At 37.1% G+C, this 572,950-nt stretch overlaps 4 protein-coding genes and 1 pseudogene across 14 annotated transcripts, besides 5 other annotated features; 1 reads left to right on the forward strand and 4 right to left on the reverse strand.

The window, feature by feature from the left end:
- Positions 1 to 55,846: 55,846 nt before the first annotated feature.
- Positions 55,847 to 130,450, reverse strand: LOC105373146 (uncharacterized). The gene is made up of 3 exons (XM_047442707.1): positions 130,011 to 130,450; positions 56,895 to 56,973; positions 55,847 to 56,194 (listed from the first exon to the last, which is right to left on the reverse strand). Exons 1-3 carry the CDS (start codon positions 130,448 to 130,450, stop codon positions 56,060 to 56,062), a joined length of 654 nt encoding a protein of 217 aa, XP_047298663.1. The 3' UTR covers positions 55,847 to 56,059.
- Positions 95,823 to 96,322: an enhancer, noted in NCBI's record as "H3K4me1 hESC enhancer chrX:21357913-21358412 (GRCh37/hg19 assembly coordinates)". NCBI's record gives its function as "activates a minimal SCP1, AML or CMV promoter by ChIP-STARR-seq in naive H9 embryonic stem cells {active_cell/tissue: H9 hESC(naive)}" and the evidence as "EXISTENCE:reporter gene assay evidence [ECO:0000049][PMID:30033119]".
- Positions 129,370 to 129,870: an enhancer, noted in NCBI's record as "H3K4me1 hESC enhancer chrX:21391460-21391960 (GRCh37/hg19 assembly coordinates)". NCBI's record gives its function as "activates a minimal SCP1, AML or CMV promoter by ChIP-STARR-seq in naive H9 embryonic stem cells {active_cell/tissue: H9 hESC(naive)}" and the evidence as "EXISTENCE:reporter gene assay evidence [ECO:0000049][PMID:30033119]".
- Positions 129,871 to 130,371: an enhancer, noted in NCBI's record as "H3K4me1 hESC enhancer chrX:21391961-21392461 (GRCh37/hg19 assembly coordinates)". NCBI's record gives its function as "activates a minimal SCP1, AML or CMV promoter by ChIP-STARR-seq in naive H9 embryonic stem cells {active_cell/tissue: H9 hESC(naive)}" and the evidence as "EXISTENCE:reporter gene assay evidence [ECO:0000049][PMID:30033119]".
- Positions 130,083 to 130,282: a silencer, noted in NCBI's record as "silent region_20699". NCBI's record gives its function as "represses an Ori minimal core promoter by ATAC-STARR-seq in GM12878 lymphoblastoid cells {active_cell/tissue: GM12878}" and the evidence as "EXISTENCE:reporter gene assay evidence [ECO:0000049][PMID:35858748]".
- On the forward strand, positions 130,446 to 410,717 carry CNKSR2 (connector enhancer of kinase suppressor of Ras 2). 8 transcript variants are annotated; one of them, NM_014927.5, is made up of 22 exons: positions 130,446 to 130,989; positions 182,525 to 182,688; positions 188,640 to 188,842; positions 196,722 to 196,809; positions 226,794 to 226,835; positions 246,487 to 246,606; positions 253,815 to 253,874; positions 257,548 to 257,616; positions 272,513 to 272,659; positions 282,895 to 283,028; positions 287,884 to 288,095; positions 317,499 to 317,588; positions 319,266 to 319,480; positions 346,600 to 346,648; positions 347,050 to 347,222; positions 351,002 to 351,075; positions 351,352 to 351,423; positions 357,310 to 357,377; positions 362,807 to 362,907; positions 365,099 to 365,645; positions 404,859 to 405,055; positions 408,334 to 410,717. In NM_014927.5, the coding sequence occupies exons 1-22, from the start codon at positions 130,926 to 130,928 to the stop codon at positions 408,547 to 408,549; spliced, it is 3,105 nt and encodes a 1,034-aa protein (NP_055742.2). In that variant the 5' UTR covers positions 130,446 to 130,925; the 3' UTR covers positions 408,550 to 410,717. The 8 variants fall into 8 exon arrangements, with proteins under 8 accessions (NP_055742.2, NP_001162118.1, NP_001317699.1 ...); NM_001168647.3 differs by lacking the exon at positions 317,499 to 317,588; NM_001330770.2 differs by lacking the exon at positions 272,513 to 272,659.
- RARRES2P3 (retinoic acid receptor responder 2 pseudogene 3) lies at positions 177,850 to 178,322 on the reverse strand (annotated as a pseudogene).
- Positions 410,718 to 414,358, reverse strand: KLHL34 (kelch like family member 34). The gene has a single exon (NM_153270.3). It carries the CDS (start codon positions 413,814 to 413,816, stop codon positions 411,882 to 411,884), a length of 1,935 nt encoding a protein of 644 aa, NP_695002.1. The 5' UTR covers positions 413,817 to 414,358; the 3' UTR covers positions 410,718 to 411,881.
- Positions 442,636 to 443,835: an enhancer, noted in NCBI's record as "BRD4-independent group 4 enhancer chrX:21704726-21705925 (GRCh37/hg19 assembly coordinates)". NCBI's record gives its function as "activates an origin of replication core promoter dependent on BRD2, P300/CBP, MED14 and CDK7 cofactors, and independent of BRD4, by STARR-seq in HCT116 cells {active_cell/tissue: HCT116}" and the evidence as "EXISTENCE:reporter gene assay evidence [ECO:0000049][PMID:35650434]".
- Positions 462,006 to 514,144, reverse strand: SMPX (small muscle protein X-linked). Of its 4 annotated transcripts, XM_047441939.1 has the most exons (7): positions 513,970 to 514,144; positions 510,274 to 510,330; positions 499,778 to 499,864; positions 493,576 to 493,725; positions 492,003 to 492,012; positions 484,305 to 484,309; positions 466,714 to 466,726 (listed from the first exon to the last, which is right to left on the reverse strand). In XM_047441939.1, exons 2-4 carry the CDS (start codon positions 510,316 to 510,318, stop codon positions 493,591 to 493,593), a joined length of 267 nt encoding a protein of 88 aa, XP_047297895.1. In that variant the 5' UTR covers positions 510,319 to 510,330; positions 513,970 to 514,144; the 3' UTR covers positions 466,714 to 466,726; positions 484,305 to 484,309; positions 492,003 to 492,012; positions 493,576 to 493,590. The 4 variants fall into 4 exon arrangements, 3 of the variants coding, with proteins under 3 accessions (NP_055147.1, XP_047297895.1, XP_047297896.1); NR_045617.2 differs by lacking the exons at positions 466,714 to 466,726; positions 484,305 to 484,309; positions 492,003 to 492,012 and adding exons at positions 462,006 to 462,422; positions 489,684 to 489,785 and having other exon boundaries at positions 493,577 to 493,725; NM_014332.3 differs by lacking the exons at positions 466,714 to 466,726; positions 484,305 to 484,309; positions 492,003 to 492,012 and adding an exon at positions 462,006 to 462,422 and having other exon boundaries at positions 493,577 to 493,725.

A 572,950-nucleotide genomic window follows, 5' to 3' on the forward strand; every position in this document is an offset into this window, starting at 1 on the left:
TTTGTATATGGTGAAATATAGGGGTCCGGTTTCATTCTTCTGCATATGATTAGCCAATTTTCCCAGAATCATTTATTGAAAATTGTACCCTTTCCCCATTGTTTATTTTTGTTGACTTTGTCAAAAATGAGGTGGTGGTAGGTATGTGGCTTTGTTTCAGGGGTCTTTTTCTGTTTCATTGGTTTACGTGTCTATTTTTGTACAGTACCATGCTGTTTTAGTTGCCATATCCTTGTAGTATAGTTTGAAGTCAGGTAATATGATACCTCTGGTTTTGTTCTTTTTGCTTAGGATTAGCTTGTCTATTTGGGCTCTTTTTTGGTTGCATATGAATTTCAGAATAGTTTTTTCCAATTCATTGAAAAATGATGCTACTTTGATAGGAATAGCATCAAATCTGTAGATTGCATTGGGTAGTATGGGCATTTTAAAAACATTGATTCTTCCAACTCATGAGCATGGAATGCTTTTCCATCTGTGTCATTTCTGATTTCTTTGAGCAGTGTTTTGTAGTTCTCCTCATAAAGATCTTTTTCCTTGGTTAGGCATATTCCTAGGCTTTTTATTTTTTGTGTGACTATTGCAAATGGAATGTATTCCTGATTTGGTTCTTGGCTAGACCATTATTGGTGTATAGAAATGGTACTTTTTTTTTTTACACTGATTTTGTATTCTGAGACTTTGCTGAAGTCATTTACCAGGTCTAAGAGACTGTTGGCAGAATCTTTATGGTGTCCTATGTATAGAATTATACCACCAGCGAAGAAAGATAATTTGACTTCCTCTTTTCCCATTTGGATGCTTTTTATTTATTTCTCTTGCCTGATTGCTCTGCTCTGGCTGGGACTTCCAGTATTATGTTGAATAGGAGTGGTGAGAGTGAACATCTTTGTCTTGTTCCAGTTTTTAAAGGGAATGCTTCCAGCTTTTTCCTGTTCAGTATGGTGTTGGCTGTGTGTTTGTTGTAGATGGCTCTTATTATTTTTAGGTATGTTTCTTTGATGCCTAGTTTGTTGAGGGTTTTTATCATGAAGGAACATTAGATTTTATCAAATGCTATTTCTACATCTATTGAGATGATCAATAAGTTTTTGTTTTTAATTCTGTTGATGTGGTGAATCACATTTATCGATTTGCATATGTTGAACCATCCTTGCATCCCAGGAATAAAGCCCACTTGTTCATATCTATTTTGATATGCTTCTGGATTCAATTTGCTAGTATTTTGTTAAGGATTCTTGTGTCTATGTTTATCAGCGTTATTGGTCTGTAGTTCTTGTTGTGTCTTTGCCAGATTTTGGCATCAGGATGATACTGGTTTCATAGAATGAGTTAGGGAGGTGTTCCTCCTTGATATTTTGGAATAGTTTCAGTAGAATTGGTACCAGCTCTTCTTTGTATCTCTGCAACAATTCAGCTGTGAATTCATCTGATCCAGGACTTTTTTGGTTGGTAGGTTTTTTTTTTATGACTGATTCAATCTTGATACTCATTATTGGTCTGTTCAGGATTTCTATTTCTTCCTAGTTCAATCTTAGGAGGTTGAGTGTTTCCAGGAATTTATTCATTTCCTCTAGAAAGAATAATACTTGCTACCACACAAAAGCACACACAAGTACTTAGTGCATGGACCCTATAAATCAACTAAATATTCATGACTACACAGCAACTATCTAATAACATTATTACCAGGATAATATCTCACATATCAATATTAACCTTGAACAGAAACAGCCTAAATACCCCACTTAAAATTGGATTAAAAAACGAGAACAAGACTCATCCTTCTGCTATCTGCAAGAGATCCATCTCACAGGTAATGACACCCATGTGTTCAAAGTAAAGAAATGGAGAAAGATCTACTATGAAAAGAGATAACAAAAAAGAGCAGATGTTGCTATTCTTGTATCAGATAAAATAAACCTTAAACTTACAACAGTTAAAAAAGGACAAAGAAAGGCATTGCATAATGATAAAGGATTCAATTCAACAAGAAGATTTAACTATTCTAAAAATATATGCACTCAACATTGGAGCACCCAGATTCATAAAACCATTACTTCTAGACCTAAGAAAATATTAACAGCCACACAATAATAGTGGGAGATTTTAACACCTCACTGACAGCATTAGACAGATCATCAAGGCAGAAACTAACAAAGAATTTCTGGACATAAATTCGACACTTGACCACCTGAGCCATCTGCAGAGTACTCCATCCAACAACCACAGAATGTACATTCTTCACATCCACACACGGAACATACTTGAAGATTGACCACATGCTCAGTCATAAAGCAACTCTCAATAAATTTAAAAAATCAAAATAATACCAAGTATATTCTTGGACCACAATGAAATAAAAATATAAATCAAACCAAGAGGAACTGTCAAAACCACACGAATACATGGAAAGTAAACAATTTATTCCTAAATGGGTAAACACTGAAATTAAGGCAGAAATCAAAACAGTCTTTGAAACAAATGAAAATAAAAACACAACATACCAAAACCTCTGGGATATGGCAAAAGTAGTGTTAAGAGGAATGTTTTAGCACTAAACACCTAGATCAAAAACATAGAAAAATCTCAAATTAATAAACTAAACTTGCACCTAAAAAGAACTAGAAAAACAACAATAAACTAAATTCAAAGTTATCAGAAGAAATAACTGAAATAAGTGCAGAGCTAAATGAAATTGAGGACCAAAAATATATATAAAAATCAATGAAATGAAAAATTGGATCTTTGAAAGTATTAACAAGATTGAGAGACCACTAACAGGATTAGCAAAGACAAAGAGGGAGAGAATATAAATAAGTGCAATCAGAAATAACAAAGGTGGTATCACAACTAATCCCACAGAAATTTCTGTTCTAAGTTATCCAGTTTGTAGTACTTATTACATGAGCCTTAGGAAATTAATACAAATATTAACAACTTTATGCTTATAAATACGACAATTAGAAGGAAAATGGCCACTTTCTACCAAAACTTAAGCAGGATGAAATAGATAATCTGAATTATCCCATAACTATTAACAAAATTTAATATGTAATTTAAAAGCTCTGAAAAAGAAAACTCTAAGCCTAGATAGTTGCACAGAAGCATTCTGCAAAACATTAAGGAAGAATTAACACCAATTTTACACAGTCTCTTCTAGATGAAGGCAGAGGAAGGAATACTTCTTAACTCACTATATAAAGCCAGTATTACCCTTATACCAAAATAAATAATACAAATAACTATAAAAATTGCAGAAGAACATCTCCCATAAATTTAGATATAAAATTCTCAAAAAAAATTAACAAATTTAATTTAAAAATGTATTAAAAATTTACATAACATGACCAGGTAGGATTTATTCCAGGTATGTAAGACTGGTTTAACACTTCAAAATCAATCAAAGTAATCCACTATATAAACAGACTAAAGAAGAGAAGTCATATGATTAAGTCAATTAACATGGAAAAAGTATTTGGAAAAATCCAATAGTCATTCATGATTTTTGAAAAACTCTTATCAAGTTAAAAATAGAAGGGCATTGCCCAAACTTGATAAAGAGTATTTATTTTTAAAAAACCCTACAGTTAACGTCATACTTCATGAAGAAAGACTGAATGTTTTTTTTCCTAAAATTGATAACAATGGGAGAATAGCCATGCACATCACTTTTTTTCAAAATAGTGCTTGAAGTTAGGGCCACTGTAATAAGTCAAGAAAAGGACATAAATGACATTCAGTTTTTTTAAATGAGAAAATAGAAGTAGTCCTATTTGTAGATGACATGATTATCTATGTCAGAGATCATGAGGAGAATAAAAGAAATCATGAGGAATCTCAAAAAAATGCTAAAACTAATAAGTGAGTTTGGCAAGGTCACAGGGCACAATATTAACACACAAAAATCAATCTCATTTTTATATACTAAAAATGAACATAAGAAAATCAAAATTAAAAACATGATACAATCTACAATCACTCCCAAGAAAATCGAATACTTAGGTATATGTTTACCAAAATATGTACAGGGTATGTATACTGAAGATTTCAAAATGGTGATGAAAATAATCAAAAGCGACCTACATAAATGAAGAGATATCTCATGCTCGTGTATTAGAGGAGTCAACATTGCAAAGATGTCAAATTTCCCCCAATTTATTAATGTAATTCCTATCAAAAACCCAATAATATTTTTGTAGATATCAACAATAGTAGTGTTCTAAAATTGGTATGAAAAGGCACAGTCCATAGAATATATAAAACAATCTTGAAAAAGAAGAATAAAATGGGAAGAATCACTCTACTCAATATTCAGACTTACTTATAGCTACATAATGAAGACAATGTTGTATGGGCAAAGGGATAGACACATATATCAATGGAACAGAATAGAGAACTTAGAAAAAGACCCAAAATAATATGTTTAATTTTTGACAAAGGTGTACATGCAAACCAAATCAAAGAAGGAAGAACAGCCTTTTCAATGGATAGTACTGAAGCAATTGGACACAAATGGGAAAAAAAAACCCTTGACTTAATTCTCACAAATTATACAAAAAAAACTCAAAATGGATACTGTGCTTAAATGTAAAACATAAAACTACGAAACTTTTAGAAAAAATTATGAGAAAATCTTCAGGTTCTAAAGCTAGGCAAAGAGTTCTTATACTTGATACCAAAAGCACAATGCACAAAAGAAGAAACTTGATAAATGTTTCCAGAGACTTAGTAAACCACATCACATCTAATACATGAAAGGTAATTCAATATCATTAACTATCAGGGAAATGCAAATTGAAACCATAACGCGATATTACTATATACCTATCAGAACAGCTGAAATAAAAATATAGTGACAACATCAAATGCTAGTGAGGATGTGGAGAAAGTAGATTACTCGTATTGCTGGTAAAATGGTACAGCCACTCTGGAAAACAGTTTGGCAATTTCTTTTAAAACTAAACATGTGATTACCATATAACACAATTTCACTCTTGGGCATTTATTTCAGAAAAATAAAACTTTTTTTTCATACTAATACCTGTGCACTACTGTTCATACAAGCTTTATTCATATAGCCAATAACTGAAAACATCCCAGAAGTCTTTCAATGGGTGAATGATTAAACAATCTATAGTGTATCCATACAACGTAACACTACTCAGCAATAAAATAGAACAAACTACTGATACACAAGACAGCTTGGATACATTCCTAGGGAATTATGCTGAGTGAAAAAAGCCAATCCCCAAAATTTAAATACTATATAATTCCATTATAACATTTTGAAATGACAAAATTATAGAAATGGAGAACAGATTAGTGGTTACCAGTGGTCAGGGACCAGGACAGGGATGAGGAGGGAGGGAGGTGGGCAACACAAGGGATTTTTATGATGATAGAACTGTTCTATTTCTCAACTTAAGTAGTGGATACATGAGCACATTATATAGAATTCAATACACCCACACCCACACCCACACACACACACAAATATAGGTAAAACTGGAAAATTCTTACCTAGATTGGTGGTGGATTGTATCAATGTCAATATCCTTTGTGACATTGTATGACAGGTTTGCAAGATGTTACCATTTGGAGAAACCAAGTTAAAGGGTACACTGGCTCTCTCTGTACTATTCTTACAACTGCATGTGAATCTAAACTCACTGAGAACAAGCAGGAAGTAATATAGGCATTCTTAATTCTCAAACAGGGACCTATATTTTCGTTGGTATATGTCCTTAGCATTTTTAAAAAGCCTCTCATGGTGCCACTTGTATTTTATCAGCATCTCCTATATGAAATGAAATGTACATAAGGTTTTGAAGTATTAAAATTTCCAAATAATAATAGCAGAAAGAAAAATATCTTCAAATACCTTGTCAGTAGAAAGTAAAGAAGCTAAGGGTCTAAATCAACTGCCCATATTCTTTTGGAAAAAATATCAAACTTTCAATGTATAGATTAGGTAGCAATTTCAAGAGAATTTTTTTCTTTATATTTTACTTTTTTCCTAGGATAATTTTATTTAGTGATTGAAATTTAGAATAAAAAAGACAAAGAACAAAAGATAAAAGGAGGCAGTAGACTCAGGATCCTGGAGTCTAGTCTCAAATCTGCTACTATCTGTGAGTTTGGGCAGAACTACTCAACCTTTTTGTATCTCGACTTTCTGGTAAAAATAAAAGCATTATACCAAACCCCAAGGTTCCTTCCAGTTTGAAAATAGTCTATGATCCTATGAAATTTAGAATGTTGATGAAGGTATAGTTGATAATGTTTCATCCCATTCCTTCATTAGACCTAATTTAATGAAGTTCTCCATGGTAACTTCAATTGGCAATCCACGCATTCCCTTCAGCTGTGTAAATGATGCTCCTCATTCCAATATGACTGTCCAGGCTTCACTACCAAGTCTCTAAGTGCTAATTAACTTTGAAACTGCTCTCCAATATGGGCTGCATTACAATTCAGAGTAAACTGCTTCTATCTCCCTCAGATTGTTCTCAATTTGTTTTCAGACACATGGAGTGTCATTTTACTGCTATTCTTAACTGTTTCCTTTGGAGTTCCTCTTTTTCAGTCATTCCATTGAATGAAATAATTTTGAAGCAGAGAGAGATTGAAAAAAGTTTTAATCATATAGCAGCTTCAAGACTTCTTAGCTGCTAGTGCTTTGGGGGGGCTCTTGCCTCACATTCTTCTGTGGCTCAGGTATTATTGTTCTCAAGAGTTACCCTTGGTACAAATTCTCATACTACCTGATCCCCACCCTCTGCTCAAAACCATAAGTATCTTTACTGGATCACCAAATCAGAGCCTCTTTCCCAAGGAGCACATCTGGGTATTGACCATCACTATGAAATTATTCTGCTATATTACTCAGGTTTTCTACATTACTGCTGCCTTACAAGGATCCTTCTTCCCCAATTCTCATTGGCTTACAACCACAATATTTATTTCTCTCTCACAGATCTACAGGTCAGATGTTGGTCAAATGGACTTGAGTGGGCTTGCCTGGCTTGGCTCCTGGCTACAATTGACAGCGTGTCCATTTTGCATGTCTCTTCATTCTGGAACCAGCAGCTGATCAACAGTTAATATTCTTCTCATGAAAGAGTATAGATTTGCAAGAGTATTGGCAGAAACTTTCCATATTTCTTTGAGGTTTTTAACTCAAAACTGTCATACTCTCAATTGTGTACACATTTCATTGGCCAAAGTAAATCATATAAACAATCCAAACATCAATTGGATTGGGGAAGTCTATTCTACACATGGAGAATCCATGGTAAAGGCAGAGAGGGAAAGAACAATTGTAAACAAATAATATCATCTATTTCTGTTTACTACTATAAAGAGAAAAAAGTAAAGGCAACTAGAATTACCCCAGTCTAGATTGAAGGAGTTTTATGGTCTCAAGTTGCTTTTGGAGAGTGATAATCTGGATCTTGGAAACATGCTCTCAGTTTTAATGATCTCTTCATTCTTTCTTCCTGCCTAGACCTGGAGGGCTTCATCAAATGGCCTGTGCTGACATCCCACAGCTTCCAAGCTGTAAGGTGGGAAAGAGACTTGGAATTGGACATGCAGTAAGAATACTTAATGTTTGGGGTAGGGTATGGCGATCAAATAGTATGAAGGGATGAGTACCACAGAAAGTTTTCCTAGCCTTGATTTTCTCAAAGAACTGGGTGGTATAACAAAACAAGGGTCACATGAATAAAGAAAATGTTACACTGTATCAAGGGTAACTCTCTCAAAATTGAGAACAGTGAGACCTGAGCCCCAGAGGAATGCTGGGCAAAGATCTTCCAAAAGAGCTAGCAGCTAAGCAAGAAGTCTTGAAGCTGCTATATGATTAATACCATCTCCAGTCTCTTCCTGCATTGATAGTCACACACACACTCTCTCTCTCCCTATGTCTCTGTCTCTTTCCTTCCTCTCTTCCTCTCTCCCTCTCTCTCTCTCTCTCTCTCTCTCTCTCAAAAAGATGTAGTGACTTGCCCAAGGACAGAGAATGTTAGTGTTGGAAGTAATACAAATTTTGACTAAAGACTAACATTGATGTCCTACATCTGTTGTTGACTCCCACACTCACCAAGGTCAGAAAAGCCACTAAGGAGTATTTTGAAAACTCGAGAGGAACTTTTTTATTTTGACAATGATTTGGGGGTGGTACTGGCATTTGGTGGGTTGGGTTGACAGATATCCTACAACGAGCAAGACGCTGACATACAAAAAACGTTTGATATCCCCACATGAATTTCGAATGTCTTAATGCAGCCATGTAAATGAAAATCCCATTTATAGGTGTTTATACCTAGAATCTAACTCCATGTCACACAAAGTGTTCTCTGTAAGGTGTTAATTTGCACTGAATTTTTTAGAACTGCAACCACTGTATAAATTAAAGGAAGATTGTATTTTGTTTCATTAGTTTTGCTCTAAACTTTACCAAGGGTTGTATACCATTCAGAAAAGTCATATCTCAAAGGCAATGCTACATGTGTATTTGGGTCAACAATACAACTCACCTGTATTAGTCTGCAGCTGTAGTTCTTGCGTCCACACTGATTAGAATAATAGGTGCAAGCAATGGACATTATGTCTTAAAGTACTGTCATGCCTGAACACATATTGAAACATATTATAAATTACATATTTGCATGTAATTTATTATATGTAATAAACACATACTGAAGCACATTACCTGTTGTAAAACACATATTATTAAAATATATTTTTTATAAATTACTGTCCTTTTATTTCTCTTTTATATTACAATTTGGATATTCTATTGCTTTTTAAAAACATCTATATAAGCTATATATGAATTTTATTTCAAGGTACTAAAATGGTACCAAAATTTTAAAAGGTAACAAATATTTTACAATAATTGTGTAAAATATTTTTGTAAAATAGTTTAAAAGCATCCAAATATTTACAAAAATAGTTGTTATAAAAACAATACTACTTTTGATAGGTTTGAAAACTCTCTATGCCATCCTGCTGTTTCTTTTCCAACTATTTTTCTAGCTAAAAATGACACATAGAAGTATCAACCCTTGATTGACAATTTATAATTGTGAATTAATGAAATCAAATTTAATGAAGTGTTATTGATAAATGTCTAGTTTACCCTCAATTCACTAATTCAAGGGTCAATAATTCTTCCCTTAAATATGTTTTTTACAAAATGCTTTTTGGCCTCTTTTCTTCATGCCTTCCCTTCTCTAAGCTACTATTATCATAGTCATATCTTAGCTCTAATCATTGCATGTTAAAAGATCTTTCAGAAAAAACAAGAGCTAATCTGTATTTGGTCCAATAGAGAACACATTCTATGGCTTATTCAATTATGTAATAATAACAGTGCTTAGAGTCAGACTTTCTGGGGTTTTATTGTTGTTGTTCCTTGTATTTATCTGCCATTGAATGCTTTTCTGACTTGATTTCCCTATTTTCAAACTGGTCTTATTTTTTCTTACTGAATATTTATGCTTTGTAATCTTCTGAATTAAGATAATTCCATTGGAAAAAAGCATCCTTATTCTATCTGATTCACCCTATTTGAATTTCCCCCCAAATTATCTTCCAGTACATCAGCCAAATTTATTAATATGCTATGTCAAATATTAAACACTGGGGGGAGGATAAAAATCAATAATCCCAATTTGTGCTTTCAAGGATTTTCTTCTCCTGGTTGCAGAAATCCATACCCTAGAAATAAGGAGAAGATAATGATATCCGTACACATAGCATTATCGTTAAACGCCCATACACAAGCACATCAGTTTCTCATACAGTTTTTCAGTTCTTAGTATTATGGTATAATTTATTTTCAGAAACTCAGTATAATCTTTAAGGAAAAAAAAATGAAAACTGTCTATAGGTGTCCAAACTCAGCACTTTAAAATTAAACTACATGCCATGAAGATACTGTCAACTAGAATGAATTGAATTGCTTGCATGTCTAGTTCAAATTGCCATTACTCATCGGCTTATTTGGTGTTCAACTATCATATATAAACCCAGGTATATTAGTCAGCTTTTGCGCTCTGATAAAGACATACCTGAGACTGGGCAACTTACAAAAGAAAGAGGTTTAATGGACTCACAGTTCCACGTGACTGTGGAGGCCTCACAATCATGGCAGAAGGTGAAAAGCACATCTCACATTGTGGCAGACAAGAGAAGAGAGCTTGTGCAGGGACACTCCCCTTTATAAAACCATTGGATTTCGTGAGACTTAATTCACTATCACGAGAGCAACATGGGAAAGCCCCACCCCTATGATTTAATTACCTCCCACTGGGTCCCTCCCATGACATGTGAAAATTATGGGAGCTACAATTCAAGATGAGATTTGGGTGGGGACACAGCCAAACCATGTCACCAAGTCAAAGACATAAGGTTCAAATCATAATTATTGCCTTAGGGGAACTCATTTTTGTCACAAAATAAATAATGGGCTTATAAAAGTTACCCATATATTTATATGTCTTTGTCTGGAATTTATGCTTTAGTCCAATTTATAAGCAAGAATTATGTCATCTTAGCAGATGGTCCTACATGCAAATAACCAAAAGAACAGGAAGAATTGGAAGTTTGTGTTTCAGTAGGGTTTCTACATAATGGAATATAATTCAGGATGAAAAAATAAGAGACAATTATGTAAAGCCAGGAAGAAAAGCATCATCACTCTAGCTGTACATTAGTATCACCTGGAGGGATTTAAAAATATATACCACTGATTCAGACATAGCTAATCTGAGGAGTGGCCTGGATGTTGGGATTTTTAAAAGCTCCCCATGTGATTCCAAGACAAAGCCTAGGTTGAGACCTATAGCACCAAACAAAACCTGGAATTCAATGTGTTACCAAACATATTTAATGGATATTTAAAGTAAATATTTGAAAGAGACTTTTCTCCAAGCAAAAAGTGGTTCTGTCGGTATAATAAAATATTTTCCACAGCTGTAAGTGATAATATGTATTTTCTTCCTAATATGAATAATTACTTATTTTATCAAAATAATTTAGGTCAAAGAATTATAATATATATAATATTTCTGACTAACATAGTTTTAAAAAATATGACATGCGTATATATAATTAAATGCAATAAAAACGGGTACTTCAAATTGTGAGTGAATTGCTAAAGTTCCATCATTATACAACAACTCTAAGTATGCATGTTTCTAACTGCCAAAAATTATGGACATATTTTATGCTGAGAGCTCAGGCAGAGTTAGACACAGCAGATGGTATCATGGCTTTGCTCAAACTGTTTAGATTACAGACACAATAATATAGCATTTTTTTTGCATTTGTGTCATTACCTACATCTGTATCAGTTTAAAGATTTACTTATATTAACAGCCAAGCAAAATCCCCTTTATACAGGATGTCTGAAACAAAAGTCAATGCGGTTAAGGAAGTGAAATATGTGTAATGTATGCAATTTTAGCTCAGTTAACCCCATATCAACTCACTGAAAGCTAACTCTGTGTAAATCCATTCTATTCATAATTTGATCCAAAACAAGCAGCATCAACATCACTTGGGAGTTTGTTAGAAATACAGAATCTGAGGTTCCACCTTGACCTACAGACTCAGAATCTGCATTTTAACAAAATCCCCAAATGGTGCACATTAAGACTTATGTGATTACTCTGGGCAATTTGTATTCACATTAAAGTTTGCATGACCACCTCGCCAAATTTTCTAATTTTCTCAAATTACCAAAAGCATGTCTTAAGGAACAGTCTTGAATGTGTGCAATTAATATATTCAATAACTATATTCTCCTTAGCAGCATTTTAAAGAATATTCAGTCCAAAGCTAAGGGTCATAGCACAGAATAGTCTTTTTACAAAGCTATTCTTTTTATCAACATATTTGTAATGAAGGTAATCATGAATAATATGGGGTGGTTTTAAATATATTCTCAAGTGAAAATATATTAATGAAGGATATATTCATAAGTACACACACTCAAAATATATTTTTATTCTTTTTATTATTATTATTATTATTTTGTAGCGATGGGGTCTCACTCTGCCACCCAGGCTGGTCTTGAACTCCTGGCCTGAAGTGATCCTCCTGCTTTGTCTTCCCAAAGGGGTGGGATTATAGGCATGAGCCACTGCATTGGGCCTTATTCTTAGTTTTGGAATACAAACCATATTTTTTAGTAAATTGCTAGAAATTAGGAAAAATTGACAAATGGTCCATTTGATAAAATAGTAATTTGACCAGTTAGCCTTAGGCAAAATGGCATTTGGTAAATTGATTTTTACTGGTCAGCTTGTTCCATTGAGCATGGTAACTCTATCCATATTTTTATTATACTTTTATTTCCACTGCAGTTTTAAAACCGCTTGAGTAGGCTGGTAAATATTCAGGCAATGTTAAATAGGGGTTAAGAGCAGACTTGGATTTGAATATTAGATCTACTCCTAGTATGGTTTTGATGAACTTATTTAACCCTCTAAGACTGTGTTTCCCTAGACCACATGGCTGTTGTGATAATAATACACAAGTCCCTAGTACATATTAATCACTCACTAATTTTTATTATAATTCTTGTCATTCTGTCATCACGATTTTTAAAATTTGTTTTCATTCAGATGAAGAAAGTAAAATAAGCAAGAGTCATGCTGCTATTCTTCATTTTATTTCCCAACATGGAGAAATGTTTTAATCCACTTCTCCAGAAAAAAGTACTGGTAAACGTGATTGATTAACTGAATCTTTTATCTTGTTTTTAATTTTCTTGATTCGTATCTATGAATACCTGCTCCAGATACAATATCTCCTTTTCTAGGAGACTGATAGTCATGCTAGAATGCAGACTGAAGACAGTACTGTTTGACTCTTAGTATCCAATGACAGAATCTCCTACAGAATATTAGCAAACAGGTGAATGGGGCAAAATGGATACATTGTTTAAAGCTAATGATATGACAGGTATAATTAGAGTACAAAAAAACTTCTTGGAAAAATTTAAAGTGTTTAACTCTAGCAAGAGATTATTTTTCCAGCTTCCATGTGTTTTTAACAGGGAAGACCAGTTAAGACAATTCACATTATATTTAATAATTTATAATGTAACCAATTTATTATCAGTGTTATCTTAGATGGAAAAACAGTAAAATGAGATTTTCTATATTGGGTAAAGAAAATTCTCACCCACCTTCAGATAGCTAGTGATATGGTAAGATCAGCTCTGGTGTTGGTTTTGAATTCAAAGGCCCAGTAAACTGATACCCCCATTCACACAATTCTTTTATAGTGTGCTACATCTAGAGCAGGAGAAGGAATTACCAATTCATGTTTAATCTTTGCTGGATACTTTACATAAGTTATATCACTTAATCTTTACAATGGCCCTGCAAGGTAGTTGTTATATCATTAATAAAAAATTAAGATTCGGGAAGGTTAAAAGAATTGCCCAGGAACACACAGCTGGAAAATGCAAAGCTGAGCTCCAAACCCAAGTTTCTCTGCCTCTCAAGTCCATGTTCTTTGTAACAATCTACACAGCTCCCAGGGTCTATGGTGTATTGGAAAACAGCTATCTGCTTTGTCATGGAAGGTGGGGAAATCATTAAGAGTTTGGGGCCATCACCAACTACCAACTAACTGTGAATTCAAGCCAGCTATTTTACTTTTGTTTCTTCACTACAAACATTAGGAGTTAGACTACAAGATCTGTAAGCACTTCTGCCACGTCTAAAAGAAATGTGTTATGTGGCCTGTTACACAAAACACAATTATATATATATATATATGTTTTGCTCATTCATTGCTCAATCATTAACTGATTGACTCATTCATTTATTCATTCATTCATTTAACAATCCATCACTTATTTATTTAAAAATGCACTTAATTGTGTTTATTAAATACTCAGGATGTTTTCCTACATATGTTTCCATACAGACCATTTGTGCTCAAGTAAGTTTTTTAAACATTTAGAAAAATGTCAACATAGATGGAGCCTGCCTTGACTTAGTTTCTAGCTACCAAGTACACAAAAGGCTAGGTTTGGAAAGTCGGGTTGCTTATTAATCCTATAGTGCTAATGGGACTGAAATTTCATCTAAGAATGAATGATAACAGTAATAATAATAATGACATAAACAATTACCAATTATTTAAGGCCTCTTGGGGGAAAATGCTCATCAGCCCATTTTAATGGCTTACACATCAAATGCTTTTTGTAATATTTTATAGATACTGATTCAGCAAAGGAATTTGAGAAAGGTCATAAGACACAGAAGGTAGAAAACAGTACAGTCTCAAAATGTGCTACAGATTCTGTCCTGTTCAGTGCCAAGTCAAGGAAGAAGTATTAGCTGTATTATGATGACAAATTATACATCTATTTGGCAATGCTTTGCCCCCATTGGCAATTCTCTTCTGATTCAACTGTAAAAATGTTCACACATTTAATAGATACATTTTGCCAGCAATATATAAAAATATTAATAATTTACTTAATGTCCATTCTGCTGAACCCCCAAAACTATAGACTTGAGTAAATTTATTTCTAAGGAACAGACAACCTTGGAGTCAAGTGAAGAGAATCGCTCTTGTATCATTTCAAAATATTTTAAACTTGAAGCTGCCACTACATTCCCTTGATTAAATAGCAGTCAGCCAGTTTCTGCCAAAAAGAAAAAAAATTAGTTGCATGCAGCAACCAACATAGCATTGAACATTGCACATGGCAGAATTGATAAATGTGCTACTCATAGAGTCAGCAGGATGAGCAATGTACCTGGGTTAACACATTTCAGATTTTCAAATTAATGATTAGAGCTGATTGAGCGTAACAAAAATGGACACTCTGATTGTGAAACTGAAGGAAGATGGAAGAGATGTTTCATTCTCTTTGTAAAAAATAATTCACGAAAAGGAGAACATAATGTAGAAAAGTTATTCTCAGCAAAAGCATATGTTTTCTTCCAACAGAAAATGTCCTATAGAATGCACTTGCTTGCATACCTTGAAGATATTTGTATTGTGTTATTTACCAAAATAATGGCCACATTACAGGGCCAGCTAATACATAAACAAAGAGGGCAACTTCTCTGTTACAGACTTAAACCTCCCTCTCCAAAATATTGACTCCACTAACCTAGCGATGGCTTGAAATTACAGTTCTCCCTTTGAGTTAAAAATTATCTTCCCTGGAGTGCCTGTGAACATACTAATAATTCCAAGAGGTCAAAATAGTAAACCAGCAATAATTTTCCGTCCATAAATTCAAGTAAATGAATGTGTCACTTCATTACAGTAAGACATACGACACAAAACAAGTACATTTTGATAGAAGAAGAGCAGACAAGGGATGAGGCCTGGTCCAGTGGTTGCAAGTCCAGATGGTGTTACATAACGGAGAGAGTCCAGGCGGACATGGTAAAGTGTAAGGACCCATTTTCTCAATGGCAAGGGAGAGATTTGAAAAGGATGATAGAGGAAAGATGGAGACAAATTGTCCCTATATTTCAATTTTGCCTCAGGGAAGCACTGGTGATTCTATTTGGATGCCTTCATATCACTATACTCTGCTTTTCATATTTTTCAAAATTTAAACTTCTTCATTTAAACACTCTGCCCTTTCAAATTTTTCAGAATGATATAGCCCATCCAGAACAAATAGCCCATCCTTGTTACAACAATATTGTTATGAAATTAATTAGAGAAGCTGCTGCTCCAGAAGAAAGATGGCATGTGAAATGGCATAGCTGTTGTTTGGAAAGAAGAGCTGAGAATTCACATTGGTAACAGTTTGTTTTCTCATGCCATTTAAGGGCACAAATGTGAATGTCTCTTGCTCTTGAGTAATCCTTGTGGCTCTTTGTAAGTAGTTTTCAGTGGTGCACCAATGAGAACCCTGAAAAGGAACATCAGACTTGGTCAGTGCCCTTGAAAAGTTCTTCCCACAAAGGACTTTGTTATTAAAGATATTCACAGAACATTTGTCAGTTAATAAGGATAATTTTAAACTCACTTAAAAGATCTTGTCTGAGGCTGGATGCAGTGGCTTTTCCTGTAATCCCAACACTTTTGGAAGCAGAGGCAAGAGGATCGCACGGGCCCAGGAGTTCAAGACCAGGCTGGGCAACAAAGGGAGATCATGTCTCTACAAAAAATAAAAAAAACAGCCGGTGTGGTGGCACACACCTGTGGTCCCAGCTACCTGGGAGGCTGAGGTGGGATGATTGCTTGAGCTCCAGATTTGGAGGCTGCAGTGAGCCATGATTCCACCACTGTGGAGTGACTTATTCCTGGTCTCGAGAAAATAAATTTCTTGTTTAATTCTTTATTTTGCGTGCTTGTGTTTTTGAGTGGCTTTCTCCTATAAATGAAACATAAAGTGACCTGTTTTAGCCATCATTGCTGCTACTAAAGCATGCTGACAAAATAGTACAGGAAGTTGTGCTGGGGAAAAAGTATGTATGAAAGGAAACGTATGAAGGGTGGCAAGCAAAGGACAATCAGAAATGTACCAAGAGTAGAAATGACTATCTTTTCTTTAAAAAAAATCCACAGATCATGAAGATATGAGCTTTGCAGAATATCTCCTCAATTTGGAAGCAAGTCAAAATTGTCAAAGTATTAATTTAAAAGGCTCCTACTAAAAATGAGGGCCCACAGGCTCAGCAGTCAGTGGCACACAACCTCTGGCCTCTAGAAGAGCAGGTACTCCACAATGACTACCTCCTCTTTCCCTTTTTTTTCCAAAAATGTGGAGTTTATTTAGTGTACATGAACTAAGGGTAGGGTATTTGTGAAACACATGAAATTGATAACTGTCTATTTTTTTCTGTTAATTGCTTTTCAATAATCTTGAACTAAGAATGTCTTGAACTAGGAATTTAGCCACTTCTTTTCTGTTCTGTAGATGGATTGAGAATGCAATATTTGCCAGTATGAAGGATATTGGCCCAGAGAACTTTGTGAGAAGGGCATTCCATGAGCACTTGTTACCATATGCCATTTTATTCGTGTTTTAATTTAGGAGAAAAGTGAGTTCTTACTTTCCAACATTGATATTGAAAAACATTGCCCAGTCTCCCACTTGAATTCCAGTTGACCAAGGTCTTAGATCAGGTTCTCTAGAAGCAGAGCCTGAGATATAAACTCCCGTGTAAGTGACTTACTGTAGGTGTGTTCTCAAAAAGATCCTATAAAGGAGTGAAGAAATCAAAATAGGTCAGGGAAAGAGCTAAGTGAAGCTGTGGTGTCAGCTGTAGAGTGGCTTCACCTTGATCCCATAGGGAGCTGAAAGGTTGGATTGTACCTTGAGATAAGATAGGCAGGCTTTGGTATACCACAGTTTCAGTCATTGCCTGCAGGCTGCCCCCACCCCATAGGGTGGGGTGCTGCTCCCCTAGGCAAGGCAGTTCCCCTCTACAAAGATCAATTCCTTCCATAGAATTGTGCATCTGTGAGCCTTTAGCAACTGACATTCACAAAAGTTGGGGAATGGGTGCATCGGTTCAGTAAAGAATATTTAGGTAAGCCCATATCCCTTTAACTCTGAAGCCAGACAGCTAGATTGGGGTAAGGGTTTAGAGCAGTAAGGACAGCCACATTACAGGAATCCTTGTGGACTAGTACTGTTTCCTCATTTCCAGGACTCTGATTTGAGTTCTTATTTGGAAAAATTTCTGACCTAATTACAATATGGCATTTTCCTATAGAAGGGATTCCCAATTGCAATCCCTCAGGTATAATCTTAAAATTACGATATAACCATGAACTACTCTCCATATGCCCTACCAGATAAAAGCTAAATACGGATATGAGATTGTGTTTTGAGATCTCTTTTACACCAAGTTGTAAGATCGAAAGTTTAATTGAAAGTGATTGATTTTCTTTCCATTAAAGCAAACTGTGGTAGGCAACTTCTAAGATGATCCCCAATCATTCTTGCCTCTTCATATCTATACCCTCCCCCTTGAGAGTGGAATAGATCTAATGACTCACTTCTAACGAATAGAATACAGCAAAAGTGATGGGTTGTCACTTCTGAAGTCAGATTTTATAAATATTTCTTCTTCCATCTTGCTCTACCTTTCTCATTCTCTTGCTTTCTCGCTTTGAGGGAAGACTGCTAGCATGTTGTAAATTACTCTATTGAGAGGTTCACATGGCAAGGAAATGAGGGAAACCTATGGCCAACAGTCAGTAAAGAACTGAGGCCTTCAGTCCAATGGACTGTGAGGAACTAAGTCCTTCCAACAACCACTTGAGTGAGCTTGGAAGCAGATACTTTCCCAATTGAGCCTCCAGATGACTGCAGCCCCCACCAACATCTTGACTGCAGCCTTGTGAGAGCCTCTGAGCCAGAGGTCACCCAGCTAAGCTATGCCCAGATTCCTGATTCACAGAAACTGTGAGATAACAAATGTTGTTTTAAGACACTAATTTTTTGAGTAATTTGCTATGCAGTGATTGATAACTAACATATAAGGCTTTGATAATTCTCTTCTGTTGTAAATTTGTCTAAAATCCCTTCTTCTATTCTTTTTTTTATACTTTAAGTTCTGGGATACGTGTGCAGAACGTGCAGGTTTGTTACAAAGATAAACACGTGCCATGGTGATTTGCTGCTCCCATCAATCCGTCATCTACATTAAATATTTCTCCTAATGCTATCCCTCCCCTTGTGCCCCACCCCCCGACAGGCCCCTGTGTGTGATGTTCCCTTCCCTGTGCCCATATGTTCTCACTGTTCAACTTCCACTTATGAGTGACAACATGTGGTGTTTGGTTTTCTGTTCCTGTGTTAGTTTGCTAAGAATGATGGTTTCCAGCTTCATCCGTGTCCCTGCAAAGGACATGAATTAATTCTCTTTTATGGCTGCCTAGTATTCCATGGTGTATATCTGCCACATTTTCTTTATCCAGTCTAGCATTGATAGGCATTTGGGTTGGTTCCAAGTCTTTGCTATTGTGAATAGTGCTGCCATAAGCATACGTGTGCATGCGTTTTTATAGTAGAATGATTTACAATCCTTTGGGTATATACCTAGTAACAGGATTGCTGGATCAAATGGTATTTCTGGTTCTAGATCCTTGAGGAACCACCACACTGTCTTCCACAATGGTTGAACTAATTTACACTCCCACTAACAGTATAAAAACGTTCCTATTTCTCCACATCCTCTCCAGCATCTGTTGTTTTCTGACTTTTTTTTTTTTATATATATACTTTAAGTTTTAGGGTACATGTGCACAATGTGCCGGTTAGTTACATATGTATACATGTGCCATGATGGTGTGCTGCACCCATTAACTCGTCATTTACATTAGGATTTACATTAGGTATATCTCCTAATGATATCCCTCCCCCCTCCCCCCACTCCACAACAGTCCTCAGAGTGTGATGTTCCCCTTCCTGTGTCCATGTGTTCTCATTGTTCAATTCCCATCTATGAGTGAGAACAAGCAGTGTTTGGTTTTTGTCCTTGCGATAGTTTACTGAGAATGATGATTTCCAATTTCATCCATGTCCCTACAAAGGACATGAACTCATCATTTTTTATGGCTGCATAGTATTCCATGGTGTATATGTGCCACATTTTCTTAATCCAGTCTATCATTGTTGGACATTTGGGTTGGGTCCAAGTCTTTGCTATTGTGAATAGTGCTGCAATAAACATACGTGTGCATGTGTCCTTATAGCAGCATGATTTATAATCCTTTGGGTATATACCCAGTAATGGGATGGCTGGGTCAAATGGTATTTCTAGTTCTAGATCCCTGAGGAATCACCACACTGACTTCCACAATGGTTGAACTAGTTTACACTCCCACCAACAGCGTAAAAGTGTTCCTATTTCTCCACATCCTCTCCAGCACCTGTTGTTTCCTGACTTTTTAATGATTGCCATTCTAACTGGTGTGGGATGGTATCTCATTGTGGTTTTGATTTGCATTTCTCTGATGGCCAGTGATGGTGAGCATTTTTTCATGTGTTTTTTGGCTGCATAAATGTCTTCTTTTGAGAAGTGTCTGTTCATGTACTTTGCCCACTTTTTGATGGGGTTGTTTGTTTTTTTCTTGTAAACTTGTTTGAGTTCATTGTAGATTCTGGATATTAGCCCTTTGTCAGATAAGTAGGTTGCAAAAATCTTCTCCCATTTTGTAGGTTGCCCGTTCACTCTGATGGTAGTTTCTTTTGCTGTGCAGAAGCTCTTTAGTTTAATTAGATCCCATTTGTCAATTTTGGCTTTTGTTGCCATTGCTTTTGTTGTTTTAGACATGACGTCCTTGCCCATGCCTATGTCCACAATTGCTTCAAAGAGAATAAAATACTTAGGAATCCAACTTACAAGGGACGTGAAGGACCTCTTCAAGGAGAACTACAAACCACTGCTCAATGAAATAAAAGAGGATACAAACAAATGGAAGAACATTCCATGCTCATGGGTAGGAAGAATCAATATCGTGAAAATGGCCATACTGCCCAAGGTAATTTATAGATTCAATGCCATCCCCATCAAGCTACCAATGACTTTCTTCACAGAATTGGAAAAAACTACTTTAAAGTTCATATGGAACCAAAAAAGAGCCCACATCGCCAAGTCAATCCTAAGCCAAAAGAACAAAGCTGGATGCATCATGCTACCTGACTTCAAACTATACTACAAGCCTACAGTAACCAAAACAGCATGGTACTGGTACCAAAACAGACATATAGATCAATGGAACAGAACAGAGCCCTCAGAAATAACGCCGCATATCTACAACTATCTGATCTTTGACAAACCTGAGAAAAACAAGCAATGGGGAAAGGATTCCCTATTTAATAAATGGTGCTGGGAAAACTGGCTAACCATATGGAGAAAGCTGAAACTGGATCCCTTCCTTACACCTTATACAAAAATTAATTCAAGATGGATTAAAGACTTAAACGTTAGACCTAAAACCATAAAAACCATAGAAGAAAACCTAGGCATTACCATTCAGGACATAGGCATGTTTTCTGACTTTTTAATGATTGCCATTCTAACTGGTGTGAGATGGTATCTCATTGTGCTTTTGATTTGCATTTCTCTAATGACCAGTGATCATGAGCTTTTTTTTTCGTAATTCAGCAAAGTCTCAAGATACAAAATCAGTGTGCAAAAATCACAAGCATTCCTATACACCAATAATAGACAAACAGAGAGCCAAATCATGAGCAAACTCCCATTCACAATTGCTACAAAGAGAATAAAATACCTAGGAAAACAAATTACAAGGGATGTGAAGGACCTCTTCAAGGAGAACTACAAACCACTGCTCAAGGAAACAAGAGAGGACACAAACAAATGGAAAACATTCCATCCTCAAGGATAGGAAGAATCAATATCGTGAAAATGGCCATACTGCCCAAAGTAATTTATAGATTCAATGCTATCCCTGTCAAGCTATCAATGACTTTCTTCACAGAATTAGAAAAAAACTACTTTAAATTTCATATGGAACCAAAAAAGAGTCCGTATAGCCAAGACAATCTTAAGCAAAAAAGAACAAAGCTGGAGGCATCATGCTACCTGACTTCAAACTATACTACAAGCCTACGGTAACCAAAACAGCATGGTACAGGTACCAAAACAGATATATAGACCAATGGAACAGAACAGAGGCCTCAGAAATAACACCACACATCTACAACTGTTTGGTCTTTGACAAACCCCTGACAAAAACAAGCAATGGGGAAAGGAATCCCTATTTAATAAATGGTGTCGGGAAAACTGGCAAGCCATATGCAAAAAACAGAAACTGGACCCCTTCCTTACACCTTACACAAAAATTAACTCAAGATGGATTAAAGATTTAAGTGTAAGACCTAAAACCATAAAAACCCTAGAAGAAAACCTAGGCAATACCATTCAGTACATAGACATGGGCACAGACTTCATGACTAAAACACCAAAAGCAATTGCAACAAAAGTCAAAATTGACAAATGGGATCTAATTAAACTAAAGAGCTTCTGCAGAGCAAAAGAAACTATCATCAGAGTGAACATAACCTACAAAATGGGAGAAAATTTTTGCAATCTATCCTTCTTCTATTCTTAAAATGATGAAGATCAGTGCTTCACAAGTATTTTTGGCAGGTGGTGACATAAATGTTGACAGTGATTGATTATCTGGATTTAAATTTCCATCACTGTTTTCATAGGATGTACAGGAGTTTTATGTAAATGTGTGAAGAAAGAGCCTAAATTTGATACAGAAAACTCCCAAAACATAAACGGAAAGCTCTTTTGCCTAAAATATAGATAATATCAGTGTTCTTTAATGCCATCCTTAATTTCAGTGAAATTTGTTTGTATTTATTACAACTTATGAGCATCAATGATAATACATTCATTTTTTTCTCGAAGACATCCTGATGAAGCACTAAGAATTTTCACAATGGCAAAAAATCAAACATTGTTGAAAACGAAGAGACAAAAAGAAATCTAAGAGACTAAAAAGCAGAATAGTAAGTAGAGTATTTGCAATTCTTACCAACTATTTTTATGTTGTCTGTCCCCATGTGGTGAAAAGATATGAGTCCTTGTGATATTTTGAAAATTCTTTTGGAGGTACTTTTTAATGCATGATTCATAAAAGTTAGCTTGATCCTTAACAATAACGAGAATAGGCTTTTTGAATTACTTTGAAATTTCTCTAATCCTGGATTCAGCCACTCAAGAGTCATATTGTTGCAGTCAACAATAGCCTCTCAGACCTAACTACTAGATTATTTATTCCCATTCCTGCACATTCATTCCAAAATCAAACAAATGAAAATGCCTAACCTTTAAGAAAATGATTCCAGAATTGAAAGTGCTCTTACATAGGTTATCTCATCCTAGTCCCTTAGGCAATGACTCCACTGGTTTTAAAAGGCACATACCTTTTTTGTGGCTTTCAAATGGCAAGTAATAGGTTTTATTTGATAACTTTATGATTAATTATTTATGACAGAATATTCTACCATAAGATGAAATGATTACATAAGCAGGAAATCTAGTACCATGTTAGACATTTTCTACAAATAGAGTGGGTGCTTCACTTACTCATTCAACAAGCATTCAGTTGAACACCATTATGTCTAGGCACTGGAATTACAAAGACGAATAAGATATTTAAACAGATAGCTACAATTTTAAGTATGCACAGGTATGCACAAGTACTTATACCAGACTGAAGGGAAAATCTTGTTGAATGAGAAATAATTATGCAGGTAAATATGTGTGTTGGTGAATGTGGGGGTTGAGAGCATTCCAGAAAGAGTTGGCAGCATGAGTTAAGATTCAAAAGCAGGGAAAAGTATGCTATGTTCCAGGAATCCAGACCAGGTCAAAAACATAAAATTCCTTAGCAACCCTGGGAAACAATTTTCACCAATTACCAAGGAAAAGCAAAAATTTTAAACCAAAAGCTCTCCTTATAGCCCACATATCTTTTATACTATATTGTTTATGTTGAAATTTATTATATGAAAAATATATATAAACTCATGCAATTCTGAGGATTTAACAACCTGTTTTTTATATCCATAAAGTCTTGTCTAAAGTTATAGATCAATATCTAGATTGAGTCAACTTTATTTGAATCTTCTAATTACAAATAGGGAGCCCTTTGATGGCCAAACCAGGTGAATATCATCCATTGGAGAGTATTTCTTCAGCTAGGGTTTGTTTGTTATTTTTGTGTGTGCTGTATTATCCAGGATTTTTGCAAGAAATTTCTTTATTCTACTCCAAAATATCACCTTTCTAATCAAGTGCTATGTTGTTCTAAGGCAAAGACTGCCAATTCTATCCAAAATATATTTGCTTAGCTGCTTGATTAATTTCTCTCACACCATTTATTATATCACAGCCTTTCAACTTTTAGGTCATACTTGACAATATTGTGATGGGGATTGAGTCTCATTGGCCTTAAATTTGGCCCAGAGAATAACTTCATGCTGAGAAATTGAAGACAGCAGTGAAAGAACTAAATTAAGTGAAATTAAAATCCCACAAATGTAATGTATGTTTGTAGAAATCTTTCTATTTATCTATTTATTTGTATAAATTTATAGGGTACAAGAGTAATTTTGTTACATGAATTGTTTGTCTGGTGGTGAAATCAGGGCTTTTAGGATATTGATCACCTGAATAATATACATTGTACTCATGAAGTAATTTCTCATCATCCACTCCCACTTGCCCAACCTTCCTAGTCTCCATTGTCTATCATTTCCCACTCTATGTGCATGTGTATGTACACATTATTTAGCTCCCACTTACAAGTGAGAACATGCAGTATTTGTCTTTCTGGGTCTGAGTTGTTTCACTTAAGATAATGACCTCCAGTTCCATCAATGTTGCTGCAAATAACATGATTTCATTCTTTTTTATGACTGCATAGTATTTTCCTCAATGTATATGCCACATTTTATGTATCCAGTCATCCAATGATGTACACAGATTGATTCCATATCTTTGTTACTGTTAATAGTGTTGCAATAAACATACAAGTGCAGTTGTCCATTCGATATAATGATTTATTTTCCAGGTAGATACCAGGTAAGGAGACTGCTAGGTCAAAAGGAACTTCTATTTTTAGTTCTTTGAGAAATCTCCATACTGTTTTCTACAGAGGTTGAAATAATTTACATTCCCACCAACAGTGTAAAAGCATTCCCTTTTCTCCACATTCTCACCAGTATCTGTTTTTTTTTTTTTTTTTTTTTTTTTTGTCATTTTAATAGTTAGTCATTCTGACTGGTGTAAGATGATACGTCACTGTGGTTTTAATTTGCATTTCTCTGATGATTAGTGATGATGAGCATTTTTCATATGCTTGTTAGCAATTTATTTCTATGCTTTCTTTTGAAAAACGTCTATTCATGTTCTTTGCCCACTTTTTAATGGGGTTATTTGTTTTATTTTTGTTGTTGTTGAATTGAATTCCTTATAAATTCTGGATATTAGTCCCCTGTCAGATATGTAGTTTGCAAATATTTTCTCTGATTCTGCAGGTTGTCTGTTCACTCTGTTGATGATTTCTTTTCTTGTGCAGATGCTTTCTAGTTTAACTAAGTTCCATCTGCCTATTTTTGTTTTTGTTGTCTGTGCTTTTGAGGTCTTAGTCTTCAATTGTTTGCCTAGACGAATGTCCAGAAGAGTTTTTCCTAGATTTTCTTCTAGTATTTTTATAGTTTAAAGTCTTACATTTAAGTCTTCCATACATTTTTAGTTGACTTTTGCATATGTTGAGAGATAGGGGTCCAGTTTCACTTTTCTGCATACGGCAACCCAATTTTCCCAGCACCATTTATTGAAATGGGTGTCCTTTTCTCAGTGTATTCTCATTGACTTTGTCAAAGATCAGTTAACTGTAAATTTGTGGCTGTATTTCTGGGTTCTCTTCTGTTACATTGATCTATGTGTTTATTTCTATAATATTATCATGCTGTTTTGGTTACTACAGCCTTGTAGTATAATTTGATGTCAGATAATGTGATGCCTCTGGCTTTATTCTTTTTACTTAGGATGGCTCTGGCTATTGGGATCTTTTTTGTTTCATTTGAATTTTAGGATTGTTTCCTCTTATTTTGTGGAAAATAATGCTGATATTTTGATAGGGATTGCATTTAATCTGTAGATTGTTTTTGCAAGTATGGTCATTTAAACAATATTAATTCTTCCTATTCTACCAAACTTAAACAGAACAATGAATACTAATCCTCCTGAAATTGTTTCAAAAGTCTAAAAGGAGAGAATGCTCTTTAAGTCATTCTACAAAGCCAGTATCACCCTGATACCAAAACCAGACAAGAACAAAACAAAAAAAGAAAACTACAGACAAATACCCCAGTGAACACAGATGCAAAAATCCCCAACAAAATAGTAGCAAACCAAATCCAACAGCCCATGAAAAAGACAATACACCATGTTAAAGTGGGTTTTATACCAGGCATGCAAGGATGGCTTGATATATGCAAAACAATAAATGTGATACATCACATAAAGAGAGTGAAGGACAAAAACCATATGATTATCTCAATAGATGCATAAAAAGCATTTGTAAAATTTAGCATCACTTCATGATAAAAAACTTTCAAAAACCTAGGATAGAAGAAAAATACTTCAAAATAATAAAGGCCATATACAAGAAACCCACAGTCAACATCATACTAAAGGGGAAAAAGTTGAAAGCATTCCCTCTAAGAACTGAAACAAGACAGGATGCCTGCTTTCACTATTCTTATTCAATATAGTGCTGGAAGTCCTAGCCAGAAAAATCACACAAGAGAAAGAAATAAAAATTATCCAAATTGGAAAACAGGAAGTCAAATTATCTGTGTTCACTGATGATTTGACTTTACATATAGAAAATCCTAAAGACTCCACCAAAAAATTTTAAGATTTGATACGTGAATTCAGTAACATTGCAGGATACAAAATCAGTGTACAATAATCAGTAGCATTTACATATGCCAATAAAAATCTAAATAAGAACCAAATCAAGAATGCAATCCCATTTACAATAGCTACAAACAAATAAAATACCTAGGAATATATTTAACCAAGGAGGTGAAGAATCTCTAAAAAGGAAAACTACAAAACAGTGATGAAATAATTCATAGACAATACAAACAAATGGAAAAAGATCCTGTTTATTTTTATCTCTCCAAAAATATCATTTATAAACAATTTAGTAAAAAAAAGATTGAACACATTTTCTTTTTTTGTTTTTCATGAGCTTTCTAGTAACTCATTTTTCTGTTGGAGAAAGAGTTCATCATTAATTTAAAACACTTACCTGTAGGTGGCAACTCCGTAGTATGTCAAATATGCTTTCATTAAAAGTAGTAATATAATTAGAGGTTTTACTTCTCCACATTTTTAACAAGAAAAGAAATCTATGTGTAATGTAATGACTTAAGGGTTCATTTGATTAGGAGTATATTTTATGAAACAAAAAAATCAAATAAAAAATGCTAGATTTCTTTTTCAATATGAACAATACTTATTTTCCTTGAAATTGAAGATATCAAATGAATATTGCTCATCTTTTCATTAATCTATAATGGTTAAGTTTGTAGAAAATAAACACTATTAGCAAATGAGTGCATATTTGCATAATTTCTCAGAAATGCATAGAAATGAGTAAAAGAAACTAAAGCTAAGAAGAAAATCCCATCAAAAGTGAAGCAATGGAAGCCATCACAATCCCTTTATCACTGATTTCAAAGAAATATCTTTCATATAAAATAAAATTTGGATCAAACTAAAAAAGGATTCCAAGACTGATACACAGTGTAGGGTGAAGTTATTAGATGATAAGCGGCAAAACTATTGAAGAGCCATACCAAAATTCCTGAACCTGAAAATAAGGACTAAGGAATGTTGGCAGGATACTGTGGGAACATTCCACTGGGAGTCAGTTTCTACCCAGCAGCATTATAAGGGAGTTAGGGCTAAAGGAAAGTCTACCATGTGGTTACATTACTTTTATTTTTCGATATTCTGTTTTGAGCCAATTAGAATAGCCCAGAGGTGGGAGAGAAAAAGATGAGGAAATAGCAATGTGCTAACTAGGTGGAATGTGATTAAGGTGAAGAGAGACAAAGATAATCTTGTAGCAAAATATACAGCTGCTTGATAAAGTTTACTGAACGGAGATGAGTAACATCAAACAGACAACTACAAAACAAAAACAAAATGTCTTGGAGCATAAAGTCCTCACATAAGAACCCAGAGAAACAAAATATGTTTTTCTATTTCCCACCTGCCTCAAATATAGTACTGAATAATCAACTGGAGCACAGAGTATCCAAAACTTCGGTGAGGAACCATTTGAATTACATCCATGTACCACCTGCTGCCTCAGCTCACCAGCCCTGTTTTGCAAACAGCCAAATGACTGTACCAAAAAATGCATATCTCCCTCCTAGCAGAATAATTCAAGTTTTTGCTCAGGAAAGATATTATGATCAAGCAGGATAATTTATAATATTTTCCAGTGACTAAAATCTTGGGTACTATTGCATCATTATTATAAAAATAATAAGCTGGAAAGAGCAGTATAAAACTTTTTCAAAAGTACTATACAAGATAAATTATATACATATTAAAGGAGGAATTCTTCAAGGACACAGAAAAAATTAACAAAAACCTTTTTTGTATTATAGAAATTTAAAAACATGAATTATTTGATATAAGAAATCCAAAGAAATATCCAAATTAGAAAAATGGATGGTGGTGGTGGTTGCACAACATTATGAACACATTTAATATCACTGAACTGTACACTTAAAAATAGCTAAGGTGGTACATTTTATGAGTATTTTACAATAAAAAAATTGGAAAAAATATATTAAAACAGTGAAACTAAATTGTTTAAAAGGAACTGGTAGGTGGAAGGTGCAGCGAAATGACTGAATAGAAGCCTCCACCAATCATTCCCTACAAAAACAAGCACTTAACAACTATCTACTCACAAAAAAGTACCTTCATAAGAACCAAAAATCAGGTGAGCTCTCACAGTACCTGGTTTTTAACTTATCACTGAAAGAGACACTGAAAAGGTAGAAGTAACAGTCTTGAATTGCTGATGCCATCCCTACCCCATCCCCTGGCAGGGGCAGGGTGGTAGAGAGAGTATTTGTGTGTGCTGGAGGAGGGAAAACACAGCACTTGTGAAGCGCTGAACTCAGTGCTGTCCTGTTATAGCAGAAAGGAAAACTGGACCAAACTCAACTAATGCCTGCACACCAAGGGAGCATTTAAACCAGCCCTAACCAGAGGGGAATCGCTGGTGCCACTTGTTAGACTTTGAGTTCCACAAGACTTGCCACCATGGGCTACAGTGCTCTGGGGCTATAAATAAACATGAAAGACAGTCTAGGCCACATGGACTGAAACTGCTGGAAGAGTCCAAGTACTGAACTGCGCCAAGAGACAGTGGAATAGGGGGCACGTGACCTACTAAGACACCAGCAAGGGTGGCTAAGGGAGTGTTGGCATTGCCTCCCCTAACCCCAATCTGCACAGCTCATGGGTCCAAAGGAGATTCCTTTCTTCCACTTGAGGAGAGGAGAAGGGAAACTGTAGAGGACTTAGTCTTGTTTCTTGGATAACAGCTCAGCCACAGCAGGATAGGGCACCAGTCAGAGCTGTGAGGACCTCTTTCAAGGCCCTAGCTCTGGATGACATTTCTAGATACACCCTGGACCAGAAAAGAACTCACTGCTTTGAAAGAATGTACCCATTAGAGAGGGAAGGGGTAGTGCCACACTTTTAAACCATTATGTCTTGTGAGAACTCACCAACTATCATGAAAACAACAAGGGAGGAATCACCCTCATGATCCAATCACCTCCCACCAGGTCCCTAACCCAACACTGAGGATGACAATTCAATATGAAATTTGGGTGGGGACACAGAGCCAAAATATATCATTCCACCCTGGCCCCTCCCAAATCTTATGTCCTTCTCACATTTCAAAACCAATCAGGCCTTTCCAACAGTTCCGCAGTTCCGCAGTCTTAACTCATTCCAGTGTTAAACCAGAAGTCCAAGTCCAAAGTCTCATCTGAGACAAGGCAAGTCCCTTCTGCCTATGAGCCGGTGAAATAAAAAACAAGTTAATTATTTCCAAGATACAATGGAGGTACAGACATTGGGTAAATGCTCCCATTCCAAATGGGAAAAAAATGGCCAAAACAAAGAGGCTCTGGATCCCATGCAAGTCTGAAGCCCAGCAGGGCAGTCATTAAATCATAAAGCTCCAAAATAATCACCTTTGACTTCACGTTTCAGATTCAGGGCTCGCTGATGCAAGGGGTGGGCTCCCAAGGCCTTGAGCAGCTCTGGTCCTGTAGCTCTGCAGGCTACCACCCCTTTGGTTGCTTTCACAGGGAGGTGTTAAGTGCTTGCAGCATATCCAGAGCACAGTGCAAGCTGTTGGTGGAACTGCTAAAACCATTCTGGGGTCTGGAAGATGGTGTCCTTCTTCTCACAGCTCCCTGAGGCAATGCCCCAGTAGGAACTCTGTGTGGGGGTTCCAACCCCACATATTCCCTCCACAGTGCCTTAGCAGAAGTTCTCCATGAGGGCTCTGCCCCTGCATCAGACTTCTGCCTGAACATTCAGGCATTTTCATACACCCTCTGAAATCTAGGTGGAGGCTCCCAAACTTCAACTCTTGCCTTCTGTGTGCCCAAAGGCCAAACATGACATAAAAGCCATGAAGTCTTCGGGCTGCCCCTCTGAAGCCAGGGCCTGAGCTGTACATTGGCCCCTTTTAGCCAAGGCTGGCGCTTGAGGAGCAGGGATGCAGAGTGCTGTGTCCTGAGGCTGCACAGCCTGGGCCTGGCCCAGAAAACCATTTTTCCCTCCTAGGCCTCTGGGTCTGTGATGGGAGGGGATGCCATGAAGATTGCTAAAATGCCCTGGAGACATTTTTCCCCCTTGTCTTGGCTATTAACATTTGGCTCCTTGTTACTTACGCTGATTTCTGCAGCAAGCTTGAATTTCTTCCTGGAAAATGGGTTTTTCTTTCCTACCACAGGGCCAGCCTGCAAATTTTCCAAAATTTTATGCTCTACTTCCCTTTTAAATATAAGTTTCAGTCTCAGATAATCTTTTTTCAAATATATGAGCATATGCTTTTAAAAACAGCCAGGTCACATCTTCAATGCTTTGCTGCTTAGAAACGTTTTATGCTAGGTACCCTAAATCATCTCTCTTAAGTTCAAAGTTCCACAGATCTATAGGGCAGGGGCAAAATGCCACCAGTCTCTTTGCTAAAGCATAGCAAGAGCGACCTTTACTCCAGTTCCCAGTAAGTTCCTCATTTCCATCTAAGACCACCTCAGCCTAGACTTCATTGTCTATATTACTATCAGCATTTTGGTCAAAACCATTCAACAGGTTGCCATAAAGTTCCAAACATTCCCACATCCTCCTGTCTTCTTCTAAGCCATCCAAACTGTTCCAGCCTCTGCCCATTACCCAGTTCCAAAGCTGCTTACACATTTTTCAAGTATCTTTATAGCAGTGCCCTACTCTCAGTATCAATTTTCTGTATTAGTCCATTCTTACACTGCTATAAAGAACTACCTGACACTTGGTATTTTATGAAGCAAAGAAGTTTGATTGACTCACAGTTCTGCAGGCTTAACAGGAAGCATCAGTGGGAGGCCTCAGAAACTTACAATTATGGCAAAAGAGAAGGGGAAGCAAGGACTTTCTTCACATGGTGGCAGGAGAGAGGGAAGGGAAGTGCCACACTTTTAAACCATCAGATGTCATGAGAACTCACTCAATGTCATGATAACAGCAAGGGGGAAACTGCCACCATAATCCAATCACCTCCCACCAGGTCCCTCCCCCAACACTGGGATTACAATTTAACATGAGATTTGAGTGAAGACACAGAGCCAAACCATGTCACTATTTTATGCTAAAAGGGTTTTTCCTTCAGCACTTCACATATGTAATGCCACTCTCTTCTGGACTGTAAGGTCTCCACTGAGAAGTCTGTTGCCAGGCATATTGGAGCTTCATTGTACTTTATTTGTTTCTTTTCTGTTGCTTCTTTTAGAAATCTTTCTTTTTCCTTGACCTTTGGGAGTTTGATTATTAAATGCCTTAAGGTAGAGTTCTTTGGGTTCAATCTGTTTGGTATCCGTAACCTTCTTGTACTTGGATATTGATATATTTCTCTAGGTTTGGGAAGCAATCTGTTATTATCCCATTCTCTTATCACTCCTATTGCTTTCTCTACTTCCTCTTTCAGGCCAATCACTCTGATTTTTCCATATGAGGCTATTTTCTAGATCCTGTGGGCATGCTTCATTGCTTTATATTTTTTTCTTTTGTCTCCTTAGTGTAGTTACAAATAGCCTATATTCAAGCTCACTAATTCTTTCTTCTGCTTAATTATTTCTGCTATTAAAAGACTCTGATGCATTCTTCATATGCCAATTGCATTTTTCAGCTCCAGAATTTCCGTTTGATTTTTAGTTATTTCAACCTCTTTGTTAAATGTATCTGATAAAATTTTGAATTCTTTCTGTGTTATCTTGAATTTCTTTGTATTTTCTCAAAACAGCCATTTTGCATTCTCTGTCTGGAAGGTTAGATGTCTTTCTCCAGTATTTGTGCCTGGCACCTTATTTAGTTTGTTTGGTGAGGTTATGTTTTCCTGGTTTGTCTTGATACTTGTAGATGCTCATCTGTGTCTGAGCGTTGAGGAGTTAGGTATACATATTAAAATATTCCTTACCTTAAAATGAATTCAAGATGAATAAAATATTTAGAATTTTAAAATAACGTATAAAAATAGTATGAAAATATAGAAGACTTTTCTAATCTTAAGGTGGTAGTGTGACTCAAAAGCCAGAAACAGGAGAAAAGCCAAGATAGCTGAGTAGATGGAGCCAGGAAGGTCATCTCCCACCAAGAGCCCAGACCAACAAAAAGACCGGCACACTCCAAGCAGATTTTCAGGTAGAATGCATTGAGAGTGGACTGAGAGAAAAGGCCACATGAGCTGAATGGGGAGGAAGCTGTGAATCCTCCATGGAGCTGCCAAGCACCAGGACTCATTTCTGGCCCCCAGCAGCTCATGGGGAAAGGATGAGTTAAATAGATGAGAAATGTCCCACTGTCACCATGGATCTCTGAAATACTAGCTGCAGGAGACCCCATTACCCCCAGGGATATCTGAATTGAGAAGAAAGCTGCCTTGAGAGGTGGCTGGTAAAGGACTTCAGCCTATGTGGAGCTCAGAGAGTTCTGTGTGGGAATGACTGTAGTGGGGCATGGCCAGGGATGCCAATGCCCCAAGGCTTGCCATGCTTCTCTAGGTGGCTTTGGGCTTTGCAGACTGTGAGTCCTGGACAGCACAGGGCAGTCTTGCCTGTGGGATGGGGCCAGTCTAAACTGAGCACCCCACTGCCTGCCGGCCTCTCCCAGAGTCCCTGTCAGGCTGTGCACACTTGCAGCACAGCCTCAGATGCCCAAACGGGGTGTCTTCTGGGAAGCCACTGCCATAGATCCTTTACTGGCCCGACCATTGGAGAGCTTCAGCAGATGGGCCTTCACCAGTGAATACCCACCTACAGGTTCACACCATTGCTTTGATGGTGTGCACTCACCTAAAACCTCCCCCCACTGCTTTGCCAGTGCACATGCCCATGGAACTCGCGACCACCACACCAACCCCACAGGAGCGTGCACACAGATGCTGCTGCCCCACCCATGCCGGAGCACATGTACCCCATCATGCTGCCCATACTGCTGGCAAACAAACAGGTGCAATCCCTGCTACCCGGCTGCAGCCAGCATGCACATGTGAGGGCAGATCCCTCAGCCACCACCCTGATGACACACTTTTGTTGGCACCCCTTATTGGAATGTTGTTGCTAGTGGACCAAAAAACAAAAACAAAAACAAAAACAAAACAAAACAAAACAAAAAAAAACACTTTGGCTTCGCCGGTGCACCAGGTGCTTAATGAGAAGGTGTCAGAAAACAAAGCCATGGTACTGGAACCAGCCCCCAGGGTTAGAACTCACAGCCTAGGAATGCTAAGCTGAGCTTTGGCCCCCTGATATCATCCAGAAATGAAGACAGTCAATTGAACCAAACTTATACCCACAGCCAAACACTGAAGGGCACCAAAGATTCTAAAAGAAAAAAAAAAAACCCTATCCAAAGGACAGCAACTTCAACAATTAAAGAAATATCAGCTCACACAAATGAGAAACAACCCGTGCAAGAACTTTGGCAACTCAAAAAGCCAGAATGTGTTCTTACTTTGAAATGATCACACTAACTCCACAGCAATGGTTCTTAACTAGGTGGAAATGGCTGAAAAGACACACAGAATTCAGAATCTGGATAGCAACAAAGATCGTTGAGATTCAGAAGAAAATTGAAACCCAATCCAAGGAAAACAAGGAATACAATAAAACAATACAAGAGCTGAAAGATGAAATAGCCATTTTTCAGAAAGAACCAAACTGATCTGACAGAGCGGAAAAACTCACTACAATAATTTTATAATACAATTATAAGTATTACTTGCAGAATACACCAAGTTGACGAATGAATATCAGAGCTCAAAGACAGGTCCCTCGAATCAACTCAGTCAGATGAAAATAAAGTTAAAAGAATAAAGAAGAATTTTTTTAAAACTCTGAAAAATATGAGCTTATGTAGAGACCAAATCTATGACTCACTGACATCCCTGAAAGAGAAGGAGAGACAGCAAACGACTTGGAAAACATATTTAGGATATTGTTCAGGAAAATTTCCCCTAACTTTCTAATGAAGTCAACATTCAAATTCAGGAAATTCAAAGAACCTCTCTGAGATACTATACAAGACAATCATCCCCAAGACACATAGTCATCAGATTATCCAAGGACAAAATGAAATATATATATATATATATATATATATATATATATATATATATATATATATACATATTTAAGGCAATTAAAAAGGTGGGTCTGGTCACCTACAAAGAGAACCCTGCCAGGCTACATGCCACAACAGATTGGGGACCTATATTCTGCATTCTTAAAGAAAAGAAATTCCAACCAAGAATGTCGTATTCACCCAAATTAACCTTCATAAGCAAAGGAGAAATAAAATCCTTCTCAGACAAGCAAATGCTGAGGGAATTTATTGCTTCCATACATGCTTTACGAGAGGTCCCTTAAGGTCCAATACTAAACATGGAAATATACGACCATTACTGGCTACCACAAAACCCACTTAGTACATAGACCACTGAAAGTATAAAGCAATCACACAATAAAGTCCGCATAACAATGAGCTAAAATGATGAAAGAGTCAAACAAGCAAATATCAGTATTAACCTTGAATATAAATAGGCTAAATGCTCCATTTAACGGGCACAGAGTGGCAAGTTGGATAAAGAAGCAAAGTCCAACCATATGCTATCTCCAACAGATACATCTCACATCCAAGGAGAAAACATAGGTTCAAAGTAAAAGGATAGAGAAAAATCTACCAAGCAAACAAAAACTAAAAAGAGAAGCAATTGCTATTATAATTTTATTCAAAACAGACTTTAAACCAACAATGATCAAAAAGACAAAGAAGGGCATTACACAATAATAAAGAATTCAATTCAATAAGAAGACATAACTTTTCTAAATATATATGCACCCAACAATGGAGTACCCAGATTCATAAAACAAGTTCTTAGAGACCTATAAAGAGACTTAGATTACCACACAATAATAGCTGGAGTCCCCAACACCCCACTGACAGTATTAGACAGATTATCAAGGCAGAAACATAACAAAGATAAATTCGAGACCTAAATTCGAGAACTGACCAAATAGGCCTAACATCTACCTAAAACTTCACCCAAAAAGAATACAATACACATTCTTCTCATGTGCACATGGAACGTATCTTTTTTTTCTCTTTTTTCTTCAACCTTTATTTTAAGTTCAGGAATACATGTGAAGGATGTGCAGTTTTGTTACATAGGTAAACCTGTTCCATGGTGCTTTGCCACACATATCAACCCATCACCTAAGTATTAAGCCCAGCTTCCGTTAGCTATTCTTCCTGATGCTCTCTCTCTCCCTAACCCCTCAGCAGGTCCCAGTGTGTGTTGTTTTCCCCATGTGTCCATGTGTTCTCATCGTTCAGCTCCTACTTATGAGTGAGAACATGGTTTTCTCTTGCTGTGTTAGTTTGCTGAGGATAATGGCTTCCAACTCCATTCATGTCCTGCAAAAGACATGATCTCGTTCCTTTTTATGGCTGCATAGTATTCCATGGTGTATATGTACCACATTTCCTTTATCCAGTCTATCATTGAGGGGCATTTGGGTTGATTCCATGTCTTTGCTATTGTGAACAGTGCTGCAATGAACATATGCATGCATGTATCTCTATAGTAGAATGATATATATTCCTTTGGGTAGGTACTCAGTAATGGGATTACTGGGTCAAATTTCTGCCTCTAGATCTCTGATGAATCACCATACTGTCTTCCACAGTGGTTGAACTAATTTACACTCCCACCAACAGTGTAAAAGTGTTCCCTTTTCTCCGCAACCTCGCCACTATCTGTTGTTTGTTGACTATTTAGTAATCGCCATTCTGACTGGAGTGAGGCGGCATCTCATTGTGGTTTTGATTTGCATTTCTCTAACGATCAGTGATGTTGAGCTTTTTTCATATGTTTGTTGGTTGCATGAATGTCTTCTTTTGAGAAGTGTCTGTTCATGTCCTTTGACCACTTTTGAATGGGGCTGTTTGTTTTTTTTCTTATAAATTTGTTTAAGTTCCTCATAGACTCTGGATATTAGACCTTTGTCAGATGGATAGATTGCAAAACTTTTCTCCCATTCTGTAGGTTGTCTGTTCACTCTGATGATAATTTCTTTTGCTGTACAGAAGCTCTTTAGTTTAATTAGATCCCATTTGACAACTTTTGCTTTTGTTGCAATTGCTTTTGGAGTTATTGTCATGAAATCTTTGCCCATGCTTATAGTTTGATTTTATTACTAGTGTGGTTTTGTTAACCATTTTCAATTTTTTTCTCTGGCAAATTATCTGTTCATGTCTTCTGCTCAATTTTTTAATGGCCATCATACCTGTTTTCTTATTTGTTTAAGAGAAGTTCTTTGTTTTATATACACGTTACAATATTTCTATTTCTGCCTGACATTTTGTTGTTGTTGTTGCTTCCCAGGCTGGTCTCAAATTCCTGGGCTCAAGTCATGCTCCCATTGAGAACTGGAATAAGAAACTGCCCATCCAATATGTGGGTTTGTGACATATGGCTCTTATTGATTTGATGTATGTGTCATCAATGCCTAGTTTGTTGAGGGTTTTTTTTTTTAACATGAAGGAATGCTGAATTTTATCAAACGCCTTTTCTGCATCTATTGAGATAATCATGTGTTTTCTGTTTTTAGTTCTGTTTATGTGATGAATCACATTTATTTATTTGCATATGTCGAAACAATCTTGCATTCCAGGGACAAAGCCTACTTGATTGTGGTGGATTATCTTTTTGATGTGCTGCTGGCCTCAGTTTGCTAGTAGTTTGTTGAGAATTTTTGCATCTATGTTCTTCATGGATATTGGTCTGAAGTTTTGTGAGCGTGTGTCTGTGTGTGTGTGTATGTGTGTGTGTATGTGTGTGTGTGTGTGTCTGTCAGGTTTTGGGATCAGAATCATGCTAGCCTCATAGAATGAGTTAGTGAGGATTTCCCTTTTCTCATTTTTTTGGAATATTTTCAGTAGGAAATGTACTAGCTCTTTTTCACCTGCCTGGTAGAATTATGCTTTGAATCTATCTGGTTCTGGGGTTTTTTCTGGCTTTTTGTCACCAATTCAATTTCAGAACTCATTATTGGTATGTTCAGGGGTTCAATTTCTTCATGGTTCAATCTTGGGATGTTGTATGTTTCCAAGAATTTTTCCGTATTGTTCTAGGTTTTCTAGTTTGTGTACACAGAAGTTCACAATAGTCTCTGAGATACCATCTGTATCTCTGTGGGGACAATAGTAGTGTCCCTTTTGTTATTTCTGATTGTGTTTGTTTGAGTCTTTCTTTCTTTCTTTCTTTCTTTTCTTTCTTTCTTTTTCTTTCAACAGTCTAGCTAGCAGTGTATCAATCTTATATATTCTTTCAATAAAGAAACTTTTTATTTTGTTGATCTTTTGTATGATTTTTCACATTTCAAATTCTTTCAATTCAGCTGTAATTTTGGTTATTTCTTGTCTTCTGCTAGCTTTGGGGTTGGTTTGTGCTTTCTTCTGTCAGTGTGATGTTAGGTTTTTATTATGAGATCTTTCTAAATTTTTTATGTGGCAATTCATGATTAAACTTCATCTTAACGCTATTATAGCTGTGTCCCAGAGATTCTGGCAGGATCTACATTTGTTTTCACTAGTTTCAGAGAATTTCTTGATTTATGCCTTAATTTCATTGTTTACTAAAAAGTAATTCAGAAGCAGTTTGTAGAATTTCCATGTAATTTAAGGTTTTGAGATCTTCTTTGTATTGATTTATATTTTTATTGCACTGTGGCCCGTGAGTGGGTTTGGTATGATTTCAATTGTTTTAAATTTGTTGAGAATTGTTTTGTGACCAAGTGTGCAGTTAGCCTTAGAAATGTGCCATGTGCAGAGATACAACAAAAAAAGAAAACTTCAGGCCAATATCCCTGATGAACATGAATGCAAAAATCCTCAATAAAATGGCAAACAAAATCCAACAGCACATCAAAAAGCTTAACCACCATGATCAAGTTGGGTTCATACCCAGGATGGAAGGGTGGTTCAACATATGCAAAACAATAAATGTAATTCATCACATGAACAGAATTAAAGACAAAAACCACATATGTCAGTAGACACAGAAAAGCCCTTCGATAAAATTTAACATCTCTTCATGTTAAAATCTCTCAATAAACTAGGTATTGAAGGAACATACCTCAAAATAATAAGAGCCATATATATAAACCCACAGCTAATATCATATTGAATGGGCAAAAGCTAGAAGCATTCCCCTTGAAAACAGGCACAAGACAAGGATGCCCTCTCTCACCACTCATATTCAGCACAGTATTGGAAATTCTGGCCAGGGAAATCAGGCAATGGAAAGAAATAAAGGGTATGCAAAGAGGAAAAGAGGAAGACAAATTATCTTTGTTTGCAGATGACATGATCCGATATCTAGAAAACCTCATTGTTTCAGCCCAAAAGCTTCTTAGTCTGATGAGCAACTTCAGCAAAGTCTCAGGATACAAAATCAATGTGCGAAAATCGCTAGCATTCCTATACACCAACAACAGGCAAGCAGAGAGCCAAATCATGAATGAACTCCCATTCAAAATTGCTACAGAAAGAATAAAATACCTAGGAATACAGCTACAAATCACTGTTCGAGGAAATCAGAGAGGACATAAACAAATGGAAGAACGTTCCATGCTCATGGATAGTAAGAATCAATATCGTGAAAATAGCCATATTGCCCAAAGTAATTTGTAGATCCAATGTAATTCCCATTAAACTACCATTGACATTCTTCACATAATTAGAAAAAAACTATTTTAAAATTCATATGGAACCAAAAAGGAGCCCGAATAGCCAAAACAATCCTAAGCAAAAAGAACAAAGCTGGAGGCATCACGCTACCTGACTTCAAACTATACTGCAAGGTTACAGTAACCAAAACAGCATGGTACTGGTACAAGAACAGACACATAGACCAATGGAACAGAATAGGGAACTCAGAATAAGATGGCACACCAAGCAATAGGGCAAGTATTCCCTATTAATAAATGGTGCTGGAGAACTGGCTAGCCATATGCAGAAAATTTAAAGTGGACACATCCCTTACACTATATACAAAAATTAATTCAAGATGCCTTAAAGACTTAAATGTAAAACCCAAAACTATAAAATCCTGGAAGAAAATCTAGGCAATACCATTCTGGATACAGTCACAGACAAGGTTTTCATGATAAAAACACCAAAAGCTATTGCAACAAAAGCAAAAATTGACAAATGAGATCTAATTAAACTAAAGAGCTTCTGTACAGCAAAATAAACTATCATCAGGGTGGACAGACAACCTACAGAATGGGAGAAAATTTTTGCAATTATTCATCTGACAAAGGTCTAATATCCAGATTCTATGAGGGACTTAAACGAATTTATAAGAAAAAAACAAACAACAACATTCAAAAATGGGCAAAGGACATGAACAGACACTTCTCAAAAGAAGACATTCATGCAGCCAACATACATTTGAAAAAAAGCTCAACATCACTGATCATTAGAGAAATGCAAATCAAAACCACAATGAGATGCCGCCTCACTCCAGTCAGAAGGGCGATTATTAAAAAGTCCACAAACAACAGATGCTAGCAAGGTTGCAGAGAAAAAGGAACACTTTTACACTGTTAGTCGGGATGTGAATTAGTTCAACCATTGTGGAAGACACTGTGGTGATTCCTCAAAGCTCTAGAAGCAGAAATACCATTTGACCCAGCAATCCCATTACTGGGTATATACCCAAAGGAATATAAAATCATCTACTATAAAGATTCATGTACACATATGTTCATTGCAGCACTATTCACAATAGCAAAGACATGGAATCAACCCAAATGCCCATCAATGACAGACTGGATAAAGGAAGTGTGGTACATATACACCATGGAATACTATGCAGTCATGAAAAGGAATGAGATAATGTCCTTGGCAGGACGTGGATGGAGTTGGAAGCCATTATCCTCTGCAAATTAACACAGGAACAGAAAACCAAACACCACATGTTCTCACTTATAAGTGGGAGCTGAACGATGAGAACACATGGTCATATGGGAAAAACAACACACACTGGGGCCTGTCAGGGGGCTAGGGGGAGAGAGAGCATCAGGACAAATAGCTAATGGGTGCTGGGCTTAATACCTAGGAGATGGGTTGATCTGTACAGCAAAGCACCATGGCACACGTTTACCTATGTAACAAAACTGCACATCCTGCACAAATACCCATTAACTTAAAATAAAAGTTGAAGAAAGAAAAAAGTTTCACTTACTAGATTTGCCAAAATTAAAATGTTAATAATAATCAGTTATGACAAGTGTATGAAGAACCAGACACTCTCAGATACTGTTGTTAGGGAGTTTGAATTGGTACAAGTGTTTCAGTAGTAACTCAGAATTCTCTATTACATTGTAAAGTATGTATAACTCGTAACCCAGAAATTCCACTTTAAAAAATTTATTCTATTCATTGCCAGTTCAAGTGCACAAATAAGTGTATAATACACATTGCAGCATTGTTTTAATTATGATAAGTTATAAAGAATCTAAACATCCCTTAAGGGGAAAGGGTAAATAAATTAAGGAACATCTATATAATGGAATATTGTACCACCACTAAAAAGAATGAGGTATACATATATACATTGATATGGAAAGCTGTCTATGAAATATTGTAAATTGCACCTATATATGCATTATATACATCTGCAAATGCTATATGCTACATACATACTTATGCAAATGAAGTCAGGTAATTCAGAACTGCAACAACTATCCTGCCTCCATGAAGGGAAGACTGAGAGAGTCTAAGGAAAACCATGCCACAAACATTAAATCTCCAAGGCTTGGAAAAATGTCACCTCCATACTTCTGGTTATGTGAGAGAATAAACATCCTAATTGTTTTAATCAGTTTTTGTTGTATCTTCTGCACTTATAGCCAGAAAAGTTTTAACCATCATGGCTGGTTAATCAACACAGCTCTAAAACAGTGGCATGACAATTTAACAAAAATTGATGGGATATTTTGGTGTTACATGCACACAGCCTCAGAGAAGATTTCCCAGATTAAGGAACTGCAAGGGCAGAATGGAGAATAAATTCTATTTGTTATATTTTCTTCATTGTTTCTTTTCATTGGAAATAAGATTGAATTAAATTAAGACAAATTTCTTAGATTCATACATCAGGTAACATAATTCATATTACAAATATAAATTCTAAAACTTGAAGAATTGTTTTTTCTAAAATGCAAGCCAAAATTACTTTCATGAGGCTGGGCGCAGTGGCTCATGCCTGTAATCCCAGCACTTTGGGAGGCTGAGGCGGGTGGATCACCTGAGGTCGGGAGTTCAAGACCAGCCTGACCAACATGGAGAAACCCCGTCTCTACTAAAAATACGAAATTAGGCGGGCATGGTGGCACATGCCTGTAATCCCAGCTACTAGGGAGGCTGAGGCAGGAGAATCACTTGAACCTGGGAGGCGGAGGTTGCGGTGAGCCGAGATCGTGCCACTGGACTCCAGCCTGGGCAACAAGAGTGAAACTCTGTCTCAAAAAAAAAAAAAAAAAAAAAATTACTTTCACGATGTGGTGAAAAAGACAAAAAATTTATGAGGTATTTTTTCCTTTTCAAATTCATTTTGCTTATTACCACAGATGAAACCTTATATTAGCAATATTTTGAAATATATACGTCTTAAGTTGGGTTCCACAAAAAACAAAAGTCTGACGCAGGGCTTGCATGCAGATAATTTATTTTGGGGATCTGGAAAGGCTGAAATAAGGAAGGATGAACAGCCAATCGGGAAGTGACTTATTGAGCTAGATACTTCTGTGGATAACTGGGACTGGGGCCACTGGGGACCCTGCCAGGAACCATTTAGATAGCACTTCAGATTTATATCTTCAAGGCCTTCTCGAGGCTTCACTTTCTTCAGCTGCAAAACGAGAGTTTGTACTTTTCATAAATTCTAAAATCCCACATAGCTCTAAATTTGTATTTGTGTCTAAATACAAATGCTGCTTTGATTGACCAAAACCAACAAACCAAAATTTAAACTGTAAGTGTAATTTTATTCATGTATTTTGAAATATATCCCAAAGTCCTAGGATATTATTATACATGATAATGCACAATGGGAAATAGAGTAGGAAAAAGACCTTCAATTTACAAGGGATTTTTTTCCTATTTTATTATAAAGAATCTACTATGCTTAGTACTGGGAAATAAGCCCAATTGACTAAAGTTATAGCTGAGAATAGCCAATCATTCAGTTGAGGTTGTTTGGGATACTTTGACCCTGCCAATAAATATTTCATTATATTTTAGCTATAAATTGATTCAGCTGTAATAAATACGTGGAATCAAAAGAAAAGAGGGGATACAGAAACTGCTATATCAAAAATAAGAATTTGCTAGAGTGATTCAGAAAAATAGAATTTGAAAGCAGTTTAATCACCACTAATAAAATATTGAAATTGATTTTTTCCAGTTATTAACAATTGCTTTCTTTTGACATATATATGCCACATTATTATCTACTTTAATAAAATGCTACATATTCATCTTAACTTACTTTAGTATACATTGAATGGATGCTTATCATAACTTTATCAGAGTAATAATATCATGCCTTCTAATCTATTAATTTAATTCCATCTAAAATGGTAAGTTTATACATTAATATGATTAGGAAATTTTCCCTTTCTTAAACATAAAATAGTTTATATATTTTCTCTATATTTTGGCAATTACTGTCATATATATTTTAATTTTTATTTAAGGTTCATGGGTAAATGTAGGTTTGTTATATAGGTAAACAGTGTGTCATGGGGGTTTGGTGTGCAGATTATTTCCTCACCCAGGTGGTAAGCATAGTACCCAATAAGGACTTTTTTGATCCTCATCCTTCTCTCATCCTCCACCGTCAAGAAAGCTCTGGTGTCTATTGTTCTATTCTTTGCGTCCATGTGTACTCAGTGTTTAACTCCCACTTATAAGTGAGAATATTTGGTATTTGGTCTTCTGTTCCTGTGTTAGTTCACTTAGAATAATGGCCTCCAGCTCCACCCATGTTACTGCAAAGGGCATGATATCATTATTTTTATGGCTGCATAGTATCCCATGGTGTGTATTGCCACATTATCTTTATTCAGTATACCACTGTTGAGCCCATGTCTTTGCTATTATGAATAGTGCTGTGGTGAACATACATGTGCATATGTCTTTATGGTGGAAAGATTTATATTTCTTTGGGTATATACCCAGGAATAGGACTGCTGGGTCACATGTTAGTTCTGTTTTAAAATATTTGAAAAATATCCAAACTGCTTTCCACAAAGGCTGAACTAATTTACATTCCCACCAGCAGTGTATAAACATTCCTTTTTCTCTGCAACTTCACCAGCATCTGTTATTTTCTGACATTTTACTAATAGCCATTCTGATGGGTATGAGATGGTGTCTCGTTATGGTTTTTACTTCCTTTCATCTAGTGATTAGTGGTGTTGAAAACTTTTTCATGTGTGTTGGCCACTTGTATGTGTTCTTTTGAGAAATGTCTGTTCATGTCTTTGGTCCACTTTTTAATTGGGTTGGTTTTTGCTTGTTGATTCATTTAAGTTCCTTATAGATTCTGGATATTAGACCTTTGTCGGATGCATCGTTTGCAAATATATTCTCCCGTTCTGTAGGTTGTCTATTTACTCCATTGATAGCTTCTTTTGCTGTGCAGAAGCCCTTGAGTTTAATAAGGTCCTATTTGTCAATTTTTGTTTTTCCTGCATTTGTTTTTGGTGCCTTTATCATGAAATATTTTCCAGGGTCTATGTCCAGAATGGTATTTCCTAGGTTATCTTTTAGGGCTTTAATAGTTTTAAATTTATATTTAAGTCTTTAACCCACTTCGAATTTATTTTTGTATGTGATGAAAAAAGGGTTCCAGTTTCAGTCTTCTGTATATGGCTAGTAAGTTATCTCATCACCATTTATTGAATAAGGAGTCCTTTTCCCATTGCTTGTTTTTGTCAGCTTTGTCAAAGATCAGATGGTTGTAGGCAAGTGGCATTATTTCTAGGCTCTCTATCCTGTTCTATTCGTCTACGTGTCTGTTTTTATACCAGTATAAGGCTGTTTGGTTACTATAGCCTCATAGTATAGTTTGAAGTCAGGTAATATGATGCCTCCAGCTTTGTTCTTTTTGCTTAGTATTGCCTTGGCTATCTGCCATCTTCTTTGGTTCCATATGAATTTTAAAACAGTTTTTTCTACTTCTGTGAAGAATGTCATTGGGAGTTTGATGGGAATAGCATTGAATCTGTAAATTGCTTTGGGAAGTACAGCCACTTTTACAATAATGATTCTTCCTATCCATGAGCATGGAATGTCTTTCTATTTGTTTGTGTCATGTCTGATTTATTTGAGCAGTGTTTTGTAATTCTCATTTTAGGTAACTTTCACCTACCTTGTTAGCTGCATTCCTAAGTATTTGATTCTTTTTGTGGCTATTGTGTATGGGTTTGTGTTCCTGATTTGGCTCTCAGACTGAATGCTGTTGGTGTGTAAGAATGCTACTAATTTTTGTAAATTGATTTTGTATCCTGAAACTTTGCTGAAGTTGTTCATCAGATCAAAGAGTTTTTGGGCAGAGACTATGGGGTTTTCTACATATAGAATCATATTATCTGCAAGCAGGGATCGTGTGACTTCCTCTCTTTCTATTTGGATGCCTTTTATTTTTCTCTGGTCTGATTATTCTCTGAGATTTCCAGAACTGTGTCAAATAGGAAGGTGACAGAGGTCATCTTCGTCTTGTTCTGGTTTTCACAGGGAATGCTTCCAACTTTTGTCCATTCAGTATGGTGTTGGTTGTGGGTTTTTCATTAATGATGCTTATCATTTGAAGTATGTTTTTTCAATGCCTAGTTTGTTGAGGGTTTTTTTTAACATGAAGGGATATTTATCAGAAGCCTTTTCTGCATCTATTGAGAGGATCATGTGGTTTTTGTTTTTAGTTCTCTTTATGTGATGAATCACATTTATTGATTTGCATATGTGGAACCAAGCTTGTATCCCAGGAATTGCGGTTTTGAATTCCATTTATCTAGTGATTAGTGGTGTTGAGAACTCTTTCATGTATGCTGGCCACTTGTATGTGTTCTTTTGAGCCCACTTGATTGTGGAGGATTAGTTTTATTATTTGCTTCTGGCCTCAGTTTGCTAGTAGTTTGTTGCGATTTTTTGTGTCTACATTCATAAAGGATACTGGCCTGAAGTTTTCTTTTTTTGTTGTGTCTCTGCAAGATTTAGGTATCAGGATGTTCCTGGCCTCATAGAATGATGTAGGGAGGAGTCCCGCCTCCTTAACTTTTTGGAATATTTTCAGTAGGAATGGTACCAGCTCTTCTTTATATGCCTGGTAGAATTATGCTGTGAATCCATCTGGTTCTGGGTTTTTTCTGGTTGGTAGTCTTTTTATTACTGATTCCATCTCAGAACTCATTATTACTCTGTTTAGGGATTCAACTTGTCCCTAGTTCAATCTGTGGAGGTTATATGTTTCCAGGAGTTTATCCATTTCTTCTGGGTTTTCCAGTTTGTGTGCACAGAGACATTCATAGTAGTCTCTGAGGATCTTTTGTATTTTTGTGGGGTTGGGGGTAATGTCCCCTTTGTCATCTCTGATTATGTTTATTTAGATTTTCTTTCTTTATCTTCATTAGTCTAGCTAGTGCTCTGTTAATCTTATTTATTCTTCCAAATAACCAACTTTTAGTTTTGTTTAGTATTTGTATGATTTTGTGCACCTCAGTTTTATTTCAGTTTAGCTCTGATCTCTGTTATTTCTTGTCTTCGGCTAGCTTTGGGGTTGATTGGCTTTTGTTTTTTTAGTTCCTTTAGGTGATGTTAGTTGTTAATTTGAGAACTTTTTAACTTTTTTCATGTGGGCATTTAGCACTATAAACTTCCATCTTAACATTGCTTTAGCTGTGTCCCAGAGATCTTGATATGTTGTATCTTTGTTCTCATTCGCTTCAAAAAATTTCTTAATTTCTGTCTTAATTTCATTGTTTACCCAAAAGTAATTCTGAAGTATGTTGTTTAATTCCATGTGATTGTATGGTTTTAAGCAATTTTCTTAGTATTTATTTTAATTGTGCTGTGGTCAAAGAGTATGTTTGATATGACTTTGGTTGTTTAAAATTTGCTGAGGATTGTTTTATGGTTCATTGTGTGGTTAATTTTAGAGTATGTGCCATGTGCAGATGAGAAGAATGCATATTGTGTTGTTTTTGGGTGGAGAGTTCTGTAGATGTCTGTTATACCCCTTTGGTCAAATATCAAATTTAGTTCCCCAATATCTTTGTTAGTTTTCTGCCTCAATTATCTGTCTCATACTATTAGTAGAGTGTTGAAGTCTTCCACTATTATTGTGTGGTTATCTAAATATCTTTGTAGGTCTCTAAGACCTTATTTTATGAATTTAGGTGCTTCTGTGTTGGGTGCATATATATTTCAGATAGTTAGTTCTTCTTGTTGAATTGAACCCTTTATCATTATGTAATGCCCCTCTTTGGTGTTTTTTGATGATTGTGGTTTAAAGTCCATTTTGTCTGGTATTAGAATAGCAACCCTTGCTTTTTTCTATTTTCTGCTTGCTTGGTAGATTTTTCTCGATCCCTTTACTTTGAGTCTCTTGGCATAATTCCATGTGAGAAAGGTCTCTCATAGACAGCATACAGTTGGATCTTGCTTTTTTAGCCAATTTGCTGCTTTGTGCCTTTTAATTGGGGGCATTTAGGCCACTTGTATTCAAAGTTAATATTGATATGTGCAGGTTTGATCCTGTCATCATGTTGTTAGCTGGTTATTATACAGGCTTGATTGTATAGTTACTTAATGATGTCAATAATCTATGTACTTAAGTGTGTTTTTGTGGTGACTGGTAATGGTCTTTTGTTTCCATGTTTAGTGCCATTTTAAGGGCCTCTTATAACGCAACTGTGGTGGTAGTGAATTCCCTTGCATTTGCTTGTCTAAAATGGAACTTATTTCACCTTAGCCTATGAAGCTTAGTTTGGCTGGATATGAAATTCTTGTTTGTAATTTCTTTCCTCTAAGAATACTAAATATAGGCCCTCAATTTCTTCTGGTTTGTAGGGTTTCTGCTGAAAGGTCTACTGTTAGCCTGGTGGGTTTCCTTTGTATGTGACCTGCCCCTTCTCTCTAGCTTCCTTTAATATTTTTTCTTTCACATTGGCTTTGCATAATCTGATGGCTATGTGTCTTGAGGATGGTTGTCTTGTAAAGTATCTCAGAGGGGTTCTCTGAATTTCTTGAATTTGAATGTTAACCTCACTAGCAAGGTTGGGAAAATTTTCCTGGACAATATCCTCATATATGTTTTCCAAGTTGTTTGCTCTCTCTCCTTCTCTTTCAGGGATGCCAACAAGTTGTAGGTTTGGTCTCTTTACATAAGCTTATATTTCTCAGAGGTTTTGTTTATGCTTATTTATTGTTTTTTCTTTATTTTTTTCAGGGAACCAGTCTTTGAGCTCCAAGATTCTTCCCTCAGCTTGGTCAATTCTTCTGTTAATGCTTGTTATTGTTTTATGAAATTCTTGAAGTGAGTTTTTGAGCTCTATCAGTTTAGTTTGGTTCTTTCTTAAAACTACCATTTCATCTTTCATCTCCTGTATTGTTTTATCATATTCCTTAGATTCCTTGGATTGGGTTTCAACTTTCTTCTGGGTGTCAATGACCTTCGTTCCTATCCATATTCTGAATTCTATTTCTGGCATTTCAGCCATTTCAGCCTAGTTAAGAACCATTGCTTGGGAGCTATTATGGTTATTCAGAGGTAAGAAGACACTAGCTTTTTGAGTTGCCAGAGATCTTGCACTGATTCACTCTTACCTGTGTAGGCTAATGTTCCTTCAATTTGAAATTGCTGTCCCTTGGATGTGATTTTTTGCTTTTTCCCTCTTTGATGCTTTTGCGGGTTTGATTATGGCATAAGGTGAGTTTAGTAGACTGGCTTTGATTCTAGTCCACTCCTGGATCTTGGATGAGCCCCCTCTGTTTACTTTCTCTATGCCTGCATCTCTTTTGTTAGGTGTTCTGTTCCATGGTGCTCCCTCAGGCAGGGACTGCAGTTGGCAGACAGGCCGTTTCCTTGCTGGGTCAGTCCTAATCTTCCATCTGAGTGCTTCCCAGGGAAACACAGGGTTGCATCTCCCCACACAGATCAGGCAGAAATGGGACCTCTAGGCTCAAAGCTCTAGCAGGTGTGACTGGCTATGAGAGGCAGGGTTGGGTGGAGTTGCTCAACCTGCTGTCCGAGCGATTCCAGGGCAAGAGGAGGCTGCATCCACTAGCTGAGTCCACACACAAGCAAGACCACTGGGCCAGAAGCTGCAACAGGCATTGTCTGTCTGGCTACCAGTGGCGAGGGTGGGTGGGGCCACACGCCCTGCCATCTGGGGGTTTCTCAGGATACCTCCATATTTATATTAACAATAGGAAAATTTAAGAAATTTCTTTTATTTTTATACTTGAATGATGAAAGAAGCTTCACAATACATAATACCATATTTATGGTCAGAATTTATCATACTCTCTGATGGTTATGAATATGTGTGTCTGTTAGGATTCAAAACCTATATTCTGTATTTCTGAGGAGATTCCTAACGATATTAACTACTTACATATTTTAATTATTGAATAAAAATATGTAAAATAATATCTGTAAGACTAGCCAAGCAGGTTTTATATACTGTGTATATATTTGTACTATAACTACCCTACTTATTGCTGATAATGAACTTTTCCACATCACCCTTGAAATTGGTGGACTTTTTTTTGTATTACAGGTAAGGCCTGTGTAGCATGGATTAAAATTATTTTATTCTAATACTAACAGGCTCTGCAGTGTTCAGGGTTTGTTAATATGATATGAAATTCTCTGATGTTAACTGAAAATGTATAATAGCATGTAGATACTTCACTTTTGAAGGTGAGTGTAAATCTCTTAGACAACGGAATGAACAAGAGACTTATGTGTTCACTGCGGTGTGTTTCACAACATTTCACCCCTATTAAAGCCCTCTACCAGTGTTAATCCCTTCATAATCCATAATATAACACAAAGTATCCTGTGTTTTTGTGTGCTGTTCAAGGGGCCTCATAACTGAACTCATAATAGAATTCATAATTCTGGGAGAATTATTTTTTATTTTTCGGTAGATCTGTGTTTGGGGAAGTGTCACCTAGGAAATTTTGAAAAAGCACTACAGGTGTGAAATGAGAGCTTGCATCTCATCAAGAATTTGGGATTTTTATATGAATTATTTCTGACAAATATTTGGCAGACAAACTTTTCTGTGCTGGTTAGCAGGGGTCCTGAAAGGAAAACAGCTGTGCTAGAAAACTGTTAGTCTCTAAAGCTTTTATAAAACATAGAAGTATTTAGACTTTTAACAACTTATTTCACAGCTTTATACAGATCAATATCTGTACAAGCTAGGGTTAGACATGTACCCTAAAACTTAAAGTATAATAATAAAAAATAATAAAATAAATAAAAATAAAAAATAAAAAATAATTTAAAAAAAGAAAAAATAGAGACCCTCCAGGAAGTTTCTCATTTTTTCATGTAACTTTTTCAACCAGAATAAATCTATTTATACAATTCCCTAATTTTCTTTTTAATTTTTCTCCATACTTCAATCAATGCTGCATTACCTAATAGGCAAATTAAATATATGCTAAGGCACCAATACACCAGCATCATCCAAAAACTGTTTATGAAAGAATGTGATATTTAATATCTGCTCCCCCCAACACATTAAAGTAGAATTGGCAGACAGTGTTACAATTTAATGGAATTTCCTCCTTTAACATTAGCATTGTTTCTTTTTGCTTATTTTTGGGAATAGGGTACCATACTTTTCCTTGTTTGGGGCCTCTCATTACTGTCTTCTTTTTAAATCTTTTAGAATTGAAATTTTCACACACATACCAAAGTAGAAAGAATAGTAAAATGAATTCCCATGTACCCATCACCTAGCTTCAACAATCTTTAACTCTTGATAATTATTTCATCTGTACTTCCACCCACTCTCACTCCCCACCTTCCATTATTCTGAAGCAGATCTCAGACATCATATTATTATATTTGTAACTATTTATCAATCTCTAAAATAGATCTTTTTGAAAAATTCAAATCTTCAGAGAAATTATAAAAATAATTAAATTAATACCTGTACTTCTTTACTAAGATATCTAGCTGCTAACAGTTTGTCACATTTGCTTTATCGTTTTCTATATAATAGAGAAATACATATGTAAGTATATTTCAATGATTTTTGCTGAATCATGTAAGAGTAAGCTTAAGTCACAGATATGATGATCCTTCACCCTGAAATACTTCGGCATGCATCTGTTAAGAATAAGAGCATTCTTTTATCTAATTATCTTAAAATTATTAAATTTAAGAAATTTATATTGATACAATACTATTATTCAATACATAGTCCACATTCAAGTTTCTACAGTGGTCCCAATAATGTTCATTATAGTAATTTTTTTCAATCCAGGATCCAATTCAGAATTGCATTTAGTTATCATATTTTTAAATATCCTTCAATCTAAATTCTTTTGTTTTCTATGGTATTGACATTTTGAAAAGTATAGATCAATTGTTTTGAGAGACATTTGTGGAACGTCCCTCAATTGTCCCAGCATAGCCCTGACATCAACCATCTCCACCCCTACTCTCTAGGCCTTAGATTTCTTTAGGACTCATGGTCACCATAGACATAGCTGAAGGTGTCTTCACCTGGAATCTCTTTCATTTGAAATAAATTACCTTTGTTTGAATTTGTGGGAAAGCAGAAGGGCAATGTGAAGAAGGAAAAAGGAGTGCACACCATCAGTGTAGGCTCAAATGAAGTCGTTAAGATTCAAACATTTAACATTTCATGACAGGATTTTTTTTTGTTTTTGTTTTGTTTTGTTTCTTTTGAGACAGGGTCTTGCTCTGTTACCCACGCTGGAGTGCAGTGGTGTGATCTCAGATCACTGCAGCCGCCGCCTCCCGGGCTCAAGCGAGCCTCCCACCTCACCCTCCCGAGTAGCTGGGACCACAAGCACCCACCACCACCTGGCTAATTTGGGGATTTTTTTTTTTGTAGAGATGGGATTTCACCATGTTGCCCAGGCTGGTCGCAAACTCCTCAAGCGATCCGCCGCCTGGGCCTCCCAAAGTGCTGGGATTACAGACATGAGCCACTGCGCCTGGCCACTAGAGGCTTTTTCAGTTGCTTCTTTCTAACTTACTATTTTTGGAACTTCACTTGACAAGTGCTCCAAGTGGAACATCTTAATAAGCAAGCATGTGTATCTGATGAGATTTGGTGAGCAAGCTGAGATCATTGTTTTAATACACTAGTTTGTTTTCTACTTGCCCTAGGCCCTGTGTTGGCCTCTTAAATCCATCCTCCTGCTGCAGTCAAAGGAACCTATTTGAAAACACAACTCTGATTATGCTATTCCCTGGCTGAAAATAATCACCAAATGAGATAAAGTTCAAGTTTCATGGCATGGCACAAAAAGTCTTCCATGAACTGATGGATCCTAACTAATATTCGAGTTTTCTCACATCTGTTTCTGAGCTTCCCAAACAGAAATGTGATCTGCATAGAAGTAATGGAGCTCTATGCTTGAGGGGTCAGTATAGTGTAGTTTCTTAGAGCTTCAGCTTTACACAGTGGTAAGTAATTGTGGCAGACTGTAGTTTCCAAAGATAGCTGCCAGAATATATCCCAACCCACATACTCTTCTTCAATGTGAAAGTTGATAAGCGTTCTATCGAGGAGTAGGGCTGAGGTTCTCCTCTCTTGAAGGAAATGTGTGTGTGTGCGTGTGTGTGTGTGTGTGTGTGTGCGCATGTTGTGTGTGTGTGCACGCGTGTGTGTGTGTTATACTTAAGTCAGTGCTAATCACGGTATAAAAATATCACTTCATCTTTTAGAATTGTCATACCTAAAAACTTGAAAAATCCTCATTATTCTAGACCACTAGTTTTCAATGTGAGATTTCCACACCCAGGGGATCTGAAAGGCCATCCACTAGGATATGGGAAGAAAACATTAAAATTTAGAACTTTTATTTTGTTCTCATAGATCTCTAACTTATATTTTATATATTTTAAAATATATAAAACTGCAGTATTGAATGTAGTAGCCATTAGCCACACATAGCTATTGAATACTTGAAACATGGCAAGTCTGAAATAAGACACCAGTTTAAAATGTACAAGAAATTTTAAAGACTTAAAATTTTTAAAGTAAAATATTTCATTATGATTTTTACATTTATGTCCTGTTGAAATAATATTTTTATATATTGGCTTAATTAAAGAGCATTATTAAAGTTAATTCCACTTGCTTCTTTTTTAAAATTTAGCTACTACATATGTATTTTAAATTACATACGTGCTTCTCATTTGTGGATCACACTATATTTCTATTGGATAACGTTGATAAATAACCATTTTATAGTAATACAGTATGTAAGTTTTAAGTTAATAAACAGGAAACTTGTATTGGAGGAATGCATGTTTACACTTGATAGGAGTGGGCAATTACAAATGTTTGGAAAATGGTGATATTGAAAGCCAGTTGGAAAATATATTTAAAATAATGTAGGACACAAGTTACCAAAAGGGAACATCCTTCTTCATTCTTGCCCCTTTTCTCTTCACGAGTCCCCCCAAAATATTCACTATTCTCCAAATCAGTATTACCCTCCTAAAAATGCCCAGTTTGTACTGCTCTTTACTCTGGTTTGTTCAGTGTACCCAGCTGGCAAAACTGCTAGCATGAGTCTTTCTCACTATCCAAGTACCTCATCCAAGTACTACTCTCTCACATGGCCTTGAGTCAGGACTGACTACGTATTTGCAGGGCCCAGAACAAAATGAAAATGTGGAGCCCTTTGTTGAAAAATTAGTAAGCATTCAAAAAAAGCAAAAGCAGAACATTAAACCATGTATGGGGCTCTTCTGAGTCTTTGGCCCTGTGCAACTGCATAGCTCACACCCTCATGAAGCTCACCCTGCCTCAGGTCATGTACCTTCTTGGAGTCTCCAGGTGTTCTTGGTCTTTCAGACCTCTAGATAATTACTGTGAGGTGCTGAGAATTCCCCATCCTGATTTAGCAGGATAATTGTAGGTCTTTATAATTATAGTTCTTCAAGTAAAGGCTCTGCCCTTTCATTAAGCTACTAAAAGCACAGGTTTTCTTGAGTCTTCTCTTGAGTTTCTTGGACCATCCTTGGATAAAGCATTCCTAGCCACAGCAAAGAGGCTATTTTTAGAGTCTTCACAAATAAAGAGATACATCTCATTCCCTTAGCATTGTCCTCAATAATTGTTTGATTAAATTTGAATCAGAATGTTTTTCATGTTGAGTAACAGACAGTGTTTTGATAATTATTTCTTCACACACTATATGGCCTAAGTGACCTAATGAATGTTAAAAGAAATGTGGGGGGCTGTCATTGTTAATATTTCATTAAAATATAAGAAATACTAACAAATTTAAGTGTCTTATTACCCTATGAGATGTTCATACAATTTAAAATATTATGGCTGAAAGCTGCTTAAAGATGATCAAAGGAATGTGTTAATGTTTCTGTTGAATTTTAAAAAGTGAGTTTTTAATTATCAGGGTACAAAGAATTGGTCTTAATTAACTTTTTGAAAGAAATCAGAGTATTGATTTCACTATAATAATAAACATCGATCATTTTTGTTCATAAACTGACTTACAAGAAAGTGTGCCTTCTGATTTTGTTTTTTTGTTGTTGTTGCTGTTTGTTTGTTTTGAGACAGAATCTCCTGCTGTCGCGTGCAGTGGTGCTATCTCAGCTCACTGCAACCTCTGCCTCCCAGGTTCAAGTGATTCTTCAGTCTCAGCCTCCCAAATAGCTGGGATTACAGGCATCTACCACCACACCTGGCTAATTTTTGTATTTTTAGTAGAGATGGGGTTTCATTATATTAGCCAGGCTGATCTCGAACTCCTGACCTCAAGTGATTTGCCCGCCTCAGCCTCCCAAAGTGCTGGGATTACAGGAGTGAGCCACTGTGCCCGGCCTGAAAGTGTACCTTCTAGAAGTAGAGAAAGTTGAAAACTATGTCCCTTATTGTGGAACAAAATAGCAGCTAGTACCTGGGAATAAGCATGAATAATGGAGGTGTGAACATAGAAAAATGAAACGATTCAAAGGTAAAATAAGTGGGCAGCACTTCCTTGAACTGACAGCTGCCACAAATCCCATGACCTAATTTCACTGCAATGACAAATGGCTTCCTTTTAAATAACTTATGCCCTATACCATGCTTGCATTCACTTTAAACTTAGTTAGATATGTGCCGAATATGAAATAAAATGTAAACTTTTAAACTAAGGTGGATAGGAGTCAAATTGATACTTGAAAAATAACAAAATGTATTAGATAACCTTCATGAAGCTACCTTGAATTCTTGTAATAACGTATTTTATATAGCCAACACAAAATTTCTAATATTATGTGTAGTCAGTCAAAATACCAAAAGAGCAGAGTCAAAATGTATTTGCTCATGGTCGTCATCCTTCTACCCAGACATATAGAAAATAAATCAGTGGAGAGCTCTTTAATTATGTTATAATGTAAACATATCAGTAAATGCCAAAGTGAAGTGTCGCCTTACTTTCACTACCCAATAATTGAGTGTCTCTTAAGAGCAATACATTTCGCCGGGCGCGGTGGCTCATGCCTGTAATCCCAGCACTTTGGGAGGCCGAGGTGGTGGATCATTTGAGGTTGGGAGTTTGAGACCAGACTGGCCACCATGGTGAAACCCCATCTCTACTAAAAATACAAAAATTAGCTGGGCGTGATGGCAGGTGCCTGTAATCCCAGCTACTTGGGAGGCTGAGGCAGGAGAAATGATTGAATCCAGGAGAAGGAAGTTGCAGTGAGCCAAGATTGCACCATTACACTCCAGCCTGGGTGACAGAGTGAGACTCTGTAAAAAAAAAAAAAAAAAAAAAAAAAAAAAGCAATACATTTGTTTCATCACTAAAAAAAATCATATGACTGCCCTGTTAACTCCCCAGCTAATGAACTTCAAATGAGAGAATGAATATCAAAGAACTTTAAAATCTATAACGAATTGTGTAACTATTTCTTCTTTCTTTCTTTCTCTCTCTCTCTTTCTCTCTTTCTTTCTTTCTTTATTTTTCTTTCATTTATTTGTTTTTTAGAGATGAGGGGGCCTCTATTGCCCAGGCCAGAGTGCAGTGGCACAATCATAGCTCACTGCAGCTCTAACTCCTGAGCTCATGCAATCCTCCAGCCTCAGCCTCCTAGGTAGCTGTGACTACAGGCTCATATTTGTATATATCTTATACACTCAAAACTGCTTTAGTTATAGGGCTCATCTGGAGTCTCTTTTCAGGCAATTGTTTCCTCCTTGCAATTTAGGGTTTTGTTTCCAACCATGGCACCTTTGTCTTCCAACTGGTATCATACCATGGTTCCCCACACTATGGATAAGCATGTGGTAAGTATGATGTCCATCTTACGCATAACACAGAGCAATTCAAATTTTATGGTGTTCTTTGATTAACATGACTATTATTTACAATAAGAAGTATAAATAAGATGCATCTGCATATGTTGCCTGAGTAAACAATCTCACCTTAGTCATTATAGTTTGCTTGCACCAGTGCCTCGGCCTCCCCTTGCAAGCCTCCCTGCCACGTTGGGATCCTCCCTGCGGGGGTATCATACCATGGTAATATGGGTTAAGTTAAAGAAGAATGGGTCTTAGCAGGCTGCAATTTTCTTTGGATAAATGGCTCATTTTTCACATGGCAGTAGATTCCTCTGTGACACATGGAAGACAGCAGGTGAATGTGAATGAGAAAGGTCACTTTGTTCAAAGTAGGAAAAATAGCTATGATAAGAATTTCATAACAATCCATCATATTTATCCATATAAATGTGGGTAGTGCAAAGTCAATATTAAAATGAAACACTTCCTGTTGGATATCTAGGGAAAAAGAAAAATACCTTTTCTCTGAGATCAATCCAGCCATCTTTGGTGCCCATTTAGTTCTCATTACAATAGACAAAGTATTGTGGACTTATTTTAGTTGTATGCTGTAAATGTTGTGGGTACACTTTTTGGAGAAAATCTATTTATCTAAAGATATTCTATAATAATAGGTTTGATTATATGTGTGTGTGTGTGTGTGTGTGTGTGTGTGCATGCGTGTGTTTGGTTTTATTACTTTTGAAAAGGTTATTAACTTCTTTACTCCTAGGGTTTGGGCCAAATCACATAGACACTTGACTAAATGGTAAATTCTGTTTTTTTAAAAAACTTTTTTCTAGTCCTATACACTAGCACTATTGTAACAACAACAACAAAATCAGAAAGCTCAGTAATAAATTATTTGATAAAGCCTCACCTTGACTCTTTCTTTCTTCAATTGCTCTGGGGTCCATTTCAGTTTGGATTTCCTAATATCATTATCTCTGGAGTCTAATCTGAGAAGAGATAAAGGAAGAAATCCCTGGTTAGAGAACAATGAGGCCCTATAAATACACCAAGGCACTCTCAAGCCTCTCAACAGGACTATCTTCCTGAGAAAAAGCCATCAAATGTTGCAATTTCTCATATGGTTTATACCAGAGCTGCCTAGGATGTCAATTTAGATGGACTGTTTGGCTATATGGTTGTTATGAATAGACTACAGGGTTTTACTGACAATTGTAAACACTACAACATACCACAGGGCCCCTTTGTCCCTTCTTTTTAGTTCATATATCATTTCTATACATATCAGTCTCTTTCCAACAACAAACATTTAGCAAGTATTTTTTAATATGTTTTATGTGCCAGGTAGTGTGCTGGCACTGAAAATACAATGATAAATAAGATAAACCAGGTGCCATCACTATGGAGCATCTTAATCTGGCATGAGAAGAAACAAACAAAGATAATAACTGGTTGTGATAAAGAGTTTGAGAGAAATTTAAAAGGTGGCTTAAGTAAATAAAGGAGTCAAGGAAACTTTTCTGAGAAGGTAATATTTGAGCTGATTCTTAAAAGAATAGGAAACTCATGCGGCTGGCTTGTGGTGTTGTGGCATGAAATGGAAGTAGGAGATACAGGCATGGCTGATTATATAAAGTCTTATAGACCATGGAAGAAAGGTTTGATTTTATTGTTAGCACAGCAGAAAGCCACTGAAGGGTTATGGAGGGATTTACCTTTTTATAATGTCAAAATATAAAACTGGAAGAGACCATACTGATCATTTTCTTTAAATATCTTATTAAAGAGATAATGACAATAAAGCCTAGAGAGTTACAATGACAAGTGGAGCAAGTCAATAGCAGAGTGGAGCCTGAACTTGGGTCTCTGGGCTCTAGAGAGAGGCAGGAAATGAAAAAGTAAATATCAAGAAGGAGTAAGGGAAGTTTTTTTTTTTCATCAAGAGTATGGAATACTCATGGAATAAACATTATATAGGTCATTTATTCTAAATGAAGAAAATGATCAGGCAAAGAAACAGCCAAAGGACTTAGAAGGTCCAGAAAACTGTGCACTTTCTCTCTGGCACAGGCAAGATGGAACGTTTGGGTATTTTTAGGTCATCATCCTCAAAATATAAGAAACATGTTCCCAGTTGATCCTAATCTGCCCTGATAATCCACTATGATTGTAATTAATAAGTTTTGTGCTATCTATGCTCATTTTCAGCCACTACCTCTTATTATTCACTTCTAAAGTTTGCTATATTTTATAATTCGAGTGATATTAAATAGGACTCTGTATGTTTTCTTTAATTTCTTGAGCTTAGTTATTCTCAAACATGTTTCTGAACACAAAAATACATGTATAACAATGACAATTACTGTTTAATATTTGTTGAAAGCTACAGTCAACCAAGTGCCAAGTGAAATATATATAGTTGATTGTTTCTCGCATTCTAAAGAGAATAAGGTTTAATTTAGAAGAAATTTGTTTGTTTGTTTCTATATAGCCCTTTATGCTTTCAGCATGTTGGACAATCATGTTCATTAGTTATTTCTCAAATAATACATATAAGTACTTTAGTACTCTACACATATTTTAGAAATGATAAAATAGACTAACGGGGACTAGAGTTCCTGGCATATGAGTATAGGATGTCATCTACCCAAAAATCCCTGAGACAGACTAGGATTTTCTGAAGTCAGGAACAACCTTGGTTCTGTGAATGATGTCTTAACACCCTAGGAAAAGCAAGCTTTCTACACATCTGCACAGCAATTATTCACAACTTCTGACACATCCTTTTCTGGGGAGTAATCTGGGAAACAGACAATCCTTATTCCTGTTATCTTGACAAATCTGTGTGTTTTATTTCTGGGCCAATGAAGTAGCTAAATGGGATATGTAAAATTTGTACATTTTTGATAGTAAAGTTCATGCCATTAGGACAATGAGTTAGTCATGTCATGACTTATTTGGTCTCTCTTTCTCTTTATTTATAAACATTCTGCAGGCCCTTAAGTTGATTCATAACCAATCAAGATTATTACTATTGCAACTGCTTGTTGTGCAATAAGAAATCAGGAAAAAGTACAATCCTAATTACAAGAAAAAAGCAATTCTGATGACATCCTAGATAGCAATTAAAGCAACAAAGTGACTATTAAATTATTATAAAATGTATGCTATAAACCTAAAATCTAGTACTTTATTCACTGACCTAATTATAGCAATTCCAGAATATTATCCCACAGATACAATCATATAAGTGTACACAGATATATATATATAAGAATTTTTCACTGTAGATTTTTATATAAATAAAATACTAAAATCTTAAATAACCTTCAATAAAGGAATAATTAAATAATAGTACATTCATAAAATTGAATATTGTGCAGTCATCTTAAAAATAGAGACTTTGAAAATGTCCAAGATACATTTTTATTGAATAGCAAAGTATTATACATGGTATGACTAAACACACACGCACGCACACACAGTATAATTTTCATAGCAAAATATTAAAAGAGTTTCTCACTAAGTGATAGGATTATAAGGGAGACTCAGATAAACATTACTTTTACTCCATAAAAAGAAAGAGATTCTATGCCAAAACCCTACTATGGAAAAATTAGGAGATTCAGAAAGAGAGAAGAAAGAAAACAGAGGAGAAAAAATTGATCAAACAAATAATACGAAAAAATTTCCCACAACTGAAGAACACACATTTCTAGAGTGATAAGTATCCAACAAGTGCTCAACACAGTATATGAGACCTTTATCAAAGCATGTTATAGAACAATTTCAAAACATTGGGGATAAAAGGATGATTTCTCAAGCTTCAAGGGGAAAATACAGTGTACTTACTTACAAAAAATCAGAATTTAGAAATTTAGAATGGTGTTGCAGTTCTTAAAACAACACTGGCAGCTAGAAGACATTGCTTTCAAAATTCTGAAGAAAGATTATTTCCAACCTCGAATTCTATGCATAGCAAATCAAATGTGACAGTTGTATAAAGATATTTTCAGACATGTAAGAACTCAAAAAATTAACCTCTCATGTGCCCTTTTTCCAAAAGCTACCAGAGGGTATGCACCACCAAAGCAGAGGAATAAACCAGGAAAGAGAAAGACATGCGGTCCAAGAAATGAATCTGCGCAGGAGAGAAAATAAGAAAATTCCCAGAATGATGGTAAAGATTAACAGGTCTGTTAATTTCTTTAAAAGTTTACTTCAGACCAGACCAATTTCCTTTAGAATTTTTGCCTAATAGGGAAATTATGTCATCAACCAAATGGCATTTACTTTGCTGCCAGATGTATATTCTTTGAATGTTTTATTCTATGGTGAGAGAACTAAGGATTGGAAATGGAAAATAGTCTATGCTTAGAGTTACCTTCTGCTTTTCTGGTTTGAAACTGCAAGTCCTTTAATGGCAAAGCTGAGGATCTTCCCATGCTAGTACAAATTTATCCCTAACATTGAAAAATCAAAACTGAGTGTTTTGTCTTGTTTTCTGAACTGAATGACAATCATGCTCATTGTTTTTAACTGTGTATGTTGGGGAGGGGGCAGCGTTCAGAAAAAGAAACAATGCTTGATAAACAGTACTTTCTCTGGCTAGGGTCTACAAAAACTGTTCTTCAATTTTCAGCTGTAACAAATGAATTTTAAAATGTAAACAAACATATGGATGTATATTTATGTGTATATGTAATTCACACACATATATGTGTATATATGTGTGTACACGTGTGTATATATATATATGTGTGTACACGTGTGTATATATAGATGTGTGTGTGTATATATATACACATATGTGTATATATGTGTGTGTATATATATACACATATGTGTATATATATATATATACACATATGTATACACTCAAAAAACAGCAATCTGACAGTCAGTGAGCTACAGAGAGAATAGCCAAATGATCTCCCCTCATAGATTTTACTGTCAATGGGAAAAGTGGTAATACATTATTATAAGCTTGACGAGTATACTAAAAGAGGAAGAGCAAATAACAAAATGATTTAACCTAATCTAATCATAAATGCAGAACCTATTGCTATTCACAGCTGTCTCTTTAACTAACATATCTACTTATGGAAATAGCATGCCATGAGTCAGCAAACAGCGCTACAAATTTTATCTACTTTCACTGCCTAGTTTAACCATGCAGTGTGTCTCAAAGTAAACATATTGACCATTCAGAAATACAATATTTGTACTCACTTCTGGGTGACTGTGCTTTTCACTCCATGTAGGTACAGCCTAAGACCCATCACTTTCCTTATGCATGTTTAAAATAATCAAGCCTAGAATTCTACACCTAGCCAATCAAAGAATCAAACCAGTACACAAAAATCTTTCCATACGTCTAATTGCAACAACCCAGATTTATCTGTCTCTCTTGATATCTCACATTTCACAGTTATGCTGCCTCATCATTATAATTTGTGGTTGCATATCCATTTGAATAATACGTGATAGAATAAACCTTCTTAGTATGACTGACATTAGGTAGAATTATTTATTAAGCCAGATTCTGCTAATTGTTCCATTTAAGAAAGGTATTCTGAGGGATGTGGCAATTTTATAATGGACAGTATGTAGTCTGACTTACTGCAAACTATAAACCAAAAGACTTTTAAAGATGTGATAATTAATATAAACAAAAATTGTGATAGTACTGACCATCTCTTCTGTCTCAGAAAATGTTAATTGACTCCAAATGTTAAAATCAGTTATGAAAACCAGAGAGATTATTTGAGAATAAAGACTTGGGACTGCCTTCATAAATTTCAACTCAAAAAAATTTTGAAATTTCTTGTCTCAAGATTTTCTATTTCCATCAATGACTTTGATATCCAAGCTAGAACTTAGGAAGAAAAGAATAAGGCTAAGGTAGTCCTTCAAATTAATGAAATACATGAAACAGTTATTTCTCAGAATAGTTAAGGTGTCACTACTGTAATTGTATAATGACAGACACTTTGTTTTCATCTTAAAGCTATCATCCTGAATGAATGAATGAATGAATGAATGAGTTCCCAGGGTAGTCAGATAGCAGACTAGTTACCCTAATCATTGTCTCAATCAAAAAAGAACACTTTTTTTTTTAACGTACTGCTGTGCTGACTCAAAAGGAAGAATTATGCTGAAGTCAAAGTGAAACCTAGGAGATAAGTCAACACCAAAGTCAGCCTCACCCTGAGACATTTTGTGAAATCCTGGAGATTTCAGCTTCTGCAATGATAACTGTGTGGATATGAAACGGGAATCAACAGATAAAGCCTAGCTGCCCAAGGTGTGGAATACAAAAGAAAACCCCTCATAAAGATGAGACTCAAAGGTGTAAGGGTAAATAGGAAAGAAACATCAAATCAAATGAAAGCCAAACAATACAAAGAACAATGTACAGAAGGAACAGCAAAAAAAATAAAAAATAAAACTTGCTGATCTCGACCTTGATACTGAATAGAATGGAAAAAAAAAATCTCCCCTAAGAATACTCATTTATAACCACAAGCTGGTTCCTCCCAGGAATTTATAGTCCAAATTCATACTACCTGCATGGCCAGAAAATATCTTGAACAAAGAATATAATTTAAAGTGCTTCAAGGCTGGAAGTGGCTCTAGGCAACTGGCAAATCCTCTTTATAATAAGGCAACATCAACTCAGGTGCAAAGAATTCTCACAGATAAAAATAAAACTCAAGGTAAAACTATCAATCTCATCAATTCCAAAATACACATATTTTCAGGTTATACATCTCTGAAATTGAAGTGAATTTCACAATTCAAGTATTTAATAATGTATATCAAACTGGCAGTAGTTGGAATATAGCTGTGATTCCTTATTCATGTATGAATACCAAAAAGTCCAACATCAAATTTTATAGAAAGAGAGTCAGAGACTTGGAAGAAAATCCTACAGGCAATAGTAAAACACTCTTTTAACCCTTCCAAACTGAATGGTTGTACAGGGGGAAGTATGGAATAAGAGTATTTCTGAAAATTCCCAAAGCAGAAATAAATAGATGAGTTATTCGTGAAGTACTTCTAGCTAAGTTGAATCTCAACTACTTTATAGTATTTGTTGCTTTTATGAATAATTTCTTATTTCTAATATCAATGTTAACCTAGCTAACAAGCACAGCAACAATGACTTTTAGTTATTTTATGGATTTTTTAAAAAATTTTGACTTTACTAACATTCCTGATGACCAAATTATAATACTGTGTGAGAAAGCATACAGTTTTACCACTGTTACATAAAAAGTTATCGAGAAGAGTTATCCTCTTAATATAAAGAATTTTGGAAGACCTTAACCATTTGTTCATCAGGATTTTCTTTGTATTATGCATATAATATATAATAGAAACCTGTGTCTAATTAACTCTAAATGAATATGCTTTCAATAAAAATGTAAAATAAAAATTCAGAAGAAAGTACAGGGTCACAGTTTAATTGTGCTGCATTTTTCCTAGGAAGTGGTACATAAAATAAGAATAAATCTTACAGTCAATGAGGTCTTAAACTTCCTCATGAAATGTGATGGTATTGGAGATCCTGATTCACATGATAAAGAAATAGAAAGAAATATGATGTATATCAGTCAGGGTCCAGTCAGGAAACAGAGCCCATGCCAAAAAGTTCAAAGAGGGAGTTTAATATAAAGACAAATAGCAAAGGTATTGGAATAGCTGACAAGCCAAACAGCAGGAAGGTTTGGGAGGACGTAAGAGCAGGAAGCTTCTACCACTTCTAGGGCAGAAGGTACCAATGGAAGAGAGTGTCATGCAGCAGCAGGATTTCTTTATAAGATACCTAAATTTATGACCTAGGAATTATGCTCCTATTTATATATCCCACCTATGTCCAAGGGATGATTAATTCCAAGGGTATTAATACAAAGGGGTTCCTCTGAAGGGAAAAATATATATATTCAGGGAAGGTATATGTCAGGCCTATAAGGTACTGGTAATCCTATAGTATTTCTCAAGCTGAGGAGTTTGCGAGATAAACGCATGTTGGGTATAAGAATGACTGACTCATACTCCTTGCTATATAGTATTTCAGTTATAAATGTACCAGAATTTATTCATTTTTTCAACTGTTGATGGATGTATAGAGAAAAATAACCTATCCATACTTACAGGTCAAAGCATATGGAAATATATCTTTCTGTGCTTTTGAAGGTACCTACCACTGAGATCATCTGACAGGGAAAAATGCCTTAAATATAATTATCGTAGGGAGGAAATAAAAGAAGCAAATTTTGAGCTTTTCTAAAATCCACAGAAATTACAGTTTACTTTTAGTTTTGTTTATTTGTTATTGTTGTTGTTGTTTAAGAGCGACTCAGCTCACAGGCATAGCAAAATCACCTCACTACTAATTCAAAGAAATTTAAGATAAGGTGAAAGAAAATTTGCAAAACATTGAGAGTGCCATCGTTTCACCACTGAATTGACAAATGGCTTTCCAAGCCTAATGTTCATTAAGTTTTGGAAATAAATCTTCTCTAGACAAATTTTTAAACCTGTATGAGGAACTGCTCAAATCTGAGGAGGAGTACACACAGAAATGTGATAAAGAGTAAAAGTCAACAGAAAACCTAGTACATCTCCATAGAAAAAGAATGTTTCACTTATTTAAGAGTATTATTCTTTTTCTTTACAAAAACATGTTAAGGCCAGGGGAATTTACACTGTTTTTTAAAAGTAAAATTGAGTCATTTATAAGCCTCTGATCACACTGGTATATGATTTCAACTTCAAACACTTCAACTAAGATGTAGAAAAAATAATGCAAATAAAGGTATGTGCATTATTTTTTCTACATCTCAGTTGAAGTGTTTAACTTTTCTTTCTGCTACCTATATAGTGAAATATGAAGAAAGTTAAACTAGAAGTATAAAGAAACACACTTTATTGAGAAGAAAGATTAATTTTTTTGAAAAAATCATTATATCATCTTACATAATACTGGACCTTAACTTTTGTTTGGTGGAAAAGTAAGTAGTACAATTTGGTGTAAATGGCATATATGTTCTGAAGATAACACTAGAAAAGTAATTTCAAGTAAAATTGGAAATGGCTTGCTATACAAAGGATTTTAAACTTTACATAGATGAATTGTGGGAACAACTGGAATTTAGGAGCAGGGTTATAAAGTTACATGATTAAAATTGTAGTTTTAGGGGGATACATTGGCAGCAGTGTATAGGGAATTCATGGAAGAGGTACAGAATAGAGAGAAGAATGGAAGAGGATAGAGAAAGGGTGGCCTGTTAGTTTACCTTACCTAAAGTGAGAAGTAATAAGGCCTGAAATAGGACAGCAGCAGCGGGAATAGAGACAATGAAAATATGCCAATTATATATGTAGTCTTATATCATCATTACATATACCATGGACTAAGCAAATATCTAGTTACTATCCTACATGATATGACCTCCTCAAACATTTCCAGGCAATAAGTTATTTTGTCTAAATTCTCCCAAAGTTAATTGAATAAATATTTCCTATAATGGCAAAAATATATGTTAACCAGCATCAAAGATAGATGAGTAATACTCTATTTGCTCCTGAGAAGTTGGTAGTCTAATGGAAGGAATGTTCTATATGCAACTGAATAATAGAAGACAGGTGGGAAAAGATGCTGTAGCATAATATTTATTATTTCTGAGGCTTATGTTTAAACTTCCATGACATATTTTATACCTGTATGCTGTACATGCATTTCTCTGGAAGGAAACACAAATAACTGATAACAGCTATTATCGCTGAGGAAGGAATTTGGTGGCTGGTGAAGGGTTGGAGAGAGACTTGCTTTTCACCATATATTATTTCATAACATTTGAATTTTGGACCATCTGAATGTATTATTTATTTTTAAATGTTTTTAAATATATGATTCTTTAAATTCTTTCTTGTAGAAAAGTATTAGCACTTTAAAAACATAGCACATTCTATAAATGAGAGGTAATTATTATAATTTTTATTTATTTAATCATTGAATGTTTTATTTCAATCTTTGTTATTTCCCATTCATAGTTAAATACATTTTTTTCAAGGTGAAGAAACAAAGTTGATTTACTCAAAGTTTGAAATTATGCTCAACTCTAAGGTATATTTTATAAAAAATTACCAAATTAAGGAGAGTAAAATTCCAAGAATCTCAGTGTCTAAGAGCTGGTCTAGTCTCCAGCACTTATAGCTTTATGTCCATGGCATAGTCCTTTACACTCTCTGAGCCATAGATTACCTATCTATAAATTGTATAAAATGGGGGAAGTAACACATGCCCTGTTTATTTTATAAGATCATGTGTGGTAATATCCATAATAATACATACAGTGTATATAAAGTGGCTAAAAATGCACACAGTTACAGAACTCAAGTATGTGAACATGAAACTTCATTTACTTTTCTAAAACTAAACAGAATCTAGATTTCTAGTTCTACAGTTTCACTGATGGCATAAAACTTAATCTTGCTAATTCAATTGCTTTCAGATTTTTCTTAACTTCAGTTCTTCATTCTCACTCTTCCCCTTCTTCTTACATCTGGTTCAGAGTGATTAAAGAAGCTAGTGATGAAAGGAGATGATCTAAGTTCTTGGAGAAGGTGAAGGAAGGGACATATATAAATATGATTTTAGTATCAGAGAGATATTGTACATGTGATCCAAAAACTATCCTTTGTCTTCACTGGCCTCTGCTTAGTTATACCCCATGTCATTTGGTCTTCTTCAAAGGTGGGCTGGCAACTTTGATGTCTGCCTGCTCACCATGACACCTGATCGTTAGGTCTATCCATGTATTCTATGTCCATGTCTGATATCAGACTCCTGTCAGCAATTTAGAGCCCCCTACAACCACGCTAACATGCAGAGAAATCCTGGGCAGCTTTACCACACCAAGCAGGAATGCTTGTGACTCAGTGAGGCTGCCTATCCTGCCAAACCCCTCAGCCAATACTCTCTTCCCTATCAGCACCATGCTACACTGATCTCTAGGACAGTTGCCAGAAAATCACGACCCAGATTTCCTGTATTCTGGGCCCAATCAAACTTACCTGTGTTTTTATCAATCCTCTTAACTTGGAGGGGGCAGGATACAAGAGTCCCATATCCTCATTGTGTATAAGAATGCAAACCCAAAACTAACTCTCATTTTCATCTTTTTATTTTATCTCAATATCAATTTCATCTTCTCTGTCAGTGGTAACCAACTCTTATGCTAAATTCCATGCTGAGTCCACAGTCTTTTAGACTTTTGACATTCAATCCCTCCCCCTTTTTTCCACAAAAATTCCAGGCACCTGCCTTGGCCTTCAAGATTATTGTCATAAGTTAAACAAGAAAATGTAGGTATTCATTAAAACTGTACACAAATTTCATTTCTTTTAGAAATATGGTACCATTAAACTTAGTCACCCATTTCGATATTAGGCCTAACATGTGGCCTACTTTGGCCAATGAGATGCAAAAGGAAGTAACATGCCACTTCTGGGCAGGAATAAGACCTGGTGTGCATTTTGCTGTGCTCCATTTCAACAGCCTTAATTATAGAAGCATGTTGAGATGGAGCTTCTATCAAACTGGATCCCTGATTGCAATAAGCAGATCTCCCCATCAGTTCACGTTCAACATCTAGTATGAACAAGAAATAAGCTTTTTCTGGATTAAGCCACTGAAATTTGAGGGATTTTTATTACTGTAGCATAATCTAGACTATTCCAATTGGAAAACTTAATTTAATCTGGATTTATACCCCTACTGAGGCTATAGATACTACTGATAAAGAGCCACAGGGCAAAAAAAAATGTGTAGCAAAAAAAATCTTCAGTTGTTTGGAAATATCACTTATTTGTATGTTTAAGGTATTATGATCAGTCACATTATTTTGGCAGGTATAAACTTCACTGTATAGGAAGAAGGTGCTCATTTATAAAGGAAAGTTGAAACTTGTTCACTAGGCTGAAGACCTAGGCTGGTAGTTAGAGGTGAATAACTAAGGGGAATTTAAGCTGAGCTAGGGAGAAAGAGTAAGAGCAGAACCTTCAAAATAAAGTAACAGTAGATGGGACACAATGCTTGAGTAATGCTAGAGGGACATTATGCTGCATTATAAATCCTCTCTGAAAAATATGAAGAAGAGTCTATGCTTCTCCCTTATTAACATAAGACATTTGAATTAATGATGGCTATTTAATTATTGTCATTCAGTCCCAAATTTATTCCTTTATACATTGTTTTGTGAAGATGGATTCTGCAATCTACATTTCCCAGATTCCCATTCCAGCTGAACACTGGCTATGGGACTTGTGATGGTTACTATTGAATGTCAACTTGATTGGATTGAAGGATGCAAGGTATTGTTCCTGGGTGTGTCTGTGAGGGTGTTGCCAAAGGAGATGAACATTTGAGTCAGTGGGCTGGGAGAGACAAGCCCACCTTCAATCTGGATGGGCACCATCTAATCAGCTGCCAGCACAGCTAAGATACAAGCAGGTAGAGGAATGTGGAACGACTAGACTGTGAGTCTTCCAGCCTTCATCTTTCTCCTGTGCTGGGTGCTTTCTGCCCTAGGACATCAGACTCCAAGTTCTTCAGCTTTTGGACTCTTGGACCTTCGACCACAGACTGAAGGCTGCACTGTCGGCTTCCCTACTTTGGAGCTTCCTTGCTCCTCAGCTTGCAGACGGCCTATTGTCGGACTTCACCTTGCGGTCCTGTGAGTCAATACTCCTTAATAAACTCCCTTTCTTATATACATCTATCCTATTAGTCCTGTCCCTCTAGAGAACCCTGACTAATACAGGGCACCTGCCACCAAAGGTCCAAACCCCATCCATAGGTCATCCTACTCAGAAGTCTGGACAATAGTTGCCAGGTGCTCCTGTACTAAGGTTTGGGTGTTAAAACTGGAGTGCCCTCCTCAGAAGCTCAAACATCAATCCCATGTGGGCTTGTCTTCTCAGTTTTTAGGGGTCCAGTGGCCTGAGGCATGACAATATATCTCATTCAAAATGAGACACAAGTTGCTGTACCTAGCACCTCCTACAACAAAGAAAAAGGCACAATGCTTTGGATTTGAGAGAATATATATATATACGCCACATTTGAGTGTGCTGCTCCTGCCGATTTATTGTGTAACCTGTAAGGCTGTTATTCTGAATAGGACCCCAAGCAAGAGAAGTCCCTGAAGAAACCGTACTGCTGCCCAAGCTGCTCTGCTACTTGAGCTAAGCTTATGACCCAGAAGATCCAATGATACTATAAGTGTCTGTGGTAAATAGGAATGCTGCATAGACCAACAGGATAACTAGAGCCTTGAGCAAAACCAAGTGCCCCACAGATAACCAATCTCCTTTCAAGAAACAACTCCTAGTTTGCTACTCAGCTCTGGTAGAGACCAAATACCCAACCACAGGCCAAAAAGTAGCCATATGACCTAAGCTGCCCGCTATGAACTGGATGTTATCTGATCCATCAAGCTGTAAGTTTGGATATGCGAAGCAGCAATCCATCATCAGGAGAAAATGGTATGTAAGTCCCAGCAGGTCCTGAAGGTACCGATAAGCTGCATGAGCAGTTGGCTCAGACTCCACTGCATCGCCAACTATCCCTTAACACACACAATTACCTATTTCCAGTTGGCTGAGGAAAATAAATTAGGGCTTGGCTGATAGATGATTCTCCATGTTATCCTGTCAAACCAGAAACAGACTGCTGTAGCATTATGTCCCTGGTTATAGGGTGCCTCTTGAAAGACAGAGGTGAAGGGAAATCCTTTCAGTGGCCAGAACTTTGATCAGTACTTTAGCTTTTCTACTCTGCCTGGATGGAGAAGTGGCCAGAAGTATTGATCTAAACTGATTTGTGGACAGTGGCTAATATTTTGACTTAAATGATCAGGGGCCTGGAAAAAACATGATTGGTAGATTGGTGATGAGGAGATCTTGGAGAAAATTATGTAGATGAAGTTTCCCAATAGTAGATGGTCAAGGTCAAGATAGCCTGTCCTGTGGATTTCAGTCTGCCTTTTCACCAGACACCCAGATACTTGCTCAATGAGCTTATACACATAATGTCCATGGTGGCAGAAATGGAGGTTATGGATGGGTGCAACAACATGGACTTGTTTCTCACTGATGCTGATCTGGCTACCATCATTACTGAGTGCCTAACTTGCCAACAGCAGAAACCAATGCTGAGCTCCCAACATGGCATCATTCCTCAGTTGAATCAGCAAGCAGGTGATTATATGAGACCATTTCCATCAGGAAAAAAAAGCAGCAATATTTCTATCTGGAATGGAAACTCTAGATATGGATTTGCCTTTTGCGGTAGGCAAAATTCTAGGAAATCTCCCAATCCCCACTTCCTGATGTACACACACTGTATAATCTCCTGGACTGTGACTATGACAGATTTTACTCATATAATTACTTATGTTATATGGCATGGCTGACTTTAAGAAAAAGATATAAGCACGGTGGGCCTGACCTAATTACCCCCTTTAAAAGCAGAGAGTTTTCTACCACTGGTGGCAGTAGAGGAAGTCAGAGATTCAAAATATGAGGATTTAACATGTAGTTGCTGACTTGAAGATACAGGGAACCACATGGTAAGGAATTCATGCAGCTCCTATGGGCTCAGAACATCCTCAAGCTCATAGCCAGCAAGGCAATAGGGACCTCAGTCTTACAGCTGCAGAGATTGAATTCTTCCAACAACAAGAATGGGCTTGAAAGTAGAAATTTCTAGTTCTAGATCCCTGAGGAATCGCCACACTGACTTCCACAATGGTTGAACTAGTTTACAGTCCCACCAACAGTGTAAAAGTGTTCCTATTTCTCCACATCCTCTCCAGCACCTGTTGTTTCCTGACTTTTTAATGATTGCCATTCTAACTGGTGTGAGATGGTATCTCACTGTGGTTTTGATTTGCATTTCTCTGGGGACTGTTGTGGGGCTGGGGGAGAGGGGAGGGATAGCATTGGGAGATATACCTAATGCTAGATGACGAGTTAGTGGGTGCAGCGCACCAGCATGGCACATGTATACATATGTAACTAACCTGCACATTGTGCACATGTACCCTAAACTTAAAGTATAATAATAATAAAAAAAAAGAAAGTAGAAATTTCCCCAGAGCCTCCAGCTGAGAACTCAGTGCAGCCAACACCTTGATTTCAGCCTGTGACACCGTTAACAGAGAACTGAGTCATTCCCTGCCAGCTTTCTTATCTACAGGATGGTGAGCTAATAAATGGGTACTGTTTTAAGCCTCTAAGTTGTGATTGTTTGTTTGAAAGCAATAGAAAACTAATATGCTTTACCTGAATGCAATGACCTACTGAAGACTACAGCACCAGTTGGAAGTTACAGTGCTAGTTGGACAAAAACACCTGGCGAAATTAGTACTCTAATCTACAAGATATGAACTATGCTTTGAACCAGTCACAAATACATGGCTTTTTCTTCCATAGCCAAAAATACATGGATCCAGGAATCACAACAGGTGGCAATTAGAGTAGATCCTATTTCTCTTACATCTAATAACATAACTTTGTGTTCTGCTGCTTAGAAGTCTAAGATCCCGAGGAAGAAATGCTTCCACTTGAGAAGATGATATTTCCATTTAATTGGAAGCTGAGGTGATCATCTGTTCATTTGGGGATCCTCACACCATTGAGCCAAAAGGCAGATAAGGGTGAGGGTGATCGATCCCTATTATCAAGGGAAATTTGGGTTGCTTCTACAAAATGGGGGGCTATATCTAAATCTCAAGGGAGTCTCTGGGGCACCATTTCATATTTGGATATCCAATAGTAAAAATTAATTTAAAAACTAGAGTAATGCAAATAAGAAAGGACTACTAAGGTCTCAGATCCTTCAGGAATTAAGTTTGGGATCACCTCACCATGTAAAGACTCAATGAACTGATTTTCTGTCTGACAGTAAAGCAAACATGGAAAGGATAGTAGAAGGAAGACATTAGAAAGATCAACTATGGCCTTGTGACCAGTTATAGAAACAAGAATGTAGCAGCTCTGCATATTACTTCCTTGATTGTTACGAGTATATTAACTGGTTTATCCTTTGTTCTTCTTTTCTCTATTATTTTAATTAAAAAGTGTTACTATTATCTGAATGGCTATTTCTACATCCCATTGTGCTCTTTCAGCTTTCCAACTCCTATGTTAACATTTTTCTATATTAAATCTCCAGTTTAAATATGTAGCATAGTTTCTGTTTAATTCAGTGAACCCCAGCTGACATATCATTCTCTCCTCTCCTCATCAGACCTCGGTCACTGACTATAGTTTTGCATTATACTTCCACCACCCCTCCCCCAAGCTATGTATCTATTCTGTGTTAATTTCTTATTAACAATAAGAAATTCACTATACATATTGCATGTCAATTTTCAGAAACTCAGAATTTCATGTGGTAGTCTTCCCAGGACTTCAAGAACTATAAATGATGGTAGAAAGATGGTGGGCAAGTGGTAAGGAGCCACAGTTGCTTTGGAGGCTATATGGGAGGGAAGATGTCACTGTCTGATATACTGGCATAGCTATTTAAACGTGGGCAACAATAAGGGATTTAAATGGTAACCTTTACACATAGGAACTAAGGGATCTGGATGGCTACCAGAATGAAACTTTCTTCCTTACCTTAAAAATACACTTTTAAAAAGAGATTTAATAAAAATTACCTATGCACAGCCAATATAAAAATAAAGGTAAGTTTTCAAAGAGTCCCAGTAGTTTTATTTAGAACTAATTAAATAAAAAGTCCAATTGGTTGCTTGTTCTAATAAAGAAATATATTATAAATGAAATTGCCTGTTTGATAGAGGCAGATTGTTTGACTTGGCATAAATTATATTTTTAAAGAAATACATTTTAATGGAAAAAATTGTCTGGCATATAATAACCTTATTTTCTTCAAAATTAAAACAGAGGACTAGAAAATGAAAAGATTATGCAACCATTCTGCAAGTTTATTGGCAAAATGAATGAATGTGTGTTTTGGTTGTTCTGCAGAGAATTGACCTAATTGAAAGAGAAATGTGATGCCTGGTGACAGAGCTGAATAATTGTCTTTTAGAAAAAAGGAGTCAAATAATTATTCATCTTCTGTATTTCTTCCACATAGAATTTATGATGACTGTTTCAACCCTGAGAAATAACTCATACCCCCGAAAAAAGTCCAAACCGGAGACTCTAATATTTGTAGTTTAATTTGGGGCTTTTATTAGCAAAACCAGCATTTCTTTATCACTATAATCTCTGATTAATCAGAAACCGTCCTTCATCCAAAAAGGTAATATTGCTGACTCACTACCTATAAGACATGAGTTCTAAGGTTGTTGGGGTGGGGAGTTGTTTTTGGTTTTGGTTTGTGGGGGATTTTTGTTTGTTTTTCCAGAAGAAGTTTAAATTTTTTTCTGATACATCCATAATCCCTGGCTCTTTTCCTCCTGACCAAAGCATGGATTTATTGTGGTGGGTCTGTAGCTAGAAACACATTAATGCTAAATAGGCATACAATAAGGAAAAAAAAAATCTATCAACATTGCCTCCCTACCCCATAGCCAAAATAAGAAAATCTTCAAAATTTGCTCATTTCTCTTAATTACCAGGAAAGTGTGAGCTCCTTTGAGAAGTAATCTTGTTTTTCTTTGTATTCCTAGTTTCTAAATAATGTACTCAATAAATGTTGATTTGTACAATGGATCACCTAAGCTTCAGAATAGACTGTTTATGGAGCAATACCAGTTATTTGACCAGGCTGCTAAACCATGTTCTTAGAAAAATATATAAGGTGAAAATACTTTCTTAATTGAGTTTTTACTCTTATTGCCATTTAGAATAGTAGTGTTCACAACCTTAATTTCAAAACCACTATCTTATGCTTTATATCCCTTAATGTCCAAGAAATGAGACCTATTATAGGATAATGAAAGTTGTTAAGGGTTCAGTTACTCTTATAAATCAGCTTCTCAGAAGTAAAATAAACTACCACTCTTTTAATTCATTTGACATTTATTGAATAACAAGTTGTGTGCTAAATGTTGTGAATACAAAGATGAATAAGAGAAAAGTCCAAGTCTTAAAAGACTACACAATTTAGTTGATCAAACAGATTTCTGTAATGCAGTATAGAGTTATACTGCAGGATATTATGAGACAGCAAACAGAGGGCCCCTGTTCCAGCCCAGAGAGCTCAAGGAAAGTTTCCTAGGCCGAGTCTTAAAGAAAAAGTAGGAGGTGGTCAGGCAAAAGGACAGTTTAAGCAAAGACAGAAAGAGCAGAAAGAACATGGTGTGTAGGAGGAAGTACAAACATTTTTGTGTCACTGAAGCATAGTGAAGAAAAGAGTAGCAGAAGATGGCAAAAAAAAGGCATGCAGTAGCTAGATAACAGAGAAAAATGAGAGTCAAGTGAAAAGGGAAACCCCTTATAAAACCATTAGCTCTCATGAGACTTATTCACTACCACAAGAGCAGTATGGGGGAAGCACTCCCATGGTTTAATTATCTCCCACCAGGTCCCTCATATGACATGTAGGAATTATGAGAGCTAAAATTCAAGATGAGATTTGGGTGTGGACACAGCTAAGCCATATCATTCCACCCCAGCCCCTCCCAAAATCTCATGTCCTCACATTTCAAAACCAATCATGCCTTCCCGGCAGTCCCCCAAAGTCTTAACTCATTTCAGCATTAACCCAAAAGTCCACAGTCCAAAGTCTCATCTGAGACAAAGCAAGTCCCTTCTGCCTATAAGCCTGTAAAAGCAAAAGCGAGTTAGTTACTTCCTAGATACGATGGGGGTACAGGCATTGGGTAAATATGGCCATTCAAAATGGGAGAAACTGGCCAAAACAAAAGGGCTACAGGCCCCATGCAAATTCGAAATCCAGCAGGGCAGTCAAATTTAAAGGTCCAAAATGATCTCCTTTGACTCCATGTCTCACATCCAGGTCACATTGATGCAAGAGGTGGGTTCCCATTGTCTTGGGCAGCTCTACCCCTGTATCTTTGGAGGGTATAGCCTCCCTCTTGGCTGCTTTCATGGGCTGGCATTGAGTATCTGCGGCTTTTCTAGGTGCATGATGCAAGCTGTCGATAGATCTACCATTCTGGGGTCTGGAGGATGGTGGCCCTCTTCTCACAGCTCCACTAGGGAGTGCCCCAGTGGGGACTCTGTGTGGGAGCTCACGCCCCACATTTCCCTTCTGCCCTGCCCTAGCAGATGTTCTCCATGAGGGCTCTGCCCCTGTAGCACATCTCTTCCTGGACATACAGGCATTTCCATACATCCTCTGAAATCTAGGCAGAGGTTTCCAAACCTCAATTATTGACCTCTGTGCACCTGCAGGCCCAACACCACGTGTAAGCCTCCAAAGCTTGGCGCTCACACCCTCTGAAGCAACAGCCTGAGGTTTACATTGGCCCATTTTAGCCAGGGCTGGGATGCAGGGCAACAAGTCCTGAGACTGCACAAAGCAGCAAGGCCCTGGGCCCAACCCACAAAACCATTTTTTCCTCCTAGGCCTCTGGGACTGTGATGGGAGGGGATGCCGTGAAGACTTCCAACATGCCCTGGAGACATTTTCCCCATTGTCTTGGTAATTAACATTTGGCTCCTCATTACTTATGAAAATTTCTTCAGCCAGCTTGAATTTCTCCTCAGAAAATGTTTTTTCCTTTTCTTTGGCATTGTCAGGTTGAAATTTTTCCAAACTTTTACACTCTGTTTCCCTTTTAACACTTAATGCTTTTAACAGTGCCCAAGTAACCTTTTGCTTTGCTGCTTAGGAATTTCTTCCATCAGATACCCTAAATCATCTCCCTCAAGTTCAAAGTTCCACAGATCTCTAGGGCAGGGGCAAAATGCCACCAGTCTCTTTGCTAAAACATAGCAAGAGTGACCTTAATACAGTTCCCAACAAGTTCCTCATCTCCATCTGAGATCACCTCGGCCTGGATTTCATTGTCCATATCATTATCAGCATTTTGGTCAAAGCCATTCAACAAGTCTCTAGGAAGTTCCAAACTTCCCCGCATTTTCCTATCTTCTTCTGAGCCCTCCAAACTGTTCCAACCTCTGCCTGTTACCCAGTTCCAAAGTTGCTTCCACATTTTTGGGTATCTTTACAGCAGTGCCCACTACCTGGTACCAATTTACTGTATTAGTCTGTTCTCACACTGCTAAATAAGACATACCCAAGACTGGGTAACTTAGAAAGGAAAAAGGTTTAATAGACTCACAGTTCCACATGGCTGGGGAGGCCTCATAATCATGGTGGAGGGCAAAAGGCATGTCTTACATGGCAGCAGACAAAAGAGAAAATGAGAACCAAGTGAAAAGGGAAACCCCTTATAAAACCATTAGATCTCATGAGACTTATTCACTATGATGAGAACAGTATGGGGGAAACCACTACCACGATTCAATTATCTCCCATGAGGTTCCTCCCACAACACATTGGAATTATGGGAGCTACAATTAAGATGAGATTTTGGTGGGGACACAGCCAAATGATATCAATGTCCTTATTTCTTTCATTGGTGTTTTATAGTTTTTAGCATACAGATTCTGCACACATTCCGTTAGATTTAAATCTATACATTTCAGTATTTTGGTACTGTTCTTTCAATATTGTATTCCAATTGTTGATTTTTAATATATAGAAATAAAATTGACTTTTTAGATTTATTGACTTTGTATCCTGCAAACTTGCTAAACTCATTTATTATGTCTAGGTGTTTCTTTGTAGACTTGTTGAGGATTTCTGTATAGACAACCATGTCATTTGAGCATAGAAATAGTTTTGTTTCTTTCTTTCTAATCTGGATGTCTTTTATTTTTTCTTCTGGACTTACTGCACAAGGATAAGACTTCCAGTAAGCTGTTGAACAAGAATAGGGGGAGGAAATATCCTTGTCTTGCTCCTCATTGTATAGAGAAGCATTAGTCTTTCATCATTCAGTATGATGTTAGCTGTGGGTAACTCAGGTAAAGGGAGTTTACCTGAGCCTTCTATTCCTAACATGCTGAGATTTTTTTCAAAAAATCATTAATAGATGTTAAATTTTGTCAAATGCTTTTTCTGGTTCTATTGAGATGATATGTCTTCTTTGATCTCTTAATATAATTAATAATGTTAATTACATTGGTTGATTTTTGAGTGTTGAACCAGTCCTAGATTCCTGTGGTAAATCCCACTTGGTTATGATACATGATTCTTCTTATGTATTGCTGGATTCAATTTTCCAACATTTTAGTAGAGGATTTGTGTATCTTTATTCATGAGGAATATCAGTTTGTGATTTCGTTTTCGTGTAATGTCTTTATTTGTGTTTCATATCAGGATAATGCTAGCCTCAAAATTGAGTTGAAGTGTGTGTTCTCCAATTTTGTTATTTCTATTTTTCTAAATAAGTTTTGGTGATTTGTATTTTTCTTGGTATTTGTTCATTACACTCAATTTGTCAAATTTATGGACATAGAGCTGTTTTTAGTACTAATTCATCATTTTAACATCTATAGGGTCTATAGTGTTCCTTGTTTTATTCCTGACTTTTTTTGTAGCCATTCTGATAAATGTTTAGTGGTATGTCATTGTGGTTTTAATTTTCACTTCTTTGATGACTAATAATATTAACCATCATTTCATTGCTTTTGACTTCTGTGTTTTTTCCTTGTTGTCTTCATATATCTGCCCATATTCTAATTTCATTGTTTGTTTTCTTACATTTGACTTTTGAGACGAAGAGAGTTCTTTATACATTATAGATATTAGTCTTTTGTTGGATATGTGCTTCACAAATATATTCACACAATCTGCAGCTTTGTCTTTCCATCCTCATCACATTGTCTTTCACAGATCAAAGTTTTAATATTGATGATGCCCAATTTATTAATTTTACCTTTCATAAGTCTTGCTTTTGGTGACAAGTCCAAGAATTCCTTACTCAACTTGACATTCCAAAGATTTTTAAAAGATTTATAGTTTTACATTGTACATTTAAGTCCATCACACATTTTGAATTACATCATGTATTTATCATTATAGTATCAAACAGAATACTTTCGCCACCTTAAGAATGCCATGTGCTCTACCTATTCATTCTCTCTTTCCTCCCTCTTCCTAAATCCTTGGCAACCACTGATATTTTTACTGTCTCTATAGTTCTGCCTTTTCCAGAATGTCATATAGTGGGAATCATACAGCATACAGCCTTTTCAAACTGTCTTCTTTCACTTAGTCATATGCATTTAAGGTTCATTCATGTCTTTTCATAGCTTGATAGTTCATTTGTTTTTATCACTGAGTAATAGTCCATTGACCATGATTTGTGTATCTTCATCTATTGAAAGACATCTTGGTTGCTGCTAGGTTTTGGCAAGAATAACAGTGCTATTAATATAAGTATTTGAGTGCAGTGTTTTATGTGGACATAAGTTATTTTTTAACTCATTTGGGTATATACCAAAAAGTATGACTGCTGAATCATATGGCAAAAGTATGTTTAGTTTTGTAAGAAACTTTCCATCTGTCTTTCAAAGTGGCTATACCATTTTGCATTCCTACCAGCAATGAATGCTAGTTTCTGTTGCATCTTTGTCATCATTTGATGTTGTCAGTGCTTTCGATTTTAGCCAGGTGTGTGATGATAGCTCATTATTGTTTTAATTTGCAATTCCCTGATGACATATGATGTTGAACACGTTTTCATTTCCTTATTTGCCATTTGTATATCTTCTTTGGTGAGGTATCCTTTCTTTCTTTCTTTCTTTCTTTTCTTTTTTTTCTTTTTCTTTTTTTTTTCGAGACAGAGTCTCACTCTGTCACCCAGGCTGGAGTGCAATGGCAGGATCTCAGCTCACTGCAGCGTCTGCCTCCCAGGTTAAAGCAATTTTCATGATTCAGCCTCCTCACGTGGCTGCGACTACAGGTGCACCAACAACCCCAGCTAATTTTTTGTATTTTAGTAGAGACGGGGTTTCACCATGTTCCCCAGGCTGGTCTCAAACCCCTGAGCTCAGGCAATCCACCCACCTCGGCTTCACAAAATGCCAAGATTACAGGCATAAGCCACTACACCAGGCCAAAAATTGGGTTGTTTTCTTATTGTGGAGTTTAAGAGTTTCTGTGTATCTCCTTTTTTTATTATTATTATTATTATTATTATTATTATTATTATTATTTTGAGATGGAGTCTGGCTCTGTTGCCCAGGCTAGAGTGCAGTGGCACCACCTCGGCTCACTGCAACTTCTGCCTCCAGGGTTCAAGCCATTCTCTTGCCTCAGCCTCCTGACTAGCTGGGATTACAGGCATGCACCACCATACCCAGCTAATTTTTTGGATTTTTAGTAGTGCACCATGTTGACCAGGCTGGTCTAGAACTCCTGACCTCAGGTGTTCCTCCCACCTCGGCCTCCCAAAGAGCTGGGATTCCAGGCATGAGCCACTGCACCCAGCCTGAGTTTTTGTGTATTTTCAATACAAGTCTTTAATCGATATTTTCTCCAAATCTGTTTATTTTCTTTTCTCTTCATTGTGTATTTCATAGAACAGAAGTTTTTAATTATAATGAAATCCAACTTATCAATTTTTTCATTCAAGAATCATGCATTTGATGTTGTATCTAAAAAGTCATCAGCAAACCCATGGTTATCCAGATATTTTTTCTGTTACTTTTCTAGATACTTTACACTTTTGCACTTTACATTTAGATCTATAATCCATTTTGAGATAATTTTGTGAAAACTAAGTTCTGTGTCTAACTTTTTTTTTTGCATATGGATATCCAGTTGTTCTAACATCACTTGTCAAAAAGCCTATCCTTTCTCCTTTGAATTGCCTTTGATCCTTTGTCAAAGATCAGTTGAGTATATTTTTGTAGGTCTATTTCTGAGCTCTCTACTTTGTTCCATTGATCTAGCCATGCATTCTTTTGCCAATACTATAATGCCTTGATTACTGTGGCTTTATAGTAAGTCCTGAACTTGAGTAGTGTCAGTCCTTTGACTACATTCTTCTTCAGCATTGTGTTGACTATTCTGGGCATTTTGCCCTCCTATTAAACTTTAGAGTCAGTTTGTCTGTATGTACAACATATTTTGCTGGAATTTTGATTGGGATTGTGTTGAATCTATAGATCAGTTTGGGAAGAACTGACCTCTTAACAACATTGAGTTTTCCTATCCTCAAACATATAATATGTTGAAGTATTGAAATCTCCTACTATATATAATGAGAGACTTGTCTATTCCTCTTGGCAGTTCTATCACTTTTGGCCTCCCATATTTTGATGCTTTGTTCTTAGGCACATACATATTCAGGATTGTTTTGTCTTCTTGGAAAACTGTCCCCTTTGTCATTATGTAATGCCCCTCTTTATCCCTGATAATTTTATTTGCTTTAAAGTCTGCCTTGTCTCATATTAATGTAGCCACTCCAGGTTTATTTTGATTAGTGTTAGCATGGTATATCTTTCTCTATACCTTTACTTTTAGTCTATCTGTGTCTTTATATTTAAAGATTTCTTATAGCTAACATATAGTTGGTTCTTACTATTTTATACAATTTATAGTCACAGTCTTTTAATTGGTATATAGATTATTTACAGTTAAAGTGATTATTGATATGGTTACATTAATATTGACCATATTTGTAACTCTATTCATTGCCATTATCTTTTGTTTCTTTTTTTGTCTTCCACCACTTTTCTACATTCCCTGGTTTTAATTGAGCATTTTATATAATTCCATTTTCTCTTCTTTCTTAGCATATAAATTAGACTTTAAAAAATTTTGTTAGTAGTTGCCTTGGGGTTTGAAATATATATTTACAACTAACCCAAGTATTGGCTAAAATAACTCTATGCCAAACCTCATGTTATAAGGTACTGTGGGTACCTTATAACAGTATTCTCAATTCCTCCCTCCTGTCCCTTATAACATTGCTCTCATTTACTTCACTTATCCATAATCTATAGTCATCCAATATATAGTTGCTGTTATTACTTTAGGAAAATGCTATAAGTCAGATCAATTAGGAAAGGAAAAATAAAATAATTAACCCTTAATTATTCCTTCACTAATACTCTACCATTCTTTATGAAAATCTGAGTTTCTGACCTATATTATTTTTCTTCTTTCTGAAGAGCTTCTTTTAACATTTCTTGAAAGGCAAGTCTACTGGCAACAAATTCCCTCGAACTATTTTTGTCTGAGAGAGCTTTTATTTCTTCTTCACTTTTGCAAGACAATTTTGCTGAATACAGATATCTAGATTGGAGGAGTTTTGTTTTTTCAGCACTTTAAGTATTTCACTACACTCTTCTTGCTCGTATAGTTTCTGAAGAAAAAGTTTGATATAATTTACACCTTTTACTTCAATAGTAAGGATTTTTATCCCTCTGGCTTCATTCAACATTTTCTCTGTCTTTCATTTTTGGCACTTTGACTATGATATGCTTAGGTGAAGATAATCCTGCTTGGTGGTCTCTTAGTTTCCTGAATGTGCAATTTGGTTTATGTCACTAATTTTAGAAAATTCTCAGCCATTATAGCTTCATATATTTCTTTATCCCTTTCTCTCCTTCATCTTTTTCTGGTATTCTCATTTTGTACATGTTACACTTTTTATAATTGCCCCATATCCAGTTGGATTTTTTCATTCCTTACTGTCTTTGTTTTTGAGTTTAGGAAGTATCTATTGACAGATGCTTAAGCTCACTAATTCTTTCCTCAGCCGGTTCCAGTCTACTGATGTGTCCACCAAAGGCATTCTTCATTTTTCTTACAGAGTTTTGATTTCTAGAATTTCCTTTTGATTCTTAGGGTTTTTATCTCTCTACTGAAATTACCCATTTGTTTTTGCGCGTTGTTTGCTCTTCTGTTAGAACCATTAGCATATTAACTATTGTTATTTTAAATTTCCATTTTAATAATCCCCAGATATCTGCCATATCTAAGTCTGGTTCTGATGCTTGGTCCAATTCTTCAGGCTTTTTGTTCTACCTTTTATTTAGTATGTCTTTTAATTTAAAAAAAGTTTCTTTAAAGCCAGACATGATGTATCAGGAAATGTACTGAGAAAAATAGGTCTTTAGTGTAAGGTTTTATGTTTATCTGGGTAAGAGTTAGGCTATGTTACTGTTTGTCATAACTGTAAATGTCAGAGACTAAAATTTCCTCTAGTGTCCTTGTTTTTGTCTTCCACATTGCTTTTGGGTTTCTCCTGAAATTTCTTCTCAAATGCAGCCTAGATCTTGTAGTTCTATTCAACTATAATCCTCTATTATTATACAAGAGGCTTGTTGAATTCTTATAAGATGTGGCAGAAGAGGAAGCATTTTACATTGCTATTAATAAGTCTCCATCATTTACTTGACCAGTGCTTCTGTGCTGTAACCTTCACAAGTGCGTCTCAGCTTTTTCTCTTCCTTATGTGAGAAAGGAAGGCTAGACGCGGCTAGAGTTGTGTATTACCCCTCCCCCATTATAAAGGCTAGATGGGGTTACAGATGGGTATTTCCCTTCTTCCACACTGGTTAAGCTCTCATAACACCCGCATGGGTTAGGCTTTGATAAAATAGTTTCTCCTTGGGTTAAAAGATTTTGTTTGCAAGCCCCATAGTAATCTCAAGTCTAAAAACCTACAAAACATACACAAAACATAAAAAGCAAGAAATGAAACCATACCACCAGAGAAAATCATCTTCACAAAAAGGAAGGAAGGAAGGAAGGAAGGAAGGAAGGAAGGAAGGAAAAGAGATCACAAAACAACCAGAAAACAAATACCAAAAGGGCAATAGTAAGTCCATATTTATAAATAATAACACAGAATGTAAATAGACTAAACTATCCAAACAAGACATAGAATGGCTGAATGGATTAAAAAAAAAAAAAGACCCACTAATTTGTTGCCTACAAGAAACACACTTCACCTATAAAGACACACAAAAACTGAAAATAAAGGGACAGAAAAAGATATTCCACGCCAATAGAAACCACAAAACAGCAGGAGTAGCTAAACTTATATCAGAAAAAATATATTTCAATACAAAAACTATGAAAAGAGACAAAGAATGTCATCATATAATGATAAAGGGGTCAACTCAGCAAGAGGCTATAACAATTTTAAATATGTATGCACCTGACACAAAATCACCCAGATATATAAAGCAAATATTGTTATAAATAAAGAGATACACAGACCCCAATACAATAACAGGAAACTTTAACACCCCACTTTCAGCATTGCACAGATCTTCCAGACATAAAATCAACAAAGAAACATCAGATTTAATCTGCACTATAGACCAAATGGATCTAATAGAAATTTACAAAACACTTCATCCAGTGGCTGCAGAATACACATTCTCTCCCTCAGTACATGAATTATTCTCAAGGATAGACCATATGTTAGGTCATAAAACAAGTCTTAAAGCATTCAAAATTGAAATTATATCAGTTATCTTCTCTTACCACACTGGAATAAAACTAGACATCAATAAGAGGAATTCTGGAAAGTATACAAATGCATGAGGACTTTATAATATACTATGGAATGACCAGCGAGTCAATGAAGAAACTAAGAAGGAAAACTTAAAATTTCCTTCTTAATTTTATTGTGACAATGGGAACAAAACATACCAAAACCTATGGCATGTAGTGAAAGCAATACCAAGAGGAAAGTTTATAGCGATAAGCTCCTGCATCAAAAAAGAAGAAAAACTTCAAATAAACAACCTAACAATGCATCTTAAAGAACTAGAAAAGCAAGAGCAAACTAAACCCAAAATCATTAGAATAAAAGAAATAGTAAAAATCAAGCACAAATAAATGAAAGTGAAATAAAGAAAACAATATAAATGATCAATGAAATGAAAGGTTGGTGTTTTGAAAACATAAATAGAATCAACATACCTTTAGCCCAACTGAGAAAAAAGAAAAAAAAAATCCACATAAACAAGATCAAAGACAAAAAAGGAAGCACGGGGCCACAATGCACTGGGACTTGTTCCTTTCCCCCAATGACTCCTGCGGAGGGGGTGAGTTGAACAGGCAAGGAGCAACCCAATCTCACCACAGGCCTCTGAAATTCTGGCAGGAGGAGACCCCTCAACCACCATGGACACTTGAGTTGGCAGAAAAAGCTGGCTAGAGAAGTGATAAGGGCAGAACTCCAGCCAGAGTGGAGCCCAGAGGGTTTGCTGTGAGAACACCTATAGTGGAGCATGGCCAGGGATGCCCAATCCCCTAGGCTCAACTTGCTCCCATAGGAGACTTCAGTCCTAGGAGAACTGTCAGACCTGAACTCTGCAAGGTGGTCCTGCCCAAGAGATGGGGCTGGTCCAACCTGAGCACTCCTTGGTCTGCTGGCCTCTCCTAGGGCCGCAGTCTGACCATGCCTTGCTTGCAGTGCAGCCCCAGGTACTTCGTGCACATGACCAGCAGAGTGCTTCAGCAAAGAGGCCCCTAGGAACATGTACCAACCTGCCTGTGCCCTCCCTGCTCTGCAGCCTCCCCAGTGCTGTTTTGCCTGCAGGCACTCGCCCATGGCCACCTCCCACATGTGCCAGCACATTTGTGTGCAGGCAGACCTTGCTTTCCCTTCCCACCCACCCCATGCCCACCAGTGCCCTGCACCTGTGCCAACGCTGCTGCCAGTGCAAAACAAGGCATGGGAAACTGTAAACCCACCCACAGAACTGAGCAGCCACTACCACCAATGTGAACAAGCAGAGGGCGCACACAGTCCTGTGCACACAAGCACCCTTCCCCCATGCTAACACCACCACCAGTGTGAATGCATGCACAGTCACTGGCAGAGGTCCCCCGCCATCCCATCAATATGTACTGCTACCACTGTTGCTGCAAATGCTTGCAAAGAAGCCAGCACCCCAGCACCCAATAGCACCCTGCTGCAGCTGACGAGTATGCATGCTGCTATGCTGCCACTGCTGCTGGTATGTGTGAACGAAGATAAGTCCTGCTGCCATCACTCTATGAAATGTGTTGGCAGGCACCACCAATTGGAAAGTTGTGACCAGCAGTCTGGGAGCACCTTGATCCCTCCAGCACAGCAATTTCCTAACTTCAAGAAGCCAGAGAACAAAGCTGGGACCCAATACTAGTCCCCCAGAGTTAGAGCATGTATTCCAGGAGTCCTAAGCTGAGCCTTGGCCTGCTAAAACCTTCCAGTAATGAAGTCAGTCAAATGAACACTCCTTATACCACAATCAAACACCTAATAGCATCAAATAGGGTAAAAGAAAAAAAAATCATCCAAAGAACAGCAACTTAAAAGACTGAAGAATCATCAGCCCACAAAGATGAGAAAGAAACAGCTCAAGAACTCTGACAACTGAAAAATCCAAAGTGTCTTCTGTCCTCTAAACTATTACACCAGTTCTCCAGCAAGAGTTCTTAACCAGGCTGAGATGGCTGAAATTACAGAAATATAATTCAAAATATGGATAGCAACAAAGATCATCAAGAATCAGGAGAATGTTGAAACCCAATCTAAGGAAGATAAGAATCACAAAAATCTATACAAGAAATGAAGGACAATATAGCCAGTATAGAAGAGAAGGTAACCAACCGACCTGATAAAGCTGAAGATCGCACTACAAGAATTTCATAATGCAATCACAAGTATTAAAAGCAAAATAAACCAAGCTGAGGAAAGAATTTCAGAGCCTGAAAACTTGCTTTCTGAAATAAGATAGTCAGAAAATAATCTTAAAAACAATGAAAAGGAATGAACAAATCTCAGAGAAGTCTGGGATTATGTAAATAGACTGAATGTACAACACATTGGCATCCCTGAAAGAGATGGGGAGAATGGAAGCAACTTGGAAAACATATCTCAGGATATCATCCATGAGAACTTCCCCAATATAGCTAAAGAGGTTAATGTTCAAAATCAGGAAATGCAGAGAACCCCCACAAAAAAAAAAACACTTAACAAGATCATCCCCAAGACATCTATTCATCAGCTTCTTCAAGGTCAAAATAAAATAAAAAATATTAAAGGCAGGTTAGAGAGAAAGAACAGATCACCTACAAAGGGAAGCCCATCAAACTAATAGTGGACCTCTCAGCAGAAACCCTAAAAGCCAGAAAAGATTGGAGGCCTGTACTCAACATTCTTGAAGAAAAGAAATTCCAATCAAGAATTTCATATCCAGTCAAACAAAGCTTCATAAGCAAAAGAGAAATAAGAGCCTTCTCAGACAAGCAAATGCTGAGGGAATGCATTATCTACCACCACACCTGCCTTACAAGAGCTCATGAAGGAAGCACTAAATGTGGAAAGGAAAGGCCATTACCAGCCAATACAAAAACACACTTAAGAATGAAAACTAGTGACACTATAAAGCAACCACACAAACAAGTCAACATAATAAACATCTAATAACAGGATGACAGGATCAAATTCACAAATATCAATAATAATCTTAAATGTAAACAGGCTAAATGCCCCAATTAAAAGGCACAGGGTGGCAAGCTGGATAAAGAAGCAAGACCCAGTGGTACGCTATCTTCAAGAAACCCATGTCACATGCAACAACACACACAGGCTCAAAATAAATGGATGGGGGAAAATCAAACATGCAAATAGAAAACGAAAAATTAGTTGATGCAGTTTCTTCCTAGCCTTGATGGTCTTTACAATTTGGCATATTTTTGCAGTGGCTGGTACCGGTTGTTCCTTTCCATGTTTAGTGCTTCCTTCAGGAGCTCTTTTAGGGCAGGCCTGGTGGTGACAAAATCTCTCAGCATTTGCTTGTCTGTAAAGTATTTTATTTCTCCTTCACTTATGAAGCTTAGTTTGGCTGGATATGAAATTCTGGGTGGAAAATTCTTTTCTTTAAGAATGTTGAATATTGGCCCCCACTCTCTTCTGGCTTGTAGAGTTCCTGCTGAGAGATCTGCTGTTAGTCTGATGGGCTTCCCTTTGTGGGTAACCCGACCTTTCTCTCTGGCTGCCCTTAACATTTTTTCCTTCATTTCAACTTTGGTGAATCTGACAACTATGTGTCTTGGAGTTGCTCTTCTCGAGGAGTATCTTTGTGGTGTTCTCTGTATTTCCTGAATCTGAATGTTGGCCTGCCTTGTTAGATTGGGGAAGTTCTCCTGGATAATATCCTGAAGAGTGTTTTCCAACTTGGTTCCATTCTCCCCATCACTTTCAGGTACACCAATCAGACGTAGATTTGGTCTTTTCACATAGTCCCATATTTCTTGGAGGCTTTGTTCATTTCTTTTTATTCTTTTTTCTCTAAACTTCCCTTCTCGCTTCATTTCATTCATTTGATCTTCAATCACTGATACCCTTTCTTCCAGTTGATCGCATCGGCTCCTGAGGCTTCTGCGTTCTTCACGTAGTTCTTGAGCCTTGGCTTTCAGCTCCATCAGCTCCTTTAAGCACTTCTCTGTATTGGTTATTCTAGTTATACATTCTTCTAAATTTTTTTCAAAGTTTTCAACTTCTTTGCCTTTGGTTTGAATTTCCTCCTGTAGCTCGGAGTAGTTTGATCGTCTGAAGCCTTCTTCTCTCAACTCGTCGAAGTCATTCTCCATCCAGCTTTGTTCCGTTGCTGGTGAGGAACTGCGTTCCTTTGGAGGAGGAGAGGCGCTCTGCTTTTTAGAGTTTCCAGTTTTTCTGCTCTGTTTTTTCTCCATCTTTGTGGTTTTATCTACTTTTGGTCTTTGATGCTGGTGATGTACAGATGGGTTTTTGGTGTAGATGTCCTTCACCACAAAAAAAAAAAAAGAAAACAATAAAACAGGGGTTGCTATCCTAATTTCGGACAACACAAATTTTAAACAAACAAATATAAAAAAAAGGCAATTAAGGACATTACATAAAGGTAAAGGGTTTAATAGAACGAGAAGACTAACTATCCTAAACATATATGTGCCCAACACAGGAGCATGCAGATTCAGAAAGCAAGTTCTTAGAGACCTTCCATGAGACTTAGACTCCCATGCAATAATAGTGGGAGAATTCAACACCGCACTGACAGTTTTAGACAGATCATCAAGGCAGAAAAAAATATATATTCAGGACCTGAACTCAATAGTGGACCAAATGGATTTGATAAACATCTACAGAACTCACCATCCAAAAACAACATAACATACATTCTTCTCATGTGCACATAAAAATGATCTAAAATCAAAAACACAATTAGATGTAAAACAATCATGGGCAAATTCAAAAGAATTAAAATTATACTAACCACTCTATCAGACCAAACTGCAATAAAAATAGAATTCAAGATGAAGAAAATTGCTCAAAGCCATACAATTACATAAAAATTAAACAACCTACTCCTGAATGACTTTTGGGTGAAAGTGAAATTAAGACAGAAATCAAGAAGTTATTTGAAACTAGTGAGAACAAAGATACAACATACAAGAATCTCTGGACACAGCAAAAGCAGTGTTAAGATGGAAATTTATAGCACTAAACTCCCACATCAAAAACTTAGAAAGATCTCAAATTAACAACCTAACATCACAACCAAAAAAAAAAAAAAAAAAAAAAAAAAACAGAGAAGCAAGAGCAAACCAGCTCCAAAGCTAGCAGAAGACAAAAAGTAGCCAAAATCAGAGCCGAACTGAAGGAGATCGAGACATAAAAAGCCATTCAAAAGAGCAACAAAGCCAGGAGCTGGTTTTTTGAAAAAAAAAAACTTACCAAAATAGATAGACCACAAGCTAGAGAATATTAAGAACACTTCTATGCACATAAACTAGAAAATCTAAAAGACATGGATAAATTCCTGGACACATACACCCTCCCAAGACTGAAGCAGGAAGAAATTGAATCCCTGAACAGACCAATAAAAAATTCTGTAATTGAGGCAATAATAAATAACCTACCAACCAAAAAAGTCCAAGACCAGAAAAATTCACAGCCAAATTCTACCAGATACACAAAGAAGAGCTGGTACCATTTCTACTGAAGCTATTCCAAAAAAAAAATGAGAAGAGACTCCCCCACTAACTCATTCTATGAGGCCAGCATCATCCTGATACCAAAACCTGGCAGAGATACAAAAAAAGAGAAAACTTCAGGACAATATCCTTGATAAACATCAATGCAAAAATCCTCAACAAAATACTAACAAACTGAACCCAGCAACAAATCAAAAAGCTAATCCACCATGATCAAGTTGGCTTCATCCCCAGGATGCAAGATTGGTTCAACATATGCAAATCAACAAATGTGATTTCTGAGATAAACAGAACTAAAGACAAAAACTACATGATTATCTCAACAGACACAGAAAAGGCTTTGATAAAATTCAACATCCCTTCATGTTAAAAACTCTCAACAAAGTAGGTATTGAATGAACTTACCTCAAAATAATAAGAGCCATATATGACAAACCCACAGCCAATATCATACTGAAAGGGTAAAATCTGGAAGCATTTCCCTTGAAAACCAACACAAGACAAAGATGCCCTCTCTCACCACTCCTAGTCAACATAATATTGGATTTCCTGACCAGAGGAATCAATCAAGAGAAAGAAATAAAAGGCATCCAAATAGGAACAGAGGAAGTCAAATTATCCCTGTTTGGAGAGGACATTTTATATCTAGCAAAGCCCATAGTCTCAGCCTAAAAGCTTTCTAAGCTTATGAACAATTTCAGCAAGGTTTCAGGAAACAAAATCAGTATACAAAAATCACTAGCATTCCTATACACAACAACAGTCAAACTGAGAACCAAATCAGGAATGCAATCCCATTCACAATTGCCATAAAAAGAATAAAATACCTAGAATACAGCTAACCAGGGAGGTGAAAAATCTCTACAAGGAGAATTACAAAACACTGCAAAAGAAATCAGACATGAAACAAACAAAAGGAAAAACATTCCATGCTCAGGGATAGAAAGAATCGATATTGTTAAAATGGCCATACTTCTGAAAGCTATTTACAGATTCAATACTATTCCTATCAGACTACCAATGACAGTCTTCACAGATCTAGAAAAAAGTATTTTAAAACTCTTATGGAACCAAAAAAGAGCCTGAATACCCAGAACAATCCTAAGCAAAAAGAACAAAGCAGGAGGCATCATGATGCCTGAGTTCAAACTATACTACAGTAATCAAAATAGCATGGTACTGGTACAAAAACAGACACATAGACCAATGGAACAGAATAGAAAGTCCAGAAATAAGGCCATACACCTAAAACCATCTGATCTTTGACAAGGCTAACAAAAATGAGCAATGGGAAAAGGACTCTTGTTGCGGGAAGTCAGGGGCCCCAAACAGAGGGACCAGCTGAAGCCATGGCAGAAGAACATAAATTGTGAAGATTTCATGGACATTTATTAGTTCCCCAAATTAATACATTTATAATTTCTTACACCTGTCTTTACTACAATCTCTGAATATAAATTGTAAAGATTTAATGGACATTTATCACTTCCCCAATTAATACTGTTGTGATTTCCTATGCCTGTCTTTAATCTCTTAATCCCGTCATCTTTGTAAGCTGAGGATGAATGTCACCTCAGGACCCTGTGATGATTGCATTAACTGCACAAATTGTTTAAACAATATGAAATCTGGGCACCTTGAAAAAAGAACAGGATAACAGTGATATTCAGGGAACCAGGGAGATAACCTTAAAGTCTGGCTGCCTGTGGGCCGGGTGGAACAGAGCCACATTTCTCTTCTTTCAAAAGCAAATAGGAGAAATATCGCTGAATTCTTTTTCTCAGCAAGGAACAGCCCTGAGAAAGAGAGTGCATTCCTAGGGGTAGGCCTCTGAAACGGCTGCTCTGGGAACGTCTGTCTTTTACGGTTGTGAGTAAGGGATGAAATAAGCCCCAGTCTCCCGTAGCGCTCCCAGGCTTATTAGGACGAGGAAATTCCCACTTAATAAATGTTGGTCAGACTGGTTGTCTGCTCTCAAACCCTGTCTCCTGACAAGATGTTATCAATGACAATGCGTGCCCGAAACTTCATTAGCAACTTTAATTTCACCCCGGTCCTGTGATCTCGCCCTGCCTCCATTTGCCTTGTGATATTTTATTACCTTGTGAAGCATGTGATCTCTGTGACCCATACCCTATTCGTACACTCCTTCCCCTTTTGAAAATCACTAATAAAAGCTTCCTGGTTTTGCGGCTTGGGGGACATCACGGAACCTGCCGACATTTGATGTCTCCCCTGGACAACCAGCTTTAAAAATTTCTCTCTTTGTACTCTTTCCCTTTATTTCTCAGACCAGCCGACACTTAGGGAAAATAGAAAAGGACCCATGTTGAAATATCGGGGGCTGAATTTCCCCTGATAGACTCCCTATTCAATAAATGGTGTCATGATGAGTGGTAGCCATATGCAGAAGATTTAAACTGAAACCCTATCTTTAACTGCATACAAAAATTAACTCAAGATGGATTAAAGACTTAAATGTAAAACGAGAAACTACAAAAACCCTGCAGCCCTAGGGGGATGGTGTTAAACCATTAGAACCATAATCCAATCACCTCTCACCAGGCCCCACCTCCAACACTCAGGATCACAATTCAACATGAGATTTGGGTGGGGACAGAGAGCCAAACCGTATCACTACACATCTGACAAAGGTCTAATATCAAGCATCTATAAGGAACTTAGACAAATTTACAAGACAAAAACAACCACATAAAAAAGTGAACAAATGATATGAACAGACACTTTTCAAAAGAAGACACAGATGCAGCCAACAAGCATATGGAAAAAGCTCAATATAACTGATCATTAGAGAAATGCAAATCAGAAACATAATGAAATACCAATTCACATCAGTCAGAATGGCTATTACTAAAAAGTCAAAATTAACAGATGCTGGCAAGGTTGTGGAGAAAACAGAATACTTATAAACTGTTGGTGGAAGTGTAAATTAGTTCAACCATTGTGGAAAGCAGTGTGAAAATTTATCAAAGAGCTCAAAACAGAACTACCATTCAACCCAACAATCCCATTACTGGGTATATACCCAAAGGAATATAAATCATTCCATCACAAAGACACATGCATGGGGATGTTCACTGCAGCACAATTCACAATAGCAAAGACAAGGGATCAACCTAAAGGCCCATCAATGGAAGACTGGATTTTAAAAATGTGGTACATATATACCATGAAATGCTATGCAGCCATAAAAAAGAATGAGATTATGTCCTTTGCAGAAACATGGATGAAGCTGGAAGCCATTATACTTAGAGAACTAATGTACAAACAGAAAACCAAATATTACATGTTCTCCCATACAAGTGGGAGCTAAATGACGAGAACACAGGGACACAACGAGTGGAAAAAGAGCCACTGGGGGCCTACCAGTGGGTGGAGAGTGGGAGGAGGGAGAAGAATAGAAAAAATAAATATTGGGTACTAGGCTTAGTACCTGGGTGATAAAACAATCTGCACATCAAACTTCCATGAAATGAATATACCTATATAACAAGCCTTCACATATAGCCCTGAACCTAAAATAAAAGTTTTTAAACAATAAAAAAAGAAAAAGGAGACAGGACAACTAATACCACAGAAATTCAAAGGATCATTAGTGACTACTATGAGCCACCATATGCCAATAAATTGGAAAACCTAGAAGAAATGGGTAAACTCCAAGACACATAAAATTTATCAAGATTGAACCATGAAGAAATAAAAAACCCAAGGAAAACAATAAGTGATGAGATCAAAGCCATGATAAAACATCTCCCAGTAAAGAAAAGCCCAAGACCCAATGGCTTCACCACTGAATTCTACCAAATATTTAAAAAAGTATTAATGCTAATCCTAAGCAAACAATCCTAACAAAAAGAAAGAAGGAAGGAATATTTCCAAAGTGATTCTATGAGGCCAGTTTTATGGATACTAAAACCAAACAAAGATACATGAAAAAAAGACAATTACAGGCCAACATCCCTGATGAACATTGATACAAAAATCCTCAACACAATACTAGCAAACCAAATTCAAAAACACATTAAAAAGATCATTTATCATGACCAAGTGGAATTTACCCTTGGGATGAAAGAATGATTCTACATATGCAAATCACTCAATGTGAAACATCATATCAACAGAATTAAGGGCAAAACCCCTCTGGTTATTTCAAATGATACTGAAAAAAGCTTTTGATAAAATTCAGTATCCCTTCATGGAAAAAAAAAAACCCTCAGAAAACTGGGTGTAGGAGAAACATATCTTAACACGAAGAAAGCCATATATGACAGACCCACAGCTAGTATCATATTGAAAAATTGAAAGCTTTTCCTTCAAGATCTGGAACAGGACAAGAGTACTCACTTTATGGCTGTTTTTCCACATAGTACTGGAAGCCCTAGCTAGAGCAATCAGACAAGAGAAAAAAAGAAACAGCATCCAAATTGGAAAGGAAGAAGTCAAATTATCCTTGTTTGCAGATGATATGATCTTATATTTGGAAAAACCTAAGTCTACACACACACACATACACACACACACACACACACACACACACACACACACACGATTAGAACTGATGAACAAATTCAGTAAAGTTTCAGGATACAAAATCAACTTACAAAAATCAGAAGCATTTCTATATGCCAACAGCAAACAACCTTAAATAGAAATCAAGAATGTAATTCCAGGTACAAACACTACAGATAAAATTAAATACCTAGGAATTAAGCAAAACAGTGAAAGATTTTCTACAATTAAAACTATAAAACATTGATGCAAAAAATTGAAGAGGACACAAAAAATAAAAAAAATTCCATGTTCCTGTATTCAAAGAATCTATTGTTAAAATGTCTATACTACCCAAAGCAATCTGTAGAGTCAATGCAATCCCTATCAAAGTAACAATGACATTCTTCACAGAAATAGAAAAAATCCTAAAATTTATAAGTAACCAGAAAAGATACTGAATAGCCAAAGCTACCCAGAGCAAAAAGAACTGAACTGGAGGAATCACATTACCTAACTTCAAATTATACTACAGAGCTATAGTAAGCAAAACAGCACGGTACTGGCATAAAAACAGACACATGGACCAGTGGAACAAAATAGACAACCCAGAATTAAATTCAGACATCTTCAGTGAACTCGTTTTTGACAAAAGTGCCAAAGACATACACTGGGGAAAAGACAGTCTCTTTAATAAATAGATATCCATATGCAGAAGAATGAAACTAGACCCCTATCTCTTGCCATGTACAAAATTCAAATCAAAATGGATTGAAGACTTAATTCTAAGACTCCAAATTATGAAACAACTCAAAGAAAACTTTGGGTAAACTCTCTACGACGTTTGGATAGGCAAACATTTTTTGAGTAATACCCTACAAGCCCAAGTAGTCAAAGCAAAAATGGACAAATTGGATCACAGCATGTTAAAAAGCTTCTGCACAGCAAACGAAATAATAAACAAAATGAAGAGACAACCCAGAGAATGGGAGAAAATGTTTGGAAAGTATCCATCTGACAAGGGATTAATAACCAGAATACATTAGGAGATCAAAAACTCAACTAATAATATGATTCTAAAAATGAGCAAAAGATCTGAATATACACTTCTCAAAAGAAGACACACAAATGGAAAAAAGGGATATGAAAAGGTGTGCAAAATTATTGATCATTAAAGAAAGGCAAATCAAATGTACAATGAGTTGTCATCTCACCCTAGTAAAAATGGTTTTTATCTGATATGGTTTGATTCTGTGTCCCCACCCAAATCTCATCTTGAATTGTACTCCCATAATTCCCATACGTTATGGGAGGGACCCGGTGGGAAATAATTTGAATCATGGGGGTGATTTCCCCCATACTGTTCTTGTGGTTGTGAACAAGTCTCACAAGTTCTGATGGTTTTATCAGGGGTTTCCGCTTTTGCATCTTCCTTATTTTCTCTTGCTGCCACGATGTAAGATGTGTCTTTCACCTCCCACCATGATTCTGAGGACTCCTGAGCTAAGTGGAACTGTAAGTCCAATTAAACTTCTTTTTCTTCCCAGTCTCGGGTATGTCTTTATCAGCAGTGTGTAAATGAACTAATACACTATCCAAAACATAGGCAATAATAAATGCTAGTGAGGATGATCAGAAAAGGCAACCAATACACACTATTGGTGAGAATGTAAATTAGTATGGACACTATGGAAAACAGTATAGAGTTTCCTCAAAAACTAAAAATAGAGCTACCACATGATCCAATAATCCCACTACCAGGTATATACCCAAAAAAAAGGAAATCCATATATTGAAACAACCTCTGCCGTCTTATGTATATTGCAGCCCTATTCACAATAGGCAAAATTTAGAAGTAACCTAAGTGTCCATAAACAGACAAATGAATAAACAAAATGTGGTACATATACACAATGGAATACAATTCAGCCATAAAAAAGAATGAGATCCTGTCATTTATAAAAACATGGACGGGGGGAGGAGCCAAGACGCCCGAATAGGAATGGCTCCAATCTACAGCTCCCAGCGTGAGCGATGCAGAAGATGGGTGATTTCTGCATTTCCATCTGAGGTACCAGGTTCATCTCACTAGGGAGTGCCAGACAGTGGGTGCAGGACAGTGGGTGCAGCGCACCGTGTGCGAGCGGAAGGAGGGCGAGGCATTGCCTCACTCGGGAAGCGCAAGGGGTCAGGGAGTTCCCTTTCCCAGTCAAAGAAAGGGGTGACAGACGGCACCTGGAAAATCGGGTCACTCCCACCCTAATACTGCACTTTTCCGACAGGCTTAAAAAACGGTGCACCAGGAGATTATATCCTGCACCTGGCTCGGAGGGTTCTACGCCCATGGAGTCTCGCTGATTGCTAGCACAGCAGTCTGAGATCAAACTGCAAGGCAGCAGCGAGGCTGGGGGAGGGGCGCCCACCATTGCTCAGGCTTGCTTAGGTAAACAAAGCAGCCGGGAACCTCGAAATGGGTGGAGCCCACCACAGCTCACAGAGGCCTGCCTGCCTCTGTAGGCTCTACCTCTGGGGGCAGGGCACAGACAAACAAAAAGACAGCAGTAACCTCTGCAGACTTAAATGTCCCTGTCTGACAGCTTTGAAGAGAGTAGTGGTTCTCCCAGCACGCAGCTCGAGATCTGAGAACGGACAGACTGCCTCCTCAAGTGGGTCCCTGACCCCCAAGTAGCCTACCTGTGAGGCACTGCTTTCGCAGTGGTTCTCCCAGCACGCAGCTGGAGATCTGAGAACGGGCAGACTGCCTCCTCAAGTGGGTCCCTGACCCCTCACCCCCGAGCAGCCTAACTGGGAGGCACCCCCCAGTAGGGGTAGACTGACACCTCACATGGCCGGGTACTCCTCTGAGACAAAACTTCCAGAGGAATGATCAGACAGCAGCATTCGCGGTTCATGAAAAAATGCTGTTCTGCAGTCACCGCTGCTGATACCCAGGCAAACGGGGTCTGGAGTGGACCTCTAGCAAACTCCAACAGACCTGCAGCTGAGGGTCCTGTCTGTTAGAAGGAAAACTAACAAACAGAAAGGACATCCACACCAAAAACCCATCTGTACATCACCAGCATCAAAGACCAAAAGTAGATAAAACCACAAAGATGGAGAAAAAACAGAGCAGAAAAACTGGAAACTCTAAAAAGCAGAGCACCTCTCCTCCTCAAAAGGAACGCAGTTCCTCACCAGCAACTGAACAAAGCTGGATGGAGAATGACTTTGACGAGTTGAGAGAAGAAGGCTTCAGACGATCAAACTACTCCGAGCTACAGGAGGAAATTCAAACCAAAGGCAAAGAAGTTAAAAACTTTGAAAAAAATTTAGACAAATGTGTAACTAGAATAACCAATGCAGAGAAGTGCTTAAAGGAGTTGATGGAGCTGAAAGCCAAGGCTTGAGAACTACGTGAAGAATGCAGAAGCCTCAGGAGCCGATGCCATCAACTGGAAGAAAGGGTATCAGTGATTGAAGATCAAATGAATGAAATGAAGCGAGAAGGGAAGTTTAGAGAAAAAAGAATAAAAAGAAACGAACAAAGCCTCCAAGAAATATGGGACTATGTGAAAAGACCAAATCTACGTCTGATTGGTGTACCTGAAAGTGACGGGGAGAATGGAACCAAGTTGGAAAACACTCTGCAGGATATTATTCAGGAGAACTTCCCCAATCTAACAAGGCAGGCCAACATTCAGATTCAGGAAATACAGACAATGCCACAAAGATACTCCTCGAGAAGAGCAACTCCAAGACACATAGTTGTCAGATTCACCAAAGTTGAAATGAAGGAAAAAATGTTAAGGGCAGCCAGAGAGAAAGGTCGGGTTACCCACAAAGGGAAGCCCATCAGACTAACAGTGGATCTCTCAGCAGGAACTCTACAAGCCAGAAGAGAGTGGGGGCCAATATTCAACATTCTTAAAGAAAAGAATTTTCCACCCAGAATTTCATATCCAGCCAAACTAAGCTTCATAAGTGAAGGAGAAATAAAATACTTTACAGACAAGCAAATGCTGAGAGATTTTGCCACCACCAGGCCTGCCCCAAAAGAGCTCCTGAAGGAAGCACTAAACATGGAAAGGAACAACCGGTACCAGCCACTGCAAAAACATGCCAAATTGTAAAGATCATCGAGGCCAGGAAGAAACTTCATCAACTAACGAGCAAAATAACCAGCTAACATCATAATGACAGGATAAAATTCACACATAACAATATTAACTTTAAATGTAAATGGACTAAATGCTCCAATTAAAAGACACAGACTGGCAAATTGGATAAAGAGTCAAGACCCATCAGTGCGCTGTATTCAGGAAACCCATCTCATGTGCAGAGACACACATAGGCTCAAAATAAAAGGATGGAGGAAGATCTACCCAGCAAACGGAAAACAAAAAAGGCAGGGGTTGCAATCCTAGTCTCTGATAAAACAGACTTTAAACCAACAAAGATCAAAAGAGACAAAGAAGGCCATTACATAATGGTAAAGGGATCAATTCAACAAGAAGAGCTAACTATCCTAAATATATATGCACCCAATACAGGAGCACCCAGATTCATAAAGCAAGTCCTGAGTGACCTACAAAGAGACTTAGACTCCCACACAATAATAATGGGAGACTTTAACATCCCACTATCAACATTAGACAGATCAACGAGACAGAAAGTTAACAAGGATACCCAGGAATTGAACTCAGCTCTGCACCAAGCGGACCTAATAGACACCTACAGAACTCTCCACCCCAAATCAACAGAATATACATTTTTTTCAGCACCACACCACACCTATTCCACAATTGACCACATGGTTGGAAGTAAAGCTCTTCTCAGCAAATGTAAAAGAACAGAAATTATAACAAACTGTTTTTCAGACCACAGTGCAATCAAACTAGAACTCAGGATTAAGAAACTCACTCAAAACCGCTCAACTACACGGAAACTGAACAACCTGCTCCTGAATGACTACTGGGTACATAACGAAATGAAGGCAGAAATAAAGATGTTCTTTGAAACCAATGAGAACAAAGACACAACATACCAGAATCTCTGGGACACATTCAAAGCAGTGTGTAAAGGGAAATATATAGCACTAAATGCACACAAGAGAAAGCAGGAAAGATCCAAAATTGACACCCTAACATCACAATTAAAAGAACTAGAAATGCAAGAGCAAACACATTCAAAAGCTAGCAGAAGGCAAGAAATAACTAAAATCAGAGCAGAACTGAAGGAAATAGGACACAAAAAACCCTTCAAAAAATCAATGAATCCAGGAGCTGGTTTTCTGAAAGGATCAACAAAATTGATAGACTGCTAGCAAGAGTAATAAAGAAGAAAAGAGAGAAGAATCAAATAGACGGAATAAAAAATGATAAAGGGGATATCACCACTGATCCCACAGAAATACAAACTACCATCAGAGAATACTACAAACACCTCTACGCAAATAAACTAGAAAATCTAGAAGAAATGGATAAATTCCTTGACACATACACCCTCCCAAGACTAAACCAGGATGAAGTTGAATCTCTGAATAGACCAATAACAGGCTCTGAAATTGTGGCAATAATCAATAGCTTACCAACCAAAAAGAGTCCAGGACCAGATGGATTCACAGCCAAATTCTACCAGAGGTACAAGGAGGAACTGGTACCATTCCTTCTGAAACTATTCCAATCAATAGAAAAAGAGGGACTCCTCCCTAACTCATTTTATGAGGCCAGCATCATCCTGATACCAAAGCCAGGCAGAGACACAACCAAAAAAGAGAATTTTAGACCAATATCCTTGATGAAAATTGATGCAAAAATCCTCAATAAAATACTAGCAAACCGAATCCAGCAGAACATCAAAAAGCTTATCCACCATGATCAAGTGGGCTTCATCCCTGGGATGCAAGGCTGGTTCAATATACGCAAATCAATAAATGTAATTCAGCATATAAACAGAACCAAAGACAAAAACCACATGATTATCTCGATAGATGCAGAAAAGACCTTTGACAAAATTCAACAACACTTCATGCTAAAAACTCTCAATAAATTAGCTATTGACGGGACGTATCTCAAAATAATAAGAGCTATCTATGACAAACCCACAGCCAATATCAAACTGAATGGGCAAAAACTGGAAGCATTCTCTTTGAAAACTGGCACAAGACAGGGATGCCCTCTCTCACCACTCCTATTCAACATAGTGTTGGAAGTTCTGGCCAGGACAATCAGGCAGGAGAAGGAAATAAAGGGTATTCGATTAGGAAAAGAGGAAGTCAAATTGTCCCTGTTTGCAGATGACATGATTGTAGATCTAGAAAACCCCATTGTCTCAGCCCAAAATCTCCTTAAGCTGATAAGCAACTTCAGCAAAGTCTCAGGATACAAAATCAATGTACAAAAATCACAAGCATTCTTATACACCAATAACAGACAAACAGAGAGCCAAATCATGAGTGAACTCCCATTCACAATTGCTTTAAAGAGAATAAAATACCTAGGAATCCAACTTACAAGGGACGTGAAGGACCTCTTCAAGGAGAACTACAAACCACTGCTCAAAGAAATAAAAGAGGATACAAATAAATGGAAGAACATTCCATGCTCATGGGTAGGAAGAATCAATATCGTGAAAATGGCCATACTGCCCAAGGTAATTTATAGATTCAATGCCATCCCCATCAAGCTACCAATGACTTTCTTCACAGAATTGGAAAAAACTAAAGTTCATATGGAACCAAAAAAGAGCCCGCATCGCCAAGTCAATCCTAAGCCAAAAGAACAAAGCTGGAGGTATCACGCTACCTGACTTCAAACTATACTACAAGGCTACAGTAACCAAAACAGCATGGTACTGGTACCAAAACAGAGATATAGATCAATGGAACAGAACAGAGCCCTCAGAAATAATGCTGCATATCTACAACTATCTGATCTTTGACAAACCTGAGAAAAACAAGCAATGGGGAAAGGATTCCCTATTTAATAAATGGTGCTGGGAAAACTGGCTAGCCATATGGAGAAAGCTGAAACTGGATCCCTTCCTTACACCTTATACAAAAATTGATTCAAGATGGATTAAAGACTTAAACATTAGACCTAAAACCATAAAAACCCTAGAAGAAAACCTAGGCATTACCATTCAGGACATAGGCATGGGAAAGGACTTCATGTCTAAAACACCAAAAGCAATAGCAACAAAAGCCAAAATTGACAAATGGGATCTAATTAAACTAAAGAGCTTCTGCACAGCAAAAGAAACTACCATCAGAGTGAACAGGCAACCTACAAAATGGGAGAAAATTTTCGCAACCTACTCATCTGACAAAGGGCTAATATCCAGAATCTACAATGAACTCAAACAAATTTACAAGAAAAAAACAAATAACCCCATCAAAAAGTGGGCAAAGGACATGAACAGACACTTCTCAAAAGAAGACATTTATGCAACCAAAAGACACATGAAAAAATGCTCACCATCACTGGCCATCAGAGAAATGCAAATCAAAACCACAATGAGATACCATCTCACACCAGTTAGAATGGCAATCATTAAAAAGTCAGGAAACAACAGGTGCTGGAGAGGATGTGGAGAAATATGAACATTTTTACACTGTTGGTGGGAGTGTAAACTAGTTCAACCATTGTGGAAGACAGTGTGGTGATTCCTCAGGGATCTAGAACTAGAAATTCCATTTGACCCAGCCATCCCATTACTGGGTATATACCCAAAGGATTATAAATCATGCTGCTATAAAGACACATGCACACGTATGTTTATTGCAGCACTATTCACAATAGCAAAGACTTGTACCCAACCCAAATGTCCAACAATGATAGACTGGATTAAGAAAATGTGGCACATATACACTATGGAATACTATGCAGACATAAAAAATGATGAGTTCATGTCCTTTGTAGGGACATGGATGAAATTGGAAATCATCATTCTCAGTAAACTATCACAAGAACAAAAAACCAAACACCGCATATTTTCACTCATAGGTGGGAATTGAACAATGAGAACACATGGACACAGGAAGGGGAACATCACACTCTGGGGACTGTTATGGGGCGGGGGTGGGGGGAGGGATAGCATTAGGAGAGATACCTAATGCTAAATGACGAGTTAATGGTTGCAGCACACCAGCATGGCACATGTATACATATGTAACTAACCTGCACATTGTGCACATGTACCCTAAAACTTAAAGTATAATAATAATAAAATTTAAAAAAAAAACATGAACGGAACTGGACCACATTATGTTAAGTGAAATAAGGCAGGCACAGGAAGACAAACTTCACAAGTTCTCAAAAATTTGTTTGAGCAAAAAATGAAAACAATTGAACTCATGGAGATAGTAAAATGATCATTACCAGAGGCTGGGAAGTGTTGTAGGTGGTGTGGGGAAATGAGGATTAATAACAGGTACAAAAATATATATAGATAGAATGAATAAGGTCTAGTATATGGGCAGCACAACAGGGTGATTACAGTCAACAATAATTTATTGTACATTTTAAAATAAAAGAGTATAATTGGATTGCTTGTAACATAAACAAATGATGAATGCTTGAGGTGATGGATACCTATTTACCCTGATGTGGTTATTATGCATTGTGAGCCTTTATCAAAATATCTAACATACTTCAGAAATATATACACCTAGTATGTACCCATAAAACTTAAAAATTAAAAAAATTAAAAGTAGTTTGTCTTTAGGACAGCTGTTCGTTAATGAGAACAGAATACTCTTGGCATATTTTGAAATACTTACTTTCCCCTTGCCCTGCTAAAAGCAACAGTGGATTTTCTCTGATCTTCACCCTGACAACCTACTGGGGCTTCTGGAGGTATAAGTCAATCACAAAAGTAGGAAACTTCCCAAAGGCTAGGTGCCTAGGAATGTTTTATCTCTCAAGCTTAGCCCATACTCAGTTTCAAGCAATTCACCAATTACAATTTATATGTTTCTACCGGGTTCCAACTGTAGCTTCTGCTCTGGTAAATTGTGATTCGCTATATTTCCATTTTTCCAGTTTTCAGAGCATTGGTTTTCCTTGTGATCACAATTTTCTAATGGATCTAAGAATTGTTGATTTTCTGTTTATTCGGCTTTTTGCTTGTGATGAATGGATGATGACTTCTAAATTCTTTACATGTTGGACCAGAAACTACAAATAAGTGGATTTTGTGGGTTTTTTTTTCAGTCACTCTGCCAATCTTTCTTTTAATTGGTGTAGACAAACCATTTACATTTAAGTTAATTATTGTTATCTGTGTCTTATGTCAGCGATTATATTGTTTTCTCTTTGTTTTCTGTTTCTCATTCTTCTTTTTCTCTTATCTCCCTATGGGTTTTAAATATTTTAAAGATTATATCCTGACAAACATATAGTGTTTTTGAATAAATTTGCCCATATAGTTTTCTTACAGTTGCTCTAGGTATTATAATATAAATATGTAAATATAACAATGTACTGGTTTTAGTATTATACATTTTTAGTAAAATATTGAAACATGAACTCCATTTATGTCCTTTTATCCTCCCCACTTAAAAAAATATTTGTTTCAAGTATGTCCTCTACCTATGTTAAGCACCACATCAACTGGTGTTATAATTTTTGCCTCAACCTTCAAATATAATTTTAAAAACTTATGAGGGCCAGACATGGTGGCTCATGCCTGTAATCCCAGTACTTTGGGAGGCTGAGGTGGGTGAATCACCTGAGGTCAGGAGTTTGAGACCAGTCTAACCAACATGGTGAAACTGCATCTCTACTAAAAATACAAAAAAAAAAAATAGCTGGGTGTGGTGGCAGGTGCCTTGTAATCCCAGCTACTCAGGAGGCTGAGGCAGGGGAATTCCTTGAACTTGGGAGCTGGAGATTGAAGTGAGCCGAGTTGGCACCACTGCAATCCAGCGTGGGCAACAGAGCAAGACTCCGTCTCAAAATAAATAAATAAATAAATAAATAAGAAAACTTATGAGGAGTTGGATAATCTATTATAGTTACTCCTACTTTTACACATTCCAATTTTCTTTCCTTTCTGAAGTTGAAAGCCTTCTGTTATTAGCTTTCTGAATACAGAATTTTCTTTAGCAATCTGTAGTAGGACTGTTGCTTGCACATAATTTTTAATTTTCCTTTGTATCAGAACATTTTTATTTCCCCTTCATTCATAATATATATTTTCTCCAGATACAGAACTCTCTGTAACAGTTCTTTACATTCAGCACTTGAAAACTGTTGTGCCATTTACTTCTGATCTCCATAATTTCAGATGAGAAATCCATAGTCTTGGCAATCAGTGTTCCCCTATGAATAATGCAGCATCTCTCTCTGGCTGCTTTCAAAATATTTTTCTTGTCTTTAATTTTCAGAAGTTTAATTATGATTTCTGTTAGTGTGGATTTCTGTGAATTTATCCTATTTAGAGTATGCTTAGCTTCTTGAATCTGTAGGCTTATTTCTGTGGTCAAAATTTCAGACCCCAATAAAGAGAACAGTGGGACCAAGATGACCAGTTAGAAGCAGCTGTGGTCCATGGCACTCATGGAGAGGAATGAAAGGGATGAGTGAAATCAGCACCTTCTACTGAAATATACAGGTTCTTGCATTCAGACTGATTGGGCAAACAACTCAATCCACAGAGAACAAAGAAAAGCAGGGTGGGGTGACGGCCTACCCAGGAGCAACACAGAGCCAAAGGACCTCCTACCCACAGCCAAGGGATGTGGTGAGTGACTGTGCAACCCTATCTGGGAAACCATGCTTCTCCCATGGATCTTTGAAACCCATGGGTCAGGAGATCCCCTTGTGAGCTCACACCACCAGGGCCTTGGGTCTGATACACAGAGCTGTGTGGAGTCTCCACAGTGCAGCCACTCAGGCACACACAAAGACCCAGGAATTTTATATACTCTGTCCCTGGGATCCCTGGCAAGGTGGAAGGTCCATCCATACATACCCTTAGGATGGGGCTGAATCCAGGGAGCAAAGCAGCATCATTGTGCAGGCCCCATTTCCAAAGTACCTCAAAAGATAGCACCCATTGGCTTGGAATTCCTACCAGCCAATGGCAACAGGCTAGAGTCTGCCTGAGATGGGATGGAGTTCCCAGAGGGAGGGTTGGCCACCATCTCTGTGGTTCAGTCAACTCAGCCATTCCAGCCATCCAGCTTTGAAGAGTACAAACAGTCTGGATGAGGAAGGGTCCCCCACCAATTCAGCACAGCTGCTTTGCCAGATTGTGGCCAGTGGCACAATCTCGGCTCACTGCAACCTCTGCCTCCCAGGTTCAAGCGATTCTCCTGCCTCAGTCTCCCAAGTAGCTGGGACTGCAGGCACGCACCACCATGTCCAGCTAATTTTTGTATTTTTTAGTACAGATGGGGTTTTGTCACATTGACCAGGATGGTCTCGATCTCTTGACCTCATGATCTGCCCACCTCAGCCTCCCACAGTGCTGGGATTAAAGGCGTGAGCCACTGCACCCGGCCCAGACTGCTTCTTTAAGCACGATCCAGATCGTGATCCATTCCTCCTCACTGGGCAGGACCTCCCTGCAGGGGCTCCGGCCACTTCAGCCAGGATTATACACACAGAGCTGTGATCTCTCACTGGGATGGAGCTCCTGGACAGAGGAGCAGCTGCCATCTCTGTGGTTCGGTCAACTCAGCCATTCCAGCCTGCTGGCTTTGGAGAGTTCAAATGGTTCAAACAAGGAAGGGTCCCCCAACAAAGCAGTAAACCTGCTTTACCAAAAAGCAGCCAGACTGCTTCTTTAAGTGGGTCCCTGATTCTACCCCTCTTGACTGGGTGAGACCTCCCAACAGGGGTCTCCAGACACCTCCTACAGGCATGTTCAGGCCAGCAACAGGTCAGTACCCTGCTGGGACGAAGCTTCCAGAGGAAGAAGCAGGCTCCCATCTTTGCTGTTTTGCAGGCTTCACTGGTGATACCTCCAGGTACAGGAAAAACTGAGGAAACTAGGGTCTGGAGTGGTCCCTTAAAAAACTGCAGTAGCCCTATGGAAGACTGGGCTGACTGTTAAAAGGAAAATGTAAACAACAACAACAAAGACTCCACAAAAGCCACATTCAAAGATCAGCAACCTCAAAGACTGAAGGTAAATAAGCCCACAAAGATGAAAAAGAATCACTGCAAAAACACTGAAAACTCAAAAAGCCAGAATGCCTCTTCTCCTCCAAATGACTGCAGCACCTCTCCAGCAAGGGCACAGAACTGGGCCAAGACTGAGATGGCTGAATTGACAGAAGTGAGCTTCAGGTGTGTAATAATGAACTTTCCTAAGCTAAAGGAGCATGTTGTAACCCAAAGCAAAGAAGCTAACTATCATGATAAAACAATACAGGAGCAGACAGGCAGAACAGCCAGTTTAGAGAGGAACATAACTGACCTGATGGAGCTGAAAAACAGACTATGAGAACTTCGCAATGCAATCATAAGCATCAATAGCAGAATAGACCAAGCAGAGAAAAGAATCAACAAGCTTGAAGACTATCTTTCTGAAATAAGACAGGCAGACAAGGATAGAAAAAAAAAACAATGAAAAGGAATGAACAAAACCTTCAAGAAATATGGGATTATGTAAAGAGATTGAACCTATGACTGATTGGGGTAACTGAAAGAGACAGGGAGAATGGAACCAAGTTGGAAAATTCTTCAGGATATCATCCAGGAGAACTTTCCCAACTTAGCAAGACAGGCCAACATTCAAATTCAGGAAATTCAGAGAACCCCAGTAAGATACTCCATGAGAAGATCAACCCCAAGACACATAATCATTGATTATCCACGGTCAAAATGAAAGAAAAAAAGCCAGGTCACCTAAAAAGGAAAGCCCATCAGACTAACAGCAGACCTCTCAGCAGAAACCTACAAGCCAAATGAGATTGGGGGACAATATTCAGCATTCTAGAAGAAAAAAATTTTCAACACAGAATTTCGTATCAAGCCAAAGTAAGCTTCATAAGTGAAGGAGAAATAAAATCCTTTTTCAGACAAGCAAATGCTGAGGGAATTTGTCACCACCAGGCCTGCCTTGCAAGAGCTCCTGAAGGAAGCACTAAATACGGAAAAGAAAAGCTGTTACTAGCCACTACAAAAACACACTGAAATACACAGACCAGTGACACTATGAAGCAACCACATAAACAAGTCTGCAAAATAACCAGCTAGCATCGTGATGACAGGATCAAATCCACACATAACAACACTAACTTTAAATGTAATTAGGCTAAATGCCCCAATTACAAGACACAGAATGGCAAACTGGATAAAGAGCCAAGACCCATCGGTGTGCTGTCTTAAAGAGACCCATCTCATGTGCAAAGACACATATAGGCTCAAAATAAAAGGAAGAAGGAAAATCTATCAAGCAAATGAAAACAGAAAAAAAGTAGGGGTTAGAATCCTAGTTTCTGACAAAACAGACTCTAAAACAACAAAGATTAAAAAAGAAAAAGAAGGGTATTACATAATAGAAAAGGGTTCAATTCAACAAGAAGAGCTAGCTATCCTAAATATATATGCACCCAATACAAGAGCACCCAGATTCATAAAACAAGTTCTTTATCCTAAATATATATGCACCCAATACAAGAGCACCCAGATTCATAAAACAAGTTCGTAGAGACCTACAAAGAGACTTAAACTCCTACACAACAATAGTGGGAGACTTTAACACTCCCTGACAATATTAGACAGACCACTGAGACATAAAATTAACAGAGATATTCAGGACCTGAACTCAACTCTGGATCAAGTGAACCTGATAGATATCTACAGGACTCTCTACCCAAAAACAACAGAACATACATTCTTCTCATCATCACACAGCACTTACTCTAAAATTGATTGCATAATTAGAAGTAAAACACACCTCAGCAAATGCAAAAGAACTGAAATCAGAACAAAGTCTCTCAGACCACAGCACAATCAAATTAGAACTCAAGATTAAGAAATTCACTCAAAACCACACACCTACATGGATAATGAACAACGTGATCCTGAGTGACTCTTGGGTAAATAACGAAATTAAGGCAGAAATCAAGAAGTTCTTTGAAACTAATGAGAACAAAGAGATAATGTACCGGAATCTCTGGAACGCAGCTAAAGCAGTGTTAAGAGGGAAATTCATAGCACTAAATGCCCACATCAAAAAGCTAGAAAGATCTCAAGTTAACAACCTAAAACCACAGAGAAAAGAAGTAGAGAACCAAAAGAAAACAAATCCTAAAGCTAGCAGAAGACAAGTAATAACCAAGATCAGAGCTGAACTGAAGGAGATAGACACACACACACACACACACACACACACACACACAAAACAACTTCAAAAAATCAATAAGTCCAGGAACTGCTTTTGTTTTAATTAATAAAATAGACTGATAGCTAGACTAATAAAGAAGAAAAAAGAGAAGAATCAAATAAGCACAATCAGAAATGATTAGGAGGATATCACCACTGATCCCACAGAAATACAAACAACTATCAGAGAATACTACAAACACCTCTATGCACATAAACTAGAAATTCTAGAGGAAATGAATAAATTCCTGGGAACATACACCCTCCCAAGGCTGAAGCAGGGAGAAATTGAATCCCTGAATAGACCAAAAACAAATTCTGAAATTGAGGCAGTAATAAATAGCCTACCAGCCAAAAAAAACAAAACAAAACAAAAAACCTCAGGATCAGACAGATTCACAGCTGAATTCTACCAGATGAGAAAACAATAGCTAGTACCATTTCTACTGAAACTATTCCAAAAAAGTTGAAAAGGAGGGACTCCTCCCTAACTCATTCTAAGGCCAGCATCATCCTGATACCAAATCTTGGCAGAGATATGATAAATAAAGAACACTTCAGGCCAATAACTTTGATGAACATGGATACAAAAATCTTCAATAAAATGCAGGCCAACCAAATCCAGTAGCACATTAAAAAGCTTCTCCACCATGATCAAGTTGGCTTCATCCCTGGGAGGCAAGGTTGGTTCAACATATGCAAATCAATAAATGTGATTTGTGAAATAAACAGAACTAAAGACTAAAACCACATGATTATCTCAATAGATTTGAAGAAGACTTTGATAAAATTCAACATCCCTTCATGTTATAAACTCTCAATAAATTAGATATTGAAGGAACATACCTCAAAATAATAAGAGCCATATATGATAAACTCACAACCAATATCATACTGAATGGGCAAAAGCAGGATGCATTCACCTTGAAAACCAGCACAAGACACGGATGCACTCTCTCATCACTCCTATTCAACACAGTACTGGAAGTTCTGGTCAGGGAAATCAGGCAAGAGAAAGAAAGTAAAGAGAATTCAAATAGGAAGAGAGGAAGTCGAATTACCTTTGTTTGCAGATGACATGATCCTATATCTAGAAAACCCCATTGTCTCAGCCCAGAAGCTTCTTAAGCTGATAAGCAACTTCAGCAAAGTCTCAGGATACAGAATCAATGTGCAAAAGTCACTAGCATTCTTACACACCAACAAAAGGCAAGCAGAGAGCCAAATCATGAATGAACTCCCATTCAAAATCACTACAAAAAGAATAAAATACCTAGAAATACAGCTACAAACCACTGCTCAGAGAAATCAGAGAGCACAAAACGAATGGAAGAACATTCCATGCTCATAGATAGGAACAATCAATATCATGAAAATAGCCACATTGCCCAATGTAATTTATATATTCAATGCTATTCCCATTAAACTACCATTGACATTCTTCACATAATTAGAAAAAACTATTTTAAAATTCATATGTGAACGAAAAAAGAGCCTGAATAGCCAAGACAATCCTAAGCAAAAAGTACAAAGCTGGAGGCATCAAGCTACCCAACTTCAAGCTATACTACAAGGCTACAGTAACCAAAACAGCACAGTACTGGTACAAGAACAGAAACGTAGACTAGCGGAACAGAATAGAGAACTCAGAAATAAGATGGCACACCTACAACCATCTAATCTTCAACAAGCCTGACAAAAGCAATGGGGAAAGGATTCCCCATTTAAAAAATGGTACTGGGAGAACTGGCTAGCCCATATACAGAAAATTTAAGCTGGACCCATTCCTTACACCATATACAAAAATTAACTCAAGATGGATTAAAGACTTAAATGAAAAACCCAAAACTATAAAAACCGTAGAAGAAAATCTAGGCAATACCATTCAGGACATAGGCATGGGCAAATATTTCATGACAAAAACACCAAAAGCAATTGCAAGAACAGCAAAAACTGACAAATAGGATCTAATACACCTAAAGAGCTCCTGCACATCAAAAGAAACTATAATCAGACAACTCATAGAATGGGGTAAAATTTTTGTAATCTATCCATCTGACAAGATCTAATATCCAGAATCTATGAGGAACTTAAACAAATTTACAAGAAATAAACAACCCCATTAAAAAGTAGACAAAGGACATGAACAGACACTTCTCAAAAGAAGACATTAGTGCAGCCAACAAACATGAAAAAAGCTCAACATCACTGACCATTAGAGAAATGCAAATCAAAACCACAATGAGATACTATCTCACATCCATTCAGAATAGCTGTTATTAAAAAGTTATAAAACAACAGATGCTGGTGAGGTTGTGGAGAAAAAGGAATGCTTTTACATCGTTGGTGCAAGTGTAAATTAGTTCAACCAATGTGGAAGACAGTGTGGTGATTCCTCAAAGGCTTAGAGGCAGAACTACCATTTGACCCAGCAGTCCCATTACTGGGTATATACCCAAAGGTATATACCCAAAGGTATATAAATTATTCTGTTATAAAGATACATGCGACCGGGCGCAGTGGCTCACGCCTGTAATCCCAGCACTTTGGGACACCGAGTCAAGTAGATAACCTGAGGTCAGGAGTTCCAGACCAGCCTGACCAATATGGTGAAATCCCGTCTCTACTAAAAATACAAAAATTAGCTGGGCGTGGTGGCACGCATCTGTAACCCCAGCTACTCAGGAGGCTGAGGAGGAAGACTCACTTGAACCCCAGAGGCAGAGGTTGCAGTGAGCCAAGATCAGGCCACTGCACTCCAGCCTGGACAACAGAGGGAGACCTTGTCTCAAAAAAAAAAAAAAAGATACCTGCATGCGTATGTTTATTGCAGCAATATTCACAATAACAAAGACATGAAATCAACCTAAATACCCATCAGTTACAGAATGGATAAAGAAAATATGGTACATATACACCACGGAATACTATGTGGCCATAAAAAGGAACAAGGTCATGTCTTTTGCAAGGACATGGATGGAGTTGGAAGCTATTATCCTCAGCAAACTAATGCAGGAACTGAAAACCAAACACCACATGTTCTCACTTATAAGGGGAGCTGAATGATGCGAACACATGGACACCTGGCGGGGAATAACATACACTGCAACATGTCAGAGGGCGTGTGTGGGAAGGGACAGCATCCAGAAGAATAGCTAAGGGATGCTGGGCTTAATACCTAGATGATGGGATGATCTGTGCAGCAAACCACCATGGCACACCTTGACCTATAACAAACCTGCATATCATGCACATGTACCCCTGAACTTAAAATAAAATTTGAAAAAAAGAAAAAGGGAGACCATTGAATGACGGCACCAAGGCTAGGATTGTAAATATGCATATGAGCACGGCTCGTTGGGGTGGGGCAAAGAAAGGCTGAGTCCTTAACTCCCTTCAGAAAATTGCAATCCATTGACAGTGAAATGTGGTATCAGGAGGCAGCTTCTCCCCAATCAGGCTTGCTTATAACCGGGCCTGAAGGATCACACATAGGATTTTTACCTGGAGCTGGACTCCTCAATAAATAATAACAAATTGGCAAAACAAATTCAGCCACTATTATTTTTTGTTATTACTTGAATAATATTTCACTGCCATTATCTCTCTCCTCTCTTTCTGGAACTCTGATGATAGAAATGATCTGTTTTGCTATTGTCTCATCAGTCCCTGGGACTCTGTTCATATTTTTTTTCAATCTATTTTTTCTTTGTTGTTTAGACTGCATAAATTCTACTGATCTTATTCTAGTTCATTTATTTTGTTTTTTATCTTCTGTACTACTGAGCCATTGAGCAAGTTTTTCATTTTGATTATTTTAATTTTATATCTATGATTTCTAGTTATTTATCTCTTATAGCTTTATTTCTTTGGTGAAAAACAGAAAATTAATTTCTTTCCATTTTTCATTATTTAAAATCATTCATAATTTCTTGTTGAAACATTTTTATGATAGCTGCTTTAAAAACTTTGTCAGATAATTCCAATACTTAATTTCTCTTGGTGTTGACATCTATTGCTTTTTCTTGATTATGTTTGATTTTCCTGGTTTGTGTTATAACAGATAATTTTTATTGTATCCTGGACATTCTGGATATGATATTATGAAACTATGCATCCTATTTAATCTTCTTTATTTTAACAGACAGTCCATCTGTTTAGGTGTAGCTGCCATGACAGCTGGGGTGAATGTCCTGCCAACACCACCCAGGCAAAAGTGGGCCACTTACTCACACTGCCTCATGGAAGATGTGCGAATAAAAGCTCCTCCTCAGCCCCCACAGATAACTTCCTAGTGAAAGTGGGACACTGACAGGTGGGTATAGCGACTCAGCTTCCTACAGGACCACTTTGACATCTTCAGTGAAGGAACAGAAGAGCTGTCTAGCCTTCCTTAATACCACATCATTCAGTCTCATTATTGCTGGGCAAGTTTAGAGGTTCAGCTCTGCACTGGCCTTGTCGACACCACGGGTAGGCAGAAAGTGAGTGCTTAGTAGTCCTGACTAGCACTGCCTTATTCAGTCTTATTTATCTCAGGTGGGAGTGAAAGTGTAGCTCCTCACTGGGCCCTGTGACATGGAGAGGGTGGTGGGTAGTGAAGCCTACTGGTGGCAAGCACCAGCCCCGACCACCTCATTAAGTCTTATTGCTGCTAGGTAAAACTCAAGGTTTAGCTCACCACTGAATACCACTGAAGTGACTCTAGTGGGGAAGTCTGAACATTACGTGCTCCTGCCAGGCGGGGAATGGAAGTTCCTCTCTCACATCCCAGCACAACCAATAGTATTCCAGTAAGGGAATCAGAGCACTACATGCTTCTACCATGCAGAGGGTAGAAGATCAGCAGCCTGCTTGGTCCAATTAATACTACTTTTACAGGGGAATCAGATAACTGCTGCCTGCTACTACTGGGCAGGGGATGGAAGATTAGATCCCCATTCAGCTTACTGACAGTGCAGAAATTAGAGTGCTAGTCACTTGCACCAAACGGAATATCACCGAAACGATGGTGGAGTGAGGTGTTGTTTCTCCGTTGTTGTTTGTCTTGTATAGCATAGGTATTGATAAAAAGGTTTTCTGATGGTAGGCCACACTTTTCCTGATCGTTTGGCTTGGTGGGAAGGGGAGACTGGCTTTTCTTGGAACTTATTTTGTCTTTGCCTGTTGGCAGTTCTGGATAGAAGGATTCTGCCTTACTCTGTCCAGGATATATAGGAAGTAATAAGGAAATTCAGGAAACTCACCACTGTGTATTTCCTCAAGTAACAAATTACCTAGGCTGTCAACCTGTTTCTTTCAATGTTTCAGAGTCTTCCTATGCCTGTTTATATTGTTAGATCTAGGTTATTTAGTTGTGAGTGGAGGACCTAGAAGGAATGGGGCTATTCCATCTTGACAGAACCAGAAGTCACCCAAAAGATTATTTTGACAAGGCAATATTTTTATTATAACTTATTAGCATTTTAAAATAGGGATTTGTCCTAATGCTATCCCTCCCCTTGTACTCCACCCACCAACAGACCCCGGTGTGTGATGCTCCCCTCCCTGTGTCCATGTGTTCTCATTGCTCAACTCCCACTTATGAGTGAAAACATGCAGTGTTTGGTTTTCTGTTCCTGTGTTAGTTTGCTGAGAATGATGGTTTCCAGCTTCATCCATGTCCCTGCAAAGGACACGAACTCATTCTTTTTTATGGCTGCATAATATTCCATGGTGTATACGTGCCACATTTTCTTTATCCAGTCTATCTTTGATGGGGATTTGGGTTGGTTCCGAGTCTTTGCTATTGTAAATAGTGTTGCAATAAACATACATGTGCACGTGTCTTTATAATAGAATGATTTATATTCCTTTGGGTATATACCCAGTAATGGGATTGCTGGGACAAATGGCATTTCTGGTTTTAGATCCTTGAGGAATCACCACACAGTCTTCCACAATGGTTGAACTAATTTACACTCCCACCAACAGTGTAAAAGCATTCTTATTTCTCTGCATCCTCACCAGCTTCTGTTGTTTCCAGACTTTTTTTTTTTTTTTTTTTTTTTTTTTTGGGATGGAGTCTCGCTCTGTCACCCAGGCTAGAGTGCAGTGGTGTGATCTGGGCTCACTGCAACCTCTGCCTCCTGGGTTCAAGTGATTCTCCTGCCTCAGCCTCCCAAGTAGCTGGGACTACAGGCATGTGCCACCATGCCCAGCTAATTTTTTGTATTTTTAGTAGAGATGGGGTTTCACCATGTTAGCCAGAATGGTCTCGATCTCTTGACCTCGTGATCTGCCTGCCTCAGCCTCCCAAAGTTCCGGAATTACAGGCGTGAGCCACCGCACCCTGCCTGTTTCCAGACTTTTTAATGATCGCCATTCTAACTGGCATGAGATGGTATTTCATGGTGGTTTTGATTTGCATTTCTCTAATGATCAGTGAGGATGAGCTTTTTTTCATACGTTTGTTGGCCACATAAATGTCTTCTTTTGAGAAGTGTCTGTTCATATCCCTTACCCACTTTTCGATGGGGTTATTTTTTTTCTTGTAAATTTGTTTAAGTTCCATGTAGATTCTGGATATTAGACCTTTGTCAGATGGATAGATTGCAAAAATTTTCTCCCATTCTGTAGGTTGCCTGTTCACTCTGATGATAGTTTCTTGACATGATTGTATATGTAGCAAACCCCATCGTCTCAGCCTCAAAACTCCTTAAGCTGATAAGCAACTTCAGCAAAGTCTCAGGATACAAAATCAATGTGCGAAAATCACAAGCATTCCTATACACCAATAATAGACAAATAGAGAGCCAAATCGAGTGAACTCCCATTCACAATTGCTACAAAGAAAGTAAAATACCTAGAAATACAACTTATAAGGGACATGAAGGACCTCTTCAAGGAGAACTACAAACCACTGCTCAAGGAAATAAGAAAGGACACACACAAATGGAAAAGCTTTCCCTCCTTATGAATAGGAAGAATCAATATTATGAAAATGGCCATACCGCCCAAAGTAATTTATAGATTCGATGCTATTCTCATCAAGCTACCATTGGCTTTCTTCACAGAACTAGAAAAAACTACTTTAAACTTCATATGGAACCAAAAAAGAGCCCGTATACCCAGGACAGTCTTAAGCAAAAAGAACAAAGCTGGAGGAATCATGCTACCTGACTTCAAACTATACTACAAGGCTACAGTAAACAAACTAGCATGGTACTGGTACCAAAACAGATATATAGACCAATGGAACAGAGCAGAGGCCTCAGAAATAACACCACACATCTACAACCATCTGATCTTCAACACACCTGACAAAAACAAGCAATGGGGAAAGGATTCCTTATTTAATAAATGGTGCTGGGAAAACTGGCTAACACATGTGAAGAAAACTGAAACTGGACCCCTTCCTCACACCTTATACAAAAATTAACTCAAGATGCATTAAACACTTAAACCTAAGACATAAAAACCACACAAACCCTAGAAGAAAACCTAGGCAATACCATTCAGGACATAGGCATAGGCAAAGACTTAAACCTAAGATCTAAAACCATTAAAACCCTAGAAGAAAACCTAGGCAATACCATTCAGGACATAGACATGGGCAAAGACTTCATGACTAAAACACCAAAAGCAATTGCAACAAAAGCCAAAATTGACAAATGAGATCTAATTAAACTAAAGACCTTCTGCACAGCAAATGAGTGAATATTTTTGATTTCTCATTTTGCAAACAATTATACTTGGTTATTTTGTGCTCTACTTTAATTTTTTGTAGAGTAGTATTTTAAACCAAACATATAGACTGAAGATAGAATAATCTAGGAACTTATGCAGATATATTTGTAAAATGCAGATAAATTATTGTGAGAAACATAACCAAAGAAATACAATCCATTGGTGTTAAGCACTCAAAATTGTCATTTTTGGAATGTTGATATAATTCAAAATATTCAGGAACTTTTAAACATTGTCTTCAGTAATTTGAACTGGCATGACTTTTAAAATGTCTATTTTATAGCTATTCTTTTTTTTAAGTTAACCAAAAACAGTGTTAGCTAGTTGGAGCATCAAATTTACTGGGTAGACATGGTTTCAAATGAGTTTTGACTACCAAAGATAATCTTAAAGACTACCTTAAAGAGTATTCAATCTTGAGGATATTTTGGTATTTTATACTACGAATGCTACACAACTTGCATAACAGCTTTACTACACATTTGCATAATTTACAATGATTTTTGATAAATTTTCTCACTTGAGTCTCATGACAATTCTAAGAGATGGGAATCCCCATATCTCCAATGAAAATTGCAAGGATTACTGGGGTTATGTAATTTACCCAATATTATAGAGCCCTAAACTTGAAATTAGACATAAGTTCCAACTCTTCTCACCCTTAATTTAGCTCTCTCTCTAAGTATATCACATTGCTTTGCAATTCTACATGTTCTGGTGAAATTGTGATTTTTTTATACAAAATTTATTTTCATATAAGTTATAAGAATGCAATTTATGCAGCTAGCTCTATGAGATAATTTTGATGAGGACATATACTTCAATGAAAATTAAGAAGTTTTGCTACTAAAACCATCCTTAATTTTGCCTTTTGAATTTACACATTCAGATTAATAGCTAGGCAGATGTAAAGCCATAAATCTTTATTTCCAAATTGCCAGACATCTGGTACCCTAAGAGTCATCGTATTAGAACAACCAATCATTGATACCAATTTAAAAATCTAGACACGGTCAAAGGCAAATAAGTAGTAATGCACCCCTTCTCATAATGGCCATAATCTGCCATGAAATAAAACAAAAATAAGATTGTTTTGTTGAAAATTAAAAGTAGCCAAATGTTAATGGAAAAGAGCTTGGTAATTATGCCTTCATATAGGATTTTTGCAAAATTATTTGCCTGGAAAGCAAGAAAATGCTGTAAAATTTTCATTATCAACCAGTTTCTATTTCTTCTATCAGATTGCAAATCTCATAAAAATTGGATTAATTTATAATTGAATGATATGGGACATTTTGTCTAATGAGAAAAGATGTGCTGCTTCATACAAGCTTAGAAATAATATATTGTTCTGAAAATACGGTTTCTGACTTAGGAGACATATTGTGAATTTTCATGAAGTCAGGGAGAGAGGAAAAGTTGTCATAAAACGTGATCCATTAGAATTTCCAGGGATCAGACTATACTTTCCTACTAACAACCCTTTTTAAATATGGATGTCGTGTATTTTCATATTATATGTACAATTCTTGTGCTTCTTACCTATGAATATGTGAAACTTTTTCTATTTTGAATTCAGAGTTCATGTTCTATTTTACTTCCATTCAAAAAGTATACTGTATACCCACTGCATATAAAAATGGAATGAAAATAAAACATGCTCAAAAGCAGATAAGAATTCTACCCTTGGAAGTGAGTGAGTGGTTGATTTGGAAAAGATTCCATAGAGGAAGATACATTTCAATAGAGTCTTGATGAGTTAAAATGGTGCTTGAGTGACAGATAAACAAGAGAAGCAAGACCATGTTTTTTGATGTCTTAGCTAAAACATAAATCGTGCTAAGAGTATGGTTAGAAATAGAGAGGTAAAGCTAGATTGAGGTCATCCTGTAAATGACTTGACGACCATGCAAGGTACTTCAGTCTTTATGCTCTAGTAAGTCACAGTAGAGACTTCTTATTTATTTAAAATATTTTTAGGCCAGGCGTGGTGGCTCATACTTGTATTCTCAGTGCTTTGTGAGGCTGAGGTGGGAGAATTTCTTAAGGCCAGGAGTTTGAGACCAGCCTGGGTAACATAGCAAGACCCTGCCTCTACAAAACAATTAGCTGGGCATGGTGCTAAAAAAATTAGTTGGGCATGGTGCATGCCTGTAGTCCTTGCTACTCAGGAGGCTGAGGTGGGAGGATTGTCTGAGCCCAAGAGTTCAAGGTTACAGTGAGCTATGATCATGCCACTGCACTCCAGCCTGGGTAACAGAGCAAGACCCTGTCTCTCTAAAAAATAAAATAAAATATTTAAAAGATGTTTACTAAAGTAATACATACGAGTTAATAATCAAATGGTTTATAAGGACTTACAATGAAAAAACCATAGTCCTCTGCCCCATCCTTATGCACTTCCTTTTTACCTCATTTAAGCTGATTGTATTAGTAGATTTGTTAATTTAGGGCACTATCCAAGGACTTTTTGTCATGGCATAAGAGTATTTAGCTAATTTACATCATACCTCTACTGCTTCATTCATTTCCCCCATGTCATTATTTTTTTTTTTATTTTCAGCCCCTTTATTGCTTACCATTGTAACTTTAAGGAATATATTTAGATGATTTTTTCCATCAACTATGTAAAGTATCCCTTAACTCTCCACCACATAAAATGAGTATATCAGCCTTCTGTTTTACCCCTTTAGTTTTCTTCCCCTTTGAAGTCTACTTTATCTGATGTTAATATAGTTACTCCTGTAAAAAATATATTTGCACAGTATATATTTTCCATCCTTTTACTTCCAACCTATATCATTATATTTGAAGTGAGTTTCCTGTAAACAACATATAGTTGGGTCATGTTTTTAAATCCACTCTGCACTCTTTTGTGTACTTAGACCATTTATATTTGAGATAATTACTGACGTGTTGGAGCTTAAGTGTGCCATTTTATTTTTCTCTGTTGTTTTTCATCCATTTTCTTTTTTCTGCCTTTCTATGGGTTATGTGAGTAGTTTTTAGAGTCTCATTTTACCTACAGTGTTTTTGAGTATATCTGTTTTATAGTTTTTTAGTGGTTACTCTAGGTATTATATTATATAAACATAACTTATCATAGTCTACTAGTGTCATTATTTTATCAGTTCAAGTGAAGTTTAGAAAGCTTACCTTTCTTTACATGACTTTACTTACCCCATTTATACTCCCTAGTCATATATATCATCTACATATATTGAAAACCACATCAGACAATGTTATAATTTTTGCTGAAACCGTAAAACATAATTTAAAAAACTCAAGCAGAGAAAGTCTATATTGTATTTATTCATATTTTTGCTTCCTATGTTCTTTCTTCCTAATGTTTCATTATTCCTCCTTTTATGATTTCTTTTCTATGTAGAGAACTTCCTTTACCCATTTTTTATGATATTTCTGCTGGCAGAATTTCTTAGTTCTTCTTCATCTGAGGATATCTTGATTTATCTGTCATTCTTAGAGAATATTTTTGCTGAATATAGAATCCTAGGTGGACAGTACTTTTTTTTTTTCAACACTTGAAAAATGTGCCATTTCTTTCCATGGCTTCCTGCTTTTTGCCTTTTTTAGTATTTTTTTTATTTTGGTAAAATGTACATAACAAAATTACCATTTTACATGTAAAATGTAGTGGCATTAAGTATGTTCACAATGTTGTACAACCATCTGCACTATCCCTTTCCAGAACTTACCCATTAGGCAAAACTCCCCATTTTCCCTTCCCCCAGCCCCTGGTAACCACTATTTAACTTTTATCCTTGTCAGATAATTCTAATATTTCTGTAATCATGTTGGCCTCTGTTGATCATCTTCTTTCATTCAGTTTGAAACTTTCCTGGTTATTAGTCTGACAAGTGAATTTCAGTTGAAACTTAGATGTTGGGGGTATTATGTTATGAACCTTTGTATCTTATATAAACCTTCTTTTAATTGTCTTTCTGTAATACAGATCCAGCAAGAGAAGCAAGGGCACTGCCTTCTTTCAGCCAGGTGTGGTAAATGTCCAGGCTCCCCACTCAGCCTTCATTGACACCTAAGGTGGGGCTTTTCATTACTGCTGAGTTATATGAACTACAGTTGGAGGTCTGACTTTCCTACAGGCTTCCACAAATACCTCCCTGGCTAGGATGGGTAAGAGTGATTCATTACTTAAGGTCACTATTTGGTTTCTGCTGACATCATGGGGTGGGAGGTGGCCTAATTACTGCTTGGCAGTGGTCAAAGTCTTAACTCTCCACAGGGACTCCTCTGACGCCATCCCAGTGGAGAAGGGGGCACTCCATTGCTGCTGGATGGAGGTAGAAGTCCAGGTTCCATTGACACTGCAGATGAGTAGGTGGCTAATTACTGCCTGGCAAAAAATCAAAGTCCCAGCTCCTACTTGTCCTTCTCTGACTCTGTCCACCATGGTGGTGGTGTTTGGGTGCCTTGATATGGCCTTGCAAAGGTGGAAGTCTAGGCTCCCTACTTTGCCTTTGCTGGCATGGGTGGGAGTAGGGCCACAGTTTTTTCTGTGGTTGGAGTGGAGTGGTTATTGTCTGAACATTTCCTATCTTTCTCAGCTGCCCCTTTCCTGATTACTTTGATAGAGAGAGCAGGCTTTTCTCAGGCCCTTTTTGTCTGCATCTTTGGCATTTCCAGGTTTCTGGCTTCTTCAGCTCAAAGTCTAATATATATGAGGCAAAAAATAAAAAACCTGAAGAACTCACCACAATGTTATTCCTTGGTTCTGAGTTAACTTCTTGGTCTGCTTTCTTCTCTCCACCTTTCGGTCTTCTTATGTTATACATATATATAATGTCCAGGGTTTTTAGGTGTACTTAACAGAAGGAATAGGGAAAGGTATGTCTACTGCAACTTTATAAAAGTGGACCTCCTTATATAATTAAAAAAAATAAGTCATATCATGTTTCTGACCTGCTTACAATCCTCAATGGCTTGTCACTGCACTTTAAGATAGTTATCACATAGATTACAACGCTGTTTTCTCTAACTTCAGCCTACTTCTCTAGCCTCTTTTTATGCCCTTTGCCCATTCACTGTTTCAGCCACACTGATTTCCTTTCTGTTCCTCAGTCATCTCAAATTCTTTATGCCTTAGAGATTTCACACATGCTTTTATTTCTCCCTTGAATGAGCTATTTCTGGTCTTTTCATGCCCATATTCTTCTTATATCCCAAAACTGTGCCTAAAAGTCAACTACTCAGAGAAGTATTTTCTGATCATCTTAGGGAGTTTCCTCTTTCCTTCACTCCAGTTGTTTTCTATAACTATACCTTGTACATTTCATACCAGTGCTTTTCATAATTTGAGTTTTTATATATATATATATATATATATATATATATATATATATATATATGTATATATATATAGTTTACTAGTATATTTTATGGTTTGTAAGCTCCATAGGGTCAGGAACCATGTCCATTATATTCACTGATTTACCTATGGTGCTTAGCCCAGTACGTGGTGCACAGTAACCATTTAACATTTGTTGAATGGAGATGAAACATTATACATGGTACACAATAACTGTTTAATAAATGTTTGCTGAATGAATGGAGATAAAACAAAATACATAAATTACATTGCCATCTTCTTTTTTTAAATTTCAACTTTTATTTTAGATACAGGGGATACATGTGCAGGTTTGTTACATGGGTATATTTCACCTAGGTAGTGAGCATGCTACCCAATACATAGTATTTCAACCCATGCCTCCTCACCAGTAGTCTGCAGTGTCTATTGTTCCCATGTTTATGTCCATGTGTCCTACTTATAAGTAAGAACACGCAGTATTTGGTTTTCTGTTCCTGCATTAATTCACTCCAGCTCCATCCATGTTGCTGGAAAGGACATATTTTTTGTGGCTGCATAGTATTCCATGATGTTTTATGAAAAACATTTTTTTCTTTATTCAATCCACCAATGATGGGCACCAAGGCTGATTCCATGTCTTTGCTGTGTATGGCTTTATTTCTGAGTTTTCTATTCTGTTCCATTAGTCTGTGCATCTGTTTTTATACCAGTACTATGCTGTTTTGGTTACTGTAGCATTACAGTATGGTTGGAAGTTGGGTAGTGTGATGCCTCTAGTTTTGTTCTTTTGGCTTAGGATTGCTTTGGCGATACAGCCTCTTTTTTGATTCCATATGAATTTTAGAATAGCTTTTTCTAATTCTGTGAAGAATGATGTTCATAGTTTGATAGGAATAGCATTGAATCTGTAAATTGCTTTGGGTAGTATGGCCATTGATTCTTCCAATCCATGAATGTGGAATGTTTTTCTGTTTATTTGAGTTGTGTTCTTTCAGCATGGTTTTATAGTTCTCCTTGTAGAGATCTTTCAACTCGTTGGTTAGCTGTATTCCTAGGCATCTCATTTTCTTTGTGGCTATTCTAAATGGGATTATGTTCTTGATTTGACTCTCAGCCTGGACATTGTTGGTGTATAGAAATGCTACTGATTTTTGTGCATTGATTTTCTATCCTGAAAACTTGCTAAAATAGGTTATCAGTTCTAGTAGCCTTTTGGTGGAGTCTTTAGGGTTTTCTAAGTATAGAATCATATTGCCAGTGAAGAGAGTTTGACTCCTTCTTTCTTATTTGGATACTTTTCATTTTTTTCTCTTGCCTGATTGCTCTCCATTGCCATCTTCTAATATAGAGAGATAGATGCTTTTTTATTTATTAATTTGGTATGCACTTATATTTTCATACTGTGACATACGCTCATAATACTTTTGTATGTCTCTGTCATTTCACTTGCTACATTATATCAAAAATATATATTTGTATGATTTTTTGGTTTACAGGCTTTGAGGACAGAAATCATGTTTTACTCGTTTTTGTATCGATAGTGCTAAGCACAGGGCCTATACAGAGTAGATGATCACTTTGAAAAATCAATAAACGACAGCTTGCATTGTACTATAAAATATTTGAAATAGTTCCTAAGAGTAACTAAACCAAAATATTTTCATTACATTACCGAAATAACTGTTTTCTTTCAAAACCAAGAAAATGTCAAAAGCAATGACACACTTACATGCCTCTCTCTCTTTCTGGATACAGTTCCTGGTCAGTAGGAATAACTGATTTTGTTCCAACTTGGTATGAGCATCCTAAGTTACCCAATCTTCCTAGAAGTAAATAAGACCTATTTGAGGAAAAAAAAAAACCTATGGAGAAGGGAAACTATCTTTCCCATTCTCCATCTCTCATACACTGTAGTCTATCAATTATTAGCCAAATATTAAACAATTGCTCTCTTACCTTAAGCACTTTTTCATTAAAATTTTTGATCTGTCTATAGAGATGTACCAGTTAACCTATAAACAGGACCTTTCAACTTATCTAGCATGAATTTTGCCAGTTTACATTTGCCACTTCCAAGTAGGACTGCTAAATGTTCAGATGAAAATGGATCTATAGTCTTGAATGTGACAGCATTCCCTAAATTTCTGTGTTTTGTAAATAATATTAAAGCTCAGAATAAAGGCTTTAGATCAGGGTCTTTCCTTTGTTTCCTATCCTGCAATATCAACACAGGATTTTTATTAATTATGGGTTATCTTAGGAAGCCCTAATGATTAGGAAAAATGTAGTCTTTTCAAATCTGAAACAGTTGCTGCTGCTACTGCTGCTGCTGCTGCTGCTCCTGCTGCTGCTGCTGCTGCTGCTGATTTACTAGGCCACGCTGGACTGGCCTAGTTTATCCACAGGCAGAGGTTCAGCAGATCTGACTCCTTTTGGGCATATTTATGAGCTTCCTAGGTCAGATCTGTGCCAAGTGGTCAAGCAGTACCTATGCAGCACCATGGTGGCAGCTGCTAAGTTGGCTTGTCACACTTCCATAGATTTGGCCAGTAAAGAGACAACTCCGAATAGATTGAGAAAGTTTATTATTTACACAGACAGCAGTGCAAAATCAGCATGGTGTTGGCTCCCCATGTCCCTAGTCCCATAGGATAACACCAAATCCTAAGGGACAGATGATAGAAGACACGGATGTTGGGTCACTCTGTTGTTGAAGAGCTAACTCTAAACTACAGCTAAACCATTTTTAGTCTGAAACTGTATCTGAAGTTTGGGTAAGATGGAAAGTCCCATGCCTCACTGGAACCAGGGTGGCATGACTTTCCACCCCGGAAATGAGAAATTGACTTTGATAGTTCTTCACTAGACTGTCTTGCCATGTTCCAGGCAGGATTGTAGAGCATTCTGCCAAAACATGTGTCACAACGCAATTGATCTTTGCCTACAGGGCTCATTTGGAGATGTGTAAGATCCCAGGGTGCCACGGCAAAGCTGTTCCCCTACAACTGATGGAGGGGGGATTTCAAAGCCGGTCCAGTTTAAAGAGTGTCATCATACTACTAGAAGTGGTAAAATATAATCAGATAAGAGTAGGTGTCATTATTAGTGTCTGGGATTTCATTAGAAAAGATTAATGCAAGTGGTAGTGGGTAAATTGGAGAAGAATTGTAGTCATTCATTGTGGATCCATCTGAATAAAATATGCACATAGGTAGGCTATGGGGAAAGATAGAAGGAAAATCAACTTGTGAAAAAATTAATGCCCTATATACCAAGCCTCCCTATTCTGACATCCACTTCTTTCACAGACCTTAATAATGCCATAAAGGATATAAAAACTGACAAAACTACCAGATTCTTTTTTTCAGTTCTTATTGGAACAGCATCATTTTTGCACTTCACACAATTTTTCACTTCTTTCTACCTGAAATTCTTTGTTCATTGGGGTATCATGACACTACATTCTCTTGGTTCTTCTTATAATTATTTTACATACCTTCTCTTTCTCTTCTGTGGGCTTCCTCAATGGGGCACCTGACATCCTCCCTGTCTCATCAATATTCTTGTTTTAGTAGTAACTCTCAAACATATATCTTCAGCCCATACTCAGCTTCACATTCCTATACATGATCACAGAAGCAACCTACTGGAAATCTCTTCTTGACTGCCCTATAGGTATTCCATCTTTAGAATGTCCAAGACAGAACTAATATCTCAGATCACTTTCCCCTCCCAAGTCAGCTCCCTTTATTTTTTATGTTATATGGAGGAGAAACAATTTACTCATTTACCCAAGCTAAAATCCCAGGAATCATTCTTGATATTGCTCTTTTTCTAATCTCCTGTATCTAATCGAGAACCTATTTATTAAATATATCTTCTTCTCTCCATCCCCACCTCCACTGCCCTATTTCTGACCTGAGTCATCTCTTCACTGGTCTATTGCCACATCCTCTGAATTGCATCCTATCTCTCTTGAATCTGTTTTCTCCATGGTTGCCAGAGTAGTCTATATAAAACATAAATATATAAATATGACCAAGTCACTCCATTTCTTAAAATCCTTAGATGGCTCTATCTTGGACAGCTTGATTTTTTCCATAATCTGGCTGTTGCCTATCCTTCCCATCTCATCTCCTGTCACCTCTTGCTTTGGTTTTTAATGCCAGCAATCCAGGTACTTATACATAGTGCTCTATAACTTTGATTGCACTGTCCCTTCTGCCTATAAGGTCGCTTCCGCATTAATGCCTGGCTGTCGTCCTTTAAAATCTAAACCAGGCGTTATCCTTTCCATATAGTCTTCCTCCCAGCTGCTAGGTATTTCTCTTCACATATCACTGGACACATCTATCATTGCACTTATCACATTATCTTATTAAATTAACTACACGTTTCTGTTTCTGCTACCAGTCTATGAAAATCTTGGTCATCTTTGCATCCACAAAATCAAGCTAATTTTTCTGATCAAAGGATACAACTTGAGCAGCACATTGTGCTCAAAGAAATGTTTGTTGAATAATGAGTTTATATGCCTGTCATTTATGGCTGACAAGTGTATTGAAAACTTCCCTGGTGGGCTAGGGCTTTATGTGTTAAGAAAACTAGGTTTCCTAATCTTGGTGGGCTCTGGGATTTTTATTAGATTGTGATTAATGCAGCAATGAAGGGCCCTGGAAAGAGCCCTATTAAACCCTATTGGGATAACCTCAACTCAAGCCAATTTCTCTTCACTCAGAGAGTATTGCCATATATCTCGGTCAAGAAAGGACATGGCTGGATTTAATACAGTTTACCCTAGAGGCAGAACAGCAAAGAAAGAATTCTACTAATTTAATTATCCTCTCTGGGTGCTTCTCCCTGTTAATCTAGAGGGAGATTTGGCCCAGGGCAGTGCACTGAAGGCCCATTTACAGTTAAGGTCTCTGATGATTGGAAGCTTAGACAGATTGCTATCAAGTGGTTGGGTATATCAGAGGCTTTGGTACTTAATTCATAGCTGTTAGTTGGATTACACTGCAAAGAAATTGTTTCAGAAATTTTGCTGAGATTTCCCTGGAGCAAGTTTTACATATTGTTCTCGGGAATAATGTGTTTTGTTTACTAGTCTTACCAGAAATGCCTAATTTTTTCTGATCAAGGGGTATAGTTTGGGCAAGCATAGAACACCAGCTTTTGAAATGATAGAAAAGGTCTGGGCAAAAATAAGTGGAAAAAGGAGGTTCCTATCCTTTCCTCTAGTTTAGATAATGGACTACCCTCACAGCTGTTCTGTGTTGTCACTTCTCACTACCCGTTAAAAGACAACAGATAAAAGAGAGAAAATAGTTTGATAAAATATTACTCATTAAAATGGCAAGAATTCTAAAAATCAAACAGCTATAGCAAAAAATACTAAATCTAAATGAACTGGGAAAATTACCAGAAAGGACTCTACAATACATTTTGTCTAAATGTTAAGTAACTAAAAATATTAAAATATGTCTTACATGACAAGTCTGAGGTCTGATGCAGAGCAAGCATTTTAGCAGGAAAAAACGCTAAGTGAAGATTATGGCCCCTATAAGATAGCCTAGGTGGGACAACGTAGGGGTCAGAGATACTAAGCTTGCAGCTCAAGAAGAAACATTCCTATTTTTTACTCCTTTCTTTGGTCCCAAAGGGACAAAGGCTTGAAGGTCTTTCTTCCAGTGGAACGCTCCCTCCCTATCTGACCTAACCTCTGAAAGTCAGATCCTTTGAGCCACCCAGCTTCTATTTAGGAAACCATTTGTAAATTCCATATCTGAAGCTAATTAGACTCACTTCTTTTACTATAAAACCTTAAGAGAATATTTTGATCAAGAGAGTTTTTTAGTGAAATCTAGAGGGACAAGATTAGAAAAGACCAAACTATAACAACTAGTGCCATAAACTGACGCGAGATTATTTTTAAAATAAAAAGGTCATTTAAAGTGATTCATTTTGATATGGGTACAAATATCTCACAAGTTATGTTTCCAATTAATTTAATATTTATACTTTGTCTGCTTCCAAAAAGAATCTAAGGCTGCTTCCAAAGATCAGTTTTGCTTTTATATCTAGACTATTGAAGTAAGTGTGACATCATACTCTTTATGCATTATGTTTTAGTATGTATTTTATGACAACACACTTTCTCCTAATCTTTGAGACTGTATTTTGCATTAGGAGAAGGCAAAATTAAGCTGCTAAAGTCTGTATGTAATCACATTACACTACACTTACAAAAATGGAGCCAGACATTAACATTTTGACTAACAAGCAAAAAAAAAAAAAAAAATAAAACCTAGTTTATTTGAAAAGTTGTGAAAGGAAAAATGCAAGAAAGTTTTAGCTGAGTCATTTGTAGTTAAGAATAAGAATGAAGGCAATGAAGATTTCATCCTTTTATTTTAGGATTTCCCCCAAATCAAGAATATTTGAAGTAAAAAGCCACTTATGTTCTGAACAAATTAAATGAAGTAATTAATGCCCATTGTATTGTCAAAATCAAAGGCAAATGCTATGTTTTGTAGGGGAAACCTCAGGGAGAAGGAATTAGGGCAAATATTTAAAGCCTTGGTAAAATCTGCTAGATAGTATAACTCCACACCTACATTTTGTTTCAGTCGTTACTAGTTCTTAGATTTATTTTTTTAAATAATCTCAGGTGATTAGACCAAATGAATTCCTTACTTTAACATAAATAAGAGGAGAACATATATGACTGAATTCTGATCTAGGGTCTTCCTCAAAATCTTTCTCTGGGATCTTGTTTTCCCATCTTCTTTGGCACTGGTCTTTTCATGAGACACACATCTGTTTTATTTTTACTGCATCTTGGTCTTTGACATTTGTTTTGATATTCCACTCATTAAGCAAGCAATATCTCACTTTGAACCTTGCTTGTCCTGCAAGTCCAGCCTCAAGGTGCAGTTTGGTGTGTCACTCAAATTTAGTCATTTTCTACATTCTCAGAGTTGCTGTTTAGGTTCTGGTCAGGAACACTCAGGGTGACTCTCACACTTTTTTGTAGTTACTTCTGATGAGACATATTCTGTTAACGCTCAATGGGCTTTCCATCACTCATACTGTTCGTTTTGTAACACTGATACAACTCTTTTTACTAGTTTTAAAAGTTCACGTTCTGGAATCACCTTAACTTGGTGCATCATTACATCAGACAAATTACCTTTTTAAGCCTTATTCATTAATTTATCCAACATTTATTGCATTATGTGTAATAGGTTTGGAGATAGGAAGTGAATGTGATAGGTAGGGTTTTCTTATCTGTAATATGTGGCTAATGATGAGCTGTTTTGGAGGATAAAACATATGTAACGTACTTAGCACCATGCTCAATAAATATTCATTGTTATTATTAGCGGTATTATTTTGATAAAATTACTTTTAGCATCTCCCTATAACTGCAGCCCCACAATGTATCCATTACATTTAAAATATATATATATACACACATATATATACACATATATATACATATATACACATATATACACATATATACACATATATACATATATACACATATATACACATATATATACACATATATACATATATACACATATATACATATATACACATATATACATATATACATATATACACATATATACATATATACACACATATATACACATATATACATATATACACACATATATACATATATACACATATATACACATATATACATATATACACATATATACACATATACATATACATATATACACACATATATACACACTATATATACATATATACACATATATACATATATATACACACACATATATATACACACACACACACACATATATATATATATATATATAAAGCTACTCCTTCAATTACTGACACTGAAAACGGTCTTTTCTAGAAACATTGATGTAATGTTCTTAGACTCTACTGGAATGTAAGCACTCCAAAATACAATACCTTTCACACCTGGTCAGCCAAGAAAAAATTGTAAGTCACAACCACGATCTGGATTGTGAAAGTAAGGTGTTGTATCTGTGTCCTCTGAATGTAGGCTTGTCTAGATAATTTTCTAAATGTCTTTCCAAAATTCTGCATATACTTCTAAGTTTGGATAGTTAGAAAAATAAAGAAGCCTAAATACAGGCCATCTTAAATTTTACTTGTTCGCTATCACTAGCATTGAAATCAGCAGTTAAAAACGTCACAATATTTTAACTACTGTGGTTTCAGCTGTTTGTGTGTGTGTGTGTGGGGGGGAAGGGTGTCGTCAACTCATGCCGGTTAAAGAACGTGACATTTCTGCATCTTATAAAATTGGACTAGAGAAAATGGGTTACCATAGGAACTGGCAAAACCTATTGACATTACTGGAATGCTTATTTAAAAAGTTTCTTTTACTTAATGGACCTATTTAAGAATGATAGAGAAAACGCCTATAACGGTGGCAGAGAGTTAGCATCTACACTCTAGGAATATTTGTCTTTTAAAGTGAAGCCTCATTAGGCAAACTGTATTTTACTAACCGTTGCATAGTAGCCTGTGTATGGTTTTTGAAGAAAATGAGTTTTGAAAAATCATGTCTACAATTTGTCACTCATTTTAAATCCCATTGTTGCCCTTCGGTTCTTATTAATATATAAGAATATCAAACACAAAATGACTTCTCTAAAATAGGTACTTTAGAGGAGTTGGCCCAAAACCTGAAACAGAGCCCTTTAAAATGGTACTTGGGGCAGAACCTGTCTCAGGATCACCACAACCAGCAGCTGGCAGGTGACAGCCTCAACGCCTGACTTCCCAGGACCCGCTCATCACCCGGGGAAGATCCGACAGCACTAGCCCTCCTGCCTCATCATCGCTGCGCTTCTGGCAGGCGGAGCCCCGTTCTCGTCCACGGCAGTCCACACCTCCGTCTCTGCAGGCGTACGCGGGTCTCGGGAATCACCTCCGGAGCCCACTCAGCAGCGGGGAGGGCGAGGGCGAAAGCGAGAGCCAGGAAAGCCCGGGCTCTCGCTGTAAGCCCCGCGCTCAGTGGTGTCCCCCTCCCCTCGGTGGTGGGGCCGCGGATACCTCCTCAGCCGCCTCAGCTGTCGGAGTTCAACTGGTGGGCGGCCCGTCCCGCCGTGGCCGCCACCGCCGGGTCCCCTCAGAGGCCTCACAAAGCCATGCTCCAGCCGCCCGCACCTGATTGACCGACCCCGGGCTCTGGCTCTGCCTCGCGCCGCCACCGCCTCCGCCGCCGCGCACGCGCACTTCGCGCGCCTCTGTTCCCGGACGGCCCCCAGAGCGGGAACGCCAGGCTGCGAGCTGCTGGCACCTGTCTGCCTGCCAGACAGACCCTGGGCTCCGGCCTCGTGCCGGCACGCGCACGCGCACGCGCCTCGCGCGCCTGCCGTCGGCCCTGGGGGCGGGACCGCGCGGCAGCGAGCGGGCGGGGGGCTCGTGGCGCGCGCGCCCCGCACCCGAGGGCTGCGGAGAGATATTTTGGGTGGCAGGAGGCCCCTCGTCATTTCCGCCGGGCAGCTAGTCGTGCTCGGGGCTTCACTCCCGCGCGTGAGGCGAGCGGGCAAGTTGGCTGAGGGCGTGCGGCAGAGGCTGCTTCCCTCGGCGACGCGACCCCTCAGCAACTCAAGCTATGAACTGAAGCTCCCTAGGGACGGAGACCGGAGCGGAGCGGCGGAGGCAGCAGCAGCAGCAGCAGCAGCAGCAGCAGCAGCAGCCGCCGCCGCCGCCGCCTTAGCGGGAACTGAGCAGACCCGGCGCGGAGCCACGACTCCTGCACGTTTACCTCCCTGTCGCCGTTCCTGCCGGCGGTTGGCTAAAAGACGTTACAGCCGCGAGACCCGACACACAAAAGCCGCTTTCTCCGCGCCGCCCGCCCAGGGAGGCTGCGGCCAGCAAGGGACCCCACCTGAGAGCAGCTCGGGCTGCTGAGTTCGTTTTGTGTCTGAGCTCTGCGCTCTGCACGGAACCGACCCCGTACCCATGGCTCTGATAATGGAACCGGTGAGCAAATGGTCTCCGAGTCAAGTAGTGGACTGGATGAAAGGTAATGCCCGCTGCGGGGAGGGTGAGGCGGCACTGGGGCGCGGGGCACCAGTGCGAGGTTAGGAGGGGGCGCCCGCCGCGCCAGAGCCCGCCACCGCGGCTTCCACTGGCGGATCGTCGTACGCGTCGGGGCGGGGGTCCTCCAGGACTGGCAGGGGCCTGGGGTCCCCGGTCTCCTTTTGTCTCCAGCTAGAGGGGCGCGGAGCGGCCAGAGAGCTAGAGGGCAGCGGGCGCCACCCCGTTGGAGGCAGGAAGTCGGGAGGCAGAATACCGGCGCATCTTGCGTACTCCCCTCTCCCCTTACTGCCCCCGGGCCAGGAGGACGTGGCGACCCTTATCTCCCAGCTCAGGGTGGACTCCCCCAGGACCTGCTCCCCTGGTCGCCCTTTCCTGGCCCCTTTGTTCCTGGGAAAGCTGACGCCCCCTCGGCGGCCGCCCTTGCCAGGTGCCTTCCCCAGCGCCAACTCTCCCAAGCAACTTTTAGCCCACATAATGGGGTCAGGACGCGGCCGCCCCCATTCGGAGCCTGGCATCCCCCCACACCCAGATTTGGCTGAGGATGCCCAGGGTGGGGGTATGTGCTACTTTGAGGGTGAGGACATCATGCTTCCCCTGGGACAGCATCCTTGCTGCTGTCTCTGGGCTGCCTCCAGCGCATCCCCTCGCATCCTTTGCCTTCTCTGCTTTCTCCCTTTCAAGCCAGTCGAGGTTTTGGACCTCACGGCTTTTTATTAAGGGCTCAACGCCAGATGTAAGGTGATGCGCATTCAGGTACCTTCACATTTCTTCCATCTTGAAGGTTCCCCCTTTTGTCCCTGGCGATTTATAATAACCACAGTTATAGACACTCACCCTCCTAATCGCAAACGTGAGCTTTTTTTCTGATCCCTGGGCTTTCCTGTCTCACTACCTCCCTCTGTTGTCTGAGTTAAGGGGCTTGTAGAGGACTCCCCCACCCACCAACCCCTTGGATCCTCAGGCCCAACTCTTCCCTAAGATTTTGGGAATTGAAGAGGGGATGGATGGGATGGAATGGAATAAAGGATGCGTGGCCACACTTGGGAAATGTTAGCGCTTTGCTCGAGGTCATACCTGAGCAAACTCTAGGTAGATCAGTCAGGGACCAAAGGCTTATTATCGCTGAAAATGCCCGTTCCTACGATGAAGGAGCCCCTTCTTGGGCTTACTTAACAGTCAGACTTTCTAAGCTCCAGATAATTTAGAACGAAAGGTGAGGTGATTGGGAGGGATTGAGAGTGACAGGGAGAAACTGATTTTTTTTGCTCATTCTTTTCCCCAGCCTTTTTGGCCGCTTGCTTATTCTTGTGGATTTTTCTTTATTTTGCTTTCCTTTTATTCCCTTACTTGCCCCTTTATTCCTCATTTACTTTGCTTTTCTTTTCTAATATGTGGAAACTGCTTTGTAACTGCTAAGCAGTACAAATGTGAGTGAATTGAATTAAACCTAATACATTATTTATCGACTGCACCCCTGTGTGCAGTGCATTGTGCTAAGGTGCCATGGGGGATATAAAGATGACTAAGACAAAGTCCTGCAGTGGCTCATCTTTGCTGCTGCTTTTTCTCTTTATGTATTTGCTATTGAAATTCCAATATCTTAGATTCCCACCAATTATCCTCACTCTCCACCTTCTCCGTTTCTCAGTGATGGAAGAAAGAGCCAGAGTATATACAGGAAGCAACAATGCTTAAAACCCCGTTCTTTGAATTTGTCTAAAAGGTTACTTTAGTTTGAGTCTGTTGCTGAAATATTAAAAGACAAGCTATCTTGGCTCCATGGGAGTCTGATTACCTTCATAGACTACCTTTCGCAAATTCCCATGATGCCTGTAGTGAGTGCTGCATACTCAGTCTCCACCTCCCACCCTCCCAGTTATATTCTTGCAGTTTCCCCTCTCTCCATAGTTTAGGTCCACTGAAGCAAGTAGAATATATGATGCACCTATTCTGACACACATTATTAGTTGTCCAGTACACCAGTCCTTTAAAAATCTTTCCAGCCTAAAATGTGGCTTCTTTGAAGTTAGGTTAACATTGTTAGCTGTGATTTGAAAATTTTTTTTAAATGTAAGTCGAATACCTTGTTTTCATACCTGTTGGTGACGCATTTTAGAGCTATTTGAAAAGATCAATTGGGTAGCCAAGATAGTTTGTGTATCGTGTATACATATGACTGGAAGAGAATGAATGATATAATTACCTGTATATTTCAAATCCCAGACTACTTACTGCTGAAATTTCCTTAATATTCATATATATTTGATTTGAGATATTATCAGAAAATGAGATTTTAAAAAATAGTTGGATGAAACAAACATTTCCTCAACTTGTAACTTACACTGTTACCTTAATTTTTCTCTCTTTGCCCTTTTCCCCAAATAAAGTTAAACAAAGGACATTTTAAAAATATTTTTCATCCTGCAGTAATATTTAAAAGTCAACTGCTAATTTAGGCTATAGCTTTGAGATGGCTAAACCTCATTTAGTGTTGTATAATATGTAGTGTTGTAAAGGCAGTACCAAAGAATGAACAAGACTGTTGAACAACTGCAATGTGGGAGTTCTTCAGAGGATGCTCCTAATGAGACAGTTTCATCATCCTTAGCATTAAAAGCATATAGTATATGCTTTCAGCTGGTCACAATCATAAATAGTTGTAACTCTGTTTAGTAAGGTACATTCTTTATGTACTTTCTAGGGTATTTTTTTCTTCACTAAACAGAAAAAGAATCGCTAAGTGTGTAAGAATAGGAATGGCCATATATTTATGATTCTAGACAATTTGTAGAAGTGGTATAGAAACTCAGTCCCAGAGAGGGAAATGAAGGGGGAAAAAAAGCTGACAAGATTATTAAGCTTTAGTGGCATATATTCAAGATTATTTATGAGGGACAATTTTTACATTGCAATTTTGATGCAATGTATAAATGGATTCATTTTGATTGATCAATTTTTATTAAAATATTTGAGGGAGATGGAAATATAAAATGTATATATTGTTAGTAGTAAAAATATAAGGAAATCCTTGTATTCTTTTGCTCACCAACTTCATTATTTGTAAAATCAAATACTCAACTAAATTTTCTACTGACAGTAAAAATTGGATATGACACAGTGTCAATGTTATTTCCAGTAAGTACATGAACTCCTTATGAGTCAGTGAAATAAGTAGCTATATCCCAAATTATCCTGATAGTACTTCTGGCTATTTGGAGATATCTTATAGACCTTCAAATTAATTTTTAATATTAATCTTATAAAAATATTTTTGGAGAAAATCAAATACTCATAATTTAGCATTTGAAACTGACCTTCTTCAATTGGAAATTGCATCCAATCCTCTTGTAGTTTTTATATTTTAAAACATAAACTATTTTCAAGGTAAATAGAGGCAAATAAGTTATTGGAAAAAGCCATAGGCAGAAAAGTAGGCCAATAATTGTTCTAATTTTTCCTCCATCTGTTATTCTAAAATAAGTTATTTCTCAGCTCCTACCTGTTCACTTGCAGGGCCTGGAAATATTTCATAATTTGCAGTTATTTGAGTCCCCAGACCATCTCTACTTTTTTGCCCACTGAAATATAACAAAAACCCCTGAATGCTTTAGGGCCCCTGTTATTAACTTTATTATTAATTTTCCTAGTCCGTGTCACACCCAGTCTTTCCATTTTTTTTTCTTACATCTTTTCCAACTCTGAGACTCATTCAAAATATCCACATGACTAAGTTATTTTTCTAGGACTCAGCTCCCTACATTACATTCTTCCAGTAATCTTTAATCTCTCTGGGTCAAATAAAATGATTATGACTTTTCAGAGTTAACCAATAGGCCCCATTTTGCTTGTCTTCTCTTACCATCTCTGTGATTTAGCTCCAGCCACTTTTGTATTATTATGATTCTTAAAATAATCTAAATTTTTAAGATAGCCTTTTCTCAACCCATTCCACAATCAACTGCTCTACTCTTTCCTGTTTACTATAAATCATTTCTTCAAGAGGCATTCTCTGACTTCTAATTTCTGTCCTGATGACTCAGCCATCTTGAGGATAGAAAATAAAATACATTCTTTTAGGTATAAAAAGCAAAACCAATGTTTTGTATACAGTCCTGTAATAGAGGAAAATGTAGTGATTATATAAAGTCTAGTCAGTATAAAAGTTAAATGCTGTAAAGGAGAATGTGTTGGATAAGGCAAAGATGTTTTGACAGGTACAATACTCTTTAGTAATTCTTTTTTCCCGTCATAGGACCCAGAGCTGAGGTTGAAATTTGTCTTTGTTACATAAAGGAAAATATCAAAATTTTGAGTTAAACTGTCTTGAGAGAGAGATTGGAAATAATTTTCTGGCAGGAACTGCAAATAAGCTTAAGTGATCAAATTGTATCACTTCCTTTTGAAAACTTAGGGTTTTTTTTCAATTGAAAGGTGACTAAATTGGCACCAACAATTGTCTACTTTGGATTTGACTTTTTTGGGGAACAGGAATTCTTGTCATTTTATGTAAAGAAGAAATATATCTTTTCCATATGTAGAATTTCGTTCAGAAGAAATGTTATTTTTCTTATAGTGTTATTAACATTTGCTCCTTAATGTAACACTCATGATTTAGTGCAGATTAGGAACAAGGAGTATATTTATGTAGATATATTTGCTCCATAGATATTATTTTCTCAGTGCTTTTGCATGGAGGGTGCTTTAATGGGTTGTTTTAAATTAATTATTCTCTGCTTTGGGGAAATTAGCCTCTGTAAGGGATGGTAGTGACATTGACAAACTTAGGCAAAGACAGAGAGAGGTGCCAACTAGCACATGTAGTAATTTTTTAAAGGCTGTATATGAGCACCATTGGAAAGAGAAGATGATAATTTTATTGAATCAGGAAGGGATCTGTGAGGAGGGTGGGGTTCTAGCAACTATTTAAGCTACTTATTTAATTAAGGCATAATCTAAGAGGGATGTATACTAAATGTAGCGGCACAGCAAGAAACTCTAGAGTTGAAATGGGGTTATTAACTAAAGGGGGGTTGTATATAGGTTTGTCTGGATGAAGGAGAGAGGTGGGCAGTAGAGGGAAAGTGAGGGAGGAGCATGAGTAGGTGGCACAAAAGTACAAGAACAAATCTGCATTTCACAAAGACAATAAAACTCTCATCATGTCCTGAGTTTAAATAAATGCCACATTATAAAACTTTAGCTGCCAAAAATAAGCCCACAAAGAATGTGTATTGAATTGGTACAGCTGTTTCAAATCTGTTTTTCAGGAATGATTTGAAAATAATGTTAAATTATTTTGAAGACAAATCATTAACATGTTGTTAGATATTTCGAATTTTACTGAACCAAGTTCTTATATGAAGAATGGAAATAGACTTTTAAGTATTAATACTGTTCTTAAAGCAATGATAAATTATCATTTTTATTTATAACAGAGCAACCCTAGATTAGGGCTCAATTTGTTCTTTTTTTTTTTTTTTTTTTTTGAGATAGAGTCTTGCTCTTTCACCCAGGCTGGAGTGCAGTGGCACAATCTCAGCTCACTGCAACCTCCGCCTCCTGGGTTCAAGTGATTCTCATGCCTCAACCTCTCAAGTAGCTGGGATTACAGGCACCCACCACCACCCCTGGCTAATTTTTGTATTTTTTAGTAGACACGGGATTTCACCATGTTGGCCAAGCTGGTCTTGAACTCCTGACCTCAAGTGATCCACCTGCCTCGGCCTCCTAAAGTGTTGGGATTACAGGCGTGAGCCACTGCACCCAGCCTCAATTTGTTCTTAATGACTTTTAGCTTTCTATGTGTCTTCCCTGCAGTACCTCACACATAAGGGTTATTGTGAAGAATAAAGTTATTAGCTTCTAAAAAGAGTACTAAAAGAGTGGATCATCTGTACTAATTTTAAAAAAGGTTGGGGGAAGGGAGTATAAAGTAATTTGAAAAAAATTGAGTCTAAAAGTTTTAATTGTTCATGGCTTTTTATTGTTTAGTGTCTGATTAAAAACAGCAAGTATAGTCTTCAATGTGGAATCATTGTGTTGAATTACATTCGGTGAGGGAATTCACAGTTTTCATGTATAGCATAGGCCTGTATTCCTCAAAATGGTATATTTTTGTGGTTGTGGAAGCCAAATGATCAAAAGAAGCCAAAGAGTTGTGTTTTTTTTGTTTTTTGCTAAGCTTTTTAAAACATTATATTAAAACAAACATGGATATTATATTCATGATGTAGAAAGCAAAATTGGCATTATTTCAAAGATGAGACCAGAGACTTAACAGGAATTTTAGGCTTGCAACAGGCTGTTTAAAGCTGTATTCTCCAGACCTCCCAGGGCTGAGTACACTCTTTTGAGCAATTACAGATGCATCAGTGGAAAAGTTGGAGAAGTGGTGGTTGAGTTTAAAAAAGGTAAAATTAATGTACTCTGTTTCCCTTTTTTTCCTATTACCACAAGGCACAAAATATGACCATTTTCAGTCGAGGTCATGATAATTGTAGCATCTTAATTTTGTTTATTTGTTTGATCCATACACCTGCAGTCAGGATGAATTCCTTGAAAATAAATCTCATCCGATCTCATTCTCTCACTTCTTACCCTCATCAGTTTAAAACAATTTAATGACTTCTCATTGTTTTTAGGATAAAGGTCAAAGTCCTTAACATGGCCTATAAGACTCTTGAAGGTTTGGCCATTGCCTATGAGGTAAGCGTCATGCCCAGCACCAAGTATGCAGGCTGCCTCACCGTCCTTCCTGTTTGCCTACCACTGGACATTTGCACTTAATATGTTCCCTATCCCTCTTCACCTAGTTAAGTCTTACTCACCCTTCACGTCTTAGGCTTTTTCTCATCCACCTTAGGAAAGCCTTTCCAGATTTGTTAAATCACATCAAATCCTCAGTTATATGCTGTCCTAGTACCATGTATATCTCCTGTGTCCCATTCACCAGTTTTATTTTTATATTAATTTGGATGGTTATTTGATATCCAACTCCCCCACTAGATGAGTGCAGGGACCCCATCTATTTCTTGTACCAGTGTGTAAAAAAGTATCTGGTATGAAATAGGCACTTAGAAAATATTTGTTGAGAGAAGGAATAAATTAATTTATTCACAGATTACTGGTCTGTCAGCAAATCTGCTTTCCTAAATGACAATGCACGTAAAGTCCCTTATAATGCTCTAATGGATACTTCAGTGCCAACTTGTATATTGTGTGCCAGAATACAGTAGAAGTAGGGTTGCTTTATCCATTTCTCATAGTTGTAGTGCTCTAGCCAATTCAAAGATACGAATCATGGTTTAAACTTATTTTGTTACAAAATATTAATAATTTCAGGAAATTAATAACACTTTGGTGTTTATGCCATATTATAAATAGTATAAATATTACTTACTAATATCACTTAGTAAGACAACATGATAAGCAAATACTTATTAAAACATTAAAACACACTCCTTCTCCTAAGCATTTATTTCCCTTCATTCAAATTTTCTAATTGTTTCTTCATTTGGGTATTTTTTAAAGAACTCTATATATCTTAGAATGCATGATGGAGTGAAATTGATCAGATGTCTTAATTTTGTCCTCATAAAAATAAAAACAAAAAGCTCATATAAAAAATTAAAATGCATTATTCTGTTGTGAGGATATCCTTTATTTGTTAATTGGGACGATAAAATGGAAAAACAACCCTTGGGCTTAATGAAACCATTATCTTATTTATTATATTTAGTGTTCAATTTGCATTTTTATTAATAGGAATACAATTAAGGTATTTAAAGGTGCATCTTAAATCAGCATTTTCTTGTGTAATTTTTCACCGTTCCCTCTGATTTTGAAAAAAAGAAAACTTTAAAAACTAGATGTAAGTTTATCATTACTAATTTTTGAAGGGCACTTGTTAAGAACATACGTACAGAATTATTGCAAAGCATAGTTTGCTAAATACAGGTGCCTCAAGTGGATTTTCTATGAATTACATGCTGCTAGATAATCACTAGTAGGCAACTTACCAAAATTTTTCTAATAAAGCCTGCCTCCTCCCAATTTAGAATCATTAAAATACAAATCAGAGTAAGTGAAATTGTAAAGATCTTAATAGGCATGCCAGTTTGTTAACTCTTTATAAAACACCATCAGGCTTAAATGCTCTAGCTAGTACTGCAAAACAATGGATTGCAATTGTGCCCTGATTTGACTTGCAAACAACTATTCTACAAGATGGAATTTTTAAATTTTAAAGATGTATTTAATTTATTGTTTGATTTTAATTTAAATCACAATCATTAATTCTAATGGAAGTTTTCATTATCTTACTCTTGCAATTTCAGGAAAAAAGAGTTTGTTGCTATTTGCATAAATGCATTGAACTTTAAATTTTACTAAAGTGCAGTAATAACTGTTTTAGCTCTCTTTGTTCATCTGTTGACTATTTTACCACAACATAAAATTGTTTGAAAAATCAAAATTTATTTAGTAAACCAAAACTTGCACTGACACCAATATATGATAGTTTGTCATGATAAAAATATTGTTACATAACTAATATCAAGTATAGCATACATGACTCTTATGTGTTTACTTGGCATTAATGTTCTTAGAAATTAAGTAGGTTGGATGGTCTTTAGATACAGTGGTAGATAAGAAGAAACCTCATTAAATTAGTTGCGTTTTTAAATGTTGCTCAATATCTTTTTTTTTTTTTGGTGTTTGTTTGAACTTTTTATTTTGTTCCAGATACATCTGCTATTTTTAAAACAGGCTTGCAACATGTTTTCTTAAGTAATAGCTAGAACAAATCGATGGAAGCCTGGCTTAGATCCTAGATTTTCCTTTTTTCAACTTATTTACCAAAGATTGTAAAAGAATCTATTTTCTAGTAACTTGTTAGTTATACTTAGCAATGTAATTTATTAGTAAAAACCTTTAACAATGCTGGCATTAAATAATACAGCTGAATGATTAATGTTAACACTGGCTGAATTTTTGTTTTAATTTTGGTGTGTTTTTTATGTGTATATAGGAACTTATTTTGTATATTTTTTCAGAAAATTGATATTTTAATTTTGTGAAAATCATTTATATTTTGGTTTTCAAAACAGGCCATTGGGATATTAAATACATATAACAGAGAAAGTGTAGAGATTTTGCTCATGATGCTCAAAACAGACATATAGTAGTCCAGTGGCTAGTTTTCCTCCTGGCCTGCTGGAACTTACGTAGAAACCAAGTTTGATGTGGTATAGAGCTAGCATGATATGGCAGGGCTAGGTGCTCTTTCCCCATTTCCTATTATATTGGTGTCAGGATGAGCTTTGTGGCAGTCTCTGTTGGCACTAATGTTACATTAAATCAAAGGAACAAGGCTTCCTTATCCAGAAGCCTGCTCTGTTGCCTTCTAGCTGTCAGACCAGAGACTTTCAGTTTGATGTTGAATTGACACACACAGAGTAGTTAGTTCTGTGAAATATTTGGGTTAGATGATTTTTCTTTCCAGTGGCCCTAGACATAATGCTTTGAGTTTATTTATGGTAAAAACCTGTTAATTGAGATTCTGTTTATTTGGGATTTGTGATAATTTCACTGTGCTCCTATTGAAGATTACTGTTAATATGTGAAGGAAAGGTTTGCTGATCAATCTAATAATGCAAACAAGATTGGAAAGAAATTGTTTGACCTGGGAGAATACAATGTTTTTGTACTATACTTTGCCAGGAGCCACTTACATACTGAAAATATGCTAGTTAGAAAGGAGCTGTATTTTTACTTAGAATTTCTGTATACTTAGAATTATCAGTCTTTATTTTTTGGAGTATTTTCCAAACATTATTTAATATAGCTTGGTTCTTCTCATTCACCCAAATTGGAAAGGTCATGTACTTCACATTATATTATTGCTAGTAATCTTTAAAAGTGAGATAAGGGAGAGTTATTAACACCTTTTTATAGGTAAAGTACAGAGAAGTTAAGCAGCTCAACAGAGATTGTACAGCTGTTCAGTGAAATTAGGTTTGACGTCAACTTTTCTCCTACTGGATTGGATTTACAATTTAGTGGGCAAAGGACACAATTCAGATAGGTACACAATGGTTTTCAGAATTGACCTTTTAAAATTTTTTTCTGAATTTTCTACCCTTTAAAAATTGGCATAATATGTAATATAGTACAGGTAAGAGCACTTTGGAATCATGATACCTGGGTTTGTATCCTGACTTTATCACTTCTTAGCTTGTGTGATCTTAGGGAGAGTTTAAGTAATTTTCCCAAGTTTTCTCCTTTTTATAAAATGGGGATGCTGGTATTACCTACAATTACCAATCTAAAAGATGTTTCTACATTTTGCCACATTTTTCTGTTGTGGTATACTTAAAACAATGCCTTGTATATAGTAAGCACATATAAATGTCAACTTTTTTAAAGGAAGAGATTATATTCTGTTGGCAATATTCAGAGGCAGAACTAATAATAGATTATATTTATTAAGTGCTTACTACATACTGTGTCCTGTGCTAGGTGCTTTCCCTACATTACATTTAATGCCTGTCTTAGCCCTGAAAGGTTGGACTTAATCCCTATTTTACAGATGAAGGAACTTTGGCTTAGAGAGATTTTTACTTAGAAATGTTGAATGACTTGTCCTATATACCTGTATATTTATTAAGCAGGTGTTTGTTTTAAGTATTGATTTCTGATTGGTTCCAAAATACCTAATATTTCCACCTTGCTTTTCTAGCAGAGGTAGATGTGACGTGAGAGGAATCCTGGAAATACTTTTCAAAGATGTGTATGTCCTCTCCATCAGACCTACCTTCTCTAGTATCTGGTAAGGTGGGCTATAGTTTTTGTGTCCTTTGGGCTTCTAGTGAGATGTGCGTGTGCGCGTGTGTATGCACGATGAGTTGTTTCTACTTCTCAGGATAGGGCTTTCATTAGTGACAAAGATGCCACATATTACTGTAGTCTTGGTGACAGCTTTTGTATTTTGAAGTGACCCCTAGAGTTTGATGTTCCCCTCTGCTGAGTCTGGATGTAGGCAAAAAAAAAAAAAAAAAAAAAAAAGCCTACCCTGAGCACTACTGCCAAGAACCCAGTGCTGAGATGTTTTGTTATCAAAGGATTGTTAATATGTGGTGCCTGATAATAGACATTCATAAGTATATCACATTTTACCAAAAATAATGATGTTTTGTTAAGATTTACTCAGCAGTGGTTAGCCTTGCTACCTGCATTTCATTAGTGTTTCTTTGAACAGCAGACATTTTTTGGTGCGTTCCTATGGATCCGAAACCCTTATATACCTACAAAATGTTAATTCATCTCCTCAAATTGTTTTGTTTGGAGACATTTATCATAGACCAAATTGTGATATGATAGGAAAGTTTAGTGAATCACGAAAGCAATTTTAATGCTAGAGGAAATTTAATCATAATTAGTTAAAAAACTATTGTGAAATAAATGCAAAATATGGAGTGGTCAAGTTGAATTAGAGATATTTGACCAATGGAGTGCTTGTAAAATGGTAATGAAAGGCACAATTCCATCTACATTATATTTGAAAGTGATACACATAATTTTGTATATGTTTTAAAAATATGTATTCTAGTATATATGTGGAAACTTAAGTAGGATTTGTTCAAAGTTATGCAAACATGATATTTTCTGTTTCTCCTTGCTTTCTTTTAATAGAAAGAGTTAAGGTGAGTTTGCTTCAGACTGGAAGTGTTAAAATAAGTGAAAATAACTTAAATTGTTCTTTACTTGTGGAGAGAATGGTTTGAAGTTTCTCACTTTTTATAAAAGCTATTACAATACCCAGGACAATAGAACCTTAAAAAAAATTGTGAACTGTGGTAGATTACCAACCACTTTGAAGTTACCTTAGTCTTGTCTCTCTGACTCTGTAAAGCACCTTTTTCTCCTAAATTGCTCATTATCCTTTAAAATTCATATGAATTAAAATTAATTTTGTTTGGGGATGTTTTTGAGAATTTCATCACTTTCTTTGAAATAATTGTTGACACCTTGTTTTAAAAAACAATCTGGTTTAAATATGGTAATACTGTGAATCTCCATCTACATTAATTTTAAGATGTATCTGATTTAATGTTTAAAGGCAGTGGTTTCTTATGTTTCAGATTTTCAAATGAAGCTGCTTATTCTTAAACATATGCATACTGGAAACTAATGCATGCACATAGAAAATAAATACAGCAGCGGGCTGGATGTGGTGTCTCATGCCTGTAATTCTAGCACTTTGAGAGGTTGAGGTGGGCAAATCACTTGAGCTCAGGAGGTCGAGATCAGCCTGGGCAACATGACGAAACTCTGTCTCTACAGAAAATACAAAAATTAGCCAGGCATGGTGGGGCACGCCTTTAGTCCCAGCTACTCAGGTGGCAGAGGTGGGAGGATCACCAGAACCAGGAAGGTCGAGGCTGCAGTGGGCTGTGGTCGCGCCACTGTACTCCAGCCTGGGTGATAGAGTGAGACCTTGTCTCCAAAAAGAAAAAGAAAAGAAAAGAAATACAGCAGAATAGCTGAGGAACTATAACACTATTATCACGCCACCGTCCATTCATTCCTTAATATCAATATCTGTATGTACAAATTTCTAGTTTCATAAATGTCAAACACTTTTTTTTCTTCAATCAGAACCCAAATCAGGTGCACACATTGTAGTCTAGCTCATTCTTTTTTCCTATGTCAATCTTTTTGGATGTTTTACATAACAGATGTTATGTAATATCTCCTGAAATAAAATTCAGATAATATAACCTACCTAGTCACATAATTTTTTTAAAACTCACTAAAATGCCCTTATTGTAATAAAAAGAAAAACACATAATAAAATAATATGGGTTTCTATATGTACATACTCAGTATGACTATACAAGAAGAAAATAATTGATATTTTTCCTACTTTTTTTTTTGTTTGAGATGGAGTCTCGCTCTGTCGCCCAGGCTGAAGTGCAGTGGTGTGATCTCGGCTCACTGCAAGCTCCGCCTCCCGGGTTCACGCCATTCTTCTGCCTCAGCCTCTCGAGTAGCTGGGACTACAGGCGCCCGCCATCACGCCCGGCTAATTTTTTGTATTTTTAGTGTACACAAGGTTTCACTGTGTTAGCCAGGATGGTCTCGATCTCCTGACCTCGTGATCCGCCCACCTCAGCCTCCCAAAGTGCTGGGATTACAGGTATGAGCCACCGCGCCAGGCCTATTTTTCCCTACTTTTAATGAACATATCTGGATTTAAAAGAAGTGTTAAAATCAGAAGTTGTTCCATAGAGTGTACAAGAGAAAATGGAAGAACAGATGAACTAATAGACAGTGAAGTAAAAACAAATATTAGGAGAAATGTTAATGGACCAGACTCATTTGATGAGCCATTCTAGTAATTCCTATTGAACATTTGAAAGTCATGAGTGAAGGAAACAGCTTTTTGGAGAATGTTATATTCTAGGGCTGGGATAGGGAATATGCGAGAAGAGCCTGGAGCATCCTGTAGTGCCATAAAGTAAGGAAGTGTTCAAAAAACACAATGATGAGGGCATGTAAAAGACTGAAAAGCCAATCTGAAAGAGCTTCCAATAGCTAAAGCTGGAACAATTTGAACAATAAAGTATTACAGTATTGGATTATAACCCAACATATAAAATAAATATATTCATGGATCCATCCTGATAGATAGAAATGTCTAGATAAGTAGAGAAATGGAGGAGAAGAGACAAATCATCCATGTAGAGAATTACAAATCATTTATATACATACTCCCTAACTCCCACCACAAAGAGGTGGCACTTAAATCCCCACTCCTTGATTGTAGGTTGCATTTAGTGACTTGTTTCCAGAGAGTAGAGTATGAAAAAGGGGAAACATACAACTTTATAGTGGAGAAACCTGGCAGTTGCTACCTTGGCCAAGTGATCAAGGTTAACATCATCAGTGATAAGTCATGTTGATAGCATGTACCCATGATACGATGTGATATGATGTGATGTGATATGATTGATATGATATGATGAGAATGGTTCTTTATCTCTGTGGTCTTTCTTTACTCCCCACAAACCCATAACCCCATTCTAACCATGAGAAAAACGTAAGAAAAGCCCACATTTAAGGACATTTTTCAGAATACCGAACCAATACTCCACAAAACTGTCAAGGTCACCAATAACAAGGAAAATGTGAGAAACTTAAAAACCAGAAAAGGCTAAGGAGACATGATAATTAGTTATATTATGGCATTCTAGATAGGATCTTGGAATGGAAAAGTACGTTAGGAAAAATAATGAAATCCAAATAAAGTGTGGAGTTTAGTTTATTATTAGCAATATAACAAGGTTGGTTCCTTAATGTAGTGAATGTACATAGTAATGTGAGATATTAATAATAGGAGAATATGGGTGAAGAGTATACAGGAACTCTTTATACTATTTTTTGCAACTTTTCTGTAGATGTAAAACTATTCTGAAATTTTTAAAAAGTTGTTCAAATAAAAAAGTTACAGTATTTTTCAAATTTGGTAATACCAAAAGATAAGCTATGTCTCATATATGAATAGTTTTGTTTTGCCTCTCTGGAAGTATTAATAATGAAGTCTTTCAAATAAAAAAGGGCACTTGGGATATAGAGTTGTTCTTCACTATGTGGGATTGTTCCATCCATGGATCTAGCAATCATTCAGTAACCTAATCATTGTGATAACCCAGTACTACTCATAATTCTCAAAATGCTCCCAGGAAACAATATTGGCCCTGGCCTGGCATCAGGATCCCTGGCCTTACCACTTTTCTTTTTTGTAAACCTTATAGTTTTCCACGTGTGAACATTTTTTAAATTTTATGAATACATATTGTTGTGATTTGAAAAATAATTTTATTGAATGAATGTTATACTTTGTTTTCATTCTACTAAATTTAATCTTTTATTTGATTAGCATTTTTTACCTTTTGCTAATCAGGAAATATGTTTAAGAAAAGGAGATTAAATGTACATGGATAGGATGGAGACCACCAAAAGTTAGCTCCATCTTCTCATTTTACCTTAATGCTAAACAATTTGCAATTAAACTCTCAGACAGAAGAGTGTGCTATTCTAAACATTGTTAACAAAGCTTGACTCCCAGTGTTCCTTCTAATTGTAGTTTCTGTTTCCTGTAGGCAATTTGTGTGGGAATGTTAAGCAAGGCATGATAATTTTTAAGTAAATAAATCTTGTGGTTTATAATTGATAATCAGCTGTATATATAAATGTGTGTATAAATATGCACACACATTTACTTAGGGCAGATATTTAGTTACCTAGGGCAGTATATTAGTCTGTTCTTGCATTACTGGCATAAAGACCTACCCGAGACTGGGTAATTTATAATGAAAAGAGGTTTAATTGGCTCACAGTTCCACAGGCTGTACAGGAAACATGGCTGGGGAAACCTCAGAAAACTTTCAATCATGGCGGAAGGTGAAGGGGAAGCAGGCACGTCTTACATGGCTAGAGAAGGAGGAAGAGAGCAAAGGGAAAGGTGCCACACACTTTGAAACAACCAGGTCTCATGAGCACTCACTCACTATCACGAGAACAGCAAGGGGGAAATCCACCCCCATGAGCCAATCACCTCCCACCAGGGCCCTCCTCCAACATTGGGGATTACAATTCGACCTGAGTTTTGGGTGGGGCCACAAATCCAAACCATATCATTCTGCCCCGGCCTCTCCCAAATCTCATGTCCTTCTCACATTGCAAAATACAATCATCCCTTCTCAACAGCCTGCCAAGTCTTAACTTATTTCAGCATTAACTTAAAAGTCTACAGTCCAAAGTCTCATCTGAGACAAGGCAAGTTTCTTCCATCTATGACACTGTAAAATCAAAACCAAGTTAGGTACCTCCAAGATACAATGGGGTTACAGGCATTGGGTAAATACACCCATTCCAAAAGGGAGAAATCAGCCAAAAGAAAGGGGCTACAGGACCATGCAATTCTGAAACCCAGCAGGGCGGTCATTAAATCTTATAGCTCCGTAATTACCTCCCTTGACTCCATGTCTCACATCCAGGCCACACTGATGCAAGGGGTGGGTTCCCAAGGCCATGGGCAGCTCTGGCCCTGTGTCTTTGAAGGGTACAACCCCCTTGGTGGCTATCCCAGGCTGGCACTGAGTGCCTACGTCTTTTCCAGGTACATGGTGCAAGCTGTTGGTAGATCTGCCATTCCGCAGTCTGGAAGATGGTGGTCCTCTTCTCACAGCTCCACTAGGCAGTGCCCCAGTGGGGACTCTGTGTGTGGGCCCCACATTTCCCCCCCACATTGCCCTAGTAGAGGTCATCCATGAGGTCTCCTCCCCTGCAGTAGACTTGTGCCTGGACATCCATACATTTCCATAGATCCTCTGAAATCTAGGCAGAGGCTCCCAAGCCTCAACTCTTACCCTCTATGCACCCGCAGGCTTAACAACATGTGGAAGCTGCCAAGGTTTACAGCTTGTACCCTCTGGATCAGCAGCCTAAGGTGTATCTGGGGTCCTTTTAGCCGCAGCTGGAGCTGGAGTGGCTGGGGACACAGAAAGCAGTGTCCTGAGGTTGTACAGGGCAGCCAGGCTCTGGGCCCAGCCTACAAAAACCATTCTTCCCTTCTAGGCCTCTGGGCCTCTGACACGAGGGGCTGCTATGAAAGTTTCTGAAATGCCTTTGAGGCCTTTTCCTCATTGTCTTGGCTATTAACTTTCAGCTCCTCTTTACTTATGCAGATGTCTACAGCTATCTTGAATTCCTTCCCAGAAAATGGGTTTTTCTTTTGTACCAGATAGTCAGACTGCAGATTTCTGAACTTTTATGCTCTGCTTCCCTTTTAAATATAAGTTCCAGTTTCATACCATCTCTTTGGTCATGCATATGACCATACGCTATTAGAAGCTACCAGGCCACTTCTTGAATGCTTTGCTGCTTAGAAATTTCTTCTGCCAGATACCCTAAATCATCACTCTGAAGTTCAAAGTTCCACAGATCCCTTGAGCAGGGGCATAATGCTGCCAGTCTCCTTGGTAAAGCATTGCAAGAGTGACCTTTACTGCAGTTCCCAATAATTTCCTCATTTCCATATGAGGTTACCTCAGCCTGGACTTGACTGTCCATATCACTATCAGCATTTTGGTTACAATCATTCAACAAGTCTCTAAGAAGTCCAAACTTTCCCTCATCTTCCTGTCTTCTTCTGAGCCCTCCAGACTGTTCCAACCTCTGCCCATTACCAAGTTCCAAAACTGCATCCACATTTTTAGGTATCTTTATGGCAATGCCCCACTCCTACATACCAATTTTTTGTGTTAGTCCGTTCTCACGTTGCTAGTAAAGAACTACCTGAGACTGGGTAATATATAAGGAAAAGAGGTTTAATTGGCTCACAGTTCCACAGGCTGTACAGGAAGCATTGCTGGGGAGGCCTCGCGAAACTTTCAATCATGGCAGAAGGCAAAGGAGAAGCAGGCATGCCTTACGTGGTTGGAGAAGGAGGAAGAGAGCAAAGGGGAAGATGCCACATACTTTTAAACATTCAGGTCTTGTGAGTATTCACTCACTATCACAAGAACAGCAAGGGGGAAATCTGCCTCCATGATGCAGTCACCTCCCACCAGGCCCCTCCTCCAACACTGGGGATTACAGTTCAACATGAGATTTGGGTGGGGACAGAAATCCAAACCATACCAAGCAGTTTTGCTGAAATCGAATATAACTCAAAGACCTTTTCTGATTGTTTTTAATCAAGGAAGTCAATGCTTTTCTTCTTGTCATTAAATGTGGTACCTTATTTTCATCTTATAATGAGTCCGTGTAGTGCATTTAGTAGATGAGTTTGGGTTATGAGGGGTTGTAATTTAAGACCTCCTCTGTTCACATCTCCAAGAAATTACATTAAGTTTCAAAACTTTATACTTGCCCTTAATTCTTGTGCCTTTCTGATTAAGATCTTCCTTGTTTTTTAGTTTAATGGTGTGAAAATTCTAAAAAGCTCAGTCTTTGGTAATCAGTAGATAAAGAAACTGACAGAAAACTTAATGCATTAACCTGATACTTCTTTTCTTTCCACAAAAAATTGAAATGTTATAATTGTCACAATTTCAACTTACTTGATTCTTTGTTATTAATACCTCTCTGTAAAAATGTGAAGTTCTGTTGACATTGTTGAGGTGAATGTCTTAAAAGTGTTGCCCTGATTTGCTGCCAAATGTCTTTTTCTGATTTATGCTCTGTGAGTACCAGCCTAGCTATGCATTAATGTGCTCTCTGTGAAATGCTTCTGCTTTTTGTACAAACTATTCTTAAGCTATGCTCACGGGAATGAAGGACAGGTTGTTTTATTTCAATAAGGTAAGAATGCTTTACATTTAAAGAAAGCTTCAAAAAACAACCTGTGTCAATTATACATTAAATATCAGGGGTTTGAAACCAGTTTTGAATATGTGACCAGAAAGGATGGTTTGACTTTTCAAAAGAATTTCCAATATCTTAAAACTTTAGAATTTATCTCGGGTTAGGTGGGCAATGTTTAGACTAAGTTGTTTCAATGCTTTCCAATAATACTTTTCATAAAATTTCACAGATTTAGGGTGGCTAGCTATTGCAGTAATACAGTCTTATAATAATTAACGACAGAATGTTAGAAGCAAATTGTGTGATTTGCATGACTTATGAAATGCAGATGGTGAGAAGTAGACTTGGAAGCTTTTTCAGGGTGCAGATGGACACAAGTTCTTCAGTGAAGTTAATTAAAAGTAATCATTGTATAGTAACCACTGTCTTGTAGGCTGCTAAGAAATTAGTATTCTACTTTCCCAAATGAAAATGCCAGATGATGCCTTTCCAGGCTGTGGGAAATATCTTTATCACCTGTAGTCATGTCAAAAGACGCATTCCTCTTCCCCTTTCTTCCTCCATCTCTAGATTTCATACAGATGAATAAAATTAAAGGGACAAATACTAGTAGGAAGCACTGTATATAGAAGACAATACAAATTATCTGTAGTACTAAGTTGGGATTGGAGGTTGTGGTCCATTCCACATCCTGTCCTGTATTTGTATGTGTGTTTAATTCATGTGTTTACTTCTCAAACCCTTTATTTTAAAATGGAGATAATTAAAATGTGTTTTATAGTGAATAGCTGAGGAATAATTAATATATAGTCCAGGCAGAAATGGAATAACATTCTGACATTGGCAAAAAAGAATTTATTACTGTACAGGATTTAAAATGATCTTAATGGAAAAGAATTTTTTAAGTATTCCAGTTTAGAAATAAATTACTAGATATAGCTCACATGTGTTTGCCTTATGATATGGCATGAAAATAAGATTATACTGATTTAAAAATGCATCTGGGTTATAGATTTCAGGTGGCTGGCTTTGTTTTGGGAACTCTTTCCCTTTTACTAACTTCTGTCATGTAGCCACTTCTTTTTCTAACAGCTGTATTGGAGTGTTTCTCTTCGAGTCAATGTTTTTACTTATTTGAGTCAAAAGACTACTTAACTAATTTTGCCTAGTTATTAGAATGGTATATTCCATTTTTCCTGCCAGGGAACTCAATACAAAGGTCCTAAAGCATTGTTGTTGATGGGTCCACCAAACCTGGCTAAGTCCTGAATCAGTATAGACCTCATCTCAGTAGTAAACCGTGTATATCACAGTCCCCTAGTACTTCTCAGCATTATTTTATCACAAAGTTTATGATTATTTAAATTTTATTTCTCAAATCTTGTCAGAAGATTGGAATGTAAGAGTTTTATTATAAAAGGTTTATTATTATACATAGTGATCAAAATTATTATTAAACACTGAATCTGTGCAATGAAAATGATAGGTACTTAGCACTAGAGCTCCATTTAAGTGACAGAAATGTATTGACTTTTCATAGGAAAAACAGGCAATTGTAAGAAACAAATGAACCAATTCGTTTCAGCTTGGATCACTGAAAACAAGAGAGAATCATTGGCAAAACAATGCCTTCTCATTCATGTGTCACAAGTGGTACTTGGATTGAGGACAATTGAGAAGCATTAAGACTGCAAATTAGTTCCCAAGTTGTGTAGAATAGTTGTTTGAAAGTGTACTTTCCCAAAGCTCCTATGCCAGCTTTTAATTTTCTTATTACCAGCAGTTTTGTTTTTCTTAGGTTTTACATTTTGGTCTGCATTTGTGTTTTCCTTATAAAAATGCTCTATATATCCAACTAGTACATCTTGTGTAAATGATGTCAACTCATATATAAGACTTCATTTTGAGGAATTTTAAAAATACACAAATTTATTAAGAGCTTTCTTTTAATCCGTATAATAGTGTAACAATGTTGACCTTAAAGCTTTTCAGAAATATTCACCATGATTTTGTTATTACTACTTCTTCAATCTTTTTGATATTGACATGTTTCTAAACGACAGTGGATAGTAAGATGTCAGATTTTATACTTTCATTCAAACTTTGAAGACCATTTGGATTTTTTGGGATGATCGGCTCTGAGCCATTCATAACTCATTTGTTAAAAACACATAAGTCTTCGAGTAAATGAATGCCTTGAAAAAAAAAAGAGATCATGTGGTTGAGACAGCTTTACTTCTGTCAGGGTTACCTATGGTAGGGCAAATTATTTGGGTTTCTGGTTTTCTTTCCTATAAAAGAAAGTTGGATGATATGATCTTAAAAGCTGTAAGATTTGGTGATTATAAGCTTTTAAATTCATGTTCATACTTGGTTTATAAGTGATGAATGATAAACATTCTTGATTTTCTTTACATCTACTTTTATGACCACCAGTGACAGTTGGGCCCTCTGAATTTTTCAGTTTAAGTTTTTTTCTACCCAGTAATTAAATGCCAAACACGAAACTGTATGTGCTTTACACAAAGATTTGCTATGTAACAAAAGTGGAAGATGTATTTTTTATGTTTTAGGTGGATTTGAATGCCCACAGATCTAGGCCACCAATGCCAGTTTACCTTTACAGATTCTGTTTGGCAAATTCCTAAGACATTAGGTTACAAATCTTTCTCCTTTCTCTTTTTTCTTTCTTTTTTCCTTTTTCTATATTCTTTCACCACTGAAAACTTTTAACAGTTACAGGTTAGCAAGCATATCATTGAGCAAATGCCCTCCAGCCTCTTGGAGAGTCTTAACTATTCACACTGTCTTCTCTGCCTGCCCCTTGGTAATATACAAAAAGTTTCAGGTGGCTGAAGCCCTAATATATTAAAAACAAAAATTTGAATTCTAAATACACCTGTAAGAGCAAGGAAAACATAAATTAGAATATGTGGTATATGTAAATTGATATGGAGTATCTGAAAAAAACAGTACTTTTTGTTCTTGGTGGTCATATTTAAATCATACTTTTAAAATCAAAAGTCTGTGTAATATGATAGTTCTGTAAGTTATATCTAGATGTCTGTGAATGCATCAAACAGATTTTTTTAATGCATGGAGTACAAGTACAACCTTTAAGTTCTTAGTGAAATTTATGCCTATTTTTATCAAACTTTAACATGTATGGTTTTATTATATTTAATGGGCAAATTTGAAGCACAAACTCAAATACAGTTCTTGTGTCCGTTATTGAAACACATCATCATTTAAAACAGTTTGTAACATTTTCTTTTATAAAAGAACATGCTCTATACACTGACACTCTTGTTCTCTGCACAATCTATGAGATGAATTGATAGCTAGAATGAGAACAAACTTTTAGAAATCTCTTGGCCCTATGCCCTCATGTTACTTGTAAGCATCTGAGCTCGGAGAGGTTAAATGACTTCTCTAAATTCATGTATCTTTCTAGTAGCAAAATTAGTATGGCAAATAACTCAGTATGAAAGCTCAGAAATAGTATGTTGCATAGATCTTTTCATTGTGAGGACATCCTCTATTAGAAACAAGAGAATGAGTTCTTTTGATCACTGGTGTCAAAGTTAGAACACGTCTTTATTAACACATGCAACAAACCTACTTCATAGAATAATCCCCTCATTAGAAATGTTTGTTTTAGATTTCATTTTATCATAACTGAATGTAAGATTCTGAAATGCCAAACCCCATTTATAGTTAAAATGCTATTAACTGCTAGAAAATCTTCTCCTGATGGTCTTCTAATCTCTGTGGGCTATGACTCAATGATTTTAAATCTCATTTTCTAAAGCTTTGCAGATTGTTAACGCAGTCCAGTGCAACAGGATTAAACACAAATCTGAACACACCGTACTTTTTGAGGTCCGTTTAGAGCTGAATAAGTGGTTTGCTGTGCTGAATAATTTATTGTAATTCACTTTAATAATTTTCCATTTTAATTATGAGCAATATACATGCACCTAAAACTCTTAAGTGTGAATTTTTTGACACTTTAACCCTTAGCTGTCTATATTATTTAAGTAACCTCATTCACACTACTGGAATTAATATATTAGAATAAATTGGTCCCTTGTGTTTTATAATACAAGTAGCTGTCTATGATACACCAAAAAAGTACATTTGATACCACATGTTCTCACTCATATGTGGGAGCTAAAAAAATTGAATACATTTAAGTAGTGAGTAGAATTGTGGTTACTAGAGGATGGGAAGGGGAGTGGGGATGGGGAATTGGGATAGGGGTTTGGGAGAGGTTGGTTAATGGATACAAAATTACAGTCAGATGGGAGGAATAAGTTCTAGTTTTCTGTAGTACTGTAGGGTAACTATAGTTAACAATAATTTATGTTTTCAAATAGCTAGAAGAGAGGATTTTGAATGGTCCCAACACAAAGAAATGATAAACGTTTAAGGTGATAAATATGCTAATTACCCTGATTTGATCATTACATTGTATACACATATCGAAATATCACTCTGTAGCCCATAAATATGCACAATTATTACATGTCAATTTAAAAAGTGCATTTTGAAAGATCAAGGCTGCTGAATTATTTTAAAATTTATTCAGAAAGCTTATTGATTTTGATGTCCTCCTTTTGTACCTATTGTATATATTACTTACTTCTATATAGTAGACTTTATATCATTTAAACTGTTCTGATTTCTGTCTCTTTCCAAGATTCCGACATCCTAGTGTTATAAAGCCTCAACAATTGGAATCTCAGGTTTTACAAAAATATTTGTTTAAAATGAGAGTAATTATAGCAGTGTGATATCTGCATTTATCAGTGCTTTGATAAGGTGTGTACATTGTATGCATCATAGTGAAATTTCTGGTAATTATTTTAATAACTAAAAGTATTTAACAAAATGGAAACAAATACATTAATAGATTTTTCAAATTTAATATTTATATAGGTCTCTTGTACTATGTGTGCTGTCAAGTATTCAATAAGTGAAAATATAAAATACTTTTTTTCACCACTATAATGTCATTGTATGATTTTTATTCTACATATTTCTCTAATGGTACTTGCTATCTTTTACAAACTACTTCTGTTGCATGTTAATTTTTAGGTATTGTATTTTTCAAGATTTATCATCTTTTAAGGAAGGCAAAAACATGTAACTTAATCACTTGAAAGTGAACTGTGTCATTATGCACATTTTCTGATAGCTGCTGTCAAAGATAAAATAACACTTCCTGCCACCATAAGAAGTGTGGTCACCTCAGGACAGCACTGAGTCATACATCTGGGGCCAGTAGGAAAAGTTAGCATCATTGGCAGCCGCCTGGGCTCTTCATGTTCCATGGAAAATGGCACACTGGCGCATAGTGTAACTTAAATATTTCTCAAATGCCTAACTCCTTGGAAAAATTAATGTTAAGTAGTATAAAAACTGAAATCTATGACTTTATATTGAACCAGCGGTTTTGAGTTCTTAATTTAATTATGCTTGTTCCACCCATTTGTAATTCTGATTTAGTTTAACTAAATTTAAATTATAACTTGATATGTTAAAATGAAAGCACCTTGTATAGTAAAGAACTTAAGAATTGAGTCGTTACTGTATTTTTTTTTTTAATGCGTTAACCACTCTCAACCTAGGTAGCACTGGAATATGACCCTTAATGTTTTTTCCTGTCTTTGTAAGATACTGCTGTTAAAATTTAACTTAGATCTCTGCTGGACTTGGAATCTATATGTATATCTAAAGTATTTATGCAATTATACAGACCAGTAATACAATATTAGAAAACTTGGTTGATTACCCTTCATAAATACCAGTAGAATTTGGAAGTACAGAAACTGCCCACCTCCATCCAGTCAAATAAATAACCTGAAAGCATAAACGCTGTTTAGAAGTGTTTTCTTAATATGACTTCAACATACTTAAAATAAGTACCTATAAAAAACAAAATCTTTAATCCAATGGCTACTTTCTGAGTATATATTATCAGGTTATACCTTATAGGTATTTTTTATATGGAAGTAACTTGCATATCCTTCAAATGAAAGGAAATTTATTTTACAGTCAGTAGTCCCTCTATCTTTGTAGTCTTACTTGAAACACATAGTTTACTAATTATAACAGTGCTAATTCTGTATGTTTGGGTAATATTTTTATTTGTATGTGAGTTAGTTTTTTAATAGTAAAATAAAACATGTTGCTACGTACTTAGATGTTTTAAAAATTTTCTCTAAACGTTTAATCCATTATAAAAACCTCTTAGGATAGTGCAGTTATTCTTTTCATTAGGGGATCAGAATAACCCCATTCTAAGTTTTGTCAGAATCTTTAAGTCACATTAACTTGTACTTCCAAAGAATAGGCCTGTCAGGGCTGTCTACCGTGACTATTGTATAACTAACTACCACCAGCATACATCGTCACTACATTACAGTGTGGAAAAGTGTGGCCTTTGAAGCCAAATACACCTATATTTAAATGCCAGCTTTGCTATTTATTGGCTGTATGAATTTTGGTATATAATAACCTCTTTGAGTTATTCAATTTTCTCATTTTTAAAATGAAGAAATAACACCTACCTCAAAGAGTACTGAGGTTTAAATGACGTAGTCTATGTAAAAGATGTACTAAGTCACTGGCACTTAGTACATTCTAGTTCAGTGTTGGCTATTATTAGTACCACCACCACCTATAAAGAAGAGTTGTAGTCAGGGGGTGATAATATATGCAAAGATCATAGTAGAAGCTAATTATTGTTACAACCAGGCATCATGCCAGTAACCTGCAATTAATTAATACTGTAATTGAAGTTCAATGAAATAATGTATTTTTGAGGCATTCCAATTTAATTTCACTGAAATTACATAACGAAATTAGAGAAAAATAAAAGATTACCGAGAAAATGTATATAGAAATAAAGAGCCCAAGAATGGGCAGCTGAACTCAACATGGCCTGCTCATACAAAAATTTCTGATTGTAGAGTGCTTTGTCTTAATATACTTGGATGCCCCATTCTGATCATTAAAAAAAGTCATACTTCTGAAATGTAGAACTCCACATAATTTCCATTTGGTTATACATGATATTTTATTAGGACTTAGCAGTATCTGAATTTCTGAAGACTTTAAGAATAGTATTTGGCACATGGGCACAATAAATATTTCTCAAATGAATAAATGAAGGAAATCACCCTAGTTAATAAAACTTGATCTCAGGCAACTGCTACTACTCTTAAACTTTTGTGTCATATGTAAATTTAGGGGCACGGCCAGAAATATTGTAGGTCTCCTTTTTTTTCCTCTTCCTCCTTTTCAAGACCTAAGAAAGATACATTTTATTTAAGATCAGATATTTCCTTTTTATATGTTTGTATAGATTAAACATTTCTATTGAAAACTGTTCTATGAACAAAAAGTTCATAGGTTGTTGCCTGAATGAAAAACCAAATCAAAATATATAGAGAAAATATTTTTCAATGAATAAAATGCCTTAATTCTTTTTGGACAAACTTGCCTAAATTTAGAGGTTTCATTATGTGTGGGCTGAAAGGGCAGATGAAAGATCACATTTTAAAATTTTATGTTTCAATGACTCCTTTCTTTCTTACTTCCTTACAAGTGTTTTGCAGTGCTAGAAGTATGCAAGTAGAGTTTTAAAAGATTTTAGTCCTTTTTAGCTTTGAAGTCCAGGAATTTAAACTATACCTTGTTCAAGCTTGTTCCTTTTGGCCAAGATATATCTTTGCTGAACAATGATTTGTTAAAATAGGATTTCTATTATAAGCCAGGATGTCAGCAATACTAATAGTATTAGAATGAATGAGCTTAGAAAACTGGGTTAAGAAATGATCAGGAAGAAAGTAAGGAGGTTGGATAGTCCACTATAAATAATATTAAAATAGCTGAAAATTTTCTGTAAGGGTAGATAGCAACCTTTTGACTTTTTAATGTTATGTGGTTAAAAAAAATCGTGTATTTTAAAATTGGAAATAATATGGGTTTGTATTTCTTGATCATTATCTAAATCTACAAACATTTAACCAAAATGGTGATGGCATGAGCTACAAAGATCTGGCTCTAAAATAATTTATTTTGGCCTTTTTCAAAACCGAACAAATATCACTTCTGGGTTCGTGGCACATCATTTTTCAATGGCCCATTTTTCCCCTTTCCTTTCATAATTATGTAGCCCTGGAGTGAGAGTAGGTATGTGTATACATGTGCACCTATGTGCCTATTTCAGTAGTGTACTAAGTCCTGTCTAGAGTAGAGAAACCTATATAACATACAGCAATCCCTATCTTTTGGTTAATTTCATTTTAAGAATCGGTCAGAGCAAACATTTTCTTTTTTACCACCTTTGTTTTTAGATCACTGCACAGCTCATTCTGGAAGGAACAAAGAAACAGAAATAGCATAGTCTTTGATCCTGGGAAACTTCTAATGTACAATAAATGTAAAACTAGATATTTGTACAAACAGTAACCATTCATGCTGTGCCTATTAAGTGTCAGCCACTTTTCATACTGACTTGATTTGGACATTGCAGCAGCATCTCTAGGTTAGATGTTATTAACCAATTTTAAAGATGAAACAGATTAAAAGGACTTACTAGTAAATGACAGATTCAAAACTCAGAACCCAGGGTCCTCTGAATCAATAGACCATGCATTTTCTCTCAAACATATGGTCTCTCAAATTAAATAAGAACACCTACCCAATAGTGACCCTTATTTTTCTCTAGTTCATCTTACCTGAGTTCAAAGAAGTGCTTTTCTACTGATCAAAAAAGGATAAAAACAGGGTTGCCACATCCATACATGGTTGTGTAGGTTAGCAGTACATAACCTGCACAACTCTATATTGTGTCATTGGATAAGTAAGGACATAGAGTTGCAAACCTAGGGCAAGTAAAAGGAATCTTTATAACACCCCTATTTTTGTTTATTCAATAGAATTTGGAAAATTAGAATAAATTAATATTTTTAAATGATTTTTAAATTTTCATATTTAGGTAATGCAAATGTTTATGCTGAAGACTATATTTGAAGTTATGAACAACTTAGGTTTAATATTTTAAAACAGTATGTTTGTATGATTTTTTCATTTTTAATCTAGCAACTAATATGAAATTTTAGTGGCAAATGAGCACATAGATTATATTACAACATTTTACAAATAAAAATACATTTTTAGTATCTTAGAACGTGAAACTAGTTGACATTTAATTAGCTCCTATTTATGCTAAAAGAGAGGATAATGCTAAAATAGTAAATAAATATTTTTATATTTATTTGACATAATTTTTTGTGCCTGGTTTACCGTCTTAATTATGTTTAGGACATAATTCTTAAATTGATCTGTTGAATCCTTAAGCTCATGATTGAGGCAAACCTATTAACAAGTTCATCAAACCTGTGAACAGGAAGAGCCAGGAAAACACTGAAAAACTATAAGGGAAGATTAACTTTACCAGACATTAAAATATTATAAAACCTCTATCATAAAAACAGTATGGTGCTGGCCCATGCATAGACAGATATACCAGTGGAATAGAATAGAAAGCCTAGAACTAGATCCTGGCACATATAGAAATTTACTATATGATAAAGGTTGCATCTCAGATCATTGGGGAAAAGATGTTTGTCCATTGCCATTTGGAAAGAGAGACAGTTAAATACCTTGCAGCTTACACAAGAATAGCCTCCAAGTGGATTAGGTATCTAAGTGTAAAAATTGAAGCCACAAAAGTACTAAAAAACCCAAGATTTTTACATTGGTATGTATTTCTAGGGAAAATTTCACATACAATAGGAAAATTTTCTTCTAACATGGCAGACTCTCCCCCACCTCATTTTGCAGATGTGATTATTTGCAGGTAACAGGCATAGGGGAAATCAGTTCTCCCTCAGTATTCACAATCTTGTCACCAGCTACATGTATTCTCTTTAAAACATCACTGGCAAAATTATAAATTTATGCTGTTATTACCTTTTAAGAGTAGACTCACTCCTAATTACCATGATTTGTTTATATACATTAACAAACAGTTCTACCCTAAATTTTATCATACGAACTTTAGTGTCAATTAGTCTAACTTCATAAAATATCAAAGGTAACTCCGATTTCATGACGGTGAGATATGGAAAGTATGTTAAATTCTACTGTGACTATGACTGATGATCGTAAAGTTTAGTTATAGAGAGAAAAGAGTTAATTGGTGATTCTTCACTAAATGTAAGTTTCAGAAGGAAAAGATCTTACATAAAATTTATAGAAACCCACAAAAGTTAACTTTAAATCTATATTGAATTTTAAAATAAAGCAGAAAGGATGCTCATTATGCCAGCATGTATTAAATACCTTCTGTGAACTAGGTTCTATTCTGATAATACAAAAATGGCATTTAGTCCCATAGCTGGTCTTACTATTAATAAGTATCTGATAATTAAATGCAGAATCTTACCCTAAATAAGGGTTATTGACTCCAATGTGTAAGTTTCTGTTCTTTATACAGCTGCTATGTTATATTTCATGTATACCACATGCTACTTGGCAGAACAAAGGGTAAACTACAGTACATTTTAAGTAACTACTTCCAAAAAATAGCATTGTATAGCAAACAGTTCCACATGGGATCTTTCATTGCAGCTTCTATTTTCATAAATAGAAACATGCAGCAATATGTAGCTAAGTAAACAAAATTGCAAGAATAGCTTAATTAGTTGAAAGATCCAGTGTACCTAATCACTTACCTTTCATAGAATTTGCTTTGAAGAAAAAAAATAGCCTATTCTGGGATCCATAGAGGAGAGATGCAAGATGCTTCTATAAGAAACAGTGGCTCACTAAAGCCTAACTTCTTAAGGAGTAAAGCAGGAGAAAGGGGGATGATGAGATTTTATCAGAAGCTAGGGTTTATGTGTGTACAGTTTTTAAAAAGTCCCCTAAGTGTCTTTTAACAGGACGATATTTAAAATTTAATGTTCTGTCTGTCATTTTTTCCCTTTTGTGGCTACTCGTTGTATCTTGCTTGGGAAGACATTTTCCATCCCTATATTATATAAATCTTTTCCTGTATATTGTCCCAATATATTCATTTCTTAAAACCTTTAGTTAGCTTTTTATTATGTAATTTAAAAAAATGTGCAGTATATTCTGGCCAGGCATGGTGGCTCACACCTGTAACCCTAGCACTTTGGGAGGCTGAGGCGGGCGGATCATTTGAAGTCAGGAGTTTGAGACCAGCCTGGCCAAAATGGTGAAACCCTGTCTCTACTGAAAATACAAAAACTAGTCGGGCATGGTGATGCGTGTCTGTAATCCCAGCTGCTTGGGAGGCTGAGGCAGGAGAATCTCCTTAAGCCGGGAGTCAGAGGTTGGAGTGAGCCAAGAGTGTGCCACTGTACTCCAGCCTGGGAAACAAGAGCAAAACTCTGTCTCAAAAAAAAAAAAAAAAAAAAAAAGTACAATATAAAGTAGAGGATCTGACATTACTTTTTTCCCAGATGGAGAGCCAGGCGTTCTAACACAACTTATGGGGTAATTTTCCCCTCACTTATTTGAAATGCTAACTTTATAAAAAATCAAAATGATAAACCTCAATTATGTAAACTAAAATACAAATGCATAGGTCTGTTTCTGGATTCTTCCTTTTTGGATATATTTATCCATTTTCTATTTCATTGGAATTTTGAATTATTGTTACTTTATAGAATGTTTGCTATCTGAATGGCAAGTTTCCTCACCCCCATGTTTTACTTTTTCAAATATTTCTTGATTACTGCCCATTTTTCCTTTCATGTGGAATTTAGGTTCAGTTTGTCAAGGCTCACACAAAAATAATCTCATTAGGATCTTGACTAGGATTTCATTGAATTTATAGGTTAATTTAGAGAAAATTAATATCCATATACTATTGGGCATTCTTATCCAGGAATGTGCTATACTTTCTTACTTATTTGGATCTTCTTTTATATCCTTCAGTGGAATTTGATAGCTTTTTAAAAAATAAATGTCATCTACATTTCTCTTTAGGTTTATTCCTAGTTTATTGGTTTTTTACCTATTGTGAATAGAATTTTTTTCATTACATTTTCTAATTGGCTTTGCTGAGTATGGGGAAGTTATTGAATACTGCTCTTGTATTTGACTACCTTAATAAACTTGCTTATTGTTCTGTGTTTTTCAGTTGATTTTCTTGGTAAATTTTCTTTGGTTGATTTTCTTGGTATTTCTAAGTAAATAATATTATGCATATGTTGATAGTTTTTTATCATCTAATATCCATAATTCTTTTTCTTCCCTGTCTGCGTTTGCTAGGACCACTGCTCAATGTTGAATATTCTTGATCTTTAGTTAGTAAGAATGCTGCTTGAGTTTCACTATTATATTGATTATGATGATTTTGAATTGTTCTAAATGTGCTCTGCATTTGACAAGGTCTGGTTAATTGATATATTAACTTTCAAATTTGTAATTAAGTTTTATAATTAAAAATAAATATATTTATATAAAATCCTAACGGTTCAGAAAAGTTAGTTTTAGGAAATGATCATTCATGATTCCTGAGGCTTAAGGGTTTAGCTTGCTGTGTAGATTCTACATAGCAGAGTAGCGTGTAGATTCTACATAGCAGAGTAGCATATAGACTCTACAGAGCAGGCCCAGGGTCCCCAGCCCTTGGGCTATGAAACTGTACTGGTTCATGGCCTGTTAGGAAAATGGGCGGCACAGCAGGAGGTGTGTGGCTGATGAACGAGCACTACAGTCTGAGTTCTGCCTCCTATCAGATGACCGGTGCCATTTTAGATTCTCATAGGAATGCACACTGTGTTGTGCACTGAGCATGTGAGGGATCTAGGTTGTGCACTTCTTATGAGAATATAATGCCTGATGATCTGAGGTGGAACAGTTTCATCCTGAAACCATCCCCCCATTGCCCACAGAAAAAGTATCTTCCACAAAGCCGGTCCCTGGGGCCAAAAAGGTTGGGGACTACTGATGTAGAGGATGAGTTTTCATCTTTTATTTGAACTTGGTGACTTAGTTTACCAAGTAACTTGCTTTCAGATCTTGTAATAAAAATGTAGTTTTAGCCATAAAACATCTAATTCTGTTTTGAGCTGGTAGCAGTTTATATATATATGTACTGATGATATGATTAACATTTTTATTGAACTGCTCAGGAGTCTAACTATGTATCTCCATTATTTAGAAATTTTCTGAAAACTGTTTCATGCATTCCTTTGGAAATTCATAAAGTAAGCTTCTGAGAATAAAGAAATTGAGAGATATGACCACTGGACCACTCCTAGCTGGGCCAAAAAGTATTCCATAAAGTTTATGATCTCCCCTCTCCATTCCTTTCTGTCAAGATCAGAAGAGGTAGGAGTAGGGGAGTCAATATCATGTCTCTTTAGTTTGTAGAAATCATGATTTGAAATACAAGTTTGTAATTTTCTTGAGGTCTTCTGAATATTAATCCTGTTGCCAAATCACAGATCACTTTCCCTGTACATATTTAAAGGAAATATTTTTATTTCGTTAGCTAATGTAAGTCCTGTTTTTTAAAAAACGAAAGTTGTTCTTTATGCTGTCTTCTTTTTTTCTTAACAATTAAACCATGAAACAACCATAAGTTGAAAAGTTTCATTGATTCTGCTCCTCATTGTAACAGTTGGTGATTTGGTGGCATTAGTAGGTCATAGTCATAGAGTAACAGTACTCTTCTCCAATTTGACAGACTAGGTTAAGGCTTTTGGTTTTGGAATATAGATTAGAACTATATTATTTCTAAAATAAATCTTAATGCTGTAAGATGTTTGGAAGCAAATATAAAACTGTAGTTAATGTTGCACTCAGGAATTATTAGAAGGTTGAAGTGAAGGACAAAAGAAATAAATTTTATTACAGAAAACATGTCTCCTAATTAAGTATTCATTAACTGCCCAAAGTTGAACTTGTTAACCTCAAGGTTGGAATATACTCTATGTGTTGGAGAATAGATGCCATAGTAGAACCTTTGGTAGTTAAGACAGATGTACCTGGGCTATATTTCTTCCAGAGAATACTAGTTTCTCAAGATCAGCTATTCTGTTTCCTATGCTATGCTTTTTATTATTCTCTAGTTTCTTTTTCTTTTTCTATTGTGTTCTCACAAGATTATCAAGAACCCCTCACCCCCTCCTATTCAAGCAGAAATTTTGGTTGTTTTTCCCTCCTTCTTGGCAAGATTTGGGATTGTCATGAAAAGTAATGAAATCAGCTCTTTTATATATAAAATTTTCCATGGATGACATGACTCAGTTTTGAATAGAAATGCAAGGTTCCATTTTGAATTCTTTACCTTTTTTGGATTATAGCACTGCTAGGTCAAGATCAGAGCGCTTTGTTCATAAGTAAAGTGTATAAAACGTAACAGGAACTTAAAGTTTCCTTTATCATTATTGAATGAATCACACACTTCTTAAATTTTTAATCTGTGGTGCTATAACCAAAAGAACATGTTTCCTGGGAGGCTGCTGACAATAAAAAGTAATTGTAGATTTTCTTATGTTGTTACATATTTTAGTATATTTCTTATTTTCTTTTTTAAAATAAAAAGTTCTTATTCACTCTAGGATCCTTAGAAATTTTTTCCATTTCTAGAAAAATATCTTGAATTCAGTAGCCTGCTGTTTAAAGTTATCATGAGTAGTGAACTGTTGCCTTTGGGAAAGGAGCATTTTGATCCAACTATGCATTTTAAATAGAAAGATAATATTCATCTTTCCCATATACATTAATTTAGAAATGTCTACCAATATTTTCTATACCTTTCACAATGATTATTTGCAATTCTTATCAACATTAGCTTTTACTTTTTATATTTATAATATTTGCAATATATAGTGCAGGAAATTCCCATTAACCTGTGGCTACTCAGGATGACTCTCACTGAGTTGTTGGTTTCTTTCACAGGTTGATTTACAGCTGTCTTGAGTATAATTCTGTGTAGCAGGCAATGGTAGTGTATTTATATGTATACAGATCTTGCATCCATCAGGTTCTTCTCATTGAAACACACCAGCGGAGAGCTTACTAAAAGATTGTTTGCACAGCTGCTTTCAGGCAGTGACCAAAATTTCCTAGGAAAGTGAGTGAAAATACACTTGTTGAGCCAAGCTCAGAAGTTTCTTGGATAGTGCTTTACATAATATAAAGTCATTACATGTGTTGGATCTTTGCCCTTATCTAACCTCCCCCAACCTCCACTCCACTCCACTCCACGTTCTTTTTTGTCTTGCTTAGTCTCCTTTCCCTAGGAGAAGAGCTTTTGTTTACCCTTTTATGTCTTGTGAAGTCACTAAAAAAGATTTGTCTTCTCATATGACATCAGTATCTAAGGACCTTCAATTACATATCATGTTAGTTTTTTTTTAATTCTGAGACCTAAGTGAAGATGATGTCCATATATTTTTGTCCTCTTATAGACTCCTATCTATGAAACTAGGTTTTTCAGCAGTAATGTAATCACAGGAGAATCGTAAGAACATTAAGCTCCTTTAACTGTTGGGTTGCCAACAATATGAATGTGGTGTTAAATCATGTCTTGGACTTTACAAATATCATCTAAAAGTTAGTTCTTAAATTCCTGGCAAGGAATTTACACTGTGCTAAGAAACAGATGTTATGGAGATTAATTTGTGACTGGAGAAGAAATGTCTCTGTGGTAAGAGATGAGTACAGGTTCTGGGCAATCCATTTGACTTTTAAATGTAAGAATGGAATTCCAAACACTTAACACATTCAGCTATATGACAGAAAGTAAATCTATGGATATGGTATTTTGTGAATGATCTTTTAAATAAAAGAAAACCTTACATAAAAAATGAAAAAATTATATATATATATATATATATATATATATATATATATATATATATATATATGTCTGTCAGACTGTTTCTTAGTCACAGTATTAGTCAAGGTTTGCTATCCACTCTCCCCACCATCCTGATTCAAATGCATCTGCAGAAGTTTTTGCTCCTTCCTTTCTGAGTTTCAGGTATTTCTTCTGATTCCTATCCACTTGTAAAATTTGGAGTCTAGAGGGAACCAAGGGAAAGCAGTGATTACAACTGACATCTTCCAGTTTGATTGGTGAAAGGAGAAACCTCACTTCCTTAATGAACATTGATCATAGTAAAATGCTGTCATAACTCAGGAGAATTTTGCTAAGCAGAGAGGAATTACAAAAAATATTAGAATACATATTTTCAGAGTTCTTTGAGAAATATTTGATAAGGAACATGAACTTGTTTGTGGTTTCTTTTTTGATAGAGCTTCTGCAACATTCTTTTAGAATTAATAACAGTATTGTGAAGGTTGAGGCTAATTTTTCGTTTAGCCTGGTGAATTTCTCCACAGGCTTCACTTTTGGGAAAATAAGGAAGTTCTCTAAGTATCCATAAAACATGAAATTAGGGATTTATTCAAATAAACATAATTAAAATTATTTTGGAATAGACTTTTTCTCTCCATTTAGTTGTAATAATTTGTCTAGCTTACAGTTCCTTTGTTGTCTATAGATGTCTGAGAAATATTTGTTAATTCTTGGGTATCATTATATATTTTCTAATTGGGGCTGGCAATTACAAAAACGGCATAGCTAAATAATCTAGAAACATAAGCCTAATTGTGTCTGTGTGTGTGTGTGTGTGTGTGTGTGTGTGTGTATAACCAATTATCATTATTGTCCTATTTGATGACTTCATCACTTATTGAAAAAAATCAAGTCTCTTTTTGCCTTTGACAAGTGTTGCTCTAGTAATGTGAATATTTTGGAGCTTGTTAGAAATACAAAATCTCAGGCCACACTCCAACTAAATCAAAATTTACTACAGTTTAATCAGATCCCCAGATGTTTTATATGCACATAAAATTTAAGAAGCAATGGAAAACTGACATTGTTTTGAGTAGTAATTAGAAATTTGTAATTAATTTATAATTTTAAAATAAAATTGGAATTATTTTGAGAAAGTCTTATAAATTTTAGGAGAATAAAACAGGGCCTTCAAAATAGGCTGTTTTCCTGGGTTAAGTAAAATTTACTTCATAGGTGAAAAGAAATTATTTGGCTTTTAATTTCATTATGCTATGTTACAAATTGATTCTGATATATAAAGCAAAACAAAAAATTGAGTATCACCACTTATATTATTTTTAGGAAACATGATCAGAAATGGCTGTTGTACGAATGTAGGATTCTTTTTATCCTAACATTAAATCCTTACTTGTGATAAGATACTAACATTCATAGCTTTATTTTAACTTTAATATTCAATAAAAGTAATGATAGTTTAGTGATTAGATGGAGAGTACATGTTGACTAAGTATTTCAGTTAGCCTAGTATTTTAGAACACGTTTTAAGAGTCAAAAAATTCTAAAGCACCAAAGGATTGTGTGTGTGTGTGTGTGTGTGTGTGTTTGACTCTGTAAACTTATTGAGTAGTTAATAATGCTGACATTCATTTATAGTGGGCAAATGTGTGTTTGTGTGTGTGTGTTTGTGTGTGTGTGTGTGTGGATTTGAAATGATGAATAAGATTTGTTTTGTATTAGGGAAGGATCACAGGGGATATATTTAGATTAAGTTTAATAGTAGATGGTGCCCTTTGTTTCTGCAGTACTTTTATACTAAACTTTTCTTTTGTGGAGATTATTTCAGTCATATTTAATAAGATGCATATGTCTGAATTAATATGATCGGCTGTAACTTCTAATGGCAGTTTTTTTACCTCTATATTACTATACAGTTTTTTCTGGAATTACCACTTTTGAAGGTAATTTACCTTTTACCACATTTTTCTGTTGATTTTGAATTCTTTTTCAGGAGACAATGGATATAGTTCTAAATAATGTATGAAATAAGTTCTACTTGTAGATCTTTTCCTTAACTTCCCTTACTAAGAGGAGAGTAAGAGGAATTTTAGATAGGCGTAGAGGAATAAAATGGCCAAAGAAAGATCATGTGTAGAAAAGCTTCAACTTGCATAGCTAAAATAGCGAACCAAGTGGAGATGCCAAGCACGAAGATTACAACCAAAGATGATCCTTTCTGCGGCAAAAGGCAAACTGGCCACAAGTCACTGTTCTACACGTTGAAACCAGAGAAGAGTTTTTCAGAACGTGAGTCTGAACACAGCCTTCAGTCATGGTGGCCTTCTTTCAGTGCCTCATACTCTCACTCCTGTCTCCAAGCTGCTGAGTCCTTGCTGTTTTCAGGGTCTAATACTCTTTCCTCCCTCTTTGGCTAGTTAACTCCCAGTCATCTCTAGACCTCAGTTCTTGCCACACTTCTCCCAGAAAACTTACTCCTGATCTCTCTGACATGGTCAAATCACCATATTATGGGCTCCTGGAGCACCATGCCAGGTACCTTTACTTTCCTTCAATTACTTGTTAGGGTTGTTTGTGTGATTACTTACTTAACATGATTCTCTCTCAATAAACTATTACCTCAGTGAAAGCAGGGGCCATGTCCGTTTCTGCTCACTTTTCTTCTTTACTCCCTAGAATAATGCCTGGCTCAAAAATAGGCATTCAACAAATATTTGTTCAATTAATAAATAAAAGTTGGTATCAGGAATTAGAAAAGCAGTGAGATGAGCATCCTGATACTAGGGACAGGAAGGGAAGCATTCCTTAGGAAAATCATATAGAAGTCTGTGTTGTAGAAGAATAAAGAACAGGCAGTTATTGACTTTGGAACCTAGTTTAAATCTAAAAATATCAGGAGCATTAGGGAAGCCTGGGACTGAGATAAGCCAAGATTAGACGTGTCCTCAGAAGTAAAGTTGGATCAACAAGTTTGCCCTTTACAATGGCAAGTCTCCAGCATTGTTCTCATTACCACTTCCTCTTACCTCCCACCTGGAAGACTGTCTCCTCTTGCCCGTGGGCAAGTCCTCCTTGGAGAAGATAGTTTCTCCTGGCACCTTGGCAAAGATGACTGACTAATTCTTCATGACACGAATTACTTTAAAATTCATCTAGATGTCATTTAGATACAAAATTCTTTTTTCCCTTGATATTTCTAGTGTACAATTTTCAGCATGTCCTCACTCAATATTGCTTAGATATTAAATGGAAATATTTAAAAAGATAGCCGTGTTAAGTCCCATCATGATTAGGCAATTTTTTCATGGTGAATTAGGATTGGGTAAGACATCATACTGATGACTTCTATGTAGAATATGCTAAATTTAGCAAATCATTGCCACTAGTGGTTTCTTTGTATTCAATAGAAAAGAAAATTGTATATCTATTAGTGAAGTTTGATTACACATAGGTGGACATAGCATTCGTAATCAGATGTAAAATAGTAACTTACAGCTGTGGCTTTCACATACCCATATGCCTCCCAAAATGCTTAGGTCTAATTAAAATTTGAAAGGAGCAAATTTAGGCTATTTAAGGTTAATCTGTTGGTTAATTTGTACTTCTTATTATAGTAAAATATAGATAACATAAAATTTGCCATTTTAACCATTGCATTTTTAAGTGTAAAATGCACATATCATCAAACGTACTATCTTAACCATCTTTAAGTGTACAGTTCACTGGCATTAAGTACATTCACATTTTTGTGCTACTGACCTCAGCATCCATTCACAGAATTCTTTTCATCTTGCAAAACTGAAACTCTTTACTCATTAAACAACAATCCCTATTATTCCTCCCCTCAGCCTCTGGCAGCCCCATTCTACTTTCTGTCTCTGAATTTGACGACTGCATGACGACTGCATGCCTCATATAAGTGGAATCATACAGTATCTGTCCTTTTGTGAATGGCTTATTTCACTTAGCATAATGTCTTCAGGGTTGATCCATGCAGTACCATGTATCAGCACTTTCTTTTTAAGGCTGAATAAAAATGTATACACATTTTAAAATGTGTATACAACATTTAAAAAATATTTTTAATTTTTATGGGTACATAGTAGGTGTGTATATATGGGGTACATGAGATGTTTTGATACAGGCATGCAATGTGAAATAATCACATCATGGAGAATGGGGTATCCATCCTCTCAAGCATTTATCCTTTGTGTTACAAACAATATAACTATATTATTTTAGTTATATTAAAATGTACAATTAAATTATTCACTATAGTCAGTCGACTGAGTGACTCTACTATTTGCTGTCAAAAAGAATGAACTTATTCATTCTTTCTAAATATATTTTTGTAAGTATTAACCTTCTCCACCTTCCCCTCACCTCCCCACACCACTAGCCTTCCCTCCCTTTGGTAACCATCCTTCTACTCTGTTTAATTTTTAGATCCCACAAATAAGTGAGAACATTTGATATTTGTCTTTCTGTGCCTAGCTTATTTCACTTGACATAATGATCTCCAGTTCCAACCATGTCGTTGCAAATGACAGGATCTCATTCTTTTTTATGGCTGAATATTACTCCATTGTGTATATGTACCACATTTTCTTTATTCACCTGTTGATGGACACAAGTTGCTTCAAGATCTTGGCTATTGTGAACAGAACTGCAACAAACTGCAGAACTGCAACAAATCCCTATCAAAATACCAATGACATTCTTCACAGAAATAGAAAAAAAAAATCCTAAAATGCATATGGAACCACGAAAGACCCAGAATAGCCACTGGGTCTTCTGGGACCCAGTGCAGATATCTTACTGATATCCTGATTTCCTTTCTTTGGGGTGTATACCCAGCAGTAGGATTGCTGGATCATGTGGCAGCTCTGTTTTTAGTTTTTTGAGGAACCACTAAACTATTCTCCATAGTGGTTGTACTAATTTACATTCCCACCAACAGTATACGAGGGTTGCCTTTTCTCCACATCCTCACCAGGATTTGTTACTGCTTGTCTTTTGGATATAAGCCATTTTAACTGGGGTGAGATGCTATCTCATTGTAGTTTTTCTTTGCATTTCTGTGATGGTCAGTGACGCTGCATACCTTTTCATATACCTTATGGCCGTTTGTATGTCTTTTGAGAACTGCCTATTCAAATCTTTTGCCCATTTTTAACCAGATTATTAGATTTTTTTTTTTCCTATGGAGTTGTTTGAGCTCCTTACATATTCTGGTTGTTAATCCCTTGTCAGGTGGGTAGCTTGCAAATATGTTCTCCCATTTTGTGGGTTGTCTCTTCACTTTGTTGACTGTTTCCTTTGCTGTGCAGAAGCAAAGGACCCCATTTGTTCATTTTTGCTTTGGTTGCCTGTGATTGTGGGGTATTACTCAAGAAATCTTTGCCAAGACCAGTGTCCTGGAGAGCTTCTGCAATGTTTTCTGGTAGTAGTTTCATAGTTTGAGGTCTTTAAGTCTTTAATCAATTTTGAATTTTGTATATAGCAGGAGATACAGATCTAGTTTCTTTCTTCTGCCCATGGATATCCAGTTTTCCCATAACCATTTATTAAAGAGACTGGCCTTCTCCAGTGTATGTCCTTGGCACTTTTGTCGAAAATGAGTGCACTGTGGGTGTGTGGATTTTTTTCTGTGTACTCTGTTCTGTTCCACTGGTCTCTGTGTCTCTTTTTATGCCAGCACCATGCTGTCTTGTTTACTATACCTCAGTAGTATAATTTGAAGTCAGTTCTGTGATTCCTCCAGTTGTGTTCTTTTTGCTTAGGATAGCTTTGGCTATTCTGGGTCTTTTGTGATTCCATATACATTTTAGGATGGTCTTTTTTCTATTTCTGTGAAGAATGTCATTGGTATTTTGATAGGGATTGCATTGAATCTGTAGATTGCTTTGAGTAATATGGACATTTTAAAAAATATTCATTCTTCCAATCCATGAACATGAAATATCTTTCCATTTTTTGGTGGTTTCTTCCATTTCTTGCATCAGTGTTTTATAGTTTTCATTGTAGAGATCTTTCACTTCTTTGGTTAAGTTGATTCCTAGGTGTTTAACTTTATGTGGGGCTATTATAAATTAAATTACTTTATTTTCTCTTTCAGGTTGTTGACTGTTGGCATGTAGAAATGCTACTGATTTTTGTGTGTTAATTTTGTATCCTGTAACTTTACTGAATTTATCACTTCTAATAGTTCTTTTGTGGATTCTTTAGGTTTTTCTAAATATAAGATCATCTCATCAGCAAATAAGAATAATTTGACTTCTCATTGTTCAATTCCCACCTATGAGTGAGAACATGCGGTGTTTGGTTTTTTGTCCTTGTGATAGTTTGCTGAGAATGATGGTTTCCGAACACAGGAAGGGGAACATCACACACCAGGGCCTGTTGTGGGGTGGGGGGAGGGGGGAGGGATAGCATTAGGAGATATACCTAATGTAAATGACGAGTTAATGGGTGCAGCACACCAACATGGCACATGTATACATATGTAACAAACCTGCACGTTGTGCACATGTACCCTAGAACTTAAAGTATTATATATATATGATATGTATATACATATATACAATACATATATACATATATACACACACACACACACACACACACACACACACACACACATATATATATATATATGAAGAATAATTTGACTTCTTCCTTTCCAATTTGGATGCCATTTATTTATTTCTCTTGCCTGGCTGCTCTAGCTAGGACTTCCAGTACTATGTTGAATAACAGTGGTGGCAGTGGGCATCTTTGTCGTGTTCCAGATCTTGAAGGAAAGGCTTTCAGTTTTTCCCTATTCATTATGATACTAGCTGTGGGACTGCCATATATGGCATTTATTATGTTAAGGTATGTTCCTTCTATACTCAGTTTTTTGGGGGTTTTTATCATGAAGTGATGTTGAATTTTATTAAATGCTTTTTCAGCATCAAATGAAATGATCAGATGGTTTTTGTTCGTTATTCTGTAGATACGATGTACCACATTGATTGATTTGCATATGTTGAACAAGTCTTGCATCCCAGGGATAAATACTTGGTCATGATGAATGATCGTTTTAAAGTAATATTACTGTATTCAGTTGCTAGTATTTTGTTGAGGTTTTTTGCATCAATATTCATCAGATATATTGGCCTGTAGTTTTCTTTTTTCAATGTGTCTTTGGTTTTGGTATCAGGGTAATACTTGCCTCATGTAATGAGTTTGGCAGTATTCTCTTCTATTTTTCAGAATAGTTTGGGTCAGATTGGTATTAGTTCTCCTTTAAATATTTGGTAGAGTTCACCTGTGAAGCCATTAGCTCCCAGGCTTTTCTTTACTGTGAGACTTTTTATTATGGCTTCAATCTCCTTACTTGTTATTGGCCTATTCAAGTTTTGGATTTCTTTATGGTTCAATCTTGGTAGGTTGTTTTTGTCTAGAAATTTGCTCATTTCTTCAAGATTTTCCAGTTTATCAGCATGTAGTTTCTCATAGTAGCCACTAATGATCCTTTGAATTTCTGCAGTATCAAGTGTAATGTGTCCGTTTTTACCTCTGATTTTATTTATTTGGGTCGTCTTTCTTATTTTCTTAGTCTAGCCAAAGGTTTGTCAACTTTAACTTTTCAAAATGCGAATTTTTTGTTTTATTGCTCTTTTGTGTTGCTTCATTTCAATTTCATTTGTCTATGGTCTTATCTTTATTATCTCTTCCAGTATTTTGGTTTTGGTTTGCTCTCTTTTCTAGCTCTTTAAGATGCATTGTTAGGTTGTTTATTTGAAGTTTTTCTTCTTTTTTGAGGTAAGCACATATAACTATAAATTTCCCTCTTAGTACTGCTTTTGCTATATCCCATAGGTTTTTGTATGTTGTGTTTTCATTATCATTTGTTTCAAGAAAGTTTTCAATTTCCTTCCTAATTTCTTCATTGATCCACTTGTCATTTGGAAATGTATTGTTCAATTTTCATGTATTCGTGTAGTTTCCAAAATTCCTCTTGTCATCAATTTCTAGTTTTATTCTTTTGTAGTCAGAGAAGATGCTTGAGAGGATTTTAGTTTTTTTGAATGTTTTAAGGCTTGTTTTGTAACCTAACATGGTCTGTCTTTGAGAATGATCCATTTGCTGAGGAAAAGAATGCGTATTCTGCAGTCTTTGGATGAAATATTCTATACATGTCTGTTAGGTCCATTTGTTCTATAGTGTAGATAAACTCCAACGTTTCTTGGTTAATTTCTGTCTGGAATATCTGTCAAATGCTGAAAGTGGGGTGTTGAAGTCTCCAGCTATTATTATATTGGGGGTTCTCTCTCTCTTTAGCTTCATTTGATATTTGCTTTATATATTTGAGTTCTCCAGTGCTGTTTGCATATATATTTGAAATTCTCTTGTTGAATTGGCCCCTTTATCATTCTATTATTTTGCCTCTTTTTATAGATTTTGTCTTGAAATCTATTTTTCCTGATATGAGTATAGCTACTCCTGCTCTTTTTGGGTTTCCATTGGCTTGGAATATCTTTTCCATTCCTTTACTTTCAGTCTATGTGTGTCTTTATAGGTGAAGTTTCTTATAGGCAACAAATCACTGTGTTTTGTTTTGTTTTGTTTTTAAATTTATGCAGCCACTCTATGACTTTTTATTGGAGAGTTTAGTCCATTTGTATTCAGTGTTACTGTTGATAAGTAAAGACTTCCTCCTGCCATTTTGTTATTTGTTTTCTGGTTGTTTTATGGTCTCTTCCTTCTTTCTTTCTTTCTGTTCTATCTTCCTTTTAGTGAAAGTGATTTTCTCTGTTGAAATGATTTAGTTTCTTGGTTTGAGGTTCCCATGAGCCTTGCAAATACTATCTTAATAACCATTATTTTAAGCTGATGAGAACTTAACACTGTTTGCACTAACAAACAAACAAGCAAAAAGAAAAGTAATAAAAACTCTATGCCTCAACTTCATACTCCCACTATTTAACTTTTTGTTGTTTCTATTTAGATCTTATTGTACTGTCTATGTCTTGAAAAGCTGTTGTAGTTATTATTTTTGATTGGTTCATTGTTTAGTCTTTCTGCTTAGGATAAAAGGAATTTACACGCCACAATTACAGTGTTGGTATAATATTCTGTGTTTTTTTTGTGTGGTTACTATTGCCAGTAAGTTTTTTACCTTTAGATGACTAGTTATTGCTCATAAATGTCCTTTTCTTTCTGATTGAAGTACTTCCTTTAGCATTTCTTGCAGGACAGGTCTCATGTTGAGGAAATTCCACAGCTTTTGTTTGGAAAAGTCTTTATTTCTCCCTCATGTTTGAAGAATATTTTTGCTGTTTATACTCTTCTAGGGTAAAAGTTTTTTCCTTCATCACTTTAAATATGTCATGCCACTCTCTGCTGGCCTATAAGTTTTCCACCGAAAACTCTGTCATCAGATCTATTGGAGCTCCATTGTATGTTGTTTGTTTGTGTTCTCTTGTTGCTTTGAGGATCCTTTATCCTTGACTTTTGGACTTGAGGTAGTCAAGGCATTTAATAATCCCTGTTAAAAGACTCTGATGCATTTTTCAGTATGACAATTGTGTTTTTCAGCTCCAGTATTTCTGCTTGATTCTTTTAAATTATTTCAATCTCTTTGTTAAATTTATCTAATATTGTCTTTGGGTTAAATCTGCTTGCTGTTCTATAACCTTCTTGTACTTAGGTATCGATGTATTTCTCTAGGTTTGGGAAGTTCTCTGTTATTATTCCTTTCAATAAACCTTCTACCCCTGACTTTTTCCTCTACCTCCTGATTAAGGGCAATAACTCTTATATATTCCCTTTTGAGGTGCCTGTAGGCATGGTTAATTGTTTTTTATTCTTGTTTTAATCTCTTCTGACTGTGCATTTTCAAATAGCCAGTCTTCAAGCTCACGAATTCTTTGTTCTGCTTGACCAAATCTGCTGTTAAAAGACTCTGATGCATTTTTCAGTATGACAATTGCATTTTTCAGCTCCAGTATTTCTGCTTGATTCTTTTAGATTATTTCAATCTCTTTGTTAAATTTATCTGATAGAATTCTGAATTCCTTCTCTGTGTTATCTTGAAATTTCTTTAAGTTTCCTCAAAATAGCTATTTTGAATTCTCTACCTGAAATGTCACATATCTTTTGTTTTTCCAGGATTGGTACCTGGTGCCTTATTTCGTTCATTTGATGAGGTTATGTTTTCCTGAATTGTCCTAATACTTGTAGATGTTTATCTGTTGCTGGGCATTGAAAAGTTAGGAATTTATTAGAGTTTTTGCAGCCAAGACTTGTTTGTACCCATCCTTCTTGGGAAGGCATTCCAGATATTCAAAAGGACTTAGGTGTTATGATCTAAGCTGTATCTGCCTCAGGGAGCACCCCAAGCCCGGTGATGCTGTGCTTCTTACAGACTCATAGAGGCCTCCTTGATGATCTTGGACAAGATCTGGGATAATTCTCTGGATTACCTGGCAGAGACTTTTGTTCTCTTCCCTTACTGTCTCCCAAATAAACAGTCTCTCACTCTGTTGTGAGCCACCTGAAGCTGTGGGTGGAGTGAGACAAGCACCCTTGTGGCCACCACCACCATGACTGTGCTGGGTCATACCTGAAGCCAACACAGCACTACATCTTGCTCAAGTCCTGCTTTAACCCCTCCCTGGCTACTGCTTATGTTCTCTCAAGACCCTGAGGCTCTACAGTCAGCAAATGCCAAAGCCAGTGGGCTTGTGTTCTTCCCTTCAGGGCAGCAATTTCCCCCAGGCCCTGGGTGGGTCCAGAGGTGCTGTCTGGGAGCCAGGGACTAGCATTTAAAACCTTAGAAGTGCACCTGGTGTTCTGTTGTACTGTGGCTGATCTGACACTCAAACCACAAGATGTAGTTCTTCCCACTCTTCTCTCCCCTTTCCAAAGGCAGAGGATCCCCACCCCATGGCCACTGTCACCACAAAACCATGGTAAGTAGTGCCAAACTACCACTGCTGTTTCCTTAAGGCCTGAGGTCTCTTCAATCAGCTTGTAGCGAATGCTGCCTGGCCTGGGCCTCACCCTTCAAGGACAGTGGGCTCCCCTCTGGCCCAGGGCAGGTCCAGAAATGCCATCCATCCAAGAGCCAAGTCCTAGAATTGTGGACCCCAAGAACCTGCTTTGTTCTCTAGCCCCCTATGCATGAGCTGGTACCTAAGGTACAAGACAAAGTCCCCTTTCCTTTTTCTTCTGCTTTTTTGAAGCAGAAGGAATTGTGCCCCGTAGTCAACCGCAGCTCCAGATGTGCTGGGTCTCACCTGAAGCCAACAAGTCTCACAGTCTCACACAGGGCCCTTGATTTAGTACTTGGGTATCATTGCTGCTTTTTCAGGGCCCAAGGGCTCTTCAGTTAGCTGGTGATGAATGGTGCCAGGATGGGGTCATTCCCTTCTGGACCAGGGTATGTCTAGGAATGTCATCCAGGAGCTTGGGCCTGGAAAGGGGCCCTCATGACTCTGACCAGTGCCCTATCCTGCCATGGCTAAGCTAGTATCCAAGATGCAAGATAAAGTTTTCCCTGTTTTCTCCTCAAGCGGAAGGAAGGAGTCTCTTTTGGAGCCATGAGCTGTAAAGCCTGGGGTTAGGGAAGAGATAATACCAGCACTCTCTTGGCCACCCTGGCTGGTGTTTTAGTATGTTGTGTGTCACCCCTATCCACTGTCTCTGGGCCCTGTTCAGCATTAGAACTCTCCTAGGATTTGCAGTCCTTGTGGCCTAGACTGTGTTTCAAGTTTATTTATTTAAATCCTCATAGCACTTTAGCCCATGGTGTCCAGGTTTGTGGGAACTCAGGTTCCAACTGCCAGGATTGATGATTCCGCTCTGGCTAGGGCTGGTTTAAATGCTCCCTCTGTGGGTGGGCATCAGCTGAGTTTGGTCTTGTTTTCCTTTCTGCTCTATCAGGACAGCAGCAAGTTCAATGCCTCACAATTGCTGTGCTCTCCCTCCAGCACAAAGAAACACTCTAGTCACCACGCTACCACTGCCTGGGCTTCAGGAAGGTGTGGCATCACTGATTTAAGATGGTTTTTTTTTTTTTTTTTTTAAGGTTTTCAGTGCCTTTTTCAGTGATGCGAAGTTAAAACTGGGTACTGTGAGTGCTCACCTGATGTTTGGTTCCTATGAGGGTGCTTTTTTGTGTAGATAATTATTAAATTGGTGTCCTTGCGGGGGGCTAGGGAAGGCAATTGGTGGAGCCTTCTGTTCTACCATCTTGCTCCACCTCCTCCAACATTTTCTTTATCTACTTATACATCAGTGGACACTTGGGTTGCTTCCACCTCTCGCCTATTGTGAATAATGCTTTTATGAACATAGGTGTACAACTATCTCTTCAAATATCTGCTTTCATTTTGTTTGGGTATGTAGCCTGAAGTGGAATTGCTGAATTCTATGGTAATCTTTTTTTTATTTTATATTTATTTTTTTCTTTGTTTTTTGGAGAGTAGTTTTATTAGCTTGGGATATAATGGGATCATCACTAGGAGGGCAGGGTATTCCACTGGTTACCACGTGCAGCTGTCTGGGGAGCATGATAAAATTCAGTCCAGGGTTCTGTGCTGGGGAGCAGGGCCTTGAAAAGAAGGCAAATTGTCCAGGGAAGTAGTAGCTGTGAGGGTCATGGCTACCTTGCTCCACTCTACTGCACTGGATCTCCTGGTGCTTTTCAGGCTCCTGTCAATCCTGCATCTGTATGGGGCAATGGACCATCTGGCCCAAAACTTCATCCTCAAGTTTGATGTAGGCCAGGCATTTCTGCTTCTTTCCACTGGACTTGACTTTGCACTCAGGATTCTTCTTGCAGAAATTTATATACTGGAGCTTAAATTCTAGCCCCACAAAGTTCCCTGCTGGGGAGAGTGTATCCATAGCACTGCTCATATTGGTCTCCCTGAAGGCTCACTGCATAAGTGGATGCTTATGGAATTTCCCCAGGGTACCTGCAGGCCCTGCTGCTAGGCCTTTAGGAGCTCAGCCCCGCCTAATCCCATGGTGCCCAGCCATAGGTCCAGCAGGATCAGCAGCTACTGCATGGGTTTCCCTCAGTCACCCTGGACCTTCTTTCCTGTGCCTTCAAGAAATTTCCTAACCTTCACCATGGCTAAATCTTGGCCTCAGCTGTCAATCTCTTCCTGGTCTTCTCCCCCTGCACATCCCTGCCCCTGATGCTCTTTCCTACTGTGGGGGCCTGTTTTCACTTATGTACTTATTTTCTCCCTGGAATTATAAACCCTGTTGATAGACTGTAACATCCTTAAAGTCAGCAAAGATAAACATGTTTCTATCTTCATGATAACCAGTTATTATTTGGTCTACAATACAATGTAATTTTTTTAAATGTATTTTCAGCCTTGCTGTAAGAAACAGTCTAATGGGAACTTATAGTTGTGTTTATCAAAAGAGTTTATTGAAGGTGTTGTTTATTACATTACACAAGGATTTCTTCCCACAAGAAATCCTTTTTGCTGACTTTAGTGTCAAAAATGGATGGGCATGTTTGAGGTGATGGATATTCCAATTACCCTGTTTTTATCATTATACTTTGTATAATGTATCAGAATATCACATGTATCTCATAAGTATATACAGTTATTATGTATCAATTTAAGAAAAGACTGGATGGGCTTCTCCGAGAAACTGGCTTGCTGTTATCTAATGAATGTTTTAAACTATTAATGTTTTTCATTTGTATGAATTTTTTATATTTTCATTATTCTGGCTCCCACTTTATGACTAACCATATTTTCCTCATCTACTTTGAATTTGTATTGCCCTCCTGAATTGTGTGTGTGTAAACAATATACTTAAATGCCTTTTGATGCAAAGCATAATTTAAATAAATATATATTAAACAAAGACCTTAAAGTTTTAATGGAAAATAGAAAAACATTTTTGGTATAATGACTTTTGGTATGGTACAAACAAACAGTCTAGAGGTTTGGAAACCATCCTTTCCGTTCCTCCCTCACTCCTAATTCTGCATAGTCTTTAAGAGCATGGATTTAGAGGCAAATGGACTTGGGTTTAGACCTTGCCTTACCATTTATAAGCTGTTGGATCCCAGGCATGGTCCCTAAATTTAAATTTTCTTATCTGTAAAATCAAGATAATGATATACAGTTCATAAATAATAGAAGGTATTACTATTATTCAGCATCAATTCTTCTATATAGAATTGATATAAAACTATTGAAAGTGTAGCCTTTTTCAAAATAAGTTAGGACAGAGTAAATGAGAACAGTCCCAGAAGAAAATTATCCTTCCTTTTAAAATTTTATTTGGTTTTCTTGAGAATCCTTGTGAAAACAAATCATATGCTACTTGTTATAGAGCGACTGCTTGCTTGTAGGAGGACGACTGTTAAGGATGCCTTTGAAGAACATAAAGAACAGGGGTTTCTCAGGTCAACATGTATTATATTGGTATCTAAAAACTATTTGCAATGTTTCCCCTTTCATTCATTCAAATGCCACTTCAGATTGAATGCCATCTGGGTACTCTACACAGTATTGAATTCATCAAGAGTATGCTAGCATGGACTTTAGTCCTTGGTAGTTTTAATTTTTTTTTTCTGGTAGGTCTAGAAGAGTGTGATTTCATTAGCCACTGTTGTATGTTATTCTTTTTCATTTTAATAACTGTATGTTTCTATCTCTCTTTACCCATTTATTTTTGCAAGGGTATGAATCCACTTTATTGTTGAGATGTGTTTTTTCAGTCTTGAGATGGTCCGATATAGTCGAATTAGGTTTGATTTTGGATCCTCTGGGACCAGGTTTTAATTATTGGTTTGCCTGTGAGTTACTTACTGTGTACACTTAGAGAATTACCTAATCTCACTGAGCTTTAATTTCTTCACTTCTGAAATTGGTATAACAGCAGTCTCTTTGACACGACTTGGCATCTTTCTGTTTACTTCCCATCCTCACCATTATCCTGTAATCTTCTAAAGGAATATTCTACATGCAAGGCCTTCACTTTCTCATTTCCCAGTCACTGCTCAATCCCGTAGTCTGTCTGGCTTCTCTTTGCCTTATTCTAATACTGTTCTGGCTAAAATCATTGATAATCTCTTAATTCTCAGAGTGCTTTAGTCCTTATCTTACTAGAATGCTGTGTTGCATTTAACACTTGTCTGTCGTGCCTTTCTTATTATTACCTTGTCCTCTCTGATCCATTTTTGTTTTCATTCTTAGATGCCCCTTTGTCTGGCCAACCCTCAAGTTGTATGGACCACTATACCTTTCACCCTATACAGTTGAGGGAGATTGGTTCCAGGAACCCCCACAGATACCAAACTCTGCAAATGCTCATGTCCCTTATATAAAATAGTATGGTATTTGGATATAATCTATGAAATCCTCTTGTATACTTTAAGTCATCTCTAGGTTACAAATAATACCTAATACAAGTACTGCATTCCTTGAGGTCTGTGTCTTATTTACCCTTTTATCTCCAGCGTTCACAGCAGTGTCTGACAAATAATTCCTTCATTTTTCCCCTTGTTCCTGACTTTAGAGTCTTCCTTTTAAAATATAAATCCTGTTTAGCTCTGTGACACTGTAATTACTACCAACTCCATTTAGATATTCAGCACATATTTGTAATAGTATCAATTTACATGTTTATTTTATTTACAAATAACTCAGTGAACTCTCACACAGATCCATAATGTTGTCTTATAGTTATTAGGCAGGGAGTCCCTCATCTTACTCACAGGCTATAAATCTACCTGCATCTACACCCATCTTCTCCTCCTTCCCTCCTTTTTCAATAGAGATATACAGTTCTTATCCACATTTAAATATCTTCAAGTCTCTAACATCTTTAAGAAAGAAAAACAGACTCTCTCTCTCAATCCCATATTCTCTAGATATCCTCTTATTTTTCTCTTCTCTTACGTAGCCTGACTGCTTTGAAGACTCCTCAACCCATTCGATGCTGGCTTATTGCCATCACTGTGAAAACAACTCTCAGGAATATCACTAGTGACTTTCACATTGCTATATCCAGTGAGAACATTTCAGCCCTCATCAGTATACACATACTAATGGAGAATGAAAGAAAAAGAAGATTGTATAGGGAGGCTACAAAGTAATTCTAGTTACTTTAAGGAATTTTGAGACTATAGTAAAGACATCTGTGGCCTTATACTAGACCCTGTCAGGAATCACACTGCTTTTAGGACTGACTCATTTTCTTTCTCAATGGCTACATAATCTCTCTGTTTGGAAACTTGACTTCCTTTTGCACATCTTTTCTAATTTCATCTCTGTTTTTTCTATTCTCTTATAATTTCTGCTCCTCCATAACTTCAGCTGGAATGTAGCCCCTTATAGCCTCTGGTCTCCCTCCTTGACATAATGAGGACCTCTTAGTTTCAGCTAATTGCCTTATTTTCTTGGTATTCTTTACTTAAATTTCTAGAGCGTTAGTTTTATTAGTCCAGTTCATCATTTGTATCAGGCCACTTCACAGGTGATTGAAACCGCCTCAATCTATAGCCTAGCCAATCACTTATGAATTGCCCTGGGTAATCCTGATTTCTACTTTTGGATTTGAGTAAAATCCAAATGATAATGGATTAAGGAGCGCATCACAGGTGAGGAAATAAGGGTAAGGGCTTGAATCCAAAGAGGGTGACAGACTAGTGGGGAGCACACATGATCAACAAAATCAAATAAAGGATTTTGTGTTTTATTTTAAGATGGCAGAGATTTGAACATAGAATGAGTCAATAGGCAATAGTTGAAACAAAGAGAGAATTTAATTTTTTAGTTATTGAAGTTGTGTTAAGGTGGCAGAAGATGGGACTACAGAGTACAGAAAGATAGATTAGCTTTAAATAGGAAGGATACCTCTTCCTCTGAAGTGGAGTTTAAGTAAGAAAGTAAGAATTTGATGCAGATAAATTTGAAAATAGGGGAACCTGCCTGTTGGCATACTTTATGAAATAGTCAGCAAGGAGAACTGCACAGAAGAAAGATAAAGATTTCCAGTACGTGCTGAGGAAAATTCAACTAGGTACCTAACAACTACGAGTATGATGAAGTGATTTTCTTTTTCACTGTAGCCCATATGTAGGTTAAGAAAGGGCGAAGGATTTGGCTAGTTCAGAGTTAAAATGGACTTAATTTGTGACATGGTAGCATTAATGCTTGCTTCTAACCCACCCTTCACATTTATTTGGTTTGACCATGTTTTCATTCTGGTCTTTCATACTTTTATTTTGTAGGTCTTGATGACTGTTTGCAGCAGTATATTAAGAACTTTGAGAGGGAGAAGATCAGTGGGGACCAGCTGCTGCGCATTACACATCAGGAGCTAGAAGATCTGGGGGTCAGCCGCATTGGCCATCAGGAACTGATCTTGGAAGCAGTTGACCTTCTGTGTGCATTGGTAAGGACATAAAACTGGTGAAGAGGGAAACTTCTCTTTTTCTTCTTTTGTTGCTTTTCCCTTTTTTCTTCTCCTCTTTTGATAATCGAAATGCAAATAGAAGAAAAAAACTCTGATTCTCAACCAGCTGGACCTGATATTTTCTTCCTTCCTTAAATTTATTATATTAGTGCCAAATAACAGTTCCCTGTTTGTAACATCTTTTATAACAGTAAGACTTGGGTATATCAGAACCTTAAGTCCAGAGTGTATGTCTCATAAGCAGGGCTCTTCATAGATGAACCACTCATGTGCTAGGCTCTCACACTGCCAGTTGAGAAAGGAAAGAATATTGATTGACAGTGTTACATACATACAGTCTAGACGTTTGAAGTTTGACCCATGAACAAGGCTCTGCCGACCTAAACCTACTTAAAAGGATGGCATCAGAAATAGATGTCTAGACCACTTCTAAGTTTGAACCATGTAGCTGTGGTGAATCCTTTCTGATGCTGAGCTTTAATCCCTGTACAGTTCTGGGTTTAAGCACCAGGTTTAAGTCATGTCATTTGGATAGTTCATTATGTGATTGAGCTCTTCTGGAAGTTAATGCGGAAAATAAATTTAAACACCATTTTTTTTTCTGTTTATTCAGCAATTCCTTAGTCGCAGTCCCCAAAGAGGTCAAATGTTAAACTTCCTTCTTACCCCTTCCTAATGTAGTGGATATACATCAACAAGTCAGAAGTACAGATGTATTTCAGTTTATGCAACAGATGCTTTCTGGGGAATATAAAGCAAATTTCTGGGTAGTGAATTCTAATTTTCTTCTACATACCATTATGAAATCAGGAGGTGAGATTCCTTATCAACAAGCTGAGTTGACTAGTCCAGGAAGTTGTGCTATTGGGACTATATCTTTACCTCCTTCCCCTCTATCCCCAACTACTCTTTGAATTTCCGTTTACCCTGCTAAGTCTTGTCTCTCTGATCTTTACTGGCCTTTCTACATTTTCCTTATGTCTACTGTATTCATTTCTTTTTCAACAATTACATATTCATGCTCAAACAGTGCTATCACGGGGAATGCAAAGATGAAAAAGACAGTCTGTACTCCTGAAACATATACAGTCCATTAAGAAAGACAATAGCCATCAGAAGACAACATAGATTTAAAGAAAATTCCAGGGGAGTGTAGAAGGAAATGAACACTTCTGAGGGATTCAGGAAGTGTAGGTAAGATATGCATTTGGTCTTGCAGGATGATGAGATGTTTGCCAGACAAAAAGTTGGAGAAAAGTTATCTAGGCAGAAGAAATATCATGTGTAAAGACAGAATTGTGAAAGAATATGGAATATTCAGAGAAAATTGAGAATTTTCATTTAGCTTGTGCAGAATGGGAAGTGATGGGAAAAAAGGGAACTTAACACCTTGTATTACAATTCTTTGCTTAGGTTCTTTTATCCTTTAATTCATGTTGGGCTCCTCAAAGGAAGACATCTTTGTTTAGTTCATATTTTTTATTCAGCTTTCTGCCCAGTGCTTAGCTCATAAAAGATGCTAAATTAATGTTATCTTACTGAATTAAACTCTCTGTCTTTCTTCAGAGAAGCATAATTTTTCTCTTACCTGCATAGCCTTTGACTTTGAAGTTTCTGTTCCTCATATAAAGGAAGACATAGAAAAATTAGCAGATTCCTTTTGTTTCTTTAAGCTATACTATATTTTCGTCTACCTTGTCTTGAAGTTATTCCTTATGTGAATAAATGTTTATGGCAGCTGATGAGAATCAAAGGTTTATTTAGTCACTTGTTTATTCATGCAACATATATTTATTAAGCATCAGATATATTGTTTGCATCATGTTATTCTAGAAAGAAGTAAGCTGTTCATGATTTGGAGGTGTAATAATATTTCAAGCTATTAAGCTATAATTTAGTATGCTTTAATAGAGAGCAAAGATATTAACTGAAAGAGTAAAAATGTAAATAAAAATATATATATAGCTTAACGTATGGTCCTTAATTTGTGTTCTGACAATACACTTTTTATTAGGAACTGTAAATAAATCATTTATGACAGGATAAGAACAGTTTTCATTTCATTTTTCATGTACTTATAATTTCAGGCATTTTGCATGAAAGATTTGATGTTTGCAATTGCTGGGATTTGTTTCTTTGCAACATAATTGCTTGGTTCATTCATCTTAAAATAATTTATTTTCCAAAAAAATTCATTAAAGCAAGCCTTTTAGGACTCACTCATATTTATAAAGCAATGTATTATAAAGCTAAAAAGGTGCTACACGATGCATTCAAATTAAGAACTCTGAATAAAATGGCATTGACATTGTAAAATCTGTTGTTGCCAATATTAAGTATTTCTAGTTAAGTGGTTAGTGAAAATTTGCCACTAGTGAGGATATAGCTGACCTTATTTTTCTAAAATGTTAAATACATTTCTTTATTTCTTTCAAATGCTTTTGCATGCATATGATTGAAAGAGAAGGCTGATATGAACTTAGCATAAATTCATTAAGACTTAAATGGCTGTGTTGAATCAGTTCTAAGTCATTACTGGTTCTGGCACATGGTAATGGCCAAGTATATGAACAAATAAGTAACATATATGACAAACACAGCAGCTAAGTACATTTCATGTATAAGTTTTTGTTTTCTTGAGGTAGTCCTTTTTATACTAATAGTAATACCAAGTTTTGCTATGCATATCCAATAAAAAGCAAATCTGTGGTGAATAAACCTGCATTTTTAAAAAGTTGAGGCAGTGCCCTCCGTACCCCTGGCCTAACACAAAAGGTGCTTGATATACTTGTCAGTTCTTTAAATGGTAGGTAAGGGTGTGTGATTTACTGGTGACTTACCATGTCACAACAAACCATCCACTTACATGAAAGAAATAGCCAGAAGGTATCTGTATTGGTAGTAATTGAGAATTGTAATTATAAAAATTAACCTGAGGCTGGGCATGGTGGCATGCCTGTAATTCCAGCACTTTGGGAGCCTGAGGAGGGCAGATCACTTGAGCCTAGGAGTTCAAGACCAGCCTGGGCAATGTAGCAAGACCACATCTCTACAAAAAATTTAAAAATTAGCCAGGTGTGCTGGCATACACCTGTAGTACCAGGTACTTAGAAGGCTGAGGTGGAAGGATCGCTTGAACCCAGGAAGTCCAGGCTGCAGTGAGCTGTGATAATGCCACTGCACTCCATCCTGGGTGACAGAACGAGACCCTGTATCAAAAAAATAAAATAAAATAAATTTTAAAAATTAAAAAGTTAACTTGAGAGATCAATTAATCTCTTTTGTTAAAATAGTAGCACATAAATCTGGTTACATACAGATGAGCTTCTTACCTATTATACTCTTCTAAATTTTTAAAACATGTTTTTAGATTATCAGTGTAGTTATGTTCATTAACTAGAGCAAGTTTTAACAATTTCCTTCCCCATCCTCTGCTACATATCTTTTAAAGATTCTTTTTTCCTCTGCATTTCTCTGTCCTCTACATTTTTCACCTCTATTCTGCGTAATATATTTTTAGGAGGTTTCCAAGTTAGAACCTCTGAGAGTATCCTTCCAGGTTTTGTCCGGATGATTATTATATTCCCTAATTCTTGAGTCATATGAAAAATAATAATTTTAGTTTCTTAAATTTTGAAGACTCTGGAATATTTTTACTTTGCCTTTGGATTTTTACTTATAAGAAGATTAATATTATTTTACCTTTCCTAATAAATCATTTGAGATGCTAGTGTTATATAGAGATAAACAATTTAAAATAATCTTTTATGGAGGCTAATAGCTACAGAGTGAAATATCAGTTACCAAGTTGAGTAGGTTTCTCGCTAATAAATTGTTATAATTTGAACTTCTCTAAGAGATTACTATAATTTGTTGGCAAACAAATGTTTTCTTATTAAACTCATTTATACACAAAAATGAAAAATACAATCATTTTTTACTTTAGAAAAATGCTTTAACACAGGGAAAACTTCTGAAAATACTTTGCTTTTCAGTATTTTCATTTACAATTACATTTACAGAAGAAATATCATTTACAGTTAGTTTGTATAGTTATAAATTGTTCTTATCTAGTCATTAGAGAGCATCTTTTATAAACATAAGAGGATTTCTTTCATACTGTAGTGACCGGCTGGACAAACTCTCCCACATTTCACAAATAATCCATTCTTAAATGCAATAGAATTTGAATAGAATGTTGTTTTATTTGCCCAAGCAAATCTTTTAACATGAGAGAAGAATATTACAGTTCAAATTAAGCAGTGAATATTTAACATATTAATACTATGTTATTTTAGAAAACAAATTTATAACTTTAGAAGAAAGTGTTCTTTTAATAAATATGTAAATTCCCAGCAAAAGACAAGCAGACTTTTATCACGATTAAATCTGTAGTGGTAACATACATAACTTGGTATTTAATGTTTAGGCATCAAAACCTTCCTCTCCCCTCATTTTGTCTCCACTAAGTTTTCTCTTGTCTTAAATTGTCATAGGAAAAAAAGACACCTAAATGTTATATACAAAGTAGGTACCCAGTGATTGTTGACTTAATAACATAGCTTAATTCATTGTATGGCTTACTTTCCTTTTTCACCCTTCATCTTCCACTTTGACTTAATTATTGTTACCATGTTTCTGAGAATAGGAGTAGAATATTGGTGCTAAGGAATGTGGTAGACATATCCGCTCACAGATGGCCTGGTGACTTGTAGTTCCATTCTGAACTCTGTCTAGTCCAAGTACAGAGTTTTTTAAGCAAACTGTTAAAAAAGAAATCTTCCCATACCTCAGTTTCCCCAACTGTGAAAAGGTAAGTCAAACTTAGCCTCCCAGGCCCAAGCAAATTCTTACATTCTTTGGGTTTTGCCATTTTAAGTAAGGTGGTAATAACTTTAACTTTACACACAACAGTAATGTGCATGCTGCTAAGTGTTTTAATCAAGGTTATCCTTGGATAATATTAACCAGCCTTTTTAAGGGGTGTTTTACAACACACAATTAGCTGCTTTACATTTTAATTGTAACTTTTGAAAACTTTCCCCAAAGTTTGAAGGGATCCTACAATCTTTTTCTATTTGAAGATAGTAAAAAGGCTTATTACACTTATTCATATAACCCGTTTCTGCTATAAAGTATAATAGATAAGATATTTAGGATGAATTAACAAATATTAGTTGAAATGTGAGAACAAAGAAAAGAAGAAAACAAATACACTTACCAAAAAGTCACTGTGATTGCTTTTGGTGTGCTTCATATTTAGTTGTGAGCTAATACAGCCAGGACAAAAACAAAAATAATTTTAGTTTCATAATTTGTATTACAAAAAGGAGAAAGTATATTAGTTCCCCTGAGGAAGCAGAGTTTTTCCTGATACCATATTATAAAAGAAACTTCTTATACATCATTATGTAGAGTACGTATTTTTTTATCTGATTTATTTACCTGATTTATTTCTTGCTTTTTCATTTTATTATTGTTGGTTGTGTTTATTTTCCTAACTTTGGGGAAGCAGAATTATCCCTAGTACCTACATTCCTGACCATGTGTATTGTTAATAGAATATCTACTCAAAAATAATTGTTGATAATAATTAATTTCACAAGTAAATAAACTTAGGTTTTGGTTTTAAAAAACAAATTTATTATTTCTTACAATCTTGCTTTCTTGGGTAGCATAGTTCTAAGATACAATGCCCTTATCTTTCCATGTTCATATTAGTACTTAACACATTTTATTATAATTTCTTTATATGACATCTTCCCAAATAGTCACTTAACTGTGGGCTCCGCTAGGTCAGGAATCCTATCTTATTCATTTGTAACTCGAATGCTACCCCATTGCCTGTGCATAATAAAGTATTCAGTAAATATTTTCATGAATGAATAAAACTGACTTTAAATATATTCTCTCTCTTTTTTATAATTCAGAATTATGGCTTGGAAACAGAAAATCTAAAAACCCTTTCTCACAAGTTGAATGCATCTGCCAAAAATCTGCAGAATTTTATAACAGGAAGGAGAAGGAGTGGCCATTATGATGGGAGGACCAGCCGAAAATTGCCAAACGACTTTCTGACCTCAGTTGTGGATCTGATTGGAGCAGCCAAGAGTCTGCTTGCCTGGTTGGACAGGTAAAGTCTTCCGCATGTTTCATAAGTATCCTCTCCTCAGACACCAGTTTGAATATAACATTATTTTGCATTTTGTTGTGAAAGGATTGGACAGGCAGAGGAGTACCAAGTAATAAATGTCTAATGATGATTTACCACAATATAGGGGTATTAAATAGATATTAGTCTTTTATAAAATTTGATGTCCAACTAAGTAGCCAATCAATAATTAGTCTGACAACTGTAAAATACCTTGCTGCTTTATAAGCAAAATCATTATTTGGCTGTCATAATAAAATTTATAAATTTTTGTTTATTATAATACTGCTTTGTGTCCTGATGTTCTTTATTCATATTAATTGGTTGTACTTAAGGAAATGACCATTGGGATTCTATAAACTGTTTTAAATAGGTAATTAGACACTGACACCTTCATAGCATGCCTTGTATGTCTCCTTGGCCTCGCTTCATTCATTCTCTGTTATTAATTACATTGTACTATTTTGGATATCATAAACACACTTTTAGACTTTTTTAAGTTTAGTTGACTTTCATTTGTTTTGGAACACATAAAATAGTATAAAAGTCTTGTAATATGAAATGAAAATGTTAGATTTAAATTATATACTGTATGTGGTTAAACATTATCATGATAAAACACATTACAACTGTTTATTAAAAAACTAAACAAATTCTCTACTTTCAGTTTTGGAATTTTTGGTAAGGGGTATGTACTATGTTTAATGGCTTAATAATCAAATTTTAAAAATGCTCTTTGTCTTTCATAAGAAACTCTGATAATATACATTACCAGAATTCTTTCTTGAATAATTGTCAGTAGGATATTCATATGTGTTCCTACACACACACACACACACACACACACACACACACACACACACGCCAGTATTACATTTTGGCATTTTAAAAACATGAGGCCTTATATTAAAAGTAAAGCTTTTGTATTTTTAAGGTGAAAATTGAGATAATTTTCCTTAATTTTATATTGTCTAATTTTATATATACTTATACATAATATAAAGTGATGATACTAAATCCAAATATGAAACACTAAACTATATATTACTAGCTTTTTGATAATTAATTAATGGACTACATGTTTATTTTGCATTATAACATTATTAAAATTTAATTTTCATAATTGTCTAAGCCACATTATCAAGTGTTTAAATTAATTGAATTTTAAATATATACATTCCAAAAGTTATGAATGGTCAGTAAGTAAAATATGGCTTAGTCCTTAAGTACTATTAATATAATACATTTGTTTTGGTAGGCTTTACAGTAATCAGAAGGCTTAAAGAACACATCCTTGATTATAATTGTATCTTCTTTTACTCTCATTTTCCCTATAATTATAAATTTGCTCAGCCTTGATATCTGCATTTAGTAAATTCATTTATATATTTTTTACCCTAGTATTTGTTAGATGGATAGATAAACTGTTAGAGTGAATAGAAAATGTTTTTACTTCTTGATGACAGATATGGCTATTTATAAAATCGCACATTTCCCACACTATAGTAGTCCTTGAGATTTTATCGTATCAATTTTTTATGGTGGTATTACTTTCATTATGTAATAAAATGCTTTTGGTAAGTGCCAAATCACCTACAAAACACATATGTGCATGCACACCTACAAAAGCACATAAAAACACACCCAGTGTGTCAGTGCAGATTTGCTTTAATTTGAGGGATTTAAAATGAACCCTGCAAATGAATACTGCCAAGCATTTGATCTTTAACTTTAGTTTATTCCTTCAATATACAATACTTTAGATGAAGAATAAAAATTTTGTCAGTTAAATAGGATTAATTTGATGTTATAAGCACCTGTTTTCATTTTTAAACAGCTATAAGTTTTATGGCATTACAAAATTTTTATTACATTTTGGAGAAAACGTGTATCCACAGCAATATGTTTTGGGTTTATTACAGTTTTTATTTTATGTCACTTGAAAGAGGAGAAAGAAAAAGAAAGAATAGGTTAAAAAAAATCTTTAATTTTATTCTAGATGCTGAACTAGATGCTTTATACATAAGTATATATACTCTCAGCTCATTGAATTCTCACAGAGCAGATATTGTTATCTCCATTTTACATATGAAATGTGAAATAACTTGCCTAAAGTCATTCATCTAGTATGAAAGTTATACTTTGAATTTATTTTTGTCTGACATTGAAGTCCTGTTATTTTTTCCTTCATGTTCCTTTATCATGCTACACCTCGTTTTGAATGCTGACTAATTCTTGAGGATTTTGAGGAAGGGATATGGCATATAAACCTTTATTTACATTTTGCTATTTCTCTTCAAAAGCTAAATAAGACTACCACTTTTCTGTTTTGGGCCTCAGTATCTGAAATTGCTACATAGAACTTCATTTATAGAAAATGTTTATTTCACTGTTTATGGTAAAAGTTTACTATTTTCTCTCATTTTTAACATTAATATTTAATTCTAATTGTTTCTAAAATACCTTTCAAGATTATTCTATTTTAAAGGGATCATTGAAATATTTTTGATAACATTGCAAAACCTTTAAATGTTTAGGGCGTAATAGTGTGCTAGGAAAATAATATTTATGACTCACAAAAACTCCAGTTTCAATGGAGCTTCCATTTAAATGAGATACACGTTCAAAGACCAGCTCCTTACATTTCCTAAATAAGATAAAATCTAAGGTTAACACAATTCCATTTTTTCTCCTATTTAAAATATTGATTTCAGTGAAACACCAGACTTTCCCAGAGGAATAGTCTCAGAGGTGAATCACAGTTGGTAGCTTTACTGTTTATTTTCAATGCATGGTTTACTTGTCTGTTTTTAACCTACATCCTACTGTTTTTGACACCTCATATTTCTTGCAGTTTTCTGTGGCTTTGCCAAATCGATCTATACTCAGAAGTTTACAGATCACTACAAGTGTTACGTTGTACAGTAACATTAGTAAAAATGTTCAAAATTATTATTAAACAAAGTTTATTTTGCCTTTCATAGTAAAAGTTTTTTTCCTTCATTTTTACCAGTAATACCCAATTCTGAGAGTTTATAAAATACCTTTTTAAGGTCATCCTGTTTTGATGGGATCAGTGAGATCTCTTGATATCATTGAAAACCTTTTACATATTTAAGGCATAAGAGTTTAAGGTACTAGGGAATTTTTGTTAAGATTTCTCTGAAATTTTTTGTCTTATGTAAGAAAATTGTTAAACTAATTTCTTCTTCCATGATAAGAAACTAAAGGACAAATTAATTTTATACCAGGAAAAATATTACAGAGACCAAGAAAACCACATCAAACGCTACCAGATAATGTGATCCATTGTTTGGTCTTATTTTCTCTCATGTGCTCATTGTTTCTCACTTAGCACTAATTATTCAAGGGAAGAGCAGTGACATTAGCACTACCATTATTCACAGACTACCCTAAGGTTTCAGCAGTGCCAACCTGAGAAATAGTAAGGCATTCCAGATTTTCCTTATTAACCTCTTAGCTTTCCTTATTAGTTTCTAATTTGTTTAGGATTTCTGAATCGTTAATAACCTTTTTATAAATGTAATACTTTTGTTTAGATATAATGTACAAAGAATAATTTCTTATAGGGTCTTAAACTTTTGCACCAGAGAGAAATATAAGCATCGTATTATCTATATGATGATTTAAGGAGTACAGTCGCTTAATTTTTAAGATTTAAATAGGATAATTCCTGTAACAGCCACTTATCGATGATCCAAGGATTTTATCTTTTTTTCTCTTTCTGGCATCAAAAAGCTTTCTTGCTATGAATTTAATTTCCTTTAATTAGAGTTATTGTGTTCTTCTTGTAAGTACCCTGAACTCTACTTGAGGATTTCTTCAGACTTAAGAACAGTTTCTTTATTTTTGTTTTTGTTTTTGTGTGTGTGTGTATGTGCATGCATGCTGATCATGTTCAGTTATTCTACAGAGATCTATCGTTTTTACTCTCATAGATGATCATTAAGTCATGACTGAGTGATAATCTTTGGTAACCCACAAAGATTGGAGCCCCACCTGACCTTTTACCCTTATTTATATGTAGATACAGCCCAAATCATCATACCAAACCTTAAAATCTGCTGGCTAAGAATGGCTGTTAGTACAGTTGTATATGATTTGCCTCTAAGATAAAAACTTTAGGGTAATTCTAAATCACTACAAAATAAAATCTGTTTTCCTTGGTATGTGTTTAGATTTTTCTTTTCATTTTTTCTTGAAATTTAATCTTGAGTGAAAAGCTTGTCCTACTTAAAATATGAATGGTCAGGAAAGTGGAAGACATGCCTTGGAATTCAGTTTGCTATAGGCATTTAGTGATCAAATAGATTTTTTCTTTTCTATATTTGAACATCAAGTGAGATTCTTTTAAGTAGTTATGGTAAAACAAAACAAAACAAAACAAACATGCTGTGCATCACCTCATCACTTCTTAATGAAATTTTAAGATTTTATAAACAGACTCTGACCTTTTCAAACCTAGGAATCGAAACTCTTTTCTAATCATGCCAGAAGCACTTTTGAATTCTTAGTTTAAAATGCCAGTTTTTATGCTTCAATGCAGCAAAAATGGTCTCTATGTAGTTTTTTTTTTTTTTTTTTTTGAGACAGTCTCACTCTGTCGCCCAGCCTAGAGTGCAGTGGCGTGATCTCGGCTCACTGCAACCTCTGCTGCCCAGGTTCAAGCGATTCTCCTGCCTCAGTCTCCTGAGTAGCTGGGATTACAGGCACCCGTCACCATGCCTAGCTAATTTTTGTATTTTTAGAAGAGACGGGGTTTCACCATCTTGGCCAGGCTGGTCTTGAACTCCTGACCTCGTGATCCACCTGCCTCGGCCTCCCAAAGTAATTTTTTTAAATTAATGATATTCTCCTAGAAGTGCTTATATTTTTCATTAAAAATATTTTTATTGAGGCCTAATTTATATTCTATAAATTAACCTATTTTAAGTATACAGTTTGATGGGTTTTAGTAAATTTTGATAACACCTAATACAACCACCTTTACAATCCAGTGTTAGAAAACTTCCATCAGGATGGATTTTTAACAGTTGGTTTCTGCTTACAACTAAAGAGGTTAATTTTTTTTAACTGACAATTTTGATTAATCACATTTTTTTCTAATTCAGTTTTTTAAATTCTTATGTCTCCTTTTATTTAAGTAAATTATCTTGAAAAAATATACTGGGTTTAGGAGTAGGAATAGATAAGTTCATGAAAGAGAGCCTATAATACACTGTGGTGTAGTCATGCATTGCTAATGATAAGGATTGGCAATTTTGTTGTTGTGCAAACATCATAGAGTGTGCTTACATAACCTAGATGATACAGCCTACTACACACCTAAACTATATGGTATAGCCTGTTGCTCCTAGGCTAGAAACCTGTACAGCATGTGACTGTACTGAATACTATAGGCAATTGTAACAGAATGGTAAGTATTTGTTCCATATCTAAACCCAGAAAAGGTACAGTAAGAATACAGTATTATAATCTTATGGGACCATTGTGGTATATGCGGTCTGTTGTTGACCAAAACGTCATTTTATGCAGCACATGACCGTATATAGAATCATTTAGAAAACAATATGTTAAAACCACTAGAAAAAGAAAGGGCCATTTAATAAATTGTAGTGGGGCGCTTGGTTAAGCCTTTGGAAAATAAATAATGATAGAGCACTATCTATTTTTCTTCACTAAAATAAATTTTAGATATATCAGATATCTAAGAAGAAAATATAAATTTACAAGAAAACTAGAAAAAATATAGGCAAAAATGATTTCTAGATGTGGAAAGACTTTCTAAGTATTTTTAAAATGGAATAAAATACAAAGGAATGTACTGTTGACTACATAAAAAAGAAAAACGTAATAAAGTATAAGACAGAAGACAAGCTGGGAAAAATATTTGCAACAAACAGATATGAAAAGCAGAGGGTTAATGTGTAATGTGTAATATTCATATATTAACATATGTGAATATTCATATTGATAAAAAACAAAGCCCACCAAAACGTAACAGATGAGTATATAAGTAGGTAAATCAAAAAAGAAGAAACAGAAATCACTGGTAAAATGTGTATATCAAACAACAGAGCTTTAAAGTGCATGAGCAAAAACTGACAGAATGAAAGAGGAAGTAGACAAATCCACAGTTGTAGACTTCATTTCCTCTTTCTCAAGAATAGATAAAATTAAACAGAAAGTAAGATTAGAAGAGCTGAGCACCACCACCTAAGAACAGGATGTTTTGACATTTTTAGAGCACTTCATCCAACAACAGGAGAATAAAAATTCTTTTCAAGTACCCATTGAACATTCACCAAGATAGACCATATCTGTATCATAAAACAAAATTCAACAAGTTTAAAAGAATTGAAATCAGATAATAAAATGAAACTGGTAACTCATACAGCACACTTATAAGTAATCCAACGGTCAAGTCTCATGGAAAATAAAAAGTAATACATTGAACAGAATGAAAAAAGACCAAATCATAATTTGTGGCACACAGCTAAAGCAGTGCTGAAAAGGAAGTGTATAGCACTGAATGCTTATATATATCAGAAATATATATATTCAAAATATATCAGAAATATATATAGTAAATATATCAGAAGCACTGAATGCTTTATATCAGAAAAGATCTCAAATCAATCATTTAAGTTCCCATCTCAAGAAAATAGAAAAATAAGAACAAAATAAGTACGGAGCAATAAGATCCTCTTAATGATAAGAGCAGAAATTAGCAAAATTGAAAACAATAGAGAAGTCAATCAAAATGTAAAGGTTAATGAACAAATATTACAGATAACTTCACATATAAATTTGGCAGCTCAGATGAAATGGTCCAATTCCTTGAGAAACGGTACTAAAACAACCCAAAATGAAATAGATACTCTGAATAATCCCATAACTATTGAAGAAAGTGAATATTACCTAGAAACGCCTCAGGGTGTGGAAAAAATCTGCAGGCTCAAATGATTTCATTGTTGAATTTTATATATTTGAAGAAGAAACACCATTTCTATACCATCTCTTCCGGAAAATAAAGGCAGGAACTTTTCCTATATCATTTTTTGAGGCAATCATTATCCTGATATACCCCTCCCCCCCAAAAAAAAACTACAGACCAATATTTCTCAGGAACTTAGATGTTAAAACCTTCAACAAAATATTACCAAACTAAATCTAAACGTGTAAAAAGAATTAGACACATGACTAAATGAGTTGCTTCAAACACTTGAAGATACATCAGTATACAGGTCCACCATTTACTAGTTGTGTGACCTTAGATAAGTCACTTAATCTTTCTCTACCTTATGCTTCTCCTCTGTAAAATGAGAATAATAATAGTGCCTATCTCATAATAGTTGTGAAGATTAAATTACCTGATACAGGTAAAGCATTTAGAATAGTAACTGGCACATAGTGAGCCCTCAGTAAACCTTAGCAGTTGTTATTACTAGCTCTTGATTGTGAATATTCTAAGTAGATACTGTACTCAGAATCTTAGATTCTTTTGAAAATAAACTGACATGTTATCTTTGCCTAAAGTATTCCTTTTTTGTTTTAGATGTAGTGAAGATACCTTGTAAGAACCAAAGAACTTAAATAATTAAGAACTTTAAAAAGAGAGAAATTTGGTAGAAAGCAAACATTATATTTCCTGAATTTAATTTTCTTCCAATCATTTCTTTCAAATCTTTCCTTAAAATAAGTCCTGAATATTTTTATCAGTATGGAAATTTCAGAACAATTTATTTCATATTATTGATAAACTCATTTTAGGCTACTATATTTTGGGACTTTTCAAAAGCTGTTACTAGTAATCACAATTTTCCTTTTCCCTTTATAGGTCACCATTTGCTGCTGTGACAGACTATTCAGTTACAAGAAATAATGTCATACAACTCTGCCTGGAGTTAACAACAATTGTGCAACAGGTATTAGCTGACAAACTTTCCTTCTGTTAATTTATTAGCAACTTCATATTCCAACAATGGGAAGTATCCTATGTACCAAGAGTTTTTAAGATACTGGTTTAGAAGTTTCTCAAAGACAAACCATTCTAAAGAAATGAAATGTGTAGTTATTTATTGGGAGACTGTGCATTTAGCTCAGTTAGCTTACCAGAAGATATAAAAGGAACCTGACCTGTACACACACAAACAAATGTGCCTAATAGCTTTTAACAGTGATCTAATTACCTGAACTGATTTTCCACTTCAAATATTATCTAAGCCAGGGATCCCCAAACCAGATGCCTTCAGGGTCCAGCAGCTAATATAAATGTTTAAATTAAGTCCGGTATAAGGCAAGGAGAAATGGAAGAGACTTGGGTGAATTGACTGGAACATATCCCATATCCAAACATATCTTTTAGAGGAAATGTAATTATAGGCATGATATATTAGTGCTTGTAAATTATCTCTTAAATAATCTGTTCTTTTTCTACTGTTATGTGATGATATCTCTTTTCAGTACCAAGTTTTTCTGGGCTCTGTGGTCTCTTGCTACCAGTAGTAGCAAGAAGAATAAGGATTAATAGGTAAAATAATGAAATAAAATAGTTAAGTGTTTATTTCTTTATGGTGAAACTATGGGTGATTTTATTTAGACTCGACTTTTCTCTATTTTCCAAATGAATTTTTATTTTCTAAAATGAATTTGAGTTATCAAAAAACAAAAAAGAATGTTAAGTACATTGAAGAAATACCTCTTTAAGTTTGCCAAAGGAACACAGCTTAGACAAATACTGAAATTATACTTTAAAATAAATTACATAGCTTACGAACAGTTAATGTTCATCTAATCATCTAATTCAGCCATTATATACATACTAATCACTGCATTTGATTGGAATTGTATGAAGTATCTGAAGACAGGAATTAAACTTAAGCTGCCAGTAAAAGAGGCCAATTTGAATAAGCAAGGTGTAGACTTTTAAAAAAATCTAGGACATGCATTTATTACCAGGCTTTCAAGAAATCTCTTCTGAACAGTTATGATGATGATTATGCTTTGAAATATGCTGTGCTTCAAATTATTTTTCATTCAGCTTTAATTATTTTTATTCCCTTTGCAGCAAGATGAGATAATCAATATCTAAAAATAAACTGTCACAAATGGCTTTTTTCCCCTTCCTAAAACAAAGTGGTGCTACTATGAAGTAAAAGGAAAGTGCTTCTTGATATTGGCCACTTACATTTAAAATAATACTAAAATTAGAGGAGAAAGTTAATGTCAGTTTCTTTTGAAAACCTCCATTTGCAGGAATTTGTTTAATCTGCTATATTTATTTTACTTATTCCCAGTTGTGATGGGTTTGGATCATTGTATTTGAAGCCTTTTAAAGAGATTTCCGCCCCCCTCCCCAACACTTTCCTCATCACATAAGATTGGTTATAATGACACTTTTGAAAAAAAAAAAGAGAAACTGGTTTTAAAATCTTAAATAGAATTCTCACAAAGAACTGAAGCTTCATTTAGAACACTGACAGCAACTGAATCAGAACAATGAGACAGGTACCCACACACTACTTGTCAGCCTTTAAATAATTGCCATGATGCCTTCCTTAATGGATATCAGCTTAACCTAAAATTATTCTACTGTACCATTTTTATGTTCTCCACTTCAAACACAAAAATGATGAATTAGATTGCCACTAGTTAAGAAATAAGCACAAAAGTGTTGGTTTGCAAGATGAAACTTTGGTGAAGCTTAAAATACATGGGGCAAGGTTGTAATCTTGGAAGATTTGAGACTCAGCCCTGTTTTTCATGATGATTCCACATTGGACAAACGATGTCATTGTTTTCGCCATCTGTAAACAGAAATAATCACCTCTACCTCAAAGTTTTTCTGAGAACCAAATGAGATTTATTTAAAAATAGTGAAGACTTAGAATCAACCTAAATGCCCATCAGTAGTAGACTAGATTAAGAAAATGTATATATACACCATGGAATACTGTGCAGCTATAAAAAAGAATGAGATCATGTCCTTTGCAGCAACACAGATGGAGCTTGGAGGTCATTATCTTAAGCAAACTTAACACAGGAACAGAAAACCAAATACCATATCTTCTCACTTATAAGTGGGAGCTAAACATTGAGTACACGTGGACACAAGGGAACAACAGGTACTGGGGCCTACTCGAGGGTGAAGGGTGGGAGGAGGGTGAGGATCGAAAAACTACCTTTCGGGTACTATGCTCATTACGTATGTGATAAAATCTGTACAGCAAACCCCATGATACCCAATTTACTTATATAACAAACCTGCACATGTACCCCTGAACCTAAAATAAAAGTTAAAAAAAGTAAAATAAAATAAAATAGCTGATGAGTGTAAAGTGAAAAACAAAGATGAAAATAATATTATTTACAAAAATGGGTAAGGAATAAAGAGACTTGATAAAAGGAAGTAAAATAGGAACTTTGTTTTGAAAAATAAATGTCAGAGATTTTTTTCTCCATTTGGTGTTAGTTTTCATGAGCTGCATTTACAGTGAAATCTGAATTAGGTGCTGAGGGAAAAATTCAAACATGTTAAAGAACATTTTAAATCAGATTTTGAAGTGTTAAATACAGAGTGAAAAATTCCTCTTAAAACTCAAGTTTTGATGATATGCTTTTTACCTGAACTGGTCCTCTCTAAACTGTATTTATTAAAAATCTCTGCTTGCTTATGGGTCTGTTCATTTCTAACCTTCTTAGATCCATTTTACATGTTCTTGGTTATCGCTGGTTGTCTGAATAGTGTTAAAAACATTTTACAGAAAACTGTAAGGAAGAATATTTACAATAATCCAATCCTAATTACGCAGAAACAATTAGTGCTGTTGCTTTGGTCTTTCCTGTAATAAATGTCTTTACTTAAGTTGTTATTCTGGCTTTCTGACAGTTCTTTTGTTTTACTTTGTTCCATATTTACCTGTCAGATGTATTTTATTTTCTAAACCTTTGTTCAAGTAAATGGACAAATATTCTTTAAACATCAGTATTAAAAATTTTTATTTTTGATGGACAGCCTCCTTTAAATTATGTGCTTTCTATTCACTTGTGTTACCTTTATATTATTTTAAATACAGAAAATAAAAGTAAATAATTTATGAAACATCCTCTAAATCTGCATCTTAAAATAAAGATATAAATGAGCATATTGAGTATATAGCCCTTTTTAAATGTATTCCTGCTCAAATGTAATATAACCATTTTATCTGTTTTATCTTAAGTTGTTAATTGCTCAAGGTAAATACTTGAGAAGATAAGAGTTTTTAGGACTTATTGAATTGGGATTTGTGTTTTAACTGCTTAGAGCACAAATTTGTAAATACTGTTTAGAAAGATTATAAAATTTTGTTAAAATGAATAGCCCAGAAGTAATTTTTAGTTTCATTAAGGATTTATTCAAGGAAATTTAGCCTGTAGATTTATTGATTATAGATATTATATTTTACTTAATTACATTCATGTATATGAATAGTACTTCATTTACCTTCTTAGTTGACATTTCATATCATTTACTTTCACAATTTATGGCAAAATAGTGTAGTGGGCACTGACATGAAGTAGATCCAAGTTCATCATCCTGGCTTTGCTTTTCAACAAACAGTATAAACTTGGACAAATTACTTCATATCTCTGATATTATTTTTCTTTTTCTGTAAAAGTGGATCCCTACCATTTTTTAGATTATTGTTGGGCTGTTGTGAAGATTAGAAACTGATTTAGCCCACCATCTGGCATATAGTGGGAGCTTAATAAATGGCCACTCGAGTTATTTTGTGTAGCAAAAGAGCCTTTGGAAATGCTAAACTCAGCTAGTTTCTCGCTCCACAGAAAATTTCAAGGAGTGATGCTCTGCTTACTTTTGGTATTGAGTGGCAATGAAGAAAGATCTCATTTCTAAAATGTGATTTAAAAAAAAAAAAAAGGATTTTAGTATAATTCAGAATGTTCTTTAGATTTTAATGCAAATTTATTACTGTGCTTCATTTTCTGCAAGATATGTTGAAACATTCATGTTCAAATGTAATACAGAAATTAATTTTGATTACCCAGGAATGTATCATCTCTATTCACATATTCAAGTTCAAGTAGTAAATACACGTAAAGATGTAAAATGGGGATATAAATTATGCTGGAGTAGGCAAGGTACGTATTCTATCGTTCATATGGTAAGTGTTGAAAGCATATGAAAAGCCTGTCCAGAATGGTCTCACAGACATTTAAAACACAACTTTAAATATTACTTTTACTATGTACTCAGAGTTAGTGTTTAAACCTTCCTGAATCAGACATTCTGGGTGACCTGAAAATTATATTGGGGCTCTTGAGATTGAAACTGGGACATTTCAGACCAAAAAACAGGACAAGCTTTATATGCATTTTTAAAACAATATGGATTATATTAGCATACTCAATTAAGGCAATATAAAAGGTGAATGTTTTTTCACTTTTTTCTTTTATTTTTAGTTGACACATAATTGTATATATTTATGGAGTACAGAGTCATATTTCAGTACATGTATACAGTCTGTAATGATCAAATCAGGGTAGTTAGCATATCCGTCATCTCAAATATTTGTCACTTCTTTAGGGTGGGAACATTCAAAATCCTCTTTTCCAGCTTTTTGAAAATATGCAATAAATTATTGGTAATTATATTCATTCTACAGTGCTATAGAACACTAGGATTTTTTCCTCCCGTCTAGCTGTAATTTTGTATCTATTAACTAATCTCTCCCTATCCCCTCCTCTCTCCTACCCTTCCCAACCTCTAATAACCACAATCTACTCTCTACTTCTATGAGCTCAATTTTTTTAGCTTTCGCATATGAGTGAAAACATGTAATATTTATCTTTCTGTGCTTGACTTATTTCACTTAACATAATATCCTTTAGACTCATCCATGTTGCTGTGAATTATAGGATTTAATTCTTTTTATGGCTGAATAGTATTCCATTGTGTACATATACCACGTTTTCTTCATCTATTCATCTGTTGATTAACATTTAGGTGGATTCCTTATCTTGGCTGTTATGAATAGTGCTGTAGTAAACATAGAGATGCTGATATCTCTTGGACATACCGATTTCCTTTCCATTGGATAAATACCTAGTAGTGGGATTGCTGGATCATATGATAGTTCTATTTTTGTGAAATATACATTCTGTTTTCCATAATGGCACTACAAATTTACATTCATACCAACAGTATTTTTTCATTTCCTTTCTGTTTAAACAAATAATACTTTTAATTCAGTTCAATTATACTTTATCCTTTAATTTTTCTTCAGCCTTTTACTTTAATTATAAAGAAGCAATATCTTTTCAAATTTTCCGTATAATGCTAATATAGTAAGTCAGAAGTTAGATATAAAACTATCAGAAATAATACCCAGATAACTTGAATACTTTTTTTCTGAAAAAAAATGTAAAAACTAAAAATATATTGTTTTCAAAACTGAAGGAATGTTATATATGTGCACCTGTATCTTCTCAAAGGTGTGTGTATGAGAATATTATCAAAATAGATATAAATACACATACAAGAAATTCTCATTCATGATATTAAATACCTAATTTTTGGCAGCTGCATATTTCTGAAGGCTCAGAATGAAGAGATAAGAGTGATGACATCATTGCATACTAATACTTAGCAAAGGACTCTAGAAGAGTGGGGCATAATAACTTATTATTCCTGCAGCTTTCTGATACTGGCCTGGCTTGTGAGCAAAAACTTAAAGACTTACTGTGTATCATATTAATATGGATGCTGAAATAGATTGTTTTCATAGGTTTATTCTTTTATAAACCAAAACTATATTGCATGTTATCAGAGTCGCCCTGCCAAAGCGCTTTTAAAGATATTATCACCATCAATAATATCAGAAGGAGAATAGATGAGGGTGTACTAAACTCATCAATTCCTTTTAGATAGCAAATAGTAGATCCTATTTCTCAGACATCTTCTTTCTTCACTGTATTACATTTTGAAATTTATGAAATGTACATACATGCAAAAGAATGCATATATGTATGTTATGAAGAATAATAATAAATACTCATGAATCTGCCCTCTAATTAAATAACTACAGCATTACCAATATTGTTTCAGTTACTTTTGAGCTCCTCTCCCATTTCATCAGCTTGCCTCCTCAAGGTGTTTATCATTTTATTTGTTCTTAAAATAGTTTCAGATACTTCTCTAAATGTATCATTTGATTATGCTTGTCTTTGAGCTTGTAACAATGCTGTCACTCTGTTTCTTACTGTTTTCAATTTATGTATTTCTGAATTCATGCATGTTTTCCTCTGTAGCTGTAGTTCATTCATTTTCACTGCATATAATATTGAATTCTGTGCATTATGTGCATACCCCAATATGATTATCCATTCTTCTTATCATGGACATTTGGGTATATACCTACATTTAAGTGTAATTACTAGGAGTGTAATTACTAGGCTATACAGTTTGCATATGCTCATCTTTACAGCTGTGAATATCATGTTCTCAAAATTTTATTGCTTATTATGTCTTGTACTTTCATTATCTTTCTACTATCTGAATTACTGTATTTGAGTCCTATTATGCAGTTCACCTTTGAAGAGGCTTTTATAGTTTTCTCACAAAGACCCTAAGAAGAGGTAACTTTTACCTTTATTCCTATACTACATATAGGGATACAGATGTAGAAAGGTGGGTTAGGCTATTTTTGATCCTCATGAGTGATAAAATAAACTTCAGAGGAGAGTCCCTGATATGCTACCATTTGTGATATACTGTGACTATTCTTTTTAAAGAACCAAGCCAACAGTAATAGTTCATTTAAGAAAAGATTTGCTGTGACAGACTTGGAAGCAGGAGTAGTCCCCATGCTCTTCTGTGTCTCCAGTGCCTGGCAAATAAGTGTTTGTTGAAAGAATGATGTAATTATTTTTCCCTTAAAAGTTCACCAAAAATGATTACAGAAATTTAGAAACTTTAGGAGTTTAGAATCAAGTAAAGAGCTGTTTCAAAGCACTGATGCCTGAACCCCATACTGGACCCATTAAATTAGACTCTTTGTGATGGGGTTTGGCATCAGTATTATAGAAGTGATGCCTCAAGTGATTCAAATACGAAGCCAAAGTTGATAGCAATTGTGCTATACTCATACTTTAGAAGGAGACAAATATGAGGTGGGAAAAAATGCATGTAATTAAGAACAGTGTTTCCCAAAGGAAACACTGGACCATGTTTCCATGGACCATGATTCATCTAAGGAGGCATACTAAAAATGCAGATTCTTTAGACTTTACCACAGGCTGAATGATTGAGAAGTGTGGATCAGGAGGTTCAATTATTTATAGGTGATAACAGCCCAGAGCCTATACATTTATAAAGGAGTCTGGTTAGTTTTCAATTTATAACTGTAGTTATTAGTGGGTTATAGTCCCTCTGTAGTAAATACATATCCAAAAGGATTAGGCGTGTTCTATGAAACATCAAATATAAGTTATTAAATAAAAAGTGGTTATTGCACACTTGTAATAAGAAAGAGAGAACCAATGCTAGAAAGTGGTGTGGTGGTAGTAGACAGGGGAAGGCACTAAGGTTAGTAAAACAAGAAGCAATAATAATCATTAGTAATGTTTTAAGCATTTATTATATCATATTGTACCATACATGAATTACATGACATAGATTTTCATACCTACACAAGATGAAAGCAGCAAACCAAATAAATTATAGTTACTATTAGGTTGGTGCAAAAGTAATCATAGTTTTTGCCATTACTTTTAATGCTTATTATGTCTTGTACTTTCATTATCTTCCTCCTCTCTGAATTACCATTTTTGTCATATGTCATAATATTAATATTACTTTTAATGGCAAAAAACACGAATACTTTTGCACCAACCTAATAGTTATAGGCACTGATTTATTAAGGCATTTCGCTTCTGCTGAAGAAGTAGTTTTTAACATCCCAGTCTGCTTAGGTTGGGTCAGAATGACCACCAACATCAGATAGGTAATTCAAATAAAATTAGGCCCTAACACAAGTAAAATAATGGATTGAAATTGTAAATGACAGCGGCAGGTTGAAGAACTGGTCAGAATCAAGTAATTAGGACAAGTGAGCACAAATCAAACTTATAAAATAAGTCAAAATTTATCTGTTAAAACCAGATTGGGCCAGGCGCGTTGGCTCATGCCTGTAATCCCAGCACTTTGGGAGGCCAGGGCGGGCAGATCACCTGAGGTCAGGAGTCAAGATCAGCCTGGCCAACATGGTGAAACCCTGTCTCTACTAAAATTACAAAAATTAGCCAGGCATGGTGGTTCATGCCTGTAATCTCAGCTACTCAGTACACTGAGGCAGGAGAATCACTTGAACCCAGGAGGCGGAGGTTGCAGCGAGCCGAGATCACACCACTGCACTCCAGCCTGGGCAGCAGAGTGAGACTCCGTCTCAAAAAAAAAAAAAAAAAAAGCCAGATTGGAAAAGACTAGATTTGCAAGGAGGTAGCAGAATGTAACCTTAGGTTGACTGTGGGTAACAGTATGTGAGGCTTGACATAGCACCGCTAAAAAAAAACACTAATAACCCATGAAATGAAGAGATACAGCCTGGAAAATTAACGAAATGGTTATTGCATTAAAATCTGCATTGGTTAGGTCTTCATATGCACATCTGTCTTATGTTTCCCTTCTATTGGTGCAGAGTTGTATTAGTCAAGGTATACTAGATTATGCTGCAGTGACAAACAACCTGAAAATATTAGTGGCTTTTAATAATGCTCATATCAAATGCCCATGCTCCATGTGCATCCTGGGTTGCTATAGCTTTACTCTATGTCCTATTCACTTCAAAGCCCAGGCTGATAGAGTAGTCTCTTCTAGAAAATTGCTGGTCATCATGGCAGAGGAAAAAGAGAACATGGTGAACCATGCATTGGCTCTTAAAGCTTCTGCATAAAAATGAGACCTAACACATCTACTCACAATTCACTGGTCAAAACAAGTCATATAGCCATGACTGACTTCAATGGCTCAAGGAAGTTTACTTTTCCCTTTAAAAAATGGCAGGTATATATTTGGAAATCATAATACAGTCTGCCACAGCAATCAATCTATGAAGAATTCCAGTATAACATTATACTAGAATTTTGAGGACAACAATATTTTTTATTTGAATGTAACCTCTCTCTCCTCAATACTGAAGTGTGTTTGTACTGTGTGTGTGTGTGTGTGTGAGACACAGAGAGAAAGAGGATCAGTCGGTATTTTAAGTGTAATCTGCTGGAATATGACTGGTAGGTTTCAGTGGGGGACAATAAATGACCTTTTGGATTTTGTCCAAGCACAAAATTCTGGTTAATAATCACTTGGTACTCGGCGTTAGTACTAGGAAACTTAAACAGATATGGATTCTATGGAATATCTCTTTTCAAGGTGTACCAAATTAAGCCTAGATTTAAGATAGTACTATTACTTGGACAATTTAGTATTTATTAGGATTTTTATATCTTGTCATCATCAATGATCTAAAACTATTTTTTGCATACGCGGACATAACTGGCGCTTTTTCAAATACTGCACACAATTACTGAAAAGAAATGATTCCATTTTTTACAAGAAAATGCAATCTAAATAGATAAAAGAGACAAACGTATAGGGCCTGAGGAATTGTTTAAACTGACAGTAGAAATTATATACCATACCATCTCTATTTTATGACAGCCAAGTGAATAATCTTGAATTAAAGAATTAATGTTGAATTTATATTTTTATTTATGATAGTATTTGATTTTAGTTTTGCTTTGCACCCTTTATTTGAGTTTATTACAAGGGAAAAAATGCCTCCCATTGCTTAGACCCTATAGAGTTTCCTTTCCTTGGGATATAGTAGATGGTCATTACCATAAGCAACTTGAATATCTGGAAGCTAGAGAGACTTTCTATTACAAAGAAATGTTAGCCTCATTCTATGACTATAAAGTTCTTGCTATCTTTTCTGTAATACAAATCTTGCAGTAAAGGCTCAACTATTTTTGTTAAATATATCTTCTGAGATCAAGCAGATTGAAGTTTAAAACCAAACTCACATACAAAATGTTTTAAAAACTGTGAAACTCAGTCTATTTTTGTATAAAATAGAAGTGTGAAGAAACTAAGTGTACTGTACTAGCTTTGCAATTAGAAATTTTATTTTCAACAATATGGCTTTATGAGTTGCATTTTTATACTCATATGTAAAATCAATGTGTAATATTTATTACAGAAAGTGAAAATAGAGAATCAGTGCAATAAAATATTGATAACAGATAAATTCAGATTATAGAGTGTACAGAGAACCTTGAGAAAGTAAAGAGACATTGAAGTTGAATATGGGGTTCCTTCTCTGAAAATATTAACAATCTAATGGGAAAGACTAAGACTAGCAAATAAATAACTGATGAAAACATAAAATATCTAGAACTAGAAATACCATTTGACCCAGCCATCCCATTACTGGGTATATATCCAAAGGACTATAAATCATGCTGCTATAAAGACACATGCACACCTATGTTTATTGCGGCACTATTCACAATAGCAAAGACTTGGAGCCAACCCAAATGCCTAACAATGATAGACTGGATTAAGAAAATGTGGCACATATACACCATGGACCACTATGCAGCCATAAAAAATGATGAGTTCATGTCCTTTGTAGGGACATGGATGAAATTGGAAATCATCATTCTCAGTAAACTATCGCAAGGACAAAAAACCAAACACCGCATGTTCTCACTCATAGGTGGGAATTGAACAGTGAGAACACGTGGACACAGGAAGGGGAACATCACACTCTGGGGACTGTTGTGGGGTGGGGGGAGGGGGGAGGGATAGCATTAGGAGATATACCTAATGCTAAATGACGAGTTAATGGGTGCAGCACATCAGCATGGCACATGTATACGTATGTAACTAACCTGCACATTGTGCACGTGTACCCTAAAACTTAAAGTATAATAATAATAAAATAAAATAAAAAGAAAGCATAAAATATGTAAAGCTAGTAGAGTTATCTGGTAGACCATTCAAAACCATTTAGGCCTTGTCTCATGACATGCAAAATAAACAAACTTAGTTCATAATGGGAATTAACTCACTGCCTCTTCAGGCTGTCAAAACACAGCTATTAAAGTTACAAGACAGCTATTAAAGTTACAGGGATTACAGTCTCAATCTAATGAATGAATGAATGAATGCATGAATTTATTTATTTTCCCCAAGATGGAGTCTCACTCTGTCACCCAGGCTGGAGTGCAGTGGCGCAATCTCGGCTCACTGCAACCTTCACCTCCCAGGTTCAAGCAATTCTCCTGCCTCAGCCTCCCAAGTAGCTGGGATTACAGGGGTGCGCCACCATGCTCGGCTAATTTTTTGTGTGTTTTTAGTAGAGACGGAGTTTCACCATGTTGACCAGGTTGGTCTCGAACTCCTGACCTCATGATCTGCCTGCGTAGGCCTCCCAAAGTAGTGGGATTACAGGCATGAGCCACCATGCCTGGCCCACTCTAAATGAATTTTCTAATCGTTGATAACCTTGACATTTTTACTTCAGTCTTGAAATTTTGATTTTTTTGGTTTGTTAAAGACCCATATGAATGCTGAAAAAACAATTAGCCTTTCTTTTGCCTGTACCCTCACGTCTCTATATGCTAAAAAATTATTTTACACACTCATTCAATTATTGGGGCGTTAGTTTTTCATTGTGAAGTAAAAGACTAGAGTAGTTGGAGCTAACTTTAGATGACCTTGTGGGAGAGAACTGGAATAGAATTTTGTAGAGGAATATTATGCAAGATGTGGAAGAATTGGCCGTGTTCACTGACAGAAGAACAAAGTAGTTCTCAGCCATTTTACAAGCATGACTTATTTTATTTTATTTTATTTTATTTTATTTTATTTTATTTTATTTTATTTTATTTTATTTTATTTTGCAGACCCCATGTGTTAAAAAAAATTTAAGGCTTTTGAACTACATTTCTATAATAATAATAATTTCCCTAATTTTTAATTAATGATGTGTAACCACTAGTCAGCAGGAGACAACCAGTGTTACCAAAGTCAGTTTGTGCAATATATGGTTTCTCTTGCCCTTTTTGAATTACCCATAGTGGTTCTCAGGCCACACTCCTCCAGAGTTATCTCTATATACTATCCTGGAAAATATGAGTAATAATATCTTCATCTTTTATTTTATAATTTGGAAAAAATTAAATGACAGAAAGAAATGGAGAATAATGTAAGAAGCAGACATGGACCAACACTTCAAATTGATAAATATTAAGATATGGTCATATTTGCATCAGAACTTTTTTATAAAGTTGTTTGTATTTCTGCTCAGGCCCCTTCCTCAGAGGCATGCATGAGCATTGGCATGTATCCTTTTGGTTGATATTTATATACTTTGCTATACATATATGCAGAAACAATATATTTTACTTCTCAATTTTAGTCAACAATGAAACATCATGGAGTTTAAACAGAAGGATGTGGGATTATGATAGGATAATTAAAGTGGTTCAGAAGTTTGATATAGTAGTCATATCAGACCCTGCTTGAAACTCCTTGATGGCTTGCTCATTAGCCTCAGGATAAAACTCATATTATTTAACAGACTTTCAAGGCAACACATTATTAGATTTCCAAAGTTTTCCCTCTTCAGTTCATCTCTCCATATTTCTCTTTCATATCTCATGCCCTTGTTGCTCTGTATGCCTCAGCCATAGGACCTTTTAAGTTTTTAAAATTTTCAGTCTCTAAAGCTGTATTAGTCCATTCTTGCATAGGTTTAAAGAGCTACCTGAGTCTGGGTAATTTATAAAGAAAAGAGGTTTAATTGACTCAAAGTTCTGCAGGCTGTACAGGAAGCATGGCTGGGAGACCTCAGGAAACTCACAATCATGGCAGAAGGTGAAAGGGAAGCAGGCACATCTTACATGGCCAGAGAAGGACAAAGAGAGAGCAAGGGGGAGGTACTACATACCTTTCAACAACCAGATCTCGTGAGAACTCACTCACTATCACAAGAACAGCAAGGGGGAAACACACCTCCATGATTTAATCACATCCCACCAGGCACCTCCTCCAACACTGGGGATCACAATTTGACATGAGTTTTGGGTGGGGACACAAGTCCAAACCATATCCAAAGCCTTTCCACATATTTGTTTTGCCCAGTACAATTCTTCCAACTTTAGTTCCTCTCATCCTTCCAACCTCAATTTACACATCACTTCCTCTGGGAAGTTCCTCTGATCCTTCCAAAATATGACACCAGAGCCCAATTAAGACATTTTAGAAGCCTCAAATACTAAAAGTCATATAGGTTATATGACTGTTGCCCTACCACCATATTATTCACAATAAACACAATATTAAGTGCAATGAAGTCTGAAATTTCGGTTTCCTAATAGTGACTATTTTGATGATTTTATTCTTTGAGGTATTGAGTATCATGTTATTTGACAAAATCAAGTTACTTGTTTGCTTACTGCACAGCAGTCTGTTCTTAACCCATCATGGTGCTTATTAAATAATCTTATTGTTTTTCTGCACATTTTACTAGACTGTAAACAATTTGACGGTAGGAATTATGTATTGTTCAACATCCTATCCCCAGAACAAGGACAATGCCTGGAACATGGATATTGATCAATAAATATTTGTTAAATGAAAAAATCAATGTTAACCTAGTTTCTCATGGTTTACAATTACTTATTCAAAAGCCTTGCCTTCTCTAAGTTTATTCTTAGAGATGAGCAATTCCGACCTAAAAGGACGTGAAGATCAAGTTATTCCTGTGTGTCGCACTCACTGTATAACAGAGTGGATCTTCAGATGAGGGAAAACATGAATATAAACTATGTCTAAAGGTACATCTGTTTGTATAATATTTTACAATTTATGAAGTATTTTCAAATATACCATCTCATTTGGTCTTTATAATACACTTGGGAGGCAGATATTTTTGTCTAAGTTTCAGATATAAGGTAGCAGGCTGGGACAGGTTAAATGACCTGCAAAGTTATGTGGCAGTAAGGCAGGACTAGAACTCAAGTCCACATCTTTTGACTCTAAATAACCTCTCTATATGGAAACCTGTGGATCAGTTTATCTATGGCTATAGAGCAATATAGTTCTTTCTGTCACTGAAAATTCCTAACCTGAATGCTTATTCATGATGATCAAAGTAAAGCAATAGTGCAATTAGAATATATCTTCCAACTGACTGGTAAATCAATGGATTTTATATTTCAAAGGAAAAAAAGTAATCTTAGTATTTTTCTCTCTTACATATCTTCTAGAGCCTTTACAAACCTGAGAGTGTCTATATACTCATTCTTACTACTTTCTGAGTTTTTGGCATCGATAATGTTCTAGGTTTTTATAGTGAGATAAAAGTGTTAAAGTATTGGATTTGAGTCTCAGAAAACATGAAAATCCAACTATTTTTATTTTATTATTAAACAAACATATTAATGATTTTATGTGACATTTTTGCATAAAGCTTCTACAGAGTCTTCTTTCTATGGTTTCAGTATGTAACCAATAAGTCATTTTTATGTAAAGATGTTTGCTTTACCCAAGAGATTGTAAATGAAACTTTTATACCCAAAGCCATTCTGTAATGAAGATTACCTTATGTAACAGATTGAATGAAAGCAAGTCAGAAATAAATCTTTGTAGAAAACCTTATTGACAAAATTCTCCCTCATTCTTTTTTAATCCCCTTAAATCATATTGCCACCAGAGAGATTGATGTCAGTGGCATATTTGATCATAACACTCTTCTGCTTATACCCCTTCAGGGGTACCCCCTTAGTGTACAAGATAAATTTTAAGTTCTTTCAAAATGGTCAAGTACCAGCCTATTTCATCAGCCTCATTTCACTTCTTCTTGCTTTACAATTCATATTCTAGTAAGAACAAACTATGTTTAGCTCCCTGCATAAATCTGGTTCTCAGCCCTATGCCTTTTTAATCATGCTATTCCCCTTGTCTTGACTATTCCTCAGCTTTTATCTGGATAACTCCTGTTTATTCCTCCAGATTCTACTCATGCTTCTCTTTAAAATAAATGCCTTTCTCAGACTGCTTACCTAGGTGGTAGTCTTTCCTTCCTTAACACCCTCTACTCATGTCTTTCTTTACAGCTACTAATTTATATTTTTCCAGCTCTATTGAGGTGTGATTGACACATTAAAATTGTACATATTTAAGACATACAACATGATGCTTTGATGTATGTACACATTATGAAATAATTACCACAAACAAGCTAATTAACATATTCATCACCTCACATAGTTTCCTGTGTATGTGTGTGTGTCTCTGTGAGGTAAGAGCACTTGAAATCTACTCTCTTAGCAAATGTCAAGCATGCAATACATTATTATTGACTACTGTCACCATGCTGTACATTAGGTCTCCAGAACTATTCATCTTATGACTGAAAGTTTGTGCCCTTTGACCATTATCTCCTCCCACCCTGTCCATTGTAACCACCATTCTACTCTCTGTTACTGTGAGTTTGACTTCGTTTTTTAGATTTCATATATAAATGAGATCACACAGTATTTGTCTTTCTATGTCTGGCTTATTTCATTTAGCATGATGTCCTCTTGGTTCATCCATGTTGTTGCAAGTGGGAGAATATCCTTCTTTTTAAAGGAAGATTAATATTTCATTGTGTGTGTGTATGTGTGTATCACATTTTCTGTATCCATTCATCTTATGTAGTACACTTAGATTGTTTCTATATCTTGGCTACTGTGAGTAATGCTGCAATGGGAAACCAGACATCTTTTCAATATAGTGATTTTATTTCCCTTGGATATATACTCAGAAGTGGGATTGCTGGATAATATAGTCGTTCTATTTTTAATTTTTTTGAGAAACCTCCATACTGTTTTCCATAGTGACTGTACCAATTTACGTTTCCACCAACAGCAGACAAGAATTCTCTTCTCTACGTTTTTGCCATTACTTCTTATCTTTTGACATTTTGATTATAGCCATTCTAACAGGAGTGAGATGATATCTCATTGTGGTTTTGCTTTGCATTTTTCTGATAATTAGCAATTTTGAACATTTTTTCATATACCTAATGGCCATTTGTATGTTGTTTTTGGGAAAATATCTAGTCAGGTCCTTTGCCCAGTTTTTAATCAGGTTATTTGTTTCTATTTTTGCTGTTGAGTTGTGTGGGTTCCTTACATATTTTGGATATTAACCCCTTATTGGATACATGGTTTGCAAATATTTTCTCCCATTCTGTAGGTTGCCTTTTCATTTTGTTGATTCTTTCTTTTGCTGTGCAGAAACTTTTTGGGTTGATGTAGTCCTGCTTGTTTATTTTTGCTTTTATTGCCTGTGACTACAAATTTATATTGTACTATATACACATTTTTGCGATTTTTCTTTCCTGCTACCCTTTGAGCTCTTTGCATCTTCTTTCCTTGGGAATTTTATTTCGGTATTTTTCTACCCTTGTATCTTTTGGATGGTCTGTGCATATTTTTCTCTAGACCACTAAGTAAAATAACATATAACTTGGCATAATCTATTGGTAAGAAGTCAATAATCAATAAACACCATGCCAAGAATAGAACATTTCATTATTCTTTTGTAGTTAGGTAAGACGCATTGATATTTTTTGTTAAACATCATTGTATGATACATCATGATATTGATTAATGTATTTTAGCGATTCAAGCACATAACGCATTTCAAAGGTAATGATAATCTGTAAATGTGTGCAGATACAAGTATACCAGTGTATGTGGTAGGTGGAAAATTACTACAGTTGTGGGTATGGAGACACTGCAAGTACAGAATTATGGAATCAGGGCCTTGTTCACTTGGAAGGAAACTTAGGAGTCATCTTAATTCAGCTGCTTTTGAAATTTGTGTGTGGATCATGATAATAACAGCTAACATTTGCATGTTTTGTAATTTACAAAACATTTCCATATCACTTGATGTTCATAGGCAGTTCAACAGAGTTGTTATTGTTATGATGCTCTTGACAACTCTACAAAGAGAATTGGTTTCATTGTACTGTGCTGCTATTGTAGATTTCATAATAGACTGGAATCTGCTGTTTGCTGAAGGAATAAGAAGGGATACATCTTGTTAGTACAACTGAATCCCTCCATGTTTTCTTCCAGATGTGGCCTTTACTGTTATTTGTTTGGAATTTTTGTTAAATGGCTTCCTGTTTTGTAACTGTTGGGTGGACTGTAGTATATTTCTCTAGACCTGCACTGCATCTAACACCACAGTAACCACTAGCTGCATTTGGATATTGAAATGTAAATTTAAATCAATTAAAATTAAGTAAATTCGATTCCTCATTTGCATGAGCCACATTTCAAGTGCTCAATAACCACGTGTTTCTAATGGTTATCAAATTGAACAGAATAGACAAAGAACATTTTTGTTATCCCAGAAAGTTTTATTGGACAGTGCTACTCTAGACCATTGCTATATGTATGCATCTTGATGAAGTTGTCATCTGTCAGTAGTTAAGCTGGGATGCTGTAAGGCAGAAATCTGTAAAAGTAATCAGACTGACAATAAGTGGTAAATGGATGAGGATTGTTCTAGCTTATTACTAAAAATGGAATAGTCCCTCTCCCCTATGGAAAAGTTGTTAGAAACTTTTTTGAATGTAAAAGACTGTAAAATGACTTAAAACTAGTGAAAAACTGAAGTTTTGCTTTCTTTTTTAACTTTTAAGATCAGAGGTACAAGTTAACATTTGTCACATAGTGTATGTGTCATGGGGGTTTGTTGTATAGATTATTTCGTCACCCGGGTATTAAGCCTAGTACCCATTAGTTATTTTTTCTTTTTCTCTCCCTCTTCCCACCCTCCACCTTCCAATAGGCCCCAGTTTCTGTTATTCCCCTCTATGTGTCCATGTGTTCTCATCATTTAGCTCCCACTTAAAGTAAAAACATGTGGTATTTGGTTTTCTGTTCCTGTGTTAGTTTTCTTTTTACAAAATAAATTTTGCTTTTGTTGTTCTTCAGCTCATTGTGGCCAATACTATATCACAGTATCTTTTTCCTCTGAGGAATAAGCAGCTCATGTCAACATTTTCTACTCCTGACAATATTCTTCATCCTTTTTTTTTTTTTTTTTTTTTGAGACGGAATTTTGCTGTTGTCCACCAGGCTGGAGTGCAGTGTCACAATCTCAGCTCACTGCAATGCCCGCCTCCTGGGTTCAAGTGATTCTCCTGCCTCAGCCTCCCAAGTAGCTGGGATTACAGGTGTGCACTACCACCACCCGGCTACTTTTTGTATTTTTGGTAGAGACAGGGTTTCACCATGTTGGCCAAGCTGGTCTCGAACTTCTGACCTCAAGTGATTCACCCGCCTCGGCCTCCCAGAGTGCTGGGATTACAGGCGTGAGCCACCAAGCCAGGCTATCCTTAAGCTTCACCAGATTTGTGCCTCCTTGCCCCTGGTTGATAAATTTGCCACATTTGTTATACTGTTTTAAGAAGATGGAAAGTATTAGATATATTCTTGATTCATTTATTTTTCCCTTTAATATCACACTTCAGTCAGCTAGTCTCCTTTCTTCATATTTGTCATGTCAACTCCTCCAATGATGCGTTCTGCTTGGTGTGTATATAGTACTAGATCTTCCATCTCCTAATACACTCTCCCAACAAAAATGACAAGAATCATGTTATATAGAGCATACTTATATATTCTTTGCATTTATAATCTTTACATCAGCTGAGTTATATAAATATGTTTATCTGGATTTTTGTAAATTACTGTATCATGATAAATGCTAAACTGCCTATCTTCTTTTTTTCATCACTTTGACCCTGCTTCTCAAAAAACTATGCTTATAGTTCCTTTCCTACTTTGAAATATTTCTTAGAAGACCAGTTTATATAAGTACTCTTACTTGTACATCTAAACTCCTCACATTGTCTTTTTCAACTACTCCATCTCCATTATTAAATTAAAACTGATTTTTAAAGCTTCTTGCTGTCATTTTTCTCTGACTCTTACTTAAATTAGACACTGTTTTTCCCTTCTCCCTTTCCAAAACTCTTTTCTTGTCTCTGTAATATCACTTTCTTCATTTAATCCTGGCCATGGGATTAATTCTTGCTCTGGCTCCTAAACAAGCATTGTCTGAGGTTTTATCCTCAGCCGTCTTCCCACCATACATACTCTGTTCTGGTGAAGTCATCATTGTTGTTTTCTTGTAGCTTTAACTATCCCTTCAATGTCAGTATCTTCAAGATCTGGCTCTGTTTCCATTCTAATTCAGTTTTATCAAATGCTTGCCAGACAATTGTATGTAACACGTTCTGTTTTCAGCCGCTTCTAATTTTATGTGCACAAAATAAAATTGTTTTAATCTCCTCGATTTCCTTTCTCCATCTCTACTATACCATTCATCCATCCATTTCCTCAGGCTTGAACACTTAGAGTAATGTTTAACTTTTCCTTCTCCATTATTTCTTGTTTATTAATTTGCATATTTCAAATTTTTTGTGGATACGTAGTAAGCATATATATTATGGAATACATGAGATGTTTGATGCAGGCATGCAATGTATTCATAATCACATCATGGAAAATGAGGTATGCATCCCCTCAAGAATTTATCTTTCATGCTATAATCCAATTATACTTTTTAAGTTATTTTTAAGTGTACAATTAAATTATTATTGACTATAGTCACACTGTTGTGCTATCAAATACTAGATCTTATTAATTGTTTCTAACTGTATATTTTTTGTACCCATCCCCACTTCTCCTCCACCCCCACTGCTATATTTCCCAGCCTCTGGTAACCATCTTTCTACTCTCTATCTTCATAGGCTCAATTATTTTGATTTTTAGATCCTGCAAATGAGTGAGAACCTGCAGTGCTTGTCTTTAGGTGCCTGGCCTGTTTCACTTAACATAATGATCTCTAGATCCATAGATGCTGTTGCAAATGACTGAATCTCATTTTTAATGGCTGAATAGTACTCCATTGTACTACATTTTCTTTATCCATTTATCTGTTGGTAGACACAGGTTGCTTCAAAATCTTGGCTATTGTGAACAGAGCTGCAAAAAACATGAAAGTGCAGATATCTTTTTAATATCCTGATTTCCTTTCCTTGGGTATATACCCAGAAGTTGGATTGCTGGATTATGTCACAGCTGTATTTTTAGTTTTTTAAGGAACCTCCAAACTGTACTCCATCGTGATTGTACTAATATACATTCCCACCAACAGCGTACAAGGTTCCCTTTTCTCCACATCCTCACCAGCATTTGTTATTGTCTGTCTTTTGGATATAAGCCATTTTAACTGGGGTGAGATGCTATGTCATTTTAGTTTTGCTTTACATTTTTTTGATGATCAATGATGTTGAATACCTTTGCATATGCCTGATGGCCATTTGTATGTCTTCTTTTGAAAACTGTCTATTCAAATCTTTTGCCCATTTTTTAATCAGATTATTAGATTTTTTTTTCTATAGCATTGTTTGAGCTCCTTACAGATTCTGGTTATTAATTGCTTGTCAGATGGGTAGTTTGCAAATATTTTCTCCCATGTTGTGGCTTGTCTCTTCACTTTGTTGATTGTTTCCTTTGCTGTACAGAAGCTTTTTAACTTGATGTGATCCCATTTGTCCATTTTTGCTTTGGTTGCATGTGATTGTGGGGTAATACTCAAGAAATCTTTCCCAAGACCAATGTCATGGAGAGTTTCCACAATGTTTCCTGGCAGTAGTTTCATAGGTTGAGGTCTTAGATTTAAGTCTTTAATCCATTTTTATTTGAATTTTGTATATGGCGGGAGATACAGGTCTAGTTTCATTCTAATGCCCATGGATATCCAGTTTTCCCAGCACCATTTATTAGAGAGACTGTACTTTCTGCAGTGTATATCCTTGGCACCTTTGTTGAAAATGAGTTCACTGTAGGTGTGTGGATTTGTTTCTGGGTTGTCTGCTCTGTTTTTACTGGACTCTGTGTCTGTTTTTATGCCAGTACCATGCTGTTTTAAATACTCTATCTCAGTAGTATAATTTCAAGTCAGGTGTTGTGATTCCTCCAGTTGTGTTCTTTTTGCTTAGGATAGCTTTGGCTATTCTTTTGTGGTTCCGTATACATTTTAGGATTTTTTTTCTATTTTTTCTATTTCTGTGAAGAATGTCATTGGTATTTTGATAGGGATTGCATTGAATCTGTAGATTGCTTAGGTAGTGTGGACATTTTCAGAATATTGATTAATCCAAGAACAAGCAATATCTTTTCATTTTTTGGTGGCTTCTTCCATTTCTTTTATCAGTGTTTTGTAGTTTCCATTACAGAGATCTTTCACTTCTTTGATTATGTTAATTTCTAGATATTTAATTTTATTTGTGGCTATTGAAAATGGGATTATTTTTGTTTTCTTTTTCAAATTTTTCACCGTTGGTATGTAGAAATGCTACTGATTTTTGTATGTTGATTTTATATCCTGTATGTTTGACTAAACTTGATCATCAATTCTAATAGTTTTTTCTTGGAGTCTTTAGATTTTTCCCAATTTAAGATCATTATCATCTGCAAGCAGTGGTAATTTGACTTCTTCCTTCCCAATTTGGATACACTTTATTTATTTCTGTTGCCTAATTGCTCTGGCTAGGACTTCCAGTACTATGTTGAATAGCAGTGGTGAAAGTGGGCATCCTTGTGTTCTAGATCATAGAAGAAAGGCTTTCAGTTCTTCCCGATTATGATATTAGCTGTGAGTCTATCATACATGGCTTTTATTATGTTGAGGTATCTTTCTTCTATACCCAGTATTTTTTTTTTTTTTTTTGAGACAGACTCTCACTCTGTCGCCCAGGTTGGAGTACGGTGACGTGATCTCAGCTCACTGCAACCTCTGCCTCCTGGGTTCAAGTGATTCTCCTGCCTCACCCTCCCAAGTAGCTGGGACTACAGGGGCGTGCCACCACACCCGGCTAATTTTTTAGTAGAGATGGGGTTTCACTGGTGTTAGCCAGGATGGTCTCGATCTCCTGACCTTGTGATCCGCCCGCCTCGGCCTCCCAAAGTGCTGAGATTACAGGCATGAGCCACCGAGTCCGGCTCTATACCCAGTCTTTTGAGGGTTTTTATTATGAAGGGATGTTGAATTGTATCAAATTCTTTTTCAGCATCAATTGAAATGATCCTTTGATTTTTGCCCATCATTCTTTTGGTATGATGTATCACACTGACTGATTTTTGTATGTTGAACCATCCTTGCAACCCAGGAATAAATGACACTTGGTCATGATGAATGACCTTATTAATATATTGTGGAATTTGGTTTGCTAGTATTTTGTTGAGGATTTTTACATCAGTATTCATCAGATATTGGCCTGTAGTTTTCTTTCTTTGGTGTGTCTTTGTCTGGTTTTGGTACCAGGGTAATATTGGCCTTGTAGAATAAGTTTGAGTGCTCCCTCCCCTGCCCCCTCTATTTTTTGGCATAGATTGAGTAGGATTGGTATTTGTTCTTTAATGTTTGGTAGAATTCAGCAGTGAAGCCATTATGTCCCCAGCTTTCCTTTTTGGGAGACTTTTTATTATGGCTTCGATCTCATTGCTTGTTATTGGCCTCCTCAGGTTTTAGATTTCTTCATGGTTAAATTTTGGCAGGTTGTGTGTGTCTAGGAATTTATCTATGATTTTCCAATTTATTGCCATGGATGGATATCGCTGCTGCTAGTTATTCAGGGCCCAAGAGCTTTTCAGTTAGCAGGTGATGCATGCTACCTGGACTGGGTCCTTCCCCTTAAGGCAACAGGTTCCCTTTTGACCCAGAGTGCATCTAGAAATGTCTATCAGGAGCTAGGGCCTGGAAAGGGGGCCTGAGGACTCTGACTGGTACCCTATCCTGCTGTGGCTGAGCTGGTATCCCAAGACGCAAACAAAGTCTTCCCCACTCTTCCATTTCCTCTCCCCAAGTGAAAGGAAGGGGCCTTCTTTGGAGCCACGAGCTATGCAACCTGGGGTTAGGGGAGGGTTGATGCCGGTGCTCCCTTAGCCATCCCAGCTGGTATCTCAGTAAGTTGTGTGCCGCCCCCCTAGTCCACTGTCTCTGGGCCCAGCTTAGCACTAGGACTTGCCTAAGAGTTGCTGTCCTTGTGGCCTAGACGGCTTTTGCAGTTTATTTGGGGCCCCACATCGCTGTAGCCCATGGTGGCGAAGCTTGTGGAAACTCAAGTTCAGATGGCTGGGATTGGTGATTGATTCCCCTCTGGTTAGGACTCGTTTAAATGCTCCCTCCATGGGTGAACATCAGCTGAATTTGGTTCAGTTTTGTTTTCTGCTATAACAACGTCAGAGCTGAGTTTAATGCCTCAGAATTACTGGCTTTCTTTCTCCCCAGTGCACAGAAACACTCTCATCATCAGGCAGCTGCTGCCCAGGTTTGGGGGAAAGGGGGCATTGGCAATTGAAGACTGTTTTTCCTACCTCTTCTGTGCCTCTTTCAATGATATGAAGTTAAAACTAGGTATTGTGAGTACTCACCTGATTTTTGGTTCTTATGGAGATGTTTTTTTCTGTGGAGATAGTTGTTAAATCGGCTGGGGGGACAATCCCTCCTCCACCCTTTCTAGAGATAAAACATCCACTTTAGTATGTCTAGGAAGATACACAACTTTGCGGAGATTCCCATAACTGAGATATGGCACAAAAATTACTCTTAAGGGGCTATGAAGAATGGAACAAGAGATGACTATGGGAGTTGTTAGCTGGACAAGAACATTTCATCTCTACAGACCCCTCAACCCTCACTCACAACTCACATTGCTGTATATCATCAACTATTATATTAGATAGGCTGCCTTGACTTCAACTCTTCCCCAAGGAAAGTCAAGAGAAATTATAAACTGACTGAGTTAAGTTTTTGAAAGAGATTCAAAATGGAAATTAAATTGTTATAGAAAAATTGAAATTGCTTTTCTTTTAAAACAAAAACAAAAATTTTCTTCAACCTAACATTGGTAGCTCTCCATAATATGCCCCATATTATTTTCTCTGCCTTCTTTCCCACTGCATTTTCCCCACATAGCTTAAATTTTAACCAAATCAGTCTGCTTACTTCTTATTGACTGTGCATTTGTTCAGTGTGTTCACACACTTTGAAATGTTCTTTCTCCCTAAACCTTCAAATTCCAGATTTGAAAGCCATTTAGGGCCAGGTAAAATATCATTTCCTTCACTTAGTTAATCCAGGATTATCAGAATTTATCTCCTTTTTAATGGGATCTTTTGTTAGAATTTATCTTATCTACCTTCTATTTGTATTTGAATGTTTTCTCCCCTCCTACTTAATGAAATTGTGATGGCCAAATACCAAGGGTAATTTATCCCTCATTACATAATAGTATCTGGAACTGAATTGCATTTAGATGACAAAAAACATGTTGGTGAACTGAATTGTGACTTCAATAAATAAATGAATGCAAGGAAGAGAGGAAGGCAGGGAGGGAGGAGAAAAAAAAGGAAAGGAAAAGTATAATATTCATTGCTTAAATTAACCCCTTAGGCATGTAAAGACATTTTGATAATAATAGAATATGTTGAAGTGTTGAGTATGAAGGTACCATTATCAAAGGTTTACATAGATGGATTATTTATATATTACTTCTAAGTAAAACAATATTTTTATATTATTTGTAAAAGTATACAATATATACACAAAAATAAGACATATGGAAATTTATGGCATTTATAAAGTTCCATGAAATATAATAGTATTATTATTAGAGATATACACTATTTCCCTTCACTATCTCTCTTTATATATTTACTATTAATAACATATGCACTGTTCTTATGATTATAATATACAATTGATGAGAAATATTACTTGTTCTGAGCATTGTGACCCACCAGGCGCTTAAAACTTGTTGACAAAGTATGGAGCATCAGTGGTAATATGTAGGAGTAAAAATTGTTCTGTTATTCTGCTCAGTATAGCAATTGCATCATTGTTTCACAGAAAGGATAACATTATGATCCTGTGTGGGTGTATAGCTCATCTGTGGGAGGATGTTTCTGTGCATACTTAGTGATCAAAATTCAAGAAACACGCCTCATTTTTATGAATATTTTCTCATTAGGAATTTGGCTCATGTAAATGCATCACATAATTTGTAGAAGCATTATATGGAAAAGGAAAAAGAAGAAATGAATTTTTTTTGCATATACAATAAAAGCTTGAGCTACTGAAGAGAATTCCTGGTAGTATATAGTATCGTGACTGGAAACCCAGTCTTTAAAAACTAAATTTAATTCTAACCTAAAAATAACTGGAATGTCAGAGGTGTACCTTTCCACAGCATGAATAGGTTTGTAAAGTATAGATTTATCCATATGCAATGCTATTTTCTCTTTAAAACTTGAGATATCTTTTGGGAAAGGATTTGGCCCCAAGTATTAATAAAACCCATACTTTAGAAGCAAGTATTTTAAAATCACCTGTTGATGGAAGTAAAATAACTTAGTAATAAATAAACCCCCCCAAAGTACCTAGAGCTATTTAAATACTTAACATGATGAAATGAATGCCATAAAATTACAGCTTAACAAAATATAACATAGTCATTTAGTTTCTATTCTTCTCCCTAATATAAAGTAGCAGGTTAATATGCATTCTCTCTGTTTGGTTTTGTTGTTCTTTTTTTTGTTTTGAGGCAGAGTCTCACTCTGTCACCCAGGCTGGAGTGCAGTGGTGCAATCTTGGCTCACTGCAACCTCTACCTCCCAGATTCAAGCGATTCTCCTACCTCAGCCTTCCGAGTAGCTGGGATTACAGGCATGTGCCACCACACCCAGCTAATTTTTGTATTTTTAGTAGAGACGGGGTTTCACCATGTTGGCCAGGCTGGTCTTGAACTCCTGTCCTCAAGCGATCCGCCCACCTAGGCCTCCCAAAGTGCTAGGATTATAGGCATGAACCACTGTGCCTGGCTTCTATTTTTAATATGCTGCATCCTCACCCTTTGTGGAAAGCCTCTGGGTTTCAATAACTAGCAAGCCGATCTTGCTGAAAGAAGGTAGAGATACAAACAAGTAGAAGCAACTGTTCCACATAAAGAAAGAAATAAGTTTAATGGGAAAAAATAATGAATTGGGGGAACGTGCAATCAAAATACAATTCTGAGGATCTCAGAACTATTTGGAGTGAGCTGGCAGATAATGTTATAAAAAGCAGGTTACCAGTTTATGGATTCTATATATTTGATAATTTTGGGATAGCTTTGGTGTTCCTGTATCACATGGTAATCCTATAAAATAGATCAAGTGTTTCTCGAAATACCATCTTTATAAATATCATCTTGGAGGCCTCACTCTGAATCAACTAGATCCGTACTTCTGGGAATCTGCATTTTAACCCACCCCTCAAATGATTCTTATATATGCAGAAGTAAAATCTGAAAATTACTATAGTAGCTTAACTGAGTGTGGTTACATTGCTTTTGTGATGATGCCATTATTTTCTCTTTCTAAAGACCCACTGTTTCCAAGACCCAGTTAAAAGCCACCTTTCTTGATTTGTTTTAACACAGAGTTTAGTTTCTTCCTCCTCTGCTCCTCTAGCTCCCATAATTGTGCCTTTGTTACACTAATCAAGAGTATCCCAAATCTCTTAATGCAGATTTAAACTTTAATAACTTTACATACGTAAGTGCTACAACCTTACCAAAAACATTATTTAAAATTTATTTAAATTTATTTTACAATCATTTAGTTTTGTTTATTTTAAATAGTAAGTTCTTAATTTTAATATTTATATGTGGCATTTTTTTGGACTGGTAGAAAAACTTGACCACCTCAATCACCTCATATATCTCCCTTAAACTTTCTTTTGCAGGGTCATGTCAAAATAGTTGAGTGTGCACCAATATTTTATTCTTCAAATAATCTTAAATCTAGGATCACAGATGTCATCCTTTCTGTCACTAACCCACAGCTGGTAGAAGTTTTTGAAAAGTTTGAAATTTGACTAGAGCAATGTATAGTACAACCCAGTATACTATATGTTGAATTTTATTTCCTGTTGAATGTTAATAAAAATATATTAATATCTTAAAATTTTAAATAATTGGCCTTTTATCTATTGATTTGTGTAATGGTGTATCATTTATACTTCTAAAGTTAAAAATACTTAAAACAGCATGAATACTTTGAAATTCTGTGTTTTAACTTATTTGTGTGAATTCCTATCTCCCTAAACAGCACTTCTCTAAGTCAGGGGCCATGTTTTATTCATCCTTTTGTCTCTAGTACAGTTGATTAATATTTGCTGAATCAAGGGGAAAAATATGTCTATTTTATATTGTCTAATTAATTTAGTATATTCAATATTATTTAAATATTACTAACTATATTTAGATATAGGTAGCACATTTAAAATGTAATATTAATATAGCATCAAACATATATTTAATAGTATTTGTTGTGTTTCCATCCATTGCAGTTATTATCCTTTTAGATGCTCAAATTGTTCCATGTTTGACTAGGGGGAATCTCTTCATGTTGAGTCCTGAGTCCTACTAAAACAGGAGCCAACTCCTGTGTAGTGGTAGTCTTGACAGATTACTCCTAGTAGTCTTTGATAACTTCCTTCTGTCTTGTATCACAGTATAATCCAAGCTCATCTTGTACGTTTCCTATTCCAGATCTCAAATCAGCCATTTTCCAAGAAGGCTTGGAAATGTGGTTTTAAGACCATAAAGTCTGGGAAGTGTATCATTACTAGGTTGGTCATTGTTCCTATGCCTTTTCAGGGTGCAGTGCTAATAAATACATGCATACATGTATATACATATGTACATAGATAATACTTCAAGAGACTCCAGCATATTATTTAACTTCTTCAATCTTATATATGTGTCTGCTTTATCCCATGCTAAAAATACTTATCAATGACACTGGAGTGATAGAATGGCAGTCACATAATTGTTCAGTTATTCATCTTATAAAGCACACACAGCAGATTCTGCATGACAATAATAATCACAACACTACCATCTAACATCATATGATTACTGAAAACAGTTTAAGATTATTTTAACAGTTCTTTTTGTTGGATCACATTAGGAATGTGCTAGTAAATTTTTATATTTTAAAGATACTTGAAATAGTTACTTTCCGTATGATTATTATCCACTACTAGAGTATACATTCAGATCATGTTTACTTTGTTTACTTTTTTCCTTGAGGAGAATCCCTTTGAAGTTTGAATTTTTAGTCATACCCTCTGATTCTGGGAAGGTAGGCAAATAATGGAATTTGCATACATTGCAGCTGAAGCAAGCTGTAGAAGCAGCATGTGGAAGCTGGGCAAGTTCCCAACTTTTCCCAGATTATCTCTCCTTTGGCATATGAGTCCCTCAGAAAGACAAGACCCAATTCTTAAGTATTTCTGTGAATTTTGTAAAATATACTTAAGTTTTATTTTTAAAACTTTGCCCCGATCTGCATATGTATTTCTTCTGACAAGGCATTGTGGTGAAGTTGCATTATCAAAAATTGTGTTGAACAACATTCCTTTTTTGTTAAAATTAAATTCAGGAAAAAATGAAATGGAGTATCATTTCTTAAAATATTCAGTACTGTGGAAATGGGTTTGTTTTTTTTTTCAAAATTATCCAAATAATAATTAATTTTATTTTTTGAAGTAAAGTTAGTTTTTTAAAGTTAAAATAGCAATGGCCAGGCGCAGTGGCTCACGCCTGTAATCCCAGCACTTTGATCTGCCGAGGCGGGCAGATCATCTGAGGTTGGGAGTTTGAGACCAGCCTGACCAACATGGAGAAACCCCATCTCTACTAAAAATATGAAAAATTAGCCGGGCATGGTGGCACATGCCTGTAATCCCAGCTACTAGGGAGGCTGAGGCAGGAGAATCACTTGAACCCAGGGGGTGGAGGTTGCAGTGAGCCGAGATCACACCACTGCACTCCAGCCTGGGCAACAAGAGCAAAACTGTCTCAAAAAAAGTAAATAAATAAAATAGTGACATTAATACATGGTTAAAATGTATTTATCACTTAATGTATGTCAGATTCTAATGACTTATCTCATTTTGTCACTTAATTCTCACAGCATTTTTATTGGGTTGCTACCAGTATGCCCGTTTTATAAATTTTGTGAGGAAACTGCGCCATAGAAACATTGTCTCTAAGCAAAGATCAGTTTGTTGTATTACTGCTTATTGTATATCAAGTAATTGCAGGTTAAAAGAAAAGACCATGGTGGTTTTTGAAAGAATTTTTTGTAATTTCTGGGACTTAAATTTAGGTGAGAACTATGAACTTGGTAATTATTATTAGTAGATGTATTAATTTTAAGTGTGTACTGTAAAGTATATTTAATAGCTTGCAATAGTTGAAAATATAAAAGTATTTGAGATTTTGATAGGACTATTGAAATAAATGTTAGTGTGTTTTTTAATGTTCTAATCTATAATAAATTAGTATTTGAAATGTTAGGGACATTTCAACAGAATACATTTATCACGTGTAAAAGCTTAGATAGAAAATGGTTACAATATTTTTTCAATATTTGTTTTTAAAAGTCTACTTAATGTATATTGTCCTTTAGTATGTGTTTAAAAGAAGTAAAGTTAGAATATACAGTTAAGCAAAAATAAGGATAGCCTCTGTTACTGACCATCAGAGCTAACCATTATTAATATTTTGGTATGTAGCATCCTAGATTTTTCCTGTTATTATTGCTTTTACTTGAATTGTTAAGACTTTTAAAATTATAGTATAATTTCTAAGAAAATATTTTTAAAAGAATGCTTGATATTTTGAATCTAATGTATATGGTTCTTTTTTTTCAGGATTGTACTGTATATGAAACAGAGAATAAAATTCTTCACGTGGTGAGTATACTTGGATTTATTTTAATCTTTATTAGAGGATATTTCCTTGTTCAACTAGAAGAGGTGAACCATAAGAAAAAAAATCTACTGACCACATCAGTTAAGTGTATTTTTATAGGAAATCTACAAAACAATCAAAGCATAACAAGTTACGTTAGTTATAACCATTCTATTGTACCTAATAGGAGAAAAAAGGTATAATATTTTAAAATTGTAATGTGTAGCAAGGTTGGAATATAATAAAAAATTAATAATGTAGAGCAAGGAGAATTTGAAATGAGAATTTCTTTTACTGTTCATCTATTACAAAAAAGATCAGAGAAAGGTATTCTGTTCTATAATGGGTAATTCATCTCTATCATCATTTGGATGAAATACTTTATTAAAAAAATCAAATTTCCTTTGCTCCAATTCTATACCTACGAGACAACCTTTCAAATGGTAATATGGCAATATTTTTGAATCAGTTAATGACTTTACATATATTTTATTACTAGAAATGGGCTACGCGTACATTATACTTTGTGGAAAGGCCATCTCCTGCCTTCTTAATGAACAGTTGGCCACTTTTATTTGTAAATGCATTTCTTGATCAATGCTAGTTTGTCCTAATAACTTCTTCACCTCTGGTGTGTGTGAAATCATGTCATTTCTGCATCTGCCAGGTACTAGGCGGTGAAGATCCATATGTCTGTAAAAGGACATTTGCCTCATTTATTCCTAATATCAGTCTATTAAGTTTTATGTTTCTGAAATGTTTGAATATTTATAAAAGAATACTATTTTGTATTTAGAAAAGGAAATACTTTTAAAACATCTAAACGTATGGAGGGAAAATATTACTTCAGAATATCAGCAGTACAGCATCCCTATTCCTTTTTTGTTATCTGTTATAGAAATGATACTGAATAATCCTCTGCTAATCCTCTCCCCCTCATTGTGCAGTAGTGATGCCCTTTGTGGTTTATAAGAATAGTCTCAGGAGTGGATAATTAATTTACTTTTCTCCTTATTAGTCCAGGAGGGAAAATAATTACAACTCCCTCACGTTGATCTACCTGTAGGGCCTGGAGAATAGAAAGACACTAATATTTATTTAGGGCCTATATATTTCAAGTATTAGCTTAATTTCTTATAAGCATATTCTCTCATTTAATCCTACTTTTGCAGATGGTGGAACTAAGGGTCACAAATATTAAGTTGTTCAACTATTCGGTTTGAACACAGAATCTAATACCAAAGCCCATGCCCTTTCCAGATCTGGCAGTTGCTACCAATTCTAGCTCCCTGAGGCTTTACAAATTGTACTATCTTTTTTCCCGTGGAACCCAGGGCTACTGTCTAGCTGTGCCTATTTTGTCAATAACTAAGGAGCATGCACAGACCCTTTCCCACCTACATTTTATTTTCTGTGAGTGACTGTTTCTTTAGCATTGAATTTTCTATGACAATGACTGTTCTTTCTGAAGTATTGAATTTACTGAATTCGACTTTGGTATGCTGCTGTGGGTTCTTCATTGTGTTTACTTCAAGGCTGTTATTGAGGTCAGTGTGTGTTAACATTTTTTTCTTTATCAAGTTTCTCAGGAGTAATCTCCCTGATGTTAGTATCAAAAAGAGCTGTACTTTTCTTCATGCATTGGCTGCTACGAACTTAAGATTAAAATTTGTGGCCCATAATTGACAAGTGCATCTCATGGTATTTGTTTTGTATTTAGCTTCATTCTTGGCTCTACATGATTTCTTTTTGCCTTGTTTTTCTCAATTTATGTATGGTATATATTTTTACATCTGTTGATGTAGCCTTTTCTATGGAGGAATAGTTCCAGTTACAAATGCACATTTGTGATCAATATTCAAATATCAACAAAGGAAATGTAAATAATTTATGGAAAAAGAATCTCTAGAGAACTGTAAAAAATATGAAATTTTATTTCTGAGGAAATTTCAGATTCTACCATATGACAGAATAACAGAAATAGATTTAAATGATGAAAGAAATACTGTGGGATTTCTCTTGTACAAAAGACTTTAAATATAATTTTAATTAATTAGACTAAGGAAATAATCTCTTTGGGGTTATAAAATGATGAATGAAATTTTATTAAATAAAAACCATAATAAGTAATAGCCAAATTTTAAAAGTTCTTAATCACTAAATATTTTTAATTTTAAATAATTTTAAAATAATAAGTAATTTTTAGTTTCTTAAATAAATTCCTAATAATTGACTCATATTGACTTTATCTTTCTCAAAAGCCAGATTCTGGGCTACTTGCTATTAGAAATAAGTAACAGCATAAATAGTACTGAAGGAGTTTAGAAATGAATGCCGTATATTTACCTTGGCAATTTTGCATTCCAGCTAGTGAGAATTTAAAAATCCTGTCTGATGATGATGACAACAGTGAATGGCATTAACCAAATCAGTTCATCTCAGAAAGCACTTGTCTTTTCATGTTATTCTTCTACTTCCCATCCTGACGTTTTTATACAAAGATTACCCAGCCTTTACCAAAAGGTTGTATGTATACTTGTATATTACTTTTTTCACAAGAATAATTTTTTAGAATAATAAAATAGTATACAGTACCACTTAGTATATGAGGCTAGAATAGTTTCTTTAAAACAAAATTTCTAGAATAAGTATCTTTCTAGATCTCTATAGTGTAGAAGAAATAACTTTGAGTCTAAAAAACTGTCTGAATCCTAATTCTACCATTTTCTATCTCGGTGAGCTGAATCAAGTGATGTTTTTGAGAGTTTGTTCTTATTATGTAAAATGGGGATATTAATATCTTTCATGAATGATTGTTGCTAGGATAAAATAAATCAGTAAGTTTTCTAGACAGAGCTTTATAATCTGGTAGTTCTCTTTCCAGTATTTATTTTTTAGGTTATATCTCATTATTTAGGTTTTTTGTTGTTGTTGGTTTGGTTTTTTTTTTTTTTTTTTTGAGACAGAGTCTCGCTCTGTCACCCAGGCTGGAGTACAGTAGTGCGATCTTGGCTCACTGCAAGCTCCATCTCCCGGGTTCACGCCATTCCCCTGCCTCAGCCTCCCGAGTAGCTGGGACTACAGGTGCCCACCACCACGCCCGGCTAATTTTTTTTGTATTTTTTAGTAGAGACGGGGTTTCACCGTGTTAGCCAGGATGGTCTCAATCTCCTGACCTCGTGATCCACCCACCTCGGCCTCCCAAAGTGCTGGGATTACAGGAGTGAGCCACTGTGCCTGGCCTATTTAGGGTTTTTAATATCTTCTTTCTCTCCTTTTTATATGGACCAGTAAATCAAAAGCCAGAGTTTTTATATAGCTTGTTTAGGATGCAATTGTGAGTTAGTTTTAATGTTTTCCTTGTTTCTATGATACTTGAATATTCTAAGTACAATATGATTTATAATGGCTCCTTTTCAAAGATGAATTAATATGTATTGTATATGAGCATCTTAGCCTGGGTTCTTTCTGGAAAACAGAGCCTACAACAAGGCTCGAATGCAGATAGTTTGTGTTGATTAGTTATCCCAAGACTCAGAAGAGACACTGGGAAGGAGAATCAATATGGGTTCTAGAATTGTTCACCACTATAGGGAACTGAAGTTCGATCCCATCGGGACCTTCTGAGAAGCCCTGCAGAATTTGCCTTGGAATTGTCCAACCTGCCTGACAAAAACTGAAGAGGGAGAATGTATCTGCTGGCTCTAATCCAATTATCCCATTGGTCAAAGCTTGCTCCTTGGGGTGTTAACTCTCTCACACTACCAGGTTTTTGGAGGTACCAGAGAGCTCTAGGACAGAAAGCAAAGGTAGTGCAACTGAAGTGAAGCAGATTGCCACAGCAGTAGCTGGAGAAAAAAGTGGGCTGAGTGGGTATGAGATGGGGCTTAAGGGGTGTCTGGTATAATGAAACGCCTCTAAGTGGCAATCCAAATTTTAAAGTATTTTGGATCACATAAAGTATCCTGATAGTGACTGAAATCAAGATTTGCATAACTCACAAAAGCAAGCTTCAAACAGTAGACATAACATAACTTTTGTGTAAAAAAGCAGTGTATTTATAGTGAAGAAAATAATTTCAAGAACTATGCAACAGACTTAATGTTGGTTGTCTTTGCAAGGAATAGGATAAATTTTAGAGGCATTAACTTTAAATTATGTGTTTGTATAATGGTTAAATATAGCATAACAAATATGTGTTAATCAGAAAAAAGTAGTACTAAAATATCCATAGAAATGCCTGAATAGCAACCCAAAATCTAGATTAAAAATGAGTATTTTATTGTTAGATACAATGAATTAGATCTACTACTTGATAGCACAACAGAGTGACTACAGTCAGCAATAATTTGTTGTACATTTTAGAGTAACTGACGGAGTATTACTGGAATGTTCATAACACAAAGAAATGATAAATGCTTGAAGTGATGGATACCCCCATTTACCCTGATGTAATTATTCACATTGTATGCCTGTATCCAAATATCTAATGTACTCCATAAATACCTAATGTATACCTACTATGTACTCAAATTTTTTCTAAAAAATAAGTATTTTTAACAAATGAGTAAGAGTTTCAAATGGGTAAGGAGTGAAAACAGTGCCAGTAGCCAACCATTGACTAACCTAAAGAACATGGCTGAAATCTTTCTAATGCCAGGCAGATTTAGAATCCTATGTAATATATTAATAGTTCTTAGGAACCTTTTCACTTTAGTACACTGGACTGTGAGTTAAATAGGTTTTTAGAACATCCCCAGTGATGGCTGCCATTTAGAAGGAACAAGGAGACCCCAGATGACTGAATAGAGATTATAGTAGCTTGAGATAGGCGCTAGAACATCAACTGTCTTAGCCTAAACCCTACCCCTAAATCTTTATTTTGTCCAGAGGATAGGGAAGGCAGTTTTCAAGAGGAAGGAGAACTTATCACTTATGAAAACTTGTTATAGCCTAGGAATTCCACAAGGCAATACAGGTTGATTGTCCCTTATCTGAAATGCTTGAGATTAGAAGTGTCTCGGATTTCGGATTTTTTTGGATTTGGGAATATTTGCATGATATACTTAACAGTTGTCACTAATCTGAAAATACTAAACCAAAATGCTCCAATGAGTGTTTCCTTTGAGCATCATGTCAGTGCTCAAAAAGTTTCTGATTTTCGGATTAGAGATACTCAACCTGTACGAGTGTCAGAGTGCCCTTCAACACATGGGCAAACTGAGAGAGCTGAGGTTGTGAGGTGGTGTATCTTTCCCTGAAATAGATCTGTATTTAAGGATGGGTAAAGAAAAAGAATGGGTAAGAGGAGAGGAAGTATCCTCTAATATATTAGAAGAAAATCCTTCCACATGAAGTAGGTTTATTATGAACACTTGTTTAATGTTTTCAGTTGAGCCAAAAGATATTACCTGTATTAAAAAAGAATACCATACTATAAAGAAGGTAAGGTCACTATAAACTGAGAGCAAAGTGAACTAAGAAAATAGTACATTAAACTAACATGGAAGCAGAAAATAAACCATGGAGAAAGCATGTATCTTCCCAATTTTTTTCAATTAATTTGCATTTCTTTCATAATGAAAAAGTATAAAAGTATGTATTTATTATAGTATAGTTAGAATTCTGATTGCTTATAATGGATGATTTTATAGTACATATATTGAACTAGTCAGAAGGGACTTGGACAATCCTCAGGCTACATTTTCTGTTCACTTTTCTCACCTCTAAAATTGGAGAGAGTCTTTCTGCTTAAAATCAGAAAGAAGTAGGCTGTGAGGACCAAAATCCCTGGTGGGAAGGGAGATTGGTTGCAGTGTTGGGCAGGGATGTCTGTTAATATGAAGTGTGAGAATGAATAAAAGGAGACTGAACATCTTGGGTTTCCTTTGAATTTGCCATTAAGTATAATGGAACAGACAATAGAATACAACCATAAAGGACAAAAGGCAATACAGATAATCAATATAGTATATATCTCAGTGATTATCGACTAAAGATAAATAATATTATGTTTCACTTCTATTGATCTGATCTTTTCCTTCCAGTTAGTTTTTGTTCTGGATTACACATTCTCTGGCAGGTTAGAGCCCATCTGTTTTGCTCTGTGCAGATCCTTGTTTTATATAACAAATGAGTTACAGAGAATCTGGAATTTTCAGTTCTATACTCTACTTACTCCTCACTCCTGCCTTTCAGTACACCCATTGAGTCTGGAGTGATAAGCTCTCCTGAGAAGTCATTTCAGAGCTTGTGCTTTAGCAGACTTCCTCTGCTTGTCCCTGCCCTGCCATTCTCATTGGTGAGCCTGGAACACTTGTCGGCTTTGATTAAACTCATGGAAATCCCAGGCCAGGCGTAATCATTAAGGTCACATTGTTTAAATCAGATTGTTCTGAGCTCACAAACACCTTTTACATTAGCCAAAGGTATGGCCTTGTATATGGCACTTTGTATTTTAGCATTTTACCCCATTGCTTTTGTAAAGATAATAAATACTGCAAATGCCTATTTTATTATTTTAGTGTTAATATTATCTTCTAGTTATATAGTACTTTACAGTTTACAGAACATTCTCAGGAATGCTTTCTTCTCTTTTTTCTCTTTTTTTTTCTCCAAGCTATTTTTTTCTTTTGTTACTTAGGTTTGATCATGAATTAGGCTTATTTTGGCATGTTAAGTATTTGTTTTATTTCATAAACATTCTTTGTAATTTTTTCCTTTCTTTAAATTTATGAATTCCTTGCCCTTAAACTCCATCTGGAGTGAGATTATTATGTCTTCTCTGGTATCCAGACTAGAAATAGCTTAAACTGCATAGAGCCAACAGTTAGATGTAAGAGAGGATCCTGGAGGAGAAAGTAAAGGGCTCATTTTAGTCTTTTCCCTGACATCTACATCATATCATTTATGAAAGTATAGCTTTCCTCTTCTGATGGATCAAAACCTTGAGGATGTGTTTAAGTACTGGTGTAGCAGCATACCCCAAAGTGAAATAAAAGTGATCATATTAATGTTAATAGCTTATCTTTAGAGATTTCTTGAAAACAATGGTACTCTAGTGACTTAAAAATCCCTGAAGATAATTTTAACTCGTCTTCAGGAGGTTTCTGATGCTGTGATGAAGCAGCTTTTGCCAGTTGTAGCCCAGACTCTTCTAAAAGCTATGATCTTGATCCAAATGCAAACTGAATTTTTTTTCAGTATGGTTGAGATTTTGTTGGTAACTGTAGCATTTGAACATATAAATTATGGTCAGTCTCACTAAAACATCAACTCTAATACTGAGTTTTATAGATGAAAAACGTAAGATGCTTCTTTATGTTTTCGAAGTTAAGGTCACCCTTCTGTCTCAGCCCCCTTTATTATCTTTGTGGTCAGCCTGAAGAAATGTGCTAACAATATTGCTGAAATAGGCGTTGGATTCTTTGGTGTCATATTATATTATTTTCAGATTTTGACACTTTGGTGGTTAATTGCATTGTAAATTATTTTAACTATAAATTCTCCACAACTGATGCCTCATGCAGGAAAGGAAAAATGAGAAATCCAGATATAACATGATAGAGGTGGAAAATGTTTGTCTTTCCTGGGACAAAAAGAAAATGTGTGTGGCCTATGTGAAGAATTAAAATAATCTGGTTTTAGTGTTTCTGATTATGATTTAGGTAGACATTTTATAAGGCAGTATATTTATTTATATAGGTGTTTTTGCTAACATTACATTTGCTGAACACATTATGCATTGCAAGATGCTTCCATATTCATACTGACTCTGAAAGTACAATTCTTGTCCTCACAGTAGTATTCATTTTTGTTGGGGAGTCAAGTGAGGTAGAATAATACAGTAGAAAGAGCAGCAATCTGAGAGTTAAAAGGATAGGTGTCCTGACCCCATTCTGGCATTTACTAGCTGTAAAGAAGCTAAGTTAGCCTTTCTGACTAAGTTGAGGGCTTGGAGTATCTGTGACTTTTAAGGTCTAAATGCCATAATTCTTAGATGACAAATTCACAAGATCATTAGAAAGCAGTATGGCCACATAAAGCGATAAATTGAAGAACTGTCTTTATTTGAGACCACTGTATATATGACCAAGGACACTATATATTTTTAAAAATAAAGTTAGCAGGCACATATTCAGTTTTGATACATGGGCATATTGCATAGTGGTGAAGTCTGGGCTTTTAGTGTAGCCATCACCTGAATGGCGTACATTGTAACCATTAAGTCATTTCTTACCCCTTACCCCCTCCTACCGTTCCACTCTTCTAAGTCCCCAGTGTTTATCATTTCACATTCTATGTCCACATGTATACACTTTTTTTAAGCTCTCACTTATACGTGAGAACATGTGGTATTTGACTTTCTGTTTCTGAGTTATTTCACTTAAGATAATGGCCTCCAGTTCCATCCATGTTGCTGCAGAAGACATGATTTTATACTTCTTATGGCTCAGTAGTATTCCATGGTGTGTGTATACACACACACACACAGAGACATATATGTACACACATATATATCACATTTTAATCCAGTCTGTTGATGGACACTTAACTTATTTAGTTCCTTATCTTTGCTATTGTGAATTTTGATATAATATTTGTTTTCCTTTGGGTAGATACCCAGTAGTGAGATAGCTGGATCAATGCTATATATTTTTTTAAAGTGCAATTATAGTCACTGTCAATGTAAAGATTTCTTCCACAAGGTAATTGAATCAGTCTGGAAACAGAAGCCACACAGTAACTTAAAGGAAGTTTGATATAAATAATTATAAATTATGATAAGAAATACCTGCAAACAGGTAAAGAGCGCCCTAAACCATGTCCTACAACTGAGGAATAGTACCCAAGGAAGGATATCTTTTAAGTGGAACACCCTTCCCAAGGCTGAGAAGGTGTGGCTGCAGCTTCATTGGGTTGCATAGATCAGAGCTTATCCACAGTTGCCAGGCAAGTGGAAGACAACCTTCGAGGATGTAGGCAAATGATGCTGCTGGGAAGGTTCACAGCAAGAGTTAGGATGATGCTGTGAGTAAGAGGTCTGGAGAGCATGCTGAGATAGCCTCAGGATGGTGATCACTGAGCCCAGGCTGAGGCTGCAATGTCACTGTGGGACTGCATGATCTGGACATGTGGCTGGGGCACAGCACTACCGATATCCCCACACACATGCACTGCTAGTGGACCCTGCAACAGGAACAAGAAAAAAATAAAAGAATGCCCATGGGAACCTAGAAGCCTTCTTCTCCTTGCAGTGTCCCTCCACTGCCCTCTATTGACAAAAACTTAACATTGTGCTTACTGTACAAGATAAATGCTTAGAGTCCAATCCATTGTCACAGAGCAAGCACTGAAGGATGAATTGAGCTGAGAGCCACAAAACTCATAACTGACACAGTGTGGTTAGCTCTTACCTCCATAAAACTACATATAGCTACTTCACATTTCTTGACTATAAGTGAAGACATCGCTCCCAGGTCTCTGCCGTTTGGTCCCTATTTATCCATAAAGTGTATATATATAGTGCCTTAAATTTCCAGAAGCTTATCTAATTATAATGAACTGCTTCACTCTTGCTATTTGAATATAAAATCCAAGCTAAAATCAAAACATTTTTCTAATAACCTACATCTTAGTTGAGCTATCAATATGTCCAGTCTGTTCTTTTTCTTGAGCCTGAAAGTCATGTGTCCTCTAATGAGTGATCTCTCATCTTCTTCGGAACCTGCCACAAGCCTGCTTGTCTCTGTTTCCTGCCTATGAAACAGCAGATAAATAGAATTGAGATTTTCCCAGATCCAATTCTGGTTTCCAGCTTACTCTATTTCCCTATCAGAAGTGAGAGTAGTGGTGGAGCCTCTTGTCCCAACTCTTAATTCATACCAGATTGTTTCAGGTAAGTAGCTGAAAGTAGGCTCGAAGTGTCATGGGTGAACTTCTTACTCATCAAAGGTGTACATTTGGGACTGACATTTTCTCACTGTTTTGGCATTGACCTTATCATTCTTAGATGATTATTATCTTAAAGTGTAATTTTTAGGCTGTATTATTATCTCAATGTTGGGCTCACTAGGCATTAAAATATTTGATATTTACTTGCCAAACAATGTTCAAAGCACAGTGGTTAAGCACGCAGGAACTGAAGCAAAACTGCATGATTGTAACTTGGCTCTGCCATTTAAAAGTTGAGTGACCTTGAGCAAGTTTTTAACATCTTTGTGCCTCCATTCCTACATCTGTACAATAGAGATAATAGCAGTATTTCCTTCTTAGGGAGGTTGTGGGGGTTAAATTTGTTAATACATGTAAATGACTTAGAAGAATACTTAGAATATAGTAAGCTTTCAATAAATATCAGTTATTGTTTCATTTAGTCCTCCTCACTATACAGTGAGATCGGTATTATTTTTGTCCCAATTGTATACATAAGGAAACTGAGGCACACAAAAGGATTAAACAACTTTCCCCAGATCATGGAGCTAGTAAGTGGTGAAGTTACTATTCAGTCTGAGGCTTTTAATCACTATACTATAGCTGACTCTGTAGATGACCTCGAAATCTAATTCTAAGGTCATAAATTATAGACATTTAATTTCAGTGACTTTCTTTTGTCTTTCTATTGATAATTTTCCTTTGGCATTCATGGTAGACAGGATTCTAAGATGACCCCCAGGACCCCTGTCCCCTGGTATATAACTGCCCTCTTCTTCAGTGTGGTTGAGACCAGGGAATACAATGAATTTCACTCTCATGATTAGGTTTTGATCTATGGCAAAGGTGAAGGAATTTCAAGGATGTATTTAAGGTCTCTTGTCAGTTGACTTTAATATAATTAAAAGAGAGATTATCTTGGTGGGCCTGACCTTATCATGTGAGCCCTTTAAAACAAGATTCAAAGGAGGCAGATATTCTCTTGCTGGCCTTGAAGAAATCAGCTGCCATGTTGTGAGAGGGCCTGTGTAGGGAGTCACGCAGTGAGGACCTGAGGACAGCCTCTGGGAGTTGAGAACAATCTCCAGATGACAGCCAACAGGAAAGTGGGGACCTCAGTCATACAGCCACAAGGAAGTGGATTCTGCTGACAACCTGAATGAACTTGAAAGCAGATTCTTCCCTACTTACACCTCCCTGTAGGAATACAGCCAAGTTGACAGCTTGGTTTCTGCCTTGTGAGACCGGGGACTGGTTCCAGTGCCTGGACTCCTGAGCCATGGAAACTGAGAGAATGTGTGTTTCTTTAAGCCTCCAACCTTGTAGTAATTTGTTACACAGCTATAGATACCTAATACAGTATCATTAATTTAAATTTCAACTCAAGAAGAACAAAAACAAAAAATGTATTTTTTAAAGCCAAAGAGAGACTAGTAGCCAGCAGAGAATAAATACGAGAACAATTCTTTTGAGAATTTAAATATAAGGTACTATATTGCCTCCTAACTTATTTGATTCATGTCTTATTTATTATAAATACTTTTTTGATTAGAGGCAACAACATGTCATTGTGAAAAGAACATTTGACTAAGCATCAGCACTTCTGGGTTTTAGTCTTGACTTTTCCATGAACTTTGTTGTGTGACACTTAACCTCTCATGGATCCCCGAGTGTCATTCAGGAAGATTAAACAAAATGATTTCAAATCATCTGTCTCAAAATTCTGTGAATATAAGGATTTAAGTAATTAGAAGCTTGTAGTAACAGGACTAACACTGTCAATAAGCTTTAGGACCTTTAAGTTTTAATGTGGGAAAATGTAAGAAATTAGGAGGAAATTATGCTTTTAAGATCATGAATTTTGACTTACTAATTTTAACGCATAATAGGCTGTTAGGGGTCATTGCTTCTTTTCTGTTATCAGGAACACAAGGGCAGCATGCTCAGTGTCAGTGATGGTAAGCACAAAACCAAATACATTAGCAGAAACACTGTCCCAGGCTATGAAATTCTTGAGTGTAGTAGTTGGCGTTTGAATCATGTAACAGACACTTAGTGATTGTTGAAGGCATGAATGGCTTAATGAAGGCTGGTGATTTTTGTTGTGTTTTTCCCCACCATGAGAGTTTGACATGTAAAGGGATTGTAGGAGTTTTCCAGGCCTTATTGGGATGAAGTTCACATGACCTTTATTTACTTGCAACTATTTGCTTTCTCAAGCTATTTGAAAATCTTAGTCTTTGCTGTATATAAATATAATTTTAATATTGGGTTAAAATTGGAATTTTATTCTATTACATTAGTTTTTCAAGTTTAAAAAGTTTTTCTCCTTCAATTCTCTGTACTCGTATGAACAAGAAATTCTTCCTGTGTTGCACGTATGTTTATTACGGCATTACTCACAATAGCAAAGACTTGGAACCAACCCAAATGTCCAACAGTGATAGACTGGATTAAGAAAATGTGGCATATGTACACTATGGAATACTATGCAGCCATAAAAAATGATGAGTTCACGTCCTTTGTAGGGACATGGATGAAGCTGGAAACCATCATTCTCAGCAAACTATCACAAGGACAAAAAACCAAACACTGCATGTTCTCACTCATAGATGGGAATTGAACAATCACTCATAGGTGGGAATTGAACAATGAGAACACTTGGACACAAGAAGGGGAACATCACACACTGGGGCCTGTTGTGGGGTTGGGGGAGCGGGGAGGGATAGCATTAGGAGATATACCTAATGTAAATGACAAGTTAATGGGTACAGCACACGAACATGGCACATGTATACATATGTAACAAACCTGCACGTTGTGTAAATGTACCCTAGAACTTAAAGTATAATAAAATATATATATATATATATATATAAAAGAAATTCTTCCTGAGTTGGAGAATGTGTATATGGAATAATAATTTTAAATACTAATTTAAATTCTGTTTCTGAATGTTACTCTTTCAAAGTTACCTATGATTGTTCAACAGTTGTGTCTTGTTAGGGAACCATCATAAGAGTGCAAAATTTCTAGCTCAACAGAAATCTGTCAAGTACTAAGATACTAAACATACTATATTTAGTGAGGCGTATACTTACAGTTCTCACAACTTAATATCAGAATAAATGTATGATATTTTATAAAAAACAAAGCCTCCCTTGTTCCCCCAGTACAATGCACATGTCATCCTACATTGGCACAGAGTTGCAGAACTTATAATACTGAATTATACTAATATTCAAATAAAACAATAAAATAAAAACATACTGGCTGGGTGCAGTGGCCCATGCCTGTAATCCCAGCACTTTGGGAGGCCGAGGCAGGCAAATCACGAGGTCAGGAGTTCAAGACCAGCCTGGCCAACATGGTGAAACCCCATCTCTACTAAAAATACAAAAAATTAGCTGGGCGTAGTGGTGCGCACCTGTAGTCCCAGCTACTTGGGAGGCTAAGGCAGAAGAATCACTTGCACCGAGGAGTCAGAGGCTGCAGTGAGCTGAGATTGCATCATTGCCCTCCAGCCCTGGCGACAGAGTGAGACTTCGTTTCAAAACAAAACAAAACAAAACAAAACAAAACAAAACAAAAACCCATACTTTATTCTTTAGACATTTTAATTGAAATATTATTTATATCAATAAATATTTAAACATGTACACAACTGTTTATCAAAATAAACTTTCATTACTATTTTCCATGCTATTGATAATAAGCCTGAATTGTTTAAACTGTATTTAAATTGTAACTTTCACATCATTGTTGCCATCTTAAGATGTATATCTATCTGTTGCTTCCTTAATTTATCTTGATTTTATATTTTATACTCTTATTCCTTGTATATACGTATATACCCAAAAAGTATAAATTTCTTTTTGTAAAGCTTTTTTTAACCTTATCAGCCTTGAGTTCTTTCCTGCATCAAATGAATTTTCTGACTTTTTAAACTAAAGATATTTTTATTCATTTGTTCCAGTATACTTGGAAGAATAATTGAACAGTACCCCACTTACTTAGAAAAGCAAATAAAAATACTTTAAGTAGCTCAATAATGCCTAAGTGTGCTTCCAGACTGACATAAGAGTTTTTTCTGTCCCTTAGCTTTTTACCACTGTTTGCACTTAGAACACTTTCTGCATTTCTTTTTTAAAAAAACAATAGCTGGCCAGGCGTGGTGGCTCACGCCTGTAATCTTAGCACTTTGGGAGGCCAAGGCAGGCGAATCATGAGGTCAGGAGTTCGAGACCAGCCAGGCCAACATGGTGAAACCCCATCTCTACTAAAAATACAAAAAATTAGCGGGGTGTAGTGGCAGGTGCCTGTAATCCCAGCTACTCGGGAGGCTGAGGCAGGAGAATAGCTTGAACCCGGGAGGTGGAGGTGGCAGTGAGCCAAGATCATGCCACTGCACTCCAGCCTGGGCAACAAAGTGAGACTCTATCTCAAAAAATAATAATAATAACAATAGTAGCTAAAACTTCATGTATTAATCTTAAAAGTATCTGATAAATTCAGATATAATGAAAGAAATCTATTCAGACATAATGAAAGAATGCTATCTTATTATTGGTTAATGTCTTAATGTGGGATTATTATTTTTTGAATCCCCACATTAAAATGTTGCTTTATTTTGTGCTAAATATGCTCTGCTCTGATCTTTTTCCCCTTTAAAGCTTATATTTAGGTAAACCAGCGTGTATGTGTGTGTGTATATATATATGTATGTGTGTGTGCGTGTATGTGCAGATAGATAGTATAGAACAGAATACAAAAACTTTGCATTTCAGCCTGAGAATATGATGTATTATATTCATATTTGAAATTAATATAAACTACCTGAGAAAAAAAACACACAATACCATAAAATTCAGCATATGACACTCTTCAGTTTTAAAAGATTAAGTCATGGCTACCCTTGTCTGTTATTCAGTCATTAATCCTTTGTCACCTTGGGTAGTTTATAACAGAATCCAGAAAGTCAGTTAAACATTTATTTCCATTTCATGTTCTCTGTAGCTTTTTTAAGGCATATCATTTACTATTCTTTAATTTTAGGTACAAATTTTTCTTCTATTTTTAGAAATAAAGATAAATATAATTTAAAATACCTCGGGGGCTGGGTGCAGTGGCTCACGCCTGCAATCCCAGAACTTTGGGAGGCCGAAGTAGGTGGATTACCTAAGGTCAGGAGTTAAAGACCAGCCTGACCAATATGATGAAACCCCATCTCTACTAAAAATACAAAAAGTAGCCGGGCGTGGTGGCGTGAGCCTGTAGTCCCAGCTGCTCAGGAGGCTGAGACAGAATTGCTTGAACCCGGGAGGCGGAGGTTGCAGTGAGCCGCCACTGCACTCCAGCCTGGGCAACAGATCGAGACTCCATCTCAAAAATAAAATTAAAATAAAATAAAATAATTTGATATGAATATTGCGAAAATAGCAAATAATAACAGTGGTTACTAGTCATCTTCTAGCTAGTATAGAGTTGTCCTTTTGCTGGTAAAATTGCTCTAAGTTTTCCCAGACAGCCATGTCTTTCACAGTCTCAGTTCTAATATTCCTTATCTAAACTACATTCTAAATTGCAAGAACACTTGCAAGCCTGCCTTATATTTTGTTATACTATGTAGTTTAAACATGTTATATAACATCCATCTAATGTAGACATTGATTTTAAACAATACAAAATGAAATTGATCAAAAAAAGTCCAGTGCTAAGCATAGAAACAGAATTAGCACAATAATGATTAGGAATTCAAGTCCTTCTGCCATGCTAATGACCTTGGTCTATTTAGCCTCCTTCTCACATCTGTTAAACTCGCTATAATACCTACTTTAGGAAGTTGTTATTAGGATAAACGAGATAATAAATATGAAGTATTTAGCATTGTGCCAGACACATGGTAGGTGATCTACAAATTATAGCTAATAATAATGTTGTTGAATTATAATAAAAGGGTATTTTTCTTGCTATTTTATGATTTTCTTTTTCTAGAATATGCTTAGGTAGTAATAGATAATATTGTGTTTTAAAATATAAATTATAATAATATAATGTCTCACATGATTTCACTTAATGAATAGCATTGACCAAATTCAGGTTTTGTAAGATACATTAAATAACTTCCCTGGAACTTTCCTATAGTGCTGCTAATGTGGTTTCCTGCAGTAACTTGATGTATGATGCAGTAATGAGTATAGAATTAGCATGTAAAGCAAGACCATTTTATACCCCTTCTAATTGCCTTATTTAGTTAAGTGCCAAATGCTACAATATAAAGTTTCTAGCGTATTATCTCTAAAACAGGAAGCAAAGTTCTAATGGGGTTTCTTTTCTAATTCTATTTTTTAAGACCTTTAATCTGTTAACTCCTGATAGCTTTGCTGGTAAAGTCAATGTGTTTACTCACCTTTTGTATTCCTAGCAGCACCTAGCACATAGCAAGCATTTGGCAAACAAAATTACTCAAGAGGAATCTGAGAAGACGTTTTTGCAACTTAATATGATGAATTTAATTGGTATTTTCTTTTCCCTAAAATGTCTACAGTCTGGTATTTCTGCCTTTCCTTTTTCCACTCCAGTTCTATAAAACTACCAGTGCCTGAATAGGAGAGCTACTGTTGCTCATTACAAGAGTGTTATATGAGGCCTTGAATGTTGTAAGAAATATACATATGTATATATAGACAGAGAGCCATTTATATACATCCATTACTTTCCTATTTATGTATTGGACTCTTTTGAAATATGCTTCAATTTGTAGAAACCACAAGGGTTCTTTTTAACATACTGACTTCGTACCCTTCAGATTAGCATGCTATCCAAGTATCCTGTATAGAAACCCTTCAGCATTCACAGTGTTATCTCCCCTACTTGAGATAAAGAGAAAATAAGAATGAAAATATAACCACATAGGTAAGGGAAGGAATAGCTAAAAGATTTAATTCTGCCATTATTTTTCTTCCTGTCAAACATAGAATTTGAACCGCAGCCAGTTTTTATATGTTAAGTACTGCCATTCTGTCCTTTCTCCATGGCTGCTGATGTATATTTTTAAGACAAATTTTTAAAAATACAGAGAATGGGATTCCAGGATGGGCCACATAATTTGTGAGACCTAGTACAAAATGAAAATGCCAAGCCCCTTGTTCAAAAACAATTAAGAATTCTAGGATAGCAACAGCAGAGCATAAAACCAAGTGTAGGCCCATGTGCAACTGCACAAGTCACCCTCCCACAAAGCTGGCCCTGAAGGGTTTCCTATTTCAGGGGAATGATCTTCCTGTTGGCACTTTGCCTAGCAGCTTTTCAGAGTAAATACCTTCATTGTATCTAAGAGCATTGAGACCTGAGCGTCAGAGAGAGTAAAGAGATGTGAACTGTCCATCATGGCCATGCAGCTAGACTAACCAGTGTAGTTACTGATCATTGTAAGATGGTCAGCAAGGTAATTCAATTAAGAATAATGAGATAATTCATACCATGAATAGGATTTCAGTATTTTAAGGGTTGAGAAAGCAACAGAGGAGGAAAAAGCATTTATTGGGTGTCTTTTTTGGATAGGAGCCATATTGAACTCTTTTTAATGCATTATCATGTCTTAGCATGTCAGCCATATAAAGTAATCTTTATTAGCTCATTTCATTTTCTATCTGAGGAAAGTGAATCTCAAGGATATAAAATAACTTGTTTATAGTCACACAGCAATCATTGGCAGTGTGGTGATTGCCCACAACTGTCTTCAGATCAAGCCCATGTTCTTTCTATGGGTATTGGTACCATGAGGCTGTCTCTCTTGAGGGGCTGATAGACACAATAAAAGTACAGACTTGAGAAGCAGATGCAAACAGCACTAGCACAATTAGCGAAATTTAGCATGACAGTTTCTTTAGTGTAAAGAATCTGAACCCAGCACAAAGTGAGGCCATGGACCAAGGACAGAACATAGTAAATAAAAAGAGAGTTCTTATTATCTTGACCAGACAGGAGAAACTGTTGTGAGGGGAAAATAAATCTCGGGATCCCCAAATCACTAAGCCAAGGGAAAAGTCAAGCTGGGAACAATGTCAGTCAAACCTGCCTCCCATTTTATTTCTAAATACGGTAGCTACAAAGATAAGAAGCTACATACCTCCCTCACAATTTGCCCACAAGGAAATACCTTGTGGACAAAGGACAGACAGAACTCAAAGTCATTCCTCTGAGGCTCACCTGAGACAAATGCATATCTGATTGCTTCCTCTGCCCTCTTTGTTTATATAAAAATGCAGATTCACTGAGCCAGACTAAATTTTGTATTCAGTGGAAGGCTGATCAAAGACTCAAAAGAATGCAACCTTTTGTCTGTTATCTACTTCTAACCTGGAAGCCCCCACTTCGAGTTGTCCTGCCTTACAGGACTGAAGCAGTGTACATCTTACACATATTGATTGATGTCTCATGTCTCTCTAAAATGTATAAAAGCAAGCTGTACTCCAATCACCATGGGTACATGTCATCAGGACCTACTGAGGCTGTGTCACGGGCGTGTCCTTAACCTTGGCAAAATAAACTTCCTAAATTGACTGAGATTTGTCTCAGATATTTTGGGTTAACACTGTCTACCTCACAGTAGACTAATAACAGTGGCTACAGAACAAATGTAACATGTTGGAGATGGATAGATGATAATACCTTGATTGCAAAATAATAGTTCCTCCTATAGTTAAAGCAAAAAAAAAAGTTTCAAATGATGAAAATCAGGCTTCAGTAAATACAATGAGAGTCTGTGAAGCATCTGAGGGCCAGCATATTTTAGGGCAGTATATTTCAAGCTTCTTCACTCCTATTCTACTTTCTTCATGATTTTGCCATGTGTAAGCCTTAAAATACCATGATAGCTGTAACACATATTTTACATTTATTGTTTCATACAGTTAGTACGAATGGATTTATCCTGACAAAAGCACTAGCTTTCTGTCCTTAGTAAAGCCACTCTACTAATTGTTTAAGCTCATTTGCTCTTCAGTTCATTCAACTAATATTTATTGAATGCTTTGTATTTTCTAGGATTTGTCTACCTGATGTAGGTGGTAGGTGGGGGTGGAGGGAAAAAGATAAGAAGACAGAGATGAGTAGGGCATGGTACCTGCCTCAGAGGGATTCAGAATAAAATAGTTTCGCAGTTTCAGATTGTTCATAGAATGCTGAGAAAGCAGGATTGAGACTTTGCCTGGAGGAGGTGGGAAACTTTATACAAAGTTGAGCAGGAAAGTCTAGATAAATAAGTAGGAAGAGTTTGTTAAGCTTATTTGGAAGATTCATCTTTCCTGGATCTTGGCCAGATTTTTTTTAACTTTTCTGACCATGAATTAAAAGACTTCGAGATTTTTTATAGTGTTCAGTTCAATCTTGTGGTTGTAATCAGGAGGTTCTCAGATTAAGTTTGTTTAACCATCATTTTTTGTAGGTATGGTAAATCAAATAATAGAAACAGTATAACCATAACTAATGAATATTTTGGCATATAGTTCTTACACTCATAATTTAGAATATAGGTGTGTTGTGTGTAAATGTGTTTCCATTTCACCTGAATTTCTTTGTACAGATTTTACAGAATAAAATGCCAGTTACTTTCTTCTACTGTTTATTTTTCCTTATGAAAACGTTATTACAAAAGGTGATTTATATGTTACTTACAACACGTATTTACCACAACTATTTTTGTTTTTGTGCTTCCAGTGTAAAACTCTTTCTGGAGTCTGTGACCACATCATATCCCTGTCGTCAGATCCTCTGGTTTCACAGTCTGCTCACCTGGAAGTGATTCAACTGGCAAACATTAAACCAAGCGAAGGGCTGGTAAGAGATACCATGTTTATCAAAACCACCATCCATCAGTAGAGAGCTAATGATGTGGACAAAGCAGCCTCTGAATGTGGGAATCTATGAATTTCAACAGACACTGAACATTTTGGTATTTTTTTCCTGGAGGAGTTATGGTAGTGGAAGTTTGTGATGCATGATAAGAAGTTTTATGAAGATAAATGAAAATGAAGGAGAATTGAAAATGGTGACTTCTGAATTAATTTAATTTGGTACTCATTTAGCTTCAATTACATTCTTTCACCTCCCTCCCTACCAAAGTTCCTTAGGTTTAAAGGAAGTTTAAGAGTTTTATAATAAACACCACAATGTTACCTGCTCATGAAAGTTGGTTTTTTGTTTGTTTGTTTTGTTTGTTTTACTTTGGTTTGTTCTGGTTTTAATAGTTATTCCTTCCCCTAGGGTGGGTTAGCTAAACAAAACTGATATTCTTTATAACTCGCATTCATTCTTAGAAGGGTAAGTAAGCACGTGGATATTGCCAACACTAGATGTCTATGAGTTGTATTTTTTTATTATGTAATAATAAATATAATCATGTTTGATATTTTGTTCACCTGATTAAAAAGTGTATTGGTTCTAGATTTAACCCAAGAGAGAGATTTTTTAAAATATAAGTCTATAGGAAGAAAGCATATAAAAATTGATATTGAGACAGAAAACAAGAAACTGGCTAGAGAATATCTTAACTACTACACAACTATTACATGTTAGTTTGGTGCTATAGTGTTTCCACTTTCTCCCTGTATATGAATTTACCAATTAATGATATTTTGGAAAATAGAAATCTTGACAACTAGCATTAATAATTGAATTCAGATAATATATTCTTTAAGATCTCTAAGCAAGTTTAACTTTTTCTGTGGCTTTTCTTTTTCATACATCTATATAACTGTTCAGAAGGCAAAGCCTTTATTGACTACCACTGATTTTTCAGTTTGAGGCCATCTATCCTAGAGAGTAAGTTTTCTGCAGATATGTGGCAAATTAATTCTGGTTATCTGTAGTTCCTAGTGCTGTTGTGGCTTTTATGGGTGTTTTCCTGGGAAGGAATATGATGAAAATCAGCATATCAGACATAGCATGCCATCATTGTGATCTGTAAGTGCTATATCTAATGTTGATTACATTTAGAACTTCTGTTAAGTAATTATAATCTAAAATTTTTTTATTCCTTTTAGTTACATCTACAAAGTCCAGTTTTATTTTTAAAACACTTCAATCTATAGCAATAAGGATTGGCCTTTCTATGTATCCCCTTTTAGTAGTTATAAGGGAAAGGAAGTCCCCTAAGCATGATTTTTAGAGTGAAAAATTATGAACTAATACAACATTGTATTAAACTAGAAGTCAGAACACCCAGATACAAATAACTTACATAAAATATAACTATGAGAGTGATCTTGAAGAGATGGGAGAGTAAATTTAACCACCTTGGCCTTGATCTAGTCATGTAGGTGAGGGAGATGAGGAGATCATCTTTAAAGCTCCTTCTGGCTCTTAGTCTGTGGTTCTAAAAAGAAAAAAGCCTGACTTTTTTTCTCTAATTTCCACTGAAATCATTGGGAGAAATAACCTTGTAAAATAAGTCAAAACAATGCTAATTAATGGGCTTTATGAAATCTTGATTTTTTAAGGAAGGTATAGCCCTGGACAGGTCCTTTATTGTTTTCATTTGAAAGAGGTAGATCTGGGAACTTAAAATGCTAAGAACCAGATTCAGTTAAACAGTTTAGGAGAGAGCTAGAAGAGAAAAGAAATGAATGCCCATCACTTGCCAGGTATTTTTCTCACACCTCTATAGAGTAGATATTAATTTTCTCATTTTGCAAATGAGAAAATAAAATTGCACATATTCACCAGTTTGCTCTGTATCACATATAGACAATAAATAACAGAGGCAGGGTTTAAGTCCAGGTAAATCTAGATGAAGTACATCTGAACAAAGCTTTTTTTACTATTCCACATTCAAATTTTGAATTGCTAAACAGGTATGAGAAGCTTAGGAGGATGACTTTAAAACTGAAATTACTTAGAGAAATTTGTTTTTAAAGGACAAGGGGCAGCACTTCACTGGGAATTGAAAGGAAGGAAAAGAAAAACTCAAAATGTTGAATATTAATAGAAAGAGTTAAGTATAAAACTATTTTTTGTGATTCGTATCAAAGGGGAAGTACTAAACAGAGAATTTACATGGCTTATTCAAGGTATCGTTTTAAAACTCAGTCACGTTTAAGTAAGTTTAGTCAGTCACATTTGAAATAAACCAATTTTAGGATTTTGATTTAGGATTTTGGTAATTAGCCATAGTAAATGTCTAAATGATAAATGAAGGAAAGAAATAGAAAGCGGTGGGAGAATACCAAGATTTAATGAAATTTAATTAGCTTAGAAATATCCACAGAAGGTGTTCTTCCAATGTTAGGACAGAACATGTCTCATAGGCAAAAGGTAACTGATTTGTTCTCCTGCTGATAAACTGGATACATCGTTTATCAGCTTTCTAATTAGTCAAATCTCCTAGAATTTCTTAGGTTTAACAGTCCTAAAGCATTGTAAGGACTGGTGAGAAACAACCTTAGTTATGATTGAACCATATGAAACTTTCTTCTAAAGTGCTTTTAAACAACAATAATTAGCAGAAAATTAAAGGAAGGAAAATGAGAGCTATTGAAACAACCAAACTGGATCAGAGCCAAGGCATGAGCCAAATAGAGAGGAAGGGACTGGGGTCATCCCTGGGGAAACCTCTTGGCCTCAGGGAGTTCTTTTTCTATTTGGGTACTTGGACCATCTCCAAATATGCCTTATTCCACCAACTTGACTGAGAGGTTGCTTTGGCTCCTGTTGGTTAACCAACATTTGGAGACAGAGCAAAGCAAATGTCATTTTGGCAACCTGAGCAGGAGAGAGGGAGCTGTGCAAGTCAGCTCTAGAATTAATTAATGAATTTTTAAGAAGAGAGAAAAGGAGGAATGAAGGTTTTGATGAAATGGAAAGCCATATTTGTCACGGTTCCAGAAAAAGAGTCATTTGAATTACATGTCCTCCTGCTGTTTGGCCCTTTCTCAGAGGTGAACAATGAATCAGATGTATTTCTCTGGACCCTTTCTTATTCAGAAGATGATTAGTTTGAAACTCATCCAAGCAACTTATTTCTTCTCTTTCTTTTGGTGCCTGACTTTTGGCCATTTTTCTCATTACTACTATGAGAGGGAGATTAAAAAAGACAAAGAAGTCAGTTTTGATTATTAAAAGCAGTTACAACATGGTTTATTGAGTTTAGAAGTGAAAATATTACATAAAACAAAATATCTTTATTCTTGTGGCATTTAAAAATTTGTTTTATTTCTACCCTATTGCTTTATGTCTATATGTAGATACATCTCTAAGCATTTAAAATTTTTATTCATCTGAAAAAAAATAGCTTTAATATAAATTGTACAATGTTGTCATGATGAGATCCTCTTCCTATAACTACTAGATACTGTCTTTGGCTTACAATTGTCAGTTAAGTTCCTGGTATTTGTAATAATTATACACAGATAAATTTAGAGTCATAGCTATGCTGTTTCCATGATTTTTTATTATCCCAATAACTACAGTGTCTTTTCTAAACATTTTTCTTTAAATATTAGGCTTTCTTTATGACCTCATCATTTATAGAATCATTTAGGACTCTTGTCAAACACCTTTAATTCGTAGTCAATAGTGAAAGATACATGGAGAAAAATAGAATCAACTTCTGCTTACAGTTGTCAAGATGTTGACAGCTGTTGTGAAACCTCGGTTCTTCTTAGTTTAAAAGAACTTAAACAAGAGATACACAGCAAAGGAGATGTAGCATAGAGCAATTTATTGCAAAGGAAAAAGAATATTGTGAAAGTTAGGTGCAGAATAGCCAGTACACCCTGAGAGAGGATTCAGGGCAGGCTGCTCCTGAGGATGAGACCGCCAAGACTGGCACTAGGGAGACTCCCTTTATGGGAGTCTTACGTGATTATTTATATGGGGGTGGGAAGAGCTGTTACTAGTAAGCATGTTCTGGGTGGTCCTCTGGGTGTGCACGTGCACAGTAGCTGTACATGCCTGTTCATATGTTGCATGTCTCTTTAGCATCTTAAATCTCCACCCAGGGCTGTGCTTTTTACTATTATAATGAGCAAAGGCTTAGTTTGAGGACAGGTAAAATCAAAATGCACGTGCTCCCTCCGGGGGAAATTTCCTAGCTGTGCTTGAATGAGCTTGACTACATTGTGAATGCTGGGGCTTATTGTGTTAACCATACATTCGCCACAGTTGCCAAATTCCAAGGACATGTTAATTCCTTGACTACCTATCCTGCCTCAAAGAGAGATGGGTAATTGAAATGAATTTGTAAAATATCAATCCCAGTTATTCTTTTAGCTACATTTCATATACTACATATTTGCTAAAGTGGTCTTAGTCTTTTAGAACAGATATTAAAAAGTGAATGTTTGACTTTAATATCTACAGTCATCAAATATTCTAATAAGAAAAGTTAAGGTGTACAACTCTCCTAACTGTAAATAAAGCCATAAATCAGGAGCCCAGTGGTTGAGAGTGTGGACTCTGGAGTCAGACTGCCTGGGCTTGAAAGCTGGCTTCACCACCTTGGGCAGACTCCCCAGCCTCTCTGTGCCTCAGTTTCCTTATCTCTAAAACAGAGATAATGATAGTTTCCACTACATAGACTATTGTGAAATAAGTGCAAGACACTTAAAACAGTCCCTGGCACATTGTAACAAGTAGATATTAATGGTGGTGATAGATAATGATGGATGATAATTATTTTGTGTGTCCGAACAGTGTATTTTGTTTTGTTCACTTTTTCCACTTTATCCTCTCACAACCCTTATATGTCAAAAACTAAAAATTGGCCAGGCACCGTGGCTTATGTCTATAATCCCAGCAGCGTGAGAGGCCAAGGCAGGCAGATCACCTGAGGTCAGGAGTTCTAGACCAGCCTGGCCAACATGGTAAAACCCGTCTTTACTAAAAATACAAAAATTAGCTGGGCGTGGTGGTGAGCGCCTGTAATCCCAGCTACTCGGGAGGCTGAGGCAGGAGAATCACTTGAACCCGGGAGGCAGAGGTTGCAGTGAGCCGAGATTCTGCCACTGCACTCCAGCCTGGGGGACGAAAGTGAAGCTCCGTCTCAAAAAAAAAAAAAAAAAAAAAAAAAAAAAAAAAAAAAAACACGAAAAATTTACTCTCTAGCTCTTACAAATGTGCAGTCATGCTTCATTTAATGACGGGATTCCATTCCGAGAAATGCATCCTTAGGTAATTTCATCATTATGTGAACACCATAGAATGTACTTACACAAACCTAGATAGTACAGCCTACTACAAACCTAGGCTAGATGATAGAGCCTATTGCTCCTAGTCTACAAACCTGTATAGCATGTTACTGTACTGAATACTGTAGGCAATTGTGACACAGTGTTAAGTATCTGTGTATCTAAACATATCTAAACATGGAAAAGGTACAATAAAAATATCATTACATAATTATATGGGACCACCATCGTATATATAGTTCACTATTAACCAGGACGTCATTATGCATCACATGACTGTATTTTAAGATCCTTTATTAATCTGATATAATATTGTTAATTCCTGAATGAAAAATATTTACAGAGATCTTGTCCTCTTCTAAGTTCTAAAATAATACCATTATATTTACCGATCAGTAAATAATGGGGTAAATGTTAGCTTCAAATTAAGTATGTTGTATACCTGTCACCAGTGTAAGGCTGAATATTACCATGTTGTCATAGGCAAAAACTACTGGCCAATCCATTAATTAAATTCTGATTGTACTTTTGTTAAGGTTATTTGTTTTATATAAAGTGATAAGCATTCATTTTGTTTCATATTAGCAATCCAGGCTCAGCCATTTTAGACATATGGTATTACTGAAATGACTTTTTAGAATTAAAATCTACCCAGTGATTTCTCAATAGTTCCATACCATGAAATTTACTACTTATTTTTCTAATCTCTTATTTTCAGTGAAGACACATGTATTTTCAGGTATCTAAATATATAATTAACAAAGGTATAGGAAATTAACATTGTAGCAATTGCTTCATGTAAGTACTAAATGTATGCTTTTTCTGAAATGGTATTGTTGGTTGTTATTATTAAATCTATATTTCAGATTTGAAGTTAATTAATATTAATATTTTTATTTATGAAGTAAGTATTTTGAAATGCAAACCACTTTTATAGGTAAAATTTGGGTAGTTTTTCCCCGAAAATAAATTTAAAGTAACAATCTTCTTTGGAGGGGACAAAAATTCATTAACTGAATCATCTAGTTTGTTCTGATTTACTTAAATTATTTAATATTAAAAATGTGAATCCCTTATTGTGATTTTTTTTCTTTAAAGTTCCATCACTATCCATAATTTAAAGTTTCCACTTGCTCTTAAAGTTTGTATGATTTCAGGATTTCTGTATAATTTTTAAACTTTAATGTAGTTTTTTCTAAAAATGGTTCTATTTAAATGGAAAGTGGAATCTTGTCCTTTTTACTGGGGGAAGGGATTGCTACAGATACACACTACCTTTTAATTATCGATGTAGATATGATTGGATATAATTAGTAAAACTTTATCAATAAGAAAGGTGGAAAATACAGGATACTACAAAATAGAAGGAGAAAATTTATGTAAATTATATTTTATCACTCTTCTGGTTCCAGTTATAATTGAAGTGTCTCATTAGAAAACTACTTTCCATTGTATAATATATCAAGTATAATAAGTTAATAACATACCAATATTTTAATTTCCCATTGTAACTTTTATTTTGCCACAGAATATGCAGTATGGGTTTTTGGGGAGAGTGAGAGAGTTTCTTTCTTAGGAATATTGAATTACCATGCTGCATTTTATCAGTCTCACAGGCAATTCACTTATCAAGTAGTTATTTAATTGAGTATAGGCTTCTTCAGACAAACTTTAGAAACCAGAATGTTCAGATAGTAATTTCTCACCAGTTTAAAGATAGCGTCTGTCTTCATGGATTTATTTCTGGGGCGTGTGGCAGTTTTAATTTGATAGAGTAATTTTTTATATAAACGAGGTTACAATGTACTTGAAAATTCACCAATTGCTTCACTTTCTTTTCTGATGCTGTCTTTTTCTTAGGGTATGTATATTAAATCTACATATGATGGCCTCCATGTAATTACTGGAACCACAGAAAATGTAAGTATTCTAACCTTTCAAATTTTTAAGTGTGTTTTTCCCTTTTATTGCTAACAACTTATATATCTCACATGATTGAGGTTAACATCTAAGGATAAGGACATGAACAGATAGTAGATACAATTTAAAAGAGATACTGAGTTAGTAGCATTCATTCTGTTCAAATTTCCCTTTTTTTTTGTTTAGAATAGCTGTTTACTTAAAGTAAATCAGGTGTTTTCAGCCAGAGATTTGTCTTTGTATTTTCTGATTCATGACAAGTTATTGTGACATCTGAAAGAATTCATTTCCATCTGTCAAATGATTTGGTTATTTAAAGAAACTAAACTCATGCGAGAAATAAATATCAGATAAGTCAGGTTTTCTGAATACTTCCAGTATAATTCAGCTTAATTCAGTGGAAGGGCAGCATGGTATAGCTGAGTGGTTTTCACAGTGACATTCCTGGACACCAGCATTAGCCTCCCTTTGGAACTTGCTATATATGCAAACTGTTAGGCCCTACCCCAGACCTACTAAATCAGAAATTCTGGAGACCAGCCTATTTCTTAATAAGAGATTCTATTTTAACAAGTGAATCTGAGGCATATTTGCGAACCACCATAAGCAGTGGGCCAGAAGTCCACAGGCCTATGTCTTTACAACCAGTTCTGCATCTTAATGGCAGTGTAATTTTGGGCAAGACATTTAACCTCTCATTGCTTCAGTTTCTTCGACTATAATTGGAAACAAATTATCTGCACTACATACCTCACTAGGTTGTAATGAAAATTAAATAAGCTAAGAAAAGGCCATGCTATAGAGAACTATCTGTGTTATAGAGAGAAAAGCATGAAGTGATCATGCTGGATATTATTAACATGATCAGTGTGATAGAGGTGAACAGCATAATACATCATCATTCTTGCATTTGGTTATTTCAGATTTCCATTCTATTATTATATAAGCAGGTACTGAGCTTTGAATGTATTTTTTTTTTATTTTAGAGATTCTGCCAATTGCATGCATATGCAGTGCTCTTTTAAAGAAGACTGAGGTGGAATTAGTTCAATCTCAAATTATTATTGATCTGAACATTTTACCAGCATTTTCTTTTTAAAAATCAACATTCTTTTCATCTAATTCCCCTATGTAATCACTTACTGATATTTTTCCTTGCTTCTCTTGGTTTCTTGTGAAAGGTGAAACATATATATTTGCAGTTGGAGTGCAGGAGCAGCTTCACATTTGGTATTAAATATGAGAGTCGTAGGGATCAAGAATATCAGTAACATGCATATTATGAAGATTTTAACAATTTTAAATGCAGTTAAGATGCTACAAACTATATGCTTGTCATCAATTGTTCATTCTGATTTATTTATTCATTCATGTATTCATTTGTTCATTTAACAGACCTCTGCTTCATGTCTGCTATGTTTCAGGCATGGTGCTAGGTATTGGAAGAATTTTAAAATAACTAGTTTGGTGCCATCAAGGCGTGGAGAGCATGTGGGGGTTCATCTTTATAAACAGTAGTGTAATTTGCATGGATGGACAAAGGGAAGAATAGTAAATACTGCCAAGTGAAATCAGAGAAAGAATCACAGAAATGGTTATTTTGAACTGTATCTTGAAGAATTGGTAGGAATGGATCTCTATATTGTCTCAGGTCTGCAAAAAAATGTGGAGCACTGTCTTGCTCATATTACTCACTAATGTTTCATAAATAGATAAGTGATCAAAAGAGAGATTGAGTCTGGGAGTAGTTCAGATATGAACCATATATTAATAGTTCATCTTTTGATTCTTTTTTTTCTTAAAAATATTTAAGTATTTTTGGTAACCTCAGTCATTTATAATTAGGAGATCTGTCTTGAGTCTTAGTAAAGCTGCTCACTAGAGTGGGTAAGTTATTTTGCTTTGCTGTGCCCTAATTTCTTAGTTTTCTTATATGTGAAATGAGGCATTTGGACAAAATTCTATCTCTAGGATCTCTTTTAAAACTAAAAATCTATAATTTATATGACTTCTTTACTTACCTGTGCAAAATGTTTCAGTTTCTTTGAATTTTATATACTATCATTTTCTTCTACATAATGACTAGAGCCATTTGCTCGATATTTTTTCCATACTTTCCTTTAAAAGGATCAGTTGTGAACCAAATACCACAGGAACCAACTATAGTTACAAATATATTAATGATTTACAATCTTTTCAGAATTGTTTCATGGTACTTGTCTGACTTGGTAATATGTCCCCCTCCTAAAGGTGCTGTGAGATTAAAATATTATATTATTGTTATGACTCTATTCTTAGAGTTTTTTATTGTAGATTGATCTATCCCCTTAATAATGTAATTGTGTTATTACTTCAGTAACTAGAACTCCCTGGTATGTTGTCTTATCTTGAATTATAGCCTATGACAAATAATTTTATTGTGAATTTTAAAAATGTGTTGAATGGAGGTTAACATTGTTTCAAGACTTCTATGTTTTAAAAATAATTGGAAATGAATAAAAAACAAACTGGAAATCACTTTTAAAGTATGTCCTACTCCAGGGTCTCAAAAGTAGCATTGTACTTTGCAGATTACATTACCATATTCTTCTTCTTTAGCTTTCAGTAGATAATAACGAAGAGTATCACAGCATTTATGTTTGTGTGTGATAGATAAACACATACACATCTATCTAGACAAATACATTTTTATAAAAATGGATTTTCTATATATTCAAAAGCATATTAAAATGCATATAATCAATAAGTAGCTAACAAGAAAAATATAATATTTTAAATTCATTACTCAGACCTGCAATATAAAATTTCTATCTTAAATCTCATTTTAATTTCCTAAAAACTCCTTAAAACTTGTCAGTATTAGCTTACCAAGTTTGTTTGTTTTTGTTTTTCATCCCTTTTGGGAATAAAGGAAAAAAGTGTTAGATTATTGCATTCTATAGAAATATTGGCATTTTAGTTCATTGAATGTGGTTTTACTGTCCAGTGTATTACACTATATGTAACATGAGAAATAGCATCCTCTTATAACTAGACACTTAGCATGTTATGTAATATGATTTGAACTAATTGCTGTCCATCTTTTAATTTGCTTTGCTAGATTATTCAGAATTGGTGTTACTGATGAAATAAATTAGCAATTTAATTATCAAACTTCAAATCTTTGATGCTGATCATATTCATGTACTTGAAATGGATTTGTTGAAGTTAATGTGAATTATTTATATCAAATGGAAAGGATCACAATACAAAAAGATATAATTTTTTGAAATGCATTTTTGAAGCACTTACCCACTAGAGCCTAGGAGAGTTGCTTGTATAAAGTTTACAAAGGTTAATACCAATTATCATTTTTTCATAATGCTCTCAGAAACGTGTTCTTTTATAATAAATATCTATATATTATTTTGCATTTCTGTTTGTTGTCATTAGCTATGCATAGAATGCAAACTATTTTTTATTAATTTTTTTCTTTCTATGTTTATTTAACTGGCTCAGCAGGTAAAAACAGTGTATTAAATACTAATAACCGTGTTTATTGCTTTAATTCCTTGAAATTTTTAATTAATTTTTAAATCTAATTTATGGAGATGAACTTTTTGTAGTGTTTCCAGAGACAGGAAATGACTGATAAAATTTATGTTCTTTATCGTTTCTTTTATATTAAATTCAGTCACCTGCAGATCGGTGCAAGAAAATCCATGCTGGCGATGAAGTGATTCAAGTTAATCATCAGACTGTGGTATGTATAATTAACTTAAGAGTCAGTGGGAGGAACTAATTTTGATTTGCTAAAGCTTTAAAAGAATGCCAATGAAATGAAATTCCTGTTTGTATACAAAATATTGAACAGCCTTTTGAAAAAATAACTGAATATTTATTCTTCTTAATTATTTGATGGAACGTAAAGCATTTTTTTAAAAGAACCTGAAGAGCATTGGTGGTGGTTGAGGTTAGATATACATTTCTGTATGGAAAAGTACTAGATAATAGTATATATTCCATGAACTGGAATAACAATTTTGGAATAGAAATTAAAGTGACAGTATGTATAAATTCAACCTTTTCTTGATACAACTTTTTGAAAGTTTCATTTTATAAATTATTGAATTACCTAGTAGATGTTTTATAACAGCATACATCCATTTATCTAACATTGATTTGTTCATTAAAGTATCTGGTGGTTTTGGGGGGAGTATTTTAAATGTAGATCTTTGAAAATTTTAAAATTTTTAATAGCTGAATTAGCTTTTTATTTCCTAAAAGAGGACAACAGTTTTCATTTTAAAAAATGTTCTTGCCCTATGAACCTCACAAATCCCTTTGTTATCTACCCTTAAAAATCTACAGTAGGCACAGAATCCCACTGCCATTTTTTATAATAGTGGGATTCTGTGCCTATTGTAGATTTTTAAGGGTTATTTTTCTTAAACTTAGGTTTAGAAAATGAACATTATATGCTTTTCATTTTGGACTATTTTATATGTCTCAGTTGATTCACTTTTTTCCACTCTCTCTGCCAAAATAAAGTATATTTGTTATCTTAAAAAGTTAAAATAATCCAAAATTATTAATATCATAACTCATTTGAAAAAAGGCAGAGTTTTTATTAGTATTCTGCTCCTCGCTTACTAACTCATCAGAGTGAGTAATTATTTCCTATTACACAATTTAACTAAATTTGCTTTTGCATGTCCTAGTGATGGAAGAAATTTTGTGAAAAACCTGATTTTTCTCAGTGATTCTAATCATAAGGCAAATGACATTTCAATTTTGGTTTTGAATAATTTGAGAAGTCTGTGATATTTTGGAAAGGCTCCTAGACACTGATAATTAAAGCCATGATGTCTCTTCAATAAGTTCATTATCTAAGTGAAGTAAAAGTTGGTAAACGTTTTCAAAATTAAATGCGTGGGTGTACCTTTGACACTGAATAATAGAGTGTTGGTAGTAGACAAAGCCTTTCCACACTATGACAGTTTTGATGGCTTTCTTTTCTGATTACTAGAAACTGTACAAAGTAGTTGTTCTGACTGAAGTTTCCTGTCCCATAGGATGAGGATTTGGGCAGTGGGATAAAGCAGCTGCTTCAGTAGACGAGTAGCTTTTCCCTCTTCTAATGTTTATGCTGCTTCCATTTCTGCAATGTGACCTTAACAAACATGACATCTGTTGAATAGTTTCAGCATGCATTTCCAGATGGTCATTAAGAGGATAGAGATTAGTCTCTAATAAAAATAAAATTATTTAAAGGATATTGTTTGTGGAACAAAGATACTGGTGTTTATGAAATGAATATGAAAGCCTTTGAAAGTCTACAAATAAACTAATAAAATCTATGTGGATTGGTGACATTTAAATACACCTAGAATGTGTAAATGCATCTTTACATCACAGGAATATTCTAAAATATTGAAAACTACACAGAATGATCTTTGGGAAAACTTGGTTCCAGCTCTTGCTCTGAAATTGACTTATGGCTTTAAGTGAGTCATGGTAACTGTGCATCTGTTTACCTTTTTCTAATGATAATAACCATAGCTAACACTTATTGTGTTCTTACAGTGTGCCAAGCATCATGTTAAGTATTTTACATATTTTATTTCATTTAGTCCATGCAATAATCCTGCAAATAAGGTATATGTAGAAATTGAGACTCAGAATAATTATTCAGCTCACCCAAAACTCAAAGTTCTTTGACTCTAAGACCCATGTTCTTACTTCAATTTTATTATACTCCCTCCCAAAACTCAAAAATTATATAACTATCCAACAAAAGAGGAAGAATCCTAACAAGCATGTAAGTAAATCTCAGGATTCAATGAAAGATTAAGTGGGGCCAAGGTAGGAGAAGAAGAAAGGAAGTGAGAATTTACATAGCTGGGATAGCGAGCCAGCTGAACTGAAATTAGAAATAGGGTTGAAACTTAACTTTACTGCCACTTCCTCACTCTGCTTCTTTCACTCAGATAAGTAAGATATGTAAAAACACCTGTCATAATGCCGGGCACACATTAGGAGCTCAATAACAACTTTGCAACCGCCTTTCTTCTCTTTTACCTGCTACAACAGTTGGACCAATTGGAATCCTCCTTCTTGGCATACTGCTACTAGAGCCAACAAATTGATTTTGGAATATAATAGAGACAAGATAGTATGTTGAATTTCATGAAAGTAGACTTTTTTAATAATATGATCGGTTGCCAGGTTTTTTTGTGTTCAAGTAGAGGCATATTTGGGCAAAACCAATGCATTTCACTAAATGTAGCCTACTCTGCCCTCTTTTTCTTGCTGTTGCCTGTATTGTGGTCTGTACAGTGCATTTAATCTCTTATTAGATAATATACAGAGGTGGTGAAATGGAAATTCTCTTAATTGAAGCAAGTATAAATTATTTATAGTCTGCAATTATCCCTTCTCTCCCTACGTTCATTACCATAGGGTTTGGTTATGATATAATAGTTACATTAAAGTATGGCCTAATAAATTTGAAATACATAACTAATATTAATTCTCTAATCCATTAATTGACTAGAATAGTGAGATTGCCAGTATTGTTCCATACCAATTTAGACTCATTAATGAAAAGAACAATGTTAAATCTTATAATTTTGGATGATACTAACCCAGTTAGTATTTTTCTGTAATTCTAAAATTTCCTATGACTATAGGTAGTAATGTAAAATATAAAATCTGATATTTTTCTTTACTTAAGATAAATACAAAAATTATTTTAAATATTTCCCTAAGAGTCTAAGAAAGTTGAATAAATCAGATGAATTCAAATACTATTTTTTTAAATTGCTAGTATGGTATATCTTCAAGATGTCTAATTAGATGCCTATGTTTCTAGTTTGCTCCTTTTTTAAAAGTATTTTCTTAATTGAAATGAAACTGGAAGTTTTATGTCCTTTTTCATGTTGCTATATTCTCTGTTATAAGTGGCTTTTAAGTTTTTCAAACCAACATACTTCTGTGGCTGAGAAACTGTGGCTGCCAGATAGGAAGAAGAAAAAATCATGAACATCCAAGCAAAGCAGACTGAGTCTTATTACATGTCTTCCCCACCATTGAAGATCCAACTCCTCAAAGGCTGCTGGAATCTCCCAAGATTTTTTCCACTTCATCTGCCACTACATCCCTCTCTCTGGGAGATACCTCGGCATAGTTTGATGCAGCAACTCTGCCCTCATGATGCACTTTTAACACATTTTTTTAGCTGATGAGACTACTTATAGTTATTAAAATTATTGGGGCATATTTATAATCTGTTCAATTTCATGTTAATACTGTTTTTGGTGTGCAAAGGGTTCTAAAGATTCTATCCATACTAAAAACAGTCTCGGGAATATCACTTGAGAAGAGTGGCATATATGATGGTTGAATCTATTAACAACATTTGGAAGTTTTTCCTTTTATTTTGTATTAATATTAAAACATATTCACTGTTATTTTGAAAGATATTCTGGAACCTGATGACTACATTATGGAAAGAAATGTTTCAATAGATGAGGCTATAAAGGATACTGGAATGGAAAATAACCAGGTTGGGATAGTCAAGAAGAAGATAGACTGCAGCAAATAGGATGTTCTACATTGATTAGTGAGAGATGGAAGATAAGTACTATAAGCTAGTGGTTTTTGTTACCTCCAAAATGATAAACATTGTTGAGCAAGACTAAGGATGGCAGAGAGTGTGGGAGGAGGGAACAGATTGAAGGACTATCTCAAAACTTCCTCTAACTTCATTTATGCGTCTCCCTTACTCTCACTGTTGTCTCTCATTTTGGACTCTGTCCTCACTCTCTTGTTCCTTCAACCCCAGAACAACAGGAGAATATTGTTCAAAGGAGAAGCCAACATAATCAGAATGGATAGAGAGTGTGGTATCCCCTTAATATTCATCTCTCCTTTTCCCTCCCTCTCAATTTACCTCCTTCCCTGGACTTCAGCAGAAATGAATGAGTCATTGAGTGGAATCAATACCATGATATTGTCTAACAGCAGATGTACTTTCTTTCTCTTTTTTGATTTGCTAAATTGTTGTCTTTATTTTTTTGGTTTTTTTCTAATTCCATTTTCTTTTCTTTATCATTCTCATCTCTTCTCACTGGACTATTTCTCCTCCACTCTTCATCTCATTAAGTTTTCTTTGTTCTTCCCTATTTTCTTCTGTTCTGCTTTCTCAGAGGAGAAAGTATTTATCATATAATTCCATATACCTAAGATACTGAAAACTGAGACCACAAGAGGCAGTGTTTCTGGTGTACCCCACATCTTATTCCTGTAAACACACATGTTGCTGGACTACAGAGATTAATTATGTTAGCATGGTGTTTAACATATTGCTTAATAAATAATGGGTTCTTATAATAGCCTAAAATAACTATGTTAGGATTCTGTGAAATCAGTATTCTAAAATAGAACAAGTGAATCATTCTCTTTTGGGAGGGGGAAAAATTATGAAGAGACATATACCAAAAATTAAGGAAATGATGCATCAATGATTTTAGTTACTCATAATAATATTTTATTTCAGATTCTACCTTATGTAGTGGTTTATGAGAGCTTCATAGATTGTTTTTCTTTTATTTCACATTGAACATTATGGATTTGATGAGAATGTGTGGAAACTGGTTTTGAAGTGATACGTATTGATATAAACTGTATTTTTATTTTGTACAGAGAAATCAATTTATTACTTTATCATCCAATATAATATTTCATGTTTCTGTTATCAAACTAAAATTTATTATCTTAAGTCCTTATATAAAGGAGATAAATTGTATGATATCTCAATAATAGTTACTTCCTGTTAACCAATTTATTTTCTCTGCAGATCTCTGCATCCTGATTTGTTTCTTTCTTATTTGTGCAGTTCTTACTAGCTTTACCAGGAAGAGTAGTTGCTTTTTTAAAATGGTTACTGTTTCATTTTTTATGATTAAACTTTATCTTTCAGTGTCAACGTGGTTACTATGATCTAGTTATTTTACATGGAATTTTTAGTTTCCTTATAAGTTTATTTCATGTGTTTAAAATGTATCTATTGGCTGAAGTTCTTACCTACTCTGGCTTATTAACTTATTAAGTGTATGGCTCATTTGCAAATCAGCATCATCCTCAGTCACCCCCCACCCGTTTTTTTTTTTTATCTCTTTCATAAAAGGAAGAGTCTGCCAGTCACAATTGCCCAATCCACTTCCTTTTCATATTAGGAGTAGGCAATCAGTAGATAACATTTAACTGCCTGATAAAAAATTATCACATGAAAGGGAAACGCTAAAGAACCACCATATAATAGGAAATTAAATAGATGATGGCATTAATCTTAAGTTCTTTTTAGTTTATTTAGCCCTAGGACTCAAGGATAGGTTTCATCCACTAAATTAATATTCTGATTGGCATGGTAGCTCAAATTGTAGGTAACATAGCCACTCATTACTTTTACATTTCCTCTCACACTGTCCCTTCTGCATCTTATTATCCTAATAGTGGACAATAAAGGATTTTTAAAAGTTGGAAAAATGGTATATAGAATTCACTATGGTCTCATATGGAGCTGACATTGAGTTCCTTTTTTTGTCTGAGTTGCTGGAATTTTGGTAAAGTGATTTCTAAAGGTAACTTCCACAGTGAAAATACAGCCATTACAGAAGTTTTTCTTACTAAAAATTCTATTAATAAAGATTTAGGATGATACTTTTAGCTATATATATATACGTGTGTGCTTTAGTTTTGTGTTGTGATAAATATATACATATATTGCAGTATTTGCTAAATTTTCAAATAAGCATATTTTTGTTACATGTCTGCTAGTAAATGACATTGTAAAAATCATTTATAGCAAAGTTGTACATTTTTAAACATATTACTTTTTGAATACTAGGGTTTGAGTTGCTTTTTAATTTTGTCATTTAAGTTCCTGAATTAAATTTAAGCATGAATTTTTTGTAAGTATAGATTTTCCACAAAATTATTATAAATGGGAGCTTTAACATTTTAGATAAGGATGCTTCATTTTACTCCTTAGCTTTGGTGACTGGGAGTCTTTTCTTTTTATTTCAAAATACATATTTTTCCAGCATCTTTGTAAGAAGAACAGAAATGAAATATAGGAAGGAATGGCTGAAATTTAATAACTTAATAACCCATGTAAATATCTTCATAAAAAAATTAGTTAAAGGCCTGTATTGTGGCTGAGGGCGGTGGCTCATGCCTGTAATTCCAGCACTTTGGTAGGCCAGGGTGGAGGGGGATTGCTTGAGGCTAGAAGTTCAAGACCAGCCTGGGCAACATAGCGAGACCACGTCTCTACAGAAAATTTTTAAAAATTAGCCAAGTGTCGCAGCATGTGTTTGTAGTTCAAACTACTCAGGAGGCTGAGGCAGGAAGATCACTTGAGCCTAGAAATTCAAGGTTGCAGAGGGCTATGATCGTGCCACTGCACTCCAGCCTGGGCAACAGAGTGAGACTCTGTCTCAAAAAAAGAAAAACCTGTATTATTATGGTTATTTTAAAATATGTTACTGCTCTTTTGGGGACTGAGGTTCTACAGTATGATCAGAGGTTTACATTACAGCTTTACCTTTCACTACAATGTAATTGTCTTCCTCCTTTTCTCTCTTTAGCAAAAGCTTTCAGACCCATTCAGTTTTATGTTTTGATGAAGTAAAAGGACATTGTGAATGATGCTGAAATAAAAACAAAATTGGCTTTTAGTTTTCTGTAGCATATATGAATGAAAACCATGAAACCTCCGAAATAAACCTTAAGCCTTGAAAGACCACAGCATTACCAAATGCCATATTGGAAGGGGAGAAGGAAAAGTGAGCTGTATGTTCAAGATGCTGAACTATACCCACAGCTTTGGAATCAGCTTATCACAAAAGTCAAGACACCAACTATACAAAGTCCGCAGTTAATATAAGTGATAGGTTACAGGAGATAGTGCAAGTAACAGGGTATGGAAAGTCACCACCTTTGGTAAAACTATGTGGGTGATTCATAAAACTTACATGAAAAATTATTATCACTATTTTCTTTCTCCCATGAACTTCGTTATGAGTCAATCAAGAAATTCTGATTTAGCTCTCAGAACTTCTTGAATGTGGGGCAAAAAGATTCCAGGGGAGAAAAAGTGCTAGCTTCTTGTAGTGTTTGAGTTGCCTCTCTCTCTTGGACTCTCTGTCCATCTTTAGCTGTGAGAAATTATGTTCTCTGTTAGTGCTTTCTTTTTAAATACTACATATTTATACACACACATTATATATGCACACATATTCATAACTGTGAAATTCACATTAAGATATTAAGTATTAAAAAAGATATATGTAAATTCAGATTGTTAGCAGCTCAACATGGTCTAAGTTTTACTTTGAAATTAAGCCACGTTAAAAAACCAAATGCCTTGATGTACTCTTATTTCACTGGATAAGTGCCATTTAAAGTTCAGGAGGATGTGAGATGAAGAATGGCTCAATGAATAAAGACATTAAATTGTCGGCTTTTTTTCTCTAATGAAAATAAAATCTTTCCCGTATTTCTTCTTTTCAAATGTTTGTTCCTTTTATCTTTTCCCAAGACTTTCTTCGAATCATGTTTATAAAAATATCAACACTAAAGTTTTATTTAAAATAGGTAAACCTTGGGACATTTCTGAATACTCTGAATTACCTATTTAAGTTACTCTAAGCTAGGGTTAAAAATCACTTATTTGCATAGTTCCTTAACCACTGCATACACATTAGCTTATATTCCTTTGTACCTGAACCATGACTAATTCTTTATTTCTGTTCAGTGAATAAATGACTGTGAAAGAACAAAATTAAGATATCTCCAAATGTAGTAGACTTTAATATTGTAAGACTTTTTTTATTAATATTTCATGGGAAAAAATTAGGTGAAGATGGATTTCGTAGATTGGTACTCATTATTTAATAGTTTTAGAATCTTTGAAAGGCACTGTATATCAAAATTCATTATTTCTGAAATGTTTATAACAGTATGCTATTTCCTTCACATAGATTGTTTTCCCAAAGAAAGAGGTAGTCATTGGTATAAAATGTTTAATTTATTAGATACTTCAGTATCTTTTTAGTAACACAAAGAAACAGAACATTATAATAAATATGTCAGCACCAAAAAATTTGGCAAAGACTGAGTGTCATTAGTGGCAGTATGATGGCTTGTGTGTTGAATTAAGTCTCTTCAGTGCTCTTAAAAAGAGCAGGAGGATATTTGGGTGTAGCATGACTCATATTACCAGACATTCATATAGGCATACTTCTAGTCTATAAAATTTCCTTTGGGAAAAGGTATCATCTACATTACATCCTGTGAGTAAGAGTGTGTGTATACACAGGAGTGTGTGTAAATGTTGATAATGAATCTGTTTCTTTGTCTTGTGTAGGGTAATAACTTTGAAAATATTTTAAGAAATGTTCTATCTTCCTGCCTGTGGGTGTAAAGATGCTCTCTTGCAACTCCAAATATAGCCATGAAAAAAGGTAAAAAAAAAGGTCTGGGTTGATAGGCTTAAATTCTTACCTTTATGTTTATTTGTAACTGGCTACTTGGGACCATAGAGTAGAAATTATCTTTTCATATGTTAGTCAAATAACTCACCAGCTGTTATTTGGAAAGCAGACCAGGGCAAGTTCTAAAGGGGTCAGAGACAACTTCTTCCCTCTATGTACTGAGGGGAAAAGAAGCCTATCATCTCTTCAGCACCAACCCCAAAGCCTCTTGTGCACCTAATCCAGGCAACCAATTTTCCAGGACCTGCCCACTTATGTTGTCCTTCACAAAGGAACACCTGCTGTCTGCTTCAGCCTGATCAAAACAATTACAAGCCCCATCCACAAGAAAGCAGAACCTCTGGCTTTTAGCACTTGGGATTCCTTAATGACCTTCTTGGGAAATTTTAATCCTGTTTATGTTGTGTGTAAAATACATTTTAATGTACATGTTGGGGATTATATATAAATTAGTAAGCTATATGACTTGCTGTTGCTTGTAGGCACTGACTTCTGCTACCTTGGATAATGAAGAAGATAATAGTAGTTCAGTGTATGTGAAAAACATTATAGCTAATAATAAGACATTTGTGTAAAAATGCATATGGTGGTTTTATAAAGGTTCATTTTAGCCCATGAAATTAATGTGAATGAATTACTCTATTAAAATATTGATAAAGCACTACAAAATATTTTTCTGGAAAAAACACCTTCATAACAGTGTTTATATGATGCATATGATAAAGTAAAATTTTTCCAGGACAAATAGGATCTATACCCACTGTTCTTTTCCTTGTTTTAATCACATCATTATGACTTTAGGTCTGGAGTATTCAAGATAGAAATGTTTTTTCAAAGGTTCATTTATAAGGAGAAAGTTTATTTGAAATTTTGAGGTACAGAATGTCTATTACAGCTTTAGTATCAAGTATTTTACTTTTTTGGATGAGAGGTCATTTAATCTTTTATGCGACAAATTTTAAGTATATTACATATAAAAAATATTTTAATACTATATCTTGGTTTTATGTACAAAACTAAACCCTCCTTTCGAGTTTCAAGGCCCTTTATTGTCTCTGAAACATTTACATCATCATGTCACCATATCAGCTCACTAGTCAAGTTATGCAGTATGCCGTGAGATTCACATGAGGAAAATATGGTGTCACCTTTAAGAAGAGGCTTTATGATGGGTACTGCATGTAAGATGAACCTTTATGGATAGGTAAGATTTTATAAGTGAGAGAAAAATTACAAGCAGAGGGAAGAGTGGTTTTGCAAAGATACAGCTAAAGAGAAAAGCACAGTGTTTGAAGGAAACGTATATTCATTACTCAACCAACTCTTTTAATTATCAACTTTCTAAAAGCCTCTTATAATCATCTGAACTCTGTGTGTTTCTCCTGCCTCATTACTCCTTCCCTTGTTCTGTCATCTACGTGTACTGAACTACTGAAAGTTGCTCAAACCTGTGATACTTTGCCTCAGAGCTTTGTTTACCCCCTCAACCTCCACATCTTCTTCACCTGTCCAACTCCCAAGGAATTTGGCTTAAACTCATTGGAAACCTTCATTAGACCCTCAAGGATGGGTTAGGTGCCCCTGTTGGGGGCTCCTGTTGCACTCTGTATTCACCCTATTGAGGTACTTATCTTACTGCATTGTAACTGTTTATTGCTCCTTAATGAGGTACAGACTGTGCTGCATTCACTGTTGTATTCATACTACATGGAAGACACACAATAAATACTTAAGAGTTGTCTTAAAAACATATGAAACACCTAAACTAATCTAGACATGAGCAAGTCACTGCCTTCAAGGAGCTCATAATCTATTACAGAGGTTCTCAAATTGTGGCTCTTTAGGCCAGTAATATCAGCCTCACTTGGAAACTTGTATTAGGAAATAAAGGGTCGGGGGAGGAATTCTCAGGCCCCACTCCAGAACTACTGGATCAAAAACTCTGGGGGTTAAAACTCAGCATTCTTTTAACAAGGCTTCAAGGTGATTCTAACACATGCTAAAGTTTGAGAACCACATTGAAGAAAAGTAATCTGAGAAAAAGCTGTGATCAACTATACCGACAAAGGACCTGTTTGAGGATTGGTTATTTGTTCCTTAGTTGGGCCTTTGGAGAGCTATTAAAGGTTTTGAAGCATAGAAAACTTCTACACTGTAGCAGTATTTTGGAGCTGCAAAAGACTAGAAGCAGAAAGACAGGTTAGGATTCTGGTTTAAGTCTAGCAGTAGGTATCCAAGCCAGAACTAAGGCAGTGAGAAGAGGCATTAGTTGCTAGGATCTATTTGTTAGGACACAAAATAGATTAAAAAGAGGAGAAAAGTCATAGGTGACTCCAAACTCCCGACTTTAGAGGATGATAGGGAGGTTTTTTTGTTTTGTTTTGTTTTGTTTTCTGGTGAATGAAAGTAAAGAGATAATGAGTTTGATTTTTAAAGTCTTGTATTCATGTAAGCTACCAGTGGATATTCAAGGGAAGATACTGTGCTTTAGAATTGAAAAGACATTAATGTAAGTTCTGGCTTCACCACTTACTATTTTTGTAATCTTGGCCGAGAAAACAATCTCTTTTTGCTTCAGTTTCTACACACGTAAATTGGGTTTAATAGTTTACCTCATTAGGCTTTTGTAAGAATGAAAATATAAATAAAAAGAATGTAACATAGATATGAAGAATCTAGCACAGTGAATTGTTGATGCTTGCGATTATTCGGTAGCTATTAACGTGGACAAGCTAAACAGTTGGAAATATGACTAGAGTTATTGATAGGAAGCAGGAATGGTAGAAAGATTTGGGAATCATGCAGGAAGCTGTTGGTGAAAGCTCTTAAAAGAGATTATTGTAAGAAGACAGCATGAAATATTAGAAAGATGTGTAACACTTAGCCTAGAGGAAACAGGTACACTTATTGGTAGGGAAGAGGAAGAAAAGATGGAGGACAGGTAGGCAGAGATGTAACGGAACCATGTTATTTTACTCAAACTAATCTTTGTCATCTATTTTCATGTTTCTACCCACTCTATGTTTTAGAGTTGGAATGTATTGTGACTGAAAGTTACCTAATTATTTGACCTATGCAAGAATATTGAAACATCTCTTGGTATTGATCTATTTCACAAGTCAGCCAATTTCTTTTTTGGATATCTTTTTCTATTAGAATATTTTTCATCTCTGGACGTGGTGGTTCATGCCTGTAATCCCAGAACTTTGGGAGGCCAAGATGGGGAAATTGCTTGAACCCAGGAGTTAGAGCCCAGCCCTGGCAACATAGTGAGACTTATAAAATCTTGACTTATTGAGTACACCTGAATAATAAATTTATATTCTCTCTTGTCAATCATCAAGGTATAATGCATAGAGCAGATTTTGTTTCTCCATCACCACCTTTTAGTGTTTTAAATAGTAGTGTTGCCTTTCTGGTTCTGCAGTTTTGGTGGAAATTTTCCATCCATAACAAACAGTCCTGATTAGGTAATTCATAAAATTTATTATTTTCTAATTGGAATATTGCTATTCATACACTAGGTTCATGTATTTTGTTGGTTTATTTGTTTGTTTAGAAGAGTAACTCATGCTTATTGCCAAAAGTTTAGGAAATAAAAGTATAAAGAAGAAAGTATGTATTGCAAGTCCTTACTCCCTTTAATCTAACCACCATTAATGGTGTTTTCTATATTTATGTACATTCTTTAACAAAAGTGGAATAAAATTATGTTTGCTATTTTGGAACTTACTTTTTTCACACAATTTTTATATCCCTTACTAATGGATACATTTACATAATGTACAGGTTTTGGTTGATTTAAACAATACTGTGACACATATGTTGCACATTTATTTTTGTGCTTTTATCCAATCATTTCCTTATGGTAGTGGAAGTAGAATTTGGGAGCCAAAGATATATACTATACAGTTTTGATGTATATTTCTTTGCTCTTGTTTAAAACATTGTTAATGTCATGTGAATAATAAAAGGCTGATTTAAAAATAGTAAAATTAGATACCCAAATTTTCTGCCATTAAATAACATCAGCTGTAAAATTAAAATCCACCCAAATGAACTTTCTTGTCAGAAACCAATTCTACTTTCTGATAGAAAAGCAATTCTGTTTTTTGGAATTGTTACTTAAAAAGAGCATGTAGAAAGTGTGAAAGAATAGGATGAATCAAATTGCACTGAAAATTTCACAGGAAAATACCATCTAGCCTTAAAAATCTTCAAATTTTATAATAAGTAAAATGAAAAGAAATTGGTGAGTAGAAATCAATGTATAAATCATTGAGAATAGTTATGCTGGAAAAAAGATTGTGGCCATCACATTGACCACTTTAGTTAGCAATTATTTGAGTGAATAATTAAGTTACAAAATGTGGTTATCATTAATAAGTTGTTCCTAAACTCTTTGTATAAGTAGTATGTTTTCTCCCTCCAAACTTGTAATTCAAAGTGTGCATTCATATTTTTTTGGCAAGCAAAATGAACCCTTGGATTTGAACTCCCTTTGCTTTAACTCTTGGCTGTAGGGATACTACACAGCTATCAGAGGAATCGGAATCAATGTAATATACCTTTGGGCACATAATAGTCCCCACTTACATATAAGGGGAGGCATTTGACCAGTTCCATTACTGTAGTTGATCCACATTAATGTGATTTAAAAAAAAAAACTGGCAGTCTCATTCAGGTTATCCAAGTATAATGATCATTTTGATTCATATCTGAGACTCCCTGAGATTTTAAGTATTATAACATCTCACTTCTTGTTTGTTCTAACTTCACCAACACTCAATTCAGCTATAGTTGAGGTTGCAATTTAGATGAATGCTTATTAAATATACCAAAGTCCCCATTCTATAATAGCTGAATTCCAGATTACCTCTTCTTCATAGCCTAGGGGTCTGTGCTGCTTTTGGTGGAAGTGCTCATTCTCTCCAGCTTGACAAATATCTTCCAGGCAAAAACATGGTTATTATTAGACAAAGGGCACCAATTATCTTTAACTTGGATGCCTAGAAAGAAACTGTTATCACTGTTGAGACCATTTGCTAAATCCTGCTTACAATCCAGGATAAATTTTGACCTAGTGTATTTATGTAACACATCCTGGAAAAGTATAATCCATTAGGGTTTGGGATAAAAGGTTCTTCTCTCTTCTAAATGTGAATTTTTTTTAAAAAAAACTTGGAATAATAGACATTTTAATGTGTTTCTTTAAAGCATAGTTTCTAGGATTTCAGTTACCTGATACTGCATCACTAGTCCGTTTTGAAAGCAAAGTAACAAAAATTATTCTATGTTCAGAATTTTTAAAGGATGAAGAGTGAAGTAATTTTAACAGGGGATGCAGTTGAGCCCGATTTCAAGACATTTATCAAGTACTTTGATTTAATTACACAATATGTTTTTAGGTGATATTCAAATAGAATGGCTTCATTAAATTTAGCACGTTATATTTTAAGTTTATAGGGTTGTTTGGAACACATTCCAATAGCTGCTTCATTGGAGTAGTATTATCTTGTTATTTTTGTTCTATCTTTATAGCATGGTAAAAGGTTTATTGTATTGCTGCTATTGTCCATGCGTAAGAATGTTGCCTTGGTGTGTCAGTACCAGCTATTGGTAGTAAAATATCAGTCTAATTTAGAGACACTGGTACCACTTATCTCTAAAAGATGGTGATGAGAAAGCATGTGGTGTAGTTTGTAAGCTCAGGACATTGCCAAATCCTTGTTTTCAGGCATATAGATTTTTTAACTGTACTTGTGAACAGAGCTTGGATCTAGACCTAGCAGCTGAGCAGCATTAATGGTGACATAATTTCATTACATTCTGAATTACTCCATTGGTAGGATACCATTTTAGTCTTTGATTTGACATGGTAAATGTCCATTATGTTGTCTGGTAATGATATGGACTAATGCAATAATATGGTTAATCAATTCAAAGATAAAATTTATTGAGTATGTATCTCCTGAAAATTGATAGGATGGTACACCAATTATGTGACTTTTTTTTTTACTAATCTTATTAAAGGGGGAGAACATTAAATCTTTGAATACTGTACCTCAATTTTATTGTAATGATTTTGCTGGTTACCAGGTGGGGTGGCAGTTGAAAAATTTGGTGAATGCACTACGAGAGGACCCGAGTGGTGTTATCTTAACTTTGAAAAAGCGACCTCAGAGCATGCTTACCTCAGCACCAGCTTTACTGAAAAATATGAGATGGAAGCCCCTTGCTCTGCAGGTAATGAAGCTTAATCATAAGTCATACACCATCATTTTAGCCATAGATTATCTCAGTAATGCTTCTTTATTGTGCCTCATCTCAGCAGCATATGGATTAATCTTGTATGCTTTTGAAAAGTTGTTTGTGAAATGATCTCTTCACAGCTATTCTAATAGGCTTAATTGTGATGAAATCCTTGAGTATCTAAAACCCAAATGAAAAACAACTCTGCCTTAATTTGTAAACATTTAAAGCATAATTCCAAAATGTCACAATTTATTTCATGCCAAAATATGGATAGAATGAAAATAAGATGGTTCGTTTTTATGATATGATCTTCTATTTTATGTTATACCCACATACTCTTTTAGAAGAAGCTAAATGATAGTTTATAGAATTCTTTTAAATCAGTTCATAAAATAGTAATAGTAATTTATAAACAGTAGGAAAATGAAATGTTATATTAGTAATTAAAATGCACCTAGTCCAAACTAGGCGCAGTGGCTCACACCTGTAATCCCAGCACTTTAGGAGGCTGAGGTGGGTGGATCACTTCAGGCCAGGAGTTCAAGACCACCCTGGGCAACATAGCAAAACCCCATCTGTACAAAAAATTAAAAACTTAGCCGGGCATGGTGGTATGCGCCTGTAGTCCCAGCTATGTGGGAGGCTGAGGCAGGAGGATCATGTAAGCCCAGGAGTATGAGGCTGTAGTGAGCTCTGATCATGCTACTGCACTCCAGCTTGGGCAACAGAGACTCCATCTCTTAAAAAAAAATGTACCTTGTACATTCCTCCTGATTGATCATTTTTCTCTTTCCACCCTGTAAGGTGGCAAAAATAGGGAAATTGTTGCACTAGAATTTTTGCATTTTTCTTCAGCATGAAACATCACTCTTCAGCATGAAACGTTACTCTTAACATTGATAATATATTTATTGAGTTATCTTGAAAGTTATAAAAATATGATTCTGATTGATGAAAGGCAAGGATGTAATGATTTTTTTTCTATTTCAGTCAGGATATAATCTTTAAACTTAAGTAATTTTTGTCCTTCACGAAACGTACATTTTAAAAATAAGAGACTATTACCTTTTCTTAGAAGTTAATTAAAAAAAAATAGGCCCATTGAACTGGAACATGGCCCATTATTCATATTAAAAAGGAAAGCAGTATATGAAATGCATTGTTGTCACTGCTATGTAAATTGTTATTAAGCTCTATGTTAGTACCTTTTATTATTCATAGATTTTTTTTCCTAAGAATCAAAATTCTCCATTATACATGAATGGCTTTATAGATTATAATGATTTTTCATTGTTTAAAACTTTACTACTTATTGGCCGTTGGCATTATACTTAATATAAAAACACATATATGTGTCAACATTATGGCCTTTAAAATTTTAATGTGAATCTATTTTTCAAGTTAATATATGTAAAACTGTATTAATATGTCCAAATCCATTTGACTTGCATATATGTTTATTTTAAAAGATACTTGATGATCATTACAGTTCAGAGGTCAATGTTTGCCTCATTATCTAAGTCATAGATGAGTAGATCAGACTTTCCCATTACATTATTTTTTTTCACTGCATTATAATTTGCTTTGCTCCCCCTAGAGTTTCCTATTGCCATGTCTTCCCTAAAGATCCTTCTTCAAAGTGTAAGGGTGTGGGAACCCTGAAAAAGAGGCCTGTATTTTCAGCCAGTAGGTTTTCTTCTCTGTATATGTGAGTGAAATTTAATACCTCTTCTTTAGTCCCTCATATTTCACATTAAGCACCAAAAATACCCTAGTTTCTTGTTGATCCATGCACTCGGTTTGAGGGAATATCTCTAGCACATGCTTTTATAATCTATTCCCCTGTTATATTCTTTTCCACATGCACAAACTGAAGTGGAGAGTTAAGGTAATGGCAGTACCCAGTTAAGAATCATTTTCATATAAAATGCTAAAATAATTGAAAGACCAACTTTTTTGTTACATATACATTGGGTGTAGGTATTCAAACCTAGAGAAAAAGGACTTTAATTTTAAAAATTACGTCATGTCATTCCTTACCCTGTAAGTGCCTTACTCTTCAGGCACTATTTCTAGATCCATTCCAAATTCTGAGAAATGTGCCTCATCAGATCACTAATTATTTTTATTTGTCATCGCTTATTCAGCTATGCTGCATGTATTTGTAAATTTACTTTTTCAAAATGCTGAAATCTGAAAAAGAGGAAATCAGCATTATATAAGTGCTGTATATATTGACATTTTTCTAAATTTGTCATTTCAGCTGAATTTGGTTCAACTAAAAGCTATTGGCCAAAGTCAACCATCCGTAGATAAATAATACTATTGGTTGGGGGAGGGGAGACTGCTTCTAACATTTTTGAAAATTACTTCAGTTGTTGCCTTTTTACAGAGCAGAGGAAAGAGTATTGGTGTTAATTAAATATTTTCTAGTGGCTAAAACAAGGTCTTAGGAGTGAGGACAATGGGTAAGTCCTCTAACATACCGCACCACTACCGAATCTCCCTGATGAAGAAGACCTGAAATTGAACCATTACAGAATTCTTCATTGATCTTAAAGTTCTGGCTTATGCTAAAATGCAAAGACACCTGAAAGCATAATGAAAACTAGTCAAAATTTTTATAGATTATAGATTTTGGTACAGAAGATGGACAAAATCTCAAGGTACCAGGATCTGGAGGGTGAAGGTACACTGCCTCCAGAGCAGGAAAAGTTAAAGAAATAGTGAGATGAAAAGATCTTGAAGGCAGTTTTTCATAACATCATGACTTTATCTGAGGTCACCTTTTCTTCATAGTACCTAAGGAGCTACCTCAGATGTGAAACGTAACTGCTAAATGTAGTAACAATCCTCTACATAGACAGGAGTGCCATTTTTATTGTATTCTTCCTTCTGGTAGGTGCAGAAATACACTGGAGCCAAAATGCCCATCAGCTCATCCAAATACAAATCTTCAGCATTCAAACTTGAAAAAATGGAAATGAGGTTATTTCTTTTTTCATAGGGTGTACCAGTAGTCTACCAAGAATTATTTAGAATAGAGGATACAAAAGGAAATAATCTGTGGCGTTTATTTAACTCAATATGTCTATTTAACCTTTTTGAAAATACTATCCCAGGCTTAATTTACCTGATAGCATTTATAGATTAAAATATAGGAAAGTTTGTAGTAGTATGGAGGTAGGCACTGATACATGTATCTTTTTAATAAACAAGTTTATCCTAACATAAGGAATAATGATTTTTTAAACTTATAAGGAATCGTTTTTATCTATACAAATAAAACAACCTTATCTATCCTAAGATAGAAGATTGTCAAAGAATACCACGTTTTAATTAAAGTAGTAGTTTTATTTCTAAAAATACTAAAAGCATAGTGACTTCCAATATTGATTAACTACAATGATGAATTTTGATTTGGATTTTCTTTTGAAATTCATTGATGAAATTATAGCCAAATAAACAGAAGCATACAATTCAACTTCATGCTCACAGAGCAATTTCATTAGTACATTTCATTAAATTGGCAGCTCTTTTGATGAATTCCTGATTTCTCAAATATTTTGTGATAGAACGTAAGGACTTAACCATCCCTTAGTCAAATACTACAAGCAAATTTAATAATATCTGGAAGCTTTAATTCTGTTGTCATTTTCACCCATTTGTAAAAACAGAGATGTCTCATCTGAGATAGAATCTCTTATTCTAAGAAAAACCAGGGATTCCTTGCTTTCTGAGAGCTGCTTTTCAAAACATCTTTTCAGTGGCACTCTACTAATTTCCTGCATTTTGGTAGGCATGGTGATTGCTTATCATCAATTTCTTCTAATTCAATGAAAAAAAAACAAAGAATTGTGGATAAACCTCAAGGTATATTTTTAGATGTTTGTGGTTTTAAATTAATATGTGTAGGCCAAGAGCATAGATGGGTGGTGTCCTTTTCTTCTTATGAGAGATGTATGGAAGAATTATCTGGACACTGCCAAGAATGTTCCTTGGAATCATCACTGGGAATCAATGACTTTTAAAACATTTAAAAACCCAGCTTTTTTTTTTTTTGGTGAGAATGCATCTCAGAAATGATCACTAAAATCAGTGCTGGAATTCTCAACATAATGACATATATTGTTCAAGACATTTTTATATAAAATAACATCAAGCTGTAACATTATAATTATGTTCCTAAATTGTATTCTCATTTATAAATCTCTCATTTTGCTGCCATAGTTACTTGTATGATTTTGTGATTTTGTGTTTTTCCATTTAAATTTTATTGTTTAACATTACCTTGATGCCATTTTTAGAGCATATTTAAATACATTTGAGCAGAAAATAGAAAGAAAAGAGTCATAGTAGTTGATTTTGTTTATCAACTGGTGTAACAACTGGAGAATGTTGATTGCATTTGATTTCATATACATAGAGATATGAATGGTTAAAGTCATTCTGGAAAAATCAAAATACATAAGTAACAATAAAATTTAATATTCAAGTTGCAGGTCGTTGTGACTGAAAAAAAAACATTAGTGACAAAAAAATTTATCTGTTTCTGAGAGTTTTGTTTTAAGGAGAGCAAGAACTAGTATTAGGCATGGCACTAGAGAAGAAAATCAATTTTTAACTAAAAATGTAATTGGGCTGACTGGGAGCCAGAAGCAATTGTATGTTTTACATACTCAAATGAGTAAATACATGCAAGTAATTGTCAAATTTTAGCTCACCAGTCTTTAAGCAAATCAGTCAAAGGATCTAAGTCACATTTGTATTTTTGAGCCACATGCTTTCAAGATTTTAATAGTGGCTACAGATAATCACCTATAATGTAAAAATTGTCCATTCTTTCTTTAGTTAACATCCCCAAAATGATGTTTACTGTAATTTGAGAAAATGGAAGTCCAGTTTTAATGTTGCAGTTTAATTATGCCCATAAGACTGGACAATGCAGGATTAAAGACACTAGTGTTAGCCTCAATACAATGTGCAGTATTTCATGATTTGATGGAAAAAGCCATTTTATAGTGTGACTCTTAAGTCTTTATTAGTTATATGCTTTATAAGTAATACATGTTTTAGGCATATATATCTGTATTTTTAAGCCTAGGTAGATATGGTTTTCTGATCAAATCTGTGGTCAGAAAAAAACACTTGTTTTCTCTGTATTCTGACAGGAAAGGAAAAATTATATGCTTATAAAAGGATACTCAAACCTTTTGTATTTATAAATTTGCATTCTAGAAAAAGCTGTGAAAGAACTGAGAGTGGGAGAATTTTGAATATATGTATTTCCCTTGCTTCAGTTCTTTTCAAATAATTGACTACTTATGAAAAGCTTGGCCAGAAAAAAGTATTCCCAATAATTTTCCAAATTAGATCTAACCTTCTTTACATGGTCAAGAAACTAAAAATTATATGTGAATTCTTGCTGCTTAAAATTCAGGATACATTTTCTCTGAAGCATTTGCTTAGATTATTAAGAGAGTCAATATAAAACAATGTTCTTGTACTAGTGTTGGGAATTAAAAATGTGTTTGAACTGAGTAAGGACTTATGTGAATGTTCTGTGCTAGAATGATGGGGTATTGTGATCCATTTGAGTCTGTGTTTATCCCCAAGAGTGAATAAAATAAATGGCCAGGTTTTATACTTGATGTAATTATTTGTATTTCAGTGGGTATTTCCCCCCTGGAAGGCAAAGCAAGTTCTGTGTGATCTTGGCATTAGTGAATTTTAGAGCTAACTACATAAATGTGTAATGCACTGTTTTAATCTTTAACGCTGGAGTTGTCTTTATGTCATTGGTTTCATTCAAGCTGTATCAAAGCTGGGTCACGTACTAGAAAGAGGGACAACTAAATTAAGATATGCTTGCCCAGAGATGTTAAAATGTAAAATGTTTTGGGGAAAACCTCAACATCAAATGTAGTTTCTTAAGTATAGAAGTTCTTTTCTCATGGTCTTTAAGACTATAGAGATTTCACAGATACACCAATACCTTCTATATGTGCTCAGTTACCTTAGAGATGTTAAAATTGGGGCGCACAAAGAAAAGACCTCAGCAATCAGAGGCTTTAAAGTGAGACCTCAACCATCAGAGGATTTAAAGCTTTAGCTTACAAAATTTTATTTTACAATCACAATCTTCCAATGATGTTTAAGCTGGATGAGTAAGATATTATTGCTAAAGTTATCACTCATAATTCAGTGGAAAGTTTGTGTCATACCCTATTTTGTGACACAATTTTAAAGTATTTATACATTCAAACTGACAGTATGAAAAATACAAGTTTTACCTAGAAGATTTCTAACACTAGCAAATTGACAGTAGTACGTTATCACCAATTGACCTAAGGTTATAAATGTATGTTTGAAGAGATACATATGATGATTTTATTTAGGATTTGGACATTTTAAGAGATGCATGCCAGTGCCCCCAGAAATCTATCATAGACTTGTTTTACAAGAGTCACAACATACATGTAAATGTGTCTTCCCTGTTGGAGCCTCATTGAATATGTGGAAGGAGAGCTTCATCTCAAAAGGACCATTGACATGAAAACTAAATGGTATGACAAGGTCCTTCCAGAAAACAAACCCCTTTGGATGGGATCAAAAGTGGATCCATGTCATACTTGATTACATACCACAGAAGATCAAGTTATGCTGAAGCTTCATGTTTACTTTAAATAACAAGATGTAATCCTAAAGCAGTCCCTTTGTATTGTATCCATTTTATCCATAAGTGTTGATAGTTCCTAATTTTCTTCCCATTCATGTTTTGTCAATACCGGAGAAGGTCAAAATGATAAAAGAATGTTACCCTTTAATTCTACCTTTTTTCTTAAATTGAAATTTCTTTGTAGTGCAACAGTAACTACTTTTCTTACACTGTATTATAAACAAATGATTATAAGTAAATGTTGCCAGGATAGGAGAAGCTATCTTTTTGTATTATATCCTCCTCATTCGATTTTTTTTCAATCTAAGGAATATGCCTATTAAAACCTCAATGCTGAAAGAATTCTGTGTTTCAAGTTGAGGGAAGCTAAATTTGTTACTTTCTGTGCATTTTCACAAACTTAAATGGCTATTGGTGATAGGTGTATTTTTAATGCCACTTGTTACAACTAGGAATTTCTCACTGATAATTTTAGCTAATTGCATCATTTATTCTGTACTTGATTTAGTCAAATTTTTCTTGTCTTTCTAATGTTCTTTAATGCCTTTTTCATTCATTTAGTCATTTGATTTTTTACTCTTTCAATTTTTGTCCAAAGTTAGAAAATTTTTAGAGATTATAATTTTAAATTATCACAAAGACCCCTTTGGGTTAAGTGGTTATTTTTATTTTCCCATGAAGGTTGTACTTTACTAAACTTTATTTTTCCATTGCTTAATGTCTAGTTTTTTTAATATGAGTCTCAAAAAGAACGTTTATTATTTAGCTTGGATTAGCTTGTTAAAAAGAGCACAGTTAGTAGAGAGAAATATGCTGAATATATCAAATATTTACAATGAGCTTTACTTGGTACAAGGCATACTGATGAGCCAGATGGTATTTCCATGATAAACCAGTTGAAATATTTTCTGTGACTTACCAGTCAATAAAATAACAAGCCAGATGAGTTAAGCAATAGGATTGACTAATTTCTTTTTTCTCTGAAGTAGTATTTTTTCCAACCAGTTCAATTAATTGAACCAGCTTGGCATAATCAAACTTGTTATGTATTTAAGCATATTTAAGAGTCTTTCCCCTCTATGTATGTGCTAATTTAACTAATAACATTAACTGATGACATTGATAGGAACTGTTTGCTAAAAATAGAAACCTAGAGAAATAGCAGTTTGAAGGAAATTGAGGGCTAATAATTACATTTCTTGGAAGGGAAAAGACACAAGTACCCTAGGTAGACAATTCTGGTAATAGTCCAGGCAGAATAAAATATTCCCTTGGTCATTACCTCACACTTCAGGTGTATGTATTTTAAAATATGCTTGTAACCATTGACTACTACTATTTCCTTCCCTCCTTTTTGTTTGGGGAGAAGAAGGGTAGGTACTAACCAGGAAAAATTATCTTTAGTTCTGTAGATGGTAAAAGTAAAGAAGAGAAGTCCTCAAAATAGAAATAGTGACTCCAGGCGAGAGGAAAGACAATAAAAATTTAAGTTTGATTATGTTTAAATGCTTATGTTTTTAGAACTTGATTTTAAGTTCATTTACAGTGTTAGGATATTTTAAAGTCAGAAAGCTATTAGAGCATTTAAAAAGCATACTGAATATTAGTTTTTCTCTCACAGTGTATCTGTTTCAAAGAATTGGAGAATAATATTCTGTTAAGTGAATGTTTTCTTTGCTACATTTCTATTATGGTGAACTTTTGGTCAGATTTATTGTTTAGCATCGTCTGTATTTAAAACCAAGATGTCCTGACAGAGAGGAAAACAGTTATAAACAGAGTCACATCACAGTGACTGTGTGTATGTATTGTTGAATCTGCCATTCAAGGATTTGTTGTAGAGGCATGAAATGCATCCTTAGAAATAAAATAGTTATTTATTTCCTTGGGATTTATGGTATTCATCAGTACAGGTGACTCCTATGATTACCTGTATAATCTCAGGATTTCCCATTGCCTCAAGTTTTGTTTCTAAAAGACAGGAATAGTTGAACTGGACCCTATTCCAAAATTAGCATAGTAAAACATAATCTTTACTGTGTAATTTTATAATAGCTTACAATTCTTCAATTAACATGTAAAACTTCTGACCTTTTTAAAAATATCGTATAAGGTGGAATATTGTAAACTCCCAAATTACATTATCATTCCTTTTCCCTTTCTCTCTCTCTTTCTTTAATTTCTACTTCACTACATTAGAATTTAACTGTCATTTTGGTAGGATGTATGATTTCAAGCTATTAAGGTGAGCTGTATAACAGGGAAGGTCAAAACCGTGAACTGAGTCCTAAATTATGTAGCCTACCCCAGTGACTTACATTGTACTTTCCATTGTATTTATGCTTGGCTTTTTAAGCGAATTTTGTTTATCTGTACAAAAGTATTGTCACAATACAAAATAGTTGTAATATGCCACTTTTTGAGTGTCTAGCAATGCATATTAAAACAATAGAACTGTGAGTCTATATAAATATGCTAAGAGAGTTTTCATACTGGCTAAAATGGCAACATCTTGTCATGTGAAGATACAGTTCATTTGTGATCATTATTTTTGTGTTTGTGATTGCATTAAAATTTTTATTTTTAATGTGTTAATTGTATACATAGCTAATCATTAAGATCTGTAAGATAAACATAAAACTTGTGAATTTTAGTTTCACTTCAGGATAATTTCACAAACCACTAGATTATTTTCAAATGCTGTGAAGCTTGGAATTGGGAGTGCTCTTAAGTTAATGCATCCTCATGTACTGTTTAATTCAGTATATATATTATCTTAACTTTAAGAAAACAACCTCCTATTTAATACTTAAATACAGGCCTGAAAATGAGATCTATATATGCAACTAAAGATTATTTTAAATGATAGATAAATGTGTGTGCCTATGAATGGTGAAATGATTGTGTTACATAATTACCATACTTTTGATGATGTACCATAAAATGGCTTTGAGAAGACAGCTATGCTTATTTTGACAGAAAAAATATGTCTTTCTAGCAAATACTCTCGTATTGGCCTTTCATACTCCCACTTTTGTAACCTTTTCTGAGCATCTGTAACATTTTACTAACCTAGAAATATGGTTTATCTTTTTTGGGAGAAGATCTGAAATAGCTTTCTCATACATCAATCAGGATGTGAGTGAGCTAATTCTTTTGAGTTACTCATCATTATTGTTCTTTTAAAGGTGGGATTCTGACAAAGTTAATTTAATTTAAATAAGTTTCTAACTGTGAGATAAATCTTCCCATTTTGAAACACTGCATGGTATTTTTGCTTTATAAATAGTATTTCAGTGTTTATGCCATAGATTAAGGTGAGTTGGGAGTGAAGTGGAAACCTTTACCATACTGTTTGTTTTTGGAGATTGAAAGGAATATCCATGTACTAAATAACATGTTTCTTGATTTCAGCCAAGTTCAAAAACTGCAGAAATAGATAATTTTAAAATGATAACTATGTGTCATTGTTGTTGTTGTTGTTGTTGTTGTTGTTGTTTTGTGTGTTGTTTGTGTGCGTATGTATTTTCTTTTTCATTTTAACCAGCCTCTTATACCTAGAAGTCCCACAAGCAGCGTTGCCACGCCTTCCAGCACCATCAGTACACCCACCAAAAGAGACAGTTCTGCCCTCCAGGATCTCTACATTCCCCCTCCTCCTGCAGAACCATATATTCCCAGGTATAAAACTATCACGTTGTCCTAGGCAGCTTCTAGCTAAAGGTAAACCTAACAGCATATAAACTGCAAAGTCAATTCTGAAGGAACACCTTGAATATTTTCTCACAGTTAGGAATTCTGAACACATTCTGCAAAATCATTCCCATTATAGAGCATGCATGTTTATTAATAATAATAATAACTAATTTGTATATAAATACTTGCTGTGCATTAAATAATTTATACTATCTCATAATAGGAAAGAAGAAGAAAGTAATATTAAATAATAATTAGGATTATTTTAATAAGTAAACAATAAGTGAGGCTGTTTGGCTAAAAAGCCCCAGAAAATTTCAGGTTACTTTGAAGCATTTCATACATTTTTTTTTTAAAAAAAGAGAAAGCTATAGATAACTTTTATGCTTTCTTAAATGTAAGTAATGAGGAAGATTTTATTTGGTAATGATGATGAGGGAGAATGTCTTTTTCCCCTAATAATCCTGTGTCTGAAATTTTTATTTCATTAATTCATTAATGTTTCTTTCAGGAAGTAGAGTTTACAAGGGAATGAATTACCCTTAAAGTCTATTTTCTAGATTTCTTGAGGCTGTATCTCTATTTCATTTATCGATTCTTATTTGAAAATCCTTGCAGATGTGGAAGAATACAGCTTTATGTCATAATGCATTCTTCCTAAAAGCATTCTGATATCCAGCCTTGTGAAATACAAAAATTATGGAAAAGGACTAGCACTAAATGGGGATCATTAATACCAATCACAAAAAAACTTGATTCAGTTTTTAAATTAGTTCTGCATTCAAAAACAATAATTTAAGGTCTCTTGTTTTCAAGCCATAAATAGTATTAAATTTCTTTCATATATAAAAGAACTAAATTCCTTGTGTTTAATTTCCATTATTCTTTAGTACACTTAGTGTTTCAGAAATCTGTATTCTATTAGATATGATGGTTTACTGACATTATGTGATCTAAATGCTGCATGGCAATATGGTTTATCTGCAAATACTGTGTTGTCATCTAGTAATATAACTATAGTTAGTTTTATATATATTTTAGTTCTTTGAGAATTAAATATAGCCATTGGAACATAACTTATAAGATATAGTTTACTAAGCTGGCATTTCATAAATCTAATATATAATTTACAGTCTTGTGTTCAATTTACAAGCAAATATACAAATCCATCCAATATCCTACTAAAATGCTAGTTGCATTTTAATTCTGTTAAGACAGTGTCAGATTTTCCACATATGCTTGCATGAGGAACAATGAAAGTATGTGTGTTCCAAACAGGAAGTGACTTTTTATGATTTGTTTACATTTTATTTGGAAAGATTTTTATTTCAGAGCAAATAATTATTTAAAAGGCCTTATTCTTCAGAGGGCTACATACACAGATAAACATTAAAAGATTATTTTTATCAAATCTCTGTAGTTTTAAAATGTTCTTTCCTCTTGGGTAGTGAGGAACTTGTTACAAAGAAAGTGTCTCCTCTACAGAAAATATTTAAAATACACTTAAGAGGACAAAAGAGTAAAATGATCCAGTTTTGTCTTCTGAGTGTGGTGGACATATTATAAAGGCTATATATTGAAGCCAATAAAAAGCTTGAAGATGCTATTTAAAAATATTAGAGAATGTGAAATTGAAATATCAACATAGTGACCCTTGTTTTGTCAGTATTGCTTGAAAACTCCATACTTTTCTGTAAAATTCATAGTGTTTACTATATCACTGCAACTGATTCTTAGTTGGTCAGTGTATAATTTAACAGAATATTCTAAATACATTTTGAGTCAAATTATTACTTACCCAGTCATAAAGTCTTTCGATATTGGAGTCAGGACAATCCATGCATCAAAGCCCCTTTGAACCACAGCCTTATATAAATGTCTGCATTTTCTGGCTTGATTTTAAGTTGACAGTCAAAACTTTTTGCAGTCGTGATTATTTTTACAGATACAGCCTTGGCACTTTTTTCCTATTTTCTTATTTTGAAGATGAATGTGATGGACTTAGTTTAATTCCTCTGAACATTTTTCCCCATATTAAAAAACTTTGTTTATACAGGATAGGCATTTTGGTGGTATGTGAACATATATGTTTGATTTGGATGGCAAATAATAAAACCTCTCTCATCTCAAAAAGAAAACAGACTTGAAAAATGATAGGACTAGTTTTCAAATTAGGCAGAATTTTTTTCATGTGGTTATGATTTTTTGAACACATTTAATCCAGAAAAAAAGTTATTGCAAAAGTGCCTTTTTCTCTAAAAGATAAAACACTCATGTATGTGAAGTGAGTGAAATTTGGTTGGCATTTTATTATATGTCTTGTGACTAAACACAGTTTCATTATCATTATATATAGTACATTTCTGTACTTAACCAAATTTCTTTTTCTATGATAAAAATGTAGAATTTATAGGTCTTTGAACAACTATGACATTTAAGTACTAATTTCTCCTATTAACTCTACTGTGTGCCATTAAATATAAAGTTAGTTCAGTAAAGCAATGCTCTTTTAATGCTTCCTTAAATCCTTTCTAGAGCAAAGGCACAGATTTATTACTTACGTGCATTAACTTACAATATTAAGAAAGGTGTAAAAACTCTTTACATCAGAATGAATTAACACACTGAGTTCTCCAGGGACTCATGACGTGAATATATACATTAACACACACACACACATACACATACACACATTTACATACACAATACATGTATCTACTCATTCTACTGAAAAGTTTGGTTTTGCTTGGTACTTTTCTTAATTCAACAGTATTTTACTGCATTCTATATAGATTTGTTTTAAAAATCTACCCTGTTGATATAAGGTCCCTCCTTCATATTATTATAGGAAATACCATCCCTTTCAATTTCCTGCCACAAGATGTTTCCATATAAATATAGTATGTGTATTAATAGGGCTGAATCACCCTCTGATTTCAGCTGCATTAACATTCATGTCACAAGCCTCATAGCTTGAGGTCTGGTACATTGACAGATACGCATAACCTTACTCCAGTGCCACAAATTCGTTAAGGCTGCTTCCAAGCTAGTTGCAGTCTCAATTTCTTTTTGATAGTGGACTAACCAGGCAATTTGTTCAGGAAAAGTTTTCAGCAAGCTGAAAGAAAATTCTGCCTGGATTTTATATTTATTTCCTTCATGTTGCCTAAGAACTATCTATATAGTTCTATTGTGGTAATAAGCAATACTTTTATTTTAGAAAATAAAAGAGTAAATTGTAATGTAAATGGCAACAACACCTTGTGATGGGTTAAACAGATAAGAAAACTCACTGATTGTCAGTCTGGAGAATGTTGTTTACTACTTTCTACATATTTCAAATACTGGGAATATAGTTTTCTACATTTGGACAAACCTAAACATTTACACACAGAAGCAGAAATACAGGCTTTTGCCAGACTGGGGCTCATATTTTAGAATTCACATTACTTTTATAAGCTCATCACCATTTTATAAGGTATAATAGGAATTAATTAAAAATTTGTTCTTTTTATCTGTCTTGTTATAATTTAGTTTATTCTATGAATTTAAGATTTTAGTCTCATCACTTAACATAAAATTAAATTGTTTTTCTGGTTTGACAGCATTTATTCATGGCACTGTTTAGGGTAACCAGAAACAATTAAGAACAAGGAAGAAATTTAACTAATGGTCCACAAGGGGGGAAACATTGCATTTACATTCATAGTCATGTTCTAGAAGACAAGCTTTTCTGACAAAAAGTTCATAGGTAAGCAGTGAAACATGTCATAAAATAAACAAGATTCAATTTAACAAATCACAAATGGACTATTTCTATCAAAATGGGCTTAATCTGGGCTTAATTACCTATTGCAGTGTGTGAGTAATAGGTTTTAGGGAGCCCATAAATTATTAGAGATGTTTTTCTCTAGAATCCTATAGAAGAAAAAAATCAACTTGCCATCACCCTAAATGCCATTCTTAAACTCTATATTTTATCAGATTACCTTCTCTCCTCAAGAAACATTGATGTATAATGAAATTTTGATATATCCATTTAGAATGAGTTCTAGGAATATGTCTTTTTACTCTTAAATGAGATACGTAGAGTTTGAATACTGAGAATAATTCTTTTAAGGTTTATTTTAAATTAATAACATGTTGTTTGAATTTCTTATAATACAAGTTTATATCATGCTAATTTGATTCCTAAGGCTGCAGTGCTCCTTATGGTAGTTCTTAAATATATTTCTATTTTTAAGCAGTGCAGATTTTTACCAAGAATCAATCAGGTAAACTGGCAGAAGAAAACATTATACTTAAGTTAACATTACTACCATTATACCTACTGTCTTGAACACTAAAAACAATTTATGTGCTAAGGTAAACTGGCAGAAGAAAGCATTATACTTAAGTTAACATTATTACCATTATACCTACTGTCTTAAACACTAAAAGCAATTTATGTGCAAAGGTAAACTGGCAGAAGAAAGCTATATACTTAAGTTAACATTACTAACATTATACCTACTCTCTTGAACACTAAAAGCAATTTATGTATGACATGGTACAGTGAAAAATGGACTTGGGCAACAGTTAAAAGTTTCATGGCCTATTTCAAATTCTGTCAGTTATTAGCTGTGTAACATTGAGGCAAGTTGTTTAGCCTTTCTGAGACTCACCATTTTGTTTTCAGCAAAATAAGAATAATTACAAATTGCCCTGTAAATCTCAAAGAAAGTTTGAAAAGGTCAGGAGATATATTGTATGGGAGTAAATTATTAGTATTTTAGACCCTCGGCCATTTACTACCCTAACATGTTTCTACATCTTCTCCTTTACTCTAACCTTTCTTTAGGGATGAAAAAGGAAACCTTCCTTGTGAAGACCTCAGAGGACATATGGTGGGCAAGCCAGTGCATAAGGGATCTGAATCACCAAATTCATTTCTGGATCAGGAATATCGAAAGAGATTTAATATTGTCGAAGAAGATACTGTCTTATATTGCTATGAATATGAAAAAGGAAGATCAAGTAGTCAAGGAAGACGAGAAAGCACCCCAACTTATGGTAAGAGTTCTTCTTTTATGTTTATATAAGACTATATTTCTGGCATAGGAATCTCAATTTCCTTTAATAAGTTTTTGGGTTGTGAGAGTTACTTAGGCGCTTTTGAATCTTTATAATTGATCTGTCTCTCTCATGTGCTTCTAAGTGGAATTTCTACAATATGAGACATTATATTAAAAATTATTCTAGATTTTCAAAAGATAAGAAAGAACAGTAGGTAACATTGTAGCTCATAATGATTTATAAAAATCTTTTTAGCATCACATGTATTTCTTGTGTGTTAGATGTTGCCAGTTTGGAAAAATTCAAGTGTTTTTTTATTCTTTTTTGTTTTTTTAAATGAATACTTACTGTTAACATGACTTATTTAAAATAAAATTATCTCCATATTCCTCAGGGATTTTAAGAAATATAATTTTCTCGAGAAATTCTCACCTCAGTTTTTGTATTTTTTAAAGAAGCTGTGAAATTTATTTGACATTAGAGTGGAAGTGGATTTTAAATAGAATGGATTGAACATACTGTATTTAAGGCAAAAATGGGCTTAGAGTTATGATGGGCACAGGATTGTTTTAATCTTTGATTCATGACCGAAAAAGTAACCCAGTCACAAATACTTAAAATTGTTATAGTATATCTGAAAGATTTGCAGATAAAGTTGCTTAAAGTAGTCAAGCTTGTGGTTCTTCTGCAAGAATAAATGGATTTAATTGAAAGTCTCTGCTCCTCCCTTTCCACTTTTCAAATTAATAATTTTTAGCGAGGAGCTTATACTTTGAGGAAGGACAGCATCCCTGCTAATTAGTTCAAACTTGATCAATGGGAGCTGAGCAGAAGCAAAGTTGTTTTTAGCTCCTCCATTCTATTCCTACACCTCACTTGTCTGTCATGGCCATATGCCTCCCTCCTTTGGTCTCAAAAGAGCAGTCATCACATATCTTCATATACATGTCTTATTTCCTTTCAGCTCTTTGGTAATAAGTATGAAAGAAAAATTTTCCCCAAAATGATGCTAAAGAATAGGAACCATACTTATCTTACCTTGTGTTATTCTCTGTACATGTGCTTTTTAATCATAAGAATAAATAATATATTTTAACATAAACTCCTCAACTACACTACTCTAGTGGCAATTAAACTGTTAAGTATTGAAGATATTTGAACCTTTACTTTTCTCCTCTACTATATTGTAAACCTACAATATAGAGTATAGAGGCCTGTAATCTTTGCTATCCCTACCCTTGCCCCATGAAATAATATGAAATTTTTTTTCTTATTCATTCATTCCACAAGTACTAATTGACTGCCTATTACCAAATAGGCAGTAATGTATGTCAACTCTTCTTTCTTTGTGTCCCAGTATTATCTGGCTATTTTCTACTTGTGTTGAAGTAGATAATTAATGTTTAATTTAAGAGAAATTATAGTCACCAAATGAAAGTGATTGATTACTGATGACTTTATTTTAAAAAATGTTTACTAAGTTCTTACTCGAATGGCTATAAATTGGTAGTCCCTTCGGACTACATTTTAAAGCCCCTAATGCCATCATGTGCCACAAATCTCCCCCGACTAGAATAGAATACTTTTTAAATATTAGAAAATTTAGATAGCCTATAAATACTTGACATCTTTTTGTAACCAACTTAGGAGAAAAGAAATATGTACATACTTAAAAGAGAGAAGTAAGCAGAGTTATTTGTTTCATTCAGTATGGCTTTTAACTTTCTAAAATTGACACATAATAATTGTACATATTTATGGGATACAGAGTGATATTTTGATACATATATAGAATGGGTAATGATCAAATCAGGGTAATTAGCATATTCTTCACCTTAAACATTTATCACTTCTTTGTTCTGGGAACATTCGAAATCTTCTCTTCCAGCTGTTAGAAATTATATAATAAATTATTGTTACCTATAGCCATCCTATAGCACCGTAGAATACCAGAACTTAACTTCTCTCATGTAGCTGTAATTTATATCCATTAACCAATCTCTTCAAAATCCCTCTCCCACTCACCCCTCCCATTCTCAGCCTCCAGTAACCACAGTTCTACTCTCTATGAGCTCAAAGTTTTTAGTTCCCACTCGTGAATGCAAACATGCAGTATTTATCTTTCTGGGCCTGATGTATTTTACTTAACATAATGTCTTCCAGGTTCATTCATGTTGCAGCAAATGATAAGATTTCATTCTTTTTTAGAGCTGAGTAATATTCTGATATATATATATATCACATTTTCTTTATCCATTAATCTGTTGATAAACACATAGGTTAATTTTAATATCTTAGCTATTGTGAATAATGCTGCAATACACATGGGAGTACAGATATCTCTTTGACATACTGATTTCCTTTCCTTTGGACCTATACCCAGTAATGTGAATGCTGAATCGTATGGTAGTCCTGTTTTTAGTTTTTTAAAGACTCTCCATACTAATTACTATAATGACGGTACCAATTTACATTCTCATCAATATTGTATAAGAGCTCCCTTTTCTCTGAATCATTGCCAGCATTTCTTATTTTTTGTCTTTTTGTTAATAACCATTCTAATTGGGGTGAGATGATATCTCTTTGTGGTTTTAATTTGCATTTCCCTAATGATAAACGACGTTAAGCATTTTTATATAGCAGTTGGTCATTTGTGTGTCTGCTTTCACGCAATGTCTATTCAGATCATTTGCCCATTTTTAAATAAAAATATTTCTTTTATTGCTGTTGAGTTGTTTGAGTTCCTTGCATATTCTGGATATTAGTTCCCTGTCAGATGAATTGTTTCCTTTGCTCTACATAAGACTTTTAGTTTGATATAATCCCGTTTGTCTGTTTTTTTTCTTTTGTTGCATGTAAACCTTAGCCATAAAAATATTTGCCTAGACCAATGTCCTGAAGTATTTCCCCTGTGTATTCTTCTAGTAGTTTTATAATTTGGGGTCTTATATTTAAGCGTTTAATCCATTTTGAGTTGATTGTGTACATGGTGAGAGATAGGGTTCTAGTTTCATTTTTCTGAATATGGATATCCAGTTTTCCCAGCCCTATTTATTGAAGAGGCTATCCTTTGCCCAATGTATGTTCTTGTTGCCTTTGTCAAAAATCACCCGGCTGTAAATACGGACTTATTTCTGAATACTCCATTCTGTTTGATTGGGCTGTGTGTCTGTTTTTATACCAGTGCAATGCTGATTTGGTTATTACAGCTTTGTAGTGTAATTTGAAGTCAGTCAGTGTGATGCCTTCAGCTTTGTTCTTTTTGTTCACAAATGCTTTGGCTATTTGGGGTATTTTATGGTTCCATACAAATTTTGGATTTTTTTTCTATTTCTGTAAAGCATGTCATTGGTATTTTGACAGGGATTCCATTGAATCTGTAGATTGCTTTGGGTAGTATAGTCATTTTGACAATGTTAATTCTTCTAATCCATGAAAATGTGATGTCTTTCCATTTTTTGTGTTCTCTTCAGTTTCTTTCATCAGTGTTTTGTAGTTTTCATTGTAGAGATCTTTCACTTCCTTGGTTAACTTTATTTCTAAGTATTTTTTGTAGCTATTATAAAGGGGATTGCATTCTTGATTTTTTTTCAGATAGTTTGTTATTGGCATATAGAAACACTACTGATTTTTGTATGTTGATTTTGTATACTGCAACTTTATTGAAGTTCTTAATCAGTTCTAAGAGTTTTATTGTGGAGTCTTTAGGTTTTTCTATATATAAGAACATATTGTCTGCAAACAGGAACAATTTGACTTTCTCTTTTCCAATTTGAATGCCCTTTATTTCTTTATCTTATCTAATTTCTCTGGTTAGCATTTCCAGTACTATGTTAAATAGGAGTTGTGAAAGTGCTCATCCTTGTCTTGTTCCAGTTTTTAGAGAAAAAGCTTTCCACTTTTCTCCATTCAATATAATGTTAGCTGTGGGATTGTCATATCTGGCCTTTATTGTGTTGAGGTGCATTGCTTTCTAATTTGTTGAGAGTTTTTATCATGAAGGGATGTTGAATGTTATTAAGTGGCTTTTTTGTGTATCTATTGAAATGTTTATATGGTTTTTGTCCTTTATTCTGTTGAGGTATCACATTTATTGATTTGCATATGTTGAACCATCCTTGCATCTCTGGGTTAAATCTCATTTGATAATGGTATACAATCTTTTTTATGTATTGTTAGATTTTATTTTCTAGTGTTTTGTTGAGGATTTTTGCATCCATATTCATGAGGGATATTGGTCTGTAGTTTTCTTTTTTAGTTTTCTTCTTGTTGGATTTTAGTAGTAGGCTACTGCTGGCCTCATAGAATGAGTTTGGAAGAATTTCCTCCTCTACTATTTTTTCGGATAGTTTGAGAATACTTGGTATAAGTTATTCTTTAAAAGTTTGGTAGAATTCAGCAATGAAGCCAGCAATGAAGTCATCTGGTCCTGGGCTTTTCTGTGTTGGGATCATTTTTATTACTGATTCAATCTCATTACTAGATAGTGATCTGTTCAGTTTTTTTATTTCTCCTTGATTCAATCTTGATACATTATATGAGTCCAGGAATTTATCATTTTCTCTAGGTTTTCTAATTTGTTGGCTTGTAGTTGTTCAGAATAGTCTCTTATATTCCTTTGTATTATTGTGGTATCAGTGGCAAAGTTTCCTTTTTATGTCTGACTTTATTTGGGTAATCTCTGTTCTTAGTCTGGCTAATAATTTATTTTGTTTACCCTTCAAAAAATCAACTTTTCGTTTTGTTGGTCTTCTGTAGGTTTTTTTTTTTTTTGTCTCTTTCATTTAGTTCTGCTCTGATCTTTATTATTTCTTTTCTTCCACTAATTTTGAGTTTGATTTATTTTTGCTTTTCTGATTTCTTTTTTTCCTAATTTTTTGAAGTGCAATGTTGGAGTGTTTATTTGAAATCTTTCTGCTTTTTTGATGTAGGCATTTCTTGCTATAAACTTCTTTCTTAGTATTGCTTTTGCTGTATCCCATAGGTTTTTGTATATTGTATTTCTGTTTTAATTTGCTTAAATTTTTTAATTTCCTTTTTAATTTCTTCATTGACCCATTCGTTGTTCAGAAGCATATTGTTTAACTTCCATATAATCGTACAGTTTTTAAAGTTTCTCTTACTATTGATTTCTAGTTTTATTTCATTATGATCTGAAAAGATACTTGATAGAATTTCAATTTTTAAAATTTGTTGAAACTTGTGGCCTAACGTATGGTCTATCCTGGAGAATGTTATTTGTACTGATGAGAAGAATGTATACTCTGCAGCTGTTGAATGAAATGTTCTGTAAATGTCTGTTAGGTCCATTTAGTCTATAGTGCAGTTTAAGTCTGACATTTCTGTGTTGATTATCTCTCTAGATGACCTATCTAATGCTGAGAGTTGGGTGTTAAGTCCATAGCTATTATTATATAGGGGTCTATCTCTCCCTTTAGCTCTAGTAAGGTTTGCTTTATATTTCTGGGTGCTCCTGTGTTGGGTACATATATATTTACAACTATTATATTCATTTGCTGAATTGATTCCTTTGTCATTATATAATGACCTTCTTTTTACAGTTTTTGACTTAAAGTTTATTTTATCTAAGTATACCTACTGATGCTTGATTTGGTTTTTGTTTGCATGAAATATCTTTTTCTGTCTTTTTACTGTCAGTCGGTATGTGTCTACAGGTGAAGTGAGCTTCTTGTATGCAGTATAGAGTTGGGTCTTGTTTTTTTTTTTTTTTTCTTTAATCCACTCAGCCAGTCTATATCTTTTGATTGGGGAATTTAAACCATTTACATTCAGGGTTGTTACTGATAGGTGAGGAATTACTCCTTCATTTAGGCAATTGTTTTGCTTATTCTTTGTTGCTTTCTTCTCTTTTTGTTTTATCTTTGCAGTTTGGTGGTTTTCTGTAGTGATAAGGTTTGATTCATTTATCTTTGTCATTTGTGTTTCTACTCTACCAGTGACTTTTATTCTTTTGTGTGCTTCCATGATGGAAATTACTGTCTTTTTGCTTATAGATGTAGGATTCCCTTAAGTATTTCTTTTAGGCCTGGTCTAGTGGTAATGAATTCCCTCAGTCTTTTCTTGTCTGGGAAAGACTTTATTTCTCCTTCATTGCTGAATCATGGCTTTGCTCGTTGTAGTAGTATTAGCCAACAATTTTTTTCTTTCAGCACTTTGAGTATATCATCCCATTCTTTCTTGGTCTGTAAAGTTTCTGCTGAGAAATCCACTGTTATTCTGATGGAGGTTCTTTTTATGTGATCTGACACTTTTTTCTTACTGTTTTTAAATTTTTTTCTGTGTCTTTGACTTTTGACAATTTGAATATAATGTGATTTGGAGAAGACTTTTTTGGGTTTGAATCTGTTTGCGGTTCTTTGAGCTTCCTGTATGTTTGTATGGTATATCGCTTGCAAAACTTGGGAAGTTTTTAGCTCTTATTTTGTTAAATAGTGTATTAGTCAGGGTTCTCCAGAGGGACAGAACTAATAGGATATATGTATATATGAAAGGGAGTTTATGAAGCAGAATTGACTCACACGATCACCAGGTGAACTCCCACAATAGGCTGTCTGCAAGCTGAGGAGTAAGGAAGCCAGTAGTGGCTCAGTCCAGGTCCCAAAGCCTCAAAAGTGGAGAAGCCAACAGTGCGGACTTCAGTATGTGGCCGAAGGCCTGAGAGCCACTGGCAAACCGCTGATAAAAGTTCAAGAATCCAAAGGCTGAAGAACCTGGAGTCTGATTCAAGGGCAGGAACCATCTAGCATGGGAGAAAGATGAAAGCCGAAAGACTCAGCAAGCCAGCTTATTCCACCTCCTTCTGCCTGCTGTTTCTAGCCATGCTGACAGCCAGTTGGATGGTGCCACCCACATTGAGGGTGGGTCTTCTTCTCCCAGTTCACTGACTCAAATATTAATCTCCTTTGGCAACATCCTAACAGACATACCTTGAAACAACACTTTGAATCCTTCAATCCAATCAAATTGACACTTAATATTAACTATTACAAATAGGTTTTCTATGCCTTTGCCCATTTAATTTACTTCTGGAACACTTAAATTCAAATGTTTGGTCACTTTATGGTGTCCCATTTGTCATGTAGAGTTTCTTTATTCTTTTTTATTCTTTTTTCTTTCTTTTATCTCTGACTGGATTATTTCAAAAGACCTGTCTTTATATTCAGAAATTCCTTCTTAAGCTTGATCTAGTCTATTGTTGAAGTTCTCAGTTGTATGTTTTTATTTCATTCATTGAATTCTTCAGTTTTAAGATTTTTGTTTGGTTCTTTTATATGATATCTATTTTTGTTGAATTTCTCATTCAGATCATGAATTGTGTTCCTTATTTTGTTGAATTGTCTGTATTTTCTTATATCTCTCTGAGTTTCCTTAAGATCATTATTTTGAATTGCTTTTCAGGCATTTCATACAGTTTTTTTTTCCTTTGGTGTATATTGCTAGAGTTGTGTTCCTTTGGAAGTGTCATATTTCCTTACTTTTTCATGTTTCTCATGACCTTACATTGATATCTGTGCATCTGGTGAAGCAGTCACTTCTTTGAATTTTGTGGGTTTGCTTTCACAGGGAAAGACATTTTTCTGCATTTGCATTCTATAGTGTCAATTGGGTAGGGTGCTTTGTTTGGGTTGTGTGTGTGTGCACAGTAGTGTAATCTCCATATGATATCTTTGTCTATAGTCACTCTTGTATTCTCCAAAGTTTTTTTTTTAACTTTTGAAACTGAAACAAATATAACCTTAATGTAGATACTTGTAGATACTTCACTGGAGATTCCTCAGTACAAGAACTGAAGATTGTTTCAAGTAAATAACAGTTTAATGTATTTACCTTTTTAAAATTAAATGTTAAATAATAAAACCTATATGTCAGGCACAGGACTGTGTGGCCCTAATTTTCCCAACAATTTATTTGTTAAGTCATTCAACTAATACTTGTATACATAAAGTCAGCCAGCCACTGGGACACAAAAATGAATAAAACCATAAATCCTAATTACCCAAAGGGAAGAAACAAATAAATAGATGCATCACAGTCACTTCAGGTAAGTTGGAAGGTGTGCACCAAGTGCTGTAGTAGCCTAGGAAATAAAGTCTCATAGTTTGCCTTGGAAGTCAAATGAGTACACATGACATTTATGCTGGGTTTTAAATGATGAATAGCGATTTCATCCAGGGTTTTTAAATGCTAGTCATCCCACCAAATACCTGGTACCTTCTCAAGCCTATGTCTGAGATCTGAAGATTTGTCTAAATATCTCAGCCCAGACCCTAACGACCCCAACAGAAATAACTTCAAACCTTCATAAGCAATAATCAATGACAACTTTTTTATTTAACCTATAAAATAGTCCCATTACCTGGACTCCCAAGTGCGACAATATTATCTTGTATTTGAAAATAATGATAACGAAAGTATGTAATCCTGCTTAAATATATTGTTTAAAAAAAAACTAAAGTACAAAAAACTACATACTTGACATTTTCTGGAAATAATGGTAATTTAATCTCTTAGCACTTGTGTGATACCTTAAAATGCACTATGTAAGTCTTTTATCCTTAGAGTGTTCAATTTCTGTTCTTGGTCACAAAAACCCTTACCTTGAAGTATGTGAATTTAGCTACCACTTCTTTCCTATTAACTTCCCAGATCATCTGTTTACTCAAAGAGACTTTAGAGTTAAGATTATAAGAATATGGGTAGGATTTTGAGAAGCAAAAGCGATATGACACAGTTCTTCATATGTGCTTTCAGTTGAATGTGTATGTAGTTGCTATATTTTCCTTGTACATTCATATTCTAAATTTAGACATCTAATAGAAAAATAGGGACACTCTGTTATTAAACACAGTGACAAAGAAACACAGATGTAAAGAAAAATATTTGAAAATATCTGGTTGTTTTTTTTTTTTGAGATGGAGTCTTGCTCTGTTGCCCAGGCTGGAGTGCAGTGGCACGATCTCGGCTCACTGCAACCTCCACTTCCCGGGTTCAAGCGATTCTCCTGCCTCAGCCTTCCAAGTAGGTGGGACTACAGATGCACGCCACCACGCCCAGCTAATTTTTGTATTTTTAGTAGAGACGTGGTTTCACCGTGTTGGCCAGGATGGTCTCGATCTCTTGACCTCGTGATCTGCCCACCTCAGCCTCCCAAGGTGCTGGGATTACAGGCATGAGCCACCACGCCCGGCCTGAAAATATCTTAATAGTAGCTTTTAAAGTATGTTATTTAACGAAGATTCTTATGTTATACCATGGACCCTCTAGTTGTTAAGAATGAGTTAAAAGAAGTACAGGTATTTACCCTAAGCAATTAAACAAATACAGTATGGACTGACAGTAGATGGCATTTCTAGAAAATAAGTAAATACAATAAGCCCTCATTTAACATCATCTACAGGTTCTTGGAAACTGGGACTTTAAGCAAAATGATGCACAGCTGATCCCAATGCCATTTCCTTCAATATCATTTTGTTATAACAATGAGGAAGAAGATGGTTTTGTAATCTGTGGTTTCACTTTAAGTCCCAGTTTCCAAGAACCTAGAGACAACATTAAGTGAGGACTTACTGTAATACCTGTTGAGCGTTCAGGTATGCCAAACACAGTTCTAAGCATTTAAAAGCATTAATCTATTTAATCCTCACAACAACTCTATGAGGTATGTACTAATAAAATATTTGTTTTACAGATGAGAAATCTAAAAAACAGAAAGGTTAAATAACTTACCCAACTAGTAAGTGATAGAGCTAGGATTAAGTACTCATGGATATTTTTTTGACCCTTACCAGTGGTAATGCTAGCTAAATGTGATGAAAATAATTTTTTAATTGTAGGTAAATAATTTCCAAAAATTACATTCCTCGTTCTAAATTCAAGAATTTGATTCCAGCAAGCAGAACCAAGTCTGATTTTATATGTTCTTGTGTATGTTGTTTTGGATTTACTAACACTATAACGAGCATGCATTTACATAGATATGAACCTGACAGGCCTTAGGAAAAGACTGCTAAATTTAGATGTAAAATGAGCAACAATGTGTTATGTCCTTTTTAAATCAGAGAGTATAAAATAGGTTTACTTTCCTAAAAAGATAGACAGGAATAACTTATGGAAACATGGATACCAGTAGCAGAAGCAATCTAGATTAGTAGTTACTAGCATTGGCTGTAGCATCAGCCATAGTTGGTAATTTTGTCTGCCATCTAATTATTCCAGTGTGACCTTGGGGATGTTACTCTGGGCCTCAGTTTTCTTATTAAATGAATATGATAATATCTGCCTTGTAGAGTTTTGTGAGATTTAATGGTAAGACATTGTAAATTGCCTCAGTGCCCAGTATGTTGGGTCTTTGTTTTCATTATTATCATTATTACATAGAAGCTTTAACATGGAAATAGAAACAGGGAAAAGGTGGCATTAAATCATTTTAACTATATAGGGTCTCATTGCTCAGGCTTCAAAGGCAAAGGCTTAAATTTGATGAGATCAGTTGCTTGGCAACTTTTCAAAATGGTAATATTTCCCATCAGCTTTTCCATCTTGCTGTACATGGACTCCTTGCCCTTGCTATTTCATCATAACACATTTCTATGCATAGAAACATGCTAAAAGGTAGACACAGTTGGCTGAGTCCCTTTGTGGCCATGAATGGTCATATTTTATAAGAATAGGAGGAAAACATATCTTTTAACAATAATATCACCAAATAGTATTGGTTTGAAGGTAGGAATCCAGACCTTTTCTGATTTATTGAAAATCCAGGACCTCACAAAAAGCACAGGAATGAATGTAAAGCTGATATTTTAGAAATTATCCTCATAAATGTTACTTGTACACATTGTGCATTGAGGAAAATTAATCTCTGTAACATTATACCTGAACATTTTCTACCTGAGTAGTTGGGACAAGAGAAAATCAAATACTATGTCCTTTTTATCCACATAAATAGCAAACGGCTTGAGTGACATATAGCAGTATGATGAAGGGCCTATGGGCAATGACATCATAAACTGAGTTTTATCAATGTGAAGTTAGGATAGCGTCTGTAGGTTCCAGGGTCTCTCTGTCCTGTGATTTTAAAATGTAAATAATCTTCCTTATCAGGTAAAAGTTCAGCTGTCATTAATCAGCTATTCTGGAGACAAAAGAAAATAGGATTCTACCCATGGGAAATTTTTGTGTTCAAGTAAAATGTACGATTTCCAAAGAAGAACTAACCACAGAAATAGAAATTAGTGATTCAAAGATGAAGAAATGTGGGATGTGCACTATATTCATGGGAATTCTTATTCCTTTAGACTTATTTAATAAAGTTCATAAAGACTACATGTTGGTTAGCCTCACAAAATAATTTTTAGCATCAAGCTGATGGTGGTAAGGAACCATGTAATTGATGGAAAAGCAGTTCAACAATATTTTGACATAGAAAGTAGTCTGTTTCTATTGTAAAACTTGGAGAAATCGTCTAAGGAAGGCATTCTTCCTGAATTTGTGCAATTTTACTGATGGAAATGGAAGAGCATGAATTATGAGGTCAAATAGACTTGAATTTGCTATCACAGCTTGGCTTTTAATAGCTAATTGACCTTGAGCTTCAGACTTAACCTCCCTGTATTTTTGTTTCCCTGTCTGTAAAATGGAATAGTAATATTACTCATGGTGTTTTTTTATGAGGATTAAATTAGATAACATACGTCAAATACTTAGAAGAGTTCTTTTTTTTCTTTTCTTTTCTTTTTTTCTTTTTTTTGAGACAGGGTCTTGCCCTGTTACCCAGTCTGTAGTGCAATGGCATGATCTCGGCTCACTGCAACCTCCACCTCTCGGGTTCAAGCAATTCTCTGCCTCAGCCTCCTGAGTAGCTGGGATTACAGGCGTGCATCACCACGCCTGGCTAATTAGCAGAGTTCTTGCCTCATAGAAAGTACTCAAGAAATGATGCCTTAGATGGTATAATAAATGCTTGCTGCTCATAAATAAAAATGTCCCAAAGATTTTTCAAGTCTCCTGTGGAAGGACTTAGTTAGTAAAGGACAAAGTATCTAGAAGTCTTTCCACATGTTTGGTCACTCTACCAAGCCAATAGCTGGCCATTTAAATTATAGCAGTTAAATATGAGTAGAGCTTTTTGGTTTCTTTTGGTTTGATTTTGCAAACCAAAGCAGAAGGAAGATCTTTCAAATAGTTAATAACACTGCAAACTGCCCTCATCCAAATCCTCTTAAGCTCCAGTATAAAAATCATCAGCTCACATGCTGGATTAGAAGGGCCCAGTTATAATCTCTCAGCGTCAGGAATCTGAAAACAGTTCAGCCCCCACATCTTTTTAAAGTTTTTGATTAGTTGCTTAAAAAATGGAAGAATAGTATATTATATAAAATAAATAAAATGGTTGGAGAGCCTTAAAGAAATTAAACCTAGGAAGAAAAGATTATTCTGAAAGAATTCAAGGTACTAGGTAATGGATAAAACAGTAAGATTAAGAAAAAGAACTTTCGGTGGCTGGCAAGATGGCCAAATAGGAACAGCTCCAGTCTGCAGCTCCCAGAGGGATCAATGCAGAAGGTGGGTAATTTCTGCATTTCCAACTGAGGTACCTGGCTCATCTCACTGGGACTGGTTAGACAGTGGGTACAGCCCGTGGAGGGTGAGCAGAAGCAGGGTGGGGCGTCGCCTCACCCTGGAAGCACAAGGGGTCGGGGACCTCCCTCCCCTAGCCAAGGGAAGCCATGAGGGACTATGCCATGAGGAACGGTGCATTCCGGCCCAGATACTACGCTTTTCCCATGGTCTTCGCAACCCACAGACTATGAGATTCCCTCAGGTGCCTACACCACCAGGGCCCTGGGTTTCAAGCACAAAACTGGGCGACTGTTTGGGCAGACACCAAGCTAGCTGCAGGAGTTTTTTCCTACCCCATTGACACCTGGAATGCCAGCGAGACAGAACCATTCACTCCCTGGAAAGGGGGCTGAAGCCAGGGAGCCAAGGGATCTAGCTCAGTGGATCCCACCCCGACAGAGCCCAGCAAGTTAAGATCCACTGGCTTGAAATTCTCACTGCCAGCACGGCAGTCTGAAGTGGACCTGGGATGCTCAACCTTGCTGGGGGAAGGGGCGTCCACCATTACTGAGGCTTTAGTGGGCAGTTTTCCCCTCACAGTGTAAACAAAGCCTCTGGGAAATTCGAACTGGGCGGAGCCCACCACAACCTCGGCAAAGCCACGGTAGCCAGACTGCCTAGATTCTCCTCTAGATTCTTCTAGTTTCTTCCTCTAGATTCTTCCTCTCTGGGCAGGGCATCTCTGAAAGAAAGGCAGCAGCCCCAGTCAGGGGCTCATAGATAGAACTCCCATCTCCCTGGGACAGAGCACGTGGGGGAAGGGGTGGCTGTGGGTGCAGCTTCGGCAGACTTAAACATTCCTGTCTGCCAGCTCTGAAGAGAGCAGCAGATCTCCCAGCACAGCGCTCGAGCTCAGCTAAGGGACAGACTGCCTCCTTAAGTGGGTCCCTGACCCCCATGCCTCCTTATTGGGAGACACCTCCCAGCAGGGGTTGACAGACACCTCATACAGGAGAGCTCCAGCTGGCATCTGGCAGGTGCCCCTCTGGGATGAAGCTTCCAGAGGAAGGAACAGGCAGCAATCTTTGCTGTTCTGCAGCCTCTGCTGGTGATGATACCCAGGCAAACAGGGTCTGGAGTGGACCTCCAGCAAACTCCAGCAGACCTGCACCAGAGGGACCTGACTGTTAGAAGGAAAACTAACAAACAGAAAGGAATAGCATCAACATCAACAAAAAGGACATCCACACAAAAACCTCATCCAAAGGTCACCAACATCAAAGATCAAAATAGATAAATCCACGAAGATGAAGAAAAACCAGCACAAAAGGCTGAAAATTCCAAAAACCAGAATGCCTCTTTTCTTCCAGAGGATCACAACTCCTCACCAGCAAGGGAACAAAACTGGACGGAAAATGAGTTTGACAAGTTGACAGAAGTAAGCTTCAGAAGATGGGTAATAACAAACTCCTGAGCTAAAAGAGCATGTTCTAACCCAATGCAAGGAAGCTGAGAACCTTGAAAAAAGGTTAGAGGAATTGCTAACTAGAATAACCAATTTAGAAAAGAACATAAATGACCTGATGGAGCTGAAAAACACAACATGAGAACTTCGTGAAGCATACACAAGTATCAGTAGCAGAATCTATCAAGCAGAAGAAAGGATATCAGAGATTGAAGATCAACTTAATGAAATAAAGCGTGAAGACAAGATTAGAGACAAAAGAATGAAAAAGAATGAACAAAGGCTCCAAGAAATATGAGACTATGTGAAAAGACCAAACCCACATTTGGTCTTGTTTGGTGTACCTGAAAGTGACTGGGAGAATGGAACCAAGTTGGAAAACACTCTTCAGGATATTATCCAGGAGAACTTACCCAACCTAGCAAGACAGGCCAAATTCAAATTCAGGAAATACGGAGAAAACCACAAAGATACTCCTCAAGAAAAGCAACGCCAGGACACATAATCATCAGATTTACCAAGTTTGAAATGAAGGAAAAAAAGGTTAAGGGCAGCCAGAGAGAAAGGTCGGGTTACCCACAAAGGAAAGCCAATCAGACTAACAGCAGATCTATCTGCAGAAACCCTACAAGCCAGAAGAGAGTGGGGGGCAACATTCAACATTCTTAAAGAAAAGAATTTTCAACCCAGAATTTCATATTCAGCCAAACTAAGATTCATAAGCTAAGGAGAAATAAAATCCTTTACAGACAAGTAAATGCTGAGAGATTTTGTCACTACCAGGCCTGCCTTACAAGAGCTCCTGAAGGAAACACTAAATATGGAAAAGAAAAACTGGCACCAGCCACTGCAATAATATACAAATTGTAAAGACCATCAACACTATGAAGAAACTGCATCAACTAATGGGCAAAATAACCAGCTAGCATCATAATGACAGAATCAAATTCTCACATAACAATATTAACCTTAAATGTAAACAGACTAAATGCCCCAATTAAAAGACACAGACTGGCAAATTGGATAAAGAGTCAAGACCCGTCAGTGTAGTATACTCAGGAGACCCATCTGACATGCAAAGACACACATGGGTTCAAAATAAAGGGATGGAGGAATATTTACCAAGCAAATGGAAAGCAAGAAAAAAAAAGCAGGAGTTGCAATCCTAGTCTCTGATAAAACAGACTTTAAAGCAACAAAGATCAAAAAAGACAAGGGCATTGCACAATGGTAAAGGGATCAATGCAACAAGAAGAGCTAACTATCCTAAATATATATGCACCCAATACAGGAGCACCCAGATTCATAAAGCAAGTCCTGAGTGACCTACAAAGAGACTTAGACTCCCACACAATAATAATGGGAGACTTTAACACCCCACTGTCAATATTAGACAGATCAATGAGACAGAAAATTAACAAGGATATTTAGGACTTGAACTCAGCTCTGGACCAAGCAGACCTAATAGACATCTACAGAACTCTCCACCCCAAATCAACAGAATATACTTTCTTCTCAGCACCACATCACACTTATTCTAAAACTGACCACATAATTGGAAGTAAAACACTCCTCAGCAAATGCAAGAGAACAGAAATTATAACAAACAGTCTCTCAGACCACAGTGCGATCAAATTAGAACTCAGGATTAAGAAACTCACTAAAACTGCACAACAACATGGAAACTGAACAACCTGCTCCTGAATGACTACTGGGTAAATAATGAAATTAAGGCAGAAATAAATAAGTTCTTTGAAACCAATGAGAACAAACACACAACGTACCAGAATCTCTGGGACACATTTAAAGCAGTGTGTAGAGGGAAATTTATAGCACTAAATGCCCACAGGAGAAAATGGGAAAGATCTAAAATCGACACCCTAACATGACAATTAAAAGAACTAGTGAAGCAAGAGCAAACACATTCAAAAGCTAGCAGAAGTCAAGAAATAACTAAGATCAGAGCAGAACTGAAGGAGAGACATGAAAAACCCTTCAAAGAATCAGTGAATCCAAGAGGTGGTTTTTTGAAAAGATTAACAAAATAAACCACTAGCCAGACTAATAAGGAAAAAATAAAGAAGAATCAAATAGACACAATAAAAAATGATGAAGGAGAGATCACCACTGATCCCACAGAAATACACACTACCATCAGAGAATACTATCAACACATTTACACAATTAAACTAGAAAATCTAGAAGAAATGGGTAAATTCCTGGAGACATGACACCCTCCCAAGACTAAACAAGGAAGAAGCTGACTCCCTAAATAGACCAATAACAAGTTCTGAAATTGAGGCAGTAATTAATAGCCTATCAACCAAAAAAAGCCCAGGACCAGATGGATTCATAGCCGAATTCTACCTGAGGTACAAAGAGGAGCTGGTACCATTCCTTCTGAAAGTATCCCATACAATAGAAAAAGAGGGACTCCTCCCTAACTCATTTCATGAGGCCAGCATCATCCTGATACCAAAACCTGGCAGAGACACAACAAAAAAAGAAAATTTCAGGCCAGTATCCCTGGTGAACATCTATGTGAAAATCCTCAATAAAATACTGGCAAACCAAATCCAGCAGCACATCTAAAAGCTTATCCACCACGATCAAGTCGGCTTCATCCCTGGGATGCAAGGCTTGTTCAACATACCCAAATCAATAAACGTAATCCATCACAGAAACAGAACCAATGACAAAAACCTCATGATTTTCTCAATAGATGCAGAAAAGGCCTCCAGTAAAATTCAGCACCCCTTCATGCTAAAAACTCTGAATAAAATAGGTATTGATGGAACGTATCTCAAAATAATAAGAGCTATTTATGACAAACCCACAGCCAATATCATACTGAATGGGCAAAAGCTGGAAGCATTCCCTTTGAAAACTGACATAAGACAAGGATGCCCTCTCTCACCACTCCTATTCAGCATAGTATTGGAAGTTCTGGCCAGGGCCATCAGGCAAGAGAAAGAAATAATGGGTATTCAAATAGGAAGAGAAGAAGTCAATTTGTCCCTGTTTGCAGATGACATGATTGTATATTTAGAAAACCCCATCGTCTCAGTCCAAAATTGCCTTAAGCTGAGAAGCAACTTCAGCAAAGTCTCAGGATACAAAATCAATGTGCAAAAATCGCAAGCGTTCCTATACACCCATAATAGAGAGCCAAACCATGAGTGGGCTCCCGTTCACAATTGCTACTAAGAGAATAAAATACCTAGGAATACAACTTACAAGGGATGTGAAGGACCTCTTCAAGGAGAACTACAAACCACTGCTCAAGGAAATCAAAGAGGACACAAACAAATGGAAAGACATTCCATGCTCATGGATAAGAAGAATCAATATCATGAAAATGGCCATACTGCCCAAAGTAATTTATAGATTAAATGCTATCCCCATCAAGCTACCATTGACTTTCTTCACAGAATTAGAAAAAAACTACTTTAGATGTCATACGGAACCAAAAAAGAGCCCATATACCCAGGACAATCCTAAGCAAAAAGAACAAAGCTGGAGGCATCACACTACCTGACTTCAAACTATACTACAAGGTTACAGTAACCAAAACAGCATTTACTGGTATCAAAACAGATATATAGACCAGTGGAACAGAATAGAGGGAGGCCTCAGAAATAAGGCCACACATCTACAACCATGTGATCTTTGACAAGCCTGACAAAAACAAGCAATGGGGAAAGGATTTCCTATTTAATAAATGGTGCTGTGAAAACTGGCTAGCCATATGCAGAAAACTGAAACTGGACCCCTTCCTTACACCTTATAGAAAAATTAACTCAAGATGGATTAAACACTTAAACGTAAGACCTAAAACCATAAAAACCCTAGAAGAAAACCTAGGCAGTACCATTCAGGACATAGGCATGGGTAAAGGCTTCATGACTAAAACACCAAAAGCAATGGCAACAAAAGCCAAAATAGACAAATGGGATCTAATTGAACTAAAGAGCTTCTGACAGGAAAAGAAACTATCATCAGAGTGAACAGTCAACCTACAGAATGGGAGAAAATTTTTGCAATCTATCCATCTGACAAAGGGCTAATATCCAGAATCTACAAGAAACTTAATTAAACAAATGTACAAGAAAACAGCCCCATCAAAAAGTGGGCAAAGGATATGAACAGACACTTCTCAAAAGAAGACATTTATGTGGCCGACAAACATATGAAAAAAAAGCTCATCATCACTGGTCATTAGAGAAATACAAATCAAAACCACAGTGAGATACCATCTCATGCCAGTTAGAATGGCGATCATTAAAAAGTCAGGAAACAACAGATGCTGGAGAGGATGTGGAGAAATAGGAACACTTTGACACTGTTGGTGGGCCTGTAAATTAGTTCAACCATTGTGGAAGACAGTGTGGCAATTCCTCAAGGATCTAGAACCAGAAATAGCATTTGACCCAGCAATCCCATTACTGGGTATATACCCAAAGGATAATAAATCATTCTTTTATAAAGACACATGCACACGTATGTTTATTGCAGCACTATGCCCAATAGCAAAGACTTGGAACCAACCCAAATGCCCATCAATGATAGACTGGATAAAGAAAATGTGGCACATACACATCATGGAATACTATGCAACCATAAAAAAGGATGAGTTTGCCGGGCACAGGGGCTCACGCCTGTAATCACAGTACTTTGGGAGGCAGAGGCGGGTGGATTGCTTGAGCTCAGGAGTTGGAGACCAGCCTGGGCAACATGGTGAACCCTGTCTCTACTAAAAATACAGAAAATTAGCCAGGTGTGGCAGGATGTGCCTGTAATCCCAGTTGCTTGGGAGACTGAGACGGGAGAATCACTTCAACCTGGGAAGCGGAGATTGCAGTGAGCCGAGACCGTTGCACTCCAGCCTGGGCAACAGAGCAAGACTCCATCTCAAAAAAAAAAAAAAATGAGTTTATGTCCTTTGCAGGGACATGGATAAAGCTGGAAACCATCATTCTCAGCAAACTAACACAGGAACAGAAAACCAAACACCGCAGGTTCTCATTCATAAGTGGGAGTTGAACAATGAAAACACATGGACACAGGGAGGGGAACATCACACACCGGGGCCTTTCGGGGGTTGGGGGACTAGGGGAAGGATAGCATTAGGAGAAATACCTAATGTAGATGATGGGTTGATGGGTGCAGCAAACCACCATGGCACGTGCATACCTATGTAACAAACCTGTGCATTCTGCACATGTATCCCAAAACTTAAAGTATAATTTAAGAGAAAGAAAGAAAAATCACTTTTAATAAAGTTCGGTGGTATTCATATGTAGATAAAATAGAAGTATTAGCAAACCAAATCAACATAGCTGATGCAACTATGAGGGGGGAAAAAAACCTCTTCAGATGAATTAATCGAAAAGATATGAACTAGATGAAATAGTGTTCCCTTATAAACAGAATGGGAAAGCCAAGAAGAGAAACAGTCTCACTCAGTGATTCTCTGGGTTCAGTATTGTCCCCCAGGGGACATTTGGTAATTTCCGGGGACAATTTTGTTGTCACATTTGTGGTGGAAAGTTGCTACTGGCATCTAATGGGTAGAGACCAAAGATGCTACTAAACATCCTGCAGTGCTCAGGACAGCACCCAACAAGAATGATCTGGCCTGAAATGTCTGAGAAACCCTGGCTAACTTAAGAATCAATTTACAAATAAATTGAATACAGAAGCAGATACTAGAAAATCAAAGTCAGAGACCTTGTATGGCACAGAGGTGATTGCCTTATATTTTTTTAATTGAAAGAACCTGGGAAGTTACTGCCCTGGAAAGATATACCAACATTTATTCACAGTTAGTATATTCTCTGGACAGAAGTATTCATTTAAGGTTGTTAGCGTCAGGGATTACCTAGCCTGTTCTACAATAGATAATCTAATCATGACATCCCCTGGAGCAGGAGACAATACGTTTATCCCTAGTCGAAATCCGAATACATTTTCCCCCATGAGAAAAAAAAAAAAAACTATAATAAATGGTAGCTAGGTAAAGTTTAAATAGGGCTATTCATGTTAGCTTTCAGATCACAATATGACTTAAGTAATCCAGCGATTTCCTAAGTACGTTCTTCAGATCACTAGTTCTGAAAGATAGCCTATGGAAGAAAGAGGTTATATGGTTAAATAAGATTGGGAAGTTTTACATATTTTAGGCCCCTCTTGGAGATTAATAAATTCACATTCACATACTACATCTTTGAAAGTTTTGTTGAATTTGGGTTAATTTACTGTTTCCCAAATGTGTTTGTATATTAAATCCCTTTTTTGGTCACATAATACTTACCAGCTTCCCAATGGAACTAATGTTTTATGGAATGTATTTTGGAAAATATTGTAAAAGACTTTTGCAGCTCTTCTTAAAGACCCAACTACCAATGATACGATTTCTTTGTGTCTTAAGTTCCAAACAGCTGACTTACAGATAAGCATATAGAACAACCTCTGTTCTCAATATTTAAGCCTGCCCAGCGGTTGGATTATTGAATGTCATCTTCATTCTTCATTCTTATCTTGTAGAAAAGCCATATGTAAACTACTTTCTAGAGTAAATCTTATTTATGATGAAAGTTCAAACTAAAGTAAGAAAAACTATCTAGAAAGATCATTACATGGTGTTCTATACTTCAAGCCACTTGTGGAATTACTACTATCACTGCAAAACAATTTGCCAGAAGTCATGGAAGAAATAGATCCTTGGGGATAGAAAATGTCAGGTGTAATATTCAGTGTTCAAAAAGAGATAAGTAAAAATTACACACTGAATAATGACTGGAGACATTAGAGCAAATAATTAAAACAGTATACAGCCATTTAAAAATGTACATATGACAACTTAGCATTGTTTTATAAGCAACACATCATGTCATACCAATTTATTTGCCATCATTGTTAAGGTATTGGACCACAAACAAAAAGTTGCATCCACAGTTTATGCTGTAATCCTCCACTAGTTCTTCACATAGCCTTAGTATTTTGCAAGAGTTGCAAACTGGCTGTGAGGACACTTAAACAAACAAAAAAAAACTAATCATACATGCCATTAAATTTTTGAAGAAAAATTAATTGGATTTTTGTCTAATGTAATGGTCTTGAATGATACATCACTGAGGCAATTTGATGTAGTGAAAAGAGGTCTGGGATAGGAACTTGAAAGTCTGTATTCATGGACTGACTCTAAGTGTTTATTACCCTGAAACTTCTTTAGTTTTTTTTCACTGAATATCTGTGAAATCAGATTATCTGTGAAATCAGGGAGAGGATGAGGGTGAAGAGTATTAACCTGTGTGCTGTACTTTTACACTCCATTGTCTTCTAATTGTCTTATTTTTGTTCTGTGAATGTGTCCATTAGGGTCCTACATTGTCAATAAAAGTGATGTTTCCATTACAAAAAAAAAAAAACTTTGGTCTGTCTGAAGTTTTTCATCTCTACCTTTCTTGCTGGCTTCACTAACAAGTAATGGTCTCAGAAAAATAGGTGAAAGGAATTGTAAAGTTATTACAAGATGTCATTTATTTTCAAATAAGAATGTTCAACTAGTTACCTTATTATCTTTTTTTACTTTTCATGAGAGTGACTGTCTTCCATATGCTGATAGGATTTGCAAGACACACTGCTTTACTAAAATTTTTAAAACTAGACTGCTTTAATTTGCAGTTCTTTAACTTGAGAACTGCATGCTTTTAACCAATAATATTTACATGCCTGTGTCATCTTTCTTGTTCACATTTATATCAATGCTGAGCACAGCAAAGAGACAAGTATTTTAGCCTAGCTCATTTTATACCAACCAGAGCCTTCAGAGTACCCAGAACTCTTTTGCCACTTAAACAGTATTTAAATCATCTAAATCCTTTCTCATTCCTCCCACACCCCTCTAATGTAGAGAAATTGTCTCTATGAACAGAGACAACATTTCAACTATTTCAGCTATTTCAACAGATTTCCAAACTCCAATGTGTATGTATAGCTTGTTCCCTCTTGTGGTGGAATACTTACAAAAGGTAATTTGGTTCAAAATATAATTAGCCTTGGAATTAGGTGTTAGAAGTGCCGCATAATTTTTTGACGCAGTTCAGTATTTTCTCCTTTAGCAATTCTTTCATGTTATTCCCCATTTAAAGTATATATCACTTTTAGAAAGCAGTAGGAAAATACACAACCACAATGGAGCTTATTCTTGGAAATGATTTTTTTAACTTTAAGTTTAGGGGTACAAGTGTGGGATTGTTACATAGGTAAACCTGTGTCATGGGGTTAGTTGTACAGATTATTTTATCCTCAGGTGTTTAGACTAGTACCCGTTAGTTGTTTTTCTTGATCCTCTCCCTCCTCCCACCTTCCACCCTCCAAAAGGCTCCAGTGTATGTTGTTCCCCTCTGTGTATCCATGTGTTCTCATCATTTAGCTCCCACTTGTAAGTGAGAACATGCAGTATTTGGTTTTCTGTTTCTGTGTTAGTTTGCTGAGCATAATGGCCTCCAGCTCCATCCAGGTCCCTGCAAACAACATGATCTTGTTCTTTTTTATGACCACATAGTATTCCATGGTTTATATGTGACACATTTTCTTTATCTAGTCTATCATTGATGGACATTTATGTTGATTCCATGTCTTTGCTATTGTGAATAGTGCTGCAATGAACATACACATGCATATGTCTTTATAATAGAATGACTTCTATTCCTGTGGGTATATACCCAGTAATAGGATTGCTGGGTCAAATAGTATTTCTGTCTTTAGGTCTTTGAGGAATTGCCACACTGTCTTCCACAATGGCTGAACCAATTTATACTCCACCAACAGTGTATAAGAGTTCCTTTTTTCTTTTTTTCCACAACCTCACCAACATCTGTCTTTCTTTTTTTTTTTTTTTACTTTTTGGTAATAGCCATTCTGACAGGTGTGAGATGATGTCTCATTGTGGTTTTGATTTGCATTTCCCTAATGATTAGCGATGTTGAGCTTTTTTCCATATGATTGTTGGCAGCATGTATGTCTTCTTTTGAAAAGTGTCTGTTCATGTCCTTTGCCCACTTTTTTTATGGGGTTATTTTGGAAATGAGATTTTAACTGGTTTTGTTCTCTGTCAATGAAACTGAAAAGATTTTAAATTAATCAATACAAAGTTTATATTTGATTTGTATTATTTATAAGTCATTAAAGGTAATCCTTAAATAATCCTCACATTGAAATGTTTACAAACCAATTTCTTCAGCCTCTTTTATCCAGAAATGAAATTTTTAAAATATGCCTATAAAGATCAGATCGTTCATTCTTATTTTACTGGATCCAGATATGTTACCATTATCCTTTAAAAATTACTGACTTTCCATTTAATTCAGTTTTACTTCCTCTTTAAATGTGTGATTCTCTACCTTAAATAACCCCAGGATGTTTTCCTAGAAATTCAGTCAGCCATCTGAAAGTAATTTTTCTGTCTGGTATGTGGGGTTTTTGATGGGTGTATGTGGCAAGCATATAGCTTAACTATACTCACTATACTCATTTTCATCAAAATATTGGCTAAAATATTCAGAACAGATGTATATATGTGTATACTTTTTCTGAGACTCTAGAGAAAGCTTTTTTGTGAACATTAAAGGGCATGTCAGACTTATGGAGAAATTTCTTTGAAAATTTTTTTAAATCTTTGACAACTGTAAGAGAAGATTGCTTCTCAGGTGCTGTTTATTACCCTGAAACTTAATGACTTTAGCGTGCTTTTAGAGAGTTTTTAAAAGCGATACAAATGAAAAAGGCAGCAATTCAGTGGTGTTTCAACAGACAACATGGGAATGTATGTAGATAAGAAATCAAGAGACAGAACTAGTTCTGACTTGATTGGCAAACAGTTCTGTAAAGCTCAGTTTGTCAGAAAAATGAAGAGTATTGGTGAGGGTAACATACTTGCCTTAGAAGGAAGGAAGAGGGAGGAAAAGAAGGAAATGGAAAATTAGAAGGAAGGAAAGGGAAAGAAACTACGAAAATAGAAACTAATGATACAGCTTGGATCCTTTTTGGTCTAGTGTCTGAGGAAAGTCCCCTATTTACTTTCTTAACAAGCAGTGAGTTAAATATTGAGCAGTTACTGTGTTTAAGGTACTGCGCTAAGTGTGGGAGATACCACAGTAGACAGTAGAAAAGTCTGTCTTCTCCCATGAAGTTTACAGTCTAGAAGGGTGACAGAATTCAAGTAACTAAATTAATAAATACTTACGTGACTATAATTGTCATGCTACAAAGAAGAACTTTGAGAGGAAATGAGACAAACACAGAGAATCCTGACCTAGAATGAGAGGCCAAGGATTGTATCCCTAAGGAAATGACATTTTTGCTTAGCTCTGAAGGATGCATGTGAATTTATGATAAGAAGAGAGGAAAATCAGAAGACAGAGTCTTAGGGTGCCGGGTAAGGAAAGTGTTTCAAGGAAGGAGTAGTACTCGGTGCTAATGCTACAGATACATCAGAAAAGTCAAGGACTCTGAGAATTGTGTATTGGATTTAGCAACATGGAGGCCCTAAAAACCTTGACAATAGCAGTTTTGGTGGAATAGTGGGGACAAGAGCTTAATCGGGGAAGATTCAAGAGGGGAGGAGAAGAATTGGGGGCTACAAATATAAAGAAGCTTTCTACAAGGTTTTCTGTAAAGAGAAACAAAAAATAAGGTGGTAGCTGGGTAGAGGTTTGTGGGGTGAGGAGAGTTACTTTTTAAAAAACGATTGGAGAAATTACAGCATGTTTATATGCTAATGGGAATGACTGAGTAGAAAGAGAAAAGTTGATGATGCAGGAGAAAGAAGGGAGGATTGCTCAAGGCATGCCCTTGAGTAGGTCGGAGGGAATAGGATCCAATGAGCAACCCAGTAATTTCAGATCTCCCTAATGTCACAATACAGTATAATAAGTATTGTATATATGCTAAAGGCACTAGGAAAAAGCTTAGGGAGCCCAGTAGAGTGAGCAGTTAACTCTGCCAAAGGGGATTGTAGCATTTGTGATATCACCTAAAATGCTTATCTGAGGTAAAAATTAGTTTATTTTCAAGCAATGTTGTACACTAGCATTAAAGCATAGCAATTTTGTATTAAAATACAGTAATTAGGATATATCATTATACAGCACTTCATCATTGTCTATATTCTTAAAATTGTATTTTGTGTTACATTTGCTTAATTGCGCTGAATATAGTCCATAATTCTTAAAAACCTACTTGCCATCAATATCATAATAAAATTCAGACAAAATCCAAAAAATAGTTATCTTTTTTTCTGTGTGCCTCTATAAAAATATTTATCTTTTACCTTTACCACATTTATTAGAATACAGGAATAAATACAGCACAAAATTTCTGCCTCTATGGAGACACCAATTAAAAAACTCTAGATGTGCAACAGATATTAAAAGCCAAATAAAATAATGGTTATACTATGAGGCACTAGCACAGTGGTATCACAAGGCTTATGATAGGGTGCCAAATGAACTCTGCAATTAATGCATGCTTTATACTTAAAGGAATAAAAAATTAAGAAGTGGTCAGCAAAAATATTTAAATGGGCCCTAATCCTCGTTTTCTAGATTATATTCTTTGCTGTTATTATTCTTATCATGAATTAGTAATCTTAACTTTACAACTTCAAAAACCAATATAAGTACTACTATGTAAAGATATGTCTTAAACTTTTCCAGATTACTTTTCAGAGATTTATGTTTTATTTATGTTCATTTACACAGGAATGGGTCAGATGTATTTAATTTTATTAAACCAATCCATTTGTATTAAAGCCTTAAAAAGTCATATGAGTATAAAAATACTTTGCATGTATTAATAATAGCATATATTTGATTTAAGTCTATAATGCTTATAGTACTCTTGCCTTTGGTGTTTTGTTTCACTTGGTTTTTTACCAACAGCACTAAAACATTGAATCATAGATTTATCTTTCCATTTGAACTTTGCTGTCCTGTGAAATTAAAATGCTGCTGTATACATGCAGTAGCAAACATATTTTCAAGCTGTAATCAATGATCTGTATATTTGGAATTAGAAATAATTTAAGCCATGGTCTATTTTTCAGTCTGCCATGGACTGCTATTTATACAAGAATGTTACCTTATGTTATTGGTTTAACTGCTTTATTAAGTCGACTTCAGTATTTCAGCACAATTAAAAATCAATACTTATAAGCAACATTATTTGTTCTACCTAAATCAATAATATACTTTATTTTTTAAAATACTTATTTTTATTTGCATTGCTGAATCTATGGTTTTATAACTAATAAAAGCAAAACCTTGATGTTCTCCAAAAGTAAATTTCAGTAAAGCTTTTTCTTTCGGTTTTTTTCTAATTTAGTATATTTTCCTTCAATTGTGTATTAGTAATATACAGTATAATTCTGTTAAAAAAAAAAAGTCACCCCCGGAAAAGTCAGTGTTAAAAATCTTCTGCATAATTGTTTCTATGGCTAATTATACAACCAGACATATCAAGGGCTTAATTACATGCTTCAATGACTTAGCTCCATTAAAATTTCAGAGATGACGCAAAATATAATGAATACAATTATGTATTTCATATTCTGTGTGTGAAGTATGTTTCTTCTTGTTTTTGTGCACATATGTTTGTCTCCAAACAACCAATTTTCAAAAAATATCTAACTAGCTTTTTAATATATATAACATATAGAGCAAGTGAAACAACTGCTTATTTATTGGATTTTCACTTTTCAAAAGATTTTTTGATGACATGTAAAAACAGTGCTAGAGCTGTTAATTGCTTCAGTTTCAGTGCCCATGCTGAAGTAGAGTTTATTTCTAAAACCAGATCCTAAAGAAATAAATTGTAGATATTTTGAAAATACAGCCTTCATAACATTGAAAATCTGGAGGACTGACTGTGCAAAGTGGTGGGAATAGACATAACAAAAGGAGACCTTCCCTCAAACCTTTACCCTACTTTCGATGGGCAGAATATTGACCTGGATCTATAGATGGCTGTTGTGAGACCTCGGTTCTTCTTAGCTTAAAAGAATTTAAACAAGAGACACACAGCAAAGGAGATATAGTATAGAGCAATTTATTGCAAAGGACAAAGAATATTATGAAAGTTAGGTTCAGAACAGACAGTACACCCTGAGAGAGGATTCAGGGTGAGCTGCTCCTAAGGATGAGACCACCAAGACTGGCACTAGGGAGACTCCCTTTATGAGAGTCTTACATAATTATTCATAAAGGAGTGGGAAGAGGTGTTGCTATTAAGCATATTCTTGGTTGTCCTCTGGGTGCACATGCATAGTAGCTGTACATACTTGTTCATACATTGCATGTCTCATTAGCATCTTAAATCTCTATCCAGGGGTGTGTTGCTTACTGTTATAATGAACAAAGGGTCGGTCTGAGGACAGGTGTAATCAAAATGCATGTGCTCCCTGCAGGGGAAATTCCTTACTGTAGATAGCTGTGTTTGAATGAGCTGGACTACAGTGTGAGTGCTGGGGCTTATTGTGTTAACTGTATTGTCGCCATGTGAGGACATGTTTACTTCCTTGACTACCTATCCTGCCTCAGATCATCTCACTCAAATTCCCTCTGTGTAAAAGAGCAGAGATATACTGTTGGAGAATTTGGAATATTAGGTGATCATTTACAAAGTTGTTTGCATACCTTGAAAGGAAGCCATTAAATAAATATTACATTTTTGGCTCATTAATAATTTTATCATGTCTAGTTAATCTTCAGATTTTAAAAGAGCTTAGCAAAACAGACTAAACTGTATCAGTGTTCACAATAAAAAGCCATAAGATTGATACTTTTTCCTTAAGAACAGAATTAGAATTCTCCTGACAGAATTTTTTAAAGCACATTGAGTGATTTTAATAATCATAAAATTTAGCTGGGCAAGGAGGGAAGCTGCAGGGACAGAAGGTGACTGACAGATACTGAAAAGTGGTATGACAGGTATTAATAGATTAAAGGAGGAAGAATTGTTGGAGTACTGTAGGTAGTGTGCTAGAAATACAAAAGGTGGTAGTTCGTAAGCTGGATATTTAAAGGGATTGCAGTCTTTGCTGATGAGACTAAGCATATGACGACAGGAATGAGTGTGAGAGAGAACCTCAAGAAACTGAAAGGCCAGACTCTCAGAGGGTGAATATTGAAGTCACCAAGAATTATGACAGAAGTGTGAGTGCCTGGGTTTGAATCCTGATACTATGTACTTACCAGGTATATGTCCTTGGGCAAGTTATATAACCTTAGTTTCCTCATCAGTTAAAATGAGGATAATGATAGTATAGTTCTCTGAATTATCAGGAGTAAACAATTTAATACTTATGAAACTCTTAGTATGTGGTATATGGCAAATGACATATAAATGTTTATAATATTATCAGAATCATAATAACCATTATTATTTGTATGATCCAGTCCTGTGTGAGTCTCCGCTTTTCATTCACTAGAAATTTATTAAGCGACTATTTCATGCCAGGCATTTTGCTAGGTATCCTGTTAAAACTTCTGAATTATTTTATTTGGCTGTTTTAGGCTTCAGGAATTTCAAGTGGAACAGAAATAATATACTGCAGCCTCACCAAAATAAAAGTTATTCTTGAAGTCTTTGCCATGAGTTCTCCTTGCTGAATTAAAATGCTGTTTAGTAAGGATACAGACCCAGGGGGAAATGGAGCAAACCAAAGCAGTGATTACTTGGATCTCTATACTGGACAGGCTCACTGTAGCAAAAGAGATGCTTAGAAGCAGACTCAGCTGTAGGACATGAAAGAGAATCTAACCATATTTTTGAGGCATGGTGGTGTCCAAAATGTATGGTGATAGGAGATGGGAAGCAGCGAAGATAAAAAGTTATCCTTGTGGTGTTCCAACTTGAAACAGTGGGTTAATGTCTGGTAGTCAGGTTAAACACAGAGAGCTACCATTTTGGAGGTTGGCTGTCAAGATATAGACACTTGGATGTTAGGAAATAAGATAGAGATCCAGTTACTGAGTAAAATCACTTATATGATTATCTTCTTTAAAAAAAAAAAAAAAAAACTATACCCTTAAAGTCTGGGGTTCCTAAGAGAGCTAACCTAGGCTATTCATTATTATTTATAAAAAGTACCTTAAGTTTGCTTTATCACCTGGCCAATAGGCAATTTCACCTTCTGGCTCAAAACACATTTTCTCCATCTACACAAATGCCAACCATAATGTTGCATAAGAGTGAGTGTGTTTGGTAGACTTTAGCTAAAAATCAGTGTAAGTTTGAGCAGACATGGGGAAGAAAAACAATGTGATGTGAACTTTGTTCTCTGTGTTTAGGCAAGCTACGACCTATATCTATGCCAGTGGAATATAATTGGGTGGGGGACTATGAAGATCCAAATAAGATGAAGAGAGATAGTAGAAGAGGTAAGTGTTCTAGAATTTCAGTGTAGGCTGGGTTGTTTGAACAATAAGCAAATTTAAATGTTCTGTAAATAGATTGTTATGGCTTCAGTGGAAAACTTATTCTATCATTGACTTTATTGTACAACAAAACCAAGTAAGACCAACATTTGACTATCTTGACCCATTATTAAACAGATATTGTCTCTGAATGCCTTCTAAGGGGTTCCAGGTACATAAGTATGGTGTTAAAAGTAAATATCTGATTATTATTTGAAAGGTAATATTTGGAACACAAGGTCAGGAGTGTGAAACTGCATAAAATAATTAAGTTCAGTGAATAGGAAGAGTTTATCATCAGTCCTCATCGGTCTGCAATGCAACCTCACCAGTTTTGTATGGAATCAACCTCAAAATGAGCATTGAAGCACATGGGTTAAAAGCTAATGGAAACTGGGCCAGTGACTTCTAACAAAAACCATGTAGAAATAGAAAAAAAAAAAACCGTGCTTTTTTTTCCTGTTCTGTTTGCTGCTCAGAGTTATCTTCTTACATGGGGGTGGGCTACTCTTGAAGGATCTACCAAAAGTAAGTTTTTATGTTCACTTATCCTGCTATAGAGATGAGCAATAGAGAGCAACTGAAAGTTTCCCTACTAAATAGGATTTGATCAAGTGTGGGTATGGTGGGCCCAGTGGGTCATGCTGCTACTTTGACTTTCTGAAGTAGAGAGCCGTAAGGTCGTAGGTGGAAAATAAAACAAATCAAAACAAAAAACTATTCATAGAATGTAAGTTCACTAAGCTTCCTTCATGATATGTTTGACCCGTTTTCTTGTTATTTCTAGCCAGTATACAGAATTTATTTTATTACTGCACAGATCCGCAGACCATATGGACAAGCAAGCATGAATATCTGATTCATTAGTCTTCTTAATACTTGTTTTATGGAGTGAGCATTTCTGAAAATGTTGATAAATACAGGAACATTGACAGATTCCTTTATATCTGTGTATTCATTCCATTTTCCAATCTTCAATTTCTAATCTCATTTGTTCTATAGAATAAATCAAGAAAAGTATAAAAGAGAAATGCTTATCACATGCTATCTCAGAGTCACTGTTTTGGGACTTCATATTTTAGAGACTTTTGTTGATGGGGAGGGGAACCATGTGAAGTACTAAGAGCTGACTACCAATTTAAGCATAGAATTCCTGAACTAAATTTCCTGACTATTGGTTCTTAATGTGGGCCTTAACTTCTCCAAGCATGCTACCTTGCATGCCACGGGCCGGTGTTTGTTATTGGGCTTTGGCAAAATCCCCATGAGGGTGATTGTTACAAATTTTATAAGCCACACACCTAGAATTTCTGATTCAAGTTCCAGAGGTGATTCTAATGTAGTTGGTCCAAAGCTAAAACTTGGAGAAATAATCTATCGACTGTCTATTTTTTATTGTCTTATCATACCAAATAATTAAGATATACTGTATTTCACTACATATTTTATAAGTTAAATCAAGTTAAAGTTCTGAAATGAAATATATTAGATTGGGGCAAAAGTAATTGCGGTTCTTGCAATTAAAAGTAATGGGAAAAACTGCAATTACTTTTGCGCCAACCTAATAGCACAATTGAGAAAGAATGGTAAATTTGGGGTATTTGTGTATTTATATTGGTGTATTTATCTCTTTTTATATAGAAAACTCTCTACTTCGGTATATGAGCAATGAAAAGATTGCTCAAGAAGAATACATGTTTCAGAGAAACAGCAAAAAGGACACAGGGAAGAAGTCAAAAAAGAAGGGTGATAAGAGTAATAGCCCAACTCACTATTCATTGCTACCTAGTTTACAAATGGATGCACTGAGACAAGACATCATGGGCACTCCTGTGCCAGAGACCACACTATACCATGTAAGTAAAATTTCAAAGACTCTTCAATACAGCTTTTATTGGAAGACTGGCAAGTGACTCTTTTGGGTAAAGTCTAGGTTATTTTTATCCTTTTACTAGATTTTCACAAAAGAGCCTAACTTTAAAGTTTATGCCCTTAAAAAATGATGGGTAATTGATTTTTTTCTTAAGTTTATGTGTTCAATGAGTTCATAGTTGTAGCAAGTTGGATTTTAATGGGATAACTTAATATGCACAAAATTGATGGAGAACAATAATAAATAGCTGATTAATCATCAGTGTGATACTATGCAATGCACAGATAGCTATAAAATTCAACATTAAAGATATAATTTTAATATAGTCATGATTCCATTTAAAAATGACCATCTATTATTTTCTAGACATGGAGAGTAGGGCTAGAGGTAAAATGGGAAGACGTGAGACACCATTTTATGGGGAGAAAGACATGCTGAGAGTCCCAGTATAACTTAACTGTTGTGATGGGTGGGTGCAGAAAGTATAAGAGGAACATAGGAGAAATAGAGCCTTAGTCTTTAGGGGAAGTGAGAAAAGGCTTCAGAGTGGGGAGCATTTGAATGGAGAATAAAATATGAGAAGCAGTATTTTAGTGCGAAGGCATATGCAGGTGCGCCACAAATGTGTGAGAATGTGGCATGTTCCAAGGATTTTGTGTGGCTTATGATTGCTGGTTTATTAACAATTGGAGGAAATGGCATGAGGAAAGGACAGTAGATGGGCCTGGAGTCATAGGTAAAGGTTAGATGAGGAACTGTATGATAAAGTACTTAGTTTCTTTCCTGCAGTAATAAAGAGCTATTGAATAATTTTGAACTGGGAACTTGCGTGATCAAATCGGCCTATTGGATCTCTCTAGTGCAGAGCGTCATTTGAGAGATCAGAAGCAGGGCTATTAAGTCCAGGCCATATGGATGATGAGAAACTAGGATAATGGCCGTGTGGAAGCTGAGAATCATGTTAGCAAGAACATTTAATCCACAAAATTATGCATGTTAAACCATTTTGGTTAAAAGGAGTTTGTTGTGTCACTGGAACTATAGCTTCTTATTAGGAGCCCTTGAAAAACATGGACTGCAAGTTTTTAAGTAATTTGAATGATTGTGCTTAATGCTTAAAATATCAAAAAAATTTTAATCTGCCCCTGCTGTAGAAGGTATAGCATCTAGGCATTCAAAATGTGAAAGATTTAATAACTTACAATTGAGTTGTTTCTCTGAGCAAATCTCTTAAATCATCTACTTATTCTATAGCTCTTCCATAAAACTAGAGTGTAGAAAAATGTTTTTTTTTTTGGACTATAGTGTTATTAGCACTCCTAGGTGCCTCATTCTTTACCCTCCCTTCTCCCCAGTTACATACTCTCAGAAGTCTCTAAGACACTAGTGCCTGTATCAGAATCTGCTCCGTTAAATGACTGATCGATTGAATTATTATTTTTTCCACAGACATTCAGAGTCAGCCTGAAATCAGTACTCTTAGTCGTTTGAAAGGGGACCACTTTTGTTATTACCACTATTCAGAAGAGCTGTATGAGCACTGAGCTTCCTCTAGAATCTGGTGTTCCAGTCATAAGTAATACCCTGAACAAAAGTTTGAAGATGAGGGACAGATGGCCTATTCGAGAGGGTAGTTGGTAGTGAGAGATGAACCTAGAGAAGGAAGAAGAGACCATCACTTTGACTCAGAGTGTACAAATTATTAAAAGTTTGGATTTATCCTGAGAGTAGTGAGTCATTGAAGGCACATTTAAATACTCAGCCTGCTCCATTCTGTCATGCATATCCTGACAGATGTTATACTGTGTGCGGAAGGAAAGTAGTTAAGTCTTGTGAATTATGAAGTATTAAATTAGGGAAGACAGTAAAAGGTGAGCCAAATTGGTAATCAGGAATATTGCGAATATTTTTGAGGAGTATAAATTGTTACCACCTTTCTGAAGGACATTGTTTAGTTATGTATATCAAGAATCTGATCTACTAACTTCACTTCTAGAAATTTATTCTAAGAAAGAAATCAGAGTCCACTTTTGCCTCCTGTTTTTATTATATGTCTTGAATCTGTAACATGGTATTTCCCAGATAGTTGACATCTATCTCAACTAATTTTTGACAGAGGACCAGCACAGAGTAAGGAATATTGTTAACTTTGGGGGAGATCTTCCCCTATAATGCTGATACACCAATTCCAGAGTAGAAGGCTGGGTATTTCCTAACTCTGTTCTCAGGTTTAGAAGAAGCAAAATAATCGCTAACCCCCAAGTGCGTATTGGATATCTATAACCAATGTTGTAAAAGAGAGAACTCTAATTGGTGGGGTTTTTACTAGGCTCTTGAGTTCCCTTGAGGATCTCACCTTGCCCTTATTTAGTGCTTTCACAGTTAGCAAGGAAGTTTCCACATTTGATATGTCTTTTGAACTTCACAGCAACCCTATTTGCAAATAACAAAACTCAAACTCAGAAATGATTTACAAAAGCTGTTTTGCAAAAAAAAATACAAGTACTGTTGTCAGGACTAGAACCAAATCACCTACTCCAGGGGTCTTTCCGCACTCTATCCTGTTGCTTTGTGCATGGTACACATTCCATATACAGAGGAATTTGTGCTTTAATGAATAAATGAGTGCATTTGAAAGGCTTGACTTGAAAAAACATGTGGCCTTGTATGATGATGTTAATAATGTTTTCAGTGCCTGGATTGATTTCTTTTTTGCTTCATGTTACTATTTGTTAAGTTAGGGGAAACATACTGAGCTGCCGCTGTTATAAAACACAAATAGTTATTTAGCTTGATCTATTGCTGGGACAACAGAATATTATAGTTAACAATGCTTGGACCTTGGAGACAAAACAACATACGCTTAAATAATAGCTTTTTATATTTCACAGGAATTTCTGTTTTATTTTTACCTGTTTATACATGCTTATTTAAAAATGAAAGGCTTTTTTCTTATGTTAAATTTTCCTGAAAACACAATGTCAGTATCAATCTGTAATCTAATCGCTTTCATGATGAACCACTAATCTTCATTTTTGCCAATTACTCCTTTGGATAACATGGCCATGTTTAATGGAATAGGACTTAAGTGGAAGAGGACTATGAAGATTGAGTATTGCATTTCATAGGCTTCTATCTCTGCCGTAATACTAGCTCTATGTAATCTAAAGATTTTAAGTTAAAAGTTAGAGAAAATTTAGTATGAATTTAATAGCAAGATAATATCATCATTAAATCCCCTTAAACGGCAAAGTAAAGGGGTGTGTGCATGCATGCATATAGTGTTCCTTATAAGCACACCTAGAGTATAGTCTTCACTGTTCTGTTGTGGAAAACGTCCCAATAAAAATACACAAAGCAAGACAAATATTGTTTGGCTTCAGGGTTCAACTCATTATCCTATAATGAAGACTTAGAAGTGTATGGGATTATAAAATACATTTTTATTAATTCCATATATCTGATATTCTAGTTCATATATATTTTTCTTAAACTTATTTAAAAGGAAATTATTCACTGTGCTGTAGCTACCCTAGTCATTGACCAGCTCTTTGCCACCACTTTCCTTTTCAACATGCTATTCCCGCTGCTGAGAATGCTTTTATCTCTTTTTTCTCCCAAGAATTCCTGCCTATCTAAACCTGAAATCACAAGGACATCTTCCCTGACCACTACCCTCTGAACTAAATCAGTTCTCCTATTTTCTCTTATCATCCAGTAGTTTTTCTTCAAAACCTTTGTTGGGATTTTTAATTATATATTTATGTGAACATCTGCCTAGTGTCTTTCTCTCCTGTACATGGTAGGACAGGTATGCCTATGTTCATGATGATAAGCAGGGACAATTTCTCCATTTTGTTCAGTACTGTATTTCAGCACCTAGTACAAATGTAGTACCTTATAAGCTCTCAATAAAAATGTCATGAGTAAGTGAATTAATGAGTGAGTGAGTAAATTTGACAGGAACTTCAGTGGCTTTCTCAGTGTCTTCAACCTGCAAACATAGCCCCCTCCATCTCCTAGGTCAACCCCACAGGGGCGAACAATGCAAGAGGATTAGCTGCCTTACATCCCCTACCCTACCTCCTTCACTCCAGCTGAAAACTTCAGTTCCAGCTAGTTCTTGCTTGCTTCCTTTCCCTGCCATCTCATTACAAAGGTTCCAATATGCCCATCAGCCAAGCATGTTATGACATTTTTCAAAAGAGCATAACTTTATTTTACCTACTTACTGATTCTGTCTGAAAATGTGGAAGCTGTTAGCTGCCAAAGCCCTCATCTAACCTGAGAGTACATGAAGACAAGGCAGACAGAAGTTTTTGTGTGGTGTGTGTGTGTGTGTGTGTGTGTGTGTGTGTGTGTGTGTGTGTGTAAAATTCAGATGTGGTAAGAAAAGTCTTTAAAGAATAACTGAATTATTCTGAATCTCATCTTTAAATCTTGTAGGACTTATTTTTCCCCAATATGATGTGCATATGACAACTTGCTCTCACATTAAAGCTGCTGAACTAAATTCATATACAAAATAATTACTTAGGCCGAGCACGGTGGCTCATGCCTGTAATCCCAGCACTTTGGGAGGCCAAGGCGGGTGGATTGCCTCAGCTCAGGAGTTTGAGACCAACCTGGACAACATGTCAAAACCCCATCTCTACAAAAAATACAAAAATTAGCTGGATGTGGTAGCATGCACCTATAGTCCCAGCTACTTGCGGGGCTAAGGCAGGAGAATCACTGGACCCTGGAAGGTCTAGGCTACAGTGAGCCATGTTTGCACCACTGCACCCCAGCCTGGGTGACAGAGTGAGACACTGTCTCCAAAAATAATAGTGATAATAATAATAGTCATTTATTTTAAGTCTACATGCTGAGATGCCAGAACAAGTAAAATTGGATTATAGATTCAAGCAGTATGTAGGTATACTTTCATAAACTGAATACTGATGTAATTTTGGATGATTAAAAACAGACTTTTAGTAGGTGTTCAAAAATCTGGATAATTCCTTTCATGACATTCAAACATTTAGGTGGCCTGTCTTTGTTTTTTTAGGATATAACTGCAAACATTCAATTGTTTTATGTCTCATAAGTACTTTCAGCCACTCTGGCCAATTTGTGAGGTTTTGTGGCTTTTTTTGATGGAGGGAAGAGGGGTAGAACTGTTAAAAAACATTTTTATTTTTTTTTAATTTAGCAAGTAAATAAACATTATGAAAATGCTATTCTGATTACTTTACAAATACTATCTTATTTAAATCTCATAATGCTGTGAGGAAGCTCAGTTGCTGGTGTTATCCTCATTTTACAGACTAGAAAGCTGAGGCACATGGATTAATTAGGTAGTTATGTGGTAGAGCTAGGATTTGAACATTTGCACTCTGGCTCTTAGCATACTATATTGCCCCTCAAAAAATAGCATAATTTAACAGAAACCTAACAACAGTTGTATAGTGGCAACCACGTGTAAAGCCCAGTCTAAGTGCAGTGGTATATACAAAGACTAATACAGGCATATCTCAGAGATAATGCATGTTCAGTTCCAGACAACCACAATAAAGTGAATATTACAATAAAGCAAGTCACACAAGATTTTTTAGGTTCCCTGTGCATATAATAGTTATGTTTATACTATACTGTAGTCTGCTAAGTGCACAATAGCATTATGTCTAAAAAACAATGTACATAACTTAATTAGGAAATATTGCTAAAATATGCTAATGATTATGTGAGCCTTCAGCAAGTTATTATTATTATTATTATTATTTTTGCTGGTGGAGGGTTTTACCTCAATGTTGATGTCTGCTGACTAATCAGGGTGGTGGTAGCTGAAAGTTGGGGTGGTTATGACAATATCTTAAAACAAAATGACAAAGTTTGCTCTATCAATTTACTCTTCCTTTCACAAAATATTTATTAGCAGCATGAGATGCTGTTCAACAGCATTATATCCACAGTAGAACTTCATTCAAAATTGGGGTCAGGCTCTACTTCCAATTCTAGTTCTCTTGTTATTTCCACAACATTTGCAGTGACTTCCTCCACTAAAGTTTAGAACCCCTCAAAGTCATCCAGGAGGGTTGGATTCAATTTCTTCTAAATTCTTGTTAATCTTGATATTTTGACCTCCTCCTGTGAATCACAAATGTTCTTAATGGCATCTAGAATAGTGAATTCTTTCGACAAGGTTTTCAATTTACTTTGCCCAGATCCATCAGAGGAATCACTATCTATGGCAGCTATAGCCTTACAAAATGTATTTCTTAAATAATAAGACTTGAAATTTGAAATTACTCCTTGATCCATGGGCAGCTGAATGGCTGATATATTAGCAAACATGAAAACAACATTAACCTTGTACATCTCCAACAGAGCTCTTGGTTGACCAGGTACATTGTCAATGAGCAGTAATTTTGAAAGGAATCTTTTCTTTCTGAGCAGTAGGTCCCAATGATGGGCTTAAAATATTCAGAAAACCATGCTATAAATAGATGTGCTGTTTTCCAGGCTTTGTTGTTTCATTTATAAAGTACAGGCAGAGTTAATTTAGCATCGTTCTCAAGGGCCCTAGGATTTTCAGAATGGTAAATGAGCATTGGCTTCAAGTTAAAGTCATCAGCTCCATCAGCCCCTAACAAGAGAGTCAGCCTGTTTTATGGTTTGAAGCTAGGCATTGACTTCTCTCAAGCTATGAAAGTCCTAGATGGCATCTTCTTCCACTGCAAGGCATTTCATCTGTATTGAAAATTCTATTGTTTAGTGTAGCCACCTTCATCAATGATCTTAGCTAGATCTTCCGGATAACTTGCTGCAGCTTCTCCATCAGCACTTGTTACTTCACCTTGCACTTTTTTTGTTATGGAGATGCCTTCTTTCCTTAAACCTCATAAACCAGCCTCTGCTAGCTTCCAGCTTTTCTTCTGTAGCTTCCTTACCTCTCTGATCCTTCATAGAATTGAAGAGAGTTAGGGCCTTGCTCTGGATTAGGCTTTGGTTTAAGGGAATGTTATGGCTGGTTTGATCTTCTATCCAGACCACTCAAACTTTCTCCCTATCAGCAATAAGGCTGTTTCGTTTTCCTATCATTTTTATATTGGAGGCCTTGCTTTCAGTATATCTTGGCTTTTGACATGCCTTCCTCACTAAGCTTAATCATTTCTAGCTTTGATTTAAAGTGAGAGACGTGTGACTCTTCCTTTCACTTGAACACTTAGAGGCCATCGTAGGGTTAATTAATTGGCCTAATTTTAATACTGTTGTTTCTCAGGGAATAGAGAAGCCTGAGGAGAGGAAAAGAGATCGGAGAACAGCCCATTGGGAGAACAGTAAAAACAGACACAACATTTATTAAGTCTGTTGTCTTACATGGCTTCTTTCTTTAATCCTCATAAACCAACCTCTGCTAGCTTCCAACTTTGCTTCTGCAGCTTCCTTACCTCTCTCAGCCTTCATAGAATTGAAGAGAGTTAGGGCCTTGCCCTGGATTAGGCTTTGGTGTAAGGGAATGTTGTGGCTGGTTTTGATCTTCTATCCAGACCACTTAAACTTTCTTCTGTTTTCTTCTGTGTCAGCCTGTCTTTTGAAGCTTTGAAGCCAGGCATTGACTTCTCCTCTCTAGCTATGAAAGTCCTAGATGGCATCATCTTCCACTATAAGGCTGTTTCATCTATATTGCAAATGTGTTATTTAGTGTACTGTTGTTCATGGCACCCCAAAATAATTACAGTAGTAACATCAATGATCACTGATCACAGATCACCATAACAGATATAATAATAAAGAAAAAGTTTTAAATATTGTGAGAATTACCAAAATATGATACAGAGACACGAAATGAGCACATGCTATCGGAAAAATGGTACCAATAGACTCATTCAGCACAAGATTGCCAGAACCTTCCATTTGTAAAAATTGCAATCTTCAAAGAATAAATTGAAGCACAGTAACAGGAGGTATCCCTATAATATTTCCACTGCTAATATTACTAATAGCTAGCATTTACTGATTACTTACTAAGCTCCAATGCTAAGCACTTAAATACAGTATCTCTTGGAATCTTCAAAATGATCCTATGAGGTTGATATCATTATTTCTATTCTGCAGAACTGAAAGGAACTGGAACACAGAATTTACCTTAAAGAGCTAGAAAATAGCAGAGTTTAGAAATGAGTCCAAGCATCCTGACTCCAAAATTCACACCTTTGTGTGACTAAAGCCATATCTGCTCATAAGGATTTTATCATCTATTAGGGAAGACAGAGCTATTATTATCACAATAATGGAAAAACTGTGATATTACTAACATATAAACATTCATAATTAAATTTACCTGCAGTTATAAAGGTTGGTTTGTCTAACGGCTGCCTGACTTAGCTGCATTCTTTCAGGATAAAAGTAATTCAAAGAAGAGATCAGTTATTTTAGTGGCAAAGAAGCCACCTCTAAGCCGTCACTTGTTTATAACAACCAATTTCTCTCCGTTTTGACTTTATTCACCCAGAAGACAGCTGTATTACAGAATGACATGATGTTTCTCCCAATCAAGGTACATTTAGACATGTTAGAGTACAACAGTACACTAAATATTATCATATTCATTTGTATATTCTCTGATTCCTATGGATGACTTTATTATTTCTAAAATGTTTCATAGTAGCATTTGCAAACCCCTACATGGGAACAGTCTGTACTATGAAAAGTATTTCCCAGTGGGCTGCTTCCCTACAGCAGTGATTCCCAAAGTATGGGCCATCCTTGGCAAAGGGCTCTGATGACTGAGGTCTGACCCAGAAGTGACAGTACTTTCTTTGATTCTTATGGGCAAATAACACATCACAAACTTCCATTTTCACTTGTGACTAGATATTGCTTACTAGTAACCTACTAAATGAGTTTAAAAGGTTACAAATTGAATAATCATAAAATAATACATTCATAGAATTTATTGAATATTCTAATTTAGTATTTTTTCAGTATGCCTGTGTTTTAGTTCATTCTTATACTGCTATAAGGACATACTCAAGACTGGGTAATTTATAAAGGAAAGAGGTTTAATTGACTCACAGTTCCACAGGACTGGGGAGGCCTCAGGAAACTTACAATCACGGCAGAAGAGGAAGCAAACACATCCTTCTTCACATGGCGACAGCAAGGAAAACCGCAGAGCAAAGCGGGAGAGGGGAAGCCCCTTATAAAGCCATCAGCTCTCATGATAAATCACAATCATGAGAACAGCATGGAGGTAACTGCTGCCATGATTCAATTACCTCCCACCGGGTCCCTCCCATAATACATGGGGATTGTGGGAACTATAATTCAAGATGAGATTTGGGTGGGAACACAGCCAAACCATATCATTACGCCCTTAGCCCCTCCCAAATTTCATGTCCTCACATTTCAAAAGAGAACTTCCCAACAGTCCCCCAAAGTCTTAACTCATTCCAGCATTAACTCAAAAGTCCAAGTCCAAAGTCTTACCTGAGACAAGGCAAGTCCCTTCTGCCTAAGACCCTGTAGAATCAAAAGCAAGTTAGTTACTGCCTAGATAAAATGGGGGCACAGGCATTAGGTAAATACAACCATTCCAAATGGGAGAAATTGGCCAAAACAAAGGGGCAACAGGCCACATGCAAGTCTGAAATCCAGCAGGGCAGTCAAATCTTAAAGCTCCAGAATGATCTCCTTTGACTCCATGTCTCACATTTAGGTCACACTGTTGCAAGCGGTGGGGTCCCACAGCCTTGGGCAACTCTGCCCCTGTGGCTTTGCAGGGTACAGCCCCCCTCCTAACTGCTTTCATGAACTGGCATTGAGTGCCTGCAGCTTTTCCAGGAGCACAGTGCAAGCTGTTGGTAGATCTACCATTCTGGGGTCTGTAGGATGGTGGCCCTCTTCTCATAGCTCTACTAGGCAGTGCCCCAGTGGAGACTTTGTGTGGGGACTCTGAACCCACATTTCCCTTCTGCACTGCCCTAGCAGAGGTTCTCAATGAGGGCTCCACCCCTGCAGCAAACTTCTGCCTAGACACCCAGGCATTTCCATACATCCTCTGAAATATGGGCAGAGGTTCCCAAGCCTCAATTCTTGACTTCTGTGCACATGCAGGCTCAACACCACATGGGAGCTACCAAGGCTTGGGGCTTGCACCCTCTGAAGCCATGGCCCAACCTATACCTTGGCCCCTTTTAGCCATGACTGGAGTGGCTGGGATGCAGGGCACCAAGTCCCTAGGCTGCACACAGCAGAGGGATCCTGGACCTGGCCCACAAAACCATTTTTTCCTCCTAAGCCTCCCAGCTTGTGACATGAGGGGCTGCCATTAAGGTCTCTGACATCACCTGGAGACATTTTCCCCATTGTTTTGGTGATTAACATTCGGCTCCTTGTTACTCATGCAAATTTCTGCAGCAGGCTTGAATTTCTCCCCAGAAAATGGGTTTTTCTTTTCTACTGCATTGTCAGGCTGTAACTTTTCCAAATTTTTATGGTCTGCTTCCTCTTGAACACTTTGCTCTGAGAAATTTTTTTCACCAGATACCCTAAATCATCTCTCTCAAGTTCAAAGCTCCACAGATCTCTAGGGCAGGGGAAAAATGCCACCAGTCTCTTTGCTAAAGCACAGCAAGAGTCACCTTTGCTCCAGTTCCCCACAAGTTTCTCATCTTCATCGGAGACCACCTCAGCCTGGACTTCATTGTACATATCACTATCAGCATTTTGGTCAAAGCCATTCAACAAGTGTCTAAGAAGTTCCAAACTTTCCCACATTTTCCTGTCTTCTTCCGAGTCTTCTAAACTGTTCCAACCTCTGCCTGTTACCCAGTTCCAAAGTCAGTTCTGCATTTTTGGGTATCCTTATAGCAGCACCCCACTCTACTGGTACCAATTTACTGTATTAGTTCATTCTCACACTGCTAATAAAGACATACCCAGGACTCGGTAATTATAAAGGAAAGAGATTTAATTGACTCACAGTTCCACAGGGCTAGGGAGGCCTCAGGAAACTTACAAGCATGGCAGAAGGGGAAGCAAATATGTCTTTCTTCACATGGTGACAGCCAAGAGTGAAGGGGAGGGGAAAGCCCCTTAGAAAACCATCAAATCTTATGAGAACTCACTATCACAAGAACATCATGGAGGTAACTGCCCCCATGCTTCAATTACCTCCCACTGGGTCCCTCCCACCGTATGTGGGAATTATGGGAACTACAACTCAAGATGAGATTTGGGTGGGGGCACAGCCAAACCATATCAGCCTGGTACCTATGCAGCCCTGACAGTGCAATCATGTTCATATCGCACAAGCACAAGTGTAGATGATCCAGTTTTCTGTGGTTTTCAGGAGGAATGCTCTATTGATACATCATTGGGATTTTTTAAAAAGTAACCTATAGTTTTCAGTGGCTGTTTATTTTCATTATAAGTTATCATTAGACTTCATCACTATCAATTTTAGTTTGTTTTAGGTTGCTTGCTTTACCCTCTAATATGTAGTGATTCATATTTACCTATAATTTTTCAAGAATGATACTGTGAATCATCCATACCCAACAGTACTTACAGAGTAATCGTCTATTGGTATACCTAGTTATTTTTTCCATTGAAAAGTAGAGATAAAGAGATAGACCCAAGGGATCTGTTGGCCTGTCTTAGGGAACCACAGTCAAAAACTGTGGAAACCCACTACCTAGATACAGATATATGGTTAAAAGAAGAAGAAAACAATATTGGCTTTACTTGGTTATAAATATAAAACAGTTTTGGTGAATGCTAGTCCACAAAAAATTAGTTCACTTGTACTTCCTCACTTATTTATATAATTTGTTCTTTTTGCTTTCATATTTAGGAAGGTTTGGTTTTTTTATTAAAAAAAAAATCAACTATCGGTACTCCTCCTATCCCCCCATATTCTCATTCACCGCAAACTGGTGTACTTATAATGGAACTGGCCAGACTAGAGGATTTAATAATAGAATTACTCTTTGAAGATTTAAAGATTCACAAATACAAACTTTCAGTCCCAGATAAGATGGAGTACACACATTTTATTTTATTTTTCCTGCTACTCACAACCAAAAATTACCTGGAGAAAATACATTAACTCATCTACCAGAAGACTCTGAAAGGTGCAAAAAAATAAGGCAGACAGGCTAGAGACCTCCAGACCCAAGGAAGTGCTGTGAGTTCCCAGGCTTTTTTACTTGCCTCCTGTATTACCTGGCCTGGGTGTTATAAAAGCCTGCAACCTGAAAACATCAATAGGCACCGACAAAATACAGTCTTTAGCCAACGGACTCTCTTTAGCCAACATGACAGAAATATTTTAACAACACCTGCCTCTTCTCAAGGCAGAAACCGTGAAAAAAGTCATGCTTCTCTTCCTTCACCACAACAGGCATAAAGAGGTTCAATTCACTAAGAAGACATGACAATCTTAAACATGTATGCACCAAATAACAGAGATTCAAACAGTAGAAGCAAAATCTCCCAGAACTGGAAGGACAGATTGAAAGATTTACAATTAAGGTTGGGGTCTTCAACATCCATCTCTCAATAATTCATAGACCCACTAAACAAAACACCAGCAAGGGTACAGAAGTACTGAATGACTGTCCACCAGCAGTTTCTAACTGACACCCAACAACAGCAGAATACACATTATTTTCAAATGTGCATGAGATACTCATCAGAATAGAAGTTATCTTCAGTCATAAAACAAACCTTAGCTTTAAAAGAACTTGAAATAATACAAAATATGTTCTCTGATTATAATGAAATCAAACTAGACATCAGTAACAAAAAGATAACAAGTAAATCTCCAGCCACTTGGAAATTAAAGAACATACTTCTAAATAATCCATAGGTTAAAAGGAAGTATAAAGGAAAATGAAGCTGAGTGAAAATAAAAAGCATATGCTTAGAGGAAATTTATAGCCCTAAATGCTTACATGAGAAAAGAAGAAAGATGGCAATAATCTCAGCCCCTACCTCAAGAAATTAGAAAAAGAACAAAACAAAAAGCAGAAGGAAGATTTAATAAAGATAATGGAATTCAATGAAGTTGAAAACAGAAACAATAGGTAAAATCAAACCAAAAGCTATGGGATTTTTTAATTTAAAAAATTGACGAACATCTAGCAAGACTGATAAAGAGAAAAAGGAGAGAAGACTCAAATGACCAATATCAAGAATAAAATAGGCGATATCACTACAACCCTCATAGACATTAAAAGAATACTAAAGAAATACAACTCTGTGCCTGTAAGTTTATCAGTTCAGATGAAATGGACCAATTCCTCAAAACATACAAACTGCCAAAACTCACCCAAAATGAAATATATCTGAATAGTTACATAACTATTAAAGAAATTTAATTAACTATTAAAATTTCCAAAATATCAATACAGAAATACTTTAAAACAAAAGAAGCAAAACCACAGTACTAATATTTTTGTATTGATTGAGTGTGGGAATAAGGAATTTTGCTTTCATTGTTATGTTCTGCGCTGCTTTTAAAGTGTTGGAAGCCTATAAGAGATTTGATGTACAAGACTTGTAACTTAATGGAATTCCTAAGATACTGATTAAATTCATCAGTTTTATTAATTTTGAAAATATTGTTTAAATGTTTAGAAATTTTTATTTCCTCAATTTTTAAGTTTTAAAATTTGAAAACTAAACAAACAAAAAGATTCACAAATATGCCCTCACTCTTGAGAAAGATTTTTGCTCCCTGTATAAAACAGATTACTGATAAACTGAAGCCAGCCCTTTCAGCTTCACATTTGAACAAATGTGGGTCTCAGTCTGCTACTTCCTGGGTAGAAAATGACTGCCAGGAAGCAAAACACAAAATTTGGCTCAATTAGTGATGCACCATGTAAAACATGATGCAGAAGAATTGAATTATAAATTTATTAAATTTAAGTCTTATTTTTAATTCCTTTTTGCCTTTAGGGAAAAAAAATACACAAATTCTAATAACAGGCCCTTGGCTTGGTTGGTAAGTTCAGTAATTAAAAACTATTTGGGGACATACCTGCCTTTAGTTGCTTTGATCAGAGAGCGTAAAGAAGCCCCATTCCCTTTTATGTTGTAGACGTTTGTCTCCTAGCTTTATAGCCTCAGAAAATGTCCTCAAATTTTGTAGGCAATTGGCTTTTTTTTTGCTCCCATAATCACCCTACTCGTATTACCTTGCCACCATAACTCATTTAATCAGACATCTCAAGTTTAATAAAACTGTAGGTAGAATTATCTTACCCCTAGAATTCTTTAAAGCCTATTCTGATTGAAGGTCATAACCTGTACCAAATTATTTTCTTCACTTAACTCCCACAATATATTAATATTACTCCCTTGATGGTTTCAGCACTCTCAGCCTCCACAAAACTATGGGTATAATGATTTGCTGTATGTACTAAAATTATCCAAAGTTTCCTCTTAATAAATGATATTAAGGTACAATAATTTATTACTGTTAGATTCTAGTTTTTTAAAGATAAATTTTCTAAGAACTATGTTAAATTGTTTGCAGCCATTATGGATTTTTCACTAGTTTTGACTCTGACAGCAATTGGCAATGGACCAAAGTGCATAAGCTCAACCTAGAGTCTCAGTTCTAAATGATACTGCTAAATCTGTCTCTTAACATTTCTACAAATACCAGGGTAATTTAGGAACAGGATCCTAATAGACTTCAATCCAAAACAACTTGGAATGCTGAGAAATAGATCAATGTTTCAAACCCATGTTCTTTATATGTGACTGATTTTAGGTAAATTAGTGTAAACTTTCCTGCCATAGTAAACAGGAGAATAAGTTGTCTTCCCATGGTTTCTTTTATTTTCATAAATCTAGAGTGGTCCCAAGACATAATGGTTCTTGTGTCTGATAGTCTCCAGATAAGAGTTCAGCATTAAGAAGAGAATTGCCTTTTTTAAAATTCAGCTATAGGTCAGCTATATATTTAAATATATATAGCTATATAGGTCAGCTATATACTTAAATCAGCTATAAAAAGCTAGGCACATTTCTGAACCTCAGTTTCTCATAGGTAAAAAGAGGATAAGACTACTTACCTGTTTTTTTTTTTTTTTTCAGAATTAAATCACACGTTGTATATAAAATTATTTCCACTGTGCTGAGCACATACTAGCTATTCTTAACTCCATATAGAAAGAAAATTAGTTACTCTGCATGTAAGGGAATTTATCTTCTGATGAGCAAATCAGGAAGCCTTCTAGGACTAAAACAGAATGCACTTCTTTTGGGCATTAATGAGTATATCCATTGAAGTACAACCAGGGAACTAGAATCTCTAAGTGGCATGGAATAAAGGACTAGATCTTATTCAGTTGAGGAGCTGGCAAAGATGCCTCAGCAGAGCCAGTGGTTGGGAAGAAAATCTAGACATGAAGTGAGGAAGAACAAGACAAACTAGAACCCATGAGCACAAACCAGAGCATTTCCTCCAACTTCAACAAGAAGCTGGTACCCTTCTCCATGGAGATTCACAGATTCATGGTCCCATACTCAGGTGCTGAAGGAGGAGATCCGATTGGAGCTGAAGGAGTTGTAGACCTGGCTGCTGACTCACACCAGTAAGGCAAGCCAACAGAAAAGTAAAACAATGTGTATCAGCTGCAGCAGTGACTGACACCCTGCCCTGACCTTCGGAGCAAAAGAGCTGCTGCTTTACTTGTATTCTCCAAAACTGACACAAATTTACGTAGTGGCCAACCCTAAACTAGAACCATATAGACAAAAGAATTCTAAAACACATAGTTCCTTCCAGCTTAGCTAAATTGATGCAATAGGAAACTACCAAACTGAGGTTTCCTTCTCTGTGGCCATTATCAGTGTTTACTGTGTAAAACCTGCTTTGAAAATTCTCTACTGGGAGTATGTATGAGGTTCAGTGGTAAAATAAAAATCATAAATTATCATAAATCTAGAGTGGATTCAAGAGTGTAGCCTACCTCTATGAGAGTACCATCTCCACAACCTACTTCTTTAATTTACCAAAGCATATACTGAGAAATACATCTTAGCCAAATGTTGAATCTTCTTCACTTAGTTGCATTTTAAAATAATGTCCTCAATTTTTATCATATGGTTATTACAAGAAACAGCCATATGAAATACACTTCTTCATTTGCTATAAAATGTTTTTTGATATTGTATTTTCTATTTCTTTGTACCTTCCATCATATATATTTTTATAATTGGGTAAAAGCTTTGGCTCTGTGTGGTGACAGTATATGTAAAGATCTGATTCAGTGTCTGGCACTATGATAGTGCACAAATAGTATACCCTTCCTCCAACAGTACTACCAAAATGTCCTCACCAGTGGGCTGAGAACAAGCAAAATGTAATCTAGGTGCATTTGAGGTAACCAGTTCTGAAGAAGTGGCAGCAAATATCAAGCCCTCCAGAAATTTAATTTTTTATACTGAGATTGCGTAAGTTGCCTCCTTTCTTTTACTCAGTTTTCTCATTTACAAGACAAGTGTAGCACTGCAGAGAGGACTATGAAAAATGCCATCTAAATTGACAGCATAATGATGATTTGATTCCTGCTGCAAGCGCAGAAGTTAAAATATCTCCCCATCAAGTTCTTTTTTCCCTTCTGTTAGATAAAACCAATTTTCCTTTTTTTAGTCTTAAAATCATGTTTTACTATATAGTTCAGTATTAAAAGGAACAGTCTGAATTATATATCTCAATTATTTTATAAAATAAATTGCATATAGTGACTTTTGATACTTTTTAAAATTCTATTTTTATACAGTACTCTTTGAAAAATATTTCTGTTATGAAAAAAGTCTCTAAATCAAGAAAACTCTATTAAAACTACCAGATGTAGAAACATCTGAAGTAGTTGTGTTGGAGAGCTTGTCTATTATATAAGAGCAAAAATATCAGAATAAGAGTTTAACAGAAACGTAGTATTAATATGATAAAGATATTTAGATAAAAGCTAGCATTCTTGGAACAAATTATACTGACACAGACTTTCATAATGAGAAATATGTACATTATATCAGAGAAATCAACCTAAAAATAAAGTTAAAGTAATCAGAAAAAAACTTTGATTTCAGATTCTTTTACAAATAAAACCATTAAGTCCACAACCAGAAAAGTTTTTCAGTAAATATGATTCAGTCACATCATTGCTGACAGAATCATCAATCATACCATAATTGTGACTTCATTTGAGATTCTTGGGTTTCATGCATCTCTGTTAGAGGTGATTCTTTCTATATTATTTATTCCTCTATTTCTTTTACACATAGTTTATTTCCTTGTCATTCATTAGCCTGCAGGTAGCAAATCTGGTCCTCTCCATTTTTTCTGGTTATAAACATTTCTTTGTCACAAAAGACAGGCAAATCTACTCTTATTTCTCTGACACCTAAATTTCAACGGTTTCTGTCAAACAGAAGTGTCAGGAGTAGGAGCTGCCCTAGTTCTGCTTTTCACCTGTTAGAACTTGCTGCCTCTGTCTCAAGTGCAAATCTATGTTAATTGTACACATCAATCAGGCACCCCAAAATAGCTGTATCTAATATGGCTGGTGATAAGTTATTTCCATACATGGTGGAATTCAAACATAAACTAAGTGCTTTTCAATGAATAATCTAGCATTCAGTGTTAAGACTGACACTGATTACAGGTATACATATAATATTTCCTAAAACATCAATAATTAGGTCTCCATTGGTGATCATTAACTGGTTTTCCATTCATTTTTAAATTATGATCCTGGAAAGTTATTGTTCTATGAGACATACTAAGAACATGTGGTCCAAATCCCTGATTTCGCAGTTGAGGAAATTGAGGTCAAGAGTAGTCCAGTAGCTTGATCAAAGTCATAGAGCTGGAATATAGACTGAAATATGAACTGAAAGTCAGGTCTCCTGATTCCTACCATGGTGTTGCTTCATTGGTAATGTGTGTTCCTTTCTTGCTGAGAAATGAGCATTCTAAGTGTATCACTCCAACTGATTTGTTGAAAATAGACTGAAGGGGCCAAGGGTAAGTGTGGAAGCGGGGAGACAAGATAGGATCTGGTCAATTCAAGTGAGAGATGAGAGTGACTTAACCCTGGGTGTTAAAGTGGAAGTGGTGAAAAGGGGTTGGACTCTGGATATGTTTTGAAGGTAACTGGACAGGATGCGCTGACAGATTGCATATGAGAAGCCATGAATCATAGCCCATACCTCAGTGTCCCACACATAGGTGGTGAGTAACTATTCAATTCATGCCTTCAACAGATAATTGTATGTCGCATCCTGTGCTAGGAGCTGAGTATAGAGTGGTGACCTAAACAAATGGTTTCTGCCTTCATAGAACTAATATAGTAGGTAAAAACCATTCCTTCAGAAAGTGAGCCAAGTAATTCCAAAGCATTGCGTAGTATTGAGGAGTGTTTTGGGTGGAAAATGGCATAACACAATGAATCAGCTCAAGAGAGTAAAGAATTAGTCAAAAGGCAGGCTGGATCCATGATTTTCTCATCAGTATTGACACAGGGTTTTCTAATTGAACTGAGTTCTGTTAATAGGCTTGTACTGAAATGTAATTGCAGTCCCATCTCTGTCTACTTAGGCTGGGCCTTATAATATTATCGTACCTTAATTTCTGTCTCAATTGCAAAATTAAGATGTTACCATGAGCCTTCCTTTCATGCAGATGTTATTATAAGCGGTTGCCCAGAAACTCCTGTAAATCTTCTTTTATAACCTACAGAGCAATATAACTTGCTAATTAAAATAAAATTGAGAAAGCATGAAAATTAGAGATTGATGAGATGTTATTGGTTTGAATTATCTCCATTGATATAAAAGTGTTTTTCTCACTGATAATCTTTCTGTTTTGGAGAATCCTTTCTCTTCACATAGCAATGTACTTGCATCACCTGTCATGAGATGTTTTCATAAATGGATGTCTTAGTGCCAGAAGCACTTTTTCTCTCTCTTTAATTGTTACTATGACTACATAATACTTACTTGGGAGGCAGTAATGCATGTAGTAGGAGTATAGGTTTTGGGGTTGACAGACCTGGCTTTGAATTTTGACTCTACCCCTACCTGTGTGATCCTGAGCAACTTATTTATGCATTCTGGGTCTCAGTTTCCTCTTTCTTAAAATGGGGTTAATGATAACCACTTTACATATGTATTATAAGGATTAAAATGGATCAATTACATCACTTATAAACACTTGTAAGTGCTTAATATTGTGCCTGACACATAATAAGCCCTCAGTAAATGATTATTATTTTGAGCTAAGGATGGCAGTTCTTATTTCCCAAGGGTATTGATTCATGTTAGCCTTCCTGAATATTTTCCAAGTAATCACTTCCCTTCTTCCTACATTACCACTGTGTAGGAACAGGAGGACTCACCTTATGGGATCCTGCATGAGAGTCAATCACATCCTTCCTTCAGAATCTGATACATATGACATTCTTTTTGATGGAACATTAACTCTGCCCAACCTAAGTAGTTGTAGTTTGACTGACCTTCTCTAGATTCTTACCAATTACTGTCTTTTTGTTCTTATTTGACTGCTAATTTACTGGTTTATAAAGCATGCTTATTTTTGAGTAAGTGTGGAGCCATTTTCAGTTATACATGTACCCCGATCCTAAAATAAAAGTTTAAAAAAAATCAGGTCGACCTGACTGACAGAATCCAGAGCTACCTCATCCCACTCTAATGAAAGACCTACGGTGTGTGCAGTGCCACATCCTTCACCCTGATTGACTCCAAGTTTTTCTTTCATGCACCAGAATGAGCAAGGCCACCAACAACAGCAGACTTAAGTTCTATGCTGTTATTTCTTATAAATGGAAATTTTTTGACTTAATATTTGGTTCTATTGTCATCCTATCCCATTTCCATATATTTACTTTTTTCTTCCTACATACAATAATTAGAAAGTTAAGAGAAAACATTTTTTGTAAAGTATTTAAAATCTCAAAGAGTTTTACTTGTTTATTTAAAAAAAAAGTGTGGAAGCAGCTATCATCTAAAGTGTTTCAAATTGTTAAGCACCTTCTTTTCTTATGTATAAGAAAGAAGCTATTGGTTTGACTAGTCACTGAAGAAATCTTGGAACTTTGCAGAAAATTACAGTAAGAGGAAATTGCTATTACTGCAACAAGAGAGTACTTTGATTGCAAATTTTTCCTTAAGTGTGTCAATTTGCAACTTGAGAAGAATTTAATAGTAGCTGAGCTTTCAAAATGTAACACAGAAACTGATTTTTTTCACAATTAAAATAAGTGCTTCTGATAATTTGAGGATAAGAATGACCCAAATTACCCTGCCCCCACACTTCTCCATCCAAAAGAGTGGGGAATGAAGTTTGAACAGAACATCTGTGGACAGAATGAAAGACAAATGGTCTTTTCAGGCAAATGTCTGAAAAAGGGATCTTTCATAGCCAAACAGAATACTGTTGCATGCATCGCCATGGTTAAGAAGATCAAAAATACTTTCATAATAGCCTTTTATTTTAGCACATTCTATTTTTATGGAAAGAATTATGATTTCAACACATTCATTCATAACTCATATAATTATTAGCATAAATATCTTTTGACACAGATTTAATGTACTTTTGCCAGGCATATTGTGAATTTAAATTTAAACTGTTAAATGCACTAAGACAATCTCAGTGCAAGTAGTGCTGAAGGAGATTGGATAAAAGGAAATTCTTCTTATCTACCAAAAGGAATGGCCTATTAAAGAACAGAATTTTCAATAATGTATTATACATGGATTCATAGACTTCTTCAAGTTACAACAATCAGCTAATTAAGATTACAACCTGTATTCTTTGCTGATGGTTTGTTCAACATCCATTCACATAACCAGTATTTATTGAGTGCCTACTGTGCTAAGTCTTACTCTAGGCAGAGGACAAAGCAATACATAAAACAGGCAGAATTGCCCTTTTTTAATGGAGTTTATATTTGGAGGAAGTCCAGGTGATAAACAAGAAATATAAATACTTAAGATAATGCTAAATGCTCAGAGGGGAAACAAAGCTGGGAAAAAGAACAGAAAGTATTGAGGGCAATTGGGATAACAATTTTGGACAGGGAAGCTTGGGTAGAATTTACTAAAAAGAAAGCCTTTGTGTAATGACTTGAAGGAGTTAAGGGAGTGAGCCACAACAACATCTGGGCAAAAAACATTTCAGACAGAAGAAACAGCAAGGGTGAAGGTCTTGGGATGGGACTGTACTTGGCATAATCTAAGAACAGCAAAGGTAGCTGGAACAAAATTAGCAAGGGGAGAGCAGTAGGCAAAGGTAACAGGGGACCAGATCATGTAGGGCCTTCAAGTCATTGAAAGGATATAGGCATTTATTCAGAGGGACATGAGAAACCATTGATGAGTTTTGCATATAGGAATGGCATGATTTAAATCATATTTTAACCAGATCACTCTGGCTCTTGTGCTAAAAATTAGAGGGGGCTGGTCTTAGTGGCTCACACCTGTAATCCCAGCACTATGGGAGGATAAGGCAAGCAGATCACTTGAGCCCAGGAGTTCGAGACCAGCCTGGGGCAACATGGTAAAACCCCATCTCTACTAAAAATACAAAAATTAGCTGGGCATGGTGCTGTGTACCTGTAGTCCCAGCTACTCAGAAGGCCAAGGTGGGAGGATCACTTGAGCCCAGGAGGCAGAGGTTGCAGTGAGCCAAGATCATGCCACTGCACTCCAGCCTGGGTGACACAAGACCTTGTCTCAAGATAAATATATATAAATATATATATTTATATATTATATAATATATGTATAAATTCATAATATATATAGTATAAATATATTAGAGAGGGTAAGAGCAGAAGCAGGGAGAACTGTCAGGGGGTATTTCAGTAATCCAGGTGAGAGATTGTGGTGGCTTAGACCAGGGTGGTAATAATAGAGCTGGTGAGAAAAAGTCATATTATAAATACATTCATTGTGAAAACAAAGCTGGTAAAACTTGCTGATGGATTGGCTATGGGGTATAAGAGAAGGAAAAGAGTTAAAGTTGACTCCAAGGTTTTGTACCTGAGCCACTAGGGAGGAAAAAAATGTAATTACTATTTAATAAGATATAGAAGAGTAGGAAAGAAGCAGATTTGGCTGATGAGTGATAGATATCATGAGCTCAGTTTTGTACATATTAAATCCACTCAGTTAGGCAGGCTTTAGCTCAGTGAAGAAGTCCTGGCTAGTGGTATGAATTCTTAAGTTGCTAAAGGTCAGAATTTATGGAACATTCTTAGAAAGTTCGAAGAACTTTCACCCAGATGCTCACTATAATAAACAGAAAGTGCTAGTGAAGGCATTAGAAAGATTTTAATAAATGATGTTTTTGGAAAAAATGAAGATGGGAATTTTTAGAGAATTGGACTTCAAAAATGCTAACAAGAGAAATCCATTTTTGGTGATCAATAAGCGTTACAAGCTTGTGCTTTAAATTCACATACATACACACCCTCACACTCACCCTACCCTAAACACATAGCAATAAAATGAAATAAAAGATATGGTCATGGTCAAAAATGAAATCTAATCTCCAGGCACCAGAAGGAACAAAAATGCTCAGTGATAATTGGGACCTAAAGCCACATATCTTAGGCACCGAGTCCAGAAAAAGATAGAGATGCCTGAGAGTCTTCTCTAATGAGTATCAGAGAACCAATGGACCTCAGCTATGTCGGAAATCTAAAAATTGACTCACGAGGTGTAACCAACTGGGAAGGCAAGCAGAGCTTCCTCATTCATGAGTAAGGAGGTTAAAGATGCAGTTACTAAGAAATAAATAAAGATACAGCTACTTGTATAAAACTGAATTCCTAGGTGTCTACAAGTAACAAAAACAGATACTCAGAACCATGGGCCATGCCTCTCCCACTTGGATTTCATGGATGGAACTGCAACCCATTGCCACCACTAAAACGCCTGGTTAGTGTCCCAAGGAATGGAGGCAGAGACAGCAAGACGCTTAGTTAAGAGGGATGAGTGCAAAAAGAAACATCCCTCCAGGAAGAACCTTCCACCCAAGCTAAAATTCCAAAGCGTCTAGAGAAAATTAATACTTTTTTAAAAAAGGCAATAAACTAAACAATGAGGTGATTTTCTTCACTAAATGCAAATTACAAGAAGGTCACAAAAGCCCTTAAAATACATTTTTAAGTAAAAACAGGAAGGTTAAACAGTGGATATTCAAAAGAGCCACTATCAACTAGATACACTGGAAATGTAAAATATATGAAATAAACACTCTATCGATAAGATAAACTTTAGATTAGATTAGATACAATCAGTGAAAGAATTAGGAAATTGGAAGACAGTAAAATGAATTCCCCTAAAAGGCATCGCAGAAATATGAAAGGATACAGAACATGAAGGACACATGGAAGATAAATTGAGAGGTACCAACATATGTCTAGAGTTTTAAAAAGGGGCTAGTAAAGAAGACCATTTGAAGAGATTTTCAGAATTAAATAACACTTTCAATACAACACAAAAATTGCCAAATAGAGTGAATTAGATAAATTGTAACCTAGACACATAATAGTGAAACTGCAGAATATTAGGGATAAAGAGAAAAATATTTTAGAAGCTACAGAGAAACTAAAGACAGATTAAAACAAGCAAATGACAGTGTAACTACAGATGGCTTAAGAGAAGAAAAATAGATGCAAAAAGAAAATAAAGTAATACATTCAAATTGCTGAGGCCCAACTCAGAATTCTATACCCAGCCAAACTATTATTCAAGAGGAAAGGATTTTCAAACATTAAAACTAGGAGAGTTTGCCACTCACAGACTGCTGTGAAAGAACTTCTAAAGAATATACTTACTTGAGCATAAACTTGGAAGAAGGGTAATCTGAAGCTAATATGAAATATACATGAATGAGATATATTATGAATTTTTACCTCATGAGAAATACACTTACCACGAATGCAAAGATTCTAGGCCTCTTTCATTTTTCAGTTAGTTGTTGTAGCACCTTATATGATCAGCTGTGTTATGAATTACGGTCATATGTCTGTTTTTAATGTCTTGCTCTTATTAAATTTGCATAATCTTAAAACTGGAAAAAATGTACCAATTAAATTTCTGTCACTGACAATGAATAATTCCATCAGTTCTGCTAGAAAAGATGATACAGGATGATAAATTTGCACCTCAGGGGTGCTTACTAACACTGTAGCTGATGACATAAGGAAAACCCTTTCTGGAGATTATTTATGTCCATTATTTATGAATAATGAACAGTTTCTAATATAAGTTTGTAAGGGATCTTTTTGAATGTGAGGCTCTTTTGGATGTCCCCAAGACCACCTACATGTTCAGTGATTTGCTAGAAGAACTCATAGGACTCAACATATAGTTGAACTCACAGCTAGGATTTATTAACAGTGAAACAGCAGGAACCTACAGACAGATCAGTAAGGAAAAAAGACACCTGTGGAATCTAGAAAAATCTATCTGCAGGCTTCCTGTGCTCTCTCCCTCCCATGATAGGTCACACAGAGCATACTCTCCTCCCAGCAGCTAAAATTCAATCACATGTGTGCAGTGTTTCTGTCCAGGGAAGCCCGTTAGAGATTCAGTACCCAAGGATATTGAATTGGGCATGTAGACATCCTCTGCCTAGCAACTACCAAAATTCCAGACTTCCAGAAGGCAAGTGAATAATCAGTGCCCCATGTGGGCAAAATAATCTTATCATTTAGGGAAGCTTCTTATCAGTATAGGGAACTGTTTACCAGCCAAGTTCCTAGATGCCAACCGAGGGCAAATACTGCAAGTAGGCCTTTCTAAGATGGCAACCTCAGGCCTGCTACAGTAACTCTTTTCTGCACAGAGACCTAACTGTATAGTTTTAATAGATTTTCCCATTACTTCCAAAAGCATATAATACAATTAACTTTTTCATTTTAGAAAATGTCAAGTCAATTGGAAAAATAATAAAATCTCTCTTAAGAGAACTTTATTTTAATATTTATAATATCTTTAAAAGACATCTAAGGCTTTGCTTCTTTGAATGATGGATAAATCTGTATTTAATGTCTTGGAGTTTTCAGGTTTCCAGTGCACTGATTATACTCTGCAGTCATGATCTTTATGGAAATATATTTATAGGAAAAGAAAAGATAATCTTGTTAAAAAGAAAACCTGGAGAGTGTAAAATATGTTTCATGTAGATTTTTAGAGTAGACATTCAGGTTCTACAGAATAGCATGCAAAAAGCATAGAAGGTACATTATATAACCCAGTTCTTTCAAGCTGTCTGTAATCTATGTAGCTTTCTAAAAACAAACCACCTCCATCTTTGTCATTTTTCAAAATAATGAGCTGTAAAACTATAATGATTACTTGCAGAAATACAAAGGGAAAAAAAACCCCAATCAGTAATTTTACCATGAAACAATGTAGGGAAAATAACTATCTGTAAATGAGCTATACTTAAGCACACTAGCCTGAGTTATTATTTGAGTTATTATTTTGAAGCAAAGTGCATTCAAGAAAATCAACACAGCATAATGGGTTTTATCTTTTATGCTTTCTCTCAAAATTTGTGAATTTCTATAACCATGCATGCTGCAAAGTTTGATATGTGTGTGTGTATGTGTGTACACACACACACATATACCACATACATACATATTTATAATGCTTTAACACTTAGGTGATTATTTCTGGAAAGCTTTGTATGTCAGCAAATTATCTGACCCTTATCTTTAGGACTGATACACATCCGTAGTACTATGTTCATTAGACTTATATAAATCATATACAGAACAAAAATTATTATATAAGTAGAATATTATTTAATGAGCAATGATACTAAATAATAAAGTATCACAAAACATGAATTTATTGTGAAAAAAGACCAGCAAATTTTATATAAGCAAAATCCAGTTGCCCCTTATAGATATATCTTTGTAAAGAAAAAGAAGAATCTGTAACCTGATTTTCATTTTGAAGGAATATCTGTGAATTAAAAGCACACATGCTATCTCTGTTCCCTTTTAGCTGGCTGATCATGTGAATGTAATGAATCTTATTATACCAGTGAACAATATGGCTTAGTAGACTAACTGGAGCCAGTGATGTGTAGTCATTAATTGAAAGTTAGACCAATCAATATAGTTGTGGGTTTTTCTCTAGACATATCAAGCTCTTCAGGTACTTAGCATGGAGTGAACAGACAGGTAGGTTTAACTGGGATGGATGTTTAGCTTGGCAAGTATGATGCAGCGAGCATGGTCAAGGGAACGATTATAATGGTATCCCATGGAAACTAAGAGGAAAGAAAGAAATACAGGCACAAGAGGGTAGTTAGGTCAATGAACTGGATGCCTCAATGAAGTTTTTTTTTAAGTGATGACATGAAGGTATTAGAGACTATGTAAACCATATGAATTAGATACAGTGGCTGGTGTGTGCTTTAGATATCAAACATATGATTATGGGGGTAGGTAGCTGAGGAGTGGGGAAGTAAATGTTATTAGAACTGAGGAACCAGGGTGCTGACATCATCTACATGAAGATTAGTCACCAATAATAGTGACAGAAGTAGGCATGAGAAAAAAATATTGTTCCAAGTGCTGAAATATGTAGGGACTAAGGAAGTAGGAGAACAGTAGGTGATGGTGGCTTATGTAATAGAATGAACTTCATGTGAACAAAGGATAGTCATATTTTCCTGCTTACTTCATTAGATTTTGTGAGACTCAAATGAGATACTGTCTGGCAAACCACAATATACCCGTGAAAAGGTACAAAGTAGTGTGTATGTGTAAAAGCCTTTAGTTTTACCAAATGCTTTGTGCCCTGATTTCTCTGCCTACAAAATACGGGTAAATATAATATCCTTTCCTGCTTCACAGGAGATTAGAAAGTTAAGTGACATGATGTATATGAATTTGTTTTGAGGCTTTGTGGGGAAAAAGTTCTTCCCCTAACAGTGTTTAGAGTCATCATTTAGCTCTTGAGAGTTCTGTGTAGCGTGCTGGTGCTCTGGATCACACCCTGAGTATCAGATAACATTCTTTTTATCTTTGATTTCAGACATTTCAGCAGTCCTCACTGCAGCACAAATCAAAGAAGAAAAACAAAGGTAAGAAAAGGAAATGAAACCTTTACCTGCTTATTTTGCTCTTTGATAATCCCCAACACACTTCATCCATGCCCTCTTTCTTGCCTGAGCCCAGTGTGGTTTAGAAGAGCACAACCCCCTTGTGCGAAAGCTGCCAGCTTCTTCTTCAGTGCAATTATAATACAAGGTACCTTTTACAACAAATGATCTCAATAAGTTTTGAGAGTGGTGTTACATATTTCTGATTAAGATGTGTGTCACTTATGTGAGGGAAAATATTAAAGATTTTTATATTTTTCTAGTCTAATACAATATAAAAATTTTTAAGATTTTCAAGAACTCATACTTCTTTTTGGTATCTATAGATTAATCCTCTACTTTCATACCTTTGACAAAATTGAAAGAGCATTTCCACCCTTTAGGTCCTATAGCAGGCAAGAGCAAAAGACGAATTTCTTGCAAAGATCTTGGCCGTGGTGACTGTGAGGGCTGGCTTTGGAAAAAGAAAGATGCGAAGAGTTACTTTTCACAGAAATGGAAAAAATATTGGTTTGTCCTAAAGGATGCATCCCTTTATTGGTATATTAATGAGGAGGTAAGATAAAGCACCTTTTGTTTTCTCATCCATTCTCTATCTTTAATCAAAAGAATCATTTTGAGACTTATATTTTAAAATCGTATAATCACCTTAAGGCCAATTCAGTAGACTTCTGCTAGGTATTTTTCAATCCACCCTCTTAAAATGATTGCATGTTGGGGTTCTAGAAAGATAGCTGTCTCAATTATGCTAATGTAGCAACATATCTGAAACACAGATAAAGTGTAGTAAAATTCTGTATATCTAAATAAAAATGCGAAGCTAATCCAAGCAGTAGCTTAACTAAAAGGATTATATGTGGAAATTTGACATTAATTTTTAAATGTCTTGCTTTTGTTCAAAATTTTACACTTTTTTCTGGTTTTTTTTTTCTTTTTAGAAGTGGGGAAGGGGAAGCCCTTTACTAATTTAAGTAAACTAATACCACCTGAATTTATTTCCATTTTTCTTTAAAAATGATCTAGTAGACTAGTTTTGAAAATCTGCAAGTATTCATTTCACTTGGCCCAGTGGGGGGGTATATATATAATACATTTAAATTATTCTTATGATTTTCTGGGGTGTTTTAATATAACAGATTTATATCCAGAGGAGTCATATCAAAACTTATTACGTATCTTGACAGATATGCCAAAAACATTTGTTGATATTCCCTTTATTCTGCATTTGCTTTTATTCCTTTGCTATAGCCATCTACTAGTTCACTTTATTAGTTTTTTAAAACAATGATTTCTGCTATTTCCTTATTTTATAAAAAATGTACATGGCTTAATGTAGTGTGCTGGGTGAATAGTCCAATACTATTATGTTAAGACATTCATCAATTTGCATTTGAATATTGTTGAAATATAATTTAACAACATTATTATGCCTACGATTACAAAACATAATATCTAGATAATTTTATGTTCCCTAGACAGGTTATAATGTAGTGTTATGTTGTGTTTAAGAGTAGACTCAGAAATCATACCACCTGAGTTACTGTGCCATAGTTTCTTCATCTGCAAAATGAGAGTAATAATAATGCTTATCACTGGACTATCATATGGATGAAATGAATCAATGCCTGGCACATACTGAGTGTTCAATAAACATGTGGTAGGCTGGGCCCAGTGGTTCACACCTGTAATGACAGCACTTTGGGAGGTTGAGGCAGGAGGATCACTTGAGCTCAGGAGCTTGAAACCAGCCTGGGTAACATAGTGAGACCCTGTCTCTACAAAAAATTAAAAAATTAGCCAAGCGTGGTGGTGCACGTCTGTAGTCCCAGCTACTTGGGAGGCTGAGGCAGGAGGATTGCTTGAGCCAGGGAGGTTGAGGCTGCAGTGAGCCATGATTGCACCACTGCACTCAGAGCAAGACCCTGTCTGAAAAAAATGTGTGCTATTAGTAACATTTTTCAAAGGGACCTCTCATTTTATTTGTAAAATCTTGAATTAATATTTTTCTATTTAATGTAAATGTCTATATCACCTATATAAAAATATTTGGTTGTTTTCTGTACTTTTGACATTTTTGTGGCAAATCACACAATTACCTAAAATACCCTCTGCTTCGCTAAGTGTGTCTTATTTTAAATGTAGGAAACAAGCCATAATTTTACCTACAGTTTCATTTAATAGATATATATTAAATACTTTTTATATGCCAATCAAATATTATCAAGATATAGTATCTCCATGTTTCTCTTTATTGTAAGGTCACTTGCAGGTTTGTCTGCCACATACTAGATTATATCCTGTCTTTCAAAGTTTAAGTGATGAAAAACTGTGGCCCCTTTTTGTTGAACTAAGTTTCATTCAGCAAGTTATTGTTACTGTTAGCCTTGTGAGAGATGAGTGAAGAATTCTACAGTATACATTGCAAGAAATACCTTTAATATGATAATATTTTTAGGAGAAATGTAAAAATCCCTCATCACATCATTATGGGGAGATAATAACTACCTCAAAATATTTTAAATTGTTCAAAATTTTAAATATTTACATTATGAATGTCAAGGGTAAAGTAACATAGAAATTAAAGTTGGGAAAAGGATTTAAAAATACTGTCTTGTCCTTACTCCAAGATTGGAAGAAAAAATATTCAAATACTGAAAAAGTTTAATACTACTCTTTTTCATAACACATATTCAGTCACTATCAGTAGCATCAGATTTTTGTTTTGCGTGGAAGCTTAGCAGTGAAAGCAGTCATACAAATATACAATCTAAAAGAATCGAGAACTCTTTTTTTCCTCTGTGATAGTGGATGGGAGTATAATCTCACTTGAACTTGATATATAAGGAGCTATGGATATAGCACAGATCAAATGAAAGTTAGAGATAGTAAAACTCAGAGGAGCTTGATCATGAGCAGAACAAGGGATACAATGATTAAAGCATTTAGCAAAAGATAGTTTTAGCTTAGTTGGGATAACTCGTATCTAACATAATATTTTGGATAATTCTTCTGTCTTGTTTTTCCATCCAGCATTAGAGAGAGCAGGATTTTATGGATTTTATTCCATTTTCCAGGTGAAAAATGACCTTTATATATATATAGCACATACCCCAAGCCAGATATTTGAAAGTCAGATTGACCTATTTCATTTGTAAACTCTTGAATGCACAGAATAATTGTTATAAGACGCTGATGAGCTTGCAGAGAAGACAAGAATACTTATATACTGTTGGTGAGAGTATAAATTAGTTCAGCCATTGTGGAAAGCAGTGTGGCAGTACCTCAAAGAGCTAAAAGCAGAACTACCATTCCACCCAGCAGTCCCATTACAGGGTATATACCCAGAGGAATGTAAATCTTTCTACCATAAAGACACATGCACGTGAATGTTCATTGCAGCACTATTCGTGATAGCAAAGACATGAATCGACCTAAATGCATATCACTGACAGATTGGATAAAGAAAATGTGGTACATATACACCATGGAATACTACGCAGCCATAAAAAGAATGAGATTATGTCTTTTGCAGGAACGTGGATGGAGCTGGAGGCTATTATCCTTTGCAAATAAATGCAGGAACAGAAAACCAAATACCACGTGTTCTCACTCATATGTGAGAACTGAATAATGAGAACTCATGCACACAAAGAAGGGAACAGACACTGGGGCCTACTTGAGTAGGGTGGATGGGAGGAGGGAGAGGAGCAGAAAGAATAACTATTGGGTACCAGGATTAGTGCCTGGGTGATGAAATAATCTGTACAAAAAACCCCTGTGACACGCATTTACCTGTATAACAAACCTTCACGTGTACCCCTGAACCTAAAATAAAAGTTAAAAATAATTAAATAAAAGATCATTGTTGCATAATTAGAGAAAATCAAATTTGATAAGAGATTTGTTGGAGGAAAATTGAATCAGTGAACATCCCTATATTTTACATCTGAACATTAAGAAAATAGAAAATTGTGAATTACAAAAGTGGACTACATTTATTTTATATGTTATAGAAGTGTATGTATGTTCTGACCAGAAAATTAGTTATAAAACACATTCCACTTTGAGAATTAAAGAATTTTCCATTCTCATTTTAATATGAAAAAGACTTTTTAAAAGTTCTATACTTTAATTTGTAGTATTCTAAGTGTTCAAAATATATCTTCAATTTATGGAGTACAGCAGGTAAGCATTGAATTCTTATCTCTAAAATGTCAAATTTAAGGAATTAAAGGAACGGATTTATTAGTACAGATATCTAAGCCATAGTTACAGAGTATCATTACCTTCACACCTTTGTATATAATAAACTAACCAAGAGTCTTGGCTCTTCAGGATGAAAAAGCAGAAGGATTCATTAGCCTGCCTGAATTTAAAATTGATAGAGCCAGTGAATGCCGCAAAAAATAGTAAGTTGATTTTATTTGGGAAGAGGGAACGATAGTTTTTTTTTTTAATTTCCAGCTTTTAAATTATAGGTTGCTCATTTAATGCTTTCACATTGAGGTAATAAGAAAGCAGTTTTGTGGGCAGAAAATTGAACTTTTTACTGATTTCTGTCACCATGATAGAAGCATTATATATGTGAACTCGGGTTAGATGTTGAGGTAATTTTGCCCGTCAGAATTATTTGGTTCAAACTTATTTCCCAATTTGTAATAAATGTACTTTGTTTCCTTTTGCAGTGCATTCAAAGCCTGTCATCCTAAAATCAAAAGCTTTTATTTTGCTGCTGAACATCTTGATGATATGAACAGGTAAAGTATTTCAGAGTATGTAGAAGGTCAGTGAGGCCTAGAATTCTAAATTTTCTACAGTAATTCTTAGAGAATAATGTCACTGAAGTTTCTAGGTCAATCAGTTTAAAATAAAATAGACCCAGAATAGCTCCATGCAGCCATATCTAATTTTAAAGAACATCATTTAAAAAGTCAAAATAAACTCGTTAAATATTTTTGTCAAGTTTACCAAGACCATATACAGACCCAAAAAAATCTACCACCAAAAAAAGGGGATTTTTTAAGTTCATTTCAATAATATGTCTTAAAATTGACTCCCAGATGGGGGAAAAAGAGATGTCTACCAAAAAATCGGACTTTTTGAAGTACTGAGTATTTTTGACAGAATATTCATCTCAATAATTCAGGCCTAAGAAAAATTAGTATTTCTTTCTGTCACTTTTCATCTTTCACCTGACAGGACCACAACCAACAAATCAGATAGCTCAGTGGTTACTTGGTGGCTCAGGGAAAACTTATATGTACATTTTTTTTCTTTTCTCATCACCTACCACATTCTGCTTCATGTTAATACTTTGGCTTTTATGAATTTTGTGCTTTCTTCCTTTCTCTTTCCTTTCCCCTCTTCCTTTTCTAGAATTATAGAAATTGAGCTTAAGATTCAAAATTTTCCTCCTTTCTATAACTTACTAGCCAGTACATATTACAAATATAACTTGCCTACAGTTAGGGAGAGGCAGCATAGCATCATGGTCAGGAGCATGGACTTTGCAACCAGACTCTCTAAATCCCAGCTCTACCACTTAATAGCTGTACAGCCTTGGACAAAGAACATGACCTCTTCATTCCAATATAGTAATGTCCAATCTATACAAGAGGTGGATGGGGCTAATAACCAGCCCAATCTCAGCTCTACACTGATTAGCTGTGAGACCTTGGGCAAGAAACTGAACCTCTCTATGCTGAGGTATTAGCCCTTTAATAAAGTGAAAATAAGACTGACCCCTATCAGTAAGACTTTTATAAGGAGTAAATAAGCATACATAAAGGACTTAGAACAGTGCCTGCTAAATTATAAGTACTATATAAATGTTTACTATTAATATATATTCCTTTTATATACGTTGGGTTCTTACTCCATCTACCTTTCTCTAAAACAATTGTACCCAGGCATTTTTAAGCACAAAACTGTATAGCTGCATAAATTTGCTTGAACATACTAAATGAACACTTAATGTCCTTTTATAAATAATCTTGTTCTTTGACATTTGGGAATACAAACATGTTTTTTTTTTTTCAAAGCAAGGATATGAATACAAGTAAATGGCAAAGAAAGATGGTGTTGAGAGCACTTGATTAAAACTTTTATTACTAATAAAGGAATTGAGCCTTTCGTATAGTTTCCATAATCTTCTCTTAATTCATATAACTTATCATTCTTGAAATTTCACACCAAGCTATAAAATTTAAATAGTTTTTTCTCCTTGTTCTCAAAATGAAAATATTTATTCACATTCACATGGAGAAGGAGAGGTGTGATACTCCATTTTATGTTTTAATTATTTTATAATTCCACTGTTCTAGTACTTACTATCCATTTTACCATATGTTAAGCTCAATACCCTTGGGATAAATACGAAGAATTTTCATCATGACCACACTGAAATTAAGTGGCATACATGAGCATATCGTATCTTACAAGATGGATGCACTAGAATCCAGCCAACTCCAAGAATTAATACAATGTAATCATTCACAATACATGCTAATTGGGATCTTTTTAAGCTTAGAAGTTGCCTCTTTCAAAGTGCATTTTATGAACTATAAAATCCTTCTTGGCCCTCATTACCCACCCCAAGTTAGCAGTAGCTTCAAAAGGATGCTGATGTCACTGCTCTTTCCTAATATTTTGTGGCTGTATCTGGTTCGGGATATCGCAGAAACTAAACCAAATTTGTGTGGTTCATTTTGTTGGTTTTCTAAGCAATAGGTGAAAGAAAAAAAGTGAAACATTAAAAAGGCCGTCTCCACATTATACATTTAAAAGTGCTGTTTTATGTAAAGCCTGCCATGGCCCACTACAACTTTAAGAATTTAATTGTCCCAAAATACTGAATTTTATTTTAATTTAATTAAAATGGATTTTTATTGTTTTGCTTTGAATTTTGCTTTCTAAAAAATAACCCTATTCCTAATGTCTACTTTCAATGGGAAGATTTTTAATTACTTGTTAATAGAAGGGGGAAAGAGTCAGTGCTACAAATATTCACAGAGGATTAATGATGGGGAGGAACACCCACCTACAGCTTTGTCAAGTCACCTGACTGTTACATAACAGCAAGATGATCTGGGTGTTGGTTTGTTCTATATGTAATCTTTTAAAAGCATGTATCTAAGCCTTCAAGAGATTATATATTTATAAAAATTATTATAATTATATAATGTATGTGATTATTTCATAATTTTTTAATATCATACCTACTTCTTATGAAAATACACCATGTTTCAGAGAAATATATTTTTCTGTTCCTCATTTAAAAAAAACAAATGTAATGCTGGTGGTGACAGGACCTAGTAATTGGTGTTAAAAAGTTATCCTTACATTTAATTTTCTTCTGTAAAATCATACACATATATATATATATATATACACACACACACACACAACAAATATTTATATATGTGTATACATACACATACACATAGAATATTAAAATATCACCTTCTATTTTGAGAAGCAGTAAGTTTGATTGTGAGGTCATTTGCAAAAACACTTTTAGGCACCCCACTACTGTTCATCTGTTTCATCAGAAATAAGCACTGAAACATTAAAAACTGATTTTTTTCTTGTCTGTGTAAAATCTGTGGGGATAAAATAAAACATCATAGTACTCAGGTATTCTGAAGACTTATTTACTGAATTTGTTTGGCCTATATATTCCTTACCATGTCAGTACACATGTTCTTGTAATTGTGATGACTCACCAATTCCTATTTGGTAATTATTATTTATACATTTCTCTCATGGTTCTTTCTCTTATTTCCCTCCAAACACATTATTCTTTGTCAGTTGTGAATATCTCCTTTGAATGTTTGCTATAGGTTCAATATCACCTTACCTGTATTTTCCTATTTTAAAGCATTGGTGATATGGTAAGGTACTGACTGAATTTAGACCTGCTATTAAATATCTTCCTCATAAATATATTGAATAGATTCTAAATTCAATATTGTATCTCTGACCATCTTACCTAAAATAGCCTTCCCTCATCCGCAGCATCTTTGGCATTCTAATTTTCTAACTTGCTTGCTTGTCTGTTTTTAAATAGCATTTGCTACTATTTCACATATGTTTATTTGCATCCCTGTTTAGTGTTTATCTCCGTCACTAAGATATGGAAATCATGAAGGCAGGCACTTTGTTTTATCTCTGTATCCCAGGTACCTGGCACATATAGCTGTTAATAAATGTTGCTTGAATCAGTTGATGCATATGTGTCTGCTTTCATAATAACCTAAAATATTAAATTATAACTGTAACAAGTAAATCAGTAAGTATCTTCTAGTTTAATCCTAAAGGATAAGTTTATCCAAGATAGCACCAACAATTGTGTTGTATTTAGCCCCTTGTGGCTCTACACAGTGGCCTGAGTATATCCACACACTTTCTAAACAATTTTTCTTCAATTAACAAAATTTTTCTTCTTAAGAATAGTTTAAACTTTCAATTGTCTTGTGAAACTTAGTAAATCTAGAGTTAATTGAAGGCAGAAATTACGTCTTATTTATTTCCGTATCCCTAAAACATAGCTTATTGTTCAGCACATAGCAGACACTTAATAAATGCTGTTGAAGTGAAAAATTGAGCAAGCCCCTTTTTAGTTTCCTAATTTATTTCTTAAGGACCTCTTTGTTCTTTACATTTCTGATAAGATGAAATTTCAGTGTTTTTTTTTGTTTTGGTGTGTGTGTGTGTGTGTGTGTGTGTGTGTGTGTGTGTGTGTGTGAGATGGAGTCTCGCTCTGTCACCCAGGCTGGAGTGCAGTGGCACGATGTCAGCTCACTGCAACTTCCGCCTCCCAATTTCAAGCAATTCTCGTGCCTCAGCCTCCCGAGTAGCTGGGATTACAGGTGCCTGCCACCACACCCGGCTAATTTTTTGTATTTAGTAGAGACTGGGTTTCACCGTGTTGGTGAGGCTGGTTTCGAACTCCTGAAATCAGGTGATCCGCCCACATCGGCCTCCCAAAGTGCTGGGATTATAGGCGTGAGCCACCATGCCTAGCCTTCAGTGATATTTTTTAAAGTAGTAAAGATAAGGCACTGGATTAAAATTCAATGATAAATTTTTCTTTAGTGGTATTATCATCATTTTCACCAAAAAGCACCAGGCCAGTCTTTCCCAAGAGTGGTAAGATATGCCTTGTGGTACAAATTTAACCCCTTTTTCACTGCAAATCAACTTAGACTAAATTTTAACTTTGAACTTTTACTAATGATTAGAGTCATTTTTAAAACATTGTCATGAAGTTTACTTCTTGATTTATAGCTTATAATTTTCTGGATGTGTGTGTGTGTGTCTATATATATACCATGCTACTGAATTCATTTGATAATCTTTATTTTATTCCAGTTCTACTCCAGTCTTTTCTTCACTTCCCAAATGTACCTGAGGTGATAATTACATTGTAGGTTTTGCTAAAATAAAGTTAGGTTTTAATTGACCTATTCTTACAATTAAAGCTTAAATTTCCATAGATGCGATTTTGTCTATTAGAGACAGGAATTTCCTCACTTTTCAAGATTCAAGATATTCTAAGTATCTGATGCACAGTTAACACCATTTGGCATAAATGATGAAATATGAGTCACTTCAAAGAATGTGATCTTTCACTTGACAGGGAAGATAAATGTCTTAGGAGAAAAAGTTCTCAAACACAATTTTTTCTTAAAAATATATCTAGATTAGATTATTCCACAACTTAATGACATTAACCATACTAGTGATTCTGGACATATTCAAGCTAGCTTGAAATGTAGGTTTTTCTTCAATTTCTGATTTGGGAAAGTATATGGATTATGGCTCAGGATTGACCAAAGGGAAATTTGCATGTTGTTTAAAGACTTGTGATTAGATAATCTGATAGTGTAAATAGTTGAAATAATGAACATAAGGAGAGCCCTGGTGGGACAAAAGAAAGACAGTAAAACTGTGCTTTGCTTTAGGCAGTCCCTACATTGGCAATAGCAGCACTACAGAAAGAGCAAAGAACTGAGATTTATTTTTAACTTACAATTGCTCATGAAAATACATGTTCAAGATCTAAACAGATGTTAAAATTGTATAAGTTCATTGTGTCTTTGGAAAACCCCATACCCTTGTATTTAGAGACAAGTGTCCGAAGTACTCCCAAGATGTGTTTCCTGTTAGATTGTTAAATAAGCTTAATCAAAACTATGATTTCATAATAAAACTATTATTTTGACAGGCAAGGTCCATAACTTTTTTCCCTCATCAGAATAAATTGAACCTGATACTGTTTAAATATCTCTAAAGGAGCATTTGCTCTGAAGAAACAGAACAGCAGGAATATTTGGAGTACTTCTACATTTGGAACAATAGAATTAATATGGCTTTGGTCATCTCCAAACCCTTTATGTTACAGATATTAACAGCTTTGCCCAAGACTTTTCTATTGAAGTAGCATCTTTGGTATGGGAGCAATTTGTACTATAGCAAATTGTATCTCATTAAAGATTCTATGTATCAATAGTAGCAAAGAACACATCTTATATGTAGGATTATTCCGTATATTCTTAGACATTTTAAAATAAATGTTTCTAGGAAGTAAAATATAAGAAATTAGGTTACAATGTTATTGATTTTAATATTTGTTTTCTCAGGTGGCTTAACAGAATTAATATGCTGACTGCAGGATATGCAGAAAGAGAGAGGATTAAGCAGGAACAAGGTAAAGGAATACTTTTTTAAAATAATTATGTTATACTTTTTTTCCTGCAGTTATCCTATACAGAAATTCATTGCTATCACTTGAGAGAAAATACATGTCAATTTTTGGTTATTTCTCTTCTAGGCACTTAAGTGAGGTTTAACAACTTATATAGATAGGGACTGAACGCTCAAATTTTTGGAGCAGCTAGTGTGGAGTTCTCTCCTATTTGTTACCCCCTCCTCCCATCTCTTTCCTATGAAGAAACAAAATCTTAAAAATGGAAAAAGTCTATAATAGGTCTTATGATTGAACCAAGTCCAGATCCTTAGCAGTGAGCAATTTTTACTATTTAGCAGTTTTATAGACATTTAAGTGGCCTTTTATGCAAAGAAATGAGATGATCTTTTCTTTCTTAAATTTTCTCATTTGGTAATGTTCTTCAGCTCTGTTACTGTGTAACTCTGTGATCTTATGGAATTTGCCTTGGTATTGACCTCAGATTTATGAAACACAGTGTTATGGTGCAGAATTGAAATCTTAAGAACAAAAGCTGTGGTCATCGTTCTTAGGTGGCTTCACATTTCCCAAAGGGTGTTTGTTGTACATCCCTTGGAAACGTAAATAGGTTTTTGAAATTATCTGTTAAAAGAATCCACAGATTGACATACTTATAAACACAAACCTATTCGTAGTTGTGTCTTCAGTGGGCATAGCCAGTTTATTGATGTGGAGATTCTAAAAGCCTTCTGTTTCCTTTTAGACTTAGAGTAAAATCTCAGCCAGGTTTTGTTTTTTTTGTTTGTTTGTTTGTTTGTTTGTTTTTTTGAAGTAACGTCTCACTCCGATGCCCAGGCTGAAGTGCGGTGGCGTGATCTTGATCTTGACTCACTGCAGCCTCGACCTCCCAGGTTCAACGATCCTCCCACCTCAGCCTCCTGAGTAGCTGGGACCACAGGCACACACCACCACAACTGGCTAATTTTTGTTTTTATTTTTGCTTGTTGTTTTTTGTAGAGACGGAATTTTGCCATGTTGCCCATGCTGGTCCCAAACCCCCGGGCTCAAGCGATTCACCGATCTCCCAAAATGCTGGGATTACAGGCATGAGCCATCGTGCCTGGCCTTCAGCCAACTCTTTTTTAAAAAACACCTGAAAACTAAAGTTTTTAAAGATCTAAAGAAGACAGCCAGATCCCAAAACCAGTATGTCAGCAAATGTTTAGGCACAGATTAGTAAATTTTTTCTGTAAAGAACCTAATAATATTTTGGGCTTTGCAGGCCATATAGTAGAGACTATATGTTGCATAGGCCTAAATTTATGGTAAGAGTACTGAAAAAAAATTAGTGTTCCTTTTCAGATTTCTTTAAAAGGAATAAAACAGTTCTCTGCAGAGACTATACTTGCATAGGCCTAAATTTATGGTAAGAGTACTGAAAAAAATTAGTCTTCCTTTTCAGATTTCTTTAAAAGGAATAAAACAGTTCTCTAAAAGTGTTTATAGATTTTTTTCTGATTTGTTAAAGACAAGAATTAGAAGTGTGGGCAATGTACTGATAGGAAAATGAATCTCTGACTCAATTTGCATAAATATAAGGGAGCTTGGTTCTTAGGCTTAACTTCTGTATTTTATTACTTGGCATTACTACGAACCTGAGCTTCATCTTGATTTTAGTGAACTTCCTTTGTACTTGGTATTATATAGCCAAATTTTATTATGGATGAAATAACTGGTAAGCTATATAGTTGTATTGGACATGCAGGTTCCAAAAAGTATTTAGTCTGTGGATTCGTGATGTATTGGTCTATCATGTAAGTAGAGAATCATAGGCAGAAGCTAGTAGTTACAATTTAATGCAACAAGAATCTTGCTAATGCAATACAACCAGAATCTCTGAAATAATTTTGATTTCCACATAGAATGCATGTTCCTCAGTCACTTTATCATAGGTCAGAAACATATTAGACTTCTTACCTCCTGAATGATTAGGTTGCATGGTATTCCATGTAGAAAACTACTAGATGCACATATCTACTTCACCCTTCTGTAGAGTTATTTGAGTAGAGTTATATCTTCTGAGTACCATTCTAAGTAATGAAGATAAGCTTAATACAAAATATAGCTCTTTGAGGACTGGGAATGTTTCTCCACAATGGAGGGACATAGCTGCCAGATACTGTTTCCATCTAAATAGCCAGTATAGCTTAGAAGTGACTCTTTCATTGACTTAAATAAAAATTTAGTGAATTGCTGTCTTTGATTACAGAAGTATAAAAGATGTGGGGTTCTCTTTCAACATCCGTTGTTGTACTTAGAGAAAACAGAGTTACACTTAATTCAGCTGCCAAGATAGCAATTTGGCTAATTGTCTACTGATCATTTTTGTATTTTTTCCAGCTTCAAGACAGACATTCATGACATTATTTTCAGTCACACATAAGGTCTTTTTAAAGCCTTAATCACACACAAAAATGAATGAAATATATTGTATTTCTTCGACAGTTCTAAATGAAAAAGTCTTTTTTTTTTCAAATTATCCTTTTGTGTCAACATGAGAAAATAAAGTAGAAGTTTTCCTCTTCTAGTGTTGGCACTGCTTTTTCATGATTGCTTATAAAATTGCGTATCATTGAAAGAGACATTAAAAGTATCCATTTAATTTGTGCTATATAGACAGCTAAGAAAAATAAATTAATTTGCCATTAGAATAAAAATCAGACTAGTTTTCATCCTCTAAGCAACAGTGTGTCTCTAATTTTCCACACAAACCCAAAAGAGCCTAACTGAAATTTCTATGTAGCCTCTTCTCTGTCATTGCTCTCTCAAAGACACACAGCTTAGTGTAAGAAAAAAAATTAATTTGCAAAGTAGTATTTCAGCCTTTTCTTAGGCAACCCAAGAAAACTTTGGATTGACGATGATTGAATTGAACAATGAGAACACTTGGACAGTGGAAGGGGAACATCACACACCGGGGCCTGCTGTGGAGTGGGGGGAGGGGGAAGGGATAGCACTAGGAGATATACCTAATGTAAATGACAAGTTAATGGGTGCAGCACACCAACATGGCACATGTATACATATGTAACAAACCTGCACGTTGTGCACATGTACCCTAGAACTTAAAGTATAATAAAAAATATATATATAAAAAACAAGAATTCCATCAAATAGTGGGACTAAAATTCTTCCTAATTTAACTGGAAGGAAAAAGTAGAGAAGGAGCCTTCCAAAATCTGTCACTTGTAGTGACAGCTATGGAACCCTTGATAAAATCATGATCATCTCCTTAGTGTGCTAATAAGGACCACTTGAGGTATTAACGCCTTGAAGGCATCAGTGCAAACATCAAGGAGATACTCTGCACAGGTGCCACAGTTCCTGGAAATAGTGGGAAGAATGCTGGCAGGGTGATCTTTCCTTGGCAGGGGCGGGTTTGCTTATTCCATTTACCTACAGGGTGATTTCCCAGTAGTATTTCAAGCTCTCACAAAACTACCAAACCCAGGCCCCAGGACTCCAGATTTTACTTTTCATTGCTGGGCCTTGCTACAAGAAAAACTTTATGTCTAAGAAGAAGAACACCAGGCATTTATTTCTTATGTGATCTAGGTCACACTGTCCTGTCATGCTACTACAAATATACCCAAGAAGATAAGCAGTTCTAATATTTATTGAGTGCTATCAAGATGCAAGGCACTTGAATATGTTTCCTTATTTAGTGCCCACACACACACAACTCTGAAAGGCGGTTATTATTAGACCCCTTTTACAGATAACAAAACAGACTCAGAGAGGTTAAATAACCACCACAAGAGCACCAAGATGGGAAGTGGTCTAGCTAAGATTCGAACCTACACCTGTCTGACTATATAGTTAATGTGTTTTTCCATCAGCATTTGCTGGGTCCGTTTCTGGGCAACTGTGCCAATTCATATTTGAGGGAAAACTTGGTATACTGGCTGTCACTGGCATGAACCAATGGAAAAAAAACAGATATCAAATTAAGATTAACTAGTCTTTGCTTATCTTTTACTCAAAAGGAATAATTAAAGCAGCAATAGAATTTTCAGAGTCTTCGTATTTTGAGGCCTGAATATAGTTGAGAATGTATTTTATTTCCAACTTCCATTGCTGAAGAATTTATGTTCACAATAGCCGGAGGTACATAGCAGGAGGAGATAGGGGGATAAAATGTTCATCAATATACACATCAAACTCTCCTGCTATACTTTACAAAAGAGTCCCAGCAACTTAGTCTCCAGAGCTTTAGGGTAAGGCAGTTTCTTAGTTCAAATCCCAGATCTATTACTTTCTATTTGATATGTAGTAATTTCTTAATGTATGTTAGCTGTAATTATCATTAATATTAATCAGCACTGCAGGGAAACCATATACAAATATTACAATATGGGAATTCGTGGGTGGAGAGGGGTTCCTGTAAATATACGTGCCATGATTGTTCACCTAAATGTGAATATTAGTTAAGCCTTATGATAGTTCTTTTGTGATTTAAATTTTCATAAGAATAAGGAGACTTTTGTTTTAATATGTTTTTTCTTATCATCTGAAATTGATGGATAATACTTCAGGTTTTTTCTTGTAAATCATATAAAGAATAAAACCAGCAGTTACAGGGTGGTTGGAATATTACTGGAACAGATTCCGATTATTAGCCCTTTTGCTGCATTTGACTTACTCTAGTAATTTGAACTTCTCTCTCAGAGTTCTTTCCCCTCCCTCTTGCCTGAGGTCTGCCAAGTCACTTTGTCTAGCTGCTTACATTTGCTACCCTTTTAAGTAGTTCTGGAAGTTTGGAACTTGCAGCCCACATCAGCAGATTTGCCCTTTTGCATTTGGCAAGAATCAGAATTTGCCATGTGTTTCCAAGGAGAGGTGGGAGTATGGTGTTATAGAGATTCATGTCAGCATGAGTCTGGAAACAGTGATTGTTAGATAATCAGTGAACTGAAGCCAGAGAAGAGAATTGAGAGCATTATTTTTAGAGTTGTTTATATCTGTAGAGATCTACAGCAATGTATGTATTGCTTTTCTTTGAATATCTTTAGGATAAAATGATATACCTTTAAGAGGCATCATGTGATGTCATTCATTAACTGAAGCTTCAGAATAATTGGGTCTGAAATCTGAGGTACCCTAAACCTGACTGAGCTCATGCAGTACGTTCTTTTTAACTCTCTAAAATTATGGCTGCATGTAACTGCTTGCTTTAAAAGGATGTTAGAATTAGGTGATTGTACACTTACTTTCTCCTCAAAACTCAACTGAAAATAAAAGTTGGTAGGCCAAGGGTAAGGTAGTGCTGGGGAACATGATGTTGGAACAGAATTTAAATTTCCTTTTTTTAAATGATAGTTTATGTTCGTGAAAATATGACCAGAAACATTTAGTAGAATGTTGACGTATCCATGTCTGTGAATTTTCAGATTACTGGAGTGAGAGTGACAAGGAAGAAGCAGATACTCCATCAACACCAAAACAAGATAGCCCTCCACCCCCATATGATACATACCCACGACCTCCCTCGGTAAGTTAGCAACAAGAACATTACTTATCACCAGATTCTTCTACCTGAAACATCCTTTTGTATGTTAAAAACATATGTAGTAGATTGCATATCAAATTTAAGGTTTCTCAGCGGAAAAGAAAACTGGGAGTCTAAAATCAATAAGCAAATTTTTTTAAGTATACAAAGAATATTTAAGCAGGAAAAACAGTCATTACAGATTCCAGGCAGAATAAATATGTCATCACTTTTATTAACAAAATATACTGTTTGTATGAAGGTAGCCTTCGTGGAGATAATCAACAACAACAAAAAAGTTTTCTTAGAAAAAGGTATATAAAATGACCTTATCTATTCCACACTAATAAAGTGTATTCCTATGTCCTTTAGAATGAACTCATAAAAATTAATATTATATCTATATTGAAGATATTTTTGCATGTAGCTTTTTCAGCAGCCATGGGACCTGGTTTAATGTATATGTTTGTATGGTGTGTCAGACAAATCTCTGTAAATTACTCTGTGTATAGACTGTACTTTGATCTTTTAATAGGGTAAACAGCTGGTTTACTTGGGACTGTCCCACTTTATGGCCCTTTCCCATCAGAATTACCAAGAGTGTCTCAGTAATGTTCCAGTTTAGACAATAATATTCCATGGTCAGGCCGGGCATGGTAGCTCACGCGTCTAATCCCAGCACTTTGGGAGGCCAAGGCGGGCGGATCACTTGAGGTCAGGAGTTCGAAAGCAGCCTGGCCAACATGGTGAAACCCCATCTCTACTAAAAATACAAAAATTAGCCAGGCATGGTGGTGGGCACCTGTAATCCCAGCTACTCGGGAGGCTGAGGCACAAGAATCGCTTGAACTTGGGAGGTGGAGGTTGCAGTGATCCAAGATCACACCACTGCACTCCAGCCTGGGCGACAGAGTGAGACTGTGTCTCAAAATAATAATAATAATAATAATATTCCATGGTCACATTGCCATAAGAAACAATTCTGCCTATCTTGGGACTAAGTCTTCCACATAGGAAATAGAAGCTGGATTTAGGTGACAACAATAGCTAACCTAATTCCATCTCAGTATTACTCCAGGGGGATAATTCATATTTTCTCTCTTTTTCTAAAACGTCAGGATCTGGACAATTTCTTTAAAATATCTATAAAAGAGGAAGAATAGGAAACAGCATCTTCACTGAACAGCTACTTAAACATGGCAATTTGTGAATTTCAAGAAGAAAACTATTCATATTATTATTAACATGTGGGAAGGTAACTGACTGCCCGCAGAGGATGCCAAGTAACTTCTCCTCCTTTACCAGGAGGAGTGGTATGCAGCTTCACCTCAGTCCGGTGTGTCCTGGCTGCCACCTCAGCCCTGTTTGTGATGATCACATTTAACAAATCAGGCTCGACCTGGGCCGGTGTGTTTGTTAGTCCCCAGAGCTAGAGTAAGGCTTGTGGCAGTAGAGGTGCCTGCAACTATTTCACAGTGTTCACTTGATGCCAGTCCTTTTTCTGGTTATGTTTTGTGCTATAACATATAGTCCCAAGCTTTAAATTCCAGGGATAAAAATTTTCCATTTTTCTTTTATATTTATGTGCCCTGCAGTATCTATGCTCAAGGCTAATGGTAATCCCTAGCAATGTATAGTCTCATCCTGCCTAACATTTTTAACCCCATAGAAAGTAAGACCATCAGACAGCTTTTCTCTGGCACCCATAGGAGCAGACATTCTCCTATGAAGAAAAGGAAGGGTTCTTTCTGTTTATAGGCAGCCTATCCTCATATCCAAAAGACTCTCTCCTAGTCCCCAAGCCCAAGCTACATGAAATCAGGAATATGAATCCAGGGACAATACTTCTTCAGGATCTGAAAATGTATAGTTTTTAAAGTGAAATTTTTGTAGTTGCTGAATTTTCTTATGTAAGCACTAACTCTTATACTTGCATTGTTGTAAAATTTTGCATTAATATGTCAGATTTTTCATGAGACCTTGGTATAGCCGCATTCCAATACATCCATGTCTCTGTCTCTTAAAATGTAAGCTGGGGCCTAACTTTGAGATGTCTGCAAACTTGCCTAGTCATTAACATGACTACGTAAGAGTTCATCTACTTAAATATTACCTGGTAGAAACCGAATGTGTTCCTTGGAATGGAAGTGGTCTGTTATTTTGGCACAGACTAATCAGGGGCTCCTTTCTACAGATGAGTTGCGCCAGTCCTTATGTGGAAGCAAAACATAGCCGACTTTCCTCCACGGAGACTTCTCAGTCTCAGTCTTCTCATGAGGAGTTTCGCCAGGAAGTAACTGGGAGCAGTGCAGTGTCTCCCATTCGCAAGACAGCCAGTCAGCGCCGCTCCTGGCAGGATTTAATTGAGACGCCACTGACAAGTTCAGGCTTACACTATCTTCAGACTCTGCCCCTGGAGGATTCTGTCTTCTCTGACTCCGCGGCCATCTCCCCAGAGCACAGGCGGCAGTCTACCCTGCCAACTCAGAAATGCCACCTGCAGGATCACTATGGGCCATACCCCTTAGCTGAGAGTGAGAGGATGCAAGTGCTAAATGGAAATGGGGGCAAGCCTCGAAGTTTTACTCTGCCTCGAGATAGCGGGTTCAACCATTGCTGTCTGAATGCTCCAGTTAGTGCCTGTGACCCACAGGATGACGTGCAACCCCCAGAGGTGGAGGAAGAGGAGGAGGAGGAGGAGGAGGAAGGGGAGGCAGCAGGGGAAAACATAGGAGAAAAAAGTAAGTATGTTTCTGGAGATTCTTAGCCTGTGTACACAAAGTCCTGACCTTTTCAAACTTCTTATTTGAAGAAAATAGAACCTTGCTTCCCTTTTTTCTTAAAATAATAGTATTGCTATATAGTAAGTTAGGTCTCCCTTGGTGACCTACTTTCAGAACTTCAGTAACTTGGGAAAACATGATGAGTAATGAAGCTTATAATCTCAAGATACCCACAGCTGGAGCAAATAATTTTTTTCTCCAACTAGCCATTTGCCTTTTAAGGTTAATGGTGTTTTTGTTTTCTTCCTTCTCTTATCCACTTTATTCTCACTTGCATGCACCATCTCACTGGCCCACAGTGGTTGCCCCCTGAGTTGGGTTAAGAAACTATAAATGTTTCAAGCAGGTTGTTAGCAGAGCCTTGGTTGAATAACTGAGTATACACACACACCCACTCACATCTATACATATACATATTTATCTTCCCTTTTTATTGTCAGAAGATTTAAAGGAAAAATCCAAAAGATAGTTTTTCCAAGGAGAGATTTCACATAGCATTTCTTTCAACTCCAAATAGCTGAATTTGTTTCTAGAAACCAATTTTCCAAAAGCATCCATCTAATTTCTTGGTATGTGTGTTGATCGTAAAGCTCAATTTATGTGAATCAACTCTTATAAGAAAAGTCAATGAAGTAATCCTCTGCCTTGTTGACATTAAGAATATCTTTACTAGTTATTAAGTTCTTTATTCAACATGCCATACCAAGCCTCTGTTTATTACTAACATGACACATCAGTCCAGAAACCCAGGCTGGTTTAAGGGAAAGGCTGTAACTCAGTTATTTTAGTAAGAAAGAAAATCTAGGTTTGGCTACAAGTCCTGAACATAAAATGCACAAAACAAAATATATAGAAGAAATAGTATAAAACTGTTCACATCTCTTTATTCAAAATGCAGTCTGGGCCAATTAGCGCAGATAACTTGAGCAAATGGTGATGAAATCACAGTTACTTGTTTGGTACCCCTAGGGCAATAGACTTCTCTTTTTAAAAAGATGAAAGCAGAGTGTAGCCTTCAGCCCATTTTACAAATATATGGGACTTTGATTACAGAATATATTAGTGTAAGTTCTTCATCACAAATGGAAAAATATCTCAAAGTTCACAGATTACCAACAGGTCAAGAGCCCCATGTCAGTGTCAAGCTTGGCTCATTTAAAATGGTAGTCTCTTTGGAAATGACTGACAAGAAAATACAGTGGACCTCCCTTTATGGTGTGGATCTTCATTGCATTATTTAATATTATCTCATCTACCAACAAAATATAAGAATTGCTTGTAATAAAATTCATATGCTGTGGCAGTTTCCATGTGAAGTATATTTTAGCCATAATCTCCATGAGAAACATTATAAAAGGTACGTTGTTAGTACAGGAAAAGTAATTACCATTCATTACTTGCCAAGCCCTTTCAACATTCACATCTATCAGAGTTTATGGAAGAAATATTTAGGAGCCATGTTAGTCCTCTGCAGGAATTCTGGCAAGCATAATAATAATGTTTAATATTCTAAAGATTACTAAAATTAATAAATTGTCTTCTAAAATTTAAAGATGAGTTAGAAACTTCATTTCAACTGTCATTCAGGTACTACACAACTGCTGTGACTAAGTATGTGAGGTTTATTCTTTTACAAACATTGGAGAAAACACTTTATCTCAGCCATTTTAAGATAAACTGTGTTGAAATTAGGCACAGCCCTCTGAAATAGAGAATTCTGTTCAGAAAACATTTCATCATTCCTACAGGTTAAGTCACTAATGTTGTCTTGTTTTGAATAAGCTAGGCACTTAACAGTTCATCCTGGTCATTGAATAAGGGAAGAGTAGAAAGAAGCAAGCGTGTCCTAAGACATGAAGGGAAAATATGGCACCATGCTTGCTCATTCTTCAGGTTTCCAGTAGTCCACAGAGCACTTCTAGTTAGATAGCTTTCAATTTTTTTCTTCTAGATTATCTTTTTTGTTGTTTAGTGGATTGGATTTTTTAGCCAAATAGATGCACTCCTAAGTTGGTTGGGTTTTTTCTTTACATTTCAGATGAGTTTAGTGGGTAGTTATTCAGTGCTTTCCATCTTTTTCAGTGGGCTCTCTGTAGAATAATTGTTATAAGATAGAACAGACCTAGTAAGTGTGTCAGTAAATTTGGTATTGTACTTTTTGTCTTTATGGTTCAATATTGTGGGATGTTTCGTGCTATTTCAGTCAGATCTGCTTCACTGAAAGTGGCCTTGCACTGTCTTTCAGGCCCCATTTCTTTCTGGGTATTTTTTCCATAAATCTTGCCACTTGATTTCTCCGTGTACTTCAAACTGTTCGTAACAGAGTAGTGCATTCATCCTTTCCTGGAAGATGCTTATTATTCAATGAAATGTATGTTTGTTCTAATGATGGTTTTCTGCATTGCTATTTCTAATATTTAGGAGTGGGCAATTTGATGAACACCTTATTCAGGAAACATCAGCTTTAAAAACCAGTGTTTTCAAAAGAATCTTTAAGGTCTAGTTATGGGATGTCATGTTCATGGCTTCCCTGGATTGACCATTAGGAGTAAGTACTCAGGCTGCTTGTTCAAATCAAGCTGTCTGGTGTTATGTCAGCAGAGCAAAAATTATACACGGAAACGAAGCTGTGGCCATTACATCAGCCTTAACGTCCTGTACATGTCCTCCAACACAGAGCGCTTACTGTGCTGCCACACAGTTCAGCAGGCAACCTGTGCTTTTAAAAATCAAAGTCCAACAGCAGTGTGTTACTTACTGTCCTGCTCCAGGCCAGCATTCAGTTTGACCTCCTGAAGTGAATTGTAGTCATCAAGTACAGAACTGCAGAGGAAATAAGTTTAATGTCTAGTTCCAAACGTTTTTCTCAGTTTGCCAAGAAATTAAAAATAGGAAGTATCAGGTGGCCAAAAGAAATAATGGAAGAAAACATGAAAATATAGTCTGTCATATGCTTTAAGGGTGAAGAATTATGTCATCAACCAAACCTCTTTCTTATCATTTACGTTTTATCTTACCTTATATCACAATATATGTTATATAGTGCTTATGAGCTTACAGAGCAATCTAAGAAGCAAGATATACCTAAATCCATGCCTTAGCTGTTTTTCATTTTCCTTATGGGTATGGAATTTGGCCCTGCTTATAAAGTATATATTTAGCCTTCCTTAGAACAGACTTCAATCTGTGTTCTCGTAGTTGAACTACCTTTTGCCTTATTTTGAAATTCAATTATTTAACTGAGTCATACTGTGATTTTCTTAGGCTGAACTCATTTTAGTCTGAAATGGATGGTACTAAAAGTACACAAATGAGACCTGTCTTGTTTTCCTTTGACTGAAAAGTCAGCTTGCATATTAATTGTCTTGACCTGCTTCACTGACATTTGAGAAAAGACAAGTAATTTCCTGTTATCCCAATTAGCAGTTTCAAACCTTACCTGGTATGGACATTATAAGACATCAGCTAAATTAACTTACAAATTATGTCATTCTATGCACCTTTAAAGGAATATAAATTATGAAAGTATGGGACAAAATATGAAGATATATTTCATTCAGAAATAATCTGCCATAACATTAAAATACTATTTTGGTTAATACAGCTTGAAGTCAGCTTAGAAAATCTCGCTTTCCTTTGCCGTATGTACTAGCCAATTCAGATGAGGTTTTGAAAACCATTATCCCTTAATCCTGCTGATTTTCCCCTAAGCAATTATAAGGGAACTCTCCTGGACTCTTGATGCCTTCATTTACTCGGTGAAGTCATGATGTCCTTTATCATTGTCTTGAAGATTACCTACCAGTATTCTCACTTAATTTACACGTATATGTAGCTTGGGCTTAGAAATCTAAAGCAAAACCTAGGTCTTTTAAGGGGGAATAAAATCTATTACCTTGGAGCCACTGTACACATTAGATTATCAGGCTGAAATATTATTGACACTTTCAAAATGAGATCTGCTGAGAAATATATTTTAAGGTTATTTTTAAAAATCTAGACTGAGTTTTGTGGCTCACGCCTGTAATCCCAGCACTTTGGGAGGCCAAGGCGGAGGATCACTTGAGGTCAGGAATTTGAAACCAGCCTGGCCAACATGGCAAAACCCTGTCTCTACGAAAAATACAAAAATTAGCCAGGCGTGGTGGCACATACCTGTAATCCCAGCTACTAGGTGGCTGAGACGGGAGAATTGCTTGAACCCGGGAGGTGGAGGTTGCAGTGAGCCAAGATCATGCCACTGCACTCCAGCCTGGATGACAGAGCAAGACTCTGTCTCCAAAAAAAAAAAAAAGAAAGAAAGAAAAAAAATTAGCCGGTCTTATAACCTGCTCTATAAATAAACAAAATAAATAAATAAATAAGTAAAAAATCTAACATTCTTTGTACACTATTAATAACTTAGGAGCTGTGTAGAATATGCCACTCAGTAGCCTAAAATCTTAAATTATTAGGGCATAGGGGCTAGATTATGAGTACAAATACAGAGCAGAAGATACATTAATTCTTGTCAATCATTTTAAGGGTCCTATCTTCATTTCCTGAAGATTTTCTAAAGGTCATGAATTCTATTTTTAAGAACATTAAAGTAGGAGATATGTAGACAAGGAGAAGGTATTCCCAGAATATGAAATTGTATTGAAGGAAGAAAAGGAACAAGTTGAAAATAAAAATGTTGCAACACTTCTCACTTTTTTATTATCAAGATAAATTATATACACACACAAATAATTTTAAAGAGCATAATCATCATTAATATCTTAAGTTATAGTTCATGTCTAAAGGGAGTAGATGGAGAAGGATATACACAGTGTGAAGAAAAAGACATGATAAAGTCAAAGAAAAAATGGCAGAGAACCTTAACTATATCACTTTTGTAAAGTTGAGCACACCATCCTTGGCTGATTATATAACAAATATGTATTTAAAAAAAACAGAAAAACCTAGAAAGTAGTGAGAAAATTATTTTAATATATTGTCTGATTTTGAAGAAATACTGTTAGGGAGACATAAAACACTGAAGATTAGCTATAATTCTGATACTGGTTATAGGTTAGATTTTTAATTACACCTCCATTTTTTGGCTAAAAAAATGAGAGAAAGTTATTAACTTACAGGAAGTTCAGAGGTGGGGTTGTTCTGGGGTGAATTTCATGGCTTACCAATGTCAGGACTCTCCATTCATTTTTCTGTAATGCAAGAGCTCCAAGCATCATTTCTCATGAGACAGCATTCAAAAAGCCAAAGACCAGGCCCTATCTTTAGTCCTTTCTATAAGACCAAGGGAAACTTTCCATGGATCCTTCCAGCAGACTTATACCCAGATTTCATTGCCAAGGTTGCATCACATGTGCATGCCTAAACAAATGACAAGGGAAATGGAATGATATGAACAGTTTAGACTAACCTTGATTTGTTTTTATGGTGATGAGAAAGAGAAATGTGCAAAACTGCTTATCATTACTTTCTGCATGAGCAGCTCTATTACTGTGTATGTTTTGTCTTCAAATTATATTTGTTCAAGCAGTGTTTCACTTTTTAAATATATATATGCACATGCATAGCCCAGATCACATCACCTTACTTAAAAATTTTGGCTCTATTGAAATGTTAGATATATAAATGAAGTAATAAGTATTATGTAACCCTGAAAATGTAGCAAGTTTGATATAATTATTGTTGCTCATGGAATGAATAAGCATGTTTTCCTATAGACAATAAGTAATCCTAGCTTAGAATACAGTCTCTGGAGATATTCCTCAGTTCAAATCCTTGCTTTGTCACTGTCCCACTTACAACTGGTATGATTGATCAAGTTATTTAACACCTCTAGACCTCAATGTCTTCATTGTCAAATCATATGGTAATAATACCTAGCTTTTGAGGTTGTGTGAGTATTCAATGAAGTGATGTCAGAAAGCACCTTAGATCCATATGTGACACATTATAAGTCTGTCCAGTAAATGTTATATAGATTTTATATAATTATATAGGTTTTATATTTGTTTCATTTATAGATTGATATAATTATATAGATTTTATGTAGATTTGTATTAAGGCAAAGCGGGCAATTACAATACTTAAATAGTGAATTAGGCCTGGCAAACCTCATTAAGTAATGTTTACTACATGTCCTATCTTTGTTCAGTTCTAGCCATTGAGTTGAACCATACGAAATGTTGCTTTTGTAGGTCAAAATGATGAAACATTAGCAATTTTGTGTGTTTCAACCTAACATATTAGCTGCGTTCTAGGAGTAAAATAGAAATGTTCCTCATTTCACATTCCTATCACTCACTACTCCTTTCCTTTTTGACTTTGGACATTTGGGAACTCAAAAGAAACCTTGCATTCCAAATAGCAATAATTGTATCAGATATATTTACTGAAATGTTTATTTATAGATCTTGTCATTTGGGTCTCATTTCAAATATTTTCCCCTCAGAGATCCTTTCCTGACAACCCAGTCTGACCCAGATGCCCACCACCACCATTCATCCTCTTGTATGGTTACCCTGTTTTATATTTTTCCCAGCTTTATCACTAGGAGTATAATATTAAATATTGTTCACAGATTTATTTTCCATCCCTACTACCAGAATTTAAGCTTCTTAAGAGCAGGGATTTTATTCCTGTCTTATAGCACCTAAAACAGTATATGGCCCATAGTAGCCCAGGCACTATTGAAAGAATGAATGAGTGAATGAATGAGTAATAGCTAACCCCTTTTGTTACTAACTTCCTTTCAATTTTATTATTTATAGAGCTAAAGTTATTTTATCCAACATATGACATAAAACAAATCAAAACATCGCAGAATTCCTCATTTTTGGTATTTTGTCAAGGAAAAGCCAGGACTACATGTGTTCAGCATACCCTCTTTATGCTGGAGACCACAAAGCTGGGATGCTGATAACTAGAATTACTGCTCCTCACATTATGGCTGTTTTATGGTCACATTCTCTATGATTGAAACCATTTCCTCCTGTTTCACTGCCATTTCAAAAATGAAGGCCACAAAAATATGACATCTGAAATAACTAGTTCATTGTCATAAATCAGTTAGAAACCAGATCTTCCAGCTCTCTTAGGCAGTTGTTCTTCCCACCAAAATCCACTGCCTGTAGAAGGAAGGAAAACTCAAATCACTGCCAGTGCTTGGTTAACACTCCTAGTCGTCCATTACCTAGCTTCATCTTAATTAGTTTGTAAAAAGTGTTGAAACTGCAACTTGTACTTTGGCAAATAACCAGTAGCCCTGCATCAGCCAGGAAAATAATCTCAAAAGTGTTAGTAAGTAATGACATCAGATGTAAATGGCAAAAGAAGGAATTCTAAATGCTGTCAAGTCACAACAGCAGAAGATGTGGCCAGAAGAGAGCTAATGCTCACACAAAACAATGTCAACCCCTCACTAGCATAGGTAAGGCAAGTTATGATTTATGTTATGTTATTTTTTTTTACTGAGAGAGATTATTAGATTCAGCCACACTGTTATCTGCTATTATTTTCACACATCAAAAAAAAGCAAATCACTTCTCTTCAGCTCAATAATAGCATATTATTCATTTCTCCATGGAGTACCTTCTAGCTTATTGTATAAAAACCTATCATTCTCTTTTTACCTTGCTCACCCTTGCCAGAGAAGGCCGAAGGTCACAAATGCCTCATTTTTGTCCCTCAGCATAAACAATTTACCTCCTATGGTTGGTTACCAACTACCAGAAGATGGTAGATTATGATTTAATATGATTGCACCATAAAAATATCTTGGAGATTTTTTAATTACCCTATTTTTGTTGTGTAATTCAAAAGTAATAACTTGCTTATTGCAAAATAAATAAAAAGTACAGTGATGAAAGTGCAAAGCCACCTTCTCTTTTCTTTACTCTCCAAAGTTAACTACTGTCGAAAGTTAAGGTTTTAAAAATCAATTCTGGCATGAATTTATTTTCCTTATATATCTCTATCTTGTAACTCAGTGTGAGTTAGGGATATGAAGGATGGTTTAGTTGATTATCAGTTAGAGTTCCTCTAAAACTTTTTTGATATGGCGTTAGTTTATAATGTAAGCAACAGTCCTGTGAAATAACTTACGTAGCACCTTAGAATCCAGCCCAATCCCAAAATTTATTACTCTAGAAAATGTAGCAGTTGACCTTTTCAAAAACAATAGGAGAAATATGAGAAGAAAGAAATGGCATTGGCTGTATATGCACACTCACTCATACACTGCCCCCCCCACAAACACACCCCCCCACACACACACCCCGACTCATACATCAGAAGTTCTCTTGCCTACTTGCCTAATGCCTTGATGCCTTATGGATTTTGCTGAGCTTTCTTTATGAAGATCTTCCAGTACTTTCAGTTTATACCAAAGCTCTGTGATGAAAGAGCCAAGCCAGAGCCAATTAGAAAAAAAATTAGCAAGTCCAGCCTTCAAAAGGCAGAAAGCAGAACTTGGATATGGGCTTCATAGCCACTGAGTCTGGTGACCAGTTTACCTACGGATTTTAGCTTCAAGTTATAAAACACTGAACTTTCTACTAAACAATCTCTCCTATTTCCAGTGTTCTCACTAGTTTCATACTACTAGCCACTCAGACTTTCTTATGCCGTGCCGTAGGTACATCTTGGCCTAATATTTGGTCTTAATAACATAATCTATTACACTCTAAAATTTGTCCTTTAATGGGAAAATATTCCCACTACTATGTCATTCAATAAGGAAAAAGTGCCCATTATTATATTTTTAAGTGGAAAATTTGATCTTAAAAAATTAATAGTTAAACCTCATACTTGAAAACTTAGAGCAGCTTCTTGTCTCAAGAATGACAATTTTGTATATTTTTGTTTTTATTACAAACACAAAATATGCCAATAAAATCAACTTTCTGGGTTATTTCACAGACATTTTTGGAATACTTGAAAATAAGAGTTATAGTTGTGTAAATCACTGATTGACTTCAGAGCTTTTAGAGCCACAAACTCTTTAACATTCTTACTCTTAGATTTTCTGACATTTCAATATCTAGATTTAGCCAGCTAAAATGCAAACTAAGTCTCTGTATCGTACATATGGTTTGCTGTATCAATATATAATTCAGTTAATTCCAAACATGCATTCATGCATTCAACATGCATTTGTTTATTTTTCTACACACAGGGTACCATGTTAAGAGCCTGTCTAGCTCTTCCATAAGTCTACTTACAACAGAAATGTGTAAATTATTTTTAATAAATGAGATTTTTTCTTTCTGATAACATGAAACACAGAGAGTAATTCCAAATATGCAACATCTTTGTTACCTTATACCAGTAATTTTCCCTAGTAACCAGTTTATAATTTTATAAAAATTATTCATTGAGAGATGGTGCAAGATATTTTATTTTTATGTTAATTACTTATCACTTATGCAAAATTTATAAGACTAGTTAAAATCAGATGAGATCACTTAAAGAGCTATTTCTGATTCAGCTTATTCCTTAAACATCATGGTTGAGGAATATGCATTCTGGTTACCCAGTTGTACTGATTAACACAAATCAGATGTCTAAAAATCAATGAACTGAACTTCATATTATACTGACCATAGATTAATGTTTCTTTTTATAATTGAGAAGGCACTTCTTAATGTTACACTATAATCATTGTAGAATTTTATTATTGGAAAAGCCTATTAATATAGGGAATATTAGCAGAGCATTAAATACAGAAAATTGTATTTTGAATGTCTATTTTAGGGAAATTTGAACCTTAAAATTTTAAATAGTTTTTCATTTCCTTCCACATTTGAAATCCCTAATCTTCCATGATTTTGAATCTGTTACTTTTACTGCACTATTTCTCTTTTGATAAATCATCCGTAGAATGTATTTACTTAATGCCTAAGATCTATTCACTTAAGACCTCCGAATTTTCTCATCTATGACTTTATTGGCTATTTTCGTTATAATTTTTTTTTAATTTTTGTTGTTGTGGCCCCTCCACTGCTCCATGACTGAATTTAGTTTATTCTGTAACTTACGAAATGGACACTGTAAAGCATACACCTTGAGATTCTTGGTGAGAGAAAATAGCCCATAACTTTGATGTCACTAAACTTAAACTGTACACATTTTTTTCCTATCATCTCTAATGTTTTCTCCTGTTCTTTAGCAATGCCAACACACATGGGTTCACATGCCTTTTCTTAAAAAAAGAAAAGAAAAGAAAACACACGGGGAGGAGGGACAGCTGGAATCAGTGTGGCTTTAATATAATACATAAGCAAAATCTGACAATAAGCCCCACCCCTCACTTTGAATTCTGTTATCTTTTTAAAATCCTATGTAGTTGCTGGGCTGCCTTCTCTTTATTTAGCATCTTGGGTTCTTAGATTCATGATGTGCTTTTATTGACTTAATTAAAAGGATTTTGCCTCAGCACTAGAGGTAGGCAAGATGTTTATCATTACAAAAGTAATTCCGTAGAAATACTGAATAGCTTTGCTGAATAAGTAACTGAAAAGGTGCCTTAACTGAATGCTTCTTTAAATTTTTAAGCATCTTTTTTTAATGTGTCAGTGGTATCTCTCTGGCAAATGGTAAATCACTGATTTACTATTAAAGATGCTTAAATTTGTAAGCATCTTTTTTTAATGTGTCAGTGGTATCTCTCTGGCAAATAGTACAGTACCTATTTTAAAATGTTTTATGTTAAGAAAAAGGGTTCATTTAAGAGATGAATTGTTTTTAACTGGGCTTGGCATGGAAAATGAGTCATGCTGTATGTAAATATGCATATAGCCCTCTCACCATAGAACTTAGAGTTTTGAGGCACTTATCTTCACTTTCTACCCAAAAGAGAAACTTTTGCATATTTTAAAAATTGTTATTGAGCCTCTGCTTGAATATTTTAAAGACTCGGAACTCCCGCCTCCAAAAGCAGGCATTTCATGTTGAAGAGCCTTACTTACAGAGTTCTTCCTTGTATTGATACAAAAACAAATTTCTGCCAAACTTTCTACTCATTGTGGATCTTAAAATTGCAAATTAGAAAAATGCAGAGCAAGCATTTGAAAGCCTATCATGTGGAAAGATGGACAAGATAGTCTTTGAAGTTCCAGAGAACATAGTAGATAAAGGGCACAAGGAGGCTGATTTTAGATTGATATGGAAAAAAAATCCAGTTTTTGCAGGTTTATAACTTACGAGTTTAGTGGGCTCCTCATTACTCGAAGTGTTTAGGAAGAGGCTGAATAACCAGCTACCAGCCAGGAATTCCCAAGTTAGCTGGAAAGTTCAACCTGATGGTTTCTTCCAATTCTAAAGTTTTATAGTTCTCTTCAGCATAATGGTCTTGCCCTTTGCTCTCACCATATGCCTTGCACATTGTATATATCTCCAAAACTCTAAAATGGAATTGTGTTATCAAACATAATTTGTGTTGTCTCTTCTTGAGGTGTCTTTATGCCTGTGACACATGAGTTCTAGATAACTCATCATCCTGGCTACCCTCATCTGGACTCCTTGTTTCTTTATAGAGTCCCCATGCTAAGTGTATTGGAACTATTACAGTGATCTAGACACTATACTTTTGTTAACATGATTACATTAGTTTTAACCTGCTCACTGTTGGCTCATATAATGCTTTAATGTTATCAAGTGATAAGCATTCCACTTACTTTATTTTTTAATCTAAGTGCAGCTATTTATATTTATTTCTGTTAAATTTTTAATGTCTCATGTTTCACCCAAAGTATTTGACTCTGTTACAAAGTTTAGAATCTCAGTTTTATCATGTATGATATTACTCATTTCTCTTATCATTTAATAATCCTCCAAAATTCTAAGCACCCTTTCTGTGTTTTTAACTGATTCATCAAGGAAAGTACATTTTTTAAGAAAACATTTTAAGGAAGAAAAGACCAAGGACAGAGATTTACAGCATTAAATTTTAAACTTTTTGTGTTAATTTTATTCAGTCATTCAAAGTCTTTATATAGATCCACCTAATAGTAATGTCATTCAGCCCATATTACAGTATCTTTATTCATAGGGTATCAGGTAAAATTTCATCTTATGTAAGACACACTGCCCAGGGTTTTCCTCTTCCCTTCCAACTTAGAGATACTGTCCCCAAAAGAAGTCATTTTAAAATGCTTCATTTTTTTATTAAATTCATATTGGTTTGTCAAACGAAATTAAAAAACAAAACGCCACCCACTCATCATCTATTTTTACAAATTTATATTTATATCAGGTTTATCAATATGTTCATTGGAGAACTCATGCTTTGTTTGTTTGGATAAGAGGGCTCTTAAGATTTAAGCATTAAGTCTTATGGAATGCTGACAGTAGCCCTAAGATAATTTCCAAAAAGTTTATTCACTTGCTAAGATTATAACCTTCTAGTTTAAAGGAACCACAGAGTGGTTCTTAGTAGTCCCTTGTCTCCAGAAGCATTTATGTTTTAATGCCCTAGTTTGAAGACTTTTTCTCTTGCAGGAAAAGCCTAAATTGTCATTGAAGGCATTATAGTTCTACTTTTTATCATTGATATTTTCTTAATTTTTCTTTACAAAAGCTTTGTATCTTCAGTTTTTTCATAAGCTTCAGCTGAACATTTGCCTTTGTGGAGCTCTTCTTACAAACAATTGGTATTATTTTCTACTTGTTCATTTCTCGTAGCCTCTTATTCTATATTTTATAGAAATCCTCCTTAAACTAAGGCTTGTTCTAAAGAAGTTCCTTGTAACTACCTTGACTTCATCTGCATCTCCTTTCCCTCCCTCATTGGGACAGTTTACGTTTGTATTACTGGAATTTAATTTTTTAAAAGTACTGATCATTAAAACTTTCCATTTGTCTTTGTAAAGTTTTAAAATCATATCTTTAATAATCTAAGGTCCATATCCAGCTATGTGTTCTTTCTCCTCACCACTAGAAGAAAAAACAAAAGCAAAATTACATAATGTGTTTCTTTTAGTTCTCTTTGTGCCATAAAAGTTCTTCCCTGTTGTTCAGCATTAGATCCCAAATAGATTCCAAATATTTCTTTGTATTTCTGAAACATGAAACCATCAGGGTTTAAATGCATGCAGTAATTACTTACATGTATTGATCTCATTTTCAATGCATTAAATCCTATAATTAGTATATTGATGGCTTGACCAGAAAATATTGAAGTTCAGGTTATATTATTTTATATTTTTTCATCTTCAGAAGATTTTATAGAAATTGATTCAACTTTTAGCCTACAAATAATAGGAAACATGACACTATAAAAATTAGGTGACTTCATTAGGACAATTTACAATATTTTTAAGCCTGTGTTCTTGCATGCCTCAGTCAATACCAGAATATGTTTGTATAGAGTATTGGAACCCTACAGACCTGGTTGGACTTTTACAGATCTAGTAAGAGTAAGAAAATAAGAGTACCATAGATTTCTAATAGTTTGTTTTTGTTAGATCCAAGTCCTAACCCTGATCAGCCATATTCTTTAGTCAACTGTATTCAGTGGCTCCTAAGAATTATCATTTCTATACTATGCCCCAGTTTACATTCTTTATAAATAATAGCTTCAAATTACAGAAACAAGTTGCATTCAGACTTCTTCATTTTAAGCCCTTTTACCTAAAGTAATAATGACTTGGTAGTATAAAACTGTACTACCAATTTCTGCTCTAAAGAGCTTATAGAAATTGGGGTGATATTTGAGTATTTGTTTATTAGATTATCTTGCTGTAATCTATCTAGTGCAAGATACTTGCTGCCTGTCTGTAAAAGAAAAGTATGTTTGTTGAAGGTAATCTCTTCCATTATATTTTTAGAAAATACATAGTAACATTTCAGGATGTATGGTTTAATGAAGAGTGGTGTTGCACCACATTGTTGATGCTCCTTGATATTTTCACACATAGCCAGTGATATACCTCTCCCAACTGAATAATTAACATAGCTGATTGTAAAAATAAACAAACTTGATTTAGCCCTTCAAAATTTATTTGCCTGTAATTCACTGAGCTTATACGTATTAAACAAAACATATAATAGGTACTTCATTGTCATGGAACCCAAACTAAATAAGTATTAAATAAAACTCATTCACGGATTTATACCTTACAAAATACTGCATATTGTCAGAAGAAGAAAGGCATAGGTGTCCAAAAATTGGTTTCTAATTAATTATAATATGGATAATTTTTTTAAAAATTGAATAACTTTTTTACAATTCCAGCCAAAATTTAGCATGTCCTCCATTATATGGAGCAGTGAATTTAAAAATTACTTTCATGGTTTTAGAGTTTGAGACAGCCAAATTACACAAATGATTCACTGTTTAAACATCAATAATATTTCCACTGGTGGCATAAAATCAAGCTTCAATTTCTAAAATGTGTATGGAAATCCTATGCATTACTGATATTTAGAACTACCTTTTTGGTATATTGAGATGATTGATATTAATCAGGAGCCCTAAATCAGTTGATAAACTATTTTCACAAAATGCAGAGATATTCTATTTTACTTTGTGCCTTAAATTTTAAAGAAAGAAAGAAAACAAAGGAAAAAGACATAATTTAGTTTGTTTTACTTGACAGTCAGCAAAAGTCCACTAAGCAGGGTGTGGCTATCATCCCAAAGGTGAATAATAACAGCAATCATAAACTGGACTGATCATATATCTGAACAATGCCTAAAATCTCAAGAACCATTTATTGTACTTGCAATTGAGTGTAGTGTTTAAAATGATGAGAATTTTGCCTACAAAATCATAATTCCTGTGGATAAAGAATGGGCACAAACTGCTATTTTTCTCTAATATAAAAAGAAATAGGCTACCTCTAAGTTTGTTTTTTTGTTTTTTTGTTTTTTTTTGAGACGGAGTCTCACTCTGTTGCCCAGGTTGGAGTGCGGTGGCGCGATCACAGCTCACTGCAACCTTCACCTCCCGGGTTCAAGCAATTTCCGGCTAATTTCTGTGTTTTTGGTAGAGATGGGGTTTCACCATGTTGGCCAAGCTGGTTTCGAACTCCTGACCTCAAGTGATCCTCCCAAAGTGTTAGGATTACAGGCATGAGCCACTGCATCTGCCCACCCCTAAGTTTTCTATCATGATTGTTCCAAAAGGTAGAATTATGATGTATTAATTTATCTGCCTAACCAAACTTTTATTCTATTCATTGCACAGTTTCTAAAATCAGAGATTATCTTAAATTGACAATATCTGACATATTTCTATATTATCCCCCAATAGCTCATAATTCAGGTGGTTGTAACCCAATTAAATGATAGAAGCCATGAGGCTTGACTGAGTAAGGTAGAATACTAATTCTTATTTTTTCATTGTCTCTAATGAAATGACTGACTTTTTAGAAAAGCCATTTAATTTACCCACTAATATTATAAGGCATCAGATATTTTTAGAGAATGCTTTTTTAGAATTTAAACTGACTCAGTTTTCAAAAAAAGATTATTAAAATAAATGCACATCGTATTCTAAAAGTAAAAATAAAATAATTCAACTATTTGGGTAAAATTTGGTGACTCTTTTTCTGTTAAATTTTCAATATTTGATGGAAATGAACATATAATACATGTAACATGGCATTTTAAAATGTTAAAACAGTAACTAATGGTTATGTCACAATCATATTTATTTTGCCTGATCCATGTGGTACAGAAACCTAGCCATTCAAAATCTGTTTAAAGGACAAAGTTTTACACATAGCAATAAAGCTGTATCAAGCAATTTGGCTGCAACCCCTTCCAACATTTCCCCAAAGTAGCAGGGTGGTGAGGTTTTTTATAGTAGTTCCATCAATCTGCTTCTATCAACAGAGAAGGACCTTTAGAGAGTATATTTTTAAGTTATATTTATAATTAAAATCTCATCCTGAGTCTAAGATTTTGTCTTACCTCATCTACTCCTAACATTAATGACATATGAATATCTTGACAATGTAGGTCATTCAAAGAAAACACCCTTTAGCAGTGGTTACACTATCATTTCATATAAGGCCAAAATCATTTTTCCTTGACATAGCAAGCAGTGCTAGAAATAGCATTCTTTGACCTCAGTGACTTATCTTCCTAAGATTTCCCCCTCTGCTACATAGTTCACCCCAAAAACTTTAAGTAGATCTTCTCACTTCAATTGAAAACCTAGTGAGGTATAAAGCATTTTACATAGTTGTTTAATAGAAGTCTATTCAGTGTTCAGCTTGTACCCGCAAATACTGAGATTTTGAATTAAGATGTATTTGGGCAATTTAATTAATTCAAATAATATTTATGGAGGCAACACAGTGTCCTGAGTACCCACTCTGCTAAGTGCTGGAAGAAACAAAGATTTTAAAATTACAGAATCAATAAATTCATCATTTAATGGGAGAGAAAAACATACAAATGTAACTGTACAGTATATTAGATGTTTTGAGAAATGAACACATTAAGTTCTATGAAAGCACTTAAGAGGTCTTGATTATCTCTACCTTGTGAAATCAGACAAGACCTCACAGAGGATGTGACATTCAAGCTGGATGAATAAGGTTTCACCAGGAGAAAAAGAAAAGGAGGGTACATTCTAGGTGGTAAAAAAAAAAAAAAAAAAAAAAATGGCATCAGCAAAGGTAGACAGGAAGAAAAACAAAGAATAATTTAGAGAAATATGGTATTTAGTGTAGATGAGTACAGATGAGACAAAGATTTATGTTAGAAATGAATTAAAAAGGTCCTAACATACCATGTTTAGAAGTTTGGATTGTATCACAAAGAACATGATAGAGAGCTTCGGTAGGTCACTCTGGCCAATATAGATGTATTAATGTGGGAGAATACAGGTGATAGGGATACCAATTAGAAAACTAATTCAACAATCCAGATGAGAGATATGATACCCTCCCTTGACAAATGTGGAGGCAAAATGTTACCTTCTCAGAGGAAGATCTAACAGATAGAAAGTAGGTCTTGAAGAGTAAAATGGAAACTTGGAGCTCTCCTAATGAAGAATTGGATATTGGGCTAACCAGGCACTAATAAGAGGTCTGCCAAGTAGCCCTGAATGGCCTGAAGTCAGAAAACACAAATTTAGAATGGTGACAATCAGTGTGCATATACAGTTTTTTCTAGCAATGCCCAGTGGCCAGGCAGGAGTAAGAAAGCACATATTGGAACAAGTACATGTAATACATATCCAAGAGGGAATTGAGGGGTCTAGTCAGAGGGGTCCAAATTGGATAAGGAAATGAATTCAGGAGGGAGCTGGTTCTTAATAAGATCAAAGACTAGACATTATATCATGAAAGAGATGGAAAGAGAGGAAACTATATTCAGGGAAAGCTGTAATATTTAGGAAGTGACATGGCTTACCATGATGACAAGCTCAAATGTGTGTTGATTTTGGATTAGACAGCAAGAATTCAACACAGAGGGCACTTATTACAAAGCAACTCTTCAATATGACTCTTTTACGTTTGCATCTTGAAGAAAAAACTTTGGAACATTTTGCACGTGAGCGTGTATTAGTCTGCTTTCACACTGCTGATAAAGACATACATAAGGCCGGGCGCGGTGGCTCACACCTGTAATCCCAGCACTTTAGGAGGCCAAGGCAGGTGGATAATGAGGTCAGGAGATCGAGACCATCCTGGCTAACATGGTGAAACCCTGTCTCTACTAAAAATACAAAAAAAAAAAAATTAGCCTGGCATGGTGGCAGGTGCCTGTAGTCCCAGCTATTCAGGAGGCTGAGGCAGGAGAATGGTGTGAACCCGGGAGGCGGAGCTGGCAGTGAGCCGAGATCGTGCCACTGCACTCCAGCCTGGGCGACTGAGCAAGACTCCATCTCAAAAAAAAAGACATACCTGAGACTGGGAAGAAAAAGAGGTTTAATGGACTTACAGTGCCACATGGCTGGGGAGGCCTCACAGTCATGGCAGAAGGCGAGGAGGAGCAAGTCATGTCTTACATGGATGGCCTCAGGCAAAGAGAGAGAGCTTGTGGAGGGAAACTCCCATTTTTAAAACAGTCAGATGTTGTGAGACTTATTCACTATCATAAGACCAGCACAGGAAAGACCCACCCCCATGATTCAGTTATCTCCTGTTGGGTCCCTCCCACAACCCATGGGAATAATGGGAGCTACAAGATGAGATTTGGGTGGGGACACAAAACATATTATTCCACCCCTGGCCCCTCCCAAATCCCATGTCCTCACATTTCAAAACCAATCCTGCCTTCCCAACAGTCCCCCAAAGTCTTATCTCATTTCAGCATTAACTCAAAAGTCCACAGTCCAAAGTCTCATCCGAGACAAGGCAAGTCCCTTCCATCTATGAGCCTGTAAAATCAAAAGCAAGTTAGTTACCTCCTAGATACACTGGGGGGTACAGGCATTGGATAAATGCAGCCATTCCAAATGGGAGAAATTGGCCAAAACAAAGGAGCTACAGGCCCCATGCAAGTCCAAAATCCAGCAGGGCAGTAAAATCTTAAAGCTCCAAAATGATCTCCTTTGACTCCATGTCTCACATACAGGTCACACTGATACAAGAGGTGGGTTTCCATGGTCTTGGGCAGCTCTGCTCCTGTGGCTTTGCAGGGTACAACCTCTCTCGGCTGCTTTCACAGGCTGGCATTGAGTGTCTGCAGCTTTTCCAGGCTCACTGTGCAAGCTGTCAGTGGATCTACCATTCTGGGGTCTGGAGGATGGTGGCCCTCATCTCACAGCTCCACTAGGTGGCTCCCCAGTAGGGACTCTGTGTGGGGGCTCTGACCCCACATTTCCCTTCTGCACCGCCCTAGCAGAGGTTCTCCATGAGAACCCCGTCCCTGCAGCAAACTTCTGCCTGCATCCAGGCGTTTCCATACATCTGAAATCTAGGCAGAGGTTCCCACACCTCAATTCTTGACTTCTGTGCACCCACAGGCTGAACACCACAGGAAGCTGCCAAGGCTTGGGGCTTCCACCCTCTGAAGCCATGCACCAAGCTGTACCTTGGCCCCTTTTAGTTATGGCTGGAGTGGCTGGGACACAGGGCGCCACACCTGTAGACTGCACAACAGCAGAGAGACCCTGGGCCCAGCCCACGAAACCACTTTTTCCTCCTAAATCTCTGGGCCTGTGATGGAAGGGACTGCTGCAAAGGTCTCTGACATACCCTGGAGATATTTTCCCCATTGTCTTGGTGATTAACATTCAGTTCCTTGTTACTTATGCAAATTTCTGCAGCCAGCTTGAATTTCTCCTCAGAAAATGGGATTTTCTTTTCTATCACTTATCAGGCTGCAAATTTTCCAAACTTTTATGCTCTGTTTCCCTTTTAAAACTGAATGCCTTTAACAGCACCCAAGTGACTTCTTGAATGCTTTGCTGCTTAGAAATTCTTCCACCAGATACCCTAAATCATCTCTCAAGTTCAAAGTTCCACAATTCTCTAGGGCAGGGGCAAAATGCCCACCAGTCTCTTTGCTAAAACATAATAAGAGTCACCTTTGCTCCAGTTCCCCACAAGTTCCTCATCTCCGTCTGAGACCACCTCAGCCTGGATTTCATTGTCCATATCATTATTAGCATTTTGGTCAAAGCCATTCAACAAGTCTCTAGGGAGTGTCAAACTTCCCCACATTTTCCTGTCTTCTGAGCCCTCCAGACTGTTTCAGCCTCTCCCTGTTAACCAGTTCCAAAGTCACTTACACATTTTCAGGTATCTTTTCAGCCGTGCCCCACTCTGTTGGTACCAGTTTACTGTATTAGTTCATTTTCACACTGCTGATAAAGACATACCCAAGACTGGGCAATTTACAAAAGAAAAAGCTTTAATTGGACTTACAGTTCCACATAGCTGGGGAAGCTTCACAATCATGGTGGAAGGCAAGGAGGAGCAAGTCACATCTTACTTGGATGGGGTCAGGCAAAGAGAGAGAGCTTGTGCAGGGAAACTCCCATTTTTAAAACTATCAGATCTCATGAGTCTTACAAGAACAGCATGGGAAAGACCCACCCCCATGATTCAATTATCTCCCACGGGGTCCCTCCCACAACTCGTGGGAATTATGGGTGCTACAAGATGAGATTTGGATGGGCCAAACCATATCAATGTGTAAAGTAAGTTATCTAATGGCAAGAGGGAAACACCCATTGATAGGGAAAATAAATCCCATTTATATTAACAGTATTTATGTATTACATTTCAGTTGTTTAGTGAAGTATATTCAATGACCATATAATGAATTATGAAGAAGTGAAAACTGAAGCTATTTTAACTTGCTATTTCCATTCTAAAGCAAATCTCAACTCATTTCAGTCAGGTTTACATCATTAACTGATCAGTCTTTGAATAAAATAATTTTAAATTTGATATCAAGGGCATTCTGAATAGAATGACTGAATTATATTTATTTGTCCTTTTACTTTCACTGCTGTCTCAGGAAGACTCTTCTTATGTTTTCTATAGATGATACCTCTCTGTTAAAGTCAAAGACATTTTAGTGATTTATCTTTTTTATAAAGATATGCCACATAGTCTGGATTTGAAATGCAGTCTGCAAAGCCAGGCATGCCCATAAATCTGAATCTTTTATTCTTTTCTCATATAGAAAAAGAAGATATTTTTACACATGGATAAAAATACTAAAGTAGAATTGCCTTTCTCAAGGTAAAGCCAAAACACCTATAGTGTGATGCAGTTTGTTTAAATTTTATAGGTTTGTTGAACACATTAATCTATTACAAATAATAGCTAACATTTCTAATGAGTACTTACTATGTGTCAGGCACTATTCTAAGGTCTTTACGTAATATAAGTCATTTAATCCTTACAACAACCCTGTAAGGGAAATACTATTATTATCCTTATCTTCTAAGTGAGGAAACTGAGTTTAAATAGCATAATCCAGGACTCCCAGCTATTTAATAACAGACCTAAGATTCAGACAGACATTGTGACAGCAGAGTGAACACTCTTAATTGCATATTGCCCCTCAGACTTATAATTTTAATACAGGTTAAAATTTAGCAAAATATTTTTCACTATATATGTATATAATACACACACACACATACATATATATATATATTGACCTACATAAAAGGAATTAAAATTTTTAGGTTTTATTACAGCAGCACCATTAATATGGTTAATCAAGTAAAGCAAAAATGTTGTTCTGATCTTTCAATCACATTTACAAAAATTTACCTTTTATTAGTAGAAATTATAATTAGTGTACTTTCCAATTTTAACCAGTGTCCAAAAATCATGTACTGTGATGTGTATAAACAGTGAAACGAGTCCACCACTTGAGTCAAAACCCTTTCTTAGTATTTTAAGCTTTGACATGATTCCTTTTATAGCTAATTTTTAATATTGGGATTTTTTTTTAAAAAAAAAGAAAAACTGGCTGGGCCCAGTGGCTCATACCCAGCACTTCAGGAGGCCAAGGCAGGAGGATTGCTTGAGCCCAGGAGTTCGAGACCAGCCTGGGCAACATGGCAAAGCCCCAAGTCTACAAATACAAAAATTAGCCAGGCATGATGGTGTGCACCTGTAGTGCCAGCTACTCAGGAGGCTGAGGTAGGAGGATCACTTGAGGATGGGAGGTTGAGCCTCCTGTGAGCTGTGATCACACCACTGCACTCCAGCCTGGGCAACAGAACAAAACCCTGTCTCTAAATAAATAAATAAATAAATAAAATAATTCCCAAGAATTAAGTCTGGATACTGGTTTGAAAATTATTTCATATGGTGACTAATCAGAAGTTATTTCAATTTTTCCTTCGAAGTTCTACTTTATACATTTTGTGGAAACAATCCAAATATTTCTGCCTATTTATTTATCTATCATTTGGTGGAGATATAAAGCAGTAGATTTATGAGTAAAATTCAGAGATACCACTGATTTTACCAATTCCTACTCACAGATGCCAAGTCTGATATATTGTGTGTTTCTGTGTATTCTCTCATGATGAAACATTACTTTTAATCACCTCTTACAAATCGGAAGAGTAAATGCATGTAACCTGAAAAGAACTATTAAAGAATGCAACATTAATGCTTTAATCTATTTCCACCTTCTAATATCTCATGCAGTATGTAGAATAAAATAAAAACTCATAATTCTCACATTTCCTGCATCTTCTTTCAAGATATTGCATATAAAACTACTTCGTAAAGTAGAAAGTGAAATGCAAATGTTAGTACCATAATTATTATTACCGAGCTAACATGCTAAATTGGTTTGCCTTCAAAATGTTAACACCAAATTGAAGAGTAAAAGTTTTTCAGTGATAATTCTTAGGATTCCTTGAAAAAAGAATACTAATTAGAATATATGATATTTTGCAAAAACAGCAATACCTCCATTAAATTCCTAGCTCCTCTTTAAGAAAACCAGATTCAGAACTAGTGAATAACTTATTACTTTTATCCCATATGTTCTGGCTTTTGATTTTACATCTTAGTAATAAGTTGATATGGGTATCTGTAACCCACCCTTCTTAGCAGGTTGCCATGACAACCTGAGGTAAAGTACCAGTTCACTGGAGCTTCAGGCTTTGTCCACGCTAAATACAAAAGCTGCATTTGATTTCAGCTTGGCCGTTTCTGTTGGGAGCAATGTACCACAGTTCTTTCCACTTCCCTGGCTGACTTTTTCATCACCATGGAGACCAGATCTGCCCACACAACTAAGATGTGAAACCATTCCTCATATGGCTAAAACTAAGGCCTTGGTTCCCAAGGCCTTTTTTAAAGTATATTACTTTGTTAAAGAAGAGTTCCTGCTTCTGCTTTTAAAGTGTTTATTGATTTTCCACAAAGAGAAAACAAACTTTCTGGTGCTGAAGATTTAAAATAAGGAGAAAGAAAATGACATTTTCCTTGGTCAGTTTCTGGTTTTGTGTGTACTGTATTCATGGTGTGTACTCTGCATAGTCAATTACTAAGGAATAATGTTTCATTTCAAATTATATGACAATATTCCTAAATAGTAGTTCACACATTTAATGTTCACTTGATGGTGGGCTTAAAATGTGACTTTTAGTTTGAGATTTCCTAAATTTGTCACTAAATCCAATATTAGTATCTTTTAGATTAGTTCTGCACTTCCAATAAAATCAGTATGAGAAGTTATTCTAGAACCTTGATCATAAGTATGCATGGACTTAAGGAAGAACTAATGTAATTTATCACTACAAATCCAGTTATAGCATATCCAGATAGATCTGATGAATTAGCTATAGAAGATCATATAGCCCAATTTTTAATATATTCTTGCATATGTAAATTTGTAATGTTAGTATGTGTATATAGGTGTTCATGTGTATACACACTTATATAATATACACACACACACACACACACACACACACACACACATACAGATTAGTACCACAAATAGGGTCAAAGTTCCACAGAGTTCTTTGAAGATCACATTTGTTATGGAGATACTAAATACTTTACAGCTGCTATTATTTTTTTGCCATCCCCTCCCGGAAAATGGCATCAGTCAAAGGAGATGGTAGGAAGTCTTAAGTGGTGTTGGGAATCCCAAATTCACCCCTTGATTTGCACATTCCTCAAAGTGACTTAGGATGGCATCTCAACTTTCATGGTTGTGTTTTTTACCCTAGAGAAGGCAACATGGCCCTTGCTTAATAAAATACATATACTAAATAGGAATTCCAAAAAATTCTGACTTCAATAAAACATAGAATTGTTCTTATTTTTTAAAATATATTATGAATAAGCTAGCACCATAAAGGTGCCGTAAATTAGTTTACAGATGGGAAACAAATTTATTAACATAAATGAATTTTTTGTTTTGTTTACTAGCAAGAAGTTAGCAATCCGTTGCTATATTTGAATACAAATTATGTTGTAGGATACAGAGAACTTTCTGACATTTCAAACATTTGAATTTTGCAAGAGGAACTCACTGCAATGAAGTTCCTGTATCATTCCAGTTTTCTGTAATTACGCTGGAGAGTGTGAAATTCAACATGTGATACTAAATGTTAAACACAGATATAGCTGGGAACCTTTTGCAATGGCTATAAAGTCATTTGTATTTTTCCATAAGAACATTGAGAGTCAGCATATCTCTAACTCTTTAGTGGAACTTTCTGTAAAAGGGCAGTGCCATATAATTTTGTCAGAAGGGAAAAATGAAAATTAATATACAATAGGGCATTTTTAAAAAGGATATTCTTCATATGTTGTTAGATTCAATAGCTTTCCATCCCAAATCCAAGATGACTTTGCTGGTCCAAAATTTAACAACCAGCAATTTCCAAGACAGCTAAGATTGAATATGAAAACTCATTACTTGATTTTTAGTTAAGATGAACATTAATGCTAATTTGTTTACATCTATGCTATATTTCTTACAAACATGATTTTGTAGTGATTTTTACCAAATTAATGTTTTTCTTCTTGTCATGTACACAACATATTTTGAATGCCTAAAAATATAATAATTTGAATGTTGGAATAGGCAGATGACTTAACAATGGGGATTTTTGAGGATTGTTTATGATGTAATTATTGTAGATTAGAAAATAAAAGAATGTGAAAATACCATGGATTAAGGTGAGAGATTAGATTTATAACAAATTTGACATAAAGAAAAAATCTTAATGATAAATAACTGTCAAGATACAATTTTAGATTCTTACAAATGTTTCTTGAATTTTCTTCTTACCTTTCTTTGGCACTTGCCTTGCTGGGGAAGGTATCTTTCATTGTCCTTAAATTCAACTGGCAGTGCCCCTAAAGCAGCTCCTTCTTGCCAGAGTTGCTAATGAGCAAATGATCCCAAATGTCAGACTGGTGTGCCAAGGAGGTTATTAATAAGGCATTAACATTTAGAAGTTATTGATGGAGGAAAATCAATATTACCATCTTTATAATATTGCAAGCTCAGTTAGAAAGAGTAAGCAGAAGTTTATTTCAGGCTTCTACAATCATAAAGAATGTTACAGTATGGGAGGAAGTAATGTCTTTAGATTTTTAGCATAAGAATCAATTCTTATTCTGCTGTCAGTACCCCGCATTAGTACTGGAGCTAATGCTGAATGATATTCTTCTAATAAAAATAGCAGTAATCCTCCCAAAATCAAGATGGCAGTACTTTGAGGATAGAATATGAATTTAATATGAGAGTAAGAATAGGATGGACTAGACCTGTAGGACAAAAGTTCACAAAGATCTATGTTATATATATATACATACATATATTCATTTATTTTAGTGTGTGTATATATATACACTAAATTCATATTCTATCCTCAGAGTACTGCCATCTTGATTTTGGGAGGATTACTGTTATTTTTATTAGAAGAATATCATTCAGTATTAGCTCCAGTATCATGTCATTCCTCACGATTCAATTAGGTAATAAAAGAGGTACTGACTTGCAAAAGTAAGTGAAATGTTAAATTCTTTTCAGGAAGAATACAACAGATAGTTCTGCTTGTGTGTGGGGGAGTGCTGACAGCAGAATAAGAAAAGAATTGATTCTTATGCTAAAAATCTAAAGACATTATTTCCTCCCATACTGTAACATTCTTTATGATTGTAGAAGCCTGAAATAAACTTCTGCTTACTCTTTCTGAGCTTGCAATATTATAAAGATGGTAATATTGATTTTCCTCCTTCAATAACTTCTAAATGTTAATGCCTTGTTAGTAACCTCCTTGGCACACCAGTCTGAAATTTGATCTAAAATAAATGTGTGTGTGTGTGTGTGTGTGTGTGTGTGTATATATACACATATATATGTATATGTGTATATATATATACACCTATATATATGTATATGTGTATATATAAATATATGTATATGTGTATATATGTATATATGTATATGTGTATATATATGTATATATAAATATATGTATATGTGTATATATGTATATATGTATATATAAATGTGTGTGTGTATATGTATAGATCAAATTTTCAAGACTTAGGAAGCTGTGCCATTGGTTGCTTCCCAAAGAAGCTGAGCAGTAAAAGTATAATTTGCATAGCATTAAAATTTACTGACCACAGATCAAGTTAGCTGATCAGCATCATGGCAGAAGTATGTAAGGGCAAAGTCCTTTGTTTACTTGGAGTGGGTTCTGATGAAGTGAACATACTAAATGTATCTCCATAACCCCAACTCCCCAGGCACACATACCCTTATCTATTATTTCACCAGAATATCAATTTGGAAAATTCAAGTCGAGTGTGATGGACAAATTAAATAGCGTGGGTCATAGATGTATAATCAGTGTTCTGAAGACATTTTTACCACCCAGTCATATAAGTGAACCAAGATTCAGATAAGGTTGGAACTACTTTTCAGAGTACTTATCAGGTAGGAAAGAGAATGTCCTAATAGGGTTTGAAGGACCAAAAAGAACCTATTAAAGGAAATAGGCAAGAAAACTATGTTGATAGAGTTGATCCCAATTTGCCTTTTCATTTTGACAGACTAGATGTAGTCACAAATGAAGTGTTGAATGACTCACTTGTTCACCAGACTGGCAGTTCTCATCACTGAGTTACTTCACATTGATTATCATCCAGGCTGAATAAAATCTAATTACATCCTTTTAATACAAACATACAAGGTGGTGGTAGAAAATCCACATAAATTTAAAACCTGCACTGTTCATCTCTAAAGTATTTGGGAGTTAAAAAAAAAAAGTCTACTATTTTCTGTCGGGGGTTCATGTCTCAGACTTCACCTATGTTATCTCTGTAGGTATTTCAACTGGAACTGAGAAGTTTAAGGAGATTATTTTAAATTAAGTCATTATTCATCATAAAATGGATTTCAGAAGCAACCCAATCTGCCAATAGCTTGCTGTCCACCTACATTGCTGAAAGAAAACCTTACCCAGGAATGGTTATTTTTACTAAACTTGTCTCATTGGAGTTTAATGTGATTCTTCTATTAATAACCTCAAAATAACATCTCCTGAAATATTTAAAAATATGGATGGATTAGGATGGAGGAGTCAAATATCAAGTCAAATACAGTAGATAATTCTTAACTATAAAATTTTAAGATAGAAGTGGGAAGGAGGTATACAACTATATCATAATCTTTTTGAGGTGAGAGTGTTGTCTTTGTATATTTATTCCTAACCTTTGATATAGTATATATATATATACACCCATAGGCACCCATTAAACCTTTACTGAACGATATATTTCTATAAAAATTAATTATTTCCATTTTCCATTTTAAAATCTGAATGGCGACATTTGCAATGACAGTATCATGTGTCAAAATTCCATAGTACATTTTCCTGAAATATCTACAGACACTTCATTGAAAATAAACTGGTTGTAAATTAAAACAACATGTTAAGTACTTCTGTAACTATTAAATGTGAAAGATGTCTTCAGTTGTTTCGTAAAAACTTCACTCAAAGGGTACTTCAGATCTGCCTTAATTTCAGAAAGTTGTTTTTAATGCAGATTTTAGAAAGTCAGCATGTGTGATAGACTCCTGGATAAGTAATTAAGTCATAAATGGCACTCTAAGGTCATAATATAACAGTAGGTGGATTAAGATGAAATACTACTTTCATAAGGAAATACTCCATGTCTTGTGATTTATACACACAGGATGGAATTGTGATTTGGGAATTTAGAGGAACACTCAAATTATCTGGAAACAGTATTTTCTTACCTGTTTTGCCTATGGCTTAGGTTCATCAAATATTTTATTTTACCCGGAATTGTGAATTAAAGAACTCCATAAGTGCTGTAAGTATAAACACAAACTATATTATCTATCACTAGTTACCACTTTATTTAGAAAAATAATATTTTATCATGAAAATTTTGCTTCACATTCATAAAAATATTTTCCAACTCCTTCTCCCTATGGTATTAAAAAATAAAAAAAATCTTTAATATCCAGTCTTTTTGAAGTCAACCTTTTATGAGAAAATAGGCCCTCAAAATTTGGACAGATAATACTCAAACCACAATTAACAAGTCTCTGTTTTGGTCTGAACATTCTGAACCAAGGTATGAGCCCACTGTCTCCAATACTTACATAGAGAAAAGTAATTATCACTATCATTTCATGGTGTTGGATATCCTTGTTTTTGAAAAAGAAAAACTTAAATCTAAGCACATACATTTAGAAGAAGGGGAGGCTCCAAATAACTATGTTAAGTAAATAAGGTTTTTCAAAATAAACACAAAACAATTCTACTCTCCCAGGAGTAGAATTGTGTTACTCTTGATAGACTTGAATATCTGCTATTGATGACCTTTGTTATCCACAAATAGCTTAAGACAAGTAGTCCTTGGCTTTGCCCTTAAATTTGCCCTCAAGCATGCTGATTATGGAACTGAGTGAAATAGAATTGAGTTCTGTCTTAGAACTCAAACAGAATTAGGAATCTTTGTAAGTGCTCAACTGGCTTAAATACTTACTTCCATTTTAAAATATTTTCTTCTCTTTCATTCATTAAAGAAAATATTTATTTTCAACTGTTTTATATTTAGCCTTAATCATTTTCTTGAAGATGTTCGTACCTCTACCCTTATCCCCTCTATAATCTAATCCTCCTCAGGCATTTGATTGAAGTATCATCAGCTATTTTTAGCAGGTCACTAATGGAAGCCTGATTATATTTCTAAAACTTATGTTTCCAGAATTTCTATTTCTTCTTATTATTTGGGCGGTCAAGTTTTATTTGGGGCAATGTTTAAATTCATAAAGCAAAAAGAGAAAGAAACATCCTCCTCAAGATTTCCTATGCAAATTCAATCTGTGTCTCAAGGAACTTGCATGGATATGGAATCTCACTGGAATAAGTCATTCTACACATGATTCAACATGGCATTCCATCTGGGTTCATCATTCAGATCTCCAGGAGTATAGTAACAGGGAAACAAGATCTGTTTCTTCTTAACCTAAGCTGGTGGCCTCACAATTAGAAGTTTCAGTGATGAGTAGTAGCTTAATAAATATTTATTAAATAATACGCCAAACAGAAGCATTACTGATTTTCTTTGTGGTATCATAGATATGTTGCTCTCATTTCAAAATGTAATTGGCTAAAAGCTTGGTAAATAGTGAAATTTATTTTAACAGCAGCAGTAGGGAATATTTTTATAGTTAGAGTAACAGCCAAAAGAAAACAAAATAATCAAGAGTTATATAATTTATGTTTTTTCTGCCTTCTATTGTTTTTTCCATAGAGATGGGGTCTCACTATGTTGCCCAGGCTCGTCTCAAACTGCTGGCCTCAAGTGATCCTCCTGTCTCGGCCTCCCAAAGTGCTGGGATTACAGGCATGAGCCACTGTGCCCAGCATGCCTTTTTCTAAAGAACATGCAATTTCCATTTGTTCTTTTAGAAAAGAGGAATAAAATTAGTCTGTATAATAATTTTAACTGGTTTGACTATTTTGACTTTGTATCAGGATAAATGAAGTTGTCCACTACAAAGGAGAAGGGTAGTAATTGAGAATTGAACACAAAGAAAGAGAAAGCCCAGTGAAAACCTAAAGGGAGAGAAAAGGAAAGAGTGTTGAGAATCAGAATGGGACTTGTAAAAAGTTAAAGACACATAAACATGAGATTCACAGAAGTCCAAGATAGAAGGACAGTATCTTGAAGTAGGTTTTTGTGTTTTAGAGATTTCATCTAGATTATACGGGCAGCCCTTTGTGCACTTGCTTCTGACCCACCTGGCTCGCCAGTACACGTATACTTAAGATTCGTAATGCACATGCCAAGACATATAGTGGAGTTGAGTGTAGGAGTGCCGTTGTAGTTTCTTGTTTGCCTCAAATATAAATAGGCACTATTTAACACTACATAAAAAGTATAGTTCTAAAAAATTTATTTAAAATTTACCAAGGCCTCTTTCATTTTGCCATAATCTCAGTAGACCAAGATATTTCCATCAGATTCCTCAGCAAAAATCCTGAAATTGTTTAAGCTGTGTGATACAATGTCAGACTGGTGATGGGATTAAAAATAAAATGCTATGTGAAGTCCCCAAACTCAGGGCTTCTGACTTAGAAACTACTTGTATATGCAGTGCAAAAATTGCTGTTACTCCAACCAGCCCTAGCCAGTGTGATTGACCTAAAGCAAGAGGTCTCAAACTGCAGTGGGCACAAGAATCACCTGGATTGCTTGTTTAAAATGCAGATTCCTGAGTTCCATACCCAGAAATTCTGATTCAATAGATGAGGTGTAGGGCCCAGAAATCTGTGTTTAACAAGCACCTCCACCCCCATCCTGAGATTCAGTAGTCACTAGTACTGTGAGCACTAGTAGTTGAAGAGATACCGTGCCCTAGGGAGTTATCTTCTCTTATGCTAACTAACTGGTAGCTAGTTGTAGCCATTTTGAAATAGTACTTCTCCCTCCACCATCCCTTAGGAGCTAAACTGAGGAGATGTTTCCAGTCTCTTGCAATAGAATTCGGCAATTGTGACTCGATTACCAGGGCTCTAGTTCAGTTTAGTGTGGGTTAAGTGGGCATTAAGGAATGTGTATTAGAAATTAAAAGGTTCATGTAACCTTATCTCTGTGGGGAAACAAAGGATGTGTTTAGGATAACTACAAAATGTTTGAATTGCTTAGATAAATTAAGAACAGTTTAAACTTAGAAATGACCTTGTGCCCAAGGTTGGATTCCCTCTGATTTTGCTGTGTGAAATTCCATGACCTTGTGAAACAAAGTGGTAGAAGCTAAAGCTAGCATTCCAGTATTATAATATTCTAAAAACTGAGGTATTGTGTTTTGTTTCGTTTGACCTGTATATGAAGATTATTCAGTTTCCACCCCCATTTCTGCAAAAAGAGTATAATATTACAGACAAAAATTAGTTCCGCTGATTTCTGAACTATGCTATATCTTGTTTGCTAGATATCAGTGTTATAGGCAAGATGTGTCCCTCCCCATTTTCTAAGGGAGGACATAATGAACAACATGCTTTCTCTATTCTCTCTCCCAACTTGTTCCTTCTTTTCTCAATATGACTCAAAAGATACTACAAGATGTTGCAGATAAAAATCTGCACTAGGCTAGAGATTTAAAATATTGCTGATTTGTTCCTGCTGACAATATTTATTAGATTCCTCAAGATCCAAAATAAAATGACCTAAAAGAGGGTACAGTTTGTTTTATCCAAATTGTTATTAGTTTCTCAGGTCATTCAGAAACATCCATCTCTTCCAGTTTCTTAACTCCTTGGCATGTGGCTTATGCTCAGGTGTAAAGTCACCCTTTCATCACATTCACTCTGTCTTAGCTTTTCGTTTCTTGGCATTTTGTGTTGTTAAGCATGCGGCCTCCTCATTGGAGCAATACTAGCTAGGCTGTTCCACTGTCTCACTGATTAGGACATGGTAGCATATATATCAGGTCAATCAAATACCCTTCTGGTCAGAAGACTAGAGAGGTTTTCTTCATGCTTCTTGATTAGATGAATTTGAGGAAAGATCTCGTATAGAAATAATTTTAATTTTCTCAAAAGAAATGGTAATTTTACATGTATATGGAGAATATTTTAACATAAACTATTCTGATTAAAATTATAGATGTACATATACAAGTATAGTGGTGGGAAAATATTTTTCTGCACTGTGTGTTATTGTGTATATTTGGGAGATTAACATTTCCAAACAACCAAAGTTTAAAGCAAAAGGTGTCCCATTTATGGCCAAGTAGACTTGCATGCCAACAGAAAGACATTGTATTAAAACCATATGCAATTCTAGCCATATTTTTCTACTTTCTCTTCATGGGTATTGCATGATGGTATTTCTAATACAAATACTAATATGCTTTGGAAATAATGGCACTCGCAGGTCTTTCATCATATTGTATCACTGCTTTATCATATTAGGCTAATACACTGCGAGAGTTGGTAGAACCTCTCCATGCCAAATCGGATCCACTTCTGTTGGCACTCAACCCATTGGACTCACAGATTGATAAGCTAATGTTTAGAGAATTTAGATCGGAGAGAGTCGGTACGGCGCAGACTCAACATCAACCTCTTGCAAGCAACTAAAATGGCCTCGTCCTTGCTGTTTATAACAGAAAACAGACTTGTAAAAAGCTTAGATCATCAAGTGTTTTGGATTGGGGGCCTCCCAAAGGGATATAAGAGGGGCAGGCCACTCTTAAGAAGAATGCGAGCTTTCTACATTGGGACTAGCATAAGATCAAAGCCAATCAAGATGGAGCACAGTAACAGAAAACTGCGGTTTCTGTGGGAGAACAGAAGGGGAAAGGGTCTTAACTGGGAAAGGGCTCTGTGTGGTAACACCTCAGTTGTGTTCTCCTGACACCAGGAAAAGAGAGGGATCAGCTTCAATAACTAGAAAATTCTGGCTGTTTAATGGACTCTTTGGTGGCCTCTTTAAGGCAAAGCAGAGAAAGCAAATTATGTATTAAGTGTATTTTGCATTTTTAAAACTTGACGTGCTGTATTGTACTAAATTAAGTGTAATCTATTAAGGCAAGGTATACACAATTTGCTTTGAAACTTACTATGTTTATTCTATTATAAAGTGTATTCAGGTGCAACACAGAGACTGCTTTCGGTGACATTAATGAAGAAAATTTCTCATGCCAGGCTTTATTATAGAATCTTCAGCTAAAATCCTAACTTTCTCCTTATTTCTTGGCACTTGTATACAAGTGGTGTTGCCTCTTAGGGCAGGCATGAGCTATTCTTTTCTGTAAAATATTTTGAATCTATAGGCTGTGGGTTTCATTTTTGAAAAGTATTTTGTCTGGATGTCTTTCAAACTAGCTTCAGATATTATTTAATACTATGTAACTGGGTCCCCTATGGCTCAATCAATATTGCTTATTTTTCTTCTGTAGTGGATGTGAAATTTCCTTTAGTTGGATAAGATACACTGTAATAATTTTAATGCTAATTAATGATATTTCATACTGTGCAATGAACAGATAATTTAACACTGTATTTTGAAATGTTTTTTTCTTCCTGTCACCGCAGTGTGTGGTATTGCATAATGTGAATACCTGTAAAAATATAAATTACTTAAAAATAAAAATATGACCAATTGGTATCAGATCTTTTCAGATAGCTAAATAATTTGCTAAGTATGCCTGATAGTAAATATCTTTCTAAAAAGAAGTAATCAGTGCTTCTTTCTCACAAATGGAATTTGTGTCTGTGAATAAAATCACATTGATCTGCCTTACAATTGCCTCTGTGCTCTAACCATTTTAATGTGTTTTTTAAAACATATATATATAATGATGGTTCTGGTATATAGAAATCCATCAAAAAGCATTTTATTGGCTTTATTGGTATTTAATATTTATGGGATTGTCTTGGGTCATTCTCCCTGTTTAAGCCATAGTAAAATTTTGTGATCTAGAGAATTTGGTGTTTTTTTTTTCATTAAGGAATATAGTGACTCCACATTAATTTTCAAAAATAATCATCTCTTAGCTTTGGTTTTAAACTGTCTCCTTTATGAATTCCTGCCTGAGAGCCAGCACTTTGACTTCCATATTCCTAGTGGTTAAATTTTCTAAATTCTGTGGGTAAACCTAAACTGTCATTTATATTTTTGATTGTCCTTCAAAGAACCTTCCCTTCTTTGGGGCAATAAATCAATGCTAAGGACACCAAGGTTTTGCCATCTGAACTACTTGTCGTAAATACTGTAGTGCCCTGAAAATTCAACCACTGTCATGTATTTTTATCATTAAACTGCATAATTTAACAGAAATTACATGTTCAGAGAAAGAAGTATAGAATAAACTTTAGCTCTATCTCTTTTGTCACATCTTTATGGAGCAATATTTAGTGTTGTAAGGAAGGAATTGACAGACACAAGTACTTGATTTCAGTGAAGCACATTATCATTATTACAAGGATGGGCTTTACATGTTCTTTAAAAATACAGTTAGCAAATGTTGGTGGAGTCACTCAAACTGTTCTTTTAAGAGAAGGGGTTTTTTCTCACTAAAATAGACTTCTTTACTCAGAGAAATTATTTCCCAATAGTAATGTTTGTGTATTGTTACTTTGCCTAAAAGAAAATAAATAACTTACCCCTAAATATGAAACTAGTAGTTGATTACAGATGGAGGACTAAAAGCCAGCTTTTAAAATCTTATGCTTTTTTTTTGATATAACAAACTGCCTTCCCCAAACCCAGTTTTATAATGCTAGGCATAGCTGATTGACTTACATAAAAGCATGAATTAAGAGAGCTAGTATTTAATTACAAACATTCAAATTATAGTATAAACCCCTGAATACTTAATCATCCTTATCATAAAACCTCCAAAGACATTAAGTCCATTAAAAGTTTGTCACCTTACATATAAATAAATTATTCATTATGGCTTGCTAGTAAATTCATATTCATGGAAAATATTCGGGTGTTCTCAATGCAAATGTTAGTTGCCTTTTGTGACAAGAATAGTGTTTCACATACTTGATATCATTAGCCCGGAAGCCTTAAAGCACTCTGCAGCTGTACAAGAATGAATGTCTCTCAAATCTGACTATGTCCAGTCTTCTCTACCATTTGTGATTTAGTCTTTCCCAACCTTCTGGGCTCATTACACAGCTGTATTGCAGAAGGAACAACTGTTTCCACAAGGATATCATTGTCCAATTTTACAAGATCACAGATCCCTTCCGAAATATGTACCAGAACTCGTTATCCATCATTGGCTTCATTCTTCAAGAGCCCAATTGGTTTACTTATTTGTTTTGTTTTCATTTTTTATGCTCCTTCAACATTGTCATTGCAGGGATGTGAAAATGGGGTGGATACTAGAGTAAAATTTTAGGTTGCCAAGTTTCATGAACAATATGATACAATAGATTGTCCTAATAATTACACAGTCACCTGTTAGGGAACCCTTTTTGGAGTAGTTCATATATAAAGAAAACCATCACTCTGTTTGAATGTGTTGGGTTGCATGAGGCACTGTGCCAGGTAGAAGAAGGGGAAATGCAAATATGAGTGGGACAAATTCTACTCGTGGAAAAGTCACAGTCTAAGTCTCTGAAGTAGGGCACACAAGGGTCCATTAAGGTACAGGAAGAAAAAGCATTGGAATTTTTCCTTGGGTTTTATCTCTCATCCTTTTGAATTTCTTTCTGTGTATGTTTTATAACTTCTATCTATTACTATAGAGTAATACATGTATATAAGTTTCTGTTCGATAAAACGGAAGTGTTTTAACTAATAAGAGTGTGCAATCAGAAAAAGTTTGGAAACCACTGAGCCTGAATGTAAGAAATACGTCAACCAAAGACTTTTTGGTATTTGAGAAATGCATTATGATCTTCTAATAAGCAATGTGCAAGAGATTCCAACAAACTGGTATTTTTCATTAGCTATTCTTTTCTTTGGGCTTTCAGTTATCACTTACTACCTAGAGGTCATAGGCAACCTGAAAAAGACAAATAATGATGCTCACTACATTCCTAGATTCACAATATTTCATAGTGGAGCAGAATATGAAAGGGACAATAAAGAGGATCTTCTTTCACCCCGTCAAGTATGACACAGCCATAAATGACCCTCCCTCGGCACAGAATACAAGTTAATTCATCAATAACTTAATTATGATCCTCAAATCCATCAATCAATGAAATTTTATGTAGGAAAGAAAATTTTATATGCACTCTTTGCTTCAATAAAATTGGAATTCAAAAGTATGTAATCTGACACAGGACTAATTTACATGTTGTAAACGTAAATATAATTTGGGGGGAAATTTATTTCTGCATAGGCCCAGGTTTCCTGAATAAATTAGATACAGATTAAAATTTCATTATAGCAGTGATACAGTTCCTCATTAGGAATCACAGAAGGTTCCTATATATGTCCTGTGATTTGAATGTGGTCTCTACACTTTGCCAACTTTCAGAAAACATTCATTCAAATTGCAAAAGAGCTGGTTTTCAGCCAGTGTTCCAGTGGCTGAACTGGCACATTGAAAGAAAGTCAATCAGGAAGCAGACCTCACCAAGTGCTTGCCTCCTCTTCCAAAGCAAGCCTCTTCTAAAGGAAGAAAAAGCAAGGGTTGAAAAAAGAGAGAAGCCTGAAGAGAAGTGAGAAGGAGATGAAGAAGAGGGCAAAAAGAGAAGAAAATAAAGGTGCTTTCATATTTTCAGTTGCAACAGTAGCCCCAATTGACTTAATTGGTATTCATCTGAGAAAAATCAAGGAAACCAATTGAAAATTATAAAAGAAAATAAAGGTCTGTTTTTGTCTTGAATGTTGAGTTCTGTGTTGTTTTGACTGTTGAGCACAGTGAATCAGATTTATAATGTGACTCTGCCCCTCACCAACCGCCCTTTTGAAAATGAAAAGACTCTTTGTCTAGTCTTAAAATGTTAAGTAATTGGTGGCATTTTGTGGTAGCCTGGCATCTCAGTCCCTCGTCCTTACTCATCCCACTACTGTGTCTTGTGTAGTGTATGTGTATGATGTGTAGGGGATGGGGGCAGGGGGTGGCTTATTATCTCTGATAGGAGCCACACTATCCCATTACTATACTTGGAAATGTTTCTGTGTTCCGTCTCATTGTGATTGCTTGTTCAAGTGTGCTGCCCAGAGATAAATCCATACTCAATTCTTTTTACAGCTGTCAAACCAGATTCTTTGTAGAATTATGTTGTCTTTTGATTGAATGCTTTTCTCCCCCGTAAGAGCAAGAAGGGGGAGAAACTTTCAGTTTTTATTGTTTAATACCTATGTATGTCATTTTATATATTGAATCTTCATTCATCCTTCTTAAAGTAAAACTACATTGAAATTTTATAAAATCAGTTATCTGCCCCAGTATTTCACAAGCTTTAAGAACTGAGGGAAAACTGGGTCAAAATGTTTTTTTAAACAAAATATATGTACCCTTCTACAATGTTAGGTAATATGGAGGAAGGTTCTTTTAAAATAAAAATTACTATGTAAAAATACTCTGCCTCCCTTAAATCCTAAAACTAAAATCTGAATCCCTTTTTCCTTCACCTTCTTTCTAGAACCAAAAAACTAATAATACATTAGGCCACCTGATACCTTAACTACTATAATTCACATCTGTTAGGCCTCGCATTTTCTACCCCACCCTCTACTCTATGAAATTACATCTGGCTTTAGATGCAGTATTGCCTTGAGGAAAAAAAGAATACGATAACTACTATATAATTCCTCAGGGTTCTTTCCTGGCCTATGATTTTCTGAAATAGACTTATGCTGTTTAAATGTGTCCTTGTTTTTACAACTCCATTTAGTTATTCTAAATGATCATATGATTTTGTGCCTTCCTCAAGCCAAATCATTCTCAGTTAAGATTCCCTATCTTGCTTCCATTTTGTTCATAACCCACAAAGCAGTTTCTCCTTTTTACAGTCTTCCATCCCCCATCCCTCAAAATCCTCTAGGTGTTGAATATATTCAGCGATGGGCCAACAGAGAATTTAAAAGCTGTTATTTAAAGTGATTTTTGTATTTTTAGATTATAGTTCTAACTTAGATATATGGTTAAGAAGTTAAAATTTATCACAGAGGACTTAGTGATAGCATGTGCTGATGATAACAAGGAATTTTCTAATAGAAGGACTCAATGACTATACCTACCATTGGTTGTTAACTTCAGTAGCAGAGCCAAAAGTTGAATGTGGAATTTAAATAAAGCTGCTTTTTAATCCTAAAAATGACCTTTTTAGGTTAAGGTACTGTACATTTTGGGTTTTTTGATAGTTTTAGATACAGTCATTTTGAAAAATTTTTTGAATGCTGCATTTTAAGGGCGTCTCACATTCATTGGCATCTACTGCTAAATACACATTTCAAAAGACAACTGAAAAAAATTGGCAGTATAGAATTCTTGTTAAAATCGTGGATTCTGGGGTCAGACTGCCCACATGGAATTCTAGCTCCGCCACTTACTAAGTGTGACTTTGAGCAAGATACTGCCCTGCTATAAATGAAGATAAAATAGATCTGCTCTTAGTATTGTTGTGAGGATTAAATGAGATCATAAAGATTAAGCATTTACCCTGCTGCCTGGCACATCTAAATGTTAAATGGTATCATTACCAATTAAGGAATCTTTTTTTGAAACTGTCAGAAAGCCTAAAATATTCACATGGACCATTGTGGAATGAACAACATTCCATATTTACTCTTTGGGCCAATATAATTATTTAAATATGATTCTGGCTATCTATTTAAAAAAAGATGATATAGCCCTACTCCAATCTACCACTCCAAGCAAAATCCTAGTTCATCTTTGTTTATCATTGTTGAGAAAGATACGACATTAGTGTTCAGGCAATTATAAAAAACAAGATGGGAGTTTTATTTGTTCAGCTATGTCTAAGACCCTTATTGAGCCAGTCTCTCATTTTTTTCTCAAAAATATTTAACTGGAGTATTTTCTCCTCAGGTCTTACAAATACTAAGTAGCTTCTCTTAGCACGTGCCATATTTTCCCTCTATATTTGCATATAAACATATTCCCATGTTTCATTTTAATTAAAATATTGATAATTTATGATCAGTTACTATATTTACAATGTACAAGGCATTACTATGGCAGTCACATGAAACCTAGTAATCCTCTATGGCACAATTGGAAGATTTTTACAATCAAATATACTCCATTGAATGCCATTCAATCTTATGAAATCTGGAAAAATGTAAAAATCAGTTCATTCAGTATTGCTAAACCAGGCGAGCTCTATTAATCAGCATTTCTATGCTTATCAGCATAATGATAAGGGATGTTTATTAATGTTTTAAAATATAATGTGCAGGATTGTTTCCATGTTGTGTGCCTTTTGTATTCTAATTCTTTGAACTTGCTGGACTCAAGATATATATGGCAATTTGCTATCAAGAGTATATTTGGTTAATCAAATAATCCTATTATTTGATCATTCTAAAACAATTAGCTGCCTGTAGCTAATGTTACCCAATATAACTAGCAGCTGTGGGTTTTTGTTGTTGTTTTTTAATATAATAGTGTTCTCATGGTCATTCATTATCCTGTTTTTCAGATAGTTTTGATATTTTAATAAATTTTCCATGTGTCAAATAACTATATTGCAATGAATTCATTTCTCTTTCTCTCTCTCTCTCTCTCTCTTTCTTTTTTTTTTTTTTTTTTTTTTTTTGGATGTTGCAGGTGAAAGCAGAGAAGAAAAGTTAGGAGACTCATTGCAAGATTTATACAGGGCACTGGAGCAGGCCAGTCTGTCACCACTAGGAGAACATCGTATTTCAACCAAGATGGAATACAAGCTATCATTTATAAAAAGATGTAATGATCCTGTAATGAATGAAAAACTACACCGGCTGAGAATTCTCAAAAGCACTTTAAAGGTAAGACAAGAAATGGAAGGACAAATTTCTTTGAAGAGATTCATTCTTAAAGTGGATTACCAGATACTGTAGGTTAAGAAATACAAATTGGGGGCTGGGGAGAAGAAGAGGCAAGCAGTAAGAACTTGAAGCTGAGCTATTTCTATGTCATAATAACTATATTGGTAAAGAGGAGATCATCTTAACTTTTCATTAATGTCTCAAAGCACTGATTAAATGTTATTTTACTCAGTTCTAGGAGAAAACAGGATGTGATTTAAATTGTTTTCTAAAAATGCAGGGCTGGTGTTATTCCTCAGTCTATAGATTTTCTAAGATAAAAATACCATGTAGTGTAATTATTAGCATTACTAAAAGAACACAGCATGCATGCAGAATACAATAGTGGGTGCTAAAAGAGTTTGAGATATTTCGTGATTGTTTCCCGCATGAACTGCAGTGCATTTGGGATGAAGCCACGGTGATTTGTGTTCCATGTAGAAATTTTATAATTGTTCTGTTTACGTTATCAGTTCCCAACTTACATATTACCCTCCTATTATACATTTCTGTAAGTGTTTACATTGCCTCCAGTCTCCTTATTATATGCCCCCAGGTTGGGGAGGAGGTGGTGAGGACAGGAGAGCAGAGAGGCAGAAAGTTGGAAAAGGAGGCAGACAAGTGAGCCCTGCTCACTGTGTGTGGGGGAGTGTGGGAGATTGAAGGAGAGGGCCCACCGCACAAGCCACCTGAGCAGGCCCTGTGCCCTTATAAAACAAAAACAGAAGACATTTATGCAGCCAACAAACATGAAAAAAAGCTCATCATCACTGGTCATTAGAGAAATGCAAATCAAAACCACAATGAGATACCATCTCACGCCAGTTAGAATGGCGATCATTAAAAAGTCAGGAAACAACAGATACTGGAGAGGATGTGGAGAAATAGGAACTCTTTTACACTGCTGGTGGGAGTGTAAATTAGTTCAACCATTGTGGAATACAGTGTGGCGATTCCTCAAGGATCTAGAACCAGAAATACCATTTGACCCAGCCATCCCATTACTGGGTATATACCCAAAGGATTATAAATCATTCTACTATAAAGACACATGTACATGTATGTTTATTGTGGCACTGTTCACAATAGCAAAGACTTGGAACCAACCCAAATGCCCATCAATGATAGACTGGATAAAGAAAATGTGGCACATATACACCATGGAATACTATGCAGCCATAAAAAAGGATGAGTTCATGTCCTTTGCAGGGGCATAGATGAAGCTGGAAACCATCATCCTCAGCAAACTAACACAAGAACAGAAAACCAAACACCACATGTTCTCACTCATAAGTGGGAGTTGAACAGTGAGAACACATGGACACAGGGAGGGGGAACATAACACACTGGGGCCTGTCGGGGGGTGGGGGGCTAGGGGAGGGATAGCATTAGGAGAACTACCTAATGTAGATGATGGGTTGATGGGTGCAGCAAACCACCATGGCACGTGTATACATATGTAACAAACGTGCACATTCTACACATGTATCCCAGACTTAAAGTATAATTAAAAAAAAAAAGAACTATCATACAGAGTATGTGCTGTAGTAATTTCAGGAAACAGAAGGTCAGAGGGCTCCTTTGGGAAATATTTCAGATCCATAGCATGCTGCTGAGGTTTTGTAATTTTGAAATATAGGTGAGTACCAAAGAGACAGACAAACTAGAAAATGACCTGAAAAAATTTCAGATAGCAAGCAGCAAAGTTTTCAGACTCCATTAGCTTTTAATTGGTAGTCATGCAAATACTACTGCAAATCCAGGGGACAATTTAATGGACTTTTGGGAAGAGCAGAATTTTTAGAGAGTGCTGTTAATAGTCGTAAGAATAGTTGCAGTGACTAATCCTACTCCAAAGATATCATCACCCTCCCACCTTATAGAGCCTCTCCACTTCCCCCATTCAGTTCTAAACTGCCTGGTTTAGAAGGCAGGCAGGCATTTTGAAGCAGGTTAGATTCATGGATCTTAAAGACCTGTTTCTCTCCTTCTATCTCACAGCCCCTTTTCCCTGTCTTTTATGCTCTGTAGAGTCCCCCAGGGTATTTTCTTCCAGTGACAAAATATATGGCTACTGCCAATGTTCAGTTCACTAAGTATTGATGAATCACCAGGTACATGAATGCTCCACTCGATTCTCTGGGACCAAGAAAGATAACGAAAAGTCACTGTAAAAAATGTCCCTCATTGGTACAAATGAACTACAGAACCCTATGGTTTTTGGCATGGAAAATTAATAGGGAATGAATTCCTTCATTAGGGAAGCATAGCTGGCCAAGCAACCCTGGATGTGTCTATTTCCTGGAATTTTAACAGTCCCCCTCACCAAGCACAGATCTCAGATCCCACCACAGGCAACTCACAACATCCTCAGTCCCAGCCCTCTTCCATATTCTGGTCTGTGAGGCCAGACCAACTTCTTAACCACCTTACTGTTTTCTTTGCCTCCCAACTCTGGCTGGCCCAGAGGTGTATGCCTTACTTCCTGCAGAACATTTTCTACACTTCCCTAAGCTTTACTTGGGTCAGGACTGAGCTGCTCAGACTTTCTTAACCCCTACTTCTCCATCCCACCTTCCACCTGGGAAATTCTCATCTTCCCCAGGTGATAGTTTTAACTTGGTGAGTTATACCAAAATGAAGCTCAGTCTTCAGCTGAGACCCAGCTTCCAACATGGAAGGGAGAGCCATTCTCCATTACAGGCCCCCAGTGCTACAGAAAGGGAGCCATAACATTCACACAGCAAGAATTATGTATTTGTGGTAACAGGGGGGCCATGCTCAGTCTCATTCAAGTATGAGAAGCTTACCATAAAGCAGGAGAAATAGAACACATGCAAAAGTAACTCAAGAAATAGAATATGACAAATGTACTCAGTGGCACTGATGGAGTAGTAAAGGGGCATAAATGAGGGAGAAAACTTTTCTGAGTGTTTAAGCACAGCTTGAAGAAATGAGAGGCTTTTGAACTGGATCTTAAAGAACGAAAAAGGTTTCCATAGCAGAGATGGGCAAAAGGACAGGCAAAGAGAAAAAGCAAACCACACAGTGGGCAAAAGGAGGCGTTCCTCGGGTGTAGAAAAAAGTACACTAGGACGTGAGTCTAAAGAGCTGGGTGGGTGTGAGTATCCAAAGCCATCTCCTATGGGCTTCTTAAATGTTTTGCCTATTAACTTTTTATTTTAAACTTGAATAAAACTTTGTCCCTGTCTTAATTGTTGAATCCTTTTTCTTTTCAGGCCAGAGAAGGGGAAGTAGCCATTATCGATAAAGTCCTAGACAATCCAGACTTGACATCTAAAGAATTCCAACAATGGAAGCAGATGTACCTCGACCTTTTCTTGGATATCTGTCAAAATACCACCTCAAATGACCCACTGAGTATTTCTTCTGAAGTAGATGTAATCACTTCCTCTCTAGCACACACTCATTCATACATTGAAACGCATGTCTAAATGTATTCTGCCTTCAGACCATCTAGTACCTGCTGGTACTCTGAACAAGTATATAAGGTAGTTTTTATATCAATGTGTGGAACACTTGACAAGCTATACTTTAATGTTACCAAACTATATGAAACAAACCATATATGGTCACAATACCACTATCTTTAATGAGCATTTGTATATTTTATATGCAACAGTGCTCAGCTTATGTTTACCATGTGCAAAATCAACTGTCTTTAATGACTTAAAATTAACTTTTGCAAACAATTCTAAATACAGGTGGTCTTCAAGTAGTAAAACCACAAAAGGCAGTTTTCTATCTATGGTCATCTTTTCTCCCTTTAAGTTAATTTTATATAAACAAGACTTCAAAAGTAAATCACATTTTTTCAGGTGCAGACATCCTTGTGGGTGGGAAAGAATTTAAACCTTTTTTATATTTATTAAAATGTTCTAAGAATTTTCTTAAACATTGCACAAAGTTTAATGCTGTAGTTTTATTTTTGTGAAATGTAGATGCGCATACAAGAGCTAAGCAAAATAGAAGAGCATCGACATAAGAAAAGTTCAGGTATCTAATATTCGTCTTAATAGTCTATTAACTTGTGAAAGCTAAGTTAATGGAAATATTATTCCAAATCTATGAGAACACTTGGTGTATCAGGGCAAAGCTTTGTAAGATGTTTTTGTAACTAAGACCAAAATTGAAGATAGAGCTGCTTTATTTTCTTGGTTTAAATCTTCCTTTATTTTTGTAGTGATGAGATGCTGATTGTGTACAGAAGAATTTGAGAGGGGATTTTTAAAAACTGACTTAACACACCCAGAAAGGCAGCTAACAGCTATATATATATATAAATTTCAGCCCAAACTCATGTTTTTAAACTCCAACTCTTAAAAGACAACAAGGTATAAACTGAAATGAATCAACTTTCCACTTAGTTTCCAATTTTCCCCTAGTCCACTAATTAAACTTAGGTAATTATACTTCAGGTAGGGAAGTACAATATGTTTAGTTTCAGGCTGATGTGTGTTATAAAAAACAACACTGAAAAATAAAAATGTACTTCCCTTCTAAGGAGCAAGCAGGTGATGGTCATTCAAAGAGATGTCACATTGAATTATGAGAGAAACAATTTAGAGGTTTTTTTCCTGGCTTCATGAATTGTTCTATAGAGTGGATGAAGTCTAAGGAAAAGTCCTCTTCATATATTTCCATTTATAAGCGTCTTGTTTTTGAAAGTGATCACAGCATGAAAATGACTGTGCTGCTTTTTAGTGTCTGGCTGCATAATGTACAAGTCACAATTTGCTGTTTTTTTCAGGAGGAGAAAGGGAACCTCCTTTACTATTCTATATCCTAAAATCTACTTCTAATCAGCTTTATACTGTTGCCTGTACAGCTCAGTGAATGTACTTTCATCTTTAAGAGTTCAGATATATGCCAGTGAATATTTTTGCTGTAGAGGAGAAAGTAAAAACTCCACAGCGGGGATCTTTTTCTTTGCTTTTGAAACCACCATTGAATCACTATCGTTTTGCAGACTTTGCACAACTGTACAGGAGAGTGGCCTTTCTACAGCACATTTTCAGTAATCCTATATTTAGTCAAAATGGATGAGAAATCATGTATTAATGTTTGTATGGAATTTTGGGTCCAGTGTAATATTTTTATCATTTAAAAAGAACTCTATTTGTAAAAACATTTATTTACTGCATGGATATTGACGCACATTAAATTTGTGGGATTTTGTATATGTAAAAAAAAAAAAAAAAAAAAAACAAAAAACCTCTTGTCCTAAAATGAAGTGTGCTTGTTAACAGGTGTTTAGACTTATTGATGTTTACTAGACCAAATGTGTATGTTCACTTAAAAATATATGTACCTGATGGATGTGTCATGTTTACAGTGGCCAGGTTGTGGCCTGTAAACAGCAAGCAGTTGACGGGAAGACTAGCTCTGTTGCTACTAAGCAGCTTTTACTTTTGTAAAGTCAGCTCTGTTGTTTTAAATGGTAAAAATTAAACTAATGAATTTGACAAGACTCGTGGCTAGCCTAGCATGAAAGAGACCTTTTAACACTATATAATATCTGTACATTTTATTGCATTCGTTTCAAATCTAGGAGAGAGGCAGCACTGTAAACTGAAGTCAAATAAATTCAGCTCTTAATGAATCCTTATAAAGCACCTACTTTATTCATGCAAAGTCCTTACCACATTTCTTTGTGACCTAATTATACAGCCACCACCCCCCACCCTAGTTTCGAGTTCTAACTTTGCTGCCTCATTGGTGATACAAGCCAAAAGCAGCACCTGTTCAGTATATACAAGTGTCTTATCTAAGACCCTGAAAAATCAAGCTCGTTTCCCATTTACCTGAGACGAAGTTTAAAACTTTACCTATTCCTCTTTCCTTTCTCTGTGATTCTTTTGGGGGAAGTGGGGGTAACCACCAAAAATTGATTTTTTTTTACAAATATAATCTACAGTATGTCTGCAGAATGAACATTTAAAAGAGTATGAAAGAAATCAGTTTTTGTTTTGTTTTGGTTAGACATTCCACTTAACCAGAGGATCCTGATTATTATGGCTAAGGGTTGATGAAATGTGACTTAAAACCAGTGAGCTGTCTAAAGTCAGGGCAAAAGCAGCCTAGGGTGACACCGGTGACAGAAAAATTTAAGGATACTTTCTAGATTAAAAAAAAGTGCTTAGAGATTTTTTTTTTCCTTCTCAGTTCCATATTTATATCAAACCATCAGAGCAGAACTGTAACCATGGCTCCGGATCATAAAATCATAGTTCTCCTTACAATGATTTCATGGTATTTAACCAAGGCACTCTCCTTTCACTATTTATTCAGATAATGCCATCTCCTAGGACTTAATTACAGCCTTTATAGCCAACAATTTTCTGAGTTTTGTATAAACTTCCTGTGGTACATTTTTTGGCCTTTTTTTTTTTTTTTTTTTTTTGGCACATAAGTAATCACTGTTTTGCACCTAGGGAAACACTTTAACTGTAAGAGGGAAAATAAGGTCATATTTTATTTGTGAAAGTCCTTCTCTAGCCTTGCGTGAGCCTTTCTAAAAATTTTCTTTCACCAGCTCACTGAAGTTGATTCATATAGCCTTCTATTTGACCCCCCGCCCCGCTGTCTCCCATTCTCAGCTCAAGGAGAAATGTTTCTCTTTGCTCAAGGCCTTGTTTGCCTGTTAACCTTCAGAAGCCACTCTGCTCCCAGAATCCCTTTCTTAGAAAAAGCCCATCCGTTGCTCTGTAAGACTAACCAAGCGCGACTTTCTCCTCCATTGCGGAAGGAAACCGGACTGACCCATTCAGCCCAGCACCAAATCTAGCGCCTCTCCAACCTCTCCCTCCCTCTCGTCGTCCCCACCCTCGGCCAGCTGCAGCACTGCGCACCGCAGGCCGCTCCAGGCCCAGGGCAACGCGCAGCCGATGTCCTCCCAACGGTCCAGGTCGAGGTCGTAGCCCACTACGTTGCGGGTAGGCACCTGGCGCGAGTCCCGCCACTTGAGGCCGCCCAGCAGCAACGCTGTCTCCTCGACCACGGCCAGCCCATAGCAGAAGCGGTCGTAGGGCAGCGGCCGCAACCGAGTCCACTGGTCGGCGCCGGGGTCGTAGCGCTCGATCTCAGAGAAGGGCTCGTATCGCCCCAGAAAAGCAAACACAGCGCCGCGCAGCACTGCCATGTGGTGCCCGAAACGTGCGGTGCCCATGGGTGCCTTCTTGCTCCAAACCTGCTCCTCAGGGCCCAGGACGTATAAGTCCCGGAGGCTGCTCGCTCCGCCCTCGCCTCTCCCTGCCTTGCCCCCCGAGATGTACACAACACCGCGGTCCCCGACGGCCCCCGCGTGACCGTGCAGAGCCCGCGGTAGTGCCCCAGCCGCCGTCCAGCGGTCCCGACGCAGGTCGTACATCTCCACCGAGGCCAGCACCTCACCGCCCGCACCCAGGCCCCCGACGGCCAGGAGCCTCTCGCCCACCGCGCCGCACCAGAAGTGGGCCCGCGCTTCCCGCATGGCGGGCACTTCCGTCCAAGCGTGGAAGCGCGGGTCGTAACGGTGCACTTGGGCCGTGACCACCCGCGAGTCGTCGGCCAGGGGAGAGGATGCACTGCCGGAAGGGCTCTCCCCACCCAGGACAAACAGGAAGTTGCCCGCGGTGCACACGCTGTGCCCCAGCAGTGGTGTGGGTAGCTGCGTAAGGCTGCGCCAGCGGTGATTGTACACATCGAAGGCCACCACGTTCTGGGTGAGCTCCCACTCCTCCTCCTCCTCCTCTTCCTCCAACTCTTCCTCTTCTTCCTCGGGCTCTGGGGCGGCGACCTGGCCCCTAGCTGCCCTCTGCGGGGCCGCGACCTCCTCAATCACCACCTCCCGTGCCCTGCGCCCCCCCACCAACAAGATGCGGGTCTGGGGGCTCCGGATGCTGGTCTGCTCGCCCTGCATGAGCGGCTGGCGGGAGGGCGTCGTGTGGTAGTTGAGGGCCTGGATGATGAGGCCCTTGACCCGGGCGGGCAGCACGAGGCCAGAGCCCGAGTACACGCGCCGCAGTACGTCGGCGGGAACCAGGCCAAAGCGGACACGCTCCAGCAACTCTGTACAGTGTGCCAGGCGCTCAGTTGTGGGCTCCTGCCGCAACCAAGCTAACGCCAGGCCCAGTAGCCGGGCCTCGGGCACCCGCGCCACGTCGGGGGCACCCAGTACAGCCCTCAGCGATGTAGGGTTGAGCTCCAGGAGTCCCGCGGGGCCCGCGCCCCGCGCCAGCAGCTCCTGCAAGTGGCTCACGATGCAGCGCTCGGCCGCGTCCAGCGTGTGAGCCAGGCCAAAGCGCGCTGCCACGTTGGCGGCGAAGCAGCAGTTCTCTGGAGCCAGCTGGCGCTCCAAGTAGCGCCCACAGAGCCCCAGGGCCTCAGTGACCTGCAGGTAGCTGGCGGCCTCCAGAGTGTCCTCTACAGTGTCCATGGAAAGCGACAGCCAGGCAGTGTAGATGAAGTCCAGCAGGCGCTGCAGGCCGGCTGCCGATGGCACGTGCAGGTGGATCACGCGCGCCCGGGATTCCTGGGTGTGGCTCTTGAACAGGGCCCTGAAGTAGTCACTGGAGCACGCCAGGAGCGACCTGTGCGCCGGGAATTCGCTGCCCTCGGTCTCCAGTGTCACGTCGCACAGGAAGCCCTCGGCGCGCAGGGCCTGGTAGCCGGTGAGCAGCGCGCCGCCATGAGCTTTGCAGTAAGACAGGAAGTAACTCATTCTACCCAGGGCTGGAAGCAGCCTGGTGGGACCAGAGGCCTGCTGGGCAGGGCCGGAGGCATCCCGGGGCACAACACTCCCGGGACCCCCGCGTAAGCCACAGAGCCCCTAGCAGGGGCCCATTTCTGCCTGCTCAGTTTAAAGCCCAGGGCTCCTTCATCCAGACCTGCAGATCGCCCAGTGCCCCTCTCAGAGCAAATCCAGTCTGGAAACGGTTTTCGGAGGCCCCTAGTAACGGAGGGCGCGGAATTTGGAGGCTTCCCGGGAGTGTGGGGCTTGGTTTCCACGACTGCCGAGGCTTCCAGCGCGTTGCCCGAAGTCCCCTCCCCGGCCCAATGTGGAGAGCCCACACCTGCACGCCAGGGGCGGCGGTGGCTGCACACCATCACCTGGAAGAACCGAGTTGCCGGTGGACTCCGGGGGTGCTGGATGTCCGACGGCGCAGATGCGGCGTCCCGGGAGTGCAGGGCGAGGACTCTGACCTCTCCGGGGTGGACGAGGAGGACGGGTTCTGCGGGCACCCGCGAAGGCCGGGGACAACTGGTCACGGGGCAGTGGGGGGGTGAGCTTGTTCCGCGCGGAGGATCAACTCAAAGCCTAGGGGATTAGGGAGGGGAGGGCGCAGGTCAGAGCGGCGGGTCAGAGGCGTGATTGGGCGCCGCACATAACATGCCGGTAGCTCACAGCGACAGGAATAGCGCGCCGCCTCGGCCTCCCGGGCGCGCCCCGCCCCGTGCCCTGACTGCTGGCCGCGAACCGAGGGCACGGGCGCGGGTGAAGCGGCCCGGGCCAAGGGCTTGACTCCAGTGACCCTACTGGCCACCAGTGTCACCAGAGGGTCCCAGGAACCCGGTTGGGGTTGCGGGAGCCGGAGTTCACTGGAGAGGCACGAGTCGCCGGAGCCCCTCGACCCGGTAGTGTCGGCGGAGGGGCGTCCGGCTGGGCAGGAGGAGTGTAGACCTCCCGGTGTCCCTGTGTCTGGGAAAGAAGCCCTGGCTCAACTTTCTGCTTTGAAGAGGCCCTAATTAATCCAGCGGGAGCGAGGATTAAGCTGCGACTTTGCGCGCTGACACCCAGTAGGCCGCTGCGCGCTGAAGAGGCACTGGCGGGAACCACGCCCGGGCGAATCCCAAGCTCCCCGCCAGCGGCGCTAGGTAACGTGTCCCTCACCTGGACTCACCCTTGAGAGATTCTGGGCCTACTCTGAGCCCTTCCTGAGGCAGCTCGCGTCTCCCAGGCTGGCTCGTTTCACCTTTGTTCCCACGCCCGTTCCCAGACCTCACCTGAGTTTTCCCTTCCTATTCTTGGACCCTGCCCCGACCCATCCCTTTGCAGCATGAACAAGGAAACTGTGGTTGACTTGGATTTTCTGCCACTCATTGTACACTTCCTTTGGGGAAAAAAAAAAAAAGTCATTCCTTCCAATTTCTCTCCCCGATTTTCCACGCTCTGATCTAATTACTGGCTGCTACATCCTCGATGTTATCCCGGGATAATGAGCCGTACGGTTGCAAGCTCGGTAAAGCTGGAATTTCGTAGGGCCCTTCCTCATAAAGTTATTTTTTACAAGAAACGCCCCAGCATGGAAATGACTAAAACCAGCCTGATCTTGAGACTTTAGGAAAGCATCTCTCCATCTCCATCCTGTTCTTAAATAACTAAATGATTAATATAACTGGTCTTTTTCTTTCTTTCTATTTATTTTATTTATTTATTTATTTATTTATTTATTTATTTATTTATTTATTTTTTGCCAATTTGGAGACTTCTTTTGCTTTCATCTGGGATTGATTTTTCTATTTTCTAGTGCAACCCCTCTGGCAGCCTTTTTTAGGTGAGCCTTTTGAGGGCATCTGTAATAACTCGTATTTCTGACAGCTGGGGTTGTATTTCATAGGGAAAAACAGTTCAAGGAAGGATAAAATTATGTCATTTCCTACCTGGCATGCCATTAGTACTTACAAGGTCTCCAATTAGAAGTAATTCTTTAAATGCATAAAAGTATTAGTAAAATGATTTTGCTGTCAAAGATGAAACTGCATTATGACTTAAATTAGCCAAATTATAAAGTGCAGGCAGGGGCTCCAGTTGGGCTTCCTTAAACTCCAGAGGCTAAAAATACTCCAATTTGAATTCCTAATGTTAGAGCTAAAGCTGGGTTGGGAGGGCAGGTGCTGGATTTGTGGGGATTTGGGGGTTTTAGCATTAAAATTATTGATTCACAAGTAAAATACCAGTTTGGTTCACTTTGCACAGATCTACATTTTGAATTCAAATGGCCTTTACCCAACCCAATAGAATTTTGCTAGAAGGGATTTTTGAGATCATTTAGTCAAACTTTGTCCCTTTTCTCTGAAATCTTGTTTTTCTTTTTAAACAAATGTGACAAACAAGCCCCAGTGAGAGTACGGTTTGTCTGGATGACTTGGATATTAAGTTACCAAGTCTGTACTAGAATCAAGGGCTCCCTCCCCACTATATTATGTGAGCTTATGTATGATAAAAATAAAATTGTGCAACACACAGTTTATTTAAGCCAAATAGGGTGATAAAGTACACTTATCCCCTTTTCAACTTAAAGCTGTTTAAGTAGGTCTTTTAAACAGCATATATTTAATCCAGAAATTGTATCTTATCCCATCTGATCTGTCCATCACCATGCTTCCAGATTGAATCCAAAATGTTACACTTACTTGAGAATAAAGATGCCGTGAGAGACTTTAAACTCTTAACATCAAAAATCCAGTTTTACATAACAAGTATGTGTTTATTGCTGGCCCAACATGCTACCTTAACATATTTTGCCATTGAAGGTTTAATGAACTGTGTTAACTGAATATGTTTTCATATTAGGTGTGTTTATAAGACCTTCTTTAGAAAATGTAACTGTCAGTCTATCTAAAAAAACATTGTCCTTTGAGTAATATATATGAAAAATATAAGTATTTTAATTTCTGTGCAATTTTTTATTTTTAATTTTTGTGGGTACATGGTAGGTGTATATATTTATGGAGTACATGAGATGTTTTGATACATACATGCACTGTGAAATAAGCACATAATGAAGAATGGGATATCCATCCCTTAAGCATTTATCCATTGAGTTGCCAACAATCCAATTGTACTCTTCATTTTAAAATGCACACTTCTTATTGACTATAGTCACCCTGTTGTGTTATCAAATAGTAGGTCTTATTCATTCGGTTTTTTAATCCACTAACCATCCTCACCTCCCCAGCCCCCACTACCCTTCCCAGCCTCTGGTAACCATCCTTCTACTCTCTGTGTCCATGAGTTCAATTGTTTTGATTTGTGCAATATTAAGTATGCTAAATAAAATTTCAGTGTGTGCTTTTTAAAGTTGTTGTAGATGTGTATCTTAAGTTGGTGTCAGTCTGTTTCGGCTGCTATTACAAAACACCGTAGTCTGGGTAATTTATAAACAATAGAAATTTATTGCTTACAGTTCCAGAGGCTGATAAGTCCAATATCAAATTGCCAGCAGATTTAGTGTCTAGTGAGGGCTCTCGCCTTCATAGGTGGTGCCTTCTGACTGTGTACTCACGTAGCAGAGGGGTGAGGAGCTAACAAACTCCCTCAGGGCTCTTTTGTAATGACACTCCTCACCTCCCAAAAGTCACACTTCTTAATACTATCATATTGGAGATTAAGTTTCAACATATGAATTTCAGGAGGACGTATACATTCAGACCATAGCGATTTGGGTTCCCTAGAAGCACGCTTTGTGACCCAACCTGAAGGAATGTTGATAGACAGATCTAACAGGGTGAAGTCATTATGTTGAAAATGATCTACTTATGAATTGCCTTCCCTTTTAGGCTATAAATTCCAGAGGGCAGGGACTGTTTCTTGGTCTTTGTATCTGCAGCCTCTGTCATGGTCTTTGGCATAAGTAATGTTGAGTCGAACAGATACAGGAAAGGAGTAAAGGGTTATTTAAAGGAACTTGATAGGGATAATTACTTCCTTATCTCTTGTTCTCCTTTCCCTCACACAGCTAGGATTTAGGACACATCCTGGTAAGGCCATGAGCTTACATCCCTAGAAATCAAGTGGATGACCATGGGTGGCCCCCAACTAAGGAGTCCAGGTGGACTCAACTCCTTTGAGAAAGCCTTACTATCTCGTGCAGCCCTGCAACTCCAGTCTAACCTCACATGCCTCTCAGCACCCAGTCACACGTACTGCTACTCCTCCTACCCAAATGCAGGGCCCCAGATGCCCCAGGTGCCCATCTTGCCCCAGTACACCCTCTATGCCCCAATTTATATGGCTGGGCTTCTGTTGAAGGCCCAGCTACTCACCCCAGAATATCTATTGAGACCCTGCAATTTGCCCTGAACCCCCTACCCCTCGTCAGGACAGTGAATTGCTGTCCCTGATCCCTTCATGCATCTTCACGTCCTGTGACAGACCCTAGAACTAAAGTCTTCCAAGCACTCACCTCACTTCCCACATCAAAACGGCTATGCTCATCAGCCACAGCACTCCACTTTTCTCCAACTGGCCCTCCCTAGCTAAATCTAAATTACAGAGTTCTTGCCACCTCTAAAATAATTGTATGTGTTTATAGAAATCCAAAATTATGAACTTCCATGTATAATGGCCATTTAATTTTTTTTACAAATTTAATGTGCTCTTTTTGTTAATAGATTTATCAAGATATAATTCCATATCATACAATTCATCCATTTAAATTGAACAGTGGTTCTTAGTATATTCGGAGTTGTGCAACCATCACCACAGTCTAATTTTAGAATATTTTCATGACCTCAAAAACAAACTTCGTACCCTTTATCTGTCACCTCCCTATATCACCAATCCCCGAAGCTGTAAGCAACTGCTAATCTACTTTTTATCTCTATAGATTCTCCATATCTCATATAAATGAAATCATACAATATGTGGTCTTTTGTGACTGCTTTCACTTGGCATAATGTTTTCAAGATTCATCCATTGTAATGCACTTTTGAGGAAGAAAAACGCTTTGTATAAGGATAATATTGGAAACCTTTTCTCAAAACCATAAAACTCTGAAATTCGCCTGTTTGATATTTAGGATACAGTGTTTTGGCAGGTTAATGCTTTCTCATCTGTCATTACTGGCTCCTTTCAATCCAACTATACTTCTTCCCAACACATGACTTCTGGCAACCTCTATGGAGAGCCTATTATTAGAAATTGACACATAGTAAGTTTATTGTGAAAACACGATTACAAACAATAATAGACATGCAGTAGAAAAAAAATCTATGTTATCTGCACCTCCTTCTGAGACCATTTTTTGAGTATGCGAAATGTATTTTTGTGATATGCAATTCAAATGAAAGGATTTCAAGGGCTGGAGTGTGTGTATGTGTGCATGTGTGTGTGTGTTTTATTATGAGTGATTTTGACATTCTGGCTCAGCTGACAGTTTAAGGAGCAGTGTGGTGAATGGGGAAGAACTGGGCTTTGGAGTCAGACAGACTTGGTCTCCAACTCCAGATCTACCCTCATGAGACCTTAAAACAAGTAACTTAAATTCTGTGTCATTTTATTATTTTTAAAAGGAGAATACATTCATAGCACCTACATTCGTAGCACTGTTAAAATAAGATTATAATATATTTGACTGCTCCTGGCACACAGTATACACAAGAGATGCGAGTTTTTCCTTTTCCTTCCCTTGACTAAAGCCTTCTGAAAATTCATGCTACCAGAGCCCAAGCAGTCAGGAATTGTAATAGAGGAGTGGGTTGTCAGTGATCCTCCTATAGCATCACCTGGAAACCTGCTATGAAACATAGATTCTCAGCCTCATCTCAAACCTGCCAAATCAGAAACTCTGGAAGTGGGACGCAGTAATCTGTTTTAACAAGCACTCTCCATGATTCTGATGCATGAGAAAGTTTGAGAACCACTGTCATAGAGGATTATTAATAATTTCTGCTGCATTCTAAATTCACCATTCTCGGTGACAACTTCTGGCTGCGATGTCAGTGTTTTTCAAAAAAGGAAGGAAGTCTACTAGTTCCAAAAGATCAGAAGTCAGAGACCTAGAGGGGAAAAACTAGTGGCCACTGCCCCTTGTTATATGACTTAGTAATATACTGTGGTCTCTTTTGCCCTTCTCACTCCTGCAAGATGACAGTGGATCACTGAGGCATGAGATGATGACTTGGTAAGCAACACATTTTCCCAAACAACATTTGATTGAATATTCAAATCAGAAGGTACTTGTATCCCCCCTTTTCCATCTGGATGCCACATTTTCAGAGGCTCTTGGATGAATTGGGGAATACCTGAAGAGGCCAGCCAAAGGAGGTGGGAATTGGAAACATTCTTCCTCATTTAGGGAGGAGGTAAAGAATCTGGAGATTTTAGGCTAAGAGAAAAAGCCCCTCCGGGGGTTAAATGATCATTATTTTCAACCTTCTGAAGGGCAAAAAGAAGCAGAGGTGGTCTCGTGGCTACAGAGGGCAGACCTGGGACCAGTTAGTAGAAGTTACAAAGAGTAATGTCGTCACGGGATAAATCAGGACCTCTTGCCAATTTAGAATCTTGAAAGAAAAGGTACAAGTAGAAGAAATAGAACATGACTGGCCATAAGAAGAATTACCTAAGGCTTGCAGAAGAGAGGGAACTTGTCCAAGGTGCCATGGTTTAGCAGACCCCATTGGAGCCCCGCCCATAACCCTTTGATCCATTTGTCATTTGGGGGCCCACCGATCTCAGTGGCTTTTGCTCCAAGCAGCCAGCACGTGCATCGCTTTGTGGGCAGACCCTTCTGTTCTGCTGGAGTCCACCTTGCCTGTGCATGTGAAGAGAAGCAAAAGCACCTGCAAATGTACTTCTCCAGGGGGACCTCCCTTAACCAACGATTGACAGGCAGGGTGGCAGCAGGTATACAAACACCCTAGCTCCCTTTCCAGGTGTGACCCACACCATTTCCAGAGCTCCCCTATGGGATTGAGCCAAAATTATCTTCTGTGGGAGCATGCTTGGTGTCATACATTGGCTTGATCCCCTTCCCTTCCCTTCCCTGTCTCACATTGCCACCCGCTTCCTATCAATCTTTTCCAGGAACACTTCCTACTAAGTCACTTTCACACGAATCCTCACCTCAGAAGGAACCCCTGCCTTGCTAAACACCACCCAAGCCTCTCAGCCGGCAGTTTCAGGTGGATGGTGGGGCACAGGGTGGGCATGACACATACTACATCCACAAAGGGCCATCTGTCATTTGCTTGCAGACATGCATAAAACAAAATTGATATATTGTGTAGGTAGACATGTAAGCCCAGTGGCACACCTGGTCCCAGAAATCAAGACAACAAGACTGGGTGTCTTGACCTTCACCCCTCTGGTCTTTCAGGACTGATGTGGAAGCCAAAATGAACTCCAGAGTCCTTTCAAACCCAACATGCCACAGTTGAGTGCCACTGCTCCCTTAAGTTCCATCTGCAACTAGCATCTAAATGTGAACTTTACCTGAAGTCTTTGCTTTATGGGATTGACTGTGTTCTTTGTTACTTCCTCCCCGGCCCGTCCCCAAGGCTGACCACTGCCCACTACACCCACCCCCCTACCCCCAGCTTTTCTCCACACCTCACATGGCTTGAAGCTGTGTTCAGCTGCTTTCTTCCAATATTTCTCTCTCCTTCTTACATGGGATGACCTCATGTTCATTTCTACATTCTACAACAGCTCACACGCTCAGTCCTACTTTCATGTGTTTTTGTGCATGTGGCTTGCCAGGGCTTGGCTGCCACTGAGCTTTGTACCTGATAGTTTCCAAAGGGGCAGTCGGTGACTTTGATAACATTCTTAATAAGAGAGATTCAAACCATTTGTCAGTTCCCTGTGGATGTGTGTTTCTGACAGTGTGACTGGGGACCACCAGCATTTGAATCTGCAGAACTTGTTAAGATGCAGGTTCCTGGGCCCCACCCTAGACCAACTGGCTCAGAATCTCCAGGTGTGGCAGGAGTGGGAAGTGGCTGAATCTTTAACAAGCTTCCCAGGTGTTTCTCACTCCAAAGCAGCGCTACTCAGTGTGTGTGGTCAGCCAACCAGCAGCATCAGCATCACCTGGGAACATTTTAGAACTGCAAATTATCAGCCCTCACCCCAAACCTGCTGAATCAGAAACACTGGGGATGGGGTCCAGCCATCTGTACTTTATCAAGCCCTCCAGGGGATTGTGATGTGCACTAAGGTTTGAGAAACGTTTCTCTAAAGTTTAAGAACCACTTATGTAGAATTTCAATCCATTCATTCAAAAAATATGTCTATTGTGTTCCAGGTGCTATGGTTTATCAGACCTCATTCTGCTAGGCTCTGATGGTACCATGATGAGCAAATCAGTCAGGGGTCCTGCCCTTGAAGAGCTTAAGCTTTAATGGATTCCATATCATGTTGCTGCTTCAGTATGTCTTCTAGGTTCTCAAGACAATCCAGCCTTTATGGTTCCTTTCATGAGGTCTTTGCCGCTTCTACTTCAGTAGACAATAAACTATCTAAGTAGAAGACTCCAATGCCAGTTCCCAAGTGACTGCTGTTAAGTTCCAGACCTCGGACCTGGCTGATGGGTTTCTTAGAGAGGGGTGGAACATACGATGTCAGCCAGTCTCACCCTGCACCAGTTCCCCAAATCAGCCCACAGTGAAGTGGCTTGGCTGTTAGTATCATATCCCACAAAGAGTCAGCTGTCATCCACTTACAGATGTGTACAACGAACCAAGCCCATGACTTTTGATAGTTGGACTTTCTTTGGAAAGGCACAGCACCACTCTGACATCAATATCAGAGTCTCTTATGCATCTTTCAAATGGCTGCATAGTACAAACCAAGTCATACAATGGGAAGTGGCTCGGATATGTCATCTGAGCACAGAAATATAATCATGGAACAGCCTTGGAGTGTTAGTAAATGTCTTCGATCACTCACCTGTTTAAGGAGTTGCAAAGGCTGGGACTTCAAATGCTTTTTTTCAACGAACACTCTTCAATAGAGATATTATACTCCTTCCTGAACTGTCCCTGTGTCTGACACATGACGAATATGTCAACTGTGCCAATTGCTTCTGCTATTTTCAGAACCCCTTTCTAATGATGCTGGTCAGTGACTAATCGGGAAAAATTCTAACCAAGGTCTTGCCAACAGGGGAGAGATTATGGAATAGTTTGCTCTCAACTGCTTATAGAATTCTTAAAGATATTTATAATATTAACAGCCTCAAAATCTTGTGCCACTTGTCCAGGGTTTTATTTCTTAAGAAATATTCTCCAAAAGTGTCTATTAAGAGTTACCTGTACAATCATGAGCAAGAAATGGTCATTAAAAAGTAACAGCCCAAGTGACTGTTTTCTGATCAATATTTCATGTCACTCAGGAAGTCTCAGTTTGACCTCCAAGCAGGAGACACTTTCCACTAAAGCAGCCAGATTTGCCCTGCCCTGTCACCCTACAAAGAGCATTTTGCCACCAGAATATGAGGACACTGGGCAAGAGCTTCCAAAGCCTGTCCATTGTAGGAGGACCACTCACCATCGTTCCAAGAGTCAATGAACATAACAGCCACCTAGCTGGCCCCAAACCCTCCAGCTTCCTTTAATAGTTCAGTTAAAATGGCACCAGCTCCCTTCTCATAGATGGCAGCAAAACCCAGTATTGCCCCAAGAATGCTGAGGAAATGTGGGGGCTTACATTTTTCCCGATAACTCCCTGCTCTAATTCTGGCTTCTGCTGACACCTCCATCTCCCTCATGTTTTGCTTCTTAGGATTATTCCCTACTCTTCACTCTGCACTCAGCCACCCATGCAGCACAGTCCCAAGCCTTTATTCTCCCCCTTGATTTCTCATACAACCTGTGAAGGACTAAGAAAGCTTTTACTGAAGACTTGGGTGGGATGGGCACAGTAAAGCAGCAAAGTGTAGAGTAGCAGATAAAACCAATAACCAATAATTCCTGTTTTAAAACGTGTCGGCTTGTCCTCCCCAGGGCCACCGTGTCATGTTGCTGGCCCTGGCCCTGTCTCCTCCCCTTCTCCTCTTTTGCCCCGCCCACCACTACTACCCTCCTCTCCCAGACTGGTCCCACAGAAACCCAAAATACATACAATTTCATTGTTCAGAGCACTTCAGCCTCCTCTCTTCCTAAGCAGTTTTGCCTGGCCAGTCCTGACTCGTGTGTGTGTGTGTGTGTGTGTGTGTGTGTGTGCGCGCAATACATTTTAAAAATTAGCATTTTAACAATTTGTAGATGTACATTGGCATTAAGTACATTCACATGGTTGTATAACCATCACCATCATCCATCTCCAGAATGTTTTCATTATCCCAAACAGAAACTCTGTATCCATTAAACAATAACTCCCCATTCCCTTTCCCCATCGCCCTTGGTAACCATCATTCTACTTTCTGTTTCTATGAATTTGATTATTCCAGTTACCTCATATAAGTGGAATCATATTTGTCTTTGTATATCTGGCTTATTTCATTCAGCATAATGTCTCAAGATTCATCCATGTAGTTAAATGTGTCAGCACTTCCTTTTTAAGACTGAATAATATTCCATTGTCTGTATATGCCGCCTTTTGTCCATTCATTTGTCAATTGACATTTGGGTTGTTTCCACCTTTTCCCTATTGTGAATAATGCTGCTATGAGCATTGGTGTACAAATATCTATTTCAGTCCCTGCTTTCAGTTCTGTTGTGTATATACCCAGAAGTGGAATTGCTGGATATTGTGGTAATTCCATGTTTAATTTTTTAAAGAACTGCCATACTGTTTTCTACATCGTCTACACCATTTTACATTCCCACCAGCAGTGCACAGTTTCTCCACATCCGTGCCATCACTTGTTGTCTGTTTTATTTTTTATTTTTGTAATAGCTATCGTAATGGGTGTGAGGTGGTATCTTGTTGTTTCAATTTGCATTTCCCTAATGATTAGTGATATGAACATTTCATGTGCTCAGTGACCATTTGTGTATCTTCTCTGGAGAAATGTTTATTCAAGTCCTTTGCCCATTTTTTGAATTGGACTGTTTGGTTCTTTTGTGGTTGAGTTGTAGGAGTTCTTTATATTTTCTTGATATTAATCCCTTATCAAATATGTGATTAGCTAATATTTTCTCCCATTCTGTGGGTTGCCCTTTCGCTATATTGGTAGTGTCCTTTGAAAAACACAAGTTTTTAATTTTGATGAATTCCAATTTATTATTTCTTATGTTGCTGGTGCTTTGGGTGTCATACCAAGAATTCATTGCCAAATCTAATGTCATGAACCTTTTCCCCTGTTTTCTCATGAGTTGTATAGTTTTAGCTCTTATGCTAATTAGGTCTTTGATCCATTTTGGGTTAATTTTTTTTTTTTTTTTTTTTTTGAGACAGGGTCTCACTGTGTTACCCAAGCTGGAAGGCAATGGCACAATCACAGCTCACTGCGTCCTCGACCTCCCGGGTTCAAGTGATCCTCCTGCCTCAGCCCCCAAAGTGCTGGTATTACAGGGGTGAGCCACCCTGCCCAGCCTTGAGTTAATTTTTATATATGGTATAAGGTAAGAGTCCATCTTCATTCTTTTGCAGGTTGATATCCAGTTTCCTCAGTACCATTTTTTTATTATTATTATTTTTAATTATACTTTAAGTTTTAGGGTACATGTGCACAACATGCAGGTTAGTTATATATGTATACATGTGCCATGTTGGTGTGCTGCACCCAGTAACTCATCATTTAACATTAGGTATATCTCCAAATGCTATCCCTCCCCTCTACCCCCACCCCACAACAGGCCCTGGTGTGCGATGTTCCCTCCCTGTGTCCATGTGTTCTCATTGTTCAATTCCCACCTATGAGTGAGAACATGCGGTGTTTGGTTTTTTGTCCTTGCGATGGTTTGCTGAGAATGATGGTTTCCAGCTTCATCCATGTCCCTACAAAGGACATGAACTCACCCATCAAAAAGTGGGTGAAGGATATGAACAGACACTTCTCGAAAGAAGACATTTATGCAGCCAAATGACACCTGAAAAAATGCTCGTCATCACTGGCCATCAGAGAAATGCAAATCCTCAGTACCATTTTTTGAAAATAGTGTCTTTTCTCCCATTGAATGGTCTTGGCACGCTTCTCAAAGATCATTTGACAGTATATCTGAAAGTTTACTTCTGGGCTATCTATTCCAATCATCTGTATGTCTGTCTTTATGCCAGTACCACCCTGTTTTGATTACTCTAGCTTTGTAGTAAGTTTTTAAATCAGGAAGTGTGAGTCCTCCAACATTCTTCTTCTTCAAAATTGTTTGGCCTATTAGAGGTCCCTAGATTCCTATGAATTTTAAGATGCAATTTTCTATTTCTGCAAACAAATATCATTAGGATTTTACTAGGGATTACATTGAATTTGTCAATTGTTTTGGGTAGGATAGACATCTTAACAATATTAAATCTTCTAATCCATAAACATGAGATTCCTTTCCATTTATTTATGTCTTTAATTTCTTATTTTTATACATGATAGTTTTTAATATACATCTGAGCTAAAGACCAAACACTGACAGTAGGTGAAAAACAAATAGTAAGTTTGTTAGCCTACACTTAAACCTCAAACAAAAGAGATGACTTTTTGTTTATCTAACAAGTTCTGCATTGATTACACACCATAAGTAATAGTATATAAAAACACATTTGTATTTAGTAAGAATATTTTATTTCTTGGGTCATATATTTCAACTAGGTGGTCTAGTATAGTTGGTACTTTCGAAGTTTAACTACATTAGAAGAAAGTGTGGTGTGAAATATAAGTACACTGTTGTTGGAACTGAACTATAAAGCCGGAAGTAGACGTACTTGCTTCATGAGGTTGTAATTCTTAAGTCTATCTTATTTCATTTCATTTTACATTTTATTTTACTTTAGATTCAGGAAGTATATGTGCTTATTTGTTGCATGGGTATAATGCATATTGGTGGAGATTGGGCTTCTAGTGTACCCATTACCCAAATAGTGAACATTGTACCAGATGGGTTATTTTTTACCCCACACCCCCCTTCCACCCTCCCCTCTTTTGGAGTCCCCAGTGTCTATTATTTGCATCTTTATGTCCCTGTGCACCCATTGTTTAGCTCCCGCTTATAAGTGAGAGCATGCAGTATTTGGTTTTCTGTTCCTACGTTAGTTTGCTTAGGAGAATGGCCTCCAGCTCCATCCATGTTGCTGCATAAGATATGATTTCATGCTTTTTATGGCAGCCTAATATTCCGTGGTGAGTATATATATATATATATATATATATATATATATATATATATAATGTTTTATTTATCCAGTCAACTGTTCATGGATACTTAGGTTGGTTCCCTGACTTTGTTATTTTGAATATATGAGGGTAGTTGTCTTTTTTATATAACGATTTATTTTCCTATGGGTAGATACCCAGTAGTGGGATCATTGGGTCACCTGGTATTTCTATTGAATTATTTCAGAAATCGCCACACTATTTTCCACAGAGGTTGAATTAATTTACATTCCCACCAACAGTGTATAAGCATTCCATTTTCTCTGCATCCACCCCAATATTTGTTGTTTTCTGACTTTTTAATAATAGCCATTCTGTATTTATGTCTTTAATTTCTTTTTAGCAGTGTTTTTTTAGTTTTCAGTGAACAAGTCTTTTACCTCCTTGGAAAAGTTAATTCCTAAGTATTTTATTATTTTTGATGCTACTGGAAATTGAATTATTTTAATTTCCTTTTGGGATTGTTCATTGTTAGTATATAGAAATGCAACTGATTTTTACCTGTAGATTTCGTAATGATTTGTGACCATTAATTGGAGGGTGCACCCAAAGCTATGGTGGCCTAGTAATAACACTTTTGTTTCAGTGTACACACTAAGAATTGTGCAAGAAAATCAAACATCTTCCTGTCCTTATGGGTTTGGAACCACATTTCTTATAATTCACTCATTGCATAATAATATATAATAAAAAATTGATAGCATTTTTCTAACATACACCTATTTTCCTTGTAAATAAGCTATGTTGTTAATTTTCCCAATTTCTTTTCAAGGATATAGAAATTTCAAAATTTTGACTAAAACAAAAAGGAATAACAAAGAAAGCAAAAATACCTGAAGTCTTTCCATTTCTGTATCAACCACCATTAACACCATAGTAAACTACATATTCATATAGGTTTATAATAAGTAATTTTGCAAGGGTGGGATCATGCCACATGTGCTATTTTTAAGCCAAATTTTTCACTTAATTATGTCTTATGGAGGTATTTCCAAATAAACAAATATGGATATATGATAGATATCCTTTCTGATGTCTGTATAGTGTTTTATATAGATATAAAAAAGTTAACAAATCCTCTTCTAATGCATATTCAGATTACTTCCACATGTGCACTCCTATAAACCAAGGTACAATGAACATCATTGTACAAACCTCTTTGCCCTCCTGTGTGTTCAGCTCCTGAGGATATATATGTATATTCAAGTACATATATATGTACTTGAATATGCAAATAAAAATCTGGAAGAGAGTAAGGCTGAATATTATCAGTAATCATAACTGGGTGAATGGTAGGTAATTTTGCTCTCATCTATATTTTTTATTTTCATAGGACTATACTTTCTCATATATTTTAATGTTCATAGAGTTATAGGTAATTTTATCATCACAATTTTAATTTTTCATGGAAATATTATCAAAATAAAAGGTTTTTAGAAGCAAAAATACTGGGTACACAGAAACGAAACCAATTAATCACATATAAATACGTTATTAAGGTTTATTGGGATTATGCCAACTATTGAAAAATTGAAAAAGATAACCATGTTTCTCATAGATTAAAGTGTTTTACAAAACTTTTCTTTTTGCTGTTGGATACACCTGGAAAAACAACAGAAACACATATATTTCCATTTCTTAAAATTAAATACTTTGACATTTATATACTTAAAGCACTGGTGGCCAAAAACTGATGATCACCTATCTTCAAATGCCATACTGTTGAGTTACCCATATCCTAGGAATCTTTACTATAACCCCTAAATGTGAAGAAAGTAGAATGACCTGCCTTGTTTTTTTGCCTGTCACTGAGTAGAGTGGAAATGAATGCTGGGGAGAAATGAGAGAATTGGGGAAAGTGACCATTAGGGCTCAGTCTTTCTCTGATAGAAATAATGACTCGAAGGTCATATGCTGAATTAAGGGAAACAATAGGAATCCCAAGGATATCCTCCATAAGAACAAACCCACACCCCCAGCATGGTAACTGATCAAATGTACTCCTGCAATTAAATCAAGAATTCCACTTAGAAGAAAACATAGCACCAATAATATGAGGAAATTCTTCACAATTGCTTCAGGCTATAGAAAGACTTAACGAGAGCATGCGTTTAATAAGATAAGAGCTCAAAGATGAGATGATGAAACAGCAGAATGGAATGAAAAGAGAGATGGCAGCTTTAAGGGAAACATTAAGGATCAAACTAATATCATTTCAATACTAATACCTAAAGTAGAAACAGCAATGAAGAAATGGATAGCTAAAAACCTAATTATGGCCATAAGAGAAATACTTGGGTAATCACAGAAATATAGAATAAAGGATAAGAGATGAAGACAATTTTTAAAAATTGAATATATGTGGAAGACACATAATGATGATCCAAGATAAGGATAATTGATGTCTCTGAAATGAAGAAGCCCACTAATGACAGAAGGTATGTTTATCAGTATTATATAAGAAAATCCCCCAAAAATGAATAAATTTTCTGATTTAAAGGTTATACTTCATTCTAGGGAAATATGACACAAAACATTCGATGTTGAGACATATTCACTTTTTAAGTTTTTCAATTTTGAAATAAAAAAAATAATTGTCCAGGAAAACAACAAAAAGCATCTATGGGGGGAAATAATAAGGCTACCTCAGACTTGCTCATACTCATTAACCAGCAATTCTATACCTAGGAATGTAATCTAAGTAAATAATCAGATGAGTATATCAGATTTATATACAATGATGTTTACTGTAATATTTATAAACACTTTTTCAAATATTATGTGATATTCAAGAAAGATTCAAATAGCAAAATACTAGATGACCTTTAAAATTGGTTTTAGAGGAAGTTTTAGTGACATAGGAAACTATTCATAATATATTATTGTCAAGTGAAAGAATCAGATTACAAAAGCGTAATTACAATATTATTCTGGTGAAATCTGCACACATATAGAAAAAGTCGGGAGGAAAATACTGAAAAGATATGCATTAAAATGAAACAATGGTTATATCTGGGGAAACGTTCAAGGGTTATGTTTTTCTTTGTGCTTTTTTACATATAACATATTCTTTATAATGACATGTATTATTTTTATATTGTGGAAAAAAATGACAAGAATTATTTAAAATATAATAAATAATAACAAAGATCTTACCTTGATATTACTGTAACAAAACAGAAAGGTTTAAAATGTAGAGTTATGGCATTTGGGAACAGTTACTTTGACTACACTTTTAGAAGACTTAGCTGATCATATTTATGAGCAACTAGCCCTGGGGATGTGCTGGAAAAAAAAGAAAGAAAAAGAAGAAGAAAGAAAGGAAGAAAGAAGAAAGAAAGAAAGAAGGAAAGAAAGGAAGGAAGGAAGGAAGGAAGGAAGGAAGGAAGGAAGGAAGGAAGGAAGGAAGGAAGGAAGGAAGAAAGAAAAAGAAAGAAAGAAAAAGAAAAGCAAGCAAGCAGGAAGGCAGGAAGGCAAGAAGGCAAGAGGTCAAGAAAGCAAGCTAGCTTCAGGTGGGGTAATCATTAACCAGCTTTATTTGTATCACGTCTCAGATGAAACGTCAGTATGATTGTAAATTTGAGCAAGCTATGTTAGATGGGAACATGGACCATCACTGTATACTTGTATAAGCAAAATTTACCTCATGGTGTGAATAAATGTATCTGTAAGAAAGTTTCTGACCATTGTATAAAGAGGTCAGCACACTAGTGATACATGGTGCATGTAAAAAATAGCATCTATTGAGGGGTCAATAAGCAGATGAGTGATGAAGCAAATGCAGTCCCCACAAACTCGCATTATCCCACTGCTGACTGTAGGCAGCATTCCAGTAGAGAGAGCACACCCTTCCCCTCCCTGTCATCCTCTGCATACTATAGTTCTAGGGTCAGGAGGCTACAGAATATTGATGCCAGTATGTAACATAGTGAACGCTTCCTGGTTGGAAGAATGGCCTTGTTAGAAAGGGGAAGTCTTCAGATCCAGTAGTTGGTATCAGCCCATCTGTTACTTGAGCTAACTCAGACATACTGAGCCAGATTTTCCCCAAGCTCCCAAAAGTAGGGAGGAAATCAGCTCCCAGAGCCATCCGAATGGGTGTTGCATCACTAGTTTTTGATACATTTAGCACAGAGACCAAGTTCCCCAAAATTGCTAAATATCTGGATTGTTCCAATAAGTTTCCACCACCAAATAGGAAATAAGAGCTATTCCCCAACTTGGAAACTCATCACTCAAGATTTCCCACAGGACGTTGCCCAAATGACAGCTTGTCCAAGTCCTCCCTTCCATTTGCAGCGGGAAGCAACTTCTCATCCTCTAGTATCCAGCTAGAGGTTCTTCCAGCTCCAACGTTCCGATTGGATGTCACCAGTGATGGCTTCTGAGACTCACCCCAGCTCCTTGGTGGCCTCTCCTGGCAATATATTAAAATTTCAAACCATTTTAGTCTTGGTTATGATAAAATTATTGCTAAGCCACACCCTTTGATCTGCTATCATGAATCTGCTGTTTCTTTGATTTGGGCACTGAGATTTTACAAAATAACTTTCTATTTGTTTAATGCATTTCATGTATTTGTTAACTGATTTACTCTTCTATAGGGAAGCAATGTGTTAAACTGGAAATATGCATAAGGGGTTCTTTATCAAGATTGTCATGCTCTAAAATATATTTAAGACAAAAGCCCTATCACAGATCGCAGTGGCCTTCCAAAAATAGCACAGACTTGGGTTTTTTCTTCTCACAAGAATTCCTTTTATGATAAGCTTAACATTTCTTCAAAGAAAATGTTACAATACCAGAAACTTCCCAGTTGACATTTACTTAGTTTTTACAAGAAGAATATTTAAAATTTACACAAGGCTTACATCTGAACATCTTCAAGTTTTGTAGGTATAAACCTCAAAGGGTGACTCTAAAAACAAAACTTAAAGCCACTGCATTTTCACATGTAAATAGGAGCGTGTCCATATGACTGGTTCTAAGTCAATATGCTCACATCCTTGGAGCTTCACAGGGCTCTCACCCCAGGTGGCCACCTGCTTTTCAAGGGAAGCATATTCAGCAAGCATGCGATTCATCAATGAGAAGGGACTCATGTTAGCAATCAATTATTTACACCCTTGTCCCATAAAACTTACCTATAGACTCCCTCAGGAATTTTGCATGAGTGGTTTAAAACAGGCTGTGCCATACACTCATTCTCAACCTTTTTCATTTTAAGGATCATTTTACAACGTAAAAATATTGAACAACCTCTCCCTTAATAGTGATTCTTCTCTTCACAATTGTCTTGTAGGAGAAAAAGCTCCAAAAGACCAAAAACTCCTATGTCCTCGGTAACACAGATAACTGGTTTTGAAAATTTAAAACACACACACACACACACACACACACACACACACACACACACACGAAACTGTAAAGGATAAAATAAAAATTGCCCACATTTACACATTCAGAACAAAGCACTGATAATATCTTGGCATATTTGCTTCCGGGATTTTCTTCTCTCTCTGTGTCTCTCTCTCTTCTTTTTCTTTCTTTCTTTCCTCTCTCATCTTTCCTTCTCTTTTTTTTTTTACAGAAAAATTAGTCTTATCAGCATAGTGCATGCTTATGTGAGGAATTCAAATAGTTTAGAAAAGTACAAATTTAAGAAAGCTGACAATCACCCACAAAATACCATCCAGAAGCGACTATCACTGACATTAAGAGAGATCAAGACAATTGCGTAGGCTTATGCAACAAGATAAGTAGATAAACATACAGATACAGATAGGAAGACTTTTAAGAAAATGCTATATCTTAATTAAAATGGGGATAAAATAGCTAAATCTTATTCATTTAAAATGTTACTTTTAATTGTACTTTAATATCACAGAAAAAAGAAATTAAAGTGAAACAGAAGAATTCATAATCAATATTTCTTCACCACGAGGTATTATTTTCTAAAAGATTCTTCTAAAAAATTATTAAGTGGTTGGAGTTGGAATTCTTTAACTGCCTGTTCCAGTTTTAGACAGTCCTGACTCCCTGCTATGAGCAGTGAGGACGTTAATACTTTCACACTACCTCACACCTCTCTTTCCTCCTTTTTCCAGTGTTTGATGGTTGTATTCTACTCTTCACATTGGCCATTTAGTTGGCCTTCACATTCTTACCTGTAGTGACTGGATAGGTGAGAAGTCTTGCAAATGACCCTTCCTGAACTCCTCCTAAGGCCTTCCTGATGTTCTTGGTGGTCCTGCCCCCAGGCCTCCACTTCCCACTTTCTCCAGTGTGTCACTGCAGCCCCCAGTACCAGTCACCCCAGCATTACTTTACTAGCCCTTCATGTGCTGGTGGTAGACTGAGACAGTTTCCTTAAGATGAGAGGAACTTATTTCCCTTACATTTTCTCCCTGTATCATTTGTTTCTAAACCAACTAGGTAAAGCATCCCTCTAGATTTCTGGAGACCCTTTAGGCAAGCCACAGCCTCTTTCTCTTCTGTCATCTTTCATAACTCACAGCTGTGGGGTTTGTCTCTTTAAATAAAAATAGGATCATAAGAGAAGGAAACATGGCTTAGGAAAAGAATGTGGAATATTTCAGAGGGTAAAAGTAAGCAGTTCACCTAATAAAGAAAATTCCTGATGAAGTATAAAGCCCTTCATCGGGAAATTATAGGTAAGTGCTAGTTAACAGGAAAATATGTAAATTTCTAATGCAGCAGAGGGTAGTGGAAAGATGGTGGGAAGATCAGTGACAATACTTTTAAACTTCATATTTTATATTTACATGTAGCAAAAACTAAAGCAAGACATCCTTCTATCCTGCCCCATGCTTCCCTGCACATATGATCCTGGGCTGAATAAAATTGAGCTCCTAACCTAGTGTCTTTTTTGTGATGATTGGCTTATTAAAATGTATGTTTAAGAAATATCTGTCCTCAAAAATATTTGGCCATCACCGTTTCTTCAAGGTACTCACTTTTTAGGTCAAGGAAGAATGATCCAGAGATACCTTGAATCACAGTAAGCCCAGACTTGTTTTCCATCTCACTGAGAATAGCCCATTTTTGGACTGCCCCTGACACTCCGTCAGAACAATGTCCTTGGTGTAGTTGGCTGCCTTCTAAGATGCCATCAATAATTCCTGCTTCCTGGTAGTCACACCCTTGGGCAATCCCCTCCCTTCAAGTGTGGGTGGACCTAGTGATTTACTTCTAACCCATAAAATATGGCAAAGGTGAAGGGATGTCACTGTCATGATTAGTTTGCAAATAATCGTGACTTGTGTCTTGCTAGCAGCCTCTATCTATTGACTTCTCAGCTTGCATGTTTTAATGAAGCAAGCAGCTTTGTGGGAGAGGTCCACATGACACAGAACTAAGAGCAGCCTCAGCCAACAGCCAGCAGGGAATGAAATGCTGCCAACAACCACAGAATGAGCTTTAGATGTGTTCTTCCCCTGTCAAACATTCAGATGAGATGGCAGATCCTGGGCAGCCTCATGAAAGACCACGAAGCAGAGAGCCCATTTAAGCCATGTATAGACTTCTGATCCATAGAAACTGTGAGATAATAAATGTGTGTTGTTTAGAGCCACTAAGATGTGGGGTAATTTGTTACACAGCAAGCAATAACTTGAATAGATAACTAATACACTGTGCTGGCTTTACTGATTTTGAGAATTGCCGAGTAGTTCACCAAACAAGGTTCAATGACTTCATCTACCTGTCGGGATTTTAGAGGTAATGCTGCATAAGCTATATAGACTCCACCTAAGAGGTCAAGAGCCTTCTTATTTCTCAAAGCTCCCTGGATTGGGAGATGGGGAAAGTCTTCCAGTTGAGGGAAGTCTTCCAGTTACTATTGCTGTGTGACAGATTATTTCAAAACTTCACATCTCAATACAGTCACTTAATTGTGGATTCTGTGGAACAGGCATGCTAGAAGTACACAGCTGGAATTGCTTGTCTCTGTTACACAATGCCTGGGGCCTCAGGTGAGAAAACTCTGTGGCTGGTGGTAACTTGATGGCTGGAAACTGGAGGCATCTGGAGGCTTCTTGCCGACATGTCCAGAGCTTAGTGTTTATTGCCTGTCCGCTGGGACCTTAGTTGAAGTTGCCAAGTGGAGTACTTCAGGTGGCCTCTCCATGTGGTGGGCCTCTTCACAGCATGGCCATCTCAAGGTAGCCATACGTTTTATAATGTCAGCCCACGGCTCCAAAAGCAAGTGTCTCAACAGCAGGGCAGAAGCTGCTTCACAGCTTCTGACCTAGCCTCAGAAGTCACTCAGTGTCACTTTCACTGCTTTCAATTGTTTATAAGTGAGTCACAAGCCTGTGGGATATAAGTTATTGTGAAGCCATCTTTGGAAAATTAAACCTGTCAAAGGAAGTAAGAATGTCTCATAAAAGAAGGCAAAACCAAGGAATCCTTACCTCTGTCAACAACGTGAGAGACCATGAAGCAGAGGACAGTTAAGCCAGGCCAAGATTTCCAACTCACAGAAACTGTGAGATAATCAATTAGTGTTGTTTTAAGTCACTAAGATGTGGAGTAATTTATTTGCAGTGAGCAATAACTAATGCTAATACTTGGATTCGTGTGCACTAATACATGCCACCTTTAGGCAGTTCACCTTCATGGAGAATCACTGAGCCAAGACAAAGCATATGAAAATGTCAAGAGTAGTTATGAGGCGTTTACAAAAAGAAAGTGAAGTTAATGTGGATCAGATTTTCAATTCAATCGACTGTGACAAACCACCACCATTTAAAATTAAGGCTCTAGCTCAGTAATTTATATCCTGTTTCTTTTTACTCCAGACTCTTCTTACTATATTCTCAGTACAGTCCTTTTGGTTATTTCTGGCATATCTTCCTGAATTCAGTGTAAAATTCTCTGCAGATAAATGCCCACTTAAGGGCAATTAGCTTTAGATAGTAACATTTGGATGTTCTTGTTGCTTTAAGTTCTTGAAGTGATTGCCAAAAAAATATTTTGGTATATTTTTCTATTTTTTGGATTTAAGTTTTCAGTGCGCCTTTTGTCTTCAAACAATTCAGTTCTAATACGTGTTCTTATAACATTTATTTCAAATTCCCATCTTTCAAATGAGGAAAATAATACATCTCTTGACCATGTCAAGGGTATTAAAGATGATGCTTAAGGTACCATGCAACTGAAAAGTGCTATTAAATTCATTTTTATCAAGTTTGCTCTTGTGAGCCATTATCACATCACACTTTTACACAGGCTCTGGATTATCTGCTGCCACCCAAAGAACAGGAAGTTCAGGCTTATTTTGTGAATTTGTGAATCATTTGGTGCTCTTATCAACCAGAGTCTTTGGCTGCAAGCAACAGACACTCTGGCTCACCTAATGTGCAAGGAATGATTAAATGGCATCAGGTGGCTCATAAAATCCCCAGCAGAGCCAGAAAATGAGGCAAGGGAAGATAAGCAGCCAGAAAAAATGCCCCCAAATCACACCCCAGCACTGGAACCACATAGCCTCCATTAGTGCTGCCACTGGGCATCAACACACTGCACCACTAGCTGCTGGACACAACCATGAAGACCACCACACTTCTTAAAAAGAAATGGCTCATTCTAGGGATGGAGCAAGGAAAGATCGAGGTGGGCCTGGAGCATCCTGTGATGTAGAAAGCAAGGAAGTGCTCAAAGAACAATGGGGATACCTCAAAAGGACACAGGGTCTGCTGGAAGGGCTTCCTGCTGGTCAAATTTAGGACAATTTTTGGATCATAATGACTAATGGTAGTAATAGATTATAGCAAAAGGAAATCAATAAGTCCACAGTAATACTATATAAAAATGGGAAGAGAGAAAGCCCTTCTTTACAAGAGAATGTCAACTTAGACATATAGAACGAATGACAGAATTTGAAAATCCTCTTTTTCACATCTAACAATACAATCATTGATTCAGGTAAAAATCCTCAATGATTACACCAATGAGTAAGAGGTTGTTGGGGAACAAGGCATTCACACAATCTCAAAGTATCACCTCCACAGATTACTTATTAATTACAAAGGAGAAAAGATATCCTTACACTGGAGGGATCTGGTGGACCTCACCTTCAGCAAGTGATCAAACTTAGCACCTCCAGTAATGGGACAAACTGATAGCATGTGCCTCCTGATATTATGCAATGGAAAGAACACAGCATCACTTAGGTAGTATGCATGCACCAAAACTATTTAACCTAAATGTAATAGTGAAAGAATAATTAGACAAATCTGAAATGTCAGTGATCATGAAAAACAAATAAAGCCAGAGAGACTGTTCTAGATTAAAAGAGCCCCAAAAACCCATGACAATCACATGCAATTTGTGATCCTAGGTTTCATCCTAAAATTTAAAAAAGAATTAAATGATGTTTTGCTGAAAATTGGGGAAATTTGAATAGGAAATGTATGTTTGATAATATTGTAGCAACATTAAATTTATTGGATTTGGCAATGGTCTTATGCATATGTAGGAGAATGTGTGTTTTTAACAGATGCATGCTGAGGCATTTAGCTATAATATGCCATGATGTTTTCTGCAGAAACAAAACAAAACGTGTGTGTGTGTGTGTGTGTGTGTCTGTGTGTGTGTGTGTGTGTGTGTGTGAGAGAGAGAGAGAGAGAGAGAGAGAGGTGGTTTGGGGAGGAGAGGGGCAAACATTAAGCAAATGTAGCAAGATGTTAAACAATTTGTGAATATAGTTATAATATATATGGCAATTTAACAGTGCCTCACATATTCTGTGTTATTTTTATTTTTATTAAATAAAATTGCAGAGAGGAAAGAATTATTCCTAGGTGAGCAGAAATCAGTAACTGTTTTCCTCCTTCCTCTCAGGAAGTATTTGACAAGTGTCGGCAAGGACTGAATATTACGCTTGCGGTATGCAGAGAGACATTGTGGGGATAAAAAGAAGTCAGAGAAGCTTCTAATAGCTGTGTGGTCTGTGTGGGCTGGCATGACTGACTGGTATCAAGATGGGCCCCCAAAATATAGCCAGTTTTCCCTACCAGTTTTCTCCAAGGGGCCTTTTGGTGAGTTCCAGGGTAATGAGGGAGGCTGGGGATAGAGAAAACTTGGTAGATTTAAACCCAATTATATAATAGTTACATTAAATTTTAATAAACTAGACATTCCAATGAAAAGTCAAAAGACAGACTGGATGAAAAAAACAACACCTAATTATGTACTGTTTATGAAGGACAAACTTTAAATAGAAAGGCACAGAAAAGTTAAAAATGAAAGGATGGAAAAGATATACTGAAAGATAAATTCCCTGGCTATATCAATGCCAAACACAGTAGACTTTAAAGGAAGAAGTATTATAAGAAATAAAGAGGACAATCCATAATGATAAAAGGATCAACTCAACAAGAAGGCCTAAGGATCCTAAATGTGAATGTGCCTCTAATAACATAGCTTCAAGGTGTATAAAGGAAAACTTGACGGCACTAAAAGTAGAGTTATATTCACAATCTTAGTTGGCCAAATTTAAACTTGTCTCATTAATTGGCAGAACAAGTACAAAAAGTCAGTAGAGATTTTTTATTTTATTTTATGTATTTTTTATTTTATTTTATTTTATATTATTTTATTTTATTTTATTTTATTTTATTTTTATGGCAGAGTCTCGCATGGCCCCCCGGGCTGAAGTGCAATGGCATGATCTCAGCTGACTGCAACCTCGGCCTCCCAGGTTCTCGCGATTCTCCTGCCTCAGCCTCCCGAGTAGCTGGGATTACAGGTGCACACAACCACACCCGGCTAATTTTTTGTATTTTTAGTAGAGACGGGGTTTCACTATGTTGGCCAGACTGGTCTTGAACTCCTGACCTCGTGATCCACCTGCCTCGAACATTTACAGAAATCACGTGAAACATTAACCAAAATAGAACAATATGCTGGGACATAAACCAATCTCAATAAATGAAGGGCAGAAATCATACATTGTAAATTCTCTGACTACAATGGATTAAGCGAGAAATTGGTAACAGAAATATAACCAGGAAAAATAAGCAAAAACTTACAGTTGACAAAAAGCATTTGGATCCCTGATGATTCTGCCATGGGCCAGAATAAGGCTGAAGCTGGCTGAGTGATACATGTGGGTCATCATTCTTCTTGCCTGAAAAATAAAAGTAGAGTTCCTGAGACGAGACTCGTGGGTAGCATGATGAGATATGTGCTCCCAGAGCCGCCTGCAAAGAGCAGACTCCCTACCTGGCACCATTAGGTAGCTTTCTGTTGTTACTATCTGGAAAGAATTGGGAGGAAAGTGATGAATGTCTTACCCATATAGAAGAGCCCTCTACATTCTGAAATATTTACAAATGAAGTGAGGTTTACTTCAAAACTTAATGGGAGGGAGGTCTAAATGGGGACATAGATGAAACAAGATAGGCCATGAATTGGTAATGATGAAGCAGAGTGTTGGGTGTGCAGGGAATCATTACACTCTTCTATTTGGTACATGTTTTACATTTTTCCATAATAAAAATATGTTTTAAAGAATGGGAAAAAGCAAAGAATTGATATGGCTACCTGTTTTCAACCATGGGGATGATATGTATCTTTTAAACACTGACCTGGGAAGAAGGCAAATGAGAAGGGACAGTTCCCTTCTTCCCTTTTCCACGTGCAGAAACATAACCCACAGGAGGATGATTGGAGAGCAATGGAAAGATATCCGCTGGTTCTAGATGAGAATGTATGGGTTGCACTGTGGATGAGATTGGTTTCTAATTGATTTAGAAATTGATTCCAGGGTCAGTGGTTTTAGAGGATGCACCAGAAATAACTTGCATAGTGAAGCTTTGTGTAATAATCACTCTTTTGACATTTTCTCCTTTCCAGTTTTTATTTTTAAGTGTATATAAAATTTCTCAGCCATAAACCTAATGTTTTTTTTCTTCTTGCATCTGGTGCTCATGGTACTTAAAAGGCCAATTTTCTATTTTTAGCTTTTGTGGGTTTGAGCAATACTTCCAAGTTCAAAGGATAAAGATTGCTCATTAACATTTTTTTAGAGGATGAGGTAATTTCACAAACCAGGCTATGAAGATCAGCGAAGTATGGAATCTGATGAAACTGAATATCAACTCTAGTAAGGGGGAGCAATTCAACAGAATTATACACAATTGTGGTGACATTGATATGATATATTTTATTAACCTCTTATGAACTGCATGAACTATTGGAGCATGTATATAACATATGGACCATGCCTTAATAAGCACAATGTTGGAGGCATTAGCCAAAAGCAAAATAATGGAGATTTCCCCACTTGTATTTGTGAAACCAAGAGATGCATTAAGCTTAGTGGCTGTATTAAAACAGTCTTCTATTTATTCATGCCCTCATCCATTTGATAAATGTTCATGAAGTCTCCATTAGTGGGCCAGCCGCTGTATTTTTCAAATTAATGTCCAATTTGCAAATGTCTCTGATACCCTTCCTTGGACCCTAAAAATATTAGTAAGGGGAGTAAAATTTCACCCATAAAAAAAACAATGTTAAGATTCAACTTAGAAGTGAAGCAATCTACTACATTTGCTGCCTGCTGTCCCAATTGAACTCCACAGTAGGTTCACTGGGAAGGATATATTGTAGGCTGCCGTTACAGAAATCACGACCTAAAAGTTCCACAAACTCTGAAATATGGCTAACAAGTCCCATCAGGATGCGTTTCTGGTGTATCATCTCTCCAAACTACCCACCCCCACCATCCGTAGCTTTCTATACTTCACTTGGATCACAGAATGTATTATTCTCTTCCTCAACCCCTAGACTTCACACATACTGCTTGCAATACTTTTCCCACTTTCTTCTTCTCATCTTCCCCTCTTCATCCTTCATCTGGGTAGCAGATCCTTAAAAACATCTTGACCCGTCACTTTTGATTATCAGAATAATTTCCACTCAGCTTAAATATTCAATCCTCTTTGTTCTAGAATTTCAATCTCAAGGTCAATTTAAAACTCATTCCTCTATTCCAGTGCAGACTTGGAATGGAGGATGGCACGTGGTCTGCTTTTTATACACATTCTCTTTCTCTCTGTTGAAGGGATTAACTTCTCCATGTGTTAGGGCAGATGAAGAGTGAAGGAAAACAGCAAATGTCCCTTTTCTTTACTGAAGAAGTTGGCATTCCTCTTATTAGATTTCCCCTGCTTCTCTTGCTAACACTGGCAGACCAACACAGATGCCCAATTTCATGAGGCTTCCAATACCTGAGTCTCATGGAGCACATACATGAGTCCTTCAGAGGACCAGATTGGGTCTTCCCCACTGCGTTTCTTTCCTACCCTTGGCTACTAGTCTTCACCTGGACCATGTTCACTCCCACCCATCACCTCCAGAAAGACAATCTACCCCTTAGCTTCTTTCTTCAGGGTATCCCTTTGGGAAGGAAATGTGTTACTAGCAACATGGCTCAAGCCCACTTACCTTCCCAGATGCCCACTCCATCCTCAGGAAGCTCTCAGATCCTCCTTATTCCAAATGGTGGGTAGACAGCTGGGTCTGCTGCCAGCTCCTTGCTTAGCCCTGTCACCTTTTGCCTGTTCTCATTGTCCTTGTTCAGGGAAGCCAGGGACAAGTTGACAAGTCCAATGACTAAGCTAAAATCCAACCAGAAGATGAAAGGTAAGTCCATCTTTACTGTCAACACTTGTGTACAAGTGATTCTCTTGGCTTCGATGCACAAAGAGGAGAGAAACTAGCCCCTCCTCTGAACACTGCACTAACCCAAAAGGCCTCTGACATCTCCCACTCTTGGTCATCTTATGCAGACTTGGGGGACAGGGTGGGTGTGAGCTGAAGCTCCTCAGCAAGCCCTGAGGTGGCTGTCCCTAACCTATGAAAACTCCTTGACTTTAGAATGTAGGGTGCTTGGTGTCTTGTCTTCAAAATGGACACTAGCAAGAATCTGTGCTATCAGGAAAAATCTCCCTGGACTTCATAAAGATAAGTGCCCTTCACAAGTGCTTCCAGAGCCCCTGTGCTGCTTAGATCTGAACCCCATTACATTGTGTGGCTCTTGCTTGCTGGATTATCCATTGCCCCCTGCATTAGCCACCCTTGGGCTTTCTGGCCCATCCTGGAGTCCAACTCAGTGCCCACCACATAGTGAATGCTGAAGAAGTATATTTTGACAAGATCAGCCAGGTAAGTTTAGTGTGAGAAGGTTTTAAGAAAAAGAAAATGGTTTTAAAGGATTTGAAAGAGAAGATTTATCTGTTTTCTTGAAAAGAATGGACGATATTCCAAATAAGGGAAATAACTTGATGTGGGCGAAGGATTACCCAGGTGCCGAGGCAAGAGACTGAAGGCACAAACTGTTTCAGTATAATAAAGAAAATAGTTAGAATAAGAATAGTTATAATACAAATTAGATATAGAGATGATCATGGCCATTATCAATAGTTAGTATAAACATTATAAATCATTCGCTTTTAATATGTATAAACATTATAAATCATTCGCTTTTAATAGTACTCTTTGTTGTATTACTAATATAACCAAAGAATAACTGGCGGGTATAGGGTCAGATGCTGAAGGGACATTGTGAGAATTGACCTAGAAGGCAAGAGGTGAGCCCTCTGTCACGACCACATAAGGGCCGCTTGAGGGCTCCTTGGTCAAGTGGTAACGTCAGTGCCTGGGAAGGCACCTGTTACTTAGCAGACCGCAAAAAGGAGTCTCCCTTTCCTTGGAGGAGTCAGGGAACACTCTGCTCCACCAGCTTCTTGTGGAAGGCTCGATATTATCCAGGCCTGCCCGCAGTCATCCGGAGGCCTAAACCCCTCTCTGTGGTGCCGTGCTTCAATGGTCACGCTCCTTGTCCACTTTCATGTTCCTCCCGTACTCCTGGTTCCTCTTTGAAGTTCTTAGAAGATAACGGTAGAAGAAATAGTGAAAGTCTTAAAGTCTTTGATCTTTCTGATAAGTACATAGAAGAAAACGCTGACGTATGCTGCCTTCCCTCTCTGCTTCGGCTACCTGAAAGGGAAGGGCCCCCTGTCCCATGATCACGTGAGTTGCTTGACCTTATCAATCACTTGGATGACTCACCCCCCTTACCTTGCCTCGTTGTCTTGTATGCAATAAATATCAGCGCACCCAGCTATTAGGGGCCACTACCGGTCTCCGCGTCTTGGTGGTGGTGGTCCCCTGGGCCCAGCTGTTTTTCCTTTATCTCTTTGTCTTGCGTCTTTATTTCTTAGGATCTCTTGTCTCCGCGCACGGGGAGAACACCCGCTAAGCCCCGTAGGGCTGGACTCTACACTTGAGAGGTAGGTGTACACGTAGGAAAATTCTGTGCCTATGAATAGAGTTAGATTGATTTAAATGGAACGAAATCGTGATCAAGCACTGTACCAATAAATGAAAAGTTGCTTTATAGACAATATAGTTTAATATATTAACTTGTGATTTTGTAGAATTATCTGCCTTTATTGTACATTTCCAGTGAACATTGAGTAAGCTGTCAATATCAAGACATATGGCCTCAATTGTTACAGTGGGACTAATTTCAGCTCACCTCCAGAGTTTTTAGAACAGAGTCTGCAGGCAGAGATAGACAAAGAGTATTGCATCATGTCATCTTATTCCTTGCAGCTATTGATGCAGTCAAGGTTTGCTGAACAATACAATCTCCTCTTTAAAGTTACTATTGATCCCTTCCAGTAACTCAATATGTGCTCAGCAAATTCTGAAATCATTTAGGGCTATAAAGATAATCATGGAATAAACAAAGTTTGAATGCCCTGACCGTAGTTTATAAATGCCTGATTAAAAGCAATACTGTTGTTGCCCTGTTCAGTGTTACATGTCTAGGGTCCTTTTGTAAGTGCTCCAGACCAAATGTAACTTACCTATAGTGGATAAGCATTTGTAAGTTACTCTTGCAGATATTTTCCCAGAGTTAAGGAAAACGTGTATGTTTTGAACTACATATAATTGAAACCGAAGGGTAAAGCTGATTTTCTGGATCACCTGTCACCACAAGAAATTCTCTTCTTGGATCACCATGCAGTTTGAGTCTTTTTGAACTTTATGTAATCAGTGGACTGTTTCATGACTGTTCTGAGAAATGGCAAGGCTTGAGTGTAGACTTGTTGGATTAATGGTGTCTGCTCTCGGAAGGTTGCCAAGTGGTGTTCCACTAGAAACAGAGTTTTCTGTTAGACCTGTCCTTGACTGGTTGTGGTTGATGGTGACCTGAAGAAATTGGGTTAATTGAAGAATCTGGTTCACATCATTTCTGTTTTCTAACTGCCGTTCTCTCTATAACACTTTTGGAGTGAGAATTTGAGCTAACATTCCATACAGCCTTGAGTTTTCCCTTGGTGTTTCCTTCAATCCTTTTTTCTTAAAAATCCTAAAAAAACTTTTACATAATTTTCCTAAGTATTTCATATCACCACTGCATAGTTTTTCCCATCTGGCCTATGTACACATTCTGTCATGAGGCAGTTACAAATGAGTCAAAGATGGGGCAGCTTTTTTTTTTTTTTTTTTTCGACAGAGTTTTGCTCTTGTTTTCCAGGCTGGAGTGCAGTGGCGTGATCTTGGCTCACCACAACCTCCACCTCCTGGATTCAAGCAATTCTCCTGCCTCAGCCTCCTGAGTAGCTGGGATTACAGGCATGTGCCACCACGCCCAGCTAATTTTGTATTTTTTTAGTAGAGATAGGGTTTCTCCATGTTGGTCAGGCTGGTCTCGAACTCCTGACCTCAGGTGATCCACCCGCTTTGGCCTCCCGAAGTGCTGGGATTACAGGCGTGAGCCACCACGCCTGGCCAATGGGGCAGCTTTTCAACCAGGCAGGCTCTTCATGCTGTGAAGGAATTCTTGACTGTTGCCTTGTAATCTGTCAACATTCATGCTATCTGAATCAAATCCATTCCTGAAAACACTTTGGATAGCAAATATTCATATAGAGGAAGTTTACATTCTAGTATTTTAAATGGCAAAAATAATGTATTCTCAGCTCATCCAAAAGCCACAACCAATTTTCTCAAATATTACTAAAATATTCTTAAACCCACATGTAACCATCCATCAAGGATTTAAACATAATGGAAAACACTTAAAACACCTACTGCTCTACCTAATTATTTGTGTGCAGTACTGGCCATTATATGGTGGAACAAGGATTTTCCATTTTTGGCATGCATCAGAATCAATTGAGGAGTTTGTTAAAGAGCAGATCCTGGGACCCAGAGTTTCAGAGAAAGGAGGTCTGGAGTAGGGACCAAGAGTTAGCATCTCTAACACATTCCTGCTGATGCTGATCCTGCTAGTTCAGGACACTGAGAGATGGACTGCTGTAGAGTGTATGAATTTCATCTTTCTTCTACATTCAGCGAGTATTACAAAACATAAATAACCGTAGTGGAAGTAATATGTTCAAGATACTACAAAGGATGAATGCAGATTATACTCAGAAGAATGAAATGAAATAATATGGCAATTTTCAAATAATGGTTATTGATTAATGGGAGAATTGCCCCAGCAGAGTTCGGTGACCACTGGAAGCTTCAGTCGCAGTTGGGGTTTGAGGGTAAGTAAAAGAATGAGTGGAACAGCAGATGCCTCACATCCTCCAAGTCCAAATGCAGAGAACTGAAAGGGAGCTTTATTGGCATGCAAGACTCTGGAAGTGGTGTGACCCTGAACCATCATCTGAAGTTATAGATGAAACAGTGTGAGGAGCACAAAAGCTCTCAAAACGGACATCTGTTTGTGTTCTCTTTGCTTAATATTATACACCGCTGATAGCATAAGACACAGCTTGTCATTGCATTTCTGGAATGTGGTTTTTCCTTTGATGTCATGATCATACTCACTTGCTATAGCAATGGTTTTGTGGGTATGATCTAGAATTTCTTCTGAAAATTCTGCATTGAGTATTCACAGCTTCTCTTCTTCCCTTTCCCCAAGTGATGATGAACTGAGTTCTACTTTCTGAATGAATTCTGCTTTCTTTTTTTATTTAATTTTTTTTCGAGACAGGGTCTTGCTCTGTGGCCCAGGCTGGAATTCAATGGAGCAATCTCGTCTCACTGTAGCCTCGACCTCCCAGGCTCAGGTGATCCTCCCACCTCAGCCTCTCAAGAAACTGGGACTACAGGCATGTGCCACCACACCCGGATAATTTTTTCTATTTTTTGTAGAGATGGGGTTTCACCATGTTGCCCAGGCTGGTCTTGAACTCCTGGCCTCAAGTGATCCATCTACCTTGGTCTCCCAAAGTGCTGGGATTACAGGCATGAGCCACTGCGCTTGGTTGAGTTCTACTTTGTGAGAAGACATTTTCACTTAACAATTGGGAATGCTGATCTGGATGTTGATGATGTACATCTAGACAACATGTATCCCTATCATGCAGTACCTGAGATGGGCCTGCAACACAATCTGCATCCTCTTACCTGGGTTCGCTTGCAACTTAAACAGATTTTCTGGCATTCACTTGCTGATTTGCAATAGCAGATTTTTATTTCAAATATTAAATCTGGAATAAAAATAATTGCAAGTTGTTATAGTGAGCAGTTAGGGAGTGAGAATTCAAATAATGAAGGATACCTGGATAAATAAAAACTTTACTGTCATAGGCCTGGGTACCTGGGCATATAGTGATCAACACAATAAATATGAAGCTGCCTTCATGACCTTATAGCTAGTGAGAGAGAGACAATAAACAGGCAAATGAATGAAATGTGTATTGGTACAAAATATGATACAGACTGAGAAAGGAAAATAAGAAGATGCTGTTAGAGACAATAACGTAGGAATGGGGAATGAGAGGGGACCCCCTCTGAGAAGGCAACATTTTGTCTCTGTTTATTTACGAAACATTTCGTCTTGAGTTTTCTACGGAAATGTTCAAAATACAAACAAGTACCAAGAAGAAAATAACCACCACCCACATTTCTACCTTCTGGAAATAACCTTAACATTTTGGCATTGCTTCTCCCAATCAAAGTTGTAATGGATACCTCAGAGTAGCCTGGCTCAATCTAGTTACTGTGGCTATGGAGTAAAGGGAAGTGATGGAAAGTATTTTTTAAAAATACCTATACTCAGGCCCTACTCTACACCAATTGAACCAGATCCTATGTGCATGGGTACTTTTTTTAACATGCCCAGGTGATTCCAGAGCACAGTGTTGTTGAGGTACTGCCTTAAGGACTTTCCCTTCCACTCATTTGGTCAGCTGAGGGCCAAGGGAGTCAGCTTTTATGTCTATAGAAGACCTAACCCTTCAGAGCTAGTGGGCAGAGGCTCCAAAGTACAAAGCACTTCCATAGAGAATGTGGGAAGAGCCATCCAGAGACAAATATCTCCAACTAGGGATGGAGGTCTCAGCTGCTGCTGCCCTCACTGGTGATACTGTGCTGCAGGTCATCTGGGAGATAGGAAGGTGCCAAAGTTTAGAAGGCAGACACTTCATTCTTTCTTTCATAAGCTTTATTAAAGATGTCCAATTTTATAGCCGAGAAAGAAAAATTTATTGATTCTACTTTCACAATGCAGCAGATTAAACGCTACCCATATGTCTTAGTCAGCTCAGGCTGCTATAACAAAATACCATAGACTAAGTGGCTTAAACAACAGACATTTATTTTTCAAAGTGCTGGAGGCTGGGAGTCTGAGATCAAGGTGCCAGTGACTCAGTTCCTGGTGAGAGCCCACTTCCTGGCTTGCAGATGGCTATCTTCTTGCTGTATCCTCACATGACAGAGAGAGGAAACTCTGGAGACTCTTCTTCTTGTAAGGGTCCTAATCCCATCATGGGGGCCCCACCCTCATGACCTCATCTAAACCTAATTACCTCCCAAAGGTACTAATACTGTCACACTGGAGGTTAGGGTTTCAATACGTGGATTTGGAGGAAGGGCACATTCAGTCCATGGCACCCTACAATGTCCTGAGAATCTGAATTGAAATTATTAGAAGTGGTAGGAAACCTTATCTCTGGAGTCTTTGGCTAAAAATTGCAGGGGATTGCTATGATAAGGAGAATGTCTCCCCAAAAATGTCCATGCCCTAATCCCTAGAACCTGTGAATACATTATATTACATGGCAAAAGGGGCTTTTCAGATGTGTTTGAGGCTGTGAGCCTTAAAATAGAGAGATTAGCCTAGATTATCTGGGGTCGGGATGGGGTGGCAATCTAATCACATGAGCCCTTAAAACCAGAGAAACTTCTCTGGCTGGGGGCAGAAGAGATGTGATGTGACAAAAACGGAAGTCAGAGACTTGAAGCATGAAAACGGCTCTATGCACCATCACCAGAACGAAGATGAAGGAGGCAACATGATGAGGAACAGCCTCAAGGAGATGAGAAAGGTTAGATTGCAGCCCGGGGGGAAGAAAAAAAAAAAACCAAACACCTCTACAACAGCAAAAAACTGAGTTCTACCAATAACCTGAGTGATCTCGGAAGTGGATTTTTTCCCCAGAGCCTCCAAAAAAGAGCTCAAGTCAGCTGCCACCTGGATTTCAGCCTCATAAGGCCTAGAACAGTGACGCCCACCTGGACTTCTCACCCACAGAACTATGAGATGATAAACTTGTCTTGTTTTAAACTGCCCAAATTTGTGGTGATTTTTAAGGTAGCAGTAGAAAACGAATATAACTGCCAAGGCAATTTTGAGCTATTACCCCACTGATAAACAATTTTAGTGACATTGACTTCGATTGTTAAACACAAACCATAAGCTGAGAGATGAGTGACCTGGCGAGTTTTGGTGGTCAATTTGCTCCTGGAACATTTACCCTGACTTGGATAATGTTGTTTTCTAAAAGGTCCTGAAACACTATAAAGGAAAATGTTGATGGATTTCAGAAATTATTGTGTCTGGCTAGCCATGTTTTAAAAATATGACAAAGCTATGAGTATTGCAAAAAAAAAAAAAGGTTGAAAGGAAATGCATGAATTTAGAAAAGAGATTTTACCATCATCAAGATAATTTTATCCTATAATAAACCTACAAGAACAGTAGGAACTTTGGGGCAATTTATCTTGTTCCTTGCTCGTGGATGTTGTGCTAAGCAGCTGGACACATCCCCAGTCTTTATGGTCTTCTCAATTTCTCAGCATCAGATTTCTAGCTGCTAGCCAGTGGTCCTGTTAGGAAATGCCTGCATTCTGAAATCACAACATGATGCTTTCAAAGACTTCCTTCTGGGCATATTTTATTAGCTCCAACAACAGAAACCAACTCTACTTACCTTAGAGAGAAAATGAATTTATGGCAATGTATCGAATAGCTCACAGAATTAACAGGAAGGTTAGAGAATCAGCTGTGAAAATGGGCAGGAAACAAAGGAAGCCAGGCAGTTGTATCCACTGCCAAAATTACATCATAGAAAGAGTCTATTAAAGAAGCTGCCTCTGAGCCATGGATGCTACCCCTGGCTCTGTCACCTTTGGATGCCAGCTACTGTGGATAAAGCTGCTAAGAATTCTAAACTGTTCCCTATTTCTTTCTCCAGATCTGAAATCCTGAGTGAAAGGATGCAATTTTTCTCAGCTTATATAATATGCAAAAAAAAAAAATCTAGGCCCGAAAGGGTGGGAAAATCACATATTTTAGTTTCTCTAGTAGGCGTCAGGACTCTTCTCACCTCCAAAACTTACACTGTGGATCATTCCCAGACATAGAAAAAGGTGCAACGTTTATTGAACTCTCTACCCCTTTGGCTGGTCAACACCCCTGAAGATTCATCTTCTCATATATGCAATGTTCCCACTTCAAATAATGCAAACTACCCTATTCCCAAATAAAATAATCCAATATTTCATCAGTTACTTTTTGTAGCTCCTCATCCAAGATGTCTGAAGGATACTATTTCTGTCACGATCCCTTCTCAACCACCAGCTCACTTATATACAATAGTGGTGTAAAGGAAGATGAAAGAAACAGAAATCACTCAAAATGTGAGAATATGTACATGGCACAGCAAGGAAGAAAATCTGAGTAGAGCCTGTAGTCCTAGTTTCTGCTCCTGATAATGAGTTCATTCTGACTTAGTTTCTTTTCACCCAGTTCATTGCAATTACCTTCAGTCCCATCTTGGCTGGCTGTGGTGATATGCTGGTAAATGTTTAACAATCAGATCTCTAGAAAAAAAAAGATTATATTAATTATAAATTTTATTAATGTAAAGGATATTTAGTGCAAAATTTACATCATAAAAAACATTTATAATGTTCTTTATTATAAATATTATAAATTCCATAGAGCCAGGTGACTGTCAAAGATCACTTTTGTTAATTTTTTTTCTCCAACCCATGGTTGCAATTCAACAATGATCTGACAAAACCAGACTGCAAATAAAGGCTTGCCTACTACCCAATTTGGCCAAAAAATTACTCATATTGTTAACTAATGAGTATAGTCATGACAAGGATATTGGTTGATAATTTTGTTTGCATTAACAAGTAAGATGAAACTAAAGAAATGAAGATATATGACCGAACTTCTTTTGTTCATCAATGATATGAGTTACTGCTTTACAGAATCAGATGAGTTTTCAAATATTGAAAGAATATTTCCTCAAATTTTTGTGCTGTCCACAATTTAATGGCTACAGATAGAACGTGGTTTTAAGTTTAACCTGCATTATTAACATTTTCTCCATTATTTCCTTTAGACAATCAACAAAACATATCATGATTTAATTAATTTTAAAAATACCAAAACTAGCTTTTTTTGTTTTTTGGAGACAGAGTCTCACTCTGTCACCCAGGCTGGAGTGCAGTGGCAGGATCTCGGCTCACTGCAACAACGTCCACCTCCCAGGCTCAAGTGATTCTACTGCCTCAGCCTCCTGAGTAGCTGGGATTATAGGCACCCGCCACCACGCCTGGCTAATTTTTGTATTTTTAGTAGAGGCGGGGTTTCACCATGTTGGCCATGGTTGGCCAGGCTGGCCTCGAACTCCTGACCTCAGGTGATCCACCTGCCTCAGCCTTCCAAAGTGCTGGGATTACAGGCCTGAGCCACCGTGCTCAGCCTAAAGCAAGCTTTTTGTATTAAAGCTTTACACCTTTTTCTTGTTGGACTTGAATTTCCATAGAATTTTATGCTAATAAGTATATAATTTTTATAGTTTTATTCGTACTCTATCATACTTCTCAGTGTGTGTGTTTATATATAAGTATCAACTGGAATTTTTTTCTTTTTTGTTTCTAGCTTTATTGAGGTATGGCTGACAAATAAGAATGGTATATATATGGTGTACATGTTTTGATAAACAGTGTGAAATGGTCATCACAATCAAGCTAATTAACATATCTGTCATCTGACATAATTACCATCATATTAACTGGAATTTAAAATTTCATCTCTAAGTGTTAAAAATATTCTTCTGAATTGAGTTATCACTACAGTTATTATTTGCACACAATTGTCAAAAACTGTGCAAGTATAAATGTTGATAAATAATCATTAAATATAAAAAGCAAATTGAAATTACATTTCTTAGTAATATGGATGGGCTGACTTTTAAAAATTAGCTCATGTATTCATAGATGAATAGGACTTATTGCTGGAATGAGGCAGGGTTCAGCAACAATTCAGCAATTTATTCCTATTTTTATCGTGCCAGTTCCAGGAATAGCCCTTAAATGGCTAGGCAGTTCCTGCTTCTAGACTCTTGGAAGGCAGGTGCCTTATTTTTATATTTTATTTTGATATGGCTTTGATATTGCCCTATTTTGATATTACTGGCACATTATTATAGACATAAGCACCGAGAAACCTTGCTTTTGCAAGTATGTATACAGGAAGGGAGGAGTTTTGCTATGCAAATATCACTCAATTTCTTGAACTCTTGCTGAGTATATGCTAAATGTTACATAATCTATCAACCAAAAATTATTTTTAATGATGTATCAGCTCCCAGCTCAAAGGTTTTTCAATTTTGTTGAAAACAAAGACTTAGAATTATATGACTTGAGATATTCTTTGCATCATTTAGTTTCTCCATTTATGAAGCACACCAAAAAGACATTACTAACCATACAACTATTAATTTTGCTTGTTCTTCTTTCTCCAACAGGCACCATTTTTTTTCTTTTTTTTTTTCTTTTTTTTTTTTTTTTTTTTTTTTGGTAGAGACAGGGTCTTACTATGTTGACCAGGTGGATCTTGAACTTCTGGCCTCAAGCAATCCTCCTGCCTCAACGTCCCAAACTGCTGGGATTATAAGCATGAGCCACCATACCTGGTCTCTCAACAGGCATGTTGTTTAGCCTGATGTACTTAGAGAAGTTAGCACAAGTTTTTTTCATTAAGTATTTGTCACTACATTATTATTTCTAAAGTACTTTCATTTCAACACATGCTTTAATTCTATTTTCATTAAAAGCTTGGAAGTGCAGCTTTAGCTCATTCAAGATGCCTGCCATATACTGCAATCTAAAAAAGCCCATCCTCATTGTCAAACCAATTAGTCAAATAAGAGTTGCCTCTCTGTCATGTGACATCTTATATTCTAGAGCCTCTCCTTGAGACTTGGGCTTCTTACAGCATGGTGGTCTCAGAGCAGTTTCTCTTCTTATAGGGTGGTGGTTTTCCAAGAGTCAGGAAACATAAACTGCCTGGCCAGTTAAGGGTTACACCTGGAACTGACACCATGTCATTTCTATCCTACTCTATTGATCAAAGCAATCATAGGGCCTTCTCAGATTCAAGAGGGTGGAGAAATAGACTCCACTGAGGGAGGGAGTCTCTGAGGGAGTCTCAAAGTCACATTCAGAACACCATCAAGATGGTAGATATCATTGCCACCATCTTTGGAAACTACAATCTGCCATAAACAGTTTCTGAGAATGTTTCAGTAATATTTAGAAACTGAGGAAACAACCTTGGGATGGGTTCAGTGTCCCACAGGCCCTACCGTTAGGTGGACTCCTGTCCAAACTCCATTTATCTTCTGTCCATCTGATTAATGGGTCACAGTAACTTTCTTGGTCCTCAGGAATTAGTGTGATCTCAGAGTCAGTGTCCAATAATCCCCCAAAGATGTACATTTTTCCCTTTCCCAGTGCACATTTACTAAGGTAAAATGAGTCTCGCAGTGGAGTCTCACTGATGAGGGCTGGAAGGGAGATCCAGAAAGAATTGAGGAAGTCTTTGCAGTGTTATTTCTTGGAGCACACAGCCTCCCTTTCACTCAAGGAGCCCTGGTCTGAAAGTTAGGGGACCAGGTTTTAGAAGTAGGCGAGAGGTCCCAACTTGGTATTTTTATTTTTTGGCATATGTCTAACCTCTGTTCACCAGATATGGAATGGTAGTGGTGGTGTTATAGAATCCAGATTAGGGGCTTAATAGACTATCTAGGATCCTCACACCTGGGGATCCCATGATCAGTCCATTACTGCCACAGATCCCTGTGGCTTCGACTCTTCTAATTTTCAGTCTAGGAACCATGATCATCTTGCTTCTGGAATTAAGTACTGCCTCCTCGTCTCTGTCATGTCAAGATACTCATAACACATTGACATCATGAAGCCTGTTTCTACATATTATCTCCTGGCAGTAATTCTGGTTGACAGAGGAGAGGCACTCCCCTCACCAATTTATTTCTCAAGGCCATGAGGAAAGGAATTGTCTTTTGGGGGTTCTCAAGTAACATCATCAGTGTAAATGTGGAAATGAATCAACTCAAACGTTACTATGTTCATAAGTCTTTAGAGTTACTGCAAATGAATTTCTTGCATCTCAACTTTATTTATAATAAGCCACAACTGAGTCCAGGTTTTAGCCAACCAACCAAGTAAACTATTAGAACTACTTTCAGCCTCAAGTTAGCCTACTGGATCAAGAATATCTGGTAAGTCGACCCATATTGATTAATTCAGCCCAATATAGAGTTTTTTCTATTTTTGGTCTAGCACCTCAGAATCCACTTCCACATATATTTCCCAGATTTTTATAGATTATAAATCACCAACATGCAATTATTTTGGCATGTAAGCCTTCTTCTTCTGTGGAGACTTGGTGATTGGCCCCCAGAACATGCTGATCTGATTCTAGAGGTGGGAGTAGAGCGTGAGAATTGGCTTTCTGTTGAGTTGCTCCTTTTGGTAAGAGGTCAGTTAAAATTCAGGGATTTATTATTGAGGAAGAAGGGAAGAATGCATACTGTGAGACGCCTAGATCTTTCTGCCACTTTTAAGATATTTTTACATTTTACTGTGGTGAAACTGCCTTCTACTTTTTCTATGTCCCCATCACCCCCAAACCACCATGGTATGGAAGCTGATCAACTGAAAAGACTTGCTCGCTCCCCTTCAAGCCCAGGGCTTCCCAGGACATCATATGACAATCTATTCAACCACATTTCCTATGCTGATAGTTTCATTTCCTAATTCTCTCTTGATGCCATTACCTCATTTGCCCTTATCACTGCAGAGCCTAGCAGGCGACCAAATCGTTGATATTGATTACATGTTCTGTTCAAGTCCTCTTTCTCTTTTGCTCTTTTTATCAATTTATTCAAGGATGCTTTCTTATTGAACTAATACTTAAGTCCCAAGTCGTGTATAGTTTTGTAATGACTTACACAAATAAGAGTGAGGGAAAGTCTGGTGTGCTTTTGAACCGTGGGATTTAACCATGAGGATATTTTATTGAAGCCTTCAAAAAATCCTAATAGATTAAAACATGCCGCTTTTACAAAGAGACATTTGGGTCTGATCAACTGTTTTCTTAGGGACACATCTATTTTTTAAAATAAAAACAAGCCTTTGTAATAACAGTAATCTTATATGTTAATAGTATATGAAATAGCTACTAAAACAACCATGTAATGTTGTTATGCAGAGAGATATTAGATTAGATGAATATAGATACATGGATAGATAAATATATGCCTCCCTGACTTTATCTCTGCATCATTATAATGAAAATGTAGTCTGGAAAATGTGCAGGAGGGGAGAGATATTTGTGGAATTATATGACAGAGGTTGTTCTTTAGAATTTCTATGTTTTAAATTATTTTCATCATCAATACTGCTTCCAAAATGGGAGCCCTGGTAGGCAAAAACAAGTATGCCACTTCCCTATCCAGTGGTTATTGGACCCCTCACCGATTTTTAGTGGGAAAATACCAGGAATAATTCATGTTGATTCACTTCCTGAATTAAAATAATGAGGTATGCTTAGCCAGTGACATCTTCAGTAGAAAATGTGTTCTGTGATCTGCTACAATAAGTATTTTATTTTGCCATTTATACATAGAAGCTGTAATGGGCCCTGTACTTCACCCATGTCCTCCTGGCTACTATGTTTCAGTGCACACAGCCCAGCTTCCAAACTGCCAACCACTGCATTCCTTTGTTAAGGGCTTCCCGTGTCCGACAAAACACACTTTGCCTGCCCTGTGTAACAGGTAGTCCTCAATAAAAGAAGGATGGGAGTTGGTACACAAATACCGCAGCTCCCTCACTCCTCAGCTGAGATCACTCTGAGGTGTATGTTCTATTCAGACTCCCAGAACTTCCCTGGTGAGATTAAGCCTGTTACCCATAGTCATATCTGACTTCACAGCCCCTCCCTTCAGTTGCCTTCCCTGCTTCATCTCACCTCCCCAGTTCCCTACTGGTGTTTCCTTTCCTGCCTAAACAAGCTACCTTCCCTTGAACCCTCATCTCAGAGTCTGGTACTGGGGAAAGCAAACTACGACAGAAGCCAAAAAGAAAAGAAAAGCTTATTGATGTGCTAACTACCCTGGACTTTGGCCTGAATCATAACTTCTGATTTAGATAGAGAAATCTGGATTATGGAAGATATTGAAATTAAGTCAAAATGGTTTGAATCATGACTTCAATCACTATGTAGTATAGATTAATTTTTAAATCATTGTTGGTCTTTTTTTATATAAAATAGTCCTCCATATACTCATCAAGTATAGTCCTCAATGTAGCCCTCAAAAATGCTTATCAAAACTCCAGTAGACTATTTTGGAAGTGTCTGGGCAAAGGAAAGTGCAGTATCCTTTCCTCCAATGGCACATGGCCGTGCGCTGCATCAGGGCTCATGGCCTATTGATTTTGCCGCGGGTTTAGTTTTGAAAACACATGCAACCATTTAAAGTGATTATTGCTCTTTCTAATATGGCAGCCAAGGTTAAAATGCAGATCAGTCTGAGCGAGAGACCAAGCTCTGGCCCATAAGAAGCTGCAAGCAGGCAGGAGGGCTGTGGCTATGCTCATGTCATTAGAGGAAGGAGAGCAAATGGGGATTAAGGAAGGGCTGGTGCCCGAGTCATCCCAGGGCAGTTCCAGATCACATGTGCATCAAGACTATGTGACATTTAGATGTCTCGGGTCACCCCAAGCCACCAGATTCTCTTCTAGTCCTTGCTGTACTTGGAAGTTCCCGCATGTACTCCTTACACATCAGAAGAAAATAGATGATGAGTGTTTGATTGTGCATGAAGCAGATAGATTTCCTCTGCTCAGCTAGACTGCAAAGAAGCCACCAAACCTTCGGTGACCCACCAAAGGGCTCTAGGAGTAAATCACTCTCCCTTCTCTCTTTCTGTCATTCTGTTTCTCTCCCTCCCTTTTTTCCCCCCTCGCCCTCCTACATGTCTTCCTCTTTACTATGTCTTAAGCAGCAAGCAAGCTCTGAAGCTTAAAAAACAGATGATCTTTTACATGTCTTTGTTTTGGTAAAGTCTTGTGACACCAGACTGCCCCTGAGTCATTCTTCACAGCTCCCACCTCCCTATGACCCATCCACCTCGTATTTGGGCATCTGTAAAGTTCCCAGCACATCTGTAATCAGATAGAATGCATCAGGCCCCCCGAGGAAGAGTCTGTTGTCCTAAAAATCTGATTTTCAGACCATAGCAAGTGATTTCAGCTTATTTACCGGGATCAAAATTTGGCAAATAACCATGATGTTTGAGGACCAGAGACTATTACATAATCATCCTTCAGTGGAGACAATGAGGTCACATGTTTACCCATCTAATCGATGATCAGGGACATGTTTCATTGCAGATAATGTGCTCACTGGCCCACAACTTAATTACTGAGTGTCTGAATCAACAAAGCTTTCAGATGTAGGTCTTGCCTAATGGTGCATCTGTTAAAGATCATTGCCTCAGTTTGGCCTCTAAAAGAAAGGTCTGGGGGATACAACAGGCCATTGCCAGTGCTGTTCTCAATGACCTCTCATTGAAAAACATGCCAGTTCCCACGGTTTATTTTCTAGCCAGCAATAGACATTATTGTGTATATGCAGGGCCAAGTAGAACCAATGATTCCAGGGTGACAGATATTGGTAAATCCTCTGGTGAAAGCATGCTCTCCGAGGAAATTAATGCCACACAACAGAGAGGGGGTGGCTCCCCTCCCAGGCTAGGAAAGAAAATGTGTCAATAAAAGTCTGGGGAAATAAGCAAGCAATAAGCAAAGTAGGACCAAAATGTTGGGTGTATTGGTTGGGGTCCTTGCAGTAGACCAGGATCTAACTACAGAGTTTGGAGTCCAATGGTGTCTTTTGAAGGGTCATTTCTCCTGGTTAATTCTTCCTTCTGAATTCCCTACCCTATGTGTGTGATTTTCCTGGATTCCAAATAGAGCTCCTACCCTCCTGCTCCTGGGCCATCACTATCACAACCATGATGCCTAGCAATGAATTCAAAATTTGGGAAAAAGAAAAGTTTGGAGTTTTTGTTTGTTTGTTTTTTCAAGATTTAAAGAGCCTTGGCCAGGCACAGTGGCTGACGCCTATAATCCCAGCACTTTGGGAGGTCGAGGCGGGTGGATCACTTGAGGTCAGGAGTTTGAGACCAACCTGGCTAATGTGGGGAAACTCTGTCTCTACTAAAATTACAAAAATTAGCTGGGCGTGCTGGTGCGTGCCTGTAGTCCTAGCTACTCAGGAGGCTGAGGCACAAGAATTACTTGAACCCGGGAGGCAGAGGTTTCAGTGAGCCGAGATCACACCACTGCACTCCAGCCTAGGAGCCTGGGTGACAGAGTGAGACTCCATCTGAAAAAAAAAAAATTAAGGAGTCTTGGTCCATGCACTATTATTATATCACTGGAGGCAGCTATGCTATCTCCTGTTTCCTCATCTGCAAATTTAAATAAATGCAACATGCCATTTTAAGGAAATTATAACAAAGTTGGATCCACCAGATGATTTTAGAATGCTAAGCGAAGGCCTAATTTCCAATACTAAGCAGAAATCCCATGCCCTCATGGGTGTCTGGCCTTCTACAAGTTGAGATGTCTCCTTTGGCTTCTTCTGATGCTCCTCTTCTCCCACTGAATGCAGGAAAACTCACCTCCATCAGAGTGAGGAGGGTAAGGATTGCCTGAGATCAAGAATCTGTGTGTTGTCAGGGCCAAAAGACACAGTATGAAACAAAGCAAAACAAAATCATAAATCAAGAACAAAGCCTTCCCTGTTTTTTGTTTTTGTTTTTGTTTTTCCTAAACCTTGCCATCAGCTATAAAGCAGCATGGATTGCGTGGGTGGATTGGATGTTGGTGTGTTCCAAATACTTCAGAAAAGAAATTCCTTCAGGATCCTGTCTTTTCTAGTGCACCATCAATGCGTGAACAATATTAAGCAGCAGGAATAGTTTCCCGAGAAGTCTAGACCCCCATTCTGTATGTCTAGAGACATGAGCTATCCCAACACTGGAGTAAAACCTGTCGGCACACCTCCTCTAACCATGGCCCTCCCAACAAACAATCAGATTTGAAAAATTCAATTTGAGAGTGCAGACCTGCTTTGGCTTTGCAGCTAATCTGCAGACATTTGAAGCCCAAGGGGAAAGCCTTCTTCCCTCTGGAATCTGCACTGTAATATATCCTCACTGAACCAGGGAAAGAGCTGGTCATAAAAAAGAGCCTTGTTATTTGATAGTGTGGTTTCTCCTAGTCGGTGGTGTCACTGAATTGTTTTGCTCAGAAGTCAAATGTTAAGGGATTGATTTTCCTCCTTTAATAAACAAGCACAGGGGTGAAGGATGTGAGGCCAAGCACATTCCACAATCTGAAAATGATTGCTTAATTGAGGTTGCTTTTCTTTCTCTGAAGAACACCTTTAGGTGATGATGTTAAGGCTGCAATCTTATTTTATGGCTGAATCCCCTCTTTTAATAATCGGCATATATATTTTTTTGACTTTGTGTGATTTGCCTTCAGTGTAAGAGCTAAACAAGTTTGGTCATTTGTGTAGAGAAAAAAAATGAGCTCAATACATGACCGCTAAGGATTTTCTTAGCCTGGCAACATCCTGGTGGGTTGCTTCCTCTCTTCGTGAGTGCTCTTTGTATGGCTTGCTGAATGAATACATGATTGCATATGAACATTATGATAATATATCCTCTCCTTTGGAAAAGCACAGAAATGTAATTAATGGTATGTGAGGCAAAGAACTAGCCATGGGCCACAGATGCATACATTCAGCAGCAGGTTAAAATCCCAAGACAGCATCAATTATCAAGTTAAATGCAGTTTCTATTTCAAGCTAGATTGCAAAGCAATGGGATAATGCCAGAGGCCCTCAGAAGGAACTAATTTTAATTGATCAACCCACAGTCCTTGAATCCAAATGAGCCCTGTTCTCATTGCCAAAGGGGGAACCCTAATTCTAGGTCAGCTCAAGAATGTAGAAGAGGGATTTCGCAGGATGGCACATTAAAATTAGTAGTGTTCCTTACATGGGCCTGATCATAATGGGAGACTTTTTGTAAATCCTCTAACTGCTCTAGTTAAAAATGAGGGATTCATTTGGGTAATTATCATCTCCCATGCCCTGGGCCTAACTTAGAAAACTACTGTGTCATTCAGCTATTCAGTAAGTAACCTTGGAAACAAAGCTAATTACCTTTCAGTCTGTGCTGTTGAAATGTAAAGATCATACAAAATGAGTGCTTGAGATAATTCTAGAGAGGCTTATGTGTTCCTAATGGCTTCTGCTCCAAACAGAGAAGCTTTCCAAGTGTCCCGCAGGTCCTGGACCCAGAGGGGCCTTCTTTCACTCATGCCTCAAGCACAACATAGGAAAATCCCATACATGGGGGAGGGGGAACAGAGAGGTATGGGTTGTCTTTTTTTTTTTAAGCAAGGTGATTTTCTGGATGAATGTGTTCTGTGTTCCCCCAGCACTTAGCCTATAGACTGACACATAGTAGGCATCCAGGAAATGTGGGTGGAGTGAAAGTTGTATTGCACTCAAAGACACTCTCCTTGTAGTAGAGTATGATTATCATACTATTTACAGTGTGCACACTAAAAACTGGGTATGGTACCTTATGCTTATTCACACCAGAGTTGTTTCTCTCCTAACGAATCTTCATCTATTTGTACTTTGTTTCTCCTTCATGGAAAAGTTGCATAATAATTGGTTGTTTATAAACCTATAAGATAAATAAGGCTGTTTCCGTGAGACATATGGGTTTTTAAAGAGCCACTTAGCATGTAATGTGTGAATTTTAAAAATTATAACTTCATTGAAAGCAAAGACTCTGTCTTTTCCTATATTATACTATATGTGCTATCTAATGAATGATAGAATGTGGAAGTTCCTAAATCCTATATATAGTGAATTTGAGCCTCAACAAAATATAATACATATTAAATTTAAAATTCAAAACATCCATTGAATTTGTCTAATGACTTTGGTATGTATTGTGCTGCAAATTTGCCTTGGAAGACATTAAAATTTGAAGACAATTTTTATAACATTATATCAGAACTTAATTTTGAAACTGAACATAGATAATTTACATTAAAACAAAGTGAACACTGAAGCAAATTTGGTAACCCCACCCAACTACTCTAATCAGTATAGAGTGAGACAGTCTGAGGCAATCTAGCGCCTATTTAGGACCTGTTTACCTCGTCTGCTGACAGATTATTAGGCTGGCATATTTTGTTCTGATTGATATTCCCCATGCCATATGTATATATTAGATGTAGATGACCAGATAAATCATAGTCTGGTGAAACACGTGGGACCTATGACCAGACAGGCACCTTTTCGGGAAAACTTAAACTCATCAGGCACTGCTGACTCTGTGGCCAGTCACAGGTGTAGGCAATGATAGCCCTGCTTTTGGAAGCTGATCTCTATGAAACAGAAAAGCGGGAGAGTAATTTACACTTGGGATATTTCAAAGTACATCTGATTTTTTACAATGGTTGGCTCTGAAGCAAGGATCAAAGTCACTCAGCCCGAGAAACGATGTGAGGTCTCTGCATACCAGGTAAGTGACATGCTTGCTTTTCAAACAGTGTGCTCTTGATAACCTTGTCCCTCAAATCTTCACACTGTGAAGTTGCCCGAGCCTTTCAGAAGATCATAAGATGCTAGAGGAGCCCAGGTGATTCTGTTTGGTCTATGATAGTGTTGGACATTGATTCAGTTGACATAGAGACTCTCCATTTTAGCAGCAGGAGACATGTTTCATCTTTGGATGGCTCTTCTCCTCTCTTGTTCTGTTTGCTCAGCTTTACTTCATTGTGCCTTATAATGAACTCTATTCCATCTGGGTGAGGGGAGTTTCTAACTTATAATGAACTGTATTCCATCTGGCCTCTGTAGATGTAAAATGCACTCACTGTAAAACTCCTCATCCTTGGAGGAAGAATATCAATGATATCCAATTCCTCAGGTGATATTTAACTTCATATGAGTGATCAGTCAGCCATGATTTTACCCATGGTACTCAATAATTCAGAATGAGAGGCCCCCACTTAGGCAATATGGGTTTCAGCTGACTCATATCTCATTTCTCTCCAGGTTTGGGGATATGTAGCTATCTGAAATATAAAAATTAATTTAGTCTAGATTCACATTTTACATTTAGTCAAATATTTATTTGAACTCATACAAAGTTTAGTGACATAATTTAAAAGGTGAAGAACTAAAACGCATTCCAAATATTGACCAAAATACTGTAGGAAGTAGCTTGGGAAACTTTTCATCAAAATCGTTAGGCACATTGCCATATCATTCTCCATAAAATCATATCCCTCCTCAAAACCACACCCTCCAGGTGTTGAATTTATGGGCTAATTTGTTCTGTGAGGTGCCAAAAATGAAGATAAAGTAAGAAATACAGCCAACTAGAAGGAAGAGATATAAATGTACAAACAGGCCATTTCTGCTAGAGTCTCAGGCATTCAGGAGGTTCACAATCATCATACAAATATATAAAATTTTAGTGAGCTATTGAATCCATCTTCTGCCTCTTTATTTCTTCACATCAATCCTGAAAAAGAAAAACCAAAGGAACCATGAGTTTTTTGCCTCCAGTGTCATTAAGGCATAATTGACAAATAAAAATGGTATATATTTACAGTATACAATGCAATGTTTTGATATATGCATACATACATTGTGAAATGATTAAGTCAACATAATTAGCATATCCATCACCTCACATACTTATTTTTGTGATGAGGACATTTAAGATCTCTTAGCAATTTTCAAGGATACATTATTAACTGTAGTCATGATGCTGTACAATAGATCCGATATGGTTTGGCTGTGTCCCCATCCAAAATCTCATCTTGAATTGTAATAATCCCCACATGTCAAGGGTGGGGCCAGATGGAGATAATTTCATCACGAGGGCGGTTCCCCCCATACTATTCTCATGATAGTGAGTGAGTTCTCATGAGATCTCATGATTTTATAATGGCTTTCCCCCGTTTTGCTCTGCACTTCTCTTTGCTGCTGCCATGTAAAGAAGGACGTGTTTGCTTCCCCTTCTGCCATGATTGTAAGTTTCTGAGGCCTTCCCAGCCCTGCAGAATTGTGAGTCAATTAAAACTCTTTCCTTTATAAGTTACCCAGTCTCAGACATTTCTTCATAGCAGCACGAGAACGGACTAATACGAGATCTCCAGAATATATTCCTCTTATGTATCTGAAATTCGGTCTATTCTTTAACCATCATCGCCCCATCCACATCACCCCCCACCCCAAGCCCCTGGCAACCACCATTTGACTCTCTGCCTCTATGAGTTTAATGTTTTTAGATGCCACATATAAGTAAGATCATGCCATATTTGTCTATGACTGTCTTATTTGACTTAGCATAATGTCCTCCAGGTTCATCATTAGTATAATTTTCATGAGATATGTTAGGGACAGCTTATAAATCAATATGATAGGAATAAGTCAACATTGAAGACCCCATTTTCACTTGAAAACTTCATCTCTCAATTCCATGAATGTAAATGAACTATGGGTAGATGCTGTGGCCATCAACTTTGGCTCTAGTGATTTAAGTAATTCTAAACTAAATTAAGATAGCTTCTCCTGAAGGATTAGAGTATATTGTTAGTCTTATGATTATGGCTTGTATGACCAGTGATCCCTGAGGTAAATTTGCATTCATGGCTCCTGTTCTTCACCTCTCCCTACTACCATGTAACTTTGTAGTTTTCTACCACTGTGGGTGGGGTATAATTCCTCATGCCTGAGTTTGGCCACACATCTTGCTTTGGCCAACAGAATGAGGCAGAAATGATGGTGTACCAGTTTTGAGCCTATGCCTCAAAAGGTATCACGTTTTTGCTTACTCTTGTATTTCTGCTGTTGCCATAACAAGGGTGTGGCCAGGTTAGCCTTCTGATCCCAGAAGAAGGACAAGAAATATGTGGAGCAGGGCCACCCCCGCTAAAGCACCCTAACCAGGCCCCATGTAGAGCAGAGCCCCCAGATGACCTGCAGACACATCAGTGAGTCCAGCCAAGATCAGCTGAGCCCAACCTATATCAGCTGAGGCCAAAACACATGAGTTAGAATAAGAAATGATCTTGTTTTAAACATTGAATTTGGGGTGTGATTTGGTATGCAGCAATAGCTAATTGATATGGTGCCACTTCTTTTCAAAGCTCTTGTAATGCAGGGATTCTTGAACACTATTTACACATTTGTTTTCCATTAGTCTTTGGTGTCATTCCTTGTGTGTTTTACTTATGTGAGTGAGCTGAATCTTTTCTTAAAAATGGAATGCTCACCTTTTGTATTGCCAATGGCTGGAGAAAGAAAACTACATACACAAGGATATTCCCCCTGCTGGGGCAGAAACTCTGGTTTGGCACCCTCCATAACCCTTGTTTTTCTCTACTACAAAGGCTGGTGAGTGAAATAATATACTCTATTTCTCAGTCTCTCTTACAGCTAGGGGGAGCCATGGGACCCAGTTCTGGCCATTGAATCCAGAGAAGTATATAGCAGAGATCTCTCTATAAGAAAGCTTCTCTTTCTTGTATATTTCTTTAGAGATCACAAAGCCCATAGTGTCATTGAACATTTCTAGCATTGCTGTGATGCAGGTTGTGTTGTACTCACTGTTGAGATGAAATACATAGAAGTTCAAAAATCAAAGTAGCTAGCTCAAAGTCTCATAGCTGGTAGATAGAAAAGCTGGGATTTTAACAGAGGTGTCCCGACTTTAGGGCTGTTTCTACTCCACTAACAAGGTATGGATGGTTTGTGAACCAGAGGAAAAGGTAGGAAGTTATTAATGATTGCAAAACTGAAAATGCTATCAAGAGCAGTCAGCATAGGTTCTTGTATTTCCCCAGCATTTTATCTTATTATCAAAAGAACACAATATGAGATTTACTCTCTTAATACATTTTAAGTGTATAATACATTATTGTTGACCATAAGTACAATGTTGTACAGCAATGTTGTACAACTACCACTTCACTCTTTGATTCTATGTGTTTAACTACTTTAGCCACCTCATATAAGTGGAATCATGCAGTATTTGTCCTTGTGTGACTGACTTATTTTACTTTGCATACTGTCCTCAAAGTTTATCCATGTTGTCACATATTGCAGAGTTTCCTTCTTATTCCAGGATAAAAATTCCAGTGTGTGTGTTACCACATTTTCTTTATTCATACATCTACCAATGGACGTTTAGGTTGTTTACTAATTTTTTTAAGAAATTATCAATTTTCAGTCCATGCCAGTCACAAAGTGGAAGTAAGATACCACTTCCTTCCCAGCCCATGGTTTCTGAGTGACCAGCAATTTCACAGCTTCATCCTGGGGTATCAGGATCCAGGCTCATCTCTGGTCATTCTCCCTCAAGTATCCTATATTCTGAGTTCACTAGACCACTTTTTGCTCCTGTAATGACAAGAGCCTTTGGGCCTCGCCTCTTTGGTTATAACTTTTAAATCCAACCTCCCCATGATTCTCCATGTAACATGCTGAATTGTGATTATTTGCTTATATGCATCATCTCACTCCTCATGTTTCCCACTATAGCTGCCCTGCCACTAGGCTAGGATCTTTTAAGGATATAAATATGTCCTATTCATTTTTACATCCCATTGCCTATCATGGCACCTGACACATAGCAGGGGTCCAGTGATTGATGAGTTGGACTACTGGAGAAATGAAAATAGGAAAAGAACTGGAGTTGCAGTTATAGCCAAACCCACATTCTTCAATGTGAGTCAGCAGTAATGAGTGAAGGCTCATAGATGCAGAAATCCAGGAGTGTTGGGTTGATGTGCTATGTCTCCACTATGCTGCCAATTCTGCCCTAGGTCCCAGCTCTAGCCCCATGATGGCCAGGGTATGCTGTAGCCACTTTACTGCTATGGTCACTGTGCTGGATGACATATGGCCAGTCTCTCTGGCTAAGTAAGAGGCCCATGACAAGCTTCCCTTGAAGCTGAGGTATTCCTTGGGCTTCTCTGAGCAGCATGGAATGGGTGATGATCCATAGGAAATTGTAACTGAAGCATGTTTTATGAGGTGTGATTTCTCTCCAAGATGTGTCCAGACTGAGAAGCACCATCTGCAACCCAGAAATGGGTACCATTTATATGGCAGACTTGATATGGACTCTGATAATCCTTTATCTGTCCCAGATAGATAGGTGAAATTATGGCTATACTGAGAAACATAGGATGAGCCATTTGCATTGGAGAGTCATAAGATGTCCTTCACGACTGGGTTCAGCTTATAGGCCTCTCTGACTTTGAGACAGTTTTATAAACATAGAGAACTAATGAATGGATAAAGAAAATGTGGTATATATACCCCATGAAATACTACTCATCTATAAAAAGGAATGAAATAATGTCTTTTGCAGCAACTTGGATGGAGCTGAAGGTCATTATTCTAAGTGAAGTAACACAGGAGTGGAAAACAAAAAATTGTATGTTCTCATAAGTGAAGCTAAACTATGAGTATGCAAAGGTATACAGAGTGATATAATGGACTTTAGAGCCTCAGAAGGGGAAGGGTGGGAGAGGAGCTAGGGATAAAAACAACATATTAGGTACAATGGACACTACTCAGGTGACGGGGGCACTAAAATCTCAGAATTCATCACTATACAATTCATCTGTGTTACAAAAAATCCACTTGTACCCCAAAAGCTATGAAAATAAAATTTTTTTTAAAAACAGAGAAATCTTGATCCAGTTTTCCCAGACCACCACGACCACTGTGAGATGACCATATTTAGGAAAATAAATGCATGGAATTCTTAACATAACATTAGCCCCAGGGGAACTGTGCTCTTCCTCTTTACTTACTGCAGCTGAGAGCCAAGGGAGGCCTGAATACAACTGTGAAGAGGGGGAAGCTGGGCCAGTGCTATCAACCTGTGCTCATGTGGGAGTGGAGAAACAGCTGATGGTGGCAGTACCAGTTTTGAGCACCTACTACGTGCCAGGAACTCCACCAACTGATTACACAGCTACCTTGTTCAGCCTACAAAATAAACCTGATTCTTCTTTGCAGAAGGAGCCAGGCATGAGGTGGCAGATGAAGCAGGAGCCATTGCAGGTGTCCTCCTGCAGATCACCCTGTCCCTCAGCTTCCCCCACTCCCGGGTCCCGGTAGAATTCAAGAAGGCCCAACATGCCTGGAAACAGGAATGCACTGATGGATAACGTCAGATATAGTCCATCCCAGAGTACAAAGTCCCCAGACGGCCAGAGTCTCCATCCTTGGCTTTGTGGGACTCAGCATGTGCTCGGGATGCTGGCATGATACCAGAATACAAAAATTCGGGAATCCAGATACCTGAGCTCCCTGCTCTGTGTCAGGGCTTGAATTTAGAAATGAGAAACAATGGGAAGGGATCCAGAGCTAAAATTGCCCACTCTGTAAAGCACTCTTGTTTGTCAGGGTGTTGGAATGCAAGTGTATTGGGCTGTCTCCAGGGCCACGCTGCTTTGCTGCCTAGACAACAGCTGTCAGCTATTCTCCTGTGCCCTGTTCTCCTGTATGGGGACATTTGTGAGAATGATGGGGAAGGTATGGCAACCAGCTGAAAAGTCATTCTCTAGCTACCCCACGTAACTTTTATACCCAGACCAAAAATGACATGGAAGCAAAACCTCTAGTTTACATTTGGGAAGGGCACATCTTGGCTGGTGTGGGGATGATACACCAAATATCTCCCTTGTGTCACCCTAAGTCCAGACTGAGGAACATGTGATGTTTACGCCTTGCTGTGACCCATTTATAGCTGTGTAACTCATAGTTGCCGTGGCCCCACTTACATCATGTGGGAAATGGAGTCCACTCAACACTTGTCTGCATTTTGTCCTTTAACCAGACACTCAGGGGCAGTGCAATGATTACTTCCTCCTATGTGGTGCTAAATCATAGAGCCATAAACACAGTGACACTCGAAAGTACTTGAGAGAAGGCAGTGGCTCATGGTCTGGTTCCATATGCAATGGCCAACCATGCACCCAGAGCAAACTGGTTAAAGCTCTGGAGTTCCTTAGAGGGCATCAGAAATAAGACAAACGCCTGGCATTTGTAAAGTCTTCTAGAGTTTACAGAGCACATTCACACATATTGTCCCTTTTACTCATCAGGACCACACCCTAAGGAAGGTGGTGCAAGCTACAACTAAGGCTTGTAAGGAACAACACACACCCAAGCTCAGAGAGGCGCTCAGCCTAGAATTGCACCCAAACAACTCCAAACCCAAAACTCTTTCTTTTTTCCCAAACAGATACTTGTAAAGTCAGAGAAACAAAACTCTAAGTAAAAATTAGGAACATTTTTTCCTAAATTGTGAAACATCCACCAAAGTTGCCTTTGCAACTCATGAAGCCTTCGGTGGTTAAAATGAAAATTGAAATCCTTCTAACAATAATTATATAAAAACGGAAGAAGAGGAAGACATAAAGACCAGAACATTTGCCTTGGTCAAATCCTGCACCTGAAATCCAGATTAAAGTAGCGTTAAGTGCAGGACCGGGATAATTCGAGTGACCATAAGGAAAAGGCAAATTGCATATCCAGGTTGAATCTCATTAAAATATTTTTTATTAATCCTATTGTATTGAGAGTTTGTTATATTGGATATCAACTCAGAGTTAGGGGCTGGCAACTGAGATACATTTGTTTGGTGAGATCTTGGTGGGGAAAGGGGCATCATCAAAGACCAGTCACCACAGGCAGCTCCAGATTTTGTGGGAAATTTCTCTTCATCCATCAGAACCCAGTCCTCCCTGTCTCTAAAGGGGCCACCGACTTCATTGGAGAAATATTGACCCAAGATTTCCCTACCAAGGCAGAGTTCAATAACATCTAGAAGTAGACAAAGTGATAAATAAGTCAAGGAGACTGCTGTCTTAACCAAGAGGTTCTCAGCTTTTCCAAAGATGACAACATCTTTCTATATTGTTTATGCCTTGGCATTCAAGGCATAGAGACAATGGTGATTGTATCAGAAGTACCAAGAATCCTCCTACAACTGTCCAGCAATGATCTGTGGCAGCCAGGGGTTCTGGAGCAACCAAATGGAAAACTAATTTTTTTGGCATTTAACTAACAGAACATGTGAAACAAATGTAGGCCTCCCTGCCTTCTTCCCATAATGCATACCTGGAAAGCACATTGTCATAGTGATCACCTTAAAGCTGATTGATTGATTGTTTTCACAGTCACAATGATGGTAATGAGTGGTCCAAAGACTCAGTAGTCAGATAAAAGGATGGCCTTTGATGTATTATGAGGCAAAGATATGACTATAAGGCTTTATAATCTTTTAAAATAGTAAAACTTTTTCAAAGACGAATGGAACTAGAGTTTTGGTATTGCTCCTCATTTTAGAAATTAGGAAATTCAGATCCAGAGGGGTTGAGTCACTTGTCCAGGATCACACAGCTAGCTATCGGCTGATCCAGGATGAGGTTTGGAGCTCTTTCTGCTACACTAAATTCTTTTGCAAAACTTGTAAAATTAGCATACATGTATTAGTCTGTTCTCACACTGCTAATAAAGACATACTCAAGACTGTGTAATTTATAAAGAAAAAGAGGTTTGATGGACTCACAGTTCCACATGGCTGGGGAGGCCTCACAATCATGGTGGAAGGCAAAGGAGGAGCAAAGTCATGTCTTACATGGCATCAAGCAAGCAAGAGAGAGCATGTGCAGGGGAACTCCCCTTTATCAAACCATGAGATCTCATGAGACTTATTCACTATCACGAGAACAACATGAGAAAGACCCGCCCCCATGATTCGATTATCTCCCACTGGGTCCCTCCCATGACACATGTGAATTATGGGAGCTACAATTCAAGATTTGGGTAGGGACACAACCAAACCATATCAATAAGTAATCTGTACACATTGACAGTACATTAGAGGCACACATTAACAACTGATACACAGAAATATACCTGTAGTGTACCAAAAAGTTTACTTAACAAATATTCATGCATTTGTTCTAATGAACACCAAAATTTCACTTAAAAATATGTCTTGCCTTCTCAGAATCTAGCAGTGTTTCTAAAAATACTTTATATAGAGTAAAATGCACAAATCTTAAGTGAACTTGATGAATTTTTTTACCATGTATATATCCATGTAAGGCCTTTATTTTTACATAGCTCTTAAATACTACTGTATAAACCAACAAATCCACAGGGTTTTGTTCATTTGAGAAATACTAGTTTCAAGAGATAATAAAACAAGTTTTCCTTTGAAAAGAAAGGGAGAGGAAAAGGGGGGAAAAGGAAACCATCAATCATGAGATAAGTTGAGAAATACTGGGTTAAGCAAAGATAAACCACCTTCTTAGTTTAAGGGCTCCTTGGAACTTTAAATATACAAATATATAGTGTGTGTGTTAGGTGTGGGGACCAGGACCATTGTATCATTTTCAAAATTTACTCAATCATTGAAGCATTTTTCCAGTTTTATACTGTATAAATTATTTATCATTCATTATATCACAAATAGTATCCATAGTATTTCATCAGGTGGCTGCACCAGAGTTTGCTTAATTGGAATCCTATTATTGGACATTTAGGTTCTTAATCAATTTTGCTACCATAAATGAACACAACCTTTTCCATGTGAACATTTTCTTTAGAATGGACTTCCATCAAGACACAACTGGGTTGGAAGAGATACAAATCCACAGTGACTGGGAATTTCTCCATTTATTAACCCCCCCACCCTCATCATTTATACTGCTGTGTGCCTGCTATACAGAAGATACTTAATATTTTTTGAGATTGTGCATATGTCTTTTTCACGATCACTTTCCTATTCATCTTTGTGGATTTTCTTAAACGAAAATCAGTAACTGTTTTCTTGAACATTCCTTTGATTTCTACTGAAGCTGCATATTTTCTTAGGCTTCTCTACCAATTATACATCCACTTTTGTGAATTGTGAGTTCATTTCCTTTGTCTATTAAGGTGTTAGCATTTTGCTTTCCAATTTACATGGGCTCTTTACATAATTATACATTTCATGCAAAACAATTTTCTTGATAGAGTTTGCTATTTAATGTTTGTTTGTTTGTTTTTTCAAGTACCTTTTTTTTAATTATTGAGAATTTGAGGGATGATTTTGATGGCTCTTCTTTAAAAAGCTGCCGGGGGAAGTTTAAATCAATGCCTTCATTTTTTCCTCTAAATCATTCCAACTATTATTTTAAAAGCTACTTATATCCAAATCTTACCTTTTGAAGCTATCATCAAATGATTTAATTTTATAATGTTAAAAGAGATAAGAGGTCAAATAAAGAAGGATGTTTATGGAAAGGAAGAAAGCATAATTGATTTGGAGATTTGAGATCTTGTTTATAGGCTGTTGTAACTCACTCTGCTCTGTGTGTGTGTGTGTGTGTGTGTGTGTGTGTGTGTGTGTGTGCGCGCACGCGCGCGCGCTCGCGCGCTGGTGGGGGGTTAAACCACCTAGAATGGGTGTTCAAACGTGGCTGCACATTAAATCTCCTGGAGGGAGTTTTTTTAACCATCCCAAAGCCCAGGCTGCCCCAAACCAATTACATCAGAGTCTCTGGAAGTGCGATCAGTAATTTGTAAAGCTCCCCAGGTCTCTGATGTGCAGACAAGATTGAGAACCACAGCCTAGGAGGGCTTCTCAGTATTTAACATCCATATGAATCCCTGGGGATCCTGTTAAACTGCAGATTCTGACTCAGGAGGTCTGGGGAGAGGCCTGAGACCACATATATCTAGTAACTACCCAGGGGATGCTGTTGCTATTGGTCCATGGACCACTTGAAAATGAAGTTTCTAAACTAGTAGTTTTCAATAGAGGGAGAGAATGATTTTTGCCCCCCACCCCGTGGTGGGCATTTGGCACTATGTGAAGACATTTTTTGGTTATTACAATCAGGAAGGAGAGGGTACTACTGGCATTTGGTGAGTAGAGGCCAGGGATGCTGCTAACTATCCTAGAATGCCCAGAACGGCCCCAGTAACAGAGTTGCCTGGCCCAATTGTCAATAGTGCTGAGGTGGAAAAAAACAAATGCTGGTTTAGAGACAGCTGTTTCTGATGAAAGAAAATGATCTCAAACCTGAGCTAGAACAGAGCTTTGTGCACTGGTGTGTTAAGTGGTCCCTTCTGGGAAGTATTGCTGATAAAACATATTAGTAATTTTCTAATCAACTTCAATGAGATTAAGAGCCCCTTCTGGGAGATCTGATATACCTGCCTCACTAAAGTCACCTTGTAACAGAGTTTACTGATCACTTATACCTCGTCTCACAGTGTTATCTAACCACATGTTTTCCTATTCCAAGTTTTAGAACTGGATTTTTGAAGCCTCTTTAAGCAACTTTGAAATAAAGCTTTGACATGTGTTTCCAATCAATTCATCAGAGAAATTGCTTTTACACCCTTTGCCTTGCCAGTCTCCAGGCTGGTTCCAAGGTGGGACCCTGTCTCTGCAATCAACAAATGTTTCCTGAGTGTCCACTGTGGAGACATTTTCACAGCCCACTCTGCCTTCAAACCCAGCTTTCCTGCTTTCCACTTATGCTACCTTGGGCAACTTACCCAACAACGTGAACCCCAGTGTTCCTAAGGATAGGGAAATAATATTGTCAAATTCACAGGGTGGTTGGGAGGATAACATGGTAAAGCATTTAGCAGAGTGCCTCTGACATAGTCAACATATACTATTACTATTATTCAGGGACAAAGATCCACAAAAAGCTTATAAATTAAAACATCCCTTCCTCCTTTTCTATCTTCCAAACAAGATTCAATCTTTGTCATCTTGGCTTCAAGCTCTTTGTGGTGCTGATGGTCGGGGAGATCTAAATATGCAGAGAGGGAACTGAAAAAAGTGAACTGAGTCTAAATTACATGGAAAAGGGGCTTGGGGACTCAGTGGAAAATAGGATTTCTTGGAAAGAAAGAAGAGAGATTTGAGGTAAAACGTCTCTAGGATGAGGGAATCTTGGGCCAATGAGAAGATTTTTAGGTAGTTTTACTGTGTTTTACAATGTAAATCTTTTTTTCTTTTTTATTTTATTTGTATAAATTTAAGGAGTACAAATGCAGTTTTGTCACATGGATACATTGCATAGAAGTGAAGTCTGTGCTTTTAGTGTAACCATCACCAAAAGAGTGTACGCTGTACCTGTTTACAATATAAATCTTTCTTAGGTGAAGATTTACATTCCTTCTGGGGGCTGATATGGTTTGGCTGTGCCCCCACCCAAATCTCATCTTGAATTGTAGTTCCCATAATCCCCACATGTCGTGGGAGGGACCTGGTGGGAGGTAATTTAATCATGGGAATGGTTATCCTCATGCTGTTCTCGTGAGAGTGAGTTCTCATGAGATCTGATAGTTTTATAAGGGGCTTTTCCCCCTTTTGCTTGACACTTCTCCTTCCTGCATCATGTGAAGAAGGATGTGTTTGCTTGCCCTTCCACCATAATTGAAAGTTTCCTGAGGCCATCCCAGCCATGCTGAACTGTGAGTCAAACCTCTTTCCTTTATAAATTACCCAGTCTCAAATATGTCTTTATTAACAGCGTAAGAACAGACTAATACAGGGGCCATTTTTAGAAATCAATGTATGTTTCTTTTGGACACAGCTCTGTGCTTAAATATGCTTAAATGGTCTTAAAAGTGGAAAGCAGAATTCCTAGTTTTATATGGCCTACATTATATGCTAGAAAATGTATTAGGCACTGTGGATACACTAGTGGACAAGTCAGACAAGTTATCCCCCTTCATGGAACTTAAGATCTAGAAGGAAAATCAGACAGAATAAACAATGGCAATCCAGTCCTCCATTGTGATGGGTGCTGCTATCCTGGGACAAACACAGGAAGCCATGGATGCTTTGCCCAGTTTAAGAGGCAACAGAAAAGTTTTTCAAAAATAGTATTTAACTGAGACTTGAATGATGGGTAGGAGTTAGCCAGATAATGAATACGGGAGGGAACAAAGATCAAAAAATAATATTCTGAGCATGTGTAAAGGCCTAGAATCAGCATGGCGCCTCCATCAGCTGGCAGAGGTTCACTAGGATTGGAGCGAGGAATGTCCTGCACAGGCAGAAATGCAAGATGAAAAAAGCCTGCCAAGTCTGAGACAGTTAACACAGGCCCGAAGGGTCATGGGGAGCCGCTGAAGGATATGCAGCAGGGCAGTGACCCGATCCATTTTGTGGGGTTTGGTTTTGTATTTTTTGAAAGATCCGCTGATTGCAGGGCTCTGGCAACTGAAAACAAGTGAGAAAAGGCTTTGAGTAGTGAAGTGCACAGGTCACTTTGACAGCTGTGGGCCATTAATGCTCCAATTGTTCAGCGAGGTCACCTGTGTGACAGCAACAAGAATACATAGTGGATGAATGAAGTTTGCAAACCTTATTTCAAGGTGAAAAGAGGGGTCAAACATATGAGAAGATCATAGCACTTGTCCAATGGCTCATGCCTGAGGATTGAGAAGGGAGTCCCTTGTCCATTAGCAAAGGCCCAGGGGCTCCTCACTGAAGCATTTCAGTTCCAGATCTCAAACTTCCATCGAGGGCTGAGGAAAATTCCCACAGGTTACACAAACATTACTTTGAGCAGTAAATCCAAGACAACCTGCAAGTGACCACATACTGTTGGGCAAGCAGTGGGAACTCATACTGAGCTCTCTTCTGGCAATTTGCAGTATTTTCTGGGCTGTGAGGAATTTGAGCTTAAATAAAGCAGAAATGGGCAGTCTCTCGGATCCCCTGGCTTAATTTATTGAACAGGGGAAATAAGCCTTGTGAGGGAGACAGTTCCATTCCTAATGATTTAACCATAAATAAAGCCCTGCTATAAATGGAACTGAGGAGAGAAGGTAGCTTGTCAGAGGGCAGAGGAGTGGGCCCCATTAGACAAAATAGGTCAGGCGGGGAGAAAGTTGTCATCTCCTGACTAGTTAAGCTGAGCAGACATGACAAGCCTTGTCGTTTTTGAACGGATTGAAAAAGGATAGCGAATATACAAGAGGTTGCTTTCTTTTTGTTTCATTTCATAGATGACTATTTCAAAGAGGATCCTGAAAAGGAACTTGATAATATTTAGCACAGTTTTGAGTTGTGCACTTTAAAACGTGTGTGTATGTTGGCCTGAGTGTGTGTGTGTTTTTAGAAACATAAGTTTTCACAGAAAAAAATTATGTGCTTCTCCTAGGAAGTTACTTGGGATTCATTCACTTTCATCTGAGATTAATGGAACTCCAACTCCTGAGGAGAGTTTTCCCTCCCGTTAGTTGGATTGTTCGTAATATCCTGTGCTTTTTTCTTGTTGTTCTGGGTTTGATCCTCAGAAATCAAAAGAGAGGCCGGGCGCAGTGGCTCACGCCTGTAATCCCAGCACTTTGGGATCCAAGGCAGGCAGATCACCTGAGGCCAGGAGTTCGAGACCAGCATGGCCAACATGGTGAAACCCCATCTCTACTAAAAATAAAAAATTAGCCGGATGTGGTGACGCACGCCTGTAATCCCAGCTCCTCCGGAGGCTGAGGCATGAGACTCGCTTGAACCCGGGAGGGGGCGGTTGCAGTGAGCAGAGGTTGTTCCACTGCTTTCCAGCCTGGTCAATAGAGTGAGATTCCATCAAAAAAAAAAAGAAGAAGAAGAAGAAAAGAAAGAAAGAAAGAAAGAAAGAAAGCAAAAGAGCAGGAAAACCATTGAATGTGGGAGCAAGCTGAGGAGAGGGAACAGTGTGCAAAAGCTAAGATGTATCACTCAAACAATGGATTTTTAGTTCACTTCTGGATTTGCCTCCCTGTAGAGGTTCTGCCTTCCTCTCCCTCCTTTTGGAACCCCTCCCCACTAATGACTCAAGGACATGAAGAAAAGACTTTCCTCAGTGCTCACACTATGCACTGTGCTTATGTGCTGTCAGGGCTTTCTCTGTTAGAAGCATCAGAGAAACTGGCTTCACATTTGGAAATAATCTTCCTAATCTCCCCAAAGATAAACAACTTTTGGTGTTTTAAATAAATGTAAGAAATCCTGGGTGGTAAGGATCAGGAGGGGTGAAAGAAAAGCAAATACTGAAATGTCACAGCTATGTGACTTTGAGAATCTCACTTCTTTGGACCTCGGTTTTATCATCTAAAAAATGAAGGGGGTAGGTGGCTATGGTAGGCAGCCTTCAAGATGTCTCCCAATGATTCTTGCCTCCTGGTATTCATATCCTTGTATAGTCCCCTTCGACATAGAATAGGGCTGGCTTGTGTAATCAGTAGCATGTTACAAAAATGACAAAGTATGAATTCCAAGGCTAGGCCATAAAAGACTTTGCTGCTTCTGCCCTGTTTTTTCTTGAATCACTCACTCCAGGGAGAGTTGACTGCCATGTTGTGAGGGCATTCAAGCAGCCCAATGGGTGGGTCCACATGGGAAGGCACCAAGGCCTCCTCCTGATAGCAGTCATCACCAATTAGCCAGTGATGTGAGTGAGCCATCCTGGAAGTAGATCCTTCAATCTTAGTCAACAACTCACTACAACCTCATGAGGGACCCTAGGCTAGAACCACCCAGCTAAGCCATGCTAAATTCCTGATCCACGGAAACTGTGAGACAATATTTATTGTTCTTTTAAATTTTGAATAATTTGTTACACAGCCAAAGATAACTAATACAGCTGCCTTAGCCCAAGTTCAGCTCTTGTATTTTATGTATCAAGGAATAGGCGAATTGATGGAAACCATGAAAAGTTCGTGTTTAGTGTGACATGTCAAAAACTGGATCCTGGCTACAGGGTAGGACCATATTGCTTGGGCATTTATGAAATGGGGAAGAAAGATAAGTAGCCAGACTCTAGAGAGGTGGCATCCTGAGAACTTATGGATTCAGCTTTGTGGGAGTGGGCAACACAGCTGGCTGACCTTGAACCAAAGTTTACAGTGCAACTGCTCAGCACCCAGTGATTAGTCCTTAGCATGTCATACCACAAACATAACCCACTTATGTTTATACATGCAGAGACTGAATTTGTTAAAAGAAACGCCAATGGAATGGGCACTTATTTGGGTTCTCCCTATAATGAGTCATTCCCAAAGGGTGCAAGTGGGATTATCTGAAGGGAATAATGGCCCTGGCAGTTTTTAGAGGGAGATGAATTAGATAGGGGTTAAAAATTGCTGAGTTCATAGTTAAACCCAGGTGATTCTCCAGGGTAGGGTACATATCTGGAAAGCAGTGAGTATAGAGAGATTGCTGCATTAGGCTGGGTCTTGGTTGGACTAAGTGACATTGATAGTCCCCTAACCTGTAAGAATATGACTCTATATATTGCTGGGTAGACACGAGTCACAACCCTGACAAGACAGCACATTTATTAGTGGGAGCTAGAGTATTCTCAGCCCCTTCTGGGCCTAATATGGCTATTGTTTGGACTCATATGGCAGTCCTGAACTTAGTATCTCTTTCCCATGTCCTATCCCAAATAGAAGCCATGGCTCACCACTGGTTCACCCTATAAATAAATGCACATGTATGCTGCATGACTTTCCAAGAATGCTTGGCTGTTTTCCACCGTTGAATACTTTCATCTCAGCAACATTCAACCAAAGAAATACTTTCCCAAGCAAGAAAGATTTCAGTCTAGTTCATCAAAGGACGCTCTGAGAAACACCTTATCAGTCCTTCTCAGACCAAGACACACATCAGGATCACCTGAAGATTCTGTGAAACATACCCATTCCCAGGCCTATCCTGCCACCCTCTAAGAATTAACTGATAGCAAGTGGCACTCAGCAAGTCCAGGTGATTCTAATGTGCACATAATCTGCTGAGGACCATAGATCTAACTGTATCCAGCGTTTTGCTGCTGCCTGACTCTGTAACTAAGAAAATTAGAATACAAACGATGGTTCTCACCCAAAGCCCAAGGCTGGACAACTGAGTTGTTCAGAAACCAGCTTCAGTTCTTCTGTCATGATATTTGAGAAAAGCTATAAAGCTGCCTATCAGGCTGGGTGCAGTGGCTCACACCTGTCATTCCAGCACTTTGGGAGGCTGAAGCAGGAGGATCTTTTGAACTCAGGAGTTTGAGACTAGCCTGGGCAACATGGTGAAACCCCATCTCTGCTTAAAAAAAAAATAGCCAGGTATGGTGGTGTGTGCACCTGTGGTCCCAGCTACTTGGGAGGCTGAGGTGGGAGGATCGCTTGAGCCCAGGAGGTCAAGGCTGCCATGAGCCACGATCATACCACTGAACTCCAGTCTGGGCAACAGAGTGAGGCCCTGTCTCTAAAAAAAATAAGATAAAGCTGCTTATCAGTCTGCCAAGTAGCTGTGATCCTTTGGTCCTGTCGTTTCTTGGACTTGAAAAGTGTTCAAATTTGGAAAACCTTTTGTGTTTTACTTCCACTACCTGGACAGCCACAGAAGTATACTTGAATGAAAATTATCAAACCCAGCTTTTTTGTCTCAGCATATATTTGAAGCTTGGCAAGGCCTTATTTAGAAATACTTTCATTAGAGATTAGAAAAATGACTTCATTATTCCCAGTCATTTCATCCAGGCATCTCTCTGTATTACTTCTTACAACTGCATGTAAATCTAGAACGATCTCAAAAAGTTAAGAAAAAAAACAGATGATGGGCTGGATTTGGCCTGTTGGTTCTGGTTTTCCAACCCTTGAACTGTAACAGTGTCAGCACTTACTAAACAGCTACAGAAATGAACATTGTATCAGTAAGGTTAAGTGACTGGGGGGTAAGTTGATGTAGAATTCCTCATCCTTTACATTAGGATTGTCCCTCATAATTTACCCAGCTCATTTCACCGCCATGGACCTGTCTGCCACATTGAGAGTCAGACTGGGGTAATGATTAAAAATCAGACAGCCTGGATTTGACTCCTGGCTGCCCCACTATCTAGTTGTGTGACCTTGCGGAAAGTCATGTAACTTCTCTGTGCCTCAGTTTTCTCACCTGTAAAATGGAGCTCTTACGTGTATTAACTCACTGACATCTCACAAGGTAAAGGGCTTGCAATAGTGCCTGACCATTGGAAGCACTATTACAAGCATTTGTGATTATTGCTTCATTGATGCTTAGTATATATAAATTTCAGCAAAGAAATCTGACCAAGCTTCTCACTGTACTTTTGGAGACTAGCCTGAAAACTGTGGAGCCGGTGATGGGATAGTTGGGGGACTTCTGAATGTCCAGACCTAAACAATCTGATTGATGGCTCTAGGTCAGTGGTTCTCAAAGTGTGATCCCAAACTACCACCAGCAGCAGCAGCATTCCCTAAGAACTTGTCAGAAATGCAAACTCTGGAACCCATCCCAGACCTACTGAATTGAAAACCCTAGGGCTTTGGCCTGGCAATCTCAGTTTCAGCAAGCTGTCTAGATGATTCTGATTCATGTGAAAGTTTGAGAACCACAGCTCTAGGCCAATCTGAAAAGGGTTTCCTTTGCAGTCACCCACAGGATGCTGTCCTTGGTGCTGCCCTGTCCCCACTGTCCTCAAGGTCTCAGTTAAAGATGAGAAAAAGCTGGCTTCTCAAATTGGCAGGTCATCCATGCAAAGCCAGCCTGGAGGAATAATGACACTATTTGATGCTAGAATGTGGACCTGAAATGATCTCTGTAGGTTGGAAGTGCCAGCCAAAATTGTTTTGATTTTTAATAGAGATAGCTTTATTTTTACCTAGGTCAAGTTTCTAACTCAAGTTTCTTGGCATTTTAACTCCTACATGTTCAGTGAGGTTGTCAGTGGTGCTGTGGGTATCCAGGCACTGTGACCCCAGTTCGCACCATAGCATAGGCTGCAGGAACTCAACCAGTAATGGAAGGTTGGCCCTGAGTACAGGAGCAAAGTCTGGCCTACCACCTCTTGGTATTTCAGAATTTGATCACATAGTAAAAAAAGGGTGCCACACAGGAGAGAAAACTGAATCTGGACTCAGTTATGAAGGGATGGCATTGGGGGTGGTGATGAGGATCAAGAACCATTCTAATGCAGTTGCATTTGCCATCTGTGCTGGTCTAGAGCATTATCAGCTGTTTTGTCTTATCTGGGGCATGAGCTCCTCTTCCTATGTGCTGGGAATCCCTGCCAGCCAGGGGCTCTGACACCAGCTGGGTTGCTGGGGTGGCCTGCTCCTGGCAGCGAAAGCAGGTCTATAATTGGCCCATAATTGGATTGGATTTGGCTCGGAATGACTCCCAGGCTCTCTCTCTCCTGACGGATAATAAGCAGTAAACTTTGTATGTGACCTCGCAGGGTGTCTGGGACACCATTTCTTAGCTGTCAGTGAAAACCAAGAGCTTTCCAGAAGAGTTGACCTTTAGGGCAATGGTTTGGGGGCATCTTGAAGTGAAGTTTTCCCCAGACCCATTTGTTTGCCACCTGATCTTTCTGAAATTAAGACATTTCAACCCAATTTCCAAATCCTGGATCAAATCTGTCCTCTACCATGTGTGTGCATGTATGTGCATGTGTGTGTGTATGTGTATGTGGTATGTTTGTATGTGTATAAAGATTACAGTACGACTTTTTAAAATTAAACAAGAAAATAGTAAACAGAGGTAGAAATTGAGATAATACATTTCCTTTGAAATATATCTATAGATAGAGGTGGGTAGATTAATCTTGAATATCTTTCCATGTCAGTGACAAAAGTCCTTCTGGGTATAAGCAGAGCCATTATCTGTTCAATTCTGGCCCATGGAATGGATTGTTACTAATCCCCTTCCTGGGCACCTGTTGCAGACTACATGGTGATCCTACTTTTCTGATTGAAAGGGATTACACCCATTTTCTACAGATGGACTTCAATAGGCTTAATTAATAATTAGTCTTAAAATGAACCTTCTCTGGAGGGAGAAGACAATACAACCCACAATCTTCCACCCTTTGTGAAGTTGGAAGTCATGTGAGATTGAACTGCAAAGTCAGTGCCTGCCCTACCTATCTCACAGAACTGTTATGAAGTTCGAAAGAGAGAATGGACATGGAAGGATTTCGGAATTCTTAAAATCAAGAGCAAGGGTTTGTTAATATTATTGCTACTATTATCCCCTAGTTAAAAGATGTGATTTTGCGTATGTTATAAAACTTCCAAATAAACCTGTTTCCTCATTGCCTGGCCTGTATGATGCCCCTTAAGCAGCCATTTCACAAAGTCTCCAGGCTGCCATGTTCTCTGGCACCTGTATTTACTAGTGACTGCCTACCTATTATTGCAACATAGACATAATTTGATTATCAAATTAAATAATGTCAGATAGAGGGAGAAAACACCTCTGCAAGGTAATCATAGCTGGAAATTAAATGTGAATGGGGCATAACCCAGGACAGGGTGTCATAGAGAAGACACCCAGGGCACTTCTGGACATTGAGATCGACATAGCTCTCATTTTATTTTCTGGACCAGACTCCAATAGTACATAGCCTATGCACAAAAGATTACTAGAAAGGTGAAATGTCTATTTTTGGCCATAAAGCCCATTCAAAATGCTCAGGAAAATGCTGTATAAAGTCCATTGTTTGACTTTTCTTTGAGAGTAGGGCAATGGCAGCTCAACTCTCCAAGTATTTCTTAAGCTGATTCTCTTCAGAGAAAAATCAAATTACAAACGAGATGCATTTGCTAGTTAAAAATTAGGGTGAGAGGAGGGAAATTCCTTGAAGTCTCCAAAACAAAATGAAAATGCTAAAGTGAAATGTTTGTAATTTTGCTGTCTTGAGACAAAGGCCTTGGAAACATGAGCTGCTGCAGGTTTTGAAAACTGGAACTGCAATGCCTCCTCCAGGAGAAAGAGGACAGTTGCAGGTTAGAAATCATCTCATGAACTGGCTCAAGCTCAAAGGATTCAGGTGATTGAGAAAGAGATCCTCCCAGATGTTTGCAAGTGCTTCAATGAGCTCATATTAGTCACAGATAAGATAATTAATGGATTTTAATTTTCAGTGAGCTTTCTTCATATTCGCTGGGGAAATGTGCAGAGCTAATCTTCAGACAGTATTTCACTTAAAAACCAACCAACCAATCAACTCCTAGCCTTGGAAGCAAGGGGCAGAGGGCAGAAGGTATGGGCAGACTGTGAGGACAGCGAAGGGAATGAAGACTTCCTGGAAGCTGCTGTGTACCAGGAGCACCATCTGAGTCAATTCACTGTCTTTATGGTGCCTTCTCAAGACTTACATTATTATTCCTATTTATAGATGTGGCTCAGAGTGGTCAGGAAGTTGCCCAAGGTCACTGAATTACTACGTGCCAGAGCTGCAAGTGGAGGACGGGTGTGTCCCACTCTTTCCAGCACATCAAGTGTCCAGTGGCTGCTGTAAGGTGGGCAAATGTGCGCAGAAAGCCTGTCCATGCCACCTGACACAGCCACAGCCCACTCTGCTATGATCGCCCCACTTCTTCTCGCAGAACTCAGATTCCCAACCCTTCTCAGCAGTCAGTACCAATGAAACAGACACAACACTCAAAATGAAAACTGTTTGTCTTTCCTATAAAGTAGGAACACAAAACTGGAAAATAGGACACTGGGATTTTAGACTGGTATTGACCTTGATTCCATTGCTCCTGGGACTCACTGCTAATAGATAGGGGATCTTAAATTAAGTTCATTCTAATGGTAACATTTTGTAGTTTGTAATAGCTCCCATGGTATGCAGAACTTTAGATATACACACTATGTGATTCAGTGCTTCTCAGCCCTGGAACTATCGGTGCCTGTTGTGGGAACTGTCCTGTGTGTTGTAGGGTGTTTAGTACCATCCCTGGTCTCAAGCCCCTGAATGCCAAGAGTACCCACCCTGAGGTGTGACAATCAAAAATGTCTTCAAACATTGCTAAATATTCCTCAGGGTGGACAGCAGAATTGCCTCTGGGAGTTAGGTATTTTTCTCATTTTTCAGATGAAGAAACTGAGGCAGAGCAATTATATAAAATCACAAGACAAGGGAATAGCAAAGCCAGGGTATAAACCTATACTTGAATCACTTCTCTTCCACATTTCTTTCAGTGGGATAACTGTTTTCCAACATCCTGTCTAGACTCTTTCTTTGTCACCTGTATTCAAAGGCCGTGCCTTCTCATTTCTTCTTCATTCCTGCTGCAACCACTATGTGCTAATATCCCCTCTCACATCCTTACCCAACTAGACTGTGAGTCCCTTGAGGGATGTTGTCTTGTATCACCTATTTCTAACATAGTAGTGCCTGAAACAGTCAGTGAATAGATGTTCATTTCATAAATGAGTGAATTTATCCAAGCACTTTAATCCTTCCCACTCAAATCCAATTCATGCTGTCAACTTGCATTATGAAGAAGAAGGTTAATTTGGCCAAGGTAAATTCCAACTAGCCCATGTACAAAATGATCAGGCAATGAAAACAGTCTGAATAGATGGATGATTGAACACTCAGAATTTAATAAACCTGTTGGGGTAGTTTTCAGGAATTAATTGCTGCCTCTGAAACTAAAATGCAGCCATGATTCTTATCATCTGTATCCAAAATTGGGGGATCAGGTAAGAGCTAGGCAGTAAAATATGTATTACTTGTTAAGGATTCTATTACATCGGTGACAGGTGGAAGGAAGTGCCACTATCTTCTAGGGTGGAAGGAAGTGCCACTGTCCTTCCTATAGAAGGCATCCAATGACTTTCTGGCAATAGGACACGCTTGCTTTCGGCTGTTTATCCAGCAGTCCAGATGAATTGTTCTGAGCAACCTTTGTGCCACCTGCCTGGACAAAAGAGACTCCAATCTGTCGACTGCTTAATAGAAATTTCCCTCAGTGAGAAGCCAATTGACTGACCCTGCCTCGGATTAAACCAGCCACCCCCTTGCCATCTGCATAAAGTCCTAGACTAGAGGGTGTGGAATGATCAGTTCACAGGCAGGGAGCAGTGGTAAGGGAGTACAAGTTAAATTTGCAAGTCTTGATTTGCTCCTCGTGATTCCTTCTCCTTCTCAAATGCCACAGCATGTGCAGGGAGTTAAAATGAGCAGCATTGTCACGATGCAGCCAACCCTGATTAGACAGCCTGGAATTCACTTCCCCAGTTTTCTGCGTGGGCTGCACACAGCGTGAGAGGGAATGAGCGAAAAGGCTTCACGGGTCGGAGACTGCTGCACCATGAATGACACAGACTCCTGACAAGCCCTTGCTCATCTCCGGAGCAAAGGCAGGTGGGCTCTGCAGCGGTCTGGTATTGCTCTGCTGCAGTTTTGTCAGCACTGGGCAAAGTCCATGTCATCCCCAGCACTGCCATAATCGGAGTTTTTCTGTCTCCTCTCCTCTCCTTTCCCCTCCTCTCCCTTCCCCTCCTTTCTCTCTCTCTCTCTCTCTCTCTCTCTCTCTCTCTCTCTCTCTCTCTCTCTCTCTCTCATACTTTCTCTGATGTTTATGGGCATTAACTCTTCCTTTTTGTCAAAATCCTTAAAAAGAGCAAATTATTTGTGCTTCCATGCAATGTTTTGCCCATTAAACCGTGAACCAGGGTAGATGCTCTGGCATATTTGAATCCCTAATGCCTGATATACTCAGCACCTGGTGCATCTTTTGTGTTTAGTAAATGCTGACTAGCTAAAAGAATGAATATGTGAATGAATAAACAAATGAGCAAACAAAGGAACACATCAACCAACATGCCAGGGTTATGTTTCAGTGTTCGTCTTTGTGACAGTGACAGTTTCTGCAGTCTCTTTAGCCTTTGCTTGCTTTGCACTGACCCAACATGGTGAAATATTATTTGCAAAGACTATAGCTAAAAGAACATTTTTTAAGAATGCAGTGGGTGATAGTGATTAAAAGGACTGGCTGTTTAGTGTGACAGATGATGGTTTGCACCTCACCTCTGTGACTTACAATCTGGGTGACCTCGGTCAAGTTGCATAAGCTCTCTTAGCCTTCACTCTCCCATAAACAAAATGAGCATTGTAGTAATACCCCATGCAGTCAGCACAAGGAATGAATGAAATAATGCATGTGAGGTGCAAAATATGGTACCAGGCATATCACAAGCATATAATAAATGGGAATGTTCATGATGACAATAAAAATGATGACATTGATATTGATGCTGGTGACTACTAATGCTTAATGTTAATACTTTAGAAGACTTGATGAGCTGCTGAGATAATCTGCTTTCTGATACATTTGAGATGAAAAAATAACCTATAAAAATAGTTGGGTTTGAGGCAATTCCACATAGACCATATACCATAAATATGTTTAATCTGGCAATTGACAAGAATCATATTTAAGAGTGCTTCATTCCTAAGTCTTAATTACTGTTAAGAGATTATAAATATTGGCAATTAATTACTTTACTCTTTTTATTACTGTCTTAATTTCTGTGACGTGCAATGCATTGATTGCTTGGAAAGCAAAGTCCGCAGCAAGCTGGACCTAACATCAACCTTTCAAGCAGGTAAATCAGGGTTACTCACTCTCAGCAGTATTGACATTTGGGGCTGGATCATTCTTTGTTGTAGGAGGCCATCCTTGGCATTGTGGGATGTTTAATAGCATCCCTGGCCTCTCCTCACTAGAGGACAGTAGCAGCCCACCCCTAGTTGTGACAATTCAAACTGTGTGCAGACATTGCCAGATGTCCCCTGGGAGGAAAAATCCACACCCTCCCCCCATTGAGAACAAATGAGATAGAGTAATGAGTTCCATTACATTGAGAGTAGAACAGGTGCCAGGTGTAACTGTCTTTTGGCCCATGGAGATGTGTGTGCCAGTATAGGAAGATCAACAGAATTGGGTTCGGAGTCACCTCTGCTTTCCACCAAGCTGGCTGAAGCAAATGTGCTTCTCTGGTCTCAAGTCTACTCCCTAAAAGCTCTCGCACCAATTCCAATTTCTTCCTGATAATTCACACACTAGACCCTCCAAATCTCTGTTTTAATAGAAACTACACAGGTAGCTTCTGTGTGTTTACTGTTGAGAGGCTCTTAAAGCAACTGCCACAATCAACTCAAAGTCTTCTTGTGTTCACTCTCAAGTCCTCTACACCCACACAGACTGTAACCAGGGTCTAAAACGAGAGTTTTGCCAGCCAGGAAAACAAATGAACAAGACCTTGATACAGTTCAGAATCACTGCAGAACCTGTCTTTATCCTAACCAAGTGAAGATCAGGAAGAATTTAAAAAGAGCATCACAAATCAAAAGAAATGTGGCTTCACTAGAGAATGAAAAATATCAGCATAAAACCATTTCCTTCAGAGAAAGTGAATAGAGCTCTGTAATTGGGTCAAAGCAGGGAACATTTCAAAAATGAGGACAAAAAATTTCCACAAACCACAGAGAAGACATTTGGAGAAGTGTGTTTAAGTCTAGTTCTATGTGAAACAATAAATCAGTCCTCTGTCTTCTGGCAAAAGGAAAAGGTTATGAAATCATGATAAGTCAAAGACTATGAGAAATAAATCATCCTAATTCTGAAGGCTGCAAAGCAACATGAAAACTAATCTTGTGATAAAATGTAAAGTGGAAAAAGCAAGATACAAAACTATACAAGTGCTACAAATGATGCTATATAAGAAAAATATATAAGAACCAGTTCCTATTTACTGAGTAATTACCCATCCCAGGTACTGTGCCTGGAGATACTTTTAAAAATACATCTCCCTAACCCTTCACAACTACTGATTGAGAGAGGTGCCATTTTCTGCTTTTATCAAACAAGAAAATAGAGGCATAGAGCGCAAAGTTGCAAACGTAGAAGGAAATGAGACCAAGTCTTCACAACCCCAGATCAACATATTGTTAGCAACTTGGTTGTATTGCATCCCAGAAGTAAACCCAGAGGAAAAGACTAGAAGGGGAAATACCAAAGTCAGTATTTTGCTAAAATGGCGATCTACTGGGCAATCATTTTTTATTTCCCAGTCTCTGTTACATTGTTATAGTGTTTATACAAATAGATTTATTACATTTATTATTCCTTACCATTTGAAAGGAATGATATTTCCATTCATGCATCAATTTAATCATAAGTTTACTATAAGATGATAAAGGGCATGTTTCCCAAATATGGAATAGGTGCTAATATTGATTTGATTGGTTGGTTATGGGATTTGAGATCTTTTTTAATATAGTCATTTATAACTGTAAACTTTCCTCTAAGTACTGCTTTCATTGCATCTTATAAATTTGGGTATGCTGTATTTTTGTTTTCATTCGCCTCAAAGTATTAATATTTTTAAATGTACCTTGTGATTTCTCCTTTGACTCATTGGTTATTTAGAAGCATGTTGTTTAAGTTCCACAAGTTGTGAATTTCCCAAACTTCCTTCTGTTATTGATTTCTAATTTCATTCCATTATGGTCATAGAACATACTTTGTATGATTTCAATCCTTTTAAATTTGAGACTTATTTCATGGCCTAACATATGCTCTGTCCTGCACAATGTTCCATGTACACTTGAGAAGAATGTGTACACATGTACTCTGCTGTTGTTGGGCAGTGTTTTATATGTGTGTATATATACATATCCACACACTATACATATAATATATATACACACATATATGTGTGTATGTGTACACATACACATAATGTGTGTATGTGTACACATACACATTATGTGTGTATGTGTACACATACACATTATGTGTGTATGTGTACACATACACATTATGTGTGTATGTGTATATATACACATTATGTGTATATGTGTATATGTGTATATGTACACATTAATGTGTATATGTGTATATGTACACATTTGTGTATATGTGTACATGTACACATAAGTGTGTATGTGTATGTGTACACATTAATGTGTACATGTACACATAAATGTGTATATGTGTATATGTACACATTAATGTGTATATGTGTATATGTACACATTTGTGTGTATATGTGTATATGTACACATTTGTGTGTATATGTGTATATGTACACATACATAATGTATATATACACATTATATATATATATATATATGTTAGGTCTAGTTAGTTTATGGTGTTGTTCTTGTCTTATATTTCCTTGTTGATCATTTATCTAGTTATTCTAGACATTATGGAAAATGGGATATTGAATTCCCCAATTATTATCATTAGATTGTCTGTTTCTTCCTTCATTTGTGTTGGTTTTTGCTTCATGTGTTTTGGGGGTCTGTTGTTATGTACTAAATGCACTTTTTAATCAATTGTCTGGGTATATCAATTTGCCCTTCTTCCAACACTCTCAGAATTAGCCCTTGAATCAGTAGGAATGATGGTGATGCATGTTTAACATTTAAGAGTAATGAGCGCCTTATGTTCTCCCGTATCAGAGATGACAACTCTCTGGATGACAGGTTGGTAAATATGTCTTATCTAGACGTGGATGTTATTTGAAAAATAAAGCCAAAGAATTCTTGAATACTAAGTTTTCTTCTGGTTTACACGTCTTTCTCCTCTTTTGAGGAATATGAGACAAACTTGACATTTTCCTTAATTTTTTAGTTTCCCAGAGGAATACAATCAATTAATTAAAGTCAAATTTCTGGGCCCATTACTGATTTTGGTCAACAATGTTAACTATGGACCTTTTGAGAGAAGCTAGTCTTTCTTTTAAAGTGGTAAGCTCCCTAAGATTACAAGGACTTGGAATGTCTACATTTCTAAGTGATCCCAGACTTGCTGTGGTCAGGGCACCGGCAACATCCTCCAGACTTGCCCTGTGTGCCTAATATGTATCATGTGAATTGCAGCCTTTAAAGGAGCTATGCGATAGCATCATAAGGAAGATGTAAACAAGAAAACCAATACATTACAATTCAGTAAGTTTGTGACAGGATAAACAGAAGATGCTAGGGATGGGGCAGAGTGCTGGAGGAAGAGGACTCTTATGGACTGCATGTTTGTGTCCCTCCCCCAAATTCATATGTTGAAGCCTTAATCCTCAATGTGATAATATTAGGAGGTGGGGCCTTTGAGAGGTAATTAGGTTTAGATGAGGTCATGAGTGTGGGGTCCCCATGATAGAATTAGCACCCTTATAAGAAGAGGAAGAGACATCAAAGGACACAGCAAGAATATGGCCATCTGCAAGCCAGGAAGAGAACCCTCACCAAAACCCAACAATACTGACATCCTCATCTCTGACTTTCAGCTCCAGAATGGTGAGAAATAAATGTCTGCTGTTTTAGCTACCCAGTCTATGGTATTTTGTTATAGCGGACCGAGCAGACTAAGATAAGGGCACACCTCCCCCAACAGGGCATTATAAAGATTCTTTTCAAATCTACAAAATCCAAAATCAGGGCTGGCTAGCTGATGTGGGGTATGAGATAGAGACTAACTTGAGATTATGAGGCTGTGTATGGGTACAAAGGAACTGCAGATTATTCCAACTCATTCTCATTTACTGCCCTACAGCAGTGTTTCTCAAAGTATGGTCCAAGGCCCACTGGTTGACCTCAAAAGACTTCTCGATACAAAAACACAAGTGCTTTCTTCAGTTCCTAATGATGAATGGGGATTAATTCCATAGATTCTCACGTCTCTACACAACCAAAACCTACTAAGTGAGCTATCAAGAATCAGTAAAATTTTGCATTTTTCTAAAACCTTAGTTTAGTATACAATCATGAAGTCTGACTGCCACACATGTGGCCATGCTGCAATGTCCAACACAGACAGAAGGGATTCTTGAAACTTCAGAAGGAGAATTTCTTTTTAGAGCTTCATCAGTTCCAAGGCTTTCAATTGCGACTTTCTCGGTGCTTATTAGCATCATTGTAGAATTATTCTTAGGTTTTACCTTTGCTAATCATTTCTTTTTCTTGTAATTGATGCGTCATTACCACTTTGATACTTATTTTGTTCCTCTTCAATTCTTTGATATCACTGAGTTCTTTTACCACTGGAAAAAGAGATGAGATGGTGTAGGCAGGCTGTGGGGTTTTATTTTGTTATGCTCCAAAAGTTTAAGACGTAGTGCCTAGAGGATCTCTTTGGTCTCACTAGACTGGTCTAATTATTAACAATACCCTGGACACTCCATTTGTCCAGAGGTGATCTCTGAGCCTCTGTTTAAACCATTCCATTCCCACTGCCTCTTTGAAATTATCCCTGACCCCAAATCATACCTTAGCCCCTCAAAAGTCATAACATTATCTCTGCTGCCTAGTTGTTAGTGGGTCATAAACAGCCTTGGGATATCTTTAATAATTAAGCTGCTATCTAATTCTTGAATTGTTAGCTACCTTTTGAAGTATTTTATCTTTCCATCAAGACTTAAGTATCCTGAGAGCAGGGACCAAGTTTTATATCTATACATTTTACTACAGAAAGAAGAAAGTACCCATGGTATAGAAGCTAGTTTCAAGGGTTCTTTACTGAGTACCTATGCTCTGATCTAAGGGTCGGGAACAAACAGAAATGGACACAAAGTCTGTTTGAACACCAGCCCAGAGCGGTTCTGCAGGTTCCCCAGACCTTTGTCCATGAAGCCTGAGGTGGTATCTGCTACAACTGTAAGCAAACAAGCTGACAGTGGTTTCTGATAGTGGCCCTGCAGGATTCCTGATAATGCAGCAAACAAGCAGGATTGGAAGTATTGGAGGACACCTGGTTTCTAGATTTTGCCACTGGTCCTGCCTCTTCATCTGGTTCTTGGACTTTCTTAAGTCACCATCTGGCTACCTTAAATCACAGCCAGGAGGATTCCAAAATTTTTGTGGCTGAACATCCTACCTTCCCTGTACCATGCCAGTTCCAGCCTGGACTGGGGCCCCATTTGGGACATTCCTGTGTCTTTTGGCTTTGACTTGGTATGTGCTGTCTCTATATTGCCTGGTCTGGTTCCGGTTTGGGTCTAGGCCCCCACTCCTTTTCCATAAGCCATGATTTCTGGTGCCCAACGGGGTAGTCACTGGCCTTTCTGATTCTTGTTCTGTAATGTTTTTAATTGATTTCTGTGAACAATTCTATCCATGACACAGGGCATGGAAAGAATCTGAAATCCCACATAAAAGGAGGCACTGATCTTGGCTAGAATGAGATGCTAACCTGTCTTATGTGTCTAAAGTACTGTAATAGTTATAATATTATGTGGACCTTGCGCCTTGTGGTTTTCACTGTGTTTGACACTATGGACATGATGGACTTATTCAATCTTCAAACAATGATCTGTTTGATCAAATAACTGGACAACACAGGGTGAGGGTGGGTGACAAAGTGGTGACCCAAGAAGAAAAAAAATCAATCCAACCAGTGAAGGGTTAAGTGATGGCTGGTCCAGGGTATTTACTGCTTATGAGTTCACTGAATCTATCAATGTTAAGAAATGTTCTCCTTCTGCGACCACAGACTATGACTACTGAAGTCTCGAAATTTCAAAATATCTGCAGGAGAAAAATAAGTCAAAAGCAAAACAGCTTGCTACAAAAAGTAAAGATCATTCCTTGGCTTAAAACAATGACTGTACTCATTTGGAATTCAGATCAATTACCCTGACAACTTAGATTTTCACATTACTGTAAGAATAAGGAAAAATAGGTCTCTCTGAGTGGTTTTACATTAGAATTTGTTAAGGAGAGAAGAATCATTAAAGTCTTCTCTGAGAAAATAAAGTAACAAAAATGTGTTCTGGATATTCTGGTACATTTTCAATATTTGATTGAGTTGTTATTCTTCCTTGTTCCCTGTAATCACACAGCCAAGGCTACTGAATCAACCCCACTGCTGAGTAACACTGCGAGATCCTCTCTAAGCTCATTTTAAAACCGCATTCCTCTGAATCTTCAAAACCAAATTCTTCTGGAACTGGAACTGAGGTTAAATTTAGGTCAACATGGTTTTCATAAAAGTAAAAACCTTTAAAGTTTGCATTAAAAATTCGTGTGTCCAACTGAACAGCCTTGGTTGGGTGATGATAATAAATATTACCAAAAGTTAAGTTCCCCTCTCCAGGCTTTCTAACAAGGAAGTTCTGAAGTTTCATCCCTACCATATTGAAAGATTTCATCTCAACTTGGCAACACAAGCAGGACTGAGTGTGATACTCAGTCATCAATTTGTTCCATTCTGTCATCAGTAGCAACAAGTGCATGTAGCCACATGTCAGGTTAGTTCCTGCTCACATCAATTTGTCCCCATCCAGGTTCCTGGGATTCAGTCTATGGTCATAGATCCACTCTGTTTTACTCTTACTCCTGTGTTCTTTTATGTAACTGTGCTGAAAACACCAGATACTATTGTTTTATTTTAACTCAAAACGGCTCCTCTCTTTCTCTAACTATAAAATATTTTCGGCTGAACTAACCTGCAAACATCCTAGTAAGTCAGTGTAAGTGTAACACAAATAACACTGCCACAATGCACTGGACTGTCTGACAGAACATTCTGTTCCTCATTCTGTCTAGAGGAGAAGACACAGCGGGGCCCTATCCGCCCCACTGCTTGCCTCTGCCATCCAGTCAGAAGATTTCACCCCAACACCAACAGAAAGCATGCAATCCATCTGTAAGGTGTGGTGGGAGGAAGGGATTGAAGCAATATAACAAGTAGGTGATAGCACTAACTTTGAAGGCAGACTCCATTTTTAGAATACATGATAGATGGGGAAACTCAGTCTCTCTAAGACTCATCTCAAAAATGAGAACAATAATTGAGTATCATGAGGCTTAAAAGAAACAATGGACATAATGTTCTTCGCACAGTATCTTGCTCATGGTAAGTGACGAATAAATGTTTCTAGTGTGCAGCATGTAGTGAACACTCAATAAATATCGATTGAATGAATGGGTGAGTGACCAAATGAATGAATGGACAATCAACCAGATAAAACCTGTTTTATGTTCCTAATATAGATTCCTCTCCTCTAGACTTAAATTTCTGCTTAAGAAATGGAATAGATTGTACATTGCGGGCTTAGTAATGTTGGAAAAGGGTAGATTTGCTCCCAGGGTCTCCTAGGAGAAAGAGTGAAGACTTGGGCCAATTCCACACTCCCCTGCTGGCAGAATTCCCATACCAGTCCACAGGAGCCAGGTGGAGGGTTGTCTGAACCCTCACCAAGGGATCATTATTGAACAGATGCAATTAAAATAAAAATAAGGTCACAAGCCCTGCTTGCAGTGCCTTGTAAGGCAGCATACAAGTTTTGAGCTACCCTTAACCTCATCCACACCTAGAGTCGTTATGGCATCCTCTTGGTCTGCCTTACACACACCTGGGTTACTTGATTAAAGGACTGAACTCCTGGGTCTCTGCCTCTTTATACTCCCAAACTTGTTCAGTTCCTTGATCCTCTGATCCTCTAGCTCATGAATAGTTTGTTGCTTTTTGTGATACCTGGGTGAGGAAACTGAAGCATGGAGTGAGGGAGGGCTCCCTGGACCTCAAGATGAAAACCTCAAGGCCTTTTCCCAAGCATCTTTCCTCTCCCAACTTCATCCTTCCACAACTAAGAAGGATGATCAGAAAGAGAATGGCAGGCTAACATCTTCAATGGATCTATGACTGGTGATGGAATAAGACAGGCCCAAAAACTTGGCTTAACCAGAAAACTGCACCAGAAATACTGACTTAAATTGAAGGCACCTGGTATTTAATGAACTCTTGTAGAATTCCAGATTTCTTCTGTGGAAGGCTTCCTTAAACCATTTTACAGAGGACTTTTTGAGACAAAGAAGATAGTTTTTCACTCACCTTTTTTCTTCCTACTACTGTTCAGCTTTGGGGACATATTTTAGTTCACTTTTAATATTCTGGATTTCCGATAGATTGACTGCAGGTCCTGGAAGTTTCTTCGCTCCTGGAATTGGCTTCTTCTCCTCATCCGAGGTGGGAGGAACACCCTGAAGAGCAAGGAGAAGAAATCCAACTCACCAAAAATCACATTTGATCTCTTTGGGCCATAAGCATGAACCAGAAAAAAAAATTAAAGTAACAATGATGTCAAAGTGTGATTCTAGCAGAGTGACTGTCCCTTGTGTTGTTGAGACAGCCTTAGAGTTTCAATAAAATCTCCTAAAGTTTGTTGTGAAGTGTGGAATAAAGTTGGAAGAAGAAAACAAGTAATTTCCACATAACTTAGAAAACACTAGAGTATGTTCAACTTCTGATAACTAACAAAAATTACTACTAGTTCAAAGGATTTGTGTTTCCAAGAGAAGCATCTTACAAGATTGACTTTAATTTGTAATCATACAATTATAATATGCCTGACAGCAAAGATTTGTACAATGTTAGAGCATGGGATGCATAAATAAACTGAAACAAACGTAAGCAAAACCTGTTTGAATATGGGCACGACAAGACAGAGTGGCAGAGGAAGCCCAGCTCTCTCCTGCTTTGGGAAGTATTTTAAATTTCCTATCATTGAATGTTATATTTTTGTTGCAACTTTAGGGCAGGACCCACATCCTATCCTTTCTTGTGGCATTTCCAGTGTCTGTCACAGAGGTGCACGCGCATACTTGTTGACTGTTGTTTATTTGGATCAATCCCAAGAATGTGCCATAATGAAAATCTATGCCTCTATGTACATACACCAAACACACATACAATGGTAACTATAAAACAACATCAGTTGCTGTGTGTGGCTCCGAGAACTTCAGAAACTCATTTATACAGAAAAAAAAAAAGTTGATTATTAGCCCATTCCTTCTATTTGCTAGAGGTGGTGTGTAGGGGAGGATATGTTCTCTGTGGCCCCAGGGAAAGGTGTTGGAGGAACATTTGATCACCGTGGCAGCCTTGAGAACGCGCCTCTCGGATCAGTTTACTGCAGAGAGGATAATTGAATGAGGGCTCCAGCTGCTTCACATTGAAATCCAGCCATCCATCACCACGCTGAGGTCACACTTCCCACGGCTGCTTGTAGCCAATGACTGAGTGCGACAGGAATTCTAAGGCGGGCCCATTCCTGGGAGACTTGGGACTCCTCTGCGGAGCGACTTCACCTGGAGAACTTGCCTCAGTACGGCACTGAAGTCTGAGATGCTTCCACCCAACCCTCTATCCCTCTCTCCCTCCCAGCCTCGGGCAACTCCCTCCCATTTTTCCTTACAAGTGTTTTCCCCAGCAAGTATCTTTGGGTCAGTTTCCTGAAGGACCCAAACTAACACAGACTGGCGCAGATCTCCATCTGCTTGGCCAACAACTGGGTGAACCAATACAGTTCCCGGGAAAAGAAATAAGTAACTGCATGTTTGCCTCTCACCAGAGAGGGTGGGCCCTATGCCCTATGCCCCGCCTCCACCCCACCCTTACCCTCAACCCCCACCAGCAGCCCTGTCATTTGGGTATTAAAGCTGATGGTGTGTGTTAATCCCTGTCTGGATCCTATGTCTAGTTCTCAAATTGGTTAGAACCTAAAGGAAGAAAGTATTCAAGCTTCCCCAAACTCTAACAAATTACTTAGTAGTCACGTCCTTTATAGAAATGTTTTTAAATTGTTTATCGGAGGGGATGAGTAGACATAAAATATTGAGGTGCTGTTCTTCTACTAAGGGCTAATGGCTTTTCCTACAGTCATTTTCTTTAAATCTGGTACAGTGCTGATGAAATAGCTAACGTTTCACCCAAACAAAATGATAAAGTATTTCAATGTGGACTATACCTGCTGTAAATATCTGGAAAATACTGTTTCCCTGGGTCAGTGTACAGAGCCCTAGAATCAGCTGTTTTTTGTCATGCACACACATTTATCAGTTATAAATGTAGATTTAGAAGCAATAATTAAAACTGTAAAGCATCCACTTGGAGGACTAGATATTCCAAAATGTTCTTTGCTATGCTTTCAGAAAGAATTTTTTAACAAGGCTATAAAGTGCTGTGTGTGTGTGTATGTGTTTTATATATGTGTAGTGGTGAAATGAAAAATGTTTCCTCACTTATAAATGTTTCCACGGCTGTTAGGTGGGTAGACCTTAATAAAGAAGCATGAAAGAGAAAAATGTTTCCAATTCCTTCTGTTAAGTTCCTGGATAAGTCACATTTACTGACTTTGTAACATCAAAATGTTCTATATTGGCACATTTAACACATTAAAGCCAATGTCTGTACTTACATGTTTATATGCAAAAATTTTTGCAGTGAGCATTTGCAGATTAATAACAATATTTAATAGGCACCTTCCTCTCTACTTATTAAAACTTCAATGCATTGTGTTTTTTTATTTATCAACATAAGACTTTCACCACTTGATTTGGTAAAGTCACATATAATGGGAAATTATAATTCAATATATTTAGTAATTAGACATGATATTGACTCAGGAAGAAGGGGGTTAATGGTGCATTTTCTTAAATGAAACTTCTCTCATCTTTTAAAAACATAACAGGAATCAGATTCCATTTATATTATGAATTTGTAATTGTAAGAATTATAGTAAGTTAAGACATAAACAAACAGGGTTCCAGATGGCCCCATTTGGCTAATAAATATGTCCTTTTTTAATTTTGTAAGTGGATATTTGAATGAAGAAGGGACATGAAAGACATTCTTTGGCTTAGATAAAGAGAGTGTAAAAGAAGGCTTATCAGCCACAGCAGCATTCTCAGTTTCAGGAATGGCTGTTGTGAAGGGAAATGTTTCCCTTGGGGGTCACAGGGTATTTGTAAAACTTGGCAAAACAGTGAAACATATTCAAGTGATCTCACTTTCATCTCCCTCATTATTGCCAGATATCCTACTGAGTTTTTCCCTAAACTCTCCTGTGTGGGACAATACAATCTGGCCTGCTCATTCATGCTCAAACACCAAAGACTTAATAATAATGGCACACTGTTAACTGTTCTAAGTTACATGTACTAACTCATTTAATCCTCACCTCAACCATAGAAATCTGGTACTATTATCATCCCTGTCTTACAGTGGAGAAGACTCAGGCACAGAAGGGCTAAGAAACTTGCCCCAAGGCCACACAGCTGGGAAGTGGCTAGACCAGAATTAAATGTTTGCATCTTGTAAAGGAGCCAGGTGGAGAGGGAAATAATTAACAGAAAATCACAACCTGCTATTTTGTGGCTTAATAATGATAGTATTTCAGTCAAAAGAGAGATTTGGGAAGCTTAGTAGAGGCTTGTCAATACCCTTCAAATCAAGCAAGCAGCTGATTGTCTTACGCAAAAGACCAGCCCTGTTTATTAACATTTGGCTGTAAGGCCTCAGTGTTGGGCACATGCCCATCTGTGGCTGGGCCAAGCAGATAGAGGGTGTACTCCAGCTCTGTGAGCAGAGCAAAGGTCTTACCAGAAACCATAGGTGGGCCAAAGACAGGGTCAGTGCTCACAGGCCTTGGCAGACAGCCAAAGACTCATTCTGGCTTCCTGCTGGGGAACATCCTCTTCACATCTGAGAGGGTGTCAGGATCAAAAGTCCTTCTGAGTTTAGATGGGGAACCTCCTGAATGTGATAGAGGTTATCTGTTTTGTTCAAAGATGGTATGTTATGATCTCTATACAGTAATTATCCTCATGCAAGGCTAGGCAACGAACGAATTTTAAGTCTACAAAATTAAGCAATTCCAAGTTTGCAAACTAGATGATAATGATAGTAAATGTGGATGTATATGTTATTTCAAATCCAAATTTTATTTTCCCATTCAAACTATGCCTTAAAATGTGGCTGGGGCCTGAAGCTAATTGACAAAATCCTACTTAACCCACCCTGTGGCCAAGCCAAGCTGTCTAATTACTCCCCTCACAATGTTGTCTTCATAAGAAACTTAATCTGAGGTCCAGGCCAGAGACTGAGTCATTAGATCCCACTCCCTCCCTAAGACTGCACAAATCCTGAGAGTTTATTTCTGCTTTTATGGTAAAGAAATACCATCACTAGCTCCACCCTTCTGCCCAATGAGCTCTATGAGAAAGGTATGGTACAGTTCAAGAAATACTCCATCTGTTGGACAATAAGTTGTTACAAAAAAAAAAGGAAGAAAGACAAAAAACAGAAACATCCCTGGGGTCTTTGTGTCTTTGTGGATACATCACTACCTCCATCCTATGAAAAATACTAGTTGGCCATTTGTATACGTGGCTAATTATAAAGTAGGTGTTCACACACCAAGCTGTATCAGTTCTTGTCTATTTTAGAATGCACTGCAACCAACAGATTAGATACAAGGCAAGAGAGAGCAAAGTGCTTCCCCAGTCCCCTGAGATACTTGTGTGGAGGAAAGTACCAGTTGGACAAAGAAGAACCAGGGGCCATCTGTACCACAGGTGGAAAATGAAATGTGAGCCTCCAAAACAGCTGTTACATCAGTCAATTTAGTGAGAAAAGTGGGTCAAGCTACTTTCTGACTGATTGCCATGGTAGTGACAGACACAGTTTAAGAGGAAGCACAGGAAGCAAAGAAAAATCTAATTACAGATAAATGAAGGTATAGAAGAATTCCACCGCCGTCCCTTTTACCTCCCCATGCCTTTTCCTTACAACATGCAAAAACAATAGGCCCAGGAGTGCTTCATGAAAATTGGATAATTACATCAATTGATGAAAAATAGTTTATGGAATACCTACTAGACTACGCCATGTCCATTATATCATGCCCTCGCAGTGACCCTCTGAGGAATGGAGGTGATCCTATTTTGCAGACACAGACTCTGAAATACTTGGCCCAAGTCCCAGATGGAGACCTCATGATCATGAGTTAACTCGATGGCAAAGTTAACAGCAACAGAACTTGAGATTATGTAACCATAAAAGCAGGGTAGGGCCAGGTTTTTCCAACTTGTATGTTCAAAATTTGTATTCATCAAGAGTGACTTAGTGGCTGCAATTCCAGCACTTGATGATATCACTCAAATACTCCCCATCTCCTCCTTTCAAAAATTATCTTTCTACTGATAGGAGACTGGAACCACTAATTTAGGACGACATCAGGAATATTCACAGGAAAAAAAGGTTACAAGCAGGACAAAGTTGTATTAGGAACCTTTGAAATGGTAATAGATATTCTTTTGGGACAAATACCAAAAATGTCACTTGGTAAACTTAAAAAGCCTTTTTACCCTTTTAAAAAGATGAAATACAGTTTGCTATGCCTTGTGGCTTTATTTGATTCCATTTTCCATGTCTTGTGCTAATAAAATGTTCCAAAACCTTCACTATCTTTTTTGAGAATCAGACCTTCCAGGTTTCAGCAGAAAAGTTACAATTGGGTAAGAAATATAAACATCTGAGGAAGAAACTCTTCCCTATTTATGGCATTCATTATTAATTTTAGCCTCCAATTTAGCAGATCGGGTACTTGAATTTGGGGGAGAAGTAAAGAATTAGAAAGAGGAAAAAATACAGAAATGGAGGCTTGATAGACTCCCTTGCAAAGTCCCCTTTTCAAAGGAAACATTTAGAGATTGAGTTTTTGTTTGTTTGTTGTTTATTTGAATCCCCAAATAATTTAATGTGCTTACTTTCTGCATTCTCACTTATCAGAAGCTGTACTAAGTATTATTACAACCTGCTGAGTTGGATAAAAGATCCCAAGTGAAAACTTACCAATCTAGTGACTACTGCTAGACGAAAAACTTCTCAGAGGCTTTATCCTCCCCACCACACACACGTGCACACACACACACGCATACACACAATCAATCAATCAAACAATCAGTTAATCAGTCAATCAACAGACTGGAAGTTAAACTCAGTACCTTCAAGTAATGGTGCCAGGTACAGTACTTAAATTTGGCTGAAGGGAAGGGAGAAGGCAGTGCGTTTCAGGGCTGACTGAGCAAGACAACTAAAAAAATGTACATACTGTATGTTATTCCTTGACACACAGCCATTTGCCCCCTCCCTTGTCCTGGATAGCCAGCCCTTGCCTAGCCTCTGCCCCCTCTGGTGAGGATTTTAGAAGGGAAAAACATTGCTGTGTTCTGAGAGCTGAGTTTTCCTCACCTCCTCCACTTCAGGAGTACATTCTTTTCTTCTGGGGGGTTGACCTGCTCCTGGCCGAAAGGCTCCCATTGGAATATTGATATTTGCCTAAAAGAGAAAACAGGGTAGGTTTAGCTCAAAAAAAGTAAGAAATTGCAATGACATTCTGAGACAGTAATCGTTGTGAAGAAAAATGCGTCTGAAAAGTACATCTTCAAAGCTTTTTATCTCAGGAAAATTGCTGTAATGACAGCATAAAAATATGCAAAGGAAAATTTGACTTCCATTTATTACAGATTACATTTATTACAGATTTCATTTATTACACATCCTTAGGTCTGTGCAGTGATTTTACAATTTCCTGTTGGATGGCAGAATTTGAAGACAGTTTGTTCTGGCTGTTGCCCTCCTGAGGTGCATATTATTTTTCTCTCTCTGGGATAAGGAGGGAACACATAATGACAGGCAAGGAGGAAAGAGCATCTGCATAAGTCATCCCACACCTTAGCCCTCCTTCCGGTCCCTTCAAATTTACCACATGGGAGGGGAGACATTTACACGCCCTAAGCTACTTCCTCCTTTCCATAATGTCCTGCACTTTATTGCCATAGTCTCTGAAATTGACACTCTTCTACCTTCTTCCCAACATGTACTTGTGTGGGTCAGTAAGGAGTAAAGAGGGTGCTTGGAAAGCCAAGTTCCCTTCGTATCACCACCATTGACTCTTCTCCCTTATGATGATAAAATACTAATCTCCATCAGTGGTAAACATAAAATACCTTCATGACATCCTCTAAACATTAAATTAGGTAAGGATATATTGACACTGTAATTTGAACTTGGAGAGATAATATATAAATTTGAATTTTGCCCATACTTATTTGATGTCAAAAGGTGAATATATGTAATGCAGATCAAAAATGTCCTCAACCAGTATTATCACTCACATAAAACAACCATCAAATACTATTTTAAAGTAGAATACAATATTTTTCCATTGAAGATAAAGTGTTGCCTTATGAGTAATTGGATATGTGGGCTTGAAAAGTTGAAATTTCGTTTTGATGTTATGCATGTAAATGATGCCTGAACAAAGGGAGCAAAATATTTTTTTATCTTATGACATGGATTGTATGATTTTGGCACCACACCAAAGGAAGTTATTAGGAAGTGTGGTAAGTCCCATTTGGAACTGCCTTGTACAAGCTCTGTTGCCAGGGGAATGCTTAACCCTATGAAACAGGAAGCATCCAGTGTCCATGTTCATGCAACATGGCAGGTCTGTGTTGTACTCCCTTCAGGAGCAGGAGGTGACTTTTCCTACCCAGGGGCTTTAAAACACCCCATCCTTACTAGAATAATGCTGATACCACAGAAAGAAATAGATCCAAAGTATTTGTGGGAAGTAACCGGAGAGGTACATCATTGTGGAGCCATTCCTAGTACCAACAAGCCAAGGAGTATTTTTAATCAGTATGTACCGCATATGTTAAAATATAAATCCAGCACAACTTTAGAGAAAAGCATTTTAAAAACCTAAGGCTGAGCTTTCTATGCTATTTTTATGTGTAATGGAAATACCAGGTGGCATCGAGTGGGAGGAGGAGGGGGCATAAGAGAGGAGAAAGATTTGTCTTATATGGTGGCAAATATGGAGCCATACTTCATGAATTCCAAGATGCATCTCTTTTAATATCTCTGGTCAGAGTGTGTCTTACAACCAATAGTGTCCTACAATTTTAGTTGGCACATTTGCTTTATTTTGGCAGGATGTAAAATAATGGTATTTTACAATTGACAGTGTCTTAGATTGGATGAAATATCATAGGGGCCTGAATAAAGAAGATCAAGACAGTGTAAATAATACTCACAGAAGATAATCCATATTGGACCAATAGACTATTTCCATCACTACAGTTTGGATAAAAGAGGGGAAAAATCAATATACGGACTATTTGGGAAAAAGTTAACCAGTTAAAAGTTTAGTTAAATTGTCCCTACCCCAACCCATTTATTAAGCATCTACAGGGGGCATCTTCCTAACGGTGAGCTCAAGTTATCATATTGTTTCTGAAAGACTTGATTGCTAAATTAACTCATTTAATCAAGTATATATGCTCTATGGTAGATTGTAGTTTTTAGTAAGGGGACATGCAAAGGTCATCCAGAATAATATAATATTGTGAAGGGCATGTTACAAGATGACTACTTTTCCTGTTCGGAGATTAATTTTAGTGATGCGCCCCCATGTGGCCTCTCCATGTTTCACGGGTGGCTTAACAATAGTGAAAAGAGCCTAATGCTAGCAGTTGCTACAAGTTCTCTGTGCTTGAAAAAGTAACAATTGCTCTGGGTCTCATTGTCCCCATTTGTAATATGAATATTAGGCTGTGTCAATGGTTTTCAAACCTCTTAACCAGGGAACTCTTCCTTCCTTCAAATGAAGTACTGTAAGAATATCTACAATGCAAAGCAGGCAGAGGTGGAGGGTTTAAATACCTGCATCCTCACAACAAACTTTTGAGGTTAGTATTATCATCTTCATTTTACTGATGAAGAAATGAATCCTCAGAGAGGTTAATTCTCTCAAGGTCATACATATAGTTCCAGGAAAAGGCAAGATTCCAAATTGAAGCTGCCTGACTTCAGGGACAGACCTTCTCACTCTCTCAAACCCGTCTCTAAAGAGCTCTTTTCACGTGGCCAAAAATAGCTCTAACCAGCTCTAAAATTCTCTAAAGCAGCTCTGATATTGGAGACTTACACTTTGAGAGTGGTCTTTGAAAACGAGCAGATAAAATGGATAATTTCATAATAGATACCAAAGAAAAGCCACATTGAAAAATGAGCCATTAACTCACTGACTTGACACTTTTTCTTCTTTAAAAGCATCACTCAAGAAATCAGAAAAACTTAAATGGGTTTTTTTTTTTTTTTTTTTGACAGCAGATATTGACAGGAACCAAAGCAGCCTGAAAATATGTCGAACATTCGATCATAATGTGCACCAATAAGGGAGTATAAGAGGCGTGCTTTGTCAGTTGTGGCATGCATTATACTATTAACAAGACGATTAGAGATGTTTCATTAGCATAATTGTAGGACAGTAATCTTTGAGTGACAAGTCATAGGCTAAATTATAGCCATAAGAAAAATTCCTTATAATTTGAATTTGATAAAAATATGTAGACCTGTACCTCTTGGTTTTTATTCCATTGGCCAGAAAATTGGGTCATATTTTGTCTCTTTCGCTGACTTACTCTGTGTTTAAACACAAATGAAATACTTTCTCAGCGACTAATTTTTCTACCTACAAATTGAGTGTATTTGCTACACAAAATAGGCTTAAAATACAAGCTAAACTTTTATGAAATAATAAACAAACAGAAAATGTTTAACACCAATGACCTAGAGTTGATATTAGGATAGGCTTCCTTCTCTCTATAGATTCTATATAAATGCAAAGGAAGCAGTCTCTTTTTTTTCCTTTTGTAATGCAATCCTTTGTATTTCTTTTCCCTCCCTGAGGTTTATTCATTTTAGAGATTTAAAAATATGTCCCTGATGCAGCAGACCTGGTGCATCACTTTCCTAAGCTATATATAATTTGTTACATCCTCCAAGTTGGGAATGGAAAAAAAATCTACTAGATCATCTTTTGCCGGAATAGGATACAGTTCCCTGATAGAAGACCTATCTGATGTGAAATTAATACTACACTTGATCTCACTAGGTGAAGAAAAGTAGAAAGAATTCCCTGTAAATTAATTCCACTGCTCCCTTAATTATTTGTATTGTTCTCTTTGCTTGGCTCCGGGCTTTGAGCCCAGAGGATTCTGGAAACAATATTTCCTCCACACCCCTTTCTGTGTGGCTTACAATGGAATGACATCTTCTTTCCCCAGTGGGTTGGATTCTGAGAGCTGCCAGCCGGCTGGGTACTGACAATTCCTATTGAACTTTGCTTTCCACAGCCATTGTTCTCTTATCTCCCCCTCCCTTTTCGTCCGCACTCTGTCTCTCCTTTTCTGAACCCACTGTGAGTTTTCTGAAGTTCAGAGGCTTCTGGAGTTTCCTCCCATTGCATTATTTGTTTCAGATGACCCCCTACTGATTCAATCTTTACTTTTCAAAGGACCCCAGCAGCTCCTGCCAGAATCTATAGCCTCCCCCATGCCATTCTTCTGTAGCACGGGCAGAGGAAATTCTACAGGGTTGCATTTTGCATTATTTCTTTCTGCTCTTTCCTATTCTCATAGTCTTAGTCATTCTCTGAACGGAGCAAGATATGACATTTTGAGATTTATAGCATCTTTACAGAAGACTTCAGAAAGAGGTTTGTTTTTTCATAACGGATTAGAAAATGAGATTCTTGTTTGATATATTAACGTAAAATGAGAGACACACACATATCTACCTACTACAATATAGTCAACTTATTTTAAAATAAAATTCTATATCACTGGAATGCATAACTGCTTAGGGGTTGTTGAAATATGGAGTGGATTCAAAACACGGAAAACTTTCCCACACAACACAATTTTGAGAAACTTCTACTTTGCCACTGTTCTTCACCCATGATGTTTCATATTGAAAATGTTTTTATTTTTGCTCTGTTCTCAACACTTTTTTGTTCCCTTCAATAATTTCCTGAATGACTCAATTGTAATCTCATCATCCAGGGAAAAGCAGATTTCAAGAATGTACTGTACGGCTATTAAGATAATGTGCACAATCAGTCGGGGGCAGGTTGTATTCCTGAAGTGCTTTTGGATGTCAACATAAAAAAAATGACATCTTTTTGCAAGTATGTGTCTGCTTTGCCTCGTGTCACAAATATAGAGCTAGGCAGAGCCGCAATGATCATTAGCTGGAGGTAATACTGAACCCACTTGAGAGTAAGACTCCTACATTCCAGTTCTTAATACACTTAAAAGAAACCAGCATTGGAAATCATAAACAATGTATTATAGTGGTTTATGTAAGAAACAGTAGATCCATGATCAACGAAAAGGCCTTGCATCTACATTAAAACAAATGGCAAATGAAAGTTAATTTTTAATGTTTTAAATTTAAATAAAATGTTGAAGGAAGGCATGTGTGATCATTATGATTTTTAGCTTTAATCAATCTATCAGATTAACAATGGATGGTGATAGTCTATTCCTCTATACCAATGATTGTCATATATTTGGAATCATTTTTAAACTGGAAATCCTACACAGGAAATACTTAAGAGTCTCTAATGCCTATCTGTAAATATTTTCATCTTCCGTGGAGACTGCTTTCTTCTTCCACATTGTGCCCTAGATAATGGAGAGTGGAAGAACAATGACAACTAGTGGGGAAGGGAAAGAAGTACTGAAACATGGAGCATCAGAATATTCTCTTCTACACATAGATTGGGTAGCAATGGAAAACTTCCCATGCTAAGAAGCCACATACTCACTAATGATGCAGGATTCATATAATTTTTTTCAAATGTATGATAAGTTAGATTTAGTTTTACAAACGGCTTAAGTTGATCTAGCCATGGTTGTTTGAATTTCAAGACCATGTTTATCATTGAGTCTCTTTACTTTGTACTTTTAACTCGAAGCCAACTTACTCTTAAGGTGACTTTAATCAGTGTAGACTATCAGCTTCTTCACTGAAATGCTGACACTGTTTCTAAAGGTTGAGTTCTTTAAAAGGGAGGCACGCAGCATCCATAAAACGGTAATTGCCTCTCAAGTAGCCTTGGTGCTTATGATTATCCTTGAGATGGTCCACACCCACTCCTCCAGCCTTACTCTCTGTGCCAATGGTGGGAACAGTAAGTAAAGACAGCATTGCAGAGTGCTTCCAAACATGGGCTTGGGGATCAGACTGAATAATTGATTTTAGGGCTTGACTATCCTACTTACAAATTGTATAATCCTGGGGGAGTTACTTCACTTTTCCAAACCTAACATTAGGATCCATGGAAATCCCACTGCACTGGGCCAGGTATATGGTAAACCTTGAATAAACTGAAACTATTATTGTCATCCTGATAATAAACCTTACAAGATATTCTCAAGAAGTTCACAGACTTACAAGCTGGACAGAGACTTAGAAGTCATTTAACTGAAGCCCCTCCCTTTGAAGATCACAAGGACCAGGGGGGTGAATTTACGTCGTAGAGCTAAGACTGGGGCACAGGACTCTTTTTTGGTCAGCCATGAAGTTCTCAGATCTCATGGGAGAGGACAAATAATACTCAGCTTACTTTCATTAACGGTGGAGAGAAAGGATCAGTGACAATCCAGAGAAGATTGGCTCTGTGTGAATTGGGGCCCTAAGGAGGCCTGTGGTGGTTCCCAAAGTGGGTGTGTTCAGGAGAAAGAAGGACAGGCAGATGCTGCCAGTGGCTGGTGTCACTTGGTCTCATTAGAGAGAGTCACCAAACAGATCATTGATGGGATTAGATTCCCAGCAGTTCTAGCTTTCCCCACCACCTGTCATGTCAAATTCTTTCATTTGAGGGAGAGGATCCAATATGCAGAGAGTGCTGATGTTACCTTCATTGCAGCTCAATTCCCACCAACAGTGGGGTTGTAAGAAGCAGCCTGGAGAGACCAGAACCGGAGTTGGCAATCTATAGTCCGCGGGCCAAATCCAGTCCACCACCTGATTTTGTAAATAAAGTTTCATTGGGACATAGCCACATTCATTCATTTATGTACTGCCTATGGCTGCTTTTGTGGTACAACAGCAGAGCTGAGTAGTGGGAACAGACCAAACGACACGCAAAGCCTAAAATATTTATTATCTGGTCCTTTATAGAAAAGGTTTGCCAACCTCTGGCATAGAACTTTATCAGCTGCTTAGGGGACAAAGGCCCTCCCCGGGCTAAGAAAGAATCAACTGATTCTTTCAGGATGTTTTTATGCCCCTGGCAGAGATTTAACTAATACAACTAAAGAGAAGTGTAGGATTAGAATCCCTTTACAATTCAAAAGCCATCTCTTCTTCAGTGTGGATGTGAAAGACTACTGTCTACCTCCTTTAAGGGTGGTTCTAGTTCTGGCCTCCCTCTTACTCTGGTGCACAGAGGAGATGGAACCAGTTGAAGACAAAGCCAAGGCCATTCCATGCATTACTTGGATACTTAGAAGGCCCATCTCTTAAGGAATTTGTATACTATAGATTATTTTGTCTATTCATTATAACAACCCAATTAAATAGTATGATTGTCCCCATTTTACAGAAAGGTGGACTAAAGGTGAACTAACATTGCAGAGATTTGTAACTATTTGACTCCATGTTGTCTGGAGGTGCATTAACTCGACTCCTGAAATGCCTGACTGTTAGAGCTATGGTCAAAAGTAACTTAAATTCACCCAAGCCAGACAAACTAGAAATCTAAGTCACTGTTTCTAGAAGTTCGCACTGCAAAACACTATCTTGTAAGACAGTAACTGAATAGGTCCAATATGTTTAGAAAACATTGCATATGTTTCTGCCCTCTTGGAAATAACTTGATGCCATTAGCAAGTTGTGGACTCTGAGAAAAATTTTCAAACATTAAACTATATTAGCCTCTAATCTAATTAACAACATCCCATAAAACTAGTATTCCAAGGAACACACTTTGGAAGCTGTTGAAGTAGATGATGATGGTGGTGAATGATGATAATAGCTAATATTTATTAAGCAATTACAGTGAGCCAGGCACTGAGCTGAGTATTGTCACGCATTAAATTCATTTAACCTTCATAGTAATCCTATGAGATAAAGACTGTTACTAATTCTTCTCTTGATAGATGAGGAAACTGAGGCACAAAGAGGCTAAATAACTTTCTCAAAGTCATGCAGCTAGCAAGTACTGGAGACCTTGAGTGCCTCAAACACAGGGATCAGGGATCAATTCATCTCAGGGATCAGGGATCAATTCATCTTTGTATATACCCTACACTTAGCACAGTGCCTGGCACATATTATGCACTCAGGAAATAACAAATGAACTGAATTGGAGATAAAATCCTAATAAAAATAAGTGACTAGAGGGTATGGAGTAGAACATTTCAGAGCTTTAAATGGTATTTACACAATGAGGAGAGTCCCTTATTAATCAGGGCTTCTATTTGTTCCAGACAAGACTAACCTAGATAATGTCCCTACTATAAACCATTGTGTACGGTGTAACCACGTTCATATTTTATTTCATGTACCCTACTTAAGGTTAATGCAAAGATAATACGAAAATATCGGATAGTGCTGATCCTATTTACCCACAAGAAATAATATTTCATTTGAAGGTGCATTAAATTGGGCCTTTTGTGTGGCATAAAATAGATCGAAAGAGGCAATACCACATCCATAAGGAACCGCTGTATTGCCTTTGTCGGCAGAATGGATGGATTTTTTGTAATGCGGTATAATAACGGCTACTGAGAACAGTCAGTAGCAGCTTTTAAAATATTACAAATCTAAAAATATATCAAGGTCAAAATTAGTAAATAAAATACTAGTGAATTTTCAGTGTAGATTTGAGGGAGGCCAGGGACCATTAAGGAAGAAAAACCAACACACTTTCAGTTTTAAAAGGAAGAGGGAAAAAAGACAACCCGAGAGAAGACTGTTTTTGCATCCTGCAAAAATAAAAGAATTTTTATGTTTAGCACTTCTGGAGGTTCAAATGCAGTGATTAAATGATATTACTTCTCACAACTTTAACATAAAGTATTCCTGAATGATAATAATTCTAATAATGGTTGACACTCAATGCGTGCTTGCTATGCTGTTTTTTTGTTTGTTTGTTTGTTTTTTGGTTTTTTTTAAGACAGAGTCTCACTCACTCTGTTGTCCAGGCTGGAGTGCAGTGACGCAATCTTGGCTCACAGCAACCTCCGCCTCCCAGGTTCAAGCGATTCTCCTGCCTCAGCCTCCTGAGTAGCTGGGACTACAGGTGTGTGCCACAATGCCTGGCTAATTTTTTATATTTTTAGTAGAGACAGGGTTTCACCGTGTTAGCCAGGATGGTCTCGATCTCCCAACCTCGTGATCTGCCCATCTCAGCCTCCCAAAGTGCTGGGATTACAGGCATGAACCACCGCGCCCGGCCTACTATGCTGTTTTAAGCATTTTATACATGTAGCCCTAGGAAGTGAATACTATTATTTTATCTCCATTTTACAGATGTGGAAATGGAGGCACAGAGAGGTCAAGTAGGGAGAGTAATTTTCCCATGATCCTACACCAGTACAGGATGGATTAAGGACCCTAGTAATATAGTTTCAGAGCCCATGCTACTAACTGCTTCTACACTGGGTAAAAGAGAAGATTCAAAGGCTCAAGGATGTCCACAGGTCTGGAAGACAAAATATAATTCTGCTAACACTGTCAGGGAAATCAGAGGCTCACTAGGTAGACACCAGAAGGCTGGATGTGACAATGCAGAGTGGAATCCTTGCCAAATTCATAGGCCCTTCCTTGGTGGTTTGTTCAATGACATGTTTCCAGAGGTTGCTCTACATCCTGCCACTTAAGAACCCCTTCAGTTTAAGGATCTGTATTAGTCGTGACAGGTAAAGATCTGTCCCTCCACCTACCTCCACCAGCGGTGTGTGCTAGGATTTCTAAACCCCTTGATGATGTGTTTGCAACCTGGCCACAAGCACACCCCTCCACAACACAGTCAACCATTTATGATTGTGTTTCTGTTGTGATGGTGCATCAGGCCTAAAATATTCAGGAACTGCCACATGACCTGCAGTATTCAGAAAAGTCCAAGAAAAAAGTCCCTTTGGAGAAAGCACAGACAGCCTCCATGTTGATGGAAAGATGGAATTTTACAATAAAGCACTGTGCCCAGAGTTTCAGGGTGGAAGCCATTTGAGAGTCAAATACAGGGCCCTTAAGAGAAATAACAAATTAAATATTGAGTAAAAACAAATACTGCAAGTTATTTTCATAATTGTATTTTTGTTTCCAAATGCCTGCTTCCTCCTTCCCTTTTTGTGGGTGACACTTAAGTCAGTTTAAACAACCAAGGAATTTGTTTGCTGGGAGGGCACATGGACAACTAATAACATATGAATTTTCAAAGATGAATACCCAAGCCCTGGGAAGAACACTTAACTACAAAAGGATATTATTTAAAGAAAGATGTATTTCAAACACGTGAGTCAACAAACTGTGATTCATCTGTTTGTGCACATATCAATTGGAAATTAAAAATAAAATTGAATATATCCTCTATCAATGAACACATCCAAAACATATCAAAAAACATACACACTAAATTTTTTAGAAGATAATTTAATTCTCACTTATAAACTGATTGTCTTATAATTCAGAACAATTAAACAAAAATAGCTTGCTTCTCCTGTCTCAGTTGTACCTAACTGGTTTTATATCCTTTCTCAATTGTACCTTACAAATCTTATGAAGAACTTAATTTTCTTCTTGAAGTTCACCATCAGCTAGGAGTGAACAATCGCCAGAAATATGACTTATTAAGCAACCAGGCAAGAAGTTGCAGGGCTACTTACCTGGATGGCTCTAACATTGGAAACTGGCTGTTTCGACATATTCATGCAGTCTTATCCCTAAAAAAACAAGTAAGAAACTGTTAGAGGTGGCAGCATTCAGATCCTCAGTCTTGATAAATTAGAATTTAACTCATGATTCAACTGGGCAGTCACCCCTTTCACTGGCCATATATTCTTTCAGTCTCAGTTTCCAAAGTTACGAAGACACTCTCCTTCCTAATGCCTCGGGTGAGGGAACACTAGAGCACCAGGATAAATCATTCAGGAGGAGAAATGGTGAGACGCCTCGCCCCTGATGCTAATGATATACAATCAGAAACTTGAAAGGTGCTATCATCTCCTTTCCTGCCCTCCTGACCTTCTGCCAAGAGCAGCAAAGCAAAGAGGTTGTGGGAATAAAACACCTTTGTTCCGGGCCTCTGAAGTTCTTGGCTTGAAACTGAACTTTTGATCTGAATTCATAATTGCCAGGGTTGCTATAGTCCATTGGGAGTGCCTCCTCTTTGTTGAACACCCAAAAAGAAATGGCCTGTACCACTTCCTTAACGGCTGCGATGCTCTCTACTTGCTGTGCAGTGTCTGTTCTGCCCAGCAACCTGGGAGATGCTCTGAGGACGTAGGTCCCATCTCCTGCTCTGTGTGCCCCTACCCAATGCTTTTGATAAGTTGCCTCATACAGAGCCCAGGCTCTGTAAACACGGGCAGACAGCAAGTCTCGCCTGTATACTTTTCTTTCAAGGAGGCAAGGAAGATTTACACATGACCATAACAAATCCTCGAGATGTAGAAGTGCTTCCTTCCCAAAAGACTTTTGCTTTCTTTAAGCATGTGAGACCTGACTTAGAACACAGTGACTAGAGCACATTAGGGGATGCGGGATGCAATTTACTGGGGATAGGGGAGAAGAGAATGGTCTAGCTCTGGCCTGTTTTTGTAGCTAGGCCTATTAAATGTCAGCAGGACCAATTGAAAAATTAAAAATTCATTGAATTCAAAACATGCTGTGTTTTAAACCCAAACTGTACAACAGGTTGATTGAGGTCTATTGACTGGTGTAAGTGGTGTGTCCACTGGTGAGTAAAAGAATGCAAAAAGCAGTGTTGGCATTTGCCACACATCTTGTGTAACCTGGGCAATGTCACTCAATATTTCTAAGCCCATTTCCTCTTCTTTAAATTTTACCTGCTTCACAGGTTGTGGTAAGAATCCATATTACATACATGCTCCTGAAAAGGCCTTGTGAACTGTAAAGCATGATGCAAATATTCATTGTTTACTACCATCGTCCATAGCTAATGACCTTGGAGTGCTGTACTCATCTCCAGCTTTAAGTTCAGAGTAATAATTTATATAGGTATGTTCCCCAACACCTGTAGAGATAAAAGATCTGAAAAGAACTCTGTGAAAAATAAGTCTTTTGAAATCTCTAAAGTCTTAGGCTCTATTATGTGAAGTTAAACAATTCCATATTTTTTAAAAACCTCTATACTCAGGGTATCCAAATATATAGTTTTTGGAGCCACATACATGAAAACAATAGGACTCTTTTTAAAGAGTTTCACTTGAATGTCTTTGTAACATATAGATTTAGCCTCCATGCATAAGGGTCTAGGTAGAATTATTTTTAATACGGTTACAAAATTAAAAAGCAATAACAAATGGAACAGTCAAGGATACATTTTTCTCTGTGATATGTTTCAAATAGATTGCTGTCTTTCCTGCAGTGTCATAAAGAAATGAAGGATTTTTAATTTGTGGATCTAGGACATACAGCTTAATTCCAAAAAGAAAAGCTTCGTGGCTTAATTTTTAACGTTTTTATTCTTCAAAAGCTGTTAGAAGTCATACAAAGCAATAATTTTCACAGAACTTTAAATATCTCAGCATATGGTATTCTCTGTGTGTGTACAACTAAAGTTTAATATCACTTGGGAACTTGTTAAAAAAATTATTGTACATCAATTTGAAACAGGGATTAGAAAATTTCTTTATGTTATGACAATAGCAAGTTGAAATGTTTTTTAAAATTAGTCAATGAATGATTGTTATACTGTATTTTTTTAAAAACCAATTTTATATTTTCAATGGACTGATTTAACTTACTACTGGATTGCTGTTTTTGTGTGAACCTCTGAGCCTCAAGAATGGATGGGCCTCGTCTCCTGTATTTTTGGTAGATTCTGATTTGCATACAAATCTCTTAACATGCATGTCAATCTTTGAAAGAGAGATCTATAGAAAGCTGGTCAGATCCCAACTCTCATTCCTCACAAACAGGCTGGATAACATTTGTGTAAATCAGTTCAGCAGCGGTTCCTGCTGTCCTCATTATTTTCAGAGAAATCAGGGCAAAGCATACTGATGAATAAAAATAGACAGTGTTCCCTGTTTCCCTGCCCCTGCAGTCACCTCTATCAGGGATGTAGAGTGCGGAACACACCTTCCTTCTTCATCTGAATGCTTCATCCCGGGACCAAGAAAAGAAAACTACACCTTAGATACACACTCCACTCCCACCAGGGCCACTGCTTTTCGTCCAAAGAGGTACTCTTTACAGCACTCAATTACTACGTCTCCTGGTTCTGGCTACAGTTTTGAAACATGGAAAGTTTGACAAGGCATATATTGACTTTTACAAAGCCTATAGTATAATGAAAATGCTTGCCAGCTAAGCACCGCTGAGTTTTCCTGGCAGTTCTGTAAGTCAGTGGGGACCATTAATGGTCTGTATGCTGAGTCACCTATGATATATCCCTGCTTGTCTTTGATTGGGCAGCACCTAATATCTGACTTCTAAATAGAACTCTTTGACTTACTAAAAATTTGTCAATAGTAATATCACTCATTTAATAAGAAGGGATTCAGAGGAAAATCAATCACTATTCAGAGATAAGAGCTTTGTTTGTTCTTTTTAAAGGTCGAATAAGTGGGTAAAGCTCCATCGCAAAGGGAATTATCTTCTGTCCTGCAGCTAAAAATAATTCCTGAGAAGGGTGTAGAAAGATGTTCAGCTGTCTGAACTGACTAACTCCTTATTCACTCTGCTTTAAATATGCTGAGAGGAAAGAGGTACTCTTAGCGTTCTCATACTTCAGAACCTGGTGCCCACATAGAAAGGGACAGTGAGTGCTGCCCTCTACCCTGCTGAGTATGGGAATACTGTGACCAAAGTGAAGATTTAAAAAGATGGTTCTATCATTGATAGAACGTTATCATTGAGACCAAGCCTGGTGCTTAGGGAGAGGAGAAAATCATTTTAAACTTGTACTGTATAAAAACTCTGGCAATAATTTGCATTTTGGTAAATAAAGGAACTAGCATTATAGCTTCTCTCTGGCCCAAATTCTGATGATTTCTTGGCTTAGGGCTTCAATCAATCTGCAGCTGACCGACTGTAATCCTGGCCAGCACAGCTTCAAGGTCACAGTTATCATTTCTAGACTGTGGACATTTTATTGTTGCCACTATCGATGAAAACTGCCTTTCAGTATTTGCCTAGTTCAATATTCTTTCAGCACCCTCACCCCTCACAATTTATAAACAGAATCAGCAATACCACCAATGAAAAATGAATTTACAAGGAAGCTACACCCACTGGTTACAAGCCTACAAAGTTAAAAGTAGTCACTTCGAGTTAGGTATCAAGGAAATTTCCTTTAGAAAACCCAGTCGCCGGAGCTGCGTCCTTCTGCTTACCTGCTTTATGTATTTGTTTACTGCCTAAGGGAAGTCCCAGGCAGCCAGATGCAAGAATACAAAGCTCCTTGGAAGGTGGAAGGGGCGCCCGGTGTCCTCTGAGCTGCGATCTCAATTCCGATGCTTTTCATGTGGCTGAAATAGCTCTGTGCCTCTCCCGGTATTGAGAACTGCTCCTGGCTCGGGGCTGGAGGGGAACTTAAACCGTTAAGGCTAAGTGTTAAAGAGAATTCCTGTCATAGCTCACAGTTGTTCTTCCTAAATATAGAGTTTGATACAAGCCATACGCTGGCTGCCTCCGAAAGGCTTGACCGTGCGGAAAGCAGGCTCAAATGTCAGCCGGGAGGTGGCTATGGTATCTTACTTGCCCTCCTAATCTTCCAGAAGATGCTGGCTGCATTTTCTCATATATTCTGAGTGGGTATAGCAAAGTTCGAAAAGTAAGGAAAGTCTATCTTTAGCTTTATTACCTGGATGCCAGAAGATGAGTATTCAATAAAAATTGGGGGGTGTCAGCATGGTACCATGCCTCTCAGCAGGGGTACTGACATTAAACAGGGTTTGAATCCTAGCTTGGTCACTTGGGAGCTGTTAAAGTTACTTAATAATAAGTACTCAACAAATAGTCACCAAATGATGATAATTATCCTAGTAAGTTGAACTATATGACATTGCCCTTTTTGTAGGTCAAAAATGGTCCAAGATTGACAGGCTGGTGAGGTTCCAGGGCCTACAGCCCTGCCCACTCTGCTCTACTGCCTCTACTGGTGACAAAGATTTTGACCTTAGAGTACGTGAGACAACAGAACAAAGAAGAAATGTCTATTTTAAATATGGCAAGGGTCAGGAGCAGGTACAAGGCAAAACATTTTTTAAACAGAAAACTTCCAAATCCTAAGATACATGCTCACTATTTTTAACACCACTTTTAATTTTTTTAACCTCTCCACTCTCTGAAATTACCTTTACCCAGAGCTGTACTTCAGTAGAAGTATTAAACAGAGTGGAGAGACTTAAAATCCATCCACTGTGGAAGTGAGCTCCATGTCTGAGTTCTTGACAGCATGGTCAAGCCACTGAACTATATTACCAGCAACCATCGCTTACCAGTCTTCTTGTTACATGAGGAAAAGAAGCAGCTCCAATTTGTAGGAGCCCTAGACATCAGGCTTCTGTTCCCTGTAGCTGAATGCATTCCAGATGGAAGTAGTTGGGCTTTTTTCAGAACTGTAGAAGGAAAACCAACTTTCTGGGAGTTTAGGAGGTCAACAGATAATTGTGGTTCATTTTAGATTGGGGTTCACCATTAACTTCTGTTTAGGTGTTGTTCAAAAGAATTGTATCTTTAAAATTCAGTTTAGACATCATCCTTTGAGATCACATGGTGCCAAAAGTGAGTTATTTATACACTGGAGAAGAGAATATAGTGAGCACCTTAATATTTCTCCAGGTTTTTGGCTACTTCTGTGTGTTCAGAGCTCTTCACCAGACAAATGATGGCATCACTCCATGGACCAACAATGAGCCATTTTTGGCCCCTTGTCCTGAAGTTAGACCACACTTTCTGCCACAGTCCTTTTGCCCCGGTGGCCCCTCAGTAGCCACTGATGGTGTATATGTTGAGGAAACTGCTCCTGGCAGAAATGCCTTGTACACAGGGCTGGCCCAATATGAGTGTGGCTGCCTCTGTGGGAAAAACTAAAGTGAGCTGCATAACCAGGGCTCTGTTGGTCATAAGTCACAGTAACCCAAAGGGAACCAGTTTAAGCCAAGAGGGGTGTGGCAGACAGTCAATGCCTTTCTCAGTATCACTTCTGTCCACCTGAGTTCTGTAGTTGTAGGCAGCTTCCAGTATACTGTCAGCTTCACACCTCTCTCTTTTTCTCTACACTGGGACTCTGCACATCATCCAAAAGCAGGAGACATAACTCATAAGTGCCGGGAAACAACACCCCTAGGGATAAGCCTCAACCAATGGGAATGGAAGTTGAGTGATAGATGTCCCCACTTCCTCATCCTGTGGTCGGAATATTCTGAGGTGTGATCTACAGTTTCCCAGAGGTCCCCAGCAGGACTGAGCCCCAGTTGCCCACCATGGGGATTTGCTCATTAATATACCCTTATTGGCTTTCTCTTTTCCCTCACTTCCCCCACTCCCTTGCATTCTCTGGGATCATGCCCCAAGTAGATCACCTGCAACCAAGTCCTTGTCTCAGCATTTGGAGTTGAGGCAACCCGAACTAAGAAAAAGGAATTTATTAGGAAGGTTTCACATTGCAAGAGGAAGGGCAGGGCTGCAGGTGAACCTCATCAATAACCAGAACCAAGAACTCAGACCTCACTAGAGAGTGATGAATCTATTTCTGCAACTGCAATTTTAAAGACCTCAGGACTCTGGTTGCCCCAGCCTGAGTCAATACCGCACTCCTGGTTAGCGACAAGGTTACCGAGCACAGAGGAGGCCATTGGGGTACATACCTGTGCATTACGTCCTTCCCAGAAAGGGGAATAGTTCTGAGCTGAGCAGCTCTCCCAGTTGGGTCTCCAAGAGGCACCAAGAAGCCAAGTGCTTTTCCTTGACTTCTTGCAATAGCCTGAAATGTGTACTCCTATTGTCACGTTATTGGTTTAAGACTCCACAAAAACACATGTTGGCTGGTGCGGTGGCTCACGTCTGTAATCCCAGCACTTTGGGAGGCCCAGGCGGGCAGATCACTTGAGGTCAGGAGTTCAAGACTGGCCTGGCCAACATGGTGAAACCCCATCTCTACTAAAAAAATACAAAAATTAGCTGGGCATGGGGATGCGCATCTGTAATCCCAGCTACTTGGGAGGCTGAGGCAGGAGAATCGCTTGAACCTGGCAGGCGGAGGTTGCAGTGAGCCGAGATCATGCCACTGCACTCCAGCCTGGGCAACAGAGCGAGACTCTGCCTCAAAAACAAACAAACAAAAAAACACATGTTGTTTGGCAAGGGTAACAGAAGAAGTCTCTGACACACACCTACACATACCAGGTTGGTGAGTGACAATTAACTGGGCCTGAAGGGATGGGGCACAAGATGAGTCCATTTCTTTTTGAGAGGATTGAGATAGGAGGAGAAGTTGGAAAAACATAGCCTTAAAGTATGGAAAATGGAGAGCTAGAGGGTACTGGGCATTGAGGGGGTAGCTTGAGTCCTTTGGGCATATTTCAGTGGAGATCACAAAGAGGGGTATGGTGGCGGGGGTGTTGACAAAATCGAAATTCACTTAAGTCATTCCTACCTGCATGCCTTCATCCCTCCTCCACTATGGTCAAAGAGCAGGATATCTAACAACATCTTACATCTATGCAACCCTTGCTCAGTTGCAATGTGCTTTCATTTGTATTATTTTATTTAGTCCTCCCAACAGCCCTGTGGGTTCAGTGGCATTCTTCCAGTTTTATCGATCAGTAAGCCAAGGCTCAGACTATCATTTCAGAGCCAGTTATCCCCAGCTTTTGACTCTCAAAGTTAGTGCTCTTTCCTGTTATACCACAGTGCCCTCAAGGAACCACACTCATCTGTATGCCCCACATAAGCACATACAAATATGGTAACAGGATGCATCTGCTTGCAAGTTAACAGAAAACCTAACTAGCAGTGGCTCAATCAACAGTCATTTGATCATCTCACAAACCTAGGAACTTAAAGGAAGGTAGTTATGGGCTGGTTCGGAAATTCTACGAAGTCAAAAACTCTCAGGCTCTTCCCAGATCCTCTTTGGGAAGGAGGATCTACTCTGCCACTCTCAACAAGTCAGCTTTTCATCCTCATGCTTCTTAACTTATGTTCCCAAGATGGCTGCCACAGCTCCAAGTATTAGGACATTTTACGAGCATCCAAACAAGAAGGAATAGCAGTGATGGTGGGAAAAGGGGCTTTTCTTCTCAAGGAGGAAACTCTTTCCCAGAAGCCCCAAGCTGACTTCCCCTCACATCTCTTTGGCTGGAACTGGGTCTCGTGGCTGCAAAGGAGGCTGAGAAAAGAAATAAATGGCAGCAGGTGAATGGAATAGAAATGATTAGCTAAGATCAAATGTCCCATATAAAATTGGGATGCTCTTAGCAATGAAGAAGAAAGGAAACAGCAGTGACACAGACAAAACGTGCACACACATACAGAGCTTTAATGGAAAATGTGCTTCCAAACACATAATCTCATTTAATTCTCACCACCTTATGAAGCAGGTATTGTTTGTTTATCTCCACTTTATAAATGACAAAACACACTGGAAAAGGTCAAGTCATATGCCTAGGAAGTGGCTGAGTCAAAACTCTAATCTAGGTCTGCAGGCTCCAAATTCCATGTGTTTCCCCTATTCTTCCATGCACAAACCAACAGGAGGAGCCAGGCTGCTCATACCATTGTCCCATCTGTGAATGCCCTCTTGGCATGTGCCCTAAATTACATGCTTCTTTTGGGTTCGTCTTTGCTTGGTTCTACTCGATCTTAGGCCTGCCTACAGTTTGGGCAAAGAGTAAAATAAACCATGTTACAGAATTTTGTAAGTGAATTAATAGATAACTCTTTGTACCATTACGTATAAACATGTAACCTCCAAAAAACATTATAGGCTGACAAAGAGAAGAAAAAATAACAGATGAAGAATGGTTAGCTAGGAAGAAAAAATTATGAAAAAGAAACTAGCTATGATCTAATGAAAACACTTTTCCCATAATATTTACTTCTATATTCAATTTTAATTTTTAACAGCATGACTGTGATCAAATCAATGTCTGTTTTTAATCCAGGACAGCAGGTGACAAGGTTTGTCCCCTGGGATGCATGCTGCATGATGACATCCCTCCTTCCCCAGCAGATGCTGGCACCTTTAAAAAGACTGATGTGCAAGGTAGGAAAAAAAATTGTTGTCATTATCTTTAAAGAAATTGATACTCTTATGCATTAATAATGGAAGCATAAACTCACACAACTACTTTGGAGGATAATTTCTCAATATTTTATGAAGCTAAAACTGTGCATATCTTTTGGCCAGTTTCATGATTTGGCCAATATTTGTAATTTTTGGCAAGTGTGTATAAGAAGACAGATAGCAGAATGTTCATTGCAGTATTGCTTATAATAGTGAAAAATCTGAAAACAATCTAAATGCCTATCAACAGAGAATAATGACTTATTCATTTGATTGAATCCAAATAATCAAAAGAATGAGCCAGAGCAACATGTATCAAAAAAGATACATTTATATATTTCAAAATCAAACTGAATTTAAAACACACACATACACACACACACTGAATTTGAAAAGAGTTAACAATGTAAAAACTTGCAAGCAAGTAAGCACAATATTTTAAAAGTGATCATCTCTGGGAAAGAAGAGGGAGCAAGGGGATTTCATAAATAACTTTAATAGTTTCCATTATATCTAATATCCTTAAAATAATTTCAACTAAGGCAAAATATTAGACTTTGAAAGGACTGGGTTGTGAGTATATGGGTGCCATTTTGTTGTTTTGTGTGTAATTTTCTGTATGTTTGAAGTATTTCATCACAAAAATGTAATCAAGGATTTTAGTTGTCAAAAAAACAAAAAAGACTGATGTGTAAGTGTGGCCCACCCTGTCCACCTCACCCCCACCTGGCCCACAGCTTCGCTTGGCCAATCCAGATCTCCAGCTTTGGCAGAAAGTAATTCAAAATTTCCCATAACATCTATCAGAGTAAAGCCAAAATTTCATAGGGCATAATCAGTTGATAACAATAAAAATGAAACACATCGCAATATTGGTAAGACCCAACTAATGAGATAGATGCTTTCTGACTGAGGAATTTGTTGCAGTTCTCTATATTATAGCATCAGGTAATGGCACTACCCACCCTCCCAAGGCCAGTAGCTTTTAGGAACAAGAAAGTTAGAGAGGATATGGATTTCAGTAAATTTACTATCAGAGAAAATACAGGTGATTAAAATATGATCATTAGAATGATACCAACCAAGGATAATTTTATCCTTCTTTTTTTACCAATATTGTTGCTTCCTGTTTTTCTCTCACCCATGCCTAAATCCCCATTTCTCTATGCAATATTACCACCTTGAATCAATTATAACTGCAGTGGGCCCTTTGTATTAGGCATGATGTACATGTGGTATTATAGATTATAAATGGTTTGTCATTGTCACTGAAGGCACGTTGCCCAATAGTTCTACAACCAGATGATTTATTTTTATGTGTTCTGGCATTAACTATGATTGGAGCTAAATAATATGACTCAACTGTCTCCTAGGCACCATAATTTTGTGGCACCTGTACGAGTCACTTTAAAGGTGTGTCTCCAAGTGGGTGATTCACTATCCCTTCATGAGCCAAATGGCAGGACTTCCACTCTCCTTCCTTATATCTCGCTAGGGGTCCCCACAGAGAGATGTATCTCATAGATCATCCACAGTACTGCTCTGCTGTTCCACATCCCCTTAGTGCCCAGTGCCTCAGAAGCCACCTCTCTCATTATCACTGCATAGAAGGATTTGTTATGGTCTCTGGGACCTAGCTTCTTACTTATTCTTTGGCATGTGAGGAGGTACCTTCTCCATCTTAAGACTCAATGCTTTTTAAAAAAATAAAATGTGCATACTAAAAAAATCACCCTTAGAAAGCATAAAGTATGCAGTTCAGTGGTTTTTAGTACATTCACAAAGTTGTGCATTGATCACCACTATCTAATTCTAGAATATTTTCATCATCCCTGAAAGAATCCCCATACCCATTAGTACTCCCCATTTCCTCCTTCCCCTGGCAACAACTCATCTGCATTCTCTTTATGGATTTGCCTGTTCTGGACATTTCATATAAATGGAATCATACAATATGTGGCCTTTTGTGTTTGGCTTCTTTCATTTAGCATAATATTTTCAAGGTTCATCCATGTGGTAGTATGTATCAGGATTACATTCCCTTTCATGGCTGAATAATAGTTTATTGTGTGGTATGCTACATTCTGTTTATCCATTCATCAGTTGAGAGATATTTGGGTTGTATCTACTTTTTGGCAAATATGAATAGTGCTGCTATGAACATTCATGTACAAGTTTTTCTGTGAACATGTTTTCAGTTCTTTTAGGTAAATGCCTGGGAGTAGAATTGCTGGGTAATATGGTAACTGTTTAATCTTTTTAGGAACTACCAGAACCTTTTCTAAAGCAGCTGCATCATTTTACATTCCTACCAGCAGTGTATGAGGGTTCTATACTTCTCTATATCCTTATCAACACTTGCTATTGTCCGTCTTTTTTGTTATAGCCACCCAGTAGGCATAAAGTGCTATCTAATTGTGGTTTTCAGATATATTTATCTGATAACTAATGATATCAAGCATATTTTCATGTGCTTATTGTCTGATGGGATATCTTCTTTGGAGAAGTGTCTATTCAGGTCATTTTCTGAAATATTTGGCTATTTGTCATTTTGATTATTGAGTTGTAAGCATTCTTCATTTAGTCTGGATACAAGTCCTTATCAGATATATGATTTGCAAATATTTTCTCCAGTTTCCTGGTGTATTAGTCTGTTCTCACGCTGCTAATAAAGACACACTCTAGACTGGGTAATTTATAAAGGAAAGAGGTTTAATTGACTCACAGTTCCATGTGGCTGGGGAGGCCTCACGATCATGGCAGAAGGCAAATGAGGAGCAAAGTCACTTACGTGGCGGCAGGCAGGAGAGTGCGTGCAGGAGAACTTCCCTTTATAAAACCATCACATCTCGTGAGACTTATTCACTATCATGAGAATAGCACAGGAAAGACCTGCCTCCCACCAGGTCCCTCCCATGACACATGGGAATTATGGAAGCTACAATTCAAGATGAGATTTGGGTGAGAACACAGCCAAACCGTATCACCTGGGTTGTCTTTCACTTTCTTGATGGTGACCTTTGAAGTGCAAAAGCTTTTTAAAGTTTAAATAATAACTAAATAAAATTTATTTTTTCTTGGGTTGCTTGTTCTTTTGGTGTCACAGCTAAGAAACCATTGCCTAATCCAAGGTCACAAAGAATTGCACCAATGTGTTTTCTAAGAGTTTTATAATTCTAGCTCCTACATTTAGATTTTTGATCTATTTTTAGTTAATTTCTCTATGTGGTCTAAGGTAAAGGCACAGCTTTGTTCTTCTAAATGTGGATATCCAGTTGTCCCAGCACCACTTGTTGAAAATACTATTCTTTTGTCATTGAATTATATTAGCACTCTTTGGAAAATCAATTGACCATAAATGTAAATATTTATTTTTAAACTCTCAAGCCTATTCTGTCAATCCAGATATTTATCTTTATGCCAGTACCATACCATTTTGATGACTGTAGCTTTGTCATAAGTTGTGAAATCAGGAAGTGTGAGTCCTCCAAAAATTTTTTTCTTGTTCAAGCTTGTTTGGCTATTCTAGGTCTCTTGCATTTCCATATGAATTTTAGGATCAGTTTATGTATTTCAGCAAAAAGAAAAAGAAAGAAAGAAAGGTGTTGGTAGTGGAGATAAAGAGATGAACAGAGTTCATCAAAATGTATTTTAGTAATAGAGTCAAAATATCCTTGCTAATGAATGGGATATGGTAGGACGGAAAAGAAGAATGGTGGGTGTCTTAAATTTCAGGCTTGGATAATGAGATTTAAAGGAATTAGGTACATTAGGGGAGGAGTGGACGTACCAATGACAATCCGAAACACAACTTAAGTTCTTGACATTGGGCCTGGCACATAGTGAGCTCTCAAGGTGGAGCATGAAGACATAAAAAAGTCATTGTTGATCTCTGAGAGAAGAGTTTCAATAGATTGTGGGGCTGCTCAAAAAGCAGGTCACTGCAGGTTGTGGTGTGAATGAAGGGTTGAGGCAGCAAGTGGATTCATCTCTCCTCAGACCCCTGACTGGGAATTAAAAAGGACAATAGCTGGGTTTGAAGATATACAAAATGGAGAGAAAGTTTTTTGGCTGTATTTTATTTAAATCTGAGCAATATTTACCTATGTTTATAAGCCAAGGTGAAGAGGATGATAAAGGCCAAGAGGAAGTCATTGAAGAGCGAGGCCCAGAGGAGGGAATGAAATCCAGCCTCCAGAGGCAGGAAGATAGCTTATTTCCTCTGAGAAGGAGCTGAAGTAGAAGGCTGATACCAAAATGTTTGTAAGAGGGTCTGTGGGGCTGACGGAGGAGGAACAGGGAGAATGGAGGTCTCCTGATGGCCTGCCTCAACTTTCTAAGGGTCTTGAAGAGGAAACCAAGTATAGGGAATAGAGAGACACCAAAAGGATTGCCCAGCAGTGGTTGACAGTCCAGCTGAGGGTGGAAGCCTTGCTACCTTGGAGATAGCTATTCTATCAGCATGGTGACTGCTTTGCTGAGGCACTGGTTCTAAAGAACACGTCTTCAGTTGGATTCCCCAGAAGCAGATCTTGAAATGAGGATTTATGTGTTAAGTGATTTATTTTAAGAGTATTTCCAGGAAAAACCAGGAAACAAGGGTGCGATCTCAAGTCCCACAGAGGATATCTTCTGTCTGATCCCACAGCTCTGGAGTATAAATTATGCCATAAAGTTGTCCCAACCCAAGCAAAGGAGTGGAAGCTACCATACTCCTGTACCCATTAGTCATTGGTTGAGTGCTGCCCAGGGGAATAAATTCCCAGAGCTTCTGGCTCTCCTTACCAGTTGGAAAGATAGCTCCAGAAGCCCTAGGCCAAACCTCCAAAAGAGAGCTAAGGTATTAGAAGCAAATGCACACTGAAGCCAGGAACAGATCACAAACAGGGGAAGAAGATCTGGGCAGGTTACAATCATTATCTGCCCCAGCACAGCTGTCCATTACGGCATATGGGCCTCAGCAAAGTTGTTCTTAACTACAATGACATCTCATTTTGAAAAAGCCCAACTTATTTCTATCAGTCTTCCAAAGTTATATCATTGCAATGTTGAGATCTGTTTCTTATTGGTCATTTTCTAATGAGTGTTGAAATGGACAATTTTTGCAGGGTTTAGGCATCCTATAAATATATTTAGAGTTACATTTTCCTGCTTTGTTAGTTGCGACCTCTATAATCTGGCTCTTTTTCAAAATGAGGTAATTCTATTCTCTTTGGTGACACATGGTAGGGGTAAGGGGGGATCCTCCTCCAGGGACTGAAGCAGTAACAGTAGCTACCCTGGCACATGTACCAGAGATCTGGAATGTCACAGAAACATCACTGCAGTCTATGTGCCCTTCAACAAGATTTTTACCCAACTGGAATTTTACCTAAGGTCAGGATATGTAAGACTGGAGAGAATCATAATGACACCACACACCATGCAGGGCAATTTCCCCAGTGTCCTTTCCCTCCTACCCTGCAAAGGCTTTAAAAAATAACTAGATCTGGCCAGGCACAGTGGCTCACGCCTGTATTTCCAGCACTTTGGGAGGCCTAGGCAGGCAGATCACCTGAGGTCAGGAATTCAAGACCAGCCTAGCCAACATGGTGAAACCCCGTCTCTACTAAAAATACAAAAATTAATCAGGCGTGGTGGTGGGCACCGGTAATCCCAGCTACTCAGGAGGCTGAGGTAGGAGAATCACTTGAACCCGGGAGGCAGTTAGCTGAGATCATGCACCACTGCACTCCAGCCTGGGTGACAGAGTGAGACTCTGTCTCCAAAAACAAACAAACAAACAAACAAACAAACAAATAGATCTGTGAACACAAATGAGACAATAAACCTGTAAACAACTGGGTCCTCATAGAGGAAAAAAAATGAATAAAACCTGAACTTAAAGCGTATCACAGAGACAATGCAGTGAATCCAGCACATGGCCCCTCTTCCTGGCACCCAGGGCACTATACTTTCCAGGCTCACTCTCAGTTGGATTGGGGACATGTGATTGAGTTCTAACCAATAAGATGCCAGCCTAATTACTGAAAGCCAATGCTACTCAAAGTGTGGTCCATGCACCAGTGCCCATTTGCAAACTGTTACCAGTTTGCAATGAACTAAATACAGAAATTTAAAAGTAAGCAATTAGGTACTTTTACAGCTATTTGATATTGCCACTACGTTCAAGCACCATTCCCTTTTCTAGTAATTAATTTTTGTTGCATTTTACAAAAGTATAGGTCTGTGATGAATTTAAAATGTTTTAAAATTTGGTCCTTGAATTGTTTAAGAAGCACTGCTTGTAAGCCATTCCAGGCCCAGCCCTTAAAAACATACTGTGCGATCCAGAACTTTCTTCCCCATCTGCAGCAACTTAGCAGCCATTGGTCCTAGATGTCATAGCTACAAGATGGTAAAGGATCACCCAAACCACATGAGACTCCAACATGAGTGGGAAATAAAATTTTACTCTAAAAAGCCACCGAAATTTTGGTTTACTAACTGAGGCACAGCCTAGGATTATTTGACTTATACATGGAATTATTGCCCTTATTCTGGGAGCTGGATCAGCTGGGGCTGGAGGATCCACTTCAAAGATGGCTGCTTCACTCATGTCTGGCACCCCTTGGCAGGGGTGGCTGGAAGGCTGGGCTTGGCTGGGACTATCAACCAGAGTGCCTACATGTGGCTTTTCCAGGATGGTGGCCTCAGGACTGCTGACTTCTTACATGGAAGTTCAGGGCTCTGAGAGCAAATGATGCAGTATAAAACCAGAAGCTGCATAGCCTTTTATGCTATCCTTGCAAATCACATAGCACCACCTCTGCCATACTCTATTGGTTCAAGCAGTCACAAGCCTGCACAGATTCAAGGGAAGAGGAATGGAGCGCTGTCTCTCTGGGAGATGTGTCACAAAATTTCTGGCCATGTTTTATATCCACCTCCACCGTGATTATAATTTGGGGCTCTGGTTCCAGATATCTTACATTCCTTTCAAACCATCAGACCCGGAGCCTTATCCATAGCAGGTATACGCTAAGTGTGTATTGATGATAAGGAGAGGGAGAAGACAGGAATATTGCTCCTGTTTTGAGGATAACTGAGCCCATGGTCATGGGAGTTTGAGCGTGCAACAGTTTATGGATTCTAAGATGCACATTTTTCACACTTTAACATGTCTGGAATTAACACTCATTAAAATGTATGGGCCTTGCAATGATATTTACAGTGTTTTTCTTTCTTAGGGGTACATAAGATAACTGTGTATCATCCAACCAGTAGCTTCTTAAATAAACACAGGAAATGCCAGGGACTCTATAGCTACTAGATAAATCCTTCGTTAATGAGAAGCAATGAAAAGAAATTAAAGGATATAAAAATTCCTGCTACCTCTGAGCTCAAACTGATGAGCACCCTAAGGAGGCTAGATGGAGAACCTGCAGTCACTGCAGTCAGTGAATAATAATATCATCAAGAACCTGAAAGGGCAGCAATCCTGAGAGGACACACAGACCCTCTGAAGGAGGTGGACTGTGACTGCAGGACCCAGGACAACCCCCAGAAACTTTGAGTGCCCCAACTGTGGAAGTAGGAAAGGGAGACCCTCTTCTCCAGAACACACACCCCCACTGGAGAAGCTGAAGGTCTGTTTGCGGGAGAAGTTTCCGACTTTACCTGGAGCTGAGTCAATCTGGAGAGCCGAGTGAAATACAGGGGTAGAGGAAGCAGCAGAAAGGCCCTGGGAGCTGGCTGGGTCCCCTAGCAGGCCATTCCTGCCTGGCACCACAGGAATCCAATGGGAGAGGAGCAGGGGGTAAAACTCCACAGAGAGAAGCAAATCTCTAGCTGAACTTTGTAACAATTTGAACAGGGTGAGACACCTCCTGGCCAGAACTCGGGGGAAGGCACAAATACTGTGTGCGGACTCCACAGACTGGGGAATAACCAAGCCCTTTTCTTTCGCAGCAGGGAGGCAGATAGCCTGGGGCAGGTTTTCAAGCCTGTATTGCTCTCCGCCTGGAAATGGTGTGGAGGCTGTTGGGGGGGACACAGTGGGAGTGAGACTGGCCCTTCAGTTTGCATAGGAGTTGGGTGAGTCCTGTGACTGCGGCTTTCCCCCACTTCCCAGACAACCTGCATGACTCAGCAGAGGCAACCGTAATCCTCCTAGCTACACAACTCCAGTGACCTGGGAATCCCATCCCCATCCCCTACAGAAGCCACAGCAAGACCTGCCCAAGGAGAGTCTTGAGATCAGGCATACCTAGCCCTGTCCCCAGCTGGTGGTCCTTCCCTACCCACCGTGGTAGTGGAAAACAAAGAGCATATAATCTTGGGAGTTCTACGGCCCCACCCTCCACTAGTTCCTCCTCATAATACCACAGCTGATGCTCTCTGGAAAGCGCCACCTCCTGGCAGGAGGCCAACCAGCACAAAAACAGAACATTAAACCACCAAAGCTAAGAGCCCTCAGGGAGTCCATTGCACGCCAGCCACCTCCACCAGAACAGGCACCGTTATCCATGGCTGAGAGACCCATAGACAGTTCACATCACAGGACTCTGTGCAGACAATGCCCAGTACCAGCTTGGAGCCAGGTAGACTCACTGTATGGCTAGACCCAAAAGAGAGACAACAATCACTGCAGTTCAGCTCACAGGAAGCCACATTCATAGGAAAAGGGGGAGAGTACTACATCAAGGGAACACCCCTTGGGACAAAAGAATCTGAACAACAGCCTTCAGCCCTAGACCTTGCCTCTGACAGAGCCTACCCAAATGAGAAGGAACCAGAAAACCAACCCTGGTAATACGACAAAACAAGGCCGTTCATCACCCACAAAAATCACACTAGTTCACCAGCAATGGATCCAAACCAAGAAGAAATTCCTGATTTATCTGAAAAAGAATTCAGGAGGTTAGTTATTACGCTAATCAGGGAGGGACGAGAAAGGCAAAGCCTAATGCAAGGAAATCCAAAAAATGATACAAGAAGTGAAGGGAGAAATATTCAAGGAAATAGATAGCTTAAAGAAAAAACAATCAAAAATTCATGAAACTTCGGACACACTTTTAGAAATGCAAAGTGCTCTGGAAAGTCTCAGCAATAGAATTGAACAAGCAGAAGAAAAGAAATTCAGAGCTTGAAGGCAAGGTCTTCAAATTAACACAATCCAAAAAAAAGAAAAAAAAATGAGAAAATATGAACAAAGCCTCCAAAAAGTCTGGGATTATGTTAAATAACCAAACCTAAGAATAATCGGTGTTCCTGAGGAAGAAGAGAATTCTAAAAGCCTGGAAAACATGTTTGGGGGAATAATCAAGGAAAACTTCCCTGGCCTTGCTAGAGACCTAGACACCCAAATACCTATAAAACAAAAATACAAGTTAAAAAGCAAAGTACACAGGCAACAAAGAGCACAATGAATGCAATGGTACCTCACATTTCAATACTAACATTTAATGTAAATGATCTAAATGCTCCACTTAAAAGATACAGAACCGCATAATGAATGGATAAGAACTCACCAACCAACTATCTGCTGCCTTCAGGAGACTCACCTAGCATGTAAGGACTCACATAAATTTAAAGTAAAGGCATGGAAAAAGGCATTTCATGCAAATGGATACCAAAAGTGAACAGGGGTAGCTATTCTTATATCAGACAAAACAAACTTTAAAGCAACAGCAGTTAAAAGGGACAAAGAGGGACATTATATAATGGTAAAAGGCCTTGTCCAACAGGAAAATATCACAATTCTAAACATATATGTACCTAACACTAGAGATCCCAAATTAATAAATAGATATATAATCTATTTATAAATAGATTATAAATAAAATAGTTATAATAGACCTAAGAAATGAGATAGACAGAAATACAGTAATAGTGAGGGACTTCAATACTCCATTGACAGCACTAGACAGGTCGTCCAGACAGAAAGTCAACAAAGAAACAATGGATTTAAAGTATACCTTGGAACAAATGGACTTAACAGATATATACAGAACACTTCAACCAACAACCACAGAATACAAATTCTATTCCACAGTTCATGGAACTTTCTCCAAGACAGACCATATGATAGGTCATAAAATGAGCCTCAATTTTTAAGAAAATTGAAATTATATCAAGCACTCTCTCAGACCACAGTCGAATAAAACTGGTAGTCAACTCCAAAAGGAACCTTCAAAACCATGGAAATACATGGAAATTAAATAACCTGCTCTTGAAAGAGCACTGGGTCAAAAATGAAATCGAGATGGAAATTTAAAAAATTATTCAAACTGAATGACAAAAATGACACAACCTATTCTGGGACACAGCAAACGTGGTGCTAAGAGGAAAGTTCATAGCCCTAAATGCCTACATCAAAAAGACTGAAAGAGCACAAACAGACAATGTAAGGTCACACCTCAAGGAAGTAGAGAAACAAGAATAAACCAAACCCAAACCCAGCAGAAGAAAGGAAATAACCAACATCAGAGCAGAACTAAATGAAATTGAAACAAAAAAAAACACCAAAATATAAGTGAAACAAAAAGCTGATTCTTTGAAAAGATAAATAAAATTGATAGACCATTGGCAAGATTAACCAAGAAAAAAAACAGAGAAAATCCAAATAACCTCACTAAGGAACGAAACAGGAGATGCTACAACTGACACCACTGAAATACAAAAGATCAATCAAGGCTACTATGAACACCTTTAGGCACATAAACTAAAAAACCTAGAAGAGAATAATAAATTCCTGGAAAAATAAAACCCTCCTAGCTTAAATCAGGAAGAATTAGAACAGACCAATAACAAGCAGCGAGATTGAAATGGTAAATAAAACATTACCAACAAAAAAAGTCCAGGACCAGATGGATTCACAGCAGAATTCTACTAGACATTCAAAGAAGAATTGGTACCAATCCTTTTGACACTGTTCCACAAGATAGAGAAAGGAGGAATTCATTCTATGAAGGCAGCATCGCCCTAATACCAAAAGCAGGAAAGGATATTACCAAAAAAGAAGACTACAGACTGATATCCTTGATGAACATCGATGCTAAAATCCTTAACAAAATACTTGCTAACCAAATCCAACAACATATCAAAAAGATAATCCACCATGATCAAGTGGGTTTCATACCAGGGAGGCAGGGATGGTTTAACATACGCAAGTCAATAAATGTGATACACCACATAAACAGAATTTTTTAAAAAATCACATTATCATTTCAATAGATGCCAGAAAAGCATTTAACAAAATCCAGCATCCCTTTATGATTAAAAATCTCAGCAAAATCGGCATACAAGGGACATACCTTAAGGTAATAAAAGGCATCTATGACAAACCCACAGCCAACATAATACTGAATGGGGAAAAGTTGAAAGCATTCCCTCTGAGAACTGGAACAAGACAAGGATGCTCACTCTCACCACTCCTCTTCAACATAGTACTGGAAGTCCTAGCCAGAGCAATCAGAAAAAAAAAAAAAAAAAAAAAAAGGAAAAAGAAAGAAAGGGCATCCAAATCGATAAAGAGGAAGTCAAACCGTCACTGTTTGCTGACGATATGATTGTTTACCTTGAAAATCCTAAGGACTCCTCCAGAAAGCTCCTAGAACTGATAAAAAAGAATTTAGCAGAATTTCTGGAGACAAGATTAATGTACACAAATAAGTAGCTCTTCTAGACACCAACAGCAACCAAGTGGAGAATCAAATCAAGAACTCAACCCCTTTTACAATAGCTGCAAAAACAAAAAATACTTAGGAATATACCTAACCAAGGAGGTGAAAGACCTCTATAAGGGAAACTACAAAACACTGCTGAAAGAAATCATAGACAACACAAACAAATGGAAACACATCCCTTGCTCATGGATGGGTAGAATCAATATTGTGAAAATGACCATACTGCCAAAAGCAATCTACAAATTCAATGCAATCACCATCAAAATACCACCATCATTCTTCACAGAATTTGAAAAAACAATTCTAAAATTCACATGGAACCAAAAAAGAGCCCGCATAGCCAAAGCAAGGCTAACAAAAAAGAATAAATCTGGAGGCATCACACTACCTGATTTCAAATTATACTATAAGGCCATAGTCACCAAAACAGCATGGTACTGGTACAAAAATAGGCCATAGGCCAGTGGAACAGAATAGAGAACCCAGAAATAAACCCAGATACTTACAGCCAACTGATCTTCAACAAAGCAAACAAAAACATAAAGTGGGGAAAGGACACCCTTTTTAAGAAATGGTGCTAGGATAATTGGCTAGCCACATGTAGGAGAATGAAACTGTATCCTCATCTCTCACCTTATACAAAAATCAACTCAACATGAACTAAGGACTTAAACCTGAGACCTGAAACTATAAAAATTCTAGAAGATAACATTGGAAAAACCCTTCTAGACATTGGCTTAGGCAAGGATTTCATGACCAAGATCCCAAAAGCAAATGCAATAAAAACAAAGAAAAAATGGCTGGGACCTAATAAAACTAAAGAGCTTTTGCATGGCAAAAGGAACAGTCAGCAGAGTAAACAGACAAACCACAGAGTGGGAGAAAATCTTCACAATCTATGCACCTGACAAAGGACAAATATCCAGAATCTGCAATGAACTCAAACAAATCAGTAAGAAAAAAACAAACAATCCCATCAAAAAGTGGGCTAAGGACATGAATAGACAATTCTCACAAGAAGATATACAAATGGCCAACAAACATATGAAAAAATGCTCAACATCACTAATGATCGGGGAAATGCAAATCAAAAGTGCAATGTGATACCACCTTACTCCTGCAAAAATAGCCATAATCAAAAAATCAAAAAACAGCAGACGTTGGCGCAGGAGCAGTGATCAGGGAACACTTCTACACTGCTGGTGGGAATGTAAACTGGTACAGCCACTATAGAAAACAGTGTGGAGATTCCTTAAAGAACTAAAAGTAGAACTACCATTTGATCCAGCAATCCCACTACTGGGTATCTACCCAGAGGAAAAGAAGTCATTATTCAAAAAAGATACTTGCACACGCATGTTTATAGCAGCACAATTAACACCTGCAAAATTGTGGAACCAACCCAAATGCCCATCAATCATTTAGTATATAAAGAAATAAAGAAACTGTGATATATATATACGTGTATATATATATATATATATATATATACGTGTATATATATCTATACGTGTATATATATCTATATGTGTATATATCTATACGTGTATATATATCTATACGTGTATATATACACACACACACACACACACACACATATATATATATATATATATATATATATATAATGGAATACTACACATCCATAAAAAGGAATGAATTAACAGCACTTGCAGTGACCTGGATGAGACTGGAGTCTATTATTCTAAGTGAAGTAACTCAGGAATGGAAAACCAAACATCGTATGTTCTCACTGATATGTGTGAGCTAAGCTATGAGGACACAAAGGCATAAGAATGATGCAATGGACTTTGGGAACTTGTGGGGATGAGTTGGAGGAGAACAAAGGCTAGAAGACAAATATTGTGCAGTGTATACTGCTCGGGTTACAGGTGCACCAAAATCTCACAAATCACCACTGAAGAACTTACTTATGTAACCAAATACTACCTGTACTCCAATAACTTATGGGGGAAAAAGAAACCTTTATAAATAAATAAAATAAACTTTTATAAATAAATAAAAAAAGAACCTGAAAGGGCACTGTGTCCAATCCCTCACCCAGTGGCTGTCCCCCACCACCACCACACTTCCACCAAATCTATGTAGTCTCTGGACACCTCCCCACCACCACCCTCTACTATAATAGAAAATACCATAAGCTTTGGAGAGGGGCCAGTTGAGGTTCAAATTTGGGCTCTGCCATTTTCCATCTCTAAATTTCAACATCTTCATCTGCAAAATGGGTATTATAATACCTAACTTGAAGTGAGCTAATAGAACTAAAGCACAGGGCAAGGCATATGGGAGATGCTACACAATGTTATTTTTCTTTCCTTTTCCTTCACAAAAATCTCCCATTGTTTCCAACTTGTCTATTTCCTGTGAGTCTTGAGATAATCCTCTTTATTATGCTTTAGACCTTGAGCCTCTGTTAAACAAATCTATTGTGAATGTCTCAGAATATTTAATATTCCAAGATCCTACCCCTGAGTCTGAAGAATCTGACAAGATGGCCCCATTTTAGCTCAAAGAATATTGCCATCAATTCACCCAAGGCCTGCCCTCCCACTCTTTCTGGAAGTTTTCCTGTTGTCTCCTTTAAGCCATTCAAGCACAGGGGAAGGCACACATTAAAGGAGCTACGAATTCAAAGGAAGAAAACAGCCTAAATTTGCTCCTTTATTTATTCAGTCACTCAACAAACTTTTTTGATCATTTACCATGTGCCAGAAACAGCACTAGGCCACGAAAACATAGCACTGAACACGACAGGCATAGAAACTGTCCTTAGAGTTCACAGCCTATGCTGGAGACCAACAGTGAATAAGTAGTCACTTCAAAGAGAGAGAGGAGCACTCAAGGTGGAGAAACCTGATATACCTAGGGATCCAGGAAGGATTCTGTCTTAGTCCGGGTGCCTCTAAATGCAGACCATGAGAGAAAGACTTGAGTGCAATTAGTTGATTTGGGAGGTGACCCCCAAAAGCAGGAGTGAGGAAATGGAGAGAGTAAGATGGAAAGATGTTTTTAAAAGCCGGTGAAAGATGCTGGGTGCAGTGGCTCAACCCTGCAATCCCAGCACTTTGGGAGGCCAAGGCAGGAGAATCACTTGAGTCCAGGAGTTCAAGACCAGCCTGGACAACATGGCAAAACCCTGTCTCTGCAAAACACCAAAACATTAGCTGGATGTGGGGGTGCACACCTGTGGTCCCAGCTACTCGGGAGACTGAGGTGGGAGGACCACCTGAGCCCAGAGAGGTCGAGGATTTAGTGAGCCAAGATTGCACCACTACGCTCCATCCTGTGTGACAGAGCGAGACCTTGTCTCAAAAAAAAAAAGATAAAGAAAAAGAAAAAAAAAAGCCAATGAAAGGAGCAATTTGCCTTTCTGGGCAACTGAGTCCTGCGGGGGACGTTTTGAGAAACTATGTGGAACACACCTCAGAATTCTCTCACCAGAAGCCGAGGAGCTTCGGGTATCTATCCACTGGCTCTGTTCCTCATTCCTTGAGGGCTGTCTCCCAGGAGCCTTAACACCCCCCTCAACATACAGACACACTTCGGGGTATACCTACATCAGGGTTTCTCCACTTCAGCACTATTGACATTTGGAGCCAGGTGATCCTTTGTTTTGGGACAGTCCTGTGCCTTGTAGGATAGTTAGCAACATCCCTGGCCTCTACTCACTAGATGCCAGTAGCATCACGCCCGCTCCTCCGAAGTGTGACAACCAAAAAATATTTCCAGACACTGCCAAACGTCCCCTGGTCTATGTGCAGCTGAGCAAGGATCCACAATGCCAAAAAATGCCCTCAATTAGAGAAGAATGATGCTGGAGAAGAGTGGAAGGCTCAGGGGACATGAGGCCAGCATCAACACCAGCTGCTGCAGCTTCCCCAAGGATGTTATGGTGTTTAAGCTGGAATTTAAAGAATGGGGAGGAATTCACCTTTGAAAGTGGAAAACAACAAGACTGGAAGGACACCTGCTTTGTAGATGATGGAATCCCCAGCAGCCAGCACAATGCCCAACAACATATGGTAGCAGCTCAATAATTCAAGCCTGGGCTGCTTCACATCAATGGAAATGTCAAGAAGCATAGATAAACAAAAAGACAGAGCCTTAAGAAAAACGTGGCCAGGCACGGTGGCTCACGCCTGTAATTCCAGCACTTTGGGAGGCCGAGGCAAGTGGATCACCTGAGGTCAGGAGTTCAAGACCAGCCTGGCCAACATAGTGAAACCCCATCTCTACTAAAAATACAAAATTAGCCGGGCATGGTGATGCATACCTGTAATCCCAGCTACTTAGGTGGCTGAGGCAGGAGAATCGCTTGAACCTGAGAGGTGAAGGCTGCAGTGAGCCAAGATCGCGCCACTGCACTCCAGCCTGAGCAACAAAAGTGAAACTCTGTCTCAAAAAAAGAAAGAAAAAAAAACTTGTCTTAAATGTAACCCCCACTACAAGAAGATGCAGCCCCATGGGCACAGGGCTTGGCAAATGGAACATGCTTGGCTTGATTTCAGCTCCACTTGCCCCTTGTCCAACCCCGTGTATATCTAACAGCCCTACCACAGGCTCCACTCTGCAAGTCACCCCTACTTCCTTCATACCCCCAAATCACCACGTACAAAACTCTGTGGTGGGTAGGTTTGGGAAGAATGGAGGAGGATCATAGCACTGTGCGGCTCAATAAACAACTTTCAGTTGCTGTCCTGAATGTCCTTGGCTCTTCCTGCTGTGAGCACTTTGTCACTAGCTTCCTTTCTCCCCTGGCTCTGCTCTCTGCTACGTTGCTCTGTCTGACATCCACTCCCACTATCATAGTTGTCTGTGTCTGTGGCTCTGTCTGCACCTGCCTCTCTCCATCACTATCTCTCTCTGTCTGCTTGTCTGTCTCCCCTTCCCTAACCCTTTCACTCTTCCTTTCAATTTCCTTGTCTTCCCCATGACAGCCCACCTCAGGGGCCTTTGTCACTGCATTAAAAAATTTGAGGTTGCAGCTCTAATCCCTGGGACAAGCTTGTTTTCTTGGTCTCTTTCACCTTGTTCCCTCCTGCACAGGTGGAAAGCTGTGGCCTTCCTCAGGAGGGTCAAGACTAAACTTAGGTTTGGACTTAGAAAACAAGACTAGTTTTTTAGGTGAGCCTGGCCCAGGCAAAGGAATATTGCGTGATGTCCATGAGTTTGCAGTGTAGTCTGGAGACACAGCCCCAGGAAGTAATAGACCCTGGTTTTCCTCTTGTGTGCATCTATTTACCTTTAGGACTATATTTGGCAGGGTATGGGGAGGAGGACAATAATGACTAGTAAAATATTTATTTGGATATTCCTGAATCTCCTTAGGAATTTTCTCTTAGATTCATCCTCTTAATATCACCCCAAAACCAGGTTGAAGAATTAAGAGATGCTTGTCAAAATATACAGAGCAGAGACTATTATAAACACAAAAGAAAAAGTTTTGAAAAAACACCTCTTCTAAATTTGGAAAAATCTAGCTAAAAATTGATATTAAAGATTTTATTTAATACTACAGTTATAAAACTTGATTGAATATATATATACACATACAGACACATATGTGATTATTCATTATTTTATGTGGATATATGTCTTAGTCATTTTCTGTTACTATAACTGGATACTTCCTGCTTAGGAATAAATGACTTAGAGTGGGGACCAGCAGAAGTCACAACTGGGTCCAAAAGCACTCACTAGCACCTCATCCTCTCCAGTCACTCCCATCTCAGGGAGGTGGCCAGACGGAAAGAGCGTCCTGCCTTGATTCCAAACTAGGGGAGTAGAGGAATAAGGGATTCTGTCTTTTCCTTTTTTGTCCACTGTGCCTGTATAAATAGTCCTTTTCCTTTTTAAGTGCCTGATGATAGATGCTCATTGAGGTTGATCCACATAGGCCAGTTAGATATGAGGGAGAAAAGCCATTGACTCCACCCTAATTCTTTAGGTCAACTCAAATATCTTTAGGAATACATGTAGATACTCAGCATAAGTATGGAAGATTCCAAATGTGTACAGGGTCAAGGGAACAGCTGCTGGGGAGAGTAAAATGCATCACTGAGACAGGAAGAGGTAAGGAAATACAATAAGTACATGGAGTTTATAGGAAATGCACTGATTCAATTCAATAAACACTGCCAGGCACTGGAAAATAAGATTTGAAACATGTCTTCAAGGAACTCATGGTTTGGTAGAGGCTCTCCTACAATGTTCATTAAAGGTTTTTCCCTCAGTGATGGAAAAAGTGTCGAAATCTAGAGTGCTCCAATGAAAAAATATATGTGAAATTATTTAAAAGGTTATAAAGCACCAAATTCTGTATTATTTTCACTATTTATTACTTGATCATAAAGCTCTTCCTAATAATATATAGCAAGGGTTGGCAAACCACAGACTGCTGCCTGTGTTTGTACATAAAGTTTTACTGGACCATAGCCATGTCCATTCATTTACCTATTACCTATGGCTGCTTTCATCCCTACAAAAGCAGAGTGGAGTTGTTGCCACCAAAATGGCATGGCCCGCAAATACTAAAATATTTACTATCTTCCCTTTACAGCTGAAGATTACCAACATCTGATATATAGAGTCATTCAAATGTTCCCTGGGTCACTCAATTCTCCTGAATCTTCTTTCTTTTCCTGTAGAGAATGACTGTTTTTTTCACGTGTGAAAAAACCTGTCATTCAAAAAAATTCTTTATAATTGAGTGAAAAACACAGGATGGTAGGTTTTTAACTCTTTCAACAATAAAATAACACAGAATCATAATTATTATTTATTGCTTTCTATTTTACTAAATTATTGGAAATAAAATTTTGCTTTTATAAATTAAAAAATTCATTCTGCCATGTGGCAACTTGTGTTTTTCCAGTTTTTTTTTAAAGATGAAAGCTTTTCTCCTTAAATTATGACAATCTGTCTTGTAGAAGAAATAATTGCTTTGCATTAAGTTGACTTGCTTTATTCTGTGTTATTATTGCCAAGCAACCTCATCTTAAATCCCAAAGTTCTAACTTCTTTTAATAGACATAGAGGTATTATCTGAGTTCCAAGAATTTATATTAAGCTCTTACAAAGTGTATTATGAATGTAGCCCACACAAATACTGAAACATAACTCTGGGACAGCTGCACTAGACCCAAGGCTGGTTTCAGTTTCCATTTACTCTTTGAATGTAGCAAATATCCAGAAGTTAAAAAAAAATCCTCTGAGAAACCAAGATATGAGTTGGCATTGGATTAATCCCACACTGGTATTTGTGATCATCAAAAAACTGGAGCCACAGCTATGTGGCCTAAACCAGATGGGAGCATGAACTTTCTTCCTCTGCCAAGTATTATTTCATGTGTATTTTTAAAATCGTCACTACACCTAGAACCAACAGGTTTGCTATCCTTTAACATTTGAATTAGGTTTTAGGGGAGAAAAAAACCCTTGGTTTGTTTTTGAGTTAGACCTTAGAAAACCACTCCTGAGGCCCTGAAGAAATAAGAACCAGGTAAACGTCAGCTTTGAAAACCTGAAAAATAGTCATTCTTAGTATACACAGTTTGCTTCATTATTGCCATTTGGACATATCACTTGCCTAGTCCCTGACTCTTCTTCTATTGCTTTCTTCTAGTCACCATGCACTAAGTGGTTTTGGCAGTGTTAGGTCTCCTGTTGCAAAGGCCAAAATTATCCCAAAATAGAAGCAAAGAAGCAGCATAGGCCAAGGAAGGCCTTAAAGAAAAGCATATGCATTAACATAAGAAGATTTTGGAAAGTAGATGAGAGGGATGTCTTCAGGCCAAAGAGAGGAAGAATCCAGTTTGGTTAAAGAAAGTGGCTAAAAAGATTCTGGCTAATTCTGAATACATTTTATGTCCATACTTTATCTAAGAGAAGAGTTTATCCATTAGCAACCTGCATCTGGGCACAGCCAACCTTTAAAACTATAATTGGTACCTTTCCCATTAGTAAATATTATGAATTGAATTGCTGTTCTTGCCCCTCCAAAATTCATATGTTGAAGCCCTAACCCTCAGTACCTCAGAATGTGACCTTATTTGGAAATAGGGTCATTGCAGGTGCAATTAGTTAAGATGAGGTCATAATGGAGTACAGTGGGCCCTAATCCAATACAACTGGTGTCCTTATGAAAAGGGAAAATCCTGACACAGATATGCACACAGGGAGAAGAATACAATGTGAACACCAAGGCAGGTATCAGGGTAATGAACCTGCAAGTCACGAAGGCCAAATATTGCCAGCAAACCACTAGAAAGTTAGGTGAGTAGCATGGAACGGATTCTCTCTCACCGCCCTCAGAAGAAACCAATCCTGCCCATACCTTGATCTTGGACTTCCAGCCTCCAGAACTGTGATACAATAAATTTCTGTTGTTTAAGCTGCCCAGTTTGGTACTTTGTTACAGCAGCCCTAGCAGACTAACACAGTAGAGCCCCTGTCAGATCATCAGTCGGCATATCTACATGTCTACAACAGCATCATTCTAGGTCACAGGGCATCCCCCCACCCCAGGTTCATTCCTTCTGCAGACCACTCTAGAGAAAACTCCGGCCTACCATATATAGATTGGTGTTCCTATATATGGTACTGGTTAGTTCACTTTTTCATTCCTCTGTTAAAGAAGGTATTTCCCAGCTTGAAATTTTTCATTTCTTTTTAGTTTCCAAACTAAAGTTTTTTAGTAAATAAAAATGCATACATTATTTCCTTATCCCTCATTGGATTAGAATGAAAGTAATATCTTTTTGAAAAGGCATTAGTTTCAAAATACAAGTAACCAGAATACTCATTGAATGCTTTTATAATCAGGATATGCACAATTACCTCTAGTATATGGTCTCAATTCCTATTTCATTATTTTTCTCCTGACAGTAAATATGCAAAACTCTTCTATATTTGAAGAGTTTTGTTTCACCAAGCCAAAAATCCCTCAAATATGAATCCTTCAAATTCTCTTTTAAAAAGTAAAATTAAAGCAGTAAAATAATCCTAACAAAAGGATAATAGTCAAAGTTGTGAGAGAAAAGGGTTTGGAGACTTTCAGCTACAATCAAATCCATGAGATGTGAATAAACTGGAAAAGAATCATAGACATAATAAGGCTAAGACATAGCTAATGTTTTCTATATTGAGTGTGGTTAAGTGTTTTAGTGAAATCAATTATTCCATTACAAAATTGTATAAATTCGGTAGTACTATTATTTTCACCATTTTATAGATGTAGAAACTGAGACACCAAGAAATTCTGTGAATTGCCCAAGGTCACAGAGCTAGTCATTGATGGAGTAGAAATGACCCCCAGGCAGCCTGACTCCACAGTTCACATGCTAACCCCTTGGTGACACAACTTCTTAACATTGTGGTTCATCGCCAATATTCATAAGTGAAATAAATACTAAATTTCAGTTACAGGATAATGAAAAGAAATATTTAAGTCCTTAAGCCCCCTGAATTAACTCTAGGTTAAGAAGCCCTGGTGTTGATAGACTTTAGAAGGCAGGTAACATGTCAATCTTATGAACTATTAAGTAGCTAGTACAAACCCTCAAACATACATGCACAATAGAAAAGACAGATTTGTGCTGCATTCCATCGGGTCGAATGCCATGATCCATGACTTGGCTCCCACAAAGCCCCAGTAACCCCTGCCTCTTTTGGTATCCAAAGTCATCCCACAGTCCTTGGGAACAAGGTCAGACATTAGACAGATACCCAAAATATCCTTGAAAAGTAAAAATAACGTATTATCAGAAAACATTTAACCTGAAAAGGGCCAGAAATTTGGAAGATGAAAGTTCAGCGGTAGAAAATGACTTGCCAACACAGTGTGAACCACGTGGTTTGCCAGATGTTAATTGCAATTGGCACTTCTGAGGCTGGTGTGAGATGTGTTGTCCTTCATATCCAAAGAGCTGTTTCTGACCTACTTTCTTCCTGACCGCCCCATTTGGAAAAAGGAGGAAAAAACTTTGAATTTGATTCTAAGTGTTTTACTGAGTTATTTTAATTATTTTGAAGGATAATGTGCTTTCATAAAACTTGAAATAGCAGTTTTCCTTAGAGCTCACACTTTATGTCAAGTGAGCAATTATGGCCTAGATTGAACACATTTGGACCTGACTCATTTTTCTATTAATATAGTAATAATCCCTCATGAATATTCATAATTCCTTCATTCGTACTGTATTTGCACATCTCCTTCAGATGAAACATCTTAAAACTTCCATTTTATCATGGGAAAAATAGGCATAGCAAATTTCAAACAAGTAACGTACATTTTTACCAAAATAGGGTTAGTTTTCTTCATTGATATTTAATTCTCAAATGAAACTCAAGCTGATTCAGACCTAGTCCTTGAAGGCTAACACATGAAATTCTTTCTTCCCACTCCCACATCATAAGGTCTCTCTGTCCCCTAGTAAAAGCATTGTTTATTCAATTCTTAACTGTTTAAATGTTCTAAACTTCCATTCATTTGTTCAACAAATATTTACTGAGAGCCTCCCATATGATAGGTGATGAACTAGACCTGGCAATGCAATGATAAATAAGAAGTGTCCTGATCCCTGAGGGTCTCATAGTGAGGAAGACAGATAAACCTAACCAGACTATAAGCTGGTTGGTGGTGTAATAGAGGCAGTAACTGAAGGCTGTGTAAGTACTAGGGAACTTACAATTTATCTTCCTAGAATATTAAAGAAAGGTTTCAAAGAGATAATCACCTACGGAGCTTCAGGAGGAGGCTGGTCACCAGAAAGACCAAGGCATGTTTAGAGGTTTGTGACTTTCAGCCCCACTCCCTGACCTCAGGGAGGTGAACATGTGGAGGTTTCCGGAGGGTGACCCACTAGGAAGGGCATGGAAGCTCTACACCCCTTCTCACATGTTTTGCCACATGTATCTCTTTATCTGTATCCTTTGTAAATCCTTTATGATAAACTGGTAAACATAATTAAGTGCTTCCTTGAATTCTGTGACCTGATCTAGCAAATTAATTGAACACAAGAAGAGGATCATGGGATCCCCAATTTATTGCCAATCGGTCAGAAGCACAGGTCAAACAAACTGGGGCTTGCAACTGGCATCAAAAGTGGGAGCAGTTTTGTGAGACTGATCCCTCAACCTGTGGGATCTGATGCTATCTCCAGTAATGTCAGAATTGAATTAGAGGACACAAAACTGGCGTCTGCTACAGAATTGATTGTTTGCTTGCTGGTAAGGAAAAAACCCCATACATTTGTCGCTGAAGTCTTCCATGTTGATTGTTATTGAGTAAGAGAAAAGAAAAAGAACTTTGAGTTTAAGTGTGTTTTTTCCACTCACAGCTTAAATAAAATGACATCCCAGGGTATGATGTTAAATTGCTAATGAGTTGATTAAATCAGGGAGGTCAAATGCCACGGGCAAAATTATAGGACAAGACTGCAATGGAAAAAAGCTTCATTTCAATGGAAAATTTGCCTCAGATATGTGTTTTGGAAACACACTGGGGTTTATATCTGGCAGCAATGTGGATCATGCCCATTCACTCATTCTTTACTGTCACCCTAATTAACCACCAGTGCCTTATGCAGACTTGCCCAGGAGGGAGGAGATTGTAGCCTTAAATATAAAAGGAGAGTGCTAGAAAGAAAAATTGAGGAAAGATGAAGTATGAGGCATAATGGTATGAAATAAGATAATGAAAAAATTGAAAAAAGCTGAGGGAGAACAGAGTAGAGGTAAAGGTGCTGAACCTGAATCTGTTTACTAGTGATTGAGAAGAAGAGTATAATATATAATAAGTATATAATAGCTTACCTCTGCTGTGTACTGGCTGGACTTCCAACTATCGGCACCTGTAGCCCTTTGCTCGAGAGCCTTTTTGGCTGCTACCACCCACTCTAGGGCGCACACAAAGGCTAGAAGGGGCAGAGGATTAAGGGCTCCTGGGAACAGTCCTCAACCAATGTCTGGCAGGAACTGTTAGATAAATCTCCCAGCTCCTGTGCCCCTTGGATGGGATAACTCTGAGATATGTGTTTTATCTTTCAAACCAGACTAAGCTCTTATTGCCCAGAGTGGGCACCCTTGATGACACATTCTTATTAGCTGCCTTCCCTGCCCTTTCTCACTTCCCCACTCCGCTACTGGTATCTCCTAGGATCACCTCACAAAGAAACAACTTGTACTTGAATTCTCATCCCAACTGTTGATTAGAAAGAAAGTAGGTGTGAGGGAACAAATGAGAATGGAAAAGTGAAAGGTTGAAAAGTGAATATGAAAAACAAAACAGTAAGAGGCAGGAAAGACAAAAAGGAAAGTTGCCACATCCTTGAAGAGATGAAACAGAAGAATCCAACTATATATCCCTTAAAGCAGAGGTTTTTAACTTGGACTGCACGTTAAAATCGCCTACGATTAATAAAAACAAAAACTAACAGTACTCAGGTCCCATGCACATAACAATTATAAATGTACAAGGTCTGTCTCCTGCATCTCCTGCCCTCCAGTCCCTCCTCTCATAGTTGATACTGTGTTGTTGTGATCAAGGGAATAGGTAGAAATGCATACTTGTTAGAGCAAGTGGCTGGAAATGAATGAAAAAGGAAGGAGAAAGAAAAGAAAAGCTAGCTGAGTATTGAATAAATATCTGCATCACTCTTGAAGTCTTTGGAATTAGAATAGGTTTTTCTTTTTCTTTTTCTTTTTGAGACAAGATCTTGCTCTGTTGCCCAGGCTGGAGTACAGTGGCACGATCATAGCTCACTGCAGCTTCCACCTTCTAAGCTCAAGCAGCCCTCCCGCCTCAGCCTCTCGAGTAGCTGGGACTACAGGCATGCACCACCAAGTCAAGCTATTTTTTTTTCTTTAGTAGAGACAACGTCTTGCCATGTTGCTCAGGCTGGACTTGAACACCTGAGCTCAAGCTATCCTCCCACCTCAGCCTCCCAAAGTGCTGGAATTACAGGCATGAGCCACGGCACCCAGCCTACATTTATCTTTTAAATGTACCACCACACTGAGGCTGGCCTCAAGGTGGTCTAGTTTTTTCACATTCAAAATAACAATTTTTCTAATATGCATTTAATCTACAAAATCTGCAAGAGGAATAAATAAATATGCCTAAGAGAGAACACGTGGCTGGGCCCAGGAGTTCCTTTTACTTCACTTGGGACAAATCCAGTAGACTAGATGACTCTGATTAATGATCTCTATTGTCTTGATTTGGGAGTAAAAAATAATTTCTGATTTGATTTTGGACAAGCTTTTAAGGAAAACAATCAGACTGGTCAATGTTTGTTAAGCATTGGATTGGCAGGAAGTCCCAGGTTGGGAATAGATTAAGGATCAACCCCAGGGATTATTATTGAGTGAACCAAGAGTTCTTAGTTTAATGAATGGGATGAAAATAAACACTGCAACACATGCAAGTCCCCCAGATTTTATCTCCTCAAAAAGGAGGATGAAAATTAGTGACATATATATTAGCAACACCCCCGCCCCCAAAGAAATCTATAGCAAATTTAGAACTGGAAGAAAAATCAAGTTCACTTTCATTCTTCAGTTACTCTTCATTGGTATCATTATACTACCATTTTAAAGATGATTGGTGGTAGATGATGTTGTAGGTGCAATAGAAAGAGTTGGACTTTGAAGTAAACACAATTGGATATGAATCTCAGGTCACTAGGTATATGTTCTGGCGAATACTTCATTGTGTTGTTGCCAGGATTAAATGAGATAGAGAAATACAGAGCATGTGCCTAGTGCATAGCAACTGCTCAATAAAATTGACCAGTAGTCATCACAGTAGCATTAGTAATAATAATATTAATATTATATAATAACTTTTCTGAACTTCATTTTCTTCATCTATAAAGTGAAACAAATAAGACCGACTTTGTAAAATTCTGAGAATAAGTTTGCAAATGAAATAACTTATTTAAAATGCCTAGAGCAGCATCTGGTTCAAAGCAGGCATTCGATTAATGCAGCAGCTATTGTTATTGGCTTGTTTTTGTTTGTCCAGGACCTCATGACCTTTTCTCACTGATCCTTGTCCCCATCCCCTGGACATTTCTTCAAAACCCCTGGAGGTCAGTTTTGTGGCAGTGACCCATAGTTATCTCTCCACCATGGTACACACAACATGCAATTACAAATGTCTATTATCTTCATTAAAACAATAGTTAGGAAAGCAAAGCTGGTTTGGGTTTGGTTGTTATTCTAAGTTCTCCTTCCCTGATTCCTTTGGCATTCTTTTCTGCACTGGCACTTTTTAACTGCTACCAACCTCCTTTTAGTCACTGTTTAAATATAAGTATTTTTTATCTGAGGGAAGGAAGCTGAATTATTGCATAAGACAGTCCTCAGGGCAGTTGCATTTGAAGACCTCTACTCCAGACAGATTGTGATATAGTGAAATCTCCATTCTGAACAGCCTTGTGCAATTTTTTGCTTGGACAATGGAAGGAGCAGCCCAAAGAACAGGTAAAATGGGAGAGAACCAAAATCCTACTCTTATGAAACACAGGATAAGCCAAGTGGTATCAAGTGGACGATGAAAAATGAAGGCTGCTTCTTGTTTGGTAACTTATTTATAAGCCTCAAGTAATCTCCATTTTGTTGAAAGGGACCTTTAATCTTTGAAATAGGTCAAATCCAAGCTTTGATTAAACACCTTTATGGTGAATTTCTGAAGCATCTGAATTTACAAAATGTGGCTCCTGAGAAAGTGAACTGTGCAGAGAAATCTGGCTCATGATGACAAACTCAAGCACAGAAGAAACAATCATCTCCTGTTCCACTCAGGTTGCTGAGGTTGCTTTTTCATTTTTTTTCAATTTCCTTTTGATTTAATGTTAATCGTTTCAAACAAGCAATGAATATAGACTAAACATGGTCTACATTTTTATTAACTATTAAATCCTACAGGACTAGCATTCCCATTTTCCATTTCCTCTCCTCTGTCCCAATTCAACAAAATTATGAAATAAAATACAGACTGATTCAATCAGCTTATTATTTTCAAAAACATATTAATTTTTTGAATAGTAAATTAATCGATGTTCATTGTAAAAGGTATGCAGAAATTTCACAAAGGCCAAAAGGGAGAAAAAAATCACACATAACCCCACCAGAGAAATAAACACTATTAACATGTTGATGAAGATTGTGCTTGTACTTTTCCATGCATTTATATGTTTATTTCATCAGAATCATAGTACACATATTGCTTTTGTGATCACACTTTAAAGTCATTCAATATCTCTCTCAGCATGATTTTAAATGGCTGCATAGTATTCCATCAAATAGATAATTTAGATAGCCAATCCCAAATTTTTGAACATTTGGGTTGTTTCTAGGTATTTTTGTTATTTTGACACTTCAGGGAACATTCCTGTACATATATCTTTGGGCACATCCATGAATATTTCTCTAAGATAAATTCCCAAGAGCGAAGTTTCTGTTCAAATGGCATGCTCATTTTAAGAGTGTTTTAAGGATATTTTTTACTTTGTAGAGCCTACCACAATTGCAACTAAATGACTATTCTTGTAATTATTTTTCCAGTGACTGACTTTCCAAGTAGTTAACAAATTCCAACAGTTTGGCTCCCAATCTATATCTCCCTCACTGTCTTTCATGCCTGAAAAAAAAGTGTAAAAATCTTTTGTCAAGAACATGTGTCTATGTTTTTAGCTTGGGAAACATGGTAGCCATAACCATATGCCATGAAAGCAAAATATTCAGTAAAGTTTCAGATATTTGCACACCTAACATTGAGTTGTTCCTTATATCCAGTAACTTCTAGAAGGGCAGGCATCTCATATCTGCTTACACCTGTGTCTGCAGATACAGTATAGCAGCTGGCACATAGTATAAGCTCAAAAACAATTTCCTGAATGAATACATGAATGAATGGTCACCTGGTAAGGGGTATATCAATTTACATTCCCACCAATAATGAGAAGAGCTTCTCTCTCACAATCTCAGTCAGCTAACTTTTAGGCAAAAATTCTACATATCCCACAAGTGCTCAGTTGTTTAAGAAAATATATTTTAATAGCTTAAGCAGATAAAACTATCTAAAGGAGTCACTCAGTCATACCAAATTTAAAAGCATATGATGTTTATTTACCCACATCACATGTAATATGATGATCATTCTAGAGGAACAGTGTCTAATAGAAATATGATGTAAGCCACACATATCATTTTAAACTTTCTAGTAGCCACAATTTTAAAATTAATAAGAACTGAATGAAATCACTTTTAAATATATTTTATTTAATCCAATATTTCTAAAATATCACTCCAACATGTATTAAATATTGATAATAAAAATTACCAATAGTTTATATTCTTCTTCTCATACTGTGTTCAAAATCCAGTGTGTTTTACAGCACAACACAACTCGGACACAAAATTTCCATCAGAAATACTTGACCTCTGTTTAGATTCCATAACATTTACAGTTGTTCCATACTCAAGGGGTTCCGAATACTCATACCTAAATTCTTCCAAATATACTTCAAAGTTTTTCAATTACTGAATCGAGTCATTTTTAATTCAAATTAAATAAAATTAAATTCCTCAGTCACACTCATCATATTTCGAATGCTCAATAGCCACACATAGCTAGTGGCTATTATATTGAACAGTGTTGCAGAGGCCAACCCTTTACGTGTCTTTTGTATGGTCCATTAGCATTTAATAAGTTATCATACAAATTAGTTCTTATCATCCCTGTTTTCAGATGAGGACATAGAAGCTTTGAGAAATTGTCACTCATATAAGACCATACAGCTAGAGATTAGTTAAGACTCACATCTAGGCATGTGGCCCCCAGATGCTGAATCCTTTCCTCTGTCTCACTAGCTGAAAGAACAGCAAAATGAAACATCTGTGTTAGGTGTGCAAATATCTGAAACTTTCCTAGATACTTTGCTTTCATGGCATATGGTTATGGCTACCATGTTGCCCAAATTAAAAACATAGACACATGGTTTTGACAAAAGATTTTTGCACTTCTTTCAGGCGTAAAAGACAGTGAGAGATAGATAGTTTGGAAACTAAAATGCTAGAATTTGAGGACATTTCAATAGTTTATAGCAGTGGTTTCTAACTTCTTTTAGGCAGCAGAACCTGTTTGTCCATGAGATCTTAGGTAGAACGCCAGTGTATAAAATCATCAAAGCTGCTGTACTAAATCACAGGTAAGGGCGCCCAGAGTATTGCCACTCGACATCCTCCTCTGCCAAATCCTCTCCTCACCATGGCAGCCCCTGAGGTAAAACCCCAGAACCCAAAAATGGCATGAAACAGCATTTTAAAACCCCCCTTCAGAAAGGACCTCTGCTTTCAGAAAGATGAAATAGATGTATTTTTCCCTATTTCAACAACTAAGTACAGCTAAACCCCCCCGGACATTATATATAAAACAAATATGAGAAGACCCAGAAAGGTGGAAAGGAAATGGTAGATGAACCAAGGGCCTTGGGGCCTGAAGAACAGCACAGTGGTAAATTCCTTCTTTTTTTGTTTGATTTTTGTTTTTGCCACAAATATACCAGCCTGGATGCTGGAGAAGCCAGCAAACTGGAAAGTCCAATGGGCGCAGACAAGAAAAGCCTGCACTCTCTAACCAGAGGACCAGGAAACGGACAGCCTAGAAAGACAGAAAACTTTTAGACAATAACTTCTTTACTCCAGCTAAACACAATAGAGAATACTACAGCCCCTACCCCCATCTTCATCAGCAAATGGTGAATGGGAAAACCATACTTCCACACTTGCCAGCCTGTAACAAGGCACCACAAAACCCCCCTCTCCCACCAGGGTGTTGTCAGAGAAGGCCACATGAGGACTTTATTTCTGCTCACCCACCTCCTGGTGTCTGTGGAGACTACGTGGGGAACCTGGACTTTCATTCCCATTTGGCAGTAATGAAGCACCCCTCGCGCAACTGGAGTGGTGTCAGAGGAGGCCTGATGAAGAGTTAAGACTTTCACCACCACCCAGTGGTCATGAGGCCTCCCGCCCATGGTGTCAATGGAGGCTACATGGGGAGCAGTAAAGTACTGCTGTTTCTTACAGTCACAGTTATATGGGCAGAAGCCTACTAAGGAAGAAACCTGAATTCCCACCACAACCCAGCAGTAATCAGAAGTCCCTCCTCCACCCCCAGGTATCACTGGAAGCCAATGGAGAGCCTAGATTTGTAGTGCCACCTGGAAGTAACAAGGCAGCACCCCTCCTTCTCTCTGCCAGAGTGATGTCAAGAGATGCTAGCTAAAACAGAACATTTAAATAAGACCCAGAATCTCATAACATAATAACCAAGATGTTCACCTTTCAACCAAAAATTATTCTTCATGCCAAGAACCAGGAAGGTCTCAACTTGAACAAGAAAAACAATCAACAGATACGATTGCTGAGATGACACAGATGTTACAATTATCTGACAAGAATTTTGAAGAAACCATCATAAAAATGCTTCAAGAAGCAATTATGAACATGCTTGAAATGAATAAAAATCAGAAAGTCTCAGCAGAGAAATAGAAAATACAAAGAAAAACCAAATGAAAATTTTAGAACTGAAAAATACAATAACCAAAATTTTAGAAAAACCTCAATAGATGTGCTTGAAAGCAAAATGTAGAGGTTAGATGACAGATAATCAGTGAATTTGAATATAGAACAATAGAAATTACCCAATCTGAACAACAGAGACAAGATCAACTGAAAAAAAAATGAATAGAACCTCAGAGACCTGTGGAACTATAACAAATGATGTAACATCTATATCATCAGAGTCTCAAGATGAAAGGAGAAAGAGGGTCAGGCTAAAAAAGTGTTTCAAGAAATAATGGCTAAAAAAATTCCAAATTTGGAATAAGACATAAACATATCCAAGAAGCTAAGCTCACCCCAAACAGGATAAACCCAAGGAATTTCACAGAAAGATACATTAGAGTCAAACTTCTGAAAATTAAAGACAAAGTAAAAATCTTAAAAGCAGTGAGAGAGAAATGACACCTAACCTGTAGGGGAAAAACAATTCAAATAATATCAGGCTTCTCACAAGAAACTAAGAAGGCCAGAAAGAAGTGTCACAAGATTTCTCAAGTCCTGAAGAAAGAGAAAAGAAGAACTGCCAATCCAGAATTTTATATCAGTGAAGATATCCTTTGAGAATAAAGGGGGAAGCAAAGACATTCTCAGATGAAGGAAAAATAAGGAATCTGTCACCAGCAGACCTATGCTGAAATAATAGCTAATGGAAATTCTCTAGACAGAAAGGAAATGATCAAAGAAGGAAATCTTGGAACATTAGAGAGAAAGAAACAATAATAGAATAAAAATATGGGTAAATACAATAGGCCTTCCTTCTCTTCTTGAGTTTTCTAAATTATGTTTGACAGTTGAAGCAAAAATTATAACATTGACTGGTTGATAATGGTTTGGCTGTGTCCCCACCCAAATCTCATCTTGAATTATAGCTCCCATGATTCCCACATGTCATGGGAGGGACCCAGTGGGAGGTAATTGAATCATGGGGACAGGTCTTTCCCATGCTGTTCTCATGATAGTCAATAAGTTCATGAGATCTGATGGTTTTATAAAGGGCAGTACTCCTGCACATGCTCTCTTGCCTGCTGCCATGTAAGACGTGACTTTGCTCCTCACTCGCCCTCTGCCCGATTGTGAGGCCTCCACAGTCATGTGGAACTGTGAGTCAACTAAACTTCTTTCCTTTATAAATTACCCAGTCTTGGGTATGTCTTTATTAGCAGCATGAGAGCAGACTGGTGTAGTTCTCAATGTATGTAGAGAAAATATTTAAGACAATTATAAATGGGGGGAGAGTAAAGGGACACAAAGGTAAGTAAGGTTTTCACATTTCACTTGGACTGATAAAAAATGTTGACACTAGTAGATCTAGTAAGTTATATATATGCAATATAGTAAAGTTATTCAAAGAGGTACACTCCGTAACACAATAAATCAAATAAACACAAATAAATTACAAAAAACAAAAATAAAATGGAATTCTAAAGAATGTTCAAGTAACCTACAGGGGGAAAAACAGGAGAAAAAACAGAGAAATGAAAAACAGAGAGAACAAACAGAAAATAAAAAAGAAACTGGCAGACTCAAGCCATAGCATATGAATAATTACATTAAATGTCAAAAGTCTAAATACACCAAGTAAGAAATTGTCAAAATGAATTTTTAAAAAATGTAACCTAACTATATACTGTCTACAAGAAAACTCACTTCAAATCTAATCATACAGGTAAGCTAAAAGTAAAAGGATGAAAAAGATATACCATGCAAACATTAATCCAAAGAAAGTAGGATTTGTTATATTAATATAAGATAGTAAAGTTCAGAGCAAAGAAAATGACCAGGGACAGAGAGGGACATTAGATAATAAAAGGGCTAAACAGCCAAGAAGACAAAGTAATCCTAGTGCGTAAAACAGCAGAGCTGAAAAATATGTGAAACAAAAACCGACAGAACTAAAATGAGAAATAGAAAAATCCTCAGCAACTGATAGAACGACAACTAGAAAAAAATCTCCAAGCATATAGAAAAGAGCAACCCCATCGGCCAACATGATCTAATCACCATTGATAGAACACTCCACCAAAGAACAGTAGAATATACATTATTTTCTTCTTTGTTTTTGTCTTTTTGTTATTTGGGGATGGGGAGTCTCCATTGGCTTTTTCTAACTTTTATTTTAAGTTCAGGGGTACATGTACAGGTTTGTTATATTGGTAAACTTGTGTCATGGGGGTTTTACTTACAGATTATTTTGTTACCCAGGTATTAAGCCTAGTACCCATTAGTTATTTTTCCTGATCCTCTCCCTCCTCCCATCCTCCACCCTCCAGTAGGCCCTAGTGTGTGTTGTTCCCCTCTATGTGTCCATGTGTTCTCGTCATTTAGCTCCCACTTATCAGTGAGAACATGTGATATTTGGTTTTCTGTTCCTGCATTAGTTTGTTAAGGATAATGGCCTCCAGCTCCATCCATGTCCCTGCAAAGGATATAATCTTGTTCCTTTTTTATGGCTGCATAGTATCCCATGGTGTATATGTATTTACCACATTTTCTTTTTCTTTTTTCTTTTTTTTTTTTTTTTGAGACAGAGTCTTGCTCTGTCTCCCAGGCTGGAGTGCAGTGGTGTGATCTCCACTCACTGCAACCTCCACCTCCCGAGTTCAAGCAGTTCTCGTGCCTCAGCCTCCCAAGTAGCTGGGATTACAGGTGTGTGTCACCATGCCCGGCTAATTTTTGTATTTTTGGTAGAGACAAGGTTTCACCATTTTCGCCAGGCTGGTCTCGAACTCCTGACCTCAAGCAATCCACCCACCTCAGCCTTCCAAGTGCTGGGATTACAGGCATGAACCACCGTGCCCAGCCCCACATTTTCTTTATCCAGTCCATGATTGATGGGCATTTAGGTTGATTCCATGTCTTTGCTATTGTGCTGCAATGAACATATGCAAGTATGTGTCTTTATAATAGCATGATTTATATTCCTTTGGGTATATAGCCAGTAATAGGATTACTGGGTTGAATAGTATTTTTGTCTTTAGGTCTTTGAGGAATTGCCACACTGTCTTCCACAATGGTTGAACTAATTTACACTGCCACCAACAGTGGAATATACATTACTTGCAAGTGCCCACAGAAAATACACTGAGATAGACATATTCTGGGCCACAAAACAAACCTCAATAAATTCAATGAATTGCAATCATACAGAATGTATTCTCTTTCCACCATGGAATCAAACTAGAAATCATTAACAGAAAGCTAACCAAAAAATCCCCAAACATGTGAAACCTAAATAACATGCTTCTAAGTATTCCAGTGGTCAAAGAGGAAGTCTCCAGAGAAATTATAACAAATACATTAAATGAAATGACAGTGAAAACAAAAAATATCAAAGGTTGTGGAACACAGCTAAAGCAGTGCTGAAAGGTAAATTTACAGCATATATTAGAAAAGAAGAAAGGTCTCAAATGAATAATCTAAGCTCCTACCTTCAGAACCTAGAAATAGAGCAAAATAAACCCAAAGCAAGCAGAAGGAAGGAAATAATAAAGATAAAAGCAGTAGTCAGTGAAATTGAAAACAGAAAAACAATAAAGAAAATTGGTGAAAAACAGCAATCTCAAAAGGTCGCAGACTGTATTATTCCAATTATATAACATTCTCCAAATGACAAAAACATAGATGGAGAACAAATCAGTGATTGCCAAGGGTTGAAAAGGATGTGGGGAGATGGTGGGTATAACTGTATATGGGTGGCATGAGGGAAGTCTTTGTGATGATGGAACAGTTCCACATCTTGATTATGGTTCCTTGAATCTGTAACTATTTCAAAATTAAAAGATTTTTTTAAACGGTAAGACTGAACCATATCAAATGTTGGTAAGAATGTGGAGTAACTGAAACATTCATACACTGCTGGTGGTCATATACAGTGATACAATCACTTTGGGAAACAGTCTGACCACACATATTAAAGCTATACATATATGTATATGCATATGTGTGTGTGTGTGTGTGTGTGTGTGTATACACACACATATACATACATATATCTTTTGGTTTGACAATTTCACTCCTTGGTATATACTCAAGTGAAATAAGAGCATATATCCACCGAAAGATATGTCGAAGAATGCTCATAGTACTTTTATTTATAATATCCAAAGACTAGAAGCAACTCAAATGTCCATAACCATTAAAATACATGAGTAATTAAGGTATATTCGTACAACTGAAATGAGACAGCCCTGAAAAGAATTGGCTACTGCTACACGCAACCACATTGAGGAATCTTAGAGACACTTTGTTGAGCAAAAGAAACTACACACAAAAGAATACATATTTTATGATTCCTTTTATGCAAAAATCAAAAACTGGTAAAACCAACCAATAGAGGTGATGGAAGTCAGAACACTGATTATCTCAGGCGAGGAGTATGGGTGTGGACTGGGAAAGGGCATGAAGGAGCCTTCTGAGGCTGTGGAAATAATCTATATCTTACCCTGAGTGGTATTTACATGGGTATATACCTATGTAAAACTTCATTAAGCTTATACTTAAGATTAGTGCACTTCACTGAATGTAAGTAAAAATAATAAGTAAAAAAACAAGAAATGAAAAACCAAACCATTCTTTTTGGGAGACTGTTCTGCAATGCTGGGCTATTGTGTCACTTTGAATAAGACCAAAGTGAGAACTGTGCATGATGGACCCATATATATCCTCCCGCTCTTTTGGAGGCCTGCTCCATGGAATGCTTTTCTCACCTTTGCACCTCCCTTGGTGGCATTATTTAAACCCTATATCTGGTGTCCCTGATACTTAACCCAAGCAATGGTTCAGTTACATTATGCATTTACTTACCTCTATGAAAGACATTATCACACCTTGGGCGAGTATCTGTTTACAAATATTTGCAGGGAGGAAGACAGCACAGTGGTTAGGGGTGTGGGCTGGGGAGTCAGATTGCATGGGTTTGGATTCCCACTTTGTCACCTACTAACCCAACTTTGGGAAAGATCTTAAGCTCCAGGGCTCTGCAGTTTCCACTTCACAGTAGGACTATCCATTGAACACCAAATGAAAGATAGGTAAGAGAGACAAGATAATATACCAGTCTCTCTGGAGGACAAGGAGCAAATCTGATTCATTCTTAGGTCCCTAGCATTTAATGCAGTGCTTTGCACAACACAAATAACTGATAGAGCCTAATGGTTAAAAGCAAGGGTTTTGGAGCTACACATACCTGGGTTCAAAACCCAGCTCCACCACTTACCAATTGTGTGGCTTTGTGCACACACACACTTCTCTGATATCAATCTCCTTGTGATAAAATGAGAGAATTAAATGACATAATTTATGGAAAGTGCCTAGCACAGTGTCTGATACCTAGTAGAAGCTAAAAAATATTGATCTAAAAATTCAGTTGAATGGAATTTAACTGACAAAGGATTGTAGTTGATTCTACAAAATGGACAATTGTACCTCTCTGACTAATCTGGAAAAGTCTGCTTGGTGTTTAGAAGAAAATGTTTGCCCTTAGAGTGTCCATCACAGCTGAAATGTATAATGTGTGTTTGTGGGAGGTGACCTTCTTTCACCTCAGACTCAAGGGGAGACAGGTGGGAAGTGCTCCCACTGGGGCAAAATGCCAGCGGGAGGGGAAAGAAAAGCAAATGTTTCCACCCCTCCTTCTGGATAAAGGCAAAGTACTGTGCGGAGGCTGGTATGTGGCACTGGGCCCACTGAAGGGTATTGATTTTTTCTTTCCAGGAAGAAATGCACATTACTCATTTTTAAATAGGCTGTCTTGTTCTGGACAGTAACTCCTGTGACTTTGAAATAACGCACTTGCGTGTTTTAGGTATAGGCTGCTTTTGGAGGGAAGGTGTGCTGTTTTGATTAAGTGGGTACACAGGAGAGCTCTGTTCTTGGTACCATGACTAATGGGATAAATATCTTTAGCCCTGCTCTGTTCCTGTTCCTCACTCAACTCTCAAGGCACATGACCTCCCTAGAGCTCATTATGACTAAGAACTTGTTCTATGGTGCTGTCTTCTCCCTTGCGGTCAAATGTGTTATTCTAACGGTGGTTTGAAAAGTTCCTAGTCCAGTATCACTTTGCCTGGCACTTATCACTTTTCCGAATATTTCTGCAGCACCGTATTATTCAGTCCTCACAGCACCTACCCAGTGAGGTAACATACCGACCTATTTCACAGCTGAAAAAACTAAGGCACAGGGACAGAAATGGAGGGCAAAAAGAATGGGACTTAACCAGCCTGAAGAAGGAGGAGCTGCAGAGACACTTAGGACCTCATTAATCATTTAATTAATTAGTTAAATAAATACGCAGCAGGTGGTGCTTTTCCTACTAAGAAAAAGACCAGGAAAAAAATAGATACATTGAAACACTGGAAATTTAAATCAGATACTTAGGGATGCATCCCCAAAATATACTGGCACACCCTACTTTATGGGATAGGGATTCCAAAAAGTTGTACTAAATATCATTTGCTTCTATATTCATGAGTTGATTCATTAATTAGTTCTATAAATATCTACTGCATGTCTCTCCAGTACAATACATACTGGAGAAATGAGAAAAGGAAGAAAAACATGCGTCATGAAGAAGTTTACCATATAGGAGAGGAGATTTGAAGATACACAGATAAAACGGAATACGGAAGTGCCATTAGGTTTTCAGAGGAGGAAGGGGCCTGCGGGAGCAGCAAGCAATCCCAGGGAGGGTTTCGTAAAAGGCATCTTTGAACCTCAAGCAGCTCTGAGCACAAATGGAGAGGGCAGGAGAACTCACCAGAGACCAGGGCTGGCATAAATAAACACATCAGAAGCCGGAAAGCACAGGATTTTGTCACCAAGTCTAAATTACTACCATTGAACCTATTACTACAGAGGTCTATTTATAATGCTTGGGGGAAGGGAATTTCTAAAGAACATGAACTAATTTCTCTCATAATGTGGATTCTCTTCCCTTAGATTCTGCTTTTTGCAAGTTCGAAGCAATGTCTTGTGTGCTTTCTGGATAGCAATTGTGTTAATTCTGTCTGGCAGGGATATGGCAGAGGAGAGAACCTTTCCTAATTGTATCTGGATGTTATTTTTAGTACAAATCAGTCGCAATGAAGGCTCACAGATTAGGCTAGATTGTGCTTTGCAACTTCTCACCCCAGAGAATTTGGTCTAGAAGGCCCATTGAAAAAAATACCTGGGATTTCCAGCTAAGCAGGTTCTGTACCATCCAAAATTTGTATAGCCTCACTTGGTAAGCATGAAAGTATACAGCTGTATCATCCTGGGCTTAGTGCTCACCTACTGTGAATGTGTCCCAGGCAGCTGTTCTCCTGGCTGTCCTCAGTAGATGACCTTTAGGGAGAAACCTAAAAATGAGGTGTAAAGTCCCTTCCCAGCAGACTGTAGGTCAGGGGGATTAGAACACCACCTGGTTTGTACCCTCATGGAATTACTAATCTCAATGACCTGGAATGACCTTTGCAGTTATTTTTAAGCCAAGTCGTTGGGGATTAGTCATCACCTAGAATTTAATATGTGTGTTTCTTGGCCTTATAACAGAAGACTTTGCCCAGTACACATGCCATATATTTACCCTCAAGTGCAACATGTAATAAAAACTGTGCTGTTCTGTAGTAGTTGTTCATATTATAGTTCCAGATGATGGATCATCTTGAGCCTTTAGCTGCTCATCTTGGTCTCCAAAAGGGAATTTCTTCAGCAATTATTTCCCACAAGTAGGCTTGGATCAGGATCTGCTCTTACTTTGATACCGTCCCCCAAAAACCAAGAGCCATCAGGGATTTTCTCCCTGTATCCACAGGAGGGGTACAAGAGACTTTCTAACTTGGGGAAAATTCCCACAAGGTCAAGGCTTTTTGGTTGCCAGGGCCCTTATTTCCTAGATGGCCAGCATTTGGCCAACAACTTGGTCCTTCTGCCACATCCACCAGGCTCACTGGGCCTCACCCTCTGCCTGTTGCCTTCCTGGCTGCCCAGTCTCCCTGTCAGTCTTCTCTGCCCCACTCTCCCTGGAGCACCTGCAGTCTTTCTACAAAGGAACAATTCACCAGGCTCCTGAAGCTTCTGCCTTCACCATGGGCCTAACTGAATTGCAGCATCTTATAGGAAAACTGCATGGTCCATCTTTTCCAACCCTTTATTTTCCTTGCATTTGGCTCTGATCCTTCACTTGACTCTTGCCTCAGCTCTCTGGACATGGCTACGTGTCCTGTCTTTGCAAATCCCTATGGCCTGTGTTGGTACTACTGATACCATGTCTATATGTAAAAAACATCCAGCAATTCCACTCCTAGATATACATATACCCAAAAGAATTAAAAGCAGGGACTCAAACAGATTTCTGTACACCAATGATCACAGCAGCATTATTCACAATAGCCAGAAGGTGGAAACAACCAAATGTCTATCAACTAACTAATAGATAAACAAAATGTGGTACAATCATACAATGGAATATTATTCAGCCATAAAAAGGAATGAAATTCTAATACATGTTACAACATGGATAAATCTTGAGGACATTACACTAAATGAAATAAACCAGACACAAAAGGACAAATACCGTATGATTCCACCTATATGAAATATTTAGAATAGGCAAATTCACAGAGATAGAAAGCAAATTAGAGGTTACCAGAGGCTGAAGGGAAGGGGAGTGAGGAATTGTTGTTTAATGGGTTCAGAGTTTATGTTGGGGATGACGCAAAAGTTCCGGGTATAGATAATAGTGACGGTTACATAGCTTGATAATATAGTTAATGCCACTGAATTATACACTCACAAATGGTTGAAATGATAAATATTATGTTATGTATATTTTACCACAATTTTTTAAAAACTGATTTTTAAAAGTCTCTTTTTTCAATTTAAAAAAAAACACTTTTTAAACAATTTTCTTTTTTCAGTGCCCTCCACCCACTTTGACTCTCAATACACCTGTGGACAGTAGTTGGCACATAGATATGCTCACATATGGAAAATGGATGAGCTTACATAAGGATAGAAGTGCCTATACGCCTCACCATGTCAAGCAGAGTTTATTCAGCAGGACTGCTGAAGCCTTGCAGAGTTACAAAGACAGATACACTCCTCAGGAAAATAGTTAGGGCCTGCGTTTCTTAAGACAGCAGAGAGAAGAAGCAGAGGCAACTGAAAAGGAGGGAAGCGCTGTCTTATGCCAGAAAGTGGGAAGGTACACTGAGCTCATTCCCCCACCCTACGCCTATTCCTCAAGCTTCTTTCTTGGATCAGCACAACTGTAGGAGAAACCTCAGCTCTGAACAGCCTTTCTGTCCCTGGCACCGTTGCTTCCCCAAGAGGGCAGCGTCTCTGGAATCTGTCCAAGAGCAAAATGGATTTTTAGGGATCAAAGACTTAATTCACATGAAAAGCAAGGTTTACAGCTGGGCAGAATTACTGTTTAGTGCTTTTTTTTCTCCTTTCTGTAATTTATATCTGGTGTGTTAGAAAACCCTGGGGAAAAATGAATGCGATTTTTTTTTTCAATTAAGACTGACTCCAGCAAAATTTTCATTATACTCCCCAAACCTCAAAATTAAAAAGACACCATGAGTACTTATAGAAATGTTCCTCAATGTTCTAAATAATTTCTTTAAGATGTACTCTATAATTTTTATTGTGTCTCTGTATTTAAAATTCACTTTCTAAATAGGTAAATGTCCATGTCAGGCAAAGATCAACACTCCATTTTGTACACAGAAAATAGAAGTACAGAGAGGAAAAGTAGCAGCCTACTTTGGTTTGTTTGTAGGAGAGACAGGACTAGAGCCAAAACCTCCTGACTCTAAAAATCCAGGCCTCTTTTCCAAAATACCATTTTGAACAGATGCAAAGCAAGGATCAAGATCAGGTTTCTGGACCAGGGACAAAGCAACAAGTCATCAGTATGAGAAATGCTGAGAAGTGAGGGATAAAGCACCAAGAACTCAAAATCTTCAGGACTGAGAGGGGCAGTTTCTGGGCCATAACCTTTCAGGATTCATGGGTTCCAACCAGGTTGGACCCACCTGCCAGACATGCTGGGATAATGCCTTTGCTGAAGGTCTACCAGGGAGGCATGAGTAGGCGGAACTGGGTAGGCCTGGGACTAAGGGAGCTGCCTTTGCCTTGGGTGGCCTGTAGTTCAAATCAAAATGTTCAAAATTATAGGGAAGCCTTGGGTCTGGAAGGACATCAACACAGAAGGGGGTTCAAGTCAGTGAATGGGACACCATGGGCAGCATCTATGGACAGATTCTACATCTTAGGGCAGGAGAGTGGGATATCCTGAGTCTCAGCCAGTAGTTGAAGATAATCAACTCAAGCACCATGGAGAAAAAGAGAAATGCAAGAGTTGGGATGGCTATCAAAGCCTGGTCACACAAGGGCCTGATTGAGGAGGAAAAAAAAAAAAAAACAGCAGTTCAGCTACACAAGCTAGACACACAGGGTGAGAGTTTAAGTATCATTTGGGAACGCTTCGTGTTGTGAATAACAGCAACTAACAGTGTTAGAAGCAACTAATAGTGACTTAAGCCTTAAGAGCATTCATTATTTACAGAATAAAGAATCCAGAGATAAGCAGTCCTAGGATTTGTTCAGCAGTTCAATGATAACATTGAAACTTCAGGATTTTTTCATCCTTCCCCTCTACCATTCTTCAGCATATTCACTTTTTGCCCTTAAATGTGTTACCTAATGATCACAAAATTGTTGCCACAGCTATACGCATCAGATCCTCACATAATTGGCCCTAAAAGAAAAAAGTAGGGGAAAATATTTTTTAAAGAGTTCTCCTTATATCTAATTAGCGAGAGATGTGTCACATGACTACCCACAAAAGCAAGTAATATTTGACCTTTTTATCTCTCTAGTGTGCGGAAGGCAAGGGAAAAAGAGGAATGGTTATTGAATAACCACGCAACAGTGTCTGCTGCAGTGTGGCAGGGAGGTTGCTGCTTCATGTGAAATGGTGGGGCCCAGGGTCTCTCCATCAAGCATCCCAGATACCAGGCTTGGACAGCCAGACCAATTCCAGACTCCCTTTCCCTGGTGAGAATGCAGCTTCTAATACTCTTGTTCAGATGGCTCAGGAAGGTCTTTGGCATGACATAAGTTTTTGGAAAAAAAAAAAAAATCCTCTTAACCTAAAACTGCATGCATGCTCTCTTCATATAAGAAATAATACCAGGCCAGGCGCAGTGGCTTATGCCTGTAATCTCAGTACTTTGGAAGGCCAAGGTGGGCAGATCACTTGAGGTCAGGAATTTGAGACCAGCCTGGCCAACATGGTGGAATCCTGTCTTTACTAAAAATACAAAAATTAGCCTGGCGTCGTGGCGCACACCTGTAATTCCAGCTACTAGGGAAGCTGAGACACGAGAATCTCTTGGCGGAAGTTGCAGTGAGCCAAGATCATGCCATTGCAGTCCAGCCTGGGTGACGGAATAAGACTCTGTCTCACACACACAAAAGAAAAGAAAAGAAAAGAAAAGAAAGCCAAAGTCCTCCTTATGCCCTTCCAGGAGACTGGCTGCTACCATCAATTAGCTTCCCATCTTTGCTTCCATCTCAGGAACTTCCAGGGAGGACTTTGGCATTCTTTCTAATATGACGAGAGCATGAATGCAATTTTAGCTTAAGAGAATTTTTTTCCAAAAACTTATGTCATGCTAAAGACCTTCCTGAGCCATCTGAACAAGAGTATTAGAAGTTGCATTCTCCCTAGGGAATGGGGGTCGGGAATTGGTCTGGCTGTCCAAGCCTCGTGTCTAGGATGCTTGATGGGGAGACCCTGGGCCCCACCATTTCCCATTAGAAAGGAGGCATTACAGGCTGGGTGTGGTGGCTCACACCTGTAATCCCAGCACTTTGGGAGGCCAAAGTGGGTGGATCACCTGAGGTCAGGAGTTCGAGACTAGCCTGGCCAACATGGTGAAACCTCGTCTCTATTAAAAACACAAAAATTAGCCAAGTGTGGTGGCGGGCGCCTGTAATCCCAGCTACTCGGGAGCCGAAGCAGGAGAATCACTTGAACCTGGGATGCAGAGTTTGTGGTGAGCCGAGATCGTGCCACTGCACTCCAGCCTGGGTGACAGAGTGAGACTCTGTCAAAAAAAAAAAAAAAAAAAAAAAGTTAGGAGGCATTACAATCCTGGGGCTGCCCATGCCCCTCCCAGTGAACAAAGTTTAGTGAAACTTTCCCCTAAGACTCTGGCCCCCTTGGGTGCCCTTGGGAGGCCAGGGCCTCAAATTAGTTCCTATGGTGGGCTTCCTAGGTATCTTGGCAACTGAGTGCCCTGATAAACCAGATAAACCCTCTCTTGCCAAGTGCAATTCCAAATCACAGTAACTGTAACCAGAGGCAATAGTCACAGCTAACACTTATGTAACATTTACTATAAGCCAGAAACAACATGTTCCATGCCCTTTATATGCCTAATTCATTTAGTCTCACAACAACCCTGTTATGAGATGCTGTTATCATTACCCCTGTTTTACGGATGAGGAAACTGAGGTACACAGAGGTTAAGGAACCTGCCAAGGACACGAAACTAATAAGTGGCTGATCCGGGATTTGAAGCTGAGTAGCCTGGTCCCAGAATTCATGCTCCTAACCATTACACTGCCTCTTATCCAAGTAAATTTTGCAGTGCTTTGATCAAACACAGAAAAAAAAAGTGCAGTTCAGAGGCAGTAGGAAGCATGTGGATGAAGAAGGAGTGCATGGTGGGCACTGTCATTCATTCATCAGCCCCCAGGGTCTGGTGCCTTTATCCAGTGCTGTGGTGGTAGATTGTGGTGGCACCCATTGGACTGTGAGGAACATTCCATCTGAACAGTGATATGCTGTGTTAATAAGATGCCTAAATATTTGCATCTAATCTAAATAATGTGTGAAAAGAGCAGTCCCCATAGCTAGGATGCTCTGGGCCAGGCAAGATCAGACATGGCATATGTTAGGATAGAATTGTCACTTGGGTTACATTTAACACTCCCACATAATGGAGTCTTTGTGAACTTTTCAAAAGATATAAACAAAACATCTTGTTTCTCATGCAGCTACTTCAGAGAGATTTTATGGCTGCCTGCCTAATGTTGACATGAAATAGCTTTTGTCTTGACTATTGGAGTCATTAGGTATCAATATTTGAAACACAAAGGTTACTCCTTTGTGTTTTAATTACTTGTGCATTTTTTATCCTTGAAGTACCAAATATAAAATTCATTTTAAGAAGGCTTTTATACATGTAAATTGTATTCAAAGCTCCTTTTAAAGTTACTCATTATTTTATAAAACATACAAATTTGGGTTAAGATATGAGGAATGTTTAATGATGTTTTCAGGTTATAATGATGAAAATGGATCTCCCTCTGGGTTTGGCAATACCCTTAGGTAGCTCTGACTCTGTCAAGGGAAATACAAAAATTCCAGAAGTTCAAAGTAAATTTAAAGCCTGGAGCAATGGTGTGCACCTGTAGTCCCAGCTACTCAGAAGGTTGAGTCGGGAAGATTGCTTGAGCCCAGGAGTTCAAGGCCAGCCTGGGCAACATAGCAAGACCCCATCTCTAAATAATAATAATAATAAGAAGAAGAAGAAGAAGAAGAGGAGGAGGAGGATGAAGAAGAGGACAAAGAGGAAGAGGAGAAGAAGAAGATGATTTAACCTAAGTCAGGTGCTTAGAATTTGCTTCTGGGAAGTGTGTGACTCACAGGGCATATATAATATCTTCAACCAAAGAGTGACTCTCTGATGACATAATCCAATTGTGGGACTGCCATTACCTCACCTTAGGCTGACTCATTTTAATGACATACAATGGGTGACATTAATGACATGTGATAAACAATCACCAATGATTACCTAATAAAACCTCTTAAATCATGTAACACTTGATTATGAAAAAAATAGCAATAAAGAATGAAGACCTTGTTTTGTACTGCTAAGATGAAAATTGAAATTTAACATTTAGGATACACTCCAAAAGCTAGCAACTTAGCAATTCCTTCTGGCTGTGATTGAGGAATGGCCTCCTGTGAGAGGGTGGGTCAGATGGATGACACAGAGTAAGGAAGAGCTAATTCTCAAGATTGCTCCTACACAAAAATATGAAGTCAGGAAATTTTGTCCATCTTCAATCCCTCACATCCCTTTCTTGGCCTAGCCCCCTTCCTCTCACCCTCCCACTTCTCTTCCTTGTGTCCTCTCTATTGGAGAAAGGGATGGTCAGGGAAGGCTTCGTGGTCACTGACTCTTTTCTGAACTCCTGGCTGTGATGCTGTGGTTATCCAGTTTGATTAAATCCGTTCAGACACTGCTCATGCAACCCAGACTTATAGAAAAGGAATTTGTAGCAATGGTTCAAATTAATAGCTATAACAGAAATGTAGTCTCCAGGTAGACCAATGGATAATACATTCCTTCACTTGCAAGACAGCCTGCTTATAATGCAGAAGAAAAATGCAACAGTTGGGATAGGCTAAGTTAGACTGTGGCAACAAACAACCCCATAACTTTGGCGGCTCACAACAGAAAAGAATATTTCTTGTTCACACTACATGTCTATCACAGCTCTGCTCCATTCTGTGTTCACTCAGGCCATTGAGGCAACAGGAAAAGAAAGATTATGAACTGCAGGAGAGGGGCACTGAAAGGAGTTGGGAGAAACAATATTTGGGGGAACAGTAATACGATCTACCAGAACAATTAATGGAATTATCTCTCTGAAAAGTCCCATGCTAAGAGTCAAAAAACCAGGTTCCACTTCTCTCTCTGCTGCCTAACCACTCTTATATCGGGGGAACCCACCCCCAATATTTCAATGTAGGTTCTTTCTATTTTCCAAGTGTCAGCCAGTCTGAGAAATAAAGAGAAAGAGCACAAAGAGAGGAATTTTACAGCTGGGCCTCCAGGGGTGACATCACATATCGGTATGACAGTGATGCCCACCTGAGCCACAAAATCAGCAGGTTTTTATTAAGGATTTCCAAAGGGGAGGGGGTGTAAGAATAGGGAGTAGGTCACAAAGATCACATGCTTCAAAGGGCAAAAAGGAGAACAAAGATCACTTGCTTCTGAGGAAACAAGGCAAGGGCAAAATCAGAAACTCCTGATAAGGGTCTATATTCAGCGGTGCACGTACTGTCTTGATAAACATCTTAACAGAAAACAGGGTTTGAGAGCAGAGAACCGGTATGACCAAAAATTTACCAGGCTGGAGTTTCCCAATCCTAGTAAGCCTGAGGGTACTGCAGGAGACCAGGGTGTACCTCAGTCTTTATCGCAACTGCATAGGACAGACATTCCCAGAGCTGCCGTTTATAGACCTCCCGCCAGGAATGCAATTCTTTTCCCAGAGTATTAATATCAATATTCCTTGCTAGGAGAAGAATTTAGCGATATCTTCCCTACTTGCACATCCATTTATAGGCTCTCTGCAAGAAGAAAAATATGGCTCTTTTTGCCTGACCCCACAGGCAGTCAGACCTTTCGGTTGTCTTCCCTTGTTCCCTAAAATCACTGTTATTCTGTTCTTTTTCAAGGTGCACTGATTTCATATTGTTCAAACACACATGTTTTACAATCAGTTTGTACAGTTAACACAATTATCACAGGGTCCTGAGGTGACGTACATCCTCAGCTTACAAAGATAGCAGGATTAAGAGATTAAAGTAAAACAGGCATAAGAAATTATAAGAGTATTATTTGGGAAGTGATAAATGTCCATGAAATCTTCACAATGTATGTTCCTCTGCTGCGGCTCCAGCCAGTCCCTCCATTCAGGGTCCCTGACTTCCTGCAACACACTTAACCTTGGACAAATTAACCTTGAATCTCTCTGAGCTTCATTTTCCCAATGAAGAAAATAAGGGGATGGGGTCCCATGACTCTCAAGGTACCTTCCAGCTTGGAAGCTGTGTGACCAGAGGCTCCTGATGGCTAAAATGGGGACCTTCTCACCAGCCAGGACCTGGAGCACATCACCAGAGTTTTTCTCTAAAAACTCTTCTGAAAGACAAATATCATATGTTCTCACTTCGTGAAAACTAAAAAAGAAATTGAACTCATAGAGCTGGAAGTAGAATGATGGTTACCAGAATCTGGGAAGGGCAGCAGAGAGGGGGTATAAAGTGGGGATCACTGATGGGTACAAAAAATACAGTTAAATAGAATGAATAAGATCCAGAATTTGGTAGCACAATAGGGCAACTATAGTTAACAATAATTTATTGTATATTTTAAAATAACTAAAAGAGTGGAATTGGTGAAAACAAAGAAATGATAAATGCTTGAGGCGATGGATATCCCAATTATTCTGATGTGATCATTAAACATTGTATGCCTATATCAAAATATCTCATGTACCTCATAAATATGTAATTATATACCCATAGTAATTAAACATTTTTAAAAAGGAAAACACAATAAAAATAAAAACTCTTCTGGCTCTATCAGAAGGTACCTTATTTGTGCTATAAAAAAACCTGATGTCTCAACTGGGATTCCACATCCAAACCCCAGAACACAGAAGATTATTTGAATGACTTTGTTCTCAATTCTCCCAAGAAGAGTTGATAATGAGTACCAATCTAGAAGGTTCTTCCGGGATGAAAGTTACAGGAAATAAGTTAATTCATTGTGTACAATGGATGTTCATAGTGCACTTGAGTCCAGTTCTCTCTTGGAACCCATTTGAGAAAGGCTATAATTGTTTCCTGCAACTTTTCTTTGGAGTTGGAGGAGCTCCACTCAAGCTTCTCCAAACATTGTGAGAAATTCCATGCCCTCCCCAAATGTCTGCAAATTCCTAGGAGCTCATGATTTTGAGGCCACTTCTCAATAAGATTTCCAGCTCTTGCTGAGTCCCACTCATACATTTCTTCCTATTCTGTTATCTCATCTCTGTCCAGGTGGGAAATGCAGCTCTGTATTCTTTTGCTTATCCCAAAATCAAAATGATTCTAAATCATGTTGTCTTCATTCGTTTTGTGTTGCTATAACCAAATACCACAGACTAGGTAATTTATAAAGAAAACAAATCTATTTCTCATGGTTCTGAATGCTAGGAAGTCCAATGTAAAGGTGCTGGCATCTTGTGAGGGCCTTCCTGCTGTGTCTCCCCATGGCAGAAGGAGGAAAGTGGAAGGGCAAGAGAGCACACACATGTGCACACACGAGAAAGACTGAGAAGGAAAGAGAGAGATAAAGAGAAAGAAAGAGAGGTGGAAGGGGGCCCAAATCATCCCTTTTATCAGGAACCCACCCTCAGGATAACTAACCCACTCCCACTATAAGGGCATTAATCCATTCATGAGGACAGAGCCCTCACAGCCTAATCACCTCTTAAAGGTGCCACCTCCCAACACTGTTACACTGGCAATTAAGTTTCCAGTACATGAACTTTGGGGAACACTTTCAAATCATAATACCATAACATATGTATTCCAAAAGTTAAAACCACAAACTAACAAAATAGATCCTTAATGCTGTGTTCCCTCAATGTTTAATCCTTATGTTCTTCTAAGTGAATACTGTAATTCTTTCTTTTTTATTTTTTAAGAGACAGAATCTCACTCTGTCACCCAGGCTGGAGTGCATTGGTGCAATAATAACTCACTGCCACCTGTAATTCCTGGCCTCAGGTGATCCTCCTGCCTCAGCCTCCTGAGTAGCTGGGACTACAGGTGTATGCCACCATGCCCAGCTAACTTTTTAGGATCTCACTATGTTTCCTAGACTGGTCTCAAACTCATGGACTCAAGCAATCCTCCCACCTCAGCCTCCCAAAGTGCTGGGAATACAAGCACGAGCCCAGCCCATTCTCTTTCTTTTTACATCACCTGAATCTTAATCCAGTTGAACACCTATTCTATCTGACTCCCCTTGTTTTCAAAATGTATACTCAAATTGCTTTTCAAAACTGTAAAAATTTGTTTACAAATACAAGAGTCTCCAACCTTGTGGATCCCAACACAATTTCCGGAAAGAGATGGGATGGGAGATCTTGGATTGCACTCATGAATAAGAAAGCTGGTAAAACTGATGTGCTAAGAACTGAGGCAAATTGACATTTGGCTCTGGCTTGTAGCTGCTCTCCTCCTTTCTTCCCAAATGAGTGGTTTCAGTGAATGTTAAATGTTTTATTTCAAAGTTTTTTAAGTCTGTGGTATCATTTATACATCAATTTCAACAGCAAACATTCCAAAAAGGCATATAAGTTTATAGCAAATATTATATACTGGACAACCTTGTTCTAAGAGGCCTCCATCCTCCCACCACTGGGAATTTCTCACAGGTCTTCTCTCCTCACAGAATCTGGCCTCTGGCCATGTTGTTCATTCACGCTTTCTCACTCTCACTCTCATACTTGCCTTTTCATTCATTTGCTCTCTCACCCTCTACTCCCCTTTTCCTCTTTCCTCTGTCTTAAGTCACCCCAGGAATTCCTATCCATTTCTATGTAGGCAATTTCGCCTATATTTTTGTTGCCTTCTTCCATTCAATGTCCAAGTGCTTCATCTTCCATCTCCCAAGCAGCCCATCAAAAGATTTTAGACCCTTCCTAAATTCAAATGCCATGGGTGTAATCAAATTTTTACCTTGCTGTGCTAGCTTAAAAGGAATCATTTGGAAGAGGTATAAATACTCTTGCTATGATAGGTTTGACCAACCTTAGCAACCATGTCACCAAGTTTCTTATCAGTGACCCTAGCCTCCCAGTATTTGGGAACTGGGCTTTCTGTTTTGGTTCTCTTTTTGTTGCATACAAACCATTCTAAAAATCTAGTGGCTTGAAGAATGACCATTTCATTTTCTTTCACCAGTTCCTTGGTTGACTGGGCTCAGCTGGGTGGTTCTCTTGCTCCACATGATGTCAGTTGGGACTATAGTCATCTGGGAGCCCAGCTGGTCTGGAACATTCAAGATGGCTCACTCACATGTCTGGCAGTAAATGCTGGCCGTCCATGAGGATCTCAACTGGGGCTGTTAACCAGTGTACACCAGTTTTCCTTCATGTAGCTTCTCCATGTGGCTCAGGCTTCTCACAGCATGCTGACTGGGATATAAAAGGGAGTGTCTGAAGAACAAACATTCCAAGAGAAGAAAGCATAAGCTGCCAGTCCTCTTAATGACCAGGCCCAGAAATCCCAGAATGTCAGCATAAAGCCACTCACAAGTCCAGCTCAGATTCACAGGGAAAGAAAATAAGTTCTATCCTAGATGTAAAGAGTGACATATGTATAGAAGAAGGGAAGGAACTGTGGGGCCATCTTTAGAAACTAGTTAGCACATTGTCCATAACTCCCAAGCACTCAGTGCCTGCTTCCCCAGTACCTGCTGTCAGCTAACTGTGAAGACTAGATTTTGAACAATCTTCTGATTACCTGTGCAAACCAAAACAGGTGTCTAAGATGGGTCTCAATCAATTTACAGGTTTATTTTGCCAGGGTTGATGATGTGCGCAGGAAGAAGAGACACAAGTCACAGCAGAATCGATGGCCTGCACTTTTTCTAAAGAGAGTTTTGAGAGCTTCTTATATAAAGAGGGAAAAGTGGGCAGAAGAGGAAATAAGAAAGAAAAAAAAAGAGGGAGGGTATGTAGTGAGGTGAGTGGTCACATTCTTATGAGGCTTTGATTAGCAATCACTGAATCCACAGGTTGCATGTGAAAGGAGAGAGTAGAGGAACAATTACATTCCTTTTGTGCTCAGTAAATCTGCATTTTATGTAAGGCAAAGTAAATATAGAGTAGGGGAAGAAGTGAAGTATTTGTCTCGGGGTGGGTGGAGGGAAAATTTCTAGTCTTGTCTTTGTCCCCCACCTGTGAGGATAAGCTGTTAATGTACATTTTCAGCATGAAGGAGTCTACCTGGGGAGATATGTGGCCTTCTATATTGCAGCCATCTGTTTAAGAACAAAAATAAAGAGAGTATTTTTTTTTCTGTGACTCAGCTTCCAAGCTTAACTATTCCCTTTTGTATAGTGAATTTGGGGTCCTGAGACTGTATTTTCCTTTCACACCTGAAACAGTCTTGCCATACTGACATTGTGGATCTTGAGCTATCCAAAGACAGTCCTATCCTCCCAGTCCTTTCCTTGTACACCAACCTTTTGGGTTGAGAATTTGTTGATAAAACTCCTGAAATGTTTTTCTGCTTCCATTCTTATTTTTAGACTCTGACAGTATCCTTCAGGATACAGTCTAGAAAACAGAAACCAAACCAGTAGTTTTAACAGAGAAAAGTGAATATAGGAATTTAGTAAAGCAGCTGTTGAAGGGCTGAAAAAGCAAAAACAGAACACTGAAGTAACACAAAGACAATAAACTGCAGGAATCAGCTACCAACCCTGGGGCTGGGGAAATAAAGGGGAGAAGTTAGAGCTGGGTGGTTCTCTTGCTGCCAGCTCTATGAGAAGCTCAAATGAGGGGCTCTATGGAGCTGGGACCCAGACCTCTGAGGAGGGGGAGCTGCCTGGCAGAGGCTGGTGCCTCAGAAGCTAAGAAGAGGGTCTTATGTAACTGGGACACAAGCCTCTGAGGGTAGCATCAGAGGCTGGCTCCAGGAGTGCTAAAAAACACCTGGAAAGTGGAGCCAATTTGCTGGGATCAACTGCTGCTGACAAAGCAAAGTGCAATTGATGGGCTGATGCTGAAAGACACAGGAAGCAGACAGGAAGGAGCATCCTTTCTCCTTTGTCCAGCTTTGCAGTCTCTCTCTAGTGTCCCTCCAGACAAAGCCTAACAGGGACATCTGGCAAAGCAGAAAATGTCCTATGCAGAGTCCCATCCCCAGCATCACAAAGAAAAGTGTGGAATTGAGAAACAATGGCTTCATAACCTGCACACTGCTTTATCCTGAGTGGCAAGGATTTAGTTAAGTTATTTTATTTCCATGAATGATGTTTATAATATTGTTTGTGGGGACTGGTGTGGGGAGAAGAGCACAGGAACTGCTAAATCTGTGAGTGAAATGTACTTTCACCTACACCCCAGGGGCAGCTAGTTAACATTGAAGGGCTCTAGCAGCTAGTTAACATTCCAGGGTGGCTGTGCAAACATGGCCATCTGAATCTGCCCTGGGGTTTTTACATTAATTTAAGGGGTGTTAGAAACAATGTCTCACTGATAGAATGAGTGGTGTTCCAGGTATATTATGGGCCAGAAAGATTGCATGGGACTCATAGCTGTGGCATAAATGAAAAAGAAGAATCCAGCACACTCAGCAGCCTACCAACCTCTAGGCCCAGCATTGTATTTGATCTTGTGTTCCATTCCTTTCATAAAGGACAGTGGGGCCTGATCAGACTAAAAAGCCTTGCTTACCTGTCTTCAAAATATTGTGGAGTCTGCCTTGGATTAAATAAACCTTTGGTGCTTGTCGGAATGCCTAAAGAACTGAGAGTAAGGTTACTGAGCTCACACAAACAGGTTGCTGTTTTGTGACTGTTCACTCTAAGTATTTGCATGTTTAGCAGAATTTGGTCTATGGCTTACTTTTACAGTTAAATCCCACCTGGTTGTGGGGTAGGACATACAGAACATTCACCTATCTCTGATAGTATTTCCCTGTATTAACCAAAGAACCTGGCAATTAGCAAGCAGCCACACAGGATTAGGTTCACTCACAAGAGCTCTAACCATGCTGACGGTGGTGACAGCATCACCAGTGAGAGAACCCCAAGAAGAAGGGAATATTTAGGGGGACCAAGTCAGAACAGCATGGTCAGCAGATCATGCATCCATGAAAATTCTCCTTCCATGGCTTCTCCCCAGAACTTTGGAAATGAGTGTGTTGGGAAACCACTTCTTCACCTTCCAGTTCATTGTCCTCTAGTACTCCAGATCCTGCTACCACCCCTCCCTCCACCTTCATCTCACTCTCCCTCACCACTCCTCACCGGGGCCCTGCCCTGCTGGGGCTCCTCCCTCTGGATATTGAACAATTCCCACCTGGACTTTAGGAGGTTCACTCTCAAAGTGGGTGAGAAAATGGGCAGAGGGGAAGTCCCCAAGGCCATTTTTAAGTTCAAGCAGCTGTGCTGAGAGTTTCAGGGCAACTTTTGAAATAATTGGGAGATAAAGGGTCACAACACAAAGGATGGAAGATATTATACATTTTGAAAGAGGCTAATCATGCTAACTAGAGTTCCCAATATCCCTGCTTGAGTGTTTAAAATGTGGTTCCCTGAGGCCGAGGCGAGTGAATCACTTGAGGTCAGGAGTTCGAGACCAGCCTGGCCAACATGATGAAACCCCGTCTCTACTAAAAATACAAAAAAGTTAGCCGGGCATGGTGGCGCACGCCTGTAATCCCAGCTACTCAGAGGCTGAGGCAGGAGAATCACTTGAACCCAGGAGACGGGGTTTGCAGTGAGCCAAGATCACACCACTGCACTTCAGCCTAGGCAAAAGAGCAAGACTCCGTCTCAAACAACAACAACAACAACAAAATATAGTTCCTGAAGCCTCTTCATAACCCTCTGCCATTATACCCCAACAGACAGACACACAGACACACAGACCCTCTCTCTCTCTCTCTCTCTCTCTCTCTTCCCAATGGGATTACTGATATCATTTGAGAAACAATCTATTTTCTGTTGACAATCATGCCCTTAAGTTAGCCAGGAAAGTCAGGACAAATTTTTAAAGGATCAGGCTTTACACAAGAAGAAATTCAGGAAATAAAAAATAAATGTACAAGACCTATATACTGTAACCTACGATGATTTGGGCCTTTAGGGGAAATGAAAACCATTTGGCACCTTCAATCGTGATTTCTGTTCTAATGTTTGGCCAGGATGGGATTTTCTAGAGCATTCGTGCAGTTAATTAAATATATTATTATGTTGGCTATGTTTCTCTTTCAATATAAGAACCCAGCTCCTAGAAAACATTTGCCTGAAATGAGTCCAAATAGTTTAGGCCTCAGAAGCAAATCCATTTTGACTAATAAAAGACTAATTTTCTAAATAAAGCAAGATGGCTTTTTCTTAATTGAGAATCTAATTGTGAAATCCTATATCCTTAAATCTAGCAAATTACTAGCATAGACATTTCTAAGCCTATGTAACTTGGATCAGATTTCTCATCATCAAAAAAAGGAATAATTTCTCTATCATCAAAATTCAAAATGAGCTGCAAGAACACTGGCCTCAGCTGGCAATTACCTCTTGAAGTAAACAAGTCCATATGCTGGGACCTTGGAAGATTTGGGTCTCTTCCATTACTTTTCATTCCCCCTACATCCCCTCGCCCTCCCACCCCACACCACCCGCCAGCCAATCACTTTCAAATCCTTAATCGGCCTTCTTGTCCGCCCTTTACTGGGGACCAGAAATGGCTTCTGCCTTTAATGAGATTTTCTTCGTCAAATTTCAGAGACAAAACGTTATTGTTCATATTTTCATGCAGAGCAGCTAATCAGGTGTGACTGATCCAGTCTCCCAGCCCTTAAGCCAGTATCGCATAAATTGACACACACTAAAAACAAAAATTAGCATGTAACATATGGATCTCTTTACTCAGAAATGCATCGATTAAGAATTACTCTTCTGGTTATAAACAAATAACTTGGAACACTGTATCTTACAAGGGCAGATCCTACCACTCTGTCCTGGAGGAGATGCCTTTGTCCCTTGGCATTGAATCAGCCATAAGAGCTGATCATTATTCAGGCTGCATCCTTTGAATTGTTGCAAACATTATCAGCCCAGTTCTGTCTTTTTTATTATAGCCACAGGACACAGTCTCTCTTCAAGCTGC

The sequence above is a fragment of the Homo sapiens genome, chromosome X, assembly GCF_000001405.40.
Source record: "Homo sapiens chromosome X, GRCh38.p14 Primary Assembly".
NCBI lineage: Eukaryota > Metazoa > Chordata > Mammalia > Primates > Hominidae > Homo > Homo sapiens.

What these genes read in the sequence shown, in the direction of transcription:
- LOC105373146 (XM_047442707.1), bottom strand. Translation starts at nt 130,450, where the DNA reads ATGACGAGGGGCCTCCTGCCACCCAAAATATCTCTCCGCAGCCCTCGG. An exon ending in CAGCTGAGGCGGCTGAGGAG is followed by an intron (nt 56,974 to 130,010) that starts GTATCCGCGGCC and finishes ATCTCTTCTCAG; the next exon opens with ATTAGACTCCAGAGATAATG. An exon ending in TGAAGAAAGAAAGAGTCAAG is followed by an intron (nt 56,195 to 56,894) that starts GTGAGGCTTTAT and finishes ATACCCCCGCAG; the next exon opens with GGAGGATCCCAACGTGGCAG.
- CNKSR2 (NM_014927.5), top strand. Translation starts at nt 130,926, where the DNA reads ATGGCTCTGATAATGGAACCGGTGAGCAAATGGTCTCCGAGTCAAGTA. An exon ending in AGAATAAAATTCTTCACGTG is followed by an intron (nt 226,836 to 246,486) that starts GTGAGTATACTT and finishes TTGTGCTTCCAG; the next exon opens with TGTAAAACTCTTTCTGGAGT. An exon ending in CATCTTGATGATATGAACAG is followed by an intron (nt 351,424 to 357,309) that starts GTAAAGTATTTC and finishes TTGTTTTCTCAG; the next exon opens with GTGGCTTAACAGAATTAATA.
- KLHL34 (NM_153270.3), bottom strand. Translation starts at nt 413,816, where the DNA reads ATGAGTTACTTCCTGTCTTACTGCAAAGCTCATGGCGGCGCGCTGCTC.
- SMPX (NM_014332.3), bottom strand. Translation starts at nt 510,318, where the DNA reads ATGAATATGTCGAAACAGCCAGTTTCCAATGTTAGAGCCATCCAG. An exon ending in CCAATGTTAGAGCCATCCAG is followed by an intron (nt 499,865 to 510,273) that starts GTAAGTAGCCCT and finishes TTTCTCTTTTAG; the next exon opens with GCAAATATCAATATTCCAAT. An exon ending in GTACTCCTGAAGTGGAGGAG is followed by an intron (nt 493,726 to 499,777) that starts GTGAGGAAAACT and finishes CTTGCTCTTCAG; the next exon opens with GGTGTTCCTCCCACCTCGGA.